The following is a 525,276-nucleotide window of genomic DNA, read 5'->3' as shown; positions in this document are numbered from 1 at the left end:
TGAAATTTCCCCCTGACTAATAGTCATCTCATGAACAAAAACAACTTTTGATCCCTATCCTCCAACCTATTCCTCCCTAGCTTCCCCCAGCTCAGTAAATGTGACATTCACTCCCTAGTTTTCTTAAGCCAAAGCTCTAGAAATCATCCTTGACACGGTTTTCATATTTTGTATTCAATTCAGCAACTCCTATTTAATTCAGCAAATGTAATACCTCTACTAGTACCACTCTAATCAAAGCCATCGTTATCTCTCTTTTCATATTGCTTGTCCTTCAGTAGTTCAGAAATGCAGTCAGAATGGTCCTTCTAAAATGTGAATCAAGTATCCCTTCCTGCTCTCAACTCTCATAGCTTTTTGTCACACTTCAAATAAAATTCAAAATATTCTGTACAACCTACGTGGCTTTATGGGATCTGTTCTTTTTGGCCTCATCTGCCACTTCTACTGGCTCATCCCACTCTAGCCACCTTGGCTTTGCTCTTCTGCTCACAACATAGGTACATTCTCACCTCAAGATCGTTGAGGTGATTGTTTCGTTTGCTCTTCCCTCTGCCAGGGTACTTACCAAAGTATTTGTGTGGCCTGTGCTTCACTTTAAGTCTTTGCTTAAGTGTCACCTCCTATGCAAACTCTTTTTCCTGACTTACCTAATATATTACCCCACCTCTGCCACGCTCTCTCCTTTATTTTTCATCATAGCATTTATTATCTGACATTATGGGGTATTTTTATTTGTTTATCTATTAAATGTCTGTTTCTCCCATTGGAATATGTACTATATAAGCTCCTTGAGGTCAGGGACCCTACTTGTCTTATTCAGTTCTGCATCCCCAGCACTTAGAACAGTGCCTGGTACATTATAGCATGCAATAAATAGTTAACAAAGAAATAGACATTCAGTTTATTTGTTCTACCCTCAAAATATATCTGGAAGCTGAACACTTCTCTCCATTTTTATTGCTACCCCTCTAGTTCAAGCCCCTTCCCTCCCTGGGTTTCTTAATAAAAACTGTCTTCCCACTTCCACTCTTGTCATTTCCCACCTGTACTCCCTCACCCCCTACCCCAACAGTCTTTGCTTTACATAGGTCCTAAGTTATTTGTTTTTCTTTCAGAGGTAAATTGTTCTGTGACACTCCCTTAAAAGCTTCCAATGTCTTCCCATTGCATCAAGATGGAATCTAAGTTCCTTGCTCTGGCTGACCTGGCCCTCCATGGTTCACCCTCTGTGTTCTTTGCTCACTGTACTGCAGGCAGAGCAGCCTTCTTTCTGTTCACTGAATATGCCAAGGCTCATTTCCCTTTCAGGGGTTTGATATTTACAGCGTCCCCAACCTGGAACCCCTTCCAGTAGTTTGCATAGCTGATTTAGCACTCAAATCTCAGCCCAAATGTTTCTGCTACCCCCAATCACTATCACATTATTCTATTTTCTTCATAGAACTGATCACTATCTGAAATTATTTGTTTATTGTCTGCCTCCCCCACTAAAATATAAGCTTGGACTTTGTCATTCCTTTTCACCCCTGTATATCCTGTATATAGAGCAGTACCTGGAGTATAGCAGGTACTAAATAAATATGTTGAATAAATGAATGAATGTTGAATAAATGAATGAAGTAGTTAAATATCAGATGAGGAAAATGCCACAGAATATTGTAAGGGGAAGGTGAATAAAAGGTTAGTAAACAAACTTTATCAACTATTGGACTTTGTGTAGAATGGTGGGAAAAGTTCAGTTCAGACTGACTAGCTCTGACATTTATAATTATGTGAACACTGGCAATTACCTCTGTAAAGAGGCTGATCATAGCTACCTTTTAGAGTTTTTTATCTTAAATGTGTTAATTTATATGAAGAGTGTAGTATACTGTGTTGCATAAAAAGGTAATCAATAAACATTAGCTGCCATAATTTTTCAGCAGTGTTCATTATGCTATTGGGAGAAGGTATTTACTCCCATTATGAAAAGTAATAGCTGCTTATGAATGAAAATTTGCAGAGTGTGGAAATGTGGGGAGAAGAATTTATAGCAGCTAAAACTTTGATGAAAAGATCCATTATGCTGTGTGTGTGTGTGTGTGTAGTTTGGTGTGTGCAGTGTGTGTGATTGTGGAGATAAATATAAATACATAAAACATGTACAGTTTAACAAGCATTTGTAAAGTCAACGTCTGCTTAACCACAATTCAGTTGAAGAAAGATCATTTCGAGACCCTCAGCAGCCTCCCCATGTACCTCTTCCCAGTCATAACCTACTCCTTCCCCCTGAAAGTAATCACAAAATTTATTTTTATAGTAATCCTTTTGACTTACTTTAGTTTTCTCAGCTACTTATGCATTTTTAAATGATGCAGTTTAGTTTTCCCTTTTTTCAACTTTATATAAGTAAAATTGGGCTGTATGTATTTTTTGTCTGTTGCTTTTACTTTATATTCATGCTATTGTATGTATCAAATTTATTGATTTTAATTATTGTATAGGATGCCATTTATGAACATACCATTAATTGTTTATTTGTTCTACTGCTAATAGATATTTGGATTATTTACAGGTTGATACTATCATTAACAGCTCTGCTAAGAGCAGTCTTGTACATGTCCATGAGTTTCTCTAGTCCCTGGAGACTAGGGTGCATACCTAGGAGTGGAATTGCTGGGTTTTAGGATATGCATATTTTCCACTTCAGTAGAATAATGCAAACTGTTTTCTGAAGTGATTGTACCAACTTATATTGCCATAGGAAAAGGATTTGCCATTGCTAGAAAAACAGTTTGGAATGATCTACTAAAGCATAGGAATTTTCATAGCAGCAGAACATGTTTCTAGTATTCCAAATTTTCACCTACATTTGATGTTGTCAGTGGAATTTTCACAAAGTAGTTGGTGTATAATATCTCAGTGTGTTTTTGGTTTGCTTGTTCTTAAGTTTAAATGAGGTTGAGTAACTTATTATGTGCCTGTTCCAGTCTTTTGCTCATTTTTCTACTGCTTTTTCTTTTTCTTAATGATTTCAGTTCTTTGTATGTTTAGCATACTAGTTCTTTGTTCTCTGTTGCATGTATACTCTCCCATTCTATGGCTTATTGTTTCACACTTCATTTAAGATTGTAGTCTTAATGTAGTCCAATTAAGACTTTCCTCTGGCTAGCAGCTTTTGTTTCCTATTTAAACACTCATTCCCTACTTCAAGATCATGAAGATTTTCTTGTATGTTATCTTCCAAAAGCTTTATAGTTTTGGCTTTCACCTTTAGATCTACAATCTACCTGAAAATGATTTTTGTGTATAATATTAGATAGAGGTCAATTTTCATTTTTTCCCCCGTATGCCTATCTAAATAAGCACTGGTTATTGAAAAGATTATCCTTTTCTCATTGCTCTTCATTGATACACATCTAGTGTTCAGATTTCCAATTCTTATTTTTTACAGTATGTTTTATAAAAGGATCCAAATAAAGTCCATACTAGCAATTGACTGGTGTCTAAGTTGCTTTTGGTCTGTAAGTCCCCCTTTCATCCTCCCTCTCTCTGATTTTTTTTTCCCCTTGCAGTTTATTGGTAGAAGAATCCAACTGGTTTACTGTATAATTTTCTTTAGTCTGAACTTGCTGATTGCATCACTGTGGTTCAGTTTCTACATGTTTTCATCTGTCTTGTGTGTTTTCTATAAATACAGACATTCAGGATACTAGTCCTGTGTCAATTATATGTGTTGCATATAAGTATTTAAACTCATAAATTTCCTTCTAAGTATCACTTTATTTCATGCCACAAATTTTCATGTGTTGTATTTTTGTCATCTGGCTCGAATTTTTTTCTAATTTCTTTATGATTTACTTTTTGACTCATAGATTATTTAGAATTATGTTTCTGAGTTTCCAAAGCTTTGGGAATTGTTTTTATTTAAAAACATTTATTGAGATACAATTTATATACCATAAAATTCACCTTTTAAAGATTTAAGTAGCTTTAAATGTATTTACAAAGTTATGCAACTATCACCACTATCTAATTCCAGAACATTTTCATCACTCCAGAAAGAAACCTTATATGCATTAATAGTCACTCCCCGTTTTTGTTTTTTTTTTTTATTACTTAGCTATTTTATACATATTAGTGTATATATGTCAACCCAATCTCCCAATTCATCCCACCACCACCCCCCCCACCGTCTTTCCCCCCTTGGTATTCATACGTTTGTTCTCTATATCTGTGTCTCTATTTCTGCCTTGCAAACCAGTTCATCTGTACCATTTTTCTAGATTCCACATATATGCGTTAATATACGATATTTGTTTTTCTCTTTCTTTTTTTTTTTTATAAATTTATTTATTTATTTATTTAATTTATTTATTTTTGGCTATGTTGGGTCTTCGTTGCTGTGCGCGGGCTTTCTCTAGTTGCGGAGAGCGTGGGCTACTCTTCGTTGCTGTGCGCGGGCTTCTCATTATGGTGGCTTCTCTTGCTGCGGAGCACGGGCTCTAGTTGCATGGGCTTCAGTAGTTGTGGCTCACGGGCTTGGCTGCTCTGCGGCATGTGGGATCTTCCCGGACCAGGGCTCGAACCCATGTCCCCTGCATTGGCAGGCGGATTCTCAACCACTGCGCCACCAGGGAAGTCCCTGTTTTTCTCTTTCTGACTTACTTCATTCTGTATGACAGTCTCTAGGTCCATCCACGTCTCTACAAATGACCCAATTTCATTCCTTTTTATGGCTGAGTAATATTCCATTGTATATATGTACCACATTTTCTTTATCCATTTGTCTGTCGATGGGCATTTAGGTTGCTTCCATGACCTGGCTATTGTAAATAGTGCTGCAATGAACATTGGGGTGCATGTGTCTTTTTGAATTACGGTTTTCTCTGGGTATATGCCCAGTAGTGGGATTGCTGGGTCATATGGTAATTCTATTTTTAGTTTTTTAAGGAACTTCCGTACTGTTCTCCATAGTGGCTGTAACAATTTACATTCCCACCAACAGTGCAAGAGGGTTCCCTTTTCTCCACACCCTCTCCAGTATTTGCTGTTTGTAGATTTTCTGATGATGCCCATTTGAATTGGTGTGAGATGATACCTCATTGTAGTTTCGATTTGCATTTCTCTAATAATTAGTGATGTTGAGCAGCTTTTCATGTGCCTCTTGGCCATCTGTATGTCTTCTTTGGAGAAATGTCTATTTAGGTCTTCTGCCCATTTTTTGATTGGGTTGTTTGTTTTTTAAAATATTGAGCTGCATGAGCTGTTTATATATTTTGGAGATTAATCCTTTGTCTGTTGATTCATTTGCAAGTATTTTCTACCATCCTGAGGGTTGTCTTTTCGTCTTGTTTATGGTTTCCCATGCTGTGCAAAAGCTCTTGTTTCATTAGGTCCCATTTGTTTATTTTTGTTTATTTCCATTTCTCTAGTAGGTGGGTAAAATATGATCTTGCTGTGATTTATGTCATAGTGTATTCTGCCTATGTGTTCCTCTAAGAGTTTTATAGTGTCTGGCCTTACATTTACGTCTTTAATCCGTTTTGAGTTTATTTTTCTCTATGGTGTTAGGGAGTGTTCTAATTTCATTCTTTTACATGTAGCTGTCCAGTTTTCCCAGCACCACTTATTGAAGAGACTGTCTTTTCTCCATTGTCTATCCTTGCCTCCTTTGTCATAGATTAGTTGACCATAGGTGTGTGGGTTTATCTCTGGGCTTTCTATCCTGTTTCATTGATCTATATTTCTGTTTTTGTGCCAGTACCATATAGTCTTGATTACTGTAGCTTTGTAGTATAGTCTGAAGTCAGGGAGTCTGATTCCTCCAGCTCCTTTTTTTCCCCTCAAGATTGCTTTGGCTATTCAGGGTCTTTTGTATCTCCATACAAATTTTAAGATTTTTTGTTCTAATTCTGTAAAAAATGCCATTGGTAATTTGATAGGGATTGCATTGAATCTGTAGATGCTTTGGGTAGTATAGTAGTCATTTTCACATGGTATGGTAGTCATTTTCACAATATTGATTCTTCCAATCCAAGAACATGGTATATCTCTCCATCTGTTTGTGTCATCTTTGATTCCTTTCATCAGTCTTATAGTTTTCTGAATTCAGATCTTTTACCTCCTTAGGTAGGTTTATTCCTAGGTATTTTATTCTCCTTGTTGCAATGGTGAATGGGATTATTTCCTTAATTTCTCTTTCTGATCTTTGATTGTTAGTGTATAGGAATGCAAGAGATTTCTGTGCTTTAATTTTGTATCCTGCAACTTTACTAAATTCATTGATTAACTCTCGTAGTTTTCTGGTGTCATCTTTAGATTTCTCTATGTATAGTATCTTGTCATCTGCAAACAGTGACAGTTTTACTTCTTCTTTTCCAATTTGTATTCCTTTTATTTCTTTTTCTTCTCTGATTGCTGTGGATAGGACTTCCAAAACTATGTTGAATAATAGTGGCAAGAGTGGACATCCTTGTTTTGTTCCTTATCTTAGAGGAAATGCTTTCAGTTTTTCACCATTGAGAATGATGTTTGCTGTGGGTTTGTAATATATGGCCTTTATTATGTTGAGATAGGTTCCCTCTATGCCCACTTTCTGGAGAGTTTTTATCATAAATGGGTATTGAATTTTGTCAAAAGCTTTTTCTGCATCCATTGAGATGATCATATGGTTTTTATTCTTCAATGTATTAATGTGGTGTATCACATTGATTGATTTGTGTATATTGAAGAATCCTTGCATCCCTGGGATAAATCCCACTTGATCAGGGTTTATGATCCTTTTAATGTGTTGTTGGATTCTGTTTGCTAGTATTTTGTTGAGGATTTTTGCATCTATATTCATAAGTGATATTGGTCTGTAATTTTCTTTTTTTATAGTATCTTTGTCTGGTTTTGGTATCAGGGTGATGGTGGCCTTGTAGAATGAGTTTGGGAGTGTTCCTTCCTCTACAATTTTTTGGAAGAGTTTGAGAAGAATGGGTGTTAGCTCTTCTCTAAATGTTTGATAGAGTCCATCTGTGAAGCCATCTGGTCCTGGACTTTTGTTTGTTGGGAGATATTTAATCACAGTTTCAATGTCATTACTTGTGATTGGTCTGTTCATATTTTCTATTTATTCCTGGTTCAGTCTTGGAAGGTTATATCTTTCTAAGAATTTGTCCATTTTTTCCAGATTGTCCATTTTATTGGCATAGAGTCGCTTGTAGTAGTATCTTATGATGCTTTATATTTCTGTGGTGTCCATTGTAACTTCTCCTTTTTCATTTCTAATTGTATTGATTTGAGTCATCTCCCTCTTTTTCTTGATGACTCTGACTAAAGGTATATCAATTTCGTTTATCATCTCAAAGAACCAGCTTTTACTTTTATTGATCTATGCTATTGTTTTCTTTCTTTTTTAAAAAAAATTTATATTATTAAATTTTTTATACAACAGGTTCTTATTAGTTATCTATTTTATACATATTAGTGTATATATGTCAGTTTCAATCTCCCAATTCATCCCACTGCCACCAGCCCCCTCCCCCCCACCCCTGCTTTCCCCCCTTGCTGTCCATACGTTTGTTCTCTACATCTGTGTCTCTATTTCTGCCTTGCAAACCGGTTCATCTGTTCCCTTTGTTTCTATTTCATTTATTTCTGCTCTGATCTTTTTGATTTCTTTCCTTCTTCTAACTTTGGGTTTTGTTTGTTCTTTCTCTAGTTCCTTTAGGTATAAGGTTAGATGGTTTACTTGAGATTTTTCTTGTTTCTTGAGGTAGGCTTGTATTGCTATAAACTTCCCTCTTAGAACTGCTTTTGCTGCATCCCATGGTTTTTGGATCGTTGTGTTTTCATTGTCATTTTCTCTAGGTAGTTTTTGATTTCCTTTTTGATTTCTTCAGTGATCTCTTGGTTATTTAGTAACGTATTTTTTAGCCTCCATGTGTTTGTGCTTTTTACGTTTTCTTCCCCTGTAATTGATTTCTAATCTCATGGTGTTGTGGTTGGAAAAGATGCTTGATATGATTTCAGTTTTCTTAAATTTACTGAGGCTTGATTTGTGACCCAAGATGTGATCTATCCTGGAGAATGTTCCATGTGCACTTGAGAAGAAAGTGTAATCTGCTGTTTTCAGATGGAATGTCCTATAAATATCAATTAAATCTATCTGGTCTATTGTGTCATTTAAAGCTTCTGTTTCCTTATTAATTTTCTGTTTGGATGATCTGTCCATTGGTATAAGTGAGGTGTTAAAGTCCCCCACTATTATTGTGTTACTGTCGATTTCCTTTTTTAGAGCTGTTAGAAGTTGCCTTATGTATTGAGGTGCTCCTATGTTGGATGCATATATATTTATAATTGTTATATTTTCTTCTTGGATTGATCCCTTGATCATTATGTAGTGTCCTTTCTGTCTCTTGTAACATTATTTTAAAGTCTATTTTATGTGATATGAGTATTGCTACTCCAGCTTTCTTTCGATTTCCATTTGCATGGAATACCTTTTTCCAACCCCTCACTTTCAGTCTGTATGTGTCCCTAGGTCTGAAGTGGGTCTCTTATAGGCAGCATATATACGGGTCTTGTTTTTGTATCCATTCAGCCAGTCTATGTCTTTTGGTTGGAGCACTTAATCCATTTACATTTAAGGTAATTGTCAATATGTATGTTCCTATTACCATTTTTCTTAATTGTTTTGGGTTTGGTTTTGTAGGTCTTTTCCTTCTCTTGTGTTTCCTGCCTAGAGAAGTTCTTTTAGCATTTGTTGTAAAGCTGATTTGGTGGTGCTGAATTCTGTTAGCTTTTGCTTGTCTGTAAAGGTCTTAATTTCTCCATCGAATCTGAATGAGATCCTTGCTGGGTAGAGTAATCTTGGTTGTAGGGTTTTCCCTTTCATTACTTTAAATATGTCCTGCCACTCCCTTCTGGCTTGCAGAGTTTCTGCTGAAAGATCAGCTGTTAACCTTATGGGGATTCCGTTGTATGTTATTTGTTGCTTTTCCCTTGCTGCTTTTAATATTTTTTCTTTGTATTTAATTTTTGATAGTTTGATTAATATGTGTCCTGACCTGTTTCTCTTTGGGTTTATCCTGTATGGGACTCTCTGCACTTCCTGGACTTGATGGAATATTTCCTTTCCCAGGTTAGGGAAGTTTTCAACTATAATCTCTTCAAACATTTTCTCAAACCCTTTCTTTTTCTCTTCTTCTTCTGGGACCCCTATAATTCGAATGTTAGTGCATTTAATGTTTTCCCAGAGGTCTCTGAGAGTGTCCTCAATTCTTTTCATTTTTTCTTTATTCTTCTCCCTGGCAGTTATTTCCACCATTTTATCTTCCAGCTCACTTATCTGTTCTTCTGCCTCAGTTATTCTGCTATTGATTCCTGCTAGAGTATTTTTAATTTCAGTTATTGTGTTGTTCATCACTGTTTGTTTGCTCTTTAGTTCTTCTGGATCCTTGTTAAATGTTTCTTGTATTTTCTCCATTCTGTTTCCCAGATTTTGGATCATCTTTACTGTCCTTACTCTGAATTCTTTTTCAGGTAGGTTGCCTATTTCGTCTTCATTTATTTGGTCTTGTAGGTTTTTTTTTTTTTTTTTTTAATATATATATTTTTTTAATTAATTAATTAATTAATTTATCGTTGTGTTGTGTCTTCGTTTCTGTGCGAGGGCTTTCTCTAGTTGTGGCAAGCGGGGGCCACTCTTCATCACGGTGCACGGGCCTCTCACTATCGCGGCCTCTCTTGTTGCGGAGCACAGGCTCCAGACGCGCAGGCTCAGTAATTGTGGCTCACGGGCCCAGTTGCTCCGCGGCATGTGGAATATTCCCAGACCAGGGCTCGAACCCGTGTTCCCTGCATTGGCAGGCGGATTCTTAACCACTGTGCCACCAGGGAAGCCCTCTTGTAGGTTTTTTACCTTGCTTCTTCGTCTGTAACATATTATTTTGTTGTTTCTTTTTTTTTTTTTTTTTTTTGATGGGTGGGGCTGTATTCCTGTCTTACTGGTTGTTTGGCCTGAGGCGTCCAGCACTGGAGTTTGCAGGCAGTTGGATAGAGCTGGGTGTTGGTGCTGAGATGAGGTCCTCTGGGAGGCCTCACTCCAATTGATACTCCCTGAGGTCTGAGGTTCTCTGTTAGTCCAGCAGTTTGGACTTGGAGTTCCCACCAAAGGAGCTTGGGCCCAACCTCCGGCCTGGGAACGAGGATCCTGCAAGCCAGTTGCTGGGGGTTCATCCCATCCCCTTAGGTGTCCGTGGTCCCCCACCGGTGCCTGGTAGGTGCCCTAGTTGTCTGCTCTTATCTTTCTGTTACTGATTTCTAGTTTGATTCCATTTGTTTGGTGAACACAGTCTACATGATTTCAATTCTTTTGTAGTTGAAGTATGTTTTGTAGCCCATGATATGGTCCACCTTGCTGTATTTTTCATGGGAGCTTGCAAAGGATGTTAACTGTTGTTGCTGTGTGGGTGTGTATAAATGTTGATTAGATCCCTTTGGTTTATAATCTTTTGAGTTTTATATCATCACTGATTTTCTGTCTGGCTATTTGTATTTGCTGTTTGTTGCTGGTGTAACAAATTACCACAAACCAAATGGCTTAAAACAACACAAAATTATTATGTTACACTTCCATAGGTCAGAAGTCTGACATGTCTCAGTGGGTTGAGATCCAAGTGTTGGCCAGCCTGTGGTCCTTTCTGGAGGCATTTCCTTGCCTTTTCCAGCTTCTATGCATCACCCACATTCCTTGGCTCATTATCCCCTTTCTCTAACTTCAAAGCCAGCAACACTGGGCTTCCCTGGTGGTGCAGTGGTTAAGAATCTGCCTGCCAATGCAGGGGACACAGGTTCGGGAAGATACCACATGCCATGGAGCAATGAAGCCAGTGCACCACAACTACTGATCCTGCGCTCTAGAGCCCACGAGCCACAACTACTGAGCCTGCGTGCCACAACTACTGAAGCCTGAGCGCCTAGAGCCCATGCTTCACAACAAGAGAAGCCACCACAGTGAGAAGCCCACGCACCACAACGAAGAGTAGCCCCTGCTCGCCACAACTAGAGAAAGCCCGCACACAGCATTGAAGACCCAACACAGCCAAAAACAAATAAATGAATTAAAAAAAAAAAAGCCAACAACAGAGAATCTAGTCCTTATATGGCATCACTCTGACCTTTTCTTCTGTCTCTCTCTTCCACTTGTACAGACCCTGGTGTTTACCCTGGGCCCATACAGAATAATCCAGAATAATCTCCCCATCTTAAAGTCAGCTAGTTAGCAACCTAAATTCCATCACAAGCTTAATTTTCCTATTCCATGTAAGGTTACGTATTTGCTTGTTTTGAGGGTAGGATATGCACCTTTTTCCTGCTTACCACAGTAAAGTTCCAAGATTCATTCTTTTATCATTTCCTTTCTGTTTAGAATACCTCCTTCAGTCATTCTTTTAGGGTAATTCCACTGGTGACAAATTCCCTTAGTTTTCCTTAATATGAGACTCTTGATTTCTCCTTATCCTGAAGGATATTTATAGGTCTCTTTTTTGACATTTCTTTTCTTCCAGCACATGGAAAATGTTGTGCCACTTGCTTCTGATGAGAAATCTACTATAATTCTAATTGTTTTCTTCCTATACATAAGGTGTCATTTTTTTCTGGCTGTTTTAAAGATTTTTTTTTCTTTGTCTTTAGTTTTTAGAAGTCTAATTATAATGGTTCTTGGTGTAGATTTCTTTAGATTTTTACTGTTTGGTGTTTTCTCAGCTTCTTGAATGTAGTTTAGGTCTCTTCCCAAATTTGGGTAGTTTTCAGCCATGATTTCTTTGAGTGCTTTTTCAGTCCTCCTTTCTTTCTTCTCTTTTGGGACACCAATGACATGAATGTTAGATCTTTCGTTAAAATGTAATGGATACCTCAGTCTCTGTTCTTTGTGTTTGCATTTTTGTTGTTGTTGTTTGTTTGTTTATCTCTATTCTTTTTTTCTGATTCAGTAATTTCTATTGTTCTATCTTCTGGTTCTCTTGTTCTTTCCTCTCACCCATCCATCCTGCTCGTGAGTCCAATCCACTGAACTTTTTATGATGGTTATTATATTTTTCAGTTATAAAATTTCCATTTGGTATGTCATCAACTGAGGGTTTCTATTCACTTGTTTTAAGGATGTTCGTAATTCCTCATGGAAGCATGTTTATCATGGCTGCTAAAATATTTTTCAGCTAATTATAACATCTCTGTCATCTAAGCTTTGACATTGCTTGATTGTCTTTTTTCATTTAGTTTGGGATTTTCCTGGTTCTTGATATGATGAATGATTTTTCAACTGAAATTTGGATTTTCAAAAATTATGTTCTGTACTCTGAATCTTATTTTGAACTTTTGCTTTCGTTGGCCTTTTGTGATACTGCTCCAGCAATGAGAAGGGATATTAACTTGTTATTATCAGGTAGAGGTAGATGTCCAGGTTCACCATTTGACCTCTGTTGACACCCAGGTTGGGGTGCTCTTCATTACTGCTGTGCAGGGGTGTGAGTTTCAGCTCCACATGTGGTCTTTACTGATACTGCAATGAGGATTGCCTTGTTAGTGCCGGGAGGTGGTGAATGTCCTGACTCCCCCTAGACTTCCTCTGATCTGGCTCCAGTGAGTGTGGGAAGCTACTCCCCTTTATTGCTGACTGGAGGCACAAGTCCTGGCTTCCCCTGTGGCCTCCACTGACACTCTTTGGCAAGGGCCCTGTTACTGACCCGTGGGATGAAATTGCTGGCTCCCTACTTGACCTTCTCTGACACAACCCCAGGAGGGGTGCTGGGCACCTAACTGTAGCCTCATTAGGGTGGAAGTGCAGCCTCCTCACTTGGCTTTGCTTGCACAGGTGGGGGTGGGGCCATAGCTTTTTCTGTGGCGTTTAGCTCTAATGGAGTGGTTATCATCTAAAAGTTTTCTGTTTTGACAAATTGCCTCTTAATTGATTCATTGTTTAGAGATAGGCTTTCCTTGGCATTTTTGTCTTTGCCCATTGGCATTTCTGGGTTGCTGGATTCTTCAGCTCTCTATCTGGTATATAAGAAGTTAAAAAAATCCCAGAGAACTCAACCCTATGTTGTTCCTTCGGTCCTGAGGTCTCTACATTTTTGTCTTTCCTTTTCAAAGGATTCTTCTTATGTTTTATATATAATGTCCAGGGGTTGTATTCAGAGGGAGGAATAGGGAAAAGTATGCTTACTCCACCTCCCAGAAGCAGTTTAGATGTACATAAGTTTTTGGAAAGATAGATTTTATTCATTTAAAAAAAATTTTTGTTTGTTTATTTTTGGCTGCGTTGGGTCTTCGTTGCTGCACACGGGCTTTCTCTAGTTGTGAGTGGGGGCTACTCTTCGTTGCGGTGCATGGGCTTCTCATTGTGGTGGCTTCTTTTGTTGAGGAGCACAGGCTCTAGGCGCGCGGGCTTCAGTAGTTGTGGCATGCAGGCTCAGTAGTTGTGGCTCATGGGCTCTAGAGTGCAGGCTCAGTAGTTGTGTTGCGTGGGCTTAGTTGCTCCGTGGTATGTGGGGTCTTCCTGGACCAGGGATCAAACCCGTGTTCCCTGCACTGGCAGGTGGATTCTTAACCACTGCGCCACCAGGGAAGCCCTTAGGTGTAAATAAGTTTTAAATGTAAATGTGTGATTTTTTTAATCCTTTAAGTCATTATTGTTATTTTATCCATATAGTGTAGATTCAGCCATATATTTTTCTTTTAATTATTTTTTCCTATTCATTCCTTCTTAGGGTCTTCTACCTGGGATCATTTTCCTTTCCTTTATCTTTTTAAATTTCCTTTTAGTGAGGATCTGCAGGTGCTTAGATTTTGCTTGTCTGAAAATGCCCTATTTGACCTTAATTCTTTTTTAAAAAATTAGTTTTATTTATTTATTTATTTTTGGCTGTGTTGGGTCTTTGTTGCTGTGTGCCAGCTTTCTCTAGTTGCAGCGAGTGGGGACTACTCTTTGTTGCAGTGTGCAGGCTTCTCATTGCGGTGGCTTCTCTTGTTGCGGAGCATGGGCTCTAGGCACGGGGGCTTCGGTAGTTGTGGCACGTGGGCTCAGTAGTTGTGGCTCGTGGGCTCTAGAGCACAGGCTCAGTAGTTGTGGTGCATGGGCTTAGTTGCTCCACGGCATGTGGGATCTTCCTGGACCAAGGATTGAACCTATGTCCCCTGCATTGGTAGGTGGATTCTTAACCACTGCACCACCAGGGAAGTTCTGACCTTAATTCTTAAAAAATATGCTTTGTCTCATAGAGAGTTCTATGCTGATAGTTATTTCAGTGATACTACCATTCCATCATTGTTGAGAAGTCAGCTGTAAGTTTAACCATTGTTCCTTTCTAGGGACTCTGTCTTTTCTCTCTGGTTGATGTGTTAGATTTCCTTTTTGTCTGAGGTGACTACAATTTCACTGTGCTATATATAGATGTAGATTTATTTTTATTTATCTTGCTTGGATTCATTGGGCATATTCAGTCTGTGAATTTTTGCCTTTAATTTATTCTGGAAAACTCTCTGTCATTATTTTATCAGGTATTGCCTTTGGCCCATTTTTGGTCTCTTCTTTTCCTTAAAATCCAGTTAAACTTGTTTAGATCTTCTGTCTTTCATGTCTCTTAATCTCTCACTTATTTTTGTTTCTGTGCTACATTCTAGTTAATTTCTTCTTCTTTTCTGGTTCTTGCACACAGTTTTGTGTGTTTGAAATTCCAATCTGAAGTCTTTGTGGATCTGTTTCTGTGTGTTGTTTCTACTGTTACTTGTGATTATTTCTTTGTTTGCTAAGTTATCTTTTAAAATGTGCTGCTCATTATCCTTAAATAATTATTCCTAGGAGTAAATTGAGCATGAAATGAAGAAAACTTCATCCAGAGAAGATGTGCATTTGCTTCTATTGGGCACTTTTGGGCACTAACACTTTGGAACCACTTTAAATAAAGTTCAGTACTTGAGGTTTATTGTACTCTCCAGGAAATGGGAATTTGAGCTTCAGTTCTGAGAGGGCTGGTTTACTTCTGGTTCACCTCCACACTGGGGTATAGGCAGTAGAGTGTCTCTACCTTCTATGTGTGCTGTCGGTTTAAATTTCCTTCCCTTTGACCATCAAAATAAAAGTTCTAGTTCTAGAATTGTCAAATGCTCACAGGAAAAAAGTGGCTTCAGTTATTCACTTACTCTCTGGATTCTGTTTTCCGTTTAATTCTGCTGTGCTGGGAATTCCCTGGTGGCCCAGTGATTAGGACTCTGTGCTCTCACTCACAAGGGCCTGGGTTCAATCCCTCTTCAGGGAACTAAGATCCTACAGGTCATTCATCATGCCCCCCCACCCCCACCACCCAATAAAACCCCAACCAACCCAAACCAAAACAAAACAAATAAACTCTGGTGTGTCAATTCCATACTATCTTGTTAGCCCTTTGGGTCTTTTAGGATATTTTAAATATTTTCCAGTTTTTTAGTTATTTTTTTCAGTGTGAGTATTAGTCCAAATAATCTTTTCCACCATTAAGTCTCAGTTAGTGTTATTTTTTCCTTTGAATAATTTAATATGTATTTCCTAAAGATAAGGATTTTCTCATAGAAAACCTAGTTTAGTTTACATAAATCAGGAAATTTAACATTGTTCTAATACTAGTATACACTTTACGGAATATATTCAGATTTTGTCAATTGTCCCAATAATATTCTTTATAAAAATTTTTCCCCTTAAGTTATGTTTAAGTCAGGATCATCTATGGTTTTTATATCTCCTTATTCTACTTTAATTTGGAACAATTCTCTGTTATTATGTTTCTTGACCTTGAGATTTTAAAAGATTATAGGCCAGTTATCTCATATAATTTGCCTAATTTCCTTTTTTAGGCATTTTATTTTATAAAAAAAAATTTTTATTCCCTAATTTCTCTTTCAGATTCTTCATCATTAGGGTATAGGAATGCAAGAGATTTCAGTGCATTAATTTTGTATCCTGCAACTTTACCAAATTCATTGATTAACTCTAGTAGTTTTCTGGTGGCATCTTTAGGATTCTCTATGTATAGCATCACGTCATCTGCAAACCCTGAGAGTTTTACTTCTTCTTTTCCAATTTGTATTCCTTTTATTTCTTTTTCTTCCCTGATTGCCATGTCTGGGACTTCCAAAACTATGTTGAATAATAGTGGTGAGAGTGGATATCCTTGTCTTGTTCCTGATCTTAGAGGAAATGCTTTCAGTTTTTCACCATTGAGAATGATGTTTGCTGTGGGTTTGTCATATATGGCCTTTATTATGTTGAAGTAGATTCCGTCTATGCCCACTTTCTGGAGAGTTTTTATCATAAATGGGTGTTGAATTTTGTCAAAAGCTTTTTCTGCACCTACTGAGATGATCATATGGTTTTTATTCTTCAATTTGTTAATATGGTGTATCACATTGATTGATTTGCATATATTGAAGAATCCTTGCATCTCTGGGATAAATCCCACTTGATCATGGTGTATGATCCTCTCAATGTGCTGTTGGATTCTGTTTGCTAGTATTTTGTTGAGGATATTTGCATTTATATTCATCAGTGATATTTGTCTGTAATTTTCTTTTTTTGTAGTATCTTTGTCTGGTTTTTATATCAGGGTGATGGTGGCCTCATAGAATGAGTGTGGGAGTGTTCCTTCCTCTGCAATTGTTTGGAAGAATAAGAAGGATGGGTGTTAGCTCCTCTCTAAATGTTTGATAGAATTCACCTGTGAAGCCATCTGGTCCTGGACTTTTGTTTGTTGGAAGATTTTTAATCACAGTTTCAATTTCATTACTTGTGATTGGTCTGTTCATATTTTCTACTTCTTCCTGGTTCAGTCTTGGAAGGTTATACCTTCTAAGAATTTATCCATTTCTTCCAGGTTGTCCATTTTATTGGCATAGATTTGCTTGTAGTATTCTCTTAGGATGCTTTGTATTTCTGCAGTGTCTGTTGTAACTTCTCCTTTTTCATTTCTAATTTTATTGATTTGAGTCCTCTCCCTCTTTTTCTTGATGAGTCTGGCTAATGGTTTATCAAGTTTGTTTATCTTCTCAAAGAACCGGCTTTTAGTTTTATTAATCTTTGCTATTGTTTTCTTTGATTCTATTTCATTTATTTCTGCTCTGATCTTTATGATTTCTTTCCTTCTGCTAACTTTGGGTTTTCTTTGTTCTTGTTTCTCTAGTTCCTTTAGGTGTAAGGTTAAATTCTTTATTTGAGATTTTTCTTGTTTCTTGAGGTAGGCTTGTATAGCTATAAACTTCCCTCTTAGAACTGCTTTTGCTGCATCCCATAGGTTTTGAATCATCATGTTTTCATTGTCATTTGTCTCTAGATATTTTTTGATTTCCTCTTTGATTTCTTCAGTGATCTCTTGGTAATCTAGTAACGTATTGTTTAGCATCCATGTGTTTGTGTTTTTTACAATTTTTTCCCTGTAATTGATTTCTAATCTCATAGCGTTGTGGTCAGAAAAGATGCTTGATATGATTTCAATCTTCTTAAATTTACTGAGGCTTGATTTGTGACCCAAGATGTGATCTATCCTGGAGAATGTTTCGTGCGCACTTGAGAAGAAAGTGTAATCTGCAGTTTTCAGATGGAATGTCCTATAAATATCAATTAAATCTATCTGGTCTATTGTGTCATTTAAAGCTTCTGTTTCTTTATTTATTTTCTGTTTGGATGATCTGTCCATTGGTGTAAGTGAGGTGTTAAAGTCCCCCACTATTATTGTGTTACTGTCGATTTCCTCTTTTGTAGCTGTTAGCAGTTGCCTTATGTATTGAGGTGCTCCTATGTTGGGTGCATATATATTTATAATTGTTATATCTTCCTCTTGGATTGATCCCTTGATCATTATGTATTGTCTTTCCTTGTCTCTTGTAACATTCTTTATTTTAAAGTCTATTTTATCTGATATGAGTATAGCTACTCCAGCTTTCTTTTGATTTCCATTTGCATGGAATATCTTTTTCCATCCCCTCACTTTCAGTCTGTATGTGTCCCTAGGTCTGAAGTGGGTCTCTTGTAGACAGCATATATATGGGTCTTGTTTTTGTATCCATTCAGCAAGCCTGTGTCTTTTGGTTGGAGCAATTAGTCCATTCACGTTTAAGGTAATTATTGATATGTATGTTCCTATTACCATTTTCTTAATTGTTTTGGGTTTGTTTTTGAAGGTCCTTTTCTTCTCTTGTGTTTCCCACTTAGAGAAGTTCCTTTAGCATTTGTTGTAGATCTGGTTTGGTGGTGCTGAATTCTCTTAGCTTTTGCTTGTCTGCAAAGCTTTTGATTTCTCCATCGAATCTGAATGAGATCCTTGCTGGGTAGAGTAATCTTGGTTGTAGGTTCTTCCCTTTCATCACTTTAAGTATATCATGCCACTCCCTTTTGGCTTGTAGAGATTCTGCTGCGAAATCAGCTGTTAACCTTATGGGAGTTCCTTTGTATGTTATTTGTCGTTTTTCCCTTGCTGCTTTCAATAATTTTTCTTTGTCTAATTTTTACCAATTTGATTACTATGTGTCTCGGCATGTTTCTCCTTGGGTTTATCCTTTATGGGACTCTCTTCCTTTCCTGGACTTGGGTGGCTATTTCTTTTCCCATATTAGGGAAGTTTTCAATTATAATCTCTTCAAATATTTTCTCGTGTCCTTGCTCTCTCTCTTCTCCTTCTGAGACCCCTATAATGTGAACATTGTTGCGTTTAATGTTGTCCCAGAGGTCTCTTAGGCTGTCTTCATTTCTTTCATTCTTTTTTCTTTATTCTGTTCCACAGCAGTGAATTCCACTATTCTGTCTTCCAGGTCACTTATCTGTTCTTCTGCCTCAGTTATTCTGCTATTGATTCCTTTTAGTGTAGTTTTCATTTCAGTTATTGTATTGTTCATCTCTGTTTGTTTGTTCTTTAATTCTTCTAGATCTTTTTTAAACATTTCTTATGTCTTCTCGATCTTTGCCTCCATTCTTTTTTCAAGGTCCTGGATCATCTTCACTATCATTATTCTGAATTCTTTTTCTGGTAGTTTGCCTATTTCCATTTCATTTAGTTATTTTTCTGGGATTTTATCTTGTTTCTTCATCTGGTACATAGCCCTCTGCCTTTTCATCTTGTCTATTTTTCTGTGAATGTGGTTCTTGTACCACAGGCGGCAGGATTGTAGTTCTTCTTGCTTCTGCTGTCTGCCCTCTGGTGGATGAGGCTATCTAAGAGGACTGTGTAAGTTTCCTGATGGGAGGGACTGGTGGTGGGTAGAGTTGACTGTTGCTCTGGTGGGCAGAGCTCAGTAAAACTTTAATCCGCTTGTCTGCTGATGGGTGGGACTGGGTTCCCCCCCTGTTGGTTGTTTGGCCTGAGGCGACCCAACACTGGAGCCTACCTGGGCTCTTTGGTGAGGCTAATGGCGGACTCTGGGAGGACTCACGCCAAGGAGTACTTCCCAGAACTTCTGCTGCCAGTGTCCTTGTCCCTTGGTGAGCCACAACTGCCCCCCGCCTCTGCAGGAGACCCTCCAACACTAGCAGATAAGTCTGGCTCAGTCTCCTCTGGGGTCACTGCTCCTTCCCCTGGGTCCCGATGTACATACTACTTTGTGTGAGCCCTCCAAGAGTGGAGTCTCTGTTTCCCCCAGTCCTGCCAAAGTCCTGCAATCAAATCCCTCTAGCCTTCAAAGTCTGATTCTCTAGGAATTCCTCCTCCCATTGCCAGACCCCCAGGTTGGGAAGCCTGGCATGTGGCTCAGAACCTTCACTCCAGTTGGTGGACCTCTGTGGTATAAGTGTTCTCCAGTGTGTGAGTCACACACCCAGCAGTTATAGGATTTGATTTTATTGTGATAGTGCCCCTCCTACCATCTCACTGTAGCTTCTTGTTTGTCTTTGCATGTGGGGTATCTTTTTTGGTGAGTTCCAGTGTCTTTCTGTCGATGATTGTTCAGCAGTTAGCTGTGATTCCAGTGTTCTTGAAAGAGGGAGTCTAAAATTTTTTATTGAAGTATAGTTGCTTTACAATATTGTGTAAGTTTTAGGTGTACAGCACAGTGATCCAGTTATACATACCTAATTTCCTTTTGATAGGAAGACCACTGTAGTGATGATGTGTCCTCGATTATTGATGTTTGGATTTTTATTTACAATTCGATACTTCTTTGTTTGTCTACCATTTTTCAATTTGACCCAACCAATTGTTGTTCTTTTGTTCTTCCTTTTCTGCCTTTATCTGAGTTAATCAAATATCTTAAATATTCCATTTTAATTTTCTATTGGCTTTTTAGCTGTACCTTTCTATATTTTTAAAATGATTTTTCTCTAAGGATTACTATATTTTATCACAGTTGAATTAACATTAATATTGAACTACTTCACTTAAAAATAAGAACTTTTGAAAAACATTGTTCCAGTTACTTCCTCTGTTCTTTGTGCTGCTATTGTCAGATATATTAGATCTATTTACATTAAAAATAATTTTAGCTTAACTCAGGCCTGGCTTTTAAAATTGGGAAAAGAAATAGTATGTATGTCTTAAATATTCCTACATATTTACTATGTCTAGTTCTTTACATTTCTTCTTGTAGATCAGAGTTTCATCTGGTATCATTATCCTTTAGACTGAGGAAATTCCTTTAACTTTTCTTGTGCAGGTCTGTTTGTTGTAAATTCTCTTAGTTTTTGGTTATATGGAAGTTTCTTTCTTACCTTCATTTGTCAAGGAAAATTGTCTTATTACATTCTGCCTGAAAGTTTTTTTTTTTTTAATATATTATTTATTTTTGGCTGCGTTTGGTCTTCGTTGCTGTGCACGGGCTTTCTCCAGTTGTGACGAGCAGGGGCTACTCTTCATTGCAGTGCACAGCCTTCTCATTGAGGTGGCTTCTCTTGTTGTGGCTCGCGGGCTCTAGAGTGCAGGCTCAGTAGTTGTGGCGTACGGGCTTAGTTGCTCTGCGGCCTGTGAGATTTTCCCAGACCAGTGCTTGAACCTGTGTCCCCTGCATTGGCAGGTGGATTCTTAACCACTGCACCACCAGGGAAGTCCCATGACAGGTATTTTTTAATTAAAAAATTTAAAAATTGCTTTGAACATATAATTCTCTTGTTTTCTGCTCTCCATTATTTCTGAGGAGAAGTCAGCCAACATTTGTATCAGTGTTCTCCTATTTACCTATTACAATGTTTCTTTTGTTTGGACCAATTTTGAGTTTTTCTTATTTATCTTTGAATTTTAGTAATTTGACTATGTTATGCCTGTTCTTCTTTATATTTATTCTACCTTCAGTTCACTGAGCTTCTTAGATGTGTAAGTTTATGTTTTTCACCCAGTTTGGGAAAATTTTGGCCATTATTTCTTTAAATGCTTTTTCTGTCTCATTATTTGTCTCCCATTCTGGGACTCCAGTTACTTATGTCTTATATTGATTGATATTGTCTCATATGTCATTGAGGTTTTGTTAATTTTCTTAGTATTTTTTTCTCTGTTTGGGTTTGGATAATTTCTATTGATCTCTCTTCAAATATGCTGGCTTTATGTGGTCTCCAATATGCTGTTAAAAACATGTAGTGATTTTTTTTTCAGTTATTGAACTTTTCAGTTCTAAAATTTCCATTTGGTTCTTTTGAATAGTTTCAGTTTCTATGTTGAGATTCCCTATCTGTTTATTCATATGACTCTACTTTCCTTTAGGTTCTTTTCCCCCCTTTAATTAATTAATTTATTTATTTTAAAATTTTTAATTAATTTATCTTTAAGTATAATTGACTTGCTGTATTCTATTAGTTTCAGGTGTACAACATAATGATTTGATATTTTTATACATTACAGAATGGTCACCACAATAAGTCTAGTTAACATCCATCACCATACAAAGTTATTACAGTATTGTTTACTATACTTCCTATGCTGTACATTACATCCCCATGACTTCTTTGTCAGTGGAAGTTTGTACCTCTTAATTCTCTCCTTTAGGTTCTCGAACATATCTCAAATAGTTGTTTATTGCTTTTGTTCACTAATTTCAATGTCTGGTTCATCTTGGGGCCAATATCTTTTTTTTTTTTAATTTTATTGGCTGTGGGTTACATTTTCCTGTTATTTTCTATGTCTAATAATTTTTATTATATAGTGGATATAGTGAATGATGCATTTCAGAGATTCTGGACTCTGTATGTTCCTCTGAAGAATATTGACTTTTGTTCTAGTAGGTAGTTAACTTGGGTTGACTCGAACTCCAAACTCGGTCTTCTTTGAGGTAGACAACAGCTAAAATCTCTGCTCAGTTCTTTCTGCTTCCATGTGCTATTGCTGTTGAGCTTCTGGAGTCAGTGTCAGCCAAGAATTTGGTCACAGTTTATGCTCAAGGTTTGGAGTTTATCCCCTCTGTGGTTCCCTTCTTTCCAGGATTTCCCCCTAATTTTACAGCTGCTCTGCTAGCCCCAACCTATGTTCTTTGAACCCTCGAACCAGTAAACTGTGGATTTTTGCCACCCTATGATATGTGAATTGAGAAGTCCCCTGAGGCATAAAGCCACGGAACCGTCAATCTCACCCTGTTCTGGTCTTTTTAGAGGCGACTTCTCTCCAGTTCCTTTTTTTTTTTTTTTTTTAAAGTTCACTGATATGGTTTCACATTCCACAATACAACTAACTCCTTATTTATTTATTTATTTATTTATTTATTTATTTATTTATTTATGGCTGTGTTGGGTCTTCGTTTCTGTGCGAGGACTTTCTCTAGTTGCGGCAAGCGGGGGGGCCCCTCTTCATCGCGCTGCGCGGGCCTCTCACTATCGTGGCCTCTCTTGTTGCGGAGCACAGGCTCTAGACGCGCAGGCTCAGTAGTTGTGGCTCACGGGCCTAGTTGCTCCGTGGCATGTGGGATCTTCCCAGACCAGGGCTCGAACCTGTGTCCCCTGCATTGGCAGGCAGACTCTCAACCACTGCACCACCAGGGAAGCCCCTCTCCAGTTCCTTTTGAGGAACTTTCCAATAGTTTTTTAATTTTTTATCCAGAGTTTATCATTGTTTTCTGAAGGAAGGTTAGTTCAACCAAACAAATCCACCATTATTGGAAGCCAGAACTTCCCTACTCTTAAATTGTAACAACATACTTGAATTTATTTCCTCAACATATATAGCTAATAGATTTAGCTGTATTTAATATATTTAGTTAATATTTATCCCCCTCCCTCAAAAAAAAGTGTCTACAATGTTAGTACGATTTTATTTTTCTTCTTTTGTTTCTGGCACCAGGGATCCCCAACGTGCACTGATGTTGCTACCTTTTTAACATACAATCTGTCAATTCAGGTGTGTTGTACACGATGTTTGTGGCCTCGGCTGACATGCAGCTGTTCTGGGAGGTTTGCTTATCAACTAATTTGACTTTGTGGTCAAACTGTGCAGTACTTTGTCCATTCTGGATTTTAAAATCTCTTAATTATGCATTATATCAAATTTACCGCTGTATGAGTGGAAATTAAGACGATGTAGTTTTTATATGTGGTAATATTTCTTCAAATAAATCTCTCCTATAAATCATAAAAACAAAAACTTTGATAAAAACCAGAGCAAAGGGCTTCCCTGGTGGCGCAATGGTTGAGAATCTGCCTGCCAATGCAGGGGACACGGGTTTGAGCCCTGGTCTGGGAAGATCCCACATGCCGCAGAGCAACTGGGCCTGTGAGCCACAACTACTGAGCCTGCGCATCTAGAGCCTGTGCTCCGCAACAAGAGAGGCCGCAATAGTGAGAGGCCCGCTCACCGCGATGAAGAGTGGCTCCCGCTTGCCACAACTAGAGAAAGCCCTCGCACAGAAATGAAGACCCAACACAGCCAAAAATAAATAAATTAAAAAAAAAAAAAAAAAAAGAATCTGGTGCTCTTAAAAAAAAAAAAAAAAAAAACCAGAGCAAAAGCATTGATAAATTGGATTTTATCACAATTAAAGACTTTTCCTCTGCAAAAGGCACTGTTAAGACTACCCAGTTGATTTCAAGGGCTTTTATCTATTTTCTTCAGGGGCTTTTAACCAGAGGTGTGAAGAGCAACAGCTGATAGGAAATGGGCTTGTATAGGACAGAGGTTTGATTTTGGTCGTGAAAGAACCGTTTTGGCTAATATTCATAGTGTGGTGGAAACAGCTCAGATTGAGATCATGCAGATTTTTTTTTGTTTTTTTGAAGACAAATTATGATGACGTTTTATAACACACAGAGGAAGCTTCCTTTAAAATGTAAAATTTGCACAAACCCTTTAGAAAATCCATTGAAAAGGTCAACTTTTTGTAATCCAGTGATTTTCAGCTACAGAGCAGTGACAAATTGGTTGTGTTGTAATCAGTCATAAGGATGTGTTATAGGTAACTTGTTACAAACAATATTTAAGATACCACAGTTTGGGAATGATTCAACTTTTTATGAATTACAGTCTGGTCAAGGTTATCCCCATAAATAACATCACTCTCCCTTAACATCTCAGACACCATCTAGAGAAGGACTATGTCTTTTATGGGTATTTTATTCTTCATATGTGACATTGGGAAGGAATGTTAATGATAGAATTTTAGCACTGTTTAAAGATAAAAGATGTTAGGGATGTAAGGAATCTAATTTAAATGTTTTACTTTTTAGAAGTTAAAAGGGAGCAGAAATGTGCCAAAATGTGCCACTTTGTCCTATGGATTATTTTGAGCTAAAGACATTCAAAACCAAGCAGAATCAGGAAAAGCTTTCTACCTCCTCCTTAACTGCCTAAAAGAATTTAGAAAGGGGGTATATATCAGGAAGAGAACTATTACCAGAAATAATTTTCTGTATCTAAAAGACTTAGTAGATTTTTAATTTAATAAATTAATTTAATAAAATAATTAATTTAATAAATTTATTTTATTTATCTTATTTTTGGCTGCATTGGGTCTTCGTTGCTGCTCGCAGGCTTTCCTCTGGTTGCAGTGAGTGGGGACTACTCTTCATTGCGGTGCGCAGGCTTCTCATTGCAGTGACGTCTCTTGGTAGAGTACAGGCTATAGGCATGTGGGCTTCAGTAGTTGTGGCACACAGGCTCAGTAGCTGTGGCTCACGGGTTCTTGAGCACAGCCTCAGTAGTTGTGGTGCATGGGCTTAGTTGCTCCGCGGCATGTGGGATCTTCCCGGATCAGGGCTTAAACCCATGTCCCCTGCATTGGCAGGCAGATTCTTAACCACTGTGCCACCAGGGAAGCCCCCAGATTTGATTTTGAAATCTGGCCCTTACTCACTGTTGTTCTGTAAACATGGCAAGTTTGGAACAACATGGAGTATGAATAAATAAAACATTTCTATGTCAGACTTTCTTACTTATAAACTAAGGATGATGTTATCTTTCCTGACTACCTTTCTGGGCTCTTTTCTGAGGATCAGATGTGAAAACACTTTGAAGAACATAACACTAATACAAAGTGAGAGGGACTATTATACTATTTCCACCTGCCCCTCTATGCTGAGATGAACCAATAACACTGTGTGTGAGAAAAAGACTTAAGATAATTATGACTTGTTCTGTTTATGAAGCAAATAAATTAAAAGGAGTCATTTTATTGTTATAATTATGTTAAGAGTAGACACTTCACTGAAAACTCTCAAGAGCCAAAGAAGGGGTGAGTTTTGAACACCGTGATAAGTAGAAGTGGGTATGGTTTCTACAGGGATGGAAAAGGTGGGGTCAGAGAGAAGGATCTGCAATATGGTTTTAAGCTCCTAAAAGCTTAACACCTACTTTGCATTCATCTTCATGTGCCCTGCCCTGGGGAACCCCTTCACTTTGAGGAATATGGAATTGTTTAAAAATGCATCCATTTGATAGCCTCATTCACCAGAGGGCAGACAGCAGAAGCAAGAAGAACTACAATCCTGCAGCCTATGGAACAAAAACCACATTCACAACAAGATAGACAAGATGAAAAGGCATAGGGCTATGTACCAGATGAAGGAACATGATAAAACCCCAGAAAAACAACTAAATGAAGTAGAGATAGGCAACCTTCCAGAAAAACAAATCAGAGTAATGATAGTGAAGATGATCCAGGACCTCGGAAAAAGAATGGAGGCAAAGATCGAGAAGATGCAAGAAATGTTTAACAAAGACCTAGAAGAATTAAAGAACAAACAAACAGAGATGAACAATACAATAACTGAAATGAAAACTACACTAGAAGGAATCAATAGCAGAATAACTGAGGCAGAACAAAGGATAAGTGACCTGGAAGACAGAATAGTGGAATTCACTGCTGCAGAACAGAATAAAGAAAAAACAATGAAAAGAAAGGAGACAGCATAATAGACCTCTGGGACAACACGAAACGCAACAACATTCGCATTATAGGGGTCCCAGAAGGAGAAGAGAGAGAGAAAGGACATGAGAAAATATTTTAAGAGATTATAGTCAAAAACTTCCCTAACATGGGAAAGGATATAGCCACCCAAGTCCAGGAAGCACAGAGAGTCCCATACAGGATAAACCCAAGATGAAACATGCCAAGACACATAGTAATCAAATCGGCAAAAATTAAAGACAAAGAAAAATTATTGAAAGCAGCAAGGGAAAAATGACAAATAATATACAAGGGAACTCCCATAAGGTTAACAGCTGATTTCTCGGCAGAAACTCTACAAGCCAGAAGGGAGTGGCATAATATACTTAAAGTGATGAAAGGGAAGAACCTACAGCCAAGATTACTATCCAGCAAGGATCTCATTCAGATTCGATGGAGAAATCAAAAGCTCTGCAGACAAGCAAAAGCTAAGAGAATTCAGCACCACCAAACCAGATCTACAACAAATGCTAAAGAAACTTCTCTAAGTGGGAAACACAAGAGAAGAAAAGGATCTTCAAAAACAAACCCAAAACAATTAAGAAAATGGTAATAGGAACATACATATCAATAATTACCTTAAACGTGAATGGACTAATTGCTCCAACCAAAAGACACAGGCTTGCTGAATGGATACAAAAACAAGACCCATATATATGCTGTCTACAAGAGACCCACTTCAGACCTAGGGACACATACAGACTGAAAGTGAGGGGATGGAAAAAGATATTCCATGCAAATGGAAATCAAAAGAAAGCTGGAGTAGCTATACTCATATCAGATAAAATAGACTTTAAAATAAAGAATGTTACAAGAGACAAGGAAGGACAATACATAATGATCAAGGGATCAATCCAAGAAGAAGATATTACAATTATAAATATATATGCACCCAACATAGGAGCACCTCAATACATAAGGCAACTGCTAACAGCTACAAAAGAGGAAATCGACAGTAACACAATAATAGTGGGGGACTTTAACACCTCACTTACACCAATGGACAGATCATCCATAATGGAAATAAATAAGGAAACAGAAGCTTTAAATGACACAATAGACCAGATAGAATTAATTGATATTTATAGGACATTCCATCTGAAAACTGCAGATTACACTTTCTTCTCAAGTGCGCACGAAACATTCTCCAGGATAGATCACATCTTGGGTCACAAATCAAGCCTCAGTAAATTTAAGAAGATTGAAATCATATCAAGCATCTTTTCTGACCTCATCGCTATGAGATTAGAAATCAATTACAGGGAAAAAACCGGAAACAACACAAATACATGGATGCTAAACAATACGTTACTAGATTACCAAGAGATCACTGAAGAAATCAAAGAGGAAATCAAAAAATACCTAGAGACAAATGACTATGAAAACACGATGATTCAAAACCTATGGGATGCAGCAAAAGCAGTTCTAAGAGGGAAGTTTATAGCTATACAAGCCTACCTCAAGAAACAAGAAAAATCTCAAATAAACAATCTGACCTTACACCTAAAGGAACTAGAGAAAGAAGAACAAACAAAACCCAAAGTTTGCAGAAGGAAAGAAGTCAACAAGATTAGAGCGGAAATAAATGAAATAGAAATAAAACAATAGCAAAGATCAATAAAACTAAAAGCTGGTTCTTTGAGAAGATAACCAAAATTGATAAACCGTTAGCCAGACTCATCAAGAAAAAGAGGGAGAGGTCTCAAATCAATAAAATTAGAAATGAAAAAGGAGAAGTTACAACAGACACCGCAGAAATACAAAGCATCCTGAGAGACTACTATAAGCAACTCTATGCCAATAAAATGGACAACCTGGAAGAAATGGATAAATTCTTAGAATGGTATAACCTTCCAAGACTGAACCAGGAAGAAATAGAAAATATGAACAGACAAGTCACAAGTAATGAAATTGAAACTGTGATTAAAAACCTTCCAACAAAGAAAAGTCCTGGTCCAGATGCCTTCACAGGTGAATTCTATCAAACATTTAGAGAAGAGCTAACATCCATCCTTCTCAAACTCCTCCAAAAAATTGCAGAGGAAGGAACACTCCCACACTTATTCTATGAGGCCACCATCACCCCGATACCAAAACCAGACAAAGATATCACAAAAAAAGAAAACTATGGACGAATATCACTGATGAATATAGATGCAAAAGTCCTCAACAAAATACTAGCAAACAGGTTCCAACAACACATTAAAAGAATCATACACCATGATCAAGTGGGATTTATCCCAGGGATGCAAGGATTCTTCAATATACACAAATCAATGTGATACACCATATTAACAAATTGAAGAATAAAAACCATATGATCATCTCAATAGATGCAGAAAAAAGCTTTTGACAAAATTCAACACCCATTTATGATAAAAACTCTCCAGAAAGTGGGCATAGAGGGTATCTACCTCAACATAATAAAGGCCATATATGACAAACCCACAGCAAACATCATTCTCAATGGTGAAAAACTGAAAGCATTTCCTCTAAGATTAGGAACAAGACAAGCATGTCCACTCTCACCACTATTATTCAACATAGTTTTGGAAGTCCTAGCCATGGCAATCAGAGAAGAAAAAGAAATAAAAGGACTACAAAGTGGAAAAGAAGAAGTAAAACTGTCAGTGTTTGCAGATGACATGATACTGTACATAGAGAATCCTAAAGATGCCACCAGAAAACTAGTAGAGCTAATGAATTAATTTGGTAAAGTTGCAGGATACAAAATTAATGCACAGAAATCTCTTGCATTCCTATACACTAATGATGAAAATTCTGAAAGAGAAATTAAGGAAACACTCCCATTTACCAGTGCAACAAAAAGAATAAAATACCTAGGAATAAACCTACCTAAGGAGACAAAAGACCTGTATGCAGAAAACTATAAGACACTGATGAAAGAAATTAAAGATGATACCAACAGATGGAGAGATATACCATGTTCTTGGATTGGAAGAATCAATATTGTGAAAATGACTATACTACCCAAAGCAATCTACAGATTCAGTGCAATCCCTATCAAATTACCAATGGCATTTTTTACGGAGCTAGAACAAAAAATCTTAATATTTGTATGGAGACACAAAACAGCCCGAATAGCCAAAGCAGTATTGAGGGAAAAAAACGGAGCTGGAGGAATCAGACTCCCTGACTTCAGACTATACTACGAAGCTACAGTAATCAAGACAATATGGTACTGGCACAAACACAGAAACATAGATCAATGGAACAAGTTAGAAAGCCCAGAGATAAACCCACGCACCTATAGTCAAGTAATGTATGACAAAGGAGGCAAGGATATACAATGGAGAAAAGACAGTCTCTTCAATAAGTGGTGCTGGGAAAACTGGACAGCTACATGTAAAAGAATGAAATTAGAACACTCCATAACACCATACACAAAAATAAACTCAAAATGGATTAGAGACCTAAATGTAAGACCGGACACTATAAAACTCTTAGAGGAAAACATAGGAAGAACACTCTTTGACATAAATCACAGCAAGATCTTTTTTGATCCACCTTCTAGAGTAATGGAAATAAAAACGAAAATAAACAAATGAGACCTAATGAAACTTCAAAGCTTTTGCACAGCAAACGAAACCATAAACAAGACGAAAAGACAACCATCAGAATGGGAGAAAATATTTGCAAACAAATCAACGGACAAAGGATTAATCTCCAAAATATATAAACAGCTCATGCAGCTCAATATTAAAAAAACAAGCAACCCAATCCAAAAATGGGCAGAAGACCTAAATAGACATTTCTCCAAAGAAGACATACAGATGGCCAAGAAGCACATGAAAAGATGCTCAACATCACTAATTATTAGAGAAATGCAAATCGAAACTACAATGAGGTATCACCTCACACCAGTTAGAATGGGCATCATGAGAAAATCTACAAACAATAAATGCTGGAGAGGTTGTGGAGAAAAGGGAACCCTCTTGCACTGTTGGTGGGAATGTAAATTGATATAGCCACTATGGAGAACAGTATGGAGGTTCCTTAAAAAACTAAAAATAGAATTACCTTATGATCCAGCAATCCCACTACAGGGCATATACCCAGAGAAAACCATAATTCAAACAGACACATGCACCCCAATGTTCATTGCAGCACTGTTTATAATAGCCAGGTCATGGAAGCAACCTAAATGCCCATTGACAGACGAATGGATAAAGAAGATGTGGTACATATATACAACGCAATATTACTCAGCCATAAAAAGGAATGAAATTGGGTCATTTGTTGAGATGTGGATGGATCTAGAGACTGTCATACTGAGTGAGTAAGTCAGAAAGAGAAGACCAAATATCATATATTAATGCATATATGTGGAACCTAGAAAAATGGTACAGATGAACTGGTTTGCGGGCAGAAATTGAGACACAGATGTAGAGAATAAACAAATGGACATCAAACGGGGAAAGAAGTGGGCGGGTGGGGGTGGGATGAATTGGGTGATTGGGATTGACATGTATACACTGATGTGTATAAAATGAATGACTAATAAGAACCTGCTGTATAAAAAAATAAGTAAAATTCAAAAATAAAAAAAAAAGAAAGAAAGAAAGAAAAAAAAATGGATCTCCTTTACTGTGTGGAGCAGAAGGAAGCTCAGGGTGACCCTGCCCCTGGTTGATGGGAAAAGACTCTGTCTGGAGTCTATATTCTTTAATCATGTGGAATTTATTGAAAAAGAAAAGAATGTTGAGAGATGGGGTAAGGGGATAGAGAAGTTGGAGGCCAGCGAAGAATGTGTAACAGGGCATGGATAGGAGAGGAAAGATATTTGAGCTTCCTGTCTGACACTCAGGCAGAGGAAGATGTGATTAGTTGTTGACTGGGGAAGAAACTAAATATAAATTGAGTCCAGTAGGGTGAGGGAGGATTTTTGCTGCCTGAGTCAGAGCAGGAAGCAAGGGCATAGGCTTCTAGACCTTGTTGCAGAAAGGTTGATTCCGACAGCATATAATTTGCATCCTGGTTCCATGGGAGAAGAGGTTCATGGATGGACACATGTTTTCACAGCCCTGGACGATGAATTGAAGTTTTCCACCTGAAAGAAGTAGAGACAGACTGTAATGAGCAGAAAGCTTCCTCCTCCAATCTTAGCTTTCATCCATGGTTCCCAGTGTCCCTATGTAGGCATGACCAAATCCTCCAACTTGTATATTCTTTCGCTCCTCCCTTCCATCTGCTTCTTCTGGGCCCTTCCCCCAATCAGTTGCCCACTCTCTCTAGTGAGGGACCAAACGAACCACAAGGGAAGTCAGGCGTCAAGGGAAGTTCATGGGATGGAAGTAACCAAGATCCCTTCCTTATTTTGGGGATGAGGACTGAGTGTAAGGGTAGAGAGGTGTAGGAAGACACACATACATGTCTGCCAAACTGAACACAGACTGGTGGACAACTCTTTATTACTTAACTCATTTATTCAATATTTACTAAATGCCTACCATGGGCTGGACATTGTGCTAAGTGCTAGGAATATATAGCCATGAACAAGATAGACACATTCCTGAGCTTACAGTCAATGTCTCAATGGCTCAAGGGGCAACCCACACATTTCTTTAATAGGAAGAGACAGCCAATCTCCCTGCCTCTTTTTAAGACATCGTAAGCCTGCTGGGAAGGACCTCTACATCAATAGCTGGAATTCTGCTCTTGATTCTTGAAAGGATAAGGTTCTCCAGAATCTCCAAGTTTTTGGGGAATCACAGCTTGTTCCCTCCTCAGGCCCCCGCCACCCTATCTCCTTCCCGTTAGTACTCAAGCTGGTTGATGTGTTCTCTGGCAAAGACTGGCTCATGAAGTCCCCACATACCTTCAAAGATCTTCTTTAACATGCACTGCTGGGAATTCTGGGTGGAGCAGACTCCCTCTCCTCGAAGACATTTTCCTTGGTCATTCATATAAGAGCATGTGTGGCAATTTAATACTGGGCCTGAAAATTTAAGATCAGCCTGATGAAATAACCTTAGGATCCAGGTTGTGTAGCCTTGAGTCACACATCTGGGGAGGGATGATGGGCAACAAGTAGGTGGATACAGCACATTTCTTTTCCTGGTTCTTGTTGGGGATGTGAGGGCTCTGTGCCTGAAAGAGCATATTTTCTCTTCTGTGCCAGAGGAAATGCCTTCATTCTTATTGCTTCATCTATGATTTTCATTGCTGATGAATCCCACATTTATCTCTCTAGTACTGACTTTTATTCTAATTCATCACCCAGTGGCTTCCCGGACATTTATCATTAGATGACCTTCTGCCGTGTCAAACTCAGTAGGAGCAATAGAACTCCTCATGTGACTGGCTCCCTTTCCTACTCCCCACCATACTCTCACTTATCCACAAGGCACAGACACTTGCAGTGAAATCTGACTGATTAATAATCTGTGTTAGAATGCTGTAATGTTGCAAACATTACGTCAATTCTCTATTCTCAAAGTGACCTTCAATCAGGTCAGTTTGTTACAAAGCGCAGTCTCTTTGAAGTGATTCCATATTGCCTCTCTACCTCCACTGCCAATTCCCTAATTAAGGAAGCATATAAAGTGGAAAGAATATGGGCTTTGGAGTCAAACTTAAGTTTGAATCCAAGATTTGCTACTTTCTAGCCGGATGATGTAACTTCTCTCGTCTGAAAATTTGGAATACTGCTACTTATGTAATGGGGTGAAATATAGTCTATGTCTGGTAATAACTTGAGACATTAAACCTTGGATCCTGCTTTCCTTCCTTGAAGAACCCCTTTTGAGTAAGAGCCAAAGAATTGCAGTTGTCCTGGGAACTTATTTCTGGATCTAACAGACAAAAGTATCAGTATGCTTTACTTTCCATTGATGAAAGAAATGTTCACATATTGAGTGAGGTATGGAGAAGTCATTCTGGTTTATACATTAGTTAACTTGAATTTTATGCTAACTAAAACAGCCTCCTTGTGGCCTATTGAACAACTGCTTTAAGTATTAAAGAAAAGGTCACATTAACCAGAAGTTAAAAATGTCCATGTGAAAAATAAAGATTAAATATCCCTCTTCATGGGATGCCAGTTCCAGTACTCCACTGATGATAAAACTCCCTTCCCAGGTGCCAAGGCCATACTGTACATACTGTACATGTATGTGCTGGTCTTTTTTTTTTTTTTTTTTTTTATACCTTGAAGAAATGTATCCCTGACTTGTTTAATGTTCTTTGTTCTGACAAGATATAGAACTGTGCTCAAAACTCTGCTCCTCCAGAGCAGTTTCTCAGAGTAATCTGGGAAGCTGGCTTCCGGGCTATAGTCCTCACTTTGGCTCAGATAAAACTCTTTTCTATTATTATTATTGATTGTTTATTATTTCCATTGACACCGTGTTCAAACATAAAAACCAAGAGCTACCAGCTCCACTGCTAGACATCTCTTTAGAGGGTTTGCAAAGCATTTTAACATAGTTTGTTAAGAGGCAGATTTAGCATGAAGCTCACCAAAGTTGTCTTCCGTGAGCCCCTTCCATGAGAGCTGTGGGCATCTGTATTCACAATTTCTTGCATAGAGTGAAGTTGGAGGGACTGCTGGCACTTTTAAATTTGTTTTGTTTTTCTTAAAGAGGGCCCTCTGAACAGTTTAACCTCCAAAGGGCCCCACAAAACCTGGATCTTGCCACCTGGGATTATTGTAAAGAAATGTAAAGAGATGTAAAATGTAAACAGCTCTCTTTGGGAGAGCTGTTTGTGAAGTGTATGAACTATTCTTTCTTCTAAACTCCTTAAAATTGGTTTTCTGTATGTGTTACCTACTTCCCACCTGAAGTCAAGGATGGGCACCCATCCAAATGTGGCTCACCTGAAATTGTGCTTGAAGGCGGGATGCCTGAAGGCTGTTCACCTGATGGCTGTTCGCCTCGTGATTTTTCACCTGAGACTTGTTCAGCTGAGACCTGTTCACCTGCAGGCTGTTCACCTGAAGGCGTCTCACTTGCAACCTGTTCACTTGCAACCTGTTCACCTGCAGGCTGTTCACCTGTAGGCTGTTCACCAGAAGGCTTTTCACCCGAAGGCTGTTCACCAGAAGGTTGTTCACTGGAAGCGTGCTCATCTGGAGCATGCTCACCTGCAGTGTGTTCACCTTCAGCGTGCTCACTTGAAGCTTGTTCAACTGCAGCGTGCTCACTTGAAGCTTGTTCAACTGCAGCGTGCTCACTTGAAGCATGTTCGACTGCATCGTGCTCACCTGAAGAATGTTCGACTGCATCGTGCTCACCTGAAACGTGTTCAACCGCAGTGTGCTCACTTGAACCATGCTCACTCAAAGTGTTCTCGCCTGAAGAAGTCTCATATAAAGCCTCACCATCTGAAGGGTTTGCAAGTGAAAAGTAGTCACCTGAAGGTTGCTGAACTGAAGCTTGATGATCCATAGAGCCAGGAAGCTCAACAGGTTGACCTGATGCTCCTGGGATGGAGAAATAACAGAAGAGAGATGGTAAAGGTGAGAGAGGACGTCTGGATAAAGAGTTCTTTCCTATGGAGCAAGGCTAATGTTGTGGGGTTCCTAGGTTTCTGGGGGCCTAGGTCAAGCACCTGAAGATACTGCAGATGTTGGATGCAGTCAGCCAATTACCTGGGAGACCATGAAGGACAGGGGTGTTAAGGAAACACAGAGACCACCTCTGTGATTGAAGGGAAGAATTTTAAGATCCACAATATTTGTGTGGATCTGTGTACCCTGAGTGGGCACGTGGGGGCCCCCTAACCCAGCACCAAAAGCACCTGTGCCTCCCTGACAGAGCCAACATCAGGAAATCAATGTCCCATCATTCATGTAGTCAGAAGTCCACCACTAGCCTCCCTCCAGTTCCTCTGTGGGTGAAAGGTAAGAATGGAGTTACAAGAGGGAGAGAAAGCAAATTGTTTCAGTAGCTGAGTAATTCTAGCTGAAACTGAGGGTGGAAGATTTTAAACTTTGGAGAAGATAACTTTTAAACTAGAGATGACAAATATCTAATGAACCCACAAAAATTACCAAAAGGGATTAAGACACCTTTACTTGGCAAGTTCATGTTCTTTCACATACTCAACCCCAATCCATGTGAGTTGGGGACCCAAAGCCAAGTTGCTGTTAATTATTAAGATAAAAACAATCTTTGCTTCTATATCCCTGAATTGAGATTCCTTGTGACATACCATTTACACCTACTTTATGGAGTTGTCATGAGTATTCAATAAGATAAATTGTGAAGTGCCTAGTCCGTTGCTCAAATGCTCAGGTAATTTTAGTTTTCCCTCCTCCTGACCTTGCATTTGGAATTACAAAACTCTTAGCTGGTCATTCTGTTCTGACCACTCTCTTCTACATTTAATCCAGCTTATTAGTGGCTGTCAGACAAATATCCTTAAGTACAACTTTCATTTTATTAAGTGTAGCACCAAGCAGACAATTTGATTATTACTTTTTTTAAAAATTATTATTCTTTGACTGAGTAACTGATTTAGACTGAGTAACCTAGAGAAGGGTGGTGAGTAGACTATAATGACTAAGTTATTAATCCTAACCAAAAGCTGAATTACAGGATCTTTGAGGCCTAAGTCCCCAAAATACTCTAGCTCTGTAAGAATCCTGAAAAAAAAAATATATATATATATTTGTGTGTGTGTGTGTATGTGTGTGTGTATTCTGAGTGATTTGAAGACCTTACAATCAATAACTTTCAAAAGGCTAGCATTAGAATATGTTGATAAAGGAAAGGTAAGATTTACTAAGGCTTTAAGGAATTTTTAATTTTAAAAAGTTGTTACAGAAATATCATCTGCTTGACTGATCCTTCAAAAGTTAACAGAAGTTTTAATAAAGAAATTTCTGATATGGAAGGGAGGCTTGAAAAAGCACACTAATTTCTTCATCATGCTTATAGTTTATGACTCACTGCCCCACCAAGTGGCTAGCACATACTACCATCTGGTAGCTATGTAGCTACGTTTCTGAGTCAACTTTTGAAAGTCTAAGAAAGCAAAAGACAAAATCTCTGAGAACTGACGTTACAGAAAACACTTTGTCATTTAACAGACAGATCAGAGCTCATGGCCTCTCACTTCTCCTGTAGGAGGAAGGAGGGAACAGAGCCCACCCTGAATGGGGATCCTGAAAGAGGAAATACAGACCACTGGATGGATAGACCAATGAAAGAGGGGCTTGTAAGGTCTCTGGCCCAGAGCCATGCTGTGTTCTCGGATGACTTTCTAGGCATACCACACTCCCATCTCCTCATGTCTCTCCTTCTACATTAACTACACAAGGATCCCCTACACTCAGTTCATGGGGGCAAACCTTCACTGGACCTCTGCAGAACCCCTAGACCAACCTTCTCATTTCACAGATCATCAGATACAATGTCAAGTGGCTGAAAGTATTAGGAACGAGACTGTGCTAAGCTAGTCTCTGATGGTGAAGCCATAACTAGGAGGAACCCACCACAGGTTCAGTAGCTCTCAGAGTTGAACTTGTTCAGCTACTCCTAATTCTGAGTTAGATTGGTTTGGGTAACTAAGATACTGCCCTTCCTTCTTCAAGGGCTGAAATGCCTTAAAGGTGCCTCTTACATGTCCACCCAGAGCCAAGACAAGAGGACTTACCTCTGGCAGATCCAAGCAGATACAGACTCACTAGCAGAAGAAACTTCTTCATCTGGATTTTGGGAGAGAGGGCACCCTGGTGTGGGGTGCCCAAGAGCCGTGAAAAAAACTGTGAGCACAAGCTCCCAGTGCTGAGCCACAGTCTGGGATTCTAGAACCTCAGAAACAATCCATGATTCATCACAATAGGTTGTGCTCTGAGGTTCTCACTATCGCCCGATCAGGCAGGTTGGACCTCTGGCAACCCACGGCAAATTGTACTGTGAAGGCTCATGCACCGTGGTATACTGGGGCTCGCTGCCCTACCTTAAAAACTCATATTACCAAAATAACATATACTCTATGTAATAAATTTTAAAATTTATCTACTCTCTTTTTAAAGTGTTCTTAACAGTGAGGTGTGATTAGCTGGTTATTTTTTGTTTGACTCTCTAAATCAGCCTTTTTTCCTTTTGGTCCTGGACCCCAGAAGGATGATCTCTCTTGAGTTGATCACCTGAGTGCTGGTTGGGGTTGGCTTTAGATTGTGTTTAGCCAATGGAAGATTGGAGGAGAGAACACACACACACACACACATACACACGGATTGAGATTGAAGTATTTATTCCTCCTATTACCTTCCTGCCACAGTTCTGACACTGGCTGGGTCTTGATGTGACAGTTTTTGAAGGGTGTCCTCTCTTCCATGGCGTCAGCTCTCCACCAGGCTATGATTACATGTTTTCCTTCCCCTGCTCCCTCAGGCCTAGGAATGATGATGATTTCTTGCAGTTGCTAAATCTGGATGCCCCAACTTTATTTTTTTGTTTCCTTAACCCTGCTCACTTCTGTTAATAGTATTTTCATAATGGCCTATATCAATCATGGTTTTGGCAGGAAACAGATGGCAAACTCAAATGGGTAACAGGAGAATTTACGTGATATGGGCATTGAAAAGGGATCTACAAGACATATTTGAAAGCTGTGCCTTGAGCTGTAACTGCTGAGAAGATGGATGCAGAGAAGCATCCACTTGGTACTAAGCTAGAACTTTGGGGGATTGGGTGGCAGAGCTACCATAGCCCCCATCTCCTCCCTCTTCCCTGCCCACCTCTCTTGGACCACTTTGTTACATGTACCATTGAATGCTGGATCTAGAATAGATGTATTTGTCACTCTTATAATTATTTAATGCTTGTCTCCCCCATTAGACTTTTTCTTAATACATGTAGCAGGCAAGTGTGATGACTTTCTTTTTTTTTTTTTAATATTTATTTATTTTATGTATTTATTTTCCTTATTTTTTTTTGGCTGCATCGGGTCTTAGTTGCAGCACACAGGATCTTTGTTGAGGCATGCGGGTTCTTTTCATTACAGCCCACCGTCTGCTTGGGTTTCTCTCTAGTTGCGGTGTGCAGGCTTCTCTCTAGTTGTGGCGTACGGGCTCCAGGGCGTGTGGGCTCTGTAGTTTGTGGCACATGGGCTCTCTCATTGAGGCGTGCGAGCTCAGTAATTGTGGTGCGCAGGCTTAGTTGTCCCGCAGCATGTGGGATCTTAATTCCCCAACCAGGGATCGAACCCGCGTCCCCTGCATTGGAAGGTGGGTTCTTTACCACTGGACCACCAGGGAAATCTCTTCCCCATTAGACTTTAAGCTCCTTGAAAATGGTGTTCCAGTCTGTCTTGATCACTGTTGTATCCTCACTACCTAACAGCATGCTTGACACATAACAGGTGCATTTTTCCTGCATGAAGGAATAAATGAATTATCTTTTCTGGACCTCGCTCTACTTCATGGAGGAAGATGTATAGACAGCCCCTAGAGTGGGCTGGCTGAAGATTCTGGGTCAGTGGGAGAAAGCAGGACCTCAGGGATCAGAAGTTGCAGAGGCCTACCCTACTTGGCTTGAGTTGGAGGACAAAACTAGGATTTCCAGGTCTGCGGCTCAACTCCTCTGGAGGAGAGAAAGGCATGACACAGAATGCTGTCAATAGTTCCTTTTTTTGATGTGGAGTGAGTTAGGAGAAAGAGCTGAGATCACATTCAGTCAGACTTTTGTTGATAGAAGCAGTGGAAATTAGTGGAAAGGAAGAGGTGCTATCTATACTACCTACCAGTTTAAAGTTTGCCAGCAGTTCTCTTTGTAATTATCAGAACTTTCTGGGACATCCCTGCCTCACGCCTCCCCAGGAGTGACAGTATTAACAGATAAGACCTTAAAGCCTGAATGTTCTCTCCTTAAACCTCATCCTCCAACTTCTTCCTCCCTCTTCTTAAGGTTGGCTTTACAGGACTATACCTCAGCCCCACCCAGGCTGGCTTTCACTGGGCTCTACTTTGGGAATCTTCTCCCTGTGTCCAGTAGTCTGGCACTTCAAAGTCCAACCTGTGAGTATCTGAGCTCATCATAGAGGAAGCCATGTGGTGATGGAGAATTCACTATGGAATTTGAACAGTTCTGGAGCTAAGACATCCAGAGGTATTCCAGTTCCTGCCTAGATGAGTTAATGCTCCAATTTCTAATGCCCCAAATGAACCAAAGAACTAGCCAACTCAGCCCCTGTAATGTTTGTGACCTGGTTAAAAAAGATGAACTTAGTCAGAGTCTTCTCCTAGAAATATGCAGTTGGAACACAGAAAGACAGAGAATATTAGCTATGGGGAGCTGAGTTGAAAGGTCATTTAGACTCATGTGCTGAGACCACTATTTGGGGCCAAACGGGGGATAAGCAAGCTGAGAAGTCCGGGAGAAAGTAGCAGAGAGAAAAAGAGTACAGTGGAGATGAGAGATACCAGGCCTCATTCGGTTTACCTTAAACGATGGGGAATTAGATATACATGTCAGAATACACACCACCCAGACTGGGCCTCATGGAGACCTGAACACAGTCTGTGACCTGAAATAGTTCTGAATACACAGCTGTTCTAGTAATAGTATCTGGTAGACCTTCTTTTCTTCTAGTCTTGCTGCCTACGTTCTTACTGCTCTTGCTCTAAACTGACTTTCCTCTACTCTCTATGCTGTGACTTTCGCTTACTTATAACTCCTACTGATTCATAACATTTTTCTTTTTTGAAGTATAGTTGATTTACAATGTTGTGTTAATTTGTGGTGTACAGCTAAGTGATTCAGTTATACACATGTACACACATATATATTCTTTTTCATGTTCTTTTCCATTAGGTTTATTACAAGCTATTGAATATAGTTCCCTGTGCCATACAGTAGGACCTTGTTCTTTATTTTATATATAGTAGTTTGTACCTGTTAATCCAAAACTCCTAATTTATCCCTCCATCCTCCCACCCCATTTCCCCTTTGGTTACCATTAAGTTTGTTTTCTATGTCTATGAGTCTGTTTCTGTTTTGTAAATAAGTTCATCTGTATCATATTTTAGATTCCACATATAAGGGATATCATGTAATATTTGTCTTTCTCTGTCTGACTTATTTCATTTAGTATGATATTCTCTAGGTCCATCCATGTTGCCGCAAATTGAAATAGTTCATTATTTTTATGACTGAGTAGTATTCCATTTATATATATATATATATACATATATATATATATATATATATACGTATATATATATGTACAACATCTTTATTCGTTTATCTGTCAATGGACATTTAGGTTGTTTCCATGTCTTGGCTATTGTGAATACTGCTGCTATGAGCATTGGGGTGCATGTGTCTTTTTTGGATTAGAGTTTTCTCTGGATATATGCCCAGGAGTGGGATTGCTGGATCATATGGTAACTCTATTTTTAGTTTTTTAAGGAACCTCCATACTGTTCTCCATAGTGGCTGCACCAATTTACATTCCCACCAACAGCGTAGGAGTGTTCCCTTTTCTCCACACTCTCTCCATTTATTATTTTTAGACTTTTTAATGATGGCCATTCTGACCGGTGTGAGGTGATACCTCATTGTAGTTTTGATTTGCATTTCTCTAATAATTAGCGATGTTGAGCATCTTTTCATGTGTCTATTGGCCATCTGTATGATTTATAACTTTTGCTCACTCAGAGTTTCTGAATGTTCATTACTTCTGCTTACTCATGACTTCTGTTTATTCACGGCTTATGCTTACCCCTGACTTCCCTGACATGTGCCTTTGTCTATTCTTTGGTCCTAATAGGCATTCTTGACTCTGACATTCAGTTTTCAAGAGAGAAAATCTCAATGGCTTAACCTCTCATTCTCAACCCTTTTGCACAAAATTCTAATGCCAGGCTACCACACAGGTCTTTCATGCAATTCACAGTGGCCAGGATGGAGGTCTATGTGATACCTAGCATGGTGATCTATGTTAAGAAACCTAGAAAGGGGTCAGAGCTGTGGTAACCATTCTGAAGTTTCCTGAAAGTCAGACGGGGCACAGTAAAATGGAAGGCATGTTGCTTCACCTGTGCACTGCTACTGCCAGGGGAAGGCATCAAGACCTTGCACAATCTGTCCCCACATGTACTTTCTCTGTCTTGTCTTTCTGCTCCTCCCCTTCCCTTTCTCTACCTTCATCCCAAGCTCCATCACAGGCCACATCCATACACAACTTCTAATTATTCTCTGAATATGCAATGCCTTCTGCATTTTCATGGTTCCCCTCCCCCCTTCCTGAAACTGTACTTCTCCATCTAGTCTTCCTGATAAGCATTAATTTTTTTTTTTTTTCTTTAGCATTAATTCTTAACTCTTCACACACTCCCTGGGAAGTCTTAATCCATGTCAATCACCACCTACCAACTGAAGACTCCCCAGATCCACCAATCTGGCCCATAGACTCCTCTCTTTTCAGTTTAGACCCATATATCCAACTACCAGCTGGACATTTCTATCTGGATATCCCAGAACATTTGAAACTCAACATTTGTGATACTGAATTCATCATTTGTACTCCACCTCTGTTCCTGGGACTTTTAGCTTGGTACGGGCATACCTTGTTTTACTGTGCTTTACTTTATTGTGCTTCTCAGATACTGCATTTTTTACAAATTGAAGGTTTGTGGCAACCCTGCATCAAGCAAGTCTATGGGTGCCATTTTTCCAACAACGTCTGCTCACTTCATGCCTCTATGTCACATTTCGGCAATTCTTGTCTTATTTCAAACTTTTGCATTATTATTAACTTTGTTATGGTAATCTGTGATCAGCGATTTTTGTTACTCTTGCAAAAAATTACGACTCACTGAAGGCTCAGATGATGGATAGCATTTTTTTAATCAAAGTATTTTTTTAAATTATTTATTTATTTAGGCTGTGTTGGGTCTTCGTTTCTTTGCAAGGGCTTTCTCTAGTTGCGGCAAGCGGGGGCCACTCTTCATCGCGGTGCGGGGGCCTCTCACTATCGCCGCCTCTCCTATTGCGGAGCACAGGCTCCAGACGCGCAGGCTCAGTAGTTGTGGCTCACGGGCCCAGTTGCTCCGCGGCATGTGGGATCTTCCCAGACCAGGGCTCGAACCCGTGTCCCTTGCATTGGCAGGCAGATTCTCAACCACTGCGCCACCAGGGGAGCCCTAATCAAAGTATTTTTAAATTAAGAAATGTACATTATTTTTTAGACATTATTCTATTGCATGCCTGCTAGACTACAGTATAGTATAAACATAACTTTTTTATGCACTGGGAAACCAAAAAAATGCATGTGACTCACTTTATTGCAATGTTTGCTTTATTGTGGTAATCCAGAACCCAACCTCCAAGGTATGCCTGGGCGAGTCACATGATAAAAGTTATGTTTATACAGCAGAAACTAACACAACCTTGTAAATCAGCTATAATCCAATAAAAATTAATTTTAAAAAAAGCCTTCTCAATTAAAAAGGAGTTATGTCTACACTATACTGTAGTCTATTAAGCATGCAATAGCATTATGTCTAAAAAATGTATATACCTTAATTTAAAAATACTTTATTGACAAAAAATGCCAACCATCATCTGAGCCTTCAGTGAGTCATAATCTTTTTGCTGGTGGAGGTTTTGAAATACTGTGAGAATTAGCAAAATGTGACACAAAAACATGAAGTGAGAACATGCTGTTGGAAAAAGTGGCACTGATAGACTTGCTCAATGCAGGGTTGCCGCCAACCTTCAATTTGTAAAAAGCAAAATATCTGGGAAGTGCAATAAAGGGTGGGAGTGTGGCACAATAAAACGAGGTGTGCCTGTAACTGACTTCCCCCTTGCCCTCACCTCCGCATTATGTCAGTTTCACCTCAAACTAGTTTATCAGCTCCTCTTTATTCCCACCAGCATAACCCAAGTTCAGGCTCTCATCTCCTTTCCCCTGGACCACTGAAACAGCTTCCTCTCGGCCTCTGTTGTCCTCATCAGAACTTTCTTTTTTTCTGTTGCCAAAACTGACTTCTAAAACTAAAATCCTAAGTAGTAAAGTTCTGCAGAAACTCCAAATAAGGGTCTCTCAGATCAGAGCTTCTCTAGCTTCAGCTGCCATAGCCTTACATCCCCACAGGAGCTCAGCCTGCAAACAGATGGTTAGACACTTCCGCACCATCCTTTCGAGACAACATTTTCTCCATAGTCAGGTTGCATGAACCCAAAAGGAGCAGCTGTTCAAAGGTGGGGAAAGCTTCTGTTTGGCTGGCCATATAACATTTGTCCCTTCTTTAACAAATCAAGTCAGGGATGGGAGGAAGGATATTATCACTGGTAATTGTGTGAGTAAAAGGATACAGCAATTTCTACCTTTCACTTGACCGGCTTTTCATAATTGTGACTCAACCAGTGGTGTGCTGAGAGCTGGCTTCAACTGGCTTATGAGAGCTGATTGTTAGAGTTTCAGGAATTTTACAAATTGGTGGTTGAACACAGGTATTAATAAAAATTAACATATAAACTGACAAATTATATTAGAAACAAAGATGAATACTCAAAACCTCATCACTCCTTATTTATTTTACTACATTTTACTATTAATCTTCACTGTTAAGGTTATTTAGTTCTGTTGTATCTGAGTGTTAGAAATACTGTATAATGGTGTGCACATCTCTTAACTTAATTCAGTGACGTCAGGATGGTAGCTTGAAATTGCCATTGACACCATGTAAATCTACAAATTCTACAAATCAGGACTCTCCCCACCCTCCTTTACCCCACAAGCCAGTTGTTAAACATTTACCAGCACACCAGTGGACTAAACCCGTGTACTTATAACCTAGGAAAGTTGATGATCGACTTCTCTTCAGAACACTAAAATCTTGCAAACTTATTTAGCATAGGAACTCATCTATGACAGTGCAACTGCTAAAAGCTTTTAAAACTAACAGCCTGGAATTCTGCTGTGACTGAAGCCAGATGGGGAATGACAATTGAAACTAATGGTGGAGACCAACATATACAGTCTTTTGTGTTTCTTTTGTAAGAAACAGAGAAGTTTTCTTAATCTTAAAAAAAAAAAATGTATACCATTTTTGGGTAAACATATAAAATCTTACTCTACCCTAAGGAGGCCCCCTTTAAACCTCCTTGATGGCGGCTGAGAAAGGGGTTGACTGCTTCCTGATACCTCTATGGGCTAAGATGATTTTGTCAAGCTTTGTACAGTTTGTACTAAGAAAGCAATTAGGTTTTACTTTCTTTTATAAAGTGTATTATAGAAACTGTATTCATATATTTATTAATTGACACGTCCTCCCACCCTAAGGTTCAGACATTGTCTGTCCCCACCCCTAACTCATGCACCATACATCATGTTGAGCCCCTCAGCACTCCTCAGGCTACAGTGGGTCTCCTCTATCTTTTCCACAGCAGGAAAGACTGTGAACAGGAGCTGGGGTAGCCCCTGGCCTCGGTGAGGGGCTTGGACAGCTGGACTCTCTGGAAGGAGAGTCAGGGAGAAGCTTCAGGGAGTGGAGAGAAGAGAACCCCTGGGAACTGGGGTAGGCATCAGGGCCCACCCTCCTCCCCTTAGAATCCCAGAGCATTCTAGGACTAGGGCTAACTGGGAGTCCCAGAAAAAAAACCACTAAGTAAAAACCTGATTCTTAGCAGATTATAAAAAATTATTTCTGAGGAAACACATCCATTCTTGTTCATGATGTGGAGCTGGTGCTAGGGACCTACTGAGTCTAAAGGATCCATATCTGACAGCAGGAATCCAGTCCTCAGACACTAATTTGGTGGCTCTTGGGACCCAGAAGACTTGCCAGGTTTCCCTGGCAGAGTCACAGGGTCAATGGAGTCTGCAGATCCGGGCTTCAATCTGCCAGCTATCCTTTGTCACCTGGGACTAACCGCTTCCTTTTAGTTTTCTCATCGATAAAATGAAGACATTAATAACTACCATATAGGCTGTTGTGTGAGAATCAAATCGAATAACATTGTTCAAATATTTAGCACTGTGTCTGGTACATAGCAAGCTCTCAGTCAATCATGCTATTTTGGGCTGAAGCAGGTGACACAACCTCCTCAGACTTCAGAGCTGGGCTGGGGAATAATTATACCCCTATGGAATAAGCCCTCCGTTTTAGTGGGTTTCCTGTTCTTAAGCTGGGATTGAAGGTTAAAGCCAAGTTGCGGGGGGTATATGTTCATTCTTGAAGTCCGATGTTTGTTTGGGTAAGAGGCGGACCCAGGATCTGGGGTGGGCCTAGGGCTGCAAGGGAGCCTGAAGCCAAAGGTACAAAACTTTCCCCTCCAGATCAGTGTTTTTAAATTACATTCGTCAAGCAGTGTAAACAAACAAAAATCTCTAGTCTGTAATGCAGCCTGCCTGAAAGATAAACCCAAATCTGCTATTTTATGTTTAGTGCTTTACTGAGCAACAGTCTAGGCAAGTATCCACTTCTTCTAATTTTTTTTTTTTTTTTTTTTTTGGTCATTTTATTTCATTTTTTGGCCGCACTGCACGTCATGCAGGATCTTAGTTCCCCGACCAGGAATCAAACCCGTGCCCCCTGCAGTGGAAGCGCGGACCGCCAGGGAAGTCCCCTAATTTCTCTGAAATCAAAAGATTTCAATATCTGGACTTAAACCGTATTCAAGGAAATAGTCCCCGAAGTACGGAAGATCACGGTGTATGCCCCACCCCTCCAGGGTCATTAGCTCACCTGGATCTCATAAATCCTTTGGCCGAGTAAGGCAGACATGATTCTCCCATTTAAAAGCTAGTTAAAATGGGAGCAAAAGAAGCCTTGAAAGAACGTGGCTCCCTCAGCAGGGCAGGTGGCGGTGAGCAGAGCCTGTGCAGCAGGAACGCGGGGCTCCCATCGGGCCCTTGGCTCACGCCGCATCCGCATCCTGGGGAAGCCCAGCCCCTCGCCTCGGCTCCCATTGGCTGCCGTGCCTGCCGGGGTTATAAAGCCAGATCCTCAGGGTCCGGGCGCCTGCAGCTGACCCACCTCCTGCTACTGCCTTGTCCTCGATCGGAGATGGGGACGCGCTTCCTGCTGCTGCTGCTGGGCCTCTCCTTGCTGCTGGGCCTCCTGCAAGGTGAGCCCCTGCCGGGCATCTGGGAGGGCCGTGGGGACTGGGTCTAGGTGAGGCAGACCCTCAGGGGCTGTGGGTTGATGGGCATGGGGCAGTGGGAAGAAAGGCACAAGGACCTAACCCGAGCCTTGGAGGTAACCACAGCCTCACCCCACCCCTCTCTTTCCTCCTCCACCCTCTCTCCTTTGCATCTTCCACTTTGAGTCCCACTCTGCTCCTCTTCCCTTTCTTCTTCCTCCTCCCTCCCCCATTTTACTTCAGCCTCTACCTCCTTCCCACCTCAGTTCTAATCCCTGATACTCCCCCATGCCTCAACCTTTCTCATTGAGAGCCCTACATTTGAATTGAAAGGGGACAAAGAAGGTTCTTTGTGGGTGGTGCATGTGGGCTGTTCCCAGAAGGAGGAGTGATCACGAGCCCTAGAAGCGGGGTTAGTGAAGGACTTGACCTCACTCCTCCAGCAGCACAGCCCATCCCTGGGAGGACAGGGCGAGCCCTCTGCGCTCAGGTGCAGACCCTGTGCCTAGAGGCGCACACGCCTCCTCCCAGGTGTAAGCCAAGCGCGGAGAAACGACCTGCTTTCAGCACATTCGTCAGGCGCTGGGAGCCGGTCAGTGTCCAGGCGCACCTGGGTCACAGGTGTGCTCCCTCCTGAGCAGCCGGGACGCTGGGCCGGAAGGGCCTTATTATGCTGCTTTGACTTTCCAGCTCTAGAATGTTTCCAGTGTCACCGAGTCAATGCCAGCGGGGTTTGTGAGAGCGGGGAAAGCTTCTGCCAAACTCAAGACAGCCAGCAGTGCTTCCTGAGGAAGGTCTACGAAGGTAGGTGGGGCCTGAGAAGTCTCCTGGGTGACCTTTAGCCTGATCTTGAGGGAGTTGGCTCTCTTAGGAGCCCTGGGGAAAAAGCAGAGAGTGTGGGAGAGTTTGTTTGTTTGTTTTCCTAAAAAGTTGGAAAAGAGTCCTCTGGATCTGGTGCTGGACTGCCACGGGCCCTTGACTGTACCAGTAGACCTATCAGGAGAAAAAGTGCTTGCTGAGGGGTCCCTGGATCCTTGGGTAGTCCCCGTACATACTCAGGGAGGACAGGAATTGGACTCTAAATATTCCCCTGGAGCTTGTGTGTGGTAGCACTTTTGAGAATGGGAGGCCTTGGTGCCAACAGGATGAGAGGTTGGGAGAGGATGGCCCACTGGGGGCGCATGACAGTCAGCATGGCTCTGATGTCCTTTCCTACGTGGCTGCCTGACTCCTCAGGACAATGCGCTCTTTCTCCTCATTAGTTGAGGCGCTCATTCTTTTTTTTTTTTTGGCCGCGCTGCGACATGTGGGAACTTAATTTCCCGACCAGGGATCGAACCCGTGCCCCCTGCATTGGGAGTGTGGAGTCTTAACCACTGGACCGCCAGGGAAGTCCCGAAGGGCTCATTCTTTCAACAAAGATTTATTGTTTACCTCTTGTGTGGCATACACTTGAACTTGGAGGCCACAAACCAGAGATCCTCTTGTCTTTCTTCCTCTCCAGGTGACAGGTTCCTGTATGGATACCAGGGCTGTGGGGACCTGTGTCTCCCCGTGTCTTTCTTCAGACAAAATGCTCGAGTGGATTTTGTGTGCTGCAGTGACTCATCTTTCTGTAACAAGCTTTAGAGACTTGGCCCTTCTTTGCCCTGTTCCATTGTTCATTCAGCCCTTTCCTAGACTCCTGCTGCCTCAAAAGACTGGGCCATCTTTCCCCAGCACTGACCCAGCCCTGACACCTACTCAGCTACAGGTGTTGATGTTCCAACACCTTAACCCACCAGATAGATGCCTTCTCCTTCCCACCACCCTTGGTGCTCTTTCTTTCTCAGATTCCTATCTCCTTCCCTTTGTCTCGGCTTTCTCTTCCCTCCCCCAACACCCCCATCACTGGCCGGCATATAGCAAGCTCTGCCTTCCTGTCTTCAACAATTATTTCCTGATGCTAAACTCTCTAATTAGGTGCTGATGATATAACAGTGAATAAGGTAGACCTGACCCCTGCCCTCCATATGTCTTCAGTTTAGTGGTTCCTTTACTGCCAGTCTGACCAGGGTCACGAGAGCTGCAGCATCTTGCCCCCCTCTTATTCATGGAACTTAGGGTTGGGAGGGATTCCTTCACCACCACCCTCATTTGACACACACACACACACGTGAGTGCTCTTTCTCAGTCTTTCCCCCTTTCCACTGTTTAGCTTTTTTCCTAATAAATCACATATGTTTTTAGGTTGGTCTTCTTTGGAATTTTTGTTTTCGCCTTTTAATTACATGAGTAAAAGCCATATTTAACTTAGAATAAGTATAAAATACTGGCAAAAGTAGACATTACTGGCAATCCCATCGTATCACGCAGAGATGTTATCTTGTTTACATTTTCAGGTATGTCTTTCCAGGCTTTTTTTTTAAACATATAATTATGCTACTTTATAATTCTTTATTTTATTTGTTTATTTTTGGCTGTGTTGGGTCTTCGTTTCTGTGCAAGGGCTTTCTCCAGTTGCGGCAAGCGGGGGCCACTCTTCATCGCGGTGCGCGGGCCTCTCACTATCGCGGCCTCTCTTGTTGCGGAGCACAGGCTCCAGACGCGCAGGCTCAGTAGTTGTGGCTCACGGGCCCAGTTGCTCCGCGGCATGTGGGATCTTCCCAGACCAGGGCTCGAACCCGTGTCCCCTGCATTGACAGGCAGATTCCCAACCACTGCGCCACCAGGGAAGCCCTTTTCCAGGCTTTTAAAAGCAGAAGTAGGTCATGATATGTGTGTGTGTTCAGATATAAATATATATACATTTATATATATTAAAAATTATAACCTTTTTTATATAAATTATGGATATCTTTCCAATGATACTTTTATGTTACCATCTTTTATTGATTACATATTAGTGCATCATATACCTACAACATTTATTTAACAAGTTCTGTACTGTTACTTTGATTACTTTCAACTTCTTAAAAGTCAGATTTATTAAGTTATCATTGACATGCAGTAAGTTCATGCTTTTTAGGTGTGCAGTTCCCTCAAATATGATCAATTATGTGTGGGTGTATGGTATTTTATTTTTGCATATGAATGTCCAATTGTTGTAGCACCATGTGTTGAAAAAATTACCCTTTCTCCTTTAAAAATTTTTAATTGAAGTACAGTGTGATACATAATCTATAAAAATATCCTTTTTTTCTTTTAGTTACCTTGGCACATTTATCTAAGATCCATTGACCATATTGGTGTAAGTCCACTTCAGGACTCTTCCTTTTCTTCCATTGACCTGTATGTCTCTCCTTAGGCCAATACCAGGTTGCCTTGATTACAATAGGTTTATTGTGAATCTTGATATTAGGTAGTGTGAGTCTTCCAACTTGTTCTTCCTCAAAGTTATTTTGAATATTCTAGGTTCTTTGCAGTCCCATGAAGATTTTCAAATCAGCTTAATGATTTCTTTAAAAAAAAATGTTTTCATTGGAGTATAGTTGATTTACAATATTATATTTGTTTCAGGTGTACAGCATAGTGATTTAGTATTTTTGAAGATTATACTCTGTTATAGGTTATTACAAGATAATGGCTATAATTCCCTGAGCAATACATTATATCTTTGTTGCTTATCTATTTTATATATAGTAGTTTGTGCTTGTTAATCCCATACCCCTAATTTGTCCCTCCCCACTCCCTTCTCCCCACTGGTATCCACTAGTTTGTTTTCTGTATCTGTGAGTCTGTTTCTGTTTTACATATACATTTATTTTTTTTAATTACATGTATAAGTGATATCATACAGTATGTCTTTCCCTGTCTGACTTATTTCACTAAGCATAATATTCCTCTAGGTCCATCCACATTGGGGGAAATGGCAAAATTTCATTCTTTTCTATGGCTGAGTAATAGTCCATTGAGTATGTGTGTGTATGTATGTATGTATAAAATACCACATCTTATTAATCCAGTCATCTTTTGATGGGCGCTTGGGTTGCTTACATGTCTTGACTATTGTAAGTAGTGCTGCTATGAACATTGGGGTGCATGTATCTTTTTGAGTTAGTGTTTGTTTTTTCCAGATATATACCCAGGAGTGGAATTTCTGGGTCATATGATAGTTCTATTTTTAGTTTTTTGAGGAACCTCCATACAGTTTTCCTTAAGGGCTGCACCAATTTACATCCCCACCAACAGTGTACAAGTGTTCCCTTTCTCCACATCCTCTCTAACATTTGTTATTTGTAGACTTTTTATGATAGCCATTCTGACAGATGCGAGGTGATAGCTCATCGTGGTTTTGATTTACATTTCTCTAATAATTAGTGATGTTGAGCCTCTTTTCATGTGCCTGTTAACCATCTATATGTCTTCTCTGGAAAAATGTCTACTTAGGTCTTCCCCACTTTTTGATTGGGTTGTTTGTTTCTTTGATATTGGAGTTTTATGAGCTGTTTGTATATTTTGGAAATTAAGCCCTTGTTGGTCACATCATTTGCAAATATTTTCTCCCAGTCCATAGGTTGTCTTTTCATTTTGTTTATGGTTTCCTTTGCTGTACAAAAGCTTATAAGTTTGATTAGGTCACACTTGTTTATTTCTGCTTTTATTTCTATTGCCTTGGGAGAATGACCTAAGAAAACATTGGTATGATTTATGTCAGGGAAGGTTTTGCCTATGTTCTCTTCTAAGAGTTTTATGGCGTCATGTCTTATATTTAAGTCTTTAAGCCGTTTTGAGTTTATTTTTGTGTATGGTGTAAGAGCGTGTTCTAACTTCATTGATTTACGTCCAGCTTTCTGAATATGACTTGCTGAAGAGACTATCTTTTCTCCATTGTATATTCTTGCCTCCTTTGTCGAAGATTAACTGACCATAGGTGTGTGGGTTTATTTCTGGGCTCTCTATTCTCTTCCATTGATCCATATATCTGTTTTGTGCCTGTGCCACACTGTTTTGATTATTGTAGCTTTGTAGTATTGTCTGAAGTCTGGGAGGGTATGGCCTCCTGCTTTGTTCTTTTTTTTTTTAAACAAAGACAATTAGTATTTATTTATTTATTTTGTCTGTGTTGGGTCTTTGTTGCTGTGCACCGGCTTTCTCTAGTTGCGGCGAGCGGGGCCTACTCTTTGTTGCGGTGCGCAGGCTTCTCATTGCGGTGACTCCTCTTGTTGCAGAGCACGGGCTCTAGGCGCGCAGGCTTCAATAGTTGCAGCACGCAGGCTCAGTAGTTGTGGCTCGTGGGCTCTAGAGCACAGGCTCAGTAGTTGTGGCTCACAGGTTTAGTTGCTCCATGGCATGTGGGATCTTCCTGGACCAGGGCTCGAACCCATGTCCCCTGCATTGGCAGGCGAATTCTTAACCACTGCACCACCAGGGAAGTCCTCCTGCTTTGTTCTTTTTCCTCAGGAATGCTTTGGCTATTCTGGGTCTTTCGTGGTTCCATATCAATTTTAGGATTATTTGTTCTAGTTCTGTGAAGAATGTCATGGGTAATTTGATAGGGATCACATTAAATCTGTATATTGCTTTGGATAGTATGGCCATTTTAACAATATTAATTCCTCCAATCCAAGAGCATGGGATATCTGTCCATTTCTTTGAATCATCTTCAGTTTCCTTTATTAGTGTTTTATAGTTCTCAGCATATAAGTCTTTCACCTCCTTGGTCAGATTTATTCCTAAGTATTTTATTTTTTTGATATGATTTTAAAAGGGATTGTTTTTTTAGATTCCCTTTCCAATATTTCATTGTTATTGTAAAGAAATGCAACTGATTTCTGTATGTTAATCTTGTATCCTGCTACCTTGCTGAATTAGTTTATCAGTTCTAGTAGTTTTTGTGTGGAGGTTTTAGGGTTTTCTATATATAGTAACATCTTACTGAAAACCCGAATGAATTTTTTTGCCAGCCCAATATCATGTCATCTGCATCTAATGACAATTTTACCTCTTCCCTTCCAATTTAGATACCTTTTATTTCTTTTTCTTCTCTGATTGCTGTGGCTAGGACTTCCAATACTATGTTGAATAGAAGTGGTGAGAGTGGGCATCCTTGTCTTGTTCCAGATTTTAGTGGGAAGGCTTTCTGCTTTCCACTGTTGTGTATTATATTGGCTGTGGGTTTGTCATAAAAGACTTTTATTATGTTGAGATATGTTCCCTGTATACCTACTTTGGTAAGAGTTTTTATCATGAATGGATGTTGAATTTTATCAAATGCTTTTTCTGCATCTGTTGAGATGATCATATGATTTTTGTCTTTTCTTTTGTTGATGTGGTGTATCACATTGATTTGCAAGTGTTGAACCATCCTTGTGACCCTGGGATGAATCCAACTTGATTGTGATCTTTTTAATGTAGTGTTGAATTCGGTTTGCTAATATTTTGTTGAGAATTTTTGCGTCTATATTCATTAAAGATATTGGCCTGTAATTTTCTTTTTTTGGTAGTGTCTTTCTCTGGTTTTGGTATCAGGGTGATGCTGGCTTCATACTATGTCTTTGGGAGTGTTACCTCCTCTTCAATCTTTTGGAAGTGTTTGAGAAGGATCAGTATAATTTCTTCTGTATATGTTTTGTAGAAATTGCCTGTCAAACCATCTGGTCCTGGACTTTTGTTTCTAGGGAGGTTTTTAAATTAAAGCTTCTATTTCAGTTCCAGTAATTGGTCTGTTCAAATTATCTGTTTCTTCTTGATTCAGTTTGGTGGGCTGTATGTTTCTTGAAAGTTGTCCATTTCTTCTAGGTTGTTGATTTTTTTTGGCATATAATTGTTCATAGTATTCTCTTATTATTATTTATTTATTTATTTTGTATTTCTGTGGTATCAGTTGTTATTTCTCTTTGTTCATTTCTTCTTTTATTTTGGTCCTCTCTTTTCTTGGTGAGTCTGGCCAGAGGTTTGTCAATTTTGTTTAAGCTTTCAAAGATCCAACTCTTGGTTTTATTGATTTTTTTTTCTATTTTAAAAATCTCTGTTTGTTTATTTCCTCTCTGATCTTTATTATTTCCTTCCTCTGCTGACTTCTGGTTTTGTTTGTTCTTCTTTTGCTAATTATTTTAGGTGGTAGTTTAGGTTGTTTATTTGAGATTTTCTTTTCTATTTTTCTTATTTCTTTTCTTTCTTTCTTTTTTAATGAAGGCCTGTATCTCTATTAACTTCCCTCTAGTAACTTCTTTTGTTGCATCTCATAGATTTTGTATGATTGTGTTTATTTTTATTTATTTATTTTTAAAATTATTTATTTATTTGGCTGCATTGGGTCTTCGTTGCTGTGCACGGGCTTTCTCTAGTTGCAGTGAGCAGGGACTACTCTTCGTTGCAGTGTGCAGGCTTCTCATTGTGGTGGCTTCTCTTGTTGTGGAGCACGGGCTCTAGTTGTGTGGGCTTCAGTAGTTGTGGCTCGTGGGCTCTAGAGCACAGGCTCAGTAGTTGTGGCACATAGGCTTAGTTGCTCCGCGACATGTGGGATCTTCCTGGACCAGGGCTCGAATCCGTGTCCCCTGCATTGGCAGGCAGATTGTTAACCACTGCGCCACCAGGGAAGTCCCTGATTGTGTTTATATTGTCATTTGTGTCAAGGTATTTTTAAATTTCCTCTTTGATTTCATCATTGGCCATTGTTTTTTTTTAGTAGCATGTTGGTTAGTCTCCATGTAATTTTTTTCTTTCTCATTTCTCTTTCTGCAGTTGATTTCTAGTTTCATGCCATTGTGGTGACAAAATGTGCTTGAAATAATTTCTATACTCTTAAAGTTATTGAGGCTTTTATTCTGCCCTAGTATGTGGTCAGTCCTAGAGAATGCTCCATGTGCACTTCAAAAGAATGTGTATTCTGGTTTTTTTGGATGTAATGTCCTGAAAATATCAATTAATTTTAAGTGTTCTACTGTATCATTTAGGACTTCTGTTGCCTTATTGATTTTCTGTCTGGAAGGTCTGTCCATTGGTGTGAGTGGAGTGTTAAAGTCTTCTACTATTATTGTACATCTGTCAATTTCTCCCTTTAATTTTGTTAGTATTTGTTTCATGTATTTGGCTGCTCCTATATTGGGTGCATATATGTTGATGAGTGTAAATCCTCTTCTTGTATTGATCCTCTTATCATTATATAGTGTCCTTTTTTTTCTTTCTTTATGGCCTTTGTTTTAAAGTCTATTTTGTCTGATATGAATATCATGACCCCCACTTTCTTGTCATTTCTGTTTGCATGAAATATCTTTTTCCATCACCTCACTTTCAATCTATGTGTGTCCTTTGCCCTAAAGTGGATCTCCTATAGACAGCATATTGTAGACTCTTGTTTTTTATTTATCCAATCTGCCAGTCTATGTCTTTTGATTGGAGCATTTGGTCCATTGACATTTAAGGTAATTGTTGATAGATATGTATTTATTGCCACTCTAAACCTTGTTTTCCAGTTGATTTTGTATTTCTTATTTGTTCCTTTTTGTTTTTCCTTTTGTGGTTTGATGATTTTCTTTTGTATTATGCTTATGTTCTATTCCTTTGTTTTTCATGAATCTATTGTTTGTTTTTGATTTGTGGTTACTGTTTTTCAAGTATGTTATTTAACCCATGACTATATCTATTTGCTTTAGACTAATAATCATATAGGCTCAAACATATTCTAAAAGAAAAAAAAACCCTACATTTTCTTACTCTCCTCCCCCACATTTTATGATTTTGATACCCTCTTTTACATCTTCATGTTTATCTTTTTGCATTTTGGTTATCATCACCTTCACAAAAATTTTTTGATTTTTTAATCTGTATACTGGCTTATTTAAATGATTTACTTTCCAGATGTGATTTTCCCTTTTCTATAGATTCTTGCTTCTTTTCCATTTAGAGAAGACATTTCAATATTTCTTTTAGGACGTGTTTAGTATTGCTGTATTCTTTTAGATTTTCCTTATCTGAGAAATTTTTTCTCTCTCCTTCTATTCTAAATGATAATCTTGCTCGGTAGAGTATCCTAGGTTACAGATTTTTCCCTTTCAGGACTTTGAATATATCTTGCCACTCCCTTCTGGCCTCCAGTGTTTCTGTAGAGAGATCAGCTGATAACCTTATGGGGATTCCCTTGTAACTAACTCTTTGTTTTTCTTTTGCTGCCTTTAGAATCCTCTATCTTTAAATTTTGCCATTTTAATTATGGTAAGTCTTGGTGTAGATCTGTTTGGGTTCATCTTGTTTAGGACCCTCTGTGCTTCCTCTACCTGGATATCTATTTCCTTCTTTTGGTTTCACAAGTTTTCAGCCATAATTTCTTCAAATACATTTTCAATCCCCTTTTCTCTCTCTTCTCCTTCTGGAATCCCTATTATGCATAGATTGGCACAATTTATATTATCCCATAGGTCTCTTATATTGTTTTCATTTTTCTGTCTGCTGTTCTGATTGGGTGATTTCCATTATTCTACCTTCCAGATCACTTGTTCATTCTTCTGCATTATTTAATCTGCTATTTATTGGCACTAGCTCAGCTTTCGTCTCAGCAATTGAGTTGTCTAATTTTTCTTGGCTCCTCTTTATAGTTTTTAGTTCCTTTTTACAGTAATCTGCATTTCTATTGTTAACCTTTCTTAATTCCTTCAGTATTTTCATTATCTCCTTTTTGAACTCAGTGTTTATTAGACTGAAGAGGTTTGTTTCATTGTTCTTTCAGGGGAATTCTCTTGATCTATTAATTGGAAGTGGTTCCTCTGCTTCTTCATTTTACTTATATTTCTCTTACTCTATGAGTTTAGGAGAAACAATTATTTACTGTGGTCTTGGAGGGCTATTTTTATGTGGGAGTGTCCCTGTGTATCCTATGTGGGCTTAATATTTCTGGCTTGAGGGCTGTTTTTAGTAAAGATGCCTGCCACATCTTTCCTCAGTGTGTGATGGCCGTTATCCCCTTGACAGGGGATGTGACTGGTGTTGTGGTGTCCAGAGCCTGTACTGGATGTTGAGCAGGGCCTCCTCTTTGCTTTATGGTTGTCACAGCCCTTTAAGGGGGCAGAGTCTGCTCCCCAGTTGTTGGAGTAGGAGCCCCCAGATCTGCTTCTTTTGTTTTCTTTAAACTTTTTTTTTTCTGGCCACGACTTGTGGCATGTAGGATCTTAGTTCCCTGACCAGGGATTAAATCCATGCCCCACACAGTGGAAGCACAGAGTCCTAACCACTGGACCACCAGGGAATTCTCCCACCCACCCAGATCTATTTCTGAGCTGTGGTGTGAGGTAGGTGGGATTGGAGCACTCCCACTGGGAGAAGAGACACTGAGTATTCCCTGCCAGAGCTGTCCACTAGGGAGTGCACTCTGTGGTGTCACCTGAAACCCATTGTGAGGGCTCACAAAGTACACTGATGTTCGACTGCTCTCGGCCCCTCGTCAACCATAGGAATGCAGTCAGTAGGCCTTGGTGTCCTTCAGGTGCTCTGTTTACAAAGCCACCAGCACAGATCTGCCAGCACAGATCCACTGAAGTCAGGTACCAGGAACGCAGTAGTCATGCACTTGGACCCACCTTGGGAGCTATGGAAGCAGCCCAGACCTGGCCCTGCCTCCACGTGTGCACACCCTCTAAGCCCAAAGCTGCTAAAGCCAGACCCATCCCAGCTGCGGGAGCATCCATTGTCCACTTGGATGTCCTGCAGATGCTGAGTTTACAAAGCTGGCAGTGATGGTATAAATCTGCAGATTGCACAACCCTGGGGATCAGCTCTGATTTCAGTCCCACCTCTGCTTGTGGGCAACCCGCTGGTGCTTGCGCGCTCCCAGAGCTTGTAAAGGTGGTGCTGAGCCAGTTGAGAGCAGGTGGAGAAAGAGGCTGATATGATGGGCCCCACCCCTCCCTTCATGTGCCCCTGAACCTTGGTGCTTCATTTCTATGGGCCTGGGCTTTTTCTGCATACACCCCCTGGTTGCCACCATACCACACTCCAGCCCCTTCAGGCTGTCTCCATGCAGGATGAGTTTCAGGCTCTCCCTGAGTTTGTCCTCTAAAGCCTGAGTTTTAGCACCCAGCCCCCAAGTGCAGCAGCAGATATGTGTCTCAGGCTGGGGAGTGCAGGGTAGTGGCATGGACTGTCTGTGCAGGTCTCTCTCTGTTCTGCCTTCTGCAAACCAGCTGCTGTGCTCTCCTCCAAGCCTCTGAAACTCCCTTTCTGTCCCAGTGACCTTCCCACCAGTGAGGGGGTTTCCCAGGGTGTGGGAACCTTTCCTCTTTCAGAGCTTCCTCCCAGGGGTGCAGGTCTTGTCCTTCTTACTTTTTTTTTTTTCCTGTCATCCTACCCCATTACATGGAGATCTTTCTTGCACTTTTAGGTTCTGAGATCTTCTGCCCGTGTTCAGTAGGGATTCTGTGAGAATAGTTCCACACATAGATGTATTTTTGGGAGGAGGTGAGCTCCATGTCCTTCTATTCTACCATCGTGATTGGAGCCCCCTGAATTATCTATTTTGATTGGGTCTTTTTTATATTTTCTAGTTCCTTGTTAAAATGATCTGTGTTTAGATCACTTCTCTTTCCTAATTCAGTTAGCATTTTTATTACCAATGTTTTGAATTCTTTATCTGGAAATTTTTTTTTTCATTATTTTTTTAGGGTATTTATCTTGCTCTTTCAATTGAGAGTAGTTCTGCCTTTTCATTTTACTTAACTTTCTCTGTCTCTGTGAATTTAGGTGAAATGGTTATCTAATGCAGTCTGGAAGGGTGTTCTTATGTGGGCGTGTCCCTATGTAGACTGCATATGCCCAATGCCTCTGGTGGGGGGGGCTGGATTTGATGTGGACACCAGTCACATCTTTCCTCAGGGCGTGTGGCTGGAGATGGAAGAGCTAGAGCCTGCATAGGGTGTGAGGCAGGACTTCCTCTCTGCTCAGTGGCCAGCACTGCCCTGTCAGGGCTGGAGTTAGCTCCTATGTTGCTGGAGCAGAAGCCCTGAGGTTTGGGCTTGTGCTGTTCTGTTCCCTCCAAGAGTATGTTTTTTTTTTTTTTTTTTCCCTCCTTGCACTGGGAACTTTGCCCCAAAGGTGGGTAGTGCTGAAGCAAGTGGGGCTCATGTGCTTACAGAGATCCAGAGCTCTGCCTGTGCAGGTATCTGTGGCTCTGCTCAGATGGAGCCCATGGTTGTGTCCTTTCCCTGGTTGTGACAGCCCAGGTCTAGTGCTGCCTTGTGCCATGGAGTGAGTTGGCCAGGATGGTTTGCTTGGCTTGGGCTGGGGTACACAGCAAGGTGGTCACAGGAGTTCTAGCAGCTGCACTGCCATCAGAAGTCTGGACTGCTTCTGGGGCACTGCTTGAGTAAGTGCCATCAATGGCCACCACTGCCTCACCTGGGCTATACCCCAGGCCCCTGGGTCACCTCTGTGTCCCTAGGTCAAATCTTTTCCCTAGTCCCAGCCACTCTAGGTCCAGTGCCAGGGATTTCGCTCAGATCAGAGAGGGGAGCATGGCAAGGCGGCATCTGATAGGGCAGGACTCTCCCTGCCCTGCCTGGTGGCAAGCCAGCACCTGTGTGCTCCTCATGAGTGGAGTCTTGGCTTCTCCCGCCTATCTGTCCTAGTGGTTCTCCAAACAGCCAAGGGGGCTTGTCTCCTATTCATGGGACCCCTGGACTGGGATGCTGTCTGTAGCTCAGCTTGCTCACTCCCCAGGGTGAATGTCCACCTGTGCGATTTTCCTTTCCCTCTGAGTCCCCTCCTTGGGCACAGGTCCTGACTCAATCACTTTTCTTCCTGTCCTACCCGATTACATGTGTATTTTTCTGACAGCCTTGGTTGCATAGGAGTCCTTCTACCAATTTCCAGTTAGTTTTGCCTAAGAATTGTTCCACATGTAGATGTATTTTTGATGTATTTGGAGGGAAAGGGGAGCTCCATGTCCTCTTACTTGGACATCTTGATTCCTTCCCTGCTTATGATTTCTAAGAAGTGATTTCTAAAAAAAAATGATATTTTGATTAGGATTAATGTTGTAAATGTCCTGTAAGCATTGCTTTAGCTGTGTCCTACAAATTTTGATATATTGTGTTTTCATTTTCATTGAAAATATTTTCTATTTTTTACCTTTGGCTTCCTCCTTTTGTTTAGAACTGTTTTAGAACTGTTGTTTAATTTCCAAAATTTGAACTTTTTCAGTTACCTTTCTGTTATTGATTACTATTTTAATTTTATTATAGTCAGGAAACATACTTTGTATGATTTATTTTAAAACTTGTCAAGGTTTTATGGTCCTGAGTATGGTCTATCTTTGTGAATGTTCCATGTGCACATGAAAGCAATATTATTCTACTACTGTTGTATTGATAAATTCCACAAATGTCAGTTAGGACTAATTTGTTAATTGTATATTCAGATAATCCATGTAGTGATTTTGTGTCAAGTTGTTCTATCAATTACTGAGAGACGAGTTTCAAAATCTGTAACTATTAATGGACTATTACTCAGCCATCAAAAAGAATGAAATAATGCCATTTGTAGGAACATGAATGGACCTAGAGATGATCATACTAAGTAAAGTAAGTCAGACAGAGAAAAACAAATACCATATGATGTCACTCATATTTGGAATCTAAAAAAAATGATACAAGTGAACTTATTTACAAAGCAGAAATAGACTCACAGACTTAGAAAACAAACTATGGTTACCAAACAGGAAAAGTGGTGGGGAGGGATAAATTACGAGTTTGGAATTAACATATACACACTACTATGTATAAAATAATCAGCAAGGACCTACTGTATAGCACAGGGAACTCGTTTCAATATTCTGTAATAACCTAAATGGGAAAAGAATCTGAAAAATAAAGATATATGTATTGATATATGTATAATTGAATCACTTTGCTATACATCTGAAACTAACACAATATCATAAATTAACTATAATCCCGTATAAAATAAAAATTAAAAAGGGACTTCCCTGGCAGTCCAGTGGTTAAGACTCTGTGCTTCCAATGCACGGGGCACAGGTTCAATCCCTGGTTGGGGAACTAAGATCCCACATGCTGCATGGTGTTGCCAAAAAAATAAAAAAACAAAATCTGTAACTATTTTTTTTGAATTTTATTTATTTATTTATTTATTTATTTATTTTTTTTGGGGTGAAAAAATCCAGTTATATTGATTTATTTCCTGCATCTTAGCCTGTTTTACAAACTCTTAACAGCAGCAAATAGGTTTTCATTACTTTTCTTTCATGACAGTATGTCTTTTTTTTTTTTTTTTTTTTTTTCACACACACACACACTGTATTTTATTTTTACAAGAGATAAATCGACTGACACCAAGCATTGTACATGGATGACCACAACAAAAGCAACAATGATTGCAATTACCAAACATGAAACACACTCATACTATGTCATAGTATTGACATTCAGTCCAGTAATCCTCCACTGTAACAGCTCCTTTACTTTGCAGTGAAAATTGATTTGTATATTCTTTGCCTCTGAGTCCTTGTGGAATTTTTTTTTTTTTTTTTTTAAATTCAGACAGAAAGTCACAAAAATTATACTCATCCTCATCAGTTCACTCAGTCCCATGTAATTAATTTTTTTTTTTCATCTTGATCTTTTGTTAGCACTTTTATGAGTTCATCAGTTTTTCATTAGAGTTCTGAAAATGCTTATTCATTCAGTTCAGCAGTACAGTCCGTTACCAGAAACCTGTACTTGTCAGAGTCTTTTCCATGTATTTCTTGAAGATGAAACCCTTTTATAGGAACATATTTGCAAAATCACCAGAGTACACCCAGAACTGTCTGTAAATGACAAAAGACTTAAAAATGACCACGGTTAAAGATTTGATGACAGTTCATAATAATGCAGTTGACAAGAAAATTAGTTATTTCTGAGATATACATTTTAAAGTAATAACTAGGATTATTACTTATAACATTATACCAGAACATCTAAGATTTTTAGAAATTTCATGTAATGTCTGAAACATTTATATTAACATATTTCCATACATATTTCCATACAAATACAAATATGATTTATAGAAATTTCATGTAATGTCTGAAACATTTATATTAACATATTTCCATACATATTTCCATACAAATACAAATATAAGATTTTTAGAAATTTCATGTAATGTCTGAAACATTTATATTAACATGTTTCCATACAAATAACCCAATGAAAGTTTAGTATTAGTTGTTTGTTTTTTTATACTGCAGGTTCTTATTAGGCATCAGTTTTATACACATCAGTGTATACATGTCAATCCCAATCGCCCAATTCAGCACACCACCATCCCCACCTCACCGCAGTTTTGTCAGTTGCTATGTTTGCAAATATTTTCTTCCACTCTGAGGGCTGTCTTTTTGTCTTCTTTATAGTATCTTTTGCTGTGCAAAAGCTTTTAAGTTTCATTAGGTCCCATTTGTTTATTTTTGTTTTTATTTCCATTACTCTAGGAGGTGGGTCAAAAAAGATCTTGCAGTGATTTCTGTCAAAGAGTGTTCTTCCTATGTTTTCCTCTAAGAGTTTTATAGTGTCCGGTCTTACATTTAGTCTCTAACCCATTTTGAGTTTATATCTGTGTATGGTGTTAGGAAGTGTTTTAATGTCATTCTTTTACATGTAGCTGTCCAATTTTCCCAGCACCACTTATTGAAGAGGCTGTCTTTTCTCCATTGTATATCCCTGCCTCCTTTGTCATAGATTAGTTGACCATAGGTGCGTGGGTTTATCTCTGGGCTTTCTATCTTGTTCCATTGATTTATACTTCTGTTTTTTTGCCAGTACCATATTGTCTTGATTACTGTAGCTTTGTAGTATAGTCCAAAGTCAGGGAGTCTGATTCTTCCAGCTACATTTTTTCCCCTCATGATTCCTTTGGCTATTCAGGGTCTTTTGTGTCTCCATACAAATTTTAAGATTTTTTTGTTCTAGTTCTGTAAAAAATGCCATTGGTAATTTGATAGGAATTGCATTGAATCTGTAGATTGCTTTGGATAGTATAGTCATTTTCACAATATTGATTATTCCAACCCAACAACATGGTATATCTTTCCATCTGTTTGTGTCATCTTTGATTTCTTTCATCAGTGTCTTATAGTTTTCTGAATACAGGTCTTTTACCTTGTTAGGTAGATTTATTCCTAGGTATTTTATTCTCCTTGTTGCAATGGTGAATGAGATTTCCTTAATTTCTCTTTCTGATCTTTCATTGTTAGTGTATAGGAATGTAAGAGATTTCTGTGCATTAATTTTGTATTGCAACTTTACCAAATCCATTGATTAGCTCTAGGAGTTTTCTGGTGACATCTTTAGGATTCTCTATGTATAGTATCATGTCATCTGCTAACAGTGACAGTTTTACTTCTTCTTTTCCAATTTGTATTCCTTTTATTTCTTTTTCTTCTCTGATTGCCGTGGCTAGGACTTCCAAAACTATGTTGAATAATAGTGCTGAGAGTGGACATCCTTATCTTGTTCCTGATCTTAGAGGAAATGCTTTCAGTTTTTCACCATTGAGAATGATGTTTGCTGTGGGACTGTCGTTTATGGCCTTTATTATGTTGAGGTAGGTTCCCTCTGTGCCCACTTTCTGGAGAGTTTTTATCATAAATGGGTGTTGAATTTTGTCAAAAGCTTTTTCTGCATCTATTGAGATGATCATATGGTTTTTCTTCTTCAATTTGTTAATATGGTGTATCACATTGATTGATTTGAGTATATTGAAGAATCCTTGCATCCCTGGAATAAATCCCACTTGATCATGGTGTATGATCCTTTTAATGTGTTGTTGGATTGTTTGCTAGTATTTTGTTGAGGATTTTTGCATCTATATTCATGAGTGATATTGGTCTGTAATTTTCTTTTTTTGTAGTATCTTTGTCTGGTTTTGGTATCAGGGTGATCGTGGCCTTGTAGAATGAGTTTGGGAGTGTTTCTTCCTCTGCAATTTTTTGGAAGAGTTTGAGAAGGATGGGTGTTAGCTCTTCTCTAAATGTTTGATAGAGTTCACCTGTGAAGCCATCTAGTCCTGGACTTTTGTTTGTTGGAAGATTTTTTTAAAAATTTATTTTATTTAATTTATTTATGGCTGTGTTGGGTCTTAGTTTCTGTGCGAGGGCTTTCTCTAGTTGTGGCAAGCGGGGGCCACTCTTCATCGCGGTGCGCGGGCCTCTCACTATCGCGGCCTCTCTTATTGCAGAGCACAGGCTCCAGACGCGCAGGCTCAGTAGTTGTGGCTCACGGGCCTAGTTGCTCCGCGGCATGTGGGATCATCCCAGACCAGGGCTCGAACCCGTGTCCCCTGCATTGGCAGGTAGATTCTCAACCACTGAGCCACCAGGGAAGCCCTGTTGGAAGATTTTTAATCACAGTTTCAATTTCATTACTTGTGATTGGTCTGTTCATATTTTCTGTTTCTTCCTGGTTCAGTCTTGGAAGGTTATACCTTTCTAAGAATTTGTCCATTTCTTCCAGGTTGTCCATTTTTGGCATAGAGTTGCTTGTAGTAGTCTCTTATGACGTTTTGTATTTCTGCAGTGTCTGTTGTAACTTCTCCTTTTTCATTTCTAATTTTATTGATTTGAGTCCTCTCCCTCTTTTTCTTGATGAGTCTGACTAAAGGTTTATCAATTTTGTTTATCTTCTCAAAGAACCAGCTTTTAGTTTTATTGATCTTTGCTATTGTTTTCTTTGATTCTATTTCATTTATTTCTGCTCTGATCTTGATGATTTCTTTCCTTCTCCTAACTTTGGGTTTTGTTTGTTCTTCTTTCTCTAGTTCCTTTAGGTGTAAGTTTAGATTGTTTATTTGAGATGTTTCTTGTTTCTTGAGGTAAGATTGTATTGCTATAAACTTCCCTCTTAGAAATGATTTTGCTGCATCCTGTAAGTTTTGGATCGTCATGTTTTCACTGTCATTTGTCTCTAGGTATTTTTTGATTTCCTCTTTGATTTCTTCAGTGATCTCTTGGTTATTTAGTAGCGTATTGTTTAACCTCCATGTGTTTGTAAATCTGTAACTATTATTATGAATCTATTTCTCTTTTCCATTATATTGGGTTTTGCTTTGTACATTTTGAAATTCTGTTGTTAGTGCAGAAAACATTTAGGATTTTAAGGTCTTGTTGGTGGATTGACCTTTTGAATAATTAACCTATTTTTCCATGGTAATATTCATTATCCTGAAATGTATTTTATCTGATAATAATACAGCCACAAAGATATTTATATCTTTGTGTGTTTTTTGAGTACAGCACATATTTGATCTTGGTTCGTAACATAATTTGACAATCCCTGCTTTTAATTGAAGGGTGTTATTCTATTTATATTTAATGCAATTATTAACATGATTGGTTTAAAATTTATCATACTGTTTGTTGTTTGCTATTTTCCCATAGAAGAATATAGGCATTTTTGTGCCTTATTTTGGATTATGTATTTTTTATGGTAAGGTTTTATTTCCATTATTGGCTTATTAGGTATGCCCCTTTTCTGGAATATTTTTAGTGGTTATTCTTGGTCTTTTGGTATAAATCTTTAATTTATCACAACTTTCCTTAAAATAAGTAAGAATTAAAATACTTGAAAAGTGTCTTTTTCTCTCGATGTCAAGATTTTCTCTTTATCTTTGTTTTTTGTTTTTTTTTTTATAATTTTCTCATTTGTTTATTATCTATCTCCCCATTAGATTATAGGCTCCATGAATATTGGGACTATATGTATATGATCACCAAAGATGAACAAAGATAGTAACATGATAGGTAGCATGATCTTTTTTTTTTTTTTTTTTAATTATTATTTATTTTATTTATGGCTGTGTTGGGTCTTCGTTTCTCTGCGAGGGCTTTCTCTAGTTGTGGCAAGCGGGGGCCACCCTTCATTGCGGTGCGCGGGCCTCTCACTATCGCGGCCTCTCTTGTTGCGGAGCACAGGCTCCAGACGCGCAGGCTCAGTAGTTGTGGCTCACGGGCCCAGTTGCTCCGCGGCATGTGGGATCTTCCCAGACCAGGGCTCGAACCCGTGTCCCCTGCATTGGCAGGCAGATTCTCAACCACTGTGCCACCAGGGAAGCCCCATCTTTGGTTTTAAACAGTTAAAATTTAAGATGATGAAGGTAGTGGTGTTTTTGGTATTCATTCTGTTTGAGATTCTTTCAGCTTCTTGGATCTGTGTTTTGATGGGTTTTTTTTTATTATTATTTTGGGAAAATCTTGGCTATTATGTCTTTTTTAAAATTAATTAATTAAGTAATTTATTTTTGGCTGCATTGGGTCTTCATTGCTGCACACAGGCTTTCTGTAGTTGCGGAGAGCGGGGGCTACTCTTCGTTGTGGTGCACGTGCTTCTCATTGTGGTGGCTTCTCTTTGTTGTGGAGCATGGGCTGTAGGCATGTGGGCTTCAGTAGTTGTGGCACACGGGCTCAGTAGTTGTGGCTTTCGGGCTCTAGAGTGCGGGCTCAGTGGTTGTGGTGCATGGGCTTAGTTGCTCTGTGGCATGTGGGATTTTCCCAGACCAGGGCTCGAACGCATGTCCCCTGCATTGGCAGGCAGATTCTTTACCACTGCGCCACCAGAGAAGTCCCAGCTATTATGTCTTTAAGTACATATTCTGTCTCATTTTCTCTTTCTTCTCCTTTTGGGTGCCAACTACAAATTGGAACTTGACATCTACCTCTACACAGATTAAATTATGAGCTGCTGCTGCAGCTGCTGACCTTCAATATCTCCTGAAAGGATTTCAGGGTGGAGATCAGGAATGAGGCACTCTGTGCTCTGGGAAAAACTGGCAGAACAGGTCTTCAGATAGATATTTTCATGAGAAGATTTTATGAGCCCAATTCCTGCATCTCCTCGTATCTAGAAAAGCACTAAAATCCTTCATGGTGACATCTGCTCCTCATGACTAGCAGCAACCTTATGCAAAAAAATATGCACTTGATTGCATGTACTCTCCCTTCACCAAAATCACATATATTCTGACCTCTCCCCTTCTTCTTTGGAGCAGTTTCTCAGGGGTATCTGAAATGCTGTCTCCTGGGCTATAGTCCTCATTTTGTCCCAAATAAAACTAACACAAATAAAACTTAACTACTACTACTTCTACTTCTCCTCCTCCTTCTTCTTCTTCTTAAGATGATGATGATGAAGATGATGTCTCTTCATTCATCAATCTGAGTAATTTCTCTTTCCCAATCTTCAAGTTTACTGATTATTTCCTCAGCTGTATTGAAGTCTATGAGCCCATCATTAATTTTTTAAAAAATATTTATTTATTTATATTTTTGGCTGCATCATGTCTTAGTTGCAGCATGCGGGCTCTTCGTTGTGGCATGCAGGCTTCTCTAGTTGTGTCACGTGGGTTCTCTACTTGTGGTATGTGGGCTCTCTAGTTGTGGCATGCGGGCTTAATTGCCCCACAGCATGTGGAATCTTAGTTCCCCAACCAGGGGCTGAACCCACGTCCGCTGCATTGGAAGGCAGATTCTTAACCACTGGACCACCAGTGAAGTCCCTGAGCACATCACAGTAATTCTTTACCTCTGATATTGTGTAATTTTTTTTCTAGCATCTCCATTTGACTTAGATTTTATTTCTCCTTTCAAATTCTTCATCTATTCATGCATGTTGTCTAACTTTTCCACTCACTCATTTAACATATTAACTATAATTATTTTAATGTCCCTGGTTAATGGTTTCAATATCTAGGCCATCATTGATCAGTAATGATTATTTTATTTCTTGACAGTGGGGTGTTTTCCTTTTTTGTTTTTGTAACTCTTTATCAAATGCTTGACATTTTAGTGTGAGTAGAGAATGAGATAAATAGTACTGAAACCTGGAAATGGACATGCTTCTTTTTTTGAGTCCGTCTAGTCAGGAATTGTGACAGGTTACTTTTTATTGTTGCTACCATTACTTTCTATGTGCCACAGGCTTCAAATTCCTCCAGTGACGGGTTGCTGTATTCTCATGCTTAGGCGGGTGTCAGGGATGCTGGAGTGTTTTTCTTTGTGTTCATGCTCCCCACTCAGCGTTTACACTTCCTTGCATTCCTGCACAACAGATGAGGTCCCTCTCCAAGCTTATACTCCTGTGAGGAGGAAAAATAATTTTCCTTTTACCTTCTAGGTTCTTGGCTAAGACCCTCCTGTAATAAAAGACACATTAACAGGAGAAAAGCAAACAGAAGTTTAATAGCATGCATACCTCCTATATACATGAGAGATACCCAGGAAAACTGAGTAGTTCCCCAAAGTGACTCAAGTCACCACCATCTCCATGTAAATACCATCTCCAGCTAAAGACAAAAGAATATTTGGGGGTGGGGGAAAATGAGTTACGGGATGTTACCAGGAAAAAGCACAGTAAACAAGGGTAAGGTTGTTATGCAGATTTAAGTCATTGCCTTCTCCATTGACAAGAGTTGTTAGAGATTTAGTCACCCTCCTCTTCCTGGTACAGGGGGGGAGACGCCCTTACAAATGGAGGTTTCCCTTATAAATGTAAATGTCTCTTACAAAAGTGTAACTTTAATTCAGTTTTCTGAGCTTCTCCTTTGCCTGCTGTTTCTTAAAAATAACCACCCTAAAATAATCCTTATGCTAAAAAGGCATATTTTGGGGTGGTATATTCTGCTCCCCATCACTCCTCTCTCAGCATTATAATGCTGCTGCTTGTTATTTGGTGCTAAGCTTGTGCTTACAACCTAAGAATTCTCTGTTACCCTGGTTCAGCTGCAATCTTAGGCTATCTTCTTATGCCTGGGCCTCAGAGGCAGGGCATTTTTAGTATATTCCTGCCCCTGCTTTGTGCCTTGTTCTGTGGTTAGTCTTTGGTGATAGTTTTTGACCATCTCAAAGATGTAAAGGTTTTTTGTTTTTTTCCTATTCTTATTCCAGCCACAATATGAATTCCTCTGTGCCCTTAAATCAATAGGGTTTTCTGTCCCTCCTTCAGTAATTTAAGACATTTGCTTCAGAGCAAAAAGTGCCCAAGGAAAGTAAGTGAGGCTTACTGCTTTCAGAAGCTGCTGATGAGGTTTTGCAAGTCTACAAGGCTGTGGGGTAACGGGTGAGGCTCTGTGCTCTCTCTTGCTCTGCCCCCAATCTTTCTCATTAGCACTGGCTAGACATCTCTGGAATAGAGGTCGCAACTGTCAACAATAACAACAACAAAGGCAGAAGGCTGCAAATAAGAAAAGAGTTTATTTGGGGTCTTAAGAATTGCAATTCAGGAGACATAGATTCAGGTAAAACTGAAAGAGTGTTCCAGGGAAGAAAAAGACTCAGTGGCTTACAAAGGCAAAAGCCACGAGGCTATGCTTTGACACAGGAAGGAAATACTTGTCCCTGAGGGATGGCTGTCACAAGTTGTTTCAGATGAAGTGTCCATAAGTATACTGATGTTCTGGATGCCTTTGTCAGAACAATAAATGGTCACAGAGTCAGATTACACCCAGGGTGAGACGTGCAAAAGTCACACTTCCTCAGTGCCCTCCAGGCTCCATTTTGGAGAGCCCTCTTAGCAATACCAATTCCATTTTGATTTTCCTTGCACACAACTAAGTGCAAAATATACTTGGGTCTGAGGCCCTCATTCATTTCAAACTGACACTCAAGTTCTCACTTGTTTTTTAATACTTGTTAACAGCTTAGCTAATCCACTCTTATATTTTATACTTTAATCTGCTTTTATGGAGGCTACCTCTTTCCTCTGTGCTCTGCATAAGTGAGCTAGACTGTATGTCTACTCATACCTACCACTACCACCCATTTAATCAACCTGTCCTTAAGTTGGAATTGGACCTTTAAAAAAAAGTTTTGGGGCTTCCCTGGCGACGCAGTGGTTGAGAATCTGCCTGCCAATGCAGGGGACACGGGTTCGAGCCCTGGTCTGGGAAGATCCCACATACCGCGGAGCAACTAAGTCCGTGCGCCACAACTACTGAGCCTGCGCGTCTGGAGCCTGTGCTCCGCAACAAGAGAGGCCGCGATAGTGAGAGGCCCGCGCACCGCGAGGAAGAGTGGCCCCCGTTTGCCGCAACTAGAGGAAGCCCTCGCACAGAAACGAAGACCCAACAGAGCCAAAAAATAAATAAATAAATAAACAATTAAAAAAAAAAAAAAAGTTTTGGCCTTTCTAGAGGCCTATTTGGGGCCATATCCTGGCCTTCATAAACAAACTAAGAAGAAATGGTTTTCTTTTACTCAGATGATTCTTCTATTCTCCAATTGTGTGGTTCCTGAGGAGCTCATGTCGAAGGAGGGGGGTGGGCCCTGCCGCTTACCTCAGCCCTGAGGGATTCAGTCCCTTGGAGCTTCTTCCTGCTTCTCTCTACAAAGAATCCAGAACAGAGGACCCTCCCAGCTCCCAGTTCATAGTGTTTATCACCCCCACTTCCCCCTTCCGCAATCTCCCAGGGATTGCGGGCTGACCATCAAAGTCTGATTCTTTGGAAAAAGAAAACAAACATTGACTGCTGTCATAACAGACTACAGAAGGTAAAACATGGCAAAACCATGGCTGTAGGATGCAGGGAAAGACCATCACAGATTCTCACTGGGTAAGAGAGGTCTGTGAAAGGGAGGAGAATACAACACCCCAAAATGTGCCACTCTGGCATACAGATTATTTTGAACTGAAGACAATCAAGGCCCAAAAGACTTAGGAAGAGCTTTTAAACTCCCCCTTAACCACCTAAAAGAATTTAGATAGAGGGCCTGGCTCAGGAAGGCACCTATCACCGGAGATAGCTACAAAGAGCATGGGTAGGTGGTGGGCTGGGGTGAGTTTGGCAGGGCCTATTTGTTCAGATGCCTCTGTGTGTGCTGTTGTCCCTGATTGTCATAAAAAACATTTGTCTACCAAACATTTGTTCTTCCCCTCTTCCTGAGAATTGTCTTCCTTCCCTTTGAAGCTGCAGATTGTTATCCCTTCTCTTTAGCTCATGACGGCATATAGGCCTCAATTGGCTGGGAGTATTGGAACCTCTTATGTCTATGTGAGGCTCTGTACATATAAAATCAAATTTGTTTTTCTCTTGTTAATCTGTCTTATGTTTATTTAATTAATAGATCAGCCAAAAGAAGTTAGAAGGGTAGAGGAACTCCTCCCCTCCCCCCATACATTTAGTGACCTTGACGGGATTAACTTCACTGGCTGGACACTGCTCCCTTTGAGGCTGCTGCAGCTGAGAGATCCTGGGACCTCTGACAAAAAAGCCAGCACAAGGAGTAAATTCTTACCATATCAGTCTCCCAGATCTCTGCCTGAAAAGTCCAGTGGGAGCAAGGGTGGTGAGAGTCCTTTTTCTTACTTCTCTTTCCTAAATTTAGATTAACAGGAGAAAATATTTGTGGAAATAGTTCCTTGGGTATAGTGAGTTTGGTAAAGATTTGTTACTCTTGGGTTTTATTGATCTTTTTCCTCCCAAAGATGATCACTGTTTTTCTTTGTCTCTGTTGTATCATTTGTCATAAGGAGGAAAACCACAGGTTAGAATGCAGGCATAGACCCTATAAGACTGCTGTTTGAGCAGGCCTCGCAGACTGCTGAGTTCATGGTTCTCACCAGATTGGCATCTGTCTAGACAAACTTTACTGTGGGTTAATGTGGTTGAGGTAAAGGCTTTTAATAAGGGACATCTTGGAAGCTACAAAATTGGTGAGCATGGGTTGAGCACTTAAAAGCACTTTAAAGTGCTCACTTCCTAACTCAAAGACTCCCATATTAGAATAAGTTGGTCATAGAATGGATTAGATTGACACTAGATCACCCACGAACCTCAAGAAAATTTTCATGCAGTGAGGTACTCTGTAAAACATCACATAATCCTCAACTCAGTGGCACATCCCTTTCAGGAATTGCTTTGGCTCCAAGAGACCCAAGGCTTACCTAAACCTGTTCATGTGCATATATAAATTTAAAAAAAAAAAAATAAGGATTTCCTTTCATCCTTTTATCTTAAAATTTTTTTTAATTTATTTTTTATTGAAGTATAGTTGATGTACAATATTATATGTTACAGATGTACAATATACTGGTTCACAATTTTTAAAGGTTATACTCCATTTATAGTTATTATAAAATATTGGCTATATTCCCCATGTTGTACAGTATATCCTTGTAGCTTATTTTATACATAATAGTTTGTACTTCTTAACCCCCTATATTGCTCCTGCCCCTTCCCTCTCCCCACTGGTAACCACTAGTTCCTTCTCTATATCTGTGTCTCTTCTGTTTTATTCACTAGTTCATTGTATTTTTTAGATTCCACATATAAGTTATGTCATACAGTATTTGTCTTTCTCCAACTTATTTTACTAAGCATAATACCCTCCAAGTCTGTCCATGTTGCTGCAAATGGAAAATTTTTATTCTTTTTTATCACTGAGTAGTATTCCATTGTATACTTATACCATATCTTCTTTACCCATTCATCTGCTGATGTACCCTTAGGTTGCTTCCATATCTTGGCAATTGTAAATAATGCAGCTATGAACATTATGGTGCATGTATCTTTTAGAATTAGTGTTTTATTTTTCTTCAGATATATGTATGTATATATATCCAGGAGTGGAATAGCTGGGTCTTATGGTAGTTCTATTTTTAGCTTTTTGAGGAAACTCCTTACTGTTTTCCACAGTGGCTGCACCAATTTGTATTCCCATCAACAGTGTATGAGGGTTCCCTTTTCCCCATATCCTCACCAACATTTGTTATTTGTTTTTTTTTTTTAGGTTGTTTTTTTTTTAGGTTTTTTTTTTTTTTAATTTTAGCATTTTATTTATTTTTTACACAGCAGGTAAATCCCAATCACATGTCAATCCCAATCTCCCAATTCAGCTCACAACCACCACCCCTGCCACTTTCCCCTTTGGTGTCCATACGTTTGTTCTCTACATCTGTGTCTCTATTTCTGCCCTGCAAACCAGTTCATCTGTACCGTTTTTCTAGGTTCCACGTATATACGTTAATATACTATATTTGTTTTTCTCTTTCTTATTTACTTCACTCTGTATGACAGTCTCTAAGTCCATCCATGTCTCTACAAATGACCCAATTTCATTCCTTTTTATGGCTGATTAATATTCCATTGTATATATGTACTACTTCTTCTTTATCCATTTGTCTGTTGATGGGCATTTAGGTTGCTTCCATGACATGGCTATTGTAAATAGTGCTGCAATGAACATTGGGGTGCATGTGTCTTTTTGCATTATGGTTTTCTCTGGGTATATGCCCAGTAGTGAGATTGCTGGGTCATATGGTAATTCTATTTTTAGTTTTTGAAGGAACCTCCATACTGTTCTCCATAGTAGCTGTATCAATTTACATTCTCACCAACAGTGCAAGAGGGTTCCCTTTTCTCCACACCCTCTCCAGCATTTGCTGTTTGTAGATTTTCTGATGATACCCATTCTAACTGGTGTGAGGTGATACCTCATTGTAGTTTTGATTTGCATTTCTCTAATAATTAGTGATGTTGAGCAACTTTTCATGTGCTTCTTGGCCATCTGAATGTCTTCCTTGGAGAAATGTCTATTTAGGTCTTCTGCCCATTTTTGGATTGGGTTGTTTGTTTCTTTAATATTGAGCTGCATGAGCTGTTTATATATTTTGGAGATTAATCCTTTGTCTGTTGATTCAATTCAACAGAATCAACAGACAAAGGATATTTTCTCTTATTCTGAGGGCTGTCTTTTCGTCTTGTTTATGGTTTCCTTTGCTGTGCAAAAGCTTTGAAGTTTCATTAGGTCCCATTTGTTTATTTTTGTTTTTATTTCCATTACTCTAGGAGGTGGATCAAAACAGATCTTGCTGTGATTTATGTCAAAGAGTGTTCTTCCTATGTTTTCCTCTAAGAGTTTTATAGTGTCCAGTCTTACATTTAGGTCTCGAATCCATTTTGAGTTTATTTTTGTGTATGGTGATAGGGAGTGTTCTAATTTCATTCTTTTACATTTAGCTGTCCAGTTTTCCCAGCACCACTTATTATAGAAACTGTCTTTTCTCCATTTTATATCCTTGCCTCCTTTGTCATAGATTAGTTGACCATAGGTGCGTGGGTTTATCCCTGGGCTTTCTATCCTGTTCCATTGATCTATATTTCTGGTTTTGTGCCAGTACCATATTGTCTTGATTACTGTAGCTTTGTAGTATAGTCTGAAGTCAGGGAGTCTGATTCCTCCAGTTCCGTTTTTTTCCCTCAAGATCACTTTGGCTATTCGGGGTCTTTTGTGTCTCCATACAAATTTTAAGATTTTTTTGTTCTAGTTCTGTAAAAAATGCCATTGGTAATTTGATAGGAATTGCATTGAATCTGTAGATTGCTTTGGATAGTATAGCCATTTTCACAATATTGATTATTCCAACCCAACAACATGGTATATCTTTCCATCTGTTTGTGTCATCTTTGATTTCTTTCATCAGTGTCTTATAGTTTTCTGAATACAGGTCTTTTACCTTGTTAGGTAGATTTATTCCTAGGTATTTTATTCTCCTTGTTGCAATGGTGAATGAGATTTCCTTAATTTCTCTTTCTGATCTTTCATTGTTAGTGTATAGGAATGTAAGAGATTTCTGTGCATTAATTTTGTATCCTGCAACTTTACCAAATTCGTTGACTAGCTCTAGTAGTTTTTGGTGGCATCTTTAGGATTCTCTATATATAGTATCATGTCATCTGCAAACAGTGACAGTTTTACTTCTTCTTTTCCAACTTGTATTGCTTTTATTTCTTTTTCTTCTCTGATTGCCGTGGCTAGGACTTCCAAAACTATGTTGAATAATAGTGCCGAGAGTGGACATCCTTATCTTGTTCCTGATCTTAGAGGAAGTGCTTTCAGTTTTTCACCATTGAGAATGATGTTTGCTGTGGGACTGTAGTAAATGGCCTTTAAGATGTTGAGGTAGGTTCCCTCTATGCCCACTTTCTGGAGAGTTTTTTATCATAAATGGGTGTTGAATTTTGTCAAAAGCTTTTTCTGCATCTACTGAGATGATCATATGGTTTTTCTTCTTCAATTTGTTAGTATGGTGTATCACATTGATTGATTTGAGTATATTGAAGAATCTTTGCATCCCTTGGATAAATCCCACTTGATCATAGTGTATGATCCTTTTAATGTATTGTTGGATTTTGTTTGCTAGTATTTTGTTGAGGATTTTTGCATCAATATTCATCAGTGATATTGGTCTGTAATTTTCTTTTTTTGTAGTATCTTTGTCTGGTTTTGGTATCACGGTGATGATGGCCTTGTAGAATGAGTTTGGGAGTGTTCCTTCTTCTGCAATTTTTTGGAAGAGTTTGAGAAGGATGGGTGTTAGCTCTTCTCTAAATGTTTGATAGAATTCACCTGTGAAGCCATCTGGTCCTGGATTTTTGTTTGCTGGAAGATTTTTAATCACAGTTTCAATTTCATTACTTGTGACTGGTCTGTTCATATTTTGTATTTCTTCCTGGTTCAGTCTTGGAAGGTTATACGTTTCTAAGAATTTGTCCATTTCTTTCCATTGTCCATTTTATTGAAATAGAGTTGCTTGTAGTAGTCTCTTATGACGTTTTGTATTTCTGCGGTGTCTGTTGTAACTTCTCCTTTTTCATTTCTAATTTTATTGATTTGAGTCCTCTCCCTCTTTTTCTTGATGAGTCTGGCTAATGGTTTATCAATTTTGTTTTTCTTCTCAAAGAACCAGCTTTCAGTTTTACTGATATTTGCTATTGTTTTTTTTCTATTTCATTTATTTCTGCTCTGATCTTTATGATTTCTTTCCTTCTACTAACTTTGGGTTTTGTTTGTTCTCCTTTCTCTAGTTCCTTTAGGTGTATGTTTAGATTGTTTATTTGAGATCTTGAGGTAGGACTGTATTCCTATAAACTTCTGTTTTAGAACTGCTTTTGCTGCATCCATAGGTCTTGGATCATTGTGTTTTCATTGTCATTTGTCTCTAGGTATTTTTTGATTTCCTCTTTGATTTCTTCAGTAAACTCTGGTTATTTAGTAACGTATTGTTTAACTTCCATGTGTTTGTGTTTTTTACGTTTTTTTTCCATGTAATTGATTTCTAATCTCATAGCATTGTGGTCAGAAAAGATGCTTGCTATGATTTCAATTTTCTTAAATTTACTGAGGCTTGATTTGTGACCCAAGATGTGATCTATTCTGGAGAATGTTCCGTGTGCACGTGAGAAGAAAGTATAATCTGCTGTTTTTGGATGGAATGTCCTATAAATATCAATTAAATCTATCTGGTCTATTTTGTCATTTAAAGCTTGTGTTTCCTTATTAATTTTCTGTTTGGATGATCTTTCCAATGGTGTAAGTGAGGTGTTAAAGTCCCCCACTATTACTGTGTTACTGTCGATGTCCTCTTTTGTAGCTGTTAGCATTTGCCTTATGTATTGAGGCACTCCTATGTTGGGTGCATATGTATTTATAATTGTTATATCTTCTTCTTGGATTGATCCCTTGATCATTATGTATTGTCCTTCCTTGTCTCTTGTAACATTCTTTATGTTAAAGTCTAGTTTATCTGATATGGGTATAGCTACTCCAGCTTTCTTTTGATTTCCATTTGCATGGAATATCTTTTTCCATCCCCTCACTTTCAGTCTGTATGTGTCCCTAGGTCTGAAGTGGGTCTCTTGTAGACAGCATATATACGGGTCTTGTTTTTGTATCCATTCAGCGAGCCTGTGTCTTTTGGTTGGAGCATTTAATGCATTCACATTTAAGGTAATTATCGATATGTACATTCCTGTTACCATTTTCTTAATTGTTATGGGTTTGTTTTTGTAGGTCCTTGTCTTCTCTTGTGTTTACCACTTAGAGAAGTTCCTTTAGCATTTGTTGTGGAGCTGGTTTAGTTGTGCTGAATTCTCTTAGCTTTTGCTTGTGTGTAAAGCTTTTGATTTCTCCATTTTATCTGAATGAGATCCTTGCCAGGTAGAGTAATCTTGGTTGTAGGTTCTTCCCTTTCATCACTTTAAGTATATCATGCCACTCCCTTCCGGCTTGTAGAGCTTCTGCTGAGAAATCAGCTGTTAATTTGTCGTTTTTCCTTTGTACTTTCAATAATTTTTCTTTGTCTTTAATTTTTGTCAATTTGATTACTATGTGTCTCGGCATGTTTCTTCTTGGGTTTATCCTTCCTGTGACTCTCTGCACTTCCTGGACTTGGGTGGCTATTTCGTCTCCCATGTTAGGGAAGTTTTTGACTAAAATCTCTTCAAATATTTTCTCAGGTTCTTTCTCTCTCTCTTCTCCTTCTGGGACCCCTATAATGTGAATGTTGTTATGTTTAATGTTGTTCCAGAGGTCCCTTAGGCTGTCTTCATTTCTTTTCATTCTTTTTTCTTTCTTCTGTTCCACGGCAGTGAATTCCACCATTCTGTCCTCCAGGTCACTTATCCGTTCTTCTGCCTCAGTTATTCTGCTATTGTTTCCTTCTAGTGTATTTTTCATTTCAGTTATTGTATTGTTCATCTATGTTTGTTTGTTCTGTAATTCTTTTAGGTGTTTGTTCTTTAATTCTTCTAGGTCTTTGTTAAACATTTCTTGCATCTTCTCAATCTTTGCCTCCATTCTTTTTCCAATGTCCTGGATCATCTTCACTATCATTATTCTGAATTGTTTTTCTGGAAGGTTTCCTATCTCCACTTCATTTAGTTGTTTTTCTGGGGTTTTACTTTGTTCCTTCATCTGGTAGATAGCCCTCTGCCTTTTCATCTTGTCTATCTTTCTGTGAATTTGGTTTTTGTTCCACAGGCTGTAGGATTGTAGTTCTTCTTGCTGCTTCTGTCTGCCCTCTGTGGATGAGGCTATCTAAGAGGCTTGTGTAGGTTTCTGATGGGAGGGACTGGTGGTGTGCAGATCTCAGTAAAACTTTAATCCACTTGTCTGCTGCTGGGTGGGGCTGGGTCCCCTCCCTGTTGATTGTTTAGCCTGAGGTGACCCAACATTGGAGCCTACCCAGCTCTTTGGTGGGGCTACTGGCAGACTCTGGGAGGGCTCACACCCAGGAGTACTTCCCAGAACTTCTGCCGCCAGTGTCCTTGTCCTCATGGTGAGCCACAGCCACTCCTGCCTCTTCAGGAGACCCTGAACACTAGCAGGTATGTCTAGTTCAGTCTCCTATGGGGTCACTGCTCCTTTCCCTGGGTCCCAATGCGCACACTACTTTGTGTGTGCCCTCCAAGAGTGCAGTCTCTCTTTCCCCCAGTCTTGTCAAAGTCCTGCAATCAAATCCCAGTAGCTTTCAAAGTCTGATTCTCTAGGAATTCCTCCTCCCATTGCCGGACCCCAGGTTGGGAAGCCTGATGTGAAGCTCAGAACCTTCACTCCAGTGGGTGGACTTCTGTGGTATAAGTGTTCTCGTTTGTGAGTCCCCCACCCAGCAGTTATGGGAATTGATTTTATTATGATTGCACCCCTCCTACCGTCTCATTGTGGCTTCTCCTTTGTCTTTGGATGTGGGGTATCTTTTTTGGTTAATTCCAGTGCCTTTCTGTCGATGATTGTTCAGCAGTTAGCTGTGATTGTGGTGCTCTTGCAAGAGGGAGTGAGCACACATCCTTCTACTCCACCATCTTGAACCAGAAAAAAATGTTATTTGTATTCTTTTTGATGATAGCCATTCTGACAGGTGTGAGATGATATCTCATTGTGATTTTGATTTCCATTTCCCTGGTGATTAGTGATATTGAGTATCTTTTCATGTGCCTATTGGCCATCTGAATTTCCTCTTTCGAAAAATATTCAGTTCTTCTGCCCATTTTTTAAACTTTAAAAAAAAAATGTTGGGGCTTCCCTGGTGGCGCAGTGGTTGAGAATCTGCCTGCCAATGCAGGGGACACAGGTTCGAGCCCTGGTCTGGGAAGATCCCACATGCCACGGATCAACTAGGCCCGTGAGCCACAACTACTGAGCCTGCGCGTCTGGAGCCTGTGCTCCGCAACAAGAGAGGCCGCGATAATGAGAGGCCCGCGCACCGCGATGAAGAGTGGCCCCCACTTGCCTCAACTAGAGAAAGCCCTCGCACTGAAACGAAGACCCAACACAGCCATAAATAAATTAAAAAAAAAAAAAGTTATGTATAAAATAACATTAGGCGATTTAAAAAAAAAATGTTGACATATGAGCTGTTTATATATGTTGAATTTTAACCCCTTAATTGTCATATCATTTGAAAACTTTTCCATAATTCAGTAGCTTTTATTATTGTTTTGTCAATGGTTTCATTTGCCATACAAAAACTTTCAATTAGTTCCATTTGTTTCTTTTTGCTTTTATTTCCCCTCCTTGAAGAGACAGATCCAAAAATATTGCTACAATTTATGTCAATGATTGTTCTGCCTATGTTCTCTTATAAGAGTTTTATGGTTTCTAGTCTTACATTTAGGTCTTTAATCCATTTTTAGTTTATTTTTGTATGTGGTGTTGGAGAATGTTCTAATTACATCATTTACATGCAGCTCTCCAATTTTCTCAACACCACTTATTGAAGAGACTGCTTTTCTCCATTGTTTATTCTTGTTTCCTTTGTCATAGATTAATTGACCATAAGTGTGTGGGTTTATTTCTGAGCTCTCTATCCTGTTTCATTGATATATGGGTCTGTTTTTTGAGGCAGTACCATACTGTTTTGATTACTGTAGTTTTGTACTCTGAAGTCTGGAACTGTGATTCTTCAACTCTGTTCTTCTTTATCAAGACTGTTTTAGCTAATTGGGGTCTTTTGTGTTTCCATACAAATTTTAAAATTGTTTTAGTTCTGTGAAAAATGTCATTGGTAATTTGATGGGGATTGCATTGAATCTGTAGATTGCCTTAGGTGGTACAGTCATTTTGACAATATTGATTCTTCAAATTCGAGAACACAGTATATCTCTCCATCTGTTTGTGTTGTCTTCAACTTCTTTTGTTAGTGTCTTACAGTGCTCTGACTACAGGTCTTTTACATCCTTGGGTAGATGTATCCCTAGGTATTTTATTCTTTTTGATGTGATAGTAAATGGGATTATTTCCTTAATTTCTCTTTGTGATAGTTCATTGTTAGTGTACAGAAATACAACAGATTTTAATTAATTTGTATATTAATTTTGTATCCTGAAACTTTACCAAATTCATTAAGGAGTTCTAGTAGAGTTTTGTGTCTTCTTTAGAATTTTCTGTGCATGATATCATGTCATCTAGAAACTGTGACAGTTTTTCTACATCCTCACCAACTTGGATACCCTTTATTACCGTTTCTGGTATGATTTATGTGACTAGGATTCTAATATGTATTGAATAAAAGGTGAGAGTGGACATCTTTGTCTTGTTCCTGATCTTAGAGGAAATGCTTTCATCTTTTTGTCATTGAGTATTATGTTAGTTGTGGGCTTTTCATACATAGCCTTCATTATGGTGAGGTATGTTCCCTCTATACCCACTTTCTGGAGAGTTTTTATTGTAAATAGATGTAGGATTTTGTCAAAAGCTTTTTCTGTATCTATTGATATGATCATATGGTTTTTATTTTTCAATTTTTGAATGTGGTGTATCACATTGATTAATTTGCAGATATTGAAAAATCCTTACATTCCTCAGATAAACCCCACTTGATCATGGTGTATGATTCTTTTAGTGTATTGTTGGGATTGGTTTGCTATCTCATGGAGGATATTTGCATCTATGTTCATCAGAGATATTGGCCTGTAATTTCCTTTTTGTGTGTGTGTGTGATATTTTTGTCTGGTTTTGGTATCAGGGTGATGGTGGCCTCATAGAACAAATTTGGAAGTATTTCTTCCTCTGCAGTTCTTGGAATAGTTTGAGAAGGATATGTGTTAACTCTTCTCTAAATGTTTGGTAGAATTCAGCCGCGAAGGCATCTGGTCCTGGACTTTTGTTTGTTGGGAGTTTTTAAATTACTGATTCAATTTCATTACTGGTAATTGGTCTGTTCATATTTTCTATTTCTTCCTGGTTCATTATTGGGAAATTGTACTTTTCTAAAAATTTGTTCATTTCTTCTAAGTTGTCCATTTTATTGGCATATGGTTGTTCGTAGTAGTCCATTATGATCATTTGCATTTCCATGGTGTTGGTTTTAACTTCTCCTTTATAATTTCTGATTTTATTGATTTGGGCCTTCTCCCTTTGCTTTATGAGTCTGGCTAAAAGTTTATCAATTTTGTTTACCTTTTCAAAGAACCAGCTTTTGTTTGATATTTTCCATTTGTAAAAGCCATTTATTTCTGCTGTGTTAGTTATGATTTCTTTTCTTCCACTAACTTTGGGTTTTGTTTCTTCTTCTTTTTCTAGTTCCTTTAGGTGTAAGGTTGGGTTGTTTGTGATTTTTGTTTCCTGAGGTAAGCTGTATTGACTATAATCTTCCTTCTTAGAACTGCTTTTGCTGCATCCCATAGATTTTGGATTGTGATGTTTTGATTTTCATTTGTCCCTAGTTAGTTTTTGATTTCTTCTTTGATTTCCTCAGTGATATATAACATATTGTTTAGCCCCCACGTTTGTGGGTTTTTTTCCTTGTAGTCTATTTCTAACCTCACAGTGTTGTGGTGAGAAAAGATGCTTGATATCATTTCAGTTTTCTTAAATTTACTGAGGCTTGTTTTGTGGCCTAGCATGTGCTCTATCCTGGAGGTTATTCCATGTGCACTTGAAAAGAATGTGTATTCTGCTTTCAGATGGAATGCTCTATATATATCAATTAAGTTCATCTCGTCTAATGTGTTGTTTCCTTATTGATTTTCTGTATGATCTGTCCATTGATGTAGAGGGGGTGATAAATTACACTACTGTTATTGTGTTACTGTCAATTTCTCCTTTTATGTTTGTTAATATTTGCCTTATGTATTTAGGTGCTCCTGTGTTGGGTGCATATATATTCACAATTGTTATATCAATTTCTTGGATTGATCCCTTGATCATTATGTAGTGTCCTTCTTTGTCTCTTGAAACAGTCTTTATTTTTTATTTGATTTACTTTTCAAAATATTTATTTATTTATTTGGCTGCGCCAGGTCTTAGTTACAGCATGCGGGATCTTTGATCTTCATTGTGGCATGCGGGATCTTTTTTAGTTGCAGGATCTTTAGTTGCGGCATGCGAACTCTTAGTTGTGGTATGTGGGATCTATTTGTACCCTCCTCTGGGACAATTGCTGCATCTTACCTCCTTTGTGACACCTTTTGCATCTTTGTTTAAGCCATAAAAATGGCTTATTGGTTTGAGTCACTATTGAGATTAATGTAAAATCCTACTTGTCAATGGCCAGATCATAGATGCTTTGTGTTCTACTTTTTTGGCTGCGCCACACATCTTGCAGGATCTTGGTTCCCCAACAGGATCGAATGTGGGCCCTGGCAGTGAAAGCGCTGAGTCCTAACTGCTGGACCACCAGGGAATTCCCATGGATACTTTGAATTGGCTATATTGGAATAAAATAATATTTTTTTAGCTCTCATTCTAAAAACTTTTCTTATTTGGTACCTATGGAAAGACCAAATTTTTAAAAGACACAAAGGAATATATTGGCTAGCCTTAGAGACTCCCTTAATAAGATGAAGGAAAAGAAATTAGAACCAAAAACTAAATTCCTCTTCTTGAAGTCCAGCCCCATTACCTCAGCAAAATCCCTTAACTCCCAAATTCCCCCTTCTTCCACAGAAAATCCCTCAAACAAACACCCAGCTGCCTATTTTGACTTCCCTTTCTTTACAAGATTTATGAGAGTGCTCTGGCCTAATCTCCAGGCCTGGGGTATACAGGTTACTCATGTAAATACTAAAATTCAGGAATTTAATTTAGCAGAAGCACCCAAGATGGGCGGTAGGGCTTACTTTGTTGTCCCTATAACTCCTCCACTTTCCAGGGCTGTGTAAGCAGGCTCTTCCAACTTAAGGCCTTCCTACCCAAAGAATTCATGTCCCCTGGACAGCAGCAGATTTTTAAAATTTTAATGCCCCTTTACCTCCACTTTCAGAAGATCCTACCAAATTCAGAGAGAAACCTAGAAAGATCAGTGGCCATTCACAACCTTGATCACAGGGACCTTGATTAGCTGCTACTGGGTGTTCTTCCTACTCATGATTACACTGTAGTTAACAGACAAGCAAGACAGCTTCCTGAGGAAAGCCCACACCACACAGAGGATACAGATGACCAGAATTTCTTCTAGGCCTGCCTACAAATGATCAGCTGAAGGCTAATACTCAGGGCCTGACAGAAGCAATAGTTGAGGCTTTTTTCCCCTAAGGTGAATTGGCTCAAGTTTGAATTGTGAACTCAGAAAGAATGCCTTTGTTAAAATGCTTTATACAGACTTAACAAAAGGCACACTGCCTTCAAGTCTTTGTGAAATGATTTACTAAAACATTCCAGACAAACAGCTCTAAATCCAGAACATATAAAACTTTTGAATTCCATCTTAGTTGACAGTCTCCCTGACATAAAGAAATAAATTGAAGATAATGTAGTTGGATGGGAGGATCAGCCCCTTGATATCATTTAGGCTGCAACCCAATTATTTGAGAAATGAAAAGTAACTGTCCTTATCTTACAATTCTTTGCAAAATCAGAAATGTAGCTCTAGAAAAAGTTACTATCCCCCAAACCGCCCCTATTCATCTCAAAATGCTTGTAGATATTATGAAATATCAGGACATTGGAACAGAATTGTTCTAAAATGAAGGAAAAATTTAAATAGTAATTATCCTAAACTTCTGATAATAGAGAAATATACCTCAAAACTCCTGGGAGAAAACTTTCATTCTTTTTCTGTCCTTTGAAATGTAAATCTCACCATGTCTTTAAAATGTAAACACCCCAGGAAACAACTAAAATACAACCCATACTCATCAGAGAAGAAGAGGGGTGGAGGGGAGAGGCTTTTAAAAAATACAAACTGCTATAAACTACCATGCCCCAAATCTAGTCAGGTAAACCTAACTTATTCATACTGTTGTTTTATAAACTAGTGAGTTTTATATTACTATAACCATCTCATGGCTAAATTTTAAAAATGAAAACTATAAGGTTTCTGTATCTGTCTACATCTTTATGTGTCTATATCTATCTCCCTATCTCTCTCTATTGCAGATGTGTTGTATTTTCTACCTCTGAATGGTATTGCTAAAATTAATTTGTAAAGAACTCCATTTAATTGACTTAAAAAGAAACAAGTGCTACATAAATTAAGTATACTCTCAGAAGTATAGAAACTTAACCCAAATGTTTTTCAAGTTTACATGATCTGGGACAATCCTTGGTAAATAAAAGCTAGTTGAAGATGTGAACATGTCTTGAGTTATCAATATTGAATATAATGCTTTGATTTTACCTTGCTTTTTAGTAAAATAAGTTCACATTATCAGTTACAAAAATTGTCAGCAAGAAAAATAGCTTGGGGTGATGGTTGACTTTGTCTCATGAATTTGTCATGGGTAATCTAAACATAATTGTTGGGAGCAAGTGATTTAGATAGGTGTAAATGGGATAAGAGTTTTTAGGTGAACTTTTTCCCACAATAATTATGTTTTATGGTACGTGTACTTACATAGTTTCCCAAATGTTTTTGGTAACTTACATACTTAGAGTTTGCTAAGTTAAGTTAAATGATAAAAATTCACTGAATATCTAGATCAATTCTAAATAAGATAAAATACTGAAACATTAATTACTGAAAATAGATTTACCCACTTATGATTTCCTTTTACAGAGGAACTGAAAATATTTGGATCTATTGGTTTCTACATGTTTCATGCCACACTGAAAAACTATAAGAAAGCATGTGTTTCTAGAAATTATAAAATGTATTCATAAATTTGCCAATCTAAAGATGCTGTTCTAACAGACAGTTCATAATTGCTTATTTAGTTTTCATTAGGAACTAAGTTTTCTAAGGGTCAAGAATTCTAACATGTGTAACTTTTAGGTACTACAAATAATAAGGGAAGCAACTCTGTATGCAAGGAAAGTTGAATGTGCTTTATTTTTTGTTTGTTTAGAAAAGGTACAAGGTATGGAGATGCATTTTTATTGAGGGAAATTAAAGTGAACTTGTCCTAAATTAAATCTGGTTATTTCAGAATGGGAAGGAAGGAAATGAAGGACACGCTATGGACATAGAAAGTTAAAAAGAGAGAGAGGAAGAAGAAATCTTTTGTGATCAAGTTGGCTAAAAATTGAACTGTTTTTATAAGGGTTGTAAAATTAAGCTTTAATACCAATAGTGTACTCATGTAAAACTGAATTTTCTTCCACTAAAAGGACAGGTTTTTTTGATTATTGGTCTGCTCTTAAAAGAAATTTAAAATAAGGTTTTTCTTTACTTTTTAAGTAATCTGCCTAGAAGCAAAGATTTTGTTTTATCAAAATAATTTCCTGTGGTGCTTCATGTTATCTTTAGCACTAGGTCTTCGATTACTTGAATAAACGAAGTCTTTGATATTAAAATAGCTAAGTTTTATTCAGAAGTATGTAACTTTCTGTATTTGCCTTTGAAATCTCTTACTGTCACTTTAAAATGGATAATTAAGTATTGTTTCATAATGATCTGTGGTCATTTTTAGTCAAATGTCCAAAACATTTTGATATTTTTGAAACAATTTCCAAAATCAAATTCTAAATGAAGTCTTTCTGATCTGCAAGTAACTTTAGTATTTCTCCATAGGGCTCCTGGAAAATTTGTTCTTATTTTTTAAAAATTTGTTCTCTTATTTTAAAAAAAAGAGATGTTACTCTAATTAGGCTTATTTGATATATTAAATTCCATGGACAAGTAAGTGACGCTAAACCTTCTTAAGTTACATTTGTATGGATATATATTATTAATATATGTCCTGATGTAATGATGTAAATAGCCATAATTCTAGTTATTACCTTAAAATGTTGTATGTCACAGAAATAACTAAATGTCCTTGTCAGTAGAACTTCAATGAACTCTCATCAGATTTTTAACCATGGCCATTTTTAAGTCTTTGTATTTTATAAAGAGTTATTGTTTTACTCTCATGCTTTTGCAAATATGTTTCATCATCAGAGAGATTCATGGAAAGGACTCTGACAAGTACTCTAGAATACAGGTTTCTGATCACTTTAAGATAATATCACGAAAATGGGTAAGAATTTGCAGAACTCTAACAGGGAAACTGATGGCTTCATAAAAGTGCTAACAAAAGATCAATCAATATCAACAAGAATTAGTTTTATGGAACTGAATGAACTGATGAGGATTATTATAATTTTTTAATGACTTTGTTTGAAACATTGCTGGTTCCTTAATGTTTTGTTTTTCCAGATTAAGAAAATCTTTTTTCTTAAGCTATCTATGACTTACAGCAACTTGGTAAAGTATACCTTTGTGAACAAAGATGAAATAGTTACTTTTTCTCCTTACATGATCCCTTCAGAATTAAGAAACCATCAGTGAGTATTCTTATTTTCATGGCAATTTAGTTATTTGTGTAAATTCAATAAGAATCTGTTCTTGTAGAAGGATGCAATTGGAAAACTTGGTTCTATTACAAAGGCTTTGGCTGGAATGTCTTATTTGACAATATGAATAGAATCAGATATGACCAGATAGCTTTAAGGAACTAAAGTTGACTTCATGGAGCCAATAAAGCCCCTCAGAAAAATTGCCCTATTACATTGCTTACAGGGTTACCCATAGCCTTACCACATGAATAAGGAAGGTCATTTCCTGGCAAGTGCAGGAAACTCAGGATATTTGGGGGACCTTGAGAAGAGATGAATTCACCCAAGTCTACAGGTATTGTGCAGATGAAGCCTGGTGTCAAGTTCTTGGCTTGGCTTCCTAGCCTTGATAGGTTTTTGAAAGTCCATTCTGAGATTCCTTATGAAAAGTTCCAATAAAGCAGATTAAAAGAGCTTATGTGGTCAATCACTATTCTTGCTACACTTATGTAAATAATTAGGCCCAGTTTATTGAAACTAGACTTAAACACAATAAGACTAATTTGTTTGCAAATTATCTTCAATAGAAATGGGGGTGATAATGAGAGAAAAATTATGTTTCAACAATACACCTTTGGGGTATCTAATTCTAGTGCTGTTAATTTTCATTGAGGTTTTGTTTTCTACCTGTAAAGTGGACTAGATTCTGAATTCTTCTAGTTTTCTCCAATATTTGGCTCCAACTCTCCAAACTAATGTTTCCAATTTTTTCGCACCCTTCTGATTTGGAATCCTTGAGAACTAAAACTGTTCTTTTTCTGAAGCCAAGTAAGCAAAAGTTGGACAACCTGATATAAACCTCAGAGAAATCACACCAGCTCATGTATGGATAATCTTTGTGTGTGTTGCTGTATGGGCCTCTCAGAAATATCACCAGAGACTTTCAAACTGCAAATCATGAAAACTGTCAGATTGCCACTGCCTGCTTTCAATTCATCTGAAGATGCTTTGAGCCCAACAATTAGAAATCTTTGACTGGCTGCCCTCAAGACTCAGACTGGGCCTAACTTTGGGAGCCTACCTGCATCACTGCCTCCTGATATGAGGCACGATTGTTTAACTGCACTGACCTATTATCAGGATTAAGAGACTGGTTCAGTGATGGAGCAATCTACCAACTCTGCTTCTGGAATGTGAAACTTCTAGGGGAAGTTTCAAAGGTGGGAGTGAAGGGGAGCAGAATATGCCACTCCCAAATATGCCACTTTGACATGTGAATATATTTAAGCTGAAGACAATCAGGCCCAAAAGACTCAGGAAGGGCTTTTTAACTCCCCCTTAACTGCCTAAAAGAATTTAGATAAGGGAGTGGCCAAGATGGTAAAGAACCTGAACTCACCTTATCCCATGGGCATACCAAAATTACAACCATTTACAGAGCAACTATTAATGAGAAAGACCTGAAGACTAGCAGAAAAAATCTACAACTAAAGACATAAAGAGGGAAGAGAGGAACCAAGATGGTGGAGTAGAAGGATGTGCTCTCACTCCCTCTTGCGAGAACACCAGAATCACAACTAGCTGCTGGACAATCATCAACAGGAAGACACTGGAACTCACCAAAAAAGACACCCCACATCCAAAGACAAAGGAGAAGCCAAAATGAGATGGTAGGTGGGGCACAATCACAGTAAAATCAAATCTCAGAACTGGTGGGTGGGTGACTCACAGAATGAAGAACACTTATATCACAGAAGTCCACCCACTGGAGTGAATGTTCTGAGCCCCACGTGAGGCTTCCCAACCTGGGGGTCCAGCAACAGGAGGAGGAATTCCTAGAGAATCAGACTTTGAAGCCTAGTGGGAATTGATTGCAGGACTTTGACAGGACTGGGGGAAAGAGAGACTCCACTCCTGGATGGCACACACAAAGTTGTGTGTGCATCGGGACCCAGGGGAAGGAGCAGTGACCCCAGGGGAGACTGAACCAGACCTACCTGCTAGTGCTGGAGGGTCTTCTGCAGAGGTGTGGGGGGGGGCTGTGGCTCACCATGGGGACAAGGACACTGGCAGCAGAAGTTCTGGGAAGTACTCCTTGGCGTGAGCCCTCCCAGAGTCTGTCATTAGCCCCACCAAAGAGTCCAGGTAGGCTCAAGTGTTGGGTTGCCTCAGGCCAAACAACCAACAGGGAGGGAACCCAGCCGCACCCATCAACAGTCAAGTGGATTAGGGTTTTACTGAGTTCTGCCCACCAGAGCAACAGTCAGCTCTACCCACCACCAGTCCCTCCCATCAGGAAACTTACACAAGCCTCTTAGTTAGCCTCATCCACCAGAGGGCAGACAGCAGAAGCAAGAAGAACTACAATCCTGCAGCTTGTGGAACAAAAACCACATTCAAAGAAACACAGACAAGATGAAAAGGCAGAGGGCAATGTACCAGATGAAGGAACAAGATAAAACCCCAGAAAAATAACCAAATGAAGTGGAGATAGGCAACCTTCCATAAAAAGAATTCAGAATAATGATAGTGAAGATGATCCAGGACCTCGGGGAAAAAAATGGAGGCAAAGATCAAAAAGATGCAAGAAATGTTTAACAAAGACCTAGAAGAATTAAAGAACAAACAAAAAGAGATGAACAATACAATAACTGAAGTGAAAACTACCGTAGAAGGAATCAACAGCAGAATAACTGAGGCAGAAGAACGGATAAGTGACCTGAAAGACAGAATAGTGGAATTCACTGCTGTGGAACAGGATAAATAAAAAAGAATGAAAAGAAATGAAGACAGCCTAAGAGACCTCTGGGACAACATGAAATGCAACAACATTCGCATTATACGGGTCCCAGAAGGAGAAGAGAGAGAGAAAGGACCCGAGAAAATATTTGAAGAGATTATAGTCGAAAACTTACCTAACGTGGGAAAGGAAATAGCCACCCAAGTCCAGGAAGTGCAGAGAGTCCCATACAGGATAAACCCAAGGAGAAACATTCCGAGACACATAGTAATCAAATTGGCAAAAATTAAAGACAAAGAAAAGTTACTGAAAGCAGCAAGAACGAAAAATAACATACAAGGGAACTCCCATAAGGTTAACTGCTGATTTCTCAGCAGAAACTCTACAAGCCAGAAGAGAGTGGCATAATATACTTAAAGTGATGAAAGGGAAGAACTGACAACCAAGATTACTCTACCCAGCAAGGATCTCATTCAGATTCGATGGAGAAAACAAAAGCTTTACAAACAAGCAAAAGCTAAGAGAATTCAGCACCACCAAACCAGCTCTACAACAAATGCTAAAGGAACTTCTCTAAGTGGGAAACACAAGAGAAGAAAAGGACTTACAAAAACAAACCCAAAACAATTAAGAAAATGGTCACAGGAACATACATATCAACAATTAACTTAAACATGAATGGATTAAATGCTCCAACAAGAAGATGCAGGCTCACTGAATGGATACAAAAAGAAGACCCATATATATGCTGTCTACAAGAGACCCACTTCAGACCTACGGACACATACAGACTGAATGTGAGGGGATGGAAAAAGATATTGCATACAAATGGAAATCAAAAGAAAGCAGGAGTAGCTATACTCATATCAGATAAAATAGATTTTAAAATAAAGAATGTTACAAGAGACAAGGAAGGACACTACATAATGATCAAGGGATCAATCCAAGAAGAAGATACAACAATTATAAATATATATACACCCAACATAGGAGCACCTCAATACATAAGGTAACTGCTAACAGCTATAAAAGAGGAAATCGACAATAACACAGTAATAGTGGGGGAGTTTAACACCTCACTTACACCAATGGACAGATCATCTAAAGTGAAAATAAATAAGGAAACAGAAGCTTTAAATGACACAATAGACCAGATAGATTTAATTGATATTTATAGGACATTCCATCCAAAAACAGTAGATTACACTTTCTTCTCAAGTGTACACGGAACATTCTCCAGGATAGATCACATCTTGGGTTACTAATCAAGCCTCAGTAAATTTAAGAAAATTAAAATCATGTCAAGCATCTTTTCTGACCACAATGCTATGAGATTAGAAATGAAATATAGGGGAAAAAACGTAAAAAACACAACCACATGGAGGATAAACAATACGTTACTAAACAACCAAGAGAGCACTGAAGAAATCAAAGAGGAAATCAAAAAATACCTAGAGACAAATGACAATGAAAACACGACAATCCAAAACCTATGGGATGCAGCAAAAGCAGTTCTAAGAGGGAAGTTTATAGCTATACAGGCCTACCTCAAGAAACAAGAAAAATCTCAAGTAAACAATCTAACTTTACACCTAAATGAACTAGAGAAAGAAGAACAAACAAAACCCAAAGTTAGCAGAAGGAAAGAAATCATAAAGATTAGAGCAGAAATAAATGAAATAGAATCAAAGAAAACATTAGCAAAGATCAATAAAACTAAAAGCTGGTTCTTTGAGAAGATAAACAAAATTGATAAACCATTAGCCAGACTCATCAAGAAAAAGAGGGAGAGGACTCAAATCAATAAAATTAGACATGAAAAAGGAGAAGTGACAACAGACACAGCAGAAATACAAAGCATCCTAAGAGACTACTACAAGCAACTCTATTTAAATAAAATGGACAATGGGAAGAAATGGACAAATTCTTAGAAACGTATAACCTTCCAAGACTGAACCAGGAAGAAACAGAAAATATGAACACACCAATCACAAGGAATGAAATTGAAACTGTGATTAAAAATCTTCCAACAAACAAAAGTCCAGGACCAGATGGCTTCACAGGTGAATTCTATCAAACATTTAGTGAAGAGGTAACACACATCCTTCTCAAACTCTTCCAAAATATTGCAGAGGAAGGAACACTCCCAAACTCATTCTATGAGGCCACCATCACCCTGATACCAAAACCAGACAAAGATAGTACAAAAAAAGAAAATTACAGACCAATATCACTCATGAATATAGATGCAAAAATCCTCAGCAAAATACTAGCAAACAGAATCCAACAACACATTAAAAGGATCATACACTATGATCAAGTGGGATTTATCCCAGGGATGCAAGGATTCTTCAATATACGCAAATCAATCAATGTGATACACCACATTAATACATTGAAGAATAAAAACCATATGATCATCTCAAGGGATGCAGAAAAATCTTTTGACAAAATTCAACACCCATTTATGATAAAAACTCTCCAGAAAGTGGGCATAGAGGGAACCTACCTCAACATAATAAAGGCCGTATATGACAAACCCACAGCAAACATCATTCTCAATGGTGAAAAACTGAAAGCATTTCCTCTAAGATCAGGAACAAGACAAGGATGTCCACTCTCACCACTATTATTCAACATAATTTTGGAAGTCCTAGCCACGGCAATCAGAGAAGAAAAAGAAATAAAAGAAATACAAATTGGAAAAGAAGTAAAACTGTCACTGTTTGCAGATGACATGATACTATACATAGAGAAATCTAAAGATGCCACCAGAAATCTACGAGAGCTAATCAATGAATTTGGTAAAGTTGCAGGATACAAAATTAATGCACAGAAATCTCTTGCATTCCTATACACTAATGATGAAAAATCTGAAAGAGAAATTAAGGAAACACTCCCATTTACCATTGCAACAAAAAGAATAAAATACCTAGGAATAAACCTACCTAGGGAGACAAAAGACCTGTATGCAGAAAACTATAAGACACTGATGAAAGAAATTAAAGATGATACCAACAGATGGAGAGCTATACCATGTTCTTGGAATGGCATTTTTTACGGAACTAGAACAAATCATCTTAAAATTTGTATGGAGACAAAAAAGACCCCGAATAGCCAAAGCAGTTTTGAAGAAAAAAAAAACGGAGCTGGAGGAATCAGACTCCCTGACTTCAGACTATACTACAAAGCTACAGTAATCAAGACAATATTGTACTGGCACAAAAACAGAAACATAGATCAATGGAACAAGATAGAAAGCCCAGAGATAAACCCACGCACCTGCGGTCAACTAATCTATGACAAAGGAGGCAAAGATATACAATGGAGAAAAGACAGTCTCTTCAATAAGTGGTGCTGGGAAAACTGGACAACTACATGTGAAAGAATGAAATTAGAACACTCCCTAACACCATACACAAAAATAAACTCAAGATGGATTAGAGACCTAAATGTAAGACTGGACACTATAAAACTCTTAGAGGAAAACATAGGAAGAACACTCTTTGACATAAATCACAGCAAGATCTTTTTTGACCCACCTCCTAGAGTAATTGAAATAAAAACAAAAATAAACCAATGGGACCTAATGAAACTTCAAAGCTTTGCACAGCAAAGGAAACCATAAACAAGACGAAAAGACAACCCTCAGAATGGGAGAAATTATTTGCAAACAAATCAACGGAAAAAGGATTAATCTCCAAAATATATAAACAGTTCATGCAGCTCAGTATTAAAGAAACAAACAACCCAATCCAAAAATGGGCAGAAGACCTAAATAGACATTTCTCCAAAGAAGACATACAGATGGCCAAGAAGCACATGAAAAGCTGGTCAACATCACTAATTGTTAGAGAAATGCAAATCAAAACTACAGTGAGGTATCACCTCACACCAGTTAGAATGGGCATCATCAGAAAATCTACAAACAACTAATGCTGGAGAGGGTGTGGAGAAAAGGGAACCCTCTTGCACTGTTGCTTGGAATGTAAATTCATACAGCCACTATGGAGAACAGTACGGAGGTTCCTTATAAAACTAAAAATAGAATTACCATATGATCCAGCAATCCCACTACTGGGCATATACCCAGAGTAAACCATAATTCAAAAAGACACATGCACCGCAATATTCATTGCAGCACTATTTACAATAGCCAGGTCATGGAAGCAAGCTAAATGCACATTGACAGACAAATGGATAAAGAAGAAGTGGTACATATATACAATGGAATATTACTCAGCCATAAAAAGGAACGAAATTGAGTCATTTGTTGAGACGTGGACGGATCTAGAGACTGTCATACAGAGTGAAGTAAGTCAGAAAGAGAAAAACAAATATCGTATATTAACGCATATATGTGGAACCTAGAAAAATGGTACAGATGAACCGGTTTGCAGGGCAGAAGTTGAGACACAGATGTAGAGAACAAACCTATGGACACCAAGGGGAGAAAACCGCGGTGGGGTGGGGATGGTGGTGTGCTGAATTGGGTGATTGGGATTGACATGTATACACTGATGTGTATGAAATTGATGACTAATAAGAACCTGCAGGATAAACAAACAAACAAAGAAATAACTAATACTAAACTTTCTTTGGGTTATTTGTATGGAAATATGTTAATATAAATGTTTCAGACATTACATGAAATTTCTAAAAATTTTATATGTTCTGGTATAATGTTATAAGTCATAATTCTAGTTATTACCTTAAAATGTATATTTCAGAAATAACTAAATTTCCTTGTCAATTGCATTATTATCAACTTTCATGAAATCTTTAACTGTGGTCATTTTTAAGTCTTTTGTCATTTACAGACACTTCTGTGTGTACTCTGATGCTTTTGCAAAAATGTTCCTATAAATGTGTTTCGTCTTCAAGGAATTCATGGCAAAGACTCTGACAAGTACAGGTTTCTGGTAACTGAGTATACTGCTGAACTGAATGAATAAGCATTTTCAGAACTCTAATGGAAAACTGATGAATTCATAAAAGTGCTAACAAAAGATCAAGATGAAAAAAAAATTAATTACATGGGACTGAGTGAACTGATGAGGATGATTATAATTTTTGTGACTTTCTCTTTGAATAAAAAAAAAAAATCCCCCCCCCAAAATAAATAAAGACATAAAGAGGGAACCACACAAGATGGATAGGAGGGGCAGAGATGTGGTTTAGTCAAGAGCCATACCTCCTGGTAGGCAACCTACAAAGAGGAGGATAACTACAGCTGCAGAGGTTCTCCCCAAGGAGCAAGAGGTCCGAGCTCCACATTGGGCTCCCCAGCCTGGGGGCTCCTGCACCAGGAAGAGGAGGCCCCAGCATGTTTGGCTTTGAAGGCCAGTGGGGCTTACTTTCAGGAGAACCAGAGGGCTGTAGGAAATAGCAAATCCACTCTTAACAGGTGCACACAAAATATCACACTCTGAGACCCAGGGCAGAAGCAGTCATTTGAAATGAGCCTGGGTCAGACCCACGTGCTGACCTTAGAGAGCCTCTTGGAGAGACAGGAAGCAATTGGACCTCACCCTAGAGATACAGACACTGGCAGCAGCCAATCTGGGGAGCTCATTTTGTCAAGAGGACACTGGTGCTTGCAAGCATCAGTTTGCAATCCTCCCTCTCGTTAATAAACACTGGGCCCTGCCCCCCTCCCCACCAGCCTGTTGGTACCAGTACTGGGACAACTCAGGCCAAGCAGCTAGCTGGGTGGGTACATGGCTCCACCCACCAGCAGGCTGGCTGCCTTTGGAGCCCCTGAGCTCCCAGAAGCCAAAAGACCCAGCTCTGTCCACCAGAGGACCCAGGACCTGGCTCTGCCCACTATTGCACCAGCCAGCACCAGCCCCAAGACTCCCAGGACCCTGCAGCCATCTGTTGGGACCTGAACCCACCCACCAGCAGGCCAACACCAACTCCAGGACCCCTAGAGCCAGAGACCCTAAGACCCAGCTCTGCCCACCAGTGGGCTGACACTAGCTCTGGGACCGCCATGTCACACTCACCAGCAGGCCTACACCAGCTCCAAGACATTTTGGGCCCCTCAACCAGCCACCCTGGGATCTGGCCCCTCTTACCAGCAGTCTGATGCCAGCTTTGGTACACCCCAGACCCCACAGCCAGCCATGACAGGAACCAGCTCTGTCCACCAGCAGGCTGACAATAAATTTGGGAACCCCACCCCACAACCACCCAACCTAGGACCCATAGATATATAGTGCTGTATATGAACCTCATGGTAACCACAATCCAAAAATCCATAATAGATATACACACACACACAAAAGAAAGGAATCCAAACATAACATTAAAGATAGATATTAAAGGACTTCCCTGGTGGCCCAGTGATTAAAACTACATGCTTCCACTGCAGGGGGCATGGGTTTGATCCCTGGTCAGGGAGCTAAGATCCCACATGCTGTGTGGCACAGCCAAAAGAAATAATAATAATAATAATAAATCACAAGGGAAGAAAGCAAAAGAAGAAAGGAACAAAAAAGGTCTAAAAAAACAACTCCCCCAAATGAACAAAATGGCAATAAGTACATACCTATCAATAATTACTTTAAATGTAAATGGACTAAATATTCCAATCAAAAGACAGAGTGGGGGCTTCCCTGGTGGCGCAGTGGTTGAGAATCTGCCTGCCAATGCAGGGGACACGGGTTCGATCCCTGGTCCGGGAAGATCCCACATGCCGTGGAGCAATTAAGCTCGTGTGCCACAACTACTGAGCCTGTGCTCTAGAACCCGTGAGCCACAACTACTGAGCCCACGTGCCACAACAACTGAAGCCCACATGCCTAGAGCCCGTGCTCCACAATGAGAGAAGCCACTGCAATGAGAAGCCTGCACACCGCAACGAAGAGTAGCCCCTGCTCACCACAACTAGAGAAAGCCTGCGTGCAGCAACAAAGACCCAACACAGCCAAAAATAAATAAATTAATTAAATAAATTAAAAAAAAAAAGACTGAATGGATACAAAAACAGGACCCATATATATGCTGCCTACAAGAGAAACACTTCAGATTTAAAGACACACACAGGTTGAAAGTGAGGGGATGTAAAATGGTATTCCATGCAAATGGAAATCAAAAGAAAGCCAAAGTATCAATATTCATATTAGGCAAAATAGACTTTAAAATAAAGACTGTTATAAGAGACAAAGAAGGACACTACATAAGGATCAAGGGATAAATCCAAGAAGAAAATATAACAATTTTAAACAGGTATGCACCCAACATAGAATCACCTAAAAACCTAAAGCAAATATTAACAGACATAAAAGGAGTGATTGGCAGTAACATAATAACGGTAGGGAACTTTAACACCCTACCTAAATCAATGGAGAGATCACCTAGGCAGAAAATCATTAAGGAAACACTGGCTTTAAATGATATTTTAGAACAGCTGGAATCAATAGATATATCAAAACAATCCATCTGAAAACAGCAGGATATACATTCAAGTGTACATGGAACATTCTTCAGGATAGGTAACATGCCAGGCCACAAAACAAGTCTCAGTAAATTTAAGAAAATTGAAATCTTATCAAGCACCTTTTCCAACCATAAAGGTATAAACTAGAAATCAGCTACAAGGAAAAAAACCACAAAAAACACAAACACATGGAGGTTAAGGAATATGCTAATAAACAACCAATGGATCACTGAAGAAATCAGAGGAAGTCCAAAAATACCTGAAGACAAATTAAAACAACAACACAACAATCCAAATTTATTGGACTCAGCAAAAGCAGTTCCAAAGGAAGTTTATTGCAATACAAGCACACCACAGGAAACAAAAATCTCAAAGCAACAATCTAATATTTCACCTAAAGGAACTATAAAATGAAGAACAAGCAAAACCCAAAGTTAGTAGAAGGAAAGAAATCATAAAGATCAGAGCAGAAATAAGTGAAATAGAAATTTATATAGAAAAGATCAATGAAATTAAGAGCTGGCTCTTTGAAAAGATAAATTTGATAAACCTTTAGCCAGACTCATCAAGAAAAAGAGAGAGGACCCAGATCAATAAAATCAGAAATGAAAAAGGAGAAGTTACAACTGACACCACAGAAATACAAAGGATCAAAAGAAATTACTATGAACAATTATACACCAATAAAATAAGCAACCTAGAAGAAATGGACAAATTCCCAGGAATGTACAATCTCACAAGACTGAACCAAGAAGAAATAGAAAATATGAACAGACCAATTACCAGTAATGAAATTGAATCAGTAATAAAAAAAATTCCCAAAAAACAAAAGTCTAAGACCAGACAGCTTTCGAGGTGTATTCTACCAAACATTTTGAGAACAGTTAACACCTATCCTTCTCAAACTATTCTAAAAAAATTGTAGAGGAAGGAACACTTCCAAACTCATTCTACAAGGCCAGCCCCACCCTCATACCAAAACCAGATGAAGATATCACAAAAAAAACAAATTACATGCCAATATCACTGATGAACTTAGATGCAAAAATCCTCCATAAAATACTAGCAAATCAAATCCAACAATACATTAAAAGGATCATATACTGTGATCAAGTGGGGTTTCTCCCAGAGATGCAAGTATGGTTCAATACTGCAAATCAATCAATGTGATACACCACATTAACAAATTGAAAAATAAAAATCATATTATTTCAATAGATGCAGAAAAACTTTTGATAAAATTCATTATCTATTTATGATACAAATTCTCCAGAAACTGAGTATACAGGGAACATACCTCAGCATAAAAAAGGCCATATATGAAAAGCCCACAACTAACATAATACTGAATGATGAAAAGCTGAAAGCATTTCCTCTAAGACCAGGAACTAGACAAGGATGCCCACTCTCACCACTTTTATTCAACATATATTAAAATCCTAGCCACAGCAATCAGACAAGGAAAGGTAATAAAGGGTATCCAAATTGGAAAGGAAGTAGTAAAACTGTCACTGTTTCTACATAACATGATACTATATACAGAAAATCCTAAAGAAGCCACAAAAATCTACTAGAGCTCATTAATGAATTTGGCAAAGTTGCAGGATACAAAATTGATACACAGAAATCTGTTGCATTTCTTTACACTAACAATGAACTATCAGAAAGAGAAATTAAGAAAACAATCCCATTTATAATCACATCAAAAATAATAAAATACCTAGGAATAAACCTAACTAAGGAGGTAAAATACCTCTGTTTTGAATACTATAAGATACCAATGAAATAAATCAAGATGACACAAAGAGATGGAAAGATATACCATGCTCATGGATTGGAAGAATTAATATTGTCAAAGTGCAAAGTGACCATACTATCCAAGGCAATTTACAGATTCAATGAAATCCCAATCAAAATAACTATGACATTTTTCATAGAAGTAGAACGAACAATTCTAAAACTTGTATGGATACACAAAAGACCCCAAATAGCCAAAACAATCTTGAGAAAGAAGAACAAAGGTGAAGTTATCACACGCCCCAATTTCAAACTATACTACAAAGATACAGTAGTCAAAACAGTATGACACTGGCACAAAAACAGACCCCATAGATCAATGGAACAGAATAAAGAACACAAAAGTGAACTCGCACTTATATGGGCAATTAATCTATGACAAAAGAGGCAAGAATATACAATGGTGGAAAAGATAGTCTCTTCAATAAATGGTGTTGGGAAAACTAGATAGCTTCATGCAAAAGAAACTGACTACTTATACCATGCACAAAAATAAATTCAAAATTGATTAAAGACTTAAATGTAAGACCTGAAACCATAAAACTTTAGAAGAAAACATAGGCAGTGCACACTTTGACATTGGTCTTAGTAATATTTTTTTGGATATGTCTCTTCAGGCAAGGGAAACCAAAGGAAACATAAAGAAATGGGACTACATAAAACTAAAAAGCTTTTTATACATGAAGGAAACCATAAACAAAATCAAAAGGCTGCCTACTGAATCGGTGATGATATTTGCAAATGATATATCTGATAAGGGCTTAATATCTAAGTATACAAAGAATGCACACTACTCAACATCAAAAAAAGAAACAAGCTGATTTAAAAAATGGGCAGAGAATCTGAACATTTTTCCAAAGAAGACATATGGGTGGCCAACAGACACATGAAAAGGTGCTATGTGAAATATTTATGATTGGCAAAATGGGTGGAAAGTTCTTGAAAGAGTGAGAAGAATTGGTACAAAGCTACCACTGTCACTGTAGGAATGGCAGGGCATAGGGAGGGGGCACCCCAGGTCATGGAATGGAGGTCACCCAAGATTGCAAATGAAGCTGGTGGATAATCTTTTTATCCAGTTCCCGTACAAACATATGGTGTCTACCAAAGACCACCCAGCAATGGTCCCAGAAGCTCCCACCAAGCCAGGTATCTCTGCCATGCCCTGGGAGTTCTGCCAAACACCTCTCTCCTCTCTTCTTATTTGACTGTGGGAGACCAACAAAAGAATTCTGCCAGCCAGCTGCTGTTGCTTTACAAAGCTCCCCTAAAACCCCCCTTTCCCGTCATATGATGTTTAACTAAAGGACAAAAGAAAAATGTGTGCGTCAGGATAATTTACTGACACACTGCTTTTTCTTTTCCTCTCTCCTCCTCATTTTCTTTTCCCTTCTTAGGTTAGCCCTAACTCTAAGAAGTTTCCAGGTCCTTTGTATTCCCTTGCCTCACAGGAGGTCTTATGCTGCACAAGCAGTCATTTGAGGACAATCTCTTTCTGATTTTTTAATCTGGAAACCTGATGCCCTTGAGAGGTTTTCATAGAAAGGAGGAGAGAGAGGTGAATGCCTTTGAGCTCATCACTTCTCCCCACTGCACTTCTACTACCTGGGTCTGAGCCACCATTTTCTCTCTACTGGATTACTATAAAATGTTCCTAGTTTGTCTCCCTGCTTCTGAACAGTGCTGCTTACCTCAACTGTCTGCTCTGTAGAGTAATCAGAGTGATCCTTCCAGAGTCAAGTCAATCAGATGCTCCTTCACTCAACTTTCCCAGTAGCTCTCCCCCAATCTCTGTCTCTGTCTCTCTCTCCACTATTCTCTCTACAAGGAATGCCCCCTTCCTGTGACCTGCATGGCTAACTCCCTTTCTTCAAGTTTGGCCCAAAGATTCCATCCTTAAAGAGGACTAAGCTTCCACTTCCTTAAAAACACACCCACAATCCCAGCATTCACAAATCCCCATATCAGGGGCTACTTTTCCCCGATAGTACTTATCACCTTGTAAGAAGACTTTATTTGTTATTATATTTAATGTTTCTGTCACCCCAATTTAAAATGGGTTTAATTTTTTTTTTCCTGTTCAATTTACTGAGTATCCCAGTATAAGCAGCTTTTGGCAGGAAAGACCTCTTTGCAGGAAAGAGCTCTCTGCAGGAGCCCCCTTTGTCTTGTCACTAACCTTAAACCAGGCGCCCCCCATGCTCTACTCATCTCTGGCCCAAGCACAACTTTCAAAGCTTTTGATCACACAATATTTTGCCTAACTTGTTGGTTCTTTCCATAGATCAAAGAAGTAGAAATGAAGAATAAGTAATTAACAGATGACCAGATCTCTTCCCTAGCTTCCCCTTCAGTAATCTTGTGAACAGACTTTGTGAATAGGAGCATCTAAAGAAAAATCACAAGAAGTCGACAAACTGGCATACAAGCCTGCACACAGTGAGGGGATGGCGATGACTCTGACCCCCTATGTCAAATGATTAACTGAGATTACTTCCCTTTGAAAGCTTTCATGGCCAAGCAGAATCTTCAGAGGTGGTTTTTTTGGGGGACATTGAGTCCACCATCTCCCCAGATTGCCGGCATTCTGATTAAAAACACGTTTCCTTTCTACCAGTGTTTCTCTCTCTCTCTCTCTATTGATTTTCAAGCGGCACGCATCTGGACCTGACTCAGTAGTAACACCAGGATATCTAGAACAATGCCTGGCATATGGCAACTGCTCCATAAATATTTGAAAGGAGAAATACATTTCTCCCAGAAGTGGAAGGGAACTGGGATCCTAGGCCCCCTTCTTGATACTGGAAGTGCCTGAAGGAGCAGGTGACTTCAGAGAGGTGGTGGGGGGAGGTGGGTGGTAGTACACTCAGGAAGGGAGCCCCTCATCTTCATGGATTTCAGACTTGGCAGGAATCAGTGTGGGGCCCAAGCAAGAAACAAAAGCATGGACCAAGGAGCTTCAGCACCGGCAGCTCCACCCTAAGTTCGGACAAAACTGACAGGTTTCCACTGATGTGGAAGACACTCCCTCAAAGGAGATGACAATGGGAAAACCCCTGATAATGACAGAGATTGAGTTCTCTGCCAACCCGGCACATGGTGGCTGGGAGTCAGATTAAAGATGAGTAAAGAAATTAGAAGACGTAACATTCTTCACCACCACAGACATGGAAAATCCATACTGATTTCACTTATACTTACTGCCCCAGGTAAGCTTTCAGAGAGCCCTCAAAAACCATGCTACAGCAAAGTTAGATTCAATTCAAGGGAGTATGAGTCTGCTCCTGGCTTCTTAGGTCTCTGTCTCTGTTGTGCTTTGCTTGAGTGTTTGGGAAACTAAGGTCCTCACACTGCCCCAGGTCAACCCTGGTCCTGTCCTCACACTAGACATTAAAAATCTTTTCTGCTAAACACGGCACTATGATGTGGGTGTGGGGAAGGATGGGACAGGGAGGGAACTTTCTCCTGACCTCCTGTGCAACTTAAATGCCATACCTAGGGAAGTGAGGAGGTGAGAGAGGTGTCCACTTTCTACCTGGATCACCTCTGAGGTCTCCGGATCCTATAGGTAGCCGGGGAGCACATATCTCCTCGTCAGAGCCTGTGCACTGGCCCTGCATCCCTCACACTCAGAGACATGCCAGACCTGGACTTACATGCCATGCAGGTTGCTGGGAGACTCTTCTTCTCAGAGAACCAAAGGAAATACCAGCAGGCCAGCTGCTCTCTGGGATGTTGGGTCAGCTGTGGCCCAGAGAGGAGGAGATAATAAGAAGGTGTCTGTGGCTCTGAGTGTGTCCCCGAGGAAGGAACCACAGGTAGATGGTGACGTGGGTCATAGTGTGCACCTGCTCGTGGAGCCAGCAGGGCACCCAGCTCCTGTGTGGCTCCTCTCTGGCCCGCACCCTGTTCCTTAGTTACAGACAGGTCAGAGGGCAAAGCTTGGGGTGATCATCCCTTGTGGTGTTGGTCTCCTTGTTCTTAGTCCCAATCACCTGGAACTCACGCAGATCTGGAAGGGGCCCAAGCATAAATGTTTTGTGCATGATCCTGAAGGAGACTGAGAAGCCTGAGAAGGAGGTGGATGTGGCTCCTTGTGGGCAAGAGATGTGCTCATAGGACCAGGGACCCCGTGCATCAGAGGAGAGGCTGATGTGCACATATCCATGATCGGTAGGTGGTCAGGGCAATGGGGACAAGGGGCCACTTTCTCAGTGGCAGGGGTTGGGAGAGCCAAGACTGAGGACAAGGTGATGCCAGTGCTGTCAAAGGTTGCAGAGAAATCACAGAAAAGTTGGGTCCCACTGTGTGACATCAGTAAAATGACCAAGGAAGGGAGAGGACCTCTCCCTCCCTTGTTGTTCAACAATCAGGATTCTGGAGGAGGTGGAGCTTGTTCAATGGAGAAAACACTCCCAAATACTCCAGAGAAGTAACAGAATGGCCTCATGTGCTCTCGGGGACAAGCCCTGAGGACTGCAGCCAAGATGGAGTCACTTCCAACCTGAATGTCCACCCAGTAGAGGTCCTCATCTGTGCAGGATCTATGTAGCCAGAGAGGGGTGGAGGCTCCCAGGGATGAGAGCAGGAAGAGGGTATGAAGTTTCCCTCTGCTGAGCCTGAAAGTGCTGTGTCACTGAGTCTCCTGGGGAAGCCTCTGGATTGTTGGCTTAGGCTGGGGGTGGTTGGGAGATAACCAACTGATTTTGAGGGACTTGCTGTTCATCATGCTTCCATTTTTTTTGTTATAAGTAACACCAGCTTCAAAGCATTTGTTACAGGACCTGGAACTTTAGCCAGTCAGACCCCATCAGGGCTGGCTGCCACTCTCAGAGCCGCCTGGCCTGGAGATTCATGTGGCCACAGAGGGCAAGAAGCTCAGGACCCTGGGACCCCACACTGCCAGCCCCTCTCTCCCTAACTCCCCTGAAGCATTTGTGATGTGCTGTTCCTCCTTCTCCACATCCTGTGCTGGGGTTCTACACCTTCCTCTCTCCCCCTTGCCTGTCTGTGCTTTAGATCTCTCAGAGCAGAGAAAAAAGACAGAGACAAAAAATGACCAAGAAATTATTTAAGATAGGGGTGATGAACCCAGAGTTCAACACTAACCAAAAGACTTTACAGGGGAAAAAAGGAAAAAAAGATGACATGAATGGGAAGAATTTAACAAAGAAATATGAAAGTAATAACATAAGCACATATTCCTCCCCTGAGGTCAGACATAAATCTTCAAACACAAAGTCTAGCAAATGTCGAGGAGGAAAAACAAATTAAAACCCCACCTAGACACATCATTGTGACATTTCAGTAGGTCAAGTATAAAGAATAGATACTACCCTTTCCTAGACAGAGGCGCAGATCAACTACAAAACAATAATAACTGCGTTGTTCTTTCTGTTAGCAGCACTGGACACTGGGAGTCAACGGAATAATGCCTTTACAATTCTCAGGCAGCCTTCCAGCTTTCAAGGTGACAGAGGAAAGATATTTCTGCCCTCCTTTCCTCTCAGAAACCATCCAAACACCACAAGGAGAATGGGAGACAGAGTGTACAACTCACCCTGGCGGAAACACAAGCACTTGTAACACTGAACGATAATACATGGAGAAAGAAGATGGAGGGTGGGCCAGTAGATGGCTTGATAGAGCAGGGATGTGGAACCTCAGGGCCTGGTGAGGGCGGATTAGAAGCAGTCGATGGACCCAGTGGAACCCAGAAAGTCTCTGGAATTGGAGCCACAAGGAACTGCAAAGTGGGACGAGGTTTGAGTTGAAAATCAGTAAGGAAGTTGCAAGAAGCAGTTAGATTCCCATTGCTCACAACACCCCACACTGAAGAACAGGCATCCGCCTCTGCCCGCCCAAAGCTGAGACACTTATCAGAGAGCTCCAGCCTCTGGACTCCAGGAACAGCAGGAGGCAGGAGTGAAGGGTCAGACTGGAACCGGGGGATTCAGTGAATGTAGGATAGTGAACGGTGAGCCCGTTCCTCCTTCCTCTACCTGCTCCTTTCTCACTCCACCTAATCCTGGTGTCCCCTCCTCACTGTCCTCTAACTCTCTAAGCTAAGTCTATCCTCACCATGATTCTCTGGCTCCCTGTGCCTTGCCGGGCGCTTGCTCACGCAGAAGTGTATTGACAAAGAGAAGATGAGGACGATCAAGGGGACATTGGAAGCACATTGCCCATGTTCCAGGCAGAAGAGAAAAAATTGATTACAGGGATTTGTCTCACAGCTACATGCACCACCCTGGCCTTTTACTTTCCAACATGAGAGGAATATCAACATGTCAGGTGCAGAAGGACAAACTCAACGTTCGGGTGAACAAAGAGAAGACTCGTTTCTGCACTGCGCTGGCTCCCTTCCACCTCTCCTAGGCTCTAGAGATGCTAAGGGCATTGGGACATAGTATAATAGAAAGTTCTTTGAGTAAGATCCAGTACCAACACCTACCACATCTGTGATTTCTGGAAGGATATTTAACCTTCTCCAGCCATCATTTCATCGTTTATTTTCCTGCCATATAGGCAGGGGGGATTGACTTTGATCAAGGATGTAAAGAGCCTAGCACAGTGCTTAGCAATTAGTATGTACTTAATAAATATTAATACCCACCCTCACCCTGTACTTTGATAATTCAAGACTCAGCAAATACCTTCTCTGAGCACCTTCAGTCCTGTCAGACTCTTTCCTGCTACAAGCACAATCAGCACCTATGCAATGCTGTCCTGCATTCCAAAACTTGTTCTCTAAGGGTGTTCCTATGGTTCCCAGATGTATAGCATGTTCTTGAGGGCAAGGATCTTCCCCCCCAAGACCTATCACTTCAAAGGCTTAAAGGCTGAGGGCTCAATGGCACTTGGTTAGAATTGCAGTGATGGAAATAGCTTTTCCCTGGTCCCTGATGAGCTCCCTTTTCTACCTGTAGAAATTCTACCCAAAAGCTTGTCACTGGAAGCACAGGCACCAAGAAAAAATAGACAAATTTGGCTTTATCAAAATTAAACATGTTTGAGGTTTAAAGATCACTATCAACAAAATGAAAAGAAAAGCCACAGCATGATAGAAAATATTTGCAAAGTATATATCTGGTAAGAACCTAATAACCATAATATATAAATAAATAAATAAGAATTATTTACTAAGATATGTAAAAAACAATAAAAGACAAATACTCCAAAAAATAAGCAAATCATTTGAATAGATATTTCTCCAAAGAAGATATGTGAATAACAATAAGCACATGAAAAGATGCTGAACATCATTAGTTATTAGGGATGCAAATCAAAACTGCAATGAGACATCCACGTCACACCCACTAGGATGACTTTAAAAAAGATGGCAATAAAAAACGTTGGTGAGGATGTAGAGTAATTAGAACCCTCATACATTGTTGGTGGGAGTACAAAATGGTGCAGCCACTTTGGATAACACTTTGGCACTTCAAGATGTGAAACAATGAATTACCATCTGATATAGCAATTCCTCTCCCAGGTATATACCTAAGGGAAGTGAAAACAAACTCACACAAAAACTTGCACACAAATGTTCACAGTAGCATAATCCACAATAGGCAAAAAGTGAAAAAACCCAAATGCGTGACAACTGCTGACCGGCTAAAACAAAATGTGGTCTTATCCATGCAGTGGAATACCATTCAGCAATGAAAAAAAATGATGTACTGATACATACTTGTCTACTTAAAGAAAAATGTACAACATAAGAGTTGTGAGTTTACGTTTTATTCAGAGACTCAGCAATAAAAAGATATGATGTACTGATACATGCCTCAACATGAATGAACATTAAAAAGAGTATGCCAACTGAAAGCAGCCGGATGCAAAAGGACACACATTGAATGATGTCATTTGTATGAAATGTCCAGAATAGGCAAATCCATAGAAATAGGAAATGGATGAGTGGGTGCCAAAAACTAGGGGTTGGATGAATGGGGAGTGAATGTTAATGGATACAGGATTTCTTTTTGTGGTGAAGAAAATATTCTGGAATTAGATAGTGGTGATGGTTGTACAACTTTGTGAGTATGTGAAAAACTGCTGAATTACATACTTTTAAAGGGTGGGTTTTATGGTATGTGAATTATATCACAATTAAAAATTTAAAAAATAAAGTAGATTAGTGGTTACCAGGGATTGAGGAAGGAGGGTTCTTCTGGAGGTGATGAAATATTATGCCATTAGATAGTGGCAATGGTTGCCCAACTTGGTGAATATATAAAAGCCACTGAATTGTACATTTTAAGAAGGTGAATCTTGTGGTATGTCAACTATATCTCAATTATATCTGAAGGAAAGAAGGGAGGGAGGGAGGGAAGGAGGGAGGGAGGGAGGAAGGAAGGAAGGAAGGAAGGAAGGACAAAACAGAGATAAAAGCTTTTGCACAGCAAAGGAAGTCACTGACAAAACAAAAAGACAGCCTACTGGATGGGTGAAAACATTTGCAAATGATATGACCGATAAGGGGTTAATATCCAAAACACATAGATAGCTCATACAACTCAATATCAAAAAGCCCAATTAAAAGTGAGCAGAAAACATGAGTAGACATTTTTCCAAAGAAGATATACAACTGGCCAACAGGCACATGAAAAGATGTTCAATATAGCTAATCAGCAGAAAAATGCAAATCTAAACCACAATGAGATATCACCTCACACCCATCAGAATGCCTATCATCAAAAAGACCACAGATAATGAATATTGGTGAGGATGTAGAGAAAAGGGAACCCTCGTACACTGTTGGTGGGAGTGTAAGTTGGTGCAGCCGCTATGGAAAACAATATGGAGGTTCCTCAAGAAAACTAAAATAGTGTTACCATATGACCCAGCAATTCTACTCCTGGAATTTTCTGAAGAAAATGAAAACACTAATTTGAAAAGACACATGCACCCCAATGTTCATATCAGTATTATTTATGATTGCCAAGACATGGAAGCAACCTAAGTGTCCATCAACAGATGAATGGATAAAGAAGATGTGGTGTGTATATATATACAATGGAGTACCACTCACTATAAAATAAAATGAAATTGTGCCATTTGCAACAAGAATGGATGGACTTGGAGGATATTACTCTAAGTAAAATAAGTCAGAGAAAGACAAATACTGTATGATATCACTTATATGTGGAATCTAAAAAATACAACCAACTAGTGAATATAACAAGAAAGAAGCAGACTGACGGATATAGAGAACAAACTAGTGGTTACCAGTGGGGAAAGGGAGGGCGAGAGGGGCAAGATTAAGGTGATTAAGAGGCACAAACTACTATGTACGAAATACCTAAACTACAAGGATATGCTGTATAGCACAGAGAATATAGCCGATATTTTCTAATAACTTTAAATGGAGTATAATCTATAAAAATTGTGAATCACCATATTGTACACTTGAAACTAATATAATATTGTAAATCAACTATACCTCAATAAAAAAATTAAAACAACTATTCTTATAAAAAAAAAAATAGAGACAGAGAAAGATGGAGGGAGGAGGGGAGAAAAGTAAGCCCAGGGTTTAACTCACATCAGAGGAAGATGAGGAAGAAGACAAGCTGATAGACGAAAGGATGTCATTAATTCATGAGAAGTACCAGCTCAAGGGGAGGCCTGTTTCCCTGCTTTGCAGGGAGCCAGGGGAGAGTGTGGGATCTGAACTAGGATGCTTCCTCTGCACGTGCTCCTGACCACCTTCCTACGCAGAGCCTTTGCTCTCAGTCCTCTTCCCAGCAGGAAAACGTTATCTCATTGACACTCAGGAGCACTGGTCACAAAGCAGAGGGAAGGCTTAAAAGGGTCAGTTCCATGCTGCAGAGATGGAGAAACTGTCATCATATTTGAATAGATATATAATTTTTGAAGGTACTGTACATATGAGCCACTGTGGACTCTTCACAGCAGATCATGGAAGAGGAAAGGGTCTTTTATCGACTTTACCAATGACAACTGTGTGGCTTCAGAAGGATAAGTGACTTGGTCCTGGGTCACACTGTTTATCAGAGACATAATTAAGACTCAAACAAAGACTTAAGTCCTTCCAAGTCCTCAAGGGATGGCAGTGAAAGCAGAGAACCAGGTCAACACTGTGGAACCCGGGAGGAGGGTCCCTCTTTTCCACAACTCCCTCTCACCCCACTCATCCCAGCAACCCAGCTAACCCATCCCTCACCTTACCCACATCCAGCAAAGACTTCAGGGCTATCAACATGGACCATTTACACACACAATTCATGCCATGAACAAGACATGAAGGAAATACACTCACAACAAGGCAAAATGTCCATGGGGCTGAATTGGGTCCCGCAAATTCACATTTGAAGCCCTAAACCCAAGTAACTCACAATATGACTATATTTAGATATAGGGACTTTAAAGAGGTAATTAACATTAAAAAAGGCTGTAGTGTGGGATTCTAATTCACTCCACCGGGTTCTTTTAAGGAGAGGAAATTTGGACACATAGATGGACACCAGATAGACTGGCCCATACAGAGAAAAGGGCATGTGAAGACACAGCAAGAAGGTGGCAGATGCAAGCCAAGGAGAGATGGTGCAGGACAAACCAATCCTGCCAACACTTGATCTTGGACTTCTAGCCTCAGAGCTGTGAGAAAATTAATGCCTAGGCTTAATGCCACCCAGTCTGTGGTCTGGGTTACAGTAGCTCGAGCACAACATCCACACTTACATTCAATAAGGCTTCCGACAAATATTCCACACGTCTGTCCCAGCCTCAGCTCTGTCCTAATTACTATGAGGCTTCACCTCTAAGCCTTCCCACATGGAGACATTCTTGTCTCCATTCCAGGCCAGCAAAACCTCAGCTCTTCCTTGAAGACACAGCTCAAATGTCACCTCCTGCTTTTCCTAGAAGGTATCAGTTTCTCTATCTCTGGTGTCCCCACGAGGCCCTCTGCTCATCTCTTCACAGTATTTACCCACTGCAGTCTACTTCACCTGTTCAGATGACCCTCTTTGGGTCCTTCAGAGCCCTCATGGATGGTGCCATGCCCTGATTCACTCTGACCCCAGCATCCAGTTGGGGTCTAGCACATACCAGGTCTCAGGAAATGTTGAATACCCCCAGGGGAGTTGAAGTTCTGGGTCAAAGTTTTTAAAAAGTTAAGGACATGAGTTGATTAAACAGAAGATTTTCTGGGCATAAAATGATGTGAACAAGCCAAATGTCCTAGACCTTAGCAATTCAGTCATGTTGCCCTCGGTCGCTGCCCCTCACCTGCACAGCTGACGGGCCTTTGTGGATTACGGCCCTCTCCCGGGGAGGGTCAGCACCCGCACATCCATCCAGATACTGTGTCTGCTGACACTGGCTCAGCTCCAGGCTGCCCCACCTCCAACCCCACTTCACCCCTCTGTTCTCCCCTCTGCGGGGACCTTGGCCTCTGCTGGCAGTGCTCAGGTGGGGGTTCCCCTGCTCCACTCTGCATGGACGGCATCACCAAACTGCCCCTCACCTCTAGCTTGTACCAGGGACATGTCTAGGAGTGGGGCACACGTGCTATTTCTCCTAAAATCTTTTGTTTTTCTATTTTTTGGTCACACCTTGAGGCATGTGGGATTTTAGTTCCCCGACCAGGGATTGAACCCGTGACCCCTGCAGTGGAAGTGCAGAGCCCTAACCACTGGACCACCAGGGAATTCCTTTCCTAAAATGTTTAATACTAATGCCCCTGCCTCATGCCTCATTTCTTCTGTAAAAGAACTGTTATAGTTTTCTTCTCTGTTTCTTTCCTATATTGATGAAAGTTATGTTTTTTACATTGTTGCTGAAAAAATGGAACCATGATTTCTTTCACAGGTTACTTAAAATTACAAGAGAATCATTCGATGGTAAATTCAGAAGGTAGGGAGGAGGCTGAGAAGGGAAATATCTTGTCCCTCACATTTGCTACTATTTTTTTAACCAGCAGTATGGAAAAAAGAGCTGTCGCCTCTATTCTAGTCCTTAAAAGGTGTCCCATGTAAGGCTCTCCAACACCCCCTGGGTCGGGTTCTCCTGCACCTGTGCCTGCTTCCAGGGTGATGTCACGGAGGGGACTGAGCCACCTGCTGACTTCCATTTCCTTCAAGAAATGTTCAGAGAGTTCAGAAACCAATTCTTACAGAACATCTGTATTTAAACATAACACTAACTATCCAGTTACTAGAGCTCAATTAAAATATCCTTGCTGTCTCGAAACCCATGTGTGTGTGTGACATGGCTGATCCCCCCTTTTCCTTTCAGTGGGAAGGGCCCAGTTCTACCTGCATCTGGGCATTCTCAAAGGATCTTAAGTCCTGTGGCTAATTACACAGCACGGTTAGCCCACCAGCCCTTCTCATTTGTGTCTTATCTTCCTATTTAATGATTCATGAAAGAAGCAGTAAGGTGTTGCCATTAGGGGTTGAGGTTCTAGAGGAAACAGGATAAAGCAAATCCTATTGCTGCTGCTCATTAGCTGTGTGACTTTGGACAAATTTCTCAACCTCTCTGTCCCGAGTGTAACACGGCTTAACAAAACCCACCTGCTGACATCATTATGAGGATAATGAGAAATGATGCCTTGGACTTCCCTGGTGGCACAGTAGATAAGAATCCACCTGCCAATGCAGGGGACATGGGTTCAAGTCCTGGTCGAGGAAGATCCCACATGCCGAAGAGCAACTAAGCCCATGTGCCACAACTACTGAGCCTGCACTCTAGAGCCTGTGAGCCACAACTACTGAAGCCCATGAGCCTAGATCCCATGCTCCGCAATGAAAGAAGCCACTGCAATGAGAAGCACGCACACTGCAGCAAAGAGTAACCCCCACTCGCTGCAACTAGAGAAAGCCCGCACACAGCAACGAAGACCCAATGCAGCCATAAATAAATAAATAAACAAACAAACAAATAAATAAATTTATAAAGAAAAAATTACACCTGACACATAAAAGTGCTCATAAAAGTCAGTGCTATGTGTAATGCTGTGTGAAATGTCTTTACCAAAGCACAACACCATCTATCCCCAGTCTTGGCCTTTAGCAGCACTAAACAAATAAGCATATAAATGAATGAATAAATGAATAAATAAATAAATAAGAATAGGAATTAATACTTTTGCACTCAGAATAAAGTAGAATGAATATTACATAAAAATTAAATTAAGAGAGGAACCAAGATGGTAGAGTAGGAGGACGTGCTCTCACTCCCTCTTGTGAGAAACCAGAATCACAACTAGCTGCTGGACAATCATCGACAGGAAGACACTGGAACTCACCAAAAAAGATACCCCACATCCAAAGACAAAGGAGAAGCCACAATGAGATGGTAGGAGGGGCGCAATCACAGTAAAATCAAATCCCATAACTGCTGGGTGGTTGACTCACAGACTGGAGAACACTTATACCACAGAAGTCCACCCACTGGAGTGAAGGTTCTCAGCCCCATGTCAGGCTTCCCAACTTGGGCGTCTGGCAAGGGGAGGAGGAATTCCTACAGAATCAGACTTTGAAGCCTAGTGGAATTTGATTGCAGGACTTCGACAGGACTGGGGGAAACAGAGACTCCACTCTTGGATGGCACACACAAAGTAGTGTGCGCATCGGGACCCAGGGGAAGGGGCAGTGGCCCCAGGGGAGACTGAACCAGACCTACCTGCTAGTGTTGGAGGGTCTCCTGCAGAGGCAGGGGTGGCTGTGGCTCACCGTGGGGACAAGGACACTGGCAGAAGAAGTTCTGGGAAGTACTCCTTGGCGTGAGCCCTCCAGAGTCTCTCATTAGCGCCACCAAAGAGCCCAGGTAGGTTCCAGTGTTCGATTGTCTCAGACCAAACAACCAACAGGGAGGGAACCCAGCCCCACCCATCAGCAGTCAAGTGGATTAAAGTTTTACTGAGCTCTGCCCACCAGAGCAACAGTCAGCTCTACCCACCACCAGTCCCTCCCATCAGGAAACTTACACAAGCCTCTTAGATAGCCTCATCCACCAGAGGGCAGACAGCAGAAGCAAGAAGAACTACAATCCTGAAGCCTGTGGAACAAAAACCACATTCACAACAAGATAGACAAGATGAAGAGGCAGAGGGCTATACCAGATAAAGGAACAAGATAAAACCCCAGAAAAACAACCAAATGAAGTGGAGATAGGCAACCTTCCAGAAAAAGAGTTCAGAATAATGATAGTGAAGATGATCCAGGACCTCTGGAAAAGAATGGAGGCAAAGATCCAGAACATGCAAGAAATGTTTAACAAAGACCTAGAAGAATTAAAGAACAAACAAACAGAGATGAACAATACAATAACTGAAACGAAAACTACACTAGAAGGAATCAATAGCAGAATAACTGAGGCAGAAGAATGGATAAGTGACCTGGAAGACAGAATAGTGGAATTCACTGCTGTGGAACAGAAGAAAGAAAAAAGAATGAAAAGAAATGAAAACAGCCTAAGAGACCTCTGGGACAACATGAAACGCAACAACATTCGCATTATATGGGTCCCAGAATGAGAAGAGAGAGAGAAAGGACACGAGAAAATATTTGAAGAGGTTATAGTCAAAAACTTCCCTAACATGGGAAAGAAAATAGCCACCCAAGTCCAGGAAGTGCAGAGAGTCCCATAGAGGATAAACCCAAGGAGAAACACGCTAAGACACATAGTAATCAAATTGGCAAAAATTAAAAACAGAGAAAAATTATTGAAAGCAGCAAGGGAAAAATGACAAATAACATACAAGGGAACTCCCATAAGGTTAACAGCTGATTTCTCAGCAGAAGCTCTAAAAGCCAGAAGGGAGTGGCATAATATACTTAAAGTGATGAAAGGAAAGAACCTACAACCAAGATTACTCTACCTGGCAAGGATCTCATTCAGATTCAACAGAGAAATCAAAAGCTTTACAGACAAGCAAAAGCTAAGAGAATTCAGCACCACCAAACCAGCTCTACAACAATAGCTACAGGAACTTCTCTACATGGGAAACACAAGAGAAGACAAGGACCTACAAAAACAAACCCAAAACAATTAAGAAAATGGTCATAGGAACATATATATCAATAATTACCTTAAACGTGAATGGATTAAATGCTGCAATCAAAAGACACAGGCTCGCTAAATGGATACAAAAACAAGACCCATATATATGCTGTCTACAAGAGACCCACTTCAGACCTAGGGACACATACAGACTGAAAGTGAGGGGACGGAAAAAGATATTCCATGCAAATGGAAATCAAAAGAAAGCTGGAGTAGGTATACTCATATCAGATAAAATAGACTTTAAAATAAAGAATATTACAAGAGACAAGAAAGGACACTACATAATGATCAAGGGATCAATCCAAGAAGAAGATATAACAATTATAAATACATATGCACGCAACATAGGAGTACCTCAATACATAAGGCAAATGCTAACAGCTCTAAAAGAGGAAATCGACAGTAACACAATAATAGTGGGCACTTTAACACCTCACTTACACGAATGGACAGATTATCCACAATGAAAATAAATAAGGAAACAGAAGCTTTAAATGACAAATAGACCAGATAGATTTAGTTGAAATTGATAGGACATTCCATCCAAAAACAGCAGATTACACTTTTTTCTCAAGTGTGCATGGAACATTCTCCAGGATAGATCACGTCTTGGGTCACAAATCAAGCCTCAGTAAATTTAAGAAAACTGAAATCATATCAAGCATCTTTTCTGACCACAACGCTATGAGATTAGAAATGAATTACAGGGAAAAAAACGTAAAAAACACAAACACATGGACGCTAAACAATACGTTACTAAATAACCAAGAGAGCACTGAAGAAATAAAAGAGGACATCAAAAAATACCCAGAGACAAATGACAATGAAAACACAATGATCCAAAACCTATGGGATGCAGCAAAAGCAGTTCTAAGAGGGAAGATTATAGCTATAAAAGCCTACCTCAAGAAACAAGAAAAATTTCAAACAAACAATCTAACGTTACACCTAAAGGAACTAGAGGAAGAAGAACAAACAAAACCCAAAGTTAGCAGACGGAAAGAAACCATAAAGATCAGAGGAGAAATAAATGAAATAGAAACAAAGAAAACAAAGCAAAGATCAATAAAACTAAAAGCTGGTTCTTTGAGAAGATAAACAAAATTGATAAACCATTAGCCAGACTCATCAAGAAAAAGAGGGAGAGGACTCAAATCAATAAAATTAGAAATGAAAACGGAGAAGTTACAACAGACACTGCAGAAATACAAAGCATCCTAAGAGACTACTACAAGCAACTCTATGCCAATAAAATGGACAACCTGGAAGAAATGGATAAATTCTTAGAAAGGTATAACCTTCCAAGACTGAACCAGGAAGAAGTAGAAAATATGAACAGACCAATCACAAGTAATGAAATTGAAACTGTGATTAAGAATGTTCCAACAAACAAAAGTCCAGAACCAGATGGCTTCACAGGTGAATTCTATCAAACATTTAGAGAACAGCTAACACCCATCCTTCTCAAACTCTTCCAAAATATTGCAGAGGAAGGAACACTCCCAAACTCATTCTATGAGGCCACCATCACCCTGATACCAAAACCGGACAAAGATACTATAAAAAAAGAAAATTACAGACCAATACCACTCATGAATATAGATGCAAAAATCCTCAAAAAATACTAGCAAACAGAATCCAACAACACATTAAAAGGATCATACACCATGATCAAGTGGGATTTGTCTCAGTGATGCAAGGATTCTTCAATATATGCAAATTAATCAATGTGATACACCATATTAACAAATTGAAGAATAAAAACCATATGATCATCTCAATAGATGCAGAAAAATCTTTTGACAAAATTCAACACCTGTTTATGATAAAAACTCTCCAGAAAGTGGGCATAGAGGGAACCTACTTCAACATAATAAAGGCCAAACCCACAGCAAATATCATTCTCAATGGTGAAAAACTGAAAGCCTTTCCTCTAAGATCAGGAACAAGTCAAGGATGTCCACTCTCACCACTATTATTCAACATAGTTTTGGAAATCCTAGCCACAGCAATCAGAGAAGAAAAAGAAATAAAAGGAATACAAATTGGAAAAGAAGAAGTAAAACTGTCACTGTTTGCAGATGACATGATACTATACATAGAGAATCCTAAAGATGCCACCAGAAAACTACTAGAGCTAATCAATGAATTTGGTAAAGTTGCAGGATACAAAATTAATACACAGTAATCTCTTGCATTCCTATACACTAATGATGAAAAATCTGAAAGAGAAATTAAGGAAACACTCCCATTTACCATTGCAACAAAAATAATAAAATACCTAGGAATAAACTTACCTAGGGAGAAAAAAGACCTGTATGCAGAAAACTATAAGACACTGATGAAAGAAATTAAAGATGACACCAACAGATGGAGAGATATACCATGTTCTTGGATTGGAAGAATCAATATTGTGAAAATAACTATACTACCAAAAGCAATCTACAGATTCAACTGAATTCCTATCAAATTCCAGTGTCATTTTGTACGGAACTAGAACAAAAAATCTTAAAATTTGTATGGAGACACAAAAAACCCCGAGTAACCAAAGCAGTCTTGAGGGAAAAAAATGAAGTGGGAGGAATCAGACTCCCTGACTTCAGACTATACTACAAAGCTACAGTAATCAAGACAATATGGTACTGGCATAAAAACAGAAACATAGGTCAATGAACAAGATAGAAAGCCCAGACATAAACCCACGCACCTATGGTCAACTAATCTATGACAAAGGAGGCAAAGATATACAATGGAGAAAAGACAGTCTCTTCAGTAAGTGGTGCTGGGAAAACTGGACAGCTACATGTAAAAGAATGAAATTAGAACACTCCCTAATACCATACACAAAAATAAACTCAAAATGGATTTGAGACCTAAATGTAAGACCAGACACTATAAAACTCTTAGAGGAAAACATAGGAAGAACATTCTTTGACATAAATCACAGCAAGATCTTTTTTGATCCACCTCCTAGAGTAATGGAAATAAAAACAAAAATAAACAAATGGGACCTAATGAAACTTAAAAGCTTTTGCACAGCAAAGGAAACCATAAACAAGACGAAAGGACAACCCTCAGAATGGGAGAAAATATTTGCAAATGAGTCAACGGACAAAGGATTAATCTCCAAAATATATAAACAGCTCATGCAGCTCAATATTAAAAAAAAAAAGAACCTAATCCTAAAATGGGCAGAAGACCTAAATAGACATTTCTCCAAAGAAGACATACAGATGGCCAAGAAGCACATGAAAAGCTGCTCAACATCACTAATTATTAGAGAAATGCAAATCAAAACTACAATGAGGTATCACCTCACACCAGTTAGAATGGGCATCATCAGAAAATCTACAAACAACAAATGCTGGAGAGGTTGTGGAGAAAAGGGAACCCTCTTGCACTGTTGGTGGGAATGTAAACTGATGCAGCCACTATGGAGAACAGTACGGAGGTTCCTTAAAAAACTAAAAATAGAATTACCATATGATCCAGCAATCCCACTACTAGGCATATACCCAGAGTAAACCATAATTCAAAAAGACACATGCACCCCAATGTTCATTGCAGCACTATTTACAATAGCCAGGTCATGGACGCAACCTACATGCCCATCAACAGACGAATGGATAAAGAAGTTGTGGCACGTATATACAATGGAATATTACTCAGCCATAAAAAGGAACGAAATTCGGTCATTTATTGAGACGTGGATGGATCTAGAGACTGTCATACACAGTGAAGTAATTCAGAAAGAGAAAAACAAATATCGTATATTAACGCATGTATGTGGAACCTAGAAAAATGGTACAGATGAACTGGTTTGCAGGGCAGAAGTTGAGACACAGATGTAGAGAACAAACGTATGGACACCAAGGGGGGAAAACCACGTGGGGGTGGAGATGGTGGTGTGATGAATTAGGCAATTGGGATTGACATGTATACACTGATGTGTATAAAATTTATGACTACTAAGAACCTATTGTATAAAAAAATAAATAAAATTAAATTAAAAATAAAACCTAATACTAAATTTCCTTTGGGTTATTTGTATGGAAATATGTTAATATAAATGTTTCAGACATTTCATGAAATTCCTAAAAATTTTACATGTTCTGGTATAATGTTATAAGTCATAATTCTAGTTATTATTTTAAAATGTATATCTCTGAAATAACTAAACTTCCTCGTCAATTGCATTATTATGAACTTTCATCAAATCTTTAACCGTGGTCATTTTTAAGTCTTTTGTCATTTACAGACAGTTCTGGGTGTACTCTGATGCTTTTAGAAAAATGTTCCTATAAAAGGGTTTCATCTTCAAGGAATTCATGAAAAAGACTCTGACAAATACAGGTTTCTGGTTATTGACTATACTGCTGAACTGAATGAATAAGCATTTTCAGAACTCTAATGGAAAACTGATGAATTCATAAAAGTGCTAAGAAAAGAGCAAGATAAAAACAATTAATTACATGGGACTGAGTGAACTGATGAGGATGATTATAATTTTTGTGACTTTGTTTGAATTTTTAAAAAAATGGAAAAAAAATTAAATTAAGAGTATTGGGAGCTTTGTGAAGAAGACCCATTAAATCCTGTAGCTAGAGTGCATTATGTTTAAAGTTGAAGGACTATAAACTTTATTAAATCCCTATCATTAGGGAAATAAACTTGCAAAATGCCAAATGTACTAGCTGATTGTAAATGCTTAGATATATATGGCTCAAAAATAATACTGAATTATAATATAACTACAATATAGTTAATTACTATTATAAACAATAAAAGAAGGCTTAAGAAGATAGCAAGTGTTGATCAAATGAATAGAAATGGAGAAATGTATTCAAGTGCTAGCAGTGCCTTCATTTTCAGGGTTTCTACTTCTTCAAAAAAAGGGTGTGTGTGTGTAGTGGAACCACACAGAGAATTGCTGTTTGGTCACCTCTGTCCTGCATGTGAAGGTCTGCCTCCACAATTGGAGAGCTAACAAATGGGAGAGCTCGTCTAGAAGCCCACCCAGGGCCTCAAGTTAGGGAGCCTTCAGGAGATGTCAAGTACCTGTGTATCCCTTGAGGACCAGCCACTCAGCCTCCCCAGGTGTGAGTTGTGAGGATTTCTATTCCATGCTACATCCTGGTGGCAGCGGGTGATCTTCCTCTCTAACCCCTCCTCCTCCCACAATAACCTCAGTGACCTGAGAATTCAGGGCTGGCACCAGATTGGAGGGGTCTTACTTCTTATGCAGACAGAACACTTGAAACCAGACTGCAGCCTGTCCACGGCCTCCGTAGCCCAAGGCACAGGTTCAGCCTGGCCTGTCACTCAGCTGCTGCACTGCGCTGGGCAGACGTCTCTGCTCACATCACGTTTCAGAGGCTTTCCCTCCTTCCTGTGGGTGCAGAGTGGACACTGTGGCCAGGATGGGCCAGCTCTCTCAGGCTGCCTGGGAGACTCCTCTTGGTCACCCCCACCTCTCTGCTTCAGAGACCACCCAGTTCTGCTATGACTCAGAATCTTCCTCCCCAGGTGCTGGCTCCATACTTCCCAAGGAAACACTTGTTTCTGTGACATCTGTCCTCTAGCAGGTGTTTCCTGTATGGGAGCCCAGTGTCCATGGGATTCTGTCTCTGCTGGGAGCTGCCAGGGAACCACAACTAGTCCAAGCACCTCTGCCCTGGGCCTGTACCCCCAACCCCCCTGAACCAGGAAAGTCTCCTGTTTATTTGGAAATCCTGCCTCCATGCATATGGGCATGGGCAGCACTTTACTTTCTCTCTCATGGTCACTCTTGGCTCCAAATTCTTCTTTCCCTGGACTCATGACCTCATAGCATTTCATCTCCTCAGCTCCCTTTGCACCTGTGCTCAGCCCCACCCCCACAAGTAATTTAGCTGCTTTTCTAAATTCACCTTTTACCTCCAAATGACAAATGGCATTTCTGTACACAGGGGTCTTGAGAGTCTGGGGTTTAATAGAATGGTTTGATACCACCAGTTGCTTGACCACCTCTCAACTCAAGACTTCTCCTCCCTCTCCCCACATCTCTCTTTTCTCTGGAGCCCTAGTAACCACAGATCTCCCTGAATCTTCATGACATCCATAGGAAGAACAATTTCCTTCAGGCCCTATCACACCCTTAGTCCTGCCTTCACAGATGTACAGACTCAACCATTTCTCTACAAAAACAAAGGTCTTAACTTTTAGAAGTGGAAAAGTTGAAAGGTTTCTTTTTCTTTGCCATCATCAGTAGAGACATTAATCCAAGACAATGCCAATTCACTTAGAAGTCAGTGTTTTCAATGATTATATTTCTGTTACATGAATAATATGTTCTTTTAATTCATCTATAATACCCATTTCTGCCACAGCCAATAGACTTCTCTACAGACTTTTTATCAGGCATTCAGAAAACAGTTTTTGAACTTCAACTATGTAGAGGGCTTTCTGCAAATCTGAGGAAGGAGATGTATTGGGCTAAGTCTGATGGTTCACACCTTGGGAAAAGCTCAGGAGTCTAGTTCTGACAGTAATTTTTTATATTGATCTTGTCAGACTGCCGGCTTCTGAAGCTCACACACTCTAAACTGACATACAGCAGTCCTGTGCATTCCTATATTTAGCTTTTACTCAATCTGTACTTTTGAACATGAAATGCTGAATCCCTGGTGCATCTACTGACAAAGAATGTTCCCATCTAACACAAGGGGGTGCCACTGACCAGCCCCATGTTGCCTAACTTGGGCAGCTTGGTCTCAGCACTGCTTGGGAGATTATTTGAAAATTTTTCCATTTTGCTTCTCTTGATTGCAAAATGAAATGGACAACTGAAAAATAAAAATGATGGGTACCAGAAATAAGACCGTTAGGTTCCGTAAACTTAGTAGTTGATCTAAAAATGAAAAACAATTAACTGCAGCAAAAGCAGGATCTAGAGCCTCAATTGGATGCTCTTTGGACTTAATCCATGTTACTTCATGAACAGTTGTGAGGATCATTGGACATAAGGAATATGTTTGAAATCTGAAAGTAAATATATTACAGATTGTTTCTAAATGATGACATACAATTAGGAATTTTATATCTTTAGTTAACTAGGAATGGAAACCTGGTTATAATACAGAGGCTACTTTCCACATTTCTACTTTCACATGCATTTTCAGGTTTAGAGTATGTTCAGAAGTTGGTGATACCTGTATAACAATATTTGTACTTCCCACGTTTATCATCAGGTAGAACATTCCCCAAACAACCCATGAAATGGGTGAGGTAAAATTATTATGCCCATTTTATAGATGTAACCCAATTGTTTACTCCTTCATTCCATCACCCCATAACTGAGAGGACCGCACCCTTGAAGTAGTCAACTGTCATACTGTCTTTCATATCCCTCCTCTTAGAGGATCCTCTCTAGATCCTTTCCCCGACTCTCCTAGCTCCCAGTGGTTGCCCTTCAGACATCAGTTCCAACTTGAACTCGAGGTTGGGCTGCAGTCAGTGAGCTGGCTGATTCAAGTGGCAGCTTAAATGAGCTCCGAGGAAAATAGAAAATAGTGGGGGCTGATGTCTATTTAACATAGTATTCAAAGCCCTAGCCACATCAATCAGACAAAAAGAAATAAAAGGTATCCAAATTAAAAAGGAAGAAACAAAACTGTCACTATTTGCAGATGACATGATACTTTATAAAGAAAACCCTAAAGTCTCATCAAAAAGATATTAGAAGTAATAAATGAATTCAGTAAAGTTGCAGAATATAAGATTAATATACAGAAATATGTTGCTTTTCTATACACTAATAATGAACAAAAAGAAAAAGTTTAAAAAATCCCATTTAAAATTGCATCAAAAAGAATAAAATACTTAGGAACATACTTAACCTGGGAGGTAGAAGACATATACTCTGAAAACTATAAAACGTGGATGAAGGAAATTGAAAATGATTCAAAGAAATGGGAAGATATCTCATGCTCTTGGACTGGAAGAGTTAATGTTGTTTAAATGGCCATACTATCCAAAGCAATCTAGATTTAACACAATGCCTATCAAAATACCCAGGATATTTTTCACAAAACTAGAACAAATAATCCTAAAATTTATTTGGAACCACAAAAGACCCAGGATTGCAAAAGCAATCTTGATAAAAAAGAACAAAGCTAGAAGTATCCGTCTCCCAGGCTTCAGACTATATTTCAAAGCTACAGTAATCAAAACAGCATGGTACTGGCACAAAAACAGACACATAGATCAATGGAACAGAATAGAGAGCTCAGAAATAGACCCACACTCTTATGGTCAATTAATCTATGACAAATGAGGCAATACTATACAATGGAGAAAAGATAGTCTCTTCAATAAGTGATGCTGGGAAAACTGGACACCCCCATGCAAAACAATCAGATTAGAACATTCCCTCACACCATATACAAAAATAAACTCAAAATGGCTTCTTGGATCAAGATGGCAGAGTAGGAGGACCTGGAGTTCACATCTCCCTACCAACACATCAAAAATACATCTACCTGTGGAACAATTTTCACAGAAAACTAACTGGAAACTGGCAAAAGAACTCCTAAACCACCAAAACTATAAGAAAGATCTCCATGTAACCCACTAGGATGGAAAACAAAGGCATCAGGTCAGGACCTGCACCTCTGGAAGGGATCTGTAAGGAAGAGAAGGTCCACACAGGTGCACACCTGCCCTGGAGAGTGAGCAAGTCGAGCCACAATTGGGGCATCCCATCCTGGGTTCCCATGTGGAGGAGACAAGTCCCCTCGCCTGCTAGGAAATCCACTGAGACAGACGGAAGGGCTGGAGAAGCCTCAACTGTACTCCCAAGGAGTGTGTACACGCTGGCTTGCTAACAATAAAGACAGAGAGAGCCTTGTACTGGTGGCTTTCCGCCTTGCTGCACTTCCCATTCCAAAGGCGCAAATGCCCTGGCCCTGCTCACGGCACACCAAAGCCTGACAGGAGATCTAGGCAAGGATTTGATCTAGCTCTGCAGAAACAGACCAGGGCACCTGGGGTGTGATTTGGCAGGAGCCACAGAGCCCACTGTCAGCTCACACAGGGCGGCAGGTCTAGCCACAGCAGATATCATCAGAGCATGTACCAGGAGACACCACAAGAGGGCGCAGCAGCAAGAGGCCACAGTGGCTAAGCATGGAATCTCAGGCCCTGGGAGAGGACTTGGTTTAGCTATGCATAGACAGACAAGGGGGCATGAGGTGTGACCCAGGTGGGCAGTGGTGGCCACTGTCAGCCTGTACACAGGGTGGCGCCACAAGAGGGTTCAGTGGTTAAGTGCTGAATATCAGGCAGACAGGCCTGGAGGGAGTATGCAGCAGCTGTTTGTCAATAGATCACCCAGGTTCCACCCACTCCACACCCAGCTTGGCACAGGAGCTGGGACAGACAGGGTCCTGGGGAAATTCTGCCACAGAGGCAACCCAGATCTCAGGCGGCAGTGCAGCCACCTCAGTTCCTGCAGCCACAACATTCTGACCTCCAAATCCAGACTACTCCACACCACAGCCTTGCCCTAGATCTGGGACCAACACAACAGAGAAAGGGCCGTGATCTTGGGCTGCTGTTGAATGGAATCATGGATGCCTATGCAGGCAGCATATGGGTTCTCTGTGACCACACAGGCCTCACTTGCTTCAGCAATCATCTCCTTTGGGGCAGGGCATGCACTCAAGGGCAACAGAGCCTGATTGTAAACCAGGATAGATAATTTTTTAAGCACACATGGGACATTCTCTAGGATACGTCACATAGTAGGCCACAAAACAAGCCTCAACAAATTTAAGAGGACAGAAATTATTTTAAGCATCTTTTCTGACCACACTGGTATGAAACTAGAAATCAACCACAGAAAGAAAAACAGGGAAAGAACAAACACATGGAGACTGAACAACTGGGAAGCAGACCCCACCCCTGACAGTGCAGTGACAGCCACAGTGCAGAGATGAAGCTCCACCTCACATCCCGCACAGGCTTTAAAACCCCAACACAACACACACAACCTATCAAGGGGATAATGGCCAACACACTCGGAGGAAAGACATGGCTGGCTTCCATAACAAAACCAGCCCTTGTTCCAAAAATATTGGACACAGTCTACACAGGGACACTCCCACATAAAAATACTCCTTCAAGACCATAGTAGTTAACAGTTTCTCCTCAATTCAGTGAGACAGATAAAGTTTAGTAAAATGAAAAAGCAGAGGAACTACTTCCAATTAAAAGAATAAGAAAAATCCCCTGAAAGAACGATTAATGAAACATACCTCACCAGTCTATAAGACCTCAAGTTCAAAAGGAGGTAATAAAAATGCTAAAGGAATTAAGGAAGATTATCAATAGAAATTCAGAGAACTGTAACAAGGAACTAGAAACTATAAAGATGAAACAATCAAAAATAGACAATTCAATTTCTGAGATAAAAACCAATCTAAAAACAACGAATAGCAGACTAAATGAGACAGCAGAATGAATAAGTGATCTGGAGGATAGAATAATGGATATCACCCAATCAGAACAGCAGATAGAAAGACAAATGAAGAAAAAAGAAAGCAACATGAAAGCTATGGGATAATATGAAGTGTGCTAACCTACACATACAGGGGTTTTATAGGAGAAGAGAAAGATAAGGGGATTGAAAATGTATTTGAAGAAATTATGACTGAAAACTTCTCAAACATAAAGAAGGAAACAGATATCCATGGACAGGAAGCACAGAGGGTCCCAAACAAGATGAACACAAACAGACTCACACCAGACATATCATAATTAAAGTGGCAAAAGTTAAAGATAAAGAGAGGATTCTAAAGGCAGAAAAAGAAAAATAGTCAGTTACAGTGGAACCCCTATAAGCTATCACCTGATTTCTCCAAAGAAACTTTACAGGCCAGAAGGGAGTGGTATGATATATTCAAAGTCCTGAAAGGGAAAAACCAGCAACCTAGGATACTGTACCCAGCAAGATCATCATTTAGAATAGAAGGAGAGATGAAGAATTTCTCAGACAAACAAAAACTGAAATAATTCAATAATACTACACCTATCTTAAAAGAAATATTGAGGAGTGTTCTCTAAATAGAAAAGAAGCAGGAATTTGTAGGAAAGGAAAATTCACAGTGGGAACGGCAAACATACAAAAGGACTGATGATCACGTAAATAAGTCAGTACATAGATTAAGAAACAATAAAACACTGTAAATCGATTATAACTACAATTAACAATAAAAGGATAAGCATGAAGAGGTAAATTGGGCAACAACATCACAAAATGTGGGGAAGGGGAGTATAAAAATGTAGATCTTTTGGAATGTGTTTGAACTTGAATGACTATAAGTTTAAAGCAAGTAGATATAGTTATGGGTCAACATACTTGAAGTCCATGGTAACCACAAATCAAAAACACACAATAGATTCACAAAAGCCAAAAAGAAAGGAATTCAAGCATATGACAAAGGAAAATCAAACCACGAAAGGAAAAACAAAAAGAAGAAATGAACAAAGAACTACAAAAACATTTCAAAACAAGTATTAAAAGGCCAATAAGTACATACCTATCAATAATTACTTTATAAGCCAATGGACTAATGCTTTGATCAAAAGATATAGAGTGGCAGAATGGATAAAACAAACAAGAACCTAAAATATGCTGCCTATGAGAGACTCACTTCAGGGAGAAAGACACACTTAGACTGAAAGTGAGGGATGAAAAAAGATATTTCACAGAAATGGAAACGACAAGGAAATGGGGGTAGCAATACCCATATCACACAAAAAAGACTTTAAAAAAAGACCATAAAGAAAGACAAAGGGCATTATATAATGATAAAGGGATCAATACAAGAAGAAGATATTACATTCCTTAACATATCTGCACCCAATATAGGAGCACTTAAATACAGAAAACAGATACTAACAGACATAAAGGGAGAAATTGACAATAATAGTAGGAGATTTTAACACCCCACTGACATCAATGGACAGATCATCCAGACAGATAATCAGGAGGGCAACAGAGGTCTTAAATGACACAATAGACCAGTTGGACATTACTGATAGCTATAGGGCACTACACCCCACAAATACAGGATAGATATTTTTTTTAAGCACAAATGGGACATTCTCTAGGATAGATCACATAGTAGGCTACAAAACAAGCCTCAACAAACTTAAGAGGATAGAAGTTATTTCAAGCATCTTTTCTGACCACAATTGTATGAAACTAGAAATCAACCACAGAAAGAAAAACAGGAAAAGAACAAACACATGGAAATTAAACAACATGCTACTAAAAAACCAATGGGTCAACAATGAAATCAAAGATAAAATCAGAAGATACCACAAGACAAATGAAAATGAAAACACAACCTTAAAAAAATCCATGAGATGCAGCAAAAGCAGTTCTAAGAGGGAAGTTCATAGCAATATATACCTTCCTCAAGAAACAAGAAAAATCTCAAATAAACAACCTAACCTACTACCTAAAAGAATCAGAAAAAGAACAAATGAAGCCCAAAGTCATCAGAAGGAAGGGAATAATAAAAATCAGAGAGGAAATAAATAAAATAGAGATCAAAAATCAACAGAAAAGATCAATAAACCAAGAACTGGTTGTTTAAAAAGATAAACAAAATCAATAAACCTCTAGCCAGGCTCACCAAGAAGAAAATAGAGGACCCAAATGTAAAAAAAAAAAAAGAAAGAAAGAAAGAAAGAAATGAAAGAGGAGAAATAACAACTGATACGGTAGAAATACAAAAAAAAATCATAAGAGATTCCTATGAACAGTTATATCCCAACAAATTGAATTCGGACAGAATGGACTATTACTCAGCCATAAAAAAGAATGAAATATTGCCATTTGCAGCTACCTGGATGGAACTAGAGAATACTATACTGAATGAAGTAACTCAAGTAGAGAAAGAGAAATACTATATGAGATCACTTATATGTGGAAAATAAAAAACAATACAAATGAATCTATATACAAAAGAGAAACAGAGTCACAGACATAGAAAACAAACTTATAGTTATGAAAGAGGGCAGAGGGACCAATTAGGAGTATGTTATTAATAGATACAAACTACTATACATAAAATAGATAAGCAATAAGATTTACTGTATAGCGTAGAGAATTATATTCACTATCTTGTAATAACCTATAATGGAATATAATCTGAAAAAATACATAGCCAAATCTACTTTGCTATACACCTGAAACTCACACGATATTGTAAATCAACTATACTTCAATTTAAAAAAACCCTTCAAAATATATTAAAGACCTAAATGTCAGACCTGAAACCATCAAACTCCTAGAAGAGAACACAGGTAGAACACTCTCTGATATAAATTATAGCAATTTTTGGGGGATCTGTCTCCTAAGACAAAAGAAGCAAACACAAAAGCAAGCAAATGGGACCTAATTAATTTAAGAGCTTTTGCACAGCAAAGGAAACCATAAACAAAATGAAAAGACAACCTACTGAATGGAAGAAAATATTCGAAATGATACAATCAACAAGGATTAATATCCAGCCCATAGAAACCAGCTTACATAACTCAATATTTAAAAAAAAGAAGAAGAACTCAATCAAAAAATGGGCAGAAAACTTGAATAGACATTTGTCCAAAGAAGACTTATAGATGGCTAACAGGCACATGAAAAGATGCTCAATGCTGCTAATTATTAGAGAAATGCAAATCAAAACCACAATGAGATATCACCTCACACCTTTCAGAATGGCTAAAAGGTCTACAAATAACAAATGTTATCAAGGATGTGGATAAAAGGGAATCCTTGTAAACTGTTAGTGAGAAAGGACAAAAAAATGGGGCCTGAAAACAGAACAAGTCTGAGACTTCTCATAGGGAACCTGTATTCAGACCACAGAATCTTGGAGATTCTGATAGTTGAAAGGGATGCTAAATTAGCTTTATCCACCATATCAGTGCAAAAACTAGGACCTGTCTTTACAACTTGTTGCAGAGAGGTGAGTAGTGGTAGCATCTAAAATTCACAGCAAGAGATCAGTCATGATGGTGGAGTAGAAAGACACTGAGCTCACCTCCTTTCATAAGCACACCAAAATCACAACTATCTGCAGAACAGCCAATGAAAAAAGACTGGAACCTACCAAAAAAGATCTACAACTAAAGACATAAATAAGGAACCACAATGAGATGGGTATGAGGGATGGACATGTGATATAGTCAAGTCCCATACTCCTGGGTGGATGAACCCAAATGAGAATAATTACTGCAGAGGTTCTCCCACAGGAGTGAGAGGTCTGAGCCCCACACTGGGCTCCAGTGCCTGGAAGATCAGCCCCCAGAGCATTTGGCTTTGAAAGTCAGAGGGGACTACTTTTGGGAAGCCCAGAGTGCTGAGAGAAAGTCAGAGGGGACTACTTTTGGGAAGCCCAGAGTGCTGTGGGCACTGGTGCTGGCAAGCGCCACTGTGGAATCCTCCCTCTACTCATCAGGGCCAAGAGCTGACCCCACCCAAAGCCTGTAGGCACCAGTGCAGGTATGCCTCAGACCAAACAACTAACTAGTCAGGGACACAACCCCACCCATCAGCTGCCTCAAGACCTCCTGAGCCCACAGCTGCCTATGGACATGGCCCTGCTCACCAGAGGGACTAGGACATCTCCACTTACCAATGGGCAGACACCAGCTTTAGAAGACCCTGGGGTCTGGCCCTGCCCTCCAGAGAGCCTGCTCTATCCTCTGTACTAGTCTCACCCACCAGGGGCAGAAACCAGATTCAAGGGACTTCCGTAGTGGTCCAGTGGTAAAGAATCTGCCTTCCAATGCAGGGGACATGGATTTGATCCCTGGTCAGGGAACTAAGATACCACGTGCCATGGGGCAGCAAAGCCCACATGCCACAACTACTGAGATCATGCGCCTCCACTAGAAAGCCTGTGTGCTGCAAACTACAGAGCCCATGTGCTCTGGAACCCACATGCCACAACTACAGAGCCCACTTGCCCTGGAGCCTGTGTGCCACAACTAGAGAAGAGAAAACCCGCACACCACAACTAGAGAGAAGCCCACGTGCCACAACGAAGAGCCCACATGCCTCAACGAAGATCCCGTGTGCTGCAACTAAGACCTGATGCAGAGTAGATAGATAAATAAATAAATAAACAAACAAATAAATAAAATTTCTAAAAAAAAAAAAAAAGAAACCAGATTCAAGAAAAGCACAGTCCTGCAGCTTGTGGGTTCACCCTGCCCATCAGCAGGCCAGACCCTGCCCTGGGACCAACTGGGCCCTGGCCCTGCTCACTAGCAGGCTAACACAAGCTTCAGGACACTCCAGATCCCCCACCCAACTTTGTCAGGAAGTGCCATGCCCCCTGCCCCCCAGTGATCTGACACCAGCTCTGGGATCCCTGGGACCCACAACCAGACTCATTGACTCAGCTCCGCCTGCCAGTAGGCCTGCACTAACCCTGGGACCTGGCTTCACACACCAGTGGACAGGCAACATTCCCAGAGTCTTCTGCACCATGACTCCACCCACCAGTGAGCCAACATAACCCCTGGGATCCCCTAGGTTCTGAAGTCAGCTGCTTCATGACCTGGTTCCACCAACCAGTGGCTGGCAGCCTCTGCACAAGGCAGTGCCTGGCAACCAACCAAGCCAGGGTCAACCAAGCCTACCAGACTACCCACTGTCATAATTAGCCAAAGACAATAGAAGAAAAAACACAGCCCATATAGGGGGAACCCCTAGAGCACAGAGCTCAGGCGACAAGGGGGTAGTGTGCTGTGGGGATGCATTGGACATCTCCTACAAAAGGCCACTTGTCAAAGGTAGGGAAAGGTAACTAACCTACCAGACACAGAAAAATAAAAACAGCAACTTATGCAAAATGAGGTGACAGAAAAACATGTTCCAGGCAAAGGAACAAGACGAAACCCCAGAAGAAGAACTAAGTGAAGTGGAGGTGGGCAATCTACCCAAGAAGGAGTTCAGGATACTGATCATAAAGATGATCAAAGAACTCAGGAGAAGAATATAAAGACAAAGTGAGAAGTTAGAAGTTTTTAACAAAGAGTTAGAAAATCTAAAGAAAAACCAAACAAAGGTGATGAATACAATAACAAATGAAAAATATACTAGAAGGGATAAATAGTAGGCTAAAAGATACAGAGGATTGGATCAGTGAGCTAGAAGACAGAGGACTGGAAATCACTGATGCTGACTAGAAAAAAGAATGAAAAGAAATGAGGACAGTTTAAGAGACCTCTGGGACAACATTAAGCACAATAATATTCACATTATAGGGGTCCCAGAAGAAGAAGAGAGAGAGAAAGGGGCTGGGAACATATTTGAAGACACAAGAGCGGTCAAATTCCATAACCTGGGAAAGAAAACAGACATCCAAATTCAGGAGGTGCAGAGAGTCTCATATAGGATTAACCCAAAGAGGAACATACTGAGACACTATGTGATTAAAATGACAAAAATTTAAGATAAAGGCACCAAGGGAAAAGCAACAAGTTACATCCAAGAGATCTCTCTTAAGGCTAACAGCTGACTTTTCTGCAGAAAATCTGTAGTCTAGAAGGGAGTGGCATGATATATTTGAAATGATGAAAAGGAAAAACCTACAACCAAGAATACTCTACCCAGCAGTGTTCTCATTTAGATTTGATGGAGAGGTCAAAAGCTTTATAGACAAGCAAAGCTAAAAGAGTTCAGCACCACCAGACCAGCTTTATAAGAAATGTTAAAGGAATTTTTCTAAGTGAAAGAGAAGGCTACAACTACAGACATAAATATATGAAATGAGAAAGCTCATCAGTAAAGGCAAACATGCAGTAAAGGTAGGAAATCATCCACACACAAAGCTAGTAGAAAGGTTAAAAGACAAAAGTAGTCAAATCTTCTATATCCACAATAAGCAGTTAAGGGATACACAAAACAATTAGAAGTAAAATATGATGTCAAAAACAGTAATTGTGAGGTGAGGAGAGTACAAATGCAGGGTTGTTAAAACGCATTTGAAAGAGATTAGCAACTTACAACAATCACATAAATATATAGATTGCTATATAAAACCTCATGGTAAACACAAACCAAAAATCTATAATAGATACATAGACAAAAAAGAAAAAGGAATCCAAACATAACACTGAAGACAGTCATCAAACCACAAGAAAAGAGAACAAAAGAAGAAAGAAACAAAAACCACCTCCTCTTCGAAATTAACAAAATGGCAATAAGAATATACACATGAATAATTACTTTAAATGTAAATGGACTAAATGCTCCAATAAAAAGACATAGTGTGGCTGAATGGATACAAAAACAAGACCAGTATATATGCTGCCTACAAGAGACACACCTCAGATCTAAAGACACACAGACTGAAAGTGAGGGGATAGAAAAAGGTATTCCATGCAAAAGGAAATCAAAAGAAAGCTGGCATAGCAACGCTTACATCATACAAAATAGATTTTAAGGTAAAGACTGTTACAAGAGACAAATGAGGACATTATATAATGATCAAGGGATCAATTCAGGCAGAAAATATAACAACTGTAAATATATATGCACCCAAACATAGGAGCACTTAAACATAAAGCAAATATTAAGAGATGTAAAGGGAGAAGTTGGCAGTAACACAATAATTGTAGGGGATTTTAACACCTCACAACAATGGACAGATCATCCAGACAGAGAATGAATAAGGAAACACTGGCCTTAAAGGACACATTAGACCAGCTGAACTTAATAGATACGTATAGAACATTCCACGTAAAAGCAGCAGAATAAACATTCTTTTCAAGTGCACATGGAACATTCTCCAGGAAAGATCACATGCTAGGCCACAAAACAAGCCTTGGTAAATTAAAGAAAATTGAAATCATATAAAGCAACTTTCTTGACCACAATGCTATGAGACTAGAAATCAATTACAAGAAAAAAAACTGCAAAAATCACAAATACATGGAGGCTAAACTATATGCTACTAAACAACCAATGGATCACTGAAGAAATCAAAGGGGAACCCAAAAATACCTGGACACAAATGAAAATGAAAACACAATGATCCAAAATCTATTGGATGCAGCAAAAATGGTTCTAAGAGGGACGTTTATAGCGATACAGGCTTACCTCAGGAAACAAGAAAAATCTCAAATAAACAATCTAACCTTACAACTAAAGAACTGGAAAAAGAAACAAAACCCAAAGTTAATAAAAAGAGGGACTTCCCTGGTGGTCCAGTGGTAAAGAATCCGCCTTCCAATGCAGGGGATGCGGGTTTGATCCCTGGTCAAGGAACTAAGATCCCACACGCCATGGGGCAACTAAGCCTGTGTGCCACACTACTGAGCTTGTGTGCCTCAACTAGAGAGCCTGTGTGCCACAAAACTACAGAGCCCACACACTCTGGAACCCATGCACAACAACTACAGAGACCATGTGCCCTGGAGGCCACACACCACACCTACAGAAGAGAAAACCCCCATGCTACAACTAGAGAGCAGCCCGCAGGCTGCAATGAAAGATCCCGCATACCTCAACGAAGTTCCTGCATGCCACAACTAAGACATGACACAGGAAAAAAAAAAATTAATATAAAGAAAGAAATCATGAATATCAAAGCAGAAATAAATGAAGTAGGCCAAAAAAAAGAAGATCAATGAAACTATGAGTTGCTTCTTTGAAAATATAAACAAAATTGATATACCTTTAGCCAGACTCATCAAAAAAAAAGAAAGGGCCCAAATCAGTCATATAAGAAATGAAAAAGGAAGTTACAACCAACACCACAGAAATACAAAAGATCGTAAGAGACTACTATAAACAACCATATGCCAATAAAATGGACAGCTGAGTAGAAGCAGACAAACTCTTAGAAATGTGCAATCTCCCAAGACTGAACCAGGAAGAAATAGAAAATATAAACAGATCATTTACCAGTAATGAAATTGAATCAGTAAATTATAAACTCTCAAGAAACAAAAGTTGAGGACCAGACAGCTTCACAGGTGAATTCTACAAAACATTTAGAGAAGAGTTAACATCTATCCTTCTCAAACTATTCAAAAAAATTGCAAAGGAAGGAAGAGTTCTGAACTCATTCTATGAGACCAAAACCAGATAAAGATATCACAGAAAAAGAAAATTAGATGCCAATATTACTGATAAACATAGATGTAAAAATCCTCAGCAAAATATTGGCAAACTGAGTTCAACAACACATTAAAAGGATCATACGCCATGATCAAGTGGGATTTATCCCAGGAATGCAAGGGTTTTTCAATATTCACAAATTAATCAATGTGATACACATTAACAAATTAAAGAATAAAAATTATATGATTCTCAATAGATGCAGAAAAAGCTTTTGACAAAACTCAATATCCATTTATAATAAAAATTCTCCAGAATGCGCACATAGAATCCCTAAACATAATAAAGGCCATATATGAAAATCCCACAGCTATTATCATAATGGTGAAAAGCAGAGAGCATTTCCCTTAAGATCAGGAACAAGGCAAGGATGCCCACCATTGCCACTTTTATTCAACTTATACTGGAAGTCCTAGCCACAGCAATCAGAGAAGAAAAAGAAATAAAAGGAATCTAAATTGGAAAGGAACAAGTAAAACTGTCATTGTTTGCAGATGACATGATACTATACATAGAAAATTCTAAAGATGCCACCAGAAAACTATTAGCACTCATCAATGTATTCCATAAAGTGGCAGGATACAAAATTAATATACAGAAATCTGTTGCATTTCTATACACTAACAACAAACTATCAGAAAGAGAAATTAAGGAAACAATCCCATTTACTACTGCATCAAAAAGAGGAAAATACCTAGAACTAAATCTACCTAAGGAGGTAAAAGACCTGTACTCAAAAAACTATAAGAAACTGATGAAAGAAGTTGAAGACAACACAAATAGATGGAAAGATATACTGTGTTCATGAATAGTTTAATATTATTAAAATGATCATACTATTAAAGGCAATCCACAGATTCAATGCAATCCCTATCAAAATAGCAAGGGCATTTTTCATGGAAATAGAACAAATAATTTAAAAATTGTATGGGAACACAAAAGACCCTGAATAGTTAAAACAGTCTTGAGAAAGAAGAACAGAGCTGGAGAAATCATGCTCCTGGGCTTCAGACTATACCACAAAGCTACAGTAATTAAAACAGTATGGTAGCGGCAAAAAACAGACACATAGATCAATGGACCAGAACAGAGAGGCCAGAAATAGATCTATACACTATGGTCAATTAACCTTCGACAAAGGAGGCAAGAATATACAATGGAGAGGAGACAGTCTCTTCAATAAATTCTGCTGGGAAAACTGGACAGCTACATGTAAAAGAATGAAATAAGAATATTTTCTCATTCCATAAAAAAAAAAAAACCTCAAAATGGATTAAAGACCTAAATGTAAGACCTGAAACCATAAAACTCCTAGAAGCAAACATAGGTAGAACAGTCTTAGACATAATCACAGCAATATTTTTTTGATCTGTCTCCTAAAGCAACAGAAATAAAAGCAAAAATAAACAAATGTGACCTAATTAGACTTAAGCTTTTGCACAACAAAGGAAAGCATTGACAAAATGCAAAGAAAACCTACTGAATAAGAGGAAATATTTGCAAATGATATGACTGATAAGGGGTTAATATCCAAAAATTATTAACAGCTCATACAACTCAACATCAAAAATACAAGCAACCTGATTTAAAAATGGGCAGAAGACATGAACAGACGTTTTTCCAAAGAAGACATACAGCTGGCCAACAGGCATGTGAAAAGATCCTCAACATTGTTAATCAGAGAAATGCAAATTAAAGCCACAATGAGATATCACCTCATACCTGTCAGAATGGCTATTGTCAAAAAGAGCACAAATAACAAGTGTTGGGAAGGATGTGGAGAAAAGGGAATTCCACTGTTGGTGGGAATATAAATTGTTGTAGATATCAGTATGGTGGTTTCTCAAAAAAACTAAAAATAGTGGTCCAGCAATTCCACTCCTGGGTATATATCTGAAAAAAACTAAAACTAATTTGAAAAGGTACATGCACCCCAATGTTCACAGCAGCATTATTTACAATTGCCATGATATGAAAGCAACCTAAGTGTCCATCAATAGATTAATGGATAAAGAATATGTGAGATACACACACACACACAATGGAGTACTACTCAGCCATAAAAAAAGAATGAAATTTTGTCATTTCCAACAACATGGACAGACATGGAGGGTATGATGTTAAGTGAAATAAGACAGAGAAAGACAAATACTGTATGATATCCTTATATGTGGAATCTAAAAAGCAAAACAAACTAGTGAATAAACAAAAAGGAGAGAGACTCACAGATATAGAGAACTAGTGGTTACCCGTGGGGAGAGGGAAGGGGGGAAAGGCAAGACAGAGGTAGAGAATTAAGAGGTGCAAACTATTACGTATAAAATAAGTAAGATACAAGGATATATTGTACAACACAGGGAATCTAGCCAATATTTTATAATAATTTATAAATAATTCTATAACTATAGAGTATAACCTTTAAAAATTGTGAAACACTATGTTGTACACCTGTACCTTACGTAATATTGTACATCAGCTATATCTCAATTTTTAAATATACACAGTAAGACGAGTTTAAAGAGCTTCATAGGAACACATAGGCTGCTACAACCCTGGTATCCATAGGAAATGGTGTCACCTGGAAAGGGACAGAGAAGAGGGCAAGTGAGGCCCCAGAATCCAGGTTGCAGGCCCATGGGTATGGGGCCCAGCATATCCTGGTATGCAGCTCCGTAATTATTCCTGAATGAATCACAGGATCAATGCATCAACAAACCAATCAAGAATTCAGAGGAAACAGCACATTCCATGGAGGACTCATGCTCCTGGTAGGGTGAGTGCCTGCCTCCTGGGAATGAGATGCTGGAGGTAGGGCCCCCTAGTGGGCTCTCCTAAAATAGCTCTGCAAGCTCTGTATATTAGAGTTCAATCCATTCCCTCCACACAAGAGAGGGCAGAGAGGATGAATAGAAATTGCCCTCTCCACCCTGCCCATTTCTCCCCCAATCTATGTCCCTAGCTCCCCAAAACCCCATCATAGTCAGGTCCCGCTCAGAGGAATTTCAGCAGCCCAGTTCCCGTTACCCTCAGGAGCTAAACTCCCTACTTTTCTTATAGGTCACCATCCCAATTAATAGTGAGGGCAGCCCAGTACCACAACCAGATGAAATGTTTCACTAGGTTAAGAAAAGAAAACCAACCCCTTTTCTATGCAGTTCCTACTCCCAGGGTTCCTGAGGGGTCACTTCCCTGAGTCCTACAGGCAACCTGCCTTATTCTTGGGGCCCAGGCTCTCATGGGGTCCCATGGAGGGTTCCTACTACCCCCCACCCTGAACACCCACTGCCAGCCCCTTACCTCTGGCAAAGGTCACCCAGGAGACTTCTCAGGCCCCACCTACCTTCGTAGACCTTCCTCGGGAAGCACTGCTGGCTGCCTTGAGTCTGGCAGAAGCTTTCCCCGCTCTCGCAAACCCCACTGGCGTTGACTCGGTGACACTGGAAACATTCTAGAGCTGGAAAGTCAAAGAGGAATAATAAGGCTCTTCCGGCCCAGCGTCCCGGCTGCTCAGGAGGGAGCACACCTGTGACCCAAGTGCGCCTGGACACTGACCGGCTCCCAGCGCCCGACGAATGTGCTGAAAGCAGGTCGTTTCTCCGCGCTTGGCTTACACCTGGGAGGAGGCGTGTGCGCCTCTAGGCACAGGGTCTGCACCTGAGCGCAGAGGGCTCTCCCTGTCCTCCCAGGGATGGGCTGTGCTGCTGGAGGAGTGAGGTCAAGTCCTTCACTGCAGCTCCATCGACCCCACTTGCCAACTGATTATCACCCCAACACCAGGGGGCACCACTGAAAATGTTCCATGTGAATGGCATCTGCAGGAGCAGAACAGGTGATGGTTGGAGCTGTGGAGTCGGCACTGCCCACCCCTGCTCCGTCCTGGCCGCAGCTTCACAAAGCGTCCCCGCGCCCTCCTTCACACAGAGCCCCACCCTCCACTCTCCCTTTCATCTGAGGAGTCGGGGCTCCGAGGAGAACGCCAGGACTCAGCCTAAAAGGAGAGCTGAAGAGGGCAGGGAGGGGAGAGAAAGGACGGGTGGGAGGAGGCGGATGGGAAGTAAAAGAGAAGATCGGAAGTTAGAGAGTGAGGCAAGCCAGGGGGAGATTGAGGAGAGGAGGAGAGGAGGAGAGGAGGGGAGGAGGAGAGGAGGAGAGGAGGAGGGGAGGAGGGGAGGAAGGGAGGAAGGGAGGAAGGGAAGAAGGGAAGAAGGGAAGAAGGGAAGAAGGGAGGAAGGAAGAGAGGAAGGGAGGGAGGGGAGAGGAAGGAGGGAGGGAGTTTCCGGACAAACACTTGCCCTGGAGCCAGAGCCCCCCACCCTCTCCTCCTTGGGATGAGCACCCAGTGGTCCCTGCGCTCCCTGCGTTATTCACCAAACAGTGAGCACCTGACGTGTGGGAGGCACTATTCCAGGTGCTGTGATTTGAGTGCTGAAGGAGCACGGAAAATTCATTCCATTTGGACTGTTGTTATTACTGTAGACAAAAAAAGATGTTGCCTGCCATTTCAGTAAACAAAGAATGTTTCTTGCCATCAATCCATCAGTCACTCAAGCCATCCCGGATGGTGCACCCTAAAAGGAATTCAGGATGGAGAAAAACAGCATACTGGCCCTAGATAAGATGCATATCTAGGAGTGATTTCAATGAACCCTAACTCTTGCATCTTCCCATACACATAAAAGCGCAAAAATAAAAAACTTGAGATGTCTGTTTTTGGATCTTTTGATGCTTGACTTCATTTCTTTTTTCAGCAAAAACTCTTTTCTTTCCTGGCTCCTCCCTTACCTCTTTGGAACAGCTACTCAGATTTATCTGAGAGGCTGTCTTCCCATGCTATAAGAAGACCCCCCCCAAACAAAACATTACACAGCTTTTAGGTTGTGTGTTTTTCTTCAGCCGACACTATATTCTGATGTCCAAGAAATTCTATATTTTCTCATTCTCTTAAGATCAGCTATAATCTGATAACCAAGCACCACCTACCTGAATGGTAGAAAATTTCATCTCTTAATTTTGGGGCTTCTCCCTGTAACTGAGCAGGACCCTATGGGGCCTTCCCCCTATATCCTCTGCTTTAGCTCCTTTTGGAAGTACCTAGATAACAGTATTTGATGCAAATTTCCTGAGTTATTTTCCAGATGTGAACCCCCCACCAAATGGAAGATGTTAACAATTTGATGACCATGAGCACATGGGCCCAGGCCTCCTGGAGCCTAAGAACTAATAATGTTAACCCCCGTGACACCACCCTGCTACCTCACCATCAGCCAATCAGAGAATTATGCAAGATCTGATCACACACCCTGCAACCCCGCTCCATCTCCTGGCTTTTAAAAATGCTTTGCTGACCCTTTGGGGAGCTCGAGGCTTTTTAGGGCACGAGCCACCTCGTCTCCTTGCATGGGCTTGCAACAAACCTTTCTCTGCTCCAAACTCCAACGTTTCAGTTTGTTTGGCCCCACTGTGCATCAGGCATCTGAACTTGCGTTAACGTCCTCACCTCGTCCTTTGTGTCTTAAGAAGAGAAACACATCAGTGGATGTCCATCAATTTTTGCCCACACTTACCTCAGAAATGCCCATGCTGGGCCTTTTGGTCCCTGTTTTTGTTTCATGCTTGGGGCCCATACTGATTCCTACCGCGTCTGAAATCCGTGGAGATGATCCACCTGAGTGTACCTTCAGCCATACCCCTCTGAGGTCATGCCCTCCTTCATGCTCTGCCTGAAGTGGGAGGAGCGATTGATTCTTTTATTGCTCTCCAGGCATTCACTCCTCCCACCTCCTTAACCTCCTCAACTAGGTAACCCTGTCAAAGATTTCAGGCTTCCAGATAAAAAAGCCAGGGAGGGAAGTTGTCCTAAACAGCTTGTTTGTGCTTGCCAAAAACCATCCCTGAGGTCAGGCAATGAAAAATCCTGGAAACCTCTTAGAAGAAATTAGAGCTATTTTGAGAAGGAGGAAGAGGAAAGGATAAAAAGAGTTTAGTGCATTAGTTTATGATCCTGCCACATAACTGGGACACGTTATGTGACTAATAAACTGTTATCAACCTCACCTGTCCAACTGTTACTTGTGTATTTGGCCATCTTCATAACCCCAGGGTGGGGATCTGTTCCCCTCCAACAAGGAGAATAGGATGTGATTGTAACACCCACTGTGTACTGGGAGCTGGGAGAGTCCCTGGACTTGGATTCTTTGTAGCTAGAAGCAGGGAGAAGCTCCAAGAGACTGACTCCCTCAGGGCTGAGCTAATTGGCAGGGTCTACTCCCTCATCCTACCTGAGCCCCTCAGAAACCACATAATCAGGAGACTAGAACAACCACTTGATAAAGTAGTTTTCTTCAGTCAATATGCTTATGGAGGCCAGAAGAGGGTGAAGCTGAATCGGCCTCTGTACGCCAACACCAAATTAAATCTTGGAGACAGAGTTTTGGGTGAAGTAGGAAAGCTTTATTGCTTTGCCAGGCAAAGGGGGCCAGAGCAGGCTAATGCCCTCAAAACTGTGTGTCCCAACTTGGAGGGGGTAGTGAGGAGTTTTATAGTAATGGTTCAAAGAGGGCGTGATCAGCTCATGGACACTCTTCTGATTGGCTGGTGGGGAGGTAAGTGGGAGTCAGAATCATCAACCTTCTGGTTCCCACCGGGTCTGGGGTCTGCGTGCTTGTGGGCAGCACACAGTTAACTTCTCCCACCTGGTGGGGGCTTCAGTATCTGCAAAACAGCTGTGAGATATTGTTGTTTGTATCCCTTGAAGGGGAAGCAGGACCCTGCCCCAAGGCTACACTATTGTTTTTTGACTGTTCCTCCCTTATCTCTGCATTTCCTCACTTCCCTGATTAGCAAATGTTTGACCCTGTCCTTTGGAACTCAGGAAAGGGGACACAGAAAGGCTTTTGTGCCCAGGAGCCCCACAGGGTCCTGCTCGGTTTCAAGGTTCCCAAATGAAACCTCTCAGAAAGCCAAGACATTGACAAAGAGCCAATTCTAATTAAGGTTAGATTGAGTAAATTTGTGGTAGTGGTAGGTGTGGGCATGGGGACCATAGAAAAACTATTTCTGTTAAGATAGTTACATGCCCCAGGGACTGTGCATTCCTGGTGGAGGACAGTCTTCTGGGACTGGGCCAAGGCAGGGGCCCAACAGGTGATGAGTTACAGAGACTTGGAGGCCAGTAGTGGAGTGGGAGTTACTAGCTGTGTGAACCTGGGCAAATTGTTTACCCTCAGTTATCATATTCACAAAATGGGAGTAATAATACCTACCATATTGGAAGTTAAAAGGAGCAAATGGAAAATGCTTATGTTGACTTAAAGAAAAGCACACAACATAGAGTTGTAAATTTAAGTTTTATTTACGAGGACTATAGCCCAGGAGATAGCCTCTCAGTAGCTCTGAGAAACTGCTCCGAAGACGTAGGGGAGGAGTAACTTATATATGAATTTCAGCTAGGAAATACGTGTAGTCAAGCATACATCTTGGTAAAAGATTATTCTTTCTAATCACAAAGAACAGGTATCTCAAGTTAATGATTTTGGTCCTTTTCTATGTACGGGAAGATGCAAGAATCTGGGGTCACTGAAACTCTTCCTGAGATATGCATCTTAACTAGCTAGGGGTCCTCTTATCCAAAGCACAGAATGCTTCATCCTGTCTTTTCATCTTGGATTCCCCTCAGGGTGCTCTGTCAGTGGGTAACTGCAGAGTGTTGAGATTTAACCCTTGTATAACTGGATGATGAGTGACACTCTTCTTTCTTTGTTCACACTTCTAAAGCTCTTGGCACAGTGGCTGGCCCTGCATTAATGCTTAGTTGAAAGTAATCATTGTTATTGAGAGGTAATTGAGTCTTCCTGAGGCCTTGAGCCAGGTGGAAAGTAACAATAGCCTTAGAGAATAAACTCTCTCCTCTAGAAGGTTTTGTGATCATACACCTGGGGAAGAAGTACAGAAGGAATGGAGTGTTTGTGAACTTTCACTTACCTCTGGGAAGAGAGTAAATATGGTCATAGATTCAGCCTAAAGCTGAGAAGTTCTGTATTAGTTTCCTGTTGCTGCTGTAAAAAAACAAAACAAAACCACAAACTTACTGGTTTAAACAATACAGATTATTTCCCTTACCATTCTGGTGTTCAGAAGTCTGAAACAAATCTTATGGGGCCCAAATTAAATTACGGGGCCTGGTGGCGCAGTTGTTAAGGACCTGCCTGCCAATGCAGGGGACACGGGATAGAGCCCTGATCTGGGAAGATCCCACAAGCTGTGGAGCAACTAAGCCCGTGCCACAACTACTGAACCTGCACTCTAGAGCCCACGAGCCACAACTACTGAGCCCATATGCCACAACTACTGAAGCCCACATGAGCTGGATCTTTCTGCAGTTTCCAAGGGAGAATCCCTTCCTTGCCACTTTCACCTACTAGAGGCCGCTGGCATTCTTGGCTTGTGGCCCCTTCTCATCACTCCAACTTCTCATTTCCATCATCACATCTCCTGCTACTGACTCTGATCTGCTGCCTTTTTCTTATAAGTACCCTTGTGATTACACTGCACCTACCCAGTTAATCCAATGTAATCTCCCCATCTCAGGATCCTTAATCAACATCTGCAAAGCCTCTCTTTGCCGTGAGATAACATTGGCTGGTTCCAGGGATTAGAATATGGACATCTTTGAGGGCCATCATTCAGTTTACTGCAAATACCCCAAATCCAAGCTACATGGCTTTCTTGAAGGGGAAATGCATCTTTTAAAAAATATTTATTTATTTTGGCTGCACCAGGTCTTAGTTGTGGCATGCGGGATCTTTGCTGCAGCATGCAGGATCTTTTAGTTGGCATGTGGACTTCTTAGTTGCAGCATGCACATAGGATCTAGTTCCCTGACTAGGGATCGAAACTGGGCCCCCTGCATTGGGAGTCTTAACCACCAGACCACCAGGGGAGTCCCAGGAAATGCATCTTATTAAAATTTCCAAAAAGTTTATATTTGCCAACATAAGCACATCTTTCTCACCCCCAAAGGAATCCACACGTTACCTTGAGTCCACCGTACCCAAATTTGGACTGAAAGGCTAGGAGTCAGTGTGCTCCTGCTTTTGCCAGCCTGTATCTGCCTGGTCAGAGGAGCTGCTGAGTCCTCTCCTGGCCTCATTTCATGGCCTTCTCAAGGGGCCATAATGATGGGACTTGCTTCACCCTCATTTTCCAGCCCTTGGAGGAAGAAACCTTAATTTGATGCAGACTTTCGTTCTAGGACACACACATGAATAAACTGAGTAGATGCTGTTGAAGTAGGGCTGCATGATGACTTTTGTGGGTCCTAGAAGACTTTTGCCTTTGTGGGCGTCTTCCTCCATTAAAGTCATTAAAGTTATGCTTTATGACTACATTGGTATAAAGATGAATTTATGAATATTATATGTTAAAATATTTTGACTTAAATGTTCATTTATTTTCTTCTGATTTTAAAATAACTTAAAACATTTTTGTGGGTCTCTAACAGTATTGTGGGTCCTAAGCACACAGCTACTGTGTCTAATGGATAATGGTATAAAGGTAGGGGGATGGGCAAAGTGTTCTCCCTACTCTATGATTCTAAGGATGCTGACTGAATGGAACACAAATGTGAGTTTTCCCAGATGTGGGCCCTTAATAATTCTGAGGGAATACTTCTCACTTAAACTTTATGATGGTTCAGTTTCCATTGCAGTGAATGCCAAGATTTTGTTGTTGTTATTCTTTATGATAAGAGATTTTACTTATTTTTAGTTAGTAAAGTATCACTGCGTCCATAATATATGACTTCTTACAACATTCCAGTGTATAGTATATTGCATTTACACAGAAAAACAATATTTTACTTCTAAAACAACACTTCAAAATGTTGGGCTCTTGACATGTATCTTTATTAATTTTATCCTGAAAGTGCATAGATGTTCTGCATCAGAGCTATTTTTAATTATCTCACAGTAAGCAATAAATTTGTGGCCCCCCTTTGCTCTAGTCTTTACTCTTGGGGTGATGCAATAAAAGATAAGTGGAAAACTCTCCCACACAAGTGGCTTCATAGTCCACAGGCAAAAGTGGGAGAAAATGGATTTTTGGCCATTTATACACAAGAGAGAGACAGCTGTCCTCAGCCGATCCTGAAAGGAGGGAGAAAAACTTTTGCTCCCTGGGGATTTCCTGGATTCTCACTGTAATTTTCTGCTAAGTAAATAAAATGTCTCCAGGGGCCATCATGTGTCCTTGGCTTTCTCAGTCTAGAGGTGTCTCTAAGTCTCCAGGCCTCATTCCTGTCTGAAATGTAAATGCCTAAGGGTAAGAGTGTTCCAGTTTTCCTGGCACCTTGAGAGCTTAAGGCAGGGGCCTAGTTCAGGCAGTAACTACTTGGCCCTTTTGTTAATGCAAGTTCATGTGCCCAACGCACAGTGAGGTCAAACAAACTGAAACGTTGGAGTTTGGAGCAGAGAAAGGTTTATTGCAAGCCCATGCAAGGAGATGAGGTCGCTCATGCCCTAAAAAGCCTCGAGCTCCCTGAAGGGTTTTGGCAAAGCATTTTTAAAAGCCTGGTGGTGGGGGGTGGGGTGGGTCACAGGGTACGTGATCAGATCTTGCACAATTCTCTGATTGGCTGATGATGAGGGGAAAGGGTGGTGTCACAGGGGTTAACTTTATCAGTTCCCAGACTCCAGGAGGAGGGGGTGAAGACCTGGGGCTATGTGCTCATGGTCATCAACTAGTTCACATCTTCCATTTGGTGGGGGGTTTTCACATCTGGAAAACAACTCAGGAAATTTGCATCAAATACTATTATCTAGGTACTTCAGAGAGGAACTAAAGCAGAGGATATGGGGGGGGAAGGCCTGTCCTGGGAAAGTCCCATAGGGTCCTGCTCAGTTACAATTACCCCCTTTTCTTTGATACTCCTCAATCTTGAGGAGAACAAGTTTTGAACAAGAAAAGGGTTAAAGGTTCAGATAAGGAGGTTAATTGTAAATTTGACAGAGGTACCCACATTCCGGCAGACACTGCTTTGAGAATGGCTGGTGGTGTCTGAGTCTGACACAACTACTCCATTTTTACTTCCAGATGCATTTCTCTCCTCAATGGCCAAAGCAGATGTCACTATTAGTGATTTTAATGCTTTTCTAGATATGAGAGGATGTAAGATTTTGGGCTCATAAAATCTTCTAAAAATATCTAACTATCTGAAGACCTGTTCTGCCAGTTTTTCCCAGAGCAAAGAGTGTCTCATTCCTGATCTCCACTCTGAACTCCTTTCAGGGGTTGTTGAAGGTCAGCAGCTGCAATGGAGAGGAAGATGGCAAGTGCCAATTCTCACCCAGCAGGGCCCCTTCATGATCCTGAATTTGACCATGGTTTTGGGGAAATTTCATGACCATCTGTTCCACAGTGCTAAGAATGCTCATTCCAAGGTCTGCTGAAGATTTCATTGGTAGGCCACTCAGTGTGCCATCACTGGATTAGGCCTTAATGCCAAAAGTCTCTGGACCACCTACCTTACCAGTCTCTTATGGTCCAGGAAAATATTCCCTCCTGTTGTTTCTTCCCATATCTAGAATTACACTAGTACAATCATTGATCTCATATGGAACTATATATTATCATTTTATCAGCAGCTCGGTCACACATTTGTTAATGCAAGAAACCACAAAAAAAAGGCAATATAGGTTATAAATTGTTGCAAATATCTCCTGGTTTCAGCCAGACTCAGGAGGGGATATGTTAATTTCTTCTTTTCTGCAGCCATTCACAGGTGGGCTGGGTCAGGATGTTACCTGTGAGCTGAACAAAGGTATTCTAGTTTAACATTCAAGCATGGGGCAGGGTTCCCTGAGATGGACCATTATGTATACTTGAACCTATAGGTAACATCACTTTAGTGATTAACTTGAAGCAAAAGCAAGAGAATATAAAGTTTAAGGTAAAAGAAACAGATCTGATATGGAGTCAGATTTGTCTTCCTTATTATAGTTCCCGGCTGCCAATGTCCATTCCACAGTCTTGTGGGGAAAGGGGCAATGACCGCCCTTGGCTACTTCCTGCTGTACAGGGGCAATGAAGGGTGATTTTGCAATGGAATTGATCAGCCTTGGGCAGGGAATATTAAACCCCTTAGTGGACTTCCCTGGTGGCGCAGTGGGGGCTTCCCTGGTGGCGCAGTGGTTGAGAATCTGCCTGCTAATGCAGGGGACACGGGTTCGAGCCCTGGTCTGGGAAGATCCCACATGCCGCGGAGCAACTAGGCCCGTGAGCCACAATTACTGAGCCTGCGCGTCTGGAGCGTGTGCTCCGCAACAAGAGAGGCCGCGATAGTGAGAGGCCCGCGCACCGCGATGAAGAGTGGCCCCCGCTTGCCACAACTAGAGAAAGCCCTCGCACAGAAACGAAGATCTAACAAAGCCATAAATAAATAAATAAAATTAAAAAGCAGGGAGCATTTGTCTCCAGTAGTCAATTATTTCTAAAAAAAAAAAAAAAAAAAGATTCAAATCTAGATCATGAAATCCCAAAGCCCGTTATATCATATTAAAACAAAAAACAAAAAAAAAAACCCTTAGTAAAAACACAGATTAAAAGCCAGTAATATTTCAGACAAAACCCAAATATTGCAATCATATTCATCAGTTTACTCAGTCCCATATAATTAATCCTTTTTACTGACAGTTTTATGAAATCAGAGTTTCCATTAGACTTTTAAAATATCTTACCTAGTTTAGCAGTATGATTTAAAAGTTATCAGAAACCTGTTTTTGTCAAAACATCCTTTCTATGATTCTTCTTGAAGATGTGGCAGTTTTGCAAAGCATCAGCTTAGCATATGAATGATAAAGGTCTTAAAAAGGCAAAGTTAAAGATCTGATTACAATTCTTCTTGGCAAAGAAGCTTATCCAAGTTGTTTCATACAACATTTTAAGATAACAACTAAAATTATAGCATTATATCAGGACATATACGAATTTCAGAAACTTTATATAATTTCTAGAATGCCTATATTAATAACATTTATTCATACTGTATAATCTTAGGAGGCTTATCACTCATTTGACAATGCTTTCCATGTAATTTAGCATACCAACTAATTCTAGTCAGTTTAATATATATATTCTTTTTCTGAGGTGCCTCAGGGGCCCTCTGAAGCATCCCAAAGCTAGCTGAAGTCAAAAGAACTTTAATTAGAATTTGATAGGAAGTTCATCAAAAATATCAAAAAGTTTTTAAAAAAACATTTGGTCAGATATAATCATAGGTCACTGTGAATACTTAAAAACAAATACAGATCACTGAAAGGCAAGGAAGTTCACACAATCTGTCATCAAAAGCAGCATTCCAAGTAAAATTGTTCTCTTAGCAGAGAGGAACCAAGTCTAGTCCTTCACCAGTCTACTTTTAACATCAAAATCCATTTACCCAATTAAGTTTAATCTAATCTCAGCCTGACCATGCATAAAACTCCTTTTACTCAAAACATATACCCCACTTTCCTACTGTATAGTGAAATGTTTTATTACTTCCAGTAGCTTTAATTACATATTTAAATTAGAATCCCTGACTCTTATAAACCTTAATTTCTAGTGAAAACCAAGAGGCAAGTAATAGTTACCAAAATCTAGAGAGACTATTTTAGATAATTTTCAAAACATAATTATTCCTATAGAGTTTACCTAAAAGCTCTTATCTTGTTTATATTTACTTTAAAGTTTCATCATATCAAGTTGTTTTTCTTGCTGACAAATTTGCAACAGATATAACAAGATTTCATTAAACTTCTATTAAACCTAGGTGCAGTGAAATTATTATACTTAATGTTGATGACTCTAAAGACATGTCTATATTAATTAGATCAACAATCTTAAACATTAATACCAGGTATTAATTTAATAGTGAATATTTCCCAGTTCATGTGAACCTGAAACTCATTTAGCTTAATTGCTCTTGTTTTTAGGATTGTTTGATTTGGCAGTGCTTACTTTTCTTTAAGCCAATCAATCTCATTTACAAATTAACCTCAGCAATGTTATCCAAAGACAAAGACACATACAAACACACAAACAGAGAGACCTCACAGTTCTCATTTTAAAATTTCAGCCCTGAGTCAGGTAGAGCAGTGTAAAACCCATCAGTTTACAAGAGAGGTTGGATTAAAATTAGGTTTCTGGCAGATGGAACAAATCAAGCTCACTCGGATGGCTAAGTATTTACAGAAAAGACACTTAGGATTTCTATTTACCCTTGACAAGTCAATTTCTAAATTACTTTTCCCTCTTTTCAAAATTTGCTTTTTAAAAAGATGGCAGAGATGAAGTTTCCTGAGAAGACCAGATAGGACATTTGCATCTCAAAGGTACAGGCAAGTTTCTCCTAGGATGACTTTGTTTCCCCTTTGTTTAATACTTACAAGTCTCTTAAGATAAATAGGGAACGTTTGGGGAGTGGTACAAGCATTGCTGGGCATTGGATTATTTTTAGAGCCACATCTCTGGTCCTGTAAAGACTAGAGTTGTAAAACAAGGACAGTTTGGTTTTTCTTTTTTTTCAAAGAATTGGGTGGCTCCTCATTTAGCTTAGGGGAGAAGGCCTCCCCCCAGAATTCCTATCAGGCTCTGATTATCAGCTATGATTCATTTAGTTAGACCAGTGGCCTCCCATTTTGGTAATCTATTTACAAACAATTTTGGGGATCTTCCTTAGGTTTAAGAAATTTGTACTTTATATTTAGACAATCTATAACCATTTTTACTTAATAATCATTGGCTGGGTATCTTCAGCCAAGCCCAGAACCTTGATATTCCACATTCCAGGGTCTACTAAGGCTTCTATTTTAGCTTCAGATTTTATCTGTTCCTTTCTGCGTTCTGTTAGAACAATTTGGTGATGTTTCTTGTCCCTCAAGAAACAGAGTGGCCCCTAACTTAGTTAATAAATCTCTTCCCATTAAAGGGATGGGACAATCAGGCATGGACAGAAAGGAATATAAAAACAGCTGGCCATTGATCTTGCACAAAAGGTGTTCCAGGAAAGTGTGCCCTGCCTTTTCCCTGACAACCCCCATTACATACTCTTTATGGTTGCTAAGGTTTCCAGTCTTTTGGGTTAAGACCAAAAAGGTTGCACCAGTATTCTTTTGCATATTTCTCTGGGTGCATTCAGCATTTTTGGGTATATCCCTATTATTGAAAACTGAATAAGCCAATTGGAACAAATCGTTCATTAGAGTCCGAGGACCAGCAATTGTTTTCTGAATTTTGTGCCTGGTGTCTAGGGCAGACTGGGCTATGAAATGCATAGCCAAAAGTGCCTGACCCTGTTGGACCTCTTTCACCCTTTTATAATTAACAGATTTACTGTAAGTTTCTTCATACCCTTATGAAGCTTATGAATTAAAGTTTAGCTGAGGGAACATTCCCAGCAGTTTGAATGTTATTCCTGCATCCCTTTTTCCAGTACCAAGCAACACAGATTGATTAGATAAGTTCCAGAGAACCCAGGTAAATCATTTACATCTCAAAGGCACAGGAAGAGAAATGCAAATTCCTCTTCTAACTACTTACACCAAACCCAGCCATCTTGGGCTATTTTCAGGGAGCTTTCTTTTTTCCAGTTCCCAAATATCCACCTCAGTTTAAAGAAACAAATACGATAATACATATCATCTGCTCACATTTGCATGACCCTCTTTCAGCAAAACCAGGAAGAGAAAATGGGATTTGGACTCAGGTACCAAGACACTCATTCACAGACACACACATACCCCCAAGATAAAAGCAATTGCAAAAGACCCGCTTTGATATAATAGCCAAGCCATTAGGGGCCTTTGCTTTCCAGATCTCAGGGAGTATTGAGACATTTTCTTTCATTTAGGGAGCATAGCTAAAGATCTCTTAGTTTTAAAAAAGTACGCTAGGGGACTATAAGATGGAACACAGCTCTGATCATCCATACTTAATTATTCATGGTCAGTGTTATCAAATATCAAGCAAACAGCAATTCAAATCGGTCTCTCAGGGTCACAGTTCCCTAGCCCCCCCAAAAAAAGAAGATTCCCAACCAGTGCCCCATCAGTCCAAAAGGGGAGAACCCCAACCAATGCCCCATTGGAGATGAAGCTGAACGAATGATCATGGCTAGTTCAAAAGGGAAAATCTCAACCAATGCTCCACCACAGGCGAAACCTATGCAATAGGGAAGGATACTCTGGTGTCGTCACATATGAGCCCCATTATTCACCAAAGACATCTCAACTGGTCAATGCAAGTACTAACATGCATATAAACCACAAACTCATGGTCCCACAAACAAAGAATCAGACGAGGCATAGCCAGAAAGAATGGACTATGAGTGGCTCACCCCAAAATGATACACACAAAACCACAAACAACTAAGCTACAGTCACACAGACAGAAAATCAGAAGAGGTGTAGTCTAAAATTCCACTTCCACTCCCAAACGGAGGCCTCCAAACAAATTGGCAAGCCTGGCTCTCAAGAAGCAAATGAACAGGTTCCCAAATTGGGTAGAGTCCAACAACAATTCCCTTCTCCAACAGGGTACCCCAATCAAACAAATTGGCTTGTCCTGTAAAGGAAAAGCCCAAATTGAGGGGGGATTATGTTCCTGGTTGTACACACCGGAGTGACTTACCCTCAAGTGGCTCCCTTCCCACAAGGGAAGCAGCCCAAATGGAGTGGAGAGAATTCCCAGCCTGCGCAAGCTGGAGTGACTCACCCAATGACACTGAATGTGGACCACAGCTCCAGATGTTTCTCGGCTCCAAACAGCCTCGTGCCATGGGCGGCCAACGCTTGTTGGGGACAGTCCCTCCAAGATCCCTGGAGTGAAATGGGCTCCAGCAGCTGCTGGAGGCTCAGGGAAGGGGCTGCCCCAGGCCAGGGTTGACCAGCCACGGGAACAGACTCCTGGCTGGCTCATCAAAATTGTTAATGAAGGTTCATGTGCCTGATGCACAGTGAGGTCAAACAAACTGAAATGTCAGAGTTTGGAGCAGAGAAAGGTTTATGGCAAGGCCATGCAAGGAGACGAGGTGGCTCATGCCCCAAAAAGCCTCGAGCTCCCCGAAGGGTTTTGGCAAAGCATTTTTAAAAGCCAGGTGATGGAGAGGAGGTCACAGGGTATGGTGTTCGGATCCTGTACAATTCTCTGATTGGCTGATGATGAGGGAACAGAGTGGTGTCACAGGGGTTAACTTTATCAGTCCTTAGGCTCTGAGAGGCCTGGAGCTATGTGCTCATGGTCATCAAGTAGTTCACATCTTCCATTTGGTGGGGGGTTTTCACATCTGGAAAACAACTCAGGAAATTTGCATCAAATACTATTACCTAGGTACTTCAGAGAAGAGCTAAAGCAGAAGATATGGGGGCAAGGCCTGTCCCAGCAAGGCCCCATAGGTTCCTGCTCAGTTACACTTTGAGAGAGATAAGGGAAGATTGTTGCTTATTATTCTCCTGAATCAGAGCAATTAAGTAAACAAGTAATTAGAGATCTAATTCTTATGGCTCATGAAAAGTGAAATGTTTCTAGGAGAGTGAGAGCAAACATTTTTTATCTTTAAACTGTACACATGTCCAGGTCCCAACTGTATACATGTACATGTCTGGACCTTTTATAGAAGCAGTAAGGAATCCAGGGAACACTTATTTCCCAACAACACATTAAAAATCATTTCTAATATATGTATGAGACAAAAAAACTACTTTTTTTTTTCTTTCAGCATCTTTCATTGGGATGCATTTTATATATAGTATATATTATTCAGTAGAAATCTCTCTCTTAGTCTGGAGAACAACCCAGAGGATGAGATGCTGATTATCACCCTCCCACCCCCTACCCTCTGCACTGGCTGTCCATCTGGGAATGTCTCTATTTCACCTTCATTTTTGAAAGATGAATTTTGTGAATGTAGGATTCTTGGTTGACAGGTTTTTTTTTCTTTCAGCAGTTTAAATTTGTCACCCCATCTTCTCTGGCCCCCACTATTTCTGAAGAGAAGTCAGCTTTTAACCTTATTGAGGGAATCCCTTGTATGTCATGAGTCATTTTTTTTCATGCTGTTTACAAGATGTTTTTTGGCCTTTTAACATTTTTACTATGATATGCCTAGGTGTAAATCTCTCGTGTTCATCCTACTAAGAATTTGTTGAACTTTCTGGATGATGTATCAATCAAGGTTCCTCAGAGAAATAGAACCGATCATATAATTTTATATTTGTTAAATGTGACATCTAGGATGTCTCATGGGAAGTTTCTTTCCCCAGAGAAATGCTATATTTCCTGCCATATCAGTAAACAAAGGATGTCACAGTCATCAGAGATTGCAGCCACCATTGGTGAGCTGGTGAGCACTGAGGGAACTCAGGAAGGAGAAGAATACCTGCCATCTAACAGCCATCAGACTGCAGCCACTCCCCACGGTGAGCCCTGAGGAAGCTCAGGATGTGAAAACACAGGATACTGGCCCCAGATAGCTGAGGTGCATATCAAAGGAATGATTTCAGTGAGCCCAGACTCTTGCATCTTCCCATTTACAGAAAAGTGCTAAATTCCTTAATTTGCAACATCTGGTTTTCTTTAATTAACAATAATCTTTTGACGTTCAGACTACCTGCCCTCCTTGCAAAACTCCTATATATCCTGGCTCCCCCCACACTTCCTCAGAGCAGTTGCCTCCTGGGCTTAAAGTCCTAAAACTTTCTGCCGAATAAAACATAACTCTCAACTTTTAGGTTGTGTGTATTTTTTTTCGGTTGAAGCCCCCTACCCCAGCTTTACTGAGGTATAATTAATAATAAAAATTATGTATATTTAAAAGTTACAACATGATGATTTCATATATGTATACATTGTGAAATGATTACCACAATCAAGCTAATTAAAACATCTATCGGGACTTCCCTGGTGGCGCGGTGGTTGGGAATCCGCCTGCCAATGCAGGGGACACGGGTTTGAGCCCTGGTCCGGGAAGATCCCACGTGCCGCGGAGTGGCTAGGCCTGTGCGCCACAACCACGGAGCCCGTGCGCCACAACTGCTGAAGCCCTCGTGCTCTAGGGCCCACATGCTGCAACTACTGAGCCCACGTACTGCAACTACTGGAGCCCGTGCTCTGCAGCAGGAGAGGCCACCGCAATGAGAAGCCTGCGCACGGCACGCAGAGTGACCCTGCTCGCCACAACTAGAGAAAGCCTGCATGCAGCGACGGGGATCCAGAGCAGCCAAAAATAAATAAAAATTAAAAAAAACAAAACAAAAAACAAAAACATCTATCTACAAGTTATCCGTGTGTGTGTGTGTGTGTGTATGTGTGTGGTAAGAACCCTTAAGATCTACTCTCTTAGCAAGTTTCAAATATACAATACAGTTTTATTAAGTATAGTCACCATGCTACACATTAGATCTCCAGAACTTAGACATCTTATAATAAAAATTTGACCATCTCCCCATCCACTCCTCCCATACCACCCCACAATCAAAGGCAGTTATTATTGCCTGTTTTTGTTTTTTTTTTTTTTATGTGTGTGGGTCATACTTTCCTGTTTCTTTGCATGTCTCATAATTTTGGGTTGAAAACTGAACCCTTTAGGTAAATTATTGTAGTAACTCTGGATATTGATTCCTGCTGTTTTATCTTACCTCTCCAGGCTTGTTGTTGTTGTTGTTGTCATTTTCCTGTTTATTTGTTTAGTGACTTGACTGAACTATTTTAGTGAAATCTATTTTCCCTGCAGTGTGACAGCTTTGATGTCACCCCTCAGAGGGCACAGGCTGGTGCATGGTCACAGTCATCCTGGGATGAGAGTGGTCTACCAGGGCTCTTTGGGACCATCTCTTTCCCTGATTCTCTGTGAAATTGTCTGCCTCTATTTGTGTCACACCAAGCTGTGAGCTCCATGACTAACTGGCTGATGGCTCTATTAACAATGACCTAGGACACGAAAAGCTTCATTGTCTGATCCAATTAATTTCAGATCCCTTTTACAAAGGTCACTTTTCAGGCCAGTCTTTCATATTTGTTCTGCTCCCAGTAGGATTTTTCTTAGCTGTTTCTTTCTCTAGTTCTCTCTGGTAAACTAGCTAACCTACAGTTTAACGTGTTGCTTGCAGGGAGATAAGAGTCTCTTCTTTAATTGCTTACCACCAAAATCTCCATTGTTTTTGAAGATGCCCTTATTCTTGAAAGTCCCCACACTCTGTTTAAAATAAAGTTTGTTCTTTTGGGGAGAACTTCAGATTCTTAAGTTCCTATGGACTGCCCCTTTCCCTTGGCAAAATCTCTAAGCCCAGAGTTTGTGGAGGGGCAGAGGCCTACTTAGCCAAGAGCTACATCCCTGCTTTCCAAGCAAGGTACTGTGCAGGGGGAGTAGCCTTTGGTCTTCTTGTCTTGCCTCTCCTGAAATGGAATCTCTGCCATAGCTGAGGATAATTGGGACCCAATATTATCAGACTGCCACACCTAGGTTAGAGGCTCTGCTTTCTGGTGGGGAGCATGCTTGGTGGAGTAAGGGACACACTTGTCTTGGCCATACTTGCAGGAATTTAGCTTCTACAACTTGGAACTACGATGCTTGAGGAATGCTAGTGGTCTGAACCTCCCAGTGAGATGCCATGTCCCTCCACTGGGAGCTGGGGGAAAGAATGCCCCATTTTCTTGGCCATACCTTCCCAGAGTGGAACTTCTTTCATGCAGACCTGTGCAAGTTATGGTTCAGATGCCACACATTCTCACTGTTCCTATTGAGATTTAGTACATTTTCTTGAAAAAAAAAAATGTTTCTTGATTTGCTGTATGCCCTTAGGACATTTTTCAGAGATTTAAAATGATTGTTTTAAAAATAGCTTTTGCCAGTTATAGTTGTTTCATTGGATGGGGTGGGGATGGGTCTGCAGATCTCCTCCTGACACCATTCTGGAAAGAGAGTTCTCCACTGGCTGTAATCTAGCATCCAGAATAGAAAATAACATTTTTATTTAAAAAGGAATAGTGAGATGAAAAACTGACAACAAGAACTCTGGGTTGCTTGTAGTATAGATGTTGAAGATGGAGAAATGGAGAAATACTCCATTTTGCTCCTGTTTGCCAAAACATTAAAAAGCAAATGCAGATGTGCTTCATTTCCAAGAAAGGAGACAATAATACTGAGACAGGCTGGGATCTGGGACCTAGGACCCTTTGCTGCAGTGCTTGCACCTGGACAAATGTCTCCTCCAGCAACAAAATTCAAAGAAACTATAAGGGACTAAAAATAACTGTGTGCATGTGCAGTTGGGGCAGATTATGGACAAAAAGATACAAAGAGACCAAAAGCACAACTGCCACTTCTGAAGAGCCGGGAGCAAAAGCAGGGTCCTACGCATGCCCCCTGCACACAACACCACCAAAGGGGTGGGCAGACCACCTAAGCAACCCCTCCAGCCTGACCCCTGGACCCGCCCCTACCCTCACCCCCTATAAGGAACCAGCTCACCTCTTCTGAGTGAGCAAGTGAGCAAGGGAATGTGTTGCTAGTTCTCACTTTCCCCTGCTGCAGCAGGGGCCCCAATAAAGCCTTGCCTGAATTTCTTGTCTGGCCTCTGATCAATTTCTTTTGATTAAGGAAGGCCAAGAACCCTGGTTGGTAACACTACCACCAAAATCTATTTGTGTCCAGCCTGCACTTTACAAAGTCTAAGCATGTGTTTATTTCCCTAGGCTTATTTTAATAAGAGAGTATCCTTAATAAGAGTATTTTTCTTCACACCATACTTCAGTAGTTCCTTTAAATATGGCAAACCTCTTAGATGATAAAACATCACTAACTCAATTGAATTCCCAAATCCTTAGGCAATGTAAGTCAGACTCTAGTCTTCCATTTTACAATTGTGAAATGGAGACACAAAAGAGCCAGCTCTTCTTACATAACTTGGCTCCCTCAGTAGGGCCAGTGGAGGTGAGCAGGGCCAATAACGCTGAAAGGAATGCAGGGCCCCAGTTCCTTCAGGGACCCTATTTGCTCTTTGTCTGGGGAAGTACAGCCCTTTGCCTGGGCTGCTATTGGCTGCTCCTCCCAGCCTGGAATTATAAAGCCATATCTCAGAGGCTCTCGAGGCCTGTGGTTCTGTCCTGCCTTCTGTAAATCTTCGGGGCTGGGGCCAAATCCAGAGATGGGTAAGTGCCTCCTGCTGCTGCTGCTGGTGGTCCTGTCCTCACTGCTGGGATTCCTGCAAGGTGAGCCCTCTGGGGAGCATGTAGGAGGGCAATGGGGACTGAGGAGAACCTGGGTGAGTGGCAGGTTATGTTTCCAGGCACTGCCTCTCTCTTTGACTCTTTGTCTGCCTGCCTTGACATTAGAATGTCCAACAAATAAGACAACCATAAACATTTTACAATTTAATCTGGGGCATTCTGTTTTTGTAGGAATACATTTCAATATCTTTTTGCTTGAAAGTCTGTTTTTCATAACTTCAACTGGTTAAACATTTTTGAAAGCTGAAATACTTGGGTACTCCATTTGTTGACTACTTTAAGATTTCAAACTGTTGGGGTTATACTGTAGAAACAGGATGGACCCTCACCCAAACTTGGATCAGATGTCAAGACTGATGATGTCACATATGCACCAGGAGGGTATGAAAAGGTTTATTACTTACCTAATGAGGCTTTCTCAGGAGAGCAGGGCTTACTGCCAGGTGTCTTAAGATGGCTTGAGGGAGCAGAGAAAGGAGACTCGAATTTCTATGGTGGTGAGGGGGACAGACAGGGCAAGGGTTCCTGCATTCAGGTAGGGGCTTGTGTGGTTTGAAACTCCCACCAGTGGTAAAGGAGGGAGCTCCTGAGGCCCAGATGTGGGGCACAGGGGAGAGACTTCAAGGCTGCCAGCTGTGAAACATCAAAAAATGGAGTCAGAGACCCTACTACCTGACCAAAATGCAACCGATATTTGCGGGACCTTTTACAAAGTGTTCATTACTGTTGTAGAACACTTAGATTGAATCACAATGTAGTTCCTTAGAAGCTAAACCATTTTCAGATCTGCTTGATGACAGGGAGCAGGGAGAAATTTTGCTAAAGACTATTTTTTATTCCACATCACAAAACTTTTACAGTTCAGTTATTTTACCTGTGGGTGTGTATGTGCACATACATATATAATATATAAAATATATATTTTCATATATATAATTCATAATATAACATATTCTATATGTTATATATTTTAACCTTTATAATATATAACATTAAAATATATAAAGTATTTACATATATATATATACTTATATTCATATACTATCTGGTTCGGACACAGGACACAATTCAGAATTATGTGTGCATCAAAACCAACTATAAGGGCATTTTTTGCTCTCTGGGGTCTCAATTAAGTAAAAACTTTTTTTTTTTTTTGCTATTATATAGCAATATTATATTCTACCAGCATTTGCATTTATTCTTTCACAGTAAAAAGAAATGATTTTATGTTCTATGTGGACTTTTAAATTAAATTTATTATAGCATTCACAAAAAGTCAGGTGTTTCACCTTCTACAGAATATACTTTCATAGCTTTTATTTGATTCTATGATTGATTGAAAACTGGAATGATCATTGGCATTAACAGGCATCATTTGCTTCCAATGTCCTTCTTCAGCAAACGGAATCAGCCTGTTAATAGTCAATGTTTTGTTTGTTTTGTAAAAGCACAAGAAGACTCAGAATAAAAAAATATAAAAAATTAATTTAGAAGAACGCACATTTGATCTAAATGAAAATCCATCATCCTGGCTTGTGCTTCCCTCTGAAGCTGATAGGAGTAAAAATCATTTGTCTGGAAGGTGATCCCAGGAAATACCAGGAGGGGCGTGGGGAAGTAAGACAGAATATGCAAGGAAGTTAATAAGCTGGGCACCATGGTGGGCAAATGGAATCCATCCTGCTGGGAATTCTGGAGGACAGTGTAGAGGATCCAACTCATGGGTGAGAAAGTTGGAGTATTCATCCCCCGATTCCCCATCTGTTCTTGGGGGAGGGATGCTCCCAGGGGCATCTGCTCTACACTGTTCCAGCTGCCCTGTATGCACAGCGAGTGTGTCCTACAGTCCCCTGTCAGAGTCACAAGTGTTGCAGTCACAAGCATGTGGAGGTGAAGGCTGAGGGCTACGGGGAGGGCGATGGGAATTACACCTGCTTCAGACAGTGATATGTGAGAAGCCTCTGTTGCAGCTGCACAAGTGAAATCATCCTAGGGCACAGCCTTCTTCAAATAACTACTAACTTTCAAAAGAGCCACTGAAATTCTTAAGCAGATTTGTATCTTTAGGAGGTTTTCATGGGATCAGGGACAGCACAGGCCCAGGGGCGATGGTAAATATCGACAGACAGGCTGTTCAAGTTATACAGTCATCATTAAGTTTAGAGGAAGAGGAATTGAGTGCTCAGTTTTCTAATGAGTGTGCACTTTTCAAAGTTCACTCCAGGTGAAAAGCTTTATTACAAGATAAAAATGTGTGAGTAAATAAAAAAATGTATAGTTTCAGATTTAAACTACACAAAAAATGATGAGGCCGTGGCAAGCACATTGAAATGACCTTCTATTTGTTCTGCTGTAGGTTTCCCAGTCCCTGTTTCCCACATAAATATTTCATTTATACTTGACCTTTAATTTCTCACATTTTGCACGGATTCGGTTGACTTGTGGCTTCCTTCCAGTTTCCACTATCTTTCTTAGCCCTCTGTTACTCTCTCTTTCTTTAAAATCTATTGTCTGCACAGCTGGCAGAGTGAAAATGCAAAACATAAACCAGTTAATGTCATTCTCTATTGAAAAACCTCTGATGGCTTCCTCCAACTTTGAATAAAATCCCAGTTCTTACAATGGCCTAAACTGTCCTGTCCAAATAAGATATAAGCTGAGCTACAGATGTTATTTTAAATCTTCTAGTAGGCATATTAAAAAAATAAGAAATGTGTAAAATTAACTTTAATAGTATTTATTTAACCCAATACATCTAAAATATTATTTCAGCATGTAATCAACATCAAAGTTACTGATGAGCAATTAAAATTTTTTTGTGTGCTAAGTGTTTGAAATTGACCTACAGCCCATCTGTTTGGACTACTCGCATTTCACAACAGCCATGTTAAGTCCCGTGGATACCATGTACAACAGTGCGGGTCTAAGCAGATACGTGCTTATGGTCTGGTCTCTACCGACCTCTTCAGTCCCACTTTATAATATTCTCACCCTTTTCCACTTTACCTGTGCTGTTCTTTTTGTTTCTCAAACTGGCCAGGCTAATTCCATCTCAGAACCTTTCTGTGCACTTGCCGGTGGATCTTCCTGGACCAGTTTCCCAACTTCTCCTAGCCGTTTAAGTAGTCAGCTTTAAAAAAACAGATCATTCAGGTTTGAGCTTAAATCACCCTTGAGAAAGCTTTTCTGCCTCCCCAAGGTCTCCCCAAGCTGTCTCCTCCATGTTTCCTCCATCTCATCATCTTCACGAGTCACCAGGACCTGAAATAACCTTTCTTATTTTTTCATTGTCAGTCATTTTCCCCATTTATTTTTTTAGTGTTTAAATAAGTGGAATGCATGTTTCAATGCCCCTTCAACACTCAATTCCCAACACCTGGAATACTGCCTCCCACACGTCAGGTGCTCACTGTTTGGTGAATAGGGACCACTGGGTGCTCATCCCAAGGAGGAGGCTCCAGGGCAAGTGTTTGTCCGGAAGCTCCCTCCCTCCTTCCCTCCTTCCTCCCCCCTCCCTCCCTCTCTTCCTTCCTCCCTTCTTCCCTTCCTCCCCTCCTCCCCTCCTCTCCTCCTCTCCTCCTCTCCTCCTCCCCTCCTCCCCTCCTCTCCTCCTCTCCTCAATCTCCCCCTGGCTTGCCTCACTCTCTAACTTCCGATCTTCTCTTTTACTTCCCATCCGCCTCCTCCCACCCGTCCTTTCTCTCCCCTCCCTGCCCTCTTCAGCTCTCCTTTTAGGCTGAGTCCTGGCGTTCTCCTCGGAGCCCCGACTCCTCAGATGAAAGGGAGAGTGGAGGGTGGGGCTCTGTGTGAAGGAGGGCGCGGGGACGCTTTGTGAAGCTGCGGCCAGGACGGAGCAGGGGTGGGCAGTGCCGACTCCACAGCTCCAACCATCACCTGTTCTGCTCCTGCAGATGCCATTCACATGGAACATTTTCAGTGGTGCCCCCTGGTGTTGGGGTGATAATCAGTTGGCAAGTGGGGTCGATGGAGCTGCAGTGAAGGACTTGACCTCACTCCTCCAGCAGCACAGCCCATCCCTGGGAGGACAGGGAGAGCCCTCTGCGCTCAGGTGCAGACCCTGTGCCTAGAGGCGCACACGCCTCCTCCCAGGTGTAAGCCAAGCTCGGAGAAACGACCTGCTTTCAGCACACTCGTCAGGCGCTGGGAGCCGGTCAGTGTCCAGGCGCACTTGGGTCACAGGTGTGCTCCCTCCTGAGCAGCCGGGACGCTGGGCCGGAAGAGCCTTATTATTCCTCTTTGACTTTCCAGCTCTAGAATGTTTCCAGTGTCACCGAGTCAACGCCAGTGGGGTTTGCGAGAGCGGGGAAAGCTTCTGCCAGACTCAAGGCAGCCAGCAGTGCTTCCTGAGGAAGGTCTACGAAGGTAGGTGGGGCCTGAGAAGTCTCCTGGGTGACCTTTGCCAGAGGTTAGGGGCTGGCAGTGGGTGATCAGGGTGGGGGGATAGTAGGAACCCTCCATGGGACCCCATGAGAGCCTGGGCCCCAAGAACAAGGCCGGGTGCCTGTAGGACTCAGAGAAGTGACCCCTCAGGAACCCCGAGAGTAGGAACTGCATAGAAAAGGGGTTGGTTTTCTTTTCTTAACCTAGTGAAACATTTCATCTGGTTGTGGTACTGGGCTGCCCTCGCTATTAATTGGGATGGTGACCTGTAAGCAAAGTAGGGAGTTTAGCTCCTGAGGGTAACGGGAACTGGGCTGCTGAAATTCCTCTGAGCGGGACCTGACTGTGATGGGGTTTGGGGGAACTAGGGGCATAGATTGGGGGAGAAATGGGCAGGGTGGAGAGGGCAATTTCTATTCATCCTCTCTGCCCTCTCTTGTGTGGAGGGAATGGATTGAACTCTAATATACAGAGCTTGCAGAGCTATTTTAGGAGAGCCCACTAGGGGGCCCTACCTCCAGCATCTCATTCCCAGGAGGCAGACATTCACCCTACCAGGAGCATGAGTCCTCCATGGAATGTGCTACTTTCCCCTCATTCTTGATTAGTTGGTTGATGCATTGATCCTGTGATTTCTTTCAGGAATATTTACTGAGCTGCATATCAGGATATGCTGGGCCCCATACCCATGGGCCTGCAACCTGGGTTCTGGGGCCTCACTTGCCCTCTTCTCTGTCCCTTTCCAGGTGACACCATTTCTTATGGATACCAGGGTTGTAGCAGCCTATGTGTTCCTATGAAGCTCTTTAAACTCAATGTTACTGTGGAATTTAGATGCTGCCATGACTCACCTCTCTGCAACAAGTTCTAAAGACAGGGCCCAGCTTTTGCCCTGATGCGGTGGATGAAGCTAAGTTAGGATCCCTTTCAACCACCACAGTCTCCAAGACTCTGTGATCTGAATATGGGTCCCCTATGAGAAGCAGCCTCAGACTCTTTCTGTTTTCAGGACCCCTTTCCTTTCCTTCATTGCAAGATGCCCCAGGGATAATTTTTGAAACCAAATTGGGGTGAAGATTGATGGGCATAGCTAGCTCCAAGGCTACCTTCTCCCTTTTCAGGCCCTAATCATCAGTCACATTGATTGCTGCTTAAAAAGGCAGCATCTGTGGAAGGCTGCATTTGTGATTCTGCATGTTCTGGGGGCAGGAACTGAAGGAGGAGGGAGAGTCTTTGAAAGCTGAAAACAGTAGAAGTGTGAGGGGGGTCCATAAATGATGGGTTAGTTGAGTGGGCTAGGTGTTGTAACACAAATCTCTTAAGTATCAGTGGCTTAAATAAAAAAAAAAAAAAATCGAGTCACTTATTTCAAAGTGATCTAAGATGGAGTTGGGAGGCTATTAAGGAAGTGAAACTTACACACGTCCATCCCTAAACCCAACATAAACTTTGGACCCATCCATCCTGAGACCACCTGGAACTTGTCTTCTTTACTCCTTAGAGACCACAGCTTGGCAACCAATGTGCTGCCAGCAAGTGACTGAAAGCCTATCGGCACCAATCGTAGTTCTGTAAAGATAACTTACGTTATTTCTCTGGAATATCTTTTTTGCCTTTAGAAGCCCCCGCTACTTTCTGTTCCCCCCCGGAGCACATTTGAGTTGCCATTTGAATCGATGCCTCCCAAACTGCAATTCTTAGAACTCTAAATAAACTCTTTTTCTTATTTGCAGCCTTCTGCATTGTTTGGTTATCACCTGATAATGGTCTCCGGATCACCATAGCTTGTTTTTGTATTCACAGAAAACATGCCACAGGCTGGGTGGGAGAGTGGGTTTAGACACATCTCCTCAAGGGTGCAAACCATGTGGACGTTAGAAGACTTTCCTCTGGTGTGGCTTGACTGGATCAGTGGTGGACACTTGACCCAAGATGAGTCAATAAAATTCTCTTTCCTGGCAATTTGTTATTGGATTTTAGAGTCTAATTCTTTGAATGTGATTAGAACCGTAATATGAAACTCAGCTGCTATGGGGTGCCCATCTTCATCCATGTGATGGAGAACCAGGGAAAGTCCATCTGCAAAGACAGAAGACTGAAGATAAATTCTGAGTGGTGGAATTATCTTTAGAATAAGAAGCAGAGTGCATATGTGATCTTATTCTGGCACACTAAGTACCCATTTTTCATCCACCAATGATTGATGTTTAAATATTTCACCCAAAGGTGCATTTCAAAGGTGCAAAGCAAAGATGTTGAATGTCACTAAAATGTATCCAGTCCTTGTGATTGTGTCTGCTCTCAGCATTTATATCTTTCCGTGATGCAGCCAATAAGAAGACAACAATGGGGCTTCCCTGGTGGAGCAGTGGTTGGGAGCCTGCCTGCCAATGCAGGGCACACGGGTTCGAGCCCTGGTCTGGGAAGATCCCACGTGCCGCGGAGCAACTGGGCCTGTGAGCCACAGCTACTGAGCCTGCGCGTCTGGAGCCTGTGCTCTGCAACAAGAGAGGCCGTGACGGTGAGAGGCCCGCGCACCGCGATAAAGAGTGGCCCCCGCTCACCGCAACTAGAGAGGGCCCTCGCACAGAGACGAAGACCCAACACAGCCATAAATAAATAAATAAATAAATAAATAAATAAATAAATAAATTCATTAAAAAAAAAAAGAAGACAACAATGATAATCGTAAGTTGCAGGTATCAAAAGCAGTACTCTTGTATGCATTATATCTTTTTACTCTCACAGCTCTGTGAGGGAGGTACTATTATTATTCCCATATTATAGATGAGGGAACTAAAGCCTAGAGAGGTATAATAGGTTCCCAAAACTGTGGCAGTAGATTTCCACCCAGACGATCTGTCTCCAAAGTTCACAATACTCCCTCCAATCCAAAAGTTACTTATTGGAGCAAGAATAGACAAACATTCTCTGTAAGGACCAGAGAGTAAACATTTTAGGCTTTGTGAGCCATACAGTCTCTTATAAGTATTCAACTCTGTCATTTTTAGCAAAAAGCAGCCACAGAAAATAGGTGAATAAATGAGCATGGCTGTGTTCTAACAAAACTTTATTCATGGACACTAAAATTTGAATTTCATATAGTTTTCATATGTTATAAAATACTATTCTTCTCTTGAATTTTCCAACCTTTGAAAAAGGTTTTTTAAAGGGTGTTTTTGTTTTTTGAGGACGCAGAAAACCCAAAGATGAAGGCACAGCTGACATTTGAAAGCATTTATCTGTTTCTATTTAATTGTTTGTTCGTTTTCAATGTTCCCTCATGTTGTGGCATGTAAACAAAGAAGAACAGAGAGCACTGCTCACTACCCGGTTCCTCAAGAGTTAAGTTGTAACCCACTGCGGTGCTGACCGACGGTGCACTCTGAGAGGAAATTAAGATGATAACAGATGGTGCACCCTGTGCTGTGGACAAGCAGGCCCCTTAGATAGTTATATATCTCAGGAAGAATTTTAATGACACCAGATTCTTGTACCTTCCCAAACATAGGAAAAACACTAAAATCGTTAACTTGAGATACGTGTTCTTTGTGACTAGCAGTAATCTTTCACCAAGATGTATGCTTGGATACACATATTCCCTAGCCAAAAATCATATAAACTGGCTTCTCCTCTGCCTCTTTTGTGTAATTTCCTCAGAGTTACTGAGAGGATGTCACCCAGGCTATAGTCCTCAGTAAGTCCCTGAATAAAACATAAACTCACAGCTCTTATGTTGTACATTTTTCTTTAAGTAGACAAGTATGTATCAGTACATCATTTCTTTTTATTGCCGAATAGTATTCATTGTATGGATAGACCATATTTTGTTTATCCAGTCAGCAGTTAACACACATTTGGGTTTTTTCCACATTTTGCCTGTTATGGATTATGCTACTATGAACACCTGTGTGCAAATTTTTGTGTCAGCTTGTTTTTAATTCTCTTTGGTATATATTGTCAATGAAAACATTAATCGATAGTCAATCCAAGAAAGAAATGGGGAATTTTATTCAACCCAACCTGAGGATTATAACCCAGGAAACACTTTCAGAAATCTCCAAGAACTGTTCCACCCATTAGAGGTCAAAGCACAGTTATATACGTTTTTGAGACAACAGATTATATATCAAAGTGACACATGGATACTTTACATAGTCCAGATCTGCACTTACAAGGCAAGTAGTGGGTCATCGTGACCCCTTACAGGATTGAGAAAGGAATATTATCTCCTAAGGAGTTACCTAGCTGGTGCTAGGAGAAAATTGCTGTTTTCGGTCAAGCAGGTATTCCTGTGTCTTCTATGGAGATCTGGCTAATGTATAATGTGGATGCACAATGCACAGTAAAGAGGGGTAGTGGCCCAAATGGATAGAGACAGAATCTTATGTTTAAAAATTTTCTTGTTCTGCCTTAAAAATATTTTTATTTCACCAATTCCTGGGTATGAAATTGCTATGTCATATGGTAATTCATTGTTTAACTTTCTAATAGAAAGTTAAAAGAACTGCCAAAGTGTTACCCAAAGTGGCTACACCATTTTAAATTCCTATGATGTATGGGGGTTCCAAGGTAGTTTTGATTTGCATTTCACTGATGACTTCTCTTTTCTTCCTAAAACATGGCTTAATTGCTTCCAATGTCTCCTTCATCTTCTCTTTGCCAACATGCTTATGAGTGAGAGCCCAGCAAGACATAGGGCAAGAGAATCATGGCTGGGATCAGTTTGTCTGGCAAATATGGAACCTAAACAACTGACTAGAGGCTCTTTGGGACTATTAATGGGTTAATAGATTATTAAGACTATATATTGTCTTCTACAATCATATCTCTTTCTTCTGGGCCCACTGGCCCCCAACCCAATCAGCCCTTCAATCAGTTTCCATGTACTAGTTCCATGTCTCTTCCTTCCATAAAAAATTACACCGAAAACCCTGATATTTGACACAGAGAGAAAACATTAGGAGGTAAAATATGTGCTCAGCACAGGGAGGGAGGAATGGAAGGGGGTTTAGAAGCAGAGCTGAGAGGGATTCGTTTTTATCATTTGGTGGCTCAAGCCAAACACAGACATATATGGGTAACAGGAGGATCTTCATCTGTTCATAAGCACAGATCTAACGTCTCCCTCCACTGAGGACTTTAGTGAGAACATGTAGATCAAGCATCTTCCCAAGTGGGGGGATAGAGAAGGGTCCCTGAGTTTAACCAGTGGAGAACTATATACAAATAGACCCAGATGTTGGAGCTGGTCTTAATATTCTTTTGTTTTTTTAATTTTAATTTTTAAATTGAAGTATAGTTGATTTACAATATTTCAGGTGTACAGAAAAGTGATTCAGTTATACATGTACATATTCTTTTTCAGATTCATTTCCATTATAGGTTATTACAAGATATTGAATATAGTTTCCTGAGCTATACAATAGGTCCTTGTTGTTTATATATTTTATATATAGTAGTTTGTATCTTGTTAATCCCATATTCCAAATTTATCCCTCCCCTCTTTTCCCTTTGGTAACCATAAGTTTGTTTTCTATATCTGTGAGCCTGTTTCTGTTTTGTAAATAAGTTCATTTGTATCACTTTTTGGATTCCACATATAAGTGATATCATATATTTGTCTTTGTCTGACTTACTTCACTTAGTATGATAATCTCTAGGTCTATCTATGTTGCTGCAAATGGCATTATTTCATTCTTTTTTTATGGCTGAGTAATATTCCATTATACATATATACACCACATCCTCTTTATACATTCTTCTGTCAATGGACATTTAGGTTGCTTCCATGTCTTGGTTATTGTAAATAGTGTTGCTACGAACATTGGGGTGCATGTATCTTTGAGTTAAATTCACCTTTGAACAATGTTATCAAGTCCTACTGAAATGAGGTTTAGACTCCTCAAAGCAGTACATTTCCTTAGTGTTCATCCTCTCCGCAGAGGCTACTTACATGGAAAACAAACTGTAGGACAAAGGGAAAAGGGAGAAGAAGAGGAATTGGGATGGGACCTGCACCCCGGGAAGGGAGGTCTGAAAGAGGAAAAGTTCCCTCACCCTGGGAACCTCCTTCACTGGCTGGGAGTTATGCCAGGACAGATAGGGAGCTTCAGAGGCTTGAGAGGAGAGTGTAGGAGCTGGCCTGCAGCCCCACAGGGTAGAGAGAGACCAGTATAGACAGTCCTGCCCACAACACCACACATCCCAGCCTGAGATGTATGCCTGCTGGTGTGCGCAGTGGTTGGGTGCTGAAACTGGGGGATCAGTGGACAGACATAGGGAGAGGACTCAGGTTGGTTGCACAGACACAGTTCATAGGGACTGGAGTGCAGTTGGGCTGCAACTGGGGGCACATGCAGGATAGAGTGTGTGTCCTCCATAGGAATCCCATGTCAACACAGGAAGGGAGGGACATGGGTCTGTCATAGCAGCCTCATTATCAGCATGCTTACAGTGGAGGAAAGACTCTGGCAGCTGTGGGTTCTGTGAACTTTGTGGGCACATGTGGAGGCAGGGCTGAAATCTGAGCCCATTACCACCGATCCTACTGCAGGTGCTGGGACACAGCTCTGGTGGGTTCTTGCTCTGGTGGGTGTTGGGACCAGGACTGCACATGCATGCCTGAGGGCCATTTGAGCTGATTAACTGTAGGCTCAGGGGACACAGTACCAGTGAGTTTTCACACCAGCAGCTTTGTGAGCACACATGCATGCTTAAGGGAGCTCCAAGCCAAGTACTGGAGCTCCCATGTGGAGGCAGCCCCTGATGGCAGTGCCAGCAACAGTGATCTTTGTGGGCATGCACACTAGGTGGCAGGCAGCATCACAGAATCACAGGTCCCAGTGAACAGCTCTTGCAGAAGAACACTCGGTGGCTCCTTTCCTAGAGGGAGCAATCCAGTCCCACCTATCTCACTGTGCAGCTTAGAACCAGATCTGGGAGCTTCTACTCCAACAAGTGGGAAGCAGACCCTGCCCCCTAAAGGGCTATGACAACCACAGATCAAAGAGGAGACCCTGCCCAACATCTAGTGCAGACTCTGGTCACCACAACACCGAACACACCCCCTATCAAGGGACCAACAGCCAGCACACTCTGAGCAAAGATATGGCAGGCATCCATACCAAAAACACTCCTGCATCAAAAATATTGTACTCTTACATGCTACACAGCCTCATATAAGACCTTCAAGTCCACAGTAGATAACTGTTTCTCCTAAATTAATAGAGTCAGAGAAATATAGTAAAAAAACACAACAACAACAACAGAGGAACTACTCCCAGTTAAAAGAAGAGAAATCTCCTGGAAGAAAAAAACAATAAAACAGACCTCTCCAGTCTATCAGACTCCTAATTCAAAAAGAACATAATAAAATGCTAAAGGAATTAGAAAGGGCTATTGATAGAAAAGTGGATCACTGTAACAGGGAACTAGAACTATAAAGAGGAGCCAATCAAAATTAGACAACTCAATTGTTGAGATGAAAACCAAGCTAAAAGCAATAAATAGCAAACTAAATAGTGCAGGAGAACAAATAAGTGATCTGGAAGATAGAATGATGGAAATCACCCAATCAGAAAAGCAGACAGAAAGACAAATTAAAAAAAAAAAAAAAGCACCATACAAGATCTATGGAATAATATAAAGCATGCCAACCTATGCATAATAGGGATTCCAGAAGGAGAAGAAAGAGAAAAGAGGAACAAAAATGTATTTGACGAAATTATGGCTGAAAATGTGTGAAACCAAAAGAAGGAAATAGATATCCAGGTAGAGGAAGCACAGAGAGTCCCAAACAAGATGAACCCAAACAGACCTACACCAAGACATATCATAATTAAAATGACAAAATTTAAAGATAGAGGGTTCTAAAGGCAGTATGAGAAAAACAGAGTTAGTTACAAGGGAACCCCCATAAGGCTATCTGCTGATTTTTATACAGAAATGTTGCAGGCCAGAAGAATGACAAGATATATTTAATGCCCTGAAAGGGAAAAACCTGTAAGCTAGGATACTATACCCAGCAAGATTATCATTTAGAATAGAAGAAGAGAGAAAAAATTTCTCAGACAAGCAAAGACTAGAAGAATACAGCAATACTATACCTGTCCTAAAAGAAATATTGAAAGTTCTTCTCTAAATGGAGAAGAAGCAAGAATCTATAGGAAAGGGAAAATCACAATAGGAAAGGCAAGTTTATAAAAGGATTGAAGATCACTTATATAAGCCATTATATAGATTAAGAAACAATCGAATATTTTGTGAAAGTGATTATAACTATTAGGAAGAGCAAAAGGATAAACATAGAGATGTAAAATAGGACATAAATATCACAAATGGGGCGGGAGAATAGTAAGAAAATGTAGACCTTTAAGAATGTGTTTGAGCTTATGTGGCTATCAGTCTAAAACAAGTAAATATAGTTATGGGTTAACATACTTGAAATCCACATACCCACAAACCAAAAACATACAATAGACTCACAAAACCAAGGAACTCAAGTGTAATAAAAAAGAAAATCAACACATCACAAAAGGAAAAACAAAAAGCAGAAAAAAGGAACAAAGATTAAATACAGATTCAACTGGAAAACAAGGTTTAAAATGGCAATAAATACATATTTATCAATAATTCCTTTAAATGTCAATGGACTAAATGCTCTGATCAAAAGACAGAGTGGCAGATTGGATAGTGAAACAAGAACCTACAATATGCTGCCTACAGGAGACCCACTTCAGGGCAAAAGACACATATAGATTGAAAGCAAGGGGGTGGAAAAACTATTTCATGCAAATGGAAATGACAAGAAAGTGGGGGTAGCAATACTCATATCAGACAAAATAGACTTTAAAACAAAGGCCATAAAGAAAGACAAAGGAGGACACTATTATAATGATAAAAGGATCAATACAAGAAGAGGATATCATACACGTTAACATATATGCACCCAACATTGGAGCACCTAAACACACAAAACAAATACTAAGAGAGGTAAAGGGACAAATTGATGGAAAGACAATAATAATAGGAGACTTTAACACCCCACCCAGTGATATCAATTGACAGATCTTCCAGACAGAAAATCTGTAAGGCAACAGAGATCCCGAATGATACAATAGAACAGTTAGACTTAATTGATATGTACAGGACACTACATTAAAAAAACAAAAAAACCACAACAGAATACGCATTCTTTTCAAGTGCACATGGAACATGCCCTAGAATAGACCACATAGTAGGGCACAAAACAAGACTCAACAAATTTAAGAGGATAGAAATTATTTCTAGCATCTTCTCTGTCTACAATGTCATGAAACTAGAAATCAACCACAGAAAGAGAAACTAGAAAGAAAACAATCACATGGAGACTAAACAATATGCTACTAAAAAACCAATGGGTCAACAATGAAATCAAAGAGGAAATCAAAAATACTTCAAGACAAATGACAATGAAATACAGCCATACAAAACCTATGGGATGCAGCAAAAGCAGTCCTAAGAGGGAAGTTCATAACGATACAGGCTTTCCTCAAAAAAACAAGGAAAATTCCAGATAAACAACCTAACTTAACGACCTAGAAAAATTAGAGCAAACAAAACCTAAAGTCATCAGAAGGAAGGAAATAATAAAGATCAGAGAGGAAATAAATAAAAGAGATTAAAAAAATAGAAAAAAAATCAATAACACCAAGAGCTGGTGTGTTTTTATTTTTTACATTTCTTGTTTTCAAAATTTTTAATTTTTAAAAATTTTTATACAATTTTTAAAAGTTACTTTCCATTTACAGTTATTACAAAATATTGACTATATTCCCAATTTTGTACAATACATCCTTGAGTCTATCTTACACCCAATAGTTTGTACCTCCCTCTCCCACACCCCTGTATTGCCTCTCCTCCCCTCCCCACTGGTAACCACTAGTTTATTCTCTATATCTGTGAGTCTGTTTCTTTTTTTGTTATATTCACTAGATTGTTGTATTTTTCAGATTCCACATACAAGTGATATCACACAGTATTTGTCTTTCACTGTCTGACTTACTTCACTTAGCATAAAATACTCCAAGTCCATCCATGTTGCTATAGATGGCAAAATTTCATTCTTTTTTTTATGGCTGAGTAGTAGTCCATTGTATATATATTTCACAGCTTCTTTATCCATTCATCTATTGATGGACACTTAGGTTGCTTCTATATCATGGCAGTTGTAAATAATGCTGCTATGAACATAAGGGTGCATGTATCTTTTCAAATTACTGTTTTTTGTGTTTTTTGTTTGTTTGTTTTGGATATATACTGAGGAGTGCAATTGCTGGGTCATATGGTAGATCTATTTTTAGTTTTCTGAGAAACCTCCATACCGTTTTCCACAGTGGCTGCACTAACTTATATTCCCACCAGTGGTGCAATATTTGTTATCTGTGGTTTTTGGTTTGGGTTTGTGTGTTTTGTTTTTTTTTTAACCACTCTGCATGGCTTGTGGGATCTTAGTTCCCTGATCAGGGATTGAACCTGGGCCCTTAGCTCAGCAGTGAAAGCACAGAGTCCTAACCACTGGACAGCCAGGGAATTCCCAATTTGTGTTCTTTTTGATGATATCCATTCTGACAGGTGTGAGGTGATATATCATTGTGGTTTTGATTTGCATTTCCCTGGTGATTAGCAATGTTGATCATCCTCTCATGTACCTGTTGGTCAACTGCATTTCCTCTATTCAGTTCTTCTGCCCATTTTTCAATTACTTTTTTTTTTTTTTTGATGTTGAGCTGTATGAGCTGTTTATATATGTTGGATATTAATCCCTTATTGGTCATATCATTTGCAAATATTTTCTCCCATTCAGTAGGTTGTTTTTTCATTTCATTGGTGGTTTCCTTTGCTGTGCAAAAGCTTTTAAGTTTATTTAGGTCCCATTTATTTATTTTTGCTTTTGTTTCCTTTACCCTAGGAGACAGGGCCATAAAATTATTGCTGTGATTTATGTCCAAGAGTGTTCTGCCTATGTTTTCATCTAGGACTTTTATACTATCCCATCTTAGATTTAGGTCTTTAATCCATTTTGAGGGTTTTTTTTCTTTCTTTCTTTCTTTCTTTTTTTTTGTATATGGTGTTAGAGAATGTTCTAATTTCATTATTTTACATGTAGCTGTCCAGTTTTCCCAACACCACTTATTGAAGAGACTGTGCTTTCTTCATTGTATATTCCTGCCACCTGTCATACCAAAACCAGACAAAGACACTACCAAAAAAGAAAATTACAGGCCAATATCCTTGATAAATATAGATGCAAAAATCCTCAACAAAATAACAGCAAACCAAATCCAACAACATATAAAAAGGATCATACACCATGATCAAGTTGAATTAATTCCAGAGTCACAAGGATGGTTCAACATATGTAAATCAATCAATGTGATACACCACATCAACAAAGGAAAAGACAAAAACCACATGATCATCTCAATAGATGCAGAAAAAGCATCTGAGAAATTCAACATTCATTCATGATAAAAAAAAAACCTCTTTCCAAAGTAGGTATAGGGGGAGCATTTCATAACATAATAAAAGCCATTTATGACAAACCCACAGCCAATATAATACTCAATGGTGAAAAGCTGAAAGCCTTCCCACTAAATTCTGGAAAAAGACAAGGGTGCCCAGTCTCACCACTTCTATTCAACATAGTATTGAAAGTCCTAGCCACAGCAATTAGACAAGAAAAAGGAATAAAAAGTATCCAAATTGGAAGGGAAGAGGGAAAATTGTCATTATATGTAAGATGACGTGATACTCTATATGGAAAACCTAAAGATGCCACACAAAAACTATTAGAACTGATAAATAAATTCAGCAGGGTAGCAGGGTACAAGACTAATATACAGAAATCTGTTGCATTTCTTTACACTGACAATGAAGTATCAGAAAAGTAAAAAAAAATCTTGTTTAAAATTTTATTTTAAAAAAATACAATAACTAGGAAAAAACCTACCCAAGGAGGTGAAAGACTTAATGCTGAGAATTATAAAACACTGATAAAGGAAATTGAAGATGATTCAAGGAAATGGGAAGATAGCTCATGCTCTTGGATTGGAAGAATTAATATTGTTTAAATGGCTATACTACCCAAAACAATCTACAGATTTAATGAGATCCCTATCAAATTACCCATGACATTTTCCACAGAACTAGAACAAATAATCCTAAAATTTATGTGGAACTACAAAAAAACCAGAATTGCCAAAGTAATCTTGAGGAAAAAGAACAATGCTGGAGGCATAACCCTTTGAGACTTCAGACAATTCTACAAAGTTACAGTAATCAAAACAGTGTGGTATTGGCACAAAAACAGACAGATAGATCAGTGGAACAGAATAGAGACTCCAGAAATAAACCCACACACCTGTGATCAATTAATCTTTGAAAAAGGAGACAAGAATATACAACAGAGAAAAGAAAGTCTCTTTAGCAAGCGGTGTTGGGAAAGATGGACAGCCGCATGCATATCAATGAAGTTAGAACACTCCCTCACACCATACACAAAAATAAACTCAAAGTGGCTTAAAGACTTAAATGTAAGATGTGACACCATAAAACTCCTCAAAGAGAACATAGGCAAAACATTCTCTGATGTAAATCATAGCAATGTTTTCTTAGTCTCCCAAGGCAAAATAAATAAAAGCAAAAATAAACAAATGGGACCTAATCAAACTTATAAGCTTTTGCACAACAAAAAGACAATCTATGGATTGGGAGAAAATATTTGCAATCGATGCTACCAACAATGGCTTAATTTCTAAAATATACAGGCGGCTCATACAACTCAATATCAAAAAAACAAACAACCCAATCAAAAATGTGCAGAAGACCGAAATAGACATTTCTCCAAAGAAGACATACAGATGGCCAACAGGCACGTGAAAAGATTCACAACATCTCTAATTATTAGAAGAATGCAAATCAAAACCACCATGAGGTATCACCTCACACCGGTCAGAACAGCTGTCATCAAAAAGTCTACAAATAACAAATGCTGGAGAGGGTGTGGAGGAAATGGAACCCTCGTACACTGTTGGTGGGAATATGAATTGGTGCAGCCACTTTGGAAAACAGTCTGGAGGTTCTTTAAAATACTAAAATAGAGTTACCATATGATCCAGCAATCCCACTCCCGGGCATATAACTGGAAAAGACTAAAACTCTAATTTGAAAACATACCTGCACCCCAATGTTCATAGCAGCACCATTTACAATAGCCAAGACACAGAAACAATCTAATGTCTATCAACAGATAAATGGGTAAAGAAGATGTGGTATATATATAAACAATTGAATATTACTCAGCCATAAAAAAAGAATGAAATAATGCCATCTGCATCAACATGGATGGACCTAGAGATTATCATACTAAGTGAAGTAAGTCAAAGAGAGAAAGACAAATATATAATATCACTTATTTTCTTTTAAAGATATTTTTGATGTGGACCATTTTTTAAATCTTTATTGAATTTTTTACAATAATGCTTCTGTTTTATATTTTTGGTTTTTTGGCCCCGAGGCATGTGGGATCTTCCTGGACCAGGGATCAAACCCATACCCCCTGCATTGGAAGACGAAGTCTTAACCACTGGACCGACAGGGAAGTCCCTATAATATCACTTATATGTGGAATCTGAAAAATAGTACAAGTGAACTTATTTATAAAACAGAAACAGACTCATAGACATAGAAACAAACTTATGGTTACCAAAGGGGAAAGAGGAGGGAGAGGTTAAAATTAGAAGATTTAGATTAACAGATACACACCACTATATATACAATAGATGAACAACTAGGATTTACTGCATAGCAAAGGGAACTATATTCAATATCTTGTAGTAACCTATAATGGAAAAGAAAAGGAAAAAAAGAATATAGATATATACATATAGATGTATAACTGAATCACTTTGCTATACACTTGAAACTAACACAATATTGTAAATCAACTATATTTCATTAAAAAAACCCAAACTGCCCTGAGAATCTAACCACCATGAGCACAAAGAGCAGCCATAAGCAGACCCACATTTCCAATTGAATCAACCTGAATCAAGGTGCTGAAGGTCTTACACAGGGAATCAGGAATGATGGGCCGAGCATGATCAAGGCAGGACCAACAAGCCACCTTTGTTTGGTTGTGAAAATAATTTTCTGGGCACAAAAAGAAAAATTAAAAGCACTCATAATTACATTGCCTAAAGATATCTGTTGTTATATTTTGGTATAAAAGCCTTCAAATCTTTTCTCAAGTTTGGTGTGTATTTTATATACAAACATATTCCACAAAAAGAGGGATATCCAGCAGCATGCGATTCTGAATTATGACTCTCTCCTAGGTGGCTGATGATCTGAGCACATGCAGGACTTCAGGCTTTGGTTTTATTCTGAACTTCCGGGGAACTGAGGCTAGAGAACTATCCTTGCCCCCTAAACTCCAGCAATTCCTCTGTTATGGACTGAACTGTGTTCCTTCAGAAGGATATATTGAAGATTTAACCCCACGTGTGACTATATTGGGAGACAGAGCCTTTAGCGAGGTAATTAAGTTTAAATGAGGTCATAAGGATGGGGCCCTAATCTGATAGGAATGGTGTCCTTATAAGAGGAAGAGGTACCAGGATCCTCTCCATCTCTCTCCCTCTCCCTCTTCCACAGCACCCCTCCCCCCCACCGCCCACACACATCGGAGACCATGTGAAGGCACATCCAGAAGGCAGCTAACTGTCTGCAAGCCAGGAAGAGAATTCTCACAAGAAACCAACCCAGCTGGCACCTTGATCTTAGACTTCTAGCCTCCAGAACTGTGAGAAAAAAAATTTCTGTGTTTACCACCTCCAGTCTGTGATATTTTGTTATGGTGGTCCTAGCAGACCAATACACGCTCCAAGCTCATTCCAGATAATTTCCCCCAGTGGACGTGGCTTGGGATGGAGAGGAAGGAACCTACACCCCTGCTTCCTGCACTCAGCCCTCACCCCAGCATTCAGAGCAGAGCTGCTCCCAGCGCCAGCAGCTTGTCCATTGCCCTCAGGACCTGAAGTTTTCCAAGCCGACGACCTGCAGGCTGCACAGCCCAGCTTCCCAGAACCCTGACTTTATACTGACTTTGGAGGAAGCAGGGACTAAAGTGCCTCAGGGAAGTTTTTCTCTCATTGTGCTCAGAGAAATTAAATTCAATTTCCTCACCTCTTTCAGAAACAAAAAGGAAGGACATGATTGAAAGAGGAAGGTAATTCATCCCTGTGAGGCTCTCAGCAGAAAGAATTCACAGTGCAAAGCTCATCTCTCCCCAGAATCACTGGGTAGTGTCTTAGTCAGCTCAGGCTGCCGTAACAAAATACTACGGACTGAGTGGCTTAAACCACAGAAATTTATTTCTCACAGTTCTGGAGGCTGGGAAGTCCAAGATCAAAGTTCTGGCTGATTCTGTTCCCTGGTGGGGGCTTTCTTACTGGTTTGCAGCCAGCAGCCATCCTCACCTGGCAGAGAGGAGTGGGGAGAGAGAGGGGGAAAGAAAGGGAAGAGACGGGGAGAGAGCAAGTGAGCTCTGGTGTCTCCTCTTATAAGGGCACTAATCCCATCATGAGGGTCCAGGCTCACAACTTCATTTAAACCTAATTACAGGTTTCCCCTGCTATCTGAAAGTAGAGTGTCCCCATGAAATCTTTCATAAGCTGAAATGGTGTAAAGTGAAGAAGCAATTACCTTAGGACATATCTTGCTAACAGATGCACAGAATAAATCCAGATAAAGCACGGACGCTCGAAGACACAGTTCTAAGCTCCGGCAGCTTGAGGCTGAGATGTTGAGTTCTGAGGGGAGGAGCTTGGCGATGCGGCTCTCACTGCTCAGGTGTGCGCTGTCTCTATAAAGACTGCTAAAAAACACATGCAGAACACTATTTTCACTTTTCGTCTTTTTTTTTTTTTTTTTTTTTTGTAAAAAATTCTCTTCAGATTTATTTTGGTTAGGGAAAACAGGAACAAATGTAGGTCTTTCCTAAAAGCAAGTAGCATAAAGCAAACTTTGGAAAAGCAGGGCATACCTGTACCTCCCAAAGCCCCTCTCCAAATACCATCACACTGGGAGGTCAGGGCTTCAACATATGAACTTGGGGCAAAATTTAGTTTAAGTAGATAGTGACCCCAGGGGAGGGAAATCTGAGGAATGGTCCGTGAGAAGCTGGCGGCGAGGAGTTCTTTTGTCCAGGATAGGACAGGAGAGGCTTGCGTGCTCGTGGCAGCCAGTCAATGAATCAAAGCCTGATTCTTGGGGCTCTTGTTTGCTCCTCTCGTGGCAACATTTCTGACCCATCTGATTCTAGTCATTCCTCCCCACTGCCTCCCTAACTGCCCACATATCCAACCATGCCTCACACACAACACGGAGAGCCTTGGCTGCAGCCGAGCAAGGATGGAGAACAGACAAGCCCTCCCCACTTTGCTGGCGGGATAGGGGGCGCGCCGCTGTGTGGCTGTGTGAGGAGGGAGCTGGGAAAGAGAAGTTTGATTGCTCTGATGAGTTTTGGCAGATGAGGCTGACCCTACCCTGCCTGCAAGTTTTCATTAGAGCCCATCTGCTTGGCTGATCTGAACCGGCTGTGACCGGTGCTGTAAGAGGACTCCATTTCCACTGGCTTAATTTGGGAAATGATGCAGAACCCCCGGCCCGGGCTGTCTGTTTATCCCCCTTTTAGTCTCCATCACTACCTTGTCCTTTGGCCCTGGCCTGAGATAATGGCTGTTCTGAGTAGAACATCTGTGAGAGTGAAGAGTGTGGGGGGGGCGGGGTACAGCTGTCCTGGGACTAGGCCTGCCCTTAGGCTGAGCTGAAACAGGGTTTCATGTTCTATGATGTGAGGGGAAAGAGAAGTGTCACTGTGTGTGTGTGTGTGTGTGTGTGTGTGTGTGCGTACGCATGTGTGCATGGTAGGGGCAGGTGTAGGGCTGCCCAAGAGAATAGAAGGACAGAGGAAGAGAATTTGGCGTGGTGTCATCATATTCAGTCTTCATCTCCTTCCCAATCCCAGTTTTATCTGGGAATTGTCATGGCAGGGACAAAGATAAGTGATAAGACAAATAAGAATACAGTTAGGACTTAGCACACATCAAGTAACTAAAAGGCATCATTTTATTTAATCATGGCAAAACCCTAGCAGGTGGATTCCATTATTGTTCTCATTGGCCATATTAGGCAGCTGATGCTTTCAGAAAAGTTAAGTAATTTGGCCAGGGTCCCTAGCCAGTAAGTGCCAGAGTCAGAATTTGGGCCCAGACAGGACCAGTTATAGAGCTTGTGCCTTTAGTCGCCCTGCTCCACTCTGGTCCCAGCCTGAACTCACCACTGGGGGTCTGACAGGGATGGGTGGGGTCTGGAAGCTTGGGGAGGCAGAAAGTCCCCCACCAGGGAACCTGGAGAGGAAGAAGAGGCTCCTGCAGGGAGAGGTTGGGCCTCTCAGGTCCCTGCCAGCTTCTGTACACACTGCAATCATTGAGGCTCCCTCTAGCCTTCCTCGTGGACCTCCCAAGCCTTCTCTTTTCTTGAATAATCTGGAAAGCTCACAGCTTTGCATTCAAGGCCCAGCATCATCCAGTCCTACTAGACCATCTAAACGTATGCACTGAGGCAGAGACATGGGTACCGGTGCTCAGGACACTCTTGAGTGTGGGCAAGGGTAGAGGAAAGTGTGACCACTCAGGAGTCTGGGGCGTTGTTCCAGAGTGGAGGTGGCTACGCCCTACCTGGGGAGGGTGGCTGTGGGTTTAGGTATATAAGAATAAGTTTGAGCCGAGGGGAATTGTGAGGAAAACATATATAAGACTTTGTGATGGATGAAGGGTAGCAGAAGAAAAATAGATGATCTACATTTTTATGCCAATAAAATGGAATAGAAAAAAATGAAGTAATAGAAATCTTAGTTCATTTATTTTTGAGGATTGAGGTGTGAGGATATGTCAGACCCTTTTCTAAGTACTTTACGTTATTAAACACTCCCAACTATTTCATTGCACTCTCCTGGCAAATGAGATTCCTGATGCATAAAAGAAAGCTAAATATCTTTCAAGAGGAGGTATTGAAAGAAAGTGGGAATTCAGAAGGTGAAGTTTTCATTGGGGGAGATTATGATGAATCAGTATTAGAAAATGATTGATAAAGGAGAGGAGAAGTCCTGTGAACATGTGAACTTCTTTTTAAGGGCTGTGGACCTGACATATTCTCTTTGTTTCTCTCCCCGGAAGGCTGGTGTGATGTCATGGCAGCCAGGAAAGTGTAACAACGTGGCAGCCCAGAAGGGAGCAGGTCTCAAGAAGGAGGCAGTGGTCAATCAGGACAAATGCCAATTAGGGGTCCAGATGTGTGGACAGAAAATCACTATTGGATTTGGTAACACGGAGTCACTGGTGAGCATGGCTAGAGCAGTTTCAGTGGAGTAGAGGGTGGCAACTTGATTGGGGTAGGCTGAGCACAGGAGAGAATGAGAGGTTGATGAGGGCTGGTAGAGAATATGATCTGAGCAGGACCCTGTGGGGCTCCTGGGCACAAAAGCATTTCTTCGATTACAGGAAATAGGATTTATTCAGCCTCCCTGACCTTCCCTGAGTTCCAACGGGCAGGTTCAAACAGTTGTTAATCAGAGAAGGGAGGGGTTGTGGAGACAAGGGAGGAAAAGTCAAGAGAAACAATATTTCAGTCTTGGGGAAGGGTCCTGGTTCCCCCTCAAGGGATACACACAACAATATCTTCCAGCTGTTTTGCAGATATTGAAACCCCTACCAGGTGGGAGAAGTTAACTGTGTGCTGCCCACAAGCCTGCAGACCCCAGATCCAGTTGGAACCAGAAGGTTGATGATGCCGACTCCCACTTACCTCCCCACCAGCCAATCAGAAGAATGTCCACGAGCTGATCACACCCTCTTTGGGCCATTACTCTAGAACTTCTCACTACACCCTCCAGGTTGGGACACACAATTTTGAGGGCACTAGCCCACTCTGGCCCCCTTTTTCTACTTCACCCAAAACTCTGTCTCCAAGATTTAATTCAGTGTTGGGGTACAGAGGCCGGATTCGGCTTCAAGGATAAAGGAACTTTCAACAGGTTTTGCCGTGAAGGTGAAAAGGGAATTAAGGGGTAGTTGTAGCAGAGTAAGGATTAACATAGTTTTCCTCCTGGGACTTCCCTGGTGGTCCAGTGGCTAAGACTCCACGCTTCCAATGCAGGGGGCCTGGGTTCGATCCCTGGTCAGGGACCTAGGATCCCACATGCTGCGTCATGTGCCCAAAAAATAAAAATTAAAAACAAAAAAAAAATCAACAAAAAACCCCATAGTTTTCGTTCACCCCCACCATCACCACCACCTCCAACTCCATCACCAACATACCATTGCATCTTATTGCTATTGGCAAGGAGCTGGCTGAAAAACTGCAGAGCTGGGGAAAAGACATAAAAGGAAGGAGAAGGAGGCAAAGTGCTCTTATTTGGCACAAGGAACCCCCGAGAGGCAGAAACCCAGAAAGCCCCACATCAGCAGACTGGCCTGAGGCCAAGTGAGTTGATGACTGGTGGTAGGTAGGGGGTGAGAGAGTCAGACCCAGAAGAACTAGGCATTTCAGCATAAGCCCAGATTAGACAAGAAGGCCCTGTCCTTGGGCTCCCGGGTCCTATGGTGGATCCCTCACTGGACGGGGTGTCCAGGATATCTGGTCAAGCAACCTGGCTCCCTCACATCTGATGGCAACTTGAAGGGCACTGCCAGAGACAGCAGGGAGGGGCACTCTTTGTCCAGTGGGCCAAAGGTCCTGGTTCGGTGCACAGGATTCCTTAGCCTTTATCTAAAGGAAGCTTCTGGAAGTAATTCTGGCTGGAGCCCTTAGCCTCCTCCCATCCCACACAACTGCAGCCTCTCCGAGGCTTGGTCCCCGTTCCAGCCACCCATTCTGCATCCCTTCCCTTCCTGCTATTCTTGGAAGAGATGGACAAGTTCCTTCTGCTGGTCTTGCTGCTGGGAGCCTTCTCTGCCCCTTTTTCTCACCAGTGGGTGAGACCCTAGGATGAGGCTGGGGGTCGGGTCCGTGGCTCACGTGATCAGCAGGGAAGGGAACCACAGAGGCTGTGTGCTGCCTGGGCCCTGACACTGACCCTCTGGCTGCTGGCCTCCTCAGCTTGGGAATGGATTTAGGATCTGCTCATGGGCTCATTGTGGGGGAATTTCTGGCTAGAGGCAAGATGGAGATGGGGGCCCTTTATTCTTCAGAGATTTTGGGCTTTCAGTAAGGGACAGAGACTGCGGTTATCCCGAAAGTTCCCTGTAACAGGACTTAGGGACAGCACTGTATGTTTGGAAGGGGACACCAAAAGACTTGTCTTGAAACTGAAATTCAACAACAAACACACTGATTGCACTTGGATTGCAAGTTTATTATTCCCGCATGGAGATGGGTGAGTCTTCAGGATCAAGGGGTCACAAGCCTGTCTCTTAGCTCCAGGGTAAACCTTGGTACCCCAGTCAGTGCCTGATGTCCTTATGCTTCTTTATTATCCAGGGATCCCTGAGTTTGCAGGAGTCTGAACTCATCTACGGTTTGTAGGCCAAAGGTTTTTTTTCCATTCTCCTCTCACTGGTCTTCCCTTTGCTCTCATCTCTCCTACTATAATTATGCTGCTGAAACCTCAGGCTTTTGAATCTTTTTGCTAAACTTTGTTGATCTTGCCAGTGTTATTCATATATAATGGAGTTGGGGGGAAACTGTATGGAGGTCCCAGAAATAGTCAAGTCTCAATGGAAGCAATGTAATGGAGGAATTTCAGGCACCATCGTAGGCAGTGGAGACTTACCTAGGCTCATGCTGGGGGCTCTGAAATCTCTACCTGACTCTGACCCAGCCAAGCTGGGTCCTAGCTGTCAATGAAAAAATTAATCAAGAGTCGATCTAAGAAAGAAATGGAAAGTTTTATTTGAGCTAACCTGAGGATTATAACCCAGGAGACAGTCTTTCAGAAAGCTCTGAGGAGCATTAGAGGTCAAAGCACAGTCATAACAATTTTTGAGAGAAAGGGTTAGACATCAAGTGACGTACTGACAGTATACACAACCCAGATCTGCATGTACAAAGCCAGTAGTGGGTGATCGTGACCCCTTACAAGACTGAGAAGGAATGTTATCTCCTAAGGAGGTCTGGTGAATGCAGATGCACAATACACACTAAAGGGGAGGGAGGAGGCACTGACGGGCAGAGAAACGTTTTAAAATTTTCATGCCTTGCCATAAAATAGGAATTTCATTTCATCATGGCCCTCCCAACCAAGGGCTCAGCCTCAGTGTCTGCTCTCTTGTCTCAACTACAGTGCACACAATTCTGCCACAGATTTTACTTATTTTTTTATTTTTTGTGGTGTTTCCTTTTTTTTAATGGTGTTTCCACTTTTAAAAAAATTTTTATTGGAGTATAATTGCTTTACAATGTTGTGTTAGTTTCTACTATACAGCAAAGTAAATCGGCTATACGTATACATATATCCCCTCTTTTTTGGATTTCATTCCCACTCTGCCACAGATTTTAAAAGTCCAGTGTTAGGACGGTAAAGGGAACTGCACCAAGACAGAAAACTTCGGCGTGTAGAGATGGAGATGTGCATGCTGAGATGAGTCAAGGGAAAGCTCTCTGTGCTGAAGCCCTGCTAGCCTGGAGGGGCTGCTTCTGTCTTGGACCAGCATAGGGAGCTCCCGTCAGAGGGAACCCAAGGTGGGAGATGGGTGTGTCCCCACCCTGGAGGTGGTATCTGAAGGTGGCAGGCAAAAGGCCCTTTCACTTTCAAGCCATCAACCTGTCACTGTGTTTGAATAACCCACTCAGCTGGTAGGAGCCTCTCCACCCCATCCCTTTCTTCTTTCCTGCATCGTGGCTTTATGACCACCGGATATTTGACTGTTCAGTGTTCTGGAGTCCAGGCATCATCTCTGATGCTAAGGGAATAGTGTTTCAAGAGCGATAATGGAGGGGCAGGGGGGTGGGGTGGGGGGTGGGAGTCCCCTGGAGGTCCAGTGGTTAGGACTCTGCACTTTCACCGTCTGGGGCCCAGGTTCAATCCCTGCTCAGGGAACTATCCTGAAAGCTGCACAGTGTGGCCAATAAATAAATAAACAAACAAGCAAACAAATAAATAAATAACCGATGCTGCAGTACAGGCAGAGTCTCTGTGCAGCAAACACCTGGGAAGTTAACAAAAATAAACATTTAGGCTGCCTGATTGCAAATTCGTTTTAGAGGTACTAGATTGATATTCTTTTTCTGCCGTTATGTTGGGACTGCAAAGGCCTGAGGCATTATCTAGCCCCATTTCTTCCAATATGTTCTCCCGATAAGCCTGCCATACCTTCCCATCCCATCTAAGAATTTCCTTTCACTTTGGGGCAATTTTTCTCTCCTTGGCCACTGGCTTCTTCTTCAGTGCCTACACTCAGTTCTCCCCTGTTCTATCTCTCTGTTTCTTTTCAATCATCCAAAGAGTCATCTACACTCCCTGATGTGCATTTTCTCATCTCTCACACTGGTTTAACTCCTCGCTGAACTGGCTGCCTGTTTTTTTAATCATACAGAATCTGAAAGGGAGACTGTTTCTCTGCAAATGTAATGAATTCATTATTGGCCATGTGGGAAATGATGGGCTAGGTAGATGGATACAGAGGTGTAGAGACTGGGATAATTTCACAGCTGGAGATGCCAGGTTTTGGATCATAAATAGCTACATGCTAACCAAAGACATATAAGCTGCTAAAATCCTGAGAGTTAGGTGGTTGTCCACTGAACCAGGAGCTGAATGGTAGGAATAGCATGGAATTCTAAGGAATTTAACACTACAGTTAAAGGGTTGGGGAATTCTCTGGTAGTCCAGTGGTTAGGACTTGGTGCTTTCACTGCCTAGGGCTTGTGTTCGATCCCTGGTCGGGAAGCTAGGATCCCGTAAGCAACATGGCAGGGCCAAATAAATAGAAAGAAGGAAAGAAAGAAAGAAAAGAAAGAAAGAAAGAAAGAGAGAGAGAGAGAGAGAAAGGAAGGAAGGAAGGAAGGAAGGGAGGAAGGAAGGAAGGAAGGAAGGAAGGAAGAAAGAAAGAAAGAAAGAAAGAAAGAAAGGAAGAAAGAAAGAAAGAAAGAAAGAAAGGGTTGGATGAAGGAGGCACCCTTAGACTGAGCGGGGCTGGGCAGAGAAGTAGAAGGATAACTGAAAGGAACAGCATCCATAATTCAAGGAGTCAGAAGTTCTAAGAGGCAGTGACGAGTCAACAGTGTTCGAGGACCTATCAAGGTCCAATCATATAAACATGACCTTGGTGCCTACTGATGGCCTTGGTCAGGTCAGGTTCTGGTGAGAATTGGTGGCAGAAGCCAGATCAGAGAGGACTAAAAAGTTAGTGGATGGAGAGGAAGTGGAGATAGTGAGTGTGGACAACTCTTCAAAGAAGCTTTGAGAAGAAATGAGGTAATGGGGTTGTAGCTAGAGGGAGGGCTGAATCAAGGGACAGCTTTTTTAGGAAGAAAGATTTTAGCATTTTTTTTAATATAGACTTATTTATTTTTGGCTGCGTTGGGTCTTTCTTGCTGCATGCGGGCCCTCGCTAGCTGCAGCGAGCAGGGGCCACTCCTTGTTGCGATGTGTGGACTTCTCATGGCGGTGGCTTCTCCCGTTGAGGAGCACGGGCTCTAGGCACGTGGGCTTCAGTAGTTGTGGCACGTGGGCTCAGTAGTTGTGGCTTGCAGGCTCTAGAGCACAGGCTCAGTAGTTGTGGCACATGGGCTTAGTTGCTCCACGGCATGTGGGATCTTCCCGGACCAGGGCTCGAACCCGTGTCCCCTGCATTGGCAGGCAGATTCTTAACCACTGAGCCACCAGGGAAGCCCTCTCATTGTGGTTTTGATTCGGATTTCCCTGATGGCTAATGATGTTGAGAATCTTTTTGTGACCTTATTGGCCATTTGTATATTTTCATTGGGGAAATGTCTGTATAGATCCTTTGTCCATTTTAAAATTGGGTTATATATCTTTTTATTGTTGAATTATAAGAGTTCTTTATATACTCTAGATAAAAGTCTTGTAATAAATATATGACCTGCAAACATTTTCTTCCATTTTGTGGCTTGTGGGTGGTCTTTTTACTGTCTTAGTGGTGCCTTTGAATTACAAAAGTTTTTAATTTTGATCATGTCCTTTGGTTGCTTGTGCTTTTGGTGTCATACCTAGGAAATCATTGCCTACCCCCCCACCTCAATTTCTATTTTTGTCTCTATCTCTCTGTCTGTCTCTGTCTCTTTATCTCTATATATGTATTATAAAGAGATATATAAAATTTTTAGTATGTATTTTATATAAAGATAATAAAAGGTAGAAGGCTTCCTTTGAATGACAACTTTTTATTGGGCATCCAGGAGTCAGGACACACAAGGAACTGCAGGTCCTGAATTTATTCTATATTTCTGGGAAGGCAAGGCAATAAAAGCAGCCTATCTCCTTGACTGCCTGCAAGGTGGGTTGGTCAGTGAGAGATGTTCTAGCCCATGGTTGCACTCATCACCCAGAACAGAAAGAACCACACTTATCCTCAGCAACCTGTCCTTCACCTTCAGAAGTGAGATCTTTCCAGTATGAGACTGGTTCCATGGCCCGTCTTCCCTGTGGCTATAGCCTAATCCCACCCAAATGGCTGAAGGGACCAAGCTTTGGCAGAGCAGTTCAACTAGCTGTGTCCCGTGATGAGATGAGAACACTCTGACACTGACCCCCTGCTGTAAGGAGTGTGGCAGTCTGGGGAATGGGGCTGTGTGTCAAGTCCATTTATCAAGCTGCCCTTAGGAGGGTTCCCAGTGCACGTCCTTCCTTTCTGCTTGTGGAGCGGTTAGGAGTGCGAAGAATGATGCCAAAACAGATAGTGAAGGGAGGAATGCTCTGGAGTACACTTGCTGCTTGGCCCTGATACATCAGGAAGAAATTTTATACTGATGTCATCAGAGAAACTGACACAAAGACTCAACGTCTTGATCTCCCCAGTGCTTTCTGCCCTAGATCCATGTCCCTCCCCACTACATACATCATTCTTCCATGCCCCAAATCCACACACGACTGGAAATATCCTGGGTGCTGAGCATTGACAGGTGAAAGAACATGGGTTTAAAATGCCTGGAGTCTCTGTAATGACCTATATGGGACAAGAATCTAAAAAACAGTGGATATATGTATATGTAAAACTGATTCACTTTGCTGTACACCTGAAACTAACACAACATTGTAAATTAACTATACACCAATAAAATTTTTTTTAAAATGATCTTGGGACAATAGAAATTTCATACAAAAAAATAAATAAAATGCCTGGAGTGCATTAGTGGCGGTCAGTGTTGATGGTGGAGATTAAAGTGATGCTGGTAGTGGTGGATTATGCTGATGGGGTGTTTAGAGCAAGCCAGATAGGAGAGGTTTAGGGGCTGGTCCAGGTGGTTTATACATGTGAGTTTTATTATCAATGTTCCAGAAAAGCAGCTCTTCCATCAGAGTATATTTTCTGCATAATTGATGAAAAATATACAAAATCCACAAGAGAATGTATTGTTAGAAGATGCATGTTCCCAGGGGTAATTTGGGAAATGATGAAGGACCAGTGATGAGGGCAGCCTGTTCATCCACCCATAAAGCAGCATTCCTTTTCTTGTGTCTGCTACAGTTGGTCATTGGTCTGGACAAGGTTAGCAGGTTTCCAAGGTAGAACATGAATGAGAGGAGACATGGTGGGAGATAGCAGTTCAGGAAATGAGGCAAAATAGCCACACTCCTTGTGTGATGTTGGGGGAAGGGAGACAAATGACCATATGGAAGGATGTTTGCCAATGTGTGTGTGTCTTGGGGATGAAATTAGGACTGATGATTGGACCAATCATACAGGCAGAGAATAGAGGTCACTAAATATAAACTTGTGAAAATACTTAGTCCCAATTTTTTTTTTTAAACATCTTTATTGAAGTATAATTGCTTCACAATGGTGTGTTAGTTTCTGCTTTATAACAAAGTGAATCAGCTACACATATACACACGTTCCCATATCTCCTCCCTCCCGCATCTCCCTCCCTCCCACCCTCCCCATCCCACCCCTCTAGGCGGTCGCAAAGCACCGAGCTGATCTCCCTGTGCTATGTGGCTGCTTCCCACTAGCTATCTATTTTAGATTTGGTAGTGTATATATGTCCATGACACTCTCTCACCCTGTCACATCTCACCCCTCCCCCTCCCCATATCCTCAAGTCCATTCTTTAGTAGGTCTGTGTCTTTATGCCCATCTTGCCACTAGGTTCTTCATGACCTTTTTTTTTTACCTTAGATTCCATATATATGTGTTAGCATACTGTATTTGTTTTTCTCTTTGACTTACTTCACTCTGTATGACAGACTCTAACTCCATCCACCTCATTACAAATACCTCCATTTCATTTCTTTTTATGGCTGAGTAATATTCCATTGTATATATGTGCCACATCTTCTTTATCCCCAATTTTTTAATTAAACTTTTCTTAACTGGATTCTCTGGTTAGTAGTTGAAAAGAAAATGAATGTAAAGAATTGAACCTATAACCTAATGACTTAAGTGCTATTATATTCTCTACTTCCTTGATGGGGAAATTGAGGGCTGTAGATTAATGACTTGCCAGAGTCTCATAGCCAGTAGATGTTGGAATGAGTCTTCAAACTCAGATTCATCTGATTTCTGAGTCTGTGCTCTGGCCAGGGCACTTGCGGGTTGGGTTTCTGCCTAGACACATTACTGAAAGATCTGATAGGGATTGGCGTGGGCCTGGAAGCTTGTGGTGGTTCTAGACGCCCCCTGTCTGGTTGCTGCCCAGGAGAAGGTTCCTGTGCTGGGAGAGATTGTGCCTGATGACCTCTAAGTAGACTGACCATATAATTTATTCCCTAGACTGAAGCACTGAAGAGTGAAAGGGGTAATTTAGTAAGTAAGCTTGGAATAAAGTCATGAATTAGAAGTGACTGTTACATCTCTCCCAACTTTGGAAGTCTCATGGGCTCAGGATAAATTTAATATATGACTTTTATCAAGCTCTCAATTCCTGATCAACCTCTGAAGCCTCCTCTCCTGAAAAACCAGAAAATTTCCACAACACATCATCCAGGAATGTGATGTATCATCCAACATAACTTCACCATTTAAAATGACCATTGTCTTCCAGTGCAACCTGATGTAGACACATTGTGGAATGCTGTTTAAGAAACTTTATGGGGAAGGGTGGCTGAAGGAAGGCCAGCTGGGAATGTGGGGCAGCATATTCTTCTCTGAGGCGGTCATGGCCTTTTCTGGTATAGATTGAACTCACGATGTTTCTCAATGATTTATGTGAGGTTCAGATATATAAGTGGAGCTATTTTAGTCATATAGTATCTCCATTTTATTTTAGCATAATTAGATACCTGTCACAGACATTTTCCAGTGGGCCCACATCCCCTAAATCATTATTATTTTTTTTAAGTATAGTTGATTTACAATGTTGTGTTAGTTTCTGGTGTACAGCAAAGTGATTCATTTATATATCTATTCTTTTTCATATTTTTTCCATTATAGGTTATTACAGGATATTGAATATAGTTCCCTGTGCTACACAGTAGGACCTTGTTGTTTATTTATTTCATATATAGTAGTTTGTATCCACTACTCCCAAACTCCTAATTTATCCCCCCCACCCCTTTTCCCCTTTGTTAAGCATAATTTTGTTTTCTAAGTCTAAGTCTATTTTTGTTTCAGAAATAAGTTCATTTGTGTCACATTTTAGATTCCACATACAAGCAATGTCATATGGTATTTGTCTTTCTCTTTCTGACTTACTTCACTTGGCATGATAATCTCTAGGTTCATCCATGTTGCTGAAAATGACATTATTACATTCTCTTTTTATGGCTGAGTAACATTCCATTGTGAATATATATCTGTAAGATGTTATGGAAACACCCAAATGAACTTTTTGGCCAGCCCAATATATATACCACATCTTTATCCATTCATCTGTTGATGGACATTTAGGTTGCTTCCATGTCTTGGCTATCTTAAATAGTGCTGATATGAACGTTGGGGTGCATGTATATTTTCACATTAGAGTTTTCTCTGGATATATGCCCAGGAGTAAGATTGCTGGATCATATAGAGAGTCTATTTTTAATTTTTTTAAGGAACCTCCAGACTGTTTTCCATTATGGCTACACCAATTTACATCTCCAACAACAGTGTAGAAGGATTCCCTTTCCTCCACGCCCTCTACAGCAAGTATTATTTGTAGACTTTTTAATGATGACCACCACTATCCTTCCCTTAGGAAACACCATCAGGATGTTTGAGGAGCATAAATTTCCATGAGAAGATTTGACCAGATCATTATTTTCTGTTTTTCACTCTTTTCCTAGGTTCTCCAGTGAGAACGTCTCTTTACAATATCATATTACGCATTGTGTACTATGCACTATTATTATCAATACATCCTTCAAGTTTGCACAGAACAGTGTATCTTTAGTACAATAATGCTATGAAAGAAGAATTCTGTTCCTTGGCGGCTCCAATAATTTGTGTATATCCTGTTTCCTCCATTCTCTACTCCCTCCTCACCCTCTGTTCTTGCATAGTGATGACGGGGGGATGTGGGACTTGGGGAATCGTGTGCATCTCTGGAATTCCTCTATCATGTTAGAGTGACCTGCTGAGCATACAGAGGACCCTGGGTCCCTCAGCACAGTTCCTCAGTGTGGGGACTGGGTAACAATGACATCACTCATCCATGCACCCCGCACTCTTGCAGAATCTACTCTGAATCATTTTTGTCTTCTGAAGGTGGTGAAGGGGAGTTCTCACGCATCACAGCCCTCCTCTCACAGTGTAGGAGACAGCTGGACTCTCAGTCTGTGGGTGCGTGGGGTTTCTTGGCCCTCTTCCTCCCGTAGTTGCTTTCTGGGCTGGCAGACCCTCATGCATTCATTTACTTGTCCTATTATTCTTGTTTAGTCAGAAATATTACTGAGCGCCCGCTCTGTACCATGCATTGTGCGGAGTGCTTCTGGTTAATGGTGAACGTGACTGTCAAGGTCTCTGCCACGAAAGCGTTGTCTAGATGGAAAGGAGAGAGGGGAAAGGGAGACCGCCACTGTGACCTGGAATGTTTTCTCTAGCGCCCAACCTGCACATTGGGATCTTGCTCCATGATCTTTCTCCTTCCTTTGGCTGGATCTCCAAGCAAGAATACTCTGGTTGGGGAATTGGCTATTTTTATTATACATGATTAATAAACTCAGGATACTACAGGATTGTACTTGCAGAGGTATTGGGGCATAGGTATTTCTTTGAGCAACAACAATGAAATTTTAAATAAAAAAAAATTATCTGCTTCCTTTGTAGTCCAGAGAAATAAGATTAATATAGCAGTAATTGATTTATATTTTATAAAATAAACTAGTCCTCTATAGTGCTTTTATTCCTTCTTTGTTTTGGAAGTATTTGCTGTATATTTAATATATTTGTGATAGGCTGAAGGTATATCCTAATTTAGATATGCATGATAGCAGTAGATGTGGATAGTGGTTTATAGAAAATACTAAGTAAATGTTTGCTATTATGACTACCCCCAGCATTGGCAACACTGATTCAGTATTGAGAGGCCCATTGAGGTCTCAATTACGAGCACGAATATAGGGAGGGGGAAGGGAAAGCAAACGGCACAGGCTGCACCTACAATGAGTGCATCCTGAGGCCTGAGGCTGGTGTCAGCCCAGGTTGGGTACTCGCTTGGGCTCTGGGACTGGAGAGGAGGTGGTCATGGGGACTTTGGACCCAGAGGAAATGGCTATCTTAGCAAAGCCCGGCCCACATGACAAGCTCTTGTTCTTGGGCCTGGGGCAGTGGGATGTCCAGAGAGTAAAGAGTCAGGGACTATTGAGGGGCCCAGAGATCTGGTCAGGCGTCGTGTCCCCCACTGATCAGGAGGCAGCCTCAAGGGATCAGGAGGGGCACCTGGGACATTTGTCCTCGGAAGTGTCCAAGGGGGCTGGTTCTGTGGGAACGTTTCCTGGGTCTGCGTGGCTGTGAAACACCCACTGGCAGGTGTGTAAAAGGAAGCTTCTGCCCACAGCCCAGGAGCAGCTCAGGCCAGATTCTTCGGCCTTCCCTCATTGCACACAAGAGCAGTCTGTCCCCACCCTTCCTGGGCACTCTGCGCCCCTGCCGCAGCCACCTCTGCATCTCCCCGCCATCCCAGGCTGAGATGGACAAGTTCCTGCTCCTGCTGCTGGGAGTCTTGCCTTTCGTGCTCTTCCAAGGAGTGGGTGAGTGCCTGTGGTAGCTGGGCAGGGGGTGACGACGCGGAGGTAGGCTGGGCAGCAGCACCTGGATGGTGATCTGACCCGCTTGGGAGGGGACAAGTCAAGGATGAGGTTCCGGGGTGATCTGACCAGCAAGGATTTGAGGTCTCTTTCTGCTGTCCCCATCCCGACTGCTACCAGGGAAAGAGCTCAGGTTCCTTTCCAAGGTCTCAGAGTGGGGTCAGTCCCTCCCTGGGGCCAGACTGGGGCTGGGGGCTCTTCTCAATGGGAGGTTTTGTGGCTTGCTGGGATGGCCCTAAGAGGCAGAGGCAATGGTTGCTCAAGACTTTCTATAAGGACACAGCCAAGGGGCAATGATCTACCAGGAACAGGTCCCTGAAAGGCTTATCTTGAACCAATATTTCTACAGTACTCTTTTCACTTATATATGTGTGTACTTTGGATGACTTTTGGTGCTGTCGTAGGAAATCTTTGGAGACTAAAATCTGCCTCCTCATCCTCAAGCCAGTGTAGTCCTTATGCCCCATCCATTTCCCCAAGATCCTGGCCCAGGGTGGCTATATGGGATGCACTGAATGTGTTCTGCACAATTGCTCCAAAGCTAAAGGAGCTTCTGAGCACAGAGCTGCTACTATGGGGAGTTCCTCCAGGCTCCCAGGGAACAAAAATTAAGGAGACATAATCTCTTAGTGCTGTTTAGGTGCAAGTTTGGAAATTTCTCTTGCTTGGTTAGAACACATACCTTTTTTTTTCTCTTATATCTCACTGTCCAGTATCTGCCATATCCCCTGGCAGGTAAAGTGTCAGATTCTTGTTCAAGGTTATTTTGAAAAAAAACAAAACAAAACAGCTTTAGTGGGATATCATTCACATACCATGCAATTCACTCATAATGTATGCACAAAGTTATTTATCATTAATGGATTTTGATATCCACAGGTCAAAGACCCCATTTCCTTAAATATCCAATGGAAGAAATCTAGTGGGGATATTTCTTACCCCAAATTATGCACAGGAAAGTATTTAGAGTCATGCTTTGTCCTTAAACTCCTACGTTCTAATGTGTGTTACACACCTTGGTCTCAGCCCATTCAACCCTGGCCTCAGCTTCCATGTCTGTTTCTCTGCAGCTCCAGCCACGTTGTGTAAGGTCTGCAGTATTTTTAAGAAGGGCAAATGTTTACAAGGCGAGGGTAACTGCACCTCTGAAGAAGGCCCAGGATGCAGAACTTCGGATATATACTTTTTCAATGTGAGAGGTAATGCTGTTAAACCAGGCTTTTCTGGCTTGAGCTGTTGCGTAACTCCTGACACTGGGTAGGGGCTCCAGTCTGAGAGAGTCCTCGCTGAGAGGTGAATGTGTCCCTAGTCTAGAGGCCAGGCTTGGGGTGGCTGGGGAAGGTTCCAGGTACTGTTGTCTGGCACTGAGTGTCAGTGTTCTTCTCTTCCAGATGCGTGGCGCTACAACCACACTCAACTGGACTGTTATGATAAGTGTAGAGCTTGGAAGTTGATTCGCGGGGACTTCAAGGTTTCGAGCTATTGCTGTAAAGGTCAAGAGTTCTGCAATATATATAGAGGAAAATCACTGCATTGGAAGTCTCACTAATTGCTGATTCCTTGTCAGTGGTGGTGCCCCCTCACCCTTCTCTTCCTGGCATCTCTGGTCCCATATCCCTCCACACGTGCTCCTGCAGAGTAGGCAGTGTCCTCCTGTCTACTCCAAGTTTCCCTCCTCACTTCTCTCCTGGCAACCGGCTCCTTCCCCTGACACCAAGTGCTCTCAGTTCACCCTTGATTCATCTCTCTGCTTCGTTCACATCTGCAAATCATCATCCCACCCTGATCCCTCACAGTCACCCTATTCCTCTGGCTGCCTGGCTACCTGGTTTCTGATCCCACCAATTGAGAAGTGACTGCAATGTGCCCAGAAAGGTGAGGGGTACCATCTCATACATCAGGAGTTTGCGGGGTCAGTGGAAAACTCAGGAAAATGTGTCCAACTGGCAGATGGACAGAGAGACCTCAAAGTCCAAAAAGGTATCAAGGCCTGGGGAAGAAAAAGTGGGCTCATCAGATTTAGATGTTATATACATACTCAGAAGCTACTGATAACTTAGCTTATAAGACTTAAAGAGGTTGTCTAGTGAGTGAGGTGGGAACAGGGTGGGGACAAGTCATTGACACTAGAGACCACCAAAATAAAAAGTGGGTGAAGGTCACTCTCCAAAAAAGAGTCATGGGTGATGGTCATAGAAGTGGATGGAGAACCAGGACAGAAGAGCATGATTCTCTGTTTTCCATGACAACGTGCATGTTATTGGCAGAGCGGGTTCAGTGGAGAAGGGGCACAGAAACCACATTACAGTGGTTTGAAGAATGAATAGACTATGACAGGAGGAAATAGTGAGGATGGGCAACTCTCCCAAGAAATTTGGGAAGAATTGAGAAAGTGGAATAGGATCTTTAATAAGAACAATGAGTTTAATATGTTTTTAGGCGTAGAAAGTTTTACGTCTTCTCTTTACTGAAAAATGGCTCTATTATGTTATGACTAGAAATATGTGTCACCATCTTATTATCTCTCTCCCTGTGCATTTTAAAACGTTTATCACCAGTTCTGTGTGTTTTTCCTGACCTTTTTACCTCTCATTCTTTTTCCCTTTGTATTATATTTCCTCTGTCCTTACCCCTTTCCTTCACTCTCTTTCCCTAACCACTCATGATGCAAGAATGAAGAATATGATCATCTTACTTTACTTATTTAATATAATCTTACATTTCTCCTTCATAAATTAAAACAAAGTATCAATAATATTTTGTTTCTCTTGTAGAGTCTAAAAAATTCATTTTCGTGTGATATTTTATTTAGTTAAAACTTTTTGAACTTGTAAGGAAATCTTCCAAATATCTATTTCTATTTTCAGAATGTCAAGTGTAAATATTTTTCATGGCCTTTTTCCCCCTAAAGTCGAGGCGAGATAGGAGATAAAAGGTAAGGCCAGGGCTTCCCTGGTGGCACAGTGGTTAAGAATCCGCCTGCCAATGCAGGAGACACAGGTTTGAGCCCTGGACCGGGAAGATCTCACATGCCACGGAACAACTAAGCCCATGAGCCACAACTACTGAGCCTGTGTGCCACAACTACTGAAGCCCGCACGCCTAGATCCCATGCTCCGCAACAAGAGAAGCCACCACAATGAGAAGCCTGCTCACTGCAACAAAGAGTAGCCCCTGCTCGCCACGACTAAAGAAAAGCCCATGCGCAGCAATGAAGACCCAATGCAGCCAGAAATAAATAAATAAATAAATTTATTAAAAAAAAAAAAGGTAAGGCCAGTTAGATTAGCCTTTGTGGGGCACAGCCTAAGCCAGAGCCGTGTCTTTAAATATCAGGAACAACTCCATCAGCATCACTAGTGAAAACCCAACTCAAGTATTCCAGTCTACTTTAAGCTTGTCTAGTTAGATCTCGCTATACTAAAGAGAACGGTGGATGAGCCAGGATTCTGGAGACAGGACTAGTGTGAGGCCTTTTCTATTTGAAAAACTGCCTTCTTAGACATACTCTCACGAGCAATGTAAATCTTAACTCTTGTAAATTACTTGAAAAATACAAATAAGTTAAAAGAACAGTTAAAAACAAATTTAATGGGCTACCCAGTGACTTGCTTTGAAAGAGCATACTATGGAAAGGGGGAAAATGTCACTTTACTTGGAGTAGCCTGCCAAACAGTATCTCAGCCCAGTGATCAAGGTTGATATCAACAGCGATAAGGCAGGTTAACATCATATACCTTTGATACGAAGCACTGAGAATGGCACTGCACCTCTGTGGTTCTCCTCCCGCATATCCATAACCCCAGCCTAAACATGAGAAAAACAGACAAACCGCAAACAAGGGACTTTCTGCAAAATATCTGCACAGAAATCTTCAAAATTATCAACATCACAAAAACAACAGGGAAATTCTGAGAAACTGTCAGGGTCCAGAGGGGATAGGGAGACGTGGTGAGTAAAAGAAATGTAGAATCCTGGAAGAGGGGAAAAAAAAAAAAAAAAAAGACATTAGGCAAGAAGCTAAGGAAATCTGAATACAATATGGAGTTTAGTTAATAATAATGAATCCATATTTTTTCATTAGTTGTGACAACAGTACTAGTGTGATGTCAACTGTTAACAGTCTGGGAAACTGGGTGAGAAAATGAGTAACATCCTTGTTAAGTCTAAAACTATTCAAGAAAAATTATTGAAAAAACCCTCCCAAATAATTTCTTAGAGATTAACGTTTTAAAAATTACATGTATATTGTACAGGACTTCTCATGATGAGTATGCATGCATACATGGAGATATATACAAATATAGATATATAATTTTTTTAATACACATCTTTTACAGGAGTAAGATCATATACAGAATGTGGACATTAAATGTCGACTGCTCTTTGGTGGCCTGGGTCAAGACCACAGACAAGGCCTCAGATTCCTGATTTGTCTGAGAGCAGCTTAGATCTTGCCACAGCCTACCCTCTCTGACTCTCCTAAACCATTTCCTTCAGCGGAGGGGTTGGGAGGAGCCAGAATGCTACTCTCAGCTCACTACCACTCCCACCCCATCCCCAACAAGAATCATCAGAGCTGAGGGCCTTGGACCTCAGGAACTGACGTCCTGCAGGCAGGGCCAGGCTCCAGAGCTTTAACCTCACATGAAGGCCAAGCAGCGAACCGTTGCCTGCAGAGCACCTTTTCCTTTTTGCGTCCTCGAGTGTGAGCAGAGAACACTCGGTTTCCCTCCTCTGGGGTCACGGCCCAGTGATTCTGGGGCATGATTGGGCTGCTTTGGGAATTTTCTTTCCAGGAAACCTTCAGGAATGACACTCCTCCAAACTTGACCCTTTCTGTTCCTGGGGGTGGCAGGGAAAGTTGAGGAAATGGTGTAAGAAAAGCCAGTGGGGAAGGGGTGCTCTCAGTGTCCTCCTGTTTGGCCAGAGTAGATTGGAAAGGGTTTGTGACTCATGACAGCTGGGAGATGAATCAATAATCAGGGTCGGGACCACCTGGACCTTAGTTTGCCTCTCCCTGCGACGTGGGCTGCTCCTAGCAGACACGGTGTAGGCCAATCCCTGTGGATATGAGTGATAAATAAGCATCTCCTGGGGTGGGTTTTTATGTGACTTTGTGGGAAGTTTTTGATAAAAAAGAGCAGAATGGCACTGGATGGTAGCTATGAGGGTCCTAAAAACAGGTGTCAACACATTTTCCCTTTTATGTGTAACTTGCCTTTATCCCATGTGGCAAATCGTTGGTCTCACTCTCTGTCTACCCCTCCTCTCTTACCATTTGGTAAATTTTTAAATGGACATAAAGCTTCTCAGCTAAAGATTATGGCTCATTGTTTTAGTTCACTTACTTAAAGCCATCTAAGCAAAATTTTAAGAAGAAGCTCCAAAATTGGCTCTAGAATAAGATTCTTAAATATAGCAGTCATATTAAAGTTTTGAAATAGTAGTGAAAGATTGTCCTTAAAATACAAAACCAAACCAAAACAAACAAAACCCCAAACAGGTTCTGATGGCTTTACATGTGAGTTCCACTAATCTTTCAAGAATAGTTCATCTATATCATTTGAAAATTTTTCTAAGAAATAGAAACAAAGCTAACCAGATGATTTTACCTCAAATTTAGATGATTATAGTAAAAGAGAGAAAATTATTGATCAGCTATTTATAATTATAAATACAAGGTATCAAATAAAATGTTAGCTGCAGAATTTAAAAATAAATGGCAAAATAATGCATGTAGATAACTTTCAAGACTATACCTGAAATGCCAGTATGGTAAGCATTAGAAGATCTATCAATCCATTCACATCACATCAATATCCTAAAGGAAATAAATCATATGATGATCTCAAAGGATGAAAATATTATTTTGTGAGGTTCAAAACCTGTCTATCAGCAAACCAAAAACTTCTTGGCAAACCAAAAGTATTTAAAAAGGAATTCCTTTAGGTAATAAGGATCCCTAAACCCTCCTAGCTGTAAATAAGTTTCTATAGCAAACTGTGGGCTTAATAGAGGAAATTTTAATTTGTTCCACTTAGGTTGGAAAACAAAAGAAGGACCCTAAGGAAAAACCACCAGGCTGCATTTCAGACTCAGATTCTTTTTTTTTTTTTTAATTTTATTTATTTATTTATTTTTGGCTGTGTTGGGTCTTCGTTTCTGTGCGAGGGCTTTCTCTAGTTGCGGCAAGCGGGGGCCACTCTTCATCGCGGTGCGCGGGCCTCTCACTATCGCGGCCTCTCTTGTTGCGGAGCACAAGCTCCAGACGCGCAGGCTCAGTAGTTGTGGCTCACGGGCCCAGTTGCTCCGCGGCATGTGGGATCTTCCCAGACCAGGTCTCGAACCCTTGTCTCTTGCTTTGGCAGGCAGATTCTCAACCACTGCGCCAACAGGGAAGCCCCAGACTCAGATTCTTAATCAATTAAGAAAACACAACTGATTTTTTCCAGCAACAATTTATTGGAAATTATACAGAACTGAGTACAGTGCCATGCACATTAGCAGCTTCACAGAAACCTCAAAACTCTGACATAGCATCTAATATCTCCATTCATCACACTTAAGTCATATTTTGGTCATGAAGTTGATGTGACATTGACATGAATGTGGGTTATAATAGTGCAGGGATGCCACCAGGTCTGGGGTCTCCTCGCTCAAATACCTGCTATTGAGTATTACAGTCTCTGTAAGAATTATTACAGTGTCTGTAAGAATAAGTGACTATCTCATGGTTTTTTTTTTGTTTCTTTTTTAAATTTTTATAGATTTATTTATTTATTTATTTTTGGCTGCGTTAGGTCTTTGTTGTTGCACGGGCTTTCTCTAGTTGCGGCGAGCGGGGGCTGCTCTTCATTACGGTGTGCGGGCTTCTCATTGTGGTGGCTTCTCTTATTGCGGAGCACAGGCTCTAAGTGCATGAGCTTCAGTAGTTGTGGCACACGGGCTCAGTAGTTGTGGCACATGGGCTTAGTTGCTCCGCGGCATGTGGGATCTTCCCGGACCAGGGCTCGAGCCCATGTCCCCTGCATTGGTAGGCGGATTCCTAACCACTGCACAACCAGGGAAGTCCCTATCTCATGTTTTTGAGTGTAGTTGCTGTCCATAAATTACAAGTTTCACAAGAGTCCTCTTGAAAATCAAGTAGAGCAGACTCTGGAATATCCTTGGATCAGTGTTCAATACACTGCAGGATGTGCAGGACACTCTTCCATCTTCAGGATTAATGTTGCAAGAACTTTGACTAAGGGTTAATTCTTTAGTCTAGAAGAGGGATTCACAGTCTGTCTACTAAATTTTTCTTCCCAGTCCGTCTCTTAACCTTTGTGAATATTTCTTTGCTGTATAATCTCTATATCTGTGCCAGATATTTTCTTAATAAATACAATATGACTCTCAGGGAAAGGATTCTGGGAAGATGGCTGGGTAGGAAGCACCAGGAATCTATCTCTCCACTTGGACAACAATTACATGGGGAAAATCTGATGTAACTATTTTAGAACTCTGGAGTCCATTGAAGGCTTGCAACTTCCAGGGGAAGGCTTGGATAGTAAATTGCAGTTAATTATGATCAGTTTCAGCTTTTAGACAGCAGTAGCTACCCATCCTTCACCTTTAGTCCTATGACAGACAGCTGTGCACATGTTCCTGGGGTAACTTGGACACAGCTTGTAAGGGCTAGTATGGGTGAAAGAACCATGTCCTCCAAATATCAGGAATCTGTGCTCTGACTGCTGATTGCGGCTTTTGACTACAGAAGTGCAGACAAAGAGGCAGGTAGCCATGGTTGTGCCTCCCTCACATTGCTGCAATCCTCTCACCCTCTGGCTGAAAATGACTTCCAGGAGACTTATAGGACCACACTTCTTTTGGGGGGAGCCAGACATCAAAGACTAGGACCTTCAAAAGCAATTACATATGCAGGGAAAATTTTTTAAAAAGATTAAAAAGTGACCAGGATGCCAAAGGAAAGGCATTGGACAGAAAAGATCTGAAAAGACTTTAAGTTTACACCCCAGGCAAATCTTTGGCACAAACACAGCCTAGGACAATCAAAAAACAAAAACAATAAAAAAAAATCTGGAAATCAGATTCATTCCCCTTTCTCTGGGAAAGTGGGAAAATATGATTTCCAGAACTATCACATTATTAGAATAAATGTCCAATTTTCAACAACAAAAAAAATCACAAGACATACAGAAAAACAAGAAAGTATGGCCCATTCAAAGGAAAAGAATAAGACAACATGAACTCTCCCTGGAAAGACATAATTGCAGATCTAGTAGACAAAAGCCTTAAAACAACTGTGTAAAAGATGCTCAAAGAACTGAAGGAAGATATGGAGAAAGTCAAGAAAATGGTGTATGAACAAAATGAAAATATCAATAAAGAGATAGAAAACAAAAAAAATGAAAGAAATTCTGGAACTGAAAAGTGTAAATCTGAAATGAAAATTCACTAGAAGAATACAAAGGTAGATTTGAGCAGACAGAAGAAAAACACAGCAAACTTGAAGATAGGACAATGGAACCAGCTGGGATGCTCCTCAGGGACTGAGACACCAGTCAGAGCCTTTTTTGTGATCTCAGACACCTTGCTAATGCCATTGCTGGTGGATGCTATTTTGGAATTCTCCCTCCAACATGGGAGATGTTAGCACCAGTGGGCATGCCCCACTGAGAGTCCCACCAATCCCTGTACCTTGGCCAAGCCTCACAGCCAGCCAAGTAGTAGCCCCACCCACCAGCACCCTGCAGCAGCCATGACGAGGTCCTACAGCCAGGTCTGTGGTCAGCTTCATGCACCAGTGCCCTGCAGCAATGACATCTGGGCACTGTATCTGGTCTAGGGGCCAGCCCTGTGCACCAACATGCCACAGCAGCAGCTATGGCTCCACCACAACAGGACGTTGCATGCAGCTCACACAAGGAAAACCCTTTGAGTACTTCGACCTGGTGGCCAGGCAGGATTGATTTCATGGTGTCTTTAGGGCTTTTTTATATATAAAATAGTATCATCTGAAAACAGACAGTTTTACCTCTTCCTTTTCAGTTTGAATGCCTTTTATTTATTTTTCTTGCTTAATTACTCTGGCTAGGACTATATTGAATAAAAGTGGTGAGAGTGGGGAGCCTTGCTTTGTTTCTTTTTTTTTTTTTACTTCTATTTTTCTTTTAATTAATTTTTATTGGAGTATAGTTGTTCCCTGTTTTGTTTCTGATCTTGCAGGAAAAGCTTTTAGCTTTTCACCATTGAGTATGATGTTATCTGTGGGCTTGTTCGCATATGGCCTTCTTTATGTTGAGGTACAATTCTTGTATACCTAATTTACTGAGAATTTTTATCATGAAGAGGTGTTGAAATTTGTCAAATGCTTTTAATGCATCTACTAACATTGGTCATATGATTTTTGTTCTTTATTCTATTAATGTGATGTATCACATTTATTGGTTTGCATATGTTGAAACATCATTGCATTCCAGAGATAAATCCCACTTGGTCATGATGTATGATCATTTTAACGTGCTATTGAATTCAGTCTGCTAGTATTTTGTCAAAGATTTTTGCATTTATGTTCATCAGATATATTGGCCTGTAATTTTCTTTTTTTATAGTGTCTTTGTATCCGGGTAATGCTGGCTTTGTAAAACAAGTTTAGAGGTGCTCTCAAATTTTTTGGAAGAGTTTGAGAAGTATTGGTGTCAATTCTTCTTTAAATGTTTGGTAGAATTCACTCGTGAAGCCATCTGGTCCTGGGCTTTTCTTTGGTAGATGACTTTTGATTACTTTTTCAATCTCTTTATCTGTTATTGATTTGCCCAGAAATTCTAATTCCTTATGATTCTGTCTTGGAAGGTTATATGTATCCGGGAATTTATGCATTACTTCTAGTTTATCCAGTTTGATAGCATAGTTGTTCAAGGTGGTTTTCAGTGCACCAACTTGAGAGCACATGTGGTGTGTTGGGGCATATGTCGGCCAGTTGGTGGGTACTGCAGATAAGGTGTCCTGTGGTGTTCATGCACGGGCCTTTTGGTGGAGTCTGCCAGCCAGTTAGTAGGATCTGCAGCCAGGTTTTGAGATCCGAGAGGTGGTTTTTTGAGGTCCCTCCCCTTTCCACATCTTCTAGCTCCCTCCAGACTATTCAGCCATGCTGATCCTCTCAGTGATATGAGTGGGATGAGACAGAAATGAGCACTCTGGCAACATGCTGCAAGGCTGGGGAAAATGGGCACTCACTCCTTTCTCACTTTCGCCCTTGGGAGAAATTGTGGGCTGTGGGAGTCTCTCTTGGCACTCAGATCTTCCTCCCCAGGAAAGGGATGATGCAAGTGAAGTTAAACTGTTCTTACCCTCTTTAATGTGTCTAATCTTGGATAGTTTTGCTTGAGTGGGGTGCTGGAATCTCCATACGGGACTCCCAAGTTTCCACAGAGATATTCCTATCCAGGGATGCTTGTCAAAATCAAAGTTTCTGTGGGGTATGAGGACTGGAATCTTCTGATCCACCATCTTGCTGATGTCATTGTCTATTTCTATTTATTTCTGTGTAACAAATAGCATAAACTTAGAAGCTGAAAAACTATACCCTTTTATTATCATATAGCTCTGTAGGTCAGATATTTATGCAAGGTCAACTGACTTCTCTGCTAGGAGTCTTACAAGGTTTAAATAAAGTGGTTTTTTGTTTTGTTTTGTTTTGTTTTATTGTTATTGTTTTGCCAGACTGAACATTACCTAGAGGCACTGAGAAGAATCGACATATCATTAAACTTTTTGTAAGGATCCAGTTACTTGTGAATGTAGAACAGAGGTCCGTTTTTCATGCTGTTTGTCAGCTCTTTGAGGGAGTCTCAGTTGCTCTCCACAAGGCCTCTTGATCTTCAAAGACAGCAACAATATCACTCCCAAGCTGAATCCTCCTCAAGCTTTGTATCACTCTGAATTTCCGTACTTTCACCAGGCATGGAAAACCTCTCCTTATAAAAGGCTCACGTCACTAACTACGTTAGAATCTCTCTGATGGACCAACTTCCACAGAGCTCTTCCTGTCCAGGGAGAGTTATCAAAACTGATTTTTCTGTGAGGGTAGGAGAGCTGCACTCTCCTATTCAACCATCTTTCTGACATCACTCTGCATTATTTTCTATCACTGTGTAAAGAATTACCATACACTTAGCGACTGGAGACTACACCCATTTATTGTCACATAGCCTGTACGTCAGATGTAAGTCCATACAAGTAATCTCCTGAATCTATGGCCCAAAGATTAGTAAACTTCATTATATTTGCAGAATCCTCTTTGTCACTGAATTTATCATAATCATGGGGGTAGAAATACGTGGCAAACATCATGGAACCATGATGGAATTCAGTCTATCACAGACTGTGAAAGATATCCTAGCCCACCTTAGCACTCACTACCCAGAACAGAACCACACTCAGCAATAGACACCTATCCATCACTCTCAGGACCTGAGGTCTTCCCAGCTGGAGGCAGGATCCTTGGCCCAACTTCCCTGTGGCTCTAGCCTTATTGCACCCAAGTGGGCAAAGAAACAAAGCTTTGGCAGAGCAGTTCAACTAGCAGTGTCCCGTGGTGAGATGAGAACACTCTGACACTGACCCCCTGCTGTGAGGAGTGTGGCACTGGGGAATAAGGCTGTGTGTCAAGTCCATTTATCAAGCTGCCTTTAGGAGGGTTCCCAGTGCACGTCTTTCCTTTCTGCTTGTGGAGCGGTTAGGAGTGCGAAGAATGATGCCAAAACAGATAGTGAAGGGAGGAATGCTCTGGAGTACACTTGCTGCTTGGCCCTGATACATCAGGAAGAAATTTTATACTGATGTCATCAGAGAAACTGACACAAAGACTCAACGTCTTGATCTCCCCAGTGCTTTCTGCTCTAGAACCATGTCCCTCCCCACTACATACATCATTCTTCCATGCCCCAAACCCACACACGCTGGAAATATCCTGGGTGCTGAGCATTGACAGGTGAAAGAACATGGGTTTAAAATGCCTGGAGTCTCTGTAATGACCTATATGGGAAAAGAATCTAAAAAACAGTGGATATATGTATATGTAAAACTGATTCACTTTGCTGTACACCTGAAACTAACACAACATTGTAAATTAACTATACACCAATAAAAAAAAATTTTTTTTTTAATGGAGAAAGATACAAATCATATATTTCTGATCTTTTTTTTTTCATGTAATGTCTGAAACATTTATATTAACATATTTCCATACAAATTTCCAAAGATTTTTAGAAATTTCATGTAATGTCTGAAACATTTATATTAACATATTTCCATACAAATAACCCAATGAAAGTTTAGTATTAGTTGTTTTGTTTGTTTTTTATACTGCAGGTTCTTATTAGGCATCAGTTTTATACACATCAGTGTATACTTGTCAATCCCAATCGCCCAATTCAGCACACCACCATCCCCACCTCACCGCAGTTTTCCCCCCTTGGTGTCCATATGTCCATTCTCTACATCTGTGTCTCAACTTCTGCCCTGCAAACTGGCTCATCTGTACCATTTTTCTAGGTTCCGCATACATGCATTAATATACGATATTTGTTTTTCTCTTTCTGACTTACTTCACTCTGTATGACAGTCTCTAGATCCATCCACGTCTCAACAAATGACTCAATTTCGTTCCTTTTTATGGCTGAGTAATATTCCATTGTATATATGTACCACATCTTCTTTATCCATTCGTCTGTTGATGGGCATTTAGGTTGCTTCCATGACCTGGCTATTGTAAATAGTGCTGCAATGAACATTCGGGTGCATGTGTCTTTTTGAATTACGGTTTTCTCTGGGTATATGCCCAGTAGTGGGATTGCTGGGTCATATGGTAATTCTATTTTTAGTTTTTGAAGGAACCTCCATATTGTTCTCCATAGTGGCTGTATCAATTTACATTCCCACCAACAGTGCAAGAGGGTTCCCTTTTCTCCACAACCTCTCCAGCATTTGTTGTTTGTAGATTTTCTGATGATGCCCATTCTAACAGGAGTGAGGTGATACCTCATTGTAGTTTTGATTTGCATTTCTCTAATAATTAGTGATGTTGAGCATCTTTTCATGTGCTTCGTGGCCGTCTGTATGTCTTCTTTGGAGAAATGTCTATTTAGGTCTTCTGCCCATTTTTGGATTGGGGTGTTTGTTTCTTTGATATTGAGCTGAATGAGCTGTTTATATATTTTGGAGATTAATCCTTTGTCCGTTGATTCATTTGCAAATATTTTCTCCCATTCTGAGGGTTGTCTTTTCGTCTTGTTTATGGTTTCCTTTGCTGTGCAAAAGCTTTGAAGTTTCATTAGGTCCCACTTGTTTATTTTTATTTCCATTACTCTAGGAGGTGGATCAAAAAAGATCTTGCTGTGATTTATGTCAAAGAGTGTTCTTCCTATGTTTTCCTCTAAGAGTTTTATAGTGTCCAGTCTTATATTTAGGTCTCTAATCCATTTTGAGTTTATTTTTGTGTATGGTGTTAGGGAGTATTCTAATTTCATTCTTTTACATGTAGCTGTCCAGTTTTCCCAGCACCACTTATTGAAGAGACTGTCTTTTCTCCATTGTATATCTTTGCCTCCTTTGTCATAGATTAGTTGACCATAGGTGCGTGGGTTAATCTCTGGGCTTTCTATCTTGTTCCATTGATCTATGTTTCTGTTTTTGTGCCGGTACCATATTGTCTTGATTACTGTAGCTTTGTAGTATAGTCTGAAGTCAGGGAGTCTGATTCCTCCAGCTCCATTTTTTTGGCTCAAGACTGCTTTGGCTATTCGGGGTCTTTTGTGTCTCCATACAAATTTTAAGATGATTTGTTCTAGCTCCGTAAAAAATGCCATTGGTAATTTGATAGGGATTGCATTGAATCTGTAGATTGCTTTGGGTAGTATAGTCATTTTCACAATGTTGATTCTTCCAATCCAAGAACATGGTATATCTCTCCATCTGTTGGTATCATCTTTAATTTCTTTCATCACTGTCTTATAGTTTTCTGCATACAGGTCTTTTGTGTCCCTAGGTAGGTTTATTCCTAGGTATTTTATTCTTTTTGTTGCAATGGTAAATGGGAGTGTTTCCATGATTTCTCTTTCAGATTTTTCATCATTAGTGTATAGGAATGCAAGAGATTTCTGTGCATTAATTTTGTATCCTGCAACTTTACCATATTCATTAATTAGCTCTAGCAGTTTTCTGGTGGCAGTTTCAGGATTCTCTATGTATAGTATCACGTCATCTGCAAACAGTGACAGTTTTACTCCTTCTTTTCCAATTTGTATTCCTTTTATTTCTTTTTCTTCTCTGATTGCCGTGGCTAGGACTTCCAGAACTATGTTGAATAATAGTGGTGAGAGTGGACATCCTTGTCTCGTTCCTGATCTTAGAGGAAATGCTTTCAGGTTTTCACAATTGAGAATGATGTTTGCTGTGGGTTTGTCATATATGGACTTTATTATGTTGAGGTAGGTTCCCTCTATGCCCACTTTCCAGAGAGTTTTTATCAGAAATGGGTGTTGAATTTTGTCAAAAGCTTTTTCTGAATCTATTGAGATGATCATATGGTTTTTATTCTTCAATTTGTTAATATGGTGTATCCCATTGATTGATTTGCATATATTGAAGAATCCTTGCATCCCTGGCATAAATCCCACTTGATCATGGTGTATGATCCTTTTAATGTGTTGTTGGATTCTGTTTGCTAGTATTATGTTGAGGATTTTTGCATCTATATTCATCAGTGATATTGGTCTGTAATTTTCTTTTTTTGTAGTGTCTTTGTCTGGTTTTGGTATCAGGGTGATGGTGGCCTCATAGAATGAGTTTGGGAGTGTTCCTTCCTCTGCAATTTTTTGGAAGAGTTTGAGAAGGATGGGCGTTAGCTCTTCTCTAAATGTTTGATAGAATTCACCTGTGAAGCCATCTGGTCCTGGACTTTTGTTTGTTGGAAGATTTTTAATCACAGTTTCAATTTCATTACTTGTGATTGGTCTGTTCATATTTTCTGTTTCTTCCTGGTTCAGTCTTGGAAGGTTATACCTTTCTAAGAATTTGTCCATTTCTTCCAGGTTGTCCATTTTATTGGCATAAAGTTGCTTGTAGTAGTCTCTTAGGATGCTTTGTATTTCTGCGGTGTCTGTTGTAACTTCTCCTTTTTCATTTCTGATTTTATTGATTTGAGTCCTCTCCCTCTTTTTCTTGATGAGTCTGGCTAATGGCTTATCAATTTTGTTTATCTTCTCAAAGAACCAACTTTTAGTTTTATTGATCTTTGCTATTGTTTTCTTTGTTTCTATTTCATTTATTTCTGCTCTGATCTTTATGATTTCTTTCCTTCTGCTAACTTTGGGTTTTGTTTGTTCTTCTTTCTCTAGTTACTTTAGGTGTAAGGTTAGATTGTTTACTTGAGATTTTTCTGGTTTCTTTAGGTAGGCTTGTATAGCTATAAACTTCCCTCTTAGAACCGCTTTTGCTGCATCCCATAGGTTTTGGGTCGTCGTGTTTTCATTGTCATTTGTCTCTAGGTATTTTTTTATTTCCTCTTTGATTTCTTCAGTGATCTCTTGGTTATTTAGTAACGTATTGTTTAGCCTCCATGTGTTTGTCCTTTTTACGTTTTTTTCCCTGTAATTCATTTCTAATCTCATAGCATTGTGGTCAGAAAAGATGCTTGATATGATTTCAATTTTCTTAAATTTACTGAGGCTTGATTTGTGACCCAAGATGTGATCTATCCTGGAGAATGTTCCATGCGCACTTGAGAAGAACGTGTAATCTGCTGTTTTTGGATGGAATGTCCTATATATATCAATTAAATCTATCTGGTCTATTGTGTCATTTAAAGCTTCTGTTTCCTTATTTATTTTCATTTTGGATGATCTGTCCATTGGTGTAAGTGAGGTGTTAAAGTCCTCCACTATTATTGTGTTACTGTCGATTTCCTCTTTTATAGCTGTTAGCAGTTGCCTTATGTATTGAGGTGCTCCTATGTTGGGTGCATGTATATTTATAATTGTTATATCTTCTTCTTGGATTGATCCCTGGATCATTATGTAGTGTCCTTCCTTGTCTCTTGTAACATTCTTTATTTTAAAGTCTATTTTATCTGATATGAGTATAGCTACTCCAGCTTTCTTTTGATTTCCATTTGCATGGAATATCTTTTTCCATCCCCTCACTTTCAGTCTGTATGTGTCCCTAGGTCTAAAGTGGGTCTCTTGTAGACAGCATATATATGGGTCTTGTTTTTGTACCCATTCAGCCAGTCTATGTCTTTTGGTTGGGGCATTTAATCCATTCACGTTTAAGGTAATTATCGATATGTATGTTCCTATGACCATTTTCTTAATTGTTTTGGGTTTGTTTTTGTAGATCCTTTTCTTCTCTTGTGTTTCCCACTTTGAGAAGTTCCTGTAGCTATTGTTGTAGAGCTGGTTTGGTGGTGCTGAATTCTCTTAGCTTTTGCTTGTCTGTAAAGCTTTTGAATTCTCCATCAAATCTAAATGAGATCCTTGCCGGGTAGAGTAATCTTGGTTGTAGGTTCTTCCCTTTCATCACTTTAAGTATATCCTGCCACTCCCTTCTGGCTTGCAGAGTTTCTGCTGAGAAATCAGCTGTTAACCTTATGGGAGTTCCCTTGTATGTTATTTGTCGTTTTTCCCTTGCTGCTTTCAATAATTTTTCTTTGTCTTTAATTTTTGCCACTTTGATTACTATGTGTCTCGGCGTGTTTCTCCTTGGGTTTATTCTGTATGGGACTCTCTGCGCTTCCTGGACTTGGGTGGCTATTTCCTTTCCCATGTTAGGGAAGTTTTCGACTATAATCTCTTCAAATATTTTCTCGGGTCCTTTCTCTCTCTCTTCTCCTTCTGGGACCCCTATAATGCGAATGTTGTTGCGTTTAATGTTTTCCCAGAGGTCTCTTAGCCTGTCTTCATTTCTTTTCATTCTTTTTTCTTTAGTCTGTTCCGCAGCAGTGAATTCCACCATTCTGTCTTCCAGATCACTTATCCGTTCTTCTGCCTCAGTTATTCTGCTATTGATTCCTTCTAGTGTAGTTTTCATTTCAGTTATTGTATTGGTCATCTCTGTTTGTTTGTTCTTTAATTCTTCTAGGTCTTTGTTAATCATTTCTTGCATCTTCTCAATCTTTGCCTCCATTCTTATTCCAAGGTCCTGGATCATCTTCATTATCATTATTCTGAATTCTTTTTCTGGAAGGTTGCCTATCTCCACTTCATTTAGTTGTTTTTCTGGGGGTTTTTCTTGTTCCTTCATCTGGTACATAGCCCTCTGCCTTTTCATCTTCCCTATCTTTCTCTAACTGTGGTTTTTGGTCCACAGGCTGCAGGATTATAGTTTTTCTTGCTTCTGTTGTCTGCCCTCTGGTGGTTGAGGCTATCTAAGAGGCTTGATCAAAAATTTTTTTAAATGATCTTGGGACAATAAAAATTTCATACAAAATAAAATAAAATAAAATGCCTGGAGTGCATTAGTGGCGGTCAGTGTTGATGGTGGAGATTAAAGTGATGCTGGTAGTGGTGGATTATGCTAGCGAGGTGTTTAGAGCAAGCCAGACAGGAGAGGTTCAGGGGCTGGTCCAGGTGGTTTATACATGTGGGTTTTATTATCAATGTTCCAGAAAAGCAGCTCTTCGAACGGAGTGTACTTTCTGCATAATTGATGAAAAATATACAAAATCCACAAGAGAACATATTGTAAGAAGATGCATGTTCCCAGTGGTAATTTGGGAAATGATGAAGGACCAGTGATGAGGGCAGCCTGTTCATCCACCCATAAAGCAGCATTCCTTTTCTTGTGTCTGCTACAGTTGGTCATTGGTCTGGACAAGGTTAGCAGGTTTCCAAGGTAGAATATATGAATGAGAGGAGACATGGTGGGAGATAGCAGTTCAGGAAATGAGGCAAAATAGCCACACTGCTTGTGTGATGTTGGCGGAAGGGAGACAAATGACCATATGGAAGGATGTTTGCCAATGTGTGTGTGTCTTGGGGGTGAAATTAGGACTGATGATTGGACCAATCATACAGGCAGAGAATAGAGGTCACTAAATATAAACTTGTGAAAATACTTAGTCCCAATTTTTTAATTAAACTTTTCTTAACTGGATTCTCTAGTTAGTAGTTGAAAAGAAAATGAATGTAAAGAATTGAACCTATAGCCTAATGACTTAAGTGCTATTATATTCCCTACTTCCTTAATGGGGAAATTGAGGGCTGTAGATTAATGACTTGCCAGAGTCTCATAGCCAGTAGATGTTGCAACGAGTCTTCAAACCCAGATTCATCTGATTTCTGAGTCTGTGCTCTGGCCAGGGCACTTGCAGGTTGGATTTCTGCCTAGACACATTACTGAAAGATCTGATAGGGATTGGCGTGGGCCTGGAAGCTTGTGGTGGTTCCAGACGCCCCCTGTCTGGCTGCTGCCCAGGAGAAGGTTCCTGTGCTGGGAGAGATTGTGCCTGATGACCTCTAAGTAGACTGACCATATAATTTATTCCCTAGACTGAAGCACTGAGGAGTGAAAGGGGTAATTTAGTAAGTAAGCTTGGAATAAAGTCATGAATTAGAACTAACTGTTAGATCCCTCCCAACTTTGGAAGTCTCATGGGCTCAGGATAAATTTAATATATGACTTTTATCAAGCTCTCAATTCCTGATCAACCTCTGAAGCTTTCTCTCCTGAAAAACCAGAAAATTTCCACAATACATCATTCAGGGATATGATGTATCATCCAGCATAACACCACCATTTAAAATGACCACTGTCTTCCAGTGTAACCTGATGTAGACACATTATGGAACGCTGTTTAAGAAACTTTATAGGGAGTTAACACATGATTCAACAGTCTCACTCCTGGGCATATATCTGGAAAAGATTAAAACTCTAATTCGAAAAGATACATGCACCCCAATGTTCATAGCGGCACAATTCACAATAGCCAAGCTATGGAAGCAACCTAAATGTCCATTGACAGAAGAATGGATAAACAAGATGTGATGTATATATGTATAATGGAATATTACTCAGTCATAAAAAAAGAATGAATTAATGCCATTTGCAGCAACATGGACCTAAAGATGATCATACTAAGTGAAGTAAGTCAGACAGTGAAAGACAAATATGATATCACTTATATATGCAATCTAAAAAATAATACAAATGAACTTATTTACAAAACAGAAACAGACTCACAGACACAGAAAACAAACTTATGGTTACCAAAAAGGAAGGGGGGAAGGGATAAATTAGGAGTATGGGATTAACAGATACCAGTATATATAAAATAGGTGAACAACAAGGATTTACTGTATAGCACAGGGAACTATATTCAGTATCTTGTAATAACCCACAATGGAAAAGAATGTGGAAAACAATGTATATATATATTTATATTTTACAGACACTTCACACATATATATATGAATCACTTTGCTGTACACCTGAAACTAATATAATATTGTAAATCAACTGTAGTTCAATTAAAAAATTTTTTTAAATAAAACAAAAAAGAAACTTTATGGAGAAGAGTGGATGAATGAAGTCCTGCCAGGAATGTGGCACAGCATAATCTTCTTTGAGGTGATCATGGCCTTTTCTGGTATAGATTTTACTTATGATGTTTCTAAATGATTTATGTGTGGTTTGGATACACAAATGGAGCTATTTTAGTCATGTAGCATCTCCATTTTATTTTAGTATAATTAGATAGCAGTCAGATATTTTCTAGTGGGGCCACATCCCCTAAACCTTTATTTGTTTATTGTAAGTACTCTGAACAGAACAGGTACATCATGCCAGAAGAATTCCATAGTCAAGCATCCAGCACTATCCTTCCCTTAGGAAACATCATCGGGATGTTAGAGGAGCATAAATTTCCATGAGAAGATTTGACCAGATCATTATTTTATGCTTTCACTCTCTTTTCCCAGGTTCCCCAGTGATAACGTGGCCCTTTACAATATCACATTATGCATTGCGTACTATGCACTATTATTATCAATACATCCTTCAAGTTTGCACAGAACAGAGTATCTTCAGTACAACAATGCTATGAAAGAAGAATTCTGTTCCTTGGCAGCTCCAATAATTTGTGTATATCCCGTTTCCTCCATTCTCTACTCCTTCCTCACCCTCTGTTCTTGCATAGTGATGACGGGGGGATGTGGGACTTGGGGAACCGTGTGCATCTCTGGAATTCCACCATCATATTAGAGTGACCTGCTCAGCATATAGAGGACCCTGGGTCCCTCAGCACAGTTCCTCAGTGTGGGGACTGGGTAACAATGACATCACTCATCCATGCACCCCGCACTCTTGCAGAATCTACTCTGAATCATTTTTGTCTTCTGAAGGTGGTGAAGGGGAGTTCTCACGCATCATAGCCCTCCTCTCACAGTGTAGGAGACAGCTGGACTCTCAGTCTGTGGGTGCGTGGGGTTTCTTGGCCCTCTTCCTCCCGTAGTTGCTTTCTGGGCTGGCAGACCCTCATGCATTCATTTACTTGTCCTATTATTCTTGTTTAGTCAGAAATATTACTGAGCGCCCGCTCTGTACCATGCATTGTGCGGAGTGCTTCTGGTTAATGGTGAACGTGACTGTCAAGGTCTCTGCCATGAAAGGGTTGTCTAGCTGGAGAAGGGAAGAGGGGAAAGGGAGACCGCCACTGTGACCTGGAATGTTTTCTCTAGCGCCCAACCTGCACATTGGGATCTTGCTCCCTGATTTTTCTCCTTCCTTTGGCTGGATCTCCAAGCATGAACACTCTAGTTGGGGGCTTGGCTATTTTTATTAAACATGGTGAGTGAGGTGAAGACACTTGAGAGAATATAAATGGTGAATTGTAATTAAAATATGACAAAAATATTTGCACCATATTTGCCTTGTGTGTCCCTTCCTAGTATGTCCCACTCCATGCTGATGACGAAATATCTGCAAAAATTCTGAGTCTTCCAGCCCAGTCCTGGAGCAGTATTTGCCTCTATCTATATACATCCAACTTGGTAAAAATGGATCTGCATTTTTAGGGGCTAGAAAAATAAAAGAGTTGAATATGGTAGAAATTGTTTTATACTTTGTAAAATTACCTAGGCATCCATCTAGCTCTAAGGCTTCGATTACTTTGTTGTTTGGATAGTATTTGCTGTGTATTTGTTTACTATGTATTCATGATAGGCTGAAGATATATCTTAAATGATGTATTTGCATTTGTAGCAGTGGCTGTAGATCCTGATTTTTGAAAATGCTGAATAATTTTTGTTTTTACAAAAATTATTGCCAACTACTCTCGCAATTGCCAACACCAATTTGGTCCTGACAGGTGACAAAAACTCTCTACTTTCACCAAACGTGAGTCAGGCTCCTCTGAGTACTCTTTTTGTCTAGTTCCTGACCTTGGCCCTGTCCTTGGCACAGATAGTCCAGTTTTAGCAAGAATCTTGCTGGGTCAGTTTAGTAAAAACTCTCCATCTTGATAACTGATCAAATTCCTCATTCCCTGCCTCTGTATCTTATCACTCTGCCCTGCCCTCAGCAAAAATCCTGTTGAGTCAGCCTAGCAAGATTTCCCATAGATTTGATGTTTCTTCTTAGTTAATTTTGCATCACTGACCCTCACCCCCACCCCCACTCCTTGGCTATAAATCTTCACTTGTCCTTCTTGTATTCAGAGTTGAGTCCAATCTCTCTTCTCTACTACAAAACCCATTATAGTGGTCCCCTGGAATAAAGTCTACCTTACTGTTTTTAACAAATGTCATGAGTGTTTTCTATTTAGTAGAGGGCCATGGTCCTAAATATGAGTACAAACATTGGGAGGGGGAAAGGAAAGCAAAAGGCACAGGCTGTAACTACAATGAGTGCATCCTGAGCCCTGAGACAGGTGTCAGCCCAGGCTGGGTACTGGCTTCGGCTCTGGAACTGGAGGGCAGGTGGTCATGGGGACTTTGGACCCAGAGGAAATGGCTATCTTAGCAAACCCTGGCACACATGACAAGCTCTTGTTCTTGGGCCTGGGGCAGTGGGATGTCCAGAGAGTAAAGAGTCAGGGACTGCTGAGGGGCCCAGAGATCTGGTCAGGCGTCGTGTCCCCCACTGATCAGGAGGCAGCCTCAAGGGATCAGGAGGGGCACCTGGGACATTTGTCCTCGGAAGTGTCCAAGGGGGCTGGTTCTGTGGGAACGTTTCCTGGGTCTGCGTGGCTGTGAAACACCCACTGGCAGGTGTGTAAAAGGAAGCTTCTGCCCACAGCCCAGGAGCAGCTCAGACCAGATTCTTCGGCCTTCCCTCATTGCACACAAGAGCAGTCTGTCCCCACCCTTCCTGGGCACTCTGCGCCCCTGCCGCAGCCACCTCTGCATCTCCCCGCCATCCCAGGCTGAGATGGACAAGTTCCTGCTCCTGCTGCTGGGAGTCTTGCCTTTCGTGCTCTTCCAAGGAGTGGGTGAGTGCCTGTGGTAGCTGGGCAGGGGGTGACGACGCGGAGGTAGGCTGGGCAGCAGCACCTGGATGGTGATCTGACCCGCTTGGGAGGGGACAAGTCAAGGATGAGGTTCCGGGGTGATCTGACCAGCAAGGATTTGAGGTCTCTTTCTGCTGTCCCCATCCCAACTGCTACCAGGGAAAGAGCTCAGGTTCCTTTCCAAGGTCTCAGAGTGGGGTCAGTCCCTCCCTGGGGCCAGACTGGGGCTGGGGTTTCTTCTCAATGGGAGGTTTTGTGGCTTGCTGGAATGACCCTAAGAGGCAGAGGCAATGGTTGCTCAAGACTTTCTATAAGGACACAGCCAAGGGGCAATGATCTACCAGGAACAGGTCCCTGAAAGGCTTATCTTGAACCAATATTCCCATTGTAAGTGACGATATTTCCATTGTCACTTAGATATGTTTGGCCATCAGATGTCTTTTGTGGGGAGGTACGGTAAGAAATTTTGTAAGACTGCATCCCCACCTTGGAGCCAGCACAGTCCTCATGTCCCATGATACTCTGGCCTCAGGTGCCTGTATGTAGATGTTCTCATTTTGTTCTGCATAATGGCATCATAGCGAGGGGGACAGCTTTCAGTTTATTTTTAATGGAATCAAAATCCTGTGTAAAAAACCCATATCCTTACAGAATCAACAGTCATAATATGATGCAAACATTTCCAAGCTTTAAGCATATATTGGAGGAAGTATTTAGGATCATGTTTTTCCCTTGACCCCCTGGACCCTATCAGTGTTCTAGCCCACCTTAATATCAGCCATTCAGCTCTGGAATCAGCCTTCATGTCTGTTTTCTACAGCTTCAGATACATTATGTATGATCTGCCAAAATTTTAAGAGAGGTCAATGTTTGAGGGGCAAAGGCAACTGCACCATGGAACAAGGCCCTGGATGTAGAACCAGAGATTTCTTCATTTTCTCAGAGAAAGGTAATGCTATTAAGCCAGGTTCTTCTGGCTTGCGCTAGCACCTGACTCCTGACACTGGGTAGGGGCTGCAGTCTGAGGGAGCCCTCGCTGGGAGGTGGATGTGTCCCTGGTCTGGAGGCCAGGCTTGGGGTGGCTGGGGAAGGTTCCAGGTACTGTTCTCTGGCACTGAGTGTCAGTGTCCTTCTCTTCCAGATGGATGGCGCTTCAACCACACTGAATTGGACTGTTATGATTATTGTTCATCTTCAAATTTCTATTTTGGGGACCTGAAGATTTCAACCTTTTGCTGTAAAGGTCGAGATTTCTGTAATAAATATTATGGAAAGGGAAAAGAATGATAGGGTCACTAACAGCTGATTCCTTGTCAGTGATGCCCCCTCACCCTTCTCTTCCTGGCATCTCTGGTCCCATATCCCTCCACACGTGTTCCTGCAGAGTAGGCAGTGTCCTCCTGTCTACTCCAAGTTTCCCTCCTCACTTCTCTCCTGGCAACCGGCTCCTTCCCACCAACATACACCAAATGCTCTCAGCTCACCCTTGGTTCATCTCTCTGCTTCGTTCACATCTGCAAATCATCATCCCACCCTGATCCCTCACAGTCACCCTATTCCTCTGGCTGCCTGGCTACCTGGATTCTGATCCCACCAACTCAGCAGTGACTGCAATGTGCCCAGAAAGGTGAGGGGTACCATCTCATACATCAGGAGTTTGCGGGGTCAGTGGAAAACTCAGGAAAATGTGTCCAACTGGCAGATGGACAGAGAGGCCTTAAAGTCCAAGAAGGTACCAAGGCCTAAGGCAGAAAAAGTGGGCTCATCAGATTTAGAAAGTGGAATCGGACCTTTATAAGAGTGACCTTAATGCTTTTAATCAAAGAAACATTTTTTTCTTCTTGGTGTTTCTTTCTTGGTGTTTACATTTGTTTAATGGAAAAATCCTCTCACTATAACTGTAGCAATGTATATTTATACATCTTCTCCTCTTCTATATATAACATTTTCTGCTCTTTTTATCCATCTCCTTTTTTTTTCTTTCAGTTTCTTTCCATCTTTTGTCCTTAGCATGTTCTTTCCCTTTTCCTTTGCTGTTTGCTATGGGAAAATGGAGATTATTATTTGTATTTTTATTACTTATTTTTGATTATTTCCCATTCACAATTTAAAACAAATTAAATGAAACCTTTTATATGTCTCTTGAAAAAACTAACAAGAATAAATTAAATCATTTTAGGACTTTTATTTAGTTAAAACATTTCAAAGTTATAAGAAGAATCTTCTAAAAATCTAACTTTCTTTCAGAATATCAAATTTAAATATTTTAAAATAAATTTCCCCTTTAAATTTGAGCCGAGTTAGGAGATGGGAATGGAAGACAAGTTGGGTTAGCCACTGAGGAGCATGGCCTAAGCCAGAGCCTTGTTATTAAAGGCAAAAATGTCAGCAACAACCCCATCAAGATCAATGGCAATAAAACCCAACTCAAGTACTCCAGCCTATATTAAGCTGGGTGTACTTATATCTGGTTCCACCAAAAAGAACTATGTATGGGTCATGGTAATGTAACAGGACCAATGAGAGGGCTTTTAATTATTTTAAAAGTACCTTTTATCACTTAACACCTCATAGGCTGGCTAATACCCAAAAAACAGAAAACAAAACTGTTGGTAAGGATGTAGAGAAACAGGAATGCTTGTGCACTGTTAGAGGAAATGTAAAATGGTGCAGCCACTATGGAAAATGGCATGATGATTGCTCAAAACATTAAAAGCAGAATTCCTATATTACTGTCATTCGTGTATCATTGCTATAACCAGCAATTCCAGTTCTGGGTATGTATCCAAAAGAGTTAAAAGCGGGGTCTCGAAGAGATATTTGCACACTCATGTTCACAGTAGCGTTATTTATAATAGCCAAAGGGTGGAAGCTACCCAAGTGTTCACCAAGCAATACTGTAACTGGATAAACAAAATGTGGTATATATATGAAGGAATATCAATATATATATATTTATTTAGGCTGTGCCAGGTCTTAGCTGCAGCACGTGGGATCTTTTAGTTGCGGCATGCAGGCTTCTTAGTTGCAACATGCATGCAGGATCTAGTTTTGGGAGCACAGAGTCTTACCCAATGGACCACCAGGGAAGTCCCTTCTTACATTTTTAAATAGAACTCCAGGCCTACCTTGCCCCAGTAAGCTAGGCAATTAGTGTGCTGTCCATAAAACTTGTTAAATTTGAGAATACCCTCTGGGTCACCTGTAGCTGGAACAGCCTAGAGCAATGTCCTAGGGCAGGCAGTGGAAAGGAATGGGTGGTGGAAGAGGAATTTGGAATGTTGCAGTACGTGGAAAGTTTCAGACTTGTTTCTCTCCCTTCCTTTCCTGTCCCTATTATGCACTTGGCTGAGTGCATAATAAAGTGGCTGGTAGGCTGATCTTAGCAGACAATGCCCCAGTCGCAGGGAGCTCAAGTGTTACCTAATCTCTAACAGAATCTGTTTCAAGAATCAGTGGAGGCAAAACAGAAAAGCTACCGGAGCTGGGTCTCCTTCTGCTTTACATAGAAATTGGTAAATACTTGGGAGGTGGTTTGAGGATGTTTACCTGTTGACTTAGACTTAACCTTGAAAAATACTTAAGCAGGGCAGTCTTTTCCCCATTCCTCTGGGTCCTGCAAGCTCCAACTGATCCTCCGAGGAATAAGGTCCAGTTTCACATAAGAAGCTTCTTCCATCTTCTTACTCTCCTTGAGACCTTCTTGAATCCTTGGCCTCTGCTGGGGACCCGATCTGATATGTAAGCTTTCCACACCCCCTACACTCTGGTTTATATGTGGGGTGAAGATGCAGGGACTCGTGGTCAGCCCGAGAACTATCCACCCTGATCACATCCCTGGGGTTTCAGCCCAGGCTCTGATACCCATGGAAATGACCTGACTCTCCATCTTATATGTAATGCTTGTAGCTGGCAAGAGAATGCAGGTTGAAAATGCAAGTAGTATGGCTCTGTGGAGAATAGTCAGTCTCCCTTTCTGATTGTTTGTTGTTCCTCTGTCTAATGTAAGAGAGAATTAGATCATCTCCATAGTTATTCCTGTTCTGTCTATCATTCTAAGATATATTGGTGCCTAGAACCAAGCTCCAAGGGCAGAACATCTTCAGGGCTCCCAGGTGACTTCTGCTCTATTTGGGAAGTGACAGTGAAGCTTCCCTTCTTCCCTAAGCAGCATCTTTCTTCCTGCAGCTTTAGCTCTCCAGTCTAAGGAATGTGAATTCTACAAAGATGGGAATTGTTGGAGTGAGATGACATGCAAAACTGCTAATGGTATCTGTGTGTCTGTTAAAACCTTTTCTTGGCCAATTCATGGTAAATGTGTTCGGTGATCAGGGGGATTCTGGTGTAGAGCTGTGGAGAATTCCCCTTTTCCTTCAGGGCTGAACACCTTTCTTTAAGACATGATATCTGGATACAGGGAGTCCACTGAGGTCAGGGGTTAAGGATCTGAGCCTTAGGATAGGGTCATCCTTTTGGGGACCCTAAAATTACGTCAAGGGGAGCAGGGACCAAGTGGACCTGGGGCTATTCTCATCATTGTACCCATCCCTTCATGGGTCTCCCCAGCCACCATGATTTTCTGGGTCCAAAAGCTCTTAGACCTTTGGGTACTTATGTGTGCTGTTTCCACACACTTCTTCCCAGTGGCCTCTGCTCTGTGTGTCTCGTGCTGCTCAAACTTTCACCTTGAATTACAGTCATCAGCCCTGGAAATCTTCTCTGACCCTTTGTTCTATCCACATGCCTCTTGTCTGTGTTCGCATTGGCTCCCTGCCATGTCCACCTCATAATATTTCTCACCATGTATTCTAGTTTCCTGTCACTTCCCCAGTCCTTGGTCCTAGCGCAGGGAGTGGGTGTTGCTCACAATCTACCTCTAGTACTTTTCATAGATTCTGGAACTCAGCAGGTTTTCAGCAAGTGCTTTGTGCCTCTCTGGCTTAGAGGGAGAACCTGCTGTGTGCTCTCAACAACTAGAACCACAGCTCCCCCTGGTGGTGCCTATTCCCTAGTGTTAGCGAATCCTGGGAGAAGAACCTCGGATAGGACTTTTGAGAGGGGGGTGGCAGGGCTGCCATTATGGAGCCTGTAGGTTCTATAAATCTCTTTTTCCTTAAAATAGTCATGGCTCACCACAGACCTGGCTTTTGGGAACAATTTGTTCTGCTTTTTTCTTTCACAGGGAATGTTCTGATGAGAACAGAGACGCTGTGTTCAACTAACTGCCATAATGAGGAGGTTTTTTTAGAGTACTGCTATTGACAACCTGCTGTGGATTAAGGGATTTCTGCAATTCCCTCCCAAAGCTATTTGCAATATAATAGTGGGGCGGGGGTGGGGGGGTGGGGTGGGGGATTGTCTTAGCCTCTCCCTCCTTTCCCCTCATGCCTATCTCTGTTCTCTTCAGGATCCATATTTAACTCCGTTAGATGTTCCTCATGTATCACTCTCTCTGGTACATTGACCTTGGGGAAGTCTCTTCTCCTGTCTTTGTCTAGTCCCATTGCCCACACAACTCATGCCTGTTCTCCACAACTCCCATCCCCAATAAGCATGCACAGAGCTGCTTCTATTTTAGTAAATCCCTTTGTGATGCAGAAGGAAGATGATGGCACAGACAAGTGAATGAAGATGTTATAGAGTTTGGGAGAGAAAAAGAACATTCAACCAAGGTGAAACCCATTTTGTTTATTGGTTTTATTGAGATATAACTTGCATACCATAAAATTTACTCGTTTAAAAATGTACAATTCAGGACTTCGCTGGTGGTGCAGTGGTTAAGAATCTGCCTGCCAGTGCAGGGGACACAGGTTCGAGCCCTGGTCCGGGAAGATCCCACATGCCGCGGAGCAACTAAGCCCAAGCACCACAACTACTGAGCCTGTGCTCTAGAGCCCGTGAGCCACAACTACTGAGCCCTCGTGCCACAACTACTGAAGCCCACACGGCTGGAGCATGTGCTCTGCAACAAGAGAAGCCACCGCAATGAGAAGCCCGCGCACTGAAACGAAGAGTAGCCCCGCCTTCTGCAACTAGGGAAAGCCTGCGCACAGCAACGGAGACCCAACACAGACAAAAATAAATAAATTTATGAAAAAAAAATTTACAATTCAGTGGTTTTTGGTATATTCACAGAGTTATGCAACCATCATCATGTACCTGTTACCTCATATCCCACATCAACATACTCCAAATTGTCTTGACTACAGACCCCATGGAGGTAACATAATATGCACTAAATAGATGTTTATCAGCACACTCCTTTCCTGTATAACTCTCTTCTAAGATTTCCAGCACAATCTACCCCGATTTCCAATTGCGCAATGTTGTTGTGGATTCTAAATTAAAATAAATATTCAAAACTTAAAAACAAAGAGCAATGGTGATGGAGAGGTTGAAGAAGAGAGAATGGAAGAGCTAAAAAAGAAGGAAGGTGAAAAGAGAGGAAGGCAGGCAAGAAATGTCTATCAGTTAAAAAAATGGGACTCTTCTCATGGTCAGTTGCCCTCTTCCCCTTCTTCAGCTTGTGATATATTTGCCCACCCCATCTGTGCCACGATATCCCTTCTGATTAATGACGTGGACTAAAAGCCAGAATCAGCTCTGTTCATGTTTAATAGAAAGAAACACCAGCAATAAAGACATGGACTGAATAAGCAGTGAGCATATCTTAAGGGAAACTCCTCATGCAGGGGAAATGATCATTCTGAAGGGAGTGAACAGAGATAAGATTCAATGAGGAGGCAGTTTGTTTGGACACCTCATCCTCACCCTAAGGCATCCTCATCCTGAATGGCTCAGAGGGGTCATTGCAGAAATCAAAGTGGTTCAGTGTATGCCCAGCATGCTGAAGAAAACAGAACTTATTTCATAATTGGAGCAGTTTTTCTCACAGCTGGTCACCTCATCCACCGTGCAAGAGAAAATCAGACCCAAAGTGTCATAATGAGAGCCAGGCCATCAGCCATAGAAAACTATTGTAAGGTGGGCAACATCCAGTCTCCCCTAGGATTGGACTTAAAGAAGGAATATTCTACAAAGTTTCCATGCCCCATAAAAGGAGTCCTGCTTTAGGTCCTTAGGAAGTCACATCCTATGAAAGACCCAGTATCCAAGATACTGTCCTGTAAGAGAGACCCATCTTTGCTGGTGGAATAGATGGGTCTCTCTCTCAAAACCATTTGTGTAACAAGCACTTTCTGGAAAGTGGGTTGGCCATTGGATGAAGAGTGGTGAGCAACAAAGAATTTCTTTGTCTCTAGGATATTTCAGTATATTGGGGGAATTTTAGACTGTTAGGATACTGTGTATTTAATAACAGGGAAATTAGAAGAACTGAAGGTGAGCTTGGGCTCTTAGGAGACCCACAGTGAGACTGAACCCAGGATGGGGCAACAAATTCCCACTGAGGCAAGACTTCAACATTAGGTGCCTGATCAAGGTCACCCCATACCCAGGACTTAGCGTCTCACTTCCTCTTCTTTAAAAAGTTCCCAGTGTGTTCAGACACCATGCCATATAAGAAACTGATTTGAGTACTGGGGAGAAAGTTGGATTCTCCCATCTCTAAAAATTAAGATCCCGTACTCCATTTATGACAATCTCAAGACTAAACCATGGAAATAACCTAAGTGTGTACACACACACACACACACACACACACACAATGGGATATTATTCAGACATAAAAAATGAGGAAATCCTGCCAATCTGTTGTGACAACATGGATGGATCTCTAGCGCATTATGCTAAGTGAAATAAGTAAGACAAAGACAAATGCTGTATGATCTCACTTATTTTGAAATCAAAATAAACAAACAAACTCATAGAAAAAGAGATCAGATTTGTGGTTACCAGAGGTGGGGGTGGGGGAGGGGATGGGATGAAGGTGGTCCAAGGTACAAACTTCCACTTATAAGTTAAATAAGTACTAGGGATGCAATGTACAACATGATTATAGTTAATGCTGTATGATATATAGGAAAGTTTTTTTTTAATGTTTTAATTAAGACTATTTTTTAAAAGCAGTTTTAGATTCATAGCAAAACTGAGGGAGGTTTAGAGGTTTCCTTTATACCTCCTACCACCAAAATGCACAGCCTCCCCCATCATCAATGTTCCCCACTAGAATGGTACATTTGTTACAGCTGGTGAACCTACATTGACACATCATAATCACCCAAAGACCAGAGTTTACAATATAGTTCACTCTTGGTGTATTTTATGGGTTTGGACAAATGTATAATTATGTGTGTCCATCTTGTGAGAGATTTTTCACAGCAGTGTTGATCAAAGACATTCTCAGAATGTTCTCATGGATGGGCTGACAGTCTTTTATTTTTTATTTTTTTTTCAGCTCTTCCGATGCATTCTGTGCAGATAATTAGATAACTCACATAACAGAAATCAGACAGCCTACACTGGAACACACCACCCACACCTCAAGTCCTGAAAGCACTCATTTTCCTTCACCAGATAAACAATTCTGAAAAATTAACCCTTTCCTGGGCTCTAAGAGCCCTCGGCAGGTACCGAATAGTGAGTGAAGTGAGGCCATGAGGAGGTCCCAGATGGCTGCTTCTGAGAGCGTTTACATCAGCTCAGAGGTTTTAAGAGGCTAACAGGCATAGAGAAATTAAAAATAAAAAGAGTCTTTTTGATCCCCAATCTTTTAGGGACAGGAAGCAGACTGAGACAGCTGGGAACATGGGCCTTTTCTTTTGGAGAAGGAAGGGTGATTCAGAGAACTGAGAGCCCAGAGGGCAGAGCTAAGATCCGCAGAGAATCATTCCCAGTTGCAGGACTGACTACACATGAGAGGCTGGACTTCAGAATTGTCATGGACCAGTGACTGCTGCGTACCTCACATTATCTCCTTTTGAATGGAAGTGTTTATTACAGTTATTCTCTCTCTATCCTACACTTTTATGTTAAGTGTGTGGAGAGCAGATACTTGTCTCTTTAGTTTGCAAGACCCAAAGAAACACACCCGAGAAGCCTCATCCACCCCAGGACCTGACTTAGATCACAAGATTCTGGATTTTAATTTGATATTGCAATGGAATGGGATTGAGGACCTAAGTAGATATTTCTCCAAAGAAGACATACAGATGGCCAACAGTACATGAAAATGTGCTTAATATCACTAATCATATGGGAAATGCAAATCAAAACCACTGAGATATTACCTTATACCTGTTAGTATAGCTAATGTGAACAAAAGCAAAAGATAACAAGTGTTGGTGAGGATGTGAAGAAAAGGAACTCTGGTACATGTTGATGGGAATGCAAACTGGCACATCCACTATGGAAAACAATATGGAGGTTCCTCAGAAAAATTAAAAATAGAACTACGCCATGAGCCAGGAATCCCACTTCTTCAGTGACATTTCAGGACAATAACTATAGCAGTAAGGTAATACCTCACCCTGTCTCCTCATCCTCCTTTAAGCAAGTCTCTATACATCTCTTCCAGAAGCAGGGTCAAAGTACTTCCCTCTTTGTTCAGTGGCTTCCTCAAATATCAGACATTCAGAATCATGGGAGGGAGGAATTAACTCTTTCCTGGTTTTATAAATTAGTCTTACTCTCTGATCTGGTGATTTCCTCAAACCTGGTGCTCGGTTTATTTGTTTGTTTGGTTAGAATAATAAAAGTAAAAAGAGCAGACTCAGAGTTTCTGACCATGCACTTGAGAGTCAGAAGGGTGAATCAGATGGGTGGTTAAAAGTGGCATAGGTTGAGGGGCAAAGCACCTCACCAACAGGACAACCAGACTTTCCCCTCAGTGTCATTTATTTACTTAATTCCTTTTCTCTGTTCTTCATTTTCTCTTCTTTATTTTTTTAATCTTCATTTGTCTCCCTGGCTCTCCCTCCCCAACTCTCTTATCTATTCTAAATAATTGTCTAAATGTGGAAATCCAGAACCTCTGGAAGGGGAGGGGAGCTGGAAGCATATTTGATAAATTCTGCTAATGAACCTAGGAGAATTCTACATAGCACTGAAATAACTGATTAGCACACCCATTTAAAATCTATTATGCTTTTCTCCATCCACACTGTAAATGCAGTAAACATTTGGTAAAGGATGATGGGTCAGGGAATAGAATTGGAATCCTTATAGTATAGCAATTAGTAATGCACACTCTGTCTTCAAACATCAGAATTTAAATCCCAGTTATAGTACATATTAGCTCTATGAGCTTAGACAGAGTACTTTAAGTCTATGCTTCCATTTTCTCATTTGTAAAATGGAATAATGACAGTATTTATCTCATTGAGCTGTGATGATTTTTTAAATGATGCAATACATGTAGAGTGTTCAGAAGAGAGTTTGACAATTAGCAGTTGCTTAAAGGACATTTGTTATTCTTATTTGGGAAGGCAAATTATTTTTTATTTTCTACATGATTTAAAACACAAACACAATAAAAATTAATTATAAATCTATGTTATTGGACACACAATATATAAAGATGTAATTTGTGACTTTAGTAACATAAAGGGGTAAAACTGTATATGAGTAGAGTTTTGTATGCTAATGAAGTTAAGTTCATATCAATTCAAATTAAATAATTATAACTGTAGGATGTTAAATATAATTTCTATGGTAACCAAAGAAAATATCTGTAGAATATACAGAAAAGGAAATTTAAAAGAGAAAAGTGTTCACTGCAAAAAAATCAACAAAATGCAAAAGCAGATAGTAATGGAGGAAATGAGAGACAAAAAAAGCTATAAGACATACAAAAAAAAATATCAAAATGGCAGAGGTAGGCCCTTCCTTGTCAGTAATTACTTTAGACATAAATGGATTAAATTCTCTAATCAAAAGGCAGAGATTGGCAGAATGAATTTTAAAAAACCGTTATCCATCCAAATGCTGTGTACAAGAGACTCACTTTATATCTAAAGACACAAATAGGTTGAAACTCAAAGGATGAAAAAAGATATTCCATGAAAATTGTTGCCAAAGGAGACCTAGGGTGCCTATACCAATAACAAAATGACCTAAGTTACCTAATGACATTATATGTTGATAGAAGGGCCAATTCATTAAGAAGCTATAACAATTATAAACATATATGCGCCAAACAACAGAAACCAAAATTTATATAGCAAACTTTGACAGAATTGAAAGAAGAAATAGACATTCTACCTCAACACTTTACCTTCAATAATGGTAGAAAAACCATATAGAAGATCAATAAGGAATTAGAGGATTTAAGCAACACTATAAACCAATTAGATATAACAGACATATACAAAATGTATATGTCAACAGCAGGATATACATTCCTCTCAAGTGACATGGAATATTCTCCAAGATAGATCATATGTTAGGCCCCCATGGAAAGCCTCCCTGTTTTGAGGACCTTTCCAGGCCTAGAGTGTCAGGGGCCTGATGGGATTTAGGATCCTGGACATTTGAGAAGTAAAATGACTTGGAGACTTTTGCCAGGTCATGCTTTGCCCAGTATCCCTTCCTTCTTATCTAGTCCACTGTGGAAAAAGCCCATGAGTTCTCCCGAATTTAGTCTTGTCATTCATTAGAGTTTTTATTGTAATGCATTCAGTGCCCCCAGATGTCCCAGTGCAGCCTCCCCCACTTTCCCACGCCCTAGACTTGGAGCTTAGCCCCCAGCCAGAACAGCAGAACCAGAAAACCAGGCCTGGTTGTCTAACTTGGGCCCAGACAGCATTTCAAAGTTGCACTGCATTTCTTTTTCATCCATAGTTTATTTCTCTTGGGCCTCTTGGCTCTCAGGAGGCAATGTGGGTGGTGGTTGAGAGTGAAAGTATTTCTGGATCTTGATGTTTTTTAAAGAATGATGAGCAGAATGCAGTCAAGAGGAAGTCCCTGAAAATTAGCTGAATATCTCAGGCTAAATCCTCTAATGCGATGGAATTGAATGGAACCTCATCCTTTACTGATAATCTATTGCAGTAGCTTGTATTACAACAGAAGAACACATTTTTTTCCCACTCGGTGATGTGTATATACTCCACACATCTTCTTGGGCAGCCCAGGATAGAATATCGGTAGATATATTCTGAAGAGGGTAGGAGAATAACAGAGGTCCAAGTTAGACTTGGGATGTGACAGGGAATGTTTTCAAGTGAGCAGTCCTTCCCTTCCCTCCTGTTCCCTTAGGCAAAGCCTGGACTTGAAGACCCTTCCACAAAAGGGACAGTCTCCTTCCAGGGAAACTTGCTTCTGCTCTCAACACCCACATACATTTACAGCAAAGAAGCTGTAACAGACATACTCTACTAGGGATTCAGTCACTGAATATCAGAAATGGAAAGGAATTTGGAGATCATCCATTAAAACCCAATCATCGTACAGGTGAGAAACTGTAACTCAGTCAATTTCCCCTCCCTCCCCATTCTCCTGCCCTCATCTCACCTCCGGTGAAATGTTGAGAATATACTTCTTTGGTCTGGCATGCAAAATCAGGATATCTGGAGTGACAGGAACCTAAATTCTTTCTGCAGTTCTTGCCAACAAATTCGTCACAGGAGGTACAAGAAATAAATTTCATTGTAGGATCTGGACAATATGGGAGAACCATGGGACGAGAACAAGGGATGCCAGGTAGTTAAGGGGAAGAGAGAAAGGCTGCTGCTGCTGGTGTTGGGACTGAGGCCAGAACCCTGGACTTTCCAGGCCTTCCTCCTCAGCCTCTGAGGATCCTCCCTGCAGAGCCCACGTCTACCAAGGAATCCATTTTAGGAGTCACATGGTTACCAGGAAGCCCTCTCTCTTCTTTCTTTTCAGGCTCAGCCTGCAGCTGTGGTTTCCAAAGGGGCCCTGAATGGGCATTTCATTGCCGGTAGGGCTGGGCAAGTTTAGCTGAGAGAGCAGACCCAGCATCTAATGGGGGAAAAGAAGGAGAAGTATCTCCATTCTGACACCTCTTACTAAGACCTGGGTCTTAGTTGATCGGTCTACCTTGCCCAGCTATAGATGCCCCAGTGATTCTTTATCATCCCTTCCCCTCACACTTTTCCTGGAGTTAGAGTTTGGAGAGCTACTGGACAGCAGCAACAGCAGGGTCTTCAGGAAGAGTTTTCATTATGGGGAAGGGAATTTGCAGCAGCCAAGGGCTCAGGGGCCTGGCTCCAGCAAACACTGTCTCTGTAGCTCCTGTTCCTCCTGATCCGGACTTTCTAGGACAGTACTCCCTGACCCCATCACCCTGCCCCCTGTGCCTTACCGCCATTGTACTCACCCTCTGTGGAAGACCAGCACAGAACCACGAGGGCTCCAGGGGGCAAGAGGAACAGGAGCCAGTCCATATAAATTGAGGAAAGGACAATGAAGCAGCCAATCAAGCTCCAGGAAGGGCTCAGTAATGGTGCGCCAGACAGGGCATGGAATGGAGATGAAGCTGTGGTTCCCTCTCTAGTCTCCTGTTCTGTGAGTTATGTCCTAGGCTGTAAAGGGTACAGTTCATTTACCTGTAATGGGAGGCCCTGGCTGTAAGATAGTGGGTGTTCTGCTTCCTCTCCCCATTCCACAGCCAACGCAGGGCCTTGACCAAGGAATTTACATAGGAAAGAGGTGACCTTACTCAAGATAGTAACAACCTCATCCCAGAGAAGACAGAGGATCTAAGTAAAACAGAGATGGAAGCCACCTTCAGATTCCACATTTTCTCTGTTTGTTCAACTTACTGTGTGTAATGCCACAAACTACCCCACTGACCCCTGGTATTAGTCTTTGCTTCACAGGCATATAAGCGCATGGAACACTTACGTGTTGTGTTGGATTCCCTGATTTAGCCAAATCACATAACACTGGGCGACCATTCAGATGAAGGTAAGGAACTGACTCACCTCAGATTTTTTGAATGTCTTGTCAGAATGGAGTTGGAGCCTACAAATTCAGTTATCACTAAAAAAACATGTCCAGCACAAGGAATCTAGCAAAGCCAATGTGATCAAAATCCTCTCTTTGTCCCATTGCCTTTGAATGACCCAGCAAACATTTGTTTCCCAAACATTAACTCTTTTTATCCTCCTGTGAATTATCTTACTTCCCCTTGAAGCCTCAGACCCCCTACCTCCTTCTCTTTAGTCCAGAATAGATGACAGATATATAGTTAGGTAGACAGATGGAGAGAGAGAGAGAGAGAGAGAGAGAGAGAGAGAGAGAGAGAAAGAGAGAGATCAACTTGCCTTATTGTCTTTGGAATTTTTCATACTTATGTGGATTCCCCATGTGCAGAGAATAAATTTTATTTTCTCCTGTTAATCTGCCTTATGTAATTGTAATTGCCCGCCAAAAGAACTAAGAGGAGAAAGATGGGAAATTTCCCCTCACCTACAAGACTAAAATCTATTTGGAAGAAGACTCGGTCACCATTAACTAGATTGAGAGAACAACGATTTTTGGAGGGGGGTACAGTGTAAGTAATTGTAGGACTTGGCTAAGCAGAATCAAGAAAAATGGCATTCTTTGCTGAGAGAAAGGCACATGCAAAGTTCTAGAGATTGGAAGCTATGTCACAGATTGGTTCCTTTTCTTGTGATGTCTTTATCTGGTTTGGGTAGCAGAGTAATACTGGCTGCATAAAAGAGTTAAGACAAATTAATTTCTCTTCAATTTTCTGGAAGACTCTTCCTAGAATTGGTATTATTCCTTCCTGAAATGTTTGATAGAGTTCACTCTGAAGCCATCTGGGTTTTCCTTATGAGAAGGTTTTTAACTACAAAGTCAATATTCTTAATAGACAAAAGTGTATTTCTTTTTTTGGCTACGCCCTGCAGCATGTGGGATCTTAGTTCCCCAACCAGGGATTGAGCCTGCGCCCCCTGCAGTGGAAGCGTGGACTGTTAACCACTGGACCGCCAGGGAAGTCCCAAAAGTGTATTTATTTCTTCTTAAGTGTCCTTCGGTAGTTGGAGTCCTTAGGAAGTGCCCATGGTCTGACATAATAAGCACCATATGAGTGTGAGGACTTAAGATAAAATTGTGGACAAAAAAACGTTGCCTGCCATTCCAGTAAACAAAAAATGTTTGCCTGCCATCAAGCCATCAGCCACTGCAGCCACAGTGCACCCTGAAAGGAATTCAGGATGGGGAAAGACAGGGTACCGGCCCTAGATAGTTAAGATGCATATCTAAGGAATAATTTCAATGAGCAGACTCTTGCATCTTCCTATATACAGAAAAGCACTTAAATCATTCATCTGAGATGTCTGTTTTGTGTGATTGCCAGTAATCTTCTGATGTTCAACTACATGTTCGTGTGTTTGTTTTTTCAGCAAAAACTCCCATATATGGCTCCTCCCTCACCTCTTTGGAACAGTTCTTCAGAGCTAACTGAGAGGCTGTCTCCTGGGCTATACTCCTCAATAAGGTCTCCAAATAAAACATAACTTGCAACTTTTAGGTTGTGCATTTTTCTTCAGTTGACAAAATGTTTGCAGTGTTTACAACAGAGCAGGTGCTTAGAAAAGTATAGTCATTATAATTGCTATCTTCTTAAGAGAAAAAGAACAGTCTTAGACTAAGACAAAAAAAATTCTCTAGAATGGGGATCAAGATGGCAGAGTAGGAGGACGTGGAGCTGACCTCCTTCCACAAACACATCAAAAATACATGTGGAACAATTCTCATGGAAATCAAACTGGAAACTGGCAGAACATCTCCTATACAACCAAAGCTGCAAGAAAGATCTCCACATAACTGGGTAGGATGGGGGTGGGGAGGGCGGGGAGGCATCAGGACGGGACCTCTGCCCCTGGGAGGAATCTATAAAGGAGAGAAGGTCCACACAGGCAGACCCTCGCCCTGTGGGGCCCCCTGTCTGCTGGGAAATCCTCCGGGACAGATAGAGGGGCTGGAGGGGCTGGACTCTGCTCGTGAGAATTGAGTGCATGCTGGCTTACTAGCAATCAGGGCAGAGAGATGTAACCCAGCAGGACCCTATGGGGCCTTCCTGGGACAGGCCCTCCCCATACCCTCTGCCTTCAGCTCCTCTCTGAAGTACCTAGGTATTTGATGCACATTTCCTGACTTGTTTTACAGATGTGAAAACCCCCCACCGAATGGAAGATGTTAACTATTGATGTTAACAGGATACTTGATGACCATGAGCACATAGCCCCAGGCCTCCTGGAGCCTAAAGACTGATCATCTTAACCCCTGTGACACCACCCTGTTCCCTCAGCATCAGCCAATCAGAGATTTGTTCACGAGCTGATCACCTGCCCTGTGACCACCACTCCCTCACCTGGCCTTTAAAAATGCTTTGCCAAAACCCTTCAGGGAGCTTGGGCTTTTTTTAGGGCATGAGCCACCTGTCTCCTTGCGTGGCTTTGCAATAAACCTTTCTCTGCTCCAAACTCAGTTTGTTTGGCCTCACCGTGCACCGGGAACACGAACTTGCACTAACAGAGAGGACGGCAGTGGCAGCCACCAGCTCCTTGCACTCCCAATCTGGAGCTCACGCTGGGCATTCTGGGCGGTGCCACAAATTCACGCGACAGCTAAGCGCTGAGTCTCCGCAGACCGGCCCCAGGAGAGGACGGGATCTAGCTGCATGGAGACAGCCTGGAGGGCCTGGGATGTGGTCCCAGCCAAACCTTGGAGCCCACTGTCAGTGCGCACAATGGGGGCGGATCCCACCAAGCAGGACTTTGTTGGCGAGCGCATCAGGTGGCGCCCCAGAAATGTACAGCAGCTGGTCGCTGAGTCTCGGGCGGACAGGCTCTGGGCAGGAGGACACAAGGGTTCGTTTCCTGTGTTGACTAAAAAATAATGCACAACCTAAAAGTTGAGAGTTATGTTTTATTCGGCGGACACACTGAGGACTTCAAGCCCAGGAGGCAGCATCTCAAGTAACCCTGAGAAAACTGCTCTGAGGAGGCGAGGGGGAGCTAGGATATATAGGAGTTTGGCAACAAAGGGCAGGTAGTAGGAAAAAAAGATTACTGTTAATAAAAGAAAACTAGATATCTCAAGTTAAGGAATTTAGTACTTTTCTATGGATGGGAAGATGCAAGAGTCTGGGCTCACTGAAATCGTTCCTTTGATGTGCACCTCAGCTATCTGGGGCCAGTATCCTGTGCTTTCATATCCTGAGTTTCCTCAGGGCTCATGGTAGGGAGTGGCTGCAGTCTGATGGCAGGTATTCTTTCCTTCCTGAGTTCCCACCTGCAATCGCTGATGACTGTGACATCCTTTGTTTACTGATATGGAGGAAATATTCCATTTCTCACCTGACAGGAGAACTCTGGCTCCAACCACACCACGCCACAGCTTGGAGCCAGATCTGGGGTGCACAGATCCTGGAAGAGGGCCTCAGAGGCAGCCCAGGTCCCAGGCGGCAGCACAACCACCTTGATTCCTGCAGCCACCACACCCTGGCCCCCAGCCCAGCCCACTCCACACCACAGTCTGGCACTAGGTCTGGGACCAACACAATGGAGAAAGGGACGAGACTGGGCTGTTTCTGGGCAGAACCACAGATGCATGCACAGGTGACACATAGGTTTGCTGTGACCACACAGGCCTCACTTTCTTCAGTGGTCACCTCCTTTGGGTCAGGGCACATACTCAAGGGCAACAGAACTTGACTGAACCCGATCCTCCTGGCTTCTATTCCAACAACTGGGGAGCAGACCCCGTCCCTGTCTGGGCTGTGACAGCCATGAAGCAAGGAGGAGACCCCACTCAACATCCAGTGCAGGCTCTGGACACCAATCACACCCCCTATCAAGGGGATAACAGCCAGCACACTCTGAGGAAAGACGTGGCTGGCAACCATACCAAAACTAGCCCGCACGACAAAAATATTGGGCTCACACAGTCTACACGGGATGCTCCCACATAAAACACTCCGTCAAGACCACATTAGATAACTGTTTCTCCTAAATTCATAGAGACAGAGATAGTTAAGTAAAATGAAATAGCAGAGGAACTACTCCCAACTAAAGAACAAGAAAAATCCCTGATTTCTTACCAGTCTACTGGACCCCAAGTTCAAAAAGGAGGTAAGAAAAACTCCAAGATACTGATGCTAGACTGTTTTCTCCTTGAGGCTTCATTATACTCATTTTACAGGTTTGGAAATGGAGGGTAGAAAAGGTTAAGTAATTTGTCACAGTCAAAATGCTAGGGAGCAGGAGTGAGATTTCAACTTGGATCTGTCACCAAAGCCCATACAGCTTTTTTTTTTTTTAATTTCAGCTTTATAAAGGTATAAGTGACAAATAGAGGGCTCAAATAAATAAAATCTGATGAAAGGGGAGAAACCGCAACAGATACCACAGAAAAATAAAGAATCATAAGAGACTGCTATGAACAATTATACACCAACAAATTGAACAACCTGGAAAAAAATGGATAAATTCCTAAAAATAGACAATCTTTCAAGACTGAATCAAGAAGAAATAGAAAATCTGAAAACACTGATGACTAATCATGAAATTGAATCAGTAATAAAACAAACATTTAATATACAAATGTCCAAGAACAGATGGCTTCACAGGTAAACCCTACCAAGCATTTAAAAAAAAATGAATACTTATCCATCTCAAACTATTTCAAAAATTGAAGAGGAAATAATGTTTCCAAACTCATTCTACGAGACCAGCATTACTCTGATACCAAATCAGAGAAAGACACTACAAAAAAAGAAAATTACAGTCAAATATCTCTGATGAACACAGATACAAAGATCCTCAACAAAATATTAGCAAACCTCATTCAACAATACATTAAAAGGATCATACGCCATGATTCAGTGGGGTTTATTCTACGGTTGCAAGGATGGTTCAATATTTGCAAATCAATCAACATGATACACCACTTTAACAAAATGAAGGATAAAAACTGTATGACCATTCTCACTGGCAGGGCAGGAATAAAGAGATAGATAGACATAGAAAACGGACTTGAGGACATGGGGTGGGAGGGTGAAGCTGGGGCGAAGTGAGAGTAGCATCGACATATATACACTACCGAATGTAAAATAGTTGGCTGGTGGGAAGCAGCAGCATAGCACAGGGAGATTGGCTCGGTGATTTGCGATGACCTAGAGGGGTGGGATAGGGAGGAGGAGAGGGAGGCTCAAGAGGGAGGGGATATGGGGACATGTATATGCATGTGGCTGATTTGCTTTTTTGTGCAACAGAGACTAACACAGTATTGTGAAGCAATTATACTCCAATAAAGATCTATAAAAAAATTGTGTGATCATCTCAGTAGATGCAGAAAAAGCATTTGACAAAATTCAACATTGACTTCTGAGAAAAATTCTCAACAAAGTGGGTATAGAGGGAACACAGTTTAACATAATAAAGACCATATATGACAAACCTTCAGCATCATATTCAATGTTGAAAAGCTGAAAGCTTCTTCTCCAAGAACAGGAATAAGACAATGATGTCCACTCTCACCACTTTTAGTCAACATAGTATTGGAAGTCCTAGCCATAGCAATTAGGTAAGAAAAGAAATAAAAAGCATTCAAACTGGAAAAGGAGAAGTGAAAGTGTCTCTCTTCACAGAAGTTTTGATACTATACATAGAAAACCCTAAAGACACAACAAAAAAATTATTAGAACTAACAAATGAATTCAGCAAAGTTGCAGGTACAAAATTAATATACAGAAATCTGTTGCATTTCTATACACTAATAACAATCTATCAGAAAGAGAAATTAAGAAAACAATCCTATTTCCAACTGTATTAAAAAGAATACCTAGGAACAAAGTTAACCCAGGAGGCTAAAGACCTATATACTGAAAACTATAAGACATTGATGAAAGAAACTGAAGAAGACATAAATGAATGAAAAGACATTTTTTGCTCATGCATTGGAAGAATTAATATTGTTAAAATGTAAATACTACCCAAAGCAGCTACACATTCAATACAATCTGTATCAATATTCCAATGGTATATTTCATAGAACTAGAACAAATAATTCTAAAATTTGTATGAAACACAAAAGATCCCAAATAGCCAAAACTATCTTAAGGAAGAAGAACAAAACTGAAGGTATCATTCTCCTGGATTTCAAATTATACTACAAAGCTGTAGTAATCAAAACATTATGGTACAGGCATGAAAACAGACACACAGATCAATGGAACAGAATTGAGATCCTAGAAGTAAATCCATGCACATATAAACAATTAATTTACAGCAAAGGGGTCAAGAACATAATGATGGAGAGAAGCCAGTCTCTTCAATAAATGATGATGGGAAAACTAGAGAGACATATGCAAAAGATTGAAACTAGATCACTATTTTATACCATACACAAGAACAAAATCAAAATGGATTAAAGCCTTAAATGTAATGCCTGAAAACATAAACTTTCTAGGAAAAAACATTGGTGGCTTCACTGACATCAGCCTTAGTGATGTTTTTGTGGACCTGACTTTAAAAGCAGGGGAAACAAAAAGCAAAAATCAACAAATGGGCCTTCATCAACTAAAAAGTTTCTGAACAGCAAAGGAAACCATCATCAAAGTGAAAGGCAACTTAGTAAATGAAAAAAGATATTTGCAAATTATATATCTGATAAGGAGTTAACATCCAAAATATATAAAGAACTCATACGACTTAAAACAAACAACCCAATTTAAAAATGGGCAGAGGATTTTTAAAAATATTCTATTTATTTATTTATTTGGTTGTGGCTCACAGGCGCCTTAGTTGTGGCTCACCAGCTTTTTAGTTGTGGCATGAGAACTCTTAGTTGTGGCATGCATGTGGGATCTAGTTCCCTCACCAGGGACTGAACCTGGGCCCCCTGCATTGGGAGCATGGAGTCTTAACCACTGTGCCACGAGGGAAGTCCCTGGGTAGAGGATTTGAATATCATTTTTCCAAAGAAGACATACAGATGGTCACCAGCACATGAAAAGATGCTCAATCATCAAGGAAATGCAAATCAAAACCAGAATGAGGTACCACCTCACACCTGTTAGAATGGCTATTATCAAAAAGACAAGAAATAAGTTTTGGAGAGGATGTGGAGAAAAGGGAACACTCACACACTGTTGATGGGAATGTAAATTGTTGTAGCCACTATGGAAAACAGCATGGAAATTCCTCAAGAAATTAATAAGTGAACTACCATATAATTCAGCTATTCCACTTCTTGTTATTTATCCAGAAAATAAAAAAAAAATTAAGATATTTCACTCCTATGTTCACTGTAGCATTATTTTTCAATAGCCAAGATATGGAAACAAAGTGTCCATCGATGGATGAATGAATAAAGAAGATGTGGTTTATATGTATACAATGGAATACTATTCAGCCATAAAAAAGAATGGAATCTTGCCATTTGTGACAACATGGTTGGACCTCGAGGGTATTCTACTAAGTGAAATAAGCCAGAAGGAAAAAGACAAGTACCATATGATTTCACTCATATGTCAAATCCAAAAACAAAACAAAACTCATAAGATACAGAGAACAGATCAGTGGTTACCAGAGGGAAGGGGGCTAGAGGTAGGTGAAAAAGGTTAAGGGGGTCAACTGTATGGTGAAGAATGGTAACTAGACCTTTGGGAGAATCACTGTGTAGTATATAGAGATGTTGAATTATAACCTGAAACTTATATAATAAAAAAAAAGAAAGAAAATGAAACTCAGAAAAAATTAAACTATGAGATAAAAGAGACAATGTTAACTTAGAGAACAAGTGGTAAGAAATGATGGGTCTTGGGAAACACTTTGAAGAGAGAGCCAACAGGACTTGCTAATAGATTGAATGTGTGGTGGGGTCGGGGGGGCGGGTAAGGAAAGAAAAAAGAAATCTATGACGGCTCTTAGTTTTGTTTTTTTGTTGTTTTTTAAAAAATTTTATTTATTTATTTATTTTGGCTGTGTTGGGTCTTCGTTTCTGTGCGAGGGCTTTCTCTAGTTGCGGCAAGCGGGGGCCACTCTTCATCACGGTGAGTGGGCCTCTCACTATCGTGGCCTCTCTTGTTGTGGAGCACAGGCTCCCGACGTGCAGGCTCAGTAGTTGTGGCTCACGGGCCCAGTTGCTCTGTGCCATGTGGGATCTTCCCAGACCAGGGCTCGAACCCGTGTCCCCTGCATTGGCAGGCAGATTCTCAACCACTGCACCACCAGGGAAGCCCAACCCTTAGTTTTTAGCCCGAGCAACTGGGTGAATGGTGCAGTGATTGGGTGACATGGGACAGAATGTGAGAAAAGTGAGGTGAGGCTAGAGTGGGGAGACAGGTGTGTGGAGGGTATGATGTTGGAGTGAGTTGGGATATGAAATTAGTTGTTTGTTTTGGGACATGTTAAGTTTGAAAAGCTCATCAAATGCAGATTTTTAAAAGGCAGTGGAGAGTTTAGGGAGGAAGGTAGAGATTTGCCAGTCATCAGCATATAGAGGGTATTTAGAACTATGACATGTGATCAGTAATAGGGTAAGAAGACCAAGGACTGAGAAAGTCATATCACTCCATAGCCTCAGATTTTTGGTAATGAACTGAAAAGAAAAAATAAAAACCTGAAACTCAAGCCACTAGGTGTTATTATTATTTATTGCTGGTGGTGCTGTTGTTATTGTTGTTTCATACAGCTCTTGTGCACCTGCTTGCATAGTGGCCATGCCCAATAAGCACAGTGTTTTCAGTCTGGCTTTCACACTGTGGCCTATGCTGCTTGCTAAGAATCCTCCTGAATGAGTACAGTCAGATTTGTGTCTACTGATTGTCTTCTAAGGATCAGCCAAATGGTGGCATTGGAATAATGGAAGTAGCAAAAATAGGTCCCCCAACCCAATACCCCATAAAGCCAATTGGTGGTACTGAATGGTAGGAGATGGGACAGAAGACAGAATGGTAAACTACTGATGCATATTGAGAAACAAAAGATAACCTTATAATTAAATATATATATATATATATATATATATATATATATATATATATATATATATATATATGATTCAAATTATGCCCCACTATACCTGTGATACTAAACTTGTGGCTAGTTCATCAGTTTTGAATTACTGGGTACCTCGGTTGACCTGAGCAGAAAGTCCTCATCACAAAGTCTTTGGAGCTGCATTCCAGACTTCTACTGGGGGGAGGAACTTTTCTGGGATGAGGAGGGGAGTATGGAGCTGTTACAAGAATCTCACTTTCTTATACTGCATGTGAGCACACACTCTCAGGAAACATCTAAGACATGGAAAGGAGGCTGTGTCCTCTTTCTAACCTTGCATTGTCAACATTTTGGTACATGTTTAAGTCTTTGAAATGATAAGCGCTGTTCTTTTTCCCTTGAGTACATTGATATCTTGTAAATGTACTAATGCCCTCTTACTCCTTCTCCACCCACATCTGGATGGTGCCAAGAGTTCCAGTGTTGCCTTGTTCTTGTTCTCACATGACTAAGCTTTTCACCTCTCATCTGATGTCCATTTGGACTTTAATGATCAAAAACTATCTCAGCTCAAGGCCTCAAGAAGAAGATGTTCTGTTCTCCTAACCCCACAGGATCCACTCAAGGCTTATGTTCCCAGGCTTATCAGGATTACATTCTGCTGAACTACTGGGTCCACAACCCTCCTCCTACCCTGTCTGGAGCTACATGAAGCTCTCAAGAAGACCCTTTGCATTACTGCCCCTCTTTGAGAGCAGGATCCAGTCTGACTTTCCCTGGCGCTGTGAATCATGACCAGGGGATGCACTTCTCTCAGGGCCTCATCTCCTTGACTTTGGTTATGCAACACCTCCTTCTGCAGTTTCATCATTTTATTCCTTCCTCTGAGGCTTCTCCCAGGTTGAAGTGCTTAAAATAATCTCTCTTTCCTTCTTTCTTCATTCCTCCAAGCAGCTTCAGCATCCCAGCTCTGTAATGACAGACTTCCTGTGTTCCAAGGATCAGAAGCAAAGCTTGCTTCTCTAACCAATGCTTGTTAAGACTCTATTTCAATGGATTTAATTCAACAAATGCTTACATATTGAGAAAAGAATAAGCTCCAGGTGGGCAACATGAAAGTCATAACAAGAGCAGCAATAGTGGGAATGGAGAAGGAAATGACAGTCCTGATCTTATGAAGACAGCACAGACTGGACTCTGTCAGTGGTGTAATGTGAAATGAGAGAGGAAGAGGAGTCAAAGACAAGGCTGACTATTTTCATATAATGGGTCTCAGCTGTGCTGTGGGAACACACAGGAGGAACAGGGAGGCGGAGGAGGAGTCCTGGAAGAAAGAACATTTACACCAAGACCTGTGGTTGAGGCATTTTCCTAGCATGTGCAAGAGAGAATGGGGCTTCTGCAGGGAGATGAGGAAGGTTCTCCATTGTGGAAGCTTAGGGTGCATGCTGAGTGGGGCTGTCTGCATAGCAAGCAACCAGGAGAGAGCATCACCCCACCCTAGGAGATTTCCAGGACCCTCCAGCCTTCCTCACAATGACCCAGAGACTCAACTCTCTTTCCTTCCTTCCCACACTACCACTATCCACTTCATGTTTCGAGATTTTCTCCATCTGTGCGTGGCCATGCAATAGGCCACTAGGCTCCATGACCCTACATACACTTTTCAGTTTTGGGATTTTACTGCTGATCACTTCAAATACAAGAACATTATAAGAGTTTTAAAAATCTTACCAAGTTAGGGACTTCCCTGGTGGTCCAGTGGTAAAGAACCCACCTTCCAATGCAGGGGATGAGGGTTCGATCCCTGGTCAGGGAACTAAGATCCCATGTGCTGCGGGGCAACTAAGCCCACACGCCACAACTACTGAGCTCGCAAGCCTCAACTAGAGAGCCTGCATGCTGCAAACTACAGAGCCCACGTGCTCTGGATCCCGTGTGCCACAACTAGAGAAGAGAAAACCCACATGCCACAACCAGAGAGAAGCCCACATGCCGAAAGACCCCCATGCCTCAATGAAGATCCCGTGTGCCGCAACTAAGACCTGATGCAGCCAAAAATAAATAAATACATACATAAATAAAATAAATATATATATATATATATAAATCTTACCAAGTTATTATAATCTCTGGTCTATGAAAACCAGCTACCTTCTTTCCATGGGTGATCATTATAGCATCATGCTCAGTGTTGGATGAAACTCTGTTTAAACCTGGATTCTCCACTTGCTGGTTGTGTGACCCTGTGTGTGTCCTTTAACCTCTCTATCCTTAGGGGTTTTTTACCCAGAAAAAAAAATAAACAATGGTATCTATCAAGAATAATTGTGAGGACTAAATTAATACTTATGAGCTATTTAATTATTTTAAAATATACTTTTTGAGGAGGCCTGGAGACGTCATCAGTGGAAATGACAGACGAGGGAGCTTGAAAGGACTGTCCCTCCACAGAAACACTGACCAAAAGAGCAAAATTCATTGCAATCCACTTTGTCTAAGGTTTGTCTACAGCAAGCAAGAAATGATGAATCAGAATAAGGCAGCTGAAACATGGTAGGAAAGTTCTGCAACATTTTTAAAATAACAGATTTCTCCCAGCTTGCTTCCCACAGCTACACACACACACACACACAGAGAGAGAGAGAGAGAGAGAGAGAGAGAGAGAGAGAGGAAATAAGAAGGGGGAATGTGCTTCAGTAAACTGGTCAGGGATAGTCTCAATGTAAGTAGTAAACTCAGTAAAACAGAAGGTTATATGCTACCATGGGACTGCTGGTCTCTGAGCATGACCTTCATGACTGATGAATTTACCTTGGAAAGTAAAAGAGGAATCCCTTATTTCTCCTTAGCTGAGGCCACCCTTAGAAAAAATTCTCACATTCACAGAAAGATAGGCAAGATGAAAAGGCAGAGGGTTAGGTACCAGATGAAGGAACAAGATAAAATCTCAGAAAAACAACTAAATGAAGTGGAGATAGGCAACCTTTCAGAAAAAGAATTCAGAATAATGTTAGTGAAGATGATCCAGGACCTCAGAAAAAGAATGGAGGCAAAGATCGAGAAGATGCAAGAAATGTTTAACAAAGACCTAGAAGAATTAAAGAACAAACAGAGATGAACAATACAATAAACAAAATGAAAAATACACTATAAGGAATCAATAGCAGAATAACTGAGGCAGAAGAATGGATAAGTGACCTGGAAGACAGAATGGTGGAATTCACCACTGTGGAACAGAATAAAGAAAAAAGAATGAAAAGAAATGAAGGCAGCCTAAGAGACCTCTGGGACAACATTAAATGCAACAACATTCACATTATAGGGGTCCCAGAAGGAGAAGAGAGAGAGAAAGGACTCAAGAAAATATTTGAAGAGATTATAGTAGAAAACTTCCCTATCATGGGAAAGGAAATAGCCACCCAAGTCCAGGAAATGCAGAGAGTCCCATACAGGATAAACCCAAGGAGAAACATGTCAAGACACATAGTAATCAAACTGGCAAAAATTAAAGACAAAGAAAAATTATTGAAAGCAGCAAGGGAAAAACGACAAATAACATACAAGGGAACTCCCATAAGGTTAACAGCTGATTTCTCGGCAGAAACTCTACAAGTCAGAAGGGACTGGAATGATATATTTAAAGTGATGAAAGGGAAAAACTTACAACCAAGATTACTCTGCCCGGCAAGGATCTCATTCACATTCGACGGAGAAATCAAAAGCTTTACAGACAAGCAAAAGCTAAGATAATTCAGCACCACCAAACCAGCTCTACAACAAATGCTAAAGGAACTTCTCTAAGTGAAAAACACAAGAGAAGAAAAGGACCTACAAAAACAAACCCAAAACAATTAAGAAAACGGTAATAGGAACATACATATCGATAATTACCTTAAACGTGAATGGATTAAATGCTCCAACAAAAAGATGCAGGCTCGCTGAATGGATACAAAAACAAGACCTGTATATATGCTGTCTACAAGAGACCCATTTCAGACCTAGGGACACATACAGACTGAAAGTGAGGGGATGGAAAAAGATGTTCCATGCAAATAGAAATCAAAAGAAAGCTGGAGTAGCGATACTCCTATCAGATAAAATAGACTTTAAAATAAAGAACATTACAAGAGACAAGGAGGGACACTACATAACAATCAAGGGATCAATCCAAGAAGAAGATATAATAATTATAAATATATATGCACCCAACATAGGAACACCTCAATACATAAGGCAACTGCTAACAGCTATAAAAGAGGAAATCAATAGTAACACAATAATAGTGGGGGACTTTAAAACCTCACTTACACCAATGGACAGATCATCCAAACAGAAAATTAATAAGGAAACACAAGCTTTAAATGACACAATAGACCAGATAGATTTGACTGATATTGATAAGACATTTCATCCAAAAACAGCAGATTACATTTTCTTCTCAAGTACGCACAGAACATTCTCCAGGATAGATCACGTCTTGGGTCACAAATCAAGCCTCAGTAAATTTAATAAATTGAAATCATATCAAGCATCTTTTCTGACCACAACGCTTTGAGATTAGAAATCAATTACAGGGAAAAAAACATAAAAAACACAAACACATGGAGCCTAAACAATACGTTACTAAATAACCAAGAGATCACTGAAGAAATCAGAGAGGAAATCAAAAAATACCTAGAGACAAATGACAATGAAAACACGACAATCCAAAACCTATGGGTTGCAGCAAAAGCAGTTCTAAGAGGGAAGTTTATAGCAATACAAGCCTACCTCAAGAAACAAGAAAAATCTCAAATAAACAATCTAACCTTACATTTAAAGGAACTAGAGAAAGAAGAACAAACAAAACCCAAAGTTAGCAGAAGAAAAGAAATCATAAAGATCAGAGCAGAAATAAATGAAATAGAAATAAAGAAACAATAACAAAGATCAATAAAACTAAAAGCTGGTTCTTTGAGAAGATAAACAAAATTGATAAACCATTAGGGAGACTCAACAAGAAAAAGAGGGAGAGGACTCAAATCAACAAAATTAGAAATGAAAAAGGAGAAGTTACAACAGACACCACAGAAATACAAAGCATCCTTAGAGACTACTATAAGCAACTCTATGCCAATAAAATAGACAACCTGGAAGAAATGGACAAATTCTTAGAAAGGTATAACCTTCCAAGACTGAACCAGGAAGAAACAGAAAATATGAACAGACCAATCTCAAGTAATAAAATTGAAACTGTGATTAAAAATCTTCCAACAAACAAAAGTCCAGGACCAGATGGCTTCCCACGTGAATTCTATCAAACATTTGAAGAGCTAACAGCCATCCTTCTCAAACTCTTCCAAAAAATTGCAGAGGAAGGAACACTCCCAAACTCATTCTATGAGGCCACCATCACCCCAATACCAATACCAGACAAAGACACTACAAAAAAAGAAAATTACAGACCAATATCACTCATGAATATAGATGAAAAAATCCTCAACAAAATAATAGCAAACAGAATCCAACAACACATTAAAAGTGTCATACACCATGATCAAGTGGGATTTATACCAGGGGTGCAAGGATTCTTCAATATATGCAAATCAATCAATGTGATACACCATATTAACAAACTGAAGAATAAAAACCATATGATCATCTCAATAGATGCAGAAAAAGCTTTTGACAAAATTCAACACCATTTATGATAAAAACTCTCCAGAAAGTGGGCATAGAGGGAACCTACTTCAACATAATAAAGGCCATGTATGACAAAGCCACAGAAAACATCATTCTCAATGGTGAAAATCTGAAAGCATTTCCTCTAAGATCAGGAACAAGACAAGGATGTCCACTCTCACCACTTATTCAGCATAGTTGTGGAAGTCTTAGCCATGCCAATCAGAGAAGAAAAAGAAATAAAAGGAATACAAATTGGAAAAGAAGAAGTAACACTGTCACTGCAGATGACATGATACTATACATAGAGAGTCCTAAAAATGCCACCAGAAAACTACTAGAGCTAATCGATGAATTTGGTAAAGTTGCAGGATACAAAATTAATACACAGTCATCTCTTGCATTCCTACACACTAATGATGAAAAATCTGAAAGAGAAATTAAGGAAACACTCCCATTTACCACTGCAACAAAAAGAATAAAATACCTAGGATTAAACCTACCTAGGGAGGGAGGAGAGAAGATGGCGGAAGAGTAAGACGCGGAGATCACCTTCCTTCCCACAGATACAGTAGAAATACATCTACACGTGGAACTGCTCCTACAGAACACCCACTGAACGCTGGCAGAAAACGTCAGACCTCCCAAAAGGCAAGAAATTCCCCCCGTACTTGGGTAGGGCAAAAGAAAAAAGAAATAACAGAGACAAAAGAATAGGGACGGCACCTGCACCAGTGGGAGGGAGCTGTGAAGGAGGAAAGATTTCCACGCACTAGGAGCCCCTTCGCGGGCAGAGACTGCGGGTGGCAGAGGGGGGAAGCTTCGGAGCCACGGAGGAGAGCGCAGCCACAGGGGTGCGGAGGGCAAAGCGGAGAGATTCCCGCACTTCCCGCACGGAGGCTCGGCGCTGACCAGCACTCACCAGCCCGAGAGGCTTGTCTGCTCAGCCGCCGGGGCGGGCGGGGCTGGGAGCTGAGGCTCGGGCTTCGGTCGCAGGGAGAGGACTGGGGCTGGCTGCGTGAACACAGCCTGAAGGGGTTAGTGCACCACAGCTAGCCGGGAGGGAGTCCGGGAAAAAGTCTGCAGCTGCCGAAGAGGCAAGAGACTTTTTCTTGCCTCTTTGTTTCGCGGCGCGCAAGGAGAGGGGATTCAGAGCGCCGCCTAAACGAACTCCAGAAACTGGCACGAGCCGCGGCTATCAGCGCGGACCCCAGAGACGGGCGTGAGACGCTGGGGCTGCTGCTGCCGCCTCCAAGAAGCCTGTGTGCGAGCACAGGTCACTCTCCACACCGCCCCTCCCGGGAGCCCGTGCAGCCCGCCACTGCCAGCGTCCCGTGATCCAGGGACAACATCCCCCGGGAGAACGCACTGCGCGCCTCAGGCTGCTGCAACGTCACGCCGGCCTCTGACGCCGCAGGCTCGCCCTGCCTCCTCTGTACCCCTCCCTCCCCGCGGCCTGGGTGAGCCAGAGTCCCCGAAGCAGCTGCTCCTTTAACCCCGTCCTGTCTGGGCGGGGAACAGACGCCCTCAGGCGACCTACACGCAGAGGCGGGTCCAAATCCAAAGCTGATCCCCAGGAGCTGTGCGAACAGAGAAGAGGAGGGGAAATCTGTCCCAGCAGCCTCAGAAGAAGCGGATTAAAACTCCACAAACAACTTGATGTGCCTGCATCTGTTGAATACCTGAATAGACAACGAATCATCCCAAATTCAGGAGGTGGACTTTGGGAGCAGGATATATTAATTTTTCCCCTTTTCCTTTTTTTTTTTGTGAGTGTATATGTATATGCTTCTGGGGTAGATTTTGTCTGTATAGCTTTGCTTTACAATAGCTTTATTTTACTTCACTATATTATAGCTTCTTTCTTTCTTTTCTTTCTTTCTTTCTTTCTTTCCTTCCTTCCTTCCTTCCTTCCTTCCTCCTTCCTTCCTTCCTTCCTTCCTTTCTTTCTTTCTTTCTTTCTATTTTTTCTCCCTTTTACTCTGAGCCGTGTGGACGAAAGGCTCTTGGTGCTTCAGCCAGGCATCAGGGCCGTACCTCGGAGGTGGGAGAGCCAACTTCAGGACACTGGTCCACAAGAGACCTCCCAGCTCCACGTAATACCAAACGGCAAAAATCTCTCAGAGATCTCCATCTCAACATCAAGACCCAGCATCACTCAATGACCAGCAAGCTACAGTGCTGAACACCCTATGCCAAACAACTAGCAAGACAGGAACACAGCCTCATCCATTAGCAGAGAGGCTGCCTAAAATCATAATAAGGCCACAGACACCCCAAAATACACCACCAGACGTGGACGTGCCCACCAGAAAGACAAGATCCAGCCTCATCCACCAGAGCTCAGGCACTAGTTCCCTCCACCAGGAAGCCTACACAACCCACTGAACCAACCTTAGCCACTGGGGACAGATACCAAAAACAACGGGAACTACAAACCTGCAACCTGTGATAAGGAGACCCCAAACACAGTAAGATAAGCAAAATGAGACGACAGAAAAACACACAGCAGATGAAGGAGCAGGGTCAAAACACACTAGACTTAACAAATGAAGAGGAAATAGGTAGTCTACCTGAAAAAGAATTCAGAATAATGATAGTAAGGATGATCCAAAATCTTGGAAATAGAATAGACAAAATGCAAGAAGCATTTAACAAGGACGTAGAAGAACTAAAGAGGAATCAAGCAATGATGAAAAACACAATAAATGAAATTTAAAATACTCTAGATGGGATCAATAGCAGAATAACTGAGGCAGAAGAAAGGATAAGTGACCTGGAAGATAAAATGGTGGAAATAACTACTGCAGAGCAGGATAAAGAAAAAAGAATGAAAAGAACTGAGGACAGTCTCAGAGACCTCTGGGACAGCATTAAACGCACCAACATTCGAATTATAGGGGTCCCAGAAGAAGAAGAGAAAAAGAAAGGGACTGAGAAAATATTTGAAGAGATTATAGTTGAAAACTTCCCTAATATGGGAAAGGAAATAGTTAATCAAGTCCTGGAAGCACAGAGAGTCCCATACAGGATAAACCCAAGGAGAAACACGCCAAGACACATATTAATCAAACTGTCAAAAATTAAATATAAGGAAAACATATTAAAGGCAGCAAGGGAAAAAAAACAAATAACACACAAGGGAATCCCCATAAGGTTAACATCTGATCTTTCAGCAGAAACTCTGCAAGCCAGAAGGGAGTGGCAGGATATACTTAAAGTGATGAAGGAGAAGAACCTACAACCAAGATTACTCTACCCAGCAAGGATCTCATTCATATTTGATGGAGAAATTAAAACCTTTACAGACAAGCAAAAGCTGAGAGAGTTCAGCACTACCAAACCAGCTTTACAACAAATGCTAAAGGAACTTCTCTAGGCAAGAAACACAAGAGAAGGAAAACACCTACAATAACAAACCCAAAACATTTAAGAAAATGGGAATAGGAACATACATATCGATAATTACCTTGAATGTAAATGGATTAAATGCTCCCACCAAAAGACACAGGCTGGCTGAATGGATACAAAAACAAGACCCATATATATGCTGTCTACAAGAGACCCACTTCAGACCTAGAGACACATACAGACTGAAAGTGAGGGGATGGAAAAAGATATTCCATGCAAATGGAAATCAAAAGAAAGCTGGAGTAGCAATTCTCATATCAGACAAAATAGACTTTAAAATAAAGACTATTACAAGAGACAAAGAAGGACACTATATAATGATCAAGGGATCGATCCAAGAGGAAGGTATAACAATTGTAAATATTTATGCACCCAACATAGGAGCACCTCAATACATAAGGCAAGTACTAACAGCCATAAAAGGGGAAATCGACAGCAACACAATCATAGTAGGGGACTTTAACACCCCACTTTCACCAATGGACAGATCATCCAAAATGAAAATAAATAAGGAAACACAAGCTTTAAATGATACATTAAACAAGATGGACTTAATTGATATTTATAGGACATTCCACCCAAAAACAACAGAATACACATTTTTCTCAAGTGCTCATGGAACATTCTCCAGGATAGATCATATCTTGGGTCACAAATCAAACCTTGGTAAATTTAAGAAAATTGAAATCGTATCAAGTATCTTTTCCGACCACAACGCTATGAGACTAGATATCAATTACAGGAAAAGATCTGTAAAATATACAAACACATGGAGGCTACACAATACATTACTTAATAATGAAGTGATTACTGAAGAAATCAAAGGGGAAATCAAAAAATACCTAGAAATAAATGACAATGGAGATACGACGACCCAAAACCTATGGGACGCAGCAAAAGCAGTGCTAAGAGGGAAGTTTATAGCAATACAAGCCTACCTCAAGAAACAGGAAACATCTCGAATAAACAACCTAACCTTGCACCTAAAGCAATTAGAGAAAGAAGAACAAAAAAACCCCAAAGTCAGCAGAAGGAAAGAAATTATAAAGATCAGGTCAGAAATAAATGAAAAAGAAATGAAGGAAACAATAGCAAAAATCAATAAAACTAAAAGCTGGTTCTTTGAGAAGATAAACAAAATTGATAAACCATTAGCCAGACTCATCAAGAGAAAAAGGGAGCAGACTCAGATCAATAGAATTAGAAATGAAAAAGGAGAAATAACCACTGACACTGCAGAAATACAAAAGATCATGAGAGATTACTACAAGCAACTCTATGCCAATAAAATGGACAACCTGGAAGAAATGGACAAATTCTTAGAAATGCACAAACTGCCGAGACTGAACCAGGAAGAAATAGAAAATATGAACAGACCAATCACAAGCACTGAAATTGAAACTGTGATTAAAAACCTTCCAACAAACAAAAGCCCAGGACCAGATGGCTTCACAGGTGAATTCTATCAAACATTTAGAGAAGAGCTAACACCTATCCTTCTCAAACTCTTCCAAAATATTGCAGAGGGAGGAACACTCCCAAACTCATTCTACGAGGCCACCATCACCCTGATACCAAAACCAGACAAAGATGTCACAAAGAAAGAAAACTACAGGCCAATATCACTGATGAACATAGATGCAAAAATCCTCAACAAAATACTCGCAAACAGAATCCAACAGCACATTAAAAGGATCATACACCATGATCAAGTGGGGTTTATCCCAGGAATGCAAGGATTCTTCAATATACGCAAATCAATCAATGTGATACACCATATTAACAAACTGAAGGAGAAAAACCATATGATCATCTCAATAGATGCAGAGAAAGCTTTCGACAAAATTCAACACCCATTTATGATAAAAGCCCTGCAGAAAGTAGGCATAGAGGGAACTTTCCTCAACATAATAAAGACCATATATGACAAACCCACAGCCAACATTGTCCTCAATGGTGAAAAACTGAAACCATTTCCACTAAGATCAGGAACAAGACAAGGTTGCCCACTCTCACCACTATTATTCAACATAGTTTTGGAAGTCCTAGCCACAGCAATCAGAGAAGACAAAGAAATAAAAGGAATCCAAATCGGAAAAGAAGAAGTAAAGCTGTCACTATTTGCAGATGACATGATACTATACATAGAGAATCCTAAAGAGGCTACCAGAAAACTCCTAGAGCTAATCAATGAATTTGGTAAAGTAGCAGGATACAAAATTAATGCACAGAAATCGCTTGCATTTCTATACACTAATGACGAAAAATCTGAAAGTGAAATTAAGAAAACACTCCCGTTTACCATTGCAACAAAAAGAATAAGATATCTAGGAATAAACCTACCTAAGGAGACAAAAGACCTGTATGCAGAAAATTATAAGACACTGATGAAAGAAATTAAAGATGATACAAATAGATGGAGAGATATACCATGTTCCTGGATTGGAAGAATCAACATTGTGAAAATGACTCTACTACCCAAAGCAATCTACAGATTCAATGCAATTCCTATCAAACTACCACTGGCATTTTTCACAGAACTAGAACAAAAAATTTCACAATTTGTATGGAAACACAAAAGACCCCGAATAGCCAAAGCAATCTTGAGAACGAAAAATGGAGCTGGGGGAATTAGGCTCCCTGACTTCAGACTATACTACAAAGCTTCAGTAATCAAGACAGTTTGGTACTGGCACAAAAACAGAAATATAGACCAATGGAACAGGATAGAAAGCCCAGAGATAAACCCACACACATATGGTCACCTTATCTTTGATAAAGGAGGCAAGCATATACAGTGGAGAAAAGACAGCCTCTTCAATAAGTGGTGCTGGGAAAATTGGACAGGTACATGTAAAAGTATGAAATTAGAACACTCCCTGACACCATGCACAAAAATAAACTCCAAATGGATTAAAGACCTAAGTGTAAGGCCAGACACTATCAAACTCTTAGAGGAAAACATAGGCAGAACACTCTATGACATACATCACAGCAAGATTCTTTTTGACCCAGCTCCCAGAGAAATGGAAATAAGAACACAAATAAACAAATGGGACCTAATGAAACTTAAAAGCTTTTGCACAGCAAAGGAAACCATAAACAAGACCAAAAGACAACCCTTAGAATGGGAGAAAATATTTGCAAATGAAGCAACTGACAAAGGATTAATCTCCAAGATTTACAAGCAGCTCATGCAGCTCAATAACAAAAAAACGAACAACCCAATCCAAAAATGGGCAGAAGACCTAAATAGACATTTCTCCAAAGAAGATATACAGATGGCCTACAGACACATGAAAGAATGCTCAACATCATTAATCATTAGAGAAATGCAAATCAAAACTACAATGAGATATCATCTCACACCGGTCAGAATGGCCATCATCAAAAAATCTAGAAACAATAAATGCTGGAGAGGATGTGGAGGAAAGGGAACACTCTTGCACTGTTGGTGGGAATGTAAATTGATACAGCCACTATGGAGAACAGTATGGAGGTTCCTTAAAAAACTACAAATAGAACTACCATACGACCCAGCAATCCCACTACTGGGCATATACCCTGAGAAAACCATAGGTCAAAAAGTGTCATGTACCACAATGTTCATTGCAGCTCTATTTACAATAGCCAGGACCTGGAAGCAACCTAAATGTCCATCGACAGATGAATGGATAAAGAAGATGTGGCACATATATACAATGGAATATTACTCAGCCATAAAAAGAAATGAAATGGAGGTATTTGTAATGAGGTGGATGGAGTTAGAGTCTGTCATACAGAGTGAAGTAAGTCAGAAAGAGAAAAACAAATACAGTATGCTAACACATATATACGGAATCTAAGGAAAAAAAAAAAAGGCCATGAAGAACCTAGTGGCAAGACGGGAATAAAGACACAGACCTACTAGAGAATGGACTTGAGGATATGGGGAGGGGGTGGGGTGAGATGTGACAGGGTAAGAGAGTGTCATGGACATATATACACTACCAAATGTAAAATAGATAGCTAGTGGGAAGCAGCCGCATAGCACAGGGAGATCAGCTCGGTGCTTTGTGACCACCTAGAGGGGTGGGATGGGGAGGGTGGGAGGGAGGGAGATGCAAGAGGGAAGAGAAATGGGAACATATTGTATATGTATAACTGATTCACTTTGTTATAAAGCAGAAGCTAACACACTATTGTAAGGCAATTATACTTCAATAAAGATGTTTAAAAAAAAATTAAAAAAAAAAAAAAAAAAAAAAAACCTACCTAGGGAGACAAAAGACCTGTATGCAGAAAACTATGACACTGCTGAAAGAAATTAGAGATGATACCAACAGATGGAGATATATACCATGTTCTTGGATTGGAAGAATCAATATTGTGAAAATGACTATACTACCCAAAGCAATCTACAGATTCAATGCAATCCCTATCAAATTACCAATGGTATTTTTTACAGAACTAGAACAAAAAATCTTAAAATTTGTATGGAGACACAAAAGACCCCGAATAGCCAAAGCAGTCTTGAGGAAAAAAACAGAGCTGGAGGAATCAGACTCCCTGACTTCAGACTATACTACAAAGCTACAGTAATCTAGACAATATGGTACTGGTACAAAAACAGAAATATAGATTAATGGAACAGGATAGAAAGCCAAGGGATAAACCCATGCACCTATGGTCAACTAATCTATGATAATGGAGGCAAGGACATACAATGGAGAAAAGACAGTCTCTTCAATAAGTGGTGCTGCGAAAACTGGACAGCTACATGTAAAAGAATGAAATTAGAACACTCCCTAACACCATACACAAAAATAAACTCAAAATGGATTAGAGACCTAAATGTAAGACCGGACAGTATAAAACTCTTAGAGGAAAACATAGGAAGAACACTCTTTGACATAAATCATAGCAAGATCTTTTTTCATCCACCTCCTAGAGTAATGGAAATAAAAACAAAAATAAACAAATAGGACCTAATGAAACTTAAAAGCTTTTGCAAAGCAAAGGAAACTACAAACAAGCTGAAAAGACAACCCTCAGAATGGGAGAAAATATTTGCACACGAATCAACGGACAAAGTATTGATCACCAAAATATATAAACAGCTCATGCAGCTCAATATTAGAAAAACAAACAACCCAATCAAAAAATGGGCAGAAGACCTAAATAGACATTTCTCCAAGGAAGACATATAGATGGCCAAGAAGCCCATAAAAAGCTGCTCAACATCACTAATTATTAGAGAAATGCAAATCAAAATTACAATGAGGTATCACCTCACACCAGTTAGAATGGGCATCATGAGAAAATCTACAAACAACAAATGCTGGAGAGGGTGTGGAGAAAAGGGAATCCTCTTGCACTATTGGTGGGAATGTAAATTGATACAGCCACTATGGAGAACAGTATGGAGGTTCCTTAAAAAACTAAAAATAGAATTACCATATGACTCAGCAATCCCACTACTGGGCATATACCCAGAGAAAGCCATAATTCAAAAAGACACATGCACCCCAATGTTCATTGCAGCACTATTTACAATAGCCAGGCCATGGAAGCAACCTAAATGCCCATCGACAGACGAATGGATAAAGAAGATGTGGTACATATATACAATGGAATATTACTCAGCCATAAAAAGGAACGAAACTGGGTCATTTGTAGAGACGTGGATGAATCTAGAGACTGTCATACAGAGTAAAGTAAGTCAGAAAGAGAAAAACAAATATCGTATATTAACGCATATATGTGGAACCTAGAAAAATGGTCCAGATGAACCAGTTTGCAGGGCAGAAATTGAGACACAGATGTAGAGAATAAACGTATGGACACCAAGGGGGGAAAGCAGCAGGGGTGGCGGTGGTGTGATGAATTGGGAGATTGGGACTGACATATATACACTAATATGTATAAAATGGATAACTAATAAGAACCTGCTGTATAAAAAAATAAAATAATTCAAAAATTCAATAAATAAATACATAGAGCTCTCCTGGTGATAGTAGAGTCGTTGAAACAGCACATTGAAAGTACAGAACATTTTATTTGAGCTGTAAGCTATACAGGAACAATGGGTAGATTATTCTTCACTGTTGACTGCCTCCCTAGTTACTTTAACATCCACGTTACCTACTCCAGGCCCCAGCACTCTAGGAATGAACTATCTAGGGAACTATGGACGTATTGAACAATTCTGAGACTCCCAGCCAATCCTCGGGGATGCTGGGTCTCATGGTAGAAAAGAATATGCACAGAAGGTCTCCCCAGAGACACTTCTTTCATGTTCTTTCTTGGATCTGCACATATTGTCTGAAATTTCCATTTTCACATCCCTCAAGAGGGTAGAACTTCTCTGGTTTTGTGTAGTCTCAGTCAGCCAGAACTGTGCTGCTCCCTTGCTTGAGGGAAAAGAGACAAGATTTTCTGATCTGACTGTTCCTTCAAACCCTGATCTAGAAGAAATTGTTCTTTTCCTGCCAGATCACTGGTATAAATCCTGTGGGTACTGGGAAAACCCCAGGAGCTTAAGGTCATTGGGCTGCATTGGAACAGTAACTGTGGTTCTTCATCTTGTTGACCTTCCTCATCACATGTGGCATCTGCCTAAGGTGAGATCTCTTTCCTCAAATCAAATCCTGGCACGCACCACCAGCTCCATTAACCTATCCAAAAATGTCATTGTGTGAAAATACTTCTATTACCAATGAATTTCAGGATATTTTTACTGTATTCACCATGGAGAGTGGATCTATGGCTTTTGAAAATAATGGTAACCGATTGGAAAGTGGATTTCCATTCAAGAAACATCATTTTTATTGTTTTGCATGGTAACGTTGGAGATGCAAACCAAAAATCCTAGCGCATAATCTAAACATCTTCTAATCATATACATAAAGATGTAATTGAGTACTCACCTAGTCACTCTCAGAGTTGAGGAAAATCCAGGGCTACTCTTCTGGACTAACTGGACCTCCAGAACTCTGTGATGGAGAGAAGGGTATCATGAGTAAAGGGGTCATACAGACTCCACATGAGGTTTGGGGCAATAGGCAAAAGGAATTCATTCCTGAACACTTTTAAGTCATGGGTCTGTAATTTATGACATAAGAATAATTATTTTGGGGTGCCCTAAGAGGATAGGAAAAAGGATTAGGAGCACTGAGAAAAGGTATCGAATGTGGCCCAGTAAGAAAATCAGGTATTATGGGACACTAAGACTGGAAGTGTGAATTTGAGGAGATTTTAGGAGAAAAGTAAGTCAATAAAATAGGGTTCAAATATAAGCAAGTAATTCAGGTGGATCAGTAAAGCTGAGAGGGGGCAATTTCTGCTTTAGGAGAAGTGGTAAAATAATATCATCAGAGTGTAATTAAGTGAGGAGACAGTTTCTTGTGGGGCAGAGGAAGAAAACCTTCCCTTCTTTCGTGTGTGCCGCCATTAGTCAAAGAATTAAATATGGAATTCCTAGAAGGAAAGGAGGGGAGATCTCAAAAAGTCGAAGAAAGAAATGTATAGGTGTAAGAGAAGATGCTAAATTTCAGGGCATTGAAAGGAGGGAAAGGGAAAGATCTTCTAGTGAATATGCAGAACACAAAAACCAGTGATGTCGAGTGTGTGTGTGTGTGTGTGTGTGTGTGTGTGTGTGTGTATGTTAGAGAGTAATACATGATTACTTCATGGTGTTATTTCAAAGCTTCACCAGAGTCCTCAGTGCCACAAGTAAGCAGTTAACTAGTTATATCCCCTTCCTCCTTCCTCCCTGTATGGAAATGTCCATTTGCTCTTTGGGCGTGTAGTAACAACCCCCAGTATATTCTGGAGAGCATCTCTTCCATACGTCACTCTTGCTGTCCCTGCCTCTTCAGCCAACATCCGTCTTAGACTACTACCCCACTTTGCTGTAGACCTATAGTGTGCTCTATTGCAGTCTGCTTCCTTCAGGTTGCTGTTTCTTTCCCCTGTATTTCTTTGCCCTAAGCATGGGCACAGACCCTTCCTTCAACTCCTTGCAATGACAGCACAGACTAAGCTGCAACTCCCATCACAATTTTTGGAAGGTATAGGAATAACTGAAGGAAACTAACAGAAAACTTAGAATGAGATACTAAATACAGCTATTCTTAGAATCCACAGGCTCAATCCCCTCTACAGGCATTTTACATTCAATCACCACCCTAACTGATTACCTAGTCATTCTCAGAGTTGAGGTAACCCCCCACCCCAATTCCTGGCTCGACATCAAGTGGGAAGGACCAGCTTACCTCCCTCCAGGTGAAGTAATCTCAAACCTCTCTCTTAGTAAAAGTCTAAGTCTCAACCACCGGGAACTCCAAGTACGGGAAGCAGTTTCCCCCTCAGCTCTCATTTTCTACCCCAGGGTTTAATTTGTTCCAGGATGATTGACAGTGGGAAACTATTTCCTTCATGATTATCCTCTGTCAAGGCGTCTGAATCTAACCTCTCCACCTCTCTTCCCCATTCCCTATAGTACTGAGTTTTAAAGGCTCTGTGCTTAGCCCTCTTTTGGACTTCCTGCATTCCAATTATTTACACTCATATATTCTCTCAGCTTGAATGAGCATCTCAGTGTAAATGGCTCTGAATCTAAGCCATCTAGCCCGGATTGATCCTTGTATTCTCCCACAGTGTGGTATAATGAAAAGACCACAGAACATGGCATCAAAAATCCTGAATGCTAGGACTGAAATAAATCGGGTCCAGGACTTACCTAGGCAGTCCCTCTTCCCCACAATTTGCCAAAAAGAAAAAATTTTAGAGTCCCTGGTTTCTCTAGGAGCAGGAAATACCTTTGAAGGACTTCTGCAATGTCCCCACCCCTAGCCCTTCCTGGGGAAGCCCAACCTGGTAGATATATAAACAGGCACCTTGCAGCTTCCTGCTCTAACCTGCTGTTTTCTCCCTCCAAAATGGACAACTCCCTCCTGCTGGGACTCCCCATCCTCCTCTGCTGCTGTAGAGGTGAGTCCCTATGGTTGACAGTTGGAGACACGTGTCCAGGATCCTGGAATGGGTCGGGGTTCGCATGACAGAAGTTCTCTTATGAGAGCCATATGGTAACAGAAGCTGTCATTCTGATGCCATGACTTTTGTCCACAACGCATCATGTCCCTGGGACCTTCACCAAAGTCTTAGTCTGCTCTTGCAGAAGGAAACAGGTAGATTATAAAGGAATTGAAAAGATTTTCACAGAAGCTGTGAGGTGAGGTTTGTAAAATGAGGTCTTCAGAGAGTGTATCTTTTTTTTTTTCCAACAGTACTGTACGGGTCATTTGCAGACAAAGAACATGGAAGTGAGTAGAAATGGATCAGTGGTGTGGGATGGGGAATTTGGGGGGAGGGAGGAGATGAAAGGGGTAGGACGAGCACTGAGGGTTGAAAGGAATCCAGAGACAGACCCTGAATTTCAGCACTCAACAACTTCTTCCAGCAGGATTGGGCTGGGATGGGAGCTGATTTTAAGTTTGATGAAAAAACATGAGCAGCAGTTGACAAGGCTAAGGATGAGTGTATTAAAAAGCAAGAAAAAGGGAAAGGGGGAAGTGGAATGTTGATTTTTAAGGCACTAGCTGGCTAAATCCAAAGTGTAGCAATTTCATGGATTTCAGATGCTTTCCCCCTTGTCAGCTTCCAGGCGCATGTAGGTAAGAAAGTCACATAGGTCAATTAAAAAGAAGGGAATGAGGCACACACACACAAAATGTGCATTTATCTTTTTCCTTTGAGTCTGTGCTGTATCCTAAGAGATGGGTAGGGGAGGCTGAGAGGCCCTCTAGAGGTGAAGAGAATTGAAAAGAGGGAGAGGTGCAGATATGCCACGTGATGGGGGACTAGGCTTTGGAGGGACATAAGAGCCTAGAGTGTCTCCAGGTTAAGAGTGCAGGATGGGCCTCATGTGTTACAAGGCTTACAGTGACCTTAGGCAAGGGTAAATCTTAGAGAAAATTGCAGATATGTTTTATTTCTCTTTGCCAGCACAGTCCATGAACTATTTGTTGGTGAACACCGTATTCCTGGTGAGTATGAAGAAGACCTGACCTGATTATCTCAGTTTTGATTTTGTTCCCCTTTTCCTTAGCCCTCCACCTGTTTTGCAGGCTAAAACTTCTGAGACCATAAACTTTAGCCCCTCTTTTGACTTAGCCTATTTTAATAGAGGTAGATGCCCATGTTTTTTTTAAAATTTATTTATTTATTTATTTATGGCTGTGTTGGGTCTGTTTCTGTGCGAGGGCTTTCTCTAGTTGCGGCAAGTGGGGACCACTCTTCATCGCGGTGCGCGGGCCTCTCATTATCGCGGCCTCTCTTGTTGCGGAGCACAGGCTCCAGACGCGCAGGCTCAGTAATTGTGGCTCACGGGCCTAGTTGCTCCACGGCATGTGGGATCTTCCCAGACCAGGGCTCGAACCCGTGTCCCCTGCATTGGCAGGCGTTTTCTCAACCACTGCGCCACCAGGGAAGCCCGATGCCCAAGTTTAATGAGTCTCTGACAAAGCCCTCGGGGCTCCCAGCGGACTTCAAATTTGAAAGGGGAGGTGGGTCCTTTCATAGCAGTGTGAGACCCTCTCTCACTTCGATTTCCCTACTCTCTGGCCCAAATTATAGAAATTATTCAGTGTAGGATGTGCCACCTCCAGTTTCCAGGAGAGAAGTGTTCCAGAGGTAGAGGAATATGTACTGCAACAATGGAAGAGGCTTGCACAACTGGGAGGATTTTCAGAAGTAAGTTGTGGGTTTGGGGAAGGAGGAAGGGGCAGAGGAAGCAGACAGGGATACTTTAGTCATAGTAAAAAGGTGGGACCTTACTTTAGCTCAGGCAGTCTCAACCCTGGGATGACTGACTATCTCTACCCCATCGCATGCCATAATGAAAAATAGATAGAGGTAGTCTCTAAGGGGTGGGGGTCTGTAGCTATGGAATCAATATTTTGAGAAGCCTGAAGAAAACAGAGGAGACAATTGAGGGGAAAGGAGAGGCACAGTTCGGCCAGTGGAGAACAGCTGGATGTTGGAGTGGGGAGGGCAGTTCTTTGTCTTTGTCCCTGCCTGGACCTCCTTGTGGGTGGTTTTAAACTGTGAAAATAGAGGGGCCAGTGTCAGCAATAAATATTGACTAAATGGCTTTTCATGGGTAAGACATCATGATTTCTCAGTTTTCCTAGCCTTTGTGCTGAGCGATTCCTTAGTATTTCTAACCCTTACTTAAACCAGTGTTAACATTCTCAGTGGAAACATCCAGCTTGGGCAATCTTTGAATTGCTGCTGTCATTACATCCCCATATCCAGGAATTTTTTTTTTAACTACTCTGCTATCGCTTTTCTTTTGGGAAACCCCCAAATTCCAACATCTTCCGATTCTTCACATTTGAATAACGGAGCCTTGAACTACACAAGGTTGTTTTTGTATGCTGGTGCAGGCTGGAAAGAAGGTGTCTTTTTGTTTGTTTGTTTGTTTTTCCAGAAACCTCTTTGCTGATCTGTTTCTCCTCCTTCTGCAGATGATGGTACACCCTGGTTAACCTTTAGGGGCTGCCTAAAGAACTGTGCTAATGTGAACAATATAAAATGGAGTGTCTATCTGGTGAACTTCAGGTGCTGCAGGAGCCGTGACTTGTGCAATGAAGACCTCTAGAAATCACTGGTCCTTTTCTGGCTCCAGTCTCTGGGTGGGTGACATTGTTGGCACCACCTCTTCACAATGATTTTCTAAAAAAACACATTTCAGATTGCAAACATATGGCTCTGCCTTCTGCATATGTAAGAAAAAGCCCTCTCTTTTTCTATCAATAGATTCTCTGCCTTGGCCCCTGGGTGGGTGAGGGGTAGGGAACACCTTGAATACAAGATCAACACATCCTGCAGGTTGTTACAGAACCTAGTGCTCTCACTGAATACCCAAGTTGCTTCAGAAAAGGAAGAAGATAGGTCAGTTCTTTTCCCTGCTCCTTCCCTTCCTGCTGTGACAGAATATTTTCATTTTTTTCTCTTGGTATTGTTCTTCTTATCTCATTCCAATTAAAGCGTATAACTCTGGCCTCATGGGGAGGGAGGGGGCAACATGAAAAGAGATGACTTAAGTCTTCATAAATTTTGTTCATGAATGCTATTCCCAGAGTGAGGAGCAGGGCAGAATATAGAAAGAAGTTTGTTAAAGAGCTATGAAGAGAAAAAGATTTTCTGCCTTGTAGAAGAAGACGCTCTATGGAGTTGGGGGTTGGAGAAGAAAAGGAGAAGGCATGCCTGGAATTCTAGAGATAGTATTTGCACTCTGCTTCCCTGGCAAACTCATAGGAAGGCATCAACCCCTAGACAGGGAAGAGCTGTAGTATGCTTCCAAGGAGATGAGACCAGAAGTAGCCACACAAATATTCCCATGCCTGAGGCGTGGCATGGAGGAAGCTGAGGTCTGTGGGGCCTGAGGAAGCCACGTGGGTCTGTCCACTAGACATCTCAGCAGCAATCTCTGTGGAGAGCTGTCCCCACGACCAGATGCCTTTCCTCACCACCCACCTCCACCTCACACACGCTCAGGTCTTCCGCTTGTACAGTTCCAGCACGTACATCCTGCCGGTTGTTACACAACCTAGTGCTTTCACTGAATACCCAAGTTGCTTCAGAAAAGAAAGAGGATAGGTCAATTCTTTTCCCTGCTCCTTCCCTTCCTTTCCTCTTTTTCCCTTCCTGGGAAAAAATAGGGGTTGGAAAATGTATGCTCACAAGGATTGATTACTGATTCCTGACAAACTGGTAGGATGAGGCCTGAAAAGGGTGATTAATTAATATTATAAAAATATCATAAAGAAAGTTACATTTCTTCCATACCCATATTGTGTTTTCTTCTTTCTCTCCTCTCCAAACCCTTCCTTAATTTCGTCAACAAATATTTATTTAAAAAGTCCTGTATTTAAGGCACTGCTCACCTTAGGATACCGCAGTCGTGATGGCTATCCTCATGGTATCTAAAGCAAGAAAGAAAATATAAAGAGATAATTAAACATGTGAGTTGAAACAAAATAATAAAAAATAAACAGGTGGGAATATTTGGTATAAAATGTAACAAATCAAAAAAAAAGCCCACAATAGATGAAATATTATATGTATTTCTTGAAAAAGATGAGCAAAGAATTAGGCAGTTGGAAGACCAGAATGAGGAACTCTCCCAGAATACAGTAAGAAAGAAGAAGATGTAGAAAAGATGACCATAGAATAGAAAGGCTTACAGAGTACAGGCCTAAGAAATAAGGAAAAACATAAGCTAAATATAGTAAAACATAAGTTATATATAGTAAAACATAAGTTAAAGACTATGAAAGATGACAAATCTTTAAGCACTTCCAGTGAGAAAGAGCATGAAAAGCATAAAGGGAGAAAGAATAAATGCCAAAGTCTTAACAAAGAAACTTAGAACAATGTATAAATTCAGAAAAAGTCATGTCTAAGTTTTATTTCTGGCATAGCAGATTGTTAATTAAGATAGCCGGTTTCATGGAAGAGTGCAACAATCTTTGAAGTCAAGGTTCTTAAAAGAATCTTTTGGTAAGGGAAAAAAACATAATAAAAAATTTTTTTTTATAACTTTCTCCCCATGGATAAGAGAATAAGAATGATACTTTGTGGATGTTCTCAATGTATTTATTTATCAGAACCTGCTTTATGACAAAAAATATTTTGTATTTTGTGCGGCTATAGAATATTTTCTCATTCTTATCTTTCTTGGACTCTTTAAGATTAATCTAGTATTTGTCATTTTATCTTCTCTATTACCTTTTTAATTATACATTCTTTAATAATTCTTTTAATAGTTATGCATACTTAACTCTTTACAGTCTACCTTAAATTAGTACATTTACCACCTTATTAGCAACCCAAGAACACTGTAAGAATTTGATTCCATTTACTCACTTCTGCTTCTTGTGCTACTATTGTCACTGTGTTGTTGTTGTTTATTGTGGTAAAACATACATAAAACAAAATTTACCATTTTAATCATTTTAAAATATACAGTTCAGTGGCATTAAGTACTTTCATGTTGCTATACAACCATCACCACCATCCATCTCCACATGGATCCTACATCCACCTTTTTCATCCTACAAAACCGAAACTCTGTATCCATCAAACAATACTCCCCATCCCCTGGCAGCACATTCTACTTTCTGTTTCTGAGTTTGACTATATTGGACACCTCATAGAAGTGCAATCATCCAGTGTTTGTCCTTTTGTGACTGACTTATCTCACTAGCATAATGTCCTCAAAGTTCATCTATGCTGTAGAATGTGCCAGAATTTCCCTCCTTTTTTAATGCCAGATAATATTCTATTGTAGGTATATACCACATTTTGTTTATCCATTCATCCATTGATGGACATTTAGGTTACTTCCACCTTTTAGCTATTGCAAATAATACTACAATGAACATAGGTGTACAAGAATCTGTTCAAGTCTCTGCTTTCAATTATTTAGGGTATATATCCAGAAGTGAAATTGTTAGATCATATAGTAATTCTATGTTTAAATTTTTGAGGAACTGCCATACTGTTTTCCACAGGAGCTACATAATTTCACACTCCCACCCAGAGTGTACTAGAGCTCCAATTTCTCCACATCCTTACCTACACTAGTCATTTTCTGTTTTTATGGTAGTAGCCATCCTAATGGGTGTGAAGTGTTATTTCACTGTGGTTTTTTTTTTTATATATAAATTTATTTATTTTTATTTTTGGCTGCGTTGGGTCTTCGTTGCTGCATGCGGGCTTTTCTCTAGTTGCGGCGAGCGGGGGCTACTCCTCGCTGTGGCGCGCAGACTTCTCATTGCGGTGGCTTCTCTTGTTGCAGAGCATGGGCTCTAGGCACGTGGGCTTCAGTAGTTGTGACACTCGGGCTCAGTAGTTGTGGCTCGCGGGCTCTAGAGCGCAGGCTCATTAGTTGTGGCGCACGGGCTTAGTTGCTCTGCAGCATGTGGGATCTTCCCGGAGCAGGGCTCGAACCCATGTCCCCTGCATTGGCAGGCAGATTTTTAACCACTGCGCCACCAGGGAAGCCCTCATTGTGGCTTTTATCTGCGTTTCCCTAATGATTAGTGATGTTGAGCACCTTTCCATGTGCTTATTGGCCATTTGTGTATCTTCTTTGGAGGAATTCAAGTCCTTTTGTCCACATTTTAATCAGCTGGCTGTCTTTTTTGTTGCTGTGTTATAGGAGTTTTTTTTTTTAATACATTCTGAATATGATCTCTTATCAGGTATACAATTTGCCATTCCATGAGTTGCCTTTTCACTTTGTTGATTCTGTCCTTTGATGCACAGAATTTTAAATTCTGACATATTCCAATTTATCTATTTTTTCTTTTGCCTCTTCTACCTTTTTTAAAATTGAGATATAGTTGATGTACAGTATTGTATAAGTTACAGGTGGACAGTATAGTGGTTCACAATTTTTAAAGGTTATACTCCATTTATACGTATTATAAAGTATTGGCTATATTCCCTGTGTTGTACAATATATCTTTGTAGCTTATTTTATACATAATAGTTTGTACGTCTTAATCCCCTACCCTTATATTGCCCTTCCAACCTTCCATCCTCCCACTGGTAACCACTAGATTGTCCTCTATATCTGTGAGTCTGCATCTTTTTTGTCATATTTACCAGTTTGCTGTAGTTTTTAGATTCTTCATATAAGTGATATCATACAGTATTTGTCTTTCTCTGTATGACTTATTTCACTTAGCATAATACCCTCCAAGTCCATCCATGTTGCTGCAAATGGCAAAATTTCATTCTTTTTTATGGCTAAGTAACCTTCTTTACCCATTCATCTGCTGATGGACCCTTAGGTTGCTTGCTTTCATATCTTGACTACTGTAAATAATGTTGCTCTGAATACTGGGGCGCATGTATCTTTACAAATTAGTGTTTTTGTTTTTTCCAGATATATACACAGGAGTGGAATTGCTGGGTCGCATGGTAGTTCTATTTTTAGTTTTTTGAGAAACCTCCATAATGTATTCCACAGTGGCTGCACCAATTTACATTCCCACAAGCAGTGGGTTCCCTTTTCTCTACACCCTCACCAGCATTTGTTATTTGTGTTCTTTTTGATAATAGTCATTCTGACATGTGTGGGGTGATATCTCATTGTGGCTTTAACTTGCATTCTCTGAAGATTAATAATGTTGAGAATCTTTTCATGTGTCTGTTGGCCATTTGTGTGTCTTCTTTGGAAAAATGACTATTTAGGTCTTCTGCTCATTTTTAAATCAGATTGTTTGTTTTCTGATACTGAGTTGTACGAGCTGTTTGTATATGTTGAATACTAACCCATTGTCAGTCAAATCTTTTGCAAATATTTTCTCCCAATCCATAGATTGTCTTTTCGCTTTGTCAGTGGTTTCCTTTGCCATGAAAAAGCTTTTAGGTTAAATTGGTCCCATTTGTTTATTTTTGCTTTTATTTCTTTTGCTTTAGGAGACTGTTCCAAAATTATTGCTACAATTTCTACTAAGAAGTGTTCTGCCTATGTTCTCTTCTAGGAGCTTTATGGTTTCATGTCCTACATTTAGGTCTTTAAACCATTTTATTTTTGTATATGGCATGAGAGAATGTTCTAATCTCATTGTTTTACATGTGGCTGTCTGGTTTTTCCAGCACCATTGTTGAAGAGACTGTCTTTTCTCCATTGTATATTCTTGCCTCCTTTGTTGTAGATAATTGACCATAGGGACATAAGTTTATTTCTGGGCTCTCTATTCTGTTCCATTTAGCTATGTGTCTGTTTCTGTGCCAATATCAATTGTTTTGATTATTATAGCTTTGTAGTATAGTCTGAAACCTGGGAGGATTATACCTCCAGCTTTATTCTTTTTATTCACAATCACATTGGCAATTCAAGGTCTTTTGTGGTTCTATATAAATTTTAGATTATTTGTTCTAGTTCTGTGAAAAATGTCCTGGGTATTTTGATAGGGATTGCATTAAATATGTAGATTGCTTTGGGCAGTGTGGTCATTTTAATTATATTGATTCTTCTGATCCAAGAGCATGGGATATCTTTGCATTTATTTGTATGATCTTCAATTTCCTTCATCAATGATTTATAGTTTTCAGGGTATAGGTCTTTTACCTCCTGGTTAAGTTTATTCCTGGGTATTTTATTCTTTTCAATGCGATTTTAAATGGAATTGTCTTTTTACTTTCTCTTTCTGATGTTTCATTGTTAGTGTATAGAAAAGAAACAGATTTCTGTTTATTAATCTTGTATCGTGCAGCTTTGCTGAATTCATTTATTAGTTCTAACTATTTTTGGGTGGAGACTTTAGGGTTCTCTGTATGAAGTTATCATGTCATCTGCAAATAATGACACTTTAACACTTCCCTTCCAATTTGGGTATTCTTTTTTTTTTTTTTTTCTGATTGCTCAGGCTAGGACTTCCAATACTCTGTTAAATAGAAGTGGCGAGAGTGGGCAACCTTGTCTTGTTCCTGAATTTAGCAGGAAGTCCCAGATTTCACTTGAGTGTGATGTTGGCTGTGGGTTTGTCATAAATGGCCTTTATTATGTTGAGATATGATCTCTCTACACCAACTTTGATGAGAATTTTTATCATGAATGGATGCTGAATTTTGTCAAATATTTTTCTGCATCTATTGAGATGATAGTGTGATTTTTATCCATCCTTTCGTTAATGTGGTGTATCACATTGATTGATTTGTGAAAGCTGAATCATCCTTGTGACCCTGGAATAAATCCAACTTGGTCACAGTGTATGATCCTTTTTATATATTGTTGGATTAGTTTTGCTAATATTTTGTTGAGAATTTTTGCATCTATATTCCTCAAATATATTGGCCTGACATTTTCCTTTTTGTAGTGTCTTTGCCTGGTTTTGCTATCAGGATGTTGGTGGTATCATAAAGTGAATTTGGCAGTGTTCCCTCTTCTTCTTTTTTTTTTTTTGGAATAGTTTGAGAAGGATAAGTATGTCTTTATATGTTTGGTAGACTTCCCCTGTGAAGCCTCCTGGTCCTGGACTTTTATTTCCATTTCCTGGGAGGTTTTTTATCATTATTATTATAAATTCAATTTCACTTCTCATGATCTGCCTCTTCAAATTGCCTGCTTCTTCTTGATTCAGTCATGGCAGCTTGTATGTTTCTAGAAATTTGTCCATTTTTTTCTAGGTTGTCCAATTTGTTGGCATATAACTGTTCATAGTATTCTCTTATGATTTTTTGTATCTCTATGGTATTGATTGTTATTTCACCTCTTTAATTTCTTATTTTGTTCATTTGAGCCCTCTCTCTTTTATTCTTGGTGAGCCTGGATAAAGGTTTGTCAATTCTTTTTATCTTTTCAAAAAACCAGCACTGGGTTTCATTGATTTTTTTTTTCTATTGGTTTTTCTTTTTGGTCTCTATTTTATTCATTTCCTCTCTGATTTTATTATTTCCTTCTGCTCAATTTGGGCTTTGTTTATTCTTCTTTTTCTTTTAGGTGGTAGTTTACATTGCTTATTTGAGTTTTTTCTTGTTTATTTGGGATGGCCTGTATCACTATAAATTTCCCTCTAAGAACTGTTTTTTTTTGCATCCCATGGATCTTGGAAAATTGTGTTTCCATTTTCATTTGTCTCAGGGTATTTTCTGATTTCCTCTTTGATTTCATCATTGACCCATTGGTTTTTTTAGTTGGATGTTGTTTAGTATACATGTGTTTGTGGTTTCCCCCTTTTTCTTTCTGTAATTGATTTCTAGTTTCATACCGCTGTGGTTGGAAAAAATGCTTGGTATGATTTTTATCCTCTTAAATTTGTTGAGGCTTGTTTTCATCCAATCAGCCACTCTATATCTTTAGATTGGAGCGTTTAGTCCATTGACATTTAAAGAAGTTTCTGAACCTATTTTTATTTTGATTCATGCTGCTTTTTCATAGTTTCTATCATTTCCCCCATTTCTTTTCTTTTGGTTAACTTTGAAATGTCACATTGAGTTTCCATTTTAGAGACATGTTCTTCCGGTATTGCTTTGTTTTCCCTAATATGGTATTCAATTTACTTTTCTTACATATTATTATATGAGGTTCATTTGCAGTCTTTTTATGTCATACATATTTAAATTAAAGGTATTTTTCCCGTAAGGAAGCAGATTCTTATGTCGGGGATGGAACTGGACCAGGGGTGATTTCCTAGCTAGATCTCTTGAATGCACTGAAAGCAAAGTGGTTAATTGGTTTTTATCTTTGTAAAGAAACCTCCATAATAATTTCCAGGACTTGCTACCTCTTGTTTCCTCTCCTACCAATAATTGAACTTTTGCCTATTCCTTAGTCTTTTTACCCTGCTCAATTCATTTCTACCTACAGCTCCTTTCTTGCACAGAATGTAGCTCATTTTTGCAGAAGGAATGTTAGTGGCATACTTCTATATTTCTGAGATCTTTGAGGGCTTAGGCTATTCTAGTAGACCCTGATTTTTTATATGGCATTTTCTTTTTACTATCCTACTTGTTCTGCTTTTTTTATAATGGAAATTGTGGAGATCCATAAACTATACTGCTAGCCTCCAACTTGTCCCAACTGAGAGACCATAGTCCTACCTAGACAGTCCTAAGCAAAGCTTTAAAATCAACCCAAGAACTCCACAGCAAACACCTTCAGCCTCCTGACTCACAGCCTCTTCCCAGTTGCAGCTCATAACATCCTTCCTGGTGGCTAGTACCTCTGCCTGAGGGCCCATGGGCAGGTTTCCCTGCCCCAGCGAATCCACAATAGAACAACAAATAAATATATATCCAAATGGCTGAAAGAGTAAAAATAATTTTTCATTTTTCCAGTTTCTCTTTGTCACCATTAGCAGCACCTTACAAGCATAAATCAAGAAATCCACATACATGTGTTGAATACTCACAAGGCGTGTTTTGAAACATTCAGCAGTTGTTTTAGAGCCCAGTCCATTAAAACATAAAGTCAAATTGGAAGCCCCAGATCATATAATATCTCTGGACAGAGCCCACTGAGGTTTTAGAGCCAGGTCCCTGGATTCCAATACAAGTGCAACTTGTATAAAATTTGCAATCAAAAGTTTTGAGATGTGATTTCCTGACAATTTTTCAATAATGAACACATTTCTATTGGAAATCTATGATTTTTACACACATTTATACAAAAGAAACCCTGTTTTTCCTGATATTAATAACCCTCCAGATTGAAAGTTCTGTACAGTTGGTTTGTCTTCTTTGATCAGTTTTGCCAGCTTAGGTCCACCACCAACCAAGGGATCTTTGGCTGGAAGAGAATTCGGGACCTGAATCTAGAACTACTGCACTTGCTCAGGGTCTGGCCTCCCTCACTGTTCTCTCTACTTCCCATTTGTTTGTTGTTTGTTCTATAAAATATAAAGAATGGAGTTGAAAATTAGGGGGTGATGGGGTGTTGTAACATGGGGCAAAGGGGAGTCAGAATCTCATGAAAATCCAAGATGGGAAACATACAGGACAGGCTCAGGAAGACCAGACCTGGAGTCTTCTGGATACGATGAAACTCTAGGGGCTTTGCCACAGTGCTTTAGGAATCGTCACTTCAAGCTTAGCTATAAATGTGTGATATCACATCTGTATCACTCAGCCTGTACCTGCTACTCTTCCTGCTACCAGTTACCTTCCTCACGTTGTATCTCTTTATTAATGTGACGCTTCCTCTTAGTTTCTAGTTTTGACTTATTTGAGACCATTCTAGACACTAACCACACATCACAGTAAGTCCCCCATGAATCATTTCACAAGTGCAACCTGCTGCTAGTATCTCCATTCTATTCATATAAACTAATTAAACAACCCTGAATGGAAGAATCTACCATATTTTCTACTTTGAAAGATGTTAAAGTATAATATTCATTCTAACCCGATACAATTTGGGGGAAATTCCAGCATACATAAATTGAAAATATTTTAAAATTAATTTGTATATTAAAATATTTTCTTCTTTATAGAAATAGAATATGGTAGAAACTAATAACCATCATAAGCCTGCATATCAGGAGGAATACTACACACCCTAGAATAATATATATGTGTATATAAATATATTAGCTAAGATTCATACAATAAGATAGAGGTAGTCCTTTGCAACAATTCAACATGCATGAATATCAGTTTTCACAGTGTAGTTAAACAACACCTGTCCCCCAACAATGAGGCTGAACTTTTAGTTGTATCAATATTAACTGTGAACTATTGCATAAACTTTGCTACTAGCTCTTTCTTCCAAAATCATTATCCAAATAAAAGATGTGCATCATGAACAGTAACAGTTACTTCTTTCAAAGTCTTGGTGATTGGTCACTGAACATCTATTAGTTACACACAGATAGTAAAGCACATAGTTGTGTCGCCTCCTTGTCTCCCAGTGATAAACCCATGTGACATTTTACAAAAATGGATACTCAAAAGAGGGAATTAGTCAACAAATATGACAGAACAAAGAAATGAAAAGTGATAACACTGGAAGTGAAATTAGATGTGGTTAGAAGATTTGAAAATAGCCACAGCAAAGCAAAGGTAGGACGAGACCTAGGCTTACATGAAGCTACAAGACAAAACATATTTTAAAAGACTGATGAATATAAAAACAAGATAAAGTTGCTTCAACATCTCTTCGTTTAAATGGCACTAGGAACAGAAAGCTGCTCATGGTTGAACTGGAGCATTTACTTCTACTTTGGATTGAGGACTGCAATCAAAAACAAATCCCAATCAGTTTGGCATTGAAGTTAGTTGCTACACTGAAGGAAAATGGTAGTTACAAGGACATCTGTTTACTGCCAGTAAAGGCTGGTTTCATCGTTTCAGAAGTCAACATGAATTGATTAATGTTAAGATACCTGGTACAGCTACAAGTGCAGATAAGGATGCAATTGTGAAATTTGTACCCATATTCGAAGAATTACAGGCAGTCCTTGTTTTGCACAGTAGTAAGAGACTGTCCTGTGCAAAAAACTGCAGGATTTGGATAGAATGTAAATGGAGTTAGAAGATAAAGATGACCATGGGACATGACACTGCTGCCATTCAAGAAACAGTTCTAGATACGCAGGAGGCAGAACTTAGTGAAGGTGAATATAAAGTTTTAAGTGAGGAAAATAGTTGTAAAGGATGAATGTGTCTCTAAGGAAGTGATGCTGTTGAAAAACTTCACACTGAAGGAACTCTCAGAGATGTTTCATGACATTTGACAGCACAAAGGATAAAATTTTGGAAGCTGATTCAAACTTAGAAAGGAGTATGACAACTTGCCAAACATAGATAAGATGCTCAATCCATTTTATAAGTTATATAATGAGAAGAAAGCAAGCACTTTTCAAACTACTCTTGATACATTTTTTAATAAAGAAACAAAACATTATTAACAAAAAGAAAATGTAAGATGATGTTGCCATTGGGTAAGGGAAGGGCAAAAATTACTGGGAGAGATGGTTTCAAAATGTTAATCATTTTATTTGTAGCTAACCTGTTCAGTATCATATATACTTTCCTTTCCTTCTAGTCCAAATATCTTTGACTTTTCTGGGAGAGAGTTTCCATCATTACACCTGTTGTCATGATTACAGCAATATGTTTCTCTCACTAAGTCATGAAATACTTGGAACACTCCCTCTTCACAAGGCCTGCAAGATAGTGCTGAGTAACGGTAGAGATGTCTCCCTAAAGAGAAGAGAAAAGCAAATGTGACCACCTTGCTTACTCTCACCATCTTCTTAGCGATGACTTCTCCCCAGAACCTCGACGTTTTCTCTACACAGGAATGAGCCCCAAGGCTGTGTCTGCATCTCATCTGTGTCTCTCTAATTAGGACCAGGCAAAAGACATCTGCCCCCCATACAGCCTCCATTCCAGGTCTGTGTATGGAGAATCCCACTTTCCTCACCCTCCCCTGGTCCCAGTCTCCCTCCACATCTTGAGTCCAGGGGCTGTGGGCACCACTGGTAATATTTTTTGTCTCTTTCTACCCCCCCTTACCTGTAACACGATCACTAAAGTAAAAGTGGTCTGTGGTACAACTCCTGTTATGCAGCAATAAATTAAACTTCCAACACTGCTTCATAGGTCTGCGACACTGCATTCCATTAAACTCTTTACAATAATTGCAAAATCGAAAAACTGAAGAAAGAGAGGAAAACTCTGATGCAGAGTTCTAGGGAGAGGGATTCTGCTCCAGAAGCCTGCCCCCACCTGTAAACATTTATACACGGGTGGTGTCACACTCACAAGAAGGATGCTGACACCCCTCCCAGCTGCTGTCAGGGGGTCATTACTCCCTTCAAGAAGTTAAGGAGCGCCCCCCACCCAAGGCTGGGGGCTGAAAGAAGACACTAGAACAGTGAGTGAGGAGAGTGGTGGGTAGTCAGGGAGGGTAGAGAGATGATGTGTAAAGAACTTAAAAATGTCCCCTCATTGTGGCATTATTTACCCAGGAACTGAAAATGAACTACACCGTACATTTTGATGTCAGGACTCTGTCTCCTATAAAGAGAAGAAGAAAAATTCTCCTTGAACCACTTCACACCAGCCCCAAGAGTCAAGTCACCAAATCCCTCTCTTCCTCCCCATACATTCTCTGCCCACCCATTTGCCCACCTAAGTGCCACCCTCACCAGGCCTTACTCTCATTCATGAAGAGCACTGTGAATATGCCCAGCAGAAGCAACTGGAACATCCTGGGGCCCATTCCTGAGAAGGTCCCAGTGGGAGGCTCCAGCTTTTTTTATCCCCATCACCTGCCCTCAGGCATCCCACTAGAATCACAAAATCATAAATTTCAGGTCAAAACACCTGAATCCTCTCTACAGCGTTCCCAAGAGACAGTACATCCTGTCTTTGTTTCCACCTACTTAGAACTCAGGCCAGGCAGATGTCCCATGTCATTTTTGTTAGCTCTATCATGAGATACTAATTAACGTTGGTGTCGAATCTCTCTCCCTAGTACCTCTTCACAGGGTTGTATTTCTGTTTGTTGGTCTACACAAAACATGTGTAAGTCCACATCCACATGATGTCCACTCAGCTGTAACAAAGCTGGGGTCACTGAGCATCTGTGAGTGAGTTTCTCAGGCCCTTTAAGGTACCACAACCCTCCCAGACATTTGCCTCAGCATGACCTCCAGAGGCACTACATCCTCACAAAGTGAGTCACCGGGATCAGAGCCGATTCCCCAGATACGGTCTGACTGTCTGGTATAGCATCCCTCTCTGAGAGATGGATGGGACAGCCCAGGAAGGAAAGTGACCTCCGCTTCCCTCCAGCTTTACTCGTTAAACTTTTCAAGGCGGACAAAGATCATAAGTGATTACAGTGGAGAGACGTACACTGGGGGTGATGGGGAGAAAGAGGAAGAAATACTCGTATTACTCACTAGAAAGGGAATGTGGCAGTATTAGAAAATATACATACGGATACAGATATATATATGCACACACAAAACTCCCTTACCACACTTCCCATGCCCCTTTCCTATTTGATTTTTTCTCCAGAGTACTTAACCCAGTTTGTCATTCTACAGCTTTTCCTTATTTATGGTTATTCTGTCTCTCTCCCCTCGCAAGAACGAAAGCTCCACAAACGCAAAAGTTTCCTGTGTTTCGCTCCTTTCTCCTCAGCACCTAGAATGACGCCTTGCACATATCAGAGAATCAAAAATATCTGATGACAAACTGGATGGCACGATTAGTATGGTTCACCTGAGAGGCACAAGGGAAGGGTGCTTCTGTTGACAGCCTCTAATTCCAAGTTTGCAGGATGAAGTTCCTGGCCTTCACCTTGCAGTTAGTAGTCACGACAGAGAAGACAGGCAGTGGTGATGGCAGACTCCCCCGCCTTGGGGAGGGAGGGAGTGTGGGGCCTCTTTACCTGAGCGGGCTCATTCCCAGAGCCAGACACGTGCTCTACCCAAGTAGGGTCCCTCACGTAATCTTCATTCTGACTGTACTCCCTGCACACCTGGGATGGAAGCCCAAGTGTGCTACCTCCCTGCTGTGTGACCTCAAATCAGTTACTGAACTTCTCTGTGTCTCTGTGACTGCATAGGTGAAAACAGGAACTCTCAGAAGTATAGCTGATATAGTTGTTAGGACTTAATAAACTCACACGTGGGTAATGGCAAAGGGGAGGGAACAAACATTAAGACCTATGGGGAGTCCAACATTCTTTGGGCATGTGACACACTTAATCTTTTGAATTTTCTGAACAGCTTCGTAGGTTGGAAATAATTGACCTCATCTTACAGTTGACGACCAGGAGCGCTTAGAGTTGGCGTATCTTTCCCCAGGTAACAAGGTGCACATCTGTCTGATTCAGTTATCTTTCCACTCCACCGTGCTGTCTCCTTCTCTCTACAATCTGGAGAAGGGTTCCCAGGGCTGGAGCTCTAGAGTGACATGTACCCTGAATCATCAGATGACAGTGGGAGAGAGGGAGAAGGGGTAAGAAAAATACGGTCTCCATACAAAAAAAAGAATCTCTCTCTTGCTAGCAGAGAAAATATTATTCATGGGCAAACTCCCACTGAAACTAGGGCTCCCACAAGCCTGACTGGGATTTAAGATTTACAGGCCATTGTCAGGGAAGTAATTCACAAAGGGAAGTAATTCACAAAGTAATTTGTAAGTCTTGCATTTGGAACGTGTGAGACACAGGCAGCAATACATGGATGGAAGTCCCAGGGGGTCTGAGCTAAGAGCATTAAGCTGACCGCTCCAAGCAAAGAGCCTTTTATTCTCCCTGGGAAGATGCTCCTGCATCAGTAATTAAAATCTGGGCCTCAATCCCAAACTTCATGCAACCCAAGTCTTTCCCCTGTGTTTGTTCAGGCAACTTTGAAAAACATTATTCTCAGAGTAAAAGTCACAGAAATATTGGAATTATACCAAACTTATTAAGAAGTAATTAAAATTCTCTTTGTGCCCCTGAATCTGAGAATAACAATGTGAATATTTTGCCATATCTCCATATGTTATTTCTGTACATATATCTCATATTCATGTTATTAAAGACTATCACTAATAGTTATTAAAGACTATTAAAGACTATTAAACAATGTGAATATTTTGCCATATCTCCATATGTTATTTCTGTACATATATCTCATATTCATGTTATTAAAGACTATCACAGTTGACATGATATATGTGGTATTCTGAGTTTTTGTTGTGGAATTTGCACCCTTATTGCTCTACCTCACTACCCCTCCTAGAATGTGAGGCCCAGAAGTAGAGATTCAGGAGACTCAGGAGCTGATCCCCTGGTAAACCCCTTTCAAAAGGCTAATACCTGAGCCTGCCTTTGACTCAGCCAGAAGCTTTGCCAGATGCTTGGCCTTTCAACACCTCTCACCCCAGGACCTTACTGTGGGTCACAGACAGACCTGAGATACCTGGGGAACCTCTCCCTGCCACAGATGGAGGAGGACATGCTTTCCAACCCTCTCTTTCCTCCCCGCCTCTAAATGAGCCCCAAGAACTTGGTTCCCAGCACCCCACCTCTCCGGGGCCAGGGCCTGCACTGGCTCCCCCCACCCCTGGCTCCCATTCAAGGCTGTTCCGCTCCTTGCTGCTCCTTCCTAGACCAGGGGTGCTGTGGGACTTGCTGTCCTATCCTGTCCTGCTCCTGTCCTATCCAGGGCACAAGCTGTTCCCATCCCCTAGCTCTACAGAAGGAAGGAAAAGCAATGCCTTTGAGGCCAAATTAGGCTCCTCTGTAGTCAGCCCAAAATTGGGTTTACTTTGCCTCTGTAGGAGAACAGTGAAAGGGCATGGGATGCAAGGGAAAATAAAATAAAAACAAAAGTTCTCCCCAAATGTTTCCTGCATTCAGCAATATCCTCTTCAAGCATTTCAGCCAACCTCAAACAAGCGCTGCCTCTGGCCTTGCTCAGCAGGGAGGAGACCTGAGAGTGGAATCACCTTGTCTTTGATCGGTCGGTGAGGAGACAGAGACTTACTTTACTATGGGTTTCCATTAGAGCCCTCATCCAGGCAGGAGAAAGGATGTGTGTGGTGGGGAAACAGTCAGGTCTCTTCCCCAGGACCTCTAACCTGCCTCACTCCCAGGCCAGCAGATCGCCTGACGCTAAGACCTGCCTCCGACGCCTGCTCCCTCTAGCAGCCTGGATCAACCCCAGGATGTTGCCCTGCATGTCTGGATCTCACCCCAGAAACCACTGACCCACCCTCTCCTCCTCTATATTCAGCCCAAATCCGCCTCCTGACCTGGCCCCACTTCCCCTCCTTTAACCGTCTTCTCAACTTTCTAGCCTTGGACAGCCTTGAAGGTATGCTTCAAGGGTAAAATAGAGGAGTTGGGCATAGAAGCAGTATAGCCCAATGCCTTGATTTTACACCTACGAAATAGGACTGAATTAAAATTTCAGCACAGTGTAAAGGCAGAGGGAGATCCTGATCCATGTCCTCTCGGCTAACAGGTCAGGAGTCATGTCTGACAGGTAAGAGAAACAAGGAATATGAACTTGGAGTCAGATATGGATTCTGAGTCACCACTTTTCATCAGTTCAGCTCCTACTACATGTTGGGCTTAGGAGCTTAACCCTTGTAACGTAGCTGAAAAGGGGATCAGTTGTGGGAAGGCCAGGAATAACCACTAACTGTTTCATAAGGACTCCTCCGAAAGATTTCTCCATGACCCCATCTCCTGAGACTCTTCCTAGAATGAGTCACCAGGATCTCAGTCTCTAAGGCAGACAGGGCTTTGCCTTGAGACCATTCTCTCAAGCCCCATCCCATCACCCCAGCTATTGCCTTCCAGTGCGGAGCTCTGATAGTAGCCCACCAACTTTAGGAGTGATGAGTACAGATGGGAGGCTCCTGCAAGCCACCGCAAACAGTCCCCAGCCTATTCTCTAGGACTGCAGTCACAATGGATGCTCATCATGTGTCCTTCCTACTACAGGCTGCTGGGACATTGACCCGTCAGGCTGGAGAAGAGGGAGTAGAGGTTACACTGCCCCCTAGCTGTGTATTCTGCCTGTTCTTGCTTACCCAAAAAAACCCAAGTACAATGCCCACCAGAATGATAACACTGACTTTAACTTCATACAGTTTTCTTCAGAAGTTCATTTGGAAGTGGCTGACACTTGCAAACATGACACTGTGGGATCCATTGTCTCTATTTCCCCAGGCCAAGAGTGAAGCAGGTGTGTGCTCACCAGGACTACCCAAATAAAAAGCCGTATGGTTGGGCTCAGGTAAGAACATGGAATGCTTTTTCTAGTTTTCCATAGTAGCTTTGACCTCCTAGCCAGCATAGATGTCAGAAACCTCAGCCAGCAGGAGCCACTCTCTGAAAGTGTCATCTGCCCAGAGAGGACAGTGGGCTAGGGCCTGCAGCTGAAGCTCTGGTTTGGGATGAGGAAGAACCTGGCAGGGGCGGTGGCTGCAAGAGTGGCCTGTTAAACTTTACCTGCCACCAAGGCTTAGATCTGGCTTGTGTGTTCCTGTTCCCAAGATCAGGAACAGTTTCTTCTAGAATGACCTTTGAAGATGGAGGCTCAGGTTCAGAGCAGACTGTCGGGTTTTCCTTGGTGAGTGGACATCAAGGATGTTCACTGAGCTCTGTAATTGTTCCTGGGTGAGACCGGACCCCAGTCTACAATTCCGGATGGTCACAGTCTACGAAACAGCCAGAGGATGCATAGAGCCCCAAAAGCTTGCATTTAATGGCTAGGGAGGCTCTCTTTGTGTCTCCTCTTCATTTATAGAGTTCCCAACTCTTGGAGAATGCTGGCAACCCACCAGAGCCCTTCTAGATGTTCCAAACTTCTGGGAATTGGCAGTGTTCTCTAGGTGGCTTGGGAGGGGAAGAGGAGGTAGTTGGGTAAAAGGAAGGAGAGAGCCTGCAGGGAGTGTCAGGATTCTTGGGGGACAACCTATTTCCCAGCCAAGCCTAGGTCAGGCAAAATTTCCCAAGCTTTAGCACACTGTAACAGGGACTTTATCAATTACTCAACGATTTTCTGAAGGCTCCAGATCATGTGAACTCACATATTACCCTCCAGTAGAGAGGAGAATCAAAAACTCCCTCACTCATACTACAGTTAGTGATGGGAGCCAGGAACTCAGCAAGAGAGTAATAGAGAGCTTCTGTCTCAGAGGGAGGGAAGAGAAGGCACTGCCCTCTAATCAGGAAGTTCCCTGATACTGTTCAAAAACTGCCATCAAGATTTCCACTGCTTGCCTCCCCAGATCCTCCCATGTACATGCCTTTGCTGTCACTGGCAATCTCTCTGCCTCTCTTTCCTTACTCTTTTCTTCACAGTACCTTCGCTTTCTCATTCAAGGATGTCACTCTTCCCATCCAATCTTGATTGGGAGATAGATAGTACTGGGTACGAAGAATTCCTTTATCTCTACATTGTAGCCAATTGTGAAGGCTCCTATTTCTGTGTACAACATGTTCATCCTGGATTAGCTGGCTTCTCTCTCCATTTCCATAGAGGCCATTTAGATCACAAGCATCTTACAATTTAGATAATATTTGTTATATGAATTTAAAGCAAAGACTTCCTGGGAGGTTTTGAATGTATCAGATAAAGAAATGACATAGAAACTATTACACTGTGTTTCACAAAACTTATGTATCTAGATTAGCAACCTATTCTGCTACCCCATCACCCTGCACATATAGTAACACCAACACAGTCACCTCTCTGACTCCTGATTCATTTGGGGATATAATATTATTTAATCCTCTTGCTATCTCTCTTCACACATAGAGAGCAATATAGAAATCCCCTGCCTACAATGGTGGTCTTCCCAAAGCAAAGTAGTAGATTCAAAACTTCAGCTCAGACTTTTGCAGCCAATCGTGGGCTTTCAAATTACAGAATATTTATTTAAAAAATAATGGCATTGACATCAGCATCATGGCGAATTGAGATGCATCCTTTGTCTCTCCCCTTTGATCAGTGAAACATCCACAACTCAACAGAGCAGCTCTTCCCAACACACTCAGGATGCCAGAAAACCCATACATCTGTATATCTAAAGGTAGGCGGGCTGGAATACAAAGAGGAGGCAGAACCAGGGCAACAGCACAAGTGTTGCTTACAATCCTGGGTCCCTGACCACTTTGGCTGAGCCTGCAGACCCAGAGAGCCTGGTAGCAGCAGGAGAGATAGCCACATGCCTCTGGTCCCCCAGCTGCGGCGGTGCTCACAGACACAGGTAACTGAACAGCAGGGACAGAGGAGCCTGTGATCTCATCCCTCCAGCCACAGAGGCATCCACAACTCTGGTCCCTAGGCCACCACCTACAGCAGTGGCTCCCACCAACCCAATAATACCCAAAATGGCAGAGGTATGCTGATCCCAGCTCCCTTCCTCCCCCACAGCAGTGGAGAGTGCAACTCAGGAGATCCAAGCTGCAATGGAAGTGCCTGCCATCCCTGTGCCCTAGGAGGTGAGGCCAGAGACACTGGGAATAGTAAGACACCAATAACTCCAGAGGCACAAGCAGCGTTAAGGCGGGCACTGGGCTACAGCTGTGACAGAGTGCAGACTCTCAAACATAGCCAGAGGCAGTTCAGGTGCAAGAAACCCCAAAAACTTGTACTATAGTGCCACTTATTGCAAAACAAAAGAGAGGTCTCTAATTTCTAACCTGTTGAATCATTAGAATCAAGTTAAAAAAAAAAAAAGCTTAATCTAAAGAAGAAAGGTGATTGCTACTTCAAATGTACTGGCAGAGGAACAACTTATCAAGCACCATGAAGAACCACAGTAATACACAAAAAGAAAATGAAAATTTTCCAGAAATCAAACTTAAAGTCACAGAATATTACAGTCTAACTGATAGAGAATTCAAAATTGCTGTCATGAAATTCAGTGAGCTACAAGCAAGGCAGTTCAATGAGCTCAGGAATAAAGTTAATGAACAGAAGCAATACTTTACCAAAGAGATTGAAACCCTAAGAAAGAAGCAAGCAGAAATTATTCTGGAGCTGAAGAACTCAATAAACAAGATGGACAATGCATTAGAAGGCACTGGAAATAGAGCAGATCATATGGAAGACAGAATTAGCAAGCTAGAAGATAGAAATCTAGAAATGATACAGGTAGAAGAGGAAAGAGAATTAAGATCTTAAAAAAAAAAAAAAATGAGGAAAGTCTACGAGAGCTATCCAACTCTTTTAGGAAGGGCAACATTAGGGTAATGGCTATCCCAAAAGGAGAAGAGAGGGAGAAGGGAGGAGAGAGTTTATTTAAAGAAATAATACCTGAAACTTCCTAAACCTGGCAAGGAACGAGATATACAAGTCTGTGAAGCTAAGAGAACACCTAATTACTTCAATGCAAAAAGACCATCTCCAAGACAAAACTGTCAAAAGTCAAAGACAAAAAAAGAATTTGAAAGGCAGCCAAGGAAAAAAAGGATGATAACCTACAAAGAGACACCCCCCCACCCCCACCACGTTAGGCCATCAGCAAATTTCTCAGGAGAAATTCTATAGGCCAGGAGGGAGTAGAATGACATTCTCAAAATACTGAAAGATAAAAACTGTTGGCCAAGAATTCTCTATCCAGCAAAGTTATCCTTTAGATATGAAGGAGAAATAAAGGCATTCCCAGACAAACAAAAGCTGAGGGAGTTCATCAATACTACTAGACCTGCCCCACGAGAAATGTTGAAAAGAGTTCTTCTACCAAAAATAAAAAGGCAAAAGTGCACAAAACTTTGAGGAAGGTGATAACTAGAGAGATAGAATCAGAAAATTGCAACTCTTATATCACAAAACATTTCAAACACTTTATTATAGCATAAAGATTAAAAGGGGGGAAAAGCAGAAAACATAACTATAGCTACTCCAATTTGGTAATGAATAACATAAAAAGGGATAATTTGCGACAACAAAAACATAAAAGGGGAAGAGGAGAAGAATGAAACCCATATAGGCAAATGAAGATGCTATCAGCAGAAAAGGACTATTTTACTTATGAGATGTTTTATACAAACATCAGGGTAAACACAAAATATAAATCTAGAGCAGAGACACAAAATATTTTTTTAAAAAAAGATGAAACTGAGAAAAACATTATAGAAAACCACCAAACTAAAACAGCAGAGAGAAACAGGAGGAAAAAGAAAAAATAGAGATATACAGCAACCAGAAAACAAAAGACAAATGATCACCCAAAATGTAAATGGTTGAATGTACCAATCAAAAGACACAGAGTTGTTGGATGGATGAAAAAACAGACCCAACTATGTGCTACCTCCAGAAGACCCATCTCAGCTCTAAAGGAAAACATAGTCTCAAAGCGAAGGGATGGAAGATGATATTCCAAGCAAATGGCAGCCAAAAAAAAAAAAAAAAAAAAAAAGTGGGTGTAGCCATACTCATATAAGATAAAAATAGACTTCAAACCAAAAAATATAACAAGAGGCCAACATAGACATTATAGAATGATAAAGGGAACAATCCATCAAGAAGACATAACATTTATTAATATATATGCACCTAACATAGGAGCACCAAAATACATAAAGAAATTATTAACAGATATAAAGGGAGAAGTTAAGAGCAACACAACAATAGTAGGGGACTTTTACATCCCATTTAAATCGATGGATAGATCATCCAGACAGAAAGTCAATAAGGTAAGAGCAGCCTTAAATGAAACATCTGATCCAATGGATTTGATAGATTTGTATAGAACATACCACTCAAATGCAGCAGAATACACATTCCTCTCAAGTGCACATGAACTTTCTCAAAGAAAGGCTGTATGTTGGAACACAAAACAAGTCTTAATAAATTTAAGAAGATTGAAATCATACCAAGCATCTTTTCCAGTCAAAGTCATATGAAACTAGAAATCAACTACATGAAGAAAGCTAGAAAAATAACAAATATGTGGAGACTGAACAACATGTTTTTGAACAACTATTGGGTCAATGAAGATATCAAAGAAGAAATCAAAAAAATACCTGAAGGCAAATAAAAATGAAAACCTAAAATCTATGGGATGCAGCAAAAGTAGTACTAGAGGGATGTTTATACCAATACAGGCCTGAAAGAAAGAAAGAAATGAAAGAAAGAAGAAAATTCTCAAATAGACAAGCTAATCTTACACCTAAGGGAACTAGAAAAGAAGAAAGCAAATCCCAAAGTCAGTATAAGGAAGGAACTAAAGATCAGAGCACAAATAACTGAAACAGAGACTAAAAAGACAATAGAAAATATTGACCAAACAGCTGGTTCTTTGAAAAGATAAACAAAATTGACAAGACTTTAGCTAGACTCGCTAAGAAAAAATAGAGAAGGCCTGATAAATAAATGAAATAAGAAATGAAAGAGGAGAAATAGCAATGGATACCACAGAAATACAAAGAATAATAAGAGAATATTATAAAGAGCTATATGCCAATAAAAGATAAAACTAGAAGAAATAGACAAATTCTTAGAATTGTACAGCTTTTCAAGACTGAATCATGAAGAAATAGAAAAAACAAAATAGCACCCAAAAAACAAAAAAGTCCAGGACCAGACGGCTTCACAGGTGAATTTTAATAAACATTCAAAGAAGATTTAATATGTATCCTTCTCAAACCCTTCCAAAAAAATTGAAGAGGTGGGCACACTCCCTAATTTTATGAGACCAACATTACCTTGATACCAAAACTAGAGAAGGACAACACAAAAAGGAAAAATATAAGCCAATATCTTTGATGGTCATAGATACAAAAATCCTAAAACAAAATATTAGCCAACCAAATACTGTAATGTATTACTGTATACATTAAAAGGGTCATATACCATGATCAAGTGGGATCTATTCTAGGGATGCAAGGCTGGTTCAACATCTGCAAATCAATCAATGTGATATACTACATTAACAAAATCAAGGATAAAAATCACATGATCATATCAATAGATCCAAAAAAAGCATTTGACAAGATTCAAAAGAATCTTATGATTAAAAAAGAAAACCTCTCAATAAAATGGGTATAGAAGGAACAAACCTCAACATAATAAAGGCCATATATGACAAGCCCACAGCTAACCTAATACTCAATGGTGAAAAACTGAAAACTACCTCTCTAGAATCAGGAACAAGACAAGAATTTTCACTCTTACCACTCTTATTCAACATAGTATTGGAAGTCCTAGCCAGAGCAATTAGGCAAGAAAAAGAAACAAAATGCATTCAAATTGCAAAGGAAGAAGTAAAATTGTCAATATTTGCAGATGACATGATTTCATGTATAGAAAACCCTGAAGACTCCACCAAAAAACTATTAGAAATAATGAATGAATACAGTGAAGTTGCAGGGTACAAAATCAACCTACAAAAATATCTTGCATTTCTATATGCTAACAATGAGCTAGCAGAAAAAGAAATTAAGAAAACAATCCCATTTACATTTACAGAAAAAGAATAAAACACCACAAAATAACTTTAACCAAGGAGGTGAAAGACCTGTATACTGAAAACTAAAGACATTGTTGAAATTGAAGAAGACACAAAAAATGGAAAGGTGTTTCATACTCATTGATTGGAAGCATTAACATTGTTAAAATGTCCATATTACCTAAAACAATCTACAGATTCAATGCAATCCTTATCAAAATTCCAAGGACATTTTTCACAGAAATATAACAAAAAATTCTAAAATTTATATGGAACCACAAGAGTCCAAATAACAAGCAATCCTGAGAAAAAAAGAACAAAGCTGGAGGTATTACACTCGCTGATTTCAAACTATATCGCAAAGCTATAGTAATCAAAACATCATGGTATTGGCAGAAAAACAGATACATCGATCAATGAAGCAGAATTGAGAACCCAGAAATAAAGCCATACATAATGAACAATTAATTACAATGAAGGAGCAAAGAGCGTACAATGGAGAAAGGTGTTGGGAAAATTGGATGGCCACATGCAAAAAAAAAAACCCAAAAAACAAAACAAAAACTGGACCACTATCTTACACCATATACAAAAATCAACCCAAAATGGATTGAAGACTTGAATGTAAGATCTGAAACCATAAAACTTTTAGAAGAAAACAGTATGCTCTTTGACATTGGTCTTAGCAATCTTTCTGGCTATGATTCCTCAGGCAAGGGAAACAAAAGCAAAAATAAACAAATGAGACTACTAAATATTCTGCACAGCAAAGGAAAACATCAGCAAAACAAAAAGACAACCTAATGAATGGGAAAAGATATTTGCAAATCATATATCCAACACAGTGTTAACATCCAAAATATAAAGAACTCATACAACTCAACAATAACAACAAAAACTCGATTGAAAAATGGGCAGAGGAACTGAATAGATATTTTTCCAAAGACATACAGATGGCCAACAGACACATGAAAAGATGTTCAACATCACTAATTATTAGGGAAATGCAAATCAAACCCACAATGAGATATCATCTCACACCCATGAATGTGCTATTATCAAAACAGAATGATTATTATCAAAAAGGCAAGAAATAGCAAGTGTTGGAGAGTATGTGGAGAAAAGGGAACCCTTATACAATGTTGGTAGGAATGTAATCAGTGTAGCCACAATGGAAAACAGTATGGATAGCCCTCAAAAAAATTAAGAATAGAATTACCATATGATTCACCTATTCCACTTCTGGGTATTTATCCAAAAAATACAAAAACAGTAGTTTGAAAAGGTATATGCACCTAATGTTCATCTAGGTATTATTTACATTAGCCAAGTTATGGAAACAGCCTAAGTGCCCATCAGTGGAAGAATGGATAAAGAAAATGTGGTATATATATATATATATATATATATATATATATATATATATATATATATATATATATATATACACACACACACACACAACGGACTACTACTCAGCCTTTAAAAAAGATGAAATCTTGCCATTTTTTGTAACAACACAGATGGGCCTTAAGGGTATTATGCTAAGAGAAATGACAGATGGAAAAAGACAAATACTATACGATTTCATTCATAGATGGAATATTAAAAACAAACAAAAACCAAAATCAGTGACAAACCCAGCCAAACAAAACAAACACATAGATACAGAGAACAGAGTACAGTTGACCCTTGAACAACAAGGGTTTGAATTGTGTGGGTCCACTTATTCCCAGATTCTTTTCACTAAATACTTACTATAGTACTACACAATCCACTGTTGGCTGAATCCCCGAATGTGGAATTTCCTATAATGAAGCCTGACTGTAAAGTTATATGTGGATTTTTGACTGGTGGAGGGTTGACGTCCCAACCCTCACATTGTTCAAGGGTCACCTGTAGTAGTTACCAGAGAGGAAGGGCGTCTGGAGGGCAAAATGGGTATAGGGAGCTAACTGTATGATGATGAAGAGAAACTAAATTTTTGGTGGTGAGCACACTGTAGTATGCACAGAAGTAGAAATATACTGTTGTACACATGAAAGTAATATAATGTTGTAAACCAAGGTTGCCTCAATAAAAAAAAAAAAAATCAAAAAATAAAATTAAAAAGAAGAAAATAAAAAGATAGCATTTATGGCCTTTTTATGCACCTGAGCTTCTAGGCAGGGTTTGAAACAGGAGGAGGAATAAGGAAGCCCTTGTAACACTGAGCATATTCATGAAAAATGTGTCCTCATATTTGATGGAACTCCATGAGGTTACAATTCATTTAGTAGGATATTTATCTTTGAAAATCGATGTTTGCATTTGGGATAAGATCGTTTACAACTAAACTTCCCACGATTGAGGGGGCTTTGCCTCATCTTGTATTGCTGGGAAGATCTCAAAGGCAATAGGTTTTGAGGAGCTGAAACCACTCACTGCACTTTGGGCTGGATTTAGAGAGCTAAAGCTCATCCCAGACTGTCCTCCTGAAATATACATCCTCAAGCCCGTAGCAATGTGGGCCAATTCATTGCTTTAGAAACAAAATTCTATGGGTTGCCAAGTACTGCCATCAGACTGCTGGGGAGGGAGCAGGCCTAATAGAGTATTAATTAACACTCAATTACACAACCATCAACAAATATATTGGATGCTTGCCATCTGATAGATACTGGGGAATTGTTTGAGGTGCTGGGGTTGTTACTAAGAACAATAGAGAGAAGGAGGGGGTAAATAGTGCTTTGAAGAAGGATTCAGAGGAACAGAGGAAGGGATTTCAATCTAAAATGGAACTGGAGGATATGTAACGAAGAATCTCACGCATGCTCCCTGAGAAGAACAGAACTTACTGAGAGACTGATTTCCCATAAATGCCTGATTTACAGAAGGTTGAGACTTATCTCCAATGAACATCCACCAGGAATCTCTCCCCATCCTCAAGCCAATGAACTTACTGCTTGGACTCTGGCTGGACTTACCCCTCTGCACTCATTGCCCATAAATACAGCTCACCCCAAACCCTCAACAAACATGCCTGTATCTTGCTACAGTATACATTTTCCGAATTGCAATTCCTCTGCTACTCCTGAATAAACTCAATTTCTGGTCATTCAAACTTGCTTTGGTTTACCTCTTTATTTAGGCTGACAGAACAAAGCTAGGACCTGGGTCATATGCTTGAGAGGGCTACCTGGGATAGATTTCACTTTCCTTCTCTTTCCATTGGACTATGGAGATAGCCATATTTAGCATGTATTGCAAAAATTTCATTTGGGTTTTTCCATAAGATGGTATGGAAAACCCGAACGACCTTTTTTGGCCAACCCAATGGTTTGCATTTTTGCTCCACCTATGCCAGACACTCCATAAAGTCTGATATATTCATTCAGCCCTGAAAGGTGGTATTGTTGGGAATAAAGGAACTGGGCCTTCGTACATTAACTTCTTTATTGAGGCCCATTTTATGGTAGCAGTATCATATCAGCTTAAAATAATATTCCTATGAATTCTGGGTTCAAATGACAGCTCTACTGTATATGCGACTTAACCAAAGTATATTAACTTTCTGTACTTCATAACGTGGCAGTAAGAATAAAATGAGGTAATGTGCGTCAATGGCTTAGATCAGCACTTGGCACAAGAAAATGCTCGTTACCTATTTAATGTAAAAATTATAGTTATAGTAAATTTTATTACATCAAGAAGGACAGTGGCTGAGGAGTCCCAGAGGGTGACCAGCATCCAATGAACCAGAGCCTACTGTGGAAACAAGACTGCACTGAGAAGCAGTTATAGGATTAAACTGAATTAGGAGTGAATATAAGACTAAACCTCCTTTACTCTCAAATATAGTTACAAGAGGAGCTCTTTGAATAGGAAGTTTTCAGGAAGTGCAGAAACAGAACTTAGAGAGGAGTTCTTTGAACTGCTGCTGGATCAAACTGCTAAAATGTGGCAACGTGTGCTCTCTTGAGCCAGAGGGCGGCCAAGTGTGAGAAAGCCTCCGGGTCTGTGGTTTCAAAGCAGCCAGTGCCTCAGGGTAGATGGCCAGTCTTCAACAGCCCTAGAATAGAAACTTGGTTTCATGGGTAATATTAGAGAAAGTACATTTAACTTCTGGCCACCTGCTGGAAGAAAACCCAAAATATCTTTTCTTATATGCTGAGGTTAGATAAATTATTGCAGAGACCATGCAAATAGGAAACATAGGAACATAGTTGGGAAATTCAGGACTCACGGGAGAAGATTTCTGAGGCTTTTAACAGCAAAACATTACTGTAGAAGCTTAGATTTCATAAGATACAAGAGGAGCTCCTAGAAAATTCTCACTGTTCATACAGTTAATTTAAGAGGAGGAAGACAGAAGAAACAGTATGTTGGTTGACAGGAGAAATCTGAAGTCTCTCAAGTTGACATTCTGAACCCAAGCTCAGCCTAGTTGAGAGGCACTGAAGTACGTGTGGCCCAGCAGCCCAAGTCCTGCACGCAGTTGCAGAGGCTTCTAAGACTGGGAGAAGTGGTACCAGGAAAAGCTCTGTTTTATCTTTTATGTGATTTTTCTCTTTTGTCTCCTTCAGGAACCAACCTGACCCCATTCCAGCCTGGGTAACCCTCTGTCCAGGAATAAAACGAGATCTGGTATAAAACAAAAGAAAATTAAAATAACGTAGTAATAGGCAGGGTTTTACATTTTAAAACAGAGTATGCAACATGACAATAAGCCAGGGAATTATTCTGAGAAAGAGCTTTCCAAATTCCTTTACCTTTCATTTATGATGGAACCTGGGAGACACCTATTGGACAGTTCTCCTATGGTATAAAGGGAATGCCTCACCCCACCCCCATCAATGTACAATGCCTGTGATGAGAGAGGGTGGGGGCAGGGGAGAGGGAGCAGAACATCACAGTGTCTCAAATGCCTGTTGCTAAGAGGCGGAGAAAAATTCACTGTACTGACTGTGGTGATTTATTTGGATTACAAGGGAACTTAGGTTGCTGCTACTCAATGAAGGCAAGAAGAACTTTTTTGAAAACCACAGGATATGCTGGAACATCCTTAGTACTCTCTTGCCCAACAGACTTGTTCAATAGAAACCTGCAGCAATGCAATAAGGACAAAACCACCAAGGGTTCAGATCTTACAGGAATGAAGGCTGGACGAGGCCATCAGGTCAAGAACACTGTCCAGCTGAGACACTGGCAGAAGTGAGAGAAGACGGAGCAGACACTGTGCGAGTGCAGCTGTATTATCCTCAGTCTCACGTCCAGTTACAGGATGGGGCCTGCAGCGAAGATTTTACATTGCTTGCTCATTTCAAGGCTCTCTCTTGACTCCCACCAGAAAGAGCCCTGGGGGTAGCTATTTCCTACTTTTGGGTGATAATATGACTGAATTTCTATCATCTTCCAAGGTTGTAATGGGAAGTTTCTCATTCCCCGTGCTGGGAATGCAGTTTCCACCTAAATGAAGGAGAATGGATGCTGAGAGGTAAAGGTGGTGGAGTGTGCTGGCTTTCTTCCATTTACTCCTTTCAGATCAATTCTCTACCCTTCTCCTTCCTGCTCTCTGACCCACTGGAGACTCTTCTTTTTTTTCTTATTTCCACAATCCTTTCTTTGACAACAATAGACAATCATGGTAACAGGTCTGTAGGGAGCTTTATTATCTTTAAGTATTCAACTAAAGATACAACAGCTAAGGGAAAATAACAATCTTTATATTATGTGGGGTTTTTTTTGATGGTTTTGATTTACCATACAAAAACATTTACTTCTGTATGTGGTCAAACCTATCAATCTTTTTTTTGGCCTCGCCACGCGGCTTGTGGGATCTTAGTTCCCCGACCAAGTCCTAACCACTGGACTGCCAGGGAATTCCCAAATCTATCAATTTTGTCCTGTTTTGTGACTGATGTCATGATTAGAAAAGCTCCCTCTATCACTAGATTATATAAATATTTCTCAATATCTTTAATAGTGAGCTTAGAATGAGAAAGCGCTTTGGGATTGTATAGATACTGGATTCAATTCCAGCTCTGCCATTAACCAGTTGTAACAGACTGCATTTTCCAAAGATGGCTACAACAATATCTCCCATATCACAAGCTCTTCTACAACTTAACTACTCTCCAATCAAAAGTGGAACCTGGCCAGGCTTGTGATTCACTTATAACCAATAGAATGTAGCAGAAGTGATGATGCATGACTTCCAAATGTGAGGCAACTTCCACCTTGTTAGAATATACACTTGCCTTTAGAGCCCCTAAGCTTCTGTGTAAGAAGCCTGGGCCTCCATGCAGTACAGGGGCCCAAGTCATATGGAGTCCATATGTAGGTGTTCTGACCATCAGCCCCAGGCGACATCACAACTTATACCAGTATCAACGGCAAAAATGTAGAAGTGAAGACACCTCTGAATAATTCCAGTCTCCCACTCTCGAATCACCTCCAGCCTTCAAGTCTCTCCAGTTGTGGTCGCAGACATCATGCAGCAGAGACAAGCCATCCCTACTACCTACTTTCTGAATTGCTGACCCACAGTACTAGTGAACACAATCATTTTTTATGCATCAATAATAACTGGAAAATTGTGTGATACTTGTTGAGTTACCCAATTAGCATCTGGGCAATCTCTTCTTTGGGTTTTTCATCTATTACATTGTTTTACAATACTAGCTACTTCATAGGAAGTTGTGAAGATTAAATGAGATCATTTATGAAAAGTACAAAACACATGTCTATCGCACACTAAGAGGTCAAACAGTAATAGTCACAACAATTAAAAAGTAAGGATTTTATTACATTTAAATCTTTAATATATGTGAAAATTATTTTGATTTAATGCATAAGGTTGTATGTATTACTTACCAGTCAACTCCAAATTAACATTTAGATTAGTAGGCAAATTACTGTCTTTAAAATGATATGTGAAGAAAAAATGTGCATATATGAAAAAAGAGCTTATGCTTATTTCAGGATTGATACTTGGTGTGCTATCATGGGGGTAAAGAAATTTTCACCTAGGTCTTATTCTGTTCATTTGTTCAAGTTGGAAAATGGAAACAGGAAGTATATCCCAAGATGGGGTAAACCAAAAGAAAATTCTCTCCAAGATTACAGCAATTTTATCTAGGCTGTAAGGAAGCCTAATAAAAAAGATTCTCCTCATTCATGAGGAGCTAATTCACACACTACATGCACTGTCACTCAGAGGTACCAAAATGTAACTGCATTTTCTAACCCAACCTCATCTTGTTTTATTTTATATTAAAAAAAATTTTATTAAAAAAAAAATTTTTTTTTTAATTTTTGGCCACACCACGCATCTTGTGGGATCTTAGTTCCCCGACCAGGGATCGAACCCGTGCCCTCGGCAGTGAAAGCTCAGCATCCTAACCACTGGACTTCCGGGGAATTTCCTCATCTTATTTTAGAGCTCCATGCCCTACGATGGTAGAAAACACTTGGTCTTCTCAGCTTAAAATTTAGAGGGGGAGTAAAGAAAGCAAGGGAGGTCAGGGGAAATGTTAACAGTAACATGGTCTCAACTGGAGACTGGCTTTAGTCAGAGCCCATGGAAAAGCTCTGGCACAGAAACTGCACTGCAGACTTAGTCGCAGCTTGATGGAAGGAGTCGGCCATTTGTTGGCTGAGGTCTTTGCTCTAGTTGGGAGCTCAGCATCCAGGCGAGGTAGCTCCCATTTGGCAGAAGGCAAATCTCCAGAGAAATAAATAGCTGTGGATTGTCATAAGCCAACACTCAACGCAGCTGGGTCGCAGATGCACTGATTAACAAAAAGGATTTGGGCAGGGCACCAAAATCAAATCAAAATCATCCACTACATAATGTAATATTCAGTGCTCTACTGCTGAGAATGCCAATGCTTGTTCTTGAAAGATCAAGGAAAGATTTTATAATTAGAAACTTCCTGTTCAACAAAGCCAAGTTTTGTCTAAACACTGATTCACAAATATTTTTAAAGCCTATTTTGAAACCCAGTGAAAAACAATGATCCCTCTCTCCTTTTTTTCTGAATGACGTCTCCCAACCCCATGATTCAATGGGTGAGAGAGCCCATATACAGCCAGAAATAAAGATATGTTGTTTCCCTTAAATGTCCATCGACAGATGAATGGATAAAGAAGATGTGGTGCTATACACAATGGAATATTACTCAGCCATTAAAAAAAATGAAATAATGCCATTTGCAGGAACATGGATGCACCTAGAGATTATCATACTAAGAGAAGTAAGTCAGAAAAAGAAAGACAAATAACATATGATATCACTTGTATGTGGAATCTAAAATATGACACAAATGAACATATCTATGAAACAGAAACAGACTCACAGATACAGAAAACAGACTTGTGGTTGCCAAGGGGGTGGGGGGTGGAGGAGGGAAGGATTGGGAGTTTGGGATTAGCAGATGCAAACTAGTATATACAGGATGGATAAACAACAAGGTCTTACTGTATAGCACAGGGAACTATATTCAATATCCTGTGATAACCATAATGGAAAAGAATATGAAAAAGAACATATATATGTATAACTGAATCACTGTGCTGTACAGCAGAAATTAAAACAACATTGTAAATCGACTTTACTTCAATAAAATTTTTAAAAATATATGTTGCTTCCCTAACTCAAAATATCCATGTTACATTGGCTTTTCCAACCTGCCTGCCTATTTTGAAAAAGTTATCTACACGTCTTTCTTCATCCCAGCTAAAATCCCAGATGAGAATTCCTCAGGAAGGATTATATTTTCAGGCGCAGGCAAAGGCAGAGAGTACATCAAACTCTTCAAGTAGAGGGGTAAGTGTTTTACTGTAAGAATTTCATGTGGCATAGTAAGGGAGAAAAATGATCGTGGAAATCCAGGACCGAGAACTGCAGTAAGCTTCATTCACAAGGAGAGAAATGCCAGGGTTATTCTATACCCAGGGAAGCTTCACCACCTTGGCCACAGGTGGGTTGTTTCACCGCCAACGCTACTCAGTTTCTCTCTGCCTATTTGTTTCATTCCATGTCACCTGCATCTCTTCCCACCCCCACTAGCTTCTGCTATATCATCCTTTCTGTTTACTCATAACTGCATCTTACAGAGGACACTTTGTAACTGGAACACTACCACGTGGCATCTCTAGACATTCTATTATCTTCACCTGATTTATTAGCAACATTTTTTTCACATTCTTATGAGAGGAGACTGACCAGCCATTCTGGCACAAGGTTTCCATTTCCAATTCAATAACCTAGTTCAACCACGTGCTACCTGGCTACCTGGCCAGGAAGGGCCATGATAACTCCACCCACACCAAATTGTTTCTCATATCTTAGTTTCCACAAACTGAAATGCCCCTAAAATTTTTCTTGATGCCTCATCCCTTTGCCTGTCCAGATTTTTCCCAGGCCTGAGATTCCTCCTGAGAGCTCTACCAGAGAAAGATGGGGCTCATGTTGCCAGCAAATTGGGAAACTGGAGTTAGTCTTCATTTATCTCCATAACCCATGGGCAAAAGGAGAGTGCCAGGTGTCAGAGCTAATCAAGAGAGAATCCCAGCCCAGAGGAGTGGGTATGGACAAGGATAAAGTATGATCACCGAATTCCCAGGATGAGCTTGGGATTATTTTGACCCAAGTCTTTGCATTTCCATATAGGAGATAATAAATAACCAATTTAAAACCCAACACTATTCATGGCAGCACCATCATAAGAAAACCAAAACGTAGGGCTTCCCTGGTGGCGCAGTGGTTGGGAATCTGCCTGCTAATGCAGGGGACACGGGTTCGAGCCCTGGTCTGGGAAGATCCCACATGCCGCGGAGCAGCTGGGCCCGTGAGCCACAACTACTGAGCCTGCGCGTCTGGAGCCTGTGCCCCGCGACCGGAGGGGCCGCGATAGTGAGAGGCCCGCGCACCGCGATGAAGAGCGGTCCCCGCACCGCGATGAAGAGTGGCCCCCACTTGCCTCAACTAGAGAAAGCCCTCGCATGAACCGAAGACCCAACACAGCCAAAAATAAAATAAAATAAATAAATAAAGTAGCTATAAAAAAAAAGAAAAAAAAAAAAAAAAAGAAAAAAAAGAAAACCAAAAGGCTGTGTGCGGGGATTTGCAAACATTCCGTCTAGTGCTCCATCATTAACGAGAACCAGTTATCTCCTAGTAGCCTCCTTATGATGGCTACTCTTCACTACCAGCTGGCTTTCTCACTCTCTACCATTGGTTAGAAGTGGAGAGCAAAATACAGGTTTGGGGTAAAAGATAAAGGGGATGGTGAGTTGAAGAATAATCAAAAATCCAGGAGAGATGCAGAACTAGACTCCCTCAGGGAGGTTGCAATAGTTTTTATGTTTGCAACAGATGAGCTCTGTCCTCTTTTCAAAACTTAAGAAGTTGATGTCCTCACAGTTGGTCATACACGACAGTTTTGAATAAAAATACATACTCCGTCCTGAGGAGGTGAAAGAAAGCGAATATAACTGTAATGACTCTGTGTTCTCCTATCATATTCCTAGGAATAACCTCTTTTCAGAGACTCACTGATTCTTCTCCAGACCCAAATGAGCTAAAAGACAGAGTCTATTAATTACTGACCCAGAGACTGGATTTTATTTCCTAACTTATAAGGAACATTCACCTTTCCTTTCCTCAGTGCTGTCTTAAGGAAAAGTCCATCTTTGCCATACCCTCTGCAGGACCACCCCACCCTCACCCATCCCACTCACCCATGTATTCCGCGGACAAAAGCAGGTAACTGTCTCTAAGGGGAAAAAGGTGGTTATTTCGCAGTCACTTTATACCCAACACTACCTTTTCCGGTAAGTAAGTAAATGTTTTCAACAGCACAGGTCTGGTGGTACTTCAGGGTGCAGGACCTCATGCCTTCATAGCATATCCCAAGATGATATTTTTTACATTTATAACACATCGTCGAAGGCTCTGCCAGACACAGAAAGAGGTGCTTAAAGGATGCAGTATGGAGAAGGTTCTCCAGGCCTGGGGGCTTCCCAACAGGAACTTACTATTGACTAGTGGTTCGCAACTTATCTCGGGACCCTGATCCCTTTGATAATCTTGTGAAAGCTAACTTATACAGACATAAATCAAATATTGTATATAATCTCAAAAGGTTGGAGTTCCTGTAAAATTTATCTGTGGTCCCCAAGTAATGAACCCCTTATCTAGCCTAATGATTTTGTCCAGTAATGGGGAAAAGGAAGCAAAGACAGGGATTTTAGCTTCCTTACTCCACGAAATGGACTAAATTGGTCTGGGGGAAGATCAAACTCCTAGGATTCTATAGTAGGAATGGATAACAGCTCTCTCAAAAGATGGAGGGGAAGGCTTACTCCAAAAATGTCACCAATAACCTTTTTACCAAGGACTTTAGACTAGCTGTGGTCGTACCTATCAGATGTTCACGAAATTCACCTGTGAAAAGAAGAAGTTTCCCTGTCATAATCACACATGCATCAGCCAAAGCCCCAAGAGCCAATTCTGGAAATTTCTCCTCCCCCAGCATCTTCCCATCTCTTACTCAACAACCAACCCTTCCTCTGTCTCCAGGACTTACCCTTACTCATGCAGACCAGAAAGGCTATGCACAGCAGAAACAGAACAAACATCCTGGGACTTTGGTCATGTGCAGTTGCCTGTGGAAGGTACTGGTTCATCTCCCCCAGTGTTCTGTCCTTGGGCTATTCATCTAAATCATATAATCATAAAATTTCAGTGACGAACAGTACCTCAATGTTCCCAGAACCAACCAAACCACCAACTGGAGTCTCAATGCCCCTAAGGCATCTATTTTAAAATTCTCCTCAATGATGAATATATATATATATATATATATATATATATATATATATACACACACACACACACACACACACACACACACACATATACACATATATATATATACATTCTTTATTCATTCTTGTATAGCTAAGCCTTGTGCTCTGCAAGTAAAGTCAAATTTTTTTCCCACATTTTAACCTTTCAGATATTTCAAGACAGGATTTGGACACCTTAGTTCCTTTTAGCTCTCTTCACTAATCTCAGAATAATCTCAGATTTGTCTTTGTCTCACTTAGACTGAAGCACCAGGAATGAAGTTCAGGATTCCAGGTATAGTCTGAATGTGGGGGAAACACTGAGTGTCCCTTCTGTGGTGTAGGAAAGGGACGTTTCAGCAGAAAGGTGAGATGTGCCTAGTTTGCCTTCAGGTGTTATTAACTAATTCATGGATTTTTTTAAAGTAAATATTTTCTACAAACATACCAAATGCCAAAATCACAAAGAGAGAAGTCACCAAGCAAACCAGGCCACTATTCTGTGGCCTCACAAAGACTTGAGTCTAGTTAAGGAGACCACAAGTACATCAAGCGCAGTTGGCTATGGGGTCCTAAATGAGAGACATTCAAAGTTGACTGCCTGACCAGCGAAGGCTTCCCTGAAGAAGGGATAGTTGAGCTGGACTTTGAAGGCTAGTGATGTGTTAGCTAGAAGAAGTGAATAGGGACAGGCACCCGAAGGAACAGCAAATGTCAAAATACAGAGATGTCAGGCAACCTGACACACTGGGATGAGAGCTGGTCATGTGGTTCTAGAGACATGGGTGAGCAAGAAACTCAGAGAGATGCACCTTGTTGGAGGTGATGGCATATGGGTAAAGAGAGGAGCTCAAGGGGACAATGCACTGCACTTGTTGCTGAGATTACTTTGTCCCAAGCACATAAAATGGGATCTCCTGCTCATTATTGTGCCATTGCAAGACATCAATGAAAAGAGTCATTTTTCCCAGGGCTGGAAAAGACATTAAAGTACCCACTCCTCTGTACCAATACTGAATTCTAGAAAGGACATCTCCCTTTATCCCAAACTTAAGTTTGGTACACACATGGGTTCAGGTCCTGGCTCTGCTGCTTGCCAACATGTGACTCTGGGTGAGTTACTGACGTCCAGAACAATTTTCATCATAGGACTGGTATTAGTAGTTTATTAAAGTCTGTGAGAAGAGAAAGCTCATATTTGTTAAGGCCCTGGAAACTATCAAGCACTAACTCCCTGTGCAGTGCTTAAAATTTCAGGAGAAGCCTGGGCCCGTTTGCTAGGGTAGGTGTCAGAAACTGCAGTCAAAAGGAGCCACATGCAGGAAAGGGCACCCGACTGAGAGAGGCAATGAGGTGGAGGCTGTAACTGTGGTTCTGGCATTCAAGGGCCAAGAGCCTGGCTGTGAGGATGACGTTGGGAGCATTCTGTCGGGTGTTAAGTTGCAGCGAGGCTTACATTTGGCTTTGGGTATTGGAAAAGATGGAAAGATTAATTACATTGTCTTCTAGAATGAACTGTGAAGACACAGTCAGCTTTAGAACAAACTGTTTAATTTGCTTTGGGTGGGTTAGCAGCTGGGAACTAGTTGAGTTCTGATTCACTGAGACTGGGCGAGAACTGGGTCCCGTTCTCATAGCTCAAGCTTGAGGTCATCCACGAGCTGATGATGCTCAGTTCCATATCTCTACCTCAGACCCCTATTTCGAGTTCCAGATTCACATCCACAAATACACATTCTACTTTAGAAGGCTCACACATACCACAAGACATTGTTTACAGGAGAAAATGTGATGGATGAGATACTGCGGTAGGATGAGAAGTAGATCAGAGAACCTCTTGCTTGGGTGGAGTTGCAAAATTCTACAATCCTAACTGAAAATAATCCCGTAGAAAAGAGATTCAGAACTCAATGGGCCTTCCAGAAAATATCTGCCAAGGGGCACCTTGAAGGAAGAAGAATAGAAACTGGGCAAACCCTCTGTGGTTTAACCTAGAATTTCTTCTTCCTTTGCTATGATTCTAGAGTCACTCACTTTAAAGAGAAAGAAGAGAAAACAGGTGACAAATAAAGGCTCAGAAGTTTGCCTTCTTGATAAGCCTTTGGAAAGTCCTGAAAAATGCTATCTAGTTTCCAACATCTTCTGAAAGATGGAAGAATAGGAAATGAGATTCAAAGACTTCACAATCTTGATTGCCATTCTAGAATCAATTCTTCTCAAAGGAACAAATTCCCTCATGTTTAAGGCCTCTATTCTTAGGCAAAGATGGGCTCCACACTCTGGTCATAGAAAAGGAACACTATAAATTTTGTGGCATTTGAGCTAAGACTTTACTTCACCCAATCTTTATCTGATATCTAAAAATGTCATACTTGAGATATTTTGATGAACATATTGTTCCTACAACTAAAGAACATGTCGTTAAAATGAATTCATGATAGAAGATTCCTATTGCCTCTAGCCAAACTACCATAAGCTCACTGATGGGTTTCAGAGACTGACAGTGCCAGAACTGGTCATAATTTTCCAGTGGTTTACCCATGGTGAACCTTACCTGAGTTAACTTTTGTAGAGATAGATACCTAAAGCATGGGCAAAACTGGCCAGATTCACAATATAAATTTCCTAAAGATCAAGCCATGTGATAATTCTAGAGATGATTTCACAGTCCTACAAAGTAAACAGTCCCTGGCCTTGGAGAACAGATTTCTAGTAAAGTGAAAGAGTTCTGGGCTGAGAATCAGAAATTCTAGGTGGAAGGCCCAGCTTGGTCATAGATTATACACCTTTTCATCTCTTTCACTCTTCGTTTTCTCATCCATAAAGTGTGGAGCTAGGTGAGCTTTTTTTTGACTTATTCGTTGCTCTGCTCTTACACGTGAAACTGTGCCCGGTCCATAAAAGCTCTCAATAAATATTAGTTGAATGTATGAATAAATCTCCAAGAGGCATTCAATCAAGATGGTTAAAAGTATGGCTTCTGGAACGAGAAAGTCTTGCTCTGAGTATTGGCTCTATAAGTCACTAGATACGTGATCTTGGGTAAGATGCTGGACCTCACCAAGCCTCAGTTTCCTCCTCTGTGAAATTGGGATAAGAATGATAATATCATAACTGCATTAATAATAATTACTATGATGAACAGTATATAAAAAAACAAAGTTAACTTCATATAAGCTCCAACATTTATTAATTATCATCCTCTGCTATGGGGTGGAGTGAGCATGAACTTGAGCTCCCAGAGGGAACCTTGTGTGATTGGTTCCCCTTAGGCATGAATAATCCCTGCCCTATGATGAAGAGGAAGGTTTCTTCTTGTGGCCTGAAGACCTGTGCTTGCAGACCCTGGCTTCTTTTCTTCCTGTGTAACAGACTTCTCTGTCAGCATGGACAAACACTTCTTGTTGCTCTTACCCGTCGTCTGCTGCATTGTGGGTGAGTCACAGACTTGAGGAGTGGGCTCCAGAGACAGGATCTCGGAAGCCCCATGGAACTCCATACGTGTAGTTGGTATCCATGTGGGGCTGAGTCTTGACCACGTTTATGTGGGAGGGGAAGCCAGCCTTCAGAATGCTCCCTGGGCCTCCATGCCAACTTGTCTGCCCCTTTCAACATTCGGCCACTCCCCACCAAGGGCTCAAGCCGCTGTGGCCGCCCCATCAGACTGCTCCCCACTCTGTCCCTACCATTCCCCATAATCAAAACTCCTAGTGAGATTCTCCTCAGGACATCCTTTCCATTTATAAATCTGTATCCCATCTGCTGAGTCTACAATGAATAATTTGATAGTTGGTTTTGGTGCTATCAAGGGCTTTTGATGCCCTTATCAGGGATTTTTATATTACAACAAGTGATTGCAGGAAAGAAAATACTGGATGCACTGGAATCAGACAGATTAAAAAATGTTTCAGTCACTGTCTTAAATTCTCTGTTCCTCTGGTTGCTCACCTGAGAAATGGGGAAATCCCTACTTACAAGGCTTTTGTGAGGATTAAATTAGATACAAAGTAAGAGAACATAGCCCATATGAGATGCTCCATAAATGTTACCTTCTCACTTAGGTGCACCCGGGAGAGGTGTTTTTTAATTAAACTTGTATTTTGACCAGCTCACCCCACAGTACCACATAAAGTGGCACTGACTATGATATAATTCATGAGGTCTTCACGTAGATTCAGTTCCAAGTTAAAAACAGAGTATATCACCTAACAATACGTTAGCCGCCAATCTCACAAATCCCATCGTAGTAATGCTAGCGTAGGTAAAACAGTTTAAAGCTCTCAGCCTCATTATCACACTCTTGTGATACACTACAGTGCTGCCAGGTAAGCCAGGCCAGCATGAACAGAACCATTTTTAAGCCGGAAAACCATTTAGCCGGAGGCTAAATCTTTGCTCAAAGTCACCAGGTTAAAAGGGCTGAAGTCGGGACCAGAAACCTTTAACTCTCACAGAGGCATTTCTTGGGGATGTGGAGTTGGTGAGAGACCCAGCTGCTTACTCCCGGATCCCAGCCGCCAGCTCTCCACCCGCCCCTGCACCGCACCCCGCACCCCAGGCCTGGATAGGTCTAGCTTCTTCTAAGTCCCTGCCTCCCCTGGCCTCACACCAGCTCTGTGCTCTCCAGCAGTGACACCCCTGAGATGCATAACATGCCACCTTCGCACACAGACAGATCGCTGTAGAAGGGGCTTCGGTGTCTGTGTTGCTGAGAAGCACGAGACATGCATGATCTTAAAGGTCTTCCAGGGTAAGTTAGAGGAGGTGCTGTGAGATTCCTAGAAACTTCTTAGGAGAGTACTTCACCAATTTCCTATCTCAGACTAAGGCCAACTCAAGAGAGGAACCAAAGTGCCTTATACCCCTGGGCAGGGGTCCCTGTGCATGCAGACAGAAGAGGACTTGGGGAAATGAGACAGGAGGAAGAAGCATCTGTACAAAGAGTTGAGGGTTGCCAGGGAACTTAGGCAAATAACCCCTGCAGGGGACCTGTGATTTCTTCATCTCCCTGCCTGAGTCCCCTTGGGAAGTACAAGATGGGAAGCCAACCCCAAACCTACCTCGGATGCCTAATTAAATTTTTACTGACAGGACTAGTGCCAGGTTTGACTTGTCTTTAAAGAACTTAGATCACTGGCTTATTTTCTATGATTCCTTCTTATTACAGATAACATCCTCCAGTTATCATATCTGGTGTGTCAGAGATTCTGCAGAGAATTGACATACAAACTCAACGATCGAACTTATGTTCATACATGCTGCAACTACAATTATTGTAACTTCAAAAATCTAAAATATTTTTTCTCCTAAGTTGTCCCTTTAAAATGTTATTGATGTTTCTCTGCCTTCACAGTCTGCCCGCCCTTGCTTTTCTGCCCTGTCTGTCCTGGAAGGATCCCAGCTCTCTCTGTAATTCAGTGTTATCCCTCCTGTTGCCTCAAGCTTGGTTCCTACCTCAGTCGGAGGATAATGATTCTGAACAACAGATTTCTCCCATTACAGGGTCTGGCATTTCTGTACTTCAAGAGGCCTCCCCCAAGAGGCCCAGTAGAAAACTTTAAAACAAGACCATTCTAGATCCTTGCGATTATCTTAGATAGTGGAGGCGGACTAGAAATTCTTATCATGGCCATGATTAAGCAGAAACAGCAACAAAACAGATGGTGGACACTCAAGATTTTCCTGTAGTGGCAAGAAGTTATTTTCCCCCGTGGACAGTGTCCATCTCACACTCAGTCATGATTTTTTTAGCATTTACACGGTGTCTCCACATACAATGTAAGAAACAGCAAATAAAGAATTTCCTGCCTCTGTGACATTCACAGCTCACACATAGCCACTTCTAGGCCTGTCAAGATGTACATTCAAGATACATTACAACTCTCATTTCTTCCTATTCCTCTTCTAGTCTTCTCAATTCCTTTCCTCTTTTGCCACCCACCTCTACTCTGACCTCCCCAGCAATGAACACAATGACTATACAAATTCTCCCTCTTCTGAATACCCAAGTCACTTTATGGGTACTTTTTTTTTTTTTGACACTCTCTCACAAAAATGAATCATTTCTCTGTTTGTCTAATTTGCCCTAGTATGTTATAAATCACAGCTAGAACATGTGCCTTGTCTTATTCATCTCTATTGCCTTTAGCTGGCCAATTAAACTTTATTGTGTTTAATTGAACAGCCAGTAAAGCTGATGGAATTTTTCTTGTCCATCTGTTTAGCATGACTTTTCTGGTTTTTTACCTACTTTGTTGAGTGTACCGGGAATGGTAACCTCTACTCCCTACCAGACATAGAATGTTCACTCCAGTGCCAACATACCATGTGTTTTTCTCAAAAAGATTATGAAAAGGACATTTCTTATTATGGGACCCTCCACTATTCAAATATATTAACTAAAAAAAATTTTTTTTGATGGGATTCTTCTAAAACTCAATAGCTAATCTTACTTCAAAATTCATAATCAATACTTTATTATATCAAGTATGAAATAGGCCTGGAAGTTTAGAAAGGGTAATCTGGCCCAACCCTTGGAAATATCTGAAAGCACATGTTTTCCTAGTTTTAATGATGTCAGGATTGATCACATAAATTTGCTTGTTCTCAGATTTATCTATACCATCTAAAGTTTCCCTTCAATCTTTCATCTAACAGATTTTAGCCCTATTGATTATTGTTAACAAGATCTGTTATTCATTATGAGTTGAATAATAATTACCTTCTTAATTGAAGTATAATTCATATATAATAAAATGCACATATTTTAAATATACAGTTTGATGTGATTTGAAAAATGTATAAACCTATATAACCACCATCTCATTTAAAACATAGAATATTTTTATCACCTTAGTAAGTTTCTTCAGGTAACAATCCACTCCCCAAAGTATTATTCTAACTTCTATCACCATAGAACTAATTTTACCTGTTCTTTTTTGGCTGCATTGGGTCTGTATTGCTGCGCGCGGATTTTTCTCTAGTTGCAGCGAGCGGGGGCTACTCTTCGTTGCGGTGCGTGGGCTTCTCATTGTGGTGGCTTCTCTTGTTGTGGAGCACGGGCTCTAGGAGCACGGCTTCAGTAGTTGTGGCTCACAGGCTCTAGAGCGCAAGCTCAGTAGTTGTGGCACACGAGCTTAGTTGCCCCACGGCATGTGGGATCTTCCCGGACCAGGGTTCGAACCCATGTCCCCTGCATTGGCAGGCAGATTCTTAACCACTGTGCCACCAGGGAAGTCCCAGCCTGTTCTTGAACTTATTATAAAAGAAATTATACAGAAAGTACTACCTTGAGTCTGGTTTCTATCACTCATCATAATATTTTTAAGATTCATGCATGTTTTTGCTTATATCAAAAGTTTATTCTTTTTTTGCCCATTGTATACATACACTACAATTTATTAAATCAATTCTCTTATTGATGGACATTGAGTTGTTTCCAGCTTTGGGCTATTGTGAATAAAGCTGCTATGAACATTTTCATATAAGAGTTTTGATGGACATACACACTCATTTCTCTTTGGTAGGTAATTAAAAGTAACATGTATGAGTCATAGGGTAGGCATATGCATAACTTTAAAAGAAACTGCCAAATAGTTTACCAAAGTGGTGGTACCAATATATAGTCCTACCAGTACTGTATGAGAATTCCAGTTACTCTACATAATTCCCATCACCAATTATTATCAGTCATTTATTGTTTTGTTTTTTGTTTTTTTACTTTTTGGCTGCACCTTGCAGCATGTGGGATCTTAGTTCCCTGACCAGGGATCGAACCCTCACCCCCTGCAGTGGAAGCTCAGAGTCCTAACTGCTGGACCGCCAGGGAAGTCCTATCAGTCATTTAAATTTTAACTAGTCTACTCATCGTAAAAGTTATCTTACACTTACTGATAACTAATGGAATTCAGCCACTTTTTATGCTCCAGGTTAGATAATAATTCATCCATGTTTCCTTCTAACACTTTCATGGATTTAAATTAACATTTTGATTCTCCATTTGGAATTTACCCTTGTAAGAAATTGATCCAATTTAATCTATTTCCACATGACTAGCCAATTAGTCCAACAACATTTATTTTTTATTTATTTTTTTAATACATCTTTACTGGAGTAAAATTGCTTTACAATGTTGTGTTGTTTCTGCTGTACAACATGAATCAGCTACATGCATACATATATCCCCATATCCTCTCCCTCTTGAGCCTCCCTCCCACCCCTCTAGGTCATCACACAGCACTGAGCTCATCTCCCTGTGCTATGCAGCAGCTTCCCACTAGCTAGCTATTTTACATTTGGTAGTGTATATATGTCAATGCTACTCTCTCACTACACCCCAGCCTCCCCTTCCCCCCCTGTGTCCTCAAGTCCGTTCTCTACATCTACATCTTTATTCCTGCCCTACCACTAGGTTCATCAGTACCATTTTCCTAGATTATATATATATATATATATATGCGTTAGCATACGGTATTTGCTTTTCTCTTTCTGACTTACTTCACTCTGTATCACTGACTCTAGGTCCATCCACCTTATTACAAATAACTCAATTTCATTCCTTTTTATGGCTGAGTAATATTCCATTCTATATATGTGCCACATCTTCTTTATCCATTTGTCTGTCAATGGACATTTAGGTTGTTTCCATATCCTGGCTATTGTAAATAGTGCTGCAATGAACATTGTGGCACATGTATCTTTTTGAATTATGGTTATCTCGGGGTACCAAAAACATTTATTTTAAAGTTTATATTATTCTCAACTAATTTGAGATGCTTCTTTCATAATATGCTGAATTTCCATTAGCACTTAACACTAATTCTGGGTTCTCTACTTAGTTAAATTTTTCTACACATTACCTCTACCTCACAACATACACAAAAAACAAATTCAAACTGGACTGTAGGTTTAAAGTGAAAAGTGAAACAATAAAACTTCTAGAAGAAAGCACAGCATGTATTTGTAACTTTCGAATAGGCAAAAGGTTACTTAAACATCACCTGAACAGCAAAACCATTTTTAAACATTGATAAGTTAGACTTCATTGAAATTAACAATGGCGGTTCATCAAAATGTATCAGTAAGAGAGTGAAAAGACAAGTTAACGACTTGGGGAAGATATTTGCAATACTGATAACCTACATAGAACTTGTATCCAGAACATAAAAATCTTACAGCTTTCCTAGACAAACAAAAGCTGAGGGAATTCATCACCACTAGACCTGCCTTACAAGAAATGCAGAAAGGAGTTATACAAGGTGAAATAAAAAGATGTTAATTAATGACATGAAGACATATGAAAATATATAACACAGTGGTACAGGTAAATATACAGTCAAACTTAGAAAACTCTAATAGCATGGTTTGTTAACCACTTAACTATACTACAAAGGTCAAAGGAAAAAGCATTAAACATAATTTAGCTACTATAATTTGTTAATAAATACACAATATAAAAAGAGGTAAATAATGACCTCAAAATATAAAAAAGATGAAGTAAAAGAGTGGAGTTTTATAGACAATCAAAATTAAGTTGCTATCAGGTTGAACTAGATTATTTTACCTATGAGATGTCTTATATAAGACTCATGGTGGAGGGGAAATTGGAAAAAGATAGTCAGAAGGTACAAACTTCCAGTTATAAGAAAGTTGCTAAGAGCTCTCATCACAAGGAGACCTTTTTTCTTTTTGTTGTATCTCTATGAGATAAAGGATGTTAACTAAACCTATTATGATGATCATTTCACAATATATGTAAACCAAACCATCATGATGTACACCTTAAACTTATATAGTGATGTATGTTAATTATTTCTCAATAAAACTGGGCGGGGAGGGGGGGGGAAGAATCATGGTAACCACAAAACAAAACCCTTGAGTAGAGGCACAAAAGATAAAGAAAGTGGAAACAGAGCAAACCATCATGGAAAACACCAATTTACAAAGGTAGGCAGAAACAACAGGAAAAAGAAACAATATAAATACAAAAAAACCAGAAAACAATTAATAAGATGGCATTAGTAAGTCCTTACATATCAATAATAACTCTAAATGTAAATGGATTGAATTCACCAATCAAAAGGCACAGAGTGGCTGGAAGGATAAAACAACATGACCAAACCACGTGCTGCCTACAAGAGACTGACTTCAGTTTTAACACATTATTGACTGGGAGATTTTTGCAGAAACTAATGCTTGTGGCTATAATATGTCTCCAGTTAAAAATGTGTTAAGGACACATATAGGCTCAAAGTGAAGAGATGAAAAAAGGTAATCCATGCAAGAGGAAACCAAAAGAAAGCAGGGGTAGCTATACTTATATCACAAAAATTAGGCTTTAAGCCAAAAAACAGTAACAAGAGACAAAGAAGGTCAATATATAATGATAAAGGGGCCAATTCACCAAGAAGATATGATGATGATAAATATATAAAAACCCAACTTTATGAAGCACATAAATGTATTAAGACAATACTAGCAGAGTAAAAGATAAATAGACTATGATACAACAGTAGTAGGGAACTTCAGTACCCTACTTTCAGCAATAGATAGATCATACAGATAGATGATCCAGATAGATCATCTGGACACAAAACAAGTCTTAGGAAATTTTTAAAGACTGAAATGATACCAAGTATTTTTTTCTGACCACAATGGTATGAACCTAGAAATCAGTAAAAGAGGAAACTGGAAAATCTACAAACATGTGGAAATTAAACAACACACTGCAGAACAACCAATGACTCAAAAAAGAAATCAAATGAGAAATCAAATAGTATCTTGAAGCAAATAAAAATGGAATCACAACATACTAAAATTTATGGCGTACTGCAAAAGCAGTTCTAAGAAGCAAATTTATAGTGATAAATGCATATATTAAGAAAATAGAAAGATCTCAAATAAACAACCTAACTTTACACTTCAAGGAACTAGAAAAAGAAGAACAAACTAAGCCCAAAGTTAGCAGAAGCAAAGAAATCACAAAAATTGGAGTGAAAATAAATGCAATAGAGACCAAAAATTTTTTTACATAAACAAAACTAAGATCTCCTTTTTTTGAAAAGAGAAACAAAATTGACAAACCATTAGCTGGACTAAGAAAAAAAAAAGAGATTCAAATAATAAAATCAGAAATGAAAGAGGAGACACTACAAATGATAACACAGAAATAATAAGGATCATATGAGACTACTAAGAACAATTACAGGCCAATCAGTTGGTTAACCTAGAAGAAATGGATCAATTCCTAGAAACATACAACCTATGAAGACTGAATCAGGAAGAAATAGATAATCTGAACAGACCAATAATAAGTAAGGAGACTGAATCAGCAATCAAAAACCTCCCAACACAGAAAACTGAAGGACCAGATGGCTTCACTGGCAAATTCTACCATACATTTAAAGAAGAACTAATGCCAATCCTTCTCAAAGGATTCCCAAAAATTAAGGAGGAAGGAACATTTCCAAATTCATTTTACAAGACCAGCACTACCTTGATACCAAAGCCAGATAAGGACACTACAAGGAAGGAAAACTATAGACCAATATCTCTGATAAATATAGAGGCAGAAATTCTCAACAAAATATTAGCAAACCGAACTCAACAACATATTGAAAGGATTATACATTGTGACCAAATAGGATTTATCTCTGGGATGCAAGTATGGTTCAACCAATGCACATCAATAAATGTGATACACCACATTAATAGAATGAAAGATAAAAATTGTACGATCATCTCAATAGATGCAGAAAAAGCATTTGACAAAACATTAACATCCTTTCATGATAAAAATCCTCAAAAAATTGGTTATAGTAGGAACATACCTCAACATAACAAAGGCAATATATGATAAACCCACAGCTAACATTATATATACAGTACAAAATTGAGAGCTTTTCCTCTAAAATCAAGAATGAGAGAAGGGTGCTCTCTCTAACCACTGTTATTTGACATATACTGGAAGCCCTACTCAGAGCAATTAGGCAAGAAAAAGAAATAAAAGGCATTTAAATTGAAAAGGAAGAAGTAAAATTGTCATATTTGCAGATGATATGACCTTCAATATAGAAAACCCTAAAGACTTAACCAAAAAACTGTTAGAACTGATCAACAAATTCAGTAGAGTTGCAGGATATAAACTCAATGCACAGAAATCAGTTGTGTTTATACACTAACAACAAAACATCTGAAAAAGAAATAAAAATACCTCATTCACAATAGCATAAAAAACAATATACCTTTTAACTAAGGAAGTGAAAGATCTGTATGATGAAAACTACGAGACACTGATGAAAGAAATATAAGATACAAGCAAATGAAAAGATACCCCATGTTCATGAACTGGAAGAATTAATATTGTTAAAATGTCCATACTACCCAAAGCCATCTATAGATTCAACACAATACCTATCAAAATTCCAATGGTGTGGCATTTTTTTACAGAAATAGAAAAACAATTCTAAAATTTGCATGGAACCACAAAAGACACTGAATAACCAAAGCAATCATGAGAAGGAAGAACAAAGTTGGAGGCATCATAATTCCTGATATCAAGCTATACTACACAGCTATAGTAATTACAACAGTACAGTACTGGCATAAAAATAGACACACAGATCAATGAAATAGAATAGAGAGCCCAGAAATAAACCCCTACATTTACAGTCAGCTGATCTTTGACAAGGGAGCCAAGAACACTCAATGGGGAAAGAATAGTCTCTTCAACCATCAAACTTCTAGAAGAAAACATAGGAAAGAAACTTCTGGACACTGGTCTTGGCAAAAGTTTTTAGACATGACACCAAAATCACAAGCAACAAAAGTAATATATATATATGCACTCCCATGTTATTGCAGCATTAGTTATAATAGCCAAGATATGGAGATAACCTAAGTCTCCATCAACATCAAAATATGAATGAATAAAGAAGATGTGGTGTACATATATATACAATGGAATATTATTCAGCTATGAGAAAGAAGGAAATTCTGCCATTTGCAGTAACAAGAATGAAACTTGAGGGCATTATGCTAAATGAAATAAATCAGACAGAGGAAGACAAATATTGTATGATCTCCCATGTATTTGGAACCTAAAAAAGCCAAGCTAGTAAGAACAGAGTAGAATGGTGGTTACCAGGGGCTTCAGGGTGGGGAAATAGGGGAAATGTTGTTTAAGGATACAAACTTGCAACTAGTAGATAAATATGTCCCAGAGAGATAATGCACAAAATAGTGATTAGACAATAATACACAATTATAAACTTCAATGTTGCTAAGAGACTAGATCTTAATTATTCCCACCACAAAAAAGAAATGATAATTATGTGATGTGATAGAGGCATTAGCGACCGCTACAGTAGTAATTATATTGCAATATATAAATGTATCAAATCAACACATTGTACACCTTTAACTTACACATTGTTATATAACAACTATATCTCATAAAAATTCAAAATCCATTTGATAATGACAAACTACACAACAAAAAATGGGCAAAAGGCTTGAACAAGTTCTTCACAAAAAAGAATTCCCAAAAGGTCAATAAGTATCTGAAAAATGTTGCTGATGAGACTGTACAATCAGTTTGAAAAAATATGCTAAGTATGTTCTCAACCTCATTATAGGTGCACCCTATGACTTAGTGGTTCTACCCTAGGTAGCAAAATGAGTGAATAGGTCCAAAAAAAGATGTTTATAAGAATGCTCAGAGGAGTAAACAGAGGCCAAGAGAGATGACAGAATTAGCATAAATTGCACAATCTTAAATCACTATAACAGCTCTAATCCCTCTGGTTCTAAAGACTTGTCTTTTCCCCCCCTTATCACTCAGGGCAATTGGACAAGCTGTTTGGGCTTCCAAATTCCTTAGAAAGCACTTCTTTCTTTAATAGAAATTAGCTCACTGGAGGGCTAGTGTGTATTTTGGGAGGTCACATTTCCAGTTGAATCCCCCTATGAAAGGCCCAGCTGTGATTAAAATGTGCTACATTTTAATCTTTAAAAAAATGTAGAGAATTATTTAATAGTTTCATAGTCTGCTACTTTTCCAGAAAGCATTTCATTTAAAACCCCAACCTTCTTCTTGAACCTTTTAACTGTTCCCAGCCATATTAGTCCTGGATCAGATTAGAAGATTGCTTTAATCATTGTTTTTCATGCCCTTAGAGCAGCTGATAGAGTTATTTTGCTTCCTTTGGACAAACAACACACAGTCAATTTTTTATTAATGTCTGTTTTCTAACAGAAGAGTTGCAAAAAAATGTTCATGGATGCTTTATTTGTGATAGCTAAAAACTAGAAACAGTACAACTGCTCATCAACGGCAGAAAAGATGGTGTGGTATATTTGTACAACACAACACTACGTCACAGTATAAAGACTGAACTACTGCTACATGCAGCAACATGGATAACTCTCAAAGACATGATGACGAGCAACAGGAGCCAGGCAGACAAGGGTACAGTGCATTTCATTTATACAATTTCATTTACCTGAACTTTAAAAACAAGTAAGACAGACATACGATGACAGAATTCAGAACTGTTAGTTATATTTGAGGGTTATAACATAGGAAGAAACAGAGGGAGCATTACTTCAATTAAAAAAATTTTAACGGCCATTTAAACCATCATGGAAATATTTTCAAGAAGTTCTCTTCAACTATTCACGTATTAATATTGTTTTAATTATAGAGGCTTTGTAGTTGAGTTCAATATTTGAAAAAGCTAGCCCTCCTTCATTGCTCTTCTTTAGCATTTTGCTGGCATTTCTTGTTTATTCTTCCCGTTGATCTTTATATTCAACATGTCTAACTCCAGGGCAAAAAGTGATGGTATGCTTTTACCGGTATTTTTTCAAGCCAACTACTCTGTCTTTCAGGAGGTTTTAATAGCTTTCTTTATATGGATTTTTTCTGTTGTATATGAGATTCCATTTTATATTCTAAGTTGTTATTGTAATGCAAAGGCTATTGATAACTGAATGTTAATTTCATGTCCGAGTACTTTAATAAATTATCATTATATCTCAGTTTTTCTATTGATTCTTTTGGTTTCATAAGATTTTTTATACACTCTTTCATTTGAAAAAGAAAATAGTTTTGCCTCCTCCTTTCAAATTCTAAGCCCTCTAATTGCTTTCTGTTGTCTAATTGCATTGGCTATACTTCTAATATTATATTAATGAGCTGTCCTTGCCTTATTCCTTATTTTAGCATGACCATCTAATGTTTCCCCATTACATAAAATAGTGGCTTTGGGACTGACGTATACATCATTTTATCATGTTAAAGACATATTCATTGGGACTTCCTCGGTGGCGCAGTGGTTAAGAATCTGCCTGCCAACGCAGGAGACACGAGTTCGATCCCTGGTCCGGGAGGATCCCACGTGCCGGAGCAACTAAGCTCATGCACCACAACTACTGAGACAGCACTCTAGAGCCCAACTACTGAGCCTGCGTGCCACACCTACTGAAGCCTGCACACCTAGAGTCCATGCTCCACAACAAGAGAAGCCACCACAATGAGAAGCCCGTGCACCACAACGATGAGTAGCCCCCGCTCACCGCAACTAGAGAAAGCCCGTGCACAGCAACAAAGACCCAACGCAGTCAAAAATAAATAAATAAAAAATAAATAAATTTATAAAAAATAAAGTACAAAAAAAAGATACTCATCAATTCCCCTTTTATTGTTTTTTTTCATATAAATGGGTGTTAAATTTTGTCAAATGACTTCTTTTCTTTGAAGATGATCATCTAATTTTTCTCAGTTATTATAATACTATATTAATTGATATTTTTTAACATTAAACCACGCTTACATCCCTAGAATAAGACACACATAGTCATGATGTATAGTAAATATATTGCATTATCTGGCTCCAATTATTCACCCCTCGTTTTGTCTACATCCTCTGACCTATAATTTTTCATTGTCCTCCTATTGTAGGTGGGATAACCTGCCCAGTCTCTTAATTCTAGGCTTGGCCATGTAGCTTGCTTTGGCCACTGGGGTGTCAGCAAACTTAATGTAATCAGACGTTTAAAATGGGCTTGGGTCTTGCTCGAACACGGGTTCGAGCCCTGGTCTGGGAAGATCCCACATGCCACGGAGCAACTAAGCCCGGGCGCCACGACTACTGAACCTGTGCTCTAGAGCCCACGAGCCACAACTACTGAGCCCACGAGCCACAACTACTGAAGCTCACGCACCTAGAGTCTATGCTCCACAAGAGAAGCCACTGCAATGAGAAGCCCACGCACCATAACAAAGAGTAGCCCCTGCTCTCTGCAACTAGGGAAAGCCTGTGCGCAGCAACAAAGACCCAATGCAGCCAAAAATAAATAAATTAATTAATTAATTAAAAAAATATACATATATATTTTTAAAATTTATTTATTTTTAAATTTATTTATTAAACTTATTTTAAATTTAAATTTATTAAATTTATTTATTAAATTTGTTTTAAATTTAAATTTATTTATTTATTAAATTTATTTATTTTTAAATTTATTTATTTTTATTAAGAAGTTCTTAATGAGGGTGTATGTAACTGGGGTGAGGGTGGGGTGTTAATGTCTCTCTCACCACATGCTCAAGCCAGGCTGGAAAAAGTTTATTTTATACCAGTAAAGAAAATGTCCCTGAGGAAGGAGACAAGATGGTGGAATAGAAGGACTTGAGCTCACCTCCTCTCATGAAAATACTAAAATCACAACAAACTATGAACAACCATTGACAAAAAAGACTAGAACCTACCAAAAAAGATACTATACATCCAAAGACAAAGAAGAAGCCACAGCAAGATTGTAGGAGGGGTGCATACGCAATATAACCAAATCCCATACACGCTGGGTGGGTGACCCACACGCTGGAAAATAATTATATCACAGAGGTTCTCCCACAGGAGTGAGAGTACTAAGCCCCATGTCACACTCCCCAGCCTGGGGTTCTGGAATCAGGAGGAGGAGCCCCCAGAGCATTTGCTTTGAAGGCCAGCAGGGCTTGAATGCAAGAGCTCCATAGAATTGGAGAAAATAGAAACTCCACTCTGGAGGACACATATAAGGTCTCATGCACACCGAGACCTAGGGAAAAAGCAGTGACTTCATAGGAGCCTGGGCCAGACCTACCTGCTGGTCTTGGAGGGTATACTGGCTAGGTAGGGGGTGCCTGTGGCTCACTGTAGGAATGGGGACACTGGTGACAGAGGTATTGTGGAGTGCTCATTGGCATGAGCTCTCCTGGAGGCTGCCATTTTAACACCAAGACCTGGCCCCACCCAATAACCTGTTGGCTCCAGTGCTGGGATGCCTCAGGCCAAACAACCAACAGGGCAGGAACACAGCCCCACCCATCAGCAGACAGGCTGCCTAAAGTCTTCCTGAGCCTACAGCCACCTCTAAACAGCCCCCTTGACACAGCCCTGTCCACCAGAGGGATAAGAACCAGCTCCACCCACCAGTGGGCAGGCACCAGTCCCTCCCACCAGTAAGCCTGCACAAGCCTCTAGACCAGCATCACCCACCAGGGGGCAGATACCAGAAGCCAAGAGGAACTATTGATACAATCCTGCAGCCTGCAAAGCAGAGACTGCAAACTCAGTAAGTTAGACAAAATGAGACAGCAGAGGAATATCGTCCAGATGAAGGAACAAGATAAAACGCCAGAAGACCAACTAAGCGAATGGAGATAGGCAAACTACCAGAAAAAGAATTCAGAGTAATGATAGTAAAGATGATCCAAAGTCTCAGAAAAAGAAAGGAGGCACAGACTGAGAAGATACAAGAAATGTTTAACAAAGACCTAGAAGATTTAAAGAACAAACAGAGTTGAAGAATATAATAATTGAAATGAAAAATACACTAGAAGGAATCAATAGCAGAATAAATGAGGCAGAAGAATGAAAAGATGAGCTGGAAGACAGAATGGTGAAATTACTGCTGTGGAACAGAATAAAGAAAAAAGAATGAAAAGAAATGAAGACAGTCTAAGAGACCTCTGGGACAACATTAAATACACCAACATTCACATTATAGGGGTCCCAGAAGGCGAAGAGAGAGAGAGGGCCTGAGAAAATATTTGAAGAGACAACAGCTGAAAACTTCCCTATCATGGGAAAGGAAACAGTCACCCAAGTCCAGGAAGTGCACAGAGTCTCATACAGGATAAACCCAAGGAGGAACATACCAAGACACATATTAATCAAATTGACAAAAATTAAAGACAGAGAAAATATAAAAGCAACAAGGGAAAAGTAACAAATAACATACAAGGAAATCCCCATAAGGTTATCAGCTGATTTTTCAGCAGAAAATCTGCAGGCCAGAAGGGAGTGGCATGATATATTTAAAGTGATGAAAGGGAAAAACCTACAACCAAGAATACTCTTGTTCAGATTCAACGGAGACGTCAAAGGCTTTACAGGCAAGCAAAAGCTAAGACAATTCAGCACCACCAGACCAGCTTTACAACAAACGCTAAAGGAACTTCTCTAGGCAGAAAAGAAAAGCCCACAACTAGAAACAAGAAAATTACAAATGGGAAAGCTTAACAGTAAAGGAAAACATATAGTAAAGGCAGGAAATCAAGAGGAGAGCACAAATGCAGGACATTGGAAATGCATGTGAAATTAAGAGACTAGCAACTTAAAGCAATCTTGTATACATATAGACTGCTATATCAAAACCTCACGATAACCGCAACATTAAGGCATCAAAGGGTTTCTTTCCTCCCCAGGGTTCCCCTGTTTCTTTCTTTCATTCCTACTCTAGGTCAACCCTTGGGCCAATTATTCTCCTAGGTATCTTACTTTCCTTCTTCATTCCAAAATTAAAATTCCTTCTCACAACCTCCTAAGGCTCTGAGAAATCAGGGTCCTTTTCTCTCTGAGCCTCAGGTTGAAACTACTTTCTATGAAGCCACCTAAATGCTGGCTTTACTCTGCTACTTCTCCTTGGACTGTGGGCACAGAAATTTTCCGATATTTTCCCTTCTGCACACAAAAAACTCTACTCGGTTCTTAATTCTTTTATTTCTAAAAATGTAAACATCTGTAAGAAGTACAGCAGATACAAAGAAACATGGTGTAAAGAAAACCTCATTCACCATCTGGCATGTCCTGTCTAAGACTTTCATTTATAAGAGGTGGTTCTCAGTTGGGGATGGTTTTGCCCCCACAGTTGGCATTTGGTGATATCTGGACACATGTGTGATTGTCATTACTGGGATGCCACTGCATGTAAAGTGTAGAGGCCAGGGATGCTGCTACACGTCCTACAATGTGCAGAAGAGTCCTCCCAAACAAAAACTCATCCAGCCCAGAATATCAACAGCGCTGAGGTCGAGAAACTCTGACTTACAACATCACCATATTTCATTCCACATCAACTCATACAGCATCTGCCCCTCCCAGCTGGGGCATCTCACTGGTTATTAGGAATTTCAGGACAGGAGTTTTGCTCCTGAGTGAAAGGAAGTAATTAAATGTTCTGATTTAATGGCAGGACATTTAATTTAAAATTTAATCCAACCACACTGAATTCCATTACACACAGAGCTTTGATAGTTGTGGCAAATAACAGCAAATATGAGACATATACCTGCCCTCAAAGAGCTTGATCTTCTTGGGAGGAAAAGAAATACACACTTGGAGACGTAAGAAGAATAAAAAGCCCGATATGAGTATCAGTGCTTAAGACATAAATAAGAATGATTGGGAATAACATACTTGAGTTGGCCCTTAAATAGATTTAAAATGAAAGGGTTTTAGAACTGAAAGCAATTAACATAATATCTAATGTAACTCCATTTAACAGGTGAGAAGAAAAACAAAGAGAAACTAACCTGTCCAAATTATGCTGGCAAATTACTGGGAAGAGAACTCTGGTCTCCTGATTCCTGACCCTTGCTGTTTCGTTTACAACCGTTGCCTTTGTGATTGCTAAAAAAGAAGAGAGAGAGAGATGAGCAGAGAAGGCCCTGTATGAGCAATGGTAGAAGTATACATCATCATAGTTATAACAATAATCATTGCTGACATTTGAATGCTTAATGAGTAGACTGGTGAAGGGCTCACATTATGAAGTATCAGAAAGTAAGACTGGAAAGGAATGAGCAGCTTGGGATGAAGAGATACGATTAAACTAAACAGAATATTAACAGTCTCAGTCTAGGTATTTTAGAAGTTAAGTGAGAAATAAAGGTAAGTGCTATAGGAATTTCAAAAAGGGTCAAATTCCAATGGCTGAGGGTAATCAGGCATGGCTTGGTGGAAGGGGTAAATTGGAGATGGGCTTTCAAGAGGCATAGGATTTGAAAGGAGATAAGAGGAGAATCTAGATAAGGAAGGGATCCAAAGTTAAATAAGCCAAGTGGCTTTGAGGACAGTGAAGAAACAAGACAGACTAGAATGGGAAGCTTGAGTAGAGGGGACCTGGGAAATGAGGCTGAAAAGGCAGGATGGGTCCAGATCATGCAGGGCCCCAAGAAGAATGAATTTACTCTGGCAAAGAGAGACCACTGCAGGTGCTTTAGCAGAATAACTTGATTAATGTTTTAGGACGACTCCTCTGGCAATGATGTATAGGATGGACTGAGCCAAGAGAGATAAAAGGGAAGGCAGAGAGCTATTCTTCTCGTAAGAATAGAATAAAGAATATTATAAAGACTAAAGAATAATATACAATATTTATAATGCAGTGAGATATTATTCCATAGACACTATGCTAATGTACTTTTTCTCATTTAATTCTCACAGAAAACATACAAAGGAAGTCGAATTATCATCTCCATTTTTACAATGAGAAAACAGAATCAAAGAAAGGCTACATAACTTGCTCAGGTCACGTATCTAGGCAGTGGAGGAGTCAGAATTTGAGCCCAGATAATATGACCCAGAGCCTACAGTCTTAGCTACTATCCCATATTCTTCAGTATTATTAAATGTGTCTGAAAGAATCCAAGAACAAAATAATAGGGCTGAACTAATGATTAGTAGTAAAAAAGGAAATGGAAGGAAGAGAGATGAGACTTTACAAGGGAACAAATGACAGAACTTAATGAGATACATGGGGATGAGAAAGACTAAAAAATGATCATCTCTTAAGGGGTGAGAGCACAGGGATATGATAATACCATTCACCCTTGGAAATCACAAGGGTGAATCCAGAGGGGAAAGATGAGTAATATTTCAGATATGCTGCATTTGGAAAGATGAAAAGAAATTCACGTAGAAATTCTAATATGCAGATAAGATAGATTTCAGAAACTCAGGAGAGAGTAAGGATTGAAATTACAGATTTTGAAATTATCTCACATAAAATGAATAGTGGAAACAAAAAAACTAATAAGCTCTCCAAGGGAGAAAAAAAAAAAAAAAAAAAGGACAAATCCTTGGGGACCAGCAACAGTTGAAAGGCAGAGGAGAGAGGCAGGAGCAGAAACAGGACAGGGTAGTCTCCCAGAGTTCAAGAGATGAGAGTTTCCAGAAGAGAGCAGGCTGCCTTCTCTTTTCACTCTGTACTCTCCTGGAAGATCTCATTCTCACCTATTCCTTAAACTACCATCCACACACATGCAAATAAAAGATAAGAGGTCTATAGTTGAAGGAGTTTGAAAATGTCAACAAAGGGGTGAGGTAAGCAAAGATATCATAAAGGAGTGATTAACTTAAACATGAGGATATAACCAGTTGAAAGCAATATTCGAATGCATAACGATCCTGATGCGTTAATTAAACTAGCTAGGCCAATCAGGGAAAGCATCTGGAAAAGGATGCATTACTACCGAAAGGTAAGGAAACCATGTTAAACTACGTCACTTAGACACAATCAGCAAAATTCAGATTATGGGAAACTTCACAGAACCAACAACCTGGTTCCTTCAACAAGCAAATTGCAAGGGAAAAATATGCAGGTGGAACTTGTAGAATAAGAGAAGCTTGAAAGACGTATCAACCAATCACAATGTGTGAAGAGGACTGGGTCCTGGGTTAAACAAGCACAGTAGAGAAAAAAAAAAAATTACGAGGCAAGTAGAAAATTAAACTGGATATTTGATGATATTAAGGAAATACATTAAATATTTTAGCTGTAATAATAATATTGTGGTTACACTTTTTAAAAGTCTTTTATGTTTTTAGAAATCATACTGCTATATTTATAGCTTTCAGATGCCTGCTATTTGCTTCAAAGAAACACAAGAGGAGTTATGTAGATAGTGATATGGGAGCAGCGAGATTGGCCAGGAGTTAACAATTGCTGGGGCTGGCATTGAGTTCACAGAGCTTCATTTTTTCCTTATGTTTGAAATTTTCCTAAATATTTTTTTTTAAAAGATGCAGTTTGGTTTGCAGGAATAGGATTTCCTTCTATACACGGTAGTTTACATGGCCCTGGTCAAGTTTTCTTGACCTGGGTTCAGTGGATTTCAAGGAACCACGAGGATTATCAAATCAGATCTAGACAAAGCTGGAGGAGGAAGTGGTCCACCAAATAACAGGAATTGAGTTGAACACAAGATACCACTTGAAAGATGACGGAAGATAGATCCTTCAAGTTACTGATTAAAGGGTTTCAAAGATAAAATTTTAACATAAAGGACAACATGAAACTAATGGGGCGGTGTGTTTAAGGAGTTTGTTGAATGAGCAAAGCAGTAGGTAAGAAAAATGACTCTGTCCGCTCTTGTTTCTAAGACAAATTCAATGCCACTGAAAAAGGCATGCAGCTATGAGATGACCAAACCAAAACGTGGGGTATTTGTTCATGACAAAAGAATGTGTGCGCTAAAGTCGTGTTAAGACACTGGAGATCTAGGGGTCGGGTCATTCAAACTTTCACAAACTACTTCTGTCTTCTTCTCCTTTGTTTATTCCTTCTTCTTTCCCCCAACAAATCCAAAGTGCCTTAGAGGTAGTGCAAAGGCCCTAGGACAAAGGGGTAAGAGTAAGAGGTAATATGAAGTTTGGAGGAAAAGATTACAGATTATTTTCTCCCTCTCACTGACTCCTGAATTTAATAGTGTAAACTAAACTTGTCACCTTCCTATTTGTTGTGAGGTGGGGTACAGAACGCTCCGGACGAGGAGGACAAGTTGCTTTAGTTAGGTTGCAGGGCAGTGATGAAGACAGAGCTGTGAAGACCTCTACCCTTTTTCTTTTCTAGGTCTCACCGTCAGCAACTCCCAAAGCACTAGACCTTTTCCCCCAGGTACGTAAACAAAACAAAACAAAACAAATTTAAGGGTAAGATTATGCGAAGGGAGCAGACGGGAGCATTCCAGAGGAAAACCACAAGCGAGGCCTCGTTCACCCAAGGAAGTTGGAGTGGCGGGAGCAGTTTGACAGTCACGTTGGCAAGGGCTGGAGACACAGCAACGGGTCAAACCAGAGAGCCTCGGAAACGGCGGGAAGTACTCTCTGCGGATGCGCGTCCGGTCTTTATACGGAACCTGCGCGTATCAGACTCCAGGGCGACCGTCAGGAGGCAAGAGGCGGGGTCGGGAGAAGTGGCTCCAACCCGGCTCTGAGAGCCGCACTCCCCGGTGTCTCGCAGCCCCGCAGCCGCCGGAGCAGGGAAGGGAGGAGACTGATTCCCCTGAGGTGGACGGAACGTTTAGAACACCTCTCTCCAAATCCAGCTACCTCGCTGTTAACCGAAGCTTGAGAGTCCTCTCCTCCCCTTTGGGGACACCTAAAAGCGACGCCGCGTCGGTTCCGGGTTACGCGCTGGAGCTCGGCGGGTGGCGGCCCTGCCGTATCCAAGCCCGGAGTCCCAGACCTCCTCCCGCCCATGGGGGAGGGCCAAGAGAATATAGGCACCAATCGGAATGTACACTTGGAAGACGTTCACCCTCTGGGCCAATAGGAAGGAGGAGGGCGGGGCCGAGGGGGGCCGTTCGCTCTTCGGGTTTAAATCTGGGCGGCCGGGCGGTTAACGGTAGCCTGGGCGCGTTTGAGGGCTGTGCGCCTGCGCGAGCTGTGGGACGCTAACTGAAACCTGCGGTACTACGGTAGCGGGGCGGCGGGACTCGGTGCGGCCGCTGGACGTCCGCTGGACCGGTAAGCGGGCAAAAGCGGGGAGAGATGGTGCACGGGCTCCCCAGGGCCGCCCGCCCGCCCACAGCTGTGGAGAGGTCAGGTTCTGAGTAGCGCGGCATTGGAGTTTCCCTCCCCTGGCTGCCGGTCTCCCCAGCGCGCCGTACGGAGCCTTGACGCTCCGGCCGAGCCCAGCTGTGCGGCCTGCGGAGGCACGTGTGAGCGGCGCCGTGCGTGCCCCCGGCGCGTTCGACCCCCCGAGGTCACGATGTGCGCCAGCTGCCGGTCCACTGCCAACCCGGCGCCCGTAGCGGCGAGCACTCTCTGGTCGCCGCTCTGCGAGGTGGACGGGGCCGAGGGGCCTGTGGGCGGCGGAACCGGTGCCCGCGGGGCAGCCGGCTTCCCCGGAGGCCGTGAGCGTCCGAGACGATAACCACGCCCCGGGCCAGCTGGTGCAGACGCTGGTCTTTGTTGTCGTCGTGAAGGGAGAAAAGTCTCTCCCTCTAGTTTCACCTTTTATGAACTTCCGGATGTCACAGTGCGAGAAGCTCTTTCCCTAATGAGTTAGGAAAGTGTGTAAAATTGAAGAATGCTATAGTCCTGCCCCAGAATGAAGAAAGAAAAACAACTTTTTTTTTTTCTGGTTATAAGAAGTATACAATCTCAGTATTTGTAGAAATAAATCCAAGCACTGTTAAGTACATATTTAAAAAGGAAGAAAATACTCGAGATTCCATCAGCCACAGATCAAAAAAAAAAAAAAATCAGTGTTCATATTTGGGTTTACTTAAGATGTATTCATTATGAGTATATATTTACATGATTGGAAAAATGTATTTGTTTTTATATAATTGTGTATTTTGAATATAACAAAGTATATTCATTTAAAAAGCAGATTATGCCTTATTTAGTCCCTAATAGTTTAGGAATAAGTGATTTGATCCATGCCAAATGTAGATATGCATTATCATTTAAAAAAATTATTTATTTCTTTATTTGGCTGCGCCGGGTCTTAGTTGTGGCACGCGGGATCTTCATTGTGGCATGTGAACTCTTAGTTGCGGCCTCTGGGATCTAGTTACCCGACCAGGGCTGGAACCCAGGCCCCCTGCATTGGGTGTGCAGAGTCTTAGCCACTGAACTACCAGGGAAGTCCCTGCATTATCATTTTTTAATGGGTGCATGGTATTTCTTGCTATGGCTCTACTATACCATGTATTATTTAACCTATCCCCTAATGATGGACATTTGTTTTTCCAATTTCTTCATCAACAGAAAATAGCATGGTAGTGGTTACTTGTACATGTACATGTTTGCGTTCTTGTCCAGTTTATCTCCTTAGAATAATTTCTTGGAAACGGATTGTGGCTTAGAAATTATGGTACATTTTAAATTCTGATTCATAGTGCCAAAGTGCCCTCTAGAAAAACTGTCATCTCCCCTCCGCACCCTCCCCCCACACATAGTACACAGTGTAAGAGTACTTATTTCTCCACACTCCAGCCAGCACTGGGTACTGAAAAGTCTTACCAATCTAGAAGGATAGCTTAATGTTTTTGTTTGCATTATTAATGAGATGAAACATCTTTTTCTATGTTTATTAGTCATTATTTCTTCAGTAAATCATCTGTCTTTTCCCTATTCTGCTGGTGTTTGTACCTTTTAATAGCCTTCTAATAGGAATTTGAATTAGTGATTTTGAACCTGTTACAGTATTTCCACTTGTTTGTTGTCTCTTTGGATTATGGTTGTCTTTTTTAGGGTGTTTTGTTTTCTTTTGTTCTAATACTTCTGTTCTTGAAGCTGCATGCTTTCCTTCCGAGAGGTAGAGAAATTTGTTCTAAATCTGCAATAGCCTCCCAGCAAAGTTTAGAATCTAACTAGTGATCCAGCCCCGCTATTCCAATTTAAAATCCTTCCCTTCCTTTCACTTGCAACTAGGTAAACATGGGACACAGAATTGCTTAAGATTTTGACCAGAAGGTACTGTTGGGTATTTTGGTCAATATCATCTGTATTTATCTACAGAATACAAGCTGTGCTAGCTTCTATGTGAAAGTTTCCCCCTAAGTAAGGAGAAAGGATTATCAGGTCTTTATATTAAAAAGAAAGAAAAAACTGACAGCTACTTGTGGACCTTATTAAATTTTATATTTTATTATTTGCAAACACCTATCTTCTTCATACATTCGAGAAAGAAAAAGTGTACAATAATTTAACTGCAAAGAAAACATGTTAATCATAGTATAGTATACTACACATGCCATAAAAAAATCTCTTTGGGCTTTAGTATTGGAATTCTTCCAGCCCATTCCAGCCCAGAGTCCTGTTCCATTTCTGTCCCTACTTTCCTCTGTTCTGTGTTTATCTTTTTAGTAGGTAGTTTTGTATTGCATGAACATTGAAATGAATGGTGTAACACTTCTCACAAAGCACCATTTTATTTATATACATAATATATATACTTGTATATTACATGTTATATATATTACATATGTAATATCTATAAAAACATATACATATAAAATCTCATTTAAACTTCACAACCTGTTGAAATAATTCCTTCCATTTTTCCAGTGAAGAAAGAAAAAGCTAAGCCCTACTTTACTCCTCACATTCATTTAGTGCCTACCATCGGTCTGACTCTGGAATTTATACAACGTATTATACAATACAGATAAATGAAGTAATTCTTCAAAGTTACATTTTGGGACTTCTGATTTGCTTCATCTATGATGATTGTCCTGAGTTTTTCTGTGGGTAACTGCCAAAAGTAATGTCATTAGATCCTTATTCTTCTAGATTTGATAATATAACCTGGTTAACCTTGAAAGGGTTTCACTTAAGATCAAAGACCCTGGACTTCCCTGGTGGCGCAGTGGTTAAGGACATGGGTTCGATCCCTTGTTCAGGAAGATCCCGCATGCCGCGGAGCAACTAAGCTCGTGAGCCACAACTACTGAGCCCGCGCGCCTAGAGCCCATGCTCTGCAGCACGAGAAGCCACCACAGTAAGAAGCACACTCACTGCAACGAAGAGTAGCCCCCACTTGCTGCAGCTAGAGAAAGCCTGCATGCAGCAACGAAGACTCAACGCAGCCAAAAATAAATAAATAAATATATTTTTAAAAAAGAAGATCAAAGACCCTGATCCTCTCTTTTGCTTCTGTAGAATCTGCTAAGCATGGCTTTTTAGTTAGTGCTTTTTGTCCCATGTATCATTTCTTTATAGTTGATTTTTTTTTTTTGAGTGATTCCCTAAACTCTGTTCTTTTCTAGGTTTTTCTTTGACTTGAAAACTAATGCCAGTGAAAGTACATTGAAATAAGGTAGGAACCTGAAAAAAATAAAATGCTTTGGTTTGTCTTTACATATTTAAGTGGGGATATTTTGCTATGCTCAGTGATTACGCTATCTTTACATCAAAATTAAAGGAGAAAGCAGTCATATTTTAAGGACATTTACGCTATCTTTACATCAAAATTAAAGGAGAAAGCAATCATATTTTAAGGACATTTAGGGTATTATGAAATGTTGGCAGATCAAGTCCCAAAAACTGATGACGTGATTCAAACTCCAGAAGACCTGGATCGTACAATTGGCAATTTAGAAAAAATCTTACTTCGTCCAGCTATTTCCCCATCTCTAAAATGGGGCTCTTTTCTGGTTCCTACTCTGCTAGAATGTAAAAGCTATTGTGTCTTCTTGCTCTTCAAAACTATAGGGTCACTTCACTTCCTTATACTATTTTATTTCCTAAACTTGGAACCCTTTCAGTGAAGTCTTCTTTCTGTGGCCCATTCACTACTGAGCATCAGTGTACTATTTCTATGTTAGTATTGTTTCTAATTGTCCCATCTATTATTATATTTTACCTAGCAGCTTGAGGGTATAAATCATATTTGTATACCTGGAGTTTTGAATATAGGTAGGAACAAACTAATTATTTGTTGGCGGTAAATAAAACTTTGGATCTCATATAGTATATAGTATTATATCATAAATGTGGACTAGCAATGCACTCTGATGTGATGAAAATTGTTACTATTGAGGCAGAAGGTCTGACTTCATTTACTTTGATGTTTATTGTTTTAATTGCTATAAAGGATAATGTATTATTTAAGAGAACTTTAAACTCTTCTGAATGAATATTGGTGTTTATAAGTCATATTTTGAGGGTTACTTATCAACTTTGAGAACAAGCAAAGCCCCACCTCATTTTCCTGTCCTAGTGTGTGTCTCCAGAATGTGCTTAAATCTGAAATGTAGGAGTTATCCTGAAAGGTCCCTGCTTTAAACGTCACACTCACTCAACCACGAAGTCCTGTTGCTTCTCCTTTCTTAATCTCAAATTCACCTATTTGTGTCCGTTCCCCTTTCTGCAAATCTAGTCTAGGCCGTCATCATCTATTTCCTTGATTGCTCCAACAGCCTCTTAATTGGTCCCACTGTCTTGCCCTCTTGCAATGCACAGTAAACCCAGAGCAATATTTTTGCTACACAATTCTGGCTCTTAATTTTTTTTTTTCCAGTGGCCTCTCAAGGTAAAATTTAAGCTTTTTTAGGAAGGCCTACAAGGCTCTAAAACATGACCCTTGCTTACCTTTCCTAACTGTGCTATTGTCACTCTGAAGCCGTACTACTGTATTTACAGTTACCTGAATGCAAATGCTGTAACCTTTAACCTTTTATACAGCTGCATCTTCTGCCTTAAACACAATTAAAGCTCTGCTACTTTATCCCCACTTTAATTGACTCCCCCTTGTTCTGCAAGATTTAGCTTGCATGTCTCCTCTTTATAAGAGCTTTCTTTAAACCACTAGGCCAGGGATTGGTAAACTGCATGGCCTGTTTTTATATGGCCCGTGGGCTAAGAGTTTTTTCTGCACGTGTAAAATGTTAAAAAAAGGGGGGGCTTCCCTGGTGGCGCAGTGGTTGAGAATCTGCCTGCCAATGCAGGGGACACGGGTTCGAGCCCTGGTCTGGGAAGATCCCACATGCCGCGGAGCGACTGGGCCCGTGAGCCACAATTACTGAGCCTGCGCGTCTGGAGCCTGTGCTCCGCAACAAGAGAGGCCACGATAGTGAGAGGCCCGCGCACCGCGATGAAGAGTGGCCCCCACTTGCCGCAACTAGAGAAAGCCCTCGCACAGAAACGAAGACCCAACACAGCCATAAATAAATAAATAAATAAATAAATTTTTTAAAAAAAGAAAAAATATCCTTTATAAAAAATTAAAAAAAATTAAAAAAAAAGGACTATGCAACAGAGACAATTTGTGGCTCACACAGCACTAGACTGATAAGCTTCATAAGAGATGCTGTGCCTTACCCACTTGGGTCATTTTCAGGTATCTTGCCTGGCACTAAACCAGTTAATCAAATATATCACTTACTAAATTTTGTATTTTTAATTTTTGACACTTGGGCAAAGCTCTTTATGAGAATTCAGATGAGTAGTAAATATCTCATTTGCTTTTAAAAAGGACAGCGCAACAAATCAGACACTTGCAGGATCTGGCTTTAATGAATGTGAACACAACGCACAGGTTTCCAGGTGTATGTAAACATATGTCCATTTTAAAATTACTTTTTGCTTCTTCCATCTCTAATTCTCTTGGACAGGAATGAAAGAATGTTTAAATTCTTTCTTATTCAAGCAAGAACTTCTTTAGCCTAATGGTTTTTTGTTGCCTCCTAGATCTTGGTGAGTTCTCTACGGTTAAATGATGCTTTTAATTTCTGTATCAACACAAACTCTCTTTGTTGGTTTCTCCAAAATAGTATTTTCTTCCTCTAGTGTGTCATTACAGTCCCTTTTGGCTTTTGTTTCTTCGTCATGGAATAAATGTGGGTGCTCAATGCGTCCCCTACGTACAAAATGCTGGATCCGGGATTCTAATCCTTGGCATTTAGGACGATCCATTAGGGGCTTATAAGTGCGCATTTTCACTCCTTCTACAAAGGCACTGGTCTGCTTTATGACAGAGGGCTTAACATTTCTCCATTCTATCACTCCATCCATCTTTGGTCCTATAATGTATACAATCAAGCATTACATGGATACTTTACCACAATAGAATCACCTCCAAACTTTATGTGAATCTCCCTCCCCCATAACCCCGTATAACTCTGGTTCCCTGTCATACCTGTCCTACAGGGTACCGCAACAGAGTCCAGTCCTTGTAGCATACTATACAGCATCTGAGTTTTAACAGCATGATTAGCCCAGAGTTGCTGAAGGTGGGTAACATTGAACTCCTGAACTTCCCGGTCATAGATCCACTTAATATTTTCAAACTTACAGTCATACAAGACTAAAGGAAATTCTACAGCCATACTAGAGAGAAAGAGAGAAGAAACAGAGTATGAGAATACACAGCAGCCATCCAACAATTCTTAAAAAACAGGATTAGTTGGGTTAAAAGGAGGGGGAAAACTTTGTCAATATTGAGTATCTAACAGTTAAGAAAATAAAACACCATCCCTAACCTGGAACAACTTTATAATTAAAAAAAGAAAAAGGCAGCAAACCATGGATCAACTAGTTAGGCTTGGTCTACATTAAATTTCAGTGGTAACAAGTCACCTAGAAGTGAGCTGACTCGGCCCCACCATAATGCTATAAAACTATTTAAGAGGCCTGGTCCAAACACCGGTTTCTTACTGAAGGGATAGAACAGTAACAGAAGAAAATTAAAAGATACCACTCCCTGCTACATGTTCATAACATTCTACAAGTTAAGAGTAAAAGCTTCATGAAGGCAGGATCAGAGACTTAGTTATTTAGACAATGGTGGGGAGAGGAAGAATATTTTAAAATATATTCTTACATATCTCAGGGCAATAGCTGTTTTATTTTGGGGGTCTGGGTGTTTCCTTGTTTCATTTATTTAAAACTTACCTGTATTGAGGCTTCTGGGGATTTTTCTCTATGTTCAGCAGCTCATCAATAACCTCTGGCTTCTCCATTCCTTGGCCAATCAGAAAAAGGATAGCCATCATACAGCGGACTTGATGGTAAAGGAATGCCTGGCCAATCACTTCAAACTGACATAACTGAAAGGGTTCTTGCCATCTCTCCTCAGCCAGGCTCTGGCCTACTAGCTGCACTTGAGCGGACAGAATAGTCCTCTGAAAATTAATCACCCCGTTGGCTACATCCATTTTACATAAGTTCCTAAAATCATGTGTGCCAACATACTTCTGAGCTGCATAGTTCATGGTTACAATGTCTAAGTCAGCACAAGGGAAGAAATAGCGGTAGGTCCTCTCAAGACAGCTGAACCTAGCGCTGAAGCTAGGTTCTACGGGAGCCCAGGCCAGTACACGGATGTCTGGAGGGAGCACCCGATTGAGAATGTGGGTATAACGGATCTCTATAGCTGCATCGTTGACTTCATCTTTTAAATTAAAATCCTCTGAATCCCTGCCCTTTGGAAAGTGAGAACGTAGGTCAAGAGAAATCACCTGTGGAAATAGAGAAAGATATTGTTTTACAGATACAAATAATCTGAATCCTCAGTATGTACACCTAGAATATATTGGTATTGCTCACTCTGTGGAACAGTACAATGGCCCTTACCTGTCCAAAGGCACTAACTCCTTTGTCTGTTCGCCCACACCGGTGATAGTTGGATGTCTGTCTGTTTTCTACTAGTCGAGTCTTGGTTAGAGCCTCAAACAGTTTCTCTTCTATTGTATTGTTTGTGTTTTCCTGACTGGCAAAGCCCTGATATCCCCAGCCCAGATAAGCTATCTTTAGGGCTACATGTCTTCGACTGTGAGCGCTGAAATCAAATGCACGCTTAGCTTTTACAGCTCCTGAAGAATTTTCTCTAACGTTTGAGTCCTTGTTGTTGGCCTGTTCTTTTTTAAGTCTTTGTACCTCCTGCTCCAGTTCTTGCACTCTTTTTAGGAGTTTCTCAGTCTGGATTCTTTCTATGTCATTTTCAGCCATGATAAGACAACCTCAGGAATAAACAAATCATAGAGATCCACCCTATCTGAAAAGAGAGTAAAGAGGTACAATTTTAGTGCTGATTGCTTTGGTGATGTCAATATCATTCCATTATGTTCAAATAGTATCTAAGATTTAATTTGATGCCTAAAGGAGATGGACTTTTGATTCTGCCCAGGGATACAAGCATTAGCTTTATTATGGGTTGATCATCCAGCTGTTACCCTTTTCCATCCTGTCTGGCCAATTCACAGTGGAAAGGGAAAGTAGCATCAAAAAATATTCAGCTAGCATTGTTAAGAGTAGTCAGAATTTATGGAATATGTAGATTTCATTTCTCTCTTCTTCATGAGCTGAGACGACTGAGGACGGATGTTATTGATATTTTTTCCCCTAAAACATTTCCTTTTGACTTCTCATTATATTTGTCCCATCTTTCCAATCATAAGATCTGTTTATATGGAATATTTATGTCTACTCCAAGTTTCTATTGTTTTCCAATATTTCAGATAAAATCAGTGGCTTGTATGTTCAATCTAATACTCAGTTCCGTCTTAAAGGTGGTACAATAAGAGCTGGCTTGATGGAAGAAACTTGTCAGTGATTGTACTTCATACTGGAAGTAGAATCTGGAGTCAAGATTTTCCTACTTTAAGCAGTTTTGATGGCAGAAAGAAGGTAATTAAGCATCAAGATCTTTAAGTCAAATTTAATGCATGTCCTGATAAAAGATTTCTGTACCTCTAGCAGTTAAAAGTCACTCTAGATAATATAATTTAGATATCAGTGTTGAAATTCCTGGCATATTGCAATAATCTGAGGACAACTGTACTATACCTATAATACTGGGACAGTACTAGACAATCTTTGACTGATGGTTACTTTAGTTAAAGAATATCATCTCCACATCTGTTCTAAGGCTGACTAGGTTACCTAAGTCTAGGTAGCTCATTTAGTTTTTTGCTCTTTGAGTTTCTGTATCTATGATAGATGAAAAGTTTAAATGTAAAAAATGAAACTATAAAAGTACTAGAAGAAAACATGAGATAACTTTCTTATAATCTTGTTGAAGTAGGAAAGGCATTTATAAGTAAGGCACTGTAGAAACCCAGAAACTGTAGAAAACCAAAAAAATGTGACTACCTAAAAATATGTTTCTACCAGCAAAAAGTCAGAAGGTAAATAACTAACTGGCAAGAAAAATGTAAAGATGGTATGTATTCCATGAATATATAAATCAGTTTTAATATAAAGATCAACAAGAAAAAAATCCAACAACCTGAGAGGTAAATGGAAACAAGCATTTCATACAAAAGGGAAAAAAAGCTTGTAAATGTATGAAAAGATGCTCAAATTTATTCAATTTAAATAAATGCCAATTTATATGAGAAGTATTTTCTTTACCAAACTGACTGCAAAGAGAGGAGAGGGTTTGATAGTATACCACCTTGGAGAGAGGAAGGAGAAACAAGATCTGGAATATACACTCAGTACAACTTCTTTAGGGGGCATCTAGCAACAGCTATCAAAATTGAGCACATACATACCTTTTGACCCACCTATTCCATTTCTAGAAATTTAACGTACACATATGCTTGCACAAGTATGTAAAAACTTACAAGATATTTGTTGTAACATTCGTTTTTAAGAACAAAAGACTAAGTCTAAAATCAGTCAGGGACAGGCTGAATAAATTATGGTACATCCTTACAGTGGAATTCCGTGTACCTTTAAACAAAATGAAGTATGTCTACATGTACTGAAACAGCTGGATCACCAAGACTATCTTTAAGGTTCAGAAGAGTTGTATAATATGTTCCTTTATGGTATAAAAGTGCATATGAATATGGAAAATTACTGGAGAAATTATAAGAAGCTGCCTTTGAGAGTGAAACTAGGTTTGGGTGGTGTGAGGTGGGGAGTCCTTGCTTTAAACTACATGTATATGTATTCGTTTTTCAGCTTAAGAAGAAAAATAGTAGAGACACAGGAAATACTGGGCAGTAGATACCTATTCTAGATCCAGTCAGGAAGCTGGCATTGGGTATTTGACTGGTTGGTTTGGGTACTAAAAGTTAATTCAGTGACAGGCTGTTGGGATGAACATAGTTAGCTTGGCAGCTGAAGGCGTGTTATTTCTTAAGCATAAGGAGTGTATGCATTTATATTACTGCTTTTGTGATGGTTTTTTGAATTAAATCACTCTCATGGTTAAAAGCAAGGACTCTGAATCCAGACTGCCTGAGTTAGAATTCCAGGTCCACCACTTATTAGCTGTGTAACCTTGGGCTGTTTGATCTCTCAATGCCTCATGTTACTCATCTGTGAAAAGAGGATACTAAGAGTACCTATCCCACAGCTGTGAGGATTACACGAATTTAATAAATGTGAAGCACGAAAAACAGTGCTGGATACATAAAGTGTCCCTCTAAGTACAAGTTACATAATGTACATTAAGTATCGTGCCCCATATCATTAGTCTCTTGAGCTTTTCTCATGCCTGAACTCACCTATCCTAGGAGCTACTAAAGGTGGCAAGACTACCAGGCAGTAAAAGTGGGAGTGAATAAGAAGAGAGTGGAAATGAAAGCGGTTAATAAACGCTCGAGTTGAGTTAATGCCCCTCCAAAGTGCTCCCCTACTGCCCGTACTAATCTGTATTTTACTATATACTTAACTGTTCTACTTATGACTGCCTTAGCCATTCTTTCTCCATTTCACTGCTATAAAATAGTACACAAGAAGGGAATGAACGATTTTTGAACTGGAAATTTATTACTGGAAAACTGATCGGTGTTTTCTCTTGCAGAAGGTCCTACAGTGTAGGGGAAGCAGTGGAGGAACTTGTGGGACCTGATGGACAAAAATGGGCCAATATGGATCCAGAAGAACGAATGTTAGCAGCTGCTACAGCTTTTACCCGTATCTGTGCAGGGCAGGGTGAGGGGGGTGTCAGGAGAGCAGCCCAGTGCATCCCATGTGATCCCTACAGTAAAGCCTCAGTAACCCCAGGAACGCGACCTGCTCTTCCTGTGCAACTGCATTACCCACATATAGACAGCAATGCCTCTTCAGAAGCAGTCTCAGAGGCCTCCCAAAGACTCCGAAAGCCCGTGATGAAGAGAAAGGTGCTGCGTCGAAAGCCAGGTGGGGAAGTATTAGTGACGGATGAGTCGATCATCAGTGAATCAGAGTCTGGTACAGAAAGTGACATGGATGTCTGGGACTTAAGACAAAGGCTGATGAATCTGCAGTTCCAGGATGACAGGGAATCTCCAGTTGATATTTCACAAAAATTTAGTCTACCACGTGAATACCAAGGAATTTCTCAAGATCAGCTCATTTGCTGTCTACGAAGAGGAGAAATGGGCTCTCCAGCTTATGAACAAGACCTGATCGTTGCCAGCCGACCCAAGTCCTTTATACTCCCAAGGCTGGACCAGTTGAGCCGAAACCGGGGCAAGGTAGACCGGGTAGCCCGCTATTTTGAGTATAAACGAGACTGGGACTTGATGCGGTTACCTGGTGAAGATCATAGGAAGGAATTACGCTGGGGTGTCCGAGAGCAGATGCTTTGTCGTGCAGAACACCAATCCAAGCCTCAGCACATATATGTTCCAAACAATTACCTAGTACCAACTGAGAAGAAACGATCTGCCCTTCGTTGGGGTGTTCGTTGTGACCTTGCAAATGGTGTGATGCCCAAGAAGCTTCCCTTCCCTCTTTCTCCTTCTTAAGTCTTTTTAACCTGTCTCTCCTTTCACAGCATTGTTTGGGATAACCTGGTTCTTAACCTCTCTCCTTTTACTTAAATAGAAACAACTAACTCAAAAGACCATGGAACAGAGTGAGGACTTCACCCATCACTGGTCTTTCCTAGGTATATGTCACATTGGTATCGGATACCACTTAACTTCCAAATTACCACTCATACCTAGCAATTGCAAGAGGAATCATGCCAGGAAAAGAAAAACAGACCTGGTCTTTCTGTTTTGTCAGACTAGTAAGCAAAGCCAGCACTATTTCTGTTTTATAAACTTGTTACCTTTGGCCAGTGTGAGTTGCTGTTTTTATGAGTGTGTTTTTAAAGTTGCTGGGTAGTAAGCTTATCTATTAAAGAATTTTGGAAATTTGTGAATTTGACCTTATTGTTACTTAAATACTTCCCAAAGATGATCTCAAACCTAGGTTATGATTCTGCTTCCAATCATACTCCCCATCATACTCTCACCACCTAAATAATGAGAGCCAAAGGGAATGAACAAAAGCCTGCCCTTTACACACAGTCCTAAAGGAGGGAAGGTAACAGCATAGATAACCTTCGTTACTAAAGGAATATAGTAAATCCAGCTAACTGTTTTAATAATTTTTAATAGATGCTCAATTACAGCACTGTGTGACATGCAAGATTCTAACCCAAGTTTTGTTTCAGAATTATTTCAGCAATATATTGCCCTCCATTTGTTACTTCTAGAATGCCATAGTTTTTATAATTTGCCACTAAGATTTTCTTAGAAATTATGCCTGTCACTTGAAGGCTATTCCCACTCTGCAACAGAACTTCAAACTCCTAGCAGCTGGAACCAGATGGAGAGATAATAACCAAAATGAATCTGATCTATTAGGGTACAGACCAAATCACTAATTTAGCTCACCTGAACTTGGATCTATTTGTTCCTGACGCTTCTGGTCCAAAAACACCTAAAATCTGGAGGTTGTCAGTTTTAGCATTTAAGCCAGAAGAGTGACAGCAGAAATAGCTTACTTGTTCTAGGAAAAAAACAGCTGTGTAACAAAAATGAATGACCTTGACCATTACTATCTGCTAAAATACATTTTCTCCGTAATATTTAAGCGACATTATTCATTCATTCACTCACCCAGTTCCATCGTTAGGCATTCATCAGGGAAAGTAAGAATCAGTGACTCAAAGATACATGTAGGATACATTCACTGCAAATACGTAAAAACTGCAAACTACCCAACAACAGTGAAATAATTAAACGTTAGACTATTAGTCACTGGAAATCTATGGTAAGCTAATAGAAAAATGCAAATTAGGTCAATCAAGTTGCAAACTGTACCGTACAATCTCAGTCATACTGCACACGCAAGGCACAAGGAAAGATCAACACACCTAACTCTAGGTGGTGGGATTAAAGGTAGTTTTTATTTAAACCCCTCTTTTTTAAAAGTTAAAAGCCGCATGGCACTTTTTACATACAACTTACAGCAAAACAATGATTTACATCTTCATATCTCAAAGACCAATATTACCGGATCAAAAAGTTTCCGAAGTGATTATCTAGTTCAACCCCTTATATAACCGAAAAACTAGTCCAAACGGGTTAAGCGAGTAGTAAGACATTTTGGGGAAAAGAGGACTCCTGACGGGTGAAGCAGAGTGGTTCCCAAACAGCCATGTAATACCTGGAGGGGGGCCACCAAATCACCACAAAGGAATTTCGTGCGTGCGCTAAGCATTGATTGTAAATATTAAAGCAGCCGTCGCTAGACTTTCGATGTATTTTTTGAAGTTAAAAAGATTTAGTCTCGAAAATATTAGTAACCAGTGTAAATAGTAGAAAGAGCATTGCCCATGATAAACTTTTAAACCAAAGAAGGAAGCAGGGGTAATAGCCAAAGGATTAGGAAAGACGCACTATGATCATTAATACTGGAAAGTAATCCCCCAAACAATTTGAAAATCGTTGCCACGCCTGCCCACCCCACATACTACTGGGATCCCGACCTCTACTAATATTTCGTTTTATGAGCAAACAAAAGTCTAACTGAGGCAGAAGAGATTACACTCCGCAGTCCCAGGGCCCTCAAGGAATCGAATTAAAGAAGCTCCTACTGCTGCACGTTTCTGACAAGTGCTCCAAGAAGCACCAGACACAAAAACACGGTCTTTAGCGAGTTCCCATTTCCATGCTCTAAAGAGTGCTTTCCTGAAAAGATCAAGGTATGGGAACAGGGGCTTAGAGGGAAGAAAGAAACGTCCATCTGTTTGTCCATCTGCCCGTTCCCCTTTGAAGGACCCAGAAAATAACCCACCCCAAAACCCCCACATTTACCTTCCGGTCGTCGGCCACGCAGCTTTTCTCGAGACAGGAAGCTGTCCCTTTGCGTCGTCTACGCGCGCGTCCGGGGCCTCATGGGAAATGTAGTCCATCTTCATGGGAAATGTAGTTCTAAGAGCCGGGAGTGCAGGCTTGACGCTGAAATCTGCCTAATGTTTTCTAATCTAGTCACCATTCGTCCACCTCCAACAAGGCAGAATCTGGGTCCTGCGGTAGGACAAGAATAAAAGGATAATTTCTAGTGCGCTAAAATAATAGAAAACTAAAATTAAAGAACTTGGTCTGATTTTATTCGTACTTAAATTAGTAGAAAGTTATCATTGAGAGTCAAAAACATTTACAATTAGAATCCACATGGAAAGGCTGAAAAGGAATGTGATCATCTCAAAACAGACGACTGAGGTGTCCGAGAGTGACCGAACAGGGATGGGGAGTCTTGCTTCAGTACCACGGAGAGATCATAACTAGGTTTTGTTTGTGCGTTTTTCTAGAGATGCTGATCGAAACCGCAAGATTCCAGTTAGAAAACTGGCGGTGGGGGAGGGGTGGGGATTTGGTTCTTTTGTCCAAATTTAGCAGTCATTAGTGCACAGAATCTATCCCGGATTATGCAGGTGAAGGTAGGAGGTGAAGGTTGTACCGAAAGGGAAACGGTTTTCTCCGGATTGCTTTACCAAGAGGCGCGTATCAGAATTAAAATGAAAATAAGCCAGTATGTGGAAACATCACAGGTATCTAGTAACAGGGACGGTAGTTAGAGCTTAAACAACTTTACTTCCTCTCTGCATCTTTCGCATTCGAATTCATTTGTCAGATGAAACTCACCAATTCTGACTCTCCACTTTCCTATGCCATTCACTAGCCTTTCTGACATCTTGCAACACAGAAGCGGAAATTTCGGGGGGACGCGGGCACGAGAGCTTGAAGCGGGGTGGAGGGGTCCTGCCTCACCACCAGGAGAATAGTCTGGGGAGAGGGTGGTGGGGTAGGAGAGGTAGGACTCTCGAATCCGTACGGAGATTGCTGCCGCTTAGAGTCCCACGCTGCTGTTGGCTCAGCAGAGGTCAGCCGCGGGCGAAAGTTCACCACGATAACGCCCCTGCCGGGTTTCCAGCGCCTGGCGCTGACTGGGGGACTGGCAGACCACTACAGCCCGCTCCCTCCTGCGCGGACCCCGCCCTCCTTCCCCGACTCCTCCCACCACCTCGGAGTTCGGGCGCCTGCGCGTGGCGGCTGGTCGGCCCCCCAACCCCGAGAAAGCCCATTGGCCGCTGGGTGAGGCCGGGCACTACCTGGCGCCTGTGGCGGCCGCACGTGCTGGGAGCGGAAGCAGCGATCGCAGTTATGGCGTCGTTACTTTGGGGAGGCGACGCAGGGGCTGCGGAGAGCGAGCGGCTGAACAGCCACGTAACTGCCACCGAGCCGGGGAGGGCAAGGGGACAGGGGCTAGAACAGCACTCCCGGAGGGAAATGTGCTGGGGAGGGGAAGGGGGAGCTCCGCCAGGGTTTGGAGCCGGTGTCAGATGGTGGAGGGGAGGTGTGAAAAGGATTTGGAAGAGGGCCACGGGAAGGGAGACCCCAAGAGAAACAAGACCTTTGGTTTGAAAAGGCAAAATGAAGACACCTGCGGGAGGGAAAGCAGCTGGGAGCCCCAAGTGGACCCTGAGTTTTCTGCTGTCCCAGTTTGACCATTAAGCCTCAGCTAGCCTCCATCTCATCTACCAACGCGCTTTCCTATCAGCTATCCCTTGCTCGTGCTGTGACCCCTCAAGGACTGTCACATTTAGACTCGAGGCTTATAAAGAGGAACTTCATATACAGGGGCAGTAGAAAGTCTCCTCCAATTTTAGGATAATTCATACAGGAGACCTGCTTCTCAAAGGAATCCGTTAATACATAATATCGCAAAGGAAGCAGTATTGGCGTGGCCTTGCCTGCCTCCCTGCCAGCCCGTGTTAGGGGGTGGCACTGGGCTGCTTGATGCCTTGCTTCCCAATATTGATTGAAATTTGTATCTTTCAATAGTTTTCAAACGTCATCCATCCCTGGAAGAACCTTCGGGGTATTAAGAGTCCTACCGTTCCAAACGTAGGTGAGTGTTGTTAAAGAAGATTGGGCTCAGTTCATTTAAAAAGCATTGCTTTCCTTATGTCCCTGGCAATTTTGGCTCCCTTAATTTAACATTCAAGACCCTCCACTACCTTTCCAATCTTTTTACCAACTCCATCACTGCTTGACCCTTCCTTTGTACACACTGTAGAGTGGGCAGGAGAAACTGGGATGATAACGCTGGACGTTCCTGCTTGGCATTTATCTTTACAGTTGTTTCTCTTCCATCTTTTTAGACGGTTCTGTTAATAACACCGAAGAAGATGATGAAGAAGATGAAGGTAGGAAATAAATTCATTTGCGTGTATTTACTGGCATTCTGTTTCCTTTAATCATGACTTTCACAATGTGGGTGAATAATACCATCTTAATTGGAAAAGAACCATCTTTGCTTCTGTTTTCTTTATAAATAGTGAATGTCAGAAGAAATACTAACTTAGAAGTCAGGATTACTTCTTTAGAGGAAATTGAAATAGAATATGCAGGAATGGGTTATGAATTTTCAGCTGGCAAGGAAAAATTAGGTCTGCTGGCAATAGGTGTAGGCTTGGTTGAGGTTAGAGGTTGGTGTAGCAACAGAGCATAAGAAACTGGATCCTCGTGGAAACAAAAAGGAATTCTCAGTGCTGTGTCATTCTTTTTAGAACCTTCTTTTGGAAGAAAAATGAGAGTAGGAACAATTAGTTGCTTGATATACAACCCCTGAATGGAAGGAAGCAACTTGTTAGATGTCATTCAGGAGGCTTGACTTTCCCCCTGCAATATCCCCTGTTTTATCCTTGTTTTTCCAGTGGAATTGGCAGCTAATTCACTCTTGAACAAGTTAATCCGGCAGTCCTTAGTAGAATCCAGTCACCGAGTTGAAGTCTTACAAAAGGATCCCAGCTCTCCACTCTACTCAGTGAAAACATTTGAAGAGCTGCGGCTGTGAGTGTTTTTACTTTAAGTGTAGGAAAATTCCAGAGAGCATAGCACAGAACAAACTAATCTGCTAATAATAATCATCAGGATCTCCTTGGTGTTCTAATGGTCAATACTCAAATGAGATATGGACATTTTGCATGCAATTAAAATATAGCTCAAAGAGGAAACTAGGATACCTGAATTCTCCAACGACTTGAGAACATTTTTGATGGTAAAATATTTTAACCTTGCTGTGCTAAGGGGGATAGCTAAGCCAGACACAGCCATATTGCTACTCTCCATACCAGAATACAGATAACAGGAATTTTGATGACCCAAATACCCCTTTAGATAAGTTACAAGCTTTTACCTTTTTAATTATTTTTTTGGTCTCAGATGGTATTTAAATGAATAACTTTCCCAAATAGGTTTGCATTTCCTAGGGAGTTATCAGCTGGCATTAAGGAAATGTATTTGAATAGGTTGAGTTACTGATACGGACTTATGTAAGTGGGGAAATCCAAAATCCCAATGCCTGCTTTCTAGTTGGGGAGAAGCTTACTTATGATTAAAGGTTGGCTGCCAGTAATCTACCAATTAATCTACCAATTAAGCGTGTCCAAAATGTGCATGTCATTGTAGTGGAAGTATTCCAGCCTACTTCACTTTATCCTCTTTCTAACATCTATCCTGAGACCCCAGGAAAGACGCATTTAAAAATACTGGCTCAGAAGAATGAGCTGATATTGCGTCTTCTGCTCCTAGAGAGAATTGATTTAAGAATCACCTAAATGAAATTTTGTTTTCTCTGAAAATTGCCATTGAAACGTTAAAGTTTGTCATTGACTAAAAGGAAATAAACAATAAATCTCACTTAGTTTTCTGCTTGTGTGGAAAATAAAACTCTACTGGAAAATTGATGCACTTCTCTCAGATGAGTTTTTCCTTTTTTTTTCTTGGTTCAAGAGAAAGTTCAACGTTAGGCCCTTACTACTGTCCTTGGCCTGGGCTTATGACGTAATTTATTACTTTAGTGCTCCAACTGTGCAGACATGATTGTATATGTTTGAGAGTTGAGGTTTAACTTGTATATTTCCAAATATTAATTTTTATACTCAGTTGCAAAGTGGCCTAATTTAGAAGTGCACCTTTCAGGTTTGTATTTCTGAGGCTACTGACGCATCATAGACTTTAAGTATTTGATTTTTTTTTTTTTTTGACAGAAAAGAAGAGTTACTAAAAGGGATCTATGCAATGGGATTTAATAGACCATCCAAAATTCAAGAGATGGCTCTCCCTATGATGCTGGCACATCCGTGAGTTTCTAGGGTAGTGGTATTCCAACTGGTTATTTTTAGTCTCTTATATTCAGTTTATGCCCAGGAGCTTGTATTCAGTTTATGTCCAACATATCCTCTTTCCTACAGACCTCAGAACCTCATAGCCCAGAGTCAGTCTGGAACAGGAAAGACGGCTGCTTTTGTCTTGGCAATGCTAAGCAGAGTTAATGCCTTGGAATTGTTTCCACAGGTAAGGAAAGGCTGGGAGACAGATGGGAATGGTTGCGGTGCCAAAGATATTTTAGTAATAGGCAATATTGCTGCAATGACGTGATGATATTTAGAATAGATGTTCTTTCATAAAATCAGAGTATTGGGCAGCAGTATGGGGCAGTGATTGAGAGCACAGGCTTTACAGTTTGACTGGTTCCAATTCCAGCCTCTCTACTCACCAGCTGAAAGTCTTAGGCGAGGTAGTAAATCTTTTGGAGTTACGTTTTCTTGTCAGTAAAGATGACACTTATAAAGGTATGGATCAGTTATTCTGTTCACCCTTGAACCCTAACGCCAATCACAGTGCTTGGCTTGTAGAAACCACTCCTTAAACATTGAATGAATGAATGAATGAATACCTGCCTCATAGGATTGTCATGCAGATTGAGTGAATGAATGTACATTTTTAGCACCGTGCTCAACATAAAGTGAGCGTTCAGTAGTGATAGCTGTATAGCTGTAGGTCACCCAGTCCCTCCTACTCATTTAGTGGAGAAGGAAGCAGAGGCTTGGAGAAGGAAAGGTCACACGTGAGGTCACAGTTGTCAGAGAGCGACTGAGCAGGGGCTGGAACTGCGCTTGCCCTTCTCCCAACCTAGTGTCAATACATGGAAAGTATCTGGTGATCTTTTCCTCTTTCTCCAACCTGTGTTCATCAACTTGGTTGACAAACTGGGAACCCAAGTGTTGGGTGCGCTCAGAGCTATGGGGCAGCAAGGATTCCCTCAGGAAGTTTACAACCTGCGCAGCAAGATAACCTGTGGACATGGATATGGGTGACTAGTGGCAGGCATAGGAAATTCTGTGCTTTCTTTAGACAAGTTCAGAGAAATTTATATCTGGGGTTTGATTTCATGAGTAAAAATCCTTTAGGAGAAGCCATGCTTGAACACATGTTGAGAAATGTGTGTGGAAACTGTTTTTATCACTTTAGCTGTGTTTCCCTCTCTCTATCTCAGATCCTTGATTGAAGTTCAGAAATGCGTTAAATATCACCAGTTTCTTCCATCGACATCTTCATTCATCAACAGCCACCATTTATAGGGGGGATGGAAGTAACAAATGAAAGAGTTTCAGGGAACATTCTGCCAGAGATGTGTAAGATGGATTAGACCAAGCAGGGAGTGCTCTGGAAATGGGCAGACTTTTAATATCAGGGAAGAGGTGATGGCGACCACACTCAAGCTGTAATTAGTCTTGCATCCCTTCTCTTTTTGATTCCCAGCCCCACTTCATCCCATTTTTCCCCTACCAAAACAGCGTGACCCATAACCTGTGTTTCTTCATGACCTTTCAGAGAGGAATGTATAAAAGGAAGCTGCTTCTCCATCCTTCAGCCCCTTCTCCCCTTCCATACTCAGCATTCACCCCAGATCTATCAGCTGCTAAGTCGTATTCAAGTAAAAATATTCTGTTCAACCAAAATCACCAGTTTCACTTCTGTGCCTCTCCCTCCACAAATTTTAATTGTATTTCAGAATTGCATGATGGCTGTTATGAACCTTTCTCCTTCCCCGCTTCTCTCTCTCTCCCTCTCTCAGTGCCTCTGCTTGGCTCCTACTTATGAACTGGCTCTGCAAACTGGCCGTGTGGTCGAACGGATGGGGAAATTCTGTGTGGATGTTCAAGTGATGTACGCCGTTCGAGGGAATCGAAGTATGTACCAGCAAGCCAGCCCTGGCTGATATTTTAAATCCCGACTGCACCACTAACACAGTCGTGGTATATACCTTCTCTGCTTTCTTGCCTTTAAAGTGGTGGATATAATGGCACCTATATCATAGAGTTGTTACTGGAATTAAATAAAATGATACAGATAAAGCACTGGGCACACCCCTGGCACGTAATAAGGACCCAGTAAATGTTAGCTGCATCATTCCCACAGCCCAGAAGAGGGTGCTTTTCCCTGTTCTTTTCTGTGAAGCTCAGTTGTTTTGTGCAGAACAGCTTTTATTGTTTCACTTTTTCATTAAAGTATTACATGCATAAAGTGAACAAAAAAACTTTAAAACACAGAAAATTCAAAGGTAAAAGTGAAAGTTCTTTCAAAAACCTATTTCCAAAGACAGCTATGGTTTTGTTAACAAATCTTTGTGTGTTTTTTTGTTTTGTTTTTGAGTGCTTACAAAAATGGGAGCATTTTTTTTCATGCTGTTCAAAAACTTATGCGTTTTAAACATCTTCTCATGTCAGTATGTATAGCCCCACCTCATTCTTTTGACTAGCTGTATAATATTCTGTCATTTATTTCATGTAACCTGTTGATAGACATTTTGGTGGTTTTCCATTTGGGGAAGATTTGTAGGCCTTTCACTGCTGTGCCAGTGTTTCTGTAGGACAACGGGAATGCTGCAGGGTGGCTTTTTAGATGACCGTGGGGCAGAATCAAACATGCACGACTATTATCATTACTGTAAACTTAGAAACTTGGGAATTTATCCTAAAACTCTGTAAAATCAAAAACCACAAAGACCCTCAGGGTTGGCACTTGGAAAGCCATTACGACATGTGTTTCATTACCGGGAATTGTGGGTGGTTAGAGTCGTTTGCGCCTGAAGGAAGCCTTTAAACCCTTTTCCTTTTCCCCCTAGTTGCCAGAGGCACTGATGTCACCAAACAGATCATAATTGGCACTCCTGGGACTGTCCTAGATTGGTGTTTCAAGCAAAAATTAATTGATTTGACTAAGATTCGTGTGTTTGTCCTGGATGAAGCAGATGTGATGATCGACACGCAAGGATTCTCAGACCAAAGCATTCGTATTCAAAGGTAACCTTCACATCCAGCCTTTTCTTCCTGGATCTTCTGTCCAGAGGAGGAATTTCATTTGTCTGCTGCCCCTAATTGTCTTTACTGCTTATTCCCCACTTCGTTCACCTTTAAAACAAGTTGGGTTTTTATTATTTTCACCAGCTCAGTGGGCCTTCAGCCTGCTGTAATTTCCCAACTTCTTCATCTTGTAATCTTGCCTGATTGCTTTACTCTTGTGCTGCAGGCTTACAGATGGAATCCATATACAGTGGATCTGCACCAAATTTTGCCAGTTATCTTATATTTGAGCAGAATTCTAAAGAGAATTCATTAAAACCTGATAGCGCTATCGTGAGGACACAGTAGCCTGGGATCAGGAGCCTAGTATCTAGTCCTGACTTTGCCTGTAAGTTGTTAAATAAATCCTGTTGATTTCCTAGGCCTCTCTCCCAGGATCACCAAGGGGCTTAAAATTTGAGATTATCAGGCCTAACCTGAACCTTACTGAATCAGAATTTATGGGAGTGGGCTTTAAGAGTCTGCATCGCTCATTTTTAAATAAAGTATTTATACACTGTGTTAAATTCAAGTATAATATTGAAAGACTTGTAATGATAACCAGTAATCCCCTGCCCCAACCCCTAGAGAATACTGTCCGTTATGACATTAACTTTCATATCTTTAAATAACCTGCTCACATTGCTATTTCTTGTTGTATATTCATTGTATACAACATAGTTGGTTACATTCACAGCTGGTATTGGTATCATCACAACACAAATAGCGTTCACTGCTGAGTATTGAGTTACTATAATTATGTTTTTCTTGTGCTTCTCCCCCTGGAGTTGCCTATTTTTCTTCATTTGGTTACTGTCACTGTGTAGCAGTCTTTAATTTTTCTCTACCTGTTTCATCATACGTGTCATATGTCAATGATATCTCCAGATAGTCAAATACATCTTAAAATTCTGTCGGTTTCTTTTTTTCCGGAAGATCTCCCACACTCACTGTCTCCGGTTTCAGCCTGGGCTGGTTGCGCTCCGGTCCTGTGGTCACAGCCACATTACAGGTTTCCCCTGTCCTCATTAACAGTTTCCAATCTCCTGTCTTGTGGGTCCTTTTTCTTGGTTTACTGTTGGTTTACTGAATATGCTGGAACGTATCTGCTAAGGGCTTCCTGCAAAAGGATGTGTAGGAAGTTCATTTTCTAGCCCCTGCTTGTCTGAAAATGTTTTTATTGTACCTGTAAATTTGATCTTTGGCTTGAGTTTCCCTGGATGTGGAATTCTGTCTTGAAAAGCTTTCTCCCTGTAAATTCGGAGACAGTTTTGAAAACAGAAAAGTGGTGGGTTTTTTACTGTAATTAATACTCTGTTTCCAGTGTTGCTGCCGGAAAGTTTAATGTCATCCTGATCCTCAGACTTTTGTCTGTGATCTGTTTTTTCCTCGCTAGAAGGTTTTGGAATCTTTTTCTCCATGATGTACTGAAACTTCTCAATGTTGTGCTTTGGTTCAGATCTTTTTTTTCTTCATTGTACTAGACACATGGTACACTCTTTTCATTCCCAAAACTTGTGCCTGCCAGATCTGGGGAAATTTCTTGTTACTTCTTTCCCTGCGGTGACCAACTTTTTAGGAAGACAACCCGGGATACAGTCATAGCAGGCAAATATATATGTACATACATACACACACATATATCTCATATATATATAAAACTATAATACAGAAGAAATAATCGTACATGTGTTATTACTTTAACATAAAAATATGGAAAATATATGTTTATTTGAAATTATGTATTATTCTGTACTTTTCTGTTACATTAGTGCTACTATTTAAACAAAACTGTAGAACTAAACTGGCAATTACTAGTAATTCATAGGAGAACTAATTAAATAATATGTATGAGAAAAATACAACAATAATGTTTCGTCTCTGATATAGCAATTTAATCTTTTTAAACATGATTGGCTGCTTAAATTTTGGAGGCTGTGCTACTGTATATTCTTTTTTTTTTTTTTCTTTTTTTTTGGCCACACCACACCATACAGCTTGCAGGATCTTAGTTCCCCAACCAGGGATCGAACCCGGGCCCTCAGCAGTGAGAGCACTGAGTCCTGACCACTGGACCTCCCTGGAATTCCCTACTGTATATACTTAAGATACGTAATTATAGAACTATTTATGAGGAGAACGTAAATACGATAGAACTAATTAAACATATTACAGTAAGTCCCCACATACAAATGAGTTCCGTTCCGAGGGCGTGTTCGTTAAGTCCAGTCTGTTCGTAAGTCCAACGAAGTTAGCCTAGGTACCCAACTAGCACAATTGGCTATATAGTACTGTACTGTAATAGGTTCATAATGCTTTTCACACAAATAATACATAAAAAACAAACACAAAAAATAAAACATTTTTAATCTTACTTACTTTTCAAGTACAGTACCTTGAAAAGTACAGTAGTACAGTACAACAGCTGGCATCCAGGGGCTGGCATCGAGTGAACAGGCAAGAAGAGTTACTGACTGGAGGAGGGAGAGGAGGTGGGAGATGGTAGAGCTGAAGGATCGTCAGCAGTAGGAAACAGAGGGCAAGCTGCAATTTCACTCACGACTAACGTTGATGGCACACGTTCTGGTTCCTTGCTGGATTCAATTCTATCTACACTCTTGAAAAAATGATCCAGTGACGTCTGGGTAGTAGCTCTTTTTTTCTCATCATAGATGACACGGTAGCACTGGATTTCATTCTGAACGGCTGCTGCAACCTTCATGTACCATTCTGCGTTCGGGTCCTGTGCGTCAAAAACTAACAGTGCCTTCTCAAATAAAGAAAATCCCCTTGCTATTTCCTGAGTCGTGAATCTCTTCAGTTCTTCAGTTACTTCTTCTTCCTCTTGTCTCTCTTCGTCCTTTCTCTGGGCTTCCAATTCCATCAGGTCTTCATTAGTAAGCTCCTTGTGTTGCACAGCAAGGAGTTCAGTGAAGTCGTCCTCTTGCTTCAAATAAAGATACTGTACTACTGTACTCTATACAGTATGGCACAGTAAAGTACACAAAAGCACAACCACTTGTAGAGGATGCATGCATGTGACAACGTACGCCAGACACGTGAACTAACTTACGTGATTGGACATGTGAACACACATCCGCATCTTTGAAGGTTCACAACTTGAAGGTTCGTATGTAGGGGACTTACTGTACCTGTATTTAATGACAGAAACAATAATAACACTTTTTTTTCTGTCTCACAGTGTGGTAAGTTGTTTTTACTCTCTCTTTTCCAGTATCCTCTGAACTCCCTGCAGCCCTCTTTTCTTGTATGTGGCAGTAAAACAGAATACAGTCAGATCTAAAATTCATTTTGACTTGCAGCTCTGCCCTTATTAAGGCCACACTGATTCTTTTTTTTTTTTTTTTTTTTGGAGTATAGTTGATTTACAGTGTTGTGTTAGTTTTCTGCTGTACAGCAAAGTGAATCTGTTATAGGTATACATATATCCAGTCTTCTTTAGATTCTTTTTTGATATATGTCATTACAGAGTATTGATTTGAGTTCCCTGTGCTATACAGTAGGTCCTTATTATCTATTTTATATATAGTAGAAGCCCACACTGATTCTTGGTATCAGTCCAGTGTGATATTCTCTGAACAAAAGTGTTCAAGTATAGAATACTTAGGAGTTTACCTGCTAGCAACAGTGGTTTTTAGACTTGCAAGAATCAATTTCTAGCTCCTTCAAAATGTTCTTCCACTGTATCTGCAGGCTTGTTTCTGTGGACCAACTGTTTGTCATTCAGTTCCTTTGCATCTATAAATCCGTCGTTTAGGTTATCCATGTCTAAAATGTCCATCATTTTCAAGCACTCTGAAGTCTATTAGATGTCATCATAAGTGAAACCTCTTCTCCTCAGGGAACATGATTAGAAAGCACAGGGGTGACTTAAGCTTGTCAAACTGAAAGATGGATTCTTTACAAATTTAGTAAAGAAATAAGAAAGTCCTCAACTTGGCTGTCCTTTTCTGGTGACATTTTTTGACTTCTGCGGCAGCTTTATTCCTAAAAAAAGGAAAAATGAGTCATTTTTTGCTACAAGTTTTTGTTGCAACCTTTACAGAACACCAGACAGCCCAGGTGCAGTCAGTACGAGGCCTCTTCACAAGTCACCAGACAGCTGTGGAGAAACAGTGTGGTATTTCTATTTTACTGTAATCTTTTTCTCCATTCTCATCCTTGACGTATTTCCAAGTTGGAGTTGGACATTCTTTTTGTCTCAAACTTTGAAAATAGGCCAACATTTTAAATCTTTTCACTGGCCAGCTACAGTGGCAGGCGTCTCGTAGGCACACGTCTGAGGTGGCTCTACGTCCATTTCTGCACAGTTAGAAATCTTATTAAGGCTTCTGCAAGTTTGAAATAACAAAGTGACCCAAAACTTTGGTAATGAAAAGCTCAATATCACAGGTAAGCAAATTGTATGTGTTTTTAGAAGTATTGTGTACAAAGGATGCAGGACATTTAGCTGGTAAGATCTTTTCATGTTCTTTGATAAGGAATTTATAGACTGAATGGAATATGCCAGAATATACATTTGCACTGCTGCTCATGCAGGGAGTTGAACAAAGGCTAGTTTGTATTTGGATACAATGTCGACAGTCTTCTGTTGTATATTTTCTGTGTTGTATAAAAACTTCATAGAAGCCAAAAAGATGTTTTGAGACTCCATTTTTTCAAAACCAAGTACCTAAGAGATTGGGGGGGTGGGAGGCGTGTATTTTGTGTTGCCGTGATTTGAAATCTCACTGGATACACTGTAGAAGCATGGTCTCTGGTAAGATCTGAGACACTCCACTCTACACTGAGAGAGGAAAGACGTCTGTTATCAAAAGTTCCCGCCTTGTTCACCCGCAGGACACTTTACTTGCAGCCTCTGAACCAGGAAATGTAACTTTACTCAGTTTCATAGGCATGGCAAGGGAAAGACACAGTCACACGTGTCCCTTTGCATGATGTGGGCAAACTCGTTCAGCTGAGCCCTGGTGTGTTTGGAGGAGGCAAAAAACTTAGTTTAGAAGTATTGCCTGTCTCATCCTGAACTTGCGCGATTCAGTTTCCATATATGCTTTCCACATCCCTTCTCCGCCAGGCCTGGTCCCGAATTCATCCCTTCATTTGGTGCAGTCTGCTCTGATGGCATTATTTACCTCTTTAACCCAGTTGTATGTGTCATTCCATCCGTCACTAAAATAACACAGTCGGTTAGCCTTTTTCTGTCCTGTCTGGATCATACCGGCATTGTCCTCTGTTTCTTTTCCATAGCTTCCTTTTCTTGTCTTATGCATGCAAAACATCCGTAACACAAAGATACGTGATATCTACAGTTACCTCTTTGAGGATATTAATTATAGCATTAAAATTTTTTTCCGTTCTCAACCCTGTCTCTGAGTGATCTAAGTTTCCTTTTGTGTTTGTTGGCTACAGTCTGTCTTCGTGGCGGATCTTTCCTCCTCGCATCTGGTGACCCTGCACTAGCCTTTCATAACCCAAGCTGAGGAACTAGAAAACTTATTTATCGACAGCTCTGTGTGCACGGTTGGGGCTTGTAACTTGGAAGCTTCACTTGAGGATGCTTGTCACCTGGAGGTCTTCAGGAGCATGGAATGTCTCTCATCTCCTGCCTGGGACACTCCGTTGCTGGCATCTCGGGAGCAGAGCAGGATGGTCCAGTGGATGGGCTGGGAGGGGTCCATCGTTCAGTATATGTATTTTCACTTGATCCGCTATTCAGCTGTCTGCTTTATCCTCACCGTCCGCTGAGGCTCTTCTGCTTGTACAGGCTTAGCTGCCAAAGAAGGGTGGGGTCCAGCTGCTCCTTGTATATATTTTCATCCAGCCTTCCTATTTAAAAAAGTGTGGGCCCAAGATCAAGCAAGACTCCCTTCTTGCCATCCCCTACCAATAAGTTGGTATGTTTAAATGTAACAGTGAATAAAAGATGCGGAAGTCCAGGGAAGATTCAATAGTCAAAAAGGGCTTTCTACTAAAAAGAATATTAAGTAAAATTAGATAGAGTATTTATGTTGGTTGTTCATCCCTCCATTGTTCACTTTTCCTTTCTTTTGCTTAAAATACATTAAGTCACAGCACTGTCCAATAGAAATATAATGTAAGCCACAAGTGTAATTTAAAATTTTTCTAATAGCCACATTAAAAAAGAAACAGGTGAAATTCATGTTATAAAATATTTTATTTAACGTGACATATCAAAAATAGCATCTTAACAAGTAATGTTACCAATCTAAAAATTGTTAATGAAATATTTTGCATTCTTTCTTTTCATACTAAGTCTTCAAAATCCAGTGTGTTCTGCAGAACAGCCCATGTTTCCTTCCCTTGGACAATTTGTATAAGTTTTCTTTCTGGAGTGAAATGGCCGCAGCCTTGGGATACCAGTCCTGGTGCCCTCTTTTTCCAGGTGAAGGGTGTGGGAGAGCAGATTGCCGAGCGACGCAGCCTGCTGACACAGATTCTCCTCGTGTCTTCTCACAGCCCTCACCCCACCCCCACCAGGCCTCTGGTCTTGCACGTCCTAGACCTCCCAGTGGTTCTGAGGGAACCGCTGCCTTTGCATCAGCACCTCCCTCTGTAGCGCTCATATTGCAGCTTCATCCACCTTCTCGGTTATCACGCTTTTCCACCTTGCAAAAATATATTGAAATATCTCATCCACCCGTTTCTCTTCTCTTATTCTGCACGTTTTGTAAGCTCATATCTTAATCACTTTATAGTCACATTAGTGGGATGCTGGACACTGAGAAGGTAACAGACGTAGTCTCCTGTGGCCAACCAGAAATCGGTCCGATTGTTGTTTGAAAAGCTCCCAGATGATTCAGGTCCCAGGCTTGAAAGAATGTTTGGGAATCGCTGGACTGTATGAGCTCACCTGCTCCCTTTTAGCCCTGACCGCTTATTCTCTAAGTGCTCTGTTGTCTTCTCAAAGGCAGTGATTCCTCTCTGGTCTCTCTTCTATTTTGTTGTTTAAAAAATTAACTTTTTAATTGATGTATAAAATATGGACAGAGAACTATACAAATCCTAAGTGTACTGCTGGGTGAACTATCACAGAGGGGCTATGCTCATGGGACAATGGCCCACATCAAGACACAGAACTTTACTGGCACCCCGTAAATCCCCTGCAGCCCCTTTCCTGTCACCCGCCCCTCTCTCCTCCACAGGCTTAGCTGTACCCTGACTGCTGACTCCGTACACTCGTTTTGCCTTTTTTTTGAACTTGGTATCAATTAGCCTGTGTTCACTGTGGGTTCAGTTTACATTCCACATGCAGTAGCATCTTCCCCTTCTGCTCCCCTTTTATTTATATCCAAGTTCTTCCCATTCCAAATAGACTTAATGTGGCTGTTCTTTCCCGCCCCAGAGACAGAACACCTGCCATCGAATGATGAGCCTCTGTGCCCTTCATCCGCGTGGAACTTGTGCGGGATGATTGCCGTAAACAGCACCTAGACTAACACCCTAGGCTCCACGAGCCCGTCTTTCCTAAGGAGAAGACTGGCGTGAAAACCCAGATCACTTACCTAAACTTCACTCCGGAGCCCCACATTCAGTGTATCCATTTTCCCAAATCCTTGGTGGGCAGGAGGGGCTGACACGTGGCGCTCTGCAGCAGGTGTAGTTGTCGTGGCCGCAGCACCTTTCACGGTGACCCCAGAGCAGGGGCCTGGGGGGCAGCTGATGGCCGTGGGCATCAAGTGCTGGAAGCTGCCCCCCCAGGAGAGGGACGGGCCTGGCCATCGGGTGACGGCCTTCTTCCCTCCTCTCTCGTAGAGCTTTACCCTCCAAGTGCCAGATGCTCCTCTTTTCAGCGACCTTTGAAGACTCCGTGTGGCAGTTTGCGGAGCGGATCATTCCTGACCCCAACGTTATCAAGTTACGAAAAGAGGAGCTGACCCTGAACAACATCCGACAGTATTACGTGTTGTGCAGGAGCAGGAAAGACAAGTACCAGGCTCTGTGCAACATTTACGGTGGCATCACCGTTGGCCAGGCCATCATATTCTGCCAGGTGAGTCCGCCGGGACTTGTCTTACTCGTGCCCAGATTTCTGTGCAGGTGGAGCCGGGCACCGCGTTTGGTGCTCTTTGTACATTGTGTTGTTTAATCTTCAGAGCAGCTCTGAATAGAGATTATCTGTATTTTATGGGTGAAACTGAAGTAATGGAATAGGACTTCAATATGATGTGAAACAGAGGGCATCCTTCTTTTATTTCTTTTTTTCTTTCTTTCTTTTTTGGTCGCGCCCCGCCGCTTGTGGGATCTCAGTTGCCTGACAAGGGATTTAACCTGGGCCCCGGCAGTGAAAGCCTGGAATCCTATCTACTAGGCCACCAGGGAACTCCCTGGGCATCCTTCTTTTAGAGGGACTGCTTCTAACACTTCCCTATTCAGGTTGATGTTTATTGTAGTGTTTCCATAGGTACCCTTTATCAGGTTAAGAATGTTCTCTTCTACTCCTAACTTACTATGAGCAAAGCAGCCACTCAGTCACTCACTATTAACAGCCCCTTGTTTTTATTTTCGTATTTACTTTTCCTATCTGACGTTTTTCGTGTTCGTGTCTTGGTTGTATTTTTTCACCACCATGTGCACACTGTCAGCTCCGTGAGGGCAGGCTCTCACCTGTTCCACTCATCTTCATGCCCCGGCCCTAGAATAGCCCCACCCAGCACATGGAGGGCCCTGGAAACATGCTTGTAGAGTAAAGGAAAGCTCAGCTCTGCCGTGGACTAGCCATGTGACCTTGGGCAAATCACTTAATGGTTTTAAGCTTTGGGTTTATTTTTCAGTTTTTTTAAATGAACTTAGGTAGCTACTTCATCAGATCATGAGGAAAGCAGATGAACTTGATTCACGTCAAGGTTTTAGCAAAGTACCTGGCGTACACAAGGATGTCATCATTGTTAGGTTACCTCATTTTGTCATCAGACCACCATGAGAGGTGGGCGGAGCATTTTATTCTCTGTTTCAGGGCTGAGAAGCCAAAGCTCTGACAGGTTGAGAGGATGTGCCCCTTAAAAGCCCGGGGGAGGGAGAATCCCCTGCCACATTCTCAGATCCCTCTAGGCCCCAAAGGGAAGGTGAAGCAAAACTCCTCTGCAGCACCCCCAGCTCCCATGCCCTGCAGACGTGAGCGCTGCACACATAGCCAGGCTGCTTCAACTTGGGCGCCATGCTGGGTTTTGATTTTCCTGCAGACTCGTCGAAATGCCAAATGGTTGACTGTGGAGATGATGCAGGATGGCCACCAGGTGTCTCTGTTAAGTGGAGAGCTGACTGTGGATCAGCGAGCTTCCGTCATTCAGAGGTTTCGAGATGGGAAGGAGAAAGTTCTTATAACAACCAACGTCTGTGCTCGAGGTGTGTATGTGTATGCACTTAAAGTCAAGTTTATTGAGGTATCATTTACATATGATAAAATTCACTCTTTTTAAGGATACGTTTCAGAGAGTTTTGACAAACATATATAGTCACGTACCCATCACTGTAATCAAAATATGGAACATTTCCATCCCCCCTCAAAATTTCTCAGTGCTCATTTTCAATCAGTCTCTGTAACTAATGACCCCTGCCAACTACTGACCAGATTTCTGTCTCTGTATTTTTGTCTTTTGCAGAATGACATGTAAGTTAAATCATACAGTTGGTAGCCTTTGTGTCTGATTTATTCCACTTGACATCATACTTTGGAATTCATCAATGTTATTACATGTATCAGTAGGTCATTCCTTGTTATTGCTGAGTAGTATTCCATGGAATGGGTCGTACCACAATTAGGTCTTCCATTCACCAGCTGATGGACATTTGGATTGGTTACAGCTTGGGGCTGTTTAGACTAAAGCTGTAATAAACATTCATGTGTAAGGCTTATGTGGACATATGCTTTCATTTCTCTTGGGTAAATGCCTAGGAGGAGGATTTCTGGGTCATGTGGTAAGTGTATGTTTAGCTTTATAGGAAACTGCAAAACTGTTTTCCAGAGTGGCTGTACCCTTTTGCATCTCTACCAGCAATACAGGACAGTTCCAGTTGTTCTCCATCCTTGTCAGTGATTGCTACTGACACTCTTTTTTCATCTTAAGTTTTCAGTAGATGTGTGTGGTATCTCGCGTTTTCAACTTGTGTTCCCTAATGACTAATGCTGTTGGTCATCTCTGAGGTGTTTTTAATTTTAAAACTGTTGACTACTGGAAGAAAAATCTTTGTTTTTTCAAGAGGAGGGCCTTCGTACTTTCCTCATTCCTCCTGTATCCTTGCCTACACCGCATACCATGGAAACCATGTTTCCTCATTTATTACTAGCTCACCAGATAGAACTGAGGACCCGCCGTGAGTGCTGAGCTTGGCATTTGGAGGAGTGACCTAAAAAAGGACGCGGTTCCTTCCCCTCGGGAGCACGCTGCCTAGACTCCGGGCTCTCTAGACCAGCACTAGCCAATCGAAATTTTTGCATTGATCTAAATCTCCTATTCTCTGCTGTCCAAGCCATATATGGTGGCTATTGAGCACTTGATGTGTGACTAGTATGGCTGAGGAACTGGATTTTGAATTTGAATTAATTTAAATAGCCATAAGGCCAGTGGTTACCATACTGGACAGCACAACTCCAGACCCCAGAGAAAAGAGGGCACAAATTGCTCCAGAGTCAAAGCACCATACAGGGAGGACAAGGATTATGACCCAGACAGTTTATTAGTGTTGGGGAATGGAGGCGCTAGGTGAGCACAGAAGTCTTCCTAGGAAACATTAGGAGTGAAAGGTGTGAAAGGAAGGGGAGAACTCTTGGAAGTCTTGAGTTGTTTGTACTTTATCCTGCACTGTTTGGGCAGCTGGATTCTAAATACAAGTGCTCTGGACGTTGCTGTGGTGACCATGGTGACGATTAGAGGAGTGGGAGATGAGGGATTGGGGACACCAGTCCGGAAGTTGTTGTAACAGTTGAGGCAATGGATAAAATGACCTGACGAGAACAATGGCCATTCAATGGGGTGGAGCTGGGGCCCTGTGATGGGTAAGGGAATGTGAGACTAAGGGGCTTGCTGGGCACTTAGCACAGTGGGGGTGGAGAAGATGGAGGGGCTCCGTGACCTGCTGAGAGCCCCTCCCCAGCACACACACACACACACACACGCACACGCACACACGCACATGCACACACGCACGCATGCACACGCGCTTTGTACATATTTAGACTTCTGTATAATTCGCTTCTACTGACACTCTTTATCCAGCATCATAGACATACATACTTGCAAGCAAACTGCCTGACCAAAGGACCTATTTCATTTACGTAAAAGCAGGTTTGGTTTACAGATTGTGTCTATTAAATGAGAATTCCCTCGGCAAATGTGGTTCTTGAATAGCTATGTCCTGAGGAAAAAGTTGCAGGACCCTGCAGTGTCGTTCCTCTTCCAGGGATTGATGTGAAGCAGGTCACGATTGTTGTGAACTTTGACCTGCCCGTGAACCAAGCAGAGGAGCCAGACTATGAGACCTACCTCCACCGTATTGGGCGGACAGGCCGCTTTGGGAAAAAAGGCCTTGCCTTCAACATGGTCGAGGTGGATAAGCTGCCCCTGCTCATGAGGATCCAGGACCACTTCAGTGAGTAGCACCCGTCGTGCTCAGAGCTGTGGGCCTGCCCACGTTGACAGTGACGATGTGTGTCGTGGACCTGAGCCCAGAGGCTCGTGATCGGGTGGGGACAGGAGCCAGGGAGTAGGCTTCTGCTTCTTAGTGCCAGAGTTCCTAACAGGAGGCAGGGGTAACTAAGGGAAGATGTGAAAACCAAGTGGAATTGATAGGAGCTCATATTTCTATGTTATTGCTCATTCTGGGATCTGGAGCAGATTTTACGTCCATGAAGAACCACCCTAGGCAAAGTAATAAGCTCCTTTAAGATTATATTGTGTCCCCAGCTTCCTTTTTTATGTACATTTTTCCCTTCCTGTTGCCCCAGCGACCAGCTAGGACAGTCCTAAATCCTGAGGCCTGCTGCCTTCCTCCAGTGCCCCCACCCCCCCGCCGCCGCCATCTAAACAAGGCAGGCTCTGCTAACCCGCTGGGGCTCTTGGACGGGCGTGTTACACTCTGGTGGAAACTTGAAGGGTAACAGAAGCTGAGATGTCCCCCTGCCCCAGGGCCCTGGATAGATATGGCTGCGGAGCAGGCGAGGAAGAACCCTCGCAGGACTCCAGATGTATCTTTCACCTTTAGGACAATGGTACTTAACCTCTGTGGGAAGCAGAGGACACTATCCCCGGGGAAATGCACACAGGCACATATGTGCAATTTGGAGTATAATTTTAAAAGGTTTGCAGACTGGCTGTGGACCCTTCAGGGAAGTTGATTAAGCACCCCTGCGTTAGGATAACGGAGGAGGGATGGGGGCGGAGAAAGAACCATTAAGATCACTGTTGCTATGGTAATCAACACTCCCTGTGGCCATTCAGCAAACCCGCCCCCCCAATGCACACGCCCACTTCACCCTCCTGAGCTCAGGCAGGCACCTTCCCAGGTTCCCACCTTCCCCTCTCTGCACTGTGGTGATTTTTTTCTGCCCCACAGTATTTAGACATGTATGTTGTCTTGTCTGGTGCATTTGATGCCATTGTAGTTAGTATGGATTGGTTATTTGGATACCGTCCCTTCCTTACCTAATCTAGGGAATGTCCCAGTATCTCGAGGCCTTCCATACAAGGTGTCACTATCTTCAGAAATGTAATTGGATGGAATGACATTTCGTTTAGGCCCTGGGATAAGACTGTTCCATTCTCTTTTGTTCTTTTAGACAGCAATATTAAGCAACTCGACCCTGAAGACATGGATGAAATTGAAAAGATTGAATACTGAAGAAAGAACTTTATCATTTACAAGTATTCTGGTTTATGCGACAATGTAGGTTTTGAAAGCGATTTTTTATGTTGAGCCTTTTTCAACGTGAAACTGTTAATATGTGGCAAAATAAATGTCATGGTAGCCTTAGTTTTAAGACCTTTCTGAACCAAATTGATGCGAAGCACTTGATCCTTTTGAGTAAAAAAAGGGAGATTATTTCTTATTCCAATCTTTTCACAGATCAACATCTTTGCGTGGGCTACTGGGTTGTTGTGGGATTTAGTTTATAGAATCTGAGCAGGTCATGCCGCCTGTGAATATCTCACGGTGCCGCGAGATGGCAGTAGAACGTCAGTGTTTCTGGAATTTGAGTTGGTCGACAAGTGAAAAAACCACACGTCTTCAGACTTGCTCACTGCTGCCCCTCCCACCCCTAGTGTCTTCCCTCCCCACACATGCACGCACCCCTGCACCCCCCGCACAGACACACACTCTCACGTGTGAGTGCAGGGTGAAACCTTCACAAAGTAAAACGATTTGAAAGAGAGTATTTTGCTTCTTTTTTAGTGTTTCAACCAACACACAGAATTTCAAGATATTTTTGTATTTTACTTCTTAATCTCTTCAAATTAGAGAAGATTTAATCCATCATCAGTTATTTCATAGTCTCTGAAAATGTGGCTTTATTATAGACATTTCTTAAAAACAGGCAGTGGAGGTGGGGGGAACCCACTTGCCTTAGTAAAGAGGTGACACTTCAGGGAGCCAAAGGGTTTCGCTTTTAAGAACTTAATGGTGTATCTGAGAATCCTGGATGTTTTCCTGCAAGTCCCATTGAGATGCTTCTCATTTCTCACATTTGCTCCTAAAAAGTGAAACAGTGGGCTTGAGAAGAAGGGGGGGAAATTGATACTCTCCCAGAAAGCCTGAGCAGGTTTTGCAGCCCACAGCCAGAGCCGGGCCCCAGCTCTGTCACAGCAGACTGCCACCAGCAGCCTCAGTGAGTGCGCCTGTCATCCCGGTGTGGAGGGGTGTTTCTGGCCTATGTCTTCTGATATTCCATGTGCATGTCACCTGCCCATGTTGTATCCCGTGGGCAGGGCTCAGAAATACATGAAAATCGTTCAGCCTCCTCACCCCACAACAGATACTTATCGTGCACCCTTTATGCTAAACACCAAGGAAGAGAGATGAATAAGATGTACCAGTCATTTCAGAATTCAGAGTCTCACAGCAGAGACTCAGAATAAGCCAGCATTATTTTAATAATGATCTTTGCTTAAGGAAGGGGTTCAGAGGAGGCACCCCAAACACCGTCGGGGCCAGTTTCCCAGAGGAGAAGACATCGTTATCTCCTCTTATAAGAGAGAACATGAGTTGCATGGTGCCTCTCCTCGGGTACTTAGTACCTCCTTGCAGTCACCTGACACAGATCCACCGAGACAGTGTTCCAGACCCAGCTGATTGCCAGAATTACCTGGAGAACTTGGGAGAAAAATACAGATTTCTTCCGCATAGTGTACACCAAAAACCAAACTCTCTTAGGGTAGAGCTCAGAAACAGTTAACCTAAGGAAGCTGAAAACAGGTAAAGCAACAGGTCTTAAAGACCACTGTCTTAGGGAGGAGATGCCGAGGCAAAGAGAAGTCCCAGGGAGAGAATCTATAAAAAGTAGAGCTTCCGCCTCTGAAGGTCCACTCGTGTTCTCCTTATGGTATGTCTGCCTTCCTCTCTGGGCCAGATCAGCTTATCCACTCGATACCCAGCCCCCAACACACCGCCCAGCACGTAATAGGCAGTCAGTGAATACTTGTTCTGTTGAGTACATATTCTCTTGCCATCTCTTCATTGACTAACGTTCTTCCCTGATGTTTGCCATCTTAGTTTTGAACCGCAGTCATGTGGCGCAAGATGAATAAACGTAGGAAGTGTATCGAGAGAGTTTGCTCTCTCTTACTATTTGAGAATTGAGTTGGACTTTCCATCATAGTCAGCTGAGCATTGGGGTCTCTTAAATAAGATTTTACCACCTCCCTTTCCGGTCCAGATCTGATGGAATCTCTATCTGTTACCCTCACAGGCGTCTTGAGCGATTTCCATTTGGCAGCTATTCCCAAAGAGTCTGCAAATAGTGGGCATTCTTCCTGCCCCTTTGCCCCTCCTCACTTCCATTTGTCTCTCCACCTAGGAGGCAGAAATCCATCCCTGTTCTGTGTGCATGACAGCTGCCTTCACACTAACTGTCCAGTTGGGCAAGTCGACATTCCCAAGGCTGTCTTGCGGGGCACAGCTACTCCCTTAGAACTGCCAGCAGCCTTCGCATCTCCATGCCTGGCCGGGCCAGGGTTGTCTTTCTCCGTGGATGCCGGCCTGGGGAAGAGTACGTGGAGAAGCCGGGAATAGCCAGATGATTCCAGTGCATCCATGAGCCGGGCTAATCAGCTGTGTGTTACTTGGCAACAGGCACTAAACCAAAGCCATTAGGTTTATGTTGGCCAGCTTCAGACTGTGAGCGTATTGAAATTCCCGATGACGTAGAGCAGGGCTGTGATTTCCAGTGGGAGTTGCGAGTGAACACCTGGCCGCCGCCGGGGGCGCAGATTCCTTGGATGCTAGGTGCTGGATCTGAGGCCGCTATGAATAACAGGAAAGGCAAACGTGTGGGTCCTAGTCTGGTAGGACGTCTGACAGCCCTTCTCAGGAGACATGATTGCTTTCGCTCCTGAGAAAGTGTTGACGTCCCCAGCAGACTTCGGGCCCCAGGAGAGCGCTGGCAGACTCTGCACGTGTGGTCGACAGTGGAAAGTCTTAGAGGATCGCTGGGGGTTAAGCGGTGCCCTTCCCGAGAAGCCCCAGGACAGGAGCCGGTTGTGCCCAGCCTTGGTTCCGCTCTTGGTCCCCTGAGGGGTTCAGCCTCCTGCCCGTTGACTCAAGTGGGGGCCCAGGTCAGAAAGAGGGCCGAGGCGGAGCCAGTGCAGTTGCGGGATGGATGCTGCGGTGGGGTCCAGAGCGAGGGGCTCCCCGTGGACCTGCTCTTCTTCGCCCTCCGAGCTCAGGGGCCTTCCTGCTGCAGTACGGACAGCCCTGCAGGCTGGTCCGGAGGGCACATTCGTCTTCTCCAGGGACAGCAGAAGAGTCGGGTCCTGTTAAATCCTAAACCCCACTCTACCCCTCTGCCACTGTCAGGCAGTCAGCATGTACTGAGGACCGTCATCATGCTGCAACCCACAGGCTATGAAACATCACAGCCTTGCCCTGCGCTGCCGGGAGCACCAGCTTTCTGCTCTGGGAAGAACCCAGAAAGAACTCATCCCAGCATCTTCTGTACTTTTTTTACCCACGGCTGAGAGAAGAGTTGGGACTCTCCCTCCTCCCTTCCGTCTGCTCACTACCCCTCTCTCGGGGGCACTGTCCTCTGGCCCTGAGCCCTCCTGTGGTCCCCGCATCTCTAGGGAGGGATGGGTCGGCCAGCCAGAGCCCTCGTCTCTGGATGCTTCTCTCTTCCTCTGTCTCCCTTACTGCTTCGTGTCTCGGTCAGCTCAGGCTGCTGTGACAAAATACCACATAGACTGGTGGACGTAAGCAACAGAAATGTATTTCCTCAGATTTCTGGGGGCAGGAAAGTCCAAGATCAAGGTCCGGCAGGGTCGGCTTCTGGTGAGGTGAGGACTGGTCTGCTTTCTCACGGTGTCCTCACGTGGCAGACAGAGAGGGACATGCATTCTATCTGGTGTCTCTAATCCCACAATCCCACTGTGAGGGCCTCCCCTCATGACCTAATCACCTCCCCAAAGCCTCACCTCCAAATACCATCACATGGTGATGGGGGTGGGGGGAGGTTGGTTTAGGGCTTCAACATACGAATTTGGGGTGGAGGACAGACATTATGCCCCACCCACCAAATAATACTTTGCTATCCATCGTTTGAAAATCTGGGTGGGGTTGAAGCGCCATTATCTATTTTTAAATGTGGTTGGTCTTCCACCCGCCCTGTAAACACGAAACTTTTAGACTCTTCTCATGAAATACAGGAAACACACCTGAAATGGGATGATTCTTGGTGAAGAGAAGCACTGATGTGTCCTGTAAACCCAGGGCAGAGTCCCACTGCCCACGCTGGGCTGCCGGCCCTCCCTCACCGCTCATCAGCCTTGCACTTCTGCTGCTGAGGTTAGAGACAACCAGAAGCGCTGGGATAATGAGAAAGAGGAACGCGGAAAAGGTGGGTCTCCCCCTCTGGTATTCAGACAACTGAAAGAATTTTCTAAATGAGAATCTTTACAGATCCAAAGTCTTTAGTCTTTAGGGAGAAGCATAGGCAACTCTCGGTTGCACTTTTCTTTGGGAATTCATCTTTTCCCGTAATTTATTTTTTTCTCTTCAGTAGAATAGCCGTGGGTTTCTACCTTCCCAATGCTAGAATACATTTGTCGTGAATGGGGATAGTCTCTTATTTTGTGTTTAATGTTTTTCTTTTGTCAGGAAGGTAGTGCAGTCTCACTCAGTCCCTTAGTTTGTGATTTGTGGCTTGAAATCCCAGTTGGAAGGAAGTGATTGACAAGGGAGCCCTGCTTTGTGTGCATCAGGTTAGAGGTGTGGTCCTGTATAGCAGCCTCAGGCTTGGTTGAGAAGGCAGAGCCTGAACAGGCTACTCTGCGACGTGGTGAGCTCCCTGCTTGTGGGAATATTCAATCATTCGGAAGCATCCATTACAGTTACTTGCAATGGGTGCTGTCGTCCTGGTTCTTGAATGAGCTGGGAGTTGGGAATAAAATGACCTCTGAGACTCCACCCATTCTAAGATACTGCGTTTCCCTGACGTCACACAGCAGAGCTATGCACACGGAAGGGCATGAGCCATAGGAGCTCTGTACAGAGGAAGACTGTTTCCCACGAGCAAAAAGAAAGTGGAGTGATTGACTCCTACCCGTACCCTGTCTTAACTTTCAGATTCACTGGCTTCCCCGTGTGACCATCTCATTATACCTATTTTCATCAGCTTATGCAGAATGTGGATCATTTATAATTTAATATTTACCTTATAAGAGCAATAAAACAGCAAAAAAGTGGTAAGGGAAAATTATCAAAAAGCTCATTACTTCATCATAACGCTTATTGTCTTGAAATGGTCCTTTTCATCTTAATATGACTGTAGTTAATCATAGTGCATAGATGGTATTGGTATTGTGTCCTTTTATTTGAAACATTCAAGTGTTTTTTTTTTCATGTTGCTACGTAGTCTTTGGAATTATTATGATAATAACAATTGATCAGATTATCCTATGAGGTGAATATAACATAATGCATATTATTATCCTGGTTGAACATTTATGTGGTTGTCCGGTTTTTCAACGTTGTGAATAATGCTGCAGCAAATCTTCTTGCCCATTATTTTGAATTATTTCCTAGAATTAGAGATGTTATGTTTGAGAACTAGGTCAAAACATAGGAGCATTTTTATGGCTTTTGATAGGTAGTGTCAAATTGCTTCCAAAGGCCAAGACTATTTCAGTTTATATTACCCCACTGATTTCACCTCACCTAACCAGCAAGGGATATTTTCATTTCAAAATTGCTTGGTAACTTTTTCTGGTTTACATTTCTTTTAATACAAAGTTGCATATTTTTATTTTTTGGCATGAGGTTCATTGTTTGAAAAACCTCTGTGGTGTCCTTTGCCCATTTATCGTATGAGATCTTAATACTGTCCTTACCAAGATTTTTGAAATACATGTGTGACTTGATTTTTCCAAATAACGATATTTACTTTTTACTGAACATATATTTTCCTAGTTTGCCTTTTTAATTTATACTATGGCTTTTACACACAAAACTACCTCATTTTTGTAGTGAAATAATTTAATAATTTTGTGGTTTCTGTCTTCTGGTTCTAAAATGTCAGCCCTGCTCTAGGAAATATTCAGTTTTATTCTTGATTATTATTGTGATTTTTATCTTTAAAAAAGATATTTGAGTAATCCATCTGAAATTTATTCTGGTGTGAGGTATATCAAATTGGTCACATTTTCCCTTTTTTAAAAAAATTAACTAAATTCAATACCGTTTATTGAGAAATCTTTCTTTTTTCCACAATCTCCTTTATCATATTAAATTTCTATACACCTACACACATATAATAGGATTCTGGGTACCTACTTAATTTCGGTTTGTTCTTGTGCTAGTGCCACAGTTTTAAGTATTGTCATACAGTGTTTTAATTTAAGGACTTGTTCCTCCTTTTGACTATTTTAATTCTCATTTAAAAAAAAATCATTACCGATTTTATTCTTCAAGATTAATTTTAGATCCATTTTCTCAACTTCCAAAAAAACCTCTGAATTTTTATCTGTACCCATTTGGCAGTAATAATTTGTTTACTCAGTCCATACATTAATTGGTGGATAATTGATGTCTTTACAATAGAGAATCATATAGTAGATCTTTCCTGTCTCAAAAAAGTCAAGAGGCACACCTGGAGCCAAGACACAAGGCAATGGGCACGGTTGGCCTGGCCAGGAGGCTGTGACTGCCGAGGTGGGGGGGGTGAGGTATCTCGCTGGGTGTTCCCAGGTTGGGCCGTGCACGCCCACCTGCTGACTCGTCTGCCTGAGGGATTCCAGGTGAGGCACCAGTGATGCGTGTGGAGGGGTCAGGACACCTGGGTTCTAGCCTCATCCCCAGAGGTCCCTTCCAGCTCTGAAATCCTTCTCGTCTCTGCTTTATGTCAGGGAAGACACCAGGCGCAGGAAGGCAGAGAGCCTTCCTAATCCATCCTGCACCCTTCCTAATGCATCCTCCCCTCACTCATGTCCCATCCCTGCATGAAGAGGAGGGAAGGAAGGACTTGTATTGCCCCAGTTTATAGAAGAGTTTTGTCCTGGCCCATGTGTTTGGAGCATCCTCTCCCAGCCTTGAGTGTAAACAGAAACCACGAGGGAGCATGTTAAGCTGCGGCTCTGAGTTCACAGGCCTGGGCGGCGGCGATGCCCTTAGTCTGCAGAGCGCACTTTGAGTAGTGAAGTTCTAGAACACCAATCTAGATGAGACTTCTTGGCTGAAAAAGAAGGGAGGGGGTAGCGGGAAGGGGGCCTGGAATCCTAGTCACAATTTTGCTTTAAAAGTATGGGTTTAGGGACTTCCCTGTTGGCTCAGTGGTTAAGAATCCGCCTGCCAATGCAGGAGGCACGGGTTCGAGCCCTGGTCCGGGAAGATCCCACATGCCACAGAGCAACTAGGCCCCTGCGCCACAACCACTGAGCCTGCGCCCTAGAGCCCATGAGCCACAACTACTGAGCCCACATGCCACAACTACTGAAGCCTGCGTGCCTAGACCCCGCGCTCCACAAGGAGAGAAGCCACCGCAATGAGAAGGCTGCGCACCGCAACGAAGAGTAGCCCCTGCTCACCACAACTAGAGGAAACCTGCGTGCAGCAATGAAGACCCAACGCAGCCAAAAATAAATAAATAAATTTAGTTTAAAAAAAAAAAGTACGTGTGTAGACAAGAAACTTCGAAACAAAACCGTTGGATACATTATAGGAATGGTGAGGTTGTGGGTGACTTTCTTCTACATGTTTGTTGCTTTCAAGTGTTTGCAAAGAATACAAACTCTAAAGAACTCTGAGTGAAGGAAAAACTAAAGCAGTTCTTGGTCCCATGGCCACAGGGGCTGGCTAGGCCACACCACTCATTGTCCCTTCCCTGAGTGACTGCACTTCCTAGGTAAGGTTGCTCTCTGGCTGGGGGTTTTCAAAATGTTTTCCAACAGCCTGCGTGAGTTTGCTCTCGTTTAGAAGCATTTGAGGCTGTACCCACAGCGCAGAGGGTGAAGTGTGACAAGCTGCCCAACTCTGGTGCAGATACTGCCTTTATGGGCTGCAAGAAAATCCCTCGTCCCCCATCAGGGTTAACCCACAGCCTGGCCAGATGACCAGCGCTGCCCTCCACCCACCTCCCCTCCCCCGAAAGCGTGCACAGGAAAATCTTGGAGTTAAAAGTTTGCCTTTCTTACTGGAAGAATTTTTATTAGGCCAAAGCGTTGACAAGTTTGTCATTCCCAGAATCTGCTAACACCCTCCCCCGACTCTCTTCGAATTTTAGTACTTTTTCCCTCCTCATTTCTAAAGGGGGTGAAAAACTGTCTCCAACAGGCAGAAAGTTTTATCCAAGGTGTTTGGCAGTGACTCCACGCGCTGGGAGAGATTTATGTCTCCGTTCTCTGGCACTGCCTCGTGTGAGCTCACTTAAAACAACCGAATAAATGAGTTCACTTTATCCCGTCAAAATGGAAATGAGGGCGGCATGGTACCCAGCTGGGGTCCTCGGGGACCCTGAGGCAATGTTCCTGTCTCAGTCGCTTGTGCTGAGCTCAGCTGTTTTTATGTCTGTCTGAGATCATTAAAACGAGGAGGGCAGGGAGCCGAAAGACCCGTGGAACTGGTGGTAGGATGGAAACACCACTTGGAGCCTGGAGGCCTCCCCCGAAAGCATGAACCCAGGGGATTCGTTTAAATGGCTGCCTCTCACCATCTGGTTTGGCCTGAGCTCCCTGAAGGGCGTCCCCCCAGAGAGGTTTCTTCATGCCGATGGTCACAAGAATATTGGTTTTCCTGTCTCATTAAGTCATATTTTTTTCTTTCCTGCTGCCCTACTACCACTAAGACCAGGGCCTTGTTGCTCTAGAAAATCCAGTGGATTTTCTGGGCCAGGCCCAGGTCCTTCCCTCTCACATGGGTTGGGGCTCAGGATTCACCAAGCAGCTGTGTTATTAACCTGAGGCAACGTGATCAGAAACATAACGGCTTCCCCGAAGGGAAGGACTGTGGAGCAGAGGGGAGCTGCGTCTGCCCATCCGGGAGAGGCTGCCTGACTCTCCAGTCTCCCCTAGGCTAGGGCTTATTCCTCCTTCCACAGTCCTGGGCTGCAGCCGAAGGGAGGGATGGCTTCTGTCTTAGGGTGGGGACCAGGACTGTAATAACCCCTACAATTTCTAAGCTTTTGAAGATGACAGAGCACGTCTCCTAGACTGTAAGCAACCTGAGGGCGGGGATTGTGCCTGCCTCCTGACGAAGAAGAAGGGAGGGGGGGAGGGAGGAAGTAAATCGATCCTCACTAGTCCTGGGAAACTCCCAAGGAAACTTAAGGATGCCATTTGATAAATGCAGAAGATGAAAGGTCCTGGTTTCCATCCTGCAGCAGAGCTGGGATTGGACTTCAGGCCTGTCTGAATCCTTGTTCTTTGCCCTTCCCCTTCATCAGTATTGCCCAAACTTCAATCACTCTTTGCCTTCGCCTTCTTTGCCAATCTTCACACTACATAGATGTGTAAATATATCCTTAAATCAATTTATTTTTACTTAAAAATATAACTAGTTTGACATGCTGGTTATACTTTCTAACATGCATTAAAGCATGATAAGATAGCAATTGTCATCCACGTTATCACCTTGCAAGCCGCCCAGAGCCGCTCCCATGATACCTGAGCCGTGGTTCTCAGTGTGGTCCCCAGACTGGCGGCATCAGCGTCTCCTGAGAACTTCTTAGAAATCCGAATTCTCAGGCCCTACTACAGACCTCCTGCATCAGAAACTCGGGGGTTGGGGCTCCACAAGCTCTGTTTTTCAAACCCTCCAGGTGATTCTGATGCCTGCTAAAGTTCGGGGACCATTGCACTGGAGTGTTGGACCACTCGGGAGTGTCCTGGTTGAGTCACCTTTGCCCCCGCATCCTGGATCCTCGCAGTGTCCCCATGACCACAGAGCATATGAAAACAGTGAGTGAAGCACCACATAAATGTGAAATCATTAGTTAGGAAAGACAGGAAGTGTGATGTGAATGAACATCTGCATCAAGGAAAACACCTTGAAACGTATACGTAAGGATACGAAGAGCCAATGCTGGCTCATATCTCGGTGACTCCTTGGGTCAGAATTCAGAAGTGATGGGGAGGACCTAGCAAAGCAGCTAGCTCCTCGTTGCTTAGAGCAGCTGTCCAACAGAACTTTCTGCAACAATGGAAGTGTTCAATATCCGCGTTATGCCGGGAGACAGTTCTCCACGGGTCTTGCATTTCTGCGCATTTGGCAAGCAGAGACACTGAGTGCCCTTTTTCCTGGACACTTTTCAAGAACCTTTGTATAGCCAACAGCCTTGGAAGGTAGAGGTAGTGTCTTGCTCCAGAACAAAGGACAGCATGGTTCCTGCCTGTTATAAAAGATTCAGGTTTTCTTAACTCAGGGTTCTTGTCTAGTATTGTGACCCACTTCATGCACATATAAGCAGGTATCTCTGACCCTCTTCACGTTGCCCTATAGGAATTGGAGCTCAGAAAACTAGAGCAAGAAAATGCTGATACTCTGACTACTGATACTGCTATAAGTAATAAAGCCCCTTGTCTCGGACCCTGGAGTCATGTCTTCTGCAGCGTTCACGAAACTGGCAGATTAACTTGTTACCTTGCAACTAGGGCAACATGTGAGATCCCTTGAATTTCTTGGCACGTTGTCCAACACGTGGCTATTGTGCACTGGAGATGTGGCTAGTGTGACTAAGAAACTGAATTTTTAGTTTTAAATTTTTCCCAGTTTTATTAGGTATAATTGACAAATACAATTGTTTATATTTAAAGTGTAGAACGTGACAATTTGATCCATGTATACATTGTGAAATGATTGCCACAATCAAGTTAATTAACACATATTTAACTCACATAGTTACCTTTTTTCTTTCTTTCTTTCTTTTTTGTGATAACTCTCAGGAATTACTCTAGGCAAATTTCAAGTATACAATACAGTATTATTAACTAAAGTCACCATGCTGTACATCAGATCCTCAGAACTTATTCATCTTATAACTGAAAGTTTGTACACTTTGACCAATGTCTCCCCATTTCCCTCACCCCCGCCCCCTGGCAACCACCATTCTACTGTTCCTCTGAGTTTGACTTTTTTTTCTTGTTTAAAAATCCCACATATGCCATACAGAATTTATCTTTCTCTTTCTGTCTTATTTCACTTAGCATAATGCCCTTCAGTTTCGTCCATGTGATCACAAATGGCAGGATTTCCTTTTTATGGCTGAATAATATTCCATTGTATATTTATACCACATCTTCTTTATCTTTTTTTTCATCCATTGATGGACACATAGGTTGCTTCCATATCTTGGCTATTGTGAGTGATACTGCAATGAAGATGGGAGTGCAGATACATCTTCGAGATACTGATGTCATTTCCTTTGGAGATATACCCAGATGTGGGATTTATTTTGTTTTTAATAAATTATTTATTTATTTATTTTTGGCTGCTTTGGGTCTTCGTTGCTGCACGCGGGCTTTCTCTAGTTGCAGCAAGCAGGGCTACTCTTCGTTGCAGTGTGCGGGCTTCAGTAGTTGTGGCACGTGGGCTCAGTAGTTGTGGCTCACAGGCTCAGTAGTTGTGGCTCACGGCCTTTGTTGCTCCGCAGCACGTGGGATCTTCCTGGACCAGGGATCGAACTCGTGTTCCTGCATTGGCAGGTGGATTCTGAACCACTGCGCTACCAGGGAAGTCTGGGATTTATTTTTAAATAGCCACAGGGGGCTAGGGACTACCATATTGGACCACATAGCTTAGAATGTTCAAGCATCAACTGTCATGACCATTGGTCAAGATGCTGTTGAGAGAGTTTCCACGTTGAGAGTGAGTTGAGACTTAGGGATCTCTAAGTTATTTTCAATATTTGAGTTTTGATGATTCTGCAGCTCTAGGAAGAGTGGAATTGTGAAGAGATACCTTTTCTATTTTATTACATTCAGAGGGGTTTTGTGGTACAGGTGAGAGATGAGAGGAAAGAGAAACTGGGCTGAGTTTGGAGCTTGGGGATGGGGAGATGCTCCTGCTGTAGGATACGTCTTTTGGAAGAGGCTTGGAGGCTAGAGAGAGAAGATATGGCCAGAGAAGATAAGCACTACAGGGGCCCTTAAAGAATTTATCCAGGCCTGCATCCCTTTCTCCCCTCAGCTTGAGAATACCCGCATCTGCCCCAGGCTGGCTGAAGACTCCCCTGGGCCCTTCTCAGCTCCCCAGGCTCCTGCCCCTCTCACCTCCTGGCTCAGAACAATCTCCCCTTTGATTGCTGGCTCAGACCTTGCTGACAGGTCAGGTCATATGTACCTAATCAGGAGGAGCTGGGGCCTGATGGATGAGAAATGGGGCTGCCCATTTCAATAAAGTTTGTGCAGAATATTGGAAACAGCTGTGGGCCTTGGCGGGCAGTACCAGAGCCTGTGGGGACCTGGTGTTTGGAGGAGGAGGGTTGAGATGGGGGAGCACCAGGGCAAAAGTCTAAAGGGTGCTTTACCACCCAAAGGCTGACAGAGCTAGTGAGCTTAGTTCAGCGCCAGCCTGGAATCCTGGACCCTGAGGAGGGTGAGAGCGCTCTGGAACCAGAGGACACAGATCACGGCCAAGCAGATCTGGACTACCCAACAGATATTTATGTACATCCATTGCCATTTATTTCACAAACACCACACTGATTTCTCTGCAAGTTGCTTTTCTCACATAACCTCGTGAAAATCCTTCTAATTTATTTTTTCTTAAATTGTGGTAAAATACACATAACATAAAATTTACCATCTTAACCATTTCTAAGTGTACCTTTCAGCAGTTTTCAGTATTCGCATTGCTGTGCATCCGACCTCCAGAATTTTTCATCTTGCAAAACTGAAACTCTGTACCCCCTTAAACAATTGCCCATCCCCGCTTCTACCCCAGCCATGGACAACCACCACCCTTTCTGTTTCTATGAGCGTGACTACTTTAGAGGTATCTAGAGTGGAATCATACAGCATTTGTCTTTGTGTAATTTATTCTTTTGAATAGCTGCATAACATTACAGTATATGGATATATGTGTATCACTCAACCATTACTAGTATGATGGGAAAACCCACCACAAAATGTGCTATAAAGAATTTTTATGCATAACCTTGCATACTGGAGTTTGCTGGGGGTTTTTTTCCCCCCTATAGGATAAATTGCCAGACATGACATGACTGGGTCAAAGAGATGCATATTTTTAGTTTTTATATATGTGACCAGATCCCTTTCTCAAAATTCCGTGGTAATTCACATACCTGCCAGCTGTGATTAAGAGTGTTTTCCCTCCCACATCTTCCCCAGCCCTTCCCCTTCCCCTTCCTCATTCTTTTTGTTATTCCAATAAATGAAAAGTGATGTCACACTTTAAAAATTTGCATCTTCTTGACTATTAATGACTTTGAGCATCTTTCCATAAATGTACTGACATTTTGTTTTGTCCATTTTCGACTAGGTCATTCCTCTTTCTTATTTTGTGTAGGAACTCTTTGTATATTATAGATGTTAACTCTTTATTGGTGATAATTGAAATATTTTCTCCAGTCTATAAATTGTCTTTTGACTTTGTATATGTTATCTTTTATCCTTCTAAAATTTAAACATTAAAATTTTTCCTCTATAGCTTCTGGACTTTCTGCTTTATTTAGAAAAATCTCCTCAAACCCTAGATTGTATAAATACTCTCCTAATTTTTTCCTCATTAAATTGTTTTAAATATTTAAATTGTTTTAAATATTGTTTAAAATTGTTTTAAATATTTCCTCATGAAATTGTTTAAATATAAAAACCAATATTTAAATTGTTTTAAATGTTTAAATTTAAATACATTTAAATCTTTCATCTATTTGAAACTTGGTTTTCATAACTCATGAGGTAGAGAGCTTAACCTTGTTTTGTTTTTTCAGACAGACAGCCAGTTGTGTCTTTACAATTTATTAAAGAAACTATCCTTTTCCCCTCTGGTTTGAAATACCACCTTTATCATATACTATAATCCATATGTACTGGGATATATTTCTCGACTGGTTTCTATTTCTGTCCCCTGGATCTATTTATCTTGTCCTTTACCTTTAATGTATTATTTGATCACAGAGATTTATAGTTAGTTTTCTTAAGGCTACTTTTACCTAAATATTTCTTCACTGATGTTGTTTGCATCTTTGACATTATACAAATTCCTTCCAGCTGTCAGAGCCTGTGAATGTCAGTAACTCTTCCAGACAAGCCAGAGTTAAGTCCAGGGAAGTCCACGTGCCCTTTCAGGAACCAACCAAGGCAGTGGCCAGATAGTGATATTAGATGAGCACCTACTATGTGCTCAGCACCACTCTCTCCACTAAAGCTGGGGCTGGAAGGCCAGAACTTCCCGCCCCCCAGTGGCTAATACTTTAAGAGTCTTGCTTCTCAGCTCCATACCCATCCTCTGTCCCCTGCTTTGCGACGCTGACCTTGGGCACTGTGAGCCCCATTTCCGCTTTGCCAATTGTTTCCTCGCAGATTCCCCAGTCGGAGTTGCTAAAGGGAAGTTGAAGGATGGAGGACGAAGGGTGGGCATCTCCTCGTGTCTGTGTGGTCCCCGTAAGCGTCATCTCAACGACACTTCTTCACCCCAGGCCCACCCTGACGCTGCAGCTGAATCCAGTTTGCAGTTTTTCCGACACTCGCAGCTTCATCAGCCACCACCCACACCCACGTCCCTGCCCCAGAGACCCCACCCCCAGCTGGCAGGAGCCCCTTCCTCAGAGGTCTGGGCACAAGCCCAGGGGTCCTTGCTTCCTACTCAGAGCCTCCTCCTCAGAGGTCAGGGTCCCAGGCTCTGGGTCCCCCTCCTTGAAATGTCTAAGGTTCAGTGATTCCAGCCTCTTCCTTTGTTTTCCCAGCCCCAGCAGTTGCCACCTCCATGACACCTAAGCATTCTCTTGCGCTACTTAATTAGCAACTTTATACCCAGTTACCAATTCTTTATAGTAAGTTCTCTTCTCAACTGACTGATGGGCCTCTGTCTCCCATCTGGACCCTGACTGACACAGGTCAGAAAGAATTGAAGTTTTCTGGGGGCCGAAGGCCTGCTTCTCTTGGCCAGCCTGCAGAGAGTTCCCCTGCCTCCTCCATTCCGAGAATTATTTGGCTGCCGGTTGCCAAGGAGATGGCTGACAATTTCCAGTTGCCAAGCCTCCCACTGGAGCTCTACAGAGACATTCTGGAAACTCCCTCCTCCTTCCAGCTCCCCAGCCAGGGAACTTGGAGAATCAAGCCAGGTTGGGGAGCGGGGGGATTGGGGAGGGGGGAGGAGGGAGTAGACCAGGCCTGAAGATGGAGATAGAGGCAAGAGTTTTCCTTGAGCCCTGGCTTCCTCCACAGACCTCGGTGCCTGGCCTGGCTCCTCCTCGGCCCTATCCAGACAGACACCCACTGGGTCCAGCCGAGGCTCAATTCTCCAACCAGGCCCTCAGTCACAGAAAGCTGTCCTAACACTGTCACTCCAGACACGATAGAAGCCCCATCGCCAGCTGGAGCAGGGAAGGGCCTGGAGGGGAGGAACCTCAGCCTTGCCCAAGCTTTCCTCTAGTGGAGCAGCATTCAACACGCACTCAAACCTGGTGTCACGGCGCAGGCTCCAGGCTATTTCATAATAGAAATAACAGCAACACTAATGATAACAATAGCAGGGAGGTGGGTGTGAATCTCACTCCACAAACTTATGTGTGCAAGAGTATCAGTTCCTTTATTTCATTAAAATCAAATAAAGTGGACTCCATACTGGAGCCCCTGCCCCTCCCAGGGTCCCACCAGAATCCTGGAGGTTTACGAGTTACCAAAAACGGAGAAGCTTTGAACCTCGGGTCCCTTATGGTTGCTGCTGACCCTGTTGCCCGAGCCTCCAGGGGGCTCTCCACTTCTCTGCCCCCCTGGGTCATGGGCCTGGCCTTCAGATTCATCCTGTCCCAGGGACCCAGGAACCTCTGACCTGTCCCCAGGTCAGGGAAATCTCTTCCTCTTCACTTTAAGTGCCTCCAAATGCTCTTTCCTTTCTCCTGCCCACCACTTCCACTGAGAACACCTAACACGACTTTTCAACGAGTTTAGGCTTTTACAAAAACAGGGAAATGCTAACTTTGGTGTCAAGCAGGTTTTGCATCTGCCCCGTAAAAATCCCTGAACCAATGCGGAGCTAAAGACCTGGCTAAAGCTGCTTCACCGATTTTATTTTCACGGAGGTATTTTAAAGATACCATGACATCTCACCCTTGAATATCTTAGCATTCATTGAAAAAACAAATAGAAACATTGTCTTACATAAACACAAAACTATTATCACACATAACAAAATTAACAATTTTCTAATAGTAGCCTCCTTTTGTAGGGGAAAAACTGAGACTTGGAATAAGTCACTTGCTTGCTGTCACCCAGCTAGTGGATGATGGAGCCAGGGTCCGAACGCTGATCTGATTCCAAGGTCTGCTCTCGTTCCACCCCCCCACTTCTGTACAGTGGTTTTCATGCTTTTTGCAGACCTCTCCTACTTCACCACGCAGCCAGCTCTTACAGCAACTCAGAGAAGCGGCTGGTGGGCATTACGACCACGTTGTTCATCCATCAGGAAACGGAGGCCCAGAGAAACGGGGTGTCCTGCCCACAGCGGCCCAGGAAGGGCTGTTTGTGGAAGGGCACCGAGAGTGGTCGAGCAGATGGAAGGCAGAGCTGGCACAGACACCAGGCCCCGAGGGGGCTCTACCTCTCCCGCCTCCCCTTCCTTCTTCCCCTGCTCTGTTCTCCCTCTCTTCACCCCTCCATCTAGGGCCCCATTCATTTCCTCTCTGGTCTCCAAGGAGCAGTTTACAAAGTGACTAAGCCGCAACCCCTGCTGGACCCTCTGTCCCTCCTTCCCCCATGCCCCCCTCCTCTCAGCCGTGAACGCAGCGGGAGCCGTGTGGACCGCGGAGCCTCTGGCCCATTTCCTCTCCAGCCTTCAGCCCGTCTCCCGCTGGGGTCCCCAGGGGGAGCCTACGGTTGGCCTCCAACAAGGCCCACGTGGACACACGTGGAAAAGCCATTTATTTCCAGGATCATCTTCTTCCTCTGCTCCAGCCCAGCTGTCCCCATCCTTCCACATTCTGCTCTGCCCAAGGCCTGGGCGTTCAGAATCAGGCCAGCACATTGGCTCAGAGAAGCAGAGATGTGAGTGCAAGACAGGAAGAGGCCGGGAATGAGAATCCCCTGGCCCCGAGTTTAACAAGGGTCACAGTCTGGCCGAGGCTGCCCATAGCGCTGCGGAGGTTCCCGGAAAGTGAGGCAGTGGCCGGAAGCCTGGACAGTTGCTGCAGCCACGGCACTCCCTCGTCCAAGGATCGGGGAGCCCCACGGAGCTGCTGCGTCCTCTCAGAGTGCTGCGTTCTGTCCGGCCTTGCTCATGGGCCTGGGTGAGGGCCCAGCAAAGCAGTGGAGTCAACATGCCCTGGTACATGGTGGCCGGGAAATAAATTACTAGACTCATAAACAAAACCCTAACAGTACGTAACTGAGAAAGATTTTGAGTCTTCTTGTCAGAGAGAAGGAACTTAGCGGTTCCACGGACCCCTGGCCAGCTCAGAGGTGACACAGCTTCAGGTGGGTGGGGACAGAATGGAAGGGGCCCAAAGGTGGGGAGCCAAGTGGGGCGTGGGAAATGAAGCCGTCGGGGGAAAGAGCGGAGAGGATTTGAGCGCATTCGTGAAATGCGGACAGCAGTGCTGTCTCCTGGAGGGTGGAAAACACACGGCACATCCAGCACACGCCTGGCAATGGTTGGGAACTCAGATTACCATCCAGGTAGAGAAGAGGAGGGCTGGACATGCTGTTTCAAATATTGGATGACTTTCATTTGGAAGAGGGATTTGAATAGTTTTGCAAAGTTTCATGGGAGGAACTCAACCCCTAGGATAGATGTGTCAGAAAAGCAGATTCCAGTTCAACCTAAACACAAAGAGGGCAAGAATGAGCATTGACTGAACGTGCACTGTGGACCATGGGCTTAGGAGGTGCTGGATGTGTGCAGCTGCATCTTCTCTGTCCAATACCCTGAAGAGGTCGTTACTATTACTCTCGTTTTAAACATGAGGACGCTGAGCCTCAGAGCAGGCGCGTTGCTTGCCCAAGGTCGTGCTGCTAGGACACCGCCCACTTAATGCCGGCACCTGGACACGTTCCCCTGTGAGTGGGACGCTCAAGGGCAGGGTTGCTTGACCCCGTAAGGTGGCCCCATGAGATGTAGACTCCCCTGGGCAAGGAATCTAGGCTCTTCCTTAGTTGCGACCTCTCCCCAATGCTAGATGTCCATCAGGGCTCCAACCCCCAACCCCGGGCATCTAGGGCCACCCCCTTCTGGGTTCCTGTGTCTCGGGGAAGGGAGGGTTATTCTCCCGAGACCTGTGCTGGTTGCTCAAGAAACGCACCTCTTCCTTTTCTTCCTACCGGCCTTGGGCGGTTGCTTGTTCCCAGGTGAGTATGGAAGCCCAGTCATCCTGGAGGTCAGGAAGGCTGGGAGAGTGTAATTGTCACTAACTTTACTCTCACACTTCACCCTCAGGGAGCAAAGTCACCAATATCGGGGTTCAAGGGGTGGCCCCGAGGCAATGACAGGTAAGCTCGATTTTATCCCCAAAGCCAGGAAACAGTCCTGAGTTTCATGCGTGATGTTCAGTCTCTCTTGTTCTCTGGGAACAATCTGGGGCACCCCCAGGGCATCTCTCTCTCCTTTGCTTGTGTCTGTTCTTTGTAGGCACTGAACCACAACCCACCACCCCAGGTTCGGATCCTGCACAAGAATCCACGGAGGCTCCAGTAAACGTCACCATCACAGTGACTGCCACACCATGAGGCCTCAAAGGGAAGGTGCCAACACGCTTAGGGGAGAAGGTGGGGATGGGAACATCCCCTCGGTCATACTGAGTGTTAAAGCCAAGGTAGCTAAGACCCCAGCTACCCCTTCCCACTGAATATCCGGCTTTTACAACCAGCACGAGGCTCAACTGCAGGGCCTCTAAATGACTTGATTATGAGACAAGTCCTGGCCCAGCTTGTGGAAGACAGAGGTGGAAAGACAAGGAAGACACACGACTAGGGAGAAGACCAACCGGCTGTCCGAGGGCAAGTGAGAACCACGGTGCTGGGAACAGTGTCTGGTGCCGTAGGAGCGAGCTGCCTGCTTCCACACCAAGTCCGTGAACTGAGAAATCCCTTGATAAATCACACGTGATACTCTCACCAGTGGAGGATTATTCCGATTGCAGCTCCCACAGGGAAAGGCTGACCTGGCTTCAGCTGGGTCCCAGGTTTCCCTACCGGCGGGGAAGCTAGGAGATGGGAAGCAAGATCTGCAGGCGTGTGTGCCCTTCATTCAACTCTAGCAAGAGATGTGCTCGTCTAGTTCTTTCCACATCCCAAGTTCCTTCCCTAAGAACACGAGCTTCTACTGTAGGACCAGCTGAATCAGGGCTGGTAGCAGAGCCAGGTGCCCAGGGCCTTTGTCTCCCTTTCACCTTTCACGTAGGAATAGCACCGAGCCTGTCGTTGTCAAAGGGCCTCACAGTTGCTAGACCCCGGAGTCCGTGCCAACAAGACGGGACAGGGCTCTTGCCACCAGGCTTGGGGAGCTGGCTGAGAGGGGACCCGGGAGAGCCAAAGTCACACTCTGTCAGCCGCCAGCATGACTCACTGACTCCAAGCGTGTGTCTGACATCTGGGTGAAACACAAATGCATGCTTGTTCCACTGCCTGGAAGAGTCAGCAGAGCTGCCTCCACAGGGGACTCGGATGAGAAGAAACAGCAAGAGAGCCAAGGGATGATCCTGCCAGGAATCAGGAAAGTGGCGCCTGAGAGGAGACGGAAAACTGACAGAAACTAAGCTCTCCTTAGGTTCTCACAGATTCAGACTTTATTAGAAGAGGGGTTTCAAGTTCCCTCACAGCTCTCAGGACGGGCTGAGGTTCAAGGAAGGCTCTTTTAAATCTGGGGAATACAACAGAACAAGGCCTCACCCCATGCAAAAGTCCCTCTTGGCTTCCTGGTCTAAGCAGTCCAGACACTTTGAGTTTTTCAGGGCAGTAAAGCAAAGCTGCTTCTTGAGACTAAATTTCAACCCTGGGGTTCATAGGGACATCGCTCTAGGTAAATGGTAAAAATAGGTGAGGTCTCAGAAGGGACCCCTCTTCCTCACTCTCCTCCTGCTGCTTCTCTCCCACTTCTTGCTTCCTTCCAAAGAAATACCGAGTTCCCCTAAGGGAGTCTGCCTGCTTCGACAGAGCTCCTTGGTGCACGTATTTTCCCAGCCTCTCATGAAATACCTGTCCTGGATCTTTGTCCTTCAGGGCCTGGATCTCTGCAGTCAGAACAGAATGGATTAGCTCACTGGGCTCTGGGGTGTGCACAGGGGATTTTCAGGGGAGGACAGGGGTCCAAAAAATGTCAGGCTGAGATGTACACCCACCCCAATCACAGGCTATAAGCAGCTTTACACAAACAGGGAGCAATCAGAGGATCCCCATCTTCACATGCTACTCTACATGAAAGCAGAATTCTCTTTTAATATAAAATCAAATCGACAAAATAAAACCTGTCAAAGCTACATCATTTAAAATATGTACAATTTCAAACATAATATTACCACTTTAAGGAAAATAAAACATACTTTTCAATATGATACAAAAACATGCATCTTAAAGTCATTGCTTTAAAAGAGAGCAACACAGATGAAATTCAGTTATAAAGTTAACTTCTTGGCAGTACTGTAGCTGGAATGAGATTTGCATCACAATCAGCTTAGTAAGGATGTATTGGTCCTCGAGGACTCATTCAACAAAAACAAAACCCAGAAAGAGATGCTTTTTCTAAAGACCACTTCAGAAGGTTTAAAACATTGCCATTTCACTTACATCTTGTAGAGCACCCATCACCAGATGATCAGTGCATAACCAAAAGAAGGAAAAAAAGGAGCTAGCGAAATTATATAGTAGGAGTGGGGGGAGTTTTATGCTAAAACAAAGACTCACAGCGAATTCTAAGAGGAGAAGGAACAAGAAGAGGCCTGACAGATTACAGGATCACTATTATGCTGAGAGAAGGTCAAATTCCCGTGCGGGGCTGGTAGTGAGGGGGGTCATGGAGAGAAATGAGGGCTCCGGGAAGACCAGGCAATAAGCTCAGAGCTCTGCCCATGGAGGACAGAGGCAGCTTCTCTAGTTGTGGAGTTAGAGCATCCGAGGAATCCCATGGCGGGGCGGACCAGGGCTTACAGAACTGGACCAGCTCCATCAGGAGAGTGAACCACTGCTTTCGGAAAGCAGTATGGAAAAACGGAAGGAGCTCAGATTACAGCTCCAGATAAGTTCAAATGCAGACTCTGTGGCTCACCTGTGTGACCTGGGGACTTTACCACCTACTTTGTAGATGTGTCTTAACAGTAAGATTTGAGATAGCAGTCACAAGCACCAGCACAGTGCCTGGTACACAGCAGTTACTTCACAAATGTTAGCGCCATCGCCCACGCTGTACTTTCCTCTGACTTCCTGGCAAGTGACATTAGGGTAGGACTGTTTTGGGTGACTGTGCAGGGCTAAAAGTTCAGAACAACTCAGGGTTAGAGAGCACTCATAACTCCTAAACATGAAGGCAATTATATATATATTTATATTTATATATCTCAATATATAAAGGCATTTTTTTATAAATAAAATACAATAAAAGGGATAACACTTAAAACAGCGTTACTAATAATATAAATAAAGCAGTCCACAATGAGATTGCCCTAAAGGTAAAGTTGTTTTCTCTTCCTAGTGGACAAATCCCATATTCAAAGTCAATCTTTAAAAGCAGTTTATGACCTAAGGCTCATGCTAATACACCTCTGTTTCCTGAATCAAAATGACTGCCTACAAACATTTACTCCCCAGTTTTCTAAAACTCCCTTTGTGACTGTATTGCCGTAACTTGACTGGCAAACACAGGGTATGTCTTTATGTTCTGTGTGCTAGGACTTTGTCCTTTGCTAGCCACAGAAGTGAGGGTCACAGCTATCCCCCTCCAAAGCTAACTGCGTCTGAGCAACATGAAGAATAAATCCAGTATACTGCAGGCATGGACGTCTGGAATGGAGAACTTGACTCTGCAGCATCCCTGATACCCGACTACGAAATTATATCTACTACATTCTACTCAAAGTGATCCTTGCATAGTGACCCAGCTCACAACGCACATTCCACTAACAGTTCTATTTATAAAGTATATAGACATATGTAAGGGGATATTGATGCATTTATATAGAAAGTCGATTAGTACAGTATTCTAGTCTATTTCACTGCAATTGTTGGGAAACTGTAAAATTTTTCCACTTGTGCTGGAATTGCTTGACTCTTAGGTAGAATCTGTTTCTTCCCCAAAGGGATGCACAATCCAGAAAAGAGCAGTGATCTATGAAGCTTGACTCAAGCTATTAAATACACTTAGAGTGTTGTTTTGTTTTGTTTTAGATGTGGAGAAGAAAAGCCTTCCAACGGCAGCTGCAAATGTCCTTGTCACTCAGAGGCAGCAATAATTGTGATGTATGAGCTCTGCTAATCAAAGCTTTAGGTGCCTGTTACAACGATGACATTCAGAAAAAACGTCTGGAAACTTCAAACCTCCAGATTCTTTTCTGACACTCCCATCTTCCAGGTATTGCCCAAGCTGGAAATCAAAAAATATCGATTTTCAGGGGCTGTGGCACCATGACACATCCTATACTAATGGGAGAGCTTCCGCCGAGATAGTCCCCCTGGAACCTTCCCTTTTTTCTTAAAATGCAGACCTTTCTCTTCCAGTCACTACTTGAAAGTCTTATTTTGCTCTTACTCTTAGAAACAGTCAAAAAGAGCCCCATGGTGACCATGTTATAAACAAACGCAATTTTAAATTTTAGTAGGCATTCTTTTTCTCTCTGGCCTTGGCTCCCTTTCTGCCTTCTGCAATAACCCAACCAGACTTAACCACCACCATGTCCATGACACTCTTTGTGATTAGTGCCTAGAAAGCTGGACATAACTTGTGCCCATGTGCAGACAGTCTACAGGTCAACTATCACTTCTGTGGAAGGCACTCATCAAATTCACAAGACATCTGCTATTACAAACATCAGGCTATAACTGTGGTTGACTACAAATGTTCTCAGAAAGTCTGATGACATGATAGTGAAAGACAGCTTTCCATCTGAAAAGTTCCAACGGCCTGTGCAATTCTCTCTTAGCTGAGTCAGCCAATAGGTGGGATCCTTGTAGGAGGGGCTCTTACTGTCGCTGAGGCTCTTGGACAACGTGGAATGATTCCACTGTTCTCATATGATTGAAAACTATGCCAAACCAGGTTGTTTACTACTGAGGGAGGAGGAAGAAATAGGGAGGGAAACTTTTAAGGCATAAATAATATAAAAGGGCACACATTTTAAGATACATTCATATGACATTACTACTACAAAAAATAAATAACGATTTTTCTCTGAATTGAATTAATGTCCTTCACACAGTCCATCCCCAGGCCTGTTTTGTGCAGTTACTGGCTTGAAGTGGAAACATGACGAGGCACTGCCACATCCTCAGGTTTCCTGGGATTGCTGAAGGACCCCTGAAGGGCTGTCTACAGGAATGCCAGGAGGAGACCATGGTGTCTTTTCAGTGCAGTCCTTTGAAACAGGTGGCAAAATAAGAGGATTCCAACTTAAAATTTTGTTCTCTGCTTCTGAAGGCACACAGCTGTCTCCTGAAAAACAAAGGTTTGGAAGCATTATGAAATGATAAAGGCTGATTTTTATCAAAGCAGTCTACAGTCATTACCTTGAGCAATAAAGAAAGAATCAAGAGCAAAATCAGAGCCCAGTTACATTTAGTTTGAATCTGAGGGAGACAGTAGGTTTAAAAGGTTTAAAATAAAGTTGAGCTCTCATGAACAGTTATACAATTCATCTCAGGGTTAAAGGAAACCCCTTAAAAGCCCCAAAATTACCATCTTAAAGCAAGGCTGCAACTCCAGAATCAATTCAAATGAAAAAGCTCAGGATCACAAAATGCATCCTTCTAGCAAGTCTACTTTCAGATACAAACTGAATCAAAGCCTATTTAGATTTATTTTCCAAAATGTTCTCAGGATGAACAACCTGAGATGAATGGTGTGCATAACAGAATTTCAAAGAACTCTTTATCGAGTCAACTTTTTTTTAAGTATCCAATACCCCCCGACCCAATATCTAAGAAATACGTGAGTTGATCACAGAGAGAACATTCTGAAAGCATCACCTTTCCTGATACAGTTCTTAGTTAACTGAAGACTATCTAGAAACTTAAGATTTATAATGTCTTGCTGTACCTCTGTTGAACTCTGCTGCAACTTCCACACAATCAGAGTTGGTCTCATTTCTTTTGTCCTGACAGCAAATGCGCTGAGCAGGTCTTCGTGCCTTGTCATCTTTGATGCCCTCCTCAGGTGACTGACCACAGTCGGGGACTGTGGAAGCCAGACATACAGGCATCTTCATGTGAATGAGGGGCTTCATTTCCAAACCATCCTGAGGATAAGGTGCTACCACTGGGACCACAGGAAGGGGGCTGCTGCCCAAAGTGCTGCTGGTTTTGGTGAAACACCTACAAAGGGTAAACCAAAAGAAATAGAATTGTATCTAGAGGGATCAATAATTAAAAGTCACTCATTTTGAAATATCGTTTGGTATTTTGTATTCACAGATTCTTAAGAAATAACTAAATAAATAACTAAATAAATAACTAAATGATTCACTATGATTTGAAATATCAAAAATTAGAGTTAAAGTGAAATACAACAGGAGAATGCATCAAAAAGCAAACCAATTAAGAATGGAACTGTATATGATGACCTATCCCATGTTTCCTTTGCCTTAGTCCGCTGTCAGAAGTTGTCTTCATAATTAAATAGCTCCAGAATATAGCACACAGAAGGAAAAGGCCATCCGCGCTGGAAGGAATGAAAGAAAAAAAGAGGAAGAGGACAGAAAGCTAAGAAACTTATGGCCACATGAGAGAAATGACCTTATGAAAGCCAACAAAAACACACTGTTTTGAAATCAGATATGTTCCCTCTCACTCTTGGAGAAAACGCTACAAGAACTAGACACTCAAAATCCAGGTTTTATTTTTCAATTTTTTTTCTTTGCAGAATTAATTGCTAGAATTTATTAGTACTGAGCATTCACTTCAATTCTGCCCTACTTTTATTTCTTGCCTTCATCCAAGATATGTGTTTTCTCTAATTTTTTTCCTTCCTGTTCTTCAGATTGGATCATTTCTACTGATCTTCCAGTTCATTGACTCTTGCTTCTGTTTTCTCCAATCTGATTTTAAGCCCAATCAGTAAATTTTCCATTCCAGTTATTTATACTTTTCAGCTTTGGAATTTCCATTTGATCTTTTTAGTTGTTTCTATTTCTCAGATGAAATTCCCCATGTGAATTCATTGTGTGTATACCTTCAAGTCCTTGAGCATATTTGTAACAGCTGCTTTAAAGTCGTTGTCTACTCGTTGTGATATCTGGATCATCTCAGAGTCTGTTTCTACTGACTATTTTTTTCCCTTGAGTAAGTATCACCTTTTCCTATTTCTTTACATGTATGGTAATTTTTTTTTACTGGATTTTTCCCTCTGATTTTCTGGTTGTTCTGTTGGCCTCAAACTCCATCCTTCAACACCTTCAGTTTGTGTTCTTGACCCAAGATTGGAGAATGCCCTCAGGCAAAAACCCATAAACAAATGTCACCCATTGTCTTTCAAGGTTAGATTTATTCAGTTTCTGCCTGTTTCTGGTTACTCTACAATACTTTCAGATTGTCCAATTTCATCATTATTTCCTGTGGATGATCAAGCTAGTCCATCATTAACAGAAACTGGAATCTAAGAAGTATTTATATATAAAATAAAAATATTTTTTATTTATAAAATTAGGAGTGAGAAAAGTCTGGAGAAGACATTTCATTTGGCTTTGATCTGGGTTTGTTAGGTAGGAAACACACAGGACTGACCAGTAGTATGATGGAGCTAGGCATGTTAGGGAATAAAGATAAGAATTCTTTGGACTTCCATCCTTTTAACATGGGATGGTATGTTTCTGGAGCGTAAGAATATCAGTAAAAGGAAGTCCATGCAACTGTTACCAGCATTTCTGTTGGTTCAAGTTATTAGAAATACCAAATCCTAAGCATAAAGACTCGGAACCTGAAAGAGAATAAGACATCTGTCAGGAAACCAAATCCTTAATTTAAATAAGTCCAACTTTAATTTCAAATAGAGAAATATATTCACTATACACTTAGTAGAATTCAGATACCAGTCACCTGGCATGAAAGCAAAGTATGTCTGTCAGGTATTCATCTGCACAGAATAATTTGACTACAGCATTATCTAATATGACTGTAATTTTAACTTTTAATAATACAGGAAAGATACATACCTGATTGAAAGAAAATCTGTGTCCCCATGCAAGTGTTAAGGCAGTCAAACGTGGAGGGAGCACTGGTGTGGAAGAAAGTTTGTTGGAGTCAGAATCAAAGCCCTGCGCTGGACAGATCACGACTCCAGGAGAGCGTGGCATTCCTTATTGGTCTGCTGTACATTTTATTCAACTCTGAACTTAAAATTTCTTTCCGGGGCGCTGACAAGGGTGAACACGAATCTCTCGACATCCATTTAGAAATGTCCATGTTATCAGTCTCTTTTTTCATTAGTCTCTTCCACTGTCTCAATACCCAGGGAACCTGAAAATCCCCCTGAATATATTCAATTCATGAGAATCCACAGACTCTAAACAGGGTAACTCACCCAAAATGTGGGGCAAGTCCAGGGGAAAAATCTTCTTGTTTTTTTTTTTTTTTTTTTTTGGCCGTGCCGCATGGCTTACAGGATTTTAGTTCCCCGACCAGGGATTGAAGCCGGGGCCACGGCAGTGAAAGCGCTGAGTCCTAACCACTGGAGTGCCAGGGAACTCCTGGAAAAATCTTTTTGCATTCAAACGACTACTAATGAGAATTTAATAGATATGATATATCTATAAATAACGTTACTTAGAAGAACCCTTTATTCTAAAACCATTTGCTGATACTTTCTAAATGTCAGACACTGTGGTAGACACTGAAAGTATAAAGATAAATACAACAGGTTCCAGCTCTCAGTCTAGCAGAGGAGAAAAAGTAAACAAATGGTTACAATATAATATAGTAAGTGTAATATAAGAAGGTATAAAAGACACTGGGAGCACTCAACTTTGAGATGGGTTATAGATGTATAGCTGATGAGAACAGGGTACTTCCCACATTCCAGCTAGAGACCAGTGTGTATTCTTCCATGCTATTTCAGACTCAAGTGTCTTATAATTGAGGAAATTACATTAGATGGCAATTGTGGATTTAGAGAGTAAGAAGGATTCTGATTTCAAAAAACCATAAATATCTCTGGTTAGGGGAATCTATATGGCTACCATGATTCGCTGGAAATCATTCTTAAAAATTAAGTTCCTGGCTTCTGGCTATGGCTGATTAGTTTATATCAGAACAACTCTCCTGCCAAGAACAACTTGGCAACTAAAAAAGATGGAGAAATTTTAGTTTAAATCTGTCAAAATCATCAGAGAGCTACTCTAGCACTTAAGTGGCTGAGATTCCAGAAAGAAGGTAAATGTGAGTTTCAGCACCATTTTTCCTCATGAGGCATCTGCCCAGTTCAGTGCAGGATGAAACACTAAGACGTCAAGCAGGAAGTGGCTAAGGAGCTGAGCAGAACTTCTGGCAGTTTCCTGGGGCTGGGAAGACAGAAATTGGAGTTCAGAGCCTACCAAAGAGAAAAGGCCCAGTAAACACTCGAGGCTTTTCATTGGGACTCTTGAAGGGTTACATTGTAAAAATAACAGTGAAGCAGGAATAGACAAGGCTTTTAAAAAGACTGAAACTCAGCATTAAATCAGCTCAATCACTAATTGGGTTAAAATGATCTGCCCCTTGCCTAACTGCCTGCCAAAAGCAAAAGTAAATCCTTTCTGGGGCAAGAAAACATCTTCCAGAGCCTCTATGAGTTTTTATATGCAATGTCCAGAATTCAATAAAAAGTTACCTGGCATTTCTGGAGACAGAAACAAGAGAAAACTAAGTGATGCAGATATTGAGTTAGGAGACAAAGATTTTAAAAGAACTGGATGAACATATTCAAGAAAACAGGTGACAAGATGGAGAATTTTAACAGAGACTTAGAATCTAATAATAATTATTATTTGGAATTTCTAAACTAAAAAGTAGAATACCTAAACGAAGAACTCAATTCATGGAGTTAAGACCAAACTGAACACAGATGACTAGAGGTTTACTGAACATGAAGCGTGTCTCTGCACAGTCTTCAGACTGAAGCACAGACACAAAAGGATGGAAAATATAGAAAGAAGCTTAAGAGGCATACGAGGCATAGAAAAAAGCTCAAAAATATATGCAGGCACACCTCATTTTATTATGCTTCACTTTATTACACTTCGCAGATAACGCGTTTTATACAAACTGAAGGTTTGTGGCAACCCTGCGTCAAGCAAGTTGATCAGCGCCATTTTTCCAACAGCGTTTGCTCCCTTCTGTCTCTGTGATACATTTTGGTTAACTCTCGAAATATTTCAAACTTTTTCATTATTATTATATTTGTTATGGTGATCTGTAATCAGTGACCTTTGACTGTAGTTGTTTTGAGGTGCCACAAACACTGTTGTCTTATTTTAAGAAATTGCCACAGTCATTCCAGCCTTCAGCAACCATCACCCTGATCAGTCAACAGCCATCAACATCGAGGCAAGACCCTCCACCAGTGAAACGCTTATGACTCACTGAAGGCTCAGATGATGGTGAGCATTTTTTTAAGCAATAAAGTATTTTTAAATTAAGGTATGTACATTTTTTTGGACATAAGCAAAAAATTCATGTGACTCACTTTATTGCAATATTCAATTTATTGCAGTGGTCTGGAACCAAACCCTCGATATCTCCAAGGTATGCCTGTAAAGTTGGAATCTCTCTGAAGGACAGAAAAGAGAGAATGGGATAAAAGCTATATCTGGAGAGATAAAGGCTAAGAATTTTCTAAAACTGATGAAAGTTCAAGCCACAGATTTAAGAAGTTCTATGAACCCTGAGCAGAATAAATACAAAGAAAATTATACTTTCAAATGTGAATAATTAAACTGCTGGAAGCAAAAATACAAAGTGAAAATCATAAAAGCAGCCAGAAGAAAAAGACATTATCACCTTGAAAGGGAAAAACAGCTGTATAGATGATTCTTCAACAGAAACAATAGAAGCAACAAAATAATGGAATGACATTGTTAAAGCACAAAAAGAAAGTAACTGCCAACCTAGAATTTAATGAACAGTAATAAATACCCTTTGAAAAGGAAAATGAATTGAAGACATTTCCAGACAAAAAACCTGGGAGAATATGTAACCCTCAGACCTGTACTACAAGAAATACTATAGGGAATTCTTCAAGTTGAGGGAAAATGAGTACCAGCAGACAACAGGAAGAAATACAGAAAAATCTACAAACAATAAACGAGGGAGAGGGTGTGGAGAAAAGGGAACCCTCCTACACTGTTGGTGGGAATGTAAATTGGTGCAGCCACTGTGGAGAACAGTATGGAGGTTCCTTAAAAAACCAAAAATAGAGCTACCATATGATCCAGCAATCTCACTCCTGGCCATATACCTGGAGAAAACCATAATTCAAAAAGACACATGCACCTCAGTGTTTACTGCAGCACTACGTACAATTTTCAGGACATGGAAGCAACCTAAATGTCCATCGACAGATGAATGGATACAGAAGATGTGGTACATATATACAATGGAATATTACTCAGCCATAAAAGAAGAATGAAATAATGCCATTTGTAGTGACATAGATGGACCTAGAGATCATCATATTGAGTGAAGTAAGTCAGACAGAGAAAGACAAATATCATATGACATTGCTTATATATGGAATCTAAAAAAATGGTACAAATGAACTTATTTACAAAACAGAAATAGAGTCACAGATGTAGAAGACAAACTTATGGTTACCAAGGGGGGAAGGGGGTTGGGATAAATTGGGAGATTGGGACTGAAATATATACACTACACTATATAAAATAGATAATTAATAAGAACCTACTGTATAGCACGGGGAACTCTACTCAATACTCTGTTATGACCTATATGAGAAAAGAATCTAAAAAAGAGTGGTTATATGTACATGTATAACTGATTCACTTTGCTGTACACCTGAAACTAATACAACATTGTAAATCAACTATACTCCAATAAAAACTGGTTAAAAAAAAAAAGAAGGGATGAATAGCAACAAAGGTAATGTTGGGAATTGTGACTAAATATTGACTGCAAAAAACAGTAACTGTATTGTCTTAAAGGATTTTAAATATTTATAGAATTAAACCACACGACAAAAATAACAAAACACTGGGGAGGGAACTGGAGTTAAAATGTTCTAAAGTATTTTATTGTCTAGGAAGTAATAAAAGTACTAATGCATGTTAGACTCTAATTAAGATCATAATGTCCAGCACCAAGCACACAGTAAATGGCACATCGTATGATCTCAAAAATGGTGACTAAATAAATAATAAACATTAGAACATCAGACTTTTTAAATAACCTTTTCTGTAAGCAAGTAAATTTATTATCAAGGAGCAACAATTAAACTAATTGGTCAAGATACCTTATAACAGACCATACCTAAAACTAAGATAATACACGTAGATTAAAGTGAGAATGAACCACGGGACTTCCCTGGCGGTCCAATGGTTAAGACTTCATGCTTCCACTGCAGGGGACACAGGTTCGATCCCTGGTCAGGGAACTAAGATCCTGCATGCCGCTCGGCACGGCCAAAAAAATAAAGTGAGAATGAACCACACACTTACCCCTTAAGATTTTTGTACAATAGTAGTTATCTCTGTCCTTGTTCAATACTAGCTCTGTTGTTCGGTTTTTCTTCTACCTCTTGGCTTCAAAGTTCTCTGACTTAAAATTCAGTCTTCTGGAGGACGGGCAATGCCTGTCCTAGGTGGCAGAGAAAGCTCTTAGTGAGACAATGGAGCACAGTCAGGCACTTAATGAAATCCCCAATCATGATGTAAAACAAACTAAGTGAGCTTCTGGCTTGATGATGCTCCATTTCTCTGCAGGAATCTGGAAGTAATACAAAGGTGCTAGAAACCTGAAAGACAAAAGAGGATCAGGTCAGAAAGAGAAGTTTTCATTTAAAGAAGTAAAGTTAAGGTGTAGGAAAAAAATATACTTGCCAGAATTTGAAACACCAGGGCAGTTCCCTAAACACAAGATATTATAAGTTAATAATTGGCTTATATAAATCTAATATGAATTTAATTTCATAATGCTGACATAAAATAATGAAGACTCACCAGATAAGATGCCTTAAATTCTTCTGTTGTTTTGTTCCTTTTAGTTTCTTTTCTGTCCTTCTCATTTCTTTAATTTAAAGCAAAGGACAAGATGTTTAAAGGAAATCTAAGGGCAGTCTAACAGTTTGAGTGTAGAGCACTTTCGTGAGAAAGAAGGTGAACTACATGGATGGGACAGGACCGAGGGATGGTCAGGACAGAAGAGCCAGGGCCAACTACAATGGATGGTAATTAAAGAGCTGATACTGTCACCTGGCTTTATGTGCTGGGACTTAACAAGCAGAATATACATATGTTTTAAAAGAAATTACAGATATTTAGCAAGAGAAAAGTGCAATTTCCTATTACATATTCTTTAGCAGCTATTTTTCAGGTAAATGATACAGAAAATCACAGCAGTGCATACTTTTATTCCGAACTGTGACTCTCAATTAACAGGGTGGTGCTGGTAGTAACATCGTCATTTGAGTTAGACTGTTAACGTGATTATAACCCAAATTTCAACATGATAAACCAAACTGATCTAAAATTTTCTAGTACGCCGAACCCTAACTCACAATCGTCGGTAATTAACCACATAGATAACCAAATATAAAAAATTCAGTCACCTTACTTTTAGTTCATTTCTGGATGTCTACATGTGTTGACATAAAAATGGCTTCAACTTGGGGGCTACATGCTAAGATATAAGCACAGAGGACATAGTCGATAAAAAAGGAATATAATACCTGTTCTGAATATAATTAGGCATATAACATGTGAAACAATTCTTTTACTGATAACGCTTTAATTAAAATTTCTTTTTTTTTAAAAAACTGTGGCTTTATTTATTTATTTATTTTTGCCTTGCTGCGTGGCATGCGGGATCTTAATTCCCTGACCAGGGATCGAACCCATGCCCCCTGCAGTGGAAGCACAGAGTCTTAACCACTGGACTGCCAGGGAAGTCCCTAAAGTTTCTAAAGCAATCAGATAATCACAAAAATAATACCTGTATATACATAAATGTAAGAGACCCAAATCTATAACAAGTGAGAGAGAAAAGGGCAAATGTCTGTGTCTGCAAATGTATCACATTCATTAAGATGCTTTTATAATGCACATCTTACAGTTTACATGATACAAAGAGCTTGTAATTTTATTATCTTAGACTTCTCAAACAATCTTTCAACTGCAGTTATTATTGGCTTAATGTGGGGTGAAAGTTTTCACTGAGTTGTCTCTGGCTCAATGAAACGACTTTTCCTAATTTTAAAACATTGAGTAAATAGAACTCTGTGCATCTTGCCACATACAGAAATCTGTGCTGTTTTGCAAGAATTCAGGTAGTCTGGGACCTGTTAGTTTATTACTAAGACATCTTTTAGTAAACAGGAGAGGCCTGTCTGACCAAGCTGTAAGATAGGAGAATGACTATTATAGAGTCATAAAAATAAAATATTCTTTCACCAACAATCTGAATAGCACAGACTAGGAAATAAGAAATTGGAATAGCAGCATAGAATTGTTCTTGAAAGAATACATTGCTTTAGTATTTGACTAAACATATTTTGGACATTCCAGTAAAACTACATAGCACCTCCAAAATATTTTGCAGAGAAGTATCCCATTTCTGATTACACAGCTGAATATTTGTTAGGCATGATTATGTGCAGAATAACTCTGATTAGATAATTATATACATTTTGCCTTAAGTTTCCTCTTTTGATTATCCCTGGAGGGCAGGGACTAACTACCCATGAACCTCTTGAATGTGTGATACTTATTTTCATGAACGTGCTTCATGAACATCTCCTGAAACGGTTTCATCTTGGTGGTGGTTTGTTTTAATATTCAGCTCACCCCTGCTGTTTCCTCTTGCCCCTGTGTCTGTCATTTTGCTGACTTAGCCCTTATTTTGGGGAAGTCATCAGTAACTGTGCAACAGAACCCTGATGACATTCCTCCAGGGCCCATAAAGTTTCTCCATTCTCACCGTACACTCTTTGTTGGATGCTGCAGTGACCCAAGCCTTGCAGTGGGAATTTCCTTTTGGGAATTAGTTTCTTGGTGACTGTCACCCAACAACATGTTGGGTGACTATAAATGACTGAGTGTATTACTGAACATGACAAGTTCACACACACACACACACACACACACACACACACACAATCCTACAAATAAAAGACCAAAAGTACTAGTCTAACCACGTGACTCCCTGACAACAGGATTGGGTCTCCACGTCAAAAGTAGGAGATATGTAACTCAAAAGGAAGGTACTGATCAATTAAAGAAATCAGACATAGTTCTTTCAATATTTTTCTTAGGGAATCAGGCTGATTACCATAGATGGAAGAGAATCCAAATCTTAGGCTTTGTCGTGTTTCCTTCCTTTGGTTTTATGGCTAGTTCTGAAGTAGCTGAGTAGACAGGGATAGATGGTTTAGTCATAACAAATTAACCTGCTGCAGGGAAGAGTCTAGGTGTCCTGGATAAGCAGTTGTTTTCATACTTAACAAACCAACTGGGTAGACCAAACTCTAGGTCTGAAAGAACTACTACTATAATGAAATGTTTTCATATTCATCTCTAGACACTATTTTTACTTGAGTATATCTGACAGCAGTGGAAAGTTTCAAGTTGGCGAAAGAGCACCCCCAAACCCAACAATACAAAGACTTTTAAGGTGATCATTATGTAAAAACTCGGAAGTCATTTATAATATCTATGTGTTCTAAAGCACTATTCCGAATAGCTTTATTTCTCCTCTTGACCAACAGCCAGGTATAGATAGTACTTTTTTTCCCAGATGGATTATATACATTTTTCCAAGCTGATTTTTACTTGGCTACTTCCTGCCCATTTCCAATCTCTCTAGGACCCTTAAAGTTAATTTTTTTGTTCCCTCCTGATGGGACCTCTCAGTTTGTTCATCTGTGAATTTCATCAGTGTCCTCTCTACTCTCTTACAAATTATCAAGACTGATGGTAAACAGACCAGATTTAATGTCAATCCCTTCCCATTAAACTAGCCAAGCAACTGACAAACCCCATTTGATTACATATCCAGAACTGCACTACTGCTTTTTGAATTGAGGAGAGGAGGTGGGTAGAAAGCTATTGATTTATTTGATTAAAATCTGTTTAACTCTTGCAGTGCCCAAATTGCACAAGACTCTCAGTTGAGTCTTTTGTGTAGGGGGCTAGCTCCCTGAAAAGCCTCATTAAATATGCTTCTTTCCAGCTGTTCAGAGGGAGCTATTACATGCTACTCTCAAACCTGAGAAGCTCACATGGATTGAGCCCAGTGAGGCAGGCAGTCTTCTACAAATGCCACAAGAGCCCTAGAAGCAAATAAAACTCCACAGATTGCTGGAGTGCACATGCCCCTCTTATCTGTTGTCAAATCTGCATGTCAATATGCCAGTTTAGACAAGAAAAGCAAACTTTTCTATGACTAAAATAGAAGGATGATAAAAGGGACCTAAGGTTGGCAATGAAAAAAAAAAAAAATCTGCATGTCAATGTGCCAGTTTAGACAAGAAAAGCAAACTTTTCTATGACTAAAATAGAAGGATGGTAAAAGGGACCTAAGGTTGGCAATGAAAAAAAAAAAAATCTGCATGTCAATGTGCCAGTTTAGACAAGAAAAGCAAACTTTTCTATGACTAAAATAGAAGAATGATAAAAGTCGCCTCAGGTTGGAAATGACTTGCTTCTTAAAAGACCACTCTAAGAAATACATTCAAGTTTAAACCTAAGAAGGCAGAAAAAAACAAACTGGGGTGGCAGGACACAGTGCAGGCAAGATTCCACGTGGAAAGGCCTTCGTCAGTTCTCAGGCACCTGTGGACTAAGACAGCTGCCCTGGGTCAAGGTGAGTTTGATGAGGCACCCCTGGGGTCTAAGGGGATGAGTCCCAGGTGTGTGAGGGGTAGACAGGTATAAGCTCTTTCCTGCAGTGTTTCCTCGTTCAGTGACGGCATCCAATTACCTGGACACCATCCTTGACACCTCCCCCTCTGCTGCCTCCTCACACAATTACTCATGTCTTTTTTAAAAACTGCACCTCCTAAATCTCTCCAACCCACATACTTCTCTCTGTATCTACTGTAGCTATCTTACTGCACTATTTCTCGTCTGGACTACTGCCACAGCCATCCAACTGGTCCCCTGTATCCCTTCCTGTGCCATCCAATGGATTCTCCAAACTCTATCCTCTGGAGTGCTCTATCACAGTGTTCATTTACTTAAAATCTTTCACTGACTCGCCATGGCTCCGTACCATCTGATTTCACTCATCTTCTACCTCTGACCCTTTTGCTTACTAGGTTCCTGCCACATTAGCCTTCTTTAAGTTCTGTGAGGATTCCGGCATTCTACTTTAAAGATTTTGCATAAATGGTACCTTGCCTTTGCCTGGAAAGCTTTAAACCTATCCCCATTCTCTCTTACCTAGTTTTACAAATTCTTCAGAGCTAAATGTCACTTGCTTAGGGAAGTCTTTCCTTTCTACTACATTCTTTACTTTGTCTTTAAAGCATCCAGTTTTAATTATATATTCATTTTTATGATTATTATGTCATTTTTTAAAAAGATATGTCTCCCCATCAAACTCTAAGCTCAGTGAAGGCAGGGACAATGCCTGTTTTGCTCACAACTGTAGCCTCAGGACCTATCTTGGTGCTTGGCCCACTGTAGACCTTCAACAAATGTCCATTGAATGAATAAATGAATGAATGAATCCTCTTTCCCTTTCACTCTCCTGATTTTCACACCCCTTTCCTCATCTCTTTGAAGATATATCAAGGCAATAAGCAAAAAATAATAAAAGAGAGGATTATAAAAAAGATGTCTAATCACTTTAAATACTTAAGAAATAGGGACTTCCCTGGTCGTGTAGTGGTTAAGACTTCGCCTTCCAATGCCGGGGGTGTGGGTTCAATCCCTGGTCGGGGAGCTAAGATCCCACATGCCTCAGGGCCAAAAAAAACCAAAACATAAAACAGAAGCAATATTGTAACAAATTCAATAAAGACTTAAAAATGGTCCACATCAAAAAGCTTAAAAAAAAAACAACTTAAGAAATAAAGCAAACAAATACCTTAAATAAATATATAAATATAATCAAACTGCCAAGGTTATTGTCTCCATTGGTGATCCCACCTATTCTTAAATTCTATCACTTTGATACAAATGACTCTGAAATATACAGATCATTGTCCCAATCTAACCCCTGAACCCAAGACCAGCATTTTCCTGTCTCCTTGACTTAGATACCCAACTGGCAGTTGAAACTCTAAAAGCCCCAAACCAAATTCATCACCTTTCCTCCATATATCACTTTATTAAATTTCTTATTTCTATGGCTATCACCATGGCAACTACCAGGTCATTCGTGTTTGAAACTTTCTATTCATTTGAACCTCCCATTTTTTCCCAGATCCCGATCAGTCAATGGCTAAGTCCTAAAGATTCCAGCTCTAGAATCTCACTTTTCTCTTCCTTTCCACCCCCATTCCTTGCGTGAAGCTAAGGCCTTCATTACACAAGTAGTCACACTGGTCTCCTCCCTCCAATCCTACCAGTGTACTGACTACTACTATTAACCAGCTTATTATACACATCTTGCAGAGATGGCTCCCTTTCTTAAAAATCTTCAAAAGAATCATTGTGCCACTAAGCCCGGTGTTTCTCAACACTTAACCCATATCCCCCTTTTTGATTAATGTAAAAATCTCACATCCCTCCTGTATTGTATATTACAGAAACAATAGGGATTTTTTTCTATTCCTTAAATAGAAAACTACAAGATTCAATGTGCTTCTTCAAACTCTACTCACTATACTTCAAGCTCTGGCTGTGAATCACTATTATTATTATGTTGGCTCTCTGGAGGGAGAGCTTGGGCCAGTACCTAGGACATGGTGGGCACTCAATAAATGTTGATTAAATAAACTACTAAACCCTGACAGTAAGGGTCATCCATGATATAAACTCAGACTGGTTTTCCAGTTTTATATCCTGCTACCCGCTATTTGCATTTCTCCAGCTAAATTATGTCAGTGTTTCTCAAAGCACGGTCCCAGGACCGGCAGCATCAGTAGCCCCAGAACTCATCAGAAAGGCAAATTCTCAGTCCCCGAGACCTACTGAATCACAAACTCTAGAAGCAGAGCCTCGTGATTTGTGTTTTTACAAATGCTCCAAGTTAGTTCTAGTGTGTGCTGAAGTTTGATAACCACTGAACTGGACTATCTACCCTCCTGTAAGCATTATCCTTTCTCCTTCCATGACTCGTGATTCCTTCTGCCTGGAAACACCTCAGAACCTATTCCAGTGGCTAGTGCCCAGTAAATGTTTCTTTTGACTGAAGAGCGAAAAATTCTGAAATATCCCCAGGATAGCCCTCATATGTCTTAACTGAAATTATACCTCTTTTTGTGTACACACTCTTTTCGGTTGGCATTAGGAAACGCAAATTTAGTCTTAGCGATAATGTCGACATTCTAAAAGTGTAAATTGACGAAAATTGTGCATATTTGGGGAGTACATGATATATCACCTGCCTCTAAGTATTAGAAGCTTATTACAAATTTTGCCATCTTGGGGATCTTGAGAGGGGATACCGGTTTTCAGTTACAACGTTAAAGGAGTTAGACGCTTTAGATTTAATGATTTCAATTTGGCAGAGTTGAAGATAGGTACTTATTGATGTTCATCTGTGTCAAAACCACATAAGCGCTCTTGGAAGCCAGATGAGCCACTTGGCTAAACTCGGAGGCGAGGCAGGGAAGCGAAGGTTTGCCCTAAACAGGTAGACTCTGAGGTAGGAAGAAGATTTAGGCCAGGGAGAAAGAGAAGCTGGCTTTCTCAGGCTGCAGAGAATTCACCTAGGCTCCCAGACAAAACCCCCAAACATGAAATGCAAGAGGCCATTAACTTGAAAACCAATAGAAATATAATTGTCCACTGTCTTAAAGGAAAAAAACATGTAAAATAAAACCCCCAAATGCCACATACACACACGCTCACACATACAAAAATGGCCATGAATGCAAGATGGTAGAAGTCATTCAAATTCTTTTAAGGAAATGGGATGTATTTTTGGTACTAGGATATGATACCTCATTATAAAGATGACGAGCAGCAAATTACCAAAATCTATAATCAGAGTATGTTGGGAGCAATTTTACACTATCTAGGACAATTCTCCATTTCTCAGATAAGGAATAGCCTCAGAGAGATTACATAACTTTCCCAAGATCATAGATTTAAGCAGTGGCAAAGCCTATGTTTACTTATTCTTAGACCTGAGGCCCGCTCATTCCATCATTCTAACGTCTGGGTTGAATCACATTTGCTGATGGCCACAGGAACCACAAAGGATGTGTTTTAATTAAGTCCATCTGATTACTTACCAGGCGTATGAACCATCTTTACCAGTTCTTTAGCATGCTCCTAACAAGTTGTGATAAAGCCTTTGACAAGCTCAGGACAAAACTGTAGCTTCACTGTTACGAGCATCTTAAAATTTAGCTAGGGTCATACAGAATTTTAAAGTGTAACAAGCAAATCTTAGTACACAAAACAGGCAGATGGCTCTTGCTAATATAGAAACCCTAAGATGTAGGTTAAGTACATGATTAAAAAAAAAAAAATCTCCAGAAAGCTTTATTGCTTTTGCTCTGCAACTCTCAAAACACATGATGAAACAATGTACTTTTAATTCAGTGGTTGACCAGATCCTTCTTCAAGTTCTGGTTTTGATAACTCCCAGATGCAACTGCTAACTTCATAATTCGTTTGAAAAATATGGGTCAAATCCCATTTCAGTAATGAAATAACCAAACTCCAGTCCATACTCCAGGTATTTTATGTACTAACTATAATATGAATTTTAAGTTGCAGAGCTTTAGAGGGAAGGACTTCTGACACCATGTAATCAAACACCATCATTATGTAAGAGAAAGAACTGAGATTTCTGACAGATGCAACATCAGTACAACAAAATATTTGATGATCCTTTGGGATTAATACATAGAGAACTAGCATGAAAGCTTTCTGAATATTCTGTCAAAATTTAAATGTACATTTCACTCTACATATTTCTATCTTGTCTTAAGTATTGTGAGTACATATAACTCTTAATTTAAAAAAACAGAAATTAAAAGAAAGCAAGATTATGCTACTTAATTATCTTAAGGTTTTAAGAATTTTTTAAAAATTGAATAATCTGATACGAAAATTTCAGTAATGTTACTATGAAAAAACATTACCACACACACAGGGTTTTTCCCCTAACATTCAAACATGCTCTCATCCAGAATATAGAGTAGAAAATATCACATACCATAGAAAAGAACTCTACTGAAAATAGAACAGGTGAGAAAAGATAAAGTCTGTATGCAGAGAATGACACTAATTTAAAGATTTCAAAAACATCAAACCTCTTAAAAGTATCTCAGTGAGAAATAAAGTCATCAATATTGTCAATATATCTAAAGAAACCAAAGCACAGAAAGGTAAAAATTGTAAAGCTGGGGCAAAAACTGAGTAACAGCCTTAAACTTAAGACTCCACATTCTGAGATTTTATGACTTAGGTAAAATTTTAAGAACTTCCTTTGCTGAAGGGAGAATAACAAAGGGAGTCACGTACCTATTCACAACCACCTGTGCAAACACACAGCAACATACCTATTGTTGTTCCGACAATTTCGACAACTAATGCACTCCATCGGGTCAGTCTGAGGTACTGCCGTGTACAGGCCACCACCCTTATCAGGAAGCAAGTACAGGGAAAAAGAGAAAAAGAAAGAGTGCTGAAGGTGCCATAGACTAGTGACCACATCATCTCAAATGTAAAAGCCGCACCAACAATAAATGGCTACGTGGTATATTTTAACCATCTCCCTGAGCCCTGTTATGTTTATCACTATTTACTTGTATCCACAAATGAGTTCTGCACAATATTATAAGTGTTCTCCAAAAACTTAACTCTTATGTTTTCTGCATGTATGTTTGTACTGGAAAGAGGCAAATAAATGAAGGGAGAAGTTTAGTCACTTTCCTTCAGTGTTTCAAATCTAATGGACCCAAAATACACTATACGTTATAACCTCCTATTCATTTTTACCTTCCTAGCAGTCATGGAAAAATGTTATGGGATGCCAGTTGGAGAAACAGGGTGGAAATCTGTTTGAATGATGTCACAAGATAAACCCATCTTCATTTTCCTGTAATTATTTCGATTAGGTCTGTTCACTTGACTAGACGAAGTCTTAGAACATGTTATATTTTTCCAGATGGAGCAGATTCTCAGCCAGCGATGACTTGGAGCGGAGTATTAATATTTTGCTGTTGCTTTTGGCGGAAACCGCCCAGCAATTAAGAAAAATGCCCAGATTAACACATACCTCATTGTAAAATGTTCACTTGACATATACGATGGCAAGAGCTCTTCAAAACTGAAGTTAAGGCTTGAACCAGCCTTTTGGTCAGAGTCAAAATTCTGCTTTCAAAAGCAAAACAGCAGAACTGAATTTGATAAGGGTGAGGGAGGCTGTTACGTTGCACCCAAACTCAGAACAGGCCTTCAAGGTCAGGAAAAGTTCAGCAATCGTTTTCCCCAGAACACTTTCCACTTCCATTCATCTCATAACAACAGCCAGAATCAAAGCAAACCAAAAGTACTGAAAATTTCTCTCAACATTCCTGAGCCAACTAGCAATAGGAATTTTTAAGAAAACTTTGAGAGAAAGAATATTCCTATGCTACATTCAGTCCATGAGGATAAACTCCAAAGCTTCCAAAAAAAATGAAGTTAACAACCTATAGAATGATGCATTTATTTGAATCACTAAATGGATTACAGTTAATTCCATCATTTTTATGATCAACAGCATTTAAAATATGTCCCTATTTCCACCTTCCCAGAAGAGAAGAGTAAGAAAATGAATGAGTTAAGATCACAGAGGATAACCTCTAAAATTGTACACTTAATGCGGCAACTCTTATTTAAATAGCAACTCATTGTTCAAAAAACACAAAGTACTGTGTTCAAATACTAAAGCAAGCATCAGAGCTATTTTTTCTTCTTATGGAAACAGCATGTGCTGTTCAAACCGTCATGCTCTCTCCTTCAGTTTCTTGGACAATGTTAGTAGTTTGGACTAGGAATGGTGACAAAAAAAGTTTAGAAAGTCTGAATATAAGCCATGTCTTTCCACACAAAATAATGAAATCATTATTCTCGTTTGGTAATGAGATGCACTAAAGCAAATTAAATATTTTTTCTATGACATACTAAAGCTAGGTCACAGGAAAGCCATTAGATTTCTAGCTTTAAGATACAAATATATATTATAGTTTTTTTGTTTTTTTTTTTTACATTTTTTCCAAATATTTATTTTAATGAGAAAAATTTTTTAATTAAACCATTTCTTTGTAACTTCTTCCTTTTGTTTCAAACTTATTAAGTCCTTTCTCATCCCAATATATTATAGTTTTGTTCTCCAAATGTAATATTTTAATAAACCTTTACTACTGTTGAAGATTAAAAAAAAAAAAAATCTCTAAACTTCTCCAAACTTTAGCACATTGTGGGTTATGGGCAAATATATCTGTAAACAATGACCAAAACGTAAATGAGTGCTTAATTGACCAACTAAACATATTATCTATCTGATTGAAAAATAATGTGGATGCATATCCAAACAATGTAATAAATCAAACTGCCTAGTGCAGAGAATCTCTTTCACCAGCACAAATCTAAAATACGCCAGTCATTCTACTCTCATTTCAAAAATTAAACTATATCAGCTGGTTAGCCCTGAAATAAAGTAGTTTTAAAGGTTTATCACTCCTTGTGGCTAGAGAATACTAATACTGTAAAACATAAACCACAGAAACACACAGAACCGGCAACCACAGAAACACACATGGGGCAAAACAAATCAAAAAAACCTCACAGGAGGTCAGAAGTGACAATCTGGTGGCCTGCAGACATGCTGTGCGTGGCCCATGCAACGCTTTCTACAACTGGAATTAGTTGCCAATGTGTAAAAAAATCTGGTGATTTCACCTAGATTTACGGATGTTGTGAAAAATCAGAAGACCAGGCCCCACGCGGCCCTCAGCTCTGCATACAAACGATGGGCGCTGAACCGGGGCTGCTGCTTTAAGACAGTGCACGACTCTCCCACGCCTCCACCGCTTCCGTCCCGTCCCCAACTTGCTTCACTCAGTTTCAAGATCTGCCTGACTCGTCTAAGCATATGAGCTTTCAGAGTTTGCTCTAAATAAATCAAATTTAAAGTATTTGGTTTGGTCCACGCTCAGTGGTATTTCCGCTTCATCGCAAGAATAACTTCCAGTCTGTTTGTTACTGGTCCTGTACTTCCAGTGCTAAATAATTTAAAAATATAAATCAGATTGATTAATATAACTAGTGCCTGATAATAGAAAGCTTCCAAACATGACTCTGGATCAAGGGGCTGCCGGTGATACATGCTACGTCCACTCCAGTGAACCTGTGAGGTTTCTATATTGGGAAAAACCACGCGTGCCGGCCCTGTTCTTGTATCCTGGCACCGTGGGGCACAGGGGCGCTTTTATTTATAACTGGGTCTCTTACATTCACTAGATGACGCGGATGTTCCAAATCCAAACGTGTCCTGGTTAGAGAGCTCGTGCGCCCAGAGTAGAGTCCTCCACTTAAGCTCCCGCTGACTCCATTGGGGAGCTTATGGTGGAGATGGGAGCAGCCATTGCTGAAGCTTCCATGCACATTTCTGTTTATTCGGTTTGTGCCAGGCAGAGTGGTGTATTCCACCATCTGCCCGGTAACATCTGACCCTTGGTAGAGATAGCCTGGTGGGTCATATTCTGTTGAGAGAGAACAACAAAAAGAAAAGGTAAGATACTGAAAAGGACAATTCTTCTTGCTTAGGACGTTTTATTAATTAAACCCTTAATAAACTATAACTATACTAAAATAAAATACTCTAAAAAAGTGTTCACTTAAAGCCTCCCTGTGAGATATGCTTTAACAAAATTATTGCGGTTATTTCCTTTACAGTGTGGAGTCAGCCAGGAACTGTAAGTTAGTTATGATTATTTTAATGGGAGGAGAAATGAACCAGAGAGAAATTACTCAAAAGAGAATTAATAAACTATGCAAGCTGAAACCATCAAAGTACCGGCAACACTACGAAAAGGTGTTTAAATTCCCCTGTGCTTCAGAGTGCTGAAAGAAATTGTATAACAACAGGATAACTTTAGGTAGGATATTTCAAAAAGCAATAAACACCACTTTTAAGTAAAAGGATGGGGTTGTGGAAACATTCACTATTCATATAGTTCTTTGGTTATTACAGCCAAGTTGGAAGTTTTGAGGCACCAAAGGCAAAAGGCTAATTATTCCCTTTCCTTATATTAAAAGCATTTCAACAACTGCCTCAAATATCTGATTCCCAGAGGCACATCTACCAAATATATTTAGAAAAAGTGAAATGTCCTTTAGAAAATCTATTATCTAAACTGCACAGGATTTGTTGTCAGAGTTTCGATCGATTCTTCACAGGTATTGGAGGCGCCAAGACTGGACTAGGTGTTCCTCTTCCTATGACAGGTGTGTTATTAGCACAGGTGTGTTATTACCAGTATACCTGCTTCTCTTCTCCACTAAACTATAAGGAGAGGGCATTATACCTGCACTGTCCACCACAGTGCGGAGCACACAGGAGAGAGTCAACGAGTACCTTTTGAATGAACGACGGAATGAACATCACCATCATAAATTCCCGTCTTTCAACATGTTATCAAGTCACAAAGGAAAATGACTTTAGCCAGATTAATCTTGCTCAGACAACCAGATCAATACTCTTCCTTTAATGGTTCAGCGCACTCTCACACACTCAAAGTCAATGACGTTAAAACCATTTAGAAAAAGACCCAATCAAGGGATGGCCCGCTCTTTCAGCCTGGTACCACCACCATTTCTCTCCCTGCCTATCTCCTGGAAGGCGACAAGGCAATAAAAATACATCACTTTCTCCCCCCCCCCCCGCCCCCAAAAAGGGACCACGGGCAGGAACCGGCTAAGAGCTGCTCGAGTCCCTGTTACTGCTGGGGTCTTCCTCTGCTTTTGTCTCATCCCTTTCTCCTGGGGCCAAAGAGGAAACCAAAATACCTCCTCCCAGCAGAGACTAAAGACTCTGATTGATCTGATTGTCCTCTTTTATGATAGCTGAGGGAAGAGGAATGGTAGGAACGTGAGGGGAAAAAAAAATGGGGAAAGAGGGCTTCCCTGGTGGCGCAGTGGTTGAGAATCTGCCTGCCAATGCAGGGGACATGGGTTCGAGCCCTGGTCTGGGAAGATCCCACATGCCGCGGAGCGACTAGGCCCGTGAGCCACAACTACTGAGCCTGCGTGTCTGGAGCCTGTGCTCCGCAGCAAGAGGCCGCGACAGTGAGAGGCCCGCGCACCGCGATGAAGAGTGGTCCCTGCTTGCCGCAACTAGAGAAAGCCCTCGCACAGAAACGAAGACCCAACACAGCCAAAAAATATATAAATAAATTAATTAATTTTTAAAAAAATGGGGAAAGAAAAGGGAAGAGTGTTCTAAGGTTACTTGTTTTACTACAGCACCATCACTGACAGCTCAGACACTCCTACTACTGGACACATTTGGGGGTGGGGACGTCACTCTGCAGAGGTTTTAGTACATTAAGTACCGAATCAGGACTGTGGTATCTTCATCTGTGTCATCCCGGGACAGTCACTTAGAAAAGTCTTCACCACCCTCCTTTCCATCATGCCTTTTCCATTCCTCGCTGACAAGATCTGGACCCGTGTGAAGGGGCTCCTGCAGCAGTTCCAAAGCTCATGCTTCAAGTCCTCATCCTCTTTGGTGGTCCGACAGAGCCAGAGTTTCCCAGCACTAAGTCAGCTATTTACTTAGAGACCTGCTTAGTTTGGGCTTTGTTGTTTATTTCTCCTGGGCAATTTAATTTGATGCTCCACTTACTTTGGCTTACAGCTAGAACTGTTTTAAAGTCACCTCTGCTGAATGAAGAGTATCGAATGTGTTTTATACCACGACACTCATACGTGAACATGTTAGAAAGCAATATTTATTCTGACAATCTTTTTCTACTTATCTTTAGAAAAAGAGGAGGAGACACTGATGGATGACTTACTCTGTATGGGATTCTGCTGGCGGTTCTTCCACAGGCACATGGCAATGAAAGCCATGAGGATGAGCACCATTACACCCAGAACGCAGCCAACGATCAGATACAGCATGTCACTGCTTCTGGCGGGACTGGTTGCGGGCCCAGCATTTCCTCCACTCCCCGAAGGATTTGGAGGGGTGCTCAAGTCTTTGACAGGATACTCAGAAGCTCCAGGAACCCGTTTCACTAGTTGAAATATACAGGAAAACATGATGTCAGAGTGAAGACAGACTCTATGAAATGGTTTACTCTCCAAAGGAGGTCTGGTTAGGAATCCAAGCCAGTCTGTTTACGCTTGGTACTGAGATGATCTGACCACCAATGAGTCACAAAGAGGGCTCAAAAGTTAAAAAATCTAATGTCAAGGTTTTAGGTCACAAATTCTAGAGAAATTATAAGATCAGAGACACAGATGCACTTGGTCTAAGCCAAACTGCTATATGATTATCTGCTCAATTGTACTTGCAGAAGACTCCCAAAGAGTTGACATAAAACTATTTCAACTTACAGATGGGACAAAAACTCCTTTCGATCTGATATACTTTGAGCTGAATGAGACTCACAATTAGATATTGTATGCCTCTCGCATGTGAATAATATTAGAAGACATGACTCTGGACGACTAGAACAATTATATACAATTCCAAAAGCCTCACACATAATATTAAACTTCCAAAACCAAAAAATGTTGGAGTCCACATAAACGCAGTGCTTTTACCTGATTCACTGGTACTCTGGATAATGGCAACAACAAAAGCCAATAACAGGTGGGACACAAACCCCATTTTCTCTGTCCCCAAATAACATGCTCTTGATGCTTTAAATGTCATAGAAAAGCAGTAGAGCATAGTGGTTGATGGCCTGATCTTTAGAACCAGACTGCCCAGGTTTTTAACCTGTCCCATCATTTATCCTTAGCTGTAAGACTTTGACCTCCATGAACCAATTTCTGCATGTGGAAAATGGAGATAATAATAACAGCCCCATCATAAGGTTGTCATGAAGAGTAAAGCGCTCAGCGTGGAGCCTGGCACGTGGCAGTGTTCAATCCATTTTGTCATTATTATTAGTTATTATAGTACACTTCCTGTTATGGTTCCTAATAACTTACAGGAGCAGAGTGGTCTTTAAAAAAATCTACTTCAACAAACATTCTATTGGGGTTCTATTTCCTAGCCACTTGAACTACGCAGAACAGGGCTGGAAATCAGTCAACGAGAGGCTGCCTTTCCAAGGAAAGAGCTCTCCATCACTGAAAGCTGGAAGAATACCTGGCAGAGAGTCTCTATAGGAAATTTCTACTCTGGGTGGTATGTTGGATTATACAATTCTAAGGTCCCTGACAATTCCAAAGACAACAAACAAGCTTCTGAGACAAAAATGGATGTTATAGATCGCACATGAAATACCATGATTACTCATAGGGAAGTCCGTCAGGTTTATTCACTCTTTATTTACTCTTAATGTATTCAAAATTCCACCAAGCTTGATGACCAGTTGCCAACCTCTCACTGAAGTTAGAAACTTTTGCAGTGGATGGTGAGTGAGACGGTCCCATTAACATCAATAAGAAGAGACAGCCAGGAGCATGACATGAGCAATGTGAGGTGAAAAACATAAAGAGAAAGCAGAGAACTAAAGAAAAGTTGTGACAGTCTATGATCTTTAAGGGTGGGGGAAAGAGGCTGGCCTCCAATATTTACTGAATTACTAAAGATAAGACAATTGCTGTTCACAGCAAGAACTTTGAGTCATTTCTTTAAAAGGAGAAATCATGCATCAAATGTTCTACTTAAACAGGCTGGGACTGTGTAACACATTTTAGAAACTCATTCAGTATGAACAGTTAACATTTTAAAGTTTTTTGTTTTTCACTGATCTGAAAGTCTGTAGGTAGAACCTTTGATTCCCCAGCAAAGTCAATTAATAATACTCAAAAACAGCACAATTAGCACATTATTGTCTGTGTTTTATGTTCTGCCTGGCTAGACTCTTAAACGTCTTGGGAACAGAGATGAGAAATTTTATTTTTATGTAATTTTGCTCCAAGTTTCACAGCACTCTGGAGGCAAGTAAGAAATGCTCATGAACATATCACAGTGTTCAGTACAAAAAGGTACTCAAATATATGCTAAACAAGTGAAATTCAAGGTAAGTCTACAGGTCTGTGTGTATATATGTTTAAATGTGAATTTAATATGTGGGTTTCGCAGCAGGAAGACACATGATTCAGAATTAAACAAGGAAAGCGAGTCTTAGCTTTATAATTCAATCTTTCTGAGCCTGTTTCTACTTTGGCTATTTCTATTATTCAAGTGTGGTACCTTCTGTTTTCAACGATGGTAATATTTTACAGCTAATCTATGTATGCAGGCAGAGCTGAGAATTTCACTTTAGAATTGTCGACTAATTCTGAACTTTACTACACTTCACTGAACGAGTAGGTAGTGTTACACATATCTGTCATTCAAGAAACCATTTTAAACGTACGTAGTGCTTTTCCTTAAAAATCCTTATACTTTTTTTTAAGGATTCTAATTCTCACAGCAGTCTCAGATAATTAGTCAGCAAATATTTCTGTTCCTTCATGGAGGAAAAAAAAAAGAAATGACTTACTCAGAGTCACACAGAAGTTAATGAATACAATGAACGCTTATGTAAACTATTCCTAAGGCAAGTTCTCTAGCTGACAGAAGGCTAGACTGTTGGGACAGTCTAAGTGGATGCACCTTAAAAACGGTCCAAAGTTTCTTTAGTAAATATATCGATAGTCAGGAGGAATAATCCAGAGTTCAGAATTCTAGTTCTGTCCAGGGAGAAAGCACTAATTCTGACCCCTCCCCTACCTTTCGTCTCACAGATCATCACGTTACTAAACTCGCTCTCTCCTCCTTCGTTGAAGCATTGCATTTTAATATCATAGGAGGTTTCTGGCTGCAGGTGGCCTATCATGTGCCACTGCTTTGAACCTAGAAAGGAAAAATAAAAGATAAGCTTTACAACCCACAACCTAAACAACACTGTCAGTAAAATCACTTAGTAATTTTGAAATGAGGTTGGAGCAGCCGCCATCACCATATATAGTCAGTTTGTGCAATAAAAGTGTACTTCATATAAATATTTTAGCAACGCACAACAGATAAATAGCATTTCTACTACATGGTATGAAAAAATGGTAAAGAGAAGAGAGAAACTGAATTAAAGCTCTACCTGTGTGTGGGCAGACTTTGTGTCATTACAAGTAATTAGTAGTAAGTCCTTCATAAAATACATGTTAATTTTATGCATAAGTAAAAAAAACAAAAAACAAAAAAAAAAACCACCTCAAGTCCTTTGATCACCTAGTTCAGCCCAGCAAGTCAATCACTCTGTCCACCTAACCAGAAAGCAACGCCACGTATGAGGTCAGAAAACGGTGCCTTACCCAGAACAAGTGACCACTTACAAGACAGGCCTCAGCGAAACTCTCAATCCCACTGTAATAGACACAACATGATCCAACATATAAATGAATGCCTGAATTCGAGAACAGTCAGAAAGCAAAGTGTACTATGGGAAACTCTTGGCTACCGCTCCCACCATTTCTTTCCTTTTGCACCAGGGTCTCCAAACCACACAAGCATCTCTAACAGAATAATTCTGTTATCCATGGTGCGCAGCCAGCATTTCATTTAGAAACACTTCTAAACTGAACACTCCAGTATAAATGACTCTCCGTTTTTACTTCTGTGGACCTGTGACAAACTTTAATAAACAGGGACACTTCTGCCAGATTCAATGAACTCTTCAAGCACTTTTAATCCTTCTTAGAAAATACCTATTCAACCTGTTTCCACTGTTTCTTAGAAACTCAACTATACCACCAACTGATTTAAGAGTCGATTAAAGGGGAAGAAAAACAAAACAAAACCAATCCACGCACACAAGTCATATCTACTTGGCTGACAGGACCAATAGCTCTGGGATCCTTTCTAACTCAACACAGACAAAAACACCTTGACCCGGAAGCACCTTGACCCCTTTCCAGGACACCAACACAAAGCCCCTCGTTCATATTTTATAAGGAAGAGAATCTGCTTGTTTTAGGATAAAGGGACTACGAAAAGCTCAAGAAGTGAGGAATTCTATGCCCCATTTATAAGTGTAAAGAGGACCCTAAAAGAAACTTGATTCAAAATCTACTTGAGACAGGAACAGATCTATTTTTATCTCTTTTTTTTTTTTTTTAATTTATTTATTTATTTTATTTTTGGCTGTGTTGGGTCTTCGTTTCTGTGCGAGGGCTTTCTCTAGTTGTGGCAAGCGGGGGCCACTCTTCATCGCGGTGCGCGGGCCTCTCACCATCGTGGCCTCTCTTGTTGCGGAGCACAGGCTCCAGACACGCAGGCTCAGTAGTTGTGGCTCACGGGCCTAGTTGCTCCGCGGCATGTGGGATCTTCCCAGACCAGGGCTCGAACCCGTGTCCCCTGCATTGGCAGGCAGATTCTCAACCACTGCGCCACCAGGGAAGCCCCCAGATCTATTTTTAAATTCCAAAAACTTTTCTAAAAGACTTCAACTTTTTTCTGTATCTTTAGGTCTTTCCCAGCCTTCCACTCACCTATCACCATTCGCTTGAATAATTATTACACTAGACTTGAAGTTTTCCTTTCGTAGCACTAGTTAAAAAATGGAATTAAACTAAACTTCTGATATGTTTCTAATAAGAGAGAATAAAGTAATACATATTTTGTTAGATTAACATCCCGTTGTTATGGTAATTATTCCAATTACAGGAAATATCGGCAGAGAGAAAGTTTTACGGCTCACTGATGAATAAGACACCTAAGTGCATTATTAGGTTTAAAATCAACCAACCAGCGTATCCTTTGCTTAGCAGGCAGTTTTTTTCTCCAAGAATATTTTAGAAAGGGTAAAAAACCAAAGCACAGGCTTAAAGATCAGGATGACTGATACTTTGATTTACCTGGAACTCAACTTAATTTACAAGATTAAAATATTCATCACGAAAACATGGTATGTTGGAAATGTTTAGTTTATCTAAATGTGGAACCTAATTCAGAAGATAGGATAACTTAATATAATTGCTCTTCTCTTACTGTATTCTTTAACAATGTAATTGTGTTTCAAAGCTTAAACAATTTTGAGTCAATATACATAAGTAATCTAAAACTTTAAAGAAAACTTTACATACAAAGGATAAATACTTCTGCTCCTCGGTTTGGGAAAACAAGCCAATAGTTTCCAACTGCCACAAAAAGAATTTCAAGTGCATAAACTTGAAAATAAGGAAGGAGCAAATTACACAGCACAGTGAAGCCCACTTAAACATCTAACTGCTCCATCTATTACGTTCACAAACAAGTTCTCTGTGAACCACAAGGCAAAGCTCACATGTGCAGACGCTTGTAGTGAAAACAAAGGCTTCTTTAGAGCAATTTCCCAGTTCCACACTCAACAGTCACTTCACTCAAGCCTGCAAAAGTTCAAAGATTTAACTAGAGAATATAGTTTAGAAACTGTTTATCAGCGGATTATTTCTAGAGTAAAACCCAGAAGGGTGGGGAAGAGAGTGATACAGATGGAGACAGAGAGGGATGTTCATTTTACTGACATTTGCCTCGTTTAGAACGATTTTCTAACAAAAGTGTAGCCTCTCTCAAAAGATTTTAAAAATAAAAATCTGATAGCCCCACTCGCCTAACCCAGATAAACTAAAATGAAGACTGAGCCAGGACTAAAGTGTAGATCAGTCACTAACAATTCTTTCCATTTCGTTTTTTAAACAGCTTTTTTATGCAGTAAAATATGCATATGGAAAAGTACCCATCACTGTACAGCTGAATGTTCACGAACAGAACACAGCCATGGGACCAGCACCCAGGTGGAGAGAGAGAGGGGTCCTGGCTCCGCCATCCCCATCATGCTCCCCCCTGCCACTGCTCCCCCAAGGCAGCTACTATCTCAACTTCACAGATTCCTTTTGCCACTAACAATGATCTTTCCACATTTCCCCAATTCTTACCGTCTAAAGCAGATTTGGGGGACTCGTTTCTTTCCTACGTTTCCAGATTACGAGAAGAGAAACAATCACTCTTTCATTCAAAAAATATGCTGGGTATTAAAACTTAGACAATAAATTTTTCATCATATTACAAAAGTAATTCCATTGGATAAACAGTAAAAGGAATGCTGCAATATTTCAAGAAAAGTAATGGTGCATATTAAAAGTAATTTATTATAAGACTACTTGTAACAAAAAACTATGTGCAGTATTTGACGTCGAGAATTCAGAGGAAAGAAACCTTGGCCTGGGATGATTTTCTGACACAATCCATTAGGAAATTAATATTTCAAAAAAGAAGAATCTTGGAGTGAAAAAAAGACCTTGGAAGAAGCTTTCCTCCCAAACTAAGAATCCCTTCCAAGATATCACTGAGAAACAGGCACCCAGCTTCTGCTGAACACCTCCCGAATTAGGGAGCTTATTATTTTCTGAGAGAGCCATGTTAAAAATGCAGTATTGGAGGGTTCTTCTTCACAAAATTTCCTTGTAGCCCCCCTCTCCCACCCCAACAGGTTGAGTTCCTCTCCCACATCCTAGTCCTTAAATACTTGGAGACAGCTGTCCTGTTGCTGGATCATTGTCTTTTTTCCAACCTCATCATTCCCACACACTCCACTGTTCTTTTTGGACTCCAAGCATTCATTCATTCCTTCATTCAACAAACACCAGACATCTCATCACTGTAGGACTTGGGACACAGCTGTGGGAAAGAAGGCCCTTTGCCCACAGGGAGGTTAACATTTAGTGGGGGAGACAAACTTTAAGCAAATAATTCCGTACACACACACATACACACAACTAAACTAGGATAAACTGCATGAAATACACATAAAGCGCACGGTTAGAAATCACAAGGGCATCTCCTGTCAATGGGAGGGGGTTCTCTGACCAAGGAACATTCAAGCACACAACAGACAGAAGTGGAGGTCGTAGAAGAAGCCTTGGGGGAGGTAGCTGGAACTGCCGTGTGCCAAGGTCCCGAGGCAAGAAAGATCTTGGTGCACACGAGGAGACAGAAAGAAGACCCATGTGTGATGGAAGACACGGTGAGGAAGGGAGAATGCGTGACACATAGCGGAGGTGAGGCAGGCGCCAGCCAGACCACGTGCGGCCCTCAGACCACAGGCAAAGTTCCGGATTATATTTTCTTTTCTTTTTTAAAATTAATTAATTATTTTATTTTATTTTTGGTTGTGCAGCACGGCTTGGGGATTCCCCAACCAGGGGTTGAACCTGGGCCCTTGGCAGTGCAAGTGCAGAGTCCTAACCACTGGACTGCCAGGGAAGTCCCTGGATTATATTTTAAATGTAGTCAAAAGGCAGTTTCAACACCCTTTGCCCTCTCGGCTGTTTTCTTCTCTACATATATTCAACTTCTCAGCATCTCTAAAAATGGGTAACACGCTCAAGATGTGATCTTTCTAGGACAGACTTCAATGGAACTGTTGCCTGAGACATTCTTTTTTTAAATATAGCTAGAAGTTGTAATTGATTTTTATATTCAGGCCACTATTCATTTAAACAAAACAGAAAAATTTTTTTTCAGATGAACTACTGACAAATCATATCTCCCCCACTCTTTTGTAACTGACTGTTTCTTTAAGCAAATGTAAGATGGTATATATACAGTTGACGCTTGAACAACGTGGGTCCACTTTTATACAGATACTCGGTAGTAAATGCTACACTACTACACAGCCTGTGGTGGGTCGAACCTGCAGGTGTGGAGGAACCCTGGATACGGAGGGCCGACTGTAAGTCATATGAGGATTAACCCCCCCATTCTTCAAGGGTCCACTGCACTAAATTGGAAAAATTATCTTTCTTTGGGAAAAATTCAAAGTAATAGTACATATACCATTTCATTTTTTACTCTATCGTAACTTGGGATAATGTTTTTGATAACATTTATAAACCCTCTCCCTCCAAAGCTCCTTTATTAGGACTCCCACTTGTCCTTGTAACTTACCTTCTACAATATCCCTCTTGTAATCACTGTCATTGTCACTATCTGTTGGCCGGTAGTAGATATAAAATCCCTGAATGGGAGTGTTATTGTTACTTGATGGAATGTACTAGAAAAGAGAAGCAAAGACTTGTCAAAGACAAAAATAAATGTAACTTTCACATCCATTAAGATTTATTTATCTGTGTGGCAATATTTTTTTAGCTTCATTTTGCAAACATCCTTGATGGCCATTTTAAATTTAATTTAAAGGTATTCAAAGGTATTAAGAGCATTTTAGCTTACTGCAGGGCTAAACAAAAATAAAGCAATATATCTCACCAGGTTCAAAGACATAAAAGTACATAGGGTTCAAAAGGAATAAAACATGAAATGGCGATTAAGTTAACACTTGGATGAGAGCTGAGGAGACAATCATCTTATTTTTAAACCTGCCCCTCTTATAACATGTGCTCTTACACAAATATCTGTGCCCTTCAATTTCCCCTTACTTGAAAGTTCAAAAATTTGCTGTTCATAGTATTGTGTCACAAGATATTAAATTAACATGGCTAAATCAGAAACTCTTCTCATTAGAGAAGATGTTTTACTTACCGTCCACTTGAGCATGATCTGAGTATCACTGACAGCTTCTGTGTATGCGATGTGAGGTCCAGTTATCGGACGGTTAGAAAAACGATTGGGGAACCCAGCCACCTGATAAGGACGAGAGGCCGAACTCCGAAAACTCTCACCATAATGGTTGATAGCAATGACCCTAAATTTGTATGTTGAACCTTTTGAGTGGGTGATAAAAACACAGAATTTTTTAAAAGCTATAATAAGACATCTGAAAGGACAATATTCAAAATACGACAATTGTGCTTAAGTATCTCTCTACAATGACAACAACATCCTCGAAAGCCTAGATGGTGAATAGATTTCAACGCAGTTGCCAACTCCTATTCACTGGTATTGCATGTGTTCACTGCGTGTGTTCAAGATTCCAAGACCTTATTGGGAGTCACTGGGAGAGACGGATGATGTCCGTCATGGAAAGGGGCAGGGAGAAAATGGGAAAGAGCACGTTACTCTTTCAACATCCTGTTCTAAAGTCATACCCATCAAATACAGGGCTAGCTGGTGTATCTGTGCTCAAAACTAGGTTCTTTTCCCTTTGAAAGAAACAACTGAAGCGAAGTTTAATACGGTGAATACGTGTGTGAAGAGGCACTGTGTGGGTGATAGCAGATGTCACTCTGCTCCCACTAATAATAGGATAAGGGGAGCAGATTTGAGCTACAACAGAAGGTATCTGTTTGGATTAGATATTAAGAACTTAAAAAAAAACTCTAAGGATTGTGAGTTTCTGAACATCTGAAGCTAAAGAATAAATTAGACTCCTAAAGCAAGTTTCCTAAAAGCTCAAAAATAACCCCTGGGCATCTGAAGACAGTCTTTTCTGTCTGTAAAGTGTTCCTTAGCTTTGCCCATATTTAAAACTGCCATCTTCTCCCAACTGTACCTCCATGTTCCTGGGCTCCTCATGCTACCTGTTTAGACAAACACAGGTATTTGCTACTAAAGTACATTTAAAAGTCCATCAACAAAAATGGTCATGAAACCCAAACAAATAAAAGTAAAGAAAGTTGATTTGTGATTACTGCTTTTCTCTTTTACAGTTTAATTTCTTTCGTGCACTGGGGGGCTGGGGGAGTCCCCTGCTGCTGAAACAAAACTTACAGAACAAAGAGGTGTCAGCGTGTCTCGTCTTCATAAAATAAAGCAACGGGTCCAACCATGCTGAGATGCGTTATCAGATCGATTGTAGTCAAATAAGCAATTTTCCTCTTAAAATATTCATTCACAGCAAAACAGACACACACACACACACACACACAAAGATGTCACCACAACACTGTTTCTATTTATTCGCAGTTAGAAATAATCTAAAGCCCAGAAATGATGAATGGGTTAAGAAAATCATGGTGTACTTACTTGGTAGATACACAGTTATTAAAAATTGAGTTTCTGAAGAATTGTTAATGATATTGGAAAATGCATATGATATAATATAGGGGAAAGGGGTCACAAGATAATATTTATGGCACGATCCTGGTTTGTATTAGAAAGGAAAAAAGACTAGAAAGAAATACAACAAAATATATAACAATAGTTATCTCTGGATGGGTGGGTTTCAGGTGACTATTCTCTTTTTATATTTTATTTTCAAATTTTTATACAATAAGCTCATATTACTTTAACAATTAGAAGAATATGAGATTATTAAGAATTTGCATCTAAAGTCAGCACTGATGGTTTAAAAGAAAATGTTTGCATATCACTACCTGGCTCTAAACTACGCACTTCCACAGAAAGTTTGGAAGGAGGAATGTCTTCAGCTGCCACCAGCCAATCGCTAGTCCGCATCCGTTTATATTCGACCTTGAAGGCAGTGATTGGAGACCCCCCATTTGCCCGAGGAATCCAAGTGACATAGACGGACGTCTCTGATGCAGTGGAGATAGTGGGCCGATCCGGTGCCTCTGGGACTGGAAATGGAAACATTCATTTCAATAACCCGCGGCAGCAGAGACAAGAATGACTCAAATCGACTGCAAGGGATAAATCCCAAACATCATTGTCTTAATGGCTCTTCACCAAACTTCCTTCCAGAGTTAACAGTATTATGACTACCCTCCTGTCCTCTGTTAAAAGCCAATGGGCAATGAAATCGCCAAGTACAGCACGGAAGGAAGGAAGAGTGAAAAAATTTATAAATTTGATAATTAGCTCTGAAACACTGAAAGTTAATGAGTATGATCATTATGACCATGCTATCTTGGATTCCTGGCTAAGACAGTGAGTACGTAATTATTACTTGATGCTTCAAGTCTGACTGTGGTTAAAATTTACAGGAAATTTTCAAAATGATGTGTTACTTAAATGTTTTTCTTTACCCATCCAAGCTACAGAAAACATATTCAGCAAACCATCTACAGATTATTATATTAGCTATTACTATTGTAGCCTATCAATAATCAGTAATGTAGCTATTACTTTTGTAGGAATGCTACTCCAAAAAACAGACTGCAAGCAGTAAATAGGGACAAAACTTAACCAATAATATCAATACTAATAAAAATGGGAAGAGAGAAAGCAGGAAGGCAGGAGGCACAGTTAAGTAAAGAGACAAGTGCTATCAGGAAACTGATAATCCACGTGATCATGCACATGAACTTGTAGAAAAAGGGGGTCAGAGAGCTAATGTCTGGCAGTTTCCAGTTAGCACTGCCAAGGGGAGGGGATGTCCTAGTCCCCAAATGGGACGGTTTCGATTCTGTGGCAGGTGGAAACCTCAGCAGGGAGTTCATCAGTCATTTAAACCGTGTACCTAACACTTCTTGCTGACCAAGCAATCTCGTGGTTATAACGGGTTTCCCATTTGGTTCCTAAAGGAAAAGACGCAGATAGAAACAATCTGGTCTGTATGACAGTTACATTAAACTGCCCATTTCAGTTTACATTAATCACCTGTGAATTTTGTAAGAGTGAGCTGGTTCTCAAGAGATCAACTATCCTTTGGCATGCTAACAATCAAGTTTCTAGAGCTAAAACAAGGAGGACCAACTCTGGACCACGGTTACATGACTCTGGTGAATTACTCAGGGAGCCCTGACTCTGTCCAGCCTGGGCCTGGCCTCAAGCAAACACCCCTCTGTCTCAACACCTCTTCAATCTGACTACAAATACACAAGAACAAGATAATGCTGCATGTGGTACCTGCATGGAGAAAACTGTGGCATTTTAAAAATAAACTGCTTAATGGATAAAAAAGAGGAAGATATTCAAAGCAGGCAACTTGGCATGATACTTACTGTATTCCTTTCAAGTTAGAAAGCAATGGAAACAGAATGAATAGAAGTGTTAGTGAATGTCTTTTTTTTAATACCAGATAACCAAACAACTTCCTATGTTGATTCACGTGAGGTTAAAACTCATCAGACAGAATACCACAGACCAAATAGAAAAAGAAAGTTATTAGGGGAAAATCTCTACTGAGAAGAATAGCATCAATATCTAAAAGAAATCGTGTGTGACTGTTAGGAGATAAAAGAAAGAATACTGCTCCTGGCGTTCAAATATCTGACTGTGAATAGCAGTTCCGCCACTTTCTGGATGGCGGATGATGATGATCTTTCTGGATGATCTTAGGCAAGCGGCATAACCTCCTTGAGAGCCTCAGTTTCCTGATTTGTAAAATAGTTATGCTACCTTCCTCACAGGGCTGTTGGGAAGATTCAATAAATCACTTCTTTATGGTTATCTCTGCTTGGATAACTCCAAACTCGTGATTTCCAGAACAGAATCCACAATCTCCACCTGAAGATTCTTATTACCTATCTTGATAAAGGGTCCAAGTTGCCCAAGTCCAAGTCACCATATTTCTTCCTCTCATTCCGTGTAGATTCAACTCCCTTTATCCCTCACCTGTGTCCTCCTTCTCCACTCACACTGCCACTATCTTTATTTCTAAGCCTCACCTGTTGCCACTCCTCCTGTCCCGTCTCTAAAATCCTTCAGGCTTCTTTATAGCTTCTGGGGAAAGACTAAATTTTTAAGTACATCATATACGGCACCCGCCCACCTCCCCACTGTCGCATCACTTCACACAGCAACCAGTCACACGCTCAATAAGATCTCTGAATCTCTAAATGAAGTAGAACATGTCATTCATCTGTCTCTGCACAAGGAGGGGTCTCTGCCTAGAACTGCTTCTCCTATTTCTTCATCCAGCGGCAACATTCTTATCTTTGAGGCTTAGCTCAGGACACCTCTGATCACCACTGAGCCTCCTTCATAGCAAGTGAGTGATTCAGATATTTCTCTTCTGACCTCACAGCACCAAGGGTGGAATCAAAATCACTGTTATGGGTTAATTTGTCTGTCTTCCCTACTATATTGGTATTGGTTTAATTGTCTGTATCATCCATTATACTGTAAACTTCTCCAAGGGCAAGATTTATTTCATCTCTGCTGCTCCAGCATTTAGTACAATGTGTTAAGTCATAAGGTTTTTGTTCTTCCGATGTCAGTTTTATACCTATGAAGTTGACACTCCTATATCTGCTTAAGGAAGCGGAAAGGTTCCTCAGAAGTAAAAGGACTCAAGAAAAAGCAGCTCATGATATTGAAGATGCAGAGGTGCTCCAGAGGGGTGTTCAAATGTTATGGCTTGCTTTTGTCTGAAACCAATGCATGGAAGACTATAAAAATAGGGAAGAGAAGCTTGAAAATTCTTAGAGCTCAGCAATAAAATGTTAAGCCTTTCCTAGATCACGAAAAGCACATTATGTTGTAACAGTAGAATTCATGTGTGATTAAGTACTAAAAAGAAGTCTTTTGAAAATTCTACTGCTACGGCATCTAAAAACCGTTAACATATAACAATAATGCTGAGTATGCCACGTAGTTCATTCAATAAAAAAACTAAATCTTACTCTAGGTACCATCGTACATTCTGACGAATCATTTTTTTTAAAAAAGTCAGATGTTCAGAGTTCAAATGTAAATTTGGTTTCCTTGCCAGAGAGGAGACAGAAAAATCCCTTTTGTGAGTTATAAAAACTTAGTATCATAACATTTTGAATCTGAGTTTAAATACAAATCGTGGTACTGGGTTACCAAGATCTGAATATAGGACATTTAAAAAATGGTTGAAATAGAACCTAAAAGAGCTGTATGGTAGGATATAATCTGAATAGTAAACAAACAGCCTGTGCCACTCCACCCCCCAAATAATCTGAAACAGGTCAGTTACATGTGAAAACAAGCAAAATGAATAAATGAAGGGTCTTCTCTTTACCTCCACTGTGCCTGGAGGGATCTGTGAGTATCACTCCAAAGTTGTCTACAGCCTCTGAAACAACAGGGCGCTTAGGGATGCCGACAGGTGGAGAGGAGGCCTGGGTGTTTTTGGATGATGTTGTTTTCTCTAGAAAGGTATAATAACAATAATAATAATATAATATAATATAAGCATCTGTATATAAGTAAAAAAAGATACTATGAAACTCACCTGGCATATAGATATAAATATATAAACTTAATAAATATATAAACTTATCGTTACAGTGTCTAAATTTAAAACCTACATTGTAATTACTTAGCTAATATGAGGAATTAACTTTAAAAATTACTTTGGGGCTTCCCTGGTGGTGCAGCGGTTGAGAGTCTGCCTGCCAATGCAGGGGACACGGGTTCGAGCCCTGGTCTGGGAAGATCCCACATGCCGCGGAGCAACTGGGCCCGTGAGCCACAATTACTGAGCCTGCGCGTCTGGAGCCTGTGCTCCACTGCAAGAGAGGCCGCGATAGAGAGAGGCCCGCGCACCGCGATGAAGAGTGGCCCCCGCTCGCCGCAACTAGAGAAAGCCCTCGCACAGAAACGAAGACCCAACACAGCCAAAAATAAATAAATAAATTAAAAAAAAATTACTTTGGCTTTTTGTAGTACCTATAACTAAAATGTGTCTTTCTTCACCAGGCTAGCTTTAATTTACACATAGAAAAAATGACACAAGTGAAAAAGCCAAATGACTAGAGTGAAGGTTTTCAAACTATTCACTCATTTTTCTTTTTACTGTACATATTTCTTAATTCTGACACATAAAATTCATTATTTAAGAGCTTCTGTTAAGCTTCTTCATGGGAAAGCTGTCATGTTAAGTTTTAAAATTTCAAGAGGCAAAAAGTAAAATTGGATGATTGTTTTAAAACTGAAATACATGCTTACTATTCAGTATTTGTAGGTCAGACTTTATAAACAACTAAGGACTAATTATGGAAGTTAACTCAAAATACATTTCAAATAAGAAATACTCATTATTTTTCAGGCCAGGTTCAGTAATTAGATGAAAGGGTCTTTTTCTTTTTTTTTCTTTTTAATTAATTAATTTATTTATTTTTGGTTGCACTGGTCTTTGTTGCTGGGCGTGGGCTTTCTCTAGTTGCAGCGAGTGGGGGCTACTCTTTGTTGCGGTGTGTGGGCTTCTCATTGTAGGGGCTTCTCTTGTTGTGCAGCACAGGCTCTAGGTGCGCGGGCTTCAGTAGTTGTGGCAAGCGGGCTCAGTAGTTGTGGCACACGGGCTTAGTTGCTCCGCAGCATGTGGGATCTTCCCGGACCAGGGCTCGAATCTGTGTCCCCTGCATTGGCAGGTGGATTCTTAACCACTGCACCAGCAGGGAAGTCCTAAAGGATCTTTTTCAAAAGCCAATAGACAATTTCTTCTCAATCATCAGAACTCCTTTTTAATACTGTGCCACCCTGAGAATACTCCTCTCCCCAATTCCCATCTCTGCTCACTGAAGTCTTTTTGTTCATTTATGGCCAACCTGCAATGGCATCTTTTCAATCAAGCTACCCTCACAAGCTACCCCACAGAAAGACTATCCTCTGGCATCTTCTCTGTAAGTCTTTCCTAGTCCTTGTCAGATCTGGTTTCTCTCCCTATTCCCTTGCCCTCCTCCAGTCTATCCTTACCCTACAGCCAGTATGTCCCATTGAAACACACAACAGATTGTGTCACAAATCTGCTCAAAACCCTCCAAAGCTTCGGGCTCACTCAGGGTCAAAGTCAGTGTCCTTGCAGGGTGGACAACGTACTTAGTGCTTTGGCCACTCTGCCATGTCCCTGAGCGTTCTCCCCTCCCCACTTACTTTACTCCCATCACTATGGCCCCTCAGTGTTCCTAGGGCACACCAAGTACACCCACCCCAGGACCTTTGCATTTGCTATCCTCTCTACTGGGATGTTCTTGCCCTAGATACCCACATGGTTTTCACGCACCTCCTTTAAGTTCTGCTCTGCTGTCAACTACTCATTGAGGAGTTCTCTGGCCACCTGCTCAAATTGTGACAACTGCTATCTCATACACTTCCTATACTATACCTATACCTTATTTCTCTTGTTAATACTCACCACCTACTAATGTTCTTATAATTTATCTCTCCCAACTAGAATGGAAGCTCCATGAGGGCAAAGGAGTATTGTCTATTTTGTTTATTGCCTGGCACAGAGAAGCCATTCAGTAAATATTAGCTGAACTGAAATTTTGCCTTGAGTTGGTATTTATGTATATATGTTACCTTTCTTAACAAAGTAGAAGCTCCATTAGGATGGATCTTGTCTTGATCATCTTCATTTTCCCTGCATCACCTACCCTACTGTCTTACCTATAACAAGCCCTCAAAAATATCTGTGAAATACTGGATGGAATAGAAGAATACAACCATCCAAATGTGGCCTCGAAAGTTAGTATAAAAGGTTTATTTAGTAAATTTATAAACAAGAATCTCTACTACCCCAAAAGACACTCATTATTAAAGTGACATCAAGACAGCCAACTCCTTCCACTTAAGGAAGATTATATTCACCTTTGCTGGTTCGGAAGGTGAGCATGGCAGGCTGTCCTTCACCTGCTGCACTCCTTGCCACCATCAAAACTTCGTAGAGACTCGATGGCTCCAGTTCCGTTAAATGGAGCTCATTTTCACTTCCTGGGACTCGAACTGTGTGCCATCTTCCCACCACGCCAACACCATCTTCCAGCTACTCGAGGGAAAATAAGGCATTTTTTTAAAAAAGGAGATACAGGGCAGAAGAATCTTCCATTCCAACTGGATAAAAACTAGAAGTCATTCAATTCCAGATGAATTTTGGGAAGTAATACACTATCGAAAGTGAAAGAGATGTAACACCTCTTCACATTAAGAAATAGAAGGAGACCTATAGCAAGAACTTAGGGATTCTCACTGTGAAAAGACTCCTGCTCCGTTAGCTGCCACTAACTTACGGCCTCAAGCAAGTTATTTGGTCACCCAGTTTGTTTCCTTTTCTTGTAATGGAAACAATGCTCCTTTCTTACTGGGCTAATGGGAGAATTAAATAAGTATACAATAACATGTATTAATGATAATATATGCTATGCATAATATATGATAAATCAAAATATATATTATGTATGTCTATACGTGTATAAATTATATAATTATGCATTATATATTTCCAGCAGTCTTGCTTCATGTCTTGACACTGTTCAATGTGAGCTCGAGGAAACAGAAAGAGATCCAATCCGTTGGGTCTTGATTAATGGAACCAAGAGCCAACATTACATGGGAGGTTTCACGTGGATAAGAATACCAGTGAAACTATCCGCATCTAGAATCATCAGGTTACAAACAGTGAATAAACTCTCAAATATCACCATGTTAATTTTTCCAGATATTAAAAATATTACTGTAAGGGGAGGGATGGAGTGGGAGGCTGGGGTTAGCAGATGTAAGCTTTTATATACAGGATGGATAAACAACAAGGTCCTACTGTAGAGCACAGGGAACTATATCCAATATCCTGTGATAAGCCGTAACGGAAAAGAATATGAAAAAAAGAATGTATATATAGGTATAACTGAATCACTTTGCTGTATAGCAGTAATTAACACAACATCGTAAATCAACTATACTTCAATAAAAAAATACCTAAAGAAAAAATATTACTGTTAAATGATGGATACCAAAATGTCTTGAACATAGGAAATTATTTTAAATACAAGTGCATCTCCTCCCATTTCATTTACAGTCTCATTAAACAAAGAGGGGAGATTTTTTTTCATTTTGCTTTAATAGAAGCCTGTGGATGAAAAACATCATCTGAAAAATCAACTGAGACAATCAAGGTTTACCATAATAAATGACCAAACAATGTAAGGTTTTAATACAATTAAGAGAACTTGAAATGAAAACATTTGTCAGAGATTATAAGGGACAACTTTGTTCAAACAGTTGTTTCTAATAAGAAACTGCTTTTTTACTAAATAAACTTCATTCTGCCATCTCAGAGAGGGAAGGAATTACTTTTTAAAAATTGGTTTATAGAACTTTATACCCAAGGGGTTAAAATATTTGATTAAAAATGTCTAGAAGTTACTGGGTTCTTAGAATCCCAGTTTGAGGGGAAATTATTTGTACTTCATTCTTACTGCTTTTATAAGACTGGTAAATCCAGCATGATTGCTGGCATTTCTCTCCCAAACTCATCATTCTGGGACACTCCTGTTTCCTGCCACTCCACAAATGTGAAAGATAATAAGCATGTGTTATACACAGGATGTGAAGGTGTGAGAAGGAAAAGATGATAAATGAGAAGACATTACCTTTCGATACTTCACAAAATACGCATTGATGGGCAGCCCGCCATCCTTCCCCGCCCTCCAGACCAGGTTGTACGTATCTGGTGTGTGCGTCTGTGGGGGGCTCAGAATGATGGGGGCATCGGGGACAGAGGTACCACTAGCATTTTTCTCTGATGACGATTCTGTAGCACTGGAATGTTCCTTCAACGGAAATGAGCTCAATAGTCCAGTTTCTGAACCATCACTTTTATCATTCTGAGTGGGATCAGAAGGTGTGACTATTTCTGCTTTTATATTTGTTTCAAAAGGAACTGCAGAGAAACGGAGAAAGAAAAAGAGGAGATTGAAGAAATTCATTATTTCAGGGTCTCTCATACAGTGATCTAACACACTGTCAACACAGTTTGAGCCCTAGAAGTTAAAGTAGGTAACATTTCAATTTATGATTCATGGAAACATCTAATCTCCAGTAGCCATCTCTCATTCATGAAGGAGCAAATTAATTGTCTGAAAAATCAGTTCTATGATGCAGGAGTTTAGTAGCTGAAAGGATGCCATTCTTCCTTGCTCGACACCAGTATTCCCTCTTTTACAACAGCAATTTGCTAGTGTAACCTCAGAAGATTTTAAGTTGGAGAACAACTTTTAACTCTAGTTGGTAAATGAAACACAATGAGTAATGCATTCCCTTGGGAACAAAGTAAAATAAATAGTAAAGAAAAGGTCAAGAGTCAGGCTATTACCTACTGGGTAGCTAGTCTCCAAAGATATCTCAATGTTCACACCCTTGAGCAGTCCCCTCCCACGCTGAATCCGGGCTGCCCTGTGACTCGTTTTAACCGACGCCAGGCCCAAGAGAGGCTGCGCTCTTCCAGGCTTAAGCCTTAAGAAGGCCTGGCACCCCTACTGCAGTGCTGCCACATACAGATAGATGTCCAAGCTAGCCGTGGAGAGCGGTGATGGGGGGGAGGGAGAGGGGGAGGGGGGAGAGGGGGAGGGGGGAGAGAGGGAGAGGCAGGGGATGTGGGTGGGGTCCAGCCCTTACAAAGATGCCACACGTGTGAGTGAAGCCACTTTGACTGTTCCAGTCCCAGGTGCCTCTGATTACAAGGGGCTAAGAGACTCCAAGTAAGGCCTGCAGAACCGCCCAGCTGCATCTAGTTAACCCACAGAATTGTCAGGTAATAAAGGAGCTGTTGTTTTAAGTTGTTCACCTTTGGGGGTAGTTATACAACAACAGATAACTAAATACCTACCCTACACACGTAAGACAAGCCACAGGCAAGAAGAGGGAAGAAATGAAGCAAGACTAGCAAAGATAAAGGACGAATTTACTTGTTTCCAAATGAGCCCTCTTTGTGGATAGAACACAAGGTTGGCTTAAGAAATTGCCAATCTATATCATACTAAGTGAAATAAGTCAGAAAGAGATAAATACCATATGATATCACTTACATGTGGAATCTAAAATACGATGCAAATGAGCTCATCTACGCCACAGAAACGGACTCACAGATATAGAGAACAGACCTGTGGTTGCCAAGGGGGACCGGGGTGGGGGAGGGAAGGATTGGGAGTTTGGGATCAGCAGACGCAAACTAGTATACGTAGGATGGATACACAACAAGGCCCTACTGTATGGCACAGGGAACTACATTCAATATCCTGTGATAAATCATGATGCAAAAGAAGATGAAAAAGAATGTATATGTGTAACCGAATCACTTTGCTGTACAGTGGAAATTAACATAACATTGTAAATTGACTATCCTTCAATAAAATAAATTAAAAAAAAGAATTTGCCAATCTAAAGATAAAACAGGCAGACAGCTTTAATACTTATTACAATGAGCATACAGAATCTATACAGGAAGGTAAAAATAATCTATTTGTGCTGAAAAAAAATAAATTGGTCACCTACACCCAAAATGAATTACAGATCACATATTATGTGCCACGCATTGTGCCAGACACTTAATAACCATCATCCCATTTAATTCTCAAAACAACATTCTTAGGTAGATGGTAATATACCCACTTTACAGATGAAGAAAGTCGGGTTCTGAGAGATTAAGTGACAACAGCTGGCAGGAGAATGTTAGAGGTGCTGCAGTGAAAAAATGAGAGAGCAATTTATGAAAACAAATAAACTGCCAGCACAATAAAACCCGAGGGTTGACAGCCTAGTTCCTCCAAAGCACTATTAATACGGGCAATGAAAAGTCTCCTACTTTTGTGGAGGAAGGGAGCTGAGGAAACAACGGCAGAGTTTCTTTTCCACAATGAAGTCAGATTCCTGGTGAAAGGTGGGAGTGTATCAGGAGAACTACTGCAGTTTCATAGAGAACTGACCAAAAAACAGGACTAACAGTGGAAGGTCGGTTCTCTGGTTCTCTGTTTGTTTAAAAGAGAGAAAAGGTGTCCCAGAAGCATCCTCCATCAAAGAAAACAAGAAGCTAGTGGGAAAATAATATAGAAGAAAACTAATTAAGTTCGCTGAGACAGCTTCCAAATATTGCTCCTGGAACAGTCGTGTTTATCTAGTGAGTCAGAATGTGGGCTGGATGTGAAGGGTGTGGTCGAGAGCCTGTTAATGCAGAGGTGGACTCTAGCAAGTAGAGGCAATTAGCTGTGGCTTAGGGCAGTGGAGAAGGACCTTTTTATCATTAGTGTTTCATGGATCCTCTGGGCAGGTCACCACTGGGAAGTGGTATTTGGCTGTAGAAGAGTTTGAATACCACACGCCTCAGTTTATACAGAGGCATGAGAAAAAATGTTATGCTACAGCCTGTGTCTACTGCAGGAGTATCAAAATTCCACTTGTGTTCAGGCTGCAATGAGACTTTTCCATAACTTTTATCGAAAAGGGGATTCAATTAATTTTCTTCTACTATTCTCAATAACAGAATTTGAGCACTCACAGATACTAGATACAATTCATAAGGCCTTCACAGTACTTTCCAAAGGTTCTTCACATACACCATCTCAATTTATCTTCAAAATGACTCTGTGAAATGGTCAGAAGAGACATCTAGCATTTTTTAAGGTAGAATGTTTTTTTGAATTGGAAAACAGATTGATAAAACTCTGGCTTTCTAAGTACTATAACTATGGTAATGTCTATGAATTAATGACTCTGAGTTGAAACCAGTTCAACAGGGAACGGAACCAGATCTGCCAAAGTTGTTCCCACTGTGACCACTCAAACCAGCAACCCCACCCTAAACTACTTAGGACCCCAGGCCAACTCCCATTATAGTTTTGAAAAGTTACAACTCACTCTACAAATATTTGTACATCCAGGACCTCAAAAACCCAAGGTCTCTGGAAAGAAAAAAAGATGGGGGAGAGAGTCATCTTGCTTACTCCCCACTTCATAGCAAATAAAGTAAAGGCTGCCAGCATGCTAGAATTTAATAATAAGCTCAGATTCCCATGGGAAGAAGTGGGTTGTTACCTGCTGTTCTGCGCTTTAATACACTCAGCTAGACTTCAGTAATTACTATAGAGCATGTAAAAGAAGCAAAGAAGGACCACTCAGGTAGGATGTAGCTCATGGGGTTACTATACACAAAAAAAGGTATTTATCAAGACATAAAATCCTGGGAGTGAGGGGGATCTTAAAGATCTAGAAAGATCTAATCTAAACAAGTTACGTATCTTCTAAGGGCTTCAGATTTCTCATATTTAAAGTGAGGGGCTTCCCTGGTGGCGCAGTGGTTGAGAATCTGCCTGTCCATGCAGGGGACACAGGTTCGAGCCCTGGTCTGGGAGGATCCCACATGCCGCGGAGCAACTAGGCCCGTGAGCCACAACTACTGAGCCTGCGCGTCTGGAGCCTGTGCCCCGCAAAAAGAGAGGCCGCGACAGTGAAAAGCCCGCGCACCGCGATGAAGAGTGGCCCCCGCTTGCCGCAACTAGAGAAAGCCCTCGCACAGAAATGAAGACCCAACACAGCCAAATAAATAAATAAATTAATTAATTAATTAAATAAAATAAAAATAAAGTGAGGCAGTTAGACAACTAGATACTTACCTAGTTCCATCAGCTATGACTGTGATGTCTATGGCTCCCTTTACCCTTTATTTACATAAAATAATCACTTCAGGGACTTCCCTGGGGGTCCAGTGGTTAAGAATCTGCCCTCCAATGCAGGGGACGCAGGTTCGATCCCTGTTCGGAAAACTAAGATCCCACATGGCGCGGGGCAACTGAGGCTGCGCGCCGCACCTGCCGAGCCCATGCGTTCTGGAGCCTGCCCACCACAAATAGAGAGCAGCCCACGTGCGGCAAAGAAGAGCCCGCATGCCACAACGAAAGATCCCGCATGCCGCAACTAAGACCCGACACAGCCAAATAAATAAATACATTTTAAAAAATAAAAAATTTAAAAGAAAATCACTTCAGCCAAATGACACCCAAGCAGTGCCTGCATGACAGCTGTCTTACAGCTAACAATATTGAGCAGAGCCACTCCTATTTTTGCTTAGCAGAACAGATATATAAACACACACACGTACACATACATATACACATCCATATGTGTGTATAAATTTATGCAACACTTAACTACCTTCTTTATTTGAGGATTATTGAGGTCTACTAATATCAGTAACTATTTCTTCTTCCCTAAACACTACCAGAAGGGATAATCATAATTTAATAATAATTAGATAGTAATAATTGTAACCTAATACGTAGTATTTATTGAAGGCATTCTACTTCCAGACATCATTCTAAGCACTTTACAGGTACAGACTCCTTGAATCCTCACACCAGCCCTATGAGTAGGGCACCCTCACCAATGCCCACTGATATAAGATTTGAATGTGGATTAAGTCAAATTTGAATTAATTTGAATAATACTGATATTCTATATACCAGTACTCCAAATTAAGTCATCATCACCCAAGATCAGTAAAATATAAAGAATATTATATTATACACCCTATTAGAACAATAACTTTGAATAAGGTTGAGGCAAATATACAGATGGGTGTTGTTTGACAGTACACGTGACTCAACATTCCCAATAAAAGCCAACTCTTTAGACTGAATACTACCCTTACTAAGGGCCCACCTGAAAATATCTGCAACGATATTATCAGCTTAGAAAACCAAAAGCATTAATTCCCCAAAGAGGTCGTACCTTGGGCTTGCTCCCAAATGAAAGTGTCCTATAGGACAACTACAAGCTTAACAAACCCACCAGAAGTGGAGACCAAAGTTCATCTGGTTCGCATAAGGCCAGATACCAAAAAATGCAATTCTACATTTCACTGTTGTTGGTAAATACATATATATTTAGAGGTTGCTAGACTCATTAAAATCTACTTCAAATCACTTTATCCCCTACTATCAAAGGAAACCATTCACCTGGGAAAAGGTACTAATGACAACTCACCAACAGTGAGGACAGCTTCCGACTGTGCAGTGCCGTGTGCGTTTGCAGCTTCGCAGGTGTACTTCCCAGCGTGTTCCCGAGTAACAGCCTGAATATATAGAGAGCTTGAGCCAGCCTGGGACATGATGAAGTACACAGGCTCCAGGTCAGAACCCCCAGGTCTTGATAAGTGTGGTTTTCGGGATTTAGATCTAAGAACTTGAGACAAATGGCTGGTTATCAATCCATGCCTGTCGTACCAACGAATGGCTGGAACCGGCACCCCGGTGGCATTGCAGGACAAAGTCACGGAGCCTCCAGAGGCCACCTCTGCACTTGCTGGTGCTGTAATTATAACAGGCTTGAGTCCACTGTCTGTTAAAAAAAAAAGTAATTCACACAAATTAAGAACATTATAGTATCTACAATGCAAAATAATTTCTTCCTATTACGTAAATGTTGTGTCGTGCGCAAGTAGCTGTCTTAGAAACATCTTTTATATGTGTGTTTCTAAACAGTGTTTTACATGCAGAACAGTGTGGTGAACATGTCCATTCACTGAAGTAACAGTGTTTGCAATGTCATTAGCAAGTAGTAATGATAATAGTAATGATTAGAACAAAGATATCTCCTTCCTTGTTAGTTCGCTTCTCAACTTTCACCAAGTAAAGCAGTCAATAAAAAGTAGAATTTTTCATCGTGTGGGCTCCTAGACATTTCCCACGTAGGTTGCCTGTCCTTCAGAAAGAAAGGAATGTATATAAAGGAATCCATAGAGAGTTTTCCAATTTGCATCCTCTGCATCTGACCACTGTAAATACAGAACATGTGAAGCCAAAACCTCAGACTTTAACATGAAAAAGGTGTAAAGAAGTATAAAACTAAATAATAGTCCTTCAAAAAGATAGTCAATTCCAGGGTGCAAAAATCTGATTACAAAAATCCTGGGAGAAAAACCTGTTCTGAATTACAGTTGACAAACATATTTCTGACCAAATACATGAACAAATTTTTGTTTCTAAACAAGTGGCACCAACTCTTTCCTTTTGGTCCCAGGTATTTTTTTGGGGGTATTTTTAAGTGATCTCACAATGGAATATCGATTACAAATGACATTTTCTCCAGCACATCTTTCTCCTTTTCCAGTCTTACTTCCTGTGTTTGATGAAGTCTATCAACAATGATCAGATTTCTGAATTTTTACTCATCTAAGAAGTGTAAAATGCTTTCATGGGTCGTAACCTGCATTTCCCTCAGTACTAATGAGGTTGACTATCTTTTCACATATTTATCTGCCACTCATTTTTCCTCCTCTGTCAAGTGCATTTTGTCCATTTTTCTATTGGATCCTTTATCCTTTTTGTAGTGGTTCTGAATTCTTTGTAAGTACTAGATACTGCTCTTTTGTTAGTTACATATGTTACTAGTATCTTCTCTCAGTTTATTGCTTTTCTTTTCATTTTTAATGGTATCTTTAAATAATAAGGATGCTTTAATTTTAATGTAGTCATACCAATCTTTTCTTAAAAATTAGCCTAAAATGTCTTGTTGAAAAGTTTTACCCATATCATATAGATATTCTTCTATATTTTCTTCAAAAACTTTGCCATTTTGCCTTTCATATACAGGTCTTTAATCCACTGGAAATTTGTCTTTGTGTACAGTGTGAGTTAGAGATTTAATTTCTTCTTCTCCATTTTGATAACCAATTATCCTACATCAAATCTTGAAATGGATATCCTCCCCTTGGTGATCTGCAATGCCACCTAAGTCAAATCCTTAGTGCAAATCCTTTTTGGTGGTCTCTGTCTTGTTCCAAGAGTCTATTTGTCTGTTCCTGCACCAATAATACAACACTGTCTTAATTACTATAGATTTTTGTGTATGTTCTAATATCTGGTAAAGCAAGGTCCCCACTTTCTTGTTCTCCTTCTTTCAGAGTGTCTTTTAAATTACGTCTGTTGCTAGTTGTAATGGTTAATTTTATGTGTCAGCTTGACTGCGCTAAGGGATGCCCAGATAACTAGCTGTGTTTGTGAGCATGTTTCCAGAAGAAATTAGCATCTGAATTGGTAAAGTGAGTATAGCAGATGGCCCTCCCCAATGTGGGTGGGCACCACGCAATCCGTTGAGGGCCTCAGTAGAACAAAAATGCAGAGGAAGGGCGAATTCTCTCTATGAGCTGAGCCATCCTTCTTCTGCCCTAGGACACTGGACATCAGTGCTCCTGGACCTCTGGCTTTTGGACTTAGGTTGAGACTTATACCGTCACTCCTCCTCCCACAGCTCAATTGCATCATTGGCTTCCCTCCTTCTCCAGTATGTAGATGGCAGACTTGTCCTCCATAACTGTGAGAGCCAGTTTCCATAATAAATCTCCTCCTATGTGTATGTTATATATCCTCTTGTGTTTTGTTTCTCTAGAGAAACCTGGCTAATACACTCGTACATAGAAAGGCAACATTCTTGTTTATTGGTATTTATCCAGCCACCTTGCTAAAAGTTTTATTATTTCTAACAATTTGCCATCAAACTATTGAGGATTCTCTATATTGACAACCATAGCAGCTGTGAATGAATAACGATTGAGTTTTCTTTCTCTCTTATCCTTACATCTTTCATTTCTTTTTCTTGTCATTCTGTACTGATTAGAATCTCCGCTATGATGACAACTAAAAGAGATTTTAAAGGGAATGCTTAAACATTTCGCCATTAAAAGTAATGTTTCCGGTGAGTTTTCGTTAGATACTCTTTATCAAGTTAAGAAAGTTCCTTCTATTTCTGTTTTCCTAAGAGTGTCTATCATGGATACTGAATTATGTCAGATGTTTTTTTGCTTCTATGGAGATAATCATGTTGTTTTTCTCCTTTATTCATTAAATAGGATGAATAATACTTTAAATTTTCTGATTGATTACTGGGATAACTCCTTAGTTAAACTTTATCTTTACTGATCCTATTTTATCTTCATTTTCTATTTAATTGATTTCTGCCCATATCTTTATTATCTCCTTTCTTCTGTATTCTTTAAATCTATTCTGTTATTTTACTTAGTTCACTAATTTTCAGTTTTACTAGCTTTCTTTTATAAGCATTTAAGGCTATAAATTCTATGTTCCTTTTTCCTATATCCCACACAATTTGACACTCATTATCATTGAAAGAATTTTAAATTTCCATTATGATTTTTTTGACCCAGCTATTGAGACCTATAATTCTAAGTTTCCAAATACATGCCATTTAAAAATTATTTTTTATTATTAACATCTAAATTAATTGCACCAAGTTCAGAGAATTGGTCTCTATCATCCTGATTCTTTGAAATTTGAAATATTTATAACTCTCAGACAAAAGATTAATTTCCCTAATATATAAAGAACTCCTATAAATAAGAAAAAAGACCAACAACCTAATTTAAAATGGGCAAAAGACAATGAACAGTCAATACACAGGAAAGCAAATTCAAATGGCTCATAAACACATGATGAGATGCCCAACTTCATTTATAATAATAAAAAATATATAGATCAAAAGATACTTTTTTTTAAACCTATCAGATTGGCAAAGATTAAACAGAAATTTTGACAACACCATGCCTTGGTGAGGATATGTGGAAACATTGCTCATGGGAGTGTAAACTAGTAACTATTTTGGAGAGCAATGATATCTATCAAAATTACCAAGGCAGATATGCTTTTATTCAGCAAGTTCATTTCTAAGAATTTATGTTAGAGATATTCACACATGTGCAAAATAATCTATGTAGAAGGACATTCATTGTAGACTTCTTGTAATAGTGAAGGATTAGAAACAGCCATCAATGAGGTACTAGTCAAATCATCACAACTATACAATGGAAGACTAAGCAGCCATTTTTAAAAAGAAATGAAAATAGTCTTTAATGTACCATATGAGAAGATGTCCAAGATATATGTGAAGTGAAAAGTTCAAGGTAATTTTTAAGGTAAAATTCAAGGAAAAATTTTTAAGGAAAAATTCAAGGTAATTTATATGAATGCTACCACCATTTATGTTAAAAAAAAAAAAACAGACGTTATTACATGCACACAAGCTCACATGTTATATGTAATTGATTATATACATGCATACAAGGATATTCAAGAAAATGATAAAACTAGTTAGTTCTAAAGAGAAATCTGGCTGGCTGGGGAACATGAGTGAGACTTTTACCATGTGCTTTTCAAAATTATGCCTTTTCAAAACTATGTAGTATCTGTTGAAAAAATATTATAAAAAATTTTTTTAAATGAGCGTGATTAAATAAGGTTGCTTCTTCATGGAAATGCCTACTTGCAACTAGAAAGGAACATGGAAAATGAACACTGCTCTGTTATGGTGATAGGATTATTTCCTTTTTTGTAAAAATGATTTAATTTTTAACCAGAACAAAACCCCGTCTATAAAGTAAAATCTCCTATGATTACATGACCTAAAAGCCTACCGTTTTCAATTTCCAGTCTCCCAGTAGACTGCATAAATCCAATCCCATTATCTGCTACACACTGATACAGCCCAGAATCTTCCATGGTAACACCCCTGATTTTCAATCCATTTCCCACAGTTAGATGTCGTGGGGAACGACGAATGGGCTGTGCGTTGTGAAACCAGGTACGGTTGGGGGTTGGGTTCCCATGAACTTCACACGTGAATTGTACAGTGGCACCCAGAGACACTGTCTGATCCTGCAGTCCTTTAGAAATGGAAGCATGTTCTAAAAATAAAACAAATAAGAACTAATGAGAACCTACTATATAGCACAGGGAACTCTACTCAGTATTCTATAATGACCTATATGCGAATAGAATCTAAAAAAGAGTGGATTATATGTATATGTATAATTGATTCACTTTGCTGTACAGCAGAAACTAACACAATATTGTAAATCAACTATACTCCAGTAAAAAATTAATAAAAAATAAAATAAATTAAAAAATATAAATTAAAGTCTAGCCCTCAAGATGTACTTTTTAAATTATCACATGAGTCATACAAACTCTCCTCTCTATTAATAACTAGTTGAAACCGAATTGTATTATTTCCTCACATACTCCCATCCACCATGGTCATCAAGAAAAAATTAGAAATATATTTACTTTCCTCCAATAGTATAAACCATATGTTACTAAAACATTATAGCCTCTTTTTATAGATCTCTCCTCCCACTTAACCACCCCCCGCCAACCCAACAAATGCACACACACATACATACATGCAGAGTTTCTAATCTTTGGCTTCTCTGAGTGTTTGTTCCAGGTGATCTGTTTGAAATAAAGTAATCATTTCCCTGGATTTCACACTACACAAAAGCCAAAACAGAAGAATGCTTATTTGGAAGTTAAATTCTTTTTATGCTCAATTCTGCTTTGAGGTTACATGTATTCTGGGCAAAAATTTTCCTTTAGTATCCATCGAGTCACTTTTTACCTGGACAGAGTATATCATGTATCGGCATTTGTAACATATGCCCAAATTAAATGATTATGCATATTAATCTAGTCCTAATTATCATTAAATTTTAAAGCCCACTTGCCATACACTTATATTAATTCCAGTGTAACCTATGTCAGGCCACTGTTGCACATAAACAGGTGCAGAAGGTTTACAAAAACTATATTTACTATGAAAACTTTTTTTTTCAGGTTTTCATGAAAATCTGTTTTGATAAAGGAAAACATTTTTGCTGCTACACATGACAGTGAGATAGGTAGCTGGAAGAAAGGAATAGCTTTGAGATAAACAGTATATATAGAAATATGCGTGAAAATAACACAAATTTTATGAGCCAGCTATAGTGAAAGCATTCCAAAAGGGAAAATAAAATGAAATGATTTCTTTTTGAGATGACATTTTCTAGTCAGTACTCTGTCTTAGTTACAATTACTGGACACTACACACTGATACAGCTCGGAATCTTCCATCCTTTTGAATTCCAGTCTCTTTCCTTCATGTCATCGAGAAGGAAGAACCAGCTCTGTAAATAAGTCCCCTGCGTATGAACCAGTTCCATTCCGAGAGTGCGTTCATAAGTTCAATTTGCTCCTAAGTCCAACAAAGTTAGCCTAGGAACCCTACTAACAATCGGCTATATAGAACAGAACAAGCTACATCACCACTGCTTTTACACTTGCTTCAGGACATCCTGGGCTTGAAATAAAGACACTGTACTATGGTACTCTATACAGTACTGTACAGTACACAAAAGCACAGCCACTTGTAGAGGATGCACACACGTGACAATGTACACCAGACACGTGAACTAACTTACGTGATTGGACATGCGAACGCACGTTCGCATCTTTGAAAGTTTGCAACTTGAAGGTTCGTATGTAGGGGACTTACTGTATTGTGTAACCAGGCTGGGGGTGAGGTTCCCAAGAACATCCCAGGTGAAACGCTCTGTGCCACCCAGAAACACTGCCCAACTCATCAGTCCTTTAGAGAAATGAAGCTCATTTTGGTACTGGGGTAGCTATTTCTAGGTAGTCTCTATTCCATTTACGGTTCACAAATACATCTTCTACTCAAACATCAGTTAGACCAGAAAAATAGCCTGACTTGAAAAAACACTTAACAAGTAACATCTTACCAAGTACATTCACCACGTAAGTCACGTGTTTGGTGTCTCCAGACTTGTTTCCCACCACACAGGAGTAGTTGCCAGAGTCCGCCGGATCAATGCTGTCCGTGGCAAGATGCGAATGCAACCTTCTCCACTTGCTTCCCGGCACAGCGTCCTCACCGTCCTTCAGCCAGCGCACGTGAGAAGCTGGGATCCCACTTACCACACACTCCAGGGTCACAGGGCTACGAGAGAGAACAGCTAACGCCTGTGAAAGGGTGGGGTGAAGAATGTGAAAGTCATCTGAAGAAGGGCCTGGAGAAGGAAGGGAAAATAAAAAATCATTATCCTTATGTATTCACATCCACCCTCTTCCTTAGCAAAGCTGTGAGTTTCCCCATCTTCCCATTTATTCTTCTTTACACTATGAGGTCCTGTTTGGTAACTAAATCATTTTCAGTTGAGAATTAAATTTAAAAGACTTGATGACCCTTTAGAGCTACTTCTGAATTAGCAGTTTGGAAATGCTGAATTTCTCAACAAGTATGTGGACTGTTACTTAACTATGCTTTGACTATTGGTGCTACTACAACTCGACCACCCTAAGCTAAACATCAGCTATGACTTGTTGTATCTCGAAGAGAACAGGTAAATATTTTTTCATAATTCACAGTTAGCTACCAATTTGATTACCACTGATATAAAGTGGTATTTGCTCACTAATTTCTTTTTATTTGAGCAAAGGGCAAAGTTCTCCACATGAATTCTATCCTGTCATCTTGACCAAAATTCTCTTCTAAAAAGTCATTATATTTTTAAAACATATACAGTACTATGCTATAATGCATTTATGCATGTAAAGACTTTCTCACGATAAACAAACAGGATCTGAAAGAAAAATGAACTCCCACTTCCCAACTTTTTATGAGAAATGCTTCTGAGGACTCTTCCCAGTGACCACGATTCCCCCAAATACTTACGACTCACAAGGAGCTTTTGGCCAATGGATTCAACTTTTAATTCGTGTGTGACAGGATTAAAAGCTGCACATTTATATGATCCCTTGTCCTCTAAGGATACATTCAAAATCTGAAGATTCCCTGATGGAAGGATTAAGTAATTCTCTGAGGAAGGAAGGGAATGCAGTTAGGCCTCTCTCTTTATGAAGGACACAAGTTACAACTAACAAAGGTTGATAGTTATGCTTTAAATGTAGACGTGACATGAGCAGCAAATAAGCAATCAGGGAAAATTCATTAAATGAAGGAAAAGGAAAGTCAAGGCAGAACAAAAAAAGTCAACAGCACTACAGTAACAAAATCAAACCCATCAGAGCCCCAAGACAACAGATCACTCACTGAGAACACCACAGCACAAGAAACATATTTAGACAAAGATACAATGACCACAGCTGCCACTCTGGGCAAACCCCTGCCTGCAGCACTGACCACTCAGTAGTCATTCACGTCTTCATTCATTTCTTCTCAACAATATGCACTGAGAGCCTATTTTCTGCCAACAATGGCCTGTGCACAAGTGATACAAGAATGAAGCAAGCAGAGGAAGCAAGCCCTGCACTCATGCTGCCAATGCTCCAATGCAGGGACAAGGTGGCAGAGAAAGGGACAAATGACAAGCAAGCAAACAGTAATACATAAAACACAGTGCTACAGAAAATGAAGCTGAATAAAGTGGACAGAGCGACAGAGCATATTATTTTAGACAGTGCCATGAGGGCGATCTTCTCAAAGGAAGTGATATCTGAGTAGATTCCTGAATGAGTTGAAGGAGTGAGCCTTGGGGGTGCGGGGTTGTAATCATTTCTATACTGTCTTCTATACTATGTTCTATTTCATACTGTAACCATTTGTCTAAACTACTCCACTTGACTCCCAATAGTACAGACAATATATCTTATGTATTTTTGTGTCTACAGCTCCTAGCACACAGAGCTTAATGGTAGTTGGTTAATCACATTTGTTCTCTGGGTGCCATTGGCTTGTCATAAGAGGTCTCACCTGTGGAATGTTTCAGCCACTTTCCCCGGATTTTATAGCGCACCTCAGCTTTGGGGTTACTATCTGGTACCTTGCAGCCAATGAAACCAGTACTTTTTTCTTCTGCTGTAATAACATGCTTTGTTGATGAACCAAAATCACCAAGAACTAAAAGAAATAAGTAAATAAGTAGATAGATAAATAAATAAATAAATGTAAATTTGAACTCTCTTTCCCAAAGGAAATTTTAAAACTAGAAACAACATCTGCACCATGGCCATTTGTGGCAGCTAATCCCAGTTCCCAAAGTAGCAGGATCTTTTTATCTTAGAAAGCAGTTGGGGTAGAGGTGCACAGTTGAGAGCTGGGGCTTAGTCATGGCACCCTTTTCCAGAAGACAATGCTTCCAGGAGACTACAAGACAAGCAAACTGTTCTTAAAACATTAGGGAGAACTATGAAGCCTAATTGTTACCATTCTGTCAAGATAAAGCCTTCTTAATCCAGTTTCTCATCAAAACTCACTTTCCCTATGCGTCCTTATTCTGTTTGTAGCTACTCACATGGCAATAAAAGGGTTTCCAAGAATGAACCGAGGATATCAAAAAAAAAAAAAAAAAAGCAGTGTATCGTTTGAATTACCTGAATATTCTAACTAGGTCTCAATTTCTCTCGGTTTAAGTTGACTACAGCTGGAGGCTGCATGGAAGGGCTCTTTATTATTGCCAGTGCTGAAAGCACTCTGCAGCCCCTAGGAATTCAGCCCTCCGGTGTGTGGCTTGGGGCTGTCCATGGGTCACAGCTCTACCAAAACATTTACTCTTCTCAGTTATGACAAACTCACTACTCCTGGGGAATCCAGATTTGTTCTGTAAATAGGGGTGCCCTCACAAAGACGTTTTCCATTACTGGAAGCCATCACCGTTTGAAAGGCAGATGGCTCAAACTTACTAAGAAAACCACACATTCCAGATTTTTCCATAAGTTCAATACTCAACATTCCTTTCTTTTACAGTTATTTTTCTACCCCGCTTCTTTAGCCTGGTTTCAATTAAATTAATGAAAATCACTCTGTAATCAAGGCAAATAAAACAATTAGATGTGAAAAAAAGATAAAGGACTGCATGAAATAACTGTCAAAGCAGACAACAGCTTTTTCTGTTGTTGATATTAAGGACTTTTAAATACTCACAAAGAAATGCAGATTCACGTTAGAAAACTGTCCTAACGCTGCACAAAATAATTTCCATATCCCTTGTTACAAAGGAAGACACTAAGCAAGGCTCAAGTATCGTCCCCTAGGTTAAACACACAGCAAGCGTCAAGGCTGGGATGAGAACTCATACGTGTCTTACTCCAAAGCCCATGCTCCTCCCACTACTCAAAAAAATGCAAGTATTAACAGTAATTTCAGGAAAAAAGCATGTATAACAGGGACAAAGTCAGACTCACCTGCAGTGGATACGGTTGCAGGACCACTCACAATGGCGCCAATGCTATTGTTGGCAATGCACTGGTAATAACCCGAAAGGGAGGGGTTAAGAGAAAGGATAGTCAACCTCCCCTGATGAACCTTGATCTGTTCCACATTTCTGTCCAATCTTTTTCCATTATGCAACCATGAGATACGAGCAGTCACAGGTTTAGCAGAACAATGCAGTACTACAGGTCCACCAAGTTTCTGGACTGCAGACAATGGCTCAGAAATAAAATAAGGTGCCAAGTCTACAAGGGAACAGTCCCCGTGTGCAAAGGGGTGGGGGAAGTGGGAGAGAAGAGGAGATAAGGGAGAGAGAAAGAAGAGCATGTTTAATACACTTCATCTGAATCTACACAACGAAAGGCAATCCCTTACTTTATCTATACGTTATGGTCCTTAGAGCTTGTAAGAGTTCTAGGAACATTCTTATATTTTGGAAGAAGTAAGGCAACATACCAATGTAGAACTTAACAATTAGGGCAGCACAGATGAGAATCCTTATGATATAAATAAAACAAAATACTAATTCTATAAATGAGAAATGGTAAACTGCTCTTTTAATGAAGTAGCTTTTTAAAAATGGAAGTTAAGAATCTGAAAAAGAGAAGATGACTTTCAAAATAAAAAGAATTCTCTTCCATATTACCAACAGGATTTGACTTTAAGAGCAAATTATTTTCTCAAAATAATTTGACTACTTCCCTTTAATATAAATAATGTTCAGCTTTTAAGAACGCAGAAGTAGAAAGTTAGGAAGCCACGCTGAAATACAAAGTCTATCCTTTTGGGGACACGAGGATAAACGGGGTATCAATCGTAATATTTTTATTTGGTGTTTGGAATAGTTTCATTTGTTACGTCTATTCCTCCAGTAACTTGGGGGAGAGGGGTTCTTGCGTTCAAGTATCAAAACAGACCCCTCTCCTCCACCCAAAAATGAGGGCGGGGGACAGGAATACTATTAATCTGGTGTAATAAAATACTTAAAAGAAAAAAAATAATAAATTGCTGAATCTACTTTTATAGGATATTTTACCAGAAATAAAGATTAAGGGAAATGCCTTGACTGAGTCTGAGGTTGCTATTTAGCCAAAAAAAAACCAGAAATAAAACCACTAAATCAATTTTCCCTTACTAAGTCGAATATAGTTATACAGTATTTTTAACAAAGATAATAAATAAATATTACTTAATAAATAAACATCACCGTATTTGTATATACTCCTATATAAATCTTCACACATATCTAAAATAAAAAGAAATGCATATGGGCCATGAATTAGCCTCAGGCTTATATATACATTTCATAATAAACACATTTAAGCTTTTTGGTAACCCAGAGTTAGATAATAAATTCGGCAGGGTCATGAGAGACCTGGGATTTGAACCAAGTTCTCTCACTCCAAGTGGAGTACTCTTACATATGGATTCTAAAATTCCTCTTTGGTGGTGTATAGTCAGCATTTTATTCCTATCATAATTTCCAAATTCAGAGATTTGTAACATAACCTCACTGAAAAAAAAGCGTGTTCGGAAAATATTTATTTTCAAGGCAACAAAAGGAATAAATTATAAGGACAATGATGGGAAGGCCTGAGAGTGCCCAGAAGCTCTACTAAGAGATCCTTAAATTGCTTAATGAATCAAAGTTTTCAAATCATTCCACTGGTCAAACAAATCTTAGAAACGTCTTTAGAAACCATTACTATCGTCGAAGCGCTAAAGTCGAAGTTCTTCATAGGATTAAGATGAGGAAAAGCTTCAGGCCCAAACTACCATTCTTCTCCTCTTACCTGGACGCACGGAAGAGCACAGAATCGGGAGAGTAACATACAGCAGTGTCTGTAAGGGTCCAGCAACTGGATGCATAGCGCCAGATTACAGAAGCGGGCAGGACAGACTTCCAGAGCAAACTCCAGGCCTTGGCTTACTAAAAGACATCAAAAAAAAAAAAAAAAAGGAAGAAATTCTAAAGTACAAAAACAGCTGAAATTTTTTATCTGAATAGCCAGAGTTACGAACACGGTGTCTGCCCTCTATTTTGAAAGCTCTATATAGAGTGCGTCAAATACAAGGCATTTAATGATCCACATCTTCCCATTTCACAAGCTAATCTCTAGACGTTAAATTAAAGTTAGAAATTCTGCTCATTCTTCCAAGATACTAAGACACTTATTTTACACAGAACCAATCGTTCCAAATGAATACGTAACGGCCTTTAGCGCCTTTCTCTTTGTACATCTCACAACCATCTAAGACTCAACACAACTAAAATGCATTCCTCCTCTATGTTCCTTAAAACAGCAACAATAACAAAAACAACAAAATAATAACTAACGTTTATACAGTGCTTGTACGAGCCAGACACCATCTCAGTGCTTTTCATATATTAACTGAACCTTCATGACAACCCTATGAGTTAGGTACTTCTGGTTTTCTTCCCTTTTTTCAGATGGGGGACTCATGGATAGCACAGAGAATACCAAGGGCAGGCCTGTGTGGGGATTGAGCTTGTCTGCAGAAATCCAAAGACCACTGTGGTGAGAGTGGGATGATCCAAGAAAAGAGCACAGAGGAAAGCTGGGCTAGATCCCGCCCAGCTTCAAAAGCCACGCTGAAGATTTTGGCATTTATTCTACGTGCGATGGCAGACCCTTGGAGGACTTAGAGAAGGGAGTGATGGGATCTCATTATGCTTTAAGAAGATCACTGGCTGATGGAGACTAGACTGAAGTGGGGCAGGGATGGAGGAGGGAGACCAAGTGGGAAGTTACGTGATTGCTGGGGAGAGAGATGAGCACGTGGTGGGTTAGTCCAGTGAGTCAGCTGTGGAGGTGGTGAGGAAAATCACCGGATTCAGAACATACTCTAAAGGTTAAACCAACAGAAGCTGCTGAAGGCTTGGATAAAGAGTGTGAGAGAAAGAGCTATATCAAGGACAACTCTTAGTTTTTGGTGTAACAGAATAAGTAAAAGCTCTCTTTCCTGAAATGGGGAAGACTGGAGAGGGGAAAACGGCTGAAGAAGAGGTTGCTCAACAGCTGTGTTTTGGCCGCGGAAAGTCTGAGATCTGTGAGGCATCCGAGTACTAGTAACTAGTCGACAGTTGCATATAGGATTCTGGAGCTGTGGGAAGAAGTCAGAGCTGAAAATGCAGATATTAGACGTACTAAAGCCTTGGCACTAGATGAGCACTAAGGAAAATATGATAGAGGAGGAAAGATACTCCAACCTTTAGACACTGAATAGAGGAGAAAGAATAATGGAGACTAAGAAGAAGTAGCCAAAAAAAAAAATAAGAAGAAATCCAGGGGAGTGTTGCATCCAGGGAGAAAAATGGAAAATATTTCTGGAAGAAGACAGTAATCAACCCATCTCAAACACTGCTGAGAAATAGAGTAAGATAAGATGGCATCAGAAAGCCATGAAGAAGACCACGGGTGATATAGCAAGAATGGTTTCAGTGGAGAAGGGACAAAAGTCTGATCAGTTCAAGATAGGATGGGAAGGGAGGAAATGAAGAAACAGACACAGAAAACTCCTTCAAGGATTTGCTATAAAAGGGCAGCAGAAAAATAGAGAGAATTGCTGGGGACGGATGGATGGCAGCCATGAAAATGTTTGTTTATGTGTTTTTTTAATATAGAGATAATATAACACATTTACAAAGCTAAAAAAGTTTCACACAACCCAGCACTGGTGAGGATGTGGGTAAAAATCACTATAATGTCTCGTTGGTGAAATATAATTGGTAAATTCCTTTTGGAAGGAAAATTATTCATTCATGCAACAAATATTTATTGAGTGTTTATTACATGATGGGTACTATTCTAAGAGCTGGAGATAGAGCACTTAAAATATATACAAGTAAAAATAAGTAACAGACAAAAATGTATACCTTACATTCTGTGGGAGAGATGGACAATAAACAAGATAAATAAATTAGGAATATTCACAAGGTCCATGCCATCCTCCAGATATGGTTCATTCCTTCTCCTCTGTGCTACTTCTACACCTTGGTCACTATCTACCACTGCACTCACTACTGTGCTCTGCATTTTATCTGGTTACATAACTGTGTCCTCTTTGAAGGCAAGAATGATGTCATATTCAACTTTGCAAATTCTAACGCCTAGCAGAAAAGAGGCACTTGATGTTTCTTAAAATGAAAGGAATACCTTAATATAACGTAATTCCCAGAAGTACCTTAGAGAGTAGTATTTAATGAGAACTGTTATCTCTACTGAATTGTGTAACCTAGCTATATTTTTATTCCTTCATTCACTTATTCATTCATATATATGATTTCAAAAATTAGCAAACATAAAGTAAGTGCCTACTGTATGCCAGACACCATGCTAGGCTAGAGATCCAAAGAGTGGTTATTATGTCGACAAATTCTCCCCTACATTCCTGCTTGGCCAGGACACAGAATCTGACTACAGAATACAACAAAATGTAATGCCAGAGTTACATTAATGACATTTTAGAAATGAGAATTCTACGTGTGTGCTCATCTGTGAAAAGAAAGGTTAATTCTAACCATTGGTAAAACTGGGTAGTAATACAAAGTAAGGCACCTTAAGTATGGCTTTGAATAAATCGAATATTTCCCAGGATCTGCTCACTTCTCTACACCAGGTACTCCAAAATCTCCAAGTTGCAAACTCAAGTTTATCTACATCGCGGACTATCAGTTCGAGGCATGCTTTTAAATGTTTCCTTGCTGAACTCTTTTAAAAGTGGGAGAAAATCCTCTGGTACCACCCGCTGGCAGAAGGGGCCAGCTGTGTGAAAACTTTTTTGGTTTATTTGAATTCTTCCCTTGGTTCAAGGGTAAGAACTGACACACCATTGCTAAGCAGTCACAGCAGAGTAAACATTCAAACAACTTGTTAACAGGAGGCACTTTCCTGAGAGGATGAGGACAAGGAAGAGAGTTTCTTCCTTTTGCCAAATCTTTCCTCAACTATTTATTTATTGAAAAGCAGTGAAACAAATTCCAGAGTCAACTTTAACCCCAGCACGTGATCTAGTGAGTTACTTTACAGCTGTCCTTTAAAACATCACAGCTCATTATTGCTACCTAAATATTATCACACAGGAATACGCCTATCTTTCTATTACGTTAACATGCTGTCAGTTGATTTGAGAGGCTGGAAAGAAATTATGACCCTCACAGTCACTGACTAAATATTTGTTGACTTGGTTTATGTTTATCTGTGGCAAGCCTGCTCAGCTTGTTAGAAAATTGTGATATTCAGGACAAGAACCTGGGTTCTGTTGCTCTACGGGTCAGGTGGCTTGAAATTATACTCAACAGCCACCAAGAGCAACCTAGGTCCAACCTCACAAACAAACATCCCTGACCATAAGGAGGGTTAGATGATGTATAAATCAGCGTATATGCATTAGCACAGCTGGAAAATTACTCAATACTATGGCATTTTCAAAAGTACTATATTTGTCGAAAGAGGAAACTTCTTAATAATATTAGTGTTATTGCTACTTGACTAATTAAGTTATTGGAAAACAAAAAATATATTTTAACATATATATATATTTTAACATACATATCTAACATCTATACATAAATATATGTGTATACTATAAATGTATATAAGTATATATAAGTTTTATATATTTATAATTTATATACACATAAATATAAATATGTATCATTTCCCTGCATTGCTCGCAAATGAACAATTTGTTTGGCCAAGTTTATCACAACTGAACAAGGTTCCTGCCATCTTCCCACACACAGATCAGTGGCCTTAACACGTATGTCATCTTTCTTACCTACAAAAATTTACCTTGGCAAGGGAGAAAACAGCCCTAATTTCCTCTGCATAGAAACTGTTATCCCATCCTCCTTTTCTGATCTGGAAACAGTGGCCAGCAGAGAAAAGGTCCACAGTAAGAGGACACCAGCCCACCCCATCACACGTCACTTGCCAAGGCTGTCTGACCTCTGTTCTAGCATACATACCATTCAAATATTCTCATGCAAAAATTAAAAACAGAATTCAGATTTAAATCATATCAGATAGAACAGAATTCTGATTTAAATTACATTGCCATTTTTCAGACTGCAGTGTTTTTCTCATTTAGAATTTTGTTTTAAGCATCCAATGTGGTTAACATAACGCCAGGTGATATTTTAAACAAAATATTCAAGGTTTTCTTTCACATATTCTACAGTGAATATGCTATTTTATCAGGTAGAAAATTGTTAACAGAAAGTTTCTACAAATACTCAATGACAAAGAAAATTACACATTTAGCATAAAAATGTGGAATGTGGGCTTCCCTGGTGGCGCAGTGGTTGAGAATCTGCCTGCCAATGCAGGGGACACGGGTTCGAGCCCTGGTCTGGGAAGATCCCACATGCCACAGAGCAACTAAGCCCGTGAGCCACAGTTACTGAGCCTGCGCGTCTGGAGCCTGTGCTCCGCAACAAGAGAGGCCGCGATAGTGAGAGGCCCACGCACCGCGATGAAGAGTGGCCCCTGCTTGCCACAACTAGAGAAAGCCCTCGCACAGAAACGAAGACCCAACACAGCCATAAATAAATTAATTAATTAATTTTAAAAAAAAAGGTGGAATGAATGTACAAAAAAAAGGAAAGCATGACAATTCTATCACCTAAAGACAACACATCAATATCTCAATGCATTTTCAACTAATCCTTTTCATATTGTGTATATTTACATAACTGAAGATCATTATATGGAATATAGTTTTAAATCCTGCTTTATTCATTTATCATGATCATGTTTATTAAATTTATTTAAATTATTAAATTATTAAAATTATTCATAAACGTCATTTGTAACAGCTATAGATACTTATTGAATGAATGTATCAGCACTTAATTTGCTTAGCCATTCCCTATTGGTTAGGGTCCATTGTTTTATACGTGTGCATATGTATATTTTTTGTTTTGTGGGGTTTTTTCGCTATTACAAATAATACTGCTGTGGGTATCTTTGTCCATAAATCTTTAACTACTCTTCTAAGTATGTCTTTAGAACTGACTTTTAAAGTGGAATTATTGGGCCAAGGAGTAAAAACATTTTTAAGACTCTAAATATATAGATGGTTGAGGTTGTTGTCCAAAAAGATGGCAACAAGGCACAATCCCCTCCCCATCAACCGCCACCAGCACAGTGGGGGGACCCCTGCTCACCAGCATACTGTTTATATCCTTACACTGAGGTAAGCTAAGTGTGGATATCAAACATGAATTTGAGAAATTAATTAAAATATTTTATAGGGCATAAAGCAACATTCACTGTCTAATATGTTAGGGATTTCTCTAACAGTATTCTAAATTTATATGGAAGTAACTGCAGAAAGAATAACAATAATGGACACTGCAGGCTACACTGATCAAACCTTGTCCATCTCTGAACTTTCAATTACAAAAAACACCATGGACACAAAAATCTCCGCTTTTTACCCAAAATTCACTTCAAGTAAGTTAAGGGGTTGTGTGTTGAGGTTGTTATACTGTGTGATTTTAATTTATAACGTGTATTTGCCTGAAAATAAATTTGTATGCAAGAACTGCTGACAGACGCTTTCTGGCAGTATTTGCTGGCATTCAAAATAGTAAGTTACCATTCATTCCAAACCATTATCCTCTCTTCCTTACTGCTTTCCGTGTCCATTAAGCATATATATACACCCCTACTTTCCTAAACTACTAGAGGTAGTAAAATAACTCAAGGACTTGGACTTTAAATTGGGTTTGATCTTGTCTTACTATTGGACATTGACAAAAGCCTGATCAATTTCCCATGTGAAAAACAGAACCATTAAGGCTTATCCAACTCACTGGTCTCAGGAGGAATTAACATGGTCATGAGGAAGTTCTTCTACCTCCTTCCTATCCTCAGAGGAAGTTAAAGGCCAACATCCATTATTTTCACTGCAGTTCTGAGTGGCTGACTTAAGTGTCTGAGAAGATGCTCAGTGGTCACTTTTCTCCCAAGAACACCTGGTAGTACAGTCTCTTCAGAGTACCAAAAAAAAAAACAAACAAAAAAAATAGAACAGCTAAGTGTAGTATCCCATTCAACCTACAAATCAGGGGATAACTCCTCCATGCGGTAAAAATCTTTTTTTTACCCATTCTCCTCCCCATTCCCCACTCTCATATGGCCCAAATGCTGCTCCTTGAGTCCTGGCCTAAAGACTAGCTGGTATCTCCTGAGTTACAGGGCTTTCTCTAAGCCTTTCCTGCATGCCTACAGAGAAGGCAATTTGTCTTGCATTACAAACTGTCCTTTTAAGCCATCCCAGGCTTAAGAGAATTTCTGTGGGCAAAGGGAAGCTAAAGGTATGCCTCGTCTCAGAATAAGAAAGGAAATAGTTCCCTAACATTTACTTAACTTATTGTTCAGGTTGTGAACTTCATGCTTTTATAACCCCTTTTCAACATGCTGCCAGAATAATCCTTTGGGAAAAGTCCTGAATTTCTAGATTTGATTCCTCTGTTTTTAAAGGAACGCCTTTGCTTTCCTAAGGATGATCAAAGCTGTCTCTCTGAATTATCCCCTCCCTAGACTCCTATATCAGACTTTCTTATAGTTTTCTTTGAGGCTTAGGGAATAACTGGGATTAATTTGTGAACAAAAACTCAGCTTTGGGATCAGTATTGTTCTTCAAAATAGAAAATTCTTTAACTTAGTTTTCGTTTTTAAAGGCATCTTTTTCTTCATGAAATAGTAATTTCCTTCTTAAAAAAAAAGATTGATTCTTACTTTCAAACCCTCTATTTCAAAACATCCTATTTCTCAATTGTTGAGAAAAAAATGAGTTTTCAGAAATAACTAAACAAAAGAAAAAATAAAGCATGTCTACTTGAAATTTTTTTATTAGGTACTGATTAATTCAGCACAATTTCAATTACGGAAGTCCAACACACAATATACTTTTTTTTAACCTATTGAACCACCTTGACCTTAATCACATCCAGCTTTAAATCTCCTCTCAAAGTTTTCTTCATTCTGAATATTTGAATAATTTAGCTAAGAAGCAAACATTTCCTGCACAGATTTCTCAAAGAATCTTACTTTTCCCAAGAAATATTCATCCAGTCAATTAATTCCATACGTAGGGCATCTACTTTGGGCAAGGTCCTGGGAGGGTACAAAAATGAGGAAGATGAGGAAGGCATAATTCCTGAACTAAAGGATACTGCAGCCTAATTAGGAAAAGAGGGCTTGAATTAATTAACTTTGGAATAAAGAAAATGATAGTAAGTAAATGAGACAGTAAAAAGCATTAGAAGAATTCAAAGCAGAGGAATTCATGTTTCATTCAACAAATACTTAGTGCCTGCCTACTACGTGCCAGGCGCTGTGCTATGCTGGAAACTCAGCCAGGGAGAAAACAGGCAGGGTAGCTGCCTTCAGGAGGTTCTGAGTCAGGTGAGGACAGGTGACAACTAAAGAAGCTGTTCAAACACAGCCTCACCTAACAGAATGACTACATGTTTTGCCACAGGGGCTCCTGTGAAGTTATTCCACGTTGCAGACGGCTTCTTTTTATTTGGTATAAACTTTTATATAACTTTTTCAATCAGAAACTAAACAATGGAACTTTGATGTTACAGCTTCGGTCAAAGACACACCCACCAGCGGGGATGCATCATTTCCACAACTGGTGGAACACTTCACCGCTTAGCCTTTATTTTGCCATAAGGTGCTTTTGTGTGCTGTAACTTTAAGTGCCATGTGACTGCAAGATAACTACATGCCTTTAGAAGACTTCCTGTCTCCAAGTCCACTTCCCGACTCCCCACCTCCCCAAGGACTTCCTCACCAGCCCTCCTTCACCAGTCACCACCCTCAAGTCTTCTCTTTCTCCTTTGCTGAGGACAATAAACTCACTGTAATATATTTAGGAACAAACTATTCATTTACTTTCAAAATATTGTTTATTACCTACACAAATTTGTTTTTATTGCTTAGTTGATTTATTTTTCTATCTGTGAAAACAGTGTAGCTCTCTTGGTTTGGGAGGGAACACATGATTTTTTTTCCCACCAAAATCAATGGAAATGGCTTTCGCTAAGAAGCAAGACTTTTCAGTGGAATTCCCTGGCGGGCTGGTGGTAAGGACACAGTGCTTTCACTGCCGTGGCCCCGGTTCAACCCCTGATCGGGGAACTAAGATCTGCAAGCCACAGGGCGTGGCCAAAAAAAAAGAAGCAGCAGCAAGGCTTTTAGGAAATAAAGGATTTCAGGAATTAAAGTAGGTAAGTGAGGAAGGGATAGGTGAGCCACAGAATAAAGCAAGTACAGGTGCTACGGGAAAAACGGAAGGGTTACCCAACCAAGACTCAGAGGCTGAGAAGATTTCCCAGAGGAAACAATGATTTGGTGAATCAGATGGAGAAGTCTGGGAGGAGGGAGGAAAAGCAAGGGGAGGGGCGTATCCCAAGCAGAAGGAAGAGTCTGTGTGCAGAACCAGAGGCAGAGAGAGCAAGGAAGAATGGGCTGGAGAGGAGAGTAAGGACGGGGTTGACAGGTGACAGGTAAGGCACATAGGTGAGTAGAAGCTAGAGCATAAAGAACAAAATAAATCAGGTCAGGGTGCTTGGCCTTTTTCCTGAGAGAGGAGTATTAACAGCTTTTAAGCAGGCAAGGGACAAGATCAGACTTGTGTCTTTGAAAAATCATTTACACTGCAATGTGGAGGACGACTGAAGAGGGGTTAGGAGGCTGCTGTGAAAGAGAATGGGGACCTGTACTAGAGAAATATCAGGGGATAAATGTGAAAGGTTTAAAAAGTGTTAAGACATGGACATATCTAAAAGCTATTGGGTTGGCCAAAAGGTTCGTTGGGTTTTTTTTTCTGTAAGATGGCTCTAGTAAGACTTAGTTGTCTTTAACTTCATTCGAAACAATTTTGTTAGATTGTACGTGACAGCTGTCATATCAGCGTGCATTTAAAAAAGGACTTATCAAAATTGGTGAATTTTTGTGTAGCCATATTTAGGAGGTAGAATTGATAGGACCCGGATAGTGAATGATGTGCATTGGGAAGGAATACATCTCTTAGACATCTTTGGAATGCACTGTCTGTCCACTTCTGTCTCCCTACTGCTTCGGCCATAAATAAAGGCATGGAACCTGCTGTCCAGATTTCTCATTTGGACAAGCGAGTTCGTGGATGCCGTGTCTTCACTAAGACAGGAAACGCAGAGAAGAACCAGGGCTTTCCGTGGTTTGTTGTTGCTGTTTGGAGGGTGGCAGAGAATGGAGAGGATGCATCTTAAGGTGTGGAGCTAATGAGCTGAGTTGGAGAGCAGAGAAACTCTGAGACAGACCTGGCAGGCAAGCGGAAAGAAGCCTGAGTGCTTAGGAGAGACGAGGGAGGCGTCGGCGCACAGAGGAACTGTTATCCCTACGGGGGAGGGCCCTCGAGCTGAAGCCTAAAAATAAAATACAATAAAATCGCCTTTCAAGGGGTAGCAATTCCTCACTCAGAATAACTCACATTATCAATACTACTAACAAAAAAGATTTTTGTAACAGAAAAGGAAAAGACAGAAAATGATATTCCAGGGATGGAATCAGACACTCAGACTTCCTAAAAATGAGTTTCCAAATGTCCCTGAATTTCACACCCATATACCTTTCAAAGGTACCACAGTGTAGGGTAACCAGACGCATTCCTTCACTAAAGCCTTTGATCAGTGACAGTCTTCATGCTGCCCACATGGGGTCCCGAGAAATGAGAGTAACAGCTGGCAGGCATCCTTCAGTGGTCTGACTGGAGGCGTGGGTAGGGGCAGGAGGAGGCGGAGGAAAGGAGAAGGGAAGAAGGTGCTTTCCTAAGTTCGGTGGCAACAAATACACCCTCTAAGAGTCAGCATGTTCATCTCTGGGGGCTATTCTCGGTGCTTTTAGAGACTAGAGAATCCCTTCAAGCAGCCATGTGCAACTGACAAGGATGCATTCTCCGACCTGCCTCATAGCTGGGACGCAGGACGAGGAACGTATATATCTTGTGAAAGCAGAGCTGCAGAATGTCCAACACCCAGGCCAGGTCAACGACTGGCAGAAGTCTCTTCTCACCAGGACTCAGCCCTCCTTGCCGTCAGAAATGCAGCACGCTCGGCGGTACCCGCTGCACGAGCTCGGAAGGATCACGCAGTCATGAGGCTCAACGTTTTTTTAAAACATTGACACCTACAGGCTTCACGACCCTTCCCCCACTTCTCCTGAGTCTCAATCAAGTCAGCCAAGCATACACACTGATCCTGCTGCTTGCAGAAGCATTTCCTTTCACTGTGGACCATCAAAAGTCGAGGAAGAAAATGGAAGTGACTTGGAGTTATGGCACCAAAAAGGCCAAATGAGCAAAGAAATAATCAACTCCACATGAGCCACTTCAGCTCCAACACAATGAAAAGGGCCTAGGACTAACCCCAGGAAAGGTCACGGAGATCAAAGGTCACAAGCAGAAAAAGGCAACAGTGAGGGGCTGCCAGCTGCAATAGGAGTCAATGTGGTCTTAATTACACTCCGAAAGGGAAGGGGTCTGAGTGAGAGCCGAGTTGGGTTTTGTTCACAATATTTGTGTGTTTAAAAAAAAAAAAGTCAAGTGTTCCTGTTCCACTCTCTTTCAAAGAGGCTATTTCTTCCTGCTTCTAGAGCACAGGAAACCAAGAATTGTGGAGATAAGATAATTCTGGCATCCACAGTGAGCTGTACAGGAGCGTTACAAATATTTAAAAGTACAGCTGCATACAGACAGTGAAATTCTAAAAAGTGACTTGGGAGAGATTATTAAAAACACAAAATACAGCAAGTTTCAAGGGGATTACTCTGCAAGCATCACAGAATCAACACTTGCCACAAATCCAACTCTCAGGAGATGTTCAGGTTTGTCATTGGAATTGGCTTCATGGGAAAAAATAAGAGAGTGACGGTAACCACAAAACACATGCCAAATGCAAAATCTTAAGTTTGCAAGGAACTAGCTAACCCTGAACAGGGCGATATTATAAAGATCCAGACAGACACCTGGCTAACCGTCTTTGATGGAGAATGAGGAGGAGGAAAGTGACGACATTTAAAAAAGAGCTCTAGATGATGTGTTAGGTAATAAGATTAATATAGTTGTTAATAAGGCCAATGCCTTGCTCAGACCTTACCAAATGGAACAAATTTTCCCTGGCCATGATGAAAGACACCCTCATGGGGTTTGGTTTAGATTGCATTTTCATAACAAGGAAATAAGAACTGAAGGAGAAACTCGTTTCCATGAAATATATTCTAATGTACACAAACACTGAGCAAAAAGCAAAATAAGAAAAATTTAGAAATCTAAGAAAAAATATCTTTGCTGCAAACAAACTTGAATCAATGCTGGTTGAGCACTGGACCTCCTTCAGGATGATTTTTATATTATATGACCTGCTGAATTATGAGTTTCCTAGAGACCTGGAACATAGTGATACTAGTTTCCAAGTACCTCTTCCATCTTTAAACTTGGCTGCCTAAATTAACTGAAGGGGTCTAGATTTCTCAGGAGGCCTGCTTTGTTCAAGCTGGTGATGGGAATTAGGTCAGACACGGCTTCATCAAAGCTGTCACAGCACCATGTCTGTGCACCAAGCACTGAGAATGGGACTCTTCAAGCACGTTCATAAGTTGGCACACAAGTAAATCACAGATTCCTGTGCAGTTAGTACGCAATCCCCACAAACAGATTGAGAAACCTAAAAATAAGTAAAAATGCACATTGGTCTGTAGAAAGAAAACTTGCATTCCCGGAAGCTTTGATAGACAGATAAAATCAAAGAAATGATCAAGATACAATGTCTTGATGAAGTGAAAACAGAAAAAGAAATCAATTAAGACTGGGATATCTTTCTAAACACAGCACAATACAGCATGAAGTTTTAGTGCAACTGGAGAGCCTGAGACGCACTTTTAGCATTGGGTCCAGTCTGTCCACCAGAAATGAAGCAAAGCTTGTTGGAACAACTCTGCTGGGCTGCATGTGTATCAAGCAAGAGCAGCTGCTTCGTGACATTATATTGGGCAACAGTAAACAGGATGGTCCAAAGAAAGGATTCAAGGACACACTGATACAGGAGACACACACACACACACATATACAATACACACAGATACCACTGGAAAGCCGTAGCAGCAGATAGACCCAACCCGGAAGACAGATAAACTTATTCTAACGATGCTCCTCTTTGCAAAACTTTTCTGAAAATCCTTTGTTAATCATTTTCCGTGTCCATGTATAAACAAGGTATAAAAATAATCTCATTAGGTATAATTACACCTGATTTTTAACCCCGTATAGTCTTAACTCTATCAGCATCACCCAATTAATTCATTAACGGTTATTTCCAAAAAACTCAAGAACACCAAAATTTTTTTTAAAGTGCCATAAGCAGTAAAGATAATTCCAAGAGAACCCCAAATTACTCAGTACAATAACAGCGATGTGAGATTAAATATACAGCTTCCTGAAGAGACAGACGTCTTTAAAGACACAATTCTCATTTAAATATTTAAGTTCTGATATATTTCTTAAATATTTCATATCACACTATACTCACGTCATAGCTGACATTTGTAGAATACATGTTAGATGTTCATACATCCATGTACCTTGTAAGCTGGAATTTTAAGGACTTATTGGCTTCTATGCACAACTTGAGGAGTTTTTGTTTTGTTGGTGAGATTTAGAAGAGAATTAAAACTTTATTCTTTACATAATGAAGATGATTAATTTAGGGCTTAAAAGTATAAGAATGCTGTGGGTTGGATCCTTAGCTTAATTTTCTAAAATCTCTTCATTCAACCCTTTTTCTAAGACAAATTATGAGTGGAGTTGGAAGCTGTAGCCTAAAAACACAAAAAGCAGTTTCTTGTTCATTTATACCACAAAAATGTATTGAGTACATACATTCAAGGTAGCTGGGAGAAAAGATGGGCAGAGGGGAGATAACGTAGAAGTAGAATAAGATAACAGAGACCAGAACTCGACCTCATTTCTTAATCTCTGAATCTTTAACTCTTGAACTACATATAAACAATAGCATTTAAAACTTTTTTGAGGTATAAAAAAGTTTCCAAAAGTGACAGGAGTCTGAATTTTTTAAATAACCTATTTTTAAATATTTAGTAAGTATATTTTAAATATATATATTTTAAAATTAATAGCTGGTGGTCTACAGTGATGTATTTCTTTTTCCTAGAGAATGTTAGTCAGTTAGAACATTTACTAATTTAATGTGGCTTAGGTTCTGTCTGCAAGTGGGGAGAAAAAAAACCCACAATTTTTTCCCCAGCTTTAGGATTCTATGACAAACATTCTACAAGTGCTGTGTTTAAATGAAAAATCAATTAAAAGCTTGTATGCACCTCTTACACTAGGTTTTGCCTCATCTTTGGCAGACTCCAAAAATGACTGAACTAACGAAAGAGGAAAGGGGGAATAAAAACAGCAAAGGTATCCAAAATCAACAAAATTTCAGCTCTAAAAATTAAGGCAAAAGCATATAGTTCAGCATGTCAGTTTGCAAGCAAAAAAAGAGACTGTTTGTGTTCACTCTTATTAAAAAAAAAAAAAAAAGCCAAGTTGAAAAAGAAGCAGGAGACTAGTTTACGATTTCACTGTAAGAACTTAGAGAGGCGGCCCCTTTACTTTGTCTTCAGGTAAAGAAACTGGAGAAATTTCTCTAGCAAACTTTCCTGCTTTGTGAAAGGGTCACCCACTATCTTACAGTCAAATTATCTGTGAGGTTTTCACAGAATTCTTGAACCACTGCTAGAAACATGTACACGATGGAAAAGACAGGCCTTCTCATGAAAACTCAGGGTTTATCTTAGAAAAGAACCAGTGGTTATGAAGCAAACAACACCGGCAATTTGAAAACTACTTAGTTATCAAGCTTTCCAAGAATTTACATTTAAAACATTTCATAACTCCACATAATCATCTTCTTTTTCTCTTCCCAGCTTCCCTGCCAACCTGAGTAAGTACTTAAGAGGAAAGGCCCAGATGGCAGGTGTGGGCGTTCCAAAACATCAGACATTATTTTGTTTATTTGAATTATATTCTTTGCTTGAACAGCCTCAGGGTACAAATAAAACATACTAGTAATTAAAATAACCAACAGCAGGACTAATAAAACATCTAAAAAGCAGCTTTTATATATAGAGAGACTTTTTAGGTGTTTGCCTCCTGACCTCAGTATACGGAACAATGAAGGTACACTTAAAACTAAGTGAGGCATTTCCATTTCTGTTGGGGAAGGATAAAAGCCAACTTAAGTCTGTGGTCAGAGAGAGAATCCTACTCAATACTGATGCATCATAAACACGTGGGCATAAATCTTACAGATGCAAAAACATCTAGCATGAGACACAGCAAAGAAGCCATATCCAATTTGGATAATTGTACACTGATAGTTTACTAAATTTAATCTACAGCAATGGTTCCCAGACTTTTCAATTTCAATAACCAGGAATAGCTAAAAATAAAACAAACACCAATATGTCCCATGTAAGAGTGCCAACCATTTACCAAGTTAAAAAAAAAAAAGAAAGAAAAGAAAAGAAGAACTGCCATCTACGATCATAGTTTCATTGGATCAGAACAAAATGTAGGCCAAAAGGTAATTTCAGAATAAATTTAGCTTTAGGAAGTAATCACTACATGTCTTTTGGTTGGCTGTTTCTCATTTTACTCCAAACAAATATAAAATTATAAACCACGCTGGTTTGAAGAGCAATGTTGAGAAACAACCTAAAGACTTAAGTTTTCACTGCCTTAATTCAGTAGATTATGTTATAAAAGCTCATCACCAACATTTGGTTATAAAATAGGCTGAATCACATGTCCCTTAATGGAGCATTAAACACAGATATCCCTTAGCTTTTCATCCTGATTGACAACCAACAAATTTCCCAAAAGGAGTGTTTCCACTCTTCGTAGTACTGACAGGTTTCTGCCACTCAAAAAGACCCCCTGGGCTTCCCTGGTGGCGCAGTGGTTGAGAATCTGCCTGCCAATGCAGGGGACACGGGTTCGAGCCCTGGTCTGGGAAGATCCCACATGCCGCGGAGCAACTGGGCCCGTGAGCCACAGCTACTGAGCCTGCGCGTCTGGAGCCTGTGCTCCGCTACAAGAGAGGCGGCGACAGTGAGAGACCCGTGCACCGCGATGAAGAGTGGCCCCCGCTCGCCGCAACTAGAGAAAGCCCTCGCACAGAAACGAAGACCCAACACAGCCAAAAATAAAAATAAATAAATAAATAAATAAAATTAAAAAAAAAAAAAGACCCCCTGCTCCCAATGCCACCTTTACTTTTCATTATTAACATTCCTCTCCAAAACAGGCCAAACTTTTAGACCTTATTGGGAAACTGTTGTTTCAGAGGCGGGAACCTTTTTCTATACATCCCTACATTCAACTCACAAAATTCCCGTCATCCCCTTGCTTTCTCTGTAGATTATTCTTAAACGTACTTCTTTCCTCATACAGTAACGGCCTTGATGTTCATTTTAATCTGATTGCTCCTGAGTAAAAATTGTAGCCAAGGAGGAGTCATGCAGAGAAAGTACAGAATTTGGTTTTACCTGACGCATTATAGTGTGAAAAAAAAAGAACTAGGCTAGATATTTATATCTAAAGACTTAAGACATAAATGTAAAAAATTTCTACCAGACCTGGATTAAACACTAGTTTGTCAGTTCTGTGAGGGAAGGGAACCATGTCTATTTTGCTCACCACTGTATATCCAACACCCGGGAAGTATCCTGCACAAAATGAGTGCTTAATGAATGTCGATAAATGAATAAACGTACACTGAGAGAAACGCAGCAACGGTTCCTAGGAATTACGACATGTCTTAACACACTACTAATTTAATATGTTTAAAAACATTCTAGTAAACCAAAAGAGAAATGATTGGAACGGTCTAACACTCTAAAACAGATGTTGAAGAGAATCAGCACTAAAGCTTTATGATCTGTCTGCTGAGTTTATTTGGTCTTCTACAGAAGCGAACACTCATTTACTTACCTTTTATGATGTCAATTTTTAAAAATCAATAGCTAATAGTTATATAACATACAATTTGACAGGCACTGAAGCCAAATGACTATCAAAGCACATGATGTAGCAGTACAGAAAAGCCATACACAAAAATGAAAAGAGTTCAAATAATGGATGTTATCAAGAGGTCCTTTTAAATCTAAGAGGAAAAAAAGGTACTAGAGCTAACACCAGAAGCCCTGTTACTTTGCTCACAAACAGCAATGACTCAGCAGTCAGCAAAATATTCATCTTAAGCATGCTAAAGGCATAGGACCAACAGTGGGTAAATGGAAATCTTGCTTTTAGGATCGTCATAAGGATTTGTAGCTAAAACAAATACAGCAGACTGTCTTCATACATTATGAGAGATCGGTGTTACAGACTAAAATATCAGGTTTTTAATTGTACATAGTCATGTTTCCTGCAATGGGATATGAACTTTTGTACAGTCAAAATCATGTAACCAAAATCCTACCACACAATGCTATTTCTAAATAGGAAGATAACTCTCTAGGAAACGGTTCAAATATACTTAAAGAGTACTGGCCAAATTAACTGGGTCAAACCACAAAGAGTTTTATAAATTTATAAATTTCCCTAAAACCATCAAGTCAATCTGTCTCACATCTTGTCAACACTTTTTTTTAGGTCCCGAATTTGGTAAATTAAATACCTAAGGAAAACCACATACATTTTTTAAAGCAATCTGCTGCAACGCTAATTTGATTTATACATACACGTCAGGTAGATTAGTCATTCTCTGTCAATATCAGGCAATATCAACTTGCTAATTTATTCACGTAAATAAATAAGTTTGTCTTTAGGATAACTAATAATAAAACTAGGATTTTAAAAATATTGTACAAGTATTGAAATCAGAGCTACCAGAGAAAGATTCAAATGTTTTAGCCAGTACATCTCAGTCACCTTTTTGTCCCAGCACAAGAGAGTAATGATACATTCCCAGTGGTAATCCCAGGTCATTTGGAAATGATTTTAGGAAGCAGGTCTCTACATGCAGTGTGAAAAACCTTACCAAAGAATTCTGAAACTCTTTGCCACCTTTGCCTCTTGCTTTCACTAGGCAGAAAATTGCTTTGTGTAGAAATACATACATTTATAGATAGATACAATACACATACATATATACATATATATATATATATATATATATATATATATATATATATATGCATCTTAACAAACATCTGTCTTTTTTTTTTTGCTTGCACCACAAGGCTTGCAGGATCTTAGTTCCCCGACCAGGGACTGAACCTGGGCCCTGGCAGTGAAAGTGCCGAGTCCTAACCACTGGACCACCAGGGAATTCCCCAAACATCTGTCTTATGAGATTAATTATTCCAAAGAATAATGACAGCTACCAATTATTAAGTTCATGGGTGAAAGAGTTTACATATATCATCACCCATCCTCACAACAACCTTAAAGATAAGTATTATTTCCATTTACGAAGGAGGAAACAGAAATGCAGAAAGTTCAGGTAGTTTCCCAAGATTCCACAACTAATAAATGACAGAGGTGAGACCTGAACCCAGGGAGAGCCCAGGACAAGCCCAGGCCTCCGCTTCACCCATTCTACACACAGCTTCTTAAATAAAAGGAAAGCCTTGAGTACAGGTCTCTTTATGCCCATTTAATTCACTGTGAATCTATAGCCACTTCTCACTCTGGAAGGATTCTTAAACCTACCAGGTTTTAGTTCTTTTTCTCTATTTTAGTTTTAATCTACAGATGAATTTTTGAAGGTACGAAAATTGTTTGTTTTTTTTATTTCACTGTGTTTCTGCACTGCTGAAACTTAAATTATTGTAAGCTTACTCTGGCTCATTGGCCAGAAAATGAAGACATGACACAAGATTTCAGTACCCAATGTACATTTGTGTTTTGGGATCATATCTATGACATGTGAAGGTCAAATGATGTTACAGAATACTACACAAAGAAAGTTTTTGAAACAGGTGAAAATAAAAAGTAGGAGTTGTAAATCATCTTCTAGCTCATGGCAGCATAAACGTGCCAAACTTGAAAAGCATATGACATAGCAGATGGTATAACACAACATTAGGAACACATGTATAACAAAGATCCCACATTACTATGGCTTATCAACAATAAGCAAATATTAATGCATACATGCACTTCATCAAATGGGTTTTTTAATTTTTTTCAGTATTATATATCAGGGTGAAATTTTAAAGTGACTGGCCCACAAAATAGTGGACCAGTAGTTAATAACAAGCCATTATTAAGAAGAAAAAATAATGTTAAACATGCTTAAAATAAAAAGAATCAAATCAGAGTAAAAATAAGTGAAAGCAATCAAATACAAAGGTTAAAGTAAAAGAAACTGATCCAGTATGGAGTCAGATTTGTTCTTCCCTATTACACACTGAGTTTCTGCAATGGACCAGGCATTGTAATAGACACTACAGAAACAAGGATATTCCCTGTCCTCAAGGATCTTCCCTTCTGGTTTGCAAGGAAATGCCGTGTGGCTGACAGGGTCTTGGTGCTCTGGCCAGGTGTCAGGCCTGAGCCTCTGAGGTGGGAGAGCCAAGTTCAGGACACCGGACCACCAGAGACCTCCCAGCCCCACGTAATATCAACTGGTGAGAGCTCTCCCAGAGATCTCCGTCTCAATACTAAGACCCAGCTTCACTCAACGACCAGCAAGATCCAGTGCTGGACACCCCATGCCAAACAACTAGCAAGACAGGAACACAACCCCACCCATTAGCATAGAGGCTGCCTAAAATCATATAAGTTCACAGACACCACAAAACACACCACCGGATGTGGTCCTGCCCACCAGAAATAGAAGAACCATCCTCATCCACCAGAACACACGTACCAGTCCCCTCCACCAGGAAGCCTACACAACCCACTGAAACAACCTTATCCACTGGGGGCAGACACCAAAAACAACGGGAACTACGAACCTGCAGGCTGTGAAAAGGAGACCCCAAACACAGTAAATTAAGCAAAATGAGAAGACAGAGAAGTATGCGGCAGATGAAGAAGCAAGGTAAAAACCAACCAGACCAAAGAAATGAAGAGGAAATAGGCAGTCTACCTGAAAAAGAATTCAGAATAATGATAGTAAAGATGATCCAAAATCTTGGAAATAGAATGGAGAAAATACAAGAAACGTTTAACAAGGACCTAGAAGAACTAAAGAGCAAACAAACAATGATGAACAACACAATGAATGAAATTTAAAAATCACTAGAAGGAATCAATAGCAGAATAACTGGGGCAGAAGAACAGATAAGTGACCTGGAAGATAGAACAGTGGAAATAACTACTGCAGAGCAGAAAAAAGAAAAAAGAATGAAAAGAATTGAGGACAAGCTCAGAGACCTCTGGGACAACATTAAATGCACCAACATTCGAATTATAGGGGTCCCAGAAGAAGAGAAAAAGAAAGGGACTGAGAAAATATTTGAAGATATTATAGTTGAAAACTTCCCTAACATGGGAAAGGAAATAGTCAATCAAGTCCAGGAAGCTCAGAGAGTCCCATACAGGATACATCCAAGGAGAAACACACCAAGACACATATTAAGCAAACTATCAAAAATTAAATACAAAGAAAAAATATTAAGAGCAGCAAAGGAAAAACAACAAATAACATACAAGGGAATCCCCATAAGGTTAACAGCTGATCTTTCAGCAGAAACTCTGCAAAACAGAAGGGAGTGGCAGGACATATTTAAAGTGATGAAAGGGAAAAACCTACAACCAACATTACTCTACCCAGCAAAGATCTCATTCAGATTTGATGGAGAAATTAAAAACTTTACAGACAAGCAAAAGCTAAGAGAATTCAGCACCACCAAACCGGTTTTACAACAAACGCTAAAGGAACTTCTCTAGGCAGGAAACACAAGAGAAGGAAAAGGCCTACAATAACAAACCCAAAACAATTAAGAAAATGGTAATAGGAACATACATATCAATAATTACCTTAAATATAAATGGATTAAATGCTCCAATCAAAAGACACAGACTGGCTGAATGGATACGAAAACAAGACCCATATATATACTGCCTACAAGAGACCCACTTCAGACCTAGGAACACATACAGACTGAAAGTGAGGGGATGGAAAAAGATATTCCATGCAAATGGAAATCAAAAGAAAACTGGAGTAGCAATTCTCATATCAGAAAAAATAGACTTTAAAATAAAGACTATTACAAGAGACAAAGAAGGACACTACATAACGATCAAGGGATCAATCCAAGAAGATATAACAATTGTAAATATTTATGCACCCAGCATAGGAGCACCTCAATACATAAGGCAAATGCTAACAGCCATAAAAGGGGAAATAGACAGTAACACAATAATAGTAGGGGACTTCAACACCCCACTTTCACCAATGGACAGATCATCCAAAATGAAAATAAATAAGGAAACACAAGCTTTAAATGATACATTAAACAAGATGGACTTAATTGATATTTATAGGACATTCCATCCAAACACAACAGAATACACTTTCTTCTCAAGTGCTCATGGAACATTCTCCAGGATAGATCATATCTTGAGTCACAAATCAAGCCTTGGTAAATTTAAGAAAATTGAAATCATATCATGTATCTTTTCCAACCACAATACTATGAGATGAGATATCAATTACAGGAGAAAAACTGTAAAAAATACAAACACATGGATGCTAAGCAATACATTACTAACTAACCAAGAGATCACTGAAGAAATCAAAGAGGAAATCAAAAAAAACCTAGACACAAATGACAATGAAGAAACGACAACCCAAAACCTATGGGATGCAGCAAAAGCAGTTCTAAGAGGGAAGTTTATAGCAATACAATCCCACCTCAAGAAACAAGAAAAATCTCAAATAAACAACCTAATCTTACACCTAAAGCAATTAGAGAAAGAAGAACAAAAACACCCCAAAGTTAGCAGAAGGAAAGAAATCATAAAGATCAGATCAGAGATAAATGAAAAAGAAATGAAGGAAACGATAGCAAAGATCAATAAAACTAAAAGCTGGTTCTTTGAGAAGATAAACATAATTGATCAACCATTAGCCAGACTCATCAAGAAAAAAAGGGAGAAGACTCAAATCGACAGAATTAGAAATGAAAAACGAGAAGTAACAACTGATACTGCAGAAATACAAAGGATCATGAGAGATTACTACAAGCGACTATATGCCAATAAAATGGACAACCTGGAAGAGATGGACAAATTCTTAGAAAAGCACAAACTTCTGAGACTGAACCAGGAAGAAATAGAAAATATAAACAGACAAATCACAAGCACTGAAATTGAAAGTGTGATTAAAAATCTTCCAACAAACAAAAGCCCAGGACCAGATGGCTTCACAGATGTATTCTATCAAACATTTAGAGAAGAGCTAACACCTATCCTTCTCAAACTCTTCCAAAATATTGCAGAGGGAGGAACACTCCTCAACTCATTCTACGAGGCCACCATCACCCTGATACCAAAACCAGACAAAGATGTCACAAAGAGAGAAAACTACTGGCCAATATCACTGATGAACATAGATGCAAAAATCCTCAACAAAATACTAGCAAACAGAATCCAACAGCACATTAAAAGGATCATACACCATGATCAAGTGGGGTTTACCCCAGGAATGCAAGGATTCTTCAATATACGCAAATCAATCAATGTGATATACCATATTGACAAATTGAGGGGGAAAAACCATATGATCATCTCAATAGATGCAGAAAAAGCCTTCGACAAAATTCAACACCCATTTATGGTAAAAACTGTCCAAAAAGTAGGCACAGAGGGAACTTACCTCAAAATAATAAAGGCCATATATGACAAACCCACAGCCAACATCGTTCTTAATGGTGAAAAACTGAAACCATTTCCTCTAAGATCAGGAACAAGACAAGGTTGTCCACTCTGACCACTATTATTCAACATAGGTTTGGAAGTTTTAGCCACAGCAATAAGAGAAGAAAAGGAAATAAAAGGAATCCATATTGGAAAAGAAGAAGTAAAACTGTCACTGTTTGCAGATGACATGATATTAAACAGAGAATCCTAAATATGCTACCAGAAAACTACTACAGCTAATCAATGAATTTGGTAAAGTAGCAGGATACAAAATTAATGCACAGAAATCTCTTGCATTCCTATACACTAATGATGAAAAATCTGAAAGAGAAATTAAGGAAACACTTCCATTTACCATTGCAACAAAAAGAATAAAATACCTAGGAATAAACCTACCTAAGGAGACAAAAGACCTGTATGCAGAAAACTATAAAACACTAATGAAAGAAATTAAATATGATACAAACAGATGGAGAGATATACTGTGTTCTTGGATTGGAAGACTCAACATTGTGAAAATGATACTACCAAAAGCAATCTACAGATTCAATGCGATCCCTATCAAACTACCAATGGCATTTTTCAAAGAACTAGAACAAAAAATTTTACAATTTGTATGGAAACACAAAAGACCCCGAATAGCCAAAGCAATCCTGAGAAAGAAAAATGGAGCTGGAGGAATCAGGCTCCCTGACTTCAGAGTATACTACAAAGCTACGGTAATCAAGACAGTATGGTACTGGCATACAGAAATATAGATCAATGGAACAGGACAGAAAGCCCAGAGATAAACCCATGCACATATGGTCACCTTATCTTTGATAAAGGAAGCAAGAGTATACAATGGAGAAAAGACAGCCTCTTCAATAAGTGGTGCTGGGAAAACTGGACAGCTACATGTAAAAGAATGAAATTAGAACACTCCCTAATACCATACACAAAAATAAACTCATAATGGATTAAAGAGGGCTCCCCTGGTGGTGCAGTGGTTAAGAATCTGCCTGCCAATGCAGGGGACACGGGTTCGAGCCCTGGTCCGGGAAGATCCCACATGCCTCGGAGCAACTAAGCCCATGCGCCACAACTACTGAACCTGTGCTCTAGAGCCCGCAAGCCACAACTACTGTAGCCTGCACACCTAGAGCCCATGCTCCGCAACAAAAGAAGCCACCACAATGAGAAGCCCACGCACCACAACCAAGAGTAGCCCCTGCTCGCTCCGGTTAGAGAAAGGCCGCGCATAGCAACGAAGACCCAACACAGCCAAAATAAATAAATAAAATAAATTAATTAAAAAAAATGGACTAAAGACCTAAATGTAAGGCCAGACACTATAAAACTCTTAGGGAAAAACACAGGCAGAATACTCTATGATATAAATCACAGCAAGATCCTTTTTGACCCACCTCCTAGAGAAATGGAAATAAAAACAAAAATAAACAAATGGGACCTAACGAAACTTAAAAGCTTTTGCACAGCAAAGGAAACCATAAACAAGACGAAAAGACAACCATCAGAATGGGAGAAAATATTTGCAAACGAAGCAACTGACAAAGGATTAATCTCCAAAATATACAAGCAGCTCATGCAGCTCAATACCAAAAAAACAAAAAACCCAATCCAAAAATGGGCAGAAGACCTAAATAGACATTTCTCCAAAGAAGATATACAGATTGCCAACAAACACATGAAAGGATGCTCAACATCACTAATCATTAGAGAAATACAAATCAAAACCACAATGAGGTATCACCTCACACCGGTCAGAATGGCCATCATCAAAAAATCTACAAACAATAAATGCTGGACAGGGTGTGAAGAAAAGGGAACCCTCTTGCACTGTTGGTGGGAATGTAAATTGATACAGCCACTATGGAGAACAGTATGGGGGTTCCTAAAAAACTAAAAATGGAACTACCATATGACCCAGCAATCCCACTACTGGGCATATACCCTGAGAAAACCATAATTCAAAAAGAGTCATGTACCACAACATTCATTGCAGCACTAGTTACAATAGCCAGGACATGGAAGCAACCTAAGAGTCCATCAACAGATGAATGGATAAAGAAGATGTGGCACATATATACCATGGAATATTACTCAGGCATAAAAAGAAACGAAACTGAGTTATTTGTAGTGAGGTGGATGGACCTAGAGTCTGTCATACAGAGTGAAGTAAGTCAGAAAGAGAAAAACAAATACCGTATGCTAACACATATATATGGAATCTAAAAAAAAAAAAAAAGGTTCTGAAGAACCTAGGGGCAGGACAGGAGTAAAGACACAGACATAGAGAATGGACTTGAGGACACCGGGAGGGGGAAGGGTAAGCTGGGACAAAGTGAGAGAGCAGCATTGACATATATACACTACCAAATGTAAAATAGCTAGTGGGAAGCAGCCGCATAGCATAGGGAGACCAGCTCGGTGCTTTGTGACCACCTAGAGGGGTGGGATAGGGAGGGTGGGAGGGAAACGCAAGAGGGAGGGGATATGGGGATATATGTGTACGTATAGCTGATTCACTTTGTTATACAGCAGAAACTAACACAACAATGTAAAGCAATTATACTCCAATAAAGATGTTTTAAAAAAAAGAATCAAATCAGACACGTGAAATATGAAATAAGCAAAAATATCTTCCTACTATTAAACTCAATACTGACAACATAAAAATCAATTTTTTAAGATTTAACATTTCTGAATTATACTGGTTTTGTCACAATTTGCAAATTTAGTTTTATAAGAAGTTTGCATCTAGTTTATTTGTACATAATTAAATGAGATTCATAATAAAATTATTTCATCAACATTGGGGTTTATGAGAATTTTTCCCTTTGAAGAAGTCACACATTATTCAAGTTTTAGTGTTTACCCCTTTTTAGCAAAATATAGGACATTATCATCTCGGTTAAGACATTATGTTAACTAATCAAACGCAAAGCTATTTCCTTGATCACACACATCTTTGCAAATCTCAACTGAGAATGGGTGTGACAGGACAAGAATTATAGTTTCAAATACTAGATTCACATTCCCCAAAATCAAAAAGTTTAAAAGAATCTTGTAAATGCTACCCAATTCCATAGCCACCAAGACCACTACTTTAAGAAAACTCATAAATGCAATTCAACCAAGCTTTATTCTCTACTTTATAGGCCCCAGATGGAACATCTTAAAAATCTGTGCATTTTAGAGTTGCGGTACAATGTTTTCTCCTGCAAACACGCTCATGATTGCTACAAAAATTACTGTGCTGAAAACCCAGATTCCAGTGATAAAAATACAATAATGAGGCCAACCTGTAGGGTAGAAGAAACAGATGAATTCTCAAAAATTTCCTTAAAAAATATTTAAAACAACAACAACAACAACAAAGTAAGACAAACATCTCCTTCCTGAAGCATTATTACTGTCACTGCTGATGACAGAAAGGAACTGCAGGACAAAGAGCCAACAGTCAGCTGGAAAGGGGTGCATGCAGCCCCACTTGTCATGTTCTGATTCCACAACTCCTGGCTCCAATTCTTTGGATCCCCCTCCACTGCTAAATCTCAGTCTTCAACAGTCACTTGAGGGCTTAGCCTGGCCAGCGAGAAACACACCGGGGGCGGCTGGGGTGGAGCTGGCAGTACGCAGAACTGGCCTTTCTCCAAGTCAAAGACTGGCATCTGATGATCCCATATCTATTCTTTTCCTTCTTTTGAAACAACGTGGGAATGATACTTTATTGGTGGTCTTCAAGGCTACCAATCCCAGTTAAGTGTTTATCTGCTCTGATCATACCTAAGCCCAAGAGAAAAATAGGAAAACTGGAAGAACAGACGTAAGAGTCAAACTCATTATTTAAGTACATATACATCAAAATTCTAGAAAGCACTGGGATTTCCCACAGATAGCAACATTTGTACTTTCGGTGGAAAATTATCAAGAAGAGTTATCAAAGGGTTCCAATAATAGATATCCCTTGCTTTTAAGAAGAAAAGCAAACTTATGTCAGTAAGTCTAGGTATGAAGTACATCTCATACCTAAAAATAAATTTTATTTTCCTGGTACTAAAGTATGTTTCTATTGAGTCTAGGGAGATGAGAAGGAGAAAGGGGAGATCTCAAAGAAACAAAATTGAAATTTAGGGCGAGAAAGTTAAGATGGTATTCAGCTGTTTGGGGATATGGGAATTCATCCAAAGGTTCCCCCATCAGCTATTACATTAGTCACCTAACCTAACCAGTCTCTGTGATGGGAGCCAAGTCCTAACCAACTCAAGAACAACAACATATAATCAATTTTACCTTATTCCCACACTTAGAGCCCCACAGAGTTTAATCCCTACTCATTTTACATTTGACAGTGTCTAATTCAGCTACATCGCAATAATATTTTGTCACTATCGCTGACCTAACAGCCATGGAAGCAGCAACAGCAACCGCTTACATTCAAGAAGCACCTACCAAGTGCCAATCACTCTGTGAGGACTCACTGAGGTGATCCCAGAGCCTAATGAGGTGCCATTCCCATTATACAGATGAGGAAACTAAGGCACACAGAGGCTATGTCACTAGAAGACGGTGGAGTCTGGCTTTGACGCCAGGCACTCTGACTCCAGAGTTTACCCCAGTCTAAACCTGTATGATCCACAGCCTGAAAACTCCCAGATTAAGAAAATCCATTTACAGAAAACTAATTCATTCTCAACTCAATCGTTTCACTAATCTGGAAATTCCTTATGCTCAATTTACTTAAAATAAGGCGGAGAGAGTTCTTCTGGTCCTATACCCATTTCTACTAAGTAGCATATGAATGATAAAAAAACAAGAAATGATCTTCTTTGGTTGGACACAGCACTATATGTAGACTAATGATTTAAAGTGTTGCCAAGAACATCTGGCACATTCCAGTCACACACAGAATCTATCTGTTGGTAATGAGAATGAGATAACGAACAAATAACGTAGCAAAGGTCAGCAGCAACACTCAATGATATGATATTACAAGTGTCCAAATCATGATTGTATAGTGAGAAAGCAGGGGGTTGAAATGCCTTAGGTTAAAGCCAAAGATTTACAAATAACTCAATTTCATTAGAAAATAAAGAGGAAAACTCCTTACAGGTTAAAAATTCCACTAAAGAATATATAACATCTGGGACCTCCCTGGAGGTCCAGTGGTTAAGAATTCCACAGGGGACACGGGTTCGATCCCTGGTCAGGGAACGAAGATCCCACATGCCACAGGGCAACTAAGCCCACACGCCACAACTACTGAGCCCGCATGCCTCAACTAGAGAGAAGCCTGCACGCCGCAACAAAGATCCCACGAGCCGCAACTAAGACCCGACGCAGCCAAAAAAATAAATAAATTTAAAATAAATTTTTAAAAAAAGAATATATAACATCAAATAAAACCATAAGAAAGATGTTACGATATGAAGCAAGATCTCTAAAATTTCAAGAATTTAATCCTGTAGAAGCTAAATTAACCTGCTGACCTAAAAATATTATTTTAAAGCCATTTAATTATAACATTAAAAATAGCATAGAAATTAATACATATTAACCACTACAGATAAAACTACATTATAGACTTGGCTTATACGTGGCAATTAGAGATCTGAACAGTATTCATTCTTGTTCTGTTTTTCTCCTTTCAAAAAAAAAAAAAAAACTTACAGACAAGCCTCATCAATCATCAAGAGAGCCTGGCTCTGATATTATATGAGCTGTGTCAACCTTAATCAAATTGCTTGCCAGATCGTAGATAAGTAATGACTTGCTTAGGTTAAGCAAGGCCAGAGTTTTCCTTCTGTAGTATATACAACTCCAGAGTGAAAATAAACAGCCTCACACCTCTTACTGGGCGCTGGACTCTGCACTCTTACAACTCAGCCTTCACTCCGGCCCAAGAGGAGGGGCAAGATTTGCCTTTAAGAATATTATTTTTCTTTCTTTCCTTCTCAACCTGGTCATCAAAACTACTCTTAAACTATCTCATTAAACAGCTAATGAGTATTTTGATCTACACTGAAAGAACACGTGAGCTATCTTTAAATGCTGTAGCACTAACATTTGTTGTAGCCAATATGATACAGTGATATAAAATGAAAAAGAAATAGCTAACCATTGACAAAAGCGATACTAGAGGAATCACTTAAAGTTGCAAAGCTTGTATTCATTTTCTAACAATACCCACGAAAGTCAGATTAAGTGCTGACATCATCTGTCACGGTTTAGACACAGGGGCACCATGGAACAAATGTTAAGAGAAAGTGCGTTCAATTTGATTTTATATTTGTTCCACGAGCAAAGACACAAATGTAAAATGAGATTTACTTCTAAAAAGCCCCCTTTGCTATTTTCCTTACTGTCATACAATTCGAAAGGGCTTTCAAACTTCACTTTCAGCTGGAATATACTATTAAAGAATTTCTAAGTATCAAGTACCAGCCTTAAAGATATGTGTTAGAAAGCAAGGATCCCTGTGGCTAGAAAAAAAAAAACAAAAAACGAAGAGACCTCTTTAAAGAGGAAAGAGTTTAAAAATACAAGACACCTGGGAGTCAATTTTACCTTGGGCAAAATTCACTTCACTATCTCAGTATCTTCCATTAGGTCAATAGAATCTAGAATGCAGAGTTTGTGGTTTACAAATGTCAAAGACAAAAACAAAACAAAACAAAACAGGGAATTCCCTGGTGGTCCAGTGGTTAGGACTCGGTGCTTTCACTGTTCTGGACCTGGGTTCTATCCCTGGTGGTAGAACTAAGATCCCACAAGCCACGCGATGTGGTCAAAACCAAAAACCTTAGAATTTAAGAATGTGCAATTATAACTTAAGCTTTAAAAAGAAAGGGACTTCCCTGGTGGTCCAGTGTTAAGAATCCATCTTGCAATGCAGGGGACACCAGTTCAATAGCTGGTCAGGGAACTAAGATCCCACATGCCACGGGGCAACTAAGCCCGCAGGCCACAACTAGAGAGAAGCCCTCACACTGCAACGAAGAACCCGTGCGCCTCAACGAAAGATCCCGCGTGCTGCAGCTAAGAACCAATGCAGCCATTAAATAAATAGATACTTTAAAAAAAGCTTAAAAAGAAAGACTATAGTTTCAAATATTAGGCAGAGATATTTTAAAGATCACCCAACTTTGAACTACAATAAAACTCTTGTACGTGAAACCAATGCTCGATCATTATTGTCTTCATGATTTCCATTCTCATGAAAATTTTACCATCTCATACATTATTGTAAACAGAAAAAAAAAACTTGTAAAACACTCTGCAAAGTACAAAGGACTCTATAATATTATTTAAGAAATGATGACAATTAGAAATAAAGGATAGGAGGGCTTCCCTGGTGGCGCAGTGGTTGGGAATCCGCCTGCCAATGCAGGGGACACGGGTTCGTGCCCTGGTCCGGGAGGATCCCGCATGCCGCAGAGTAACTAAGCCCGTGAGCCACAACTACTGAGCCCGCGTGCTGCAACTACTGAAGCCTGCGCACCTAGATCCTTTGCTCCGCGACAAGAGAAGCCACCACAATGAGCACCCACTGCAACGAAGAGTAGCCCCCACTCGCCGCAACTAGAGAAAGCCCGCGCACAGCAACGAAGACCCAACGCAGCCAAAAATAAAAATAAATAAATAAATAAAATTTAAAAAGAAATAAAGGATAGGAGAAAATTATTTCATATATGGAATAAAAAGAACCGCAAGACAGGAGTTGTAACTGAACTAGCAACTCCTCAGCTAGGAGCCGAGTGAGCATGGGGAGGGTCCTGGTTCCTTCTGTGCCTGTCTGTGCATGCAATGACAGACAGGACAGTCTTTCCTTTCCCAATCCTCTGGAAGCATCATTCTGATAAGTCTGCAGGGCACTCAAACAGACAAGGGCCCTGCTTTGCCTAAGCAATACTTCACTCCTTTGTCACCATATTATTTATCGTTAAATTGCCCAAGTACACCTGTAGTACAGTCCCTCTAGGTGAATCAGGCACAAAAGATGCTAGTATTTCTCAGTAAATTAGAAAGGACTTTTACAAGCGAGTGGGGACTCTGTTTGCCTAGGAAATGTCAAGCGAAGGGATTCTTTTTTCCAGAAAACTCACATTCCAACATGAAGGGGGAAAAAATTCTTAATTGCACAAATGAAAAACTCAAAACTCAAGTCTCTCATTCTTAGTCGTTGAAGGCCTCGGGAGTTTAATATGTGGTGCCTGTTAATTTGATTCCATGACCAGCTGACATCTACAATCACAACTAATTAAGTATTCTGTGTATGTGTACAACACCCAGCTGAGAAAACATGGATCTGATCAAGGGTTAAAGTCTTTGTTCTACAAGGCCAATCGTTTCCTTATCTTTTTCCTAATAATCTACCTATCTGGAAGAGAAATCCCAAAAGAAGTAAAACACTGACAATTTTTCTTTAAAACAATTTCTACTGTTATTTTCCTGTGGGGTGGGATATAGCCTGGACTTCCTAGGCTCACATTTAGAAACCCACTTTGGGAGTTAGATATAAGACTCTTATTAACATTATTAAGATGTATCTAGTCAAATCCCTGAGCTAAAATTTATTTGATGCTGCAAAAAATATCAAATCTCTGCACAAGCTGTACTGTATGATTAAAAACCCCACCGCGGCTGCTGTCACAGTGACAAATGTGTAATTATTTTAAGACCTAACCACTGTGACAATAGCTCTTTTAAAATGCATCCTTAAACACAAAAGAAATAACAAATAATGACAATTTCGTTTCCTAACCTAATAGGAGACCACAGTTAACAACCCAACTTAGAATGACTCAAAATTGGCTTTAGTTAGCCATGGGGTTAAAAAAAAATCTTTAGCTCTAAAATGTATGATGAAAATTATATGAAAGAGCTTATATAGGTCTACAGTCAAAACATGAATAACTTAATGACTAGAGCTTGGAATTAGGAACTCAGGGTAGAAGTTTGATCTTTTTGTATTTGTTTTAATCTCAAAAAGGACTCAACCATAGTAAAGGAAGTGTGCCTGATAGTCAATAAATAGAAATCAAAAGAAACGATTTAGCGATCAGAACCAATTCTAATCAGATCATAATATGACTTGAAAATATGTTCTTCAGTTGAAGTAAATATGCAGAATTAGGTTTAAAAGCTACTTTAACCCATCAGTACTATAATCCTCCTTACTGTAGAACAAATCTTAAAATTTCATTTTGGAAGAACATCCAAGACTTAATGGAAGAAACAATAAAATGGCCTTGTTTTAAAAAGTGATCACAGTAAGAAGAACCCAAAAGGTAAATTATGGGCACAACACAATGGTAAGACCAGTGTGGTTCTACTCAGGAGTTTTAATAATCTATTAAGAATCATAAAAATATCTTCTCAGGATTTAGCAGTCCCAAGATCTACTGGAACAACTGCTCAGATGCATGGAAACCAAATTGAAATCCTGGTGCATGAGTTGTCATTAAATCACAGCAATATCTAAAAGCCTGATTAGCCTAATTTCACAACAGGAGTGAACAGGCCAGAAGGAAACACTAGTTTAAATCAAACGATGTTACTTTACTGGCGTTTATAAAGAAGAATAAATAGCACCTTTCCTACAAAACTGTACAACCCCATTCATAATCACATTTAGACATTCCCCCTCACATGACCATTTTAACAGCCAATTAACAAACGTTTTCAATATATTGCAAGCTCTGTAACACCAACCCAAATAATGAAGCTTAACTCCACTTCATAGATGGGGATTCCTCACACCCACTCTCACAACCTCATATTCACCAATCTGGGAGGAAGTCTACTGAAATAGAGATGAGTGATTAAACAGTGCATCTGTTCCAGCTGAAACTATGTTCACTCCTTCTTATTGCCTGTTATTCACTGTGCTATTTTGCTGCACACACGCCCTGAGGCCAAAACCATGAAAATAAGCCAAAATAAATGGGCAAGAAAAATCTTATCCTTAGCTTAGGATGCTATTTTTCTTTTTATTGTAATAAAAGAGGCTGCCAAATTCTGATGTCACTACAGTAATTTCACGGCCTGATAAAAGTAGTATTTTATCCATTAGACATTCATCCCCCTTGCCAATTTCACCTCCAATCCGGCAGTGTGTACAATTACTCACTAAACAGACTTCAAATGATAGTAAAATAGAAAATACTAATTACTGTTATTCTGATACCTAAAAAGCCAATAACTGTCAAAAATTTCCCTGGCAAGAGACAGAAGGCAGAATGTACTTTTTAATACCTAGATATCCAGGAAAACTTCTCTAATACTGCATATTTAAAAAACAGACAAAACATGACATCAGCTCTCTGGGCAGAAACTAATGTAGCACAGAATGAAAATATGCATTTTAAATATGTAAGATGTTTGGCCAGCATTCCAGTAATAATGTGACAATAGATGTCCTAGTATCTTCAATATTTAACTATTTTTTTTATCTAAAGCTTTTTTAACCTTCATTACTTGAAGCTGTGATACGCCTGAACTTGACATGCAGAGTCACTGATTTCACTGGATTTTTTTTTTAACATCTTTATTGGAGTATAATTGCTTTACAATGGTGTGTTAGTTTCTGCTTTATAAGAGCAGAATTGTGTGTTGAAATAATTCATGGGTCTAGAGATGACAGTTTAGCATCTCGCTACTCAGTGTGGTCCACCCAGTGTCATCAACATGATTTGGAATCTTGTTTGAAAGGGAGACTCTTGGGATTCACCCACAACCTACGAAATCAAAATCTGCATTTTAACATCCCCCCCACCCCCGCCCCAAGAAATTCAAATGCACATTAAAGTTTGAGAAGCACTGCTTTAGGACTCATACGTTCGGGACATTTGGGTTTAGTATTTGTTAGGCATAGTGCAAGGGAAGGGGTGAGAGGGGATACATACAAGGGAAAATCACATTGTCTGTCCTTAGGGATTAAGATAAGGATGAGACAGACACACACAAAATGATGACACAACATCAGCACCACGAGAGACATGTTCCCAGCCTGCAAGAGAAAAAGCAAGGTATATTCAAGGAATGCAAGGTAGGTGGAGGATGGCAGAAGCACCAGGTAGGTAAAGACCCCTGTGTGCCCTACTAAAGACCTGGGTTTTAATAAGGGAGTCAGGGCCTTTGAAGAAACTGATGTTAAGGAGAGCAGTCACACGATCAGTTTTATGTTTTTGGAAGATCATTACTCTGACAAAATGTAGAAAAATGTATGATGTGGAAGCGGGGAAAACCAAGAGTGGAGACAAGGGAGGTGAGGTGGCAGCAGTTTAATAAGGAGTCACGAAGATATTTCTTTTGTCTCACATTTTGTCTCATCTTCTCTGATCCCCTTCCCAAAATTCGAAAAGGAAGTTGGAAGGGTAAGGTAATGGTGACAGAGAAAAGAGAGAGCCACTTAGAGGTTACAAGAGGCTTCAGACGGTTGTATGGGTATACATCAATACAAAGCAGACAAAACTCATTATACTTTCCTGCTTCATAAAATAGACAAAATATTATTTTGGTGATTCAGGATTCTATGCTCCCTTCAATCATTCTAAATAGCAATTATTAACATAAATTATTAACATATATCTAAAGACACAAGATGTGTACCTGGTTATAGTAAATAACTATGGACTCCAGAAAAGATCCTGAATACAGCTTTGTTGCTTGGATAAGTCACTCATATCAGCCTTTCTCCCCCCCGTGAGTTATTTCTCTCTTGAAATTCAAGTGTGGAAAAATTGGGGTGGAGGAGAGAAGGTAGAGAGACAAGAGATACATTTATTAATTTTTACTTTACATATAATTTGCTGTAGGAGTGCATAAATAACTCGGCCAACAGACGGGCTTCAAGTAAATTCAGGTGTGTACCTACCTAAAAAGCTAGCAAATACTATACTTGTAAAGTGTTTTCACTTCTGATACTGATAGAATATTGGAAAGGTCCCTGTTCTCTCTTTAAGTAAAAAAGAAAGAATATTTGACATTTACTTGTTAGTGATAAACTAAATTACATTTAACGTGAAAAAGGTCAACAAGAAGAGGCATTCCTCAACTTTAAACTAGGGAAAATTTGAGAAAATTTATTTATCCAGTGGTCGTTTGGAACTTTTTTTACACATTTTCTCCCTCCAAAATTAGGTACGGTAGTCCCCCCCCTTAGCCACAGCGGATGCATTCCGAGACCCCCAGTGGATGTCTGAAGCTGTGGATAGTACTGAACCCTATTTATACTATGTTTTTTCCAACACATACATATCTACGATAAAGTTTAATTTATAAATTAGGCACAGTAAGAGAGTAACAATAATAATAAAACAATTTTAACAATATGCTGTAATAAAAGTTGCATGAATGTGGTCTCTCTCTCTCAAAATATCTCATTGTACTGTAATCACCCTTCTTATGATGATGATGATACTGTGAGATGACAAAACACCCACCGGATGAGATGAAGTGAGGTGAGTGACGTCCACATTGTGACGTAGCGTTAGGCTACTATTGACCTTCTGATGATACGTCAGCAGGATCATCGAGCCATGACGAAGTCAATGGCTGGATGTCAGGAGCAGAACAATGTTGAGGGTTTGGGGATCTCGGGAGGGATGGCACGGGATTTCATTACACTACTGAGAACAGTGCACAACTTAAAACTTATAAATCATTTCTTTCTGGAACTTTCCGTTTAATGTTTTTGGACTGCAGTTGACCTCAGGAGAATGAAACTGCAGCAAGTGAAGCCTGGGATAAGGGGGGACTACTGTATGTGGTGGTTAAGTAGCACAGCTCCCCCATAAGAGCCTGTTTAGAGGACTCAAAAGGCAAAGGCCCTTGGAGGTCACGTGGTCCCAACTCTCACCCAAGGAAGAGATTCTTACCGCACCATCTTTTGCAAATGCCACTACAACACATCTAGCAATAAGGAGCTCATGCCCCTTCAAAGGAGCATTTTCCAAACATGAGGCAGCTTTATTTGTCAACAGTTCTTCCTTCTTTTGAAACAAAACCTGCATCTTTGGAGTGCCCCTCTGGGACAAAAGATGAATCTCATATTACTCTTTCACCCCTCCCACCCCCATTGAAGTCTTGGCCCCTGGTGCTCTGAATTAGGAGAAAAGGGGACAACTTGCCCCCTCTGGAGTCCAGAGGAACACACCCTACACATGGCTGCATGTGAAGAATGACCTTGTGTCAAGGAGCTATGAATAATAAGATTTAATAAAATTACAAATGCTGAAAAAGACAATGTCTCCGACGAGAGAAGTGGCTTGTGTTCAAGCAGAACATCCAGAAAATCCTTCATCAACATTTCCAAGAACAGAAATATGATGATGGCAAGTTATTAACCTCAACCGCAGCCCCTTTCAAAATGAAAAACAAAAAACACACTTCTGATTCATCAATATCACCTTGTATTCTTGTTTCATTGTTTAGTGAAATAAATTTTATTTAGCACATTAGGGAACCCCAACAATACAAACAGAAATTCCAAACATATAAGCACAGCCTGACAGCAACTGTTCAGAAAGTTAGTAGCCAAAATTCTTCTTCCTGATATAAATGTAAGGTCCTACTCTTCAAAATTTTCCTGTAGTATAACAACATCCTTGCTCCATTTTCTTCCATTATTGGTGGATTTTTTTTTTTTTTTTCCAGAACACACTGTGTTGTTTTGTTTTCTTCTTAGGGAATATTACACTTATTGCTGAGCTAGTGGTTACTTCTGTACCATTCTAAGTATTAAATCCTAAGCATGAAGGTTATAAGCTACCTTAGATGGTCCTTCTCTCTTTTGAGGCTCCCTCCCTTCGCTTCTAAACACACACACACACACACACACACACACACACACACACAAAATGAAGGCAGTTATCAAAAGATTTGGTTTATGGAACTGTCACTGAAGGTGATTATATTACCTTCAACCCAACTTTATGTATAAACAGAAGGTCATGGTTATTCTTCTAAGATAGTGACTGGGATCTGATTTTCTAATAATTTAGGAAGAAATGTTGTTATTTTCTTGTTTTCTCAATGACCACATACCCAATGTGCCGACAAAATGAACTACTATGAATTTCAAAACAGGCAAAAGATGCTAAAACAATTTTAAAAGCATACATTCCTACCGTACACAGTAACAGAGATGGATCTCGGACATAACGAGCAGTGCGAGAAACCAGATATAAAAGAGTATTTATCGTATGAGGCTATTTTTATAAAGTTCGGGAACAGGCAAAACTCATGTATGGTGAGACTAGTCCAAATGCTTGTCGTCTGCTGGGGGTGGTGGGCTAGTCTGGGAAGGGGCACCAGGGAGCCTTCCACAATGAAGGAAATGTTCTACATCTTGATCTGGCTAACGGTTACCACACATGTGCATATATCACACTTCATCTGGCTGTTCACTGAGTATACATTAACTGTACACTTGTGTACCTTTTTCTATTATACCTCAATCAGGAAAAAAATTGCAACATATTGTTTCCAAGTGCCTTTTAAGTTTCAATTGCAAAAGGAAGAAAACTGTAGCGTACTGAAACTATAGCAGTTCCATGTGCCCACACTATTACTAACTTCAGAGAATTCCTCATTATTTAATCTTCAAAAGAAATCATTTCTGGATCAAAGTAACAGACTAACATGTACAGGAGGAGTTACTTAAAATAGCAGCAGCTAGCATTCATAGAGGTTTTATAATATGCCAAGCACTTTACTTTCAGTATCTCATGTAATCCACACAACAGGGGTAACAGATACTATGGTTATTATACTCATTTCAGCGATGAGGAACCCAAGGCTTAGGTCAAGATCACTGCCCCAGCTCACACAAATAAAAAGAGATGAGCTAATCTATGTCAAGAATAGCTGAAAAGCAAGCTATATGTTTATATTAGGGCAATATAAAAATTTTGTAACAAAACGTAAGCAGAATATAACTAAGTTCAGTAACATAACCTGTGTGTTTTTCCCCCTCTCAAGTAAGATGTAAGGAACTTCACAGTTCCTTAATTCTATGGTTAAAAGCACATCACTGGTTCTCAAGAACTGAAGTCCTGACTCACATTCCAACTGATACGTAGCAGAACAAAATGTGCTTTGGGGTAGTTTTTTGTTATCTCTGGCCATCAAAATACATCACACAGCAAAGTGCCTGAACAACTGTGAACCGAGACAGGCCCAGTGCTAACTTTAGTGTTTACTCCCATTCATTCCAGAGTTCTTTCAATCTGGCCATACTACTAGAAGGCAAGCCCAGGATGAAGGTGGGAAAAAAATTAAATATTCTCTAAAAGGCTTCTTTATTTTATAAACACTTAGTATTGTAAGGAGAATTCGGTAGAGGACTACACGGGAATAGGATGGAGAGAATTGCGACACACAACATGATTTTAATCAGAAACAAAATACATCAAATTAACCATCAAATAGGCTACTGCACTCTGCACTAGTTGAAAACTACAAGCACTGGAATTCACATTCATTTTTAACTATTCTCAGAAGAGGAAAATCAATTAACTAGACGATCCAAGACTCAGAACTGCTCTTCCTTGAAAAGTACACAAGAATCAAACTGGGCTCATATTCTGAAGAATGTCTGTATCCAAAAATGATTCAGGGGCAGGGGAGGTGGGGCAGGGAGAGGAAGACACGCTGATGCTTCTCAAAAATCTTGCTCCAAAGATTTTACAGAATATTTTTGGTAAATATATTTTCATTTACGCACGGCTGCTGGCAAGTCTGCAAAGCGATGCCTTAAAAAATACTAGCAATCAGAAAGAATTCTTCAAAAGACAACAGAAAAGAGAGAGACCCTAAATGAATTTAAATTCTGTAATAATGTTACAAAAACACAAGAAAAGTCATATAAAAACAAAAGAGCAAACTCAAATATGCCTATTCAAACAAGCATTTCATCTCTGCAAAATACTTTGCTTCACAGAAAAGGTTGATTTTGCTCTCGGTTGAAAAGTTATTAAAACAATAAAAGCAGCCCTTACAGGCAAGACCAAACTGTAACACGATTTTACATATTTATCAAAAGATCATTCAGAAAAAACTTACCAAGTCTGCAACGTGTATATGCTTGTGCTTCGGAGGCAAAGCGGAAAAGTGACTTTCTGTACTTACAGCGGCGTGCACTTCAGGGTAAAGACACATCACCACGGTCGTGCTTGTAAGAAAGTCCTGACCAGCAATCTGCCTTTGGGTTGGGCTCTTCTCTTACAAGATAAGCTGTTAAGTCCTGTCTTGATTTTAGATCTGCTAACATATGGAGTCTTCTAATGTAGCCTCTCTCCGCCCGCCCCCCCCGCCACCCTCCCCCCCCCCACCACCACTCGGCTCCCCTCCCTTTCCACACACGCACATACACACATACAAAAAAGGCACTGCAGGGCAGAAATTCCTCAGGTGCTCGCTAATGGAATTCCCAGGGTCTTGGAGCCGCTTCGGGGATCAAGAGATCTCATCGCCCCTGCTGGGGTAAGGAGCAGCAAGTCTGTTCCATTTAATCAAATACAGAATGAATTTTCAGCTCTATTCACTAGCTTGTCTCCAGGGCTCTCAAAAGGCACCAGGCAGCTAGAATCACACACATGTGGCTCTTTTAGGCAAGTATAATTAGTTTGATTTTAAAAAGCCACATTAATAATATCACCTCAGGACCATTATTCAGGGGACAGATGACAATGATACTGTATGTTTTAAGCCTGACAATGGGGGAAAGAGCACAAACAATGAGGGAAAACTTGAAGGATTAAAAAACAAAAACAAAAACAAAAAAAACCAACAACCAGTTTTTCATTTAATTGTAATCCAATATTTTTAAAGTAACATTAAGTATATTCCATATACCATCTCTTAATTGCAATTGAAGGAATCAAGTAAAGCCCTCCTCCCCATTCTCTTGAAAATGAGTTAGTACCATATATACAACAAAAATTTATAAATGTAATGTTTATAAATCAATGAAATGTCTAAATACAATATAAAAATTCAATAAAAACAATAAAGCATTCTCTAATTCAAATTAACAAAATTTCTTGAAAAATGCACCCATCAAAAACCACAGTAAAATCAAGTCCTTCAGAGCAATCTATTTAGCAACCAGACTCCAACCAAACTCCCTTTCTAATCAGTTTCTATTAAGTAGTAAGATCATATATCTAAAGAAAGACTATCTCTAGACAGCTCACCTTCTCTTGCGATGTGTTGCCTTATCTGCACTCCTACATAGTACAAATGTTAATCACAAGGCAATGGCTAACGTAATGATGTGTTTAAAATAACAGATTTTTCACTTAATTATTTTTAATTTCCTATCTCCAGCCTGATTTCACTACAATAATGGTTAATTCCTGAAAGCATTTCTCCAGGATTTTACTTAGAAACAATACCAATTTTTAGTCTAAATGCCTGCATAAGAAACATTTCTAGAGAAGACACATTTTACTTCAACTTACATTTTGACAAAACCATAAATGAAATCATCCAGAAAATCATGAAAGCACACAGGCAGAGAGGAAAAATAAGAAGAAGGCACAAGAGCTAGTCAACAGGTTTTACCTGACCTTTTTAGAGCCCAGCCCTGTGGCAGAAGTCCTTAATCCAACATAAAGCCTTCCTCTTTATATACACCTTGCAGATGGGGGCAGAGGTGGGGGAAGTCCTATCTTAAAGTGAACTTAATTCCTCCCATGCACAGTCAAACCACCTGCAAAAAAGGCAAGGAGTAACATTGACTTAGAAGCCAACCGACACAAGCTAGATCAGTATGCTCCAAGTCCTAAGGGTTCTCTGTACTTCCCAGCTTGAGAGTCAGAGCTGTTTAAGTACTTTCCACAGAAGAGGAGGTTGATGAGAACCACGGCAATCAATCAAAGCATCGCAAGTGAGTTACTGCACAAACAACAGCACAGTACCTCTAGTAACTGATTTTCCCGGTTGACTGAACTATTCAAACGAAGACAGATTTCCCCAATACTATATCCGAGTTTTTGCATGAAAGTTAAACAATATACACTTGTGTGTTTTTTATAGAAATATAAATGTGTCTGCTCCACACACTGCCAAACACACACCCAGGGCACGTCTTTACAAAATGAAACAGTTTTTCTCCATCCTTCTCATGTAACTTCAAGTATGAGGCAGTTCATTTCAACATGTGCAAAACAGAAACTACAGTATTTGGTGCCTCTCTGGGTTCCTAAGAATGCTTTCTAGTTAAGCACTAACTTAAATTTTCCAGTTTTCTGGAGTTTTCTTTCATCTTGTCCTAAAAGTTGAACTACCCCCGCATTTTCAGCTAAAATAGACTACTCCCAAAAAATGAGTTATGAAATGTAATAAAACGTCTAGATTTATACTGAGAATAAATCCATTTCATTCTCCAGCCCCTTCCCCACCCTCTCCTAGCAGACACTGCCCACTAGGTATTCCAAAAGTCAGCTGGAGAGTCTGCGGGTTGTGGCATCAGTGAGGCATGGAATCAGAACTGGCCTCTTTCATCTTTACTGGCCACTGGCCTGAGACTAAATCTCATGTTACCTTTTAGACCTATCTTCTGTTTCTCAAGGTGTCTGATTCAGGACACAGAGGTTCTGCTAATGAGGTTCCCTCAATTCTAGATCTCAACTGGAAAGCAGCCTGCCCTTAAGGCACCTGCCACCCTCTGGAGTCCGGACTGGGAAAGGCAGGCATTCTGGAGAAAGCTCCTTTTGGAGAGCCTTCCACCTGATTTGGTGGGGTTGGGAGAACAATGAAGGGAAAGGCGAGAGAGCCTCTCTAGCCCCCTCGGTGATTTATTACTGAAATTCCTAGATGTGGAGAGAATGCAACAAAGGTCTGGAAGCTGCAGAGTGAAATAAATAGCGAGCTGTAATGTATTTAGCAAATGATAATGCAATCCACAGAAAGCTATACAGAGGAGAAGGAAAAATACGCTCCCTGGGGCTGGGAAGTCACTGAGTCTGTGAAGGCAAAGATACATTGCGCAGGAAATTTCTCTTGATTCTCCCTACACATAAATCACTGTCTCTCGCGGGCGCTCTGCGGGGATGGAGGTTGAGAGAGGCGAGGGACCCCGCTCCCTTGGGAAAACGTGCCGGCGCCCCGTGCTCCCCGCTATGCTGCATCTCACCTGCCCCAGCGGATCATTGTCAAAGAGGTTTAATCGTGTCACTGACACCTCACCCCGCCTCCTCCCACGAGGTGGCTCAGAGTTCCCGAGGACGGGGGGCGTAGGCGCTCCCCACTGCGCATCCGTCAGCTGCCCTCCCCAGACCCCGCACGCAGCCTGGACCCCCACGCCCTCCCGGGCACTCCGGCCAGCCCGCCCCCGGACCTCCAGCTCCCAAGCCTCGTGGCGCCCAAGCCCAGTGTCCCCAGGCCACCCCTCCCGCCCACCCTTAGGTGGGACCCCACCCCCGCACCTCTCAGCAGGGCTGGCTAAGCCCCCAGACCTCCTGCGCGGCAGCCGGCTCCGAAAGCCACCCCCAGGTCATCCCCCGCGCGCTGGCGGCGGCTACGGCGGCAGCGGCGGCTGCGATCCGAACGGGCCCCTCCATGCACCGGGCAGGGCAGCGGGAGGGCGCGGCGCCTCGCACGCCGGGGCGGGGGCGTGGGGGCGGGCGGCGCGGGGTCCCAGTCTCCTCGCACCAAGCAGCGCGAGCCGGGCACCCGGGACTCAGGGGAGGGGAGCCCGGGGTGGGGGGGGCGGAGTCACCGGGGCGCGCCCCCGCGGCCGCGCTCCTCCCCTCCAAGGCGCGCGGGCGCGTAACTCGGCGGGCGCTGGGCCAGCGAGGAGCACGCGAGGAGCTGGAGGAGGGAACCCGGCCGCGGAGGCCGCAGCTCCCCGACGGCCCGCGCCCCGCCGGAGGGTGCGCGCGCAGCCTGCCAGATCAGCGGCGTGGAGGGGGGGATGGGCCGTACCAACGTGCAGGGGGGGGCGCTCCGTGCAGGCCCTTCTCCCAGTCCCTCTCCCGCTTGCTCTCCTAGAGAGCTCCCCCAGGAAAGGAGAAGTCAGTCTCTGCTTTGGTTTAGGCTGGGTGAGGATGAGCTGCCTTAGCAATTCCCGGAGTTTCCCATAATGCCTTCATTCCCTTTCCCCTCACCTCTACTTCCCCGGGAGAGGCGGCGTTTGGGGCGGGTCCACTACTGGTCTACACGTTCCCCTGTTTCCCCGCCCAGGCCCGGCCCCTCGCCCCTCCACCTAAGCAGTGTGCGAAGCCAGGCGGTCCGTCCATTCTCTTGGCTCGTACCTAGTATCTGCTTCATGGTTCCAGCTTCCCGCCGCTTTTGGTACCTTCGCTTTTAAGCCACTTTCAGTGTTTAGATTCTTAGGCAGTTTCCTCTGATTCCCATCACACCCGCCCTGCATTCACATACACGCAGGCAGGTAACAAAACTTCTCAGAGACTAGGAGAGGCTCAGTGTCGCCTGGTGCAACCAGCACGGCCTTTGGCCCCAGAGTCTTCCCAACTCGTCCTTTGGACGTGCCCCAAGTGATCTGATCTCACTGAATTTCAGTTGTTCAAACAGAAAAAGGGGGAAATAATTTCTGTTTAAAAGGTTGTTGTGAAGCATAAATATGATACTTAGTGGAAAGCACCTGCCATTGCATGGACATTTGGGAACTGTGACTTCTATATACTACTACTAATAATAGTAATAATTATTATTATTAGCAGTTAATTTTTTAACCATCATCATCTTTACTTACTATTTAACTACAGAAAGTGCTCTAATGATACTTGGAATTCAAAAACACTCAGTACTGAACATCAGGAGAAATATGACAGAACTCCTTACCTTCTTACTTGAATTTCACAAGCAAAGGCTCTGAAAGTGGGGTGATGTTCAGACAGTTTAGTTTTTTGCTTTAGCTACATCCAGGGTCTTTATGAAAGTATCAGGTCCTAAGAAAGTCAGTATAGGAGGGAAAAAAAGAACTCTACTTGTTTGTTCTCTATTGTTCCATTTTTTACTTATTCAAACCGAGTCTGTGTGTTATTAACTTAAGGTATATTAAATGATTTTTCAATCAGTAAATAAAATGTCCTGGAAACACTGAAGGAAAAACATTGAAAGTTTATCTGAACTGAGAGTTGTGTGTGAATGGGATGGAAGTCTTGCAGGTTTCTAGTGGCACTCTGTAAGAATCCTAGCTGTCCCCTACCACAGCGGTTCCACTACAGACCATTCTAGGGTCCTCTCTTGGGGCCCAATTGATTCTGGGCACCCCCAAGTCTCACAGTGTCAGTTGAATATCACTATGCCTATCGTTACTCATAATCAGACCTGAGAAATAATCATGATGTTGTGGATACTGATTACTCCCTTGCTGCCTTGCTTGTAAAGTGGAGTATTCATTTCAGGGGCAAACAGTTTTTCATTCATGAATCATTCACTTATTTGTTCACTTATAAGTGTAAAGTAATATTTTGCAACCTTATTGAGCACCTACTCTATGCCACCGCTAGGCAAAAAGGTACATAGAGAAATATGGCACAGTCCCAAGCTTCAAAGAGCTCACAATCTGATTGTGATACTGATACATCGATGGATAAGTGCATTGAGACGTCTTCAGTGCAATGAACAGGCGGATGTGAGAGCACAGGGGCAGTGTGGCCAACCCAGTCTAGAGTTTGGGGGGAGTGGCGGGCGGCTTGTCAAGAAAGACTTCCCAAAGGAAGTGACCCATGAACTAAGCCTTAAAGGGTAGTAGGGCTTAGCCAGGTACAGGTGAAGGAGTGGAAGGACCATCTAGGCAGAGGGGACATTATGAGCAAAGGAACAGAGGCGAGAAACAAGACAGCCCAAAGAGACTGCAAACTCTTCTTTGTGGTTGAAGTGTGAGAGGCCAGGTAGGGATTGGTAAGGGAAGGCACTGCAGGAGGAAGCTGAAGCCAGATCACAGGAGGCTGTGCGTGTCATTCCAAGAAGCTGGGACTCGATCCTGTAGGCAATGGGGAGTCAATGCACAGTTTTAAGTGGGAGTGTGATGTGGCCAGGTTTATATTTAAAGATATCACCTAGCAGCAGCCATAAGGACAGATTTAAGGGACTTCCCTGGCAGCCCGGTGGTTAAGATTCTGCGCCTGCAATGCAGGAGATGCAGGTTCAATCCCTGGTCGGGGAACTAAGATCCTACATGCCTCACGGCATGGCCAAAAAATAAAAATAAATACATAAATAAAAAAGAAACTGCTCTCAGGAAAAAGAAAAAAAAAAAAAAAGGACAGATTTAAGGGAGCCAAGCCTGAGATCAAAAAATGTGGAAGCTTCTGAAGAATCCAGATAGTCCAATTGGATCAAGAGACTGAACTAGGACAACCATAATAAGGTCAGAGAAGAGAAGGGAAATTCTAGAAACAAGAGGGAATCTTGGCTGGACTTGGAACCTGATTGCATGTGGAAGGTAAAGAAGAGAGAGGACTCAAGGATGACATCAGCCTTCTAGCTTGAGAGGGTGGTGGCCATCTCCCTACCCCCACAGTACCCAGGAAGAGAGTCATACCCTGAATAAGAGATGGATTTTAGGGGAACAATGATGTGTTTAATTTTGACACTTTTGAATTTGAGGTGCCCATGGACCCTCCAAGTACAGGTGTCCACTAGATGGAAAAGTCCAAGCTGGAGGTATTAGATTTGAAAGTCATCAGCATAGAGTAGTTTTTATACCATGAAAGTAGAAGTGAAGCCTCAGGAAGAATGTGGAATTCTAGAAAGTTGTGGCTAAGGATAGATCTCTAAAACTCCGATATCTAAAGCCCCCAATTATCCTGATGAATTTGGAGGGAAAATTGTTTACGGGACTCAAGGTGTGGGACTTGAAAAGGACGCTTGGGGAAAGTGGTGAGGGTTTGGAATAGTCATTAGGAAAAACAAGAGTTGAAAAATGAAAGTTGAAAAGCAGTCACAGGATTGATGAGTGATGCTGAGGGCCTGGCTGAGGTTGGAGATCATGAATTTGTAGTGACGGAGTCTGCATGGTTGTGTGACTTTCTCTATCAAAATTTAACCACTTAAGTGTGAGGGGAAAGCATAACACTGATCCAGATTTGGCGTTGTGCTGGAGGATGTGTAAGAAGGAGATTAATACACAGTATTAGTAAGAAAATAATTTAAATCATCAATCATAGAATCTAGGCTCTGAGCTGGAGTGATACACTGGAATAAAATGAAAAGTTGAATAAAAGTAGATTTCTATGAGGTTAAAGGGCCCTTGTTTCAGGATTGAGGAGTGAAAAAGCCAGGAGGTCTTTGGTTACGATCCCCAATTTCCGAAGTGGAATAGTTCCAGGTAACTGTTAGGTCCAGCATGCTAATGGATGCTGGTGGATGAAGTGGTACAGAGATTTAAGGTCATCAGAATTTATGGGATAAGGGGACATTGGGCCTTGAGAGATGGTCAGAGATTGAAGGTACCTAGAGGATGTTAAGAGAAATACCATGAGCCCAAGTCCATAGTGACTAGCTGGGAAGGTTGCTAAGTGACACAGATGTACATTCAATGAATTTTAGGCCTGAATCGGGTGCTTTTCTAATTCAAAATAAATGTTAAAATTGATTCTCCAAGAATAACACAACAGACAGTTGAATGAAACAGACCTGAATCAAATTCTGACACCACCTCATTTGACTTGGTCAAGTTACTTAAGCTCTTGGAGTCTTGATTTTACCATTTATAAAATAGGGATGATACTAATACCTTATATACCCACTTGATACTTTCATAGGGTTGCTGGGAAGATTAATTGAGATGATACGTATGAAGCACTTAATACTTGGAACATGGCAAACACTGAATAAAAATTAGCTATAATAATAGTTAATGATTATATGGTACTTGCTATATGCCAAGTATCATTTTAAGCATTAGTTCCATATTACAAATGAGAATATGGGAGGCCCAGAAACCCGAGGTGTCCTGACAAAGATCACACAGCTAGTCAGTGTTGGAGTTGGTGTTCAAACCCAGGTAGTCTGGCTCTAGAGGCTGAACTCTTGATTACTAATGTCTCCCCATAATAGGAATATTTATTTGTATTAATTTCACTTCAAATGAATTTATCAATTAAAAAACTTTTATTGAGCACCTTTTAGATGTAAAGCACTGAATTAAAGAGACATAAGACCAGGACATGGAAGCAGCATAAATGTCTATCGACGGATGAATGGATAAAGAAGAGGTGGTACATATATACAATGGAATATTACTCAGCCATAAAAAAGAACAAAATAATGCCATTTGCAGTGACATGGGTGGACCTACAGATTATCATACTAAGTGAAGTAAGTCAGAGAAAGACAAATATCATATGGTATCACTTATACGTGGAATCTTAAAAAAGGTATAAATGAACCTATTTACAAAACAGAAATTAAGTCACAGATGTAGAAAACAAACTTACGATTACCAAGGGGGAGCGGGGGAGGGATAAACTGGGAGATTAGGATTGACATAGACACACTAAAATATATAAAATAGATAACTAACAAGAACCTACTGTATAGCACAGGGAACTCTACTCGATACTCTGTAATGACCTATATGGAAAAAGAATCTAAAAAAGAGTGAATATATGTACATGTATAACTGACTCACTTTGCTATACAGCAGAAACTAACACAACATTGTAAATCAACTATACTCCAATAAAAAATAATTAATTTTAAAACAGCTATCACTTATAGCACTTTTTGTACATCCTCAATTTCTAAATGTAGATCACCAATAAAATTCTTTGCCATTTAACTTAGATTATATATATAATAATATATATAATCTTATATATATAATAATATATATAATCTTATATATATAATAATATATATATATATAAAGAGGTATAAGAAAATACCTGGATTAAACAACCTGAGGGCCTCCTGAGGCTCCCTTGGCCGCACTGTCCCTAGGACCCTCGGCCACCACAGTGACCCACTCAGCGCTCCTCCCACCATTCCTGGACACTGCACAGCTTGGGATGTGGCTTCCCCGCATTTGCTGAGAGAACCAAGTGACTGAACCCAAAAGTGCAGGTGTGTTATCTCCCCCACGACCCTGAGGAGAATACAGCAGGAGCCCCACAGGAAGGTTCCTTCTCTGCCGTGCCCTGTTCAGAGGCCTGGTTTTTCAGTACATCTCCTCTGGAGACACCTCTCATGGCCAAGCTGGAACGCCTGATGAGTGACCAGCTGTGTCTCTTGAGACGTGTCAGAAAGCAGCGGCCAGCGTGGTAACACGTCCCCTTGCACTTGTCTCCCAGCTTTTCCTCCCCGTCCCCCTTCTCCCTCACTCCCACCTGGGGTTGACTTCATTGTCTCAATCTCTGTGTACCAGAGAGTCTCTGAACATAAGGAATTTACATAAACCTTTAGAAGGATTAAGCCTATGTCTGCATGAGATAAGTGACAATACAAATAACTATTTGATAAATACCAAATGAGCATCATGCACCAGAGCACAAGTTTGCAGCCCAGCCTGAATATCATTAACTACATGATCTTGCATTTTCTGTGCCTCGGTTTCCTCATATATAAAACAGGTATAGTGAGACATGTGTTGTAGTTTCACACATTGACGGTAAGAATGAAAAATGGCACAATCTCCAGACAAGAAAATTTGAGGACGTTTATAAAAATTTAGCACTCTTTTACCCTTTGATCCAGCAGTCCCAGCCTCTAAATCTATCCTACAGACACTCTTGCACACATGTGAAAGGCTGATGTGAAAGTCATTTACTGCAGCATTGCTTATAACAGATTAAAAACAACCCAGGTGGGACTTCCCTGGAGGCACAGTGGTTAAAAATCTGCCTGCCAGTGCAGGGGACACGGGTTCAAGCCCTGGTCCGGAAGATCCCACATGCCACGGAGCAACTAAGCCCTTGTGCCACAACTACTGAGCCTGCTCTCTAGAGCCTGCAAGCCACAACTACTGAAGCCCGCGAGCCACAACTACTGAAGCCCACGCGCCTAGAGCCCGTGCTCCGCAACAAGAGAAGCCACTGCAGTGAGAAGCCCGTGTACCGCAACGAAGAGTAGCCCCAGCTCGCTGCAGCTAGAGAAAGCCCGCGAGCAGCAACAAAGAACCAACACAGCCAAAAATAATAAATAAATAAATAAACTTATTTTTAAAAATCCCAAGAGTTCATTATTAGACAAAACACAAAAAATTTGATATGAAAATAATCCTCCTTTCAAGGCTTAAATGAGATAACCCATGTCAAATTCCTAGCATAGTACCTGACACATAGTAGGATCTCAGAAAATGGTGACTACAAAAATATCTCTCAGTTGAAGTGGAGGTAGAAAGGCTTTAAGAAGGAAGGAGAACTTGACCTCATCCTGGAAGCTGGGGAAGACTCAGAGAGAAGTAGGGAAATGGGGAGGGTTCCCAACGAGGAGTGGGGGGCACAGGGGAGCAAAGCTGTGAGGGCAGAATGGCAGGTGGAAGGAAGGCTCTGGACAGAGTGGCCCAGGGGATTAGAGCAGAGTGGCGCATAGGAGCAGTGGGAGGTGGAGTTAGTAGAGAAGTTGGGGCACATGGGGAGGGATTGAATTGTATCATGAACTTGAGACTTTATTCTTTGGGCCATAAGAGTAACTAATTTTATATTTGTATTGTAGCTTATGGTAGAAAATCAAACGTTATTGGTTGGATTTGATACCAACCCAAATCAATATTATGAGCCTCTCAAATATTCTTGGGCTAGAAATGACCTAATAAACGTGGCAAATGTCAAGGAATTTCCCTTTTAGGGAGAGCAAGTTTGGTCAGAGTTGGTCATCACCAAGCTGGCTCAGTCTGTTGAAGGTTTTCAAACTAAACAGTGATTTCACATGTTTTGATGTTGGTCATGGCTTTGGATTTTATTGGATCTTATATACATAAGAAAAAACATGAACCAACTTAAAGCAAAAGAGGGAAGGAAAAATGACCATCTAAAAGTCAATTGGTTTAGGGCCTTTCTCTCTGCTAAAAGTTCCAAAGTTCAAAACAACAACGAAATCCCACAATAAGTTGGGCCCAGAGGGCTAAACAATAACAAAAGTCGCTTGTCTCCCTTTGGATGGTTTCCAAATTTATACAACGAAGTTCCCATTAAATATGCAGGAAGTTCTGATTATTTACGATGTAATTTAATATTGACATGTTATTAAGTGAGCTGACCCTCCCCCAAGCCTTTAGAATTTCACATCTAATGACTGCAGGATAACCCCCCTACCAAGGCTCAGAGGTTGGTAATCAACGGCTTTCCTCTGCGAGATATTTTTTTCTTCAAAAAGAAATTCCAATAGGTTGACTGTATTCTCACTGTCCTGTACATTTCCTGAATTGTGTGCAAGAGGATTTCACGGAGAGAGAGATTTCTATGGTCTTTTTTATGCTGAACAGGCTAAGCTCTGGAGACTCACTGCCTAAACCCATTACACACAGATCAACTAACTCTGTGTCTGGGTTTGTGATGCCAGATTAATTTACCCACACACCAGGTTGGGAGAAAATGACTTTACACACCTCCTTTGCACTAGCAAAGAATGTGGAGATCATTTTACAGGAAAGAGAAAGACAGGTCTGTAACGGAGGTCAGGGCTGAACAGATAGGATGCCACCTTCCATGCCATTCAGTTACAGGCGGCAAAGGGGCCCCATCTGAGACTTGAAAGAAAGCAAAAGGCCTGAGAGGGAATGATGAGGGGTTGGGGATATTTGCAAAGGGTAGCAGCTAACGAATGAGCTATTTGGGGCTGGACGGCCTCATAGGAAAGCACTGAACTGAGGAATGGGAAACCTGTCCAGTGTGATTTATTCCCAGGTCCCTCATTAGCCTCCTGTCTGCTGTGTGAACTTGGGCCAATCACTTAATCTCTATGATAGAATTTCCTTTCTTCCTCCCAGAGAGGAAAAAAATGAGCTCCAGTATGTCAAGGTCTCTAAGGGGCTGGCATTGTTAGAGCAGATTCTGGCAGCCTTAACAGCTCTAGTATGGGTCGGAACAAAAAGATTTTGGCGTGATGTCTTCGCTGCTGCTTGAAGGATGTGGTTTTCCAAATCCTCGGGACGGGATCTCTAACACCCAAGGCAGCTCTGACTGGGCTCATCTCTGGAGATGCTGGAGGTCTTCTGTTTAGCCCTTTGGTCCACACACTGTGTAAAGTCAGGTGAGTTTCCCCATCAGCCAAACAGGTATAAAGATACCATACGTTGCCCGGTGGTTTTGAGGATTTAAAGTGTATAACGTACCTTGTGTTGTGGCCAGCACAGAATACGTGTGCTCTACTGATGGCTCTTATTATTCACCAGCTTGCTTTAGACGTTCCTTATCAATTATGAATATTTCTTATATCAGCAGCAAAGAATGTTATGAAAACTAACTTCCCTCTTGGACAAATTACTTATGCTTTGTGCATCAGTTTTCTCATCTGTGGAACAGTAATAATGGCACCTGTTTTCTATGACTCTGGTGAGGATTAAGTGAAATAATGCATACAAAGAACTGGGCTCAGAAATAATAAATAATAAAAGCAGAATCAATCATTTAAAATAGCTACTATTATTATTTTTATCATCATCATCATCATCATGGTAAAAAATCATTGTGAATTCTCCTCCTACAGTCTAAAGTTTTCTCTCACTGCTTTAGCTGTGAACGACTATCACGCTACACGAGCAGTGAAAGACTGAGCACACGTGAATTAACGGTCTGTGTGCTGATCATTCACATATTAGTAATAAGGATAATACTGGCTCTTCATATTAATAGTTATCCATAAATGACATAAATTTAGAAGACTGTTAGGAGGTGAGGTAAGCTTGGCACATGGCAAGCATTCTATGGTGCTTGTTAACCAAATAAACACATACATACATAGAAAGACAAGGCGAGCTCATGAATCATTATCCTTAGCTTTGCTTGTGCCCTACATAACCAAGTGTTTTCTCTTCTCTAGGTTGGTTAAAGGTACTTACAGAGCGCGTCGGTGCTGACACAGGGTTCTGAACAGAGCTCTCTAAGAGTCCTTATGTCTCCCCCAGCCTCGGGTCTGGTGCCAGCCACTATGCTTCCCCACGTTCTCACATCTTTGTCCCATCCTTTCCCTTGATCACATCCTATCCAGCTCATTTACCACCTACTGCTCACCAGTTACTGTCTGTCCTGTCCTGGAGGTTCTGGGTACCACATTTCCCGGGAGAAATGGAAATTCTTTGTTTCTGACTGCATTACCATCTCAGCCTTATCACATCCCTGGGGGCTAGAGAGATGGGGACCAGGGCCCGGGCAGAGAAAGGACACCAGGAGAGGAGAGCCTGGGACTCTGGCCACTTGAGACAGAGATAGGAGACTGGAGAAGGCCCCCCACCCCCGAGTTTTGGATTCAGCCTTTACATTCACATTTACACCCGAAAGGGAGGGAAGCAAGTAGGGAGACAGCCCCTGGGAGCTGGGTACCCAAGTGAGGGAAGTTTATGAGGGGCGGCAGGGATGGAGAACCATTTACACCGTGTTCTTACTCACTGCCCCTTGCCTCCCCGCACCAGGGACAGCCTTGTTAATGAGGGGAGTGCGACGGAGAAAGAGACAGATTTTCTCCAGGTTTCTTCAAGCTGCCCATGTAAACTGGCCATGGGCTTCTCAGCATGTCTTCAGGCTAATTCAATCTAAGCTGTCAATAACTGATAGCAGCTTTATAACTGGGACCCCGGGACCCCGGGCAGTCAGACTCTCAGGTGCTACAGCAGACGCCTAGGGAGATATTCTGGCTTTAGGGGATCTTCTGTCTCCTCCACCATTCAGATCCCAGCCCACGTCTGGCTCTGCGCTGCCTACGTTTAAGGCCCAATACCCTTTCTCTGCTTGCCCCACAGCCAGCAATCTCCCTGGTGACCAGCAGTGTGTTAGGGGCTGAAATTAGCAAACCTGGTCCCAGATTGGGAGGGGGCACGAGAAGACCTTTGGAAGAGCTCATTCGCAGGCCCCTCCGGTCTGTCTCAGGCCTCACCTGCACTCAGGAACACCTCTTTGCCCACTCCTCTGTATTCATTTCATGGATTTGTCAAAAGCTCAGCTCTGCAGTTAGCCCCTCCTGCAGCCCAGCTTTTCTTGGGCCCCTTCACAAAGGGCTTCCACCTTGATTAAAGGACTGTGCTTAACATTCTTCACAAACGCTGGAGGAGGAGGGCTGTGGGACCTTTTGAAGAAGGAAAGAAGGGAGGAATGGAGTTGGGGGCGTTGAGACTTAAGCCCCCAAATAAACGAGGACTCCAGGACGTTTTTCCACAGTGAGATCATTCTCTTTCTAACCAACCATCAGGAGCCATGCCTCTGGGGACTATACGTGCCCATCAGGTCCAGTCCCCTGCCTCCATGCATGAGGATGGTTCAGAGACGGCACACTCCTCTAAAAGTCCCTGTTTACCCTTCTCTCCCTGTGTCAGTGTCTCACACTCCTGATCACGAGGCACGTAATCCTGAGGGCCCCTTCTAGGGCCAGAGGCTGGTTTAACCATCCTGTAACACAGGAAACATTTCAGGACGTCTTTGGGATGTTCAGCCGTCTGGCTTCCTGTCGGTGAGCCCTGTGACCTGTCCGGAGTCACCAGGAAGGGGGTCATTCTCTAACTTCTCTTTCTGTCAACAGTGGCAGTCACAGTTTGGAGATTCAGCGCCGTGCTTCCTCTCGAGCTTGGATCGGTGCATGCTTCCACCCCCTGGCTGCCCTAGAGATGGTTCAGAAGGTGCTGAGCTTAACAAGCACTTGGAAAAACCAGCCAAAGGCATGAAGGAGATAAAATCTATCATCATCCCTCTGCTTCCCTCTTTTCCTTTATTTCTCTCTCTACCTTTAAACACTGAAACTGCCATAGTTCTCAATTTTAATCAGTTTGCTGATTAAGTTAATGAAATGATTCAATGACATTTACTAAGCACCTACAAGATATTATCAAGAAAAATGTAGTGATTCTACACTTCTTTGTTTTACTTCCTATTTTGCTGCTTTCCTGGGAGGGGTCCCAGGAAGATACATGTATCTTCTCACCATTTCTTTGAGCAAAGACCCAGGCAAATGCTTATCAAGTACTTGCTCATCACTCACTTGCCACTTATAGAAAGACACGGTAGCATCTCTGCCCTTGAGACACTTAGTCTCTTTTGGCCAGATAACATTACACTTAGGTAGTACCTATTATGTGCCAGGCACAGTTCGATAGCACTCATTTACTATTCCTGTGAAATAGGCATATTACTCCTGCTTTATAGATGAGGAAACCAAGGCTCAGAGAGGTTGAGTAGCTTGCCCAAGGTGACACAGCTAGAGAGGACAGAGCTAGATTCAAACTCGAGTGGCTAACTTCAGAATCCACACACTTTACCCCTATGCTATGCAGCCTTTTAAATGTGTCTCCACAACAGTGAGAAAGCCAGGCAAGGCAGCACAGAAACAAACACTCAGTGGTTATGGTGGAGACTGAGTTTATGGGTTTAGAGCAAGAAAGAAATGGTTCTTGGGGAGAGAACCACAGAAAGAGCTGGGTTGGACTGTTTCAAGGCTAACAGAAGACCTTGTTCATGTGCGGAATGAGGGAGATAACCTGGAGATCTGAAGAGAAGCTAAAGGGTAGGATGGGAGCCTCTCCTAACTTAAGAATAAAGAAAATAGGAAAGCTCTTCTCTGCAAAATGACAGTACTAAGATTACCTCCTTCCTGGTTTTGTGAGAATTAGAACAATGCCTTGCACGTAGTAAGTGTAAGTTTGGGCTATACTATTACTATTATTGTTCTTGGATGAACTTTTACTCCAGGACTAGCTCAAGTTGGGGACCAGGGAGCCTGGCTTGTATTATGGTGTCTTAGGTTAGTGATTGAAACACAGTGAAAATCTTTATTCCTGGCCAAGCAACACTGTGTTCTCATTTCAAACCCACTTATAAATCCTACAGTGGAAAAAAAAACAGGACTGGCCCATAGGGAACTCACTGTAAGGGCCCGACACTTGGGCCACACTCTCACTAAGTCTGCTGGCAGAAGACCTTCAGGCCACCCAGCCCCACCTGTAGGTGGAAGGCAATTAAATGGGTGATCTCACCGGGTCCCTTTTGACCGAGGAAAGGGCCTGAGCCTGTGGTCCTGTAAACAGACTCCTGTGCATTGCAAACCATGGTCGTTTTTGTGGATTGTTCTTTGTTCAGAAAAAGCCAGAGCCGTTCTGAGAAGTCTGCAGAATGTTAGCGCTGTCACTCCTAAAGTAACCTAACTCTGTTACCCAGCCGGTCAGCAAAGTAAAGCAAGGTATCCGTCTCTGTGAGTCAGGGTTTATTTAATATTCACCACCCTGGCAGTTTTTGACTGATGAAAATGTTTTGCAAACAGAACCTGGTCCTGTTTTTCTCCACGCTCCTTCCCCTGCCAAACGTCGGGTGAGAGGTTGGCAGAGGTGCTGCTAAACTAGTAGGGCTGATGAGATAGTATCTCCGTGTCCTTGTAACACAAAACATTTATTTTGCAGCGAGTTGAAAGTCAAATTGAAAGTGGTCCAAGATTTCTGGGAGCGAGAGGCTTGATCTTCCCCCTCGCTGGACGGTCTGGTTTGTTGACTTTCTGCGCTTTGTGTACCCACAGCAGTGCACAAGCCGCTACCACCACCCTGAGACTCACGCTATGAGGAAGGCAGTTCTGGATGCACCAAACACGCCCCCCCCCCCCACCTCGGCCCAGGAAGTTAGGGAGACTGCCTATGTTCAGTGAAAGACATGAGCTCTGATGGGCCAAACCAGGCTGGTGACTCCCTCCCTGTCCTACCTTTGCCCTCTAGCTGTCTGTCGGGGACCCGAAGCCCTAAGTACAGACACAGCCTGGGGACCACGCAGCGGCCTCAGCAGACACAAGGGCATTTAGCCAAGGGTTTGACTCCCATGCAACAAGACGGCGAAGCCTCACAGCAGACCAGTTCCCCAGCTGGACCAGCCTCAGACGCTGCCTCTGTTAAAATCCTGGCTCTTACTAGGATGGGGCCCTGGGCAAATTACCCGATGTCTGTATCTGCAAAATGGGGATCATAATAGTACTTACCCCCCAGGCTGTCGTGAAACTTAGAGTAGTGAGCGCAGTACAAGTGTTAGCTGTGCCATTACTATTACTGTCAACGGCAAGGTGCGAGTATGGTTCCCTCTTCACGATCCAGGAGTCACTGACACCTGCTCTCAGTGGCCTTGCTGTGACCACCGGCTGGGCCCTGGTGCCTCTTCTCATGAAGGCTCACCTTCCTCTTACCTCAGAGCTGGCTTTCTGTTGTCTCTGAGGCTCCTTGGACTCTTAATCGATTTCTTTGGTCCTGCTTCTTGCACGGGACTCCCAGCACTGGTACCACTCAGCCTCAGTCTGTTCGTTCAGTTACTTGAGACACAATTGTCCAAACTCTTCCTTTCAAGAAAGCAGAAAAACCTAAAGAGCTGGTTCCAAGGTGATTCACAACCACACGACTGGAGGTCCTGCTCCAGAAAATGCGCCATCGCCTCATGACCTGTTCATCTAACTGAGGTTTATTGGGTGCTACTTACGTTAGAATTTCTCAACCTGAGCACCAGTGGATATTTTAGAGCAGATAACTCTTTTTTTAAAATTTTTATTGGATTATAATTGCTTTACAATGTTGTGTTAGTTTCTGCTGTACAGCAAAGTGAATCAATTATATGTATACATATATCCCCTCTTTTTTAGATTTCCTTCCCATTTAGGTCACCACAGAGCACTGAGTAGAGTTCCCTGTCCTATACAGTAGGTTCTCGTTAGTTATCTATTTTATACATAGTAGTGTATATATGTCAATCCCAATCTCCCAATTCATCCCACCCCCTCTTCCCCCCTTGGTATCCATAAGTTTGTTCTCTACGTCTGTGTCTCTATTTCTGCTTTGCAAATAAGTTCATCTGTACCATTTTTCTAGATCCACATATAAGTGATACTATACGATATTTGTTTTTCTCTTTCTGATGGAGCAGACAACTCTTTGTTGTGGATGCCGTCCTGTGCATCGTGGGACACTTAGCAGTGTCCCTGGCCTCTACCCACCAGACGCCAGTAGCCCCCAGTCATCCAGTTGTGACAACCCAAATATCTCTAAGACAAGCCAAAGTCCCCAGCGGTAAGGCTGTCAGATTTAGCAGATAAAAAGATAAAGATATGTTTTATTGGGCACCTTATTCTGGTGGGAAGATCACATCTGTTGGGAACCACTGGGTTACGTGTCAAGCCCTGAACCTGGTGTGTTCACAACCATTTACCCACAGGATAACCGTGTCAGGCAGTTATGAAGATGAGAAACTGATGAGATATCTCCTCACACCAGTCAGACTGCCCATCATCAAAAAATCCACAAACAATAAATGCTGGAGAGGGTGTGGAGAAAAGGGAACCCTCTTGCACTGTTGGTGGGAATGGAAATTGATACAGCCACTATGGAGAACAGTATGGCGGTTCCTTAAAAAACTAAAAATAGAACTACCATATGATCCTGTAATCCCATTCCTGGGCATGTATCTGGAGAAAAACATGGTCCGAAAGGATACATGCACCCCAATGTTCACTGCAGCACTATTTACAATAGCCAGGACATGGAAGCAACCTAAATATTCATGGACAGAGGAATGGATAAAGAAGATGTGGTACACATATACAATGGAATACTACTCAGCCATTAAAAAAGAATGAAATAATGCCACTTGCAGCAACATGGATGGACATAGAGATTGTCATACTGAGTGAAGTAAGTCAGACAGAGAAAGAGAAATATCGTATGATATCACTTCTATGTGGAATCTAAAGAGAAATGATAAAAATGAACTTATTTACAAAAGAGACCGACTCGCAGACTTAGAGAACAAACCTTATGGTTACCATGGGGAAGGGGGAGGGGGAAGGGATAGTTAGGGAGTTTGGGATTGACATGTACACACTGCTATATTTATTTATTTATTTATTTATTTTTATTTGGTTATGCCAGGTTTTAGTTGTGGGACGGGGGCTCCTTAGCTGTGGCATGCAAACTCTTAGTTGCGACATGCATGTGGGATCTAGGTCCCTGACCAGGGATCGAACCCGAGCCCCCTGCATTGGAAGCACGGAGCCTTAACCACTGGACCACCAGGGAAGTCCCCCACACTGCTGTATTTAAAATGGATAACCAACAAGGACTTACTGTACAGCGCAGGGAACTCTGCTCAATATTCTGTAACAACCTAAATGGGAAAAGAATTTGAAAAAGAATAGATACATGTATGTGTAAAAACAAAGCAAAACAAAACAAAGGTGAGAAACTGGGTCTTGGAGAGGGAAAGCGGTTTGCCCCAGTCAGCCGGCTGGGTGACTAATTTCAGGCTCTTTCTGTTCCATTACAGCGGCTGGATGGTGTTCATCCTCCTGTAGAATCTTCCCTGTTTATGAGCACGGAGGAGCCCCCATTCCCACCTCATTCCAACCCTTCTGCGCCGGTGCTCTGATAACTGGGGCGTCGATTGCACAAAAGGCCACACCGGACACTGTCCCACAAACCTCTGCAGCCGGCGCAGCTCTGCAAGCCTCTCTGGGAGAGGAGGCGAGGGGAGGAGGGGAGGGGGAGGAGCAGCAGGGGGTGCGGGGTCCCTGCCTCTCGCTGCTCGGCAGCCCACGCCTGGAGAGACAAAGGGCGCGCGGTGAGGCGTGATCGCTTCCCGGGCTCCGCCACCCAGTCAATGGGGCGTGCTGGATCCCTGCCCTCGGACGCTCTCAGGCCTTATTAACAGACCTCAGCTGTTGCCCAAAGCCCTTACCTCACCCAAGAGGGCTCTATTTGCATGATAATGCCCTCTTTGGGGGGGATGATTGCTTAATTAAAGAACAGCAATCACTTTAATTAGCATGTCTCCTTGCGCCCTGGTCCTTCCTCGGATTCCAACGAGCTGCTCATTAGGTCTGGGCACTGGCACAAATCTGGGGCCTCTGTCACCAAAGGGAGGCTCCCAGGGCTGGCAGCTCCCAGGGCTGGCGGCTCCAGCCGGGACCTTGGGGACAGGAGGCCCAGCCCTACCAAGAGCACAACCCAGGCTTTGTGAGGAGAGCTACCGATGGGCCTGGGCCAGCACACTCAGGGCCCACGACCTGCGTGCAGGGGAGGGCCAGGCCCTGGAGGGTGACATCTGCTGGCTTTCTCTCGGCCTCTGCTCATCCGCTCAGGCCACACTTCCCTTTTCAGCTCTTTTTGCCCTTAACCTTTCGCTGCCTGATACCATCCTCCTCCTGCCATGAGCTACTTTCTGTGACCCCCAACCCATCTCTCTTCTCCTCTCCACCCCACACCTGAATCTGTTTTCATCTCAGTGCCCCGCAGATTCCTCACTCCCAGTTTTAGGGGATGATTTTCTCCCTTAACAGGTTGTGTAGGGGATGGCACGTAAAACAAAATAAAAACAAACAAGGAAAAACACCTGTCCTGATCCAGAGATGGTCTCCTCCCCTGGGTGAGATCACCACGTTTCTGTAGCTTCTCTTCCTTGAGATCTAGGGAGATATCCAGGGCCCTGAGAAGGATTTCCAGAAATGTGGGCCAATGTGGATTCTTACTGCCAAAGCTCACCTTTCCCTGATTGTTAGTAAAGCAGAAGTTATTTAGTTGGTTGCTGGACAACCACTTCCTATACACTACAAGGAATGTCAGCCAAACTGTACTTTGATATTTCTCTTGATGTTTTCTAGAAGATCTTTTCTAGAATAAGGACAATAGCCTCCCCTCCAGAAAAATACCTTCTCTCTTTGCCTGGATGTCAATGTACCTAACATCAATTGACCTTCAGCCCCCTTTCCTACATCACACACCTACACACACACACACACACACACACGCGCGCGCGCGCGCGCACACACACACTCCATCCCTCAAGGCCTCTGTCTGTAAGATTCTGTCTATTGCAAATAAAGGTAAAATACACATTTAAAAAGTGATAAGATAGAAATAGCCCTGGATTTGCACTCAAGAGATCTGGCTTCCAGTGCAAGATTAGCATGTGAGGCAGAAACAACCCTTACACCCGTTTTCTGGGGTCTTCAGGAAGACAGTGAGAGAGAGACTCCTGGACCCCCAACCCTGGAGAGGGACCCAACCCAGCCTCTCACTCAGTTTGGGGCTCTCTCCCGCCTCAGTCTGCTGAGCGCACGTCCAGCCTGTACCATCTCCAGCTTGCTGGCCTTTGTGCCCCCAGAGTGAGCAGGCCTGGGCCCCCCTTCAGAGTCCCCGCCTTCGCCGGCGTGGCAGGAGAATTCAGGGTGGGGAGGAGGTAGCTGGGAGCAGCTCTGGGGACGCAGGCTGGAGAGAGAAGGGGGAGGGGAGGGAACGCACGAGGTGGGGGTCCCCGGGGAGAAAGAACCTCCATCAACCCTGGGCATCATCCTGTGGAGAGAGTAACAACAAATCAGAGGTAAATCCACTTCCTGGCAGGAAGCTGAGCCTGAAACCAGATGAAGCCACAGCGGTTCAAAGGCAGAGTGACACCCAAACAAGAGAGCAGCTCTTAATCCCCCATAGAAAGATGAGAATGGGGAGCTCAGGCCCAGGAGGGAGATTGCCCGGCTTTGTTTAACCAGGACTGAAAACACAGCCCTATTGAGAGGCCGGGCCTCCGAGACACAGACCCGGAGGGGCAGTTGCCAATTTGAAGGCAGCCCAAGGCTGCCAGCTTTCACCTTTTTAGCTCTGGCCTTGGCAGTAATGAGGCGAAGGGGCAGGACTTTTAACTGGCTGGGTCAGAAATGTTTCCTCATTAGACAAACATTGGGGGGGGGGGAGGGTGGGCAGGGGATGAGTCTCAGCTTGGAACCAAGAGCTTCCAGAAAAGAGGCAGAGCCGGGGGCGTGTGAGGCAGGCTCCTTCCACCCCCAGCCCTGCTGAGTCCCCAGGCCCTTCACCTCCGCCGCAGCCTCAACAGCTGCCATCTTCACCACAGCCTGAAGGGAGCCAGAAGCAGTGTCAAGCGGGCCAGAAGAAGGTCCAGACAGACATGAAGTGACAAACGGGTGGCCAGGGGAGAGGCCTGCCCCGAGGCTAGTTCTTGACCTGTAAGTCAGCACCTGGGCTAAGGTAAACTCGGGGAGGACATCCCTCAGCCGTTGGGCAGACAGGGCCCACGGGAGGGAGGGGTCCCTCTCCTGGGTGGCAGCAGGGCCACATCCTGCATCCTGCTGGGTCTTCCCCAAAGCTGTTTGTCAACCTGCTCCCCTCAGGGACCTAATTAGGGCTTAGGAGGTGATTCACAGAGATGAGAAAGGGGATGGTCCAAGCTGAGTGAGGGGATCCCATCCTCTCAGCCACACATCTCAACCAGAGGTCTGCTTACGTTTACTTGATATACCTTCCCTGTAAGATTTCAGCTAAAGAGACAATCACAGAATCTAGAAAATTTGAAAGGCAACACCCTAAGGGGTAAGATGCTCTGGAGGAAAGATTCATAGATCTCTACTTTCAGGAAAACATCTCTGCAGAGTTGGCATCCAAATGTAATTCATTGAATAAATGCTTATCAAACACCTTGTTTATATGCCCACTAGTTCCACAGAAGATTTGAGGAAGCTTATGAAGAGATGCACATAAAAAGTAGAGAGGTAAATATAAGTGGGAATAAATTACCAGGACCAGAGAAAACATACCTTAACAGAAATCCAGACTAGGGAAGAGAAGTCTATAGATGCAGGTGATAAAGTTCTATATATTTACTGTTACTGGACTCCAAGGTGACTTCTGATTTTCCTATAAGGCAGGGGGGTGGGGGGAGAGGGTCTGGTATCTAATTCTCTTTATCAGAATACAAGAACTATACCAGCTTCTCAGGCTAAGCAAAAACATCTTCCACCTTAAAATTTTAGAAGAAATTTTTCACAATGAACATCATATAGGAAGTGCTGTGTAACAGAATTGACTATGTCTTTAGCAGGCTACTGAAGGAATTGGACTCCTTTGGCAGATTCTGGGCTTAGTCAATAAAAACTAAAAGCATTAACATTAAACTGCAACTCTATAAAAATAGCTTGTTAGTGTATAGGAATGCAAGAGATTTCTGTGCATTAATTTTGTATCCTGCTACTTTACCAGTTCATTGATTAGCTCTAGTAGTTTTCTGGTAGCATCTTTAGGATTCTCTATGCATACTATCATGTCATCTGCAAACAGTGACAGTCTTACTTCTTCTTTTCCAATTTGGATTCCTTTTATTTTTTTTCTTCTCTGATTGCTGTGGCTAAACCTTCCAAAACTATGTTGAATAATAGTGGTGAGAGTGGGCAACCTTGTCTTGTTCCTGATCTTAGAGGAAACGGTTTCTGTTTTTCACCATTGAGAACAATGTTAGCTGTGAGTTTGTCATATATGGTCTTTATTCTGTTGAGGTAGGTTCCCTCTATGCTCACTTTCTGGAGAGTTTTTTATGGTAAATGGGTGTTGAATTTTGTCAAAGGTTTTTTCTGCATCTATTGAGATGATCATATGGTTTTTATCCTTCAATTTGTTAATATGGTTTATCACGTTGATTGATTTGCATATATTGAGAATCCCTGCATTCCTGGGATAAACCCTACTTGATCATAGTGTATGAGCCTTCTAATGTGCTGTTGGATTCTGTTTGCTAGTATTTCGTTGAGGATTTTTGAATCTATGTTCATCAGTGATATTGGCCTGTAGTTTTCTTTTTTTGTGACATCTTGGTCTGGTTTTGGTGTCAGGGTGATGGTGGCCTCGTAGAATGAGTTTGGGAGTGTTCCTCCCTCTGCTATATTTTGGAAGAGTATGAGAAGAATAGGTGTTAGAGCTTCTCTAAATGTTTCATAGAATTCACCTGTGAAGCCACCTGGTCCTGGGCTTTTGTTTGTTGGAAGAATTTTAATCACTTTCAATTTCAGTGCTTGTGATTGGTCTGATCATACTTTCTATTTCTTCCTTGTTCAGTCTTGGAAGGTTGTACTTTTCTAAGAATTTGTCCATTTCTTCCAGGTTGTCCATTTTATGGGCATATAGTCGTTTGTAGTAACCTCTCATGATCCTTTGTATTTCTGCAGTGTCAGTTGTTACTTCTCCTTTTTCATTTCTAATTCTGTCGGTTTGAGTCTTCTCCCTTTTTTTCTTGATGAGTCTGGCTAATGGTTGATCAATTTTGTTTATCTTCTCAAGGAACCAGCTTTTAGTTTTATTGATCTTTGCTATTGTTTCCTTCATTTCTTTTTCATTTATTTCTGATCTGATCTTTATGATTTCTTTCCTTCTGCTAACTTTGGGGGTTTTTTTGGTTCTTCTTTCTCTAATTGCTTTAGGTGTAAGATTAGGTTGTTTATTTGAGATTTTTCTTGTTTTTTTTTTTTTTAAGGAATTCCTTTATTTTTATTATTTATTTATTTATTTATTTATTTTTGGCTGTGTTGGGTCTTCGTTTCTGTGCAAGGGCTTTCTCTAGTTGCGGCAAGCGGGAGACACTCTTCATCGCGGTGCGCGGGCCTCTCACTATCGCGGCCTCTCTTGTTGCGGAGCACAAGCTCCAGATGCGCAGGCTCAGTAGTTGTGGCTCACGGGTCCAGTTGCTCCGTGGCATGTGGGATCTTCCCAGACCAGGGCTCGAACCCGTGTCCTCTGCATTAGCAGGCAGATTCTCAACCACTGAGCCACCAGGGAAGCCCTCTTGTTTCTTGAGGTAGGATTGTATTGCTATAAACTTCCCTCTTCGAACTGCTTTTGCTGCATCCCATGGGTTTTGGGTCATCGTGTTTTCATTGTCATTTGTTTCTAGATATTTTTTGATTTCCTCTTTGATTTCTTCAGTGATCTCTTGGTTATTTAGTAGCATATTGTTTAGCCTCCATGTGTTTGTATTTTTTACAGTTTTTTTCCTGTAGTTGATATCTAGTCTCACAGCACTGTGGTCAGAAAAGACACTTGATATGATTTCAATTTTCTTAAATTTACCGAGGCTTAATTTGTGACCCAAGATATGATCTATCCTGGAGAATGTTCCATGTGCACTTGAGAAGAAAGTATATTCTGTTGTGTTTGGATGGAATGTCCTATAAATATAAATTAAGTCCACCTGGTCTAATGTGTCATTTAAAGCTTGTGTTTCCTTATTTATTTTCATTTTGGATGATCTGTCCATTGGTGGAAGTAGGGTGTTAAAGTCCCCTACTATTATTGTGTTACTGTCGATTTCCCCTTTTATGGCTGTTAGCATTTGCCTCATGTATTGATGTGCACCTATGTTTGGTGCATAATATTTACAATTGTTATATCTTCTTCTTGGATTGATCCCTTGATGATTATGTAGTGTCCTTGTCTCTTTTAATAGTCTTTATTTTAAAGTCTATTTTGTCTTATATAGGTATTGCTACTCCAGCTTTCTTTTGATTTCCATTTGCATGGCATGTCTTTTTCCATCCCCCCACTTTCAGTCTGTATGTGTCCCTAGGTCTGAAGTGGGTCTCTTGTAGACAGCATATATATGGGTCTTGTTTTTGTATCCATTCAGCCAGTCTGTGTCTTTTCACTAACAACAAAATATCTGAATGAGAAATTAAGGAAACACTCCCATTTACCATTGCAACAAAAAGAATAAAATACCTAGGAATAAACCTACCTAAGGAGACAAAAGACCTGTATGCAGAAAACTATAAGACACTGATGAAAGAAATTAAAGACGATACTAACAGATGGAGAGATATACCATGTTCTTGGATTGGAAGAATCAACACTGTGAAAATGACTATACTACCCAAAGCAATCTACAGATTCAGTGCAACTCCTATCAAACTACCGATGGCATTTTTCACAGAACTAGAACAAAAAATTTTACAACTTGTATGGAAACACAAAAGACCCCAAATAGCCAAAGCAATCTTGAGAAAGAAAAACGGAGCTGGAGGAATCAGGCTCCCGGACTTCAGATTATACTACACAGTTACAGTAATCAAGACAGTATGGTACTGGCACAAAAAGAGAAATATAGATCAATGGAAAAGAACAGAAAGCCCAGAGATAAACCCATGCACATATGGTCACCTTATCTTTGATAAAGGAGGCAAGAGTATACAATGGAGAAAAGACAGCCTCTTCAATAAGTGGTGTGGGAAAACTGGGCAGCTACATTTAGAAGAATGACATTAGAACATTTCCTAACACCATACACAAAAATAAACTCAAAATGGATTAAAGACCTAAATATAAGGCCAGACACTATAAAACTCTTAGAGGAAAGCATAGGAAGAACACTCTTTGACATAAATCACAACAAGATCCTTTTTGACCCACCTCTTAGAGAAATGGATATAAAAACAAAAATAAACAAACGGGACCTAATGAAACTTAAAAGCTTTTGCACAGCAAAGGAAACCATAAACAAGACGAAAAGACAACCATCAGAATGGGAGAAAATATTTGCAAACAACTCAACGGACAAAGAATTAATCTCCAAAATATACAAGCAGCTTGTGCAGCTCAATCAAAACAACAAACAACCCAATCCAAAAATGGGTGGAAGACCTAAATAGACATTTCTCCAAAGAAGATACACAGATAGCCAACAAACACATGAAAGGATGCTCAACATCATTAATCATTAGAGAAATGCAAATCAAAACCACAATGAGGTATTACCTCACACCGGTCAGAATGGCCATCAACAAAAAATCTACAAACAATAAGTGCCGGAGAGGGTGTGGAGAAAAGGGAACCCTCTTGCACTGTTGGTGGGAATATAAACTGATACAGCCACTCTGGAGAACAGTATGGAGGTTCCTTAAAAAACTAAAAATAGAACTACTATATGACCCAGCAATCCCACTATTGGGCGTATACCCTGAGAAAACCATAATTCAAAAAGAGACATGTACCACAATGTTCTTGCAGCACTATTTACAGTAGCTAGGACATAGAAGCAACCTAAGTGTCCATCGACAGATGACTGGATAAAGAAGATATGGCACATATATACAATGGAATATTATTCAGCCATAAAAGGAAATGAAATTGAGTTATTTGTAGTGAGGTGGATGGACTTAAGAATCTGTCATACAGAGTGAAGTAAGTCAGAAAGAGAAAAACAAATACCGTATGCTAACAATATATATGGAAGCTAAAAAAATAAAAAATAAAAAAGGTTCTGAAGAAACTAGGGGCAGGACAGGAATAAAGGAATAAAGATGCAGACGTAGAGAATGGACTTGAGGACACAGGGAGGGGGAAGGGTAAGCTGGGACGAAGTGAGAGAGTGGCATGGACATATATACACTACCAAATGTAAAACAGATAGCTAGTGGGAAGCAGCTGCATAGCACAGGGAGATCAGCTCGGTGATTTGTGACCACCTAGAGGGGTGGGATAGGGAGGGTGGGAGGGAGAAGCAAGAGGGAGGAGACATGGGGATATATGTGTACGTATAGCTGATTCACTTTGTTATAAAGCAGAAACTAACACACCATTGTAAAGCAATTATACTCCAATAAAGATGTTTAAAAAAAAGGGGGGGAAAGGAAGGTGATGTCTCACACCATGTTGTACCCTGCCAAAAATCCTTCCAAAGCTTAAATCATCATTTGCTTTTTAAAGAAATACTGCATGGTTGCAATTATAACTTAACATTTTGTTAAACATGAGGTAAAATGCACTTATTTTTCACATTTTTTGTATGATTTTCAATATACAAATTTAATCTACCCTTTTTCCCCTGCTATTTACTATGAAATATTTGGTCCTCCTTCTACGTGGATTCACTTTCAGTGACCATTTCCCAGGAACAATTACCCTCCAATAATGAAAAATCTCTGTGTAGCCTGAGGAGTCTGAGACAGGTAGCTTGTCAATAGCATGAAATCCCTTTAAAGTTTCACGCTTTCTCTTAAAATTTCATAAAACTATTTTTATACTCTGTAATTGCTTCTGATAAATTACTCTCTGTTAAATTACTCACACTTCTCACTACAAGTCTTTATGAAAAGGATACTCTCAGAAAATGAGCCTTATTCATCCTGTGGTTTTACATCCCCCTGTGGCATGTTGCCTATTTCCCTCATGATGTATGAACTCCATTTGAAAAGCATGGCCATAAAGGATGATCAAAATTACTTTGGTTTTGACAATGTCCAGAGGGGAATGTTGTCATCAACTACTGTACCCCGTCATAGAAAAATCTCAAAAATTCTCCCTTAGAAGATCTAGCTTGGAGCAGTGCTTTCATCACTCAGCAAAGAAAACTAATTGTAAATGTACTCCTAAATTGCTAGACTGATTAATCTGATCTGTGGGATTATCCTAGGTGAGCCAATTCAATTTTGGAGGATAATATCTGCCCCAGATAGTAATTCTGTTTTAGAACAGCAGTAAGTCACCCAACATGGTAGGATTCCAGGACCCTTGGTCCCTTCAATTTATCTACTCCTAATCATGGCAAACAGAAGGCCTAACCCATCTTCAATTAGAGGAATCCTTCCCCTCCTATTTCTAAAGCAAAGATATTCATCCTTATGTAATCCCAGAGCAGATTATTGGGGTATATGTTTTTAAAGTTTTAAATTTAAAAGGTGGGGGAGGACAAAAGAGAAAAAAGAAATCAGAATGGTGTTGTGGTTTAGAATGTTCTAAATTGTTATTTGCTCTGATTCCTGAGGACTTTGATTCTCATGGTGGCGTCCAATGAAAGATTTATATGAACATTGACAACCGGGGATCTATCCTGTTCTTATGTGATCCATTTTCTGTCCATTGAGTCAAGGCCAATGAGAAGCTAGTGGAAACCTCAAACAACCTGACATTGGCTTTGACAGATTCCTTCACAACCACAGAGAGAAAATCAGCGATTCAAGTGAGTGGCTGGGCTTGAAAACCTCAGTTGCTCCCCAAGTAAACTATTCCCCAGGAAACACAAAACTATGATTTGCTAAGAAGAAAGAATGAACAATTTTACTGAATACAATTTATTTCATTTTACTGCTGTAACAGAAAGGATATTCCATATCATCAAATGCTGCAAAAAAAGTTGAGTAAGATGAAAGCTGAAAAGAACCTGTAGGGTCTCCGTTCAATTAGAGGAGAGTGTCTGAGCCCTGGATACTCACATGGGAGATGAAGCTTGAACTACTGTCAAGTTCCTCTCCCAAGCCTGCCTGAGACCATTGGGTATTTGAAGACTGGCTAAAGGGTGTGCTGGTCAATCATATCATAAAACAAATCCAGGTATCAAGCTGAAGGTGGTCTGGTTTAATGGAAAGGGGTTGAACCTTATGGTGATTCCACCACCTCTGGCTGTGTGGCCTTGGCAAAATCGTTCACCCTTTCTGTTTTCTCATTTGTAAAAGGAGGGTGATAACATCTGCTTTCCGGGCTGTCGTGAGGATTAGAAATCTTCCAGCCTTGTTTCTGTTAAAAGCATGGTAAAAGAAACTCTGATTTTCATCATGAGAAGACTATATTTCTAGACTACAGAAGTTTAGTTCCCAGAGAAATGCTTTCATTAAGCAATGTTTTAATGTCTTCATATCAATTGTCATTGAGGATTATCATAAGAAGTTATCATAAGAATTCTGCATAATGTCATTCATTCTGGGTCCTTGTGATTCTTTGCCTGGATAGGACAAATTGCTTTGAATTTGGCACTCAGAAAAGGTTTCCTATTTTTGTTTGCTTTTTATCAATGAGAATCACAGTGTTTTCATTTTCGTTTAGTTGCCAGGAAGCCTAAGGCTAAACTAAATACAATATAAGTCTTTGTTTTCCTCTTCCTCCCTATATGGTTTTGGGGGTTTCATTTCTATTTTAAGCCTCATTTTATATGTGTGTATTACCATTACTATTACTCCTACTATTACTCCTACTATTACTCCTACTATTACTCCTACTACGGCTACTACTACTGCTTCTGCTGCTACTACTATGTAGCATATGGATAGTGACGATGTCAAATTTTACCTGAGCCCTCAGATCCTGGAAAGCAGTGAAAGTTAAGAAATCCCCCCATCTTTTGTGCTCCAGAAGATGGCTACTGAAAAGTACCACCCTTCCCCACATGACTAAGAAAGACTCCACGATGCCCTGGTTTACCTGTGACAAGGCCAGATACACACCCTCAAAATTCCCTTTCCTTGCCTCAAAAAAATTATCCAAAGAGCTTGTCGTCCCCCCCCACCCCCCATCAATCAGAACAAAATGTTCATTACTGGAACTCCGGTTATGCTCCTCTCCCTCCTCCAGGACCCTGAACTTCGGCCCACCCTCCGCCAGCCAACTGTCCTGAGAATAGGCTGGCCTCAGGGTACAACATTCTCTGATCTGCTGTCCCCTAATTCAACCTTTTCAGCCATCCCACTTCCCTACCCCTGGTTCTTTTCAGCCTTGTTTACTCCCCTCTGGAAAGGAAAATCCCTTTTTTTGCCCAACTCTTAAGATGCTTGCAAATCTCCCAATCGACAATGTTCTTCTACCACAGCAGTCCCTTCCCCTCCCCCAACCTGGCAATACTCCTTCCTGAATAAAGTCTATCCTTACTAAGTCTGGATTTGTATTTTCTTTGAAAGTAGTCATTTGCATATAAAGAGTAGGCACACACTTAAATATACATACAAATAATCTCATTTAAATTCCATGATAACCACACAATAAGGTCCATTTTCTAACTACCAACTTCAGTTTAACAGTGAGGAAACAGAATCTCAAGGAATGACTGGCAGAGGGCTTCCCTGGTGGCGCAGTGGTTGGGAATCCTCCTGCCAATGCAGGGAACACGGGTTCGAGCCCCGGTCCGGGAAGATCACACATGCCGCAGAGCAACGAAGCCTGTGGGCCACAGCTGAGCCTGCACGCTAGAGCCTGCGTGCCACAACTACTGAGCCCACGGGCCACAACTACTGAGCCCACGTGCCACAACTACTGAAACTCGCACACCTAGAGCCCGTGCTCTGCAACAAGAGAAGCCAGTGCAATGAGAAGCCCGCGCACTGCAACGAAGACCCAGTGCAGCCAAAAATAAATAAATTAAATAAATAAATTTATATTAAAAAAAAAAAGAAATGACTGGCCAGTTGGTGAAGTAGAGACCTGAAGATCCTGCGTCTTGAAGTCCTGGGTTACTCTTGCTCCTCCATCACTGACCTTTCTTGGACGTGGACAAGCTGTACATAAAGCTGCACAGTCTTTCTGGCCTGTTACGCCCTGCCCAGATGTGATTACTCACATGCGTCATGATGCTTGGTGTGTGTTGGCTTGTTTCCCCAGGAGCACACGGCTGGCCTGGTGATTAAGGACATTCTGCCTGTGAAGACAGCGGATAACCCCATGCACGGAGACCCTCGTGGAGTAACCTCTCTCTACGTGCAAGCGTCATCGCTGGCCATCAGGTCGGATGTGTGACTGCAGTCCCGTTCTGCCTGGTTCCAAAAGCATTTGAGGTTGACCTTAGTTACTTCACCTAATCTCTCAACAACCTAATGAGGCAGGTGATTATCTCCATTGTCCAGATGAGAAAACTAGGGTTAATCCTTGGATGGCTCCGTCCGTGGTTCCAAAAATAATAGTTACTATATATCAGAGACAAAAAGAACACTGTGAATTACGTATTATTATCCCCATTTTTTTGAGGAAGAAATCAGAGAAATTAAATAATTTAAATAATTTGCCCCAAATACTGCAGAGCCCCGTCTTTACTGGACTCTTCTGAGCTCTTCTTCTTTTCCTCCCCTCCTGCTCTTACTTCTGTTCTTTGTCTTTTTGTTTTTTTTAATAACCATTTTCCTGGGACATAGTTTAAAGATACCACAAGTTCTGCAAGGCTTGATAAGAAATACAGCAGAGCTCCTGCCCCAGTCGGTTCCTGCTTCAACTCCTTTTAACTAATTCTTTCCCTTCATATTGCTAAGTAGCGAGCTTACATCACTACTTCTAATTTTTCAGTGTTAGACATTTCTTAAAAACTTTTAATGTAGGCATCGCTTTATTCCCCATTATGGAAGTGGAGGATTTATCTCTCTTTGGTCAAATCCTGCTGCCCTGTTTGCCACACACCCACACACGTTTCCTGCCATTTCCCAGTGTAATTAGATCATGATTTTCGTTAGATCAACATTCAATATTTACCTTATTATGAATATATAAACACTATTCACAGCCAAGTGCTAAGTATAGAATGATTGTTTTCCTTTTCCTGGTAAATTTTTCTCTTGGAGTTAAAAATCACTTTGTTTTTGTTTGTTTAGTTGTTTCGTTCTATGTATTTGTCGCTAATTTAGTGACAAACTCTTCCCACATTGAGTGTTGCCTCTCAATCATCCCAAATGCTGAAACTCCTTAGGTATTTTATTCATCTCATTTTCTTGAAGAGATGATCCCGGAGCTTCTGGCTGGACCAGTCTGGACCGGGTGCTTCCCAGGCTGGCTGCAAAGCTGCTGACGTGGGTTCTCTCCTCACTATCTAACTGGGGCCTCCCTCCTCTCTCGTACAGGGCCCTCTTTTCCCTGGGCGCCATGTTTTCTTCCTTGGTCTACTCCCAGATTTTTGGTGGAGCATATGCTGCACAGTAGCTTCCTGAGGTGGAGCCTATGGGAGACAAAATTTGGAGACATAACAGAAAATATCTTCCTTCTACCCTCACACTTGATGGAGAGTTTAGTTGAGTAGAAAAATTCTAGGTTGGAAGTGGTTGCCCTTCTCTGTAGTCTCCTCATTTCCATTGTTGTCGGGAGGTCTACTGTCATTTTGATTCCTTTATATGAAACCCGCTTCTTTTCTCTGGAACCTTGTAAGATACTTTCTTTTTCCCTAACACACTGAAATTTCATCATGGTATACCTTTCTGTGTTTTGGTTTTTATAATTCATTGGTTGTTCTGGGCATTCAGTTAGCTCTTTCGGTGTGGAAACTCATGTCTTTAAGACTGGGGAAATTTCCTTGAATGATGCTTTTGATTATTTTTGACCTCCTTTTTCTCTATTCTCTGTTTTTAGAATTCCTGTAATTTGGAGGTTAGCGCTAATGAACACATCTTCTAATTTTCTTTTTTTCTTCTCTCCTAACTTTCCCCTCTACTTTCTGAGTAATTTCCTCAACTTATTTTTCAATCATCATAAGAAACTTTAAAAAATTTTCTTCTATCATATTTAATTTTCATAAGCTCTTTTTCTCTCTAAGAATTCCTTTTTTTAGAGCATCCCATTCTTATCTTTTAGATGCAATATCACATCTTTCTAAGAATATGAGTTTTCTTCTCCTTGCATAATCTGTTTTCTCCAAGATGTTTTTGTCTTCTGTTTGTTTGTTGGGCCTTTGCTTTTCGTGTTAAAGTTTCTTCAAATATCTAGTGCTTCTTGGCTGACTGCTTAGGACTGAATACTGAAAGGCTGCTTGGGGTGCTTATCTGTGCATGGGTAGGGCTTGTCAACTGTAGGTTTCACTGTAGGGTGAGCTGGCTGGGACATTCCCTTGGGAAACTCTTGATGTCATCTGATAACATTTCTCAGAAAAACTTTATCGTGGTCTCCTGCCTGGAGAGTATTAGCCTGGCTTTCAACATTTAGGGGAAGAAGGCTGGTGGTCTCAACATTCAGTCTGTAAACTTGCACTTAATTCCCATGTGTTCATGTACTGCTAATAGCGCATGATACCCCCAGTCTAGAAACTGTTTTATCTCTTCTCCTCTAGAAAGGTCTGGTCTTTGCTAGGGATGGGAACGTGGAGTAGGGGAAAGGATCTGGGGCTTACGGCTTTTTGAGCAAACTTTTAATCTCCTTGTTTTCAGCGCTAACTTTGCCCCTCTCCCTTCTAGAAATATCTTATATCACTAATTCCTTAGTCTTTGGGGGTTCTGAGATATGATTTGGAGTTTTTGTGTGTGAGCTAGGATTTAACTTTCTCAGCCCTGCTTAGACAGTTTCCACTTACTAATATGGCATTTATTAAATGTGCTTTCTAGCCTCCAGAATTTTGTTGCTGTTGTCTCCTTTCCCACGTCTTTGTGGGTTTATACTTTCACACAATACATGGAACCCAGGGCCTGTGCTCTTCACCCAGGCTGCCCTTAATTTTCCCCAGTGTCTCCCTTGTCTGTCTTTTGGATCATCCTCTCCTCTGCCCCCAAACCTAGTGACTTTTTTGTTTTCATTCTCATCAGATTTTTTTCTTCTCCATGAGCCCTTCTCATGCACACACCTCCTGTCTCATCACTTTGGCTGGTTTCTTGCTCCCAGTGGGGTTTTCCAACATGTCTTGGGCTCAGAAGCCTAATATGTAGAAGTGGGGCTCGGCAGGGCTTCAGGAAGTCTCCCTCAGAGTACAATCCGAAAACCACTGCCCTGGAGCTGCAGTCTCACCCCTCCCTTACAGAGCAGACAGTCAAGAAGCCCCCTGCTCCAGGTCACGCAGTGGGTACATGGCAGAGCCCTGGGTTCCTGCTACTTCCCCATCCTGTTTCCACCACCAACACTCCTGACTCTGCCACATCAGCTACAATCAGGTTTGACGTCCACTTGCCTTGTCTTGTCGTGGGTACCCACACGTGCTTGAAGACCACTGCCGTTCTCCTGTGGTCTTGTCTCCCACCACCTGGCGACTGAGAAACTGATCTCTGCGGGGAGAGCCCTTGCAGCAGACCATCACCCTCCTCTTTGGGGGTGATTGGTCTATGGGACCAGCCAGAATCCCTACCTTCGCTCCCAGGAAACACCTTCTCCTGGTCTGAGCGCCCCACCGGTCTCCTCTCCCCAGCTACCCCCTGTCCTTTAGCAGATCCTGTTAATTCCCTTCACTGACAGTAGGGATGAGGCACAGAGGGGCAGGGGGAAAGGGATCTGACACTTAGCTCTACTTAGCTCTTAGCTTTCTACACATGACTTCATTTATTCCTCACTCTGATCCCCATTTTATATTATGAGAAACCAAAGCCCAGAAAGGCTTATGAAGAGAATGTTCCTAAGTGCTGTCAGGTCATACAGCCAGAAAATGCTGGAACTGGAATTACTCTCATCCCTATTTCAGAACAAGTGAGACTGGATAAAGAGGAACCCAGGAGTGAGCAGGAGGGAAGCTTCTGATGCGGATGCTCAGAGGGTACCTGGAAAAAGTGGAATGGTGAAGACGGTAATGGAACCAGACCATAGTAGGCTGGATGGACATTGTAAGTCTGAGTGCTGTGAATTGTGGGGAAAGTGCTGTGAGTTGTGGGGAGATGCTCAGGCATTGGGATCAGTGCTGGGGGCTTCTACTGACATAATTACCTGAGCACCTAATGCCTAGCAGAGCCCCCAGATCTCTTTGCTGTCCTTGGGTGCTGGGCAGAGGGTCTGAAGCTAGGACTTATCATGGGCAGCCCTGGCAGCTGAGGGCTCAGTGTCAGCGGAACCCAGGAGCAAGGAAGAGGGCCGGCTTCCCAGGTGGGCTGGGGCCTCCACAGAGTAGACAGCTGTGGCCTCCAAAAGGCAGCCGCTCCAAAGGCTGCACTGTTCTCTTTTTCTTCCTCTGGGACTCCAGGATCAGGATGAGGGAAAGGGGCATTTGGGCAGGAACCTGGTTTACATTTCAGATAGAGAGTCTAATTGATTCGGACCTGCGCCTCTTCACTTTTCATTACCCCCAGGAGCCGCTGAGTTCCTTTTATGTTCCAGGAGACCCAGACCTCTCCCTCACCAGTAAGACTCTGGGTTAACCCATTCCTGGCCCTCAGATGTACGTGTCCCCAGGCCAGTGTTTGCTGGCAGAGGAGGGGGTGGTGGGGAGAAGTCCCTGGCATCCGCAAGTTACAGAATCAACACCCATTCCGTTCCTACACTTCAGGCTCTCTCCTTCCTCATGGGCACATCCCTGCTGCTTTCTGGCCTGGATTCCCCTTGATTCCCACCACCTCCATCCCTTGCTCCTAGACTGGACAGGTGCTTAAAGAAGGCCACCTCCTGGGCAGTTTGAAAGTCAGGGCTCTTATTTTCCTGTGTGTGATTTTGTGCAGGGTCATTTAATTTTTTTGTCCTGCATGTTCCTTATCTGCAGACTATGAGCATTGGGCCTTTTCCTTTCTGTGTATATTCATTTTTTTTTTAAAACAAAAGCAATATATGCCTCTGGTAAAAAATTTTTTAAAAATATGTACATATATAGAGGTCATCCTATTAACAGTTTGGTATAAAGTTTTTCAAACTTTTTATTTATTTATTTTTTAATTTTTATAGGAGTATAGAAGATCTACAATGTTGTGTTAGTTTCTGCTGTACAGCAAAGTGAAATCAGATATACATATACATACCTCCACTCTTTTTTAGATTCTTTTCCTATATAAGTCATTACAGAGTATTGAGTAGAGTTCCCTGTGCTATACAGTAGGTCCTTATTAGTTGTCTATTTTATATATATTGGTGTGTATATGTCAATCCCAGTCTCCCAATTTATCTCTCCCCTTACCTTTCAAGCTTTTAAAAAGTGAACTTTAAATACTTAAATATATATAGATATATAGGGTTTTATTTTGCTTTGTTTTACATAAATAATACTATACAGGCTGCTCTGAAACATGTTTTACTTAATATAGTAAGGATATTTTCCATCTAAAGATATACAGTTCTTCTTCAATCTTTTTAACAGCTGCATAGGATACCATAAGAGGTACCATAATTTGTTCACCTGTTTCCCTATCGATAAACAACAGAAAGTGTCTAAATGCTGTAATGAACTTGCTTTGTAGTAGACTCAGTGTGGGGCGATTGCTTAGCTCGGGGTTCACATGGAGGCCACGTATGTGATCACCCTCTGTCTTGGGGAGCCGTTTCCTCCTTCTGCATCCTTTAACCTGTAGCCCAAATACGCACAGGGTCATGCTGTTTCCAGGGCCACCATCGTGGGTGCTAAGGTGGTGAGCACCCCTCAAGCTGGACCACTGTGGAGTCCGTTCCCAAAATCCTTCCCACCAACCTGATCCAGGAGAGAGAAGCCCTGTTTTCCTTCTGGTTAGGAAGCTGGGATGACAAAAACCAGGAGCTGCCAGAAGGTCTGAGTGAATGAAGCCACCACACAGAACAGTAGAAATTAGGGACACATCCTTTCTTTTTAATCAAAGGTCTAGATCATTTCTAAGGTCCCTCCGCCCCTCCCATTCTGTGACTCTGAGAGGGGGGCTTTGGAGGGGATGCCAGAGCTCCTCCCGGGCTTCCTTTCTGCTGCATCAAAGTCTCCTTCGTGTGACCCCTAGCTGGGAGCCCCCGAAGCCTTGGTAGGCCAGGGGTCTGCCTGGGAAAGCCCTCTCCTCTGTCCTTGTCTCTTGCGTCTTCCCACTGTAGTCTCCAGTGTCTGCTCACTGGAACGACATCTGTAACACAAGAACTGACTCCTTTGTGAGGCATCGCTTGAAAACTATCACCAGTTGCTTACATCTCAGTGTGGCTTTCAGGTCTTTTCATAAGAACAAGTAGAAGGCAGGGATATCAAGAGAACGCCAGCCATATTCAATCAGTCGACGAACATTTACTAAGTGTCCCCAGTACTCCGGGCACTGGGGATAGAAAGTTTCCGAGTTCCTGGTCCCCCCATGGTGGGCTACTTTAGCTCCTGGCTCCCTGACATCTTCTCCGTCTCCACTCCTGCCAACATCTGAGGCAACTGGAACATCCGTGTGAGCATGCCATCTAATAGCCTTAAACCTCTTCTTTCCAGAAGCTTCTTCTTCCTCCGTTCCTCCGTCCCTTCCTGCATAGGGTTCTTCTAAGGATCAAATGATCTAGTGTGTATAAATGTGCTTTGTGAACGGTAAAGCACTGCACTGCTAACACCCAGGAAAAGAGGAAGTGCAGGGAGCATGGAGGAGGTGGGAGGGGAGGGGGCAGCGGATAACTGGGAGGGCAGAGAAGGGCAGGCCCAGAGGACCGCACACTGGTAGAACTGGGCTGGGGAGGGGAGGTGACGAGCTTCGGAATGCAGAAAGCATTCAGCCGTCATCCCAGGAGGCAGACCCACCAATCCCAACATTATCCATCTCCCTGGAGGGGGTGGCCTCCGGAGGTTTCTGTGACCCGTCTCCAGCGGCAGCTGCCGAGACCTGGCAGCCTCTCCCATGGGACATCCGTCTGCCTGTCTGTGCATCCGTCTCTCCGCAGCCCTGAGGAGCAGGCAGGAGGCTCAGCCGAGCTCCCTTCCCTCCCTCTGCCTGTTTCTCAAATTTCCCGAGATGGACAGAGAGGGACAAGGAGATGCCGGCAACTGGGAGCATCGTTGGGGGGTGGGGTGTATGGATTTGGACTTCCTACTCCCCACCCCACGACCACCGCCAGGGCCACAGCAGGGCAGGCGGGGCCAGACAGCTTGGGGATGCGCGGCTCCCCCAAGGCAGGGCTGGGATATCAAAGCTGGAAGCGCGGGGGCATGTCAGCCAGCTTTGTGAGCCCGCTCCCATCACGGCATGAAAGCCCGGCTGTACAAACTGCATTCGCTGCGCTCCCAACCTGCATTCCCGATTGGTCACAGCCTGGCCCCAGCTGCATTCCTGGGACAGAGGAGGCAGAGGGGCCTGGCCTCTTTGTTCTTCCCAAATCAGGACTGGAACCATGACAGGCTGATCGCATTACCCAGCTGAGGTCAGCCTGGCAAGGATGACCCCTTCCCGCGCCTCCCCCACCTCACCAGACAGCAGCGCCCACCCTGCACCGCCTAGCTCCCTTACCTGGATCCTTACAACAGGCTCCAGTGGGCCCTAGCTGAGGAAGGAAAATCTCCCAAACCACAGCTCTGCTGTCTCCATCCAAGGTCAGATGCTGGGAGCGGTGCCCAGACCCTCATTCCAGGCCTTGTCCAATTTCAGGCCACCTCCAAGGGCTGCAGCTGCTCTGGGTGGGCCCAACTGCCCTGTTTGTTGTTGGACCTCTCAGAACCCACGTGTACCTAAGTGGCATTTAAGACCTGGACTCAGTATCAGAACAAACCCAAGTTTCAGAGTTATCATAGATTAGAAGCTATTCTGTCATAAGCCCCATTTGAACCACTGCCCACTTTGCCTGGGTAAAGCCTTCCACCTCCTCTCCTGTCCTATGCTTGGTTACAAAAACGCAAGCTTTGACATCTGGCTTGCCTGGTATGACATCCTGGCTCTGCCAGTTACTTGCTGTGTGACCTCGGATGATTTACTTACCTTCTCTGGGTCTCAGTTTCCTCCTTTGTAAAACTAGATAACTGTGAAGATGTAAAAAGATGTCGTAGGGTAGGTTTCTGGCATGCTGTAGACACACGACCAATGTTACTTTTCCTGCTCTCTTCCTTCTCTCTGGAATGCGTGGTCTCAAGCAGAGTCTTCACAAAGTAGCTAATACCCTTTCTTCCTTTCTCTGAATTCCTAAAGCCCCAAGGGTGAGGGCCACGCTCTCTGGAGATGGCTAGACACAACTTACCCTGCGTTGTTCTGAATAGTTTGCTATGTCAGTCTGTGTCTCCCTAGGAAGCTTGTTGGCATTCCAGGAAAGACCTTTTACTTTGTTATTCGTTTAACAAATATGCATTGGACAGAACTGCACAGGCCACTGGGGATTCAGCAGTGCGGAAGGCAGTCAAGTTTCCTGCTCTCACGAAGCTCCTGGTGGAGAGGACAGCCAGGCCGCAATCCATCACACGAGGAGTTGCAATAAGTTTTCACCGGATGCAATGGGTGCTGTGATGGGAAAGTATAGGCCATCGTGAGAACACAACAGGGAACTCTGGGGCTTTGGGAAGCCTCCTCGGAGTAAATGACATTTAAGCTGAGATCTGAAACACGGCAGGGACAAGTGGGAGGAAAACAGTCCGGGTTGAGGAAACAAGGGCAGCTGTGAGACGGTAGGGGAATTTGCAGCCCCATAAGGAACCTGGATTGTGTTCTAAGTGAAATTAGAAGCCGTGGTGAGGTTTTGAGTAGAGGAATGGCATAATCCAGTGTCCCTAGGTTGAGAAAAGAAAGGAGGTGGGGTGGAGGGTGGTGGCCAGAATGGAAAATGGTGGGATTTGATAGGCTCCCGGAGCAGCAGTCTAGGCTGGAGGTGCAATATCTTTTCTAATCTTCACAGTTACCCTAGTTTTACAAATGAAGAGGCTCAGAGAAGTTAAGTAAGTCATCCAAAGTCACACAGCAAGTAAGTGGTAGAGCCAGAATTCAAACAACGCAGGCCAGATGTCAAAGCTTGTGTTTTTGTAACCAGGAGTAGGACAGAAGGGGAAATGGTAAGACTTCACTCCCAGGCAAAGTGGGCAGTAGTTTAAGAGGAAGGACTGGTGGCCTGGCTTGATAGGGACAGTGGAGACAGAAAGAGGCAGACAGGCCCATAGGGACTACTCCACGGAAGCCCCATTTATAACTGGGGGCCTGGTGGGCCTGGGAGGACCATGCATTGTCCTGTTGTGAGTTACACAGGCTATGTGAACACCCTTGGAATGGCCCACCCATCATGACTGATGGGGTATTTTCAGAGATTTTTCATCACCAAGGACTCCTTTTATTGTTCCCGTTCTCACCCCATGAACTGTTTTGAAGGATTTTTTATCCACTAAACAAACTGAATTCATTAAGTTACTAATTTGCTTTACTGTCTCGTGTTCTGATAAGCAGGCCTACATAACTGTTGATCCAAGCTTCTGATTGCTGGACATAACTATTGTTGACACATTGAGATGATGCAATTTCAGCCAAAGTAAAGAAATGTGATGTCTTAGTTAGTCTGAGCAACAATTTTATTCATTTTTCCCAATGAATTTTATTGAGCACATATGAATAAACCATAGCCCTTGCCCTCAGGAAGATTTAAGTCTTGCAGGTGATACAGAAAAGGAAAAAGCCAATTATGATAAAGTATGACAATGTTATGTTCTAGGTAAGCACAGGGTTGGATGGGAGACTCGGGAGACACCGAACGCAACCTTGGGAGGTTTTAAGGCCTGAATGTTTGTGTCCCCAGATGCATATGTTGAAGCCCTACACACACACCCCACCATGTGGAGGTATTTGGAGGTCATGAGGGTTGGACGAGGTCATGAGGGTGGGGCCTCCATTATGGGATCAGTGCCCTTATAAGAAGAGACAAAGAGAGCTCTCTCTCCACGTGCACTGGAGAAAGGCCATGTGAGGACACAGCGTGAAGGTGGCCATCAACAAGCCAGGAGGAAAGCCCTCACCAGGGACCAAATTGACCAGCACCTTTATCTTGGACTTCCAGCCTCCAGAACGGTGAGAAATAAGTTTCTATTGATTAAGCAGCCCAGTCTATGGTATTTGGTTATGGCAGCCGAGCAGACTAACACAGGAGGTAAGGTGGATAATTTCCTTCGTCCCTCCAAATCCACTCTACTCCTGGGTCACCCTGCCCCAGACCTCAAGGCCTGACTTAGGACTCTATCAGAGGCGTTCCTCTGCCGTCCAGCTTCCAGGTGGGTTTTGCCAATGGGAGGCCCTGGCTGAGGAGGGTGTCAGTTCCCTCTCTGATCAGCCGCCGTGGACCCTCTCCTGAAGGCCACAGAACTTGCCAGGCAGCCCCTTGTATCACTTCCAGTCTCGCGGGGGTCCAGTCACTGCCCCTTTCCCTTGTCCCTTTAGGCCTCAGGTGGCTGAGGGCTCGAGATGCTGTTGTTAGTGTCCCTTAGTACTGCCAAGAGCTTTCTTTTTTTAACATATACATGTATCTATTCCTTTACAAATTCTTTTCCCATTTAGGTAATTACAGAATATTGAGCAGCATTCCGTGTGCTATACAGTAGGTCCTTGTTGGTTATCTATTTTAAATATAGCAGTGTGTACATGTCAATCCCAAACTCCCAATCTATCCATCCCCCTAACCCATTCCCCCTGGTAACCGTAAGTTTGTTCTCTATGTCTGTGAATCTGTTTCTGGTTTGTAAATAAGTTCATTTGTATCGTTTTTTTTTTTTAGATTCCACATATAAGCGATATCATATTATATCTGCCAATAGCTTTTTCAATAATCCCTTCTTAAACTCTCAATTACCCGTCTGCAATGAGCCATCGGTTCCTGCTGGGAACCTGACATGTAAAAGGTCAGGAAAGCTTCCCAGAGGAATGACGTTTAAGCTGGTATCTGAAGGGTGAGCAGGAGTCAATCTTATTACAGAAAATATATGATTTCTATGAGATGTTCCTATAAACACTAAAATAACTCCGCAACCTCCAAAACTGCCTCCAGGGACCCCTGGGGAATTGGCGTGACCAGGTCGGGAATCCCTGGCCTGGAACCTAATGAGGCTGCACAGACCCCAGGGCGGGTAACGTGGGAAGAGAAAAAGTTGGGGGCTGCACCCAGCGGGAGTGGTACTGTGTCCCTCCCCTCGGGGACTCTCCTGGGACTCCTGTCCTCTCAGAGAGCTGCTGGGATGCTGGTGGAAATGATGCCTCGGGAAGGGACGCCCCCCCCACCAACCCCCCCATCCCCTCCGTGGTCCATCAGGCTGAGGGGGACGGCTGCCGGAAAGATCAGGTTTCAGGACAAACAGGCCTGCTTCCTCCTGCCTGGCAATCGTGGGTGTCGAGACTCCTGCCCAGGGCCCACGCCATCCCAACCCCTCTGGCCCGGCTGTGGGTCTGTCCCGCTCCTCCCTCCACGCCCCCCAGCCCCGAGTCCACTCCCTCTCCCACTCCCTGTCGCCTCCAATTCCACAATTCCTGTTCATGCTCTTCAGAATCGGGTCTTCCCACCGGCTGAATTCAGCACCTGCTCATGCCTCCCCCTCCCCCAGCTTCCGTCTGAGATGTCACGCTGACCTCACCTCGTGTGTCTTTGTGGAGAACACACCACTTACTCCTGTCCCTGGGCTTTGCCAGGTCCCATCCTCCACCTCCTGATTCCTGCCACCTCTGGAGGTCAGCCGTCTCCCCTGCCTTGAGGAGGCCCACAGCCTCCAGACCATCAGTTGCCATCTGTGCCCTTGGACGAGGAGCTTAAGGCTACCTCATACTATTATTTAAATAATAACACAGCCACTATTTATTTCTGCACGTGGCACTTTGTGATGAGCCACGCTCCAAAATCACCCCGTCAGGCAGGTGTTGTCATTGCAGTAGCTGAGAACTTGGGTAACTTTCCAGGCTGGGAAGCAGTAGAGGGAAGACTCAAGCCCAGATTCCTCTGTCTTAAAGCCCTGGATCTTGCCACTCTCTGCATCGCCTTGCCACGTCTCCCCAGCAGAGTGTAGTTCTCTGTGGGTAGAGACCGTATCGTGCAGTGCTCCTGTATCCCGTGCCCTGGCAGCCCCGGGCGCAAACCGTGCCCGCCGCTGAGCAGGTACGATGACCATTTAACACTTAAGGCACGTCATGCCAGTGCAGTCTTCTACACAGTCTTCTACAGTCTTCTACACAGAAACTTCTACAGTCTTCCCGCCTCACCCAGGATACAAACCACCGTCTCTCTGATGGCCTGCAAGGCCCTATGTGATCTGCTACACACACGCGCACACGCACACACGCACACACACGCTGCCCCTTACCTACTCAGGCTCCTTGCCCTTCCTCAATGATCCAAACATGGCCCAGAGCCCCTCCATGAACAGCTGGCAGAGTCAGCCCCAGGACTCCTGGCTCCGTCACTGTGGGAGGCTGCCTCCCAACCGCCCCGTCACAGCCTTATTGGTTGCCAGAGCTGAGGGAGCTGCACCATGTCTCTGGCAGCTCAGTTTCCCACTCAGCATTCCGGGACCTGCGGGCCCTCCTACTCCTGCTGCTGGAGCTGTGAAGGCCTCCAGTCTGGCCCCTGCCTCTTTCTTGTACTATGCCACCCCTCCCCCTTCCTCCCCGACCCCCAAATACCAGGTGCCCTAACCTCCAGCGGCACATGCCACCCCAGCGTGCACCAGGACCCCTCCCTGCCGGGCTTTGCTGGCTCTGTCCCCGCTGCCCAAACGGTCCTCCCAATTCTGGCCTATCCAAATCCTCGGGGTCCTGTTCAAATCATTCCTCATCCCTGAGCTTTCCCAGTCTTCCCTCAGGCCCTTTAGACTCAAAGAGCAACTAGTCTCTTCCCTCTGCTGGTCCCCAGGGTGTCGTGATTATCTGCCTCCGCTACCGAGGCCCCTGTGCACTTTCTTACATACATGTCAGTCTCCACCCGTGCACCTGAGCGCCTGCAAGGCAGAGCAAGGCCCTTGAACGTGCTGTGCTGTCGCCCAATTCATACACATGGATTTTAAAGAATTACATTGAGTTCTCTGAGGGGAAACTGAGGTCAAGAAGGGGAAGGAGTTGATCCTGGCTATGAAGCAAAGTCCCCTGGTGGTCTATCCCCACCAGGGCTGCCGGGAACACACAGGACTCTGGGAAGTTGTAATTTCTAAGGAACAGAAATGTAAATGTGTAGTACAGGTGTGGTGGGCAGAACTTTAAGATGGCCCCATGACTTTGTCTCTTGGTGTCTCTCGTGGGATTATTCCGTGCTGTGCTGTAAAAGAGAGATTACCTAGACTAGCCCAAAATAATCACCATGGGCCCTTTAAAAGCAAAGAATTTTCTCCAGCTGGTGACAGAAGGGAAGTCAGAGATTTGAAGCATGAGGATTCCATAATCGTGTGCTGGCTTGAAGATGGCAGGGACACATGACAAGGAACGTGGATGGCCCCTAGGAGCTGAGAGCATTCCCCTAGCAAGGAAACCGGATCCTCAGTCCCACAACCACAGGGAATGGAATTCATCCAGCAACTTAAATGAGGAGGAGCGGATACATCCCAGAGCTTCCAGAAAGGAACGCAGCCCGGTCGACACCTTGACTGCAGCCTGTGAGACTCTAGACAGAGGACTCACGTGAGTCACACGGGGCTGAGTTCCGACCCACAGAACTTGGAGCTAATGAATTTGTATTGTTTAAGCTGCTACCTTTGTTACATAGCAATAGAAAAACAATAAAATAAGCATGTCCCAAATATTGCATGGGACATACTTACACTAAAAAATTATTCATTGTTGAATAATTATTCATTATTCAACAAAAAAAATTATTCATTGTTGACCTGTAAATCAATTTTAACTGGGTCTTCCATAATTTTGTTTGCTAAACCCTAAAACCCAGGTAGGTCACAAGGACAGACTATTTAGAGCTGGGGCAAGGAGCCACTCAAGATTCCTCAGCTGGCAGAGAGCTCCACAGTCTCGAAGTTGTCTGCATACTCCTTACCACCAGGGCAAAAGGAGAGGTTTCTAGTTAACAACCTCCCTCTAAAGCAATGGTTCCTAACCTGGAGTCTAGACCCCTGAGGTATCCACGGACAGAATTCTGGGGGCCTGGGAACATGATGGGGGGATAAAAAAGTCACATCTTTATTTTCACTGCTCTCTAACTGAAACGTGATATTGTCTTCAATTAAGAATATCGGTGTTATATATACAGTGGAATATTACTCAGCTATAAAAAGGAACAAAATTGGATCATTTGTAGAGGCGTGGATGGACCTAGAGACTGTCACACAGAATGAAGTAAGTCAGAAAGAGAAAAACAAATATCGTATATTAACGCATATATGTGGAATCTAGAAAAATGGTACGGATGATCTTATTTGCAAGGCAGAAATAGAGACAGATGTAGAGAACAAACATATGGATACCAAGGGGGAAAGGGGCAGATGAGATGAATTGGGAGATTGGTATTGACATATATACACTATTGATACTATGTATAAAATAGATAACTAATGAGAACCTACTGTACAGCACAGAGAGCTCTACTCAATGCTCTGTGGTGACCTAAATGGGAAGGAGATCCAAAAAAGAGGGGATACATGTATATGTATAGCTGATTCACTTTGTGGTACAGCAGAAACTAACGCAACATTGTAAAGCAACTATACTCCAATAAAAAATTGATTTAAAAAAAACAAAGTAGCCATAGACAATACATACATGAATGGACAAGGCCGTGGTGCAATAAAACTTTACAGAGACAAAAAAAAAAAGAATATCGGTGTTATCAGTACCCATAACTCTGCCACCAGTAGAAATCACACAGCAGTTTTCGCCGATATCACAAAATATTTTTGCATTCATCGCTATTTTGAAATTATGATAATTATTAGATCTTGTTATTTAATGTGTTAATAAAAAGCACATATATTACTATATCACACATTTTTTATGTTTTGATAACTATATTTCAATGTAATTGGTTTCCTTTGTGAATCTATTATATTGTTTATAAAAACATTATTCTGAGAGGGGTCTCCCACGCCTTAACAGACTGTGCCCAGGGCACCAAAAAGTCAGACCCTGGTAGAAGCAATGTGGTATAATGGAAAAGATGTCAGGATATCAGAGAGCCTGGGTTCAAGTCCCAGCTCTAATGCTTCATTACTATGACAACGAAGACATTTACTTAACCTTTCTGAGCCTCAGTTTCCTCATCTGTAAAACTGAATTATTGGGAGAATTAAAGAAATAATATATATGAACCACCTGGCTCAGGCCTGCCCTCAAGAAATGAAGGCTAATTATTATTATTAACAACAGTTACAGCCAATAACTATAATCCCAGCATCACTGGTTCCTCCTTTCTCTTTTCCCCGCGTGTTTGCAAAGCTGCCCCTGGGCTCCAGCAGGGACCGTGGCTTCCTGTGGCCCCCCAATGGCTCTGCCCCACGTGGCCGCAGCCCCTGCCCTGGGCCCCACAGGCCCTGTCCCTGGCTCAGCCCGCACGTCCCCACCATCTACCCACGGCTCCAGCAAATAGGACAAAACTGCACATCCACCCCGTGGTGATGACATCGTGCAGTTTGCTAATGAGAAACAAGTGGCCTGCCGTGCTCAGGGCAGAGGGCGGAGGACAGATTCCCACCACAGCCCGAAGCCACATTCCCCAGGTGGCACACGGTGACCCAGCCGGAAGGTGCAAGGACTTCTCCGCCTAGACCTCTCTTTCTGCACCGAGGCCGTCGGCAGCGCCCCTCCTCCGCACCCAGAGCACAGCCCTTCCTGTTGTGGGGCACCGGACCCGTCTTGGGTGTGGGCAGGAGGGCAGCCAAAGCCTGAGTCACTGGGAGGGGACAGCGGGGCCCTGAGCTGTGGTCTCCATGGGTTGGGCTGAGAGGACAGGGAGGAGTGCAAGGCCCCTCCCGCTCACCCAAACCCCTGTAGCCCCATGTGGGGTGAGCTGGCGCCCCGTCTCCAGCCCTGGAGCCCTCCGCAGCTGCCTCGGCCCACACCGCCCTTCTCCGGTGTCCTGCGCCGCTCCAGCCAACTGTTCCCGCGGGGCACCTGCTCCCGGCCTCCTCTTAACAACCCACCTCTCCCTCCTCAGCATCGCTAGCCCAGCAGGAAAACAGAGGCCCGCAGAGGACTACTCACTCACTCCAGGTAGCAGGGCCCCGTGAGGACTAAAGGTTACTGCCTTGGACTTTGGGTGGAGCTGGAGATGCCGGCTGGAAGAAGGGACCACCCCTGAGGCCTAGTGGCCCGGCGTGTCTATCCGCAGCCTGGCCTGTTGCCTGCCCCGAGCTTGCCCGGAGCCCTTTGTCCCATGCCCAGGCCGCTCCATCTCCAGCCTTGGCTTCACGCCCTGGCTCTTGCTGCCTGGGTCAAGCATCCACCCCCCCCACATGCTGGGTCCTCTGATCCTTTGGGATGCTTTTCTTGAACACCATGGCCTCGGGTTCTCTGCCTGCCTGTGACTCAGTGAGGCTTGCACGGCCCCCTCGAGGAGGGGCGGATTTGGACACTGCAGCTTGGTTTCCAGCACACCGGCAGGGGACCCTCCCCCCAAACTACTCTCACATACAACTGCCCTCTTGTGCACCAGGTGGGGGCCAGCCATTCCGCCCCCCGCCCCTCCTCTCCGGGCTCAGAACCCTGCTGTGTCCTCTCAGCTGTCAGCACCAACCCTGCCCACTCTAGCCCAGACAGGTTCTGGACCAATCCTAACAAAACCAAGCAACGCGTTAGTCTTAGGGGAAGGGTGTGGAATCATCCCCCCTTTCCAGGGAAGGGAGATCAGCCACCTCCCATGGGATCTCAGACACTATTTTTTCTAAAGGACATCTTAGATACTCCTTATAAGAACCTGTAAAATTGGTATTTTCTCTATTTTACAGGTGAGAACACCAAGGTTCAGAGAATTCTTGGACTTGCCCAAGGCTGAATGGTGAAGCTGGATGTCAAGCTATGTCTGTTTGGTTCTATAACTCCTGCTTTTTCTACCACTCTGGGCACTCTTAGGCCCGCCCACCCACTGTCTCCCCCAAGCCTCTGCCAACTTGGCCTTGCCTTAGTTTCCCACGTGGCCTTCCAGTGCCTCGCTGGGAATAGAGCTTTCCCTGAATCCCTTCCAATATGACTGAAGCCCTGACACACCCTGTAATTCTTGGTAGACCCTCTCCCTGGGACTGGTCCCTGGTACCCAGGTGCCCCAGAGCCCAGAGGGCCCCTGCACCCTATTGGCTGACCCCCAATGCCATGCTGTTGCCGTCCTTTCTGACTGTCTTCCTGCTCTTCTGGCCCATCCATCAGATTGGACCTCCTTGGGATGGCACTGGCCCAAAAGAAGGCTAATTTGCTGTACTATTCTGGATGCTGGCCTTGTGACAATAGGGTACCGCCCTCAGGGCCCCGCCCAGCAGCTGCCTAGCCATTCTCTCCCTTTTCATCCCGGGTCCCATCACCCTTGAGGGCTGAGCCTGCAGGAGTCATGACGAGCGAGGGCAGTTTCTGACTCAGCCCCCGGGTTCTGAGTCCGATGCCGCTTCTCTTCTCTCCTCCAAACAGTCCTGTGAGGGCTGCCAACGCTGCCTGAACATCTGGGTCCGTACGCTTTCCAGGGCGACCTTGCTCAGGGAGTGGGGACCAGGCCTGACCAGAAACAGCCAAGGACAGATGTGGAGACTGGGAAGGTGGTCTGGAAAGGCTTCTCCAGAGGGTGTGGATGCAGAAACTTGGTGGAGAGCAGCTGGCAGGCCCGGGCCTCCTGGGCATGAAGGGAAGGAAGATCCAGGGATGGAGGGGGCGGGGAAGCCAGGAGACACCCTCACCTCCCGCGGAGCTGCCTGTTTATATTCTGTCTGCTCACTCGGCCTTTTCCAGACGGCTGGCCCACCTCCCTCACATGCTGCTGTCGTCAATGCCCTCCCTGCTGCCTGGTGCTCCCACGGAGGGCCACTGCTGTCTGTGATGGCTCTGCCACACCCCACAGCCGGGGAGAAAGGACTAGAAGCTGGAGGGCCCCTGGGAGAGCAGGGTACCTAGGGACCTCACAGCCCCTCCCACTGGGGGGCACTCATCAGATTTCCCCTGCTTCTCTCATGTGAGTTTTAGCTCTTTCCCCGTATCTGTTACTCTCCACCTACCTCGTCTCCGAAAGTCCGGGGAACGAAGGCTATGAGAGCCAGGGACACCGCACTCCCACACACAGGGAGGGACAGGAGCAGAAGCCCACAGCTTTCTAACGGGCATCTCCCAGAACCCAAACCCCTCCCTCCCGAGGGGCCTTCAGGGGGCAGCGAGCCCAGGTCTATGTCAAACAAACAGCCCCGAGCCTGGCTGAGCCCCTTCTCCACCAAAGGCCGGTCTCCTGCGTTTCCCGTGCGGCTTTCCCATCCCTTCTGGGACATCCTTAGTCAAGGACTGCCAGGAGGGGAGGAGGGAGGGTTTGGGGGTGAGTAGAGCAGCCACTGTCTCTACCTACATCACCCAGGGATGCAGGAGCAGCTATTTCCTGGAAAAGGAAAACGGAGAGGCCCAGAGACAGGCTGAGGAAAGACAGAGACAAAACGACAGAGAGACACAAGCTGGGGGAGACAGACAGAGAGACAGAAAAGCACCAAGAGGCCCAAATTGACACCACATGGCCTCTCTGCCGGACTCCAGGGCCCAGCAAACAAGGTTTTGTGCTGAGTCAGTTGCCATGGTGACAAACATGCAGGAAATATCCAAGATAACTAGAATAGTGGCAATAACATGTGTTTTGGATAAAACCTCCTCCCCACCCCACCCCCTCCAAGATATTCATTGCATTACTTGGGATAAACTTGGCTTTTGCACAATCACCTTCCCTCAGAGACCTGGGGTGGGGATTCTAAGGTCATCGGGTGAAAGGAATGGCTGCCTTAGGGGACCATGATGGACTGGAACAGACTTTTGCTCTGGAAGAAAGGATACATTTTGTGCCTCTAACCTCACTTGTGCCTCTTGAGTCTAGATTTGGGTTCCCTTATCCTTGTGCTCCAGAACAGAAAGGCCCAGAAGAGTCTAAATTCCTGTTGGAGGTCACATAGTAAGTCTGAGGGTGGGGGAAGGTACTGGGGGTTCTTTACAAGCCCCAAAGCATCCAACAGAGTTCAGTTTCCACGGTGGAGACAAAGCAAAAATGAGGGCACGTGAGGCAGTGTAAGAGCCAGACACCCTGGGAGTGCTGGCACCTCCACTGGGGTGACCCCTGCCCTCTCTTCCGAAGCAAGGGCAAAAATATCGGGGGGAAGGAGTGGAGAAGCAGAGAAGGAGCAGGGGTTCTTTGGGGCAGGTGACCCAGAGAGAGAAGAAAAGGACAAGCTTTCTCCTGGCAGACACACAGGAAGGAGATCTGGCGATGCCTCCTGAGGATCTGAGAAGGCTGAGGCCGCCACCAAAGACCCAGCTGGAAGGCAGTCAAGGCAGCCCCTTCCTCCTGCCAATAATCGGGGGGCTCTGATTCCCCTACACGTCTCCGGGTGGCCGGCAGAAAGGATGCCAGGGAAAGAACCCAAGATTTCAAGTCAGGCCCTGCCTGTACCTGCTGCTTGTACAATCTCAGGAGGGCCCCAGGGCAGGGCAACCTCGGTTCTGGCCTCTGTTGGGTGGAGCGAAGGATCACTTATCTCGAAGGGGCAGGGCCGGCAGGAACAGGGCCTGTGGGAGCACTTGGCACAGTGGAAAGCCCTGTGTTCAAGTTGCTGATTGTCGTGACTCAGGAGAGAGGAGTGGACGGGCCGAGGGAGCAAAAGTTCACGTGAGGAGACTTTCTGGTTTCTCTAATGACATTATACCCAGATTTTCCAATGTAAACAACCAGCTTCAGTTGTGATTTCCCATCTTGGAAAGTTTCTGGGAACTGATCCGTGATAGAAATGGGTTTGGGAATGGTCCACCTGGACACAGTGGACCTTGCTTGATTTGGAACAGTCCCCTTGGGAATGCCAGAACCACGCTGTGGCCTGGGGGGAACCCAAGGGAGTTCTACCTACTGACCCTTGTCAGCAAGCATCATGCCAAGCCCTCCTGCATTGAGGTCTGTGCTGAGCCAGGCCTGGAAGTGGCCCTTAAATGACCCTCCAGGCTCAAATGAGGTAAGTGGCACCAGCTCCCTTGGGAATGTAGAGATGTCTCAAATTGAGACCAGATTTACTTCCTCTATGCTGTTGGGAAGAGCAAAATCCATCCCACTCACATCCCAAATTCAAAACTTCACTTTGGTACCATGCTGGAAGGATGTGGAGGTGAGGCGGAGACAGGTAGGAGAAAGCAAGAAATAGCTCAACCCTTGGTACCTCGCTCACCAAGTGACAGCCAAGCAAGGGGAGGGGTTGTCTCGGGGGTGGGGAAGAATCATATTTCCCAGATCTGGGACTAGGGCCCTAGAGGAGCAGGGGCCTGCCAGCCCCTTGCAGGTGGCCTGCCAGCTGAGCAAGCAGGGAGAAAGGCAGACCAAGGCTGGGCCTGGGCCTGGGCCCCCCACCCAGGCCCCGGTTCCAAGGGAGGACGGCAGGAGGTCTGCCGGGGGGAACACCTCCCCCCTGGCTACCTTCTCAATATCTGGTTTCACTCTCTCCCCTGCTTTTTCCACACTGATTCTCTTTGGCCCTGGGCTGATTTTTCCAGCTCTTCGTCTGTTTCTATGTGGCCCCAGCAGGAGAGGCAGCCTCAGGGGTGGAGGGCTGACTCTGGGTGTGTGTGTTTGTGCGTGCTGGGGGCAGAGGTGGGTGGTGGGGTGATGGGTAAGGAGGAGGAGAAGGAATTAGTTGCCCTGAGCCTAGCAATTATGGTCGCTTCTCCAAACATCGTCAGGAAAGCCACAGGCTGATGGGAGCTAGAGAAGGCTGGAGCCTGGAGGGGGCAAAACGTGCCCACCTACCCTCTTTCTTCATAATTCCTCTGGGCTTTTGAGAGGAACACAGGTCAGCCATAGATTCCACAAGAGCCTTAACCTGAAAAGGAAGAACCCGGTCTCCCTTTCCTACCCGACAGGCCCAGCTGGGATCCCAGCCCAAGCACCCTGGGGCTGTGACAGAGCACTGAGGCACGAAGCCTGCTTGGGAGACTCTGGGGTATGGAGTTCACGGCCCCGGGGTGGGGGCAGAGGGCAGGCGCTCACTCTTCTCTGTTTGCCAAGGATCCTTCTCCCAGGGGATTAACAGGGCCTTTCTGCCACCCCTCTGGCTGGTGCAGGAGCCAGAACACCAGCCCTGGCTGCCAGCCAGCCTGTGTTTGGGGGGCCGTGCTCCCTCAGAGACTTGCAGATGCATTGCTGGGGCCTTAGGGCAGGGGGGGGAAGGGAGATGCCTCTGGGGGGTCCCTGGGGCCACCCAGCTGGGAAGTACCAACGCTGAACTCCAGCCAGCTCCGGCTTCTGGGGAAACAGGACTGCCTGGCCTGCGGCTGATGGCAGACAGGGAATCAGGAGGGTCTCTTGTTGGTTTGTCCCCTTTCCCTCTCTCTCCTGCAGTCAGAGAACACGTGACCAATATGTAACCTGGAAGGCGGAGGATGGGGGGCTAGGAGGCTGCGGCCAGTCTTAAGCTGAGGGGTGGGAGTGCTCTCTGGCGGGGATGGGAGTGGAATGAGACCGTAGCAGCAGGATCGCCCTTGCAGGTCCCACGGGATGGGAAGCAGCTGGCGTATGTCTCCGATTCCTGAAAGAAACGACATAGATCTGCAAGGAAACTCTGAAATCACCCTCATTCTACAGATGGGGAACCAGGTGAGGTCCGACGAGGTGAAGCAGCTTGCCAAAGGCCATGCAGTTATGGTCAGTGGAGCCCAGTTTAGAACTAGCCGTTCTGTCATTATACCCCAGTCCCTCCTGGTTCTCCTCCCCCTTCTCTCAGGACCCTGCCACCAGGAGACCCCCAGCAAGAAGGGATGATGGGGGATTTGCAATTCTACGCAGTTTGGGTGGAGGGTCGGCGGTAGAGCAGCTGGTGAGGAAGGTACACCAGAGCCTGTGGGCCTGAAGGGGGCGCTCTCGAACCAGCAGCACCGTAAACGGGGACCATTCCGAGTGGCCCCAAGACCATCTCTAGTTGTACAGAGCCTGCACTTGTCTCTCCCTTGTCCTTCCCTGGGCTCTTTTAAGTAAACAAACACGGCACTCAGGCAGCTCTCTGCTGGCAAACATCCCCGACTTAGCAACCGCTCCTGGAATAAACAAACACTCGCACGCTGCACGCTTTCGCACGCCTGTGCCCCCTGACGTCCGCGGAGCCCCCGCCGGGCCCCAGCCTTACCAGACAGGCTCCTTTCAGCGTGTGGCTGAGACTGCCACCTTCCGCCAGGATGCTGGGACCCTCAGGGACCTCGGGGTTTGGAGACCCGTCCCACAGGCTCCATCGAGGCCCGCTCTGGCAGCCCCAGTCCCAGTCTCTTCTAAGAACCCCAGAGGTCAGCCCTGAGGACAGCGGGACTGTAACGGCACCTTCAGGATGATCTAGTAACTAGTTTAGATGGGAGCCCTGGGAGAGAAGATGACTTCCCCGAGATCTTGAGGATGGGTCTTCCAGAGGCAGGATCAGAACTCTTTCTACCTCCCCCAAAAGGCCCCTACTCCTGCCAATCTTCTGGGTCATTTTCACTCATGGTGGCCCTCTGTGGTCAGGATGTTTCAAAGGGGACAAGCATCATCCAGATCCGGCTGAATCTCAAGAAACGACAAGTAGATAGCAAAGCCCCTGCCTCGTCCTGGTATGACGTTCCCCACGAGGCCGGGGCCACGTGGAGGAAAAGTCCTCACCTTGTTGTCACAGTGGCCTTACCTTGGAGCTTCCCAGGAGCTGCCTTGTCTTATGCTTGGGAAAGGCGGCTTCCTGTGACAACCAGCTCACAGCTGAGCGCCAGGCACCTTAACAGTAAGTCAGATGGGAACGTCAGTTACCTAGAGCTTGAGTTCCAGTGGGGCAACAGCAGAGGCGAAATCACCTTAGGCCAAAGGGACTGGAGATGAACACCAGGGAGTTGTGTGGGTTTTTTTGTTTTTTTGTTTTGTTTAGTTTTGTTTTTATTTGGCTGCGCTGGGTCTTTAGTGGCGGCATGCAGGATCTTCGTTGCCGCGTGCAGGATCTTTTTTTCAGTTGCGGCATGCGAGATCTTTTAGTTGTGGCATGCGGGATCTAGTTCCATGACCAGGGATCGAACCTGGGCCTCCTTCCTTGGGAGCTCCCAGTCTTAACCACTGGACCACCAGGGAAGTCCCGGGACTTGTGTTTAATACATGAGAAAATCAAGGCAACTGAGGGGTGGGGAGGCAGTGGTGTTTAACCTGCGTTGAAGCCCAGAGCATATGGCAGGACTAGCGGACAGGCCCACAGATGGAGACCAGGCCTGGCGGCGGGCAGAGCACAGGGCTGTAAGCGCAAGCACCAGGCAGATCTGGTTTCAGGTCTCGGCCTTTCTGTTATTAGCTGCGGGACAGTACGCAAGTTACCGAACTTCTTCTGTCTCTAAAATTCTCATCTTAGGTGATTGCTGTAAAGATGAATCAAATGCTGTATATTAAGCCTCCGACACTTGCTCTGCTGCCATCCACAGTGATGGATGACGATGGCACGGTTTTCCATCCCAGCTGTATTCCCCTTTATTGTATGAAGAAAATTAACTGAGTTGAAACAAGATCATATGTGTGAAAGTGCATTATAATAAAAGTGACCTACAAAATTGAGGCGTTAGCATTTAAAGTAGTTTCACTATTCGGATCAATCTGGCCCCAGTGTATTTCTAAAGTCCAAGTTTTCTTCATCAGTGATTGCGTATTGTTAATATAATCGCTATCGTCAGATACAAGTGATCATTAACATAGCAATCAAAGCTGGGTTTAAAATATTAGTCCTGTTGTCAGGAGCATGTTACTTGTACTTGCAATGTAACTTTGCCCTAATGACAAACAAACAGCAATGGAGGGATAAGAAAGCCACAGAAGGTGGGCCTGTGGCTCCAAAGTTCAGGTGTGAGCTCTCCGACTGCAGGTGTGGGGGACGAGGACCAGAGGGTGTTGACCCACCCGTCCTCTGTCCCAGTGTGTCCCTGATCGGCACTCACGGGCCTTTTCCAAGAGTTCCCTCTGTTCTCTCTCTCCTCTGGCTGTCTGGTCCCTGAGCTGCTGTCAGTGTGAGCAGACAGGAGGGTCTGAACTCAGGGCAGGGGGACTCAGAGCAAAGCCAGGAGGCCCTGGATTAGGTGGCAGGCATGCTGAAAGCACTGGGTCTACGTGGGAAGTGCTCAGATCTGGGCTGGGGGTGTGGCCTAGCCTGGGGTGCACACCAGAGCTGAAGGCCCAAGGCAGACCTACTGGCCAGACATGTCTGGGAACCAAGCATCATTGAGTGTTGCCAGCTACAAGTCTGCAAGAGTCAGGAAGCAGAACTCTTAAGTCAGGAGACCAGGAAACCGGGCATCAGATCTCAAAGAGTCTGGGCAGGGGTGTGGGACTCTAGCAGCGAGAAAGGATTTTGACTTGGGAGAGAAGACTGGCTGACCTGGGAATGTGGAAATATTCACCAAGTGCTGGCCTCAAGGCCCGAGTTAACAGGTGGAGGCCCATTGACTGCAAGCACCGGTGGGCTAGGGCAGGGTGGACGGTGTGGGAGGCAGTTCCTGGGAGCTACGCCGGAACCCCTGCCCTGAGTGTTCATCAGCGTGAAGGACGGCAAACAGCAGCATACACACGCACGTTTAATTAGGAGCACGGTTCACCCCTCTTCTGAGGCACTTACTAGCTTGGGAGAGTTGATGGACCCCTCTAAGTCTCAGTTTCCTCATCCTTAAAAGAGGGATAATGACACCTACCTCATAGGGTAATTGCAGTTGTGTGACCTAAATCACACAATTGGTGTTAAAGTGCCTAGCACTCCGCCTGGCCTTATTAAGAGTGCTTAACAAAAGCTAGGCATACTTACCAATTAAATATTTATCAAGTGCCTATTATAAGGCCAGACCCTGCACTTTGTATAAGAGATACAAAGATGAAAAGATCTGGACACTGCTCTCGAGAAGCTTGGAAGTAAAGAGGTTAGACAGAGGCTCCAACTTCACACTGGCACTTAGAGTGAGATCATGATCCCCATGGGGGCAGGTACAAGTGCAGCAGAGGGAGATGAGGGAAAGAGCGCTCCAGTTCACCTTAAGAAATCAGGGAAAGCTACCAGAAGGAGGCAGCGCATGAGTTGCACCTGGAAAGATGAACAGGCGTTTTCCAGGCGGACAAGCCGAGAGACAGGAACACAGGCAGAGGAAGTAGCAAGTGGAAAGATGCAGAGCCATGAGAAACCCGCTGCACCCTGGGAGTTAGAACAATGAACTTCAGTGTTGCTGTAGCATAAAGACGAGGAGTGGGACTGGACTGACAGAAACCAGATCCCACAGGATCTTTTGTGCTGAAGAATTGAGATGTTACCCTGAGAGCGATGGGAAGCCACTGGAGAAGTTGAAGTGAAGAACTGAAGGACAAGATTTGTCTCATGACAATATCTCTCTTGGGCTTCCCTGGTGGCGCAGTGGTTGAGAATCTGCCGGCCAATGCAGGGGACACGGGTTCGAGCCCTGGTCTGGGAAGATCCCACATGCCGCGGAGCAACTAGGCCCGTGAGCCACAACTACTGAGCCTGCGCGTCTGGAGCCTGTGCTCCGCAACAAGAGAGGCCGCGATAGTGAGAGGCCCACGCACCGCGATGAAGAGCGGCCCCCGCTCGCCACAACTAGAGAAAGCCCTCGCACAGAAACAAAGACCCAACACAGCCAATAAATAAATAAATAAATATTAAAAAAAAAAAAAAAAGTGAGTGCTGCATGTTACATGATTTCATTGATATGAAATACACAAAATTGGCAAATCCATAGAGACAGAAACTAGATTAGTGTTTGCCTAGGGCTGTTGGGGGAAGTTGGAGAGAAGTAGGGAATGATCTCTAGTAGTTATGGGGTTTCTTTTTAGAGTAATGAAAATGCTCTAAAATTGACCGTAAGAATGGTTGCAAATATTTGTGAATATACTAAAAACCATTGATTTGTATACACTTTAAATGGGTGAATTGTACGGTATGTGCATTATATCAATAACTCACTAAACTTGTTATTTCTTCTTTAAAGGTTAGAAAGAAGGTAAATCATGAGAATCCTTCCTGTTGTACTTTTATAACCACACCCACCTTCTTCCCACCCTTCCCTATCCTCATTTCTATTCAGTGGCAATCGCTAGTCTGCCCTCTATTTCTAAAATGTTGCTACTTGAAAAATGTTACATAAATGGAACCATACACCATGTGACCTTTTGGGATTGACTTTTTTCACTCAACATACTTTCTTGGAGATTCATCCAAGTTGTTGCATGTATCAATAGTTTGTTCCTTTCTATGTATTACCCTTGGTATGGGGGTACCATAATTTGTTTAACCATTCACCTGTTGAAAGACATCTGGGATGGTTCCAGTTTGGGGCTGTTAGAAATAAAGCTTCCATGAACATTCACGTACAAAAAAAAAAAAAGAAAAAGAAGAAGCGAGCGCTGGACTAAGACAGGAGGGGGTGGGGACGGGGTGTAGAGCAGAGGGGATGCTGAAGAGGTTGAATCGGCAGGACTGGGCGACTGATTGGATGTTGGGGATGAGGAGGAGGCCCTGGGGAAATGCTGACACCCTCGCCCAAGGTAGGGGGCTACAGAAAAGTGAGCAGATTCAAAGGGAGAGAGAGTCCCGCTCAGGAGTCCTGCTTTATCTCAGAGAACTTCAGGTGGAATTCGGAAGAGAGACCTTGACTGGAAGTGCAGATGCAGGG

General features: G+C 41.2%; 10 protein-coding genes, 2 long non-coding RNA genes and 1 other non-coding gene across 26 annotated transcripts; 6 read left to right on the top strand and 7 right to left on the bottom strand.

Moving 5' to 3' along the window:
* Window positions 1–31,286: 31,286 nt before the first annotated feature.
* On the bottom strand, window positions 31,287–37,015 carry LOC132369566 (acrosomal protein SP-10-like). Of its 4 annotated transcripts, none has more exons than XM_059929244.1 (5): window positions 36,964–37,015; window positions 34,718–34,786; window positions 34,181–34,492; window positions 32,180–32,299; window positions 31,287–31,411 (listed from the first exon to the last, which is right to left on the bottom strand). In XM_059929244.1, exons 1-5 carry the CDS (start codon window positions 37,013–37,015, stop codon window positions 31,287–31,289), a joined length of 678 nt encoding a protein of 225 aa, XP_059785227.1. The 4 variants fall into 4 exon arrangements, with proteins under 4 accessions (XP_059785227.1, XP_059785228.1, XP_059785224.1 ...); XM_059929245.1 differs by having other exon boundaries at window positions 34,181–34,432; XM_059929241.1 differs by having other exon boundaries at window positions 34,181–34,786.
* Window positions 37,016–46,333: 9,318 nt separating this feature from the next.
* LOC132369565 (protein PIP-1-like) lies at window positions 46,334–48,054 on the top strand. Its single transcript, XM_059929240.1, has 3 exons — window positions 46,334–46,394; window positions 47,100–47,213; window positions 47,914–48,054. The coding sequence occupies exons 1-3, from the start codon at window positions 46,334–46,336 to the stop codon at window positions 48,036–48,038; spliced, it is 300 nt and encodes a 99-aa protein (XP_059785223.1). The 3' UTR covers window positions 48,039–48,054.
* A 106,103-nt stretch (window positions 48,055–154,157) lies between these two features.
* Window positions 154,158–159,545, top strand: LOC132369562 (protein PIP-1). The gene is made up of 3 exons (XM_059929239.1): window positions 154,158–154,221; window positions 158,509–158,622; window positions 159,387–159,545. The coding sequence occupies exons 1-3, from the start codon at window positions 154,158–154,160 to the stop codon at window positions 159,509–159,511; spliced, it is 303 nt and encodes a 100-aa protein (XP_059785222.1). The 3' UTR covers window positions 159,512–159,545.
* A 14,953-nt stretch (window positions 159,546–174,498) lies between these two features.
* Window positions 174,499–313,555, bottom strand: LOC132369564 (uncharacterized). Of its 3 annotated transcripts, none has more exons than XR_009504447.1 (6): window positions 313,474–313,555; window positions 309,675–309,771; window positions 256,489–256,527; window positions 250,465–250,530; window positions 194,854–194,915; window positions 192,995–193,065 (listed from the first exon to the last, which is right to left on the bottom strand). It is a non-coding gene; the product is annotated as an uncharacterized LOC132369564 (long non-coding RNA). The 3 variants fall into 3 exon arrangements; XR_009504448.1 differs by lacking the exon at window positions 313,474–313,555 and adding an exon at window positions 312,871–313,006; XR_009504449.1 differs by lacking the exons at window positions 192,995–193,065; window positions 194,854–194,915 and adding an exon at window positions 174,499–174,559.
* On the top strand, window positions 252,478–255,200 carry PATE1 (prostate and testis expressed 1). The gene is given in 3 exon segments (XM_059929238.1): window positions 252,478–252,562; window positions 254,120–254,290; window positions 255,067–255,200. Coding segments are annotated over 3 exon segments (390 nt in total).
* PATE2 (prostate and testis expressed 2) lies at window positions 288,296–289,398 on the bottom strand. The gene is made up of 3 exons (XM_059929237.1): window positions 289,389–289,398; window positions 288,792–288,920; window positions 288,296–288,432 (listed from the first exon to the last, which is right to left on the bottom strand). The coding sequence occupies exons 2-3, from the start codon at window positions 288,907–288,909 to the stop codon at window positions 288,296–288,298; spliced, it is 255 nt and encodes an 84-aa protein (XP_059785220.1). The 5' UTR covers window positions 288,910–288,920; window positions 289,389–289,398.
* On the top strand, window positions 293,203–295,126 carry LOC132371145 (prostate and testis expressed protein 3-like). The gene is made up of 3 exons (XM_059932495.1): window positions 293,203–293,251; window positions 294,444–294,566; window positions 294,984–295,126. Exons 1-3 carry the CDS (start codon window positions 293,203–293,205, stop codon window positions 295,124–295,126), a joined length of 315 nt encoding a protein of 104 aa, XP_059788478.1.
* Window positions 313,556–313,793: 238 nt separating the features above from the next.
* HYLS1 (HYLS1 centriolar and ciliogenesis associated) lies at window positions 313,794–325,938 on the top strand. 2 transcript variants are annotated; one of them, XM_059930112.1, is made up of 4 exons: window positions 313,794–313,890; window positions 317,145–317,194; window positions 322,386–322,503; window positions 324,635–325,938. In XM_059930112.1, exons 3-4 carry the CDS (start codon window positions 322,490–322,492, stop codon window positions 325,560–325,562), a joined length of 942 nt encoding a protein of 313 aa, XP_059786095.1. In that variant the 5' UTR covers window positions 313,794–313,890; window positions 317,145–317,194; window positions 322,386–322,489; the 3' UTR covers window positions 325,563–325,938. The 2 variants fall into 2 exon arrangements, with proteins under 2 accessions (XP_059786095.1, XP_059786096.1); XM_059930113.1 differs by lacking the exon at window positions 322,386–322,503.
* On the bottom strand, window positions 319,369–328,975 carry PUS3 (pseudouridine synthase 3). Of its 3 annotated transcripts, none has more exons than XM_059930108.1 (7): window positions 328,737–328,975; window positions 327,906–328,118; window positions 326,481–326,610; window positions 321,451–321,871; window positions 320,770–321,335; window positions 320,015–320,205; window positions 319,369–319,898 (listed from the first exon to the last, which is right to left on the bottom strand). In XM_059930108.1, exons 4-7 carry the CDS (start codon window positions 321,823–321,825, stop codon window positions 319,588–319,590), a joined length of 1,443 nt encoding a protein of 480 aa, XP_059786091.1. In that variant the 5' UTR covers window positions 321,826–321,871; window positions 326,481–326,610; window positions 327,906–328,118; window positions 328,737–328,975; the 3' UTR covers window positions 319,369–319,587. The 3 variants fall into 3 exon arrangements, with proteins under 3 accessions (XP_059786091.1, XP_059786093.1, XP_059786092.1); XM_059930110.1 differs by having other exon boundaries at window positions 326,481–326,595; XM_059930109.1 differs by lacking the exon at window positions 326,481–326,610.
* A 157-nt stretch (window positions 328,976–329,132) lies between these two features.
* Window positions 329,133–348,292, top strand: DDX25 (DEAD-box helicase 25). The gene is made up of 12 exons (XM_059929236.1): window positions 329,133–329,318; window positions 329,937–330,003; window positions 330,257–330,301; window positions 330,812–330,947; window positions 332,147–332,239; window positions 332,351–332,453; window positions 334,018–334,132; window positions 335,068–335,245; window positions 343,079–343,316; window positions 344,506–344,668; window positions 346,724–346,912; window positions 348,099–348,292. The coding sequence occupies exons 1-12, from the start codon at window positions 329,256–329,258 to the stop codon at window positions 348,158–348,160; spliced, it is 1,452 nt and encodes a 483-aa protein (XP_059785219.1). The 5' UTR covers window positions 329,133–329,255; the 3' UTR covers window positions 348,161–348,292.
* A 19,609-nt stretch (window positions 348,293–367,901) lies between these two features.
* On the bottom strand, window positions 367,902–471,103 carry CDON (cell adhesion associated, oncogene regulated). 6 transcript variants are annotated; one of them, XM_059930103.1, is made up of 21 exons: window positions 470,748–471,103; window positions 468,888–469,030; window positions 429,138–429,274; window positions 427,317–427,589; window positions 425,887–426,033; window positions 424,849–424,992; window positions 423,896–424,183; window positions 421,751–422,020; window positions 417,310–417,663; window positions 411,927–412,216; window positions 410,149–410,323; window positions 407,579–407,707; window positions 404,061–404,264; window positions 402,328–402,509; window positions 401,737–401,842; window positions 396,547–396,669; window positions 393,665–393,886; window positions 391,098–391,348; window positions 388,160–388,239; window positions 372,374–372,648; window positions 367,902–371,770 (listed from the first exon to the last, which is right to left on the bottom strand). In XM_059930103.1, the coding sequence occupies exons 3-21, from the start codon at window positions 429,211–429,213 to the stop codon at window positions 371,607–371,609; spliced, it is 3,753 nt and encodes a 1,250-aa protein (XP_059786086.1). In that variant the 5' UTR covers window positions 429,214–429,274; window positions 468,888–469,030; window positions 470,748–471,103; the 3' UTR covers window positions 367,902–371,606. The 6 variants fall into 6 exon arrangements, with proteins under 6 accessions (XP_059786086.1, XP_059786085.1, XP_059786088.1 ...); XM_059930102.1 differs by lacking the exons at window positions 468,888–469,030; window positions 470,748–471,103 and adding exons at window positions 467,380–467,577; window positions 467,696–467,955; XM_059930105.1 differs by lacking the exons at window positions 468,888–469,030; window positions 470,748–471,103 and adding exons at window positions 467,446–467,577; window positions 467,696–467,955.
* Window positions 400,980–401,052, bottom strand: TRNAA-UGC (transfer RNA alanine (anticodon UGC)). The gene has a single exon. It is a non-coding gene; the product is annotated as a tRNA-Ala (tRNA).
* A 33,786-nt stretch (window positions 471,104–504,889) lies between the features above and the next one.
* LOC132369558 (uncharacterized) lies at window positions 504,890–510,856 on the bottom strand. Its single transcript, XR_009504446.1, has 4 exons — window positions 510,786–510,856; window positions 506,458–506,970; window positions 505,993–506,210; window positions 504,890–505,431 (listed from the first exon to the last, which is right to left on the bottom strand). It is a non-coding gene; the product is annotated as an uncharacterized LOC132369558 (long non-coding RNA).
* Between the last annotated feature and the right edge of the window lie 14,420 nt (window positions 510,857–525,276).

This window comes from Balaenoptera ricei, chromosome 8 (genome assembly GCF_028023285.1).
Source record: "Balaenoptera ricei isolate mBalRic1 chromosome 8, mBalRic1.hap2, whole genome shotgun sequence".
In the NCBI taxonomy this organism is placed as follows: domain Eukaryota; kingdom Metazoa; phylum Chordata; class Mammalia; order Artiodactyla; family Balaenopteridae; genus Balaenoptera; species Balaenoptera ricei.
This window is presented reverse-complemented; position numbering and strand designations above follow the sequence as displayed.

Excerpts from the sequence above, each read along its gene's own strand:
- CDON (XM_059930103.1), bottom strand. The coding sequence starts at position 429,213 with ATGCATCCAGTTGCTGGACCCTTACAGACACTGCTGTATGTTACTCTC. Across the intron at positions 407,708-410,148 it reads CACCTTCCGAACCAGCAAAG|AGAAAACAACATCATCCAAA; the intron begins GTGAATATAATC and ends ATACCTTTCTAG. Across the intron at positions 401,843-402,327 it reads AGATCATGCTCAAGTGGACG|TACATTCCATCAAGTAACAA; the intron begins GTAAGTAAAACA and ends TCTCTTTTCTAG.
- DDX25 (XM_059929236.1), top strand. The coding sequence starts at position 329,256 with ATGGCGTCGTTACTTTGGGGAGGCGACGCAGGGGCTGCGGAGAGCGAG. Across the intron at positions 330,004-330,256 it reads TCCTACCGTTCCAAACGTAG|ACGGTTCTGTTAATAACACC; the intron begins GTGAGTGTTGTT and ends CCATCTTTTTAG. Across the intron at positions 332,240-332,350 it reads CCTATGATGCTGGCACATCC|ACCTCAGAACCTCATAGCCC; the intron begins GTGAGTTTCTAG and ends TCTTTCCTACAG.
- LOC132369565 (XM_059929240.1), top strand. The coding sequence starts at position 46,334 with ATGGGGACGCGCTTCCTGCTGCTGCTGCTGGGCCTCTCCTTGCTGCTG. Across the intron at positions 46,395-47,099 it reads GCTGCTGGGCCTCCTGCAAG|CTCTAGAATGTTTCCAGTGT; the intron begins GTGAGCCCCTGC and ends TTGACTTTCCAG. Across the intron at positions 47,214-47,913 it reads CCTGAGGAAGGTCTACGAAG|GTGACAGGTTCCTGTATGGA; the intron begins GTAGGTGGGGCC and ends CTTCCTCTCCAG.
- LOC132371145 (XM_059932495.1), top strand. The coding sequence starts at position 293,203 with ATGGACAAACACTTCTTGTTGCTCTTACCCGTCGTCTGCTGCATTGTG. Across the intron at positions 293,252-294,443 it reads CGTCGTCTGCTGCATTGTGG|CAGTGACACCCCTGAGATGC; the intron begins GTGAGTCACAGA and ends TGTGCTCTCCAG. Across the intron at positions 294,567-294,983 it reads GATCTTAAAGGTCTTCCAGG|ATAACATCCTCCAGTTATCA; the intron begins GTAAGTTAGAGG and ends TTCTTATTACAG.
- PUS3 (XM_059930108.1), bottom strand. The coding sequence starts at position 321,825 with ATGGCTGAAAATGACATAGAAAGAATCCAGACTGAGAAACTCCTAAAA. Across the intron at positions 321,336-321,450 it reads GAGTTAGTGCCTTTGGACAG|GTGATTTCTCTTGACCTACG; the intron begins GTAAGGGCCATT and ends CTATTTCCACAG. Across the intron at positions 320,206-320,769 it reads CCCCAGAAGCCTCAATACAG|TATGGCTGTAGAATTTCCTT; the intron begins GTAAGTTTTAAA and ends CTTTCTCTCTAG.
- PATE2 (XM_059929237.1), bottom strand. The coding sequence starts at position 288,909 with ATGTGTTATAAATGTAAAAAATATCATCTTGGGATATGCTATGAAGGC. Across the intron at positions 288,433-288,791 it reads TTACTTACTTACCGGAAAAG|GACGGAGTATGTATTTTTAT; the intron begins GTAGTGTTGGGT and ends TCACCTCCTCAG.
- LOC132369566 (XM_059929241.1), bottom strand. The coding sequence starts at position 37,015 with ATGAAGAAGTTTCTTCTGCTAGTGAGTCTGTATCTGCTTGGATCTGCC. Across the intron at positions 34,787-36,963 it reads TCTGCTTGGATCTGCCAGAG|GAGCATCAGGTCAACCTGTT; the intron begins GTAAGTCCTCTT and ends TCTCCATCCCAG. Across the intron at positions 31,412-32,179 it reads GTTAAAGAAGATCTTTGAAG|GTGGAAAACTTCAATTCATC; the intron begins GTATGTGGGGAC and ends TACTTCTTTCAG.
- LOC132369562 (XM_059929239.1), top strand. The coding sequence starts at position 154,158 with ATGGGTAAGTGCCTCCTGCTGCTGCTGCTGGTGGTCCTGTCCTCACTG. Across the intron at positions 154,222-158,508 it reads ACTGCTGGGATTCCTGCAAG|CTCTAGAATGTTTCCAGTGT; the intron begins GTGAGCCCTCTG and ends TTGACTTTCCAG. Across the intron at positions 158,623-159,386 it reads CCTGAGGAAGGTCTACGAAG|GTGACACCATTTCTTATGGA; the intron begins GTAGGTGGGGCC and ends GTCCCTTTCCAG.